Here is a 576,716-nt window from a genome sequence, read left to right on the forward strand (position 1 = left end):
AGAGGGCTCTCCGCTTTCTTGCTGGGGTTAAAAGACTCTTTGGCATCTTGTCTGCAGCCTCCAGCTTGTTCTGGTCCTTGCCCTCATCAATTCTAGTAGCACTGTATCAATTTTTTTAGCCATCCTGAGGGTACAAAATGTTCCTTGAAGGAGCCCTAAGGCTACTTGATGTGAGGAGAAGGGAACAGTATCCTTTACCAAGGAGAATTGCTGGCCATTTCTGTGCCCACTGCTTCTTCAATATAGATGTTGAAAACAGGAGAGTCAGAGGCCACAAAGCTGATGATGCTTACCCCAGCAAGAGTCCTGTACACTGATCCCAGAGCTGAAGAATCCAAGCCCCTTCTGCCAAAGACAGGGGTGCGACACCAGCTGAACCACAGCTCACCCCGTGTACCCCAGTCAGGATTTTACTATAGCCCGACAAGAGGTGATGCCCTTACTGCCATGCACTGAAGTAATTTGTGATTGTCTGAAGGCCACAAGGCCCAGAATGGCTCCTTTCTGTGACCCTTGCCTCATTTATGTTGCATTTATATTTTTGGTGCTCACTGCAAAAAAGAAATCTGGGAAATTATCAGACTCTTTTAAAAGATTAGATAGCTTGCTTTCCACTTAACACTCAGGAAATGTTGGTCATTCTCGAAATGTCCTGTTATAGTCACACAGGTCATAATCCATCTCCTTCTTGTTTTCATGTAGTTTAATTAATACACAACTTCTCTAAAAGTCAGCCTTTCTACCTTGCACATTCAGCTAAACATCCCCTTCCCAGCCTTCAAACTTACTACTGCATCTGGGCTTCACTTAGTCCAACACTTGAAGTGTTTCTGCTAAAACTATCTCTTCGCTTTTCTTTCCTGGGTTCACCTATGTATCAAAGTAAGAATCTTGTCTTTGTCATTAAGGCTTTCCCTCGCTTATTCTTACCCTATACTGCTGATTTGGGTGTTGATGTTGCTTTCCTTTTTGTTACCCAAATTAGTTCATTCCTTCTCCCCCAGTGTCCTTTCTGCAGGGAGGAGCTCTCTTTTTGATGGAATCTGAGTTTTCACATGTGCCTCAGTGTTCCTCTTTACTGGGACCCTGTGAGCTTATGATGTCTAAGCACGTAAGAAGTTGTGACTGTAGAAGTGAACACTAACAACGTGTAAGAAACAGATAACAAACTGCTGATCATTCTTCAGGAGATCCATATCCCAGTGTACTAGATCTTCTGTCTCATCGTTGGTTGGAGAGCTCATGCTCTGAAAGATACAAAGAGCAATCAATAAGCCTTGCTACTTTCTGACACTGTCAATCTCCCTTACCAACAAATACTTTACACAAGTCAAACCACTCACATAACCATCTCATTTGCCTTTCCACCTTGCAAAAATATGTTCAGAAGTCAAAATAACAAGTTACCAGATTACAAAATCCACTTGCATATTCAAAAATCCACTTGTGATGTGTCATAAGCATAAATACGCTCACAGATGCGCTCCCCACAAACAATTTATATAATGTTGCTGAGAGGTATTTGAAAATACAAATATTTAGCTTTTACATACCTTAATGTAAAGCTCACTCTCAGATTAACTAATATCAAGTAATCACAACTTTATGAATACCCTGATCACCTTTAGAAAGATTTATAGGATATTACTGAATAATAAGCAATTAACACATCTTCTATATGCCATCCAACTCATTCCCACCATAAGAAAGAAAAAAACCCTAAAGATGGTGTAAGTTAACATTGCATGGAGGATGCAGGTTTGCAGAAGGAACTAGTACATTAAGCAAAATTGCATGGCAAGAAACTTCTTATACCAGTAGTTCTTAAGACCAGCCTTAAACTTAAACTTACTAATTTCTAGTAACCCATCTACCAATGTCTGTCTGTAAAGACATGGTAAAGAATTTTGTAACAATGATAGAATTTCTACTAAAATTTTATTTTCCTATGAGGAAATTTAATGGTTGTCATGTTCCATAGTAAAAAAAAAATACTATTGCAATTGTAATTTGCAATTGTAACTGCTTCAGGTTGTTTTGTTTTCAGCCTTTGCAGTGTTTTGGTTTCTAAAAAGACATAGAATTTCTAGACTATATAATTTTGGATGCTAGCTGTGTTTCATCCCACATGCTTGTAATCTTAATACATTTGAGATAATTTCTCTGGAAACAAGGATTCACTCTTGGTTTTCAGGCTATAGTGTGCTATCTGTTCTTGAAAGAGAATTCCCCAGTGAAACTGGTGAGGTTAAAATGATTTAGGGCCTTTTTGTCAGAGAAACAATTCCATTTTCCATCAAGTTTAACATTCTAATAGTTATCTTCGGGGGCTTGATTCAATCTCACTGAAGTCCATCAGGCTCTTTCCACTGCTCACAGAGCCAATAGCATCAAATTTTCAGTTGGCTTTGGTCACTACTGCATGATATTCAATATACTTTCTTTATCATTATACTCACAGCTAGCTTTATATAGATCATCACTGTTGACACTGTGATTATTTACATTTTTATTTATTAACCTGCACAGCTATTGTTCCCTATAATTAACGCAGCATACTTGGGAGGTGTTCCAGACAAACCTATGTGAAGGCAGTCCAGTTCGCTTTCAAATAGGTATCTTGGCATTTTGCAAGGAGAGGTTTCTTTCTTTCTTGACTTTGCTATGAGGTCAATAATTTTCCGTAAGTTTATGTGGGGAAAAAGTTTGTTGAAACGATATCCAGGGCCTCTTTTTAACAATAATTTTCCTTTGCTATATCTTGCCAAGATTATTTAAGCCTCCCAGTGCATATTTATAGGAAGTTTGGACAAGGATGGAAGGAGGATTCATTTTTTTGAGCTCTCGTTCAGGAGTCGGAATATTTCATTGCTTTATTAAAAAGGAGCATTTTCACCCTGCTGTAGCTTTTGGATACCTGCAAGAAATGTGTTTTCACAGGCTACTCCAAGGTTTTTAGTACAAACATTTACATCCAACATGCAGTTACGGCACATGCCTTTGCGGTGATGGATACACTCCAGAGCCTTTGCCACCTGTCGGCCCCTCACCTGAGCCCTGCCCGGCTCTGGAAGGGCTTTGTGCTCCCTGTACCAGGGAGAAGATTGCAAACCACTGCTGTTTAGCAAACGTGGGGCTTTTCCAAGGCAGGCTTGGCTAATGTTGCCTTGAGACAGATCCAGTATAACGTTTACTGGAGGCTATGACATGGCTTTGACCTCACCTTTGCCTTCAAGTTTGTCCAGTTTCAAGTGCCATTGGATTTCACTGGTATTTTCTTTTTCTTTGTTGCTTGTTAACTGCTGCTCTTCTTGTATTACCTTAAGTATGGATCAAACAAAGGAAAATATATATTAAAAGCTAAGACTAGTCATTTTGTCTGTTGCCTAGGCAGAGAGATCTGAACACTCACCAAGAGAGGGCTATAAACTTATTTGTAAGATCTTAACATACGTTTAAAGCATTTCTGGTCACCATTACAGAAATCACAGCGCAGGATGTGCCCAGTGATCCTGGGAGTCCCATTTGGGACACCGAAAGGGTCTCACCCTCCCCAGTGCCGGTACACGTCTTCTGTACATTGACACACTCCATGGTGTTTTCCAGATAGATCCAGATAAATAATAAATGAAAGGCTCTTGGCTCGGCTCAAGCAAGACAGCAAGCTTGGTGGAGTGGTGGGAGAGGGGTGAGCGCTGGGAAGGAGAACAGCCCCCCTCTGACTCCTGGGAACTGAAAAGCAGTTTTATTGAGCAGAATACCTCCGCAGACAGGTAAGTCCTGCTCAAAAATCATTCAGGAAAAGCTGGGAAGAGAGGCCCTCATTGGCATGACACCTCACGTAGACTGTGTTCCTTTCGGGATTTCCCAGCAGAGGTCCGTCTCATCAGATAGTTGACTAATGGAGTACAGCCGTCATTCTTCATTTCCTGCGAAGAGACTCGCAAGAGGTAAAGCTTCAAACAGCCCTCTCCCTTTTCCAAACTGCATTCCCATCAGAAAACTTGGAGAAGTTATAATAGGAAAAAAATGGTTTTTTTTTCTTTAGTTGTGTGTTCTCAGACTGTTCTGAAGGGTCTATAAACCAGGGCATGCAGCTGTGCAATGGATAATCTGCATACTTACTCGTTCCCTGACTACAGGCCAGAGGCTTCTCTGTGACAACATATGAGTTCTGACTGGGCACCAGGTCTGAAAAATATATGTACGCATTGTCATTGCACATCTGGAATTTAGAATTGCTAATGGATATGCTGTGATAGAAAAGAAAAGTGTCTGGCCAATAAACTTGGTTTATATATTTATTTTAAAAAGCATTACCACATTTCTGGCTAGTAGCCTTTCATCCTCTAGACTTTACACCAGTGCATCTGGAATGCTAAGCAGCTCTTTCAGGGATGCAGCCATATCCCAAAAGGCACCTTTTTTATTTGAAAAACTTTAAAAACTAATTAAAAAGGAGGAAGGTGGTGTTTTTCCCTATGGAGGCTTACATACCTAGCATTTTATATCAGCTCCTACGATCTCAGAAACCATAGGTGAAAATTCTCTCTCAGACTCTCAGTTAACCTACTTTATCTTCCAGGATGCCACTATAAACATCATAGCTGTCTTTGAATAATGTATTTTGACCTTACTACGTGTGCAATTCTAAAGAGCAATTACTTGCAAGTAGCATGTTGCAGGACTAGCAGTGGAAATCTGAGCATTTGGAGTTTCTACATGTCACTTTGACCCCCCCCTCCTCATCATAGTCACCGAACCTGTGGGCAGAGCAGATGCAAAAGTCCCTGTGCTATGGCTCACCCTCTGTAGGGCTGGGGACGTCCCATATGTCAACTCGGTCTCTCTCAAGTGCTGGGAAATTGCAAGAAAAGAAAGAATCAGACACCAGCAAATAGAGAAAACTGCAAGACCACTGCCTGTCCAGGCACACTCATAGGTGGCCACCAGAAAATTACATACCATGGGGATGCATGAAATGTATTTCAGCCAAGTTAAAGGCATGTCTCATTTACTGGCCACCTTTACAGTTATGAAGCCCTGGCAGACAGGGCGAGTGTTTCACGTCTTGATGCAGAGGCAATGTGAAATGCTCCCCTGCACACAGGTAGTCTTTCATTTTATTTACATTTGCTTCTATAAATCTTATACATTTTCGCAATGTGCTCTGTGCACAGAGTATTTTTAAGGCAGGAACCAACTCCAAGCCAATGGCAGCAAGCAGTAACCCCGTATGTTTAGTGAGGATTTGTAGGATTACTGAAATCCTTGAGAACCAGAGACACGTTTTCATTTTCTTCACTCAAGATTAGGAATTAGGCTCGAACTGTGAAACTAGGGGTAAAAGATCAGCTTTTTATGATCAGACCACCCAGGTGGTTTAATGGCAGCTGTTTTGTTGTCCACATGGTGGCTTTGCAGGTACTTAGAGGATATGCAAAAAACAACCCATGACCCCCCATCCCACCCATTTTCCACCAAAGCTCCCATGATTGGCCTCATCAACAAAACCAGAACCAGCCCAGTCAGTGCTTTATAAAGCTTTATTGCAAGATGTGTTTACATAATGCTGTAGAGGTGAGCTTTTTAACTACTTATATCAAGAAATTTTGGACACAGGTCTGCGGTCAGTTTTCCATATTGACCCTGCATGGCACAGAAAAAAAAAAAAAAAAAGAGTGTGATTGCATCTTTCCAGACAGTAAAGTGGGGAGAGTGGGGGGAGAAGAGGCAGATGAGGGGTGTGTTAAAAAAAAATCCCCCTGGTTTACACTAAATGTGACAAAGCATCTGAAGGATCAATACAAACGGTAGGTGAGCTTCATGTGTAATAAAATCTTAAAGAGTAATTCAAGTTCTTTATGAAATAAAACTGAGAAACAAAAATGCAGTTTCATGGACAATTAAATTTAACATAAAACAAATTCACCTAAAATGAGAAAACAACAAACAAAAACAAAAACTCAACCAAAAGGACATGTAGATAATATCTCTGACCATGCATGGCTTGTTTTTTAAATTACAATTCACAGAATAACACTGCTGGAAAGCCTATTTTACACTATGCTACACAGAACATGAAAAAACATGAGTAGTGACATTTACACAATTTTACAGTATTTCTCCTTCGTCTAAGAAACACGTCCTTTTCTACTTTACATTTTTTTACAATTCCCAGCTCACAAAAAAAGGACACTATACGCGCAAAGACAGTCTTTAAAAAGGAGAAATGCACCCAATGCTACAAATAAACCTTTTCTTTCACAGAAGCCTCTGTATTAGATAGTGATTAAACAAAATATATCTCTATCTGCCACTCAACGTGAAATGGACTAATTAGAAATATTTTTTTTTTTGCGTAAACATAAAACTATACAACATCTCTGAAACTCCTTGCATTACTTGCTATGTAACTATTAAACTGCTTGCCAAAAACTTCTTGGGATCGCATCTGAAACGCCAATTGAGCCAGTTGCTGCCCCAGTCAAAAAAAAGGAAAGTAGGCCTCACATGTTGTTCAAGTGTTTGCAAATCATTTTCAACAGTTGCCTATAACCAAACATTTTCTCTTTCAAAAATGCTTCAGTTTATTTTCTTTCAGAGCCTGTAAGTACCTGGCAGTTTTCCCTGTGGAGAAACATCAACAGTCATAGTCCTCACAGCTTAGGCAAGCGTTTCTTGCATCCCGATGCTGGAAACGCAGAGCCATCATCCGAACGCGTCACAGGGTCAGGCGCTCTGCCTATGCACGCACGCACGCGCAGCCCGCCTCGAAGATGGCGAGAGGAACGGTACGTGTGTAGTGAGCGTACCGGAGAGAGAGAGAGAGAGAGGAATATGCTCGTGCTTCTGTCTGACACCACGTCCCTGTACATCCTTTAGATGAAGGCAGGCAGCATGTACACGTGCCTACGAGTTGTAGCGGGAGGATAAAGGATGTGAAACTGGTAGGCTGCCACCCTGTCCCCATTTCATCTCAGTGAAATCAAAGCATTGTAAAAACAATAACCACACAGCGTACACACACCTGAATCCAGACTACTACCATCGGCCAAATGGTTTCTAAAGCACTTTGGATAGACACTTGCTGTTGTTACGCTACCGGGGACGCTGGTGTAGAGCAGATGCCTGACAAAAGGAACCATTTACTGCACCTACAGTGGCATCGTGCCCCCTAGGTTTGCAGTAGATGTTGCAGTCCTCACTTGTGACTTTTCAATGGCTTTTAGCGTTTTCAGGGTACGTTTAGAGCATAGCACACCAGGGATTTAAGGTGCTGTCCTGCCACGTTATCTAGTACCTTGAGGGGGAATGGAGCACCTTGCAGGTGGCCCTTGCTGTCCAGTCACATCAAGACTCTGACTCCAAATTTCTGTTAAACTGGGACATGAACTCTTATCTAGATATTCACATGTGACTTTCTATTAAGCTAAAGCCAAAGTCTTGTCTATCTACAAATCTGATGCCTTATTTTGCTGACAGAGTCAATCACTACAGAGATTTACAATAAAAGGGGGTCAAAAGAGAAACAGAAATGTATTTTGAAAACTGCTTTTGATGCTGTTTCCAGTATTTATCGGGGCAAGAAAGACCCTCATTAAAACACCATTTTTTTGTTGATTTTGGATTATGGACAGGGATCTATCAAACAGAAGGGTAACACGTAGAAGCCAAGGGGCTATAAAACATCTGGAATCCATGAGCCTGGTGCCTGGCCTTACTGAGAGGTGAAGAGTGATGAATTTAATTTTTGTGAGGATCTTTCACTCTTGATTGTGGCACATAGCATTCCCTGGGGGTGTTTCTTCACCACAGCCACATAACTGCTACTGAAAGTTATCCCTCAGTTGGGAGCGAGGGAATACAAAGTATTTGTATGCAGTCTGCTTTTAAACACCAAGGGAGATGAAAGGAAATTAGGATAGCTTCCCTTTGGCGGCCATTTCATATGCTAAAGTTTACCTCAGCATCCAAATCAGGAAGGCATTATGGTGGTAGACAGACAAGTTATTGGCAGCAGATGGGTGCTGAAATGAAGACCAGCAGCAACTCTGAGAGCTTGGTGCAGATACAAAACTCTGGGCACTACATTTGCAGCTGACTGGTACTACGAGAGAGAAGAGAGGTAGTTATTATGGCTGCAAGTGTTTAAAAACAGCCTTCATGGATCTGTAAGTGAGAAATGGGAACATGTGTTACTACATCATGTTTTCAAGACCTTTATATTTGTCACAACAAACATCCATATCTCACACACATTTTAAAACAATGGTTACATCCTTATGGTGGGCTCTTTTGATGATGGAGGGGCAGGCAGCAACTCAAATCCTGAAGGTTACAACCTGATTAGACAGACAGACAAAGGCATGCAAATATAACCAATTCCTCCATTTCATCTGGAATCCACTAGTTAGATGAAGGGGAACAAATGTTATTCCCACAGTCAGGACACGCTAGCAGACTCCGGAGGAAATACTGCCACCTTACAGATTAGCACATTGGACCGCTGGCCATTTTTATTGTGAACCGAAATGGAAATCTTTTCTGTAGTTATTGCATTGTTACTGTGTTTGATGATCTTGTTGCAATAAACACTGAGGACAGTGGAATTAATCTTACTGTACACTACTGCATAACAAGACCAAGTTATCCTTCAGAAAAACTGGTATCGGTTTTACAGATAGAGAGCAGGAACTTAGGCAAAAATACAGAAAAACAACCATAATGGAAAAATGGACAAGGAATAATATGCTTCACATGTAAGACACTTGCATCCAGAGAATCTGAAAGAAACCGTCTTTTTTTCCTGAACTTATTCTAACCCCACTCCCCATACTCTTTGATAAGGAGTATATGAAGTTTTGCAAAATTTTTGCACAATTCCTGGAAAATACATATGCCCAACTATTAGTAATTCATCAGCTATGTTATGTTTCAGACACAGATGCTATACTATGTCTAAATGAAACACAAGTTTGTTTCCTTTTAGCAAGTGGTCACCAACAACCATCTACTTTGCACATTCAGCATCTTTTAATTAAAATGTCCAGTTTTAAAAACTTGTTTGATTTTCTCCCTCCAGTCAAATATAGGACCTCTGTCAACATAAATGTATTTTATTACATTTTGGCTTCTTTTATCATTTAACCAGTATAACAGTTCAACATAACCATTACATTCAGGGTGTCTTCCTCTTGTTTCAGACCTCCAAGACCTCCACAAACCCCCATTACCTTCATTTCTTTGTTCTAAGCATCCTTAAGAGAGATTTAAAAAGTCCATAATGGTAAGCAGCACATAAACATCCACTTTAAAATCCAGATGCTCATAGGTCTTGCTTATTTTACAGTGAGATTAATTATATGCCACTTCTTTCTGTTTCCTAATCAGCTTCCTCCTTTTCATAGCTTTCAAATACACAACACATTTTATTAATTACAAAACTACTGCCTTCTGCCCACTTGTACAATTGACTTTTTAACAAGCTGGGGGGAAAACCAGATCAAACTCAAAGCTATCCTTAAGAACCTTTGCTCATTAGTGACTTTTTACCCACGGACTTTGACATGTGAAGATCCAAGGCAACAGCAAATAAAGAATGAAATGTTATGATCAAGAGAGCGACAGCATAGATAGGATGTTCCACCACAGATCTCATCGCAGTGTTGTCAGCTACCTGGTTCTCTCATCACTTGGATGCTGTGCTCAGTGCGATGTGATAGAAGACCGAGGTTTCAAAGGTTTATTGTGTTTGGTTCAACTGTCCTGAACAATCTTCAGCGATTATCCTGTCCTTAATGAGAGCAGAGTAGAATAACTTGTTGACAGACCTGACCTAGCCTGGGTGCCAGAAGCAACATAGCTATGGCATTAGGAGTCCAGCATAGACTATTAATTAACCCTACTTTTTAAGTGTGTTTTGCAGCCAAAATCGAACCCAGTTAACTAGCTACCCTACTTAACTAGTTCCCCAGTTAACTAGCTTGAAGGAAGCCTCAGCTGTTACTGCTGTGCAGACACACCCTTAATCTTAGAGGCTAAGGCAATGGAAAGAGATATCTTGTGCATCCTTGAGGATCAACTGGTCATATACAGACTTTGGCTTAAAAAGTTCCCTTTTACGTTATTGTTATTTGCGGTTCTCTTCAAAATGCTTCAGCACTGGCTAGGGTGACTGTGTTCAATTCATCTTCACTGCTGTATATGTCCTTCACTTAAAGGCCAATGAGTTGACTAAAGGTTCTTCAAACACACATGCTGAGGGCAGTTATAAAAGTCAGTTATAAAACAGCGGCATAAGGGCAAACATATGGGAGTGTTCACTGCAGTACCCTCTCCACTTGCATCGAGGATAATCACAAGAAAAGAGTAAAGAACAGCAAAAACACAGCAGGTTTTAGCAGGGCCATTTCATATTCAGATCCATTAATTTGAAATAAAATCACCACCACATTATCTTGCAGCAGAGAAAAGCAGCATGAAGGGCACAGGCAAGTGAACAAAACTTCTTGATCTTAGCATCTGAATGCATTTATCGAGTATGTAAAATTGTTGGCATAGATCTCTTTGAAACTGTACAAATGCACAGTACAGCCATAGCTCAACAAGAGGGAGGTATTCCATGTCCTCTCCTCTATGTGCATGCTGCTATGTACAGTATGAGTGTGTATTAATACACATGAGTTCAGGATCCTACACTTTGCACTTGTATTGCAGGCCATCTCCTGCCCCATAGGGTGAATCCCATTGAATAACACTGAGTTCCTACAAAAAGACATTATTTTCCTCCTGTCCAGGTGGAACGGTAAGGCCCCAGAGTGAAAATCATGGTCCAGCTAGCTTCAGCAGGAGCATGATTTTACACCATGACTGTATGTGTACGTGTATAGATACACGCACACACGTCCACACATTCATTCTGTACATATACAAAGGTACACATACATTTTTACATTCTTTGGTGGCAAAATAATAAAAAAAACCCAAACAAACCACAGGGTTGCACAGACTGTGCATCTTTGCTTAATGAATCTGCCTCAGGAAAATTGGGGTTGCTGTAACAGGAGTTATTTTGCCTCTTTAAGGACTGTTCCTTGCATTGACAAAATGCCATACATTTACAATGACTAAAACAGGGCACAAGGAAAGCCAACGTAAACACAGCTCACATGACAGATAACTCAGAGAGAGCCCCCTCCTACCCACATCAACACACCATGAGAGACGAAGAAGCCATATGCTTTCACCTACAAGCACTCAAACGCTTTCTCGATTACTGTCCGGATGTCGTGCTGAGCTGCGGCACACCCTTCTTCTGCCCTGGCTGTGGGGTTTCACTTTTTGTTGCTTATTAAAATCAAACTAACAGAGGATGGGATGTTGGGAGCAGCAGAGGAGGCTGGCAGATCACTGCCACACCGAAGGGTTGTCAGCCTATGTGCTTCAGATGAACGGCTCTTCTTGTTGCCACCTCTGGGACGTCAAACCTGCATCTCAGAGGTGCTGATGAGGCCCAGTGCTTTGGCTTCTTCTGGTGTCAGTCCGCTCTTTAGTGTCCTTCTCACTGGATGGTCATAAATTCCAAAAGCAGGCAAAAAAACCAAACAAAGAAAATGCAAACAATTAGAAGGGATAATTACACAAGACTTTCAGCTGAAAAAAACCCTGTTAACATGCAAGCTGAGTCAAATCAAAAGTTGCTATGTACTCAGGGCCTCAAGTTCAGAAATACTGAGTAATGCCCTAGGCCAAATCCATGGGAGCATCAAGTACCCAGGAACTCCAGTCAGGCAAAAAGACATTTCTCATTGACATTTAGCATTTTAAGGAAAAATACCACAGCATTTTAAGTTTTTTTTTTCTTCTCTGAAATTGTATCGGTTGATTTTCAGTCCATAGAAAGTATCATCTGCCCTATTATTTTATAGTTTCACAAAAAGTTTTTAAAAGAGCTTTTGGATCTTTATAGGGCTCAACTGCATTTATCACTATTAAATCCTATGTGATCCTTTAAAGGTGTAAAAAAAAACCCCCAAAAAGTTAAAAGATTAAAAATGTGACTATTTTATAGTCAATTCAAATCATTAAAACTATTGTCTTCATACATGCTCCCCTTTCTTCTGTAATGTTCCCCCATCCTAGCCCCATTTGCGTCATCTTTGCCATTAGTAGTCTGCAGCATTTTAGTTGTATTTAAATGATAAATCTAGGCCAAAATCTTGTTTTTTAATTTTCTATGAAGTGTTCTGAACACTAGCCCCGACATAAAACTTTTAAAATTTGTGATTGCCTTTTTTATTTGGAAACAAGTGACTATGTGACTGCACACACTGAGCACTAGTATCCTAGTTTTTCTGGCGCTGTAATTTTCAGGTGGATGGGCTTTAGTTCAAGACGCAAATGGGGTGTTCAGAGTTTGATGTTCCTCAAGTACAAAATGCACATTCAGAAGTTTAAGCTGCATGCAAAGCATAAACAATGACTTTATGTTGAACAAAATATATTCAGAGCCCCAAAATAATGAAGTCTAGAGGAAACTCTTAGAGAAACCAATTGCAGAAAGAGGCTAAGGACTTCTTGCATCGCTATCATCTAGCACAATTAAGACCTCTAACTTCTTAAGATATTCAGTCCATGTAACTGAAACTGGGTGGTCACACTCAAGGGTCTAGCAGGAGTGAGAGGAGGGAATGGATCGGTACAGAAAACAAGAGGATAAGAGAAAGGGAAAATAACGGCGTAGCTGAACGTTTGATACCATGCAAATAGGACGAATGTGATCTATGTTTGATAGTCAAACCATCAGCTACTGAGGTTAATCAAATGAGCTGGGAGTGCCACATGTGTAATTGTTCCTCCATTATCAAACCCTTACTTGAAAATTTTTCTTCAAGGCTCTGTCCTTTCTCCTACAGTATTTGCATACTTATTAAACACCATTAGGAGTCTGCATGGCAGCCTTTTATATCCACTTTTTCCTACAATACTGATCAGCAACATCTTCCAAGTTTAACAATGCTTAATTTAAAGCAGTACAAGGTTAAATGCAACTGATAAAGCTAAGATTAAGAAAGACTAAAAAAGTCCTACCAGAAGAACAACACACTTCAAAAAATGCTCTGGTCCCCATGGTGCAGAATACCGAACACAGACTTTTGAGTGAGTCCTCATCACTGGCACTCTTTTATACTTCTCAAATTTGATATCCAAATGTCCACAGTGACAAAAGTTAATTTCTAGACATGAACTATGCATTACCTTAGGGTCTTAAGGTCTCAGTGAATCACGCAATGCTTATTTCTGTATCAAAATGAATGATAGCAGGAGTGAAAGAACAAGTACAAGAAAGCTGCAGCAGAAACATTTCTGTCTCATTAAAAGCAAAGATTTCCCTGTGCAGTTCACCTGCTTACCTGCCTGCGCTGCCTCTCCCCGAACATGTTTTTTTCTGTACCCTCTATAACATGCAGCCAAATGCAGACCGTAGCTAGCTTGGCCACCAAACAGTAGAGTCATGTTAATGCAGACTAATACAACTGATTTTCAGAAGAGCTTATCAGAGACCAGCCAAAAGTCTCTGTCACTAGACTCGAAGTGGGATTGGACATTGCTCCTTAAGAGAGTATTCCTCCTGTGTGGACATGAATTATCCACAGCAGCTATACTGTTGAACCAAGGAAACTGTCCATCATCAGAGAAAAAATATGCGTACAGGAGACCGAACTTTCACAGGGTGGCTGTCTAGACAACATTACATCTTCCCACTGAAGGCAAAAGTGAACTGGGAAACTGAATGCAGACCAAATTTCCACATTTTAGACACTTTTTCAGAAGTGTCAAACCAAATGTATTCATGACTGCTGTCACATATCCCCAACTCTCTCAGACCACAATCACTCACATTTGCAAACTGAGCACAATAACCATTGTAAAACAAAGCTATTTTTCTTGTCAGATGGTAAGACAGGAAAAGTGAGGGAACAAGCAATTGTTATTCCTGTTTGTAAACATTTAATAGGAACTGAGATGCTCTGCTAATGCTGGTCATGTACCAGAATAAGCAAAATTCTGGTCTTATTTATGACAATGTAAATCTGGAATAACCTTCTTTAGGTCAGTACAATTACTACTGCACAAATAACTCGGGCTGAGACTCTAAGAACTGAAAGGGAAACATGTGCCTCTGTAACTTACACCAAGCAGAATACAGTTGTTTAAATTCCTCCATCAGCCTGAGTTACGGGATTAGTAGTTTACTAGGAAAAGCCAAATGGATTTACAATAACATATAGGTCTCTTTGAAGAAAATTACAGTTTATATTCAGAAGGCATAATCAGGAGTTAAAATACCATGGTAGAAACCATCTTAATGGAAAAACAAGGAAGAAAACTAAGGAGTCTTCTTTATACAAGCAAGATTTCTCTCTGAATCTCCAGATACCTACTTATCAAACATACTAAAGTCTTAGTCTGAGGACCTCGTGTATAACCCTAAGATGACTCAAAAAAAGAAATACTGTATGCAGCATGTGACAAGGACAAGTGCCCTGTTCTGGGTTTTCTGTATGACTCACACAATGGAGGCCAACCCCGGGTTTGTACTTTTTGTGCCACTGCAAAACAAATAGGAATGACAATACTCAATGAATTGCTGGGACATATACAGCTGTAATTAAACAAAACGATCTCTTTGCATCCCTCAGCTGATTGTTCTAACTTATCTCAGCTCTCTTATAATACAGAGAAAGATAACTTGGATTTAAGATATTCCAGTGACCTAGGCTTTTAAGGCCAGCAGTTAGGAGAAAAGAGCTCCAAACAATGTAGGACTTTGGCAGTAAAAATGAAAGAAATGGTTAATAAAAAGCAAAGATGTGAAGAATCTTTTCAGTGACAGAATGGTTCCCATAAACACTGACGGCTGCTGACTTGTATAAACTAAGCATGTGGGGCCAAATACTTCAAAGTACTGTGACTACTGGCAAGATTAAAGCTGTCCACCATCAACAGGCAACCGGAAGGATAACAGCTGACAGAATCACAGTCCAGACTCAAATGAGTGAATTCTTGCCCCTGCAATGCCACAGGCCAGTCTGACACAGATGAATCCACTTGTAGTTTGAAGTATTTTGTACTTAGGGAGATGAAAGTGGGCTGATAAAGGGTCTCTGTATATGAAAATGATAACTAATATGTGCAAATTACTCATGGTACATTTCCTCATCTGAAGATAAGCGGATAGATGCGGTATCAGTAGTAACACAAGAACAAGTTCCTGCCCCACTATTCTCTGCACTGGCTTGTGGACTATGGAGGCTTGTGGTGATGAAGCCAGGAGAAAGCTGAATTATCTACAGGAGCAGGGACTACTCTGGGAGGTGGGTGAACCTTGTCTTGACAATCTGTTAAACAGATGTCCTCAGACATTTGTCTATTTCCTCGTAAAGCGCTTGGTAGGGTTTCTCAACCTTAGGAAAGGTCGTGAACATGTTCAGTCATCAAAATTGAATGCAGAGAGATCTTTCCCTTCCATGTTTTATAGGCATTGCAAAATTACATTTCTCAAACTAGATCTTCACTTTCCCGTCTTCACTGAACTCTGTCGTGTCTCTAACTGGACTAGACATAATATCTTGGCTTGTAAAACTCTTGGCCTGCTGCAGATCACATTAAACTGAGTTATGGAATGTATTTTGAAGGCAGTGACAATAAAAATAAGACTTTCAAATGACCTTTTAGGTTCTTTAAGCAATTTTTAAAACATTTTCTAAAGAAACATAACATAGAGAGAAAATAACTTTTACTCTTGTCACAAGCAAGGCCTGCTGAGATCCCATAACCAAGAAACTAAATGTTTTTTTTCTGGGGTCAGAGGGTATGATATTCTTTGTTAATTGGGAAATCTAGGATTTTATTTGATACCCTAGCAGAATGCAGTGTGCTTATGATGAACTCAATGAATTTGACTCTGCCTGTTGGGTCAAAATCTACACAGATACAGTACACTGGGAATGTTTTAAAAAAGAGTAATTCCCTAAGTGTAGCTTTGTCAGAGAATATAATTATCTAGGGTTTGGCTGTTTTCTTAAAAAGCAAATAGCAGTCCTAATTTCCCCTCCCCCTATCTTTTTTTTTTCTTAAGATGCAATGAACAGTAAAGATCAGTCTGGCTGGCGCCATTTATTCTTGCATTTGCAATGGCTTTTGACATGTGTGTCTACACTTGTATGGATGAATCACTTGAAATGCAGAATAGATATGACCATTCTCCTGCTCAAGAAGTCACAGAATTAGTGTCATTCCCATTACAAAGATGTGGCAGCCACAGAACTTTCTTTTGGTCCCAGCTGCAAAGGTAATGCAGCTGCTAGTTGCTGATTTGGAATGAAGAAAATTCCAGGTGGCTGTAAATTACACAGCGAGGACAGCAGGAAGGGCAGATTATAAGAGGCAATACAGGCCAGCTCCATCATCTCATTTCATTCCATGTATCTTCGTTTTATTTTCTGTTACCTATCCACACCCAGCTTGCACACTCAGTCTATTTTCTCGTATATTTACATTTAACATAATCTCTTGGACTTTACTCCAGTGAGTCCAGCAACGGCAATTTGCAACTCAAAAGTTCAATCCTGGCAGTCTTGCTCATATTCTCTTATTTTAATCCTTTCCCGCATTTGTGTTTTTATGTCACCGTCTATGTAAGTTATACTTATGTTTAATTATGCATATATCATTGCTTAATACGAGTAGGCCTAAAGACTTAATAAAAATATTAAAACATTATGTGTAGACATTTTCTTACAGGGATTTGTAGGTGAAATTTTGGATTTTATCACACACTTCTCTGAAGAAATACAGCCAACTGAAATGTTGTCTTTGTCTAGGTCAGCCACATAGAAAGCTCCAGGAAACAACATACTATTATGTATTATTATTGCCCTGCAGCTTTGCTTTGAGTCCTGTCGACACTTCATAGATGGCACAAGTCTCTCCTAACAAGAATTCTGTAGTTCACAACCATCTCCGGGTGTAATTTATGGTGGCCGTGACATAAAGAGGAACCTAGCAGTGGAAAAGGACAAAGTGGCATTTTGTAAGGAAAGCTTAAGTTGTGTTTCATCTCCAGATGGCTTACGTTATTAGGGAACAAAAAGTAACATTGCTTCAGAGAACCTAGGCTGCGTGAAGAATGAACAGGTTTTAAAGTAATATTTAACATGTAGTTGAAACTGTTAAAATTTCCAACTTTATGTGTTTCACAGATCATCATTTACATAGTCCCAACAGTAAAGCAGAAAAGAAGATTCAACTCCTTCCTTGAAAGCCTTTTATGACAAAAACCTCCTAATTTTCAGGACTTCTGTGAATTCCACTAAAAGTTAGTACTAAAAGCAATCCTGCTTCCATCTCTTTCATCATTTCTCCTACTTAACTTCACCAGTCAGAGGCGATTCCACTATTAATAGGTAAAGCATCAAGAGCATAGAGCTCACCAACAACTGAGTCTGCATGTAAGCACTACATACTATTTTTCAAGACCAGACTACACATTAACAATGCACAGGACAAAAAGAAAAGGCAGGAGATGGGATACAGAAAGCAAGCCATCTAACACAAGTGTTTCGGGCATGCAGCCTTTACATTCCATTTGAAATTTTAAAATGACCCACTAAGGGCGTAGCTCAGGCTTATGAATGCAGAGCTGCCCATTGGAGAGTGACTTGGCAGAGGAGTGTGACCATGTTTGACCACCTGGGCTCTGTGGACCGCAAATTAATTATCCCCATTAAGAATCTGCGCTGGGAAATAAAACAGTAAAAGGCATCATCTCTATGAGCCCATCAGATTAAAAATAACTATGACCAAAACAATCTTGTAATTATGCTAATCAGGTGGTGTTATTCCACCTAGAGAAAACCATATATATATATATAAAAATTTTTTGACATATTGCTGGGGCAAGATGAATTCAAAGTAGCTTTGTGTGAACCATTTTTATTCATTTTCTAAGAAAGACTTCCCTCCAAACACATTCGACACTCACATCCAAGCGTAGTCAAATTCCTGCCTTCACTGATCCTTGTGCTAAACTCCTTCATGGCAGCAGAGGGCTCTCTTTGGCAGCTGCGATATCGCGATGCTCTTCTGGAAAGCCACATATCAGATGGCTTTTGTTACTGCACTTTTGTAAGGCAACTTGAAAAGCAGCTCTGTGCTTCCCTGTCTTTTCTCGTTCTCACATGAAGCACTTTCCATAACAACTCTGCGATCTTGTCAGCCAGCAACTCACTGCTGCTGATTTCTTACTTGGATGTTGAAAATAATCTTTCAGGCAGGAAGGATGATGTAAATGAGGAGTAAATTACTGACCGGAGATAAACTTGAAAACCACTTTAATACGGAAAGAAACCAAGCAAAATACATATCCTATCGGCTTAGGGCTAACAGTGTGCAACTCAACCATACATACAGTTTTTAATACTTAAAACTTACGTATCCCACTTTTGGGAATGAATCCTGTGATAAGAATTCAAAAGCCTTGAAATATACCTTTAAAATATGCCAACTAAAATGAAAACAGAGGGTAACGTAGATCAATTCACTGATGCAGTGAATGGCAAACGTGAAAACAACTATTTGTATCTCTTGTAAGATGCAAACAAATGAAGTAAAATTAGTTTTTTCTACAGAACTACAGTTGAAAAAGTACCAAAAGTGTATACCATAACGAAAGTATTTATATAGAAAATGTCAATACCAATATTCTGTGACCTGGGAACATGAACAGCTTTACTTCCTACATATACTGACATCACTTGCTCTTTATCAGCTGCTCATCTCCTGCCAGTTTCTCCCACATTACCTTCAGCTTATTCTTTCCTGCAATAAAGTGCCATTTGGCCAGGAAGAGATGGCCAGAGAAATTACAGCAGTTGTAAATCCTCGTCTAGAAGCCCACGGGAAGCTGCAGAGCACTCTCTCTTTTTGGTTCTCCCAGTGCCGGAGGCACAGCACGAGGACGTGCCACTGGTCTGCCTATGCTGTAGGATCCTGCTGGGACACAGGCTTCGCCTGCTACCAGGATGCACTCTTTGCTAAGAGCAAAATCTGAGCAGTGGCTGCCTCTTCCTCCACAGAGCAGCACATCTGGGCGGGCATTTAATGCCATGAGGTGACAGCCACTCTAAAATCACTAGGGACAACCCATTATAGCAGCAGTTTTCTCCTTGTACCTACATTATGTCCTCTGTGCTTGGGTAATATAACATACATGTGCATGTGAATGTCTGTGTAGTGTTCAACATCTCTGTCTTCTCCCTGTGAACTGAAATAAACAGGGATAAAAACTACGTATTTTTTGTAAACATCTCATATTTAATTCTGACTTCCCAGACCAATGCAATGTCTTCTCACCTTTTTTTCAGTTGCTGTATTAAAACAATGCTGCTCGATTTTGAGCAAATACTAGATTCCACAGTAAATTGTGAAAGTAAATCCGAAGTATCTCTAAATACCGCTGCTGGAATCCAATGCAAAGTTGAGGAATGTACTTAATGGTGCAGGCTGGGTTAATTTTATATCTGACTTTCCTTATATAAAAAAGATAAAGCTGTTTCAAGCAGAAAGTCTGAGGACAGGAGCCCCAAAACAAATAATTTGTATCAGAATAAAACTCACTATAGAAATGACTCACAGATTCCTCTAAAACAGTGACTGGAAAATGAATTTAAGCCTCTTTTACAAGCAATTTTTTTTACTAGAATTTTAAACCAGGCTTTCAAAAAACCTTTTGTTTTGAAGGCTACATGATGTAGAACTGTACAGAATGATGGCAATTTCACTTTTACAGTGCTAGGACCAGGCAAACACTCTTGAACAAAACTTGAGATATGAAAGATACAATTTGAAACTCATGGAGACTGCCAACAAAATACAAAGGTACTATACATTTGAACAGTTAAAAAGCAGAATGTCTACCCTGTCTGTCAAGATCAGTTATTTTAAAAGAAAGCTATAAAAAAAAATGTAATACACATTGTAAAGCAGAAACTGAACACTCATAAATAAATACGTACCTACTTAGAAATGGTATTAATCTCAACAATCACAATTATATATATAATCAATTACAATTGACAAAACTGAAAATATGGAACCAGCTATTCAGCCTCATGCTTCACATAAATACACTGATTTACAACTATTAAAACTCATGATGAGACCTATAGGTTACTCAACTAATCCTGCCTCTCCTGTTTGTTCTCCTACAGCTGTTGATGCTGGCCTCTGGTACAGATGAGATACGGGACTACACAGGCCTCATCCTGATCAGGTACATCAATTTCTACAGCTCACTGTGGTCAACTGTATTTATTATTCATTCATTGACTATTATTAATAATTTTTATTTATTGTAGATCATGGAGTTTAGTTCTGTCATTGTTGCAAAGATCTTGCCATCCTAAGGATGAAAGAATGTATTACTTAAAAGGCATCCAAAAGACACTAGCTATCTTGGCATCTAATGGAGATAACCTTCCAGCTGCCAGAGTTTTAAGTGCTTTATTTCACGTTCTGTTTTCATTCAATAATTAGATTTTTATTAACTGGGTATTGACCTTCTGAAGGCTCAGTACTTTGTGTGAGGACAAACAGACTTTGATACTGAATACCACTGATGATACATTTACTTTTTCTAAATGCAAAGAATTGTTGCTAAATGTGCATCACTAACTAGATTACTCTGCCCCCTCTAACTCCTGATAGGATCCAGTTACTCAAATCCTAAATAATTAGTTGCAAATTCTAAGTGAAGTTGCTTGCCTTTAAAGCATTTTATATAGACGTTCTTCTTGCAAGGTTTTTATTTTTTTAAAAGCATAATTTCCATTAACTCCTGCTTTTAGTCAGGCTATAAATACCAGAAGAACAGTCTCCCTCCTGGTATTTTGGCACTTCTGTATCTTTTCATAGCCAGAAAAAGTAAGTGGAGAGACATGAAAATGAAAAATAATGAAAAAACAAAGAAAAGAAGAAGAAAAAGTTAACTGAAGCACTCTATGAATGCCAAACAAAAAATTACACACCTTTGGATTCAAATAGTCTCCCATCTAGTATTTTGTTTGCTTACAAACGTGTTTATTCCAAAGCAGCGCTGCATGTGTTACTAAAACCTGTCTAAAGCTTGTCTCCACACCTGGTCCTTTGGCAGAGCTCTTTCCCATATTTTGGCACCTGATGACAGTGTGCTAACTCCTATTTCACTTTTACTGAAGGTGGAATTTAGTATGAAATACCTGACCTGGGATGTTCTGTAGTTAAATTTAATCCACCAGCCTTAGCTTATTTGTCTAGGATTCAGGTAATCTCGACTCAATTCCTATCTCTTCCACAGTCCACTTGTATGAGTCTGACAGATTACTTGGGTGGTGCCTCAGATCCATTTCTGTATAATGACTGTAAGAATTTTTTGCTCCCCGCAAGTCATTATGCAAATAAATCAATAAATCCTTACGAGATGTTTCCATATCTCAAGGGTCAGTCACAGGGTATATTATTAGGCTAACATGTGATTCCAAAGCCTAATAAAAGAACAAGGCATTATCATCTCTCCTCTCTCTTTTTTAAACATCAGAAATAATTTTGATCAAGTCGTCTCATTCGAATATTGGATTAAATTCTGATTCAATTATTATCTGCTCCAAACCCATTTCTCTAACTTCAATCTAAAGCAGATTTTCAATTTTAATAAAATCTAAGAGAAATAAGAGTGCACACACAGAGAGACACTCTTGAGATAAAACAATGTGGGGGAAAACAAGCCTCTCACTCTGCAACATCCTCATGCAGTGTCTCCAGCAGAATCCAATATAACCACCACTGTGCTACTCACCATCAAATATTAGTCACACCTGGGCCCTACATTATGGTTTACCCTTCAGGGTCAGCTGAAGATCCAGATGCAAACAGTGTCATATAGTCAAGCCATCTTTAAAGAACTGTTTCCTTGGCGCAGTTATCTGAAATTATTTGTTGGCAAGACCGCGTCGGGATCCCCACTCTTTGACCACTGCCTTGACTTTAGGGAGCCAGGAGACACATTTTCAAGCATGAAGGTTGCTAATACTAACAATTCATAGAGGAGGAGGAAGATACTTGCAGGTTCATGTTTTAGCCTTAAGGTAATTGCTAGTCAGCTGGTCTGGTTTTGCTACCCTGTGGCTTAATCAGCACTTGAACAAGGTAACAAAACCTTAGGACTTTCTCTTGGTCCTTTTTGAGAGCCCTGCCACGGCTGTTCACAGAGGTCAGAAATCAACCCTGTTTGGCTCAACATTTTCAAGTATTGCTCTGCGTATGCCAGAATTAGTGCGAAAACCTTCCATATGCTTATTCATGACTATTAAACTGGAGTATGATTTTTCGTGATACTGACTCATGGGAATCGTATCATTCTCCTGAGACAGATCCATTCAGTTCAATGAGACCAACACAAAGACAGCACCTCTGTAAGAGTCTAATCCTGAGAGAATTGATTTTATGTTAGGGGATGGATGTTTTAAATAAACAGCCAGGACAAGAAGGAAAACAGCACTATCTTCGTATTTGTCTATTATGGAGTTTTGGGGGGTTCTTTTAATTAAATGTACTTAAGTAAAATTTTTATCTTATGGATGATACTGCTAGTCTTTATGTGTCTTCTGTTGCCTCAAAGCTGGCATGGCTGTAAGACCTATTTTTTTCTTCTCCTCCAATTTGAAGCAATTGGCACAGGCTGGTTCATCATAGTGTGAAACTCTCATTTAGTAACAGGATTTTCTAAGCAGCCCTATTCTTCTCTATATAATTTCTTCTCTTACCTCACTTCTTGGAATCTTCACAGCAAACTCTGCTTATCTACCTTCTATTAATTTTTTAAGTTCAGCTCTCTGTATTAAATAACCTTCTTTCTTGACTGTTTTTTGAAATCTCAGTGGCATCTCATACAGAGAGTTTGATTTTTATTTCCCCAAAGCCACTGGTGCAATGCTTGTAATACTGTTCTGTAAGCTGCTAAAATTAACTTCAGCAATCGTATTCATTGGAATTTGGACTATCAAATAGAGTGATTCTTAAAATTTCCTTATCGCAATTTTCCTTTGCACTCATTGTTTGTTATGGCATCATTTGTGAAGGTCATCCTAACCTTATGGGAGAACCAGACAATCCTAATTATATTATTTATTTCTTTGCTAAGTTGAACAGCTCCCTATAATGTTATAAAAACCTTTCTCACAGAAAGCTGCCCTCAGTCTTCAAGAAGAGAAACAGTATATTTTCAACGTAATTTGTACTTTATGCTTTTAAAATACGCTGAACTGACATCTCTACAGGCTGGGGTCTGTTGTTTACACACAGATTAAGGACATCAGAGAGAAAAATAATAGCAGAAGCTTCCCATGGCAACTTGCCTTGAAGCTGTCTTTGAACGACCACCTCAAGGGGTGACAGAGCATTGCAGTTTCTGTGGCTCATTCAATCCTGTGGCTTTCTGATGAGGCTTCTAATGAACAAATACAACTGTAATGTTGTTTTCTCATATATAACACCACTCCAGTATGTCTGGTAGGCAGGTCACCGAACATCCATCGTGAGGCAATGACTTCCAGTTGGTTACTGTACTTCTAAATGTCAAATTTTATCTTTAAAAACCTCCACTGTGTAAAGATCTAGCATAGAATGAAATTCTCTCTCTGCAGATCATCACAGGAACTCAGTTATTATGCACTTACCATGTACCTTAGCTTTCTGTAGTCCATTTCAGCTCCCACTGAACAAACTCCGTCCTACCAGGTCTCAGTCAACTTCAGTCATATCTGGATTTATCAGTGACCCTTCGTATCTTCAACCAACAGATACAGACGTTTCCATCTGTCTTTTGTTGGATGACTCACTGCCTTATGCCTCCTCTAAATTTATAGTTCTGCTGATTACTCTGAGAGTTCAAACTCTTCTACGTCACTAAGATCTAACTAAGCTCTCTGCATACCAGATACAGTCACGCTGCTCAACAATTACAAAAGGTAAAATGGTTCAAATGAACAGGTCAAAACGTCTCATTTTCCCATTACAACTATTTCTTGAATTTAACTTAACTTTTTCCATATTCCTGTTTCAGTTTTCTCCTAGTTATAAATGACTTGAGTATCACTTGCTTTTTACTTCACATTTTTCTGTCTTTTTTTATGGCAAAAAAATCTCTTGCCCATAAGAACCTTCTACCTGAACCACAGGAAATGTTTACAGTGCAATTGCATATAAATCTTTTGGGTTTCTGATTTTGCTAAAAACACATAGCTCAGGTTCACTAAAATCTTTACTGAATGCTAAGTAAGCCTGACAAGATTTCCAGTTCTGCGCTGAAAGCAATGAGACATATGCAACATGATGCACAGTGAAACTCATTCCTTCCAACTGAGTTTCGCTTTGATGTCCATGAATAGATTGAATACCAAGCTCACAGCAAAAGCCAAAGGATGTGTACGGGAGCCTGAAGATTGAAGGTGGTGAATCAAACCCATCAGATAATATGGTCTCTTTGCTCTGCAGATAATAAATATCATAGGGTCTGCTAATCTAAATCATTGAAGTATGCCTAAAAATCTACTTTCTAATTTGTTAATGGAGGACCTTGTGTTATATTTCTACCTGGAAGACCTTCTGCTCGTTTAACTCACATCATGCATTGACAAGGGCTGCTCTCTGTTCATTTCCTGGAGGTGCCATATTATCAGTCCAGCTGAGTGTATTTTAGAGCTGAACTACTTCATTTATTCATCATCCAGGTATATTGACTATCTATCAGAGTGAAACAGTTCAGTTAAGATATTCTCCTTTCACACTTTCTTTCAGCACACGTCAGCTGGAAGGGACACTAAACTACTGAACTTTCTGTTTGTTTTGAAACTGCCTTTGAATCCACTTAAGAGTCTCATCCAGATCTTGAAGAACAAACAAGCAAAAGAGCTGGATTCTATCATGATTAATTACAATGGAAATCAGTCCCAGCCTAAATATTTACTGCATGCTTAATCCCTGTTAATGTTTTTACTGAATATAAAAGCCAGCTCCATGGAAAAATATATAGTATTTTTATTATCATTATTCAGTTTTGTTTTGTTTTGTTTTTTTCCTGCAGCAAGTGCTTCCTTGGGAAAAAGGCACCTGGTAAAAAGCAGAAATAAGACTGTTTGGTGTGTGTGCATGGAGGTAGTGTTGCTAACAGAAGAAATATTTTAGCATGGGATAAACCATGGGAATAGGCAAACATATAGGAGGTTTATTTGATATGCACAAGCCAACTAGGGCAGTCAGCACGTGCAGAACACCAGAACCGTGTGGGGAAGTGGGTAGCAGCAGAAGGTGATGCCACAAAGAGGTACGGCACAGTGTATGACGGAAAGTAAGACAGACAATCCAGTGTCAGCTCATTTTCTTTGCTTAGAGTCTGGCTCATCTAACCAGAGTGTCCACTTTGCTTTTGCTCTCGCCACATGCAGAAGTTCCTTTCTTAGTATGTTGGGGAAAGTGAATATGCTTTCAGCACATGCTAGTTTATAGCAATCACTGCTTATACCAAATGTTTTTGATCACCCACTATGTTAGAACAATTCCACAAAAAAGAAAATCTGTGTGATTTTTCACTCACTGTTGTTGTCTCCTCTTTGTCCTAACTTCCCAGAAATGCTAAAGAGATGGATGGAAAGGTAGTCAAAAAGCCACATATGGTGAATGACATTAAACACTAAAATCTTATGTTCTTTGGGTACTTATCTTTCTCATAGTAATCACAGGAGTCTCTGCACATAAGGAAAAAAAAACCCAGAAAGATCATCACCTCTTAAACATTGTATTTACTAAAGCGTGAAATCAAATTGCTCAAACTCAGGTGCCGCAGCTCAGCCCTGTGGCCACACTACACTGTTGAAAGACCACCTTATATATGTGCTACCTTTTCTTCCCAGTGGAAGTTAAGGTCCTCTATAACCACTTTGCAGCCAAGCAGCAGTAGACATTTTGTTTTCGGGGCTGCAGAAGGATAGTACACAGCATAAGAGAGAAAGACTTTAAAAGGTGAAATATCTCAAACTACTTCTTGCTTTATTAATAAATTCAGCTACAGATACAACTATTAATCTTTATGCCAGTTCACAGTACCTTATAGGATTTTAAGCAGTCTCCGTTTGAGGTCCTGATCTGACTTCTCTAGTTATGAATAAGTACTGTCATCAGCTCTAAAGCACCATAAACCATTCTTCTTCTCTTACTGCTAAGGACATTTCAAATTCCCACTGAATACAACATCATGTAAACAGTAGTAAGAGGAATATATGCCAATCATAAGTATACAATCAAGCTAATATGAACTACCGATGCATGTCTGCCTACTGAAGGCCTGGTTCCTACACCGATATACCTAAATGTTTGCACATTTGCTTATTTTGAGAAATTTAATAGCCATATACTCACATGACTTCCTATTTGCTCGTGACCGCTTCCTCTCTCTAGGCACCGCTCGCTGGCTTGGCACTTGGGTGGCAGACTTTACAATGCGATCCATGATCTCATCTGCTGCATCATCCGTTGCATTAGGTGAATCGTCGTTGCCAGCGTTCCATGAACCAATACGGCCTGGAAAAGTCCAGCAAATGAATTGAGGGAAAAGAAGACTGAAAGTCTCTTGCGTCACTTTGGTTTTGCAATTGGGTTTTTTGGGGAATTACAGCAGGCAGCTCAGTCATTGCTACTTCAAATTGGCCAAAGGAGAAGACTCTGCCTAATGGAGAATATTTCTAAATAATACCCTAGACTCTCTGCTGTATCAGCAGAGAACCAAGAGCTCAAATGCAATTATAATTTTCTATTCCCTTCAGCCTCAGAGTCTTGTTCTTGACCATACGACTGGCAAATGTCTGCTAGAGACTGTCTATAAGCCAAGGATTGCTAGTGTTGTGAGACCATGCTTCCCTCCGCTCGTATTACACAGAGACTAGAAGACATGGCACATGTTAGAGATTGATGCAAATCAGCAAGACAGGTCCTTTGTACCAAAAGAGAGAAAGAATCAATTTCCAAGCATCTGTATCACAGCCTAGTGCAAAGAAGACATGAAAAGGGCAAAAAGTGTGGTTTGACATGTCTCGTTGTCCCTTTCACAATAAAGAATTCACCTTCTCATCACAAAGCCATATGTGTCCTGGCACAACTGTGTATGCTCTGTTATGAGCAGAAAAGCAAGTCGTTGGCAAGCTGAAAAGCTAAATAAGCAATTTTGGTTAAAACCACAAACAAACAAGTGAGCCATGTCTCCGAACCCAAGGCTCTGGCACTCCTTACTCCACAGAGCTGTGTCAGACACATCTTTGGGTTCCTCCACTACAGACTACTGTTCCGTGTGCTTTTTGTTTTTAAATAATTTGAAGGCTAGTGTGCAGTGTGAACACTGACAGCAAGCTTTGCAAAAGAGTGGATGTGGTAGAATTGCAAGCAGCTAAAAATTCACTGGTGAGGCCACTCTATATCACGTCCCCGATGTCAATAAACAACAGCTTTGATTAGCACTTTGCTCTGCTGCTTGTCTCCTGGCTCTCGTCAAGAGCAGTTGTATTACGATAGTGCTGCTGACAAGCTTCTCTCTGGCTCACCCATCCTCTGCCTCTGCTCTTCTTCAGGGGAACACAACTGACTCTCATTATCAGGACACACTGCTCATTAGCATTCAATGGATTACTTCAGCTATTCAACTTGTTGCAGTGCAGCTTGAATTATTTCATCTTTGTACTTTAGCTAGTTGACTTGCTTCTTAAATTGGGGCTGTGAAACCTCTAAATTAGACAGGATCATGGTTTCAAGCCTTAATAAACTACACACACACAGACTTAGTGGTGGATGCTCTGGATGTGCTATCAGTGGTATCAAAAAACAACGAAGAAAGTGTAAGATCCAGCCTATCCAGATGTGAGGAAAAAGAAATACCAGAATGGAAAACTGAAGACTTGAATTTTGGTGCATCACCCTTACTCCAAAACCATCTTCCAGGTATGACGTGTATGGGAGGGGATGAGGGGAAGACGGAAGAAAATAAACTGGTGAATCCAGTGTCTGTAAAATGATTTAGCATAAAGGAAGTGGTTTAGTGGCTGCTTAAATGAAGAAGTGTACCAGCGAATCATGTCTTGGACAGAAAACAAGGCTATCTCATTGCCAAGAATGGTTGTACCAGTGAGCTCTTCTGTCAGAGTATCAGGTGTTAGAATCAGCGGATTGGGTCAGGTTTTCATTTCCTCCCTGTCAGCTTTCAGCAATTACCCATGCTGACACTTGGAAACAGCAGAGCGCCATGGACCTCAGAGAAAGGGGTATCTGTCAGGGCAGCAAGGAGATGCGGGGCTGTCCACAGCAGCTTTTTATGCTCCTAGTCTCCACTTAATCCACTACCTTTGCAGTTTAGCAGAGAGGTGGTTAAAAGATTCATCATCTTTTTCCTACTCATTTTCCTCTCCCCAATCATTCCTAAAATGCTGCAAGGCCCATTTTGCTTTCACGGTGAGAACAAGAATAAAAACTGGGGTGTTAGTGGGCAGCCGCGTTCACGGTGAGGGGAGAGGTGAGAATTTCTGCAGGCTTGGACTCCTAATGCCCCCAGGCACTACCTTGGCTGTAATCCAAGCATTAAAAGTTCAGGCAAATTCTTCTACATCCCCGTGCCCCAAATCACCACTTCCATGGGAAGAAAACAGCATGGAAACACCACTGGGGTCTTCTCCTTCCCCTTCGACCCTTTCTGCCACGAGTGCTATGCAAGGGGACCACGACCCGCGTTTGGGCCACCATATGGCTACTGCACCACAAGAAACACAGCCAAAAGGAAACTGCTGGCACTCACCTCGGCTGGCCCGGCTTCGAGTGCGGACCCCGAGCGCAGTGGTGCTTTCCCCGCCAATGGAGGAGGACTTCAGCACGGCCTTCATGTTCTCGTGCTCTGCAGCGTCCTCGGCGTACTGCAGCCCCTGGGGCTGGCTCTGGCAGGGGGACGAGCTGCTGGAGAACTTGCCAGACTGAAGGAGGAAAACAGATTTGTTGTTGTAACAGAAAACAGCATGGAGAATAGGCCAGAGTCTCGACCGCGAATTGCAAGGAGAAGAGTGTCCTCCTGGGCTTGGTTTGGAGTGCAGCTATTCCCAAAAGATCCAGGCAATAGTTGCTCCTCTCCCAGAGCATGCACCCTGAGCAGAAATAAACTGGAAACAGGGCAACAGCAGGGAGCAGACACAATCAGAGGAAAACCAGATGCATTAGCTTGAGCTTTATAATTTTGACCTTCTGTCTGAGAGTATAAGGTACAAAGCAAAGACTTGCTTTGCAGCCTTTGATCCAGGCTGGGCCCAATCTGGGGTCAGGTATGACATCGAGGGGGACAGCATGAAACCTGACACAAACAAGAAATTTCTTTTTCTCTGTACAATCACCTTTCAGTAACAGGGCAAAACGGGGAGAGCAGTCTAGGAAGAAAGACCTTTCCCTCTTGCCTCTCTGTGTTGCTGCACAGAAAACTCTCAAACTGCTCTAAAACACAAATACCTACAAGTAACCTTAAAATATATTACCAGTAATGCTGAAAAAATCCCCGGTCCCAAAACACCCAGCCAAATTATTTCATGGCCAAAACACAAAAATTGCAGTCAGCAGTTAGAAGAACAAACAAAACCTTACAAGAGATTTAGGAATCTGCCCTCCGCTTCCCCAGCCCCCCTGTGATTTCCCTGTCACCACGACTATGTGAACAACAGCAGCTACATTCGCTGGGCATGCATAGTGCATGGATGCAGCAGCTCCACCGGTTACTGAAGACAGCCATCTAGAAATGGATGAAAACAGCAGAAACAGACACTTTCTAAGGAGAAGAGCTTGCATTGCTGGGCTGCTCTCCCTTCCCAGCCTCTGCCTACAAAGGGCTGTGATATTGGTATTCGCTCCACTGCTCTTATCTACAGAAAGGCTGAAGCACATTTAAAATACAGTCCTGGCTGCAGAAAATACCGGCTGTGTCAACAGCAAACAGGCATCAACAGATAGTAATACCCCTCAGTATTCTCAGTCATATCAGTCCACCATCAGAAACGGAAATGTTTTCTTTTTCCTTTTAATCTTTCTTACTCTGACCAATTCAGCACAGATGAAAGAAGGTGTGCTGCATTCTCTTCTTCCTTTGCATAATAAACAACATTAATTATTCACTTGATGGTATCGAGCCAGTCAGTTAAAGGGATGCAAACCTGCAGAGCCTTCCTGTCAGAGAATGGTAAATTGGAAGAAAAGACTTTTCTTTTCTGGCCCTTCCAAAGAAAAGGGCCCTACTTTCAGAGCTTTGATCGAGTCCCTGGGGCTGTCAAGACTGCAAATTGAAAATATTTAATCTGGAAATCAATGACAGGATGATTCTATTTTAACATAATGACTTTTTGGGGTAGGATAGCAAGTTAACTGAGTAGCAAAACAATAATGCCTACAAGGCACTGAGCTAAATATACCAGTGTGAGATTTATTTTTGATAGTGAGAAGTTTGTTTTCTTGTTAAAATATTAGCTTGCAACATTTTGATGTGGAAAGTATGCAAGTGCTAGAGTTTCACATGTGAAATTAAAAGACAGAAAAACATTAGAGAGAAACTTCTATGAAAGTGCATGCCATTTTTGCATTAAGAATACTCTCTTGTACACAATGGGTTGTAAAGCTAATCAATACCATCTTAGAAAAAAAACAAAGGATAAAGTCTTCACATAACTGTTAGTTACTATTCACACAGGTTAGTTAAATGTTGGCATAAACAGGCTAATTAATGTAATGTTCTTTCTGCGCCCCAAGCCATACAGCACAAATCATCACTGGGGGAGAAGCTCTAGAGCCAGAAGTTTTATTTAACTTCCTTAATTTTCAGATGTTGCCGTAGATTAATGCCCAAACCCCAGCCTCTCGAGCAAATGATTGCCATTATGAAACAGTGAGCATTAAGCCCCATTATGTTCAGCAAATTGAAGAAAGCTCTAATGCTGAACAAAAAATGCATTGCACAATAGATGTTCCTCAAACCAATAAATTGTTTTATTATGAATACAGCTAGCATATTATCGTTCTTAAATTATTTATTCACTTCTTTATTCATTTTCAACATCACCTTCAGGAGCACTTTATGATAAATACATGACCTACGCCATGGCTCACCTCTATGGTGACTGAAGTATCTTATTTGCAATTCACACAGCAAGGAGAACCATTACAATTTGCTTTGCATCCCTATATCCTGATGCTTTTGAACGCTTTATAAAATAATACCATTTGGACTTGCACAGCTTAATAACGAGTATGAAATTATTATGGTAATCCGTAGCCCAAGGTAACTGATGATCCCCATAACATTCAGATCACTGATATTTTGGGTAGTGGGGATACTTTGCAGTTTAGTAAACAGACATTAAGGAAAAAAAATTAGGAAACTTAAAATGATTAAGGCCTCAGACCAGGATATCCTTATTCACGAGAGCAGGTATGCATATGGTTAAAGCTGACTGTAAAAATGCATTCTTATGATTAAGCCAAAAAGCTATGAGAAAAATGTCATGGTTCATAGTTCCAGTTGAGAAGATGGAGTTGAGCAGTCCATACTATCTGAGTTAGAAATTAGATGTCACAGCACACAGAGGACATGGGAATGACATGCTCTTTCAGAGAACCATACCTCAGCATCCTCTTCTTCATCGGTCTGCCACCGGAAACAAAGGGCAGGGTGGAGAAGGACAAACAGCAAGATTTAGGAAAGACAGTATGGTCAAACCACGACAGAGTAAGAGGTAACCATGGTACTGTTTATGCAATTATAGGAGGACATAAAAATACAAAGCATATAAGGAATTCATTCCTTAGACAATCAGCTTGCTTATTTTTTTTTAGTTAATTGTACGTAGAACAGACTGTCACTGTCCATAGGGTCTATAAAAATTTCCTGATTTTTCTTAGAGAAATTATGAACTGAAACTACCCCTAACCCATCCTATTTCTCTCCCTTGAGTCATGCGGTTGCTTGCCCACTTTTTGCCCTGTGGAAACGGGGAGCACTAGGAAGGACTCCCTCTCCTTTTTCCAGCTCTGTTCAGCACAGGGAGGTCCTGGCTGCTCTTTCTCCCAGTGCAGAGGTCAGCTTCTTGGCAATTCCTTTTCTCTACACTTAAGTGCTTGTTTTAATTCCTTTTTTAAGCTGGGACTTTTCAACTTCCAGTTTAACAGAGCACTCAAATCAAATGCTGAGTAGTGTTTGAATAAAAGTTTAAAGTTCTTCAGTAGCTGCCTGATATGAGATCCTGGAAATTAGAGCGATGCAATTATCCTTTGCCATTCAGGGCTTTCACCCTCTGTGACGGCAGGCGTGTAAAACTATCTTGACAGTTACACTACATTAAATGCAACGGGCATATCAAAATATTGTGGCATGTGGAGTGTTCTTAAATTTGGGGATTTACAGGGAATTAGCAAACTATTTAGAGCTGTGTTCCCAAATGCCTGGGGAATTCTTCATCGGGTTATAAGATGCCCCACATGGAAGGTTCCCAAAGTAAAACACAGTTTCTCAAGTATCTGGGCTCCTTGTTTCCACAATTTTCAGTTTGATTGCTTATAAAGTGCAAACATAGCCCAGAAATTTGATGCATTTTTTTATTTGTGGGTTTTGTTTTATTTTTTAGGAGAAGCATTCCACCAATTCTATTCTCCTCCCTAGTGTTACTAATACATATTTTTGACCTTATCTCCATCTCAGCTATGATTTCTGTCTGGGATTGATACATTCTGTTCCAGAAACATTCATCATTAAAAATGAAAGCCTGATTTACTTTGGCCCTTAGCTTAGTTTCAGCACAATCTCCATAAGAAGATTGGCTGTGAGAGTGCTCAGCAGCACATTAACATTACTTTTTAAGGGTATGTTTTATTCAAAGAGTGAGATGATTATTTTTCTTTGGACACTGTGGCACTGACAGAAACACAGGCAGATGTTTTACAGAGGGACCTCGGCAAGTATGTTCCTTTTACATTAAAAAGATCCATTTGGTTTTTTCCATGCCCCAGGGGGCAAGGAGTCACACCGTAAAGCAATTCTTCTGAAGAAGGCCACTGCTCACTTTTTGGCATGAATAAGAAACAGAAAGGAGAAGAATGGGAAGCAAGAACATACTTGTATTTTAATCCATATGTACATCTATCTAATAAATAAAAGGCAGGAGGAGAGCAAATTAAGCTAAACAATATGCAAAAGGCACTCAGGGAAAGGTGAAATAGCAGAGTACACACATTACAAACAGTGTGCTCCAAACAGAAGTGCATTATATTATTACTTTATATCAAACTAGATTTTTACAGGGAAAGTCCCAGCTGCTGGCCTTCCTGCCCATTTAATCTAGCTAAAAGTGATTTGCTGTGGACTTACTTTAAGGGCAATGTACTTGTCTCCGTTTGTCTTTGCTCATCTCCAGTACCCGAGGCATTACCATTTCCCTTCCTCCTGCTCTGGGTGGAGAGGCCTCACACCTAGAACCGCTGTCCTTCTACACCCAAAGCTACTCCAGTGCACAGGAGGAGCAGTTCACCATCCCCATCATGTTTCCATGTCTGGAGAGCCATTTGCCCCCAGCAAATACTGACAACAGGCGTCAAAGTAGCAAAATAAATAAATCAAACTTTTGTTTCACTTGCTCTCACCCAGGTGTGTACATTCTGCCTTTTATTTCTTTCTTCATTTCATCATTATAAATATACTGAGAAATATTAATAAATTAAGAAATTTTTAAAGTGTAATATTACCAAAAAGCACTGAAAGAATATTGCTATACTGAATACCTCTTGCAAGCACAAAGTGTTAATTTTAAGAAAAAAAGGCTGCTTGATTCTTCTTTCATCCAATATTGGATGTTGCAGGACAATCTGAGATCTTCCTCCCTCCCTCCGCCCCTCCCTCCCTCCCATTTTTCCTTTAGGCTAGCATTTCTATGTGGTGGATTTGCTGTTTCAAAATATTATTTCTATTACATAGCAATTTTGGAATTGAAACTCTTAAGTATCGTAAAAAGCAGAGCTTCATAAATCTGAGAGACAGATGCTTATATTACCTACTATTATTAAGAATCATTAAAAAGCTCAGACTTGTATCTATAATTGCATTTCTTCCCTATTCTGCTTGCTTGTTATTTTTAGTGTGTCTGAAATGAGTGCTATCATTGGCTAAAGCCAGATATAAGGTTACAGAGACTAGGCAATTTTCCCTGTGAAACTGTGGCAACTCACTGTTCTTTTTTTTTTCCTGACCCTCCCTCCATCTTTCTCTCTCTTGCAGACAACATTCACCAAGATTTAAACTGACAGTGCCCAGTCCACCTCAGCTATTAAAGAACATATAAACATAAAGATCACTGTGGTAAAAGGCTGAAAGAAAGACTGGAAATATTCCCCATTGTGCTTCTCAGCCCTACTCCATGTGAGCAGTTGCTGAAGCTGATGCAAGTTCTCCACGCAAAGAGCCAGCAGTCTCTCTCCGTGCAAAGAGCCAGCACCCCTCTGCCTTCCAAGTCTGCAGGGGGGACCAAAGTTTAAGAGATACGTGCCTTCTCGTTAAGAACTGGGATGGTTCTGGCTTATTCCTTTCCCATTTTTGTTAAAATCCTTCTTCTTCTGCCTAAAATCAATGTACTGTACGGTGATAAAAATGAGATCCTGAGGAAACTTTCAAAAGGACAGGGAGGTAAATATCAAATAACCGCACTATCCTTCTAGGTCACCAAAAGCAGAAATTAAAATTCCACATGACTACTTCTTATTAGAATTACTTTCTACAAAGAGTTTCTTTCCAATGTCAAGATCTAAACTTTCTTCTATCAGTGTTTTGTAACTAGTTGAACATACTGTCAATGCATTACTGATATATCTTCCCTTTCCAATGCCTTCAAATATAAAACACTAAGAAAATCAAGACCAGATACAAACCACAGCCAACACAAGACTACAATAAAACTCCCCTTTTTCATCATTCTTCGCACATAAATATCTTCCATCCTGCTGACTTGGAAACTTGTTTTGAGGTAGATCTGACTCTGAAGTTGTCAAAGGAAGCTGTGACAAATAGTCTGATGCAACTTTACTTCTGTTTTACCATGTACTGCAATCAAATGAATGGTAAATGAGGCCATATTACTGGGCTACAGTTAAAGAGATTTAGTAAGTCCTGAAATAACCATATGGCCACATGAATAACTCCCCTAAAGAACGTCTCTATAAGGGGAATTTTAAAGAATGTGGGTTTTTTACTCCAGCAGGCTTTTTGTTTTTAAGCTAATAGGACCATTATATAATTGTAAATTAGTGATAGGCAAAAAATGCTCCCTTTCTGGGGACCTGAAAGATATTTTTAGCTGGAACATTAGCTGTCAGATGGCATTTAATTCTTGTCAAAACTCAACACTATCTTGAGCTGAACAAGACATCTTCTTCCAATAATACGTTTTTCTGGGAAAGGCCTAGCTGCCTCCTTTCTTACATTTTCAGAAAACAGCCATCATCCCTGGCTCTGCTCCTCACTGACTAGCTGTCAACCCTGAGCCTTTTTCTGGTTTGAAAGGGTCCCTTCTCTCCAATTCCTGAACCCAGCTGCCAGTGATCAGATTTCCTTTTCCCCTCGCATTTCCTGCAGGAACAGGACACAGGGAAGCTTTCTGTCCTGCTGGACAGATAATACAGGAACACTACATCATATAGTAGGAAAAAAGTAACTCCTTCACATCTCAGTATTGTTTAAAATAATAAAAAGTATTGAAGCTATCTGAGGAAATGAAAATTTTAATTTACCAATCTCTTTGGTTAATGCTATCTTTTAGCTCCTCTAGAATATGCCAGGAAAACCAAGAAGCAATTGAAGAAAGTGATCTCAGTTCCCCAATGGTAGTTTTGAAAATTTGTATGACTATATTATACCTTTTGCATAAAATCAGAGCCTCTTCCTTAACCTGAGGCTAGACCAAAAGGAAAATCTTTTGAGATAATAATACAGGTTTAACATTTTCTCTAGATGGGGCAGATTTCCAAATTTAAACAGGATATTGCCAGGAAAGATCTACAAATGATTGTGAGTCAATGACTTAAATACAATCTCAATTTGTATCAGTCTCAAAACATATATATATTTTGACCCATGTTGCCTGAGCCATAAAACTGTAATCAGCTTAGGGCTTTTCATGCCAAAGGCAGGGGTAGCTTCATATGCAATGAACCACTCGCATCTAATCGAGACTCCAGATTTGGATTTTGAGACAGCTGGAAACTTTTATTAAGTACTGGCACTTCTTAAAACTTTATTTGGATTGAGTCAAACTACATCAACTTAAAAAAAAAGATAAAAAAAAAAGAGAGGATTTTAAAGCTTACTGTGCTGAGAAAACTAATCTTATTTTAATTTATTCGATCAGTATGCAATCATACAGTCAAAAAGTTTGCAGGGTAACATCTACGGTGAACATAAATTTGTCCATTCTTTCAGAACCCCAAAGTAGTCTGTTCCCATAAAATTGGCTGTTCTGCACTTTAAAGTTAAGAAGAAAATTGCTGTGCATGTGCACGCATATATATATACATAAAAATAGATAAAATACAAAAATTAAAGACTGTATTAGAATCTTAAAAGATGGAGGAAAAAATCCATTTAAATTTGGTTGTAAGCACTTAAATGGCTACAATGGTTCATCATTTAAATCATGTCCTCAGTTAGGAGCCTAATTTCTAGTTTTTTTCCTTTTTTTTATTCTTGGCTGATCAGGTACACACAGCTCCTGGTGTCTTCTAGATATTTTGGGCACTGTCCGTGCAACACACAGAGATGCTCTTTTTGGATGCTTAATTTCAGTTTGTTCTCATTCTGTAAATTGGTATGAAGCAAAAATTATACACAATCAAGGACTTGCAAATTTTGTCTTCTAAGAGAACAGAGTTCATTACTTACAGTAGAAGAACCTCTTAAGAATAAAAATAAAGAATAACAACACTTCATATACGACATTCAATGAAAGAAAATTTTAAAAATCCATGCTGTGGGAGATACGTTTTGCCACTTACATCTGTTATCATTTTCCCTCTGGTCTTGTTTCTTTCCCTGTGGTTAGCTCGTTTCTGTTTTTGCTGCAAAACTCGTTCCCTGGTGGTGCGGTATTCCAGAGCAAATTCGCTAATAATTTTGCAGAACTTATTGATGTTGACTTCACGTATTGCATAGGGAGGATGGCCCATAAATAACAAAAATGAGTGAAACCTGGAAAACAATGAGTTCATAAATGCAAAGGGAAAAAATCTTTATTGATGGTTTCTGGGGGAAAAAAAACCACATTTCAGTGAATCCATTTATTACTTTATTAGCTCCCATCATTTCTTTTGTGCTACAGAATTTTCATGGATGCTTTGCATAACACTGGCATGTTTTATAATTAAAACAATGAAACTCTAGTCTATGATAACTTCATCCCAGTCCACTTTCCCAGGCTGATGCAGGAGATAAGATGTTTATGGAACTCCATCTACTTTATATAACTAATTCGGCATGTGAATGACCAATTTCATTTCAGTTATAGAAAAAATATTTATTAAGTTTCAATTCTATTTATTTGTATTAAGCAACTTCAAAGCGGCTGTTAGGATGTTGGGGAAAGTCTAGACAAGAAGAATGCAGATTTACAGGCTAGCAAACACAAGAAGGAAAGAATTTCTAGTTCACAAAACTGACCATAAAATTATATTATCTACCAAGTACTTTAGTTCGGGATACTCTCAATTCACAGTTTTACTGCTTCTGTGGCATTCAGAGCTTTCGCGCTATTTGCAACTTTTACTATTGCTTCTATATTGCATCATTTACAATAGCACACTGAATGTTTAAAAATGTATGGGAATTCCTTTTAACTGCATGTACATCCCTGATGATAAAAAGTCTTCCCAATCCTAGAAAGATGCAGGTACATGGATACATTTTTGGAGAACTACAGTAGCAGTTGCAGGACATAACAGGAAAAAGTTATCATTTTTCTTATTTGTACAATGCATATGATAAACACAACAGGAAACTGGTTAATTCACTTCCCTTCCACTGCAATTGGGATTTCTGCTTACTTATGCCATGATAACCAAGTCATTATGAAAACAAAAGAAGAGCTGAATCAACTTCTCAAGTGTATATCCACAAATTTGGGATAATTTGGAATCCAGATCCTAATTTTGACCACAGAAATTTGGAAATTATTCAGAAGTTGGAAAACCTCTCAAAATTTCATTAATAAGCAGGAACACAGATAAATTACTCACATGACTTAAGCTACATTTGTGAATCTGAAAAAAAAAGCTCAGGTGTATCGTAGAATTATCATGAATATGTACATTTCAAAGCACTGCAATTACTGTTAACTCCACTGGATGAAACTAAACCCAACAGCAAGTCCTAAGGAGAGGAATCTTAATTCTGTCTTTTGCTGTGTAGGCATAAAACCCACATAGTCGTAGATCTTGCAAATAGGAGTGGTGCTGCCTATAGAAGAACTCATTGTATAAGACTCGTTTCAACTTCTGCTTATGACAAATTTGTCATTAGAACTTCATTTTTTTGCTACAGCCTATTCTTGTTTATCAGACAGTAAGCCAACGCCCCTCAGAAGTATTCAGGGAAGGACAGAGAATATAGCAACTTAACCATAAAGCTGCTAGCTTTTGGGGACTAGGAGTTAAAAGACCCAGTTATTGTACCTTGGGAATAAATGATGGCCTGGATCATTGCTTCTTTTCATCAGAAATATAGAAACTTTCTGGAGTGGGGATCTTTCTTAAATGGCGTCTATAACAAAGTATGCACCACATACATCCTGGTAACATTACTCGCTGGAATGTGGATTAAACACTTACAAAAAACATATTTATGATGTCATAATTTACAGTTTTAGCAAGTCATTTATTATCAAGATATTGCTGTCGCCAGTCTAATTCTGTACCTGTTAATTATTCTTCTGTGAACAATCTTCAGGATTATGATTCTTTCTGCACAATCTTTAAGGAACTCGGACATTTTTTGCTTTAGAGTTGGCTTCATTTCATGCTTTGCTATAGCCTTAAGGTGATCCCATGATGCTTTGCACCGTCTTTCCATCTGACACAAGTTTTCCTGGAGTTGTTCAAAGTCAACCTGAAAAAAAAAAAAAGAAAAGAAAATGTAACACTTTAAGCAAAAACACTGTGGTAGTATCCTTGGATATCTGAACAATGCAATGTATGTATAATAAGGGGTCAACGTAGTGGCAGCACAACATTAATTCACATTATTAATTACTACTAAATAATTAAGAAATAGCTTTCTCTGTCGCAGTTTGTCTAGACATGAAATGCTAGTAAGGAAAACTGAAAACAAAGAAATATCCATATACATATATTTTTGGTTTTAGTCTTGGAGGCCTAACACCTAAAGAAGGGACAATAAAATATTGTGATGTGTTTTTTCCCTTGCTAATAACTTCATGCCTGCACCAAGCAACTGCATGACTCAGTTATTTCTGAGGTAATACAAAACTTTCTCTTTTTCTTAATCCTTTTCTCTACTACTCATAGCTTTTTATACCCTGTTTACTGCTCACTGTTGTACCCAGCCAACACTTCTCCAATTTAGGAAGCACTTGGATCTATTCCCTAGCCATGCACTGACTTGTTAATAGATGATCTACTTCTAATCACAAAGTTCACAGGCCAGAATTTTTTAAAGCTCTATTGAAAGTCAGTGTTATTTAGTGATCTCAGCACTAACTTTCATCCCTTGATATACAGTACGAATTTGCTGGCTTGTAACAAGATCATATAACGGCTTTGAAAGTCTCTCAACACAGTTAAAATAAATGACTGCATCCTACAGTAACATTCATCAGGACAGAAGCCAACACATTCCACAGAAGGTGAGAGAGCGCTTCTCCTTTATTCATCAACCAAAAAAGGTGTTCAGATCGCAATGGTCTACAGAAGACATTCAGGATGTGTTGCTAACAACTGGACAAATTGCATTAACGCCCCAGCCACAGCACACAACAGATGAAAAAAGTAAAACTACCCAATATGTTCTTGAATTCTGAAGAAAGGAAAAATTTATTTTGTAATACCACTTCACAGTTCAGATGAACTCAAGCTATAAAATACAGATTTAGCTCTCAGATTCTAAACACATCAGTGTTTGGGATGTTACAGTCTGGTACTCCAGTTAATTCCTTAATGCTAAATGAAAACCAGTGTCAGAGACAGGTTTTAGTTCACTCTTTTTAGCTGTGTGCAGCACCCACTGCTGAGACCTATACCGAGGATAGCCATAAGAAATGCATTATTACTAAAAAGCTCCTGGTATTGATTTGGTTTGTTTTTGCTGTGATTTATAAAGTGATGAATTTTTCCTCTTCACAAGGAAATAAAAACATCCTTTGATCCATTCTGCTATTCAGAAAAGCCCTGCAGGCGGAGCAGCTGTGGGGTTTTTGTTTTCCTTATATCCATATCAATGCATATGTTTTAAAAGTCCTTTCCAGGTCAGTATTTTCACTGTTGATCATAAACACATTGCTGCTCTCCATAGATGGTATATCTAAAACACACATGGGGAAAAATACTAGCATTCCTATTAAGAAAAAAAAAGCCAAGAGGAGGTATTTCTAGGTCTTACTAGTAAGAATTATCCAACCTGGCTGAGGAAGTCTCTCAGCCCCTGCAGCTGAGAAATTTAATTTTATGACATTTTATAGCAGCTTTCACTGAAAACAGAATGAGTTTTAATCTATCAAAAAGCTCTGAGGTTCAAGCCTGTAGGGGTTCAAGAGACATCTTCGGAGAACAGCATATCTGCAGGGATAAGATGTGGCAAATTCCCTGCCCCTTGAAATCTGCCAACAGCCAGCACATTCACAAGAGTGGGCAGTTCCAGCAAGGACTGGGGATGCCAGGTCGGGCTAAGGGATGCACAGGAATTTTTTGAGCACAAACAAAAATTCAGATCTCTGGGGAAGTCCTAAGGAGACTGCAACAAGAAGAATGCCACCTGAGCTGCCCTGGAATAAACCTCTGTGGAGCACAGGTGGCTCTGCTCGAGCAGAAGTTGTAAACTCCTGGAAGGAGTAAAGCAGGAATCCAATATAGGATAATGTGCCCGTGCATTCCCCACAGGCAAACTATCCTGTGCCCGCAAGAATGTGACAAACCTTCATGAAGTCTAAAATCTTCTGGCTGCCAGCTCTCCAGAGTTTGGTCACTTGTTTGTGGACAGAAAGGAATACACTTACAGAAAAATATCCACTTGTGAAACATTAAAAGTAAAAATTTTTCAGAGACAACCAGGTATCCCACCTGATATTTCATGAAGTGCTATTTCACCAGTGCAAATTTTACAGGTAGACACAGAATCCATTGCATTTCACTTTGCTCTAGGTCTTACATGCAAGGAGCTAAGTGAAGCTTCTTCACATGCGATACATTATACAACATCTCTTTCCTCTATCCAAGGTGTAGAAACTGCCTCCCAACAGAGCACCAGGTAACAAAGCTAAATCTTCAGATCTTTCTAAAAAACCCAAACAACCAAACAAAAAGACTAGCATTTATCAGCCTGCTGACAAGATTTTTCCTATCAAATCTTGCAGAAGTGAGATGATAAATGTTCAGGCTGGATCGGCTCAAAAGGAATATTCTGAAGTTAAAAATATTTGCACTGTCCTACCAAATGTATCAAAACATTTGATAGTTTGCAGCTTTAGAGTACTACCTGCGTGACATTTCAAACCACAGAAAACAAGCTTCCTCCCCACCCTTTTTCTTCTAACAGCAATAGCACTAATGTGATGCTCTCCAATGGGAAACAGTGTAATGTGACAAGCACGGTCACCTTTTTTTCTTCAGCGCTGGTGTTCAGACAAGAAATTAGCCATAAACCTCTTAGCGCAGTAAAGCCAAAGATCCACTGACCATTGATCTTCTAACTGGACTCTCCTGCAATTGCAGACACTTGTACACAGGATCCAGGTGATGGTTTTTTCTAGGCTAGTGGAATATAATATCCAGGTTGCATGCCAGCAATTAGTGTATCTTAAGCATACGTATCAACTCTCACACAGACTGGCTTTCCATGGCTATCTGAAATAGCAGTATGTATTTTTAACTGATAAAATACACCAAAATCCTGTTGAAGTAATATACTCTTATTCTGCAAACTCTTACATTTTCTAAGCCCTGTAACGTGTTGGAATATTAACCAAGAAAGACAGCTACTAATTCCCTTAATTATGAGCACCAGATTCCACTGAAAAGCAGGATCCTAAGGAATTTGACATCCTCAGATCCTCTTCTCTTCACTGTGAAGCCAAACGCATCATGGACATTAAGAAGCTTTTATAGTATTCTGAGCAGCAGCAGTCCAATGACTATGTGGCCAACAAGCCCCTCCATTTTATGCACATTTCTATCATAAACCATCAGGTAGTTGCACCAATGGAAAATGTAAGTAAAATACAAATCCATCTGAAAAGCAAAAATTTAGCCTCACTTTAACTGAGGTAGCCAACTATGAAAGATGAGCGCAGTGGTCCAAACCTAGATCTAATATTTGTGCACAAATGTTTAAAAGCAGTCACATTGTTCAGCAATATCCTTGTAATTTCCTGGTTTTTTAGTAATTTTTGCTGTTATTGTTGTTCTGTTTAGGATGTCTCCTAACAATGGAAATGTTATATACAAATATAACAGTAACAATGGTGATAAATGATCCCCCAACTACGTGTTCCTATGATAAGGAGAACAAGAACTTGTGTGGAGTAATAATGACAATTATTCAATCTAATATGCATAAAGGAAACATGAAAAGGCATATATAATACCATACTACCTCCCTGCCAGTCCACACAGCATTCCCAAGGGAGCACGAATTGAATCTTTTTTTTTTTTTATTGTGTTTATTTCCAACACTTTACTAAAAGAATTAATGCTGCATAATGGTAGAAAGACGTGATTCCCTTTTTTTTTTTCTGTTCTTTCTTGAAAGGAAAGATGCACCAATTCTTGCCTGCAGCTGCAAGGTCATGCTGGGACTAAGAAGGAATTCAGATGAGCTGTGGCTCTAGGAGACCTCAGCCTAGGAGGTGCTCAGACAAGAACTGCTCCACTGAATAAAAGGAAGCAGTAATCTGAAATGGTCATTACAGCTTTCTCCCTGGATAGCAGCGTACGGATGTTGTGTATGGCCCCAGGATTTGGAGGAAGGTGGAAACATATATTCTTCTTCTTCCTCCTCAGTACATATATGTGCAGAAGACATGCAGCTTGCTGGTCCTGCTTACTGTTACCTTCTGCTACAACTTTAAAAAGAAATCTCTTTTTTTTCCTCAGGCAAAAGAATGAGTGGTCTTAGGCTGTTATGCAAAATAAAAATGTCTTTTCTTTCAGACATTATGTAATGTTTATTTTCATTTGTAAACCAATTTAGAAAAAGCAACTTTCTAAATGCTCCTGGGATATATTTGATATGTTCCTCCTTTCTCCTGCCAGGTTCCTCTCCATTCACAACCACACTAGCTGAAAAATATTCAGAACTATTTGTTATTTATCTGTGAAATCTCTTGCTAGGCCCACTGTTCAGTCTTCTGAGAAGTGCCTTTGTAGACACTGTTGCAGCAGAGTGGAGTAGCCAGAGACAGTCTATCCCAAACAGGATTTAAAGACTAGCTTATGTGACACAAGCCCTGCAGGGTCAGCCTCATTCAGGAAACCATTGCCATAAGTCACTAATGGGCAACTTTAAAAATAAAAATAAAAATCTATTTTTCAATTGAATGCACCACCATATTTTGCACAAGTGACACCCAGACCAAGAATAAAACCTTCCAACCACATGCCAGCAACACCAGCGCTCATTGTAATTCCTTTATATCATTATTTATTGTTTGCTACCATAGTAACAGATGACTCTGCCATAAACAACAACACAAAAAAGAATTCTACCAAGTTTCTCACTTCATTGGGCTGAGAATTCAATATCGCATGGGCTGAGAATTCAATATCGCATGATACACCTACTGCCCAAATGACTTCTGTCCTTGCTGGTTTCCACCTGACTCAAAAACTACCACCACCATCAAATGGCTCAGCGTTTACTTCCCTGCCCATTCAGGTTCCATGAACACTGGTCCTTTAAAAGGCCTATTTTTTTCAAGTTCAACTCCATGCCATACATCCAATTTCACCTGCTGTGTATACAAGTTTAAAACTTTCTAATTCATTAAATACTAGACCATGCCCCAGTCATTCAGGCAGGACACGTATCAGGGAGCCTTTCTGGTCTTTGGGTTGGGATGTTATTTCTCTGTGTGGCCACAAATATCTCATGGCAACACAGGAACTGGACTTTTATTATTTGTTGGGAGAGAGAGGAAGGGCTGCTTTGAGGTGACATTGGGAATTAAATGCATTGGCTCAAACCTAAAGTGCCTTCTGCTATATATTCCCTAGGGCAGCATATACAATTCCAGGTATGCATTGCCATGCACAGCAAACAACTGTAGCTGCTGTGAGATAACACGTAATTTTTCTTCAGCATTCCCTCAGCTGGAATGTGCTTTACACACACGTTTCCTCTTCCAGTTAAATCTCCTCCAGTCTCTGGGCTAAGCTCCACCGCTACTGGGAGTACAAAACTGTCCTAAAATGAAAGATGCTGCACCTGATTACACTCCCGTTTCCTGCCTCCTGTATTTACATCAGTCCTTGAACAGGGTCAAAAATGTCACAACTGGATTGAAGTAAAAAAACCCCAAACAAATAAATGAAGGGAAACTGGTGAAGCTAAGGTTTCTGCTTAAAAAGCACTTCTTTTCAAAATCACTGTAAATTATCCAAAGTTTTGTTCTGAAGGCCAGTGAATAACTTGTTATGTAGCCTCAGTATCCTTGTGTAAGTTTTCTATTGCTTGATACTATATTTATTGTTTATTGCTACAGCTTGTTTCTTTTAGTGGTGAACATATCAAATCCAGATATTTTCTAAGGAAGACCTGCATTTTTATCTCTGCATTTTTATCCTACCCACAAGGTGCATTAAATAGAAGATTGATGCTTTCAGAATGACAAATGTTGCCTTAAATTCACAATAAAATGACAACTATTTTATCGCACGTCATAGAGAGATATACATAATCACAGACAAAATCTTTCTCTCTTCAAAGTTCAAGATAGTTTCAGCAGCAGACCACAGCCTAGTCTGAGCTGTTTATAATTTAGGGTCAGACCGTTCGTTCTCACATTATTACAGGGATGCGTTCTGGCAGGGAACACAAAATCTTCCTCTTTTCCTGAGCTGGTTCAGTGCCAAAGGAAATTCTGAGAATTGCTCCTTGCAAACACACTTATCATCTGAGTGCAGCGACCTTCTGTGGTGTACGTTCAAAACTCTGCCTCCTTCAGTATTTCCACACTGGCTTGCTTCACCGAATGTCACAAGAATTATCCCAAGACCAATGTTAGTCCGACTTGCACACTGTTGGTCACACATTTTAAGTGAAGTAGATGCCAGCTCTCAAAAGCAAGCAAAATATAAAGGAGGTTCTGTCCAGACATTTCTAATTCTAGGGTAAGAGGTGGCATCCTGCCAAAATAATTTTGGAAATGAGAACACCTGAAGCAATCCACTAATTAAAAATTAAAGGACAGAGGTGCTTACTGAGGTATGACCAGATGAGTCTACCCAATTATATCCACATCTCTACTGCATTTTAGTTCCTTAAACAATCTCCAACAAACACACTAATATGGGATCTTTTTGCAGATGCTGTATGACAGTTCCCACAATCTGGGATGAAGAGGCGCAATACCAGTAAGCGGTGATGTAGGTCCCTTCAGACGGTGTTAGGGTACCTGCAACACTACTTGCAGTCATTTCACCTGGAATGTTATTGAAACACCACAGTGCTGTCAGGCACATGTGCTAAACTTCATTTTCTCTCTTTCAGACGAAACCTCAAAGCCTCATTTGCCACTAAAGCTTCTTCCCCCTTGCCCCAGTCTGTCCTGCAACCAGCAGGACCTGCCTTATCCTGCTCTGTCCTCACCTTTCCTCCCGCTAGCCCGTGCCAGGAACGGGGGCAGCTGCAGCAGTCCTTGCAGCTGGCACCACAAGGAACGATACAACCGTAAGAAACCTTGCATCCCCCAACCTCGTTTTTCCATGGAAAATAATTTGACTTTTGGCATTTATTTTTGTTTGAAATAACATAGGGAAAGCATACTTGAATGATAATTGCACACAAATACTTCCTGTCAAGCGAGACAAGAGAAACCCCACTGAAGCAGTGCAGGAGGCAGCATGCTCTTCCCTACTTTTTTTTTCTCCTTTCTCTGCTTCCCAGCGTATCAAGCAGAAGCTACAGCATGCCAGAATGGCACTTCTGTTTCAGCCACCTCTTTTCTCCCCATGCCTCCCTGCCAAGTCCCTGAGAGGGCAGCTGCAGGCTTCCTTCTCCTCTGAGTATGTCTTAGTGTCGTCCTAAGTTCTTTCCTACCAGCAAGCCTTGCCCCCTCCCCTGTCTTGTTAACATTTCCTATTGCTTACTTTTAAAAGCTGCCTGCTTCTCCATTGCCTAGTATCCACAACTAATCCAAGTGTCTTGCTGCAGGGGTTAAAAACCAGCCAGAAGTTTGGCATCTTGTAAGTAAATTAAAATTAGGGGGAGAAAAGGACAATTACTAGTTTACTCTATGGAGCTGGCCTGCTTTCAGATGCATGGGGAAAAATATTTATGGGGTTGAGAGAGAAGATGAACATTTTTAATAAGAATACGTTTTTTTATTCACTAACAGAGAAGATACTAGTGCTGATGCAACCCCTCCTTGCGTACTGGTAAGGAAAGTTCTAGGAACAATACTGAGTTTAACTGCAGAAATCTGGGGGTCTGCTTCAGTATTAGGTACATCAGTTCTGGTACAACTCCAGTGAAAAAACAACTTAAAATATGCTAAAAAATAAAAATAAAAATAAAAAAAAAGCAAGTGCTTTTAATCATGGGATACTAAACAATCAGTGCCCTGCATGATCTTATATATTTTTATACAACTATGAATACGTTTATTTATCTAGAATTCTATTTTTTGGTAATTTTTTCACTTGTGTCTGCTTTTTTTGCCATTTATGACTTCAGTCCTTCAACAAAAAGCCACAAGTTTTGCAATAACTATACCATTTTGTTTCTGGCCTTTCTAACTCCTTTCTGGTGAGGCAGCCTGTTTTCTTTATGGTTTTTTTTTCATGAACTAAGGCTCAGGAAATTCTCACATGATGTGCATCTCAGGGGAAGGGGCATCTCTGTTTATCTACAGGATGGAAACTGTTTAGCCTTTGTGGTTTCTGAAAGATGTTTGTAGACAAAATGGAGCTCAAAATACAGCCTAATCCACAGTGAAATATTAGTCCTCCTTTCCTGTCAGCTTTCCTAAACCAAGATTTCGCCTCATCTGTGAACATTCCCTTGAAGAGGGCAGCTTGGATGGCTTCCACGTCCTAACTCTTTGATTTGTGGCAGCTAAGATCGAGTGGGAATAGAGCTTGTTACAGTAATCCATCAGTGGTATAACATGCAGGAACATCCCAAGGAGGGAGACCTTGGGCGTCGCGGGGAAGGTTAAGGCTATAATTTCTCTTAATGTGATTTCGTCTGGCCTTTTCAGAATTTAGTCCGCTTTGGGCAGGGCCTCTAGACCAGACTGAAAGACTGTGCTTAATTTTGTACACTCTTAGACCTAAAAACTTTTTATAAGTGACAGCATGAGGTTAAGCTTTCTTCCACTTTCTAAGACAGAAAAATAGAAGTAGAAGATTCACTTGAGAGTACACCATACATGGTGGTGTGGATTTTGGAAAACAAGGGCTCTTCTCTTTTACAGCAATTTTCATTTTAGTGATTAACTTGATCCCAATCTAAAAAAAAGTGAAATAACTTAACAAAGAGAAGAAGCAGGAAACAAGAAACCAATATACCTAAATGTTAAGAGGTGAAGAATCACTCAAAGAAAAAAAAAACATAAAAAAAATTAAAACCTTCCAAACATGAGAAAACAACCTCGGTGAAGGCAATAAAACAGAGCCTAAACATAGGCTGCACAAGAGGAAAATTAGGAGAACAGAGATGGAATCCAAAGAACACATATCTAAGGATATAAAACAAAAGCCACAAATTCCTTTATGGTATCCAAAAAGATGAAAATATGTAGGAGGTCCTGGATCACTAGGGATGAAAGAAACTGAGGAAGACAAAAGTTAGGGAAGGGAAGCAAGATGACTTCTTTTCATCTAACTTCACCACAGAGGATGTTGGGGAGAAACCTATTCTGGGACCTGCTTTTATTTTTCTGTATTTTATTTTTTTGTAGACGTGAACTAATAGCAAGGTTTGAATACTTGCTAGCAGAAACAAACGTGTTGGAGGATGATGATGTCTTAAAAAGCAGTAAACAAGCAGAAGACAAGAATTCTGACAGCAATTAAAATAAAGAAACTGAGCCACTGGCTAAAATGAGTATGCTTTCACTACACTTAATAACTTAAAGAATCAGAGGATAGCAAGATTTCACCTGTCTTTACAAAAGCAGCAAGGTTGATTCAGGAGACTGTAGAGCTCCAAGCTTTATTACTATACCTGGTAACCTGGCTGAAAGGATGAATAACAGGAAATTAAATACATCAAAATAATCACTAGATTCTGAATATGTTTATAAAATAGTGGACAGATAAGAGCAAGTAACGAAAATTAGACTTTCAAAATCTTTACAAGAGCCTCATGGGAGGCCACCTATGAAGTGTGAGGTTAAGAGAGCAAAAGAAAAGAAGGAATACATATTGATTCTCATTTGATGACAGGATTAACAGCAGGTGTCTCATGGTTTGTACTTTGTATTTCGAAATTATCTGGAAACAAGGAAGCACATTGAGAGGGTAAAATCTACAGATGGCAAGAAATTATTCAGATTAGTCCTGATTTAAGATTATTAGGGGTTTGAGAGATAAGCAGTAAATCTGCTTCAGCAGATCATGGTCATTACTGTAGATCGCAACGAAGTGCACAGTGCAGGCAGTATCTGACTCCTTTGTGCATCGGGCTGAGTTCTGAATTGCCCGATCAGCTCAGGAGACTGCCTGGATGTCCTTGTGAACTGCCCAAAGACAACTGGTGTCTAAAGGATAGCAACAGTCAAAAAACACAAAGAAAACCTCAGGACATCTAACAAAAGATAGCACAAGCAGAACAGATAAACATAGTAAGCATACAACATTTATAAGAAGAGACTGGAATACTGTGTTTGCTATTGTTTAACCCATTCTAAAAGCTAAGATGGAGAAGAAGTGTGGAAATGGTCTCAAAAAAAAGATGTAGAAGGATTATTTGAGACTTAGACAAGGATCTGAGCAGCCTGGTTTAATTTGGTCTTGCACTGAAAAGGGTGATGGACCAGATGACCTTCAGAGGTCCTTTCCAACCTAAGTTGTTCTATGAAATAGAGAGATAAAAAAAGTTTCAACTGTTCAATATATACAGACAGTAAATCCTGAAATTGGCAAATTCAACAGCAGACAAAATTATGAATTCATTGTCACAAGAACTGTGCTAGGAGCCAAAATAAGATTTGATTTTTGCAGCTTTTTAAAAATTGTATTATACAGGGTTTCCGCCCCCGCCAAATATCCAAACAAGGTGGCTTTTGGAAAAGAAATCATTCCTCCATTTGATGCGTATAATGAGTATTATGGCTCATGAGATAAAATTTTTCTATGAGAGATCTTCCTCCTCCTTTGAAGCTTCTTGTGCTCTCCTCTCAAGTAGCTGGTATTGGCCAGTGTCTGAATCAAGACACTGGACTAGATGGATACAAGTATTATCTGCTGTAATTATTTCCATTTTCACATGAAACATGACTACAAACCAAAATTTTCATGTTTGTTATCTCCTGATGATATTCTGTCATGTTTACTCCATTAAACAAGTAATGTACTGTTTTTAAGGATCATCCATGAAATCTCACACTCTGAGAGCTCCAAGAGTGTGGTTATAGTGTTTCTATCATGCCTGCTAGCAGCAGTAATAAATAATATGCATACCAAATTGAGCCATTGACCATTAGCCAAGGGATTACCACTTTTTAAAACAGAGGTGCTGCCACAAGTTTCCTTTATTTCTACTTATCTTCCCTAACTGCTAATCATCAAAATTCTAGTCAGGAAGAGGACAGAAAAGGAGTTAAACAAAATATTTCAAGGACACATTCATTCTGGAAACAATTTTATTACCAAAAAGTTCATTCCTTCCATTGCCCTTAAAATACAATCAGGCATCTGCCTTAAAAAAGAGATTCCCCCAAACCATAGAATAAATATATTTGAAGATACTGGTCAAATAAAGTTTTAACCTGAAAATAGTTCCTAATAGTTATATACATTAATAGTGTATATAACATTAAAATGGCTGTCATAACGTGGCTGCCTATTAGTGTATTGATGAGGAAACCACCTGACAGACAGAAATAAAGCTCAGAAGAGAGAGTACTGGCATCTTTGAAATTCAGTGGGAATGACACAACAAATCCACATTCATAAAAAGTGCTGTGACCAGGGAGGAACAAAATCAAAGAATAAAATAAGATCTTAAATATTTCACTTTAAAGAGGGTTTTTAAAAACATATATATATTTACACACTAGACATACCTTGGCTGACCTAGTGATGGCCCCGATCTCTGAATAAAGATCAGTGCTGTCCGGGAACTTTTCCACCACCATAGTGCAGACGTGGTGCAGGAGGGACTGCTTGTGCACCGTGTCCTTGACTTCTGGAACCTTCTCGAGGTAGCTCAACTCAAAAGCTTTGACCTGTAAGGGGGAAAAAGGGAAGAAATTAAAAATAAAAATGTTTACTCCTTCCCATGCAGATTAGTAGACAAAAATGATTACCAAGTAGGGGCAGAGGGGAAAGAAGAAGAATCCTACAAGAGAAGAAACTTAGTGCTTTTATTTATTTTTAACTTGCTGAAGAGTAGGTCTAAATCCAGTCCATCGGCAGTGAAATGACTCATGACACAGTTCTCACAATTTGAATGGGGAGCATCAACACTAAACTCAAGGGAGTTACACCAGAAGACTGCCTAGCTCCACGTTTCCTTCAGGTTATGCTGAAAGAGGCAAAGAGCACCTTGACACAAAGTAAAAAGAAAAAGTAGGTTCTGTTTTCTAAATTACTTTTCTGGTACAAAATAAATACTGGGTTGCAACTGTCATAATAGTTTTGATTTTTCTTTTTTGAAGGAAAAAGCTGGGACATCAGACTTACGTTGGTTCCATTCAGAAAGTTCCCAATGGCTAGCAGAGTTGAAAGGATAAATCCCAAAGTTTTATTGTGCTCCAGTTGGTCCATTCCTTCCTTCAGGTCTAGAAGTGGTTCTGCAACTTCCTGCCATGAGAACAGAAACAAGAAAGTGAAGGCTGCAGTTGGCTATAGCTGCTTTAAGGTTTTAATTCTATGGTTTAGATTAATTACTGCAAAAAGTTCCTGAACTGGCGTCTTGCGGAGTGCAAACTGGCCATGTGTGCTGGATTTCTTCCATGTTTCAGCTAATAAATCACATGCAAGAACAGCAAAAAAATATATAAAATACTTTCCTAATGTTGCTTCTTTATGTATGCAATTGCCTTACTTGTCCTGGGGATTATTCTGTGATTCCAAACAGCAGAGAGAGAATCAGAGAAGGGGCTGCTGCATTAGAGTTAGATGCATGAACATCCCCCTGCCCCAACTGATAAAAAAGCTTCTTATAACTATTTTTTCTAATCTTTGAAAAACAAACAAACAAAAAGTTAGAACCCTGGCTGACTTGAAATTTGTAGCCTGACTCTAAACCTTTCTTCAAATGATGGCCACCTCTGAGTTTTAGATATGGTTTTGTGCTTGTGTGACTTTAAAACTGAAAAAAACCCCAAACCCACTGTAAACATCAAGCTTTACAAGTGTTCTCATTTTAATCTTTTAACTTAATGCATCTTCCATCCACACATGGTATCTGAGTATAGGTATGTAAACTGATAAAGCTTGAAAACATAAATTCTGTTCCATTACCTCAGGAAGTGAACTACAGAGAGTTCAAAGGAAGAGAGTGAGGGTAATTGAGTTGATGGAGCTTATTTCTATGTCTGTGTGAGGCCCAGAGTTATTCATTTTGTATGCACAGTAACAGTTCACATTGTTTCTATCTCCAAATGCCATCCTAAGCATCCGTGAGCAGCATTCTTTTCCCAAATTATTCCACTCTTTATGAGCCAAGAAGCCAAAATTAAGCTGTTATTTTAGAACAAGAGGCAAAATAGCTGAGAACTTCACTTTCTTGGAGAAATACAATGGGTCATTCAACAATTGTAGCGATATTTTACCGTAAATAAGAGCACAAAGATGAAGGAAACGTACATTTCTAGTCACTACAGAACAACTAATCTCTTGAAAAGAAAAGAATATGGCAAATTTGAGACAAATTAAGAGATGGCATAGTGAGAAAAGTAATTTATACATCAGAGGAGAGGGGCTAAATAATCCAAGACTTTATCAAGTTAAACTAAAATCGATAAACTGCTGCACAGAATTCTTTGAATTGCTTTAAAGTCAGGGTTGATTTAATTTGTTTTGTTGCATTATGGGGATGAATCAAACTGCTCTGCATCTGCTGTAAACACAGGCTTTTGAACTATTTTACTTGTATCAATTTGCAACCTGTTAAAAAATCATTCCTAAAAGGTTAATTTAAAACATTCTGAAGGTGAGTAAAAAGGTAGCAGAAAAGGCTTCCAAAGCAGGCCATACTGTAGCCTTTCATTTAGCTATTTACATGCAAGTTATCCAAGCTTAGACTTTCTTGCATATAGTACACGTTTATAATTACTCTTTATTTTTTATTTTATTATAGCATTAAAAAACAATAAAAACCAGTGCGCTAGATACTGTATAATCAGATGAAATACCCATTCTTGCTTCCTATAAAATTCACCTTCGGCCTAAAGAGGGCAGATACATAATGCAGAGCTACCTCATGTCCTTAGATACCACGTATCCTTATTTAACATGTTTTTATTTTTCACCTAAAAATTATGCTTGAATGAAATTTGAGGATTGATCCAGAATTTCTGGCTGCAAGACATCTGATAATGCCTGATAAATGTTTGACGCACATGCATAAATGAACTCAACTATATGTGTGCAATGAAGCCAATGATCCTGGGACAGGGAGGACGTAGCACACATGCTCTGTACAGCTGATCTGGCATATGCATTGTTACCAACCTGCTATACTGGTAATAAGTTTAGTTTACTGCACCTATACAAGTTCACGCGCATGCTTTTCTGGGAGGGGTAAAAACTTGGTTGGGATGGGACTTTGAGATGACCAAAATGTAATTTGCTGTATTTGCATTTAATCAAGACCGGCCTGCATAAAGTATCATACCCTTTTGAAACAACAGAAAGTATCAGGATCATGCTGTAAAACTTAGAAAGCTCTGATGCACTTTTTAAAATTTTCAGACAGTTTAAGCATCACTCAAAAGTACAATCTTGTTGAACACTTATTTCTCTAGCACACTGTCTCCAGGGAGACTAGAGTGAGGAGTAATCTTTCTGCTCAGAAGAGAAACTGAAGCAAGCCCTTTTCTTTACCAGTTCTACTTTTCTCATTTCTACACCTGCTTATATTTATTTATGATCCTTTAAAGTTGTCAGCAATAAGGATATATTTGCTCACAGTGACCTTAAGAAAAAAAATATCTGATTTAGGACAACTAAAGATTCTATTCCTCTTTCTAAGACCTTTAAACTCCCTTTGAGATAATGAAATTTGACAGCATCTGCATCATAAATAGTTCAGTACAAAGAACTAGTAGTAACACAGTGTAATTTTTCAGATCAATCAAAAGTCTGAAAATGAAGATTTAAAGTTGAAACTCTACCTCTTTCGTCTATGCCTTTAAAGTACGATACCGACAGAAAGGTGAGAAAAATTATTGTTCCACTGATGATCTTCAGTAGGCACCCAGTACCTTAGAAACATGTTAACATTTCAAAACAGTATACAAATTATCAAACAGATCATTTGGAAAGGGTTTTCCTTTTTTATTTTCTGTAAAGAGCAAAGAATGAGTATTCATTTATCCAGTTCAGCCTCTCACAGTCTGAGGCTGCTCCCTACAAACGTACCCTGACTTGCTTTAGTTAATTAAATTCAATCCAAGAAAGATGACTTCCTTCATTATGCCTGGAAAGCTTTTCTACAAACATAAACAATATCTCATTTAACCCTTTTCCTGAACAATTTCATGCTGTTTTTCTTTCAGGTTGTCAGAGATGGAGCTAAGACCTACTTAGGCAAAACTCTGTTCTCGGCCGATTAGCAAAAGAGTCTCATGAATGAGAACCTCAGCCTTACATCAACAACTCAGGTATTTCACACTGTTGATATCATGGACCATCTAAAACTTCCAGCCTCATTCATTTCTTACATAAAATACATGTGTGACTCGATAAATAATATGAGTGCATTCCGAACTGTTACAAATTTTTCTAATTTTAGAAGAAATTTTTAAAAACTCAAGCAAATGCTGGACAAAAAAATGACAAAAACTGTGGAGATAAGTGATTTGGCACGTAAGTTTCATGAAGGGTTTGCCCATTTGCAGATGGATATGCAAAAACATAGTTTCAAGAACAGAAGAGTGTTAGCAGGTCATAGGACTCTTATTATCATAATCATTAATGCAAACTACTTCATTTTTTAATTGAATATGCTCATGGTATCTTATCTCAGTCTAAATAACACTTATGTTTATTGGTTACCTGGAACTTAAACTCTGACTTTAACCTTTTGTTACTGCAGAGACCCAACTGCTCGCCCTCTCTTGTACCTCTGGATGTCTGATCTTGTACTTTCCTCTTCACCCAACTAAGACCCAAGCTGTCTGTCATATCTGTGCTTGTCTGCTAGGCTTCTTATCACATGCTCTTCTTATTTTATCAGAGTTATCATATGTTATTTCCTGTACCATTTTATGGTTAAGTACTGTACTTAGGCCTATCTACCTTTCAACAGGGATAAAAATATTGGTCCTGTCTTCGCTCCAGCTATCACTTCTTTGAGTAACTTAGGAATTTGAGACATTTTACACTAGCATCCATTCTACATGGATTTTAGCTGGCAATTCATGAACTTTGTAGCATAAACATTATAGGATAAGCAACAGGAAAACTATCAGAATTTCTTTAGCTTTTAGCAGTGCTTCAAATGTTACTTTTTGATTGAGAGGAAGCTAGAAATTCTAGGTATACACATAGATTAACAGCTACAGCTAACTTAGCTTACATGAAAGGAACAATTTAGCCATGTGGTAACTTCAAAGTAGAATAAATAGCTGTACCAGCTATTAAAAAAAAAAAAACTGGCAAAAAAGTATTCAGGCCAGATACAAGTATTTTATGTTTTACAAGCCAGAAATGTAAATGTTTAAGACTAAAATGTCACAATTAAAAAATCCTGAATATTAGTGTGATTGCATTTCCTAAAATCTAAGAAAATTAAGCAGAGGTTGAGTAATCTTGACAGTATCATCTGCAAATCAATTCACTGTTGCATAACTTGTTAAATAACCATGGCTAGGTAAACATAAGGCATTTTCAGAAGCATGTTCCACTTCTTAGAATCCATATCACACAAAGTTATACCGATTTTTTAATATACACATATGCGCACAGATACACATACAAAATTAATATATACAGGAGAGAGCTGCTTGAAGAGCAATGCATGGGGTATGCACCAGAAGTGCAGCCAGAAGGTTCCTGCGCTGAGATTCCTGAAAGAGCTTGTGAAAGTCAGCAAGTAGCTGAAATCACCTACACAGTTTCATTCTGCTTCACCTATGCACTGAAATTATACGCTGTCATTTTGAAATTTTTGTCTGTGATTCATCATTCATGACAGACAACCCAATTATAGTGTTCTCTGAATAAATGCCATCCATGAAGAAGGTGGCAACAATTGTCTGTGACTGAACTGAACAGAACACCCCTGAAGGATGTCTTATCTTTTGTTTATAACTTTGAAAGAGAGTTATAAACAGAAAAAACTTTAATGGATGGTGTTTTCCTTAGTTCAAATGGATGCAAGATCAATTCTCTCATTTTATGATGTAAGGCTGAATACTGTAGTCTTCATTCAATTTTTATCCAAAGAAAAATTCTTACTGCTCTGAAGTAAGAATTTCCTGAATAACAACATCTGGAGAAGATGTGGTAAGGATTTAGCCCGCTTCTTTGTTTCAATATCATTACTGACTAATTAAAGGAAGGAAGACATAATCTCTAATTTTCTTTTATAGAAGGAACAGATTATGAAGGATCATTTTAGCTGTTTCCTGGTTGGCCACCGAAACAAAAGTGACCCATTTACCGTTTCCTCAAAATATACGCTCATATAATAACAAGGTCAGGGAAAGATTAAGCAAAGCCTCTGAAGAATCTCCACCCCTGCCTCCCTGCTTTCCCCTCACCTTTTCCACTATCTCGTAGTCCATCTTGAAAGCCCAGAGCTGAAGCCTGGCGGAGAGCTCACTGATGGAGGAGAGGGTGAGAAGGAACTGCTCGGCGCTGCCCAGGGGGACATCGGGGTTTGCCAGCTGTGCCTCCTGGATCTTTTGCTTCTCCTCCTCGGTCGGGATCATGGTCAGGATTTTCTGCGAAGGGAGACAAAAGGCAGGTGTTAGCGGCAGGGCTGAGAGGCAAGGGCTGGACGTTGGGTGACTTCACAGCAGCAACAGTAGAAGTCCTCAAGTCCTGGCTGGTAAATTAGGACAGCACTGTAATAACCAAGAACTAACCCACTGCACAAGAAAGCAAAACAAGGCCTGCTATCTCAAACATCTGCTGTTTGTTGAAAAACACATCTGTATTAAAATGCTTTTTTTTTAAAATTTGTACTCAGTAGACATGGTTAATCATGGAATGAAACACTGAAGGAGACACAGGGAGACTGGTTAGGACTGCTCTCCTCAGCTTTCATATGTTTAATCAAAACTGGCCACCTTTCTGCAAATTACATACGGAAGTGAGGGTAGAAGGAGTACAATTTTGTGGCCTGTGATTTACAGCAGGTCAGACTAGGTATTAAGGTCCCTTTTAGCCTCAATATCTATGAATCTTCCAGCGGCCTTGTAGGTATACAGAAATAACTTGAGGACTCCTGTCCCTTGCTGTTCTCATAATTTATTACTTTTTGTTCAGTCTGTTTTGTTTTTTATGGAACATGACAACTATTGCAGCTTATTAGCTCACTTCCAAAAATTTCACCCGAACTGAGCACAACTTCCCAAGGAATATGCATTGAATTTAAAGTTAAATTATTCATTGCATAACAACATGTGGCCTTTTTCTCTTTTGATCTGAAAAGTCTAAAATACTGATGAAAAAGGATCTCAATATTTTCAGTTTCTGCTGTCAGTATGGCTCAAAACATTTAAATTTTCCCTTTAATACTTGGATTTTACATGCTTGTTTACATGTGGCAGCTTTCCTTCTCAAAGTATTGCTCTCTAAGGTATTGCTTCGTAATTAGTTTTTAACATAATAAATGCATTTTAAAATCAAAAAGAAAAGCAAAACAACATAAAGGCATCAGATAAGTTGAGGTCTTTACCCTGCTGATCAATGCCTCATTAAAACAAAGCAGTAGATTTTCAACACAAGTTATGTTTATTCATCTGAGGAATGACATGTTTTTGCTGTAGCCTTCTATAATGATAGAGGCTGTTTTGGAGGGGAGGAGAGAATAATAAAAATACAGCCAAAGAGCTATCAGACCTGCCAGTCCAAACTACAGCCTTGTTCCAGCGCTGGACATAGCCAATTGATCAAAGTAGCACAACTGCCCCCTTCCAGTACCGATAATTCATCTGGCTCCCTGTACAGCGCTGGAGCTAAGAGTGGAGAGCAAGGGACTTTTCGTGGTCAATCAGGTTAAGAACAAGAGTCAAGCAAGCAAATAATGTTCATTTTGTTGAACTGGGACTTACTTAATTTCAGCCACAGCATTTGTATTGCTGTCCATCTTCTTATGCTGACTTCCATAAACATAAATAAAGAAGCATTTCTTTCTGTTAATGTTGGCTCTGCCTTTCAGTTAAAAAAAAAAAGAAAAAGCCTCCTTGCTTGGAGACTGCAAGCTTCTACCTTAATAAATTAATATTCTAAGGAAAAAAGAAGAGGAGGAAAATCCCTCAATATGCTCTGGTGCTTTTCCTTCCCCTGTCAATGACTGTTTGGAAAATATTCTGATGTACATCTGTTCCAATTGATAGCATTTGTGTATTGCTTTTGAGATGTGCTATCCATCCGTCCGTCTGTCCATCCATCCATCCACACATGCTGAAATCTGTAACTTAGGTCACACCTAACATCAAACTAGATTTATAAGTAGCTGCTTCAGGTCATTTCTCAGTGCTTAACCGATACTCATCTAAAAAAGTTCATAAAAAAGAGAGATTGAGTCTGAAACTCATAAGAAGAGGTGTTTTGCAGAGTGTCCTTTGAAGAAGTCAGGCCTCCTAGTGCCTATTCCTCTCTTCAACAACAAGAAGAAGCCAACACCCCCTCAGCTGAGCCAGGGCAGCTTGCAAATAGGATCATATGAACATCCATACATGGAGAGTTTAGCAGTAGCCGTGTGATGGATGTAAAAACGCTTCTGATGCATTTTTTGAAGGCTAACACTTCAGCAGTATTCTCAATTGCCTCCTAGCAATAACTAGGACTTTTGGCAGCTACCCAGGGATCCCACAAGTATTTTGTGGTGGTGCAGGGCCTTCACTCCAGAGATTTTGCACTGCTTTTGGGCATTTTAGAGTAATGAAACAGTAAGCTTTATTTCCAAAGGGACTCTCCTCCTCCTTGAGCTTTATGTAAACACCACAAGTCAGATGGAGCTGACAAAGAGCATTCGAGTCCAAGTACTGCAAGGCTGCTGTGCTGTGTACCATAGTATGTGAAACAGAGAATGCCAAGCAAAAGAGCCTGTACTTGTGGTGCCAGCTGCTGAGGATCACCCCTGCTGCTGAAAGCCCTGCCTCGATGGGACCAGAGCTGCTGGCAGGTCTCACGCCATCCAGGGTGCAGCTGCTCCCATAACAACGACCTACTCACTGGCACTTCTAATCTGCTTGGGCAAATAATTCTGATCCTGCTGGTCATCATCCTTGGTGTGCCCCTGAGCAAGTGGTAAAATGCTCCTGTTCTTGACTTCCACTCTATGACTAATTTGAGCCATTTGTTCAGCGCTGGAAACTGATGAGTACACCATCTGCCAGTTTATTATTTTTATTTTTATTATTTTTTTAAACATCACTGACAGTAAAAGTAGCATAAAAACACAGCAGGGCAGAAGGTTACTGGCACTTGATGTGACCATTAAATCACAAATAGCTTTGAATCTAATCATTAGTTCATAACACTCTCCCCAGTACGGCATTCTTCAGGTTGGTTAAAGAAGAATTGGTTATCAACAAATCCTATGCTCATATCCTCTAATATGTGTGATACACACATTTCACCTCCATGCATTCTCACACAACCGTTTGGGCCAGAGACTAACATTCTGAGGAAAACCAGTGCACAAATCTCACGGAGAAAAAGAAGTAATTTTTGGAGATCCTGTTCGCATGAGATAATGGATCCTAATTATTCCACTCCTGGACTGCTGGACTCAGTCACTTGCTTGAACTTTCAGCGAAGGGGTCAAACTGCTTATTTCCTGGACTCAGCCATCCTGACGTATGATCTCCAAAAATTTCTAAGAGGAAAGCCTTACAAGGCCCATAGGGCAAAATTTATAAACCACCTATGCCTGAAGGTTACAGGCTTCAGTGTGGGATGCAAGGAAGCACCTAACCAGAGACTGCGAATAGCCCAGAGCCTCTGTGGAAATTAGGTGCTTAAGTTGTAACTTTCAAGAGATAATAGGGCTTCTCAGTGATGATTAGGTTGCAGGGGTGCCTTGGCTTTCATATTTGGTTTCAGCTGATTTTACCTGGCGAACAGGAGCCTGAAAAAAATTAGTAAACTAAATATCTGGTTGTTGTTGGGTCCAAAGCTTTCTGTGGCTGGGGGCCCACAAATTCATAAGCTGCATAACCAAATACACATTAGTGGGTAGTTCATCGGATATTTGACAGGCCTCAGCAGACGATTCAGCTCCAAAAAGGCTCTCACACTTCAGCTTTCCAGGCAGCTATTACTAAGACACATCGGTGGTTTGCATTACCTGCAGAAACTCTAACAAAATGTAAAAGCATATGAAGGTCAGGACTGCACAGTAAGTGAGGCCGCCTGCACTAATTTTATTTCAACTCTTCCAAAAATGGTCCAATTCTGAGAAGGGACTACATCTAAAATGCCTGATAAGCATCCCTGTAAATCGGGAACTGAAAGCTGTTGCCTCGGTGTGACCGCTCCACTTCCTCAGCTCTCTACTGAAATACATGACCATGCCATTGCTGGTCACAGAAACCGTAGAAGATGTTTTGGTTTGCTGCAAGGAGTGAAAGTGTAGCTTTTTTTCCTTAAATAAAGTCTGAAACTCATTAGGGCAGTGATACGCTGATCGTGGGTGTACGGCCAGCAAGGCACCATTGAGCCCTTTCCCTCTTCTGTCTAGACTTGTGAAAAGAGGTGTTCTTTCAGGTCATGTGAGCTAGCATAATTTGAAACATCCCATCAAACTTTTACAAAGCATTAGCTAAACAAATTGGAAACTGCAAATGCCAACGTACCGCGGCAGCTATCAGAACAAAAACTTAAATACCTTGATCGTTTCTGAAAATTAAATTTTGGTTTTTGTTTACACATGTCACCATCTGCCTTTTTAACACCAGGCTCTCATTTCTTACCCCTTTTTACATCTCAGGGCTACCCAGCCACTCCAGACACCTGGGCTTCAAATTACTTAACATATGTGGGTATGGAGGGCCTAGCATATCTGGAGAGTTTTTTCATTTCAAATAGTTTTACTAAAAGCTATACCTACCAATGCAATCAATATTGTGTAGCATCACAAAGCTATACTGTAAAGCACAAAGCAACCCACCTTAATTTCCTCACAGCATTACCCCAATTTTACTCTGCTAAATTAATCAAACTCTTTGGTATAATTTGATTTCGATCCACATTCCCTTACTGAGTAGTACTTTACAGAGGGACCCACTCATTTCCTTTACTAAAGACAAGGACCAAGGACTGGTTTGGTGGACTCTAGTCTTCTTGCAGTTGCCCATGATACACTTCATAAAAATTAGGTGCCAGGATTTTAAGCCTCTCTTGTTTGGCTCACAGAAAGCCCTCATCCATGCTAAGCAGACAGTTCTTTATCCTGCAGCGAGCTCCAAGTTGTTTGAACACAATGAATGCCAAGCTTTCAAAGAAAGGAAAACACAACCGCTTTGGCAAACATAAGGTGGCAAAAATTTTCTTAGTTGGATTGACGCATGCTTGCAGACACACATTGTGCATTCCTTTGAAAATACGTTTCTAATAGTGCCTGCTCTGCATACTAAATGGACTACATCTGCCTTTCTAGCACCATGCCCCCATTTTCTGCCCTTTTTCATAGCTCAGGGGTACCTAACCACTTCAAACACAGGGCCTAAAAATACACAACATACTTAGGTATAGAGGGCTTTAAAATACCTGGAGAATTTTTTCTCCTTAGTTACATATTTGAAGTTAAAAAGCAAAGTATGGATTACTAACAAGAGTTAAATGTCACAAGCAAAGCAGCATTCAGCAGAATGTAGGACAGTAGCAGAGGGTTTACTGGGTCACTACGGACTTGACGATGAGTTGGGCTATCAAAAACTTGTAGCCTCCATCCCACTGCATCACTGCCTTGTTGCTAGCACTACTGTCAGCACTGCTTTAGTCTACTGTCCTTAATGGAATCGCTAAGGTCAGTTTTAAGATACCATTTAATCTGAACGTATCCACCAAGGTGCAGAACTACAGCCACACGCACACTAACATGACACTGATGATGCTCCTCAGTGAAGGACATAGCACAGAGTGGACAGCCAAGGCAAAGGATGGCTCAGGTGACTTTTTACCCTGTTGGTGCCCTGCTCCGTGTTGGGTCTGCTAAAGGCTGATGATCCTAAATTATAGCTTCTCTGAAATTTTAGCAGTGAATGTTATGTCCTCACTGCACACATTACATCTCTTCTCCTGCTCTCCTTACATCTCTCTCTTCTGCTTACCAGCTGTGACATCTCTTCTAGACAATTAACTATGCAGAAAGGTTTTTGAGTACCCACTGTGATGCAGTTTTTTAATTAGACCCAATTGCATAATTTTTTTCCATACCAGTCCTACCTCATTCAACCCATAGATTAGCTATAAAGTATATTATATAGCAAATCATTTGCTTTATTCTCTGTGTTTTTATATAAAGGAAGCTGATGCTTACACTATTACTGATTCATTCATCATCACTACCAATTATTTCCTAATATTTAGGAACCGTAGATATGAACCAGAAAACTTTTTAAAAATCTAGACTGAAAAGACAACCCCTCTTCCCTCTAAGCTAACTCTAAGGCTAAAGCCAATGAACAGATGGATACGGAGAAGAGAAACAGGAAGCAAAGCTTGTCTACACTGTAGATCAAAGGGGCAGTATAGAAAACTGAGGCAGGGCTCTGCTGAAAACAGTGGGACTCACAATGACGCATTTCTGTATCTCTCTGTGCACCTCTTGGCCAATTCTGCATAGCTTAATCCAGCCCTCTATCTCACTCTAAACGCCTGTCTGACTCTATAACAACGTGCTATAAGAAAAATCTGTAACTTGGGGATTGGGGAAGGGAATCTGAATTCAGTGCAGGGTTTTACCCGATAAGAAGGAAATAAATATGGAACACTGAGGAAAAAAAGCTCTTTTCTCCGTGAACATCATCCTTCCCAACCAACGAAGCCTTCATTCCTCAACCCTTTCTCTTGATTTTAAATATCTGAATGATCACATCAGGATTACTCACATCCTTAGCTTCAAGCTGTGGACACAGAACTCAGAAATCCCATTTTCTTTAGCACTGGGCAAGTATATCAACAGTGTATCATTTCCTGGTTTCTGAATTCTTCAATTTGAAAGCTACCTGCATATATATTTTAAATGAAATTATGGGTTTCTGGCAGCTAATGCAAAGGCCACCCAAAGGAGGGTGTGGTGGTACAAGGCACTCACAACTGTGGACACCACAGGTGGTTGGCAGATGGACAGCCCAGCTACAAATGTTGGCACTGGAAAGGGTGAGCTGTGCAGAGCAGCTGAACTTCTGTTAAGCGTGCCAGAGAAGGACACAATTCAAAGGAGATGATACATGGAAGATAATGAAGACGTGTCCTTCTTTATCAGCCGTTTTATGTTGGACTTTGTATGGAAACACTGCCTGCAGCACTGAGATCTAACCGGCCGTTTGCGAGTTGGGCTTGGCTGGAGGGGTACTTCTCTCCAACACTTTAAAGCTTAGTACTGCAAACTGCAGTGGTGGGTACATGGGCTGGGTCATGAGAAACTACTTTTTTAGCCTGATTTGTCACCTTCATAATATGAGTAAGGTATGTATATAGCAAATAAGTAATATAGCTTTGGGAAGAAACTATATTCTAGTAGGGATAAATCAGGCATTGCCTTCTAGCTAGAACGATCTTTTGCCTTAAGTATTTCTTTTGCACGTAACTGTTGGCAACTCCATTTCCATTCCAGCCAGCTTTTCTCATTTTCTTCTGTAGTCAGCACAGTGAAGGTGGAAAGGGGGAAATCATGAAACACAGCGCCAAACCACTGAAAGGTGACTGTGAATCAATACACAACCTCTGTAGCTCAGCCACTGGTTGAGATTTGTAGTTGTGCAGATTACTCTTACTAGATGATACAGGCTTATTAAAAAAAAAAAAAAAAAAAAAGATTTGAAATGAATACAACCACAATGAAAAAAACCAGGGGAGCAGCAGGCTTCTTTTACACTTCATAGAAGAAAAATGTTTTGATAAAAAAAATAATAAACAGAGCTCATCTTGGATCTCGGTAAGAATATCTGCAAAGTCAAACATGTAATGGTAAAAATTACATCATCTGTAATCTTTATACCAACTGCTTTTCTTCAAACAACACTAACACAGAAATGCTATTTTGAGCAGAACTAGTCACTGTATTTGTTTTCCATTAGATATACAATCTAGAATGACTCCAACAGCTAGCTGGGCATGAACTTTATTAAACCCTGTACCAATTGCATCAGCCCTAGTAACTCACTGCCTATTCTTGCTGCTTACAGTATTTCAGTAAAGCTTCAGAGCAACAGATAACAGTCCGAAAATCTTGACAGGAAGTAACACCATTGTTACTCAAACTTAGACACAAACAAAGCAGAGAATCCATGTTTACTGAGCATGCCCAACCTCAGGTGAATACTACATGCTTCTGAGCACACTGCATTGGTTTGAAGTGTTTCAACACTCAGTCATGATACAATACATCCCCTTTTCCCTCTTCCATGAAAAGTCTGGCCTGTACCATGTGCAACATCAAAAAAAAAAAAAGGAAACATTGAAAATGCAGACTTGAAGACATCGACTATTCTTGCTTACCTCTATTCCTTCCTTGTTTAAGGCATATTCGTCAAAGTTCAAAATAGCAGTCTTGATAGTGCGGGGAGGGGGCAACACAGTCAAGCCAATATTAATAGCGTTGCTTCGTTTTGAGTCCAATACAATGATCTCCTGTCGCTTCCCATCTGCAGCAGTTTTCTTGGTAAAGAAGAGAACAAGAGTATTATTCCTCCAGCCTGTTTTATAAAGAAAAAGTCACTCCTTTCACTAATGATTTCCCCTACTCAAGGGTGCTGACACTGAATGTAAATCTAATTTATTTATAGTCATCAAAAAAGCTGAATTCTTCTACCACATCCTTGCTGGTATCAGCACGAGCTGCCAGGATTTGACCAGGCAGCTGAATGCAGTCTCAGATGCTGTGCAAAGCTGAGCTAGCCTGAGACACAGGAGTCCCCACGAGGGCTGGGAACGCTGCAGTTCGGGGCAGGAGTCGGTCTGAAAAAAGCCTGAAGCTGTCTCTGCTGGGCGAGAGCTCTGCTGGCGGCAGGACCGGCCAGCACAGGGCTGGTGGGGCAGCAGCCAGGCGGCTGATGGGTTCCAGGGCTCAATTCCCCCTTGGATGTGTCAACCCAGAGTGGCCACCGACTCTCTCTCACCTGCGTGGCTGGCTGGGAAACAGACAGGGTGGTTCCCACCTGCCTGCCAGCACTCTCCTGTGTTATAAATTCACCTTGGGCACTGGCAAAGGAGCTGTACAGGCCCTTCTGGAGACACTGGCATGGTTTTCTGAGCTCTGGCTGCCAGAGGAAGGGTATTCTACCTTGCTGCTCATGATATGTCCGTCAAGCCCTTCACAGGTGCAGAACAATTTGAATCCTTTTGCTTTTTTTTAAGTTTTATTTGAGACTAGACATAATCTTTGGATCTTACCTCCAGTATAGGCTAAAGTATAAATAATAATGAAAGCACAAAGAACTAACAACATAATCTTTAAATTCCATTCTAGAGAAGACCCAAGAACTATCTTCCTCTCTCTCCCCATCCTCATAGTGGCAAAATGCAAACCAACTAGGCAAGGTGACTCACAAACCATTTATATGACATAATGCAGTGTTGAATGTGGTCTTTGCTTTTACACCCCAGCATGCCTCTCTTTCTCTCATTATCCCATGCTAGAAGGTGTCTCTTTGGCAACTACATATGTCATATACCAGGCAGCTGCAAGAGGAGAAGACTCTGCTCCTCATACACAGGGGTTTTTCCTCCCTCTCCACACACATGAACTTTGGAAACGCGTTTTCTCTGTTTCCGCTTCCTTTGCGCTATCAGAGATGGGCTGAGGGATGCTGTCAAGCACAGGAATGTAGGGAGAAGACCAGCATATTGATGCAAGCAAGAGCAGAGATGCTTCGCTATCTATAAACCTGTGCTTCAGCACATCGAAGGCTGCAGAAACGAGACTGTGATCTCCCTGTAGAGCCTGTTACCTGGACTGTGGTTAGTAGCTCTGGCAGCAGCAGCCTTAGCACAGATGCACCTCAAAGGGGCAAAGAGAGAGACTAAGCAATTCTTCTTTCCAGGCTGCAATATGGCAGCCCATACAACTGTTCAGAACAGGGAATTACTCGTGTTGTCTACAGCAGTAGTGTCTCTTGGATCTCTTGCGGATTTGGGGGAAGCCTAGGAGGAGACTCTTACTGCCTGACTCTCAATCTGTGCTCGGGATTGCTTTTTAGACCATGAAGCTTTGTTCTCCACTTCCTTTGGGTCTGCACCCCAGCCACCGAGTCAAAAAATACCCTACTGCCAGGTCTACACGCTGTTTCTGCGTTGGAAGCGCTGTCTAAGTTAGTAAATACGATTTTATCAAAGTACCTCCAGCTGTGGGTCGGCTCATAATGGGAATGCAGTTGTATCATTACAAAGATGCCTTTTTCTGGCATAGCTCAGTTCCTTGCCTGCACAGGAAGAGGTATGCCTACCGGTCCCAGCAGCCTGTCCAGCGCGTGTGCGGCACCACAGCCCTTCCATCACACCAACACGATTAACGTGGTATGATGCAACTTCTGTGTGCAGATGAGACTGAAGGCAAGTGCAGTTTACAGGAGTTTGGGACTACCACATGTGTATGATCTGTGAAAGTAATGAGGGTTGTTTTTTTTAAACTAAAAAGAAACAACACTTTTGCAGTAAACAGGATAAATTTTAGGAGAGCAAAGATAACGTTTGTTTTCAATTTCTATATGTCTGTTCTGTCAGAACTGCTCTCTTCTTAATGCCTTAAAAGCATCGCTGAAGCCTTCTTGAACTTTCCCTTCTTTGAGTAAGTCAGTCCTCTTTTTCTTGGGGAGCTACCTGAAGGATCTGAGATGCAGCTTCTCCTTTAAAGCAGTCATTTTTACCTCCAGGGCCATTAATCACATTTTCAGGACCACAGTTAGTGGCCAAAACCACATAAAAACAAGCGGGGTTCACCAGAGACTGCTTCCTCTTGAGTCTGTATTGCACTAAGCCTTTTTTAAACCACCACTTTTTACCTTGTCCTTTGCAGAACAGAATTACACAGCTCCAAAGAATTTATTCAGAAGGGAAAAGGCTGGGGGAAAGGAGTTAAATTTAGGCTTCCCACATGCGGTATGGGTAAGTAAGCCTCAGATCTGCAGCTCTGTTTTTAGGCTCCTAAGTTTGACAAGAGAGACATATTCATTTGGGGGACATATGACGCTAACCGCTGGGATGATTGCAATTGCAACAGTGTGCTTGCTCCTTAGCAATGAGTTATGAAAGACAGATGAGCTGTATAGGGGATGTAAGCATGTAGGTATTTTCCAGAGCTATAACTGCATACGGGGTATAAAAATTTGGGGTAAATAACTCTTTTCAAAAACAGGGGCAGAAGAGATTTAAAATCCATTCTGGGGACGATGGCTGAGTTACAAAGAAATCCTTTCCAAATAAATAAAAGGATGAAGAAAAGGGAAAGATTTTACTACTATGAACTTTATTACCCTACTGCTAGGAAAAGAATTGCTTTTTGTCTGCAATGAAATTGCACATGCGTAAGTGTCTGACTGTTAAAATAAGCTACAACTATTAATTTCTATTACAATATTAGGTGACTTCAGACTGTGCTTTATAAGTTCATTAACAGAGAATGATTTCAAATGCTTGAGGGAACAGTGCACTAGTGCACTTGATTTTATATTTTAATGTGTCAGTATGTAACGTAAGCCCTGAACTTCTGAATATTATATTATTAAAAGTACATACAAAATTAATTACACAATACAAATACATTAGGTGGTATAATTTGTGGGCAACAAACGTTCGTGCAATGTATTAATGATTACAGTGAATCTAGGTCTTTACGAGACCTAACTGGCCAGGTACTGTTGCCTCTATTGAAGGATGGGTAGTCCAGATAGGTTATTTAAAAACCGTTACCATCCCACAGAAGGTGATTTGTGGTCTGATGAGCACATAGTCTAAAACACACCTCTTTGCTTTAATTAATACAGGAAGAAGAAAAATTTAAATCACTTTTCCAGTGGTCATATAAATAAGTAATTATATATGAGCATCAAGTCAGAAATATCGCCTGCATTTAAACTTGCAGAACAATCTGCATCAGTAGTACACAAAAAAATGGGCAATCCCTTAATAGCGAGGTGGCAATTTTTTTACTTCTATCTCAATTAGCAAGGATTTAGCACTGGGGATTTAAAATGGAATCACTCAGCTGCCACTGACTTTGTCCAGGATACATATATATATAATCTTTTTCAGAAATTCTGGTCCACATTTATGACTTGTCTTGGCATTTATTCAGATGGCAACAAACGTTTTCAAAAGGAATATGTGTCTAGGCATGTATATACACGTGTACATGAAAACACATTCCTTAATTTTTCCCTCCTACTAGTTTTTATGTCTGTGGGCACATGATGGATCACTATATCCCACAGGGTATAGATGAATCAGCAAAATAATACTTTCAAATGACACACAGAACCAAGTGGATGGCAGAAGGGCTGAACAACAACATTTGATCCAGTAATGTCTGCGTGTTTTCATTTCTCTTCACAGAAAAATAAACACTTTGAAGTACTTCGCCAAAATACCTGCTTTGTTTGGCAGAGTGAGAAGGAAAGAAATTCTAGACTGGCTTGGAGGGGACACCTGATCACTCTCTTTCTATTTGCAAACATAATGTTGTGGTCCTCTATTCTAGAAAATAAACATTCTGCAACTAAAGGTGCTCCACTAACTATAATCAATGTGCAAGTTGCCCAGTGTGGCAAAAGTTTTCCTAAAATCAAGAATCTCCCCTCCCAGCCCCGCCCCCCCCAACTCCCATATTATATCCTACAATTTAAAATCCACTTTATTTTATTGCAGTCTATTGTGTTTAATGAAAAACTTCTCATGAGCCAGGAAGTAGCTGTTTATAGCTGTGTGTTGTGGAAATCACAGTGAAGGATTAGAAACTGGAGTAAAATTGGTTACAGCTGTATGAAAGAGCATATGCACAAGATAGAGCCAAGCCCCCCTACACATCCTGACTTCGCTTTTCCTCTCATCCTCCTGGACTGTTCCTTTTCCATGCACCTGCTTCCATCTATTGCTATGAAATCTGGAGATTTGACTTTTGATTTGTTGCTCTGCGCTCTTTTTTTCAGCTGAACCAACGGAGCTGTGAGTCAGACTTTACGATATTATAGAATAAACCTGTTTTGGATTGCAGCCATTGGACAGGAGAAACTAGACACAACGGGGAATGTACTCCCTGGAAATAAACCAAGCAGTCTGGAAAAAGCGAGAGCTATCCTAATTTGAGCACAATCTTCGTACCAAACCTCAAGTCTTTTATGGATTCAGTGGTCTGCTTAATTATTCCCACTTTCACTTGATCTAAGGACCATCTCCTACCCTGGAAGATATGCTGGTATTCACCAAAACCAGGCAGGAGTCTCAGAAGTCTGGGTAGACTTCCTCTATGGTACTCCTCGGTCACCATTGTCTTCTCTACAGAGACAATGAGACTTCTATGTCTGTGTTATGGGATGGGGTGGAAAGCGAGCCAAAAGTATAACCTCTCATGCAGAGAGCAGTTATTAGTCTCCAAGAGGAAAGCAGTCACCTAAATCATTCCTCAGACTTGCACTAATTTCAAAGAAACCTGCTCACTCATCCTCCAGCCAGAAGCCAAAAGCTGTGCCAAAGCATCAGGCAGGTTTGGGAAGCAAGTGTGAGGGAGGGAAAATGGCCAAAGGTAGTTTGGGAACATGCATGGTGAATGACTGGAAAAGTAAACAAGTCAAAATTCCAACAATTTAACATTTTATCAAAATTTGGGGTGAGAATAAAAGATTAAGAATCAGCCAGAGTGATCCATTACAATACTGGCATTTAGCACAAAGCTAAAGTTTGGAAATGGCAAATATGTCATCATTCCACATTCAATTCGAGGAATTAAATGTTTTATGGATCTAAGAAATCACTCTCATTCCTTCCATCTATGAACCATCTGTGGCAGATTTGTATTTACAGGGAGAGAGATGAGGAGTAACATGCCACGACGTCACCACCATTCCGAAAAGGAATTAGAGAGAGAAATTAATCTCAGCATCAGCCAAATGAACGATCAGCTGAATCTGGTTTTAGAGCTGCTATGCCATACATTTCAGATCCACATGCATCTGTGTCACAAAAAGTTCAGCTATGGACAGTGATGGCAGGATCTACACGAGCGATCTATTTATGTACCTGGTGTTTGCTAGGTACTTAATGAGGGGCTTGATTGTTCAAATTGCAATGTTTCCACTTGGCCAAGAAGATCAAAAATGACTACTAGAAAATTTTGAGTTAATAATCCAGACAAGTGACACAGAGAACTTTTACCATGAGACATCCAATCTCCTCAGATTAAGAGCAAACAATAATATATATGATACATAATATATGTAACAACTTTTGCCAGCCAGAGAAGTAAAATATTCAAGGTGCTGACTGGTTTTTATGTCACTATAAAACATACAGGCATACAGAGAAAGCATAAAAGCGATTTATTTATTTTAAGTAAGAGAGATGGACATCTTTTACTAGCATTTTAACTGGAAAAAACCATTGTTTCCCTGATACCAATTATTCTGTTTAGAAGAAAAAGTTTATGTAGCCATGAAAAACAAATGTTCAAGCTAATAACTTTTGTAATGCTACTTCAAATTCCTACTAAATACAACTATAAAAGACTGCCTTTTGTTGTTGAGTCTAATGTTAAACAGCCATGTCACCAGCCTTTGTGAATTTATTTTATAACAATAGTGAGGAAAAGGGAATCCTAGCTACAGAGGTTATTTCCTGTGACAGCTTCTATCCTAAAATTTGGATAGCCACATTGTACAAATTAAGGATTTAAAATAGGCCTTTTCGCAAGTATAAAACAAAAACCCAACACCCCTGCAGAGTTTAGCTGTAAACTTGGTCCAGCTGATAAATCGATCCTTCAGAAGAAAGCACATGTGAAGGCTCTTTGCAGCAGATCCAGTTTGATATTCTAACCTTTCCACATAATGATTAGGAAAATATTACCAAGTGAAGAACTGTCAAATACACAGATATGAATCATCACGCTGTGACCTTTATATGAATGTAACAGAAAACATTTTGGATTTCAATACCTAGTTTGGCACTCAGCTACGAACAAGCTAATGTAAAATTGGTTGGTATTCCCCACGTGAAGTGATACCCCAAACTGGTAGACCTGAGACAGCAGGGCAGCTTGGCACATACACCACCCTAGGCTCATCTCCTAGTTTCAGGCCATGGAACATCTTCTGTCATAGGCCAAACCAGAAACACATCCAGTATTTTCCACTGTTTTCATATAAACAACATAAATTACCTAGATCTAAGTCAGAATGAATACCAATACAATAGCAAAATAATAGCAAGCTGAATACAAGCTGTACCTTTGTGACAGGCAGTTCCTTGGATTTAGACTCAAAGAGATGCTCCAGTTTGGAAGTGTCCACCTTAATGGGTTCCAGTTTCGACCACAGGAATTCTCTGCAGCGTTTGTTGTTTTTACACTGCCACTCAAATGGCCGTACCTCGTTCCAAAACAGACGGATGGTTTTCTTCTTCTTTATAAATGCTGGCTGACCCCTAGAAACCTGGGGTGACCCTAAACCCTGAGGAGCGCTGAACAGCGGAGGAGGAGCCAATAAATTAGCAGAGGGTGGAGGTGGAGGCGGACATCCAAACAGCAGGGGAGGTGGTGGAGGAGGCAAACCCAGAAAAGAAGGTGGAGGTGGAGGAGGGGGAACAAGGGAGTCCCCAGGACCCATATCCATGTCCAACACATCTACATCATCCTCCTCCCCTAAGTCTGTAAAATCCATGTCTTTGATTTTAAGTTCTCTAGGATTAGCCATGAGCTGATCCCAGATGTAGTCAGATTCCTTCTTTGGCTGTGCTGGTGTTTTCTCGGGGACCTGTTCACTGATTTCATCTTCAGGCACAGCTGTCCCCTTGGCCAGCTCACCACTGTTGAATTTTTCCGCAAAGGCTTTCACGCTGCCCTGGTTGTCCAGATTTCCAATCTCCATTTTTTTGACACTTTCATCTTTGGCCTGCTTCGTGGCCTGAAGGATAGAGATCCTACTGGCTAGGCTAGTGAGTGACTCCTCCCTTTCCTCCGTCTCCTTCTTTTCCTCCTTCGCCTCCAGCTCCTTCTCCTCTTCATCCTTGGGCTTTTTGTTATGCGCATACAACATGTCCAGCATAAACCGCTTGTTGGTGAGGATGTTGCTGCACTGCTCATTCACACCAGCATCCTGAATGGTCTGCGACCATGGACCTGCAATCACACACGCACAGATGGGAAGAGTCAAGGGGAGGGAGCCAGAGCACAAAGAACACTCTTCAACCCACCAGAAAAAATTTGGGGGACACATGCACAATTAGTCTGAAACTGGGCAAGCAGTAGCTTTGAAAATTTTGAAATAAGTGACAGTGCTGATATATGGACCAATCTTGATGGGCTGGGAATAATTTTCAAAAAAGGAATGGGAGCAGAAAATAATCAGTGTAGCTCGGGAGGGACTATATAACTGTCAGGATTTCAAGGTTCAGGTTTCTCCTGAAATCTGTCAGGTTTCACTTTGTACTTACTACCCCAGCTCATTTTATACAGTGCATAAATGCTCAGAACCTTTAGTAATCTGGAACAGGGCTTAAATATCATGACAATGGCACAAAATAGGTTATTGTTGTACTTTTCACCTGGCCATAAACTGGAACCACCCCAGGAGAACTTCCTTATAAAAGAGATCTTCCCTGCCTGATGTCAAGGTCAACATGTAACTGCTTACTCCTCCTCCTTCCTCCCTGCTGGCTAGGGGAGGACACCTTTCACATCTGTCTGTTTCTCAGACCTCCTGACTGGGTACCTGGGTGTCCTGGTTTTGGCTGGGATGGAGTTAATTTTCTTCCTAGTAGCTAGTACAGTGCTGTATTTTGGATTTATTATGAGAATAATGTTGATAGCAGGCTGATATTTAAGTTGTTGCTAAGGCTCTGCGCTTCCTTCCCCTCCTAATGATCCCATCTTACATGATAGACAGACCCCAGCTCCAAAAGTGAACATGTCCAGTGATGGCTACCTGTCCTGGCTTTGGCTGGGATAAAGTTAATTTTCTTCCTAGTAACTGGTACAGTGTGTTTTGGATTTAGTGTGAGAATAATGTTGATAACATGCTGATGGTTTAGTTGTTGCTAAGTAGCGCTTATCCTAAGTCAAGGATTTTTTGGTTTCCCATGTTCTGCCAGCAAGCAGGTGCACAAGAAACTGGGAGGGAGCATGGCCAGGACAGCTGACACAAACTAGCCAAAGAGATATTCCATACCATAGAACGTCATGCTCAGTATATAAACTGGGGGGAGTTGGCCAGGAGTGGTCGATTGCTGCTCGGACATTGGTCAGCAGGTGGTGAGCAATTGTATTGTGCATCATTTGTCTTTCTTGGGTTTTATTTCTCTCTCTTTTTGTTATCTTTCTTTTCACTACAGTTATTATTATTATTATATTATATTATTTCAATTATTAAACTGTTCTTGTTTCAACCCGCGAGTTTTACTTTTTTTTCCCAATTCTCCACCAGTGGTGGGGGAGGAGTGAGTGAGTGGCTGCGTGGTGCTTAGTTGCCGGCTGGAGTTAAACCACGACACTGGGCCATCTTCACAACACGGACTATTTCAATCCCAGAGCAGGCTGCATACCCAAGGTACAGCTCTCAGGGTGACTCAGTGAGTATAAGCATAAGCAAGATTTTTAAAGTTATTTCTAGGAATATGAGCACCTTTATAAAGGATTTTTGAAAATGCTGCTCATCAACCACTGTTACCCTCCCTGTAATATATGACAGCATTGAAAGCCTAATGGTCTTCTTCCCACATCACAATCATTTAACATGTCACTGTAATGAAGCTTAATCTTTCTGACTACTGCTTTTCTCAACAATAATCTGCAAAATACCATGTTTGAGACAGCACCGTAAATAACAAACTATAGCAGTCAAATTCTAAAAATAAATGATGTAAGTGTCTCTTCGACTACATTTCCCTGAATATAATACTGCTAACCAATGTGGATAATGTGTCTAAAAATTATGGTGCTTCTTTTTGCAGTGGGCATCAGATGAAGTGATTAAACACGGACAAAGATAATTCTCCACACTTACTGTATTTCCTGTATGGGATTCCTTCTGTTCCCCATAGTCTTCACGCATTTTATTAATATATTTTTTATAAGCTCTATTTCTTAAACACATTTTATTTTGATTGCTAGCCTGCCTTCCTTTTGGCCTCTTGTGGTTAAAGATTTTCTTTTATACCTGTCAGTTGCCCTTTCTCTTAAACTTTCATTTTATCTTTGCTTCTCCCCTTATGGTCCCACCTTTTTCAATACTTCAGAGTTTTAAACATCTTTTATGGCTTCCTTCGTCAACAGAATTGCTTTCTTATCACGACATCTAGCCCTGTGCTCTGAGAAGGTGTCCCCTTGGTGAGATCCACATCCAGGGCCCCACAACTCCCCCTCGCCCCTTTAAAATAATAACATGTTAAAACATAGGATGAGTCTCACAGCACAAAGCATATGGACAGCAATGAGTCCCATCTCTACTCAGATCAACCTCTAAACCGCATTTTAAAATAAGTCCAGAGGTTTAACCCCAGACAAAAGAAAGACTTTTTTTCAGCAATGGATGCAACCTCCAAAACTGTTTCCTTCTACTTTCCTGCAGGAGGCTTGACTGCTTCCATTACCTGATTATTTTTCCTTGGACTTTATCCATGAGATCGCTTTCTCACCAAGATTCGTCACCTGAGGTAATCTCTTAGATTTGTCTCTGAGGTAGTTTCGCTAGACAACATGACTAGACAACTCCTTCCCCACACCATAGATTTTCCCCAGCTGAGCCCCCACAGAGGATTTCCCCCTGCTCCCAGGCTTTCCTTCAAAGATGTTCAAGATTGCTCCCAGGATCCCTCCTACAGATCCCACATGACCTACCCGCTCTCAGTTTCACCAGCTGGGATCCTCCGGGATTTAATCCCTTTGCAAAACCGCTCATCAAAATTACCCCAGACACAATCTCTAATTTGGGCTCCCCAAGTCTGCCTCCATCTGCCCTAGCTGATCAAAGATTATTGCTGTGAAGACTCTTGCTACCTTGGTGGCTTCTTCTGCCCTCCTCTCCAGAAGTAAAGCTTTGAAATACCATCAGAGAAACAAGACTTGTTGGAAGCCAAATTCAGCAGGATGGCTAATGAAGGAGGAGCCAAGACCAAAGGCTTTATTCCTTTGTCCTTAATGCATCTGGGCAGAACCAATGGGCCACCTCATAAATGGCAAACTGCTTGCTGGGAATGTGAGAACTGCTGGAGAAAGCACTCTTGTTTGCTTTCCGAATCTCCTCACCTACTAGAGAGCAAACAATTCACTACATGAGACCTCCTACATAGCACAACCTAATAAATCTTTGGTCTACTGGTAACGAAGGTCAATTTTAAGATGTTGATTTTTCAATAAGAGGCTACATTTCTTAGCTTTTAACAAAAAGTACATAAGCACTTAATTAGAGTGGTAACAGGTTGGTAACAGATAAGATGAGGGGGAAAAAAAACTGTAACCTGTTACAGTGTAACAGGTTACAGTGTAACAACATCCTTCATCTGTCGTACCTCCCCGCCCTTTCCTACATGTATATCCATCTACATTCTTTAAGAGTACAATAGCATTCTAAGTAACTCAATCTTGGTGCTGGTTGAAAAGAAGATAGCTCTTAAATTTAGAATAAAATTAAACTAACGCTTCCCAGGAAAAAAAAAGCGATAGGGTTTAAACATGAACAGTGCAATCTGACAGTTTATCTCTGTGAGATAATCCTTGTGATTCAGAGTTATCCCTCTTCTTTCAGGAAAGAGCAAGACTATTTCACACTGTGAAGCAATTCTCGCTTTCTTATCTAGAACTCACAAAACTTAGGACAACGCACTCCACTGTTCAGCCCTAAGAAAACTTGGGAACCAAATGCCCTAATTACATTACGTTCTTTTACCTCCCTATAAAAAGGGGAAAAGAGTAATTAAGCAACAAAGGTCAAAATCTGCCTTTTACTCCCTCCCTGCCTGGGCTGCACGACAAGCTCTGGTTGTCATTATCTCTCCAGGCAGAAAACCGGTTCTTAAGGTGTTTTCCAGGCTGGGCCTTTACAGGTGCCTGGTGGCATATCTGACCGGAACCACTGGTCACTACAGAACCAGTCTTTTCCAGACAAGGTCTATTTCACGTGCATCCTCCACATGAGCTGAAGATGGCCACAGCCCAGACCTATCTGCAGCAGCTCCTATGTACCTCTCTCTGCTTTCTGAAGCTTAACCAAGACAGGAGAACTGGAATGAAGGAACAAACATCCCAGCCCTCATTGCTCTTCCTCTTCCACTAAAAGGATGAGAAAAGGTATCTGGAATCTCATGACAAATCATGTCAGCACAGCCCCTCGTCTCATTGTTTTATGTGTAGAAAACCCAGATAAATTCTCTGGGAGCTAGAGATGCAAGTCGCTGCAACACAATGATTCAACAGTTAATATATTACTCTTAGGGGAAGAAAATGGTCTCGGATCAAAGGAAACCTCATTTCATCAAGGCCTTACTGTTCCTCAAACTTAGAAACCCCATCAAAGTCTGTGGATTTCCAAGCAGAGAGTAGACCAGACTTGGCCATGGTGAAGAAAGTCTTAGATAGGCGCCAAGGGTTTGTTAGCTAATTAACACAACAACAGAGCTGCTAATTTAACATTTTTTTTCCACAAGAAACCCTTCATTATTGAAAAAGCTTCACTTTACCAGTTTCATTGTCACTGGTTAACTTGTCCTCTCTCTCTTCCCTCTCTAAAGTGCTGCTTGCTGAGGATATGCTGGATGCAGAGCAGTTGTCTTTTTCATTCACTTCCTCATTCTGCCTCTCTTTTTCACTGAGTATTGCACTTTCTTCTGGCTCTCTCTTTGGTCCTTGCTCCACCTCACTCTCTGGTCCCACCTCTGTAGCCTCTATTTCCTTGGGTGTCTCCGTTCCCTGCTCGGCCTCAGCCTCAGCCTCCTGCTCTGGTTCTGGTTCTGGTTCTGTCTCTGTCTGTGGTTCGGGTTCACTGGCACTCACTGGCGGAGAGAACAATGGGAGAAAGAGATTCACTTAACAACGGAGTTGTCTCAGGCTCACCCCTCTAAATGAGAGCGACATGAAAGTTGTACAAGTGCCTTATGGAAAGAAAATAAAAAGCAAGTCCATGGCATGCTGAACTTTAGGAGCAACAGACTGATGAATGTTGTGCGGCGACAGCATTGCACGTGAGAGTGGCCTGGCAAACCCCCTCGCTTGCTGTCTGGAGCCAGCCCGCTGTTTTTATACATACTTCCACAGCTGGAGTGTTGGACTCGCATAAGCATTTGAACGAACCAGCAGAAAATGGGCATCCCACCTGAGCATGACATTGACAACTCAGTGCCTAGACAGAGCCAGGAAGGAAGACATCTTTTAAAATGCAAAAAAGAGGGAGATTGTGGCTTTTGGCTGGATTTTCTTTGGGTTCTGGAAGAATTCTTTTTTCACCTGATGAGGAACACTTCAACGAAAAAATACAAATATTAGTTTTATTAACACAGTTGAATGGCACAGTCTGGAAATGGCACTGTCACACATTTGGCTGACAAAAAAAAAGTATGTTTTTTCATGCACATTTACTTCAGAATAGCCACATCAAAGCTGAACAAAGTTTCCAACTGCTTGGCATATGGCACAAGTTTAGTTTCCAATTGGTTGGCATATGTCATACGATGAGCTTTTTTATCGGTTGGCACACAGCAAACACTGTTGATCGTACACTTGGTTTCTTCTTCCCTGCTTTATCACTGACAGTGAAATTAATTCATTCACCTTTAGGGTTTTTAGCTATAACAGCAGATTTTCACATGCAAATATTCTCTGCATGCTGCAAAGAAACTGAAGAGCATCCACACATATTCACATCAAGCAGCTCCCAATTTTCTGAAAACAGAAATGGCCATGCAAGAGTGATGAAAATGGGCATGCATGTTAGTTCTGCATACTTCCCAAATTCCCTCTGTACTAAAATCTTGTGTTGAGTGGCTGAACTACAATGGCCAAGTCATACTTGTTTTTTCCCTCTGTTAACTATTTTTCATTACAATATTGCAAAAGAGCCTTCTGGACTTGTCATGGTCTTTGGATCACATGATATACGATGAGACTTTCTTCAAGAACTACATGAACCTTTGAAAGAAAAAAAGTATCGCACTGGAGTGCAATCCAAACATTTCAGTCCTCTAGGGAGCAGGTAAACAGATTTATCCTGAGAACGTATAAGCCAAAATAATGACGGTCACAATGTTTTCCTAAGACTGTTCCATGTTGCATGCCTATCCTATTTTCTGAGACACCCACATAAAGAATAATGATTTCTAACAATGCCTGTGCCTATCTTTACAATAATACATATGTTTTTAAACTAGCTTTCAGTAATGCAGCTTCGGTACCACACTATTCCACTTCATTTCATATAATTTAAGCACACAAAACTGCAAACTATTTTTTTTGCCACTGATTTCATTGGAGCTAAGCTTCTACACTTTCACAATTGATTTTAAATGTGTAGTTAGTTAAATAACCAGACATGCATATATAAAACATTTATATAAAACAAATGTACATGTAATATGTTTAATATATAGTCCATGCTCACTCAAATCCCTCTAAGATGTTTTGAAACACTTCCAATTAGAAGCTTACCTTTCTCCCTCTTCTACAAAGAGAGAATCTAAAAGTCTCATGCTAGATATGCGAGCAGCTCTGCACATGTCTTGTCTCTCTAAAAGTACCTTACCTATGACTGTACCCTGGAGACTGCCTACGAGAGAATCAAAATTATAGAGAGCTGGCAAGAAGCTGGCAGACACTCTGAATCCCAGTGGTGTGTTTCTGACCACAGCTGTCAGTGTGTAGGTATAGGACAAGAGCATTTTAAAGTCAAGCCAAGATTTGAATGTAACTGAGATGGAAGCTTAGGAATCCTTCAGGAGTTCCTGGAACTAACATGGTACTGTAACATGAAAGACTCCGAGCTTGCCATGCTGCAATGGTCCATATATACAAATGTCATCAATTAATCCTTGAATAATCATAGTTTCATATAAATTTTAGATGTTTCTCTCTAAAAACAAAAGCTGTCATGTAATAACCAAAAAGGTCAACTCCAACAGCTCAGGTGGAGAAAGAAGCTGACTAAAACATGGCCAGGACTGATAATGCTTATGGCACCTTTGTCATCATGAAGCTACACTGAATTTTCAATAGGATAAAGTCAGGGGAGACATAAGAAATGCTTGAGAAAATGAGAATGTTCAAAAGAATTCTGGATACTCTTCCACACATACCAGAAACATGCAGTATCTTAGCAGAATCTAATATATAACAAAGAGTAAAGAGCAATATACTGACACAGGCTGCTCTTTTGAGTTCAAAGGGTATCAAAATCTAAGCATTTCTAGAACAAAACAAGGATATGTTGAAACTCATTTTGACAGTCTCTCTCTCTTGAGGGATAATATCAAACAATCCACCTATAACCCAAATAACTTATAAAGAGTGAGCTAAGTCCCATAGTGCTTCCCTTAAGAAGCAGTTAAAAAATCAAATCTGTCAGCAAACACTAGCAGAACAAAGCCAGCAAGCTAGACATGTGTCCATCACTTGCAGTTGCATCATGTAATCCATTGTGCTGATACTGGTGAGAACTTCTAAAGCTGTTAAAAAATACAATTCTCAGTGAATGCTTGGTGGTGGCCTATTTGAAATGAGCTGGAACTTTCAGTCCCGCATCTACTGGATCCATTTTCACGCCAGACAAAACACTACTCTAAGTGGCAACCTTGCAGGTGGCAACAGAGTTAAATAACAGACCAGGCTCTGTCCCCTATCTTCAGACTTCTGCTGGTGGAGAGCACAAAGACTCAGGGAAGCAAGCATGGTCGTATCACAAAGCATCAACAGCAAAGAAGGCATTCCTGAGACATTAAGAAGTCTGATGCCATTATAAGCAGCAGATTTTTATTTTTTTTTAAAAACCCAATTCTTACACATATACAGTTCTTAAAACCTAAACTGGGATTGCCAGATTCAGTAGCAGAGGTAATCTCTTTTCACTTGCATATGCTATTTTTCACACTTCTCTCAAGGCTTAGGTTTTTTCTCCCCCCCCCCCCATTAAAATGAGTGAGTTGAGGTCTTTAAATGAGCAGAAGTTTTACTTGCAATTGGATTAATCAGGAGGAGGAAAACTGAATGTGGCTTTAAGGACTAATTTTTGAGTCATATGCCCACTTCTTTTTCTGCCAGAACTTAATCTCTAAAAATGTATTATTGGAAAAAAATCTGAAGACTTCTTGGAAGAATGAAATCTCCCAAAGAAGCTGTGTAACCTCATCACTAAAAGAGATGGTAGCAGGGTCCCTCGATTAATGTGTAAAGATTTTGTTGTTTTGAGAAATGGTGTAATCTGCATCTTCTGACATTTTCAAGATTTGGTCACGTAAAGCCCTAGCAACCTGATCTGCTATGATCTGATCAGATGCTGGTGACAGCTGTCTTTTGAGTGAGAGGCTAGAGAGGACGGCAAGCTGCTCCTTTCTGAAAAACATGGCTACAAACTTTTAATGCTATACAGGGACATGGAGGGAAATGACTTTTCTTTCGATACTCAACTATAAACAAACTCTGAAGCAGACACAAGATGTTGTGTCCTTAGTACCTGCTGATAAGACCCCAACCCCCCAGTCCTATAAGCCCTCAGAGAGAACAAACATCCCTCCGGGCCCATATCTAATCCCTTGCCAGGGTAACAGATTAGGCAACCACATCTTCATCTATTTTCTCTGCTCTCTACTTGGAGCTGGGAGATACATATGCTAAGTGCCTCTTGAGGATGCATACAGTAAGTCTGAAGACGGCTATACCTACCCAAGCCATCTTGGTTCAACTGTTCGGGCATCACTTAAAGTCTTGGTTGTTATCTCCCTTCAGTTCCTCCAGCACGGGATTCCTCTTGCTGTGAATTCAGCAGAAAGTCTCTCTCTTTCTCCACCTCCCCCCCCCCCCCCCCCCCCATCTTTTCTTCCCATTCCTTGTGATGGTAAAAACTAGCACAGAATGATCACCAGTAGGGAACTGGCTCTTCCTTCATCAAGTCAGAAATGACCTTTCCCCCACCCCAGTTCCTCCTCTGACTTTCTGTACCATGATTCCTTTGGCTTTACAACTAGGGCTGCAATGGCCTCACTGTGCCCTCATGCTCTGGTGCTTCTCCATCTTCCAAGATGCTTTCACCAGTGATACTTCAGGCAGTATTTGAACCTTGCTCAGCTACCAATACGTTCAGAAGGTTTCCTACTGTACACAATGTGCGCTTGGATTGGCCTGCTTACTTCCTCAAGTGCTAAAAAAGCTGCTCCTCTCAGAGGATTCATCTCCAATTCCTTTGTGGATTGACTTCAGAGATGTCTTGGTTATTGTTGCTCTCCTTTACTGCACATGTGCACTTCATAAAATACTCTCCAATGAAATTAAAAAAGAGGAAGTAGCTGCTCTGAAAAAAAATATTAAGTTCCATTTTGCAGTTATGGGATTGCCTTCATTTCCTCTGAATGCCATACCCCAACTTTTACAAGAGTAAGTCTTACAAGACTTGATTACTTTAGTGGAACCAATTGTTATATATGAGAAAACACTTCAGCTCAGTAAGTCCAGATTTTTATATTAGGTAACGACACTGAGATGTTTCACAGTGTGGGACAATATTCCACAGACAAAATCCATTTCCTTCTTAAGCCCAGTAGATACTGGATGGCCAAAGGATACTTCAGCACAAACGGCATAAAATAAATCTGACTCCGAAAATCACTTATTGTTTTGCTAGTAGAGGAACACACTTCCTGTTTGACTTCAGGTTCTGAACTCTGCAGACGAATATCACGCATCCGTTAACACCGTTCTTGCAGAGTCTTTGGAGGGTCCTATGCACAGAATCCAGGAAGTGTTTTCCTTCTGCTGTTTCATCCTTGCTTGGGAAGACGGTGACCCCCATGTTCAAAGCAACTGCTTGGGGTACAAGTAATCTGGGTTCTGTCCATGGCTTTACTTCAGCTTTCCTACAACTGGCTTAAGCAAGTTAATGCCTCAGTTTCTCTATCTATTAAGTAGGATTCATAACATTTCCTAAGGACAGTAGAAGTTGAGATTTTAATTCATTATAGAGCATAAGGAACTCAGATAACAGTCTAGAGGCCATGGCACAAAATCTATAAATAAGCCTGCCAGCTGTTGGCTGACATCCAGTGATCTGGCCACCTCCAGATGAGAGAGCCTGCCCTGCCCACATGCTCATTACTTCATATGACCTTTCCAATGCTTTTGGTAGGCCTGAAACAGCAGTCCTTCTTCACGCACAGCTCCCACTGAAGTGCGCAGATTTCAGGCCCCTGTTCTGGTGCTGTCCTGGCCATCTACCTGCAGCTGCCCTTGGCTGGAGGCTTACCGCGCCCCATCCATATGTTCTCTCCTTGCAGTCCATTTGCCAGGCTTCCAGGTGCTGCCCTCCAATGCCTACTGATATTGCCAGGAGTTTTAGTAGAGATGCCCTGCCTACCCACGTGTTGATAGCTTTGTCATATTCTGGCTGCCTGAAGTTGCCCTGTACACCTGCTCTAAATGTATTCTCCAAATGGACTGTGCTGCTCCATTGCATGCCGCAATTTTTTTTTAGTGCTTCCAGGAGAAATATGTTAAAATAATCATCATAAAAGAGATACTTGCTCCCTACCCAGCTCTGAAATCCTAATGGTGGAAAAATCCAGCTTATTTGCTCTAAAAGCAATATTGCACTCAAAAAAAATGGGCATCTGGATGTTTTTGAATATCAGTGTTACAGGAAAATACCCATGTTTTTTAAGTTCAAATGATTCCACTGAGACTTTTAAGGTGCCAGACAGGAAAACTGGGAATATAATTGGGAAAATATATAAACCTAAATTAAATAAACTTCACCTACTTAGTCCAGTGAGGATAAACATATGCAACATTCAGTATTTGTAACTTTTTTCTTAAATTGCCTTGCTTTATAGCATGCTACCAGCCATAACACTCAATAAAACCAAGCAGTGCAAGTTACAAATGCATTAATCACCAATAGCACGTAGCAGGAAATCAAATAAAATAAAAATGAATGATGGCGATAATTCACCCTCAACATGCATTCTAGCTCCCAACGTTAATGCAACATCATGTGGCGCAAATATAAATCTGTATGGTGGGTGTTTTCTTGAGGACTGAAGGAGGGGTATATGATGCAAGTGGCAGAATGACGTGCACACACAAAAAATATTGCTCTGTACACCAATAAATTATATGACAGCAAACCAACCGTGCAAACACTAATTATACTTTCCTTTTTACTAATTGTCTGTGGTCTCTTTTAAGTCCTTTACTACTTGTGCTACAATTTTAAGAGTTTTTGTTGGTGTTAAAAATAACCAACACACCCTCCCTGCCTTCAATTCAAGACCTTTTCTGTTTGTCCCATTCAGCCTGTGCTCTGCTGGAAGGTTATTATAATCTTGGCATTCATCTGTTGCATTTCTTTCAGAGAATCCACATAAGCAAAATCTGTTGGCAGGAATATTGTTGGTTTAGTATTCAGTAACTTCTAATATACAAGGAACATGATGCTAAAATTAAGACCCTCTGTGTGCTGTATTTTCCAATTATTCCATTCTAACAGCAACAGACAATGATAATATAAACCATAGCAACAATTAGCAGTGTATTCTTTGCTTGAACAGACTAGAAGACATCCAAATCTATGCAAAAAAAGAGGAAATTTAGGAAGATAGCGTGAAACAGTATAGTAAGACCCTTTACTTTGGCACCTCAGAGGTTATATTCTTGCAGTCATGCATCCAAAATCACTGCTAGCCCGAGAGAAACTGTGATAAAACCACCGCTCTTTCCCCTGCCCTCCTTTTCACTTACCTTCTGAGGGCTGAGGGGTCCCACAAGGGGTGGAAGGGGTCTTCAGCTCTTCCTGGGACTCTATGGATGCTGGGCTGACGCACTTGGGTACAGGTGAGGATGGGGCTGAAGGAGATCTCAGGTTCAAGGACAGCTCACTTCTGCCTCGGCTTACGCTCCGACTCTTCAGCTCCTTCTCATACTCCTCCGCTGCCAACCTCTCCAAGTATTTGTATCTGAAAGTTAAATTCCAGAGGGTTTCCGTAAAGAAAAAGTCGTCTGTGGCTGATGCTTGTTTATGGATGAAACACCTGCAGAGAATGAGCTGACTTCCTGACACAAGGGGTAGAGCACTAAACTGCCTGCCTGCTCAATCTGCCAAAAAACGCACACCAAAGCAAAGACTATTGCCCTGAAAAATGTTAAACTGCTCATGACAAAACAAAAGCAAAAACCAGCAGAGTTAAAGAGTCTTTAGATATAGTATTGTGTCTGCATAGTCCTCCTTTCGGAAGCATTTGTCTGTCCTCCTTTTCACCCTTCTCCTTCACCTCCTCCTCCTCCTCCCAGCCCTCCCTCTCCCAAAACTAAAACGGGAGGGAAAAAAACCCAAACAAAAAAAAAAAAACAACCCTCCAAAGCCAGAGCCCCTTAATACTGATGCAAATAGCCAAAGTCTGAGACTTGCTGCAAGGAGAGGAAAATGGTTCAGTGCAGCAGACAAAAACAGATCTCCCTGAAAATAATACCAATAATAAATGTTTGGATTGACTATCTAAAGTCTCTGAACCTGCTTCTATTTGCTCTGAGAGCAATGCACTGGAATTCACTTTGTTCTCTCCAGAGTCTACAATGGAAAGTTTTCTTTTTTTTATTCTAAAAAATTTCTCTGCCGGACTCAGACATCCAATAGCTTGGACCTGACGTCACATGTAGTTTATTCATCAAAGTCACTTTAAAAGAACAAAGATACATCTGTTTTGCATTTTAGGCAGGCAGAACTCACTAACTGTTTATTAAGACCAGCTACCAATCATATTCTTCATAGTGTGCTTTATACATTTCGACCAAAATAACTTTGAAATATGTGCCTCTTCCAGATGTCTGCTAATTTTATCCACCATTATTTGCTAAGGAATAAATTCATGAATACAGCTGGATCGGGCTTTAGACTGTTTGTCTTACCCACAAGTGAACTGTTAAAACAGGTTAATCAAGACTACTGCTTATGTCCCCGAAACACTGTGGTCATTCTCCTATAACCCACCGTTGTAAACACTTCGTAACAGGGAACACCTCTCCTCCCCTCTTCTGCCTCACTGACAGCCTGAATTAGTGTATGAGGGTGCATTAAAAGCAGGCAGGGTAAAGAAGTCAGCCATATGTGGTAACAAACATGCTTAGTACATATGGTAGCCACACAGGCATGCACATTTGCAAACATCCATATAAAGCATAGAAATGTGTCTTTGAAGAGCAGTCCTTGTGTTTTCAGAGGCAATTTGCTTTATTGCAAACAGCAACAATGAAGAACAAACTCGCTTTCTTTTATTCCTCCAGAGGTATGCACAGGCTTTGAACAAATTCTGCAAGAAAAAGAACCCCTACAGACTCTGGATGAAAATGTAACAAGCCACATACTTGTATGGTTATAAAATAGGAACTGTTTACAGTTCTAACATGAAGCCAATTCTCAAGAATGATTTTTGCCTTTTCAATAGAGGAGAAAGCCTTTCGCTGGCATTAGCATAATGTTTTGTTACAGTTCATGAAGCCAGTCTTTCTTTTAATGTTGGTCACTTACGTATTGCGCCTTCCGCCTCCTCACAAGTAGAGCAGATGGGACTTCAGACTCATAAATAGCCACTCAAATTGATCACTTAGCTCAAACAGGTACAGCCCAGCTGGCTGCTGCCAAGGAGAGTTTTGCAGTTTGCCAACAGACTACAACAAAGATCTGGATGGGTCCTTCTATAACGAGGGGAGCTACAATGTTTTATTGTCCTCAGCTCTTTTTCAGCTGCTTTAACAATTTAGCTTCTGTAGCTGTGCGCTGCACAGCCAGCCAGCAAAGCAGAGGACCATCATCAAGATGTGCCTTCTCAAAATGTATCTGTTCATTATACTGAAAGGAAGAAGGGAACCGGAACAGCAACTCGCATGGCAGCACATCAGCATAACTAGTTATCAAATGGGAAGCCTAATAAGCAGATATAGCAATTTAACCGAGAAATAAAAATCATTCAAGAATCAGTTATTAACACTTCACACTTTACAAATGACATTTATTCAGGTTATTTTTTGTTTCTGCCCAATGTCTTAACAATAAATGAATGCCAGCATCAAACACACAAGGTCTCACGAAGACCAAAATCTGAAGGAGTTGAAAGGATAAGCTACCATCCCTCTGCTGCAATTAGTTCCTCCACTACAAGATTGACACATTGCCTCTGTATATACTGCCATATTCCTTTAAATCACAGAAACCTGCAGACATCATCATGCCTATGCTGACTTTTCTCTATAGACAAAGAGCCAAAAGTCTGCGGGCTATCCATTTGGTATACCTCATGAACATGACATTCCACTTATCATCTTCAAGTAGATGAAAACACTGTGAGTTCTCTAGGTCTCTGAGCAATGCCCTGAGGGCAACTTAAAATGTTTATGTACCAACAAAGTCACGGGGTGGAAAGCATTTGAGCTGTAAATCACACCAGAGAGGGCTTGGGAGCTCACCTTTCTTGGGTTTATTTTTTACCACTGGAAAACACCCAACCAAGCAAAGTAAAAAAGGCCTCAAATCATCGAACAGCAAGAACATGTGAAACGAATGGTGCCGAGTTACACTCAGACCCCTTGAAACTGCAGGAATCTTTCTCCCTCGTACCGAGGCCATCCCAGAGCCACTGGAAAAGTGGGTGCCTGTATTCTGGAGCTCCAGGGTGATGCAATAATACACAGAATGCTCCAAAGAGTTGACAGAATTTAGACAAACCAGTGCTTTTAACAGAGCCTTTCCTATGTGCTCAATATTATCTCCTCCTACTTTTCCAAACTGATATGGAGGAAACATACAATCCAGATTTTAACTAGGATTTTAGCACCTTGGCTATAGCATTTTCTTACAGTCCATGCATTCTCTTAAAACAAGTAAACATGCAACTTGCTATAGGAAATGAAACTTCATTTGTGCAAAGGTGTTTGTTAAAAAAAAATAGTTACAGAAGGCCAATGTAATGGACTACTGGCGCAAGACTTCACTTGCAGAAGTTTTCTCCAATATTTACGTGCTGTCAAAGCAAACGTGTCTTTCGTCTTTATGAGGAAGAACTGATAGTTTAACATTTCGGTTCAAAAGAGCCCTAAGGATAAAGACACATTCCTAATGACCAGTGAAATTGTCTCAGATTGCACAGCAGCAATGCCCTGCTGGTGAACACTTACCCAAAAATACTCCAGTTTACTTGGCATGTTCCCTTACAACTTGAAAGTGCTGGAGAGCTCACTTCTAATTTGTTTAAAATCTTGCTGACGAGCACGCTTGCTGTAAAAGGTTTTACTCAGCTAAGATCAGTGTACGATGCTTATGTGCTCAGATGCGTTTCATTTCAGAAAATGCTTTAAACTATTTGTAATTGTTTTGGCTGGAAGGACAAAGGAAAGCCCATCTACCTTTTTTTACTCTTAGAGGTGTCAAAATAATTTTTTAATATTAGCTACTTCAGCCTCAATAGATCAGACTTCAGTCTGCAGAAATGAACTGCCTCCTGTATGATGATTTTGTGTGTGTGGGGGGGGAAAGCCCAACCCAAAGCCAAAATGCAGCAACACAATGATTTCTGAGATGGCTGCTCTCATACTTTGATAATGTAATTCCAGTTCTTGACAATCCAAAAGTATCTCCAGAGAGTAACTTCTACAGGACCATAAAAGCAGAACTGAAGCAATCTGGATGATTTTTCATCTACTATTTGTTCAGTAACGTGCATATTTTCCAGGTAAAAACAAGAGCTCCCTCCAGGGTGTAATTACTAGTGGAGGTAGAGACGAAGCTACTGAAAGGCAAAGGTCTTTAGTCGAGTATTCCTTGATAATGTGCTTCCATAAGCACATAGCTCCCAGCCTAGCCCAGCATTTCTAAACTATTTAATTGAATTAAAAAAAGGAAAAAAAACCAAACCCTCTGTCCCTTTAAATACGCTATTTAAATAAAACTAAAACAATGCCCCAATGATAAACACTGCTAAGCTTTGTAATTTACTTGCTGATGTTTAGAGAGATAGGCAAAGAAAACTTGGCCCTGAAAGATAAGAATATGCTGGAAGTGGGTCAGAACCGTTTTCATCAGCCTGTGACTGCAGTTTTGCAATGCTTGTGACCCCAATTTCCTTTATCCTCAGTTGCCTTTTCTGACCCTCCAGAAAGCTTGGGACCCGCTGGGTGAGAAAGACAGGCTTATTCAATTTATAACTATACTAAATTTGGGCAAATTTCTGAGGCAAATAGAGTAAGCTTATTTCCCACACAAATAGATAAAAGATAGATCATCAGTCATTCTTATGCATTCCAGTCCCACTGCTCTTCATTTATTGTTGTGCTTACAGCCAGACTTCATTCTCCTTTTTCATGAAACAACCGCTTTCTTATAGAAGTCTTTTGGAATAAAAGTGTTCTGTGCATGCAGAGTTAAAAATGTAAATGCACAACAGCTCCACAGTAAAGAATACAGGAAATGCAAACAACCAAAGGGAAGGACGGATGCATTATATACACACCTCTCTTCTCTTGCTTGTCTTAGTTCTTCTCTTTTGTCTAAATAATCACGGCTAAAAAGAGAATGGCAGTAAATTGCAGAGGAAACCAGAAGAATAAGGTAAGTAACAGACGTATAAGTACAGTAGGAGAAACCAAGAGCAGTACAAACAAGCTGATCAGAGACAATGAAGGCTGTTGTTGACAAAAATTATTAGTTTGTTTTTGTAAAAAAGGCTGAAAAGTGTGTGTGTACACTTATCCATGCATACACCACAGGTATGTGTACACCAAATATGTAGTTCAGAAGGTCATTACAAGTAACTATAAAAAAAAAGAAAAAGTGAAGAACTTGAAGCACATTTTGAAACCTGGTACCTGAAATGAGATACAATGAACCAGAGTCATCCATAATGAGCAGGCACATTAGTGGCTATTAAACTATTCCTCATTTGCTCCACCTAGAATGCCCCAAAACAGTGACCGCGGCACCTGGCAGGCTAGACCAAGGCAGGGAGCATAATGTATCAGCCCTCGTTCTAATATACCTTTCCTCAGTGTGTTTTAGTTGCCACGGTTGGAAACGGGACAGTGGACTGGCATTATCGAGTAGGACATTTCTTCATTCTTACAAGGTGTATGCAGGATCGTCAGACAGGTAACAACTTTTCACTTCTTTATTTTTCACCCTGAGTTTTAGATACAAATCTCCCTCTATCTCAGCTGCCCCTCCCACAGCTCCTCAAGTAACGCATATATTTAGCTTTTGCCAAGTCAACTTTGCTGGATGCCTGGGCACTGCGATTTCAGGCAGGCCTGTCACATCCACAAATGTGGATGCAAATTTAACTTGGAGCACAGCAGAACCGAGTGAACATCCAGCCTGCCTCAATATCACAGCAAGATAGCTCCTTACAATATATTTTTAATATTTTGTTGAATCTGGTGGACAAAACTGACGAGACTTTCACCTTATCTGTTAGATTCTTCCACAGCGTAACCTGTGAGTACCAGAAACATTTTCAGAACTACTCCATTTTTGAATAAACCACTATTTTTTCTCTTTATATTGTGTCATCAAATGACTTACTTATCATCTCCTATACCAATAGCTATCAAACATCTGCTTGCAAGTGCTCGTCAAAAGTCCATTAACAAGGAACACACATTACTGTTTCAGGCTATCTCCACATCCTTTGAATCCCTGAACTGGTTATATTTTTATCATATTTTCAGAGTATTCTTTGGAATTACAATAGCTATGGGAGTAACTCCAAGGGGAAAAAAAAAAAAAAATCTAGGAATTTTTCAGTGGGCAAATTTTAACATTAGTCTTTCCCTTCTGACAATTTGCATCCTTCCCTACAGCTGAAGAATAACCTTTGTATTTTAGGACATATTGTTCTATATGTGCAATGGGTACAATAGTCCTTCTACTGAGAAAAATGTTCATTATGTAAAGCATTCCTTTTGCTAGCAATAGCTTATGAAGCTTTTTAACACCTATCCTAAAACCAAGCTCTTTCACAACTGGTGATGCTCTCCTTTAAATTATCCTCAATTTGTCAATAATGGTGCCAGAACCTAGTGCAATGTTCTCGAGGCAGAGTTGGAAAGAATGAGATAACAAATGAGTCATGATGGTAAATCCAGTACTGCTCACGAGTTTAAAGGCTGTGAATTGCAAGTGCTATTTTTAATCAAAAATACATCTTCAGAGACTGGGTTTCTAGCCAGACTGATGATACGATAATGTAATCCCAAGAACTCTTACGAAACTGTCCATGACTGCTGTGGCTTTGTCCTCCTCCTGCCAGACTGTTTAATCAACTGTGGGATGCTGTCTGTCTGTGAAGTTTGGTGGCTTTGGAGACCCTCTACTCAAACACAAGTTATAACTTTTGGGTGACCAGGGAACTCAAATCTAGAAGATGAAAACACTGGGCATTGAAAAATTGTCATCTTAAATATGCAACACAGTCATGATGTTTAGTTAACCAGTTTCTGACTCTGGAGTAATGGGATGAAGATGTGTATTTTAAAAAATTTGTTTTTCTGACTTTAAGGCAGCTCTTTTAGTGACAGAACAAGTACTGTAGCCAACCTCTAGTGAAATGTGAGGATCTGTTATTGAAACAGGTCAAGCTGCCAAATGTCCTGGTGGCTTTTTTGGTCTGGGAGTTTCCTTTCTGAAAGATCATGTTGGCTGTCCACGGCAGCCTGCTGCAGCCTGATGATACCACTTAGAGGGAGAGTTTTTGGAAGAGGCTTGAAGACTGAGACCTGATTGTTTCTGTTTCAGGAGAACTTGGGCAGCTGTTGGCTGCCAAAGATCCTATTATGGTGCTCTTCCACCTTCCCTCCGCCTCTCATTTTCTTCTAAACTAGCTATCTTCTGGAGCCAGGAGAATAGCTTCTTCAACCAACCAACAAAACAACCACTAGTAAGTTACTCCTCTTTCCAAATTCACTATGACACAGACCATTTCCACTTCTTACTAAAGAGATGATTACAGTGAAAACAATCCTGCATACTAATAAACAAGCTCACATGAAACCCAGTGCCATCTTTTCCATAAATATCAACTCTAAGGCTACAAAACATTTATCCTATCATTCTTTAGATTACTACATTATGTCTTCTAACTACTAAAAATATGTTTACTTTTCACTCCTGTTTATGAGGAAACAAACTGGCTTCTTAGTGTACACTCTTCAGACAGTAGGCAAACCACTTCAGGTATAGGCTCCTTATCTATCCTAAGCTCACTGCAGTCTTTGCTAGTGCCTGTGCTGGGATTTCTAGGTGTGGATTTAACAGGAGGAGAGGGCTTGTCTCTTACTATCCTCAGGCAGCACACCCTGGGATCCCACAGCACACAACATGTTCTCAGATGTGAAAGAGGAGAGTCCTATATTCAGCGGGGCCTTTGTCTGGCCATGGTTTGAGCAATAATTTTGATAATTACTTTCTGTCAGTTGCTGTTTCCAGGAGGAAGAGACACATGTTCAGAAAAGCAGGAAAAAGTAGTTTAAAAACACTACCATACATCCTGAGACAGCAAAACACTTTTACTTTGCAGAGCATAAAAGCAAAAAGATGTCTCAGTACTGTCCCTTCCTCCCTTCTTGATACCTTCCTCCCACTGTTTCATCTTCAAACCCTATGCCTCACTGAGATTATACTTTAAGGAGTATATTAGCTAATAAAACCTGGCCTCTGCAGATACCCAGACAGTATAATTGGCAAATACATAGCTGTCTTTAAAAAAATTCCCGGTTTATTAAGTGCCAAAATTCATCATGATATGTTTAATATATCACTTAAGATACTTAGACCAAGAAAGGTATCTAGAGAGACACATAAACTATTCATCAATTCAATTATTTTGCAGTCGAATGTCTCAATGATTTACAAATCCATCACACATTAAAGCAACAATCTGAGAGCAAATTTGGTTCCTACTTGAATTTGTTTCTTTCTTCACGTTCTATCCTTTGCAACCTTTCTTCTCTCTCCTGACGTCGTCTTTCTCTTTCTGCTGCCAAGGACTCCTGGTGCTGCCGAAAAGATGATGTAAGGAGACCACCCAAAGCTGGCCTGCAGAGAAGGAAGATCAGATTTCTCAGTGTCACTTTTATTGATTATACTGGCAAAAAAAGAGTAGCAAGCATTCTGCAAGTAACATAATCCCAACCAACAGAATGACATGGCAATATTTATGTATGGATGCTTCAAAGCACTGGCTAAGTGTCTTCTTGCTAAACTGATTTTAGATACTGTGATGAGCTTAAGAACAATAGATAGGGTAGGCTTCTTAAATTGCCAAATTTCTGAAGCACAAATAAAGTATCTGTAAGAATTCTTCAGTCTATTTCAACTGCAATATTGTCTAAATAATTTTTTTTCCCTGTATAATGCTGTTAACTGAAAAGCTGAATCCTGTAAAGGATTTTTGAAATTTTAAAGAAAAAAAAAAGCTGGAATATTTTTCCAGCACTTTCCAAACATGTTATGCAATGACTTTAAAAACAGATGTGTCACAAACACCTGAGAATCCTGCATACAGAAAAACAAAAGTAAAAGAAGATGTCAGAACTGCCCTTCAGAATTTGAATGCTCTCTTAAGTAGGGGTATATTTTTCCTTTATACATTAACAAATTCTGTTATCATGATTTCCTCGCTGCATGTGCTGCAAGAGCAAAATGAATCATATATAGGAACATATCAGTAAAATACACAGGGACAGCACAGCTAGTTATAATAATCATTAAGTGGCATCAAAATTGTTATAAAAAAATCAGAGGAAATGGGGCTGGAGGAGAACAGATTATCCATTTTCCTCTCCTTGCCCAGGGCAAGATTTAGTCTTCTCAAACCATTCTTGAAAACTGTTTGTCTGACCTGCCTTAAAAATCCTTAATGATGGACATACCACATTCATCTAGTGCTTAACTACCTCTGCCAGCAAGAAAGGCTTCTCTGCTGTCTAGCCTGAATTTCTTTTTTTGCCACTTAGACACATTCGTTCTTGTTCTGCCCACAATGAACAAAAAGAACAGTTTAGTACCACCTGCTTTATGGCTAAGCAAGAATTAGTCCGAAAGGGGACTTTCTCTGCAGTCCTCTGACCATAACTATGAACTGGATGCTCCGTGGTAGGTTACTGTAATGAAGAAGGCTCCATGTCCCCACCAGCAATGCATATCAAACTTCTAGCTGTTGTTCAAGAGGCTGTTAAGATGCATGAGATAAGGTGAGTACATGCCCAGCCAAAAAAGTGGGACTTTTTTTGTCAGAAATGGCAGCCCCTACAGTAAAGACTTCTCAAATATGTAAATGATTTTTTCTTTGAGATGAAACAGCTTCAAGTAGCAAATACACTTTAAAAAAGCTACATTTATATTCACTTATAGTTTGGTCTTGGCACAGATTTTTTATTTTTTTTACTGCAAGTACTACTTTGGCTAGGAGAGTGGCTCCTCTCACACATCTTTCCGCCAACATGGTGGTATTGGTACCACCAACCTCTCACATGGCAACAGAGTGACCTCAGAGTAAACATGTCTTTCTTTCTGTCTCTTAGACAGGAAAAATCTGTATTGTACAGGGTAGCTTTATACAGATGTAAATGCATCCACACTGATTGAATTAGACTGATAAAATCAAAAAGACATAACTCATGTAGAGCGGTTTCTGTGCATTGTTGTAACATGAGTTTTGCAATGACAGGATTACTGAGGGAAATAGATATTGCCTTTTCTGAAAAGAAACTAAAACCTGTCTAAAGGAAGGTTCCCAAACCAGCAATGCAAACCTGAGTAAATTTTCGTTATTTTTAAGAACTCAGACCCTTTCCCTTATTTATTTACGTGCCTATGGCTGCGCAATGTAGGCATTTAGTGTAATGGCACCAGTTCACCAGTGAAAATAGGTGCAGGAGAAGACAAAAACATTAATGCAAACCTAACCTCCCCAAGTGTCTGTGTCTGTGCAAGCAGGAACGCCACAAAACATAGACATTTCAGCCCCACCGGCAGCAGGGCAGTATGAATATAATTTCAATAATTTCAATAAATTGAATTTCAATATGTCATATCCCACCCGTATAAACATTACATAAGATGGTATAAAACTTGATATTCTGTAAGCCTCCCTGCTGGCACTCCTCCAGAGCTACAGTATCAATGCTGGATCACACTCAAAACCATAAAAATCTCTAATATGCCTCAGCACTAAGAAAAGGGGAAAAAAAATTCCTCAAATCCTGACAGTCAAGTACGTGTGGTGAATTTTCCCTTGAACATATTTTAAATTTATTTTAACTTTTGACCTTTTAGTGCATGCTGCAAGAGAAAGCTCTCAGCAGAAACAGTAGCACCACTGTACCAAGATGCAAAAGCTAGAGCTCCATCCCTGTGGCAGCATGAAAAACCATGGCAATAAGGTTGGATATATCATCAGAAATTGCTCTCGGAAGGGGAAAACTGGACAGTGCCTCCACATGAAGACATCTGGAAATAAACTGGAAGAGACGGCAAAAAGAGGGTCCCTATCAAATCTGTGCTCCTATCTGTTCTGTGTATTTAGCTTGCTATCCCATCCCATCCCATCCAGCTGCCCTGAAGTCTGCAAACTCCATTTGGAGTCAAAGGAAGTTATGACTTAATAAAACCTGAAGGAAAATTAAGGGGAAGGCTGGGGTGATGCTGAGAGACCAAAAGAGTGATTGTAGGTCTGCACAGCATCTAGCAGGTTCAAAACCTTCACCTCTGACTAAGCTCTTTGGGGCTCCACAGTAAATACATATTCTTATCCAAGGGATTACAGGGGAATCACATGGAGATGTGCAGCTTAGTCCTGCAGACAGGATTCTAACCTGACCCTGGTAGTAAAATGTCTCCACATGCCAAAACACCTTGTTTGGAGGTTTGATCTAGCACAGTTTGGCTAGCGTTGCTCACTCAGCTAAAATTTGCAGATGCATGAACAGCAGCCTCACAATCTAAATAAAAGACCCACAGCCTATAGCCAGAAAAAAAGCCAATGTCTCAGAAACTGAAAATGAATACCCATGTGCCATATTAGTTTGCCACCTCTTGGAAACCAATCAAATCAATAATAACAAGCCAAGACTTCGTATTTCCCGCTCGTTATTTTATGAGTCCATACTTGAGCTGAGTTACAAGCTACAGTACAGCGTGCACACACATACCTGATTCAATTCATTTGTCCCAAACACAGTCAGTTCTGGATTGCCATATTGCATACAACAGTTTATTGCATGAAATGGTCAAAACTAACAGTCAAAGCTGTGAGAAGGTTCTGTTGAAACAGGTCATAATTAAACAGACAGGAATATGGCCAGCTGACTCCTCGTGTGGCACTGACTTCTTAAAACACAAATGGTCAGGTTTTGGGTTTTCAGTCACATTTAGAAAAGGACAGGCAAAGAAACAGCGCTGATATTGCTGAGTTAGTGCTCGCTTAGTGGTTAGACCCTGCAGTGTCCAGCCCACTCAACCGGACACATCTCCCCTCGGTGAAGACCGCATCAAAATGAGTGGTGAGACCATTTGCCTTATGAAACCTCATAAATGCACAGCTTCACTGTTGCTATCAAACACTGTAATTCAGCTCGTATTTGGGTGCATCAATCCTCTTTTTCATGTGAACTGCAACAGTAAATAAGCATGTTTTAGTATCTAGTAAACTCTATCCTTAATTTTCTGGATGTGTATAAAGTAAACCTGGAGGAAACAGGTGTTATTTTCAGGGTGTACAAACCTGGAAAACAGCCAGAAGGAAAAGCAAGCGGTAAGAGGTATTCCTCAAATATTTTAAACAATTTGAAATTGTCTACGTTTCGTTTGTCTGCAAAATCTGGTTGTCTCTGTATTCCCCTGGCAATAACGCTTAAAGTAAATGTTCCCTTTTGCTGAACTCCTATTTGAATTGCAAATGGCAGCGGGACTGGACAAACCAGCCGCGGGAAGGCTTGGGCTGAGCCTTCAGGTAAATTTTGGTGCTTTGATGCTGTTTAAAGGGTGACAGTACCTTCAGGCCTCAGGAATATTTAAGTCTTACTGCTGTAGGCTGCATTTTAAAAATGGGTAAGCAAGGAAAAGGCTAAAAAAAGTTCTGGCATTGAATCAAAGGTGGAAAGAGACTTTGAATCTCTTCTTGAGCCTTCAATCTTGAATCTTGAATTGAGATTGAATACTCAGTGAAAGCATAATAGAGTGATCACTCACAAAAAGGGGTTATAGCTAATATATGCCAGCATTTTAATGCTGGTGTCATATGTTACCAGCTGGTAATATCAACCATTTGTTCAATTCCACAAATACGATCCAGAAGGATGCTTACTCTGACTACTATTTTTAGTCTTGTAGAGAACACAAGGCTATTAAGAATGGACTGTTAATATAAAAATATTAAGAAAAGCTTTCTTCCGCCTGCTGTTAAAACCAGCAAAAGCTAAACAAGCTATGTTATTACACTCATTCCAGAAAGAAAACACACAGCAAGAATACGTCTAAGTCTGGCGATTTGTGAATATAGCTCCACACCACAGCATTAGGACCTGGGGCCAAAGAGGTCATTAGTTACTTATCTTGTTGGAAGAAGACAGAAAAGAGCAAAGAATAAGAAAAAGAGAGAAGGAAAAAGAAGGCAACAAAAATATACACAGGGCAGAGGATACAAAGCCAAAACATTGATTGTAGGCCAAAACTCTTCTGAATAAAAATTCAGCTAACCTGACCTACTGCATTTAACACAGCAGTGAATTAGTAATCATTATTAAAAACACAAGGTCAGGGAGACACAAAATATCTCACACTTTTTTGCAAGTACTTGCAATTTTCTGACAATACTCCATCACAGACTATATATTGTGAGGAGGAATATGTGACCTGAATTCCTCTAATCTCGTTGAAAATTGAAGAAAATATTTCTGTCTTACTCTAAGCCACTTTGTTACAGCAAAATTGCAATTATCAACTTCAAATGTTCTTCATTCACGTTAACTCTGAAATACTTTTCTGTGGCTGCATTTTCCTCTGTTAGTTGAATTTTTAAAATTTGCTAAATGGAAATGGATATGTATAACAAGAATACAAAATACAAATGTATATTTTTAGGAGCTAAAAAAAATTAACAGATGACTCATGAGAGGAAATCCCTTTAGGTCATAAGGTTAATATTCAGGATTTTCTTTAATGTAACAAGGGTCAGAATCATTAATAACCTTAATAAGGAAGCACTAATTACCCATTTTTCCAAAGTCCTCCTGATCCAGCAGTCATGGGAATGCTACAGAGAGGGGACAACAGTCGGCAGCTCCTACTCAGGCCTTAAGTAACTCTAAAAGTCTCTTGGCTTTAACAAAATAAATCCGCTTTCCAGCTTAGAAAGAGACAAAAGAGGAGGCAAAGCTGCCAAGAGCCATATTGCTTTTCACAGTTAAAGAAACTCTCCGTGTGTTATGTCTCCCTACATGACACGGCAAATTCAAAAAGCATGTTGATATAAGATTTTGCAAACAGACTAAACATTACTTGAGGAATCTTTACAAAACTTCTCTCAAAAATAAACACAAAATTGAGAGATAAAGCTACTGACTAATGCTTCCTTTGAGAAAGAATCTTGAGAATGACCAAGAGAAGAACTGATTAACGTTAGACTTTTAACTGGCCTGAGGGGCTACACAAAGTAAAGCTACAGCGGGGGAGAGCTGTGCAGAGCCAGGGCAATGCACGAGGACTTTCTACATACACGCTCCTCTCGCAGCCTGACGTGTACAGGTTTACACTGTGTTTCTGCCTTTCTCCAACCTGCAGCTTCTCATCCTCATGTGAGTCACAAATTGCCTGGAAGTGGCTTGCAGGGCCCTCCCTCCCCATAGATCCAGGCTAAGGTACCTGTCCCCTGTGCATCAGCACTGTGCACTGCGTGTTCAGCGAGCAACACGTTGCAGTCTGAAACGGTAACCCAGCTTACGTTTTCTGTTTAAACATATGCCCTATGATGAAGCCTACAAAGCTGCAATCAAGAATATTGCTTACCCAGTGGTTTGACAAGCAGCTAAGCCAGTGTAAGCCACTGCTGCTTCCCAAATTGTAAATCATCAAGTAATTCCTAAGGTCGCTTTTGCTCTTAAAATCTCAGCAATAAAGTTGAGGCTTTTGCCCTGGGCCACTATTATCAACTACCAAGCTATCCCTTCCTCATTACGTTATTCAGAGTGAAAGATGTGCTTCGCATTTACCAGAAGAAAAAATAGCCCTGGTCTCTGATCTGAGAACCCAGAAGTACGTATTAAGACACACAGAAGATGGTAGAAGCAGAAAGAATAGAAAGCCAAGGAAAGAGGAGCTGTTCTTGGGAGAGCAGCAGCTTTGTAGGCTGTATAGTGCGTTTTGTTTCATAGGTTTCTTGTTTTTCCTTCGTGCTTAACAGCTGGAGTAAGGCAACTCCAGAGTGCAGATCAGTGATAGATGGCTACTGAAAAAAAAGAAAAGAAAAAAAGAGAACCTGCCAAGAAGCTTCATCCAGCAGCACCTCCCTGGTGTTGTCAATTACAGGACCTTTCAGTAGAAAGTCTAACTGAAAAGCTGTTTAGCGTTCTCAAGCAGGTTTTTTTGTTTCGTTTTGCTTTTAAGAGACACAAATTTGAAAAAAGCACCACATTGACAGAAAATCACTGTTTCAGGCACCTGGAGAGGAAATAAAACTCAAAAGAAGAGTATTTGCAGACTTTCGCTGCACTCCATGTTTACTCTTCAGGTATGGTGTTTAAAGTGTCTTTAAAATCAGTGGAGAAAAAATCACCTATAATCTAGTCATGCTAATCTCAGTGTCTGTGTGCACCTGTTGTAGAAAAAAAATGCTTGAAGGTACATTTCCTTTAAAAGATATATAAGAACATGGAGATGAACACTCAGCATTCAAGGCCCTGCATCATGGGAGCCCAAGGTAACGTACTGCTGTAGATCATAAAGCAAGTAAGACGGAAAACAGACTAAGGGATGTGAAACATATTTCATCTTTCTTAAGTCTATTTTCTAATGGTCTAGAAAAGTTGGAGAGTGCATCAAACAGGAATAATTTGCAAACACCATAGCAGGCGCTTACCAAGCTTGGAGGTTTGGAAGAACTTCATAGGGACCAGTCAGAGGTGGAGACTCAGTTCGCAGTGACTGGCCAAGAGGATCCAGAAGTGGAGGTTTGCAAGCTGAACTTTCTGGCATTTGATTTAACAGATAGAGGCAAGAGAATGGGGACCATGAACTCCTGCTCCCTCGGCACACAGTGCCCTGAGAAGAAGACTTTTCAAGCTAGGCTAACTGCACTACTGTTTGACTATCAAGCCCAGTGGAAACCGCCTCCTGGCAAATGCATCAGAAGAAACCTACCTTGGCAAACACACCAGCAGGATATTTTTCTGGCAACGGAATGAATTAAAGCTGGTGCTGAATTCAGGAGCTCTTGCCTTAGAAGCTAGACTCCTTCAGGGTCTGTGGCCATGATCAACAACACATACACTTCACCGTCAAAAACACACTATGAGGGGGTGTGAAGCTTTGCAAGTCATGAGTTTGCTGTCCAGCTACAGATTCCAGGCTGCAGCTTTCAATTTGAAAGATTTAGATTCAGAGTCTGAGAAAGCGGTCTTTGGCTAGACAGAAATATCCTATGAGTGAGCACAAGGCATGGAAATACAGAAGAGTCTTGCAACACCTTCTTCCCCCAGGCAAGGTGGCAACTCGGAGGTACAGAAAAATGCTTTTCTCCCTGGTGTGCTCCAGCCATGTCTTCCTCTTCCCCTTTGTTACCAAAATTTATGATGTTAAGAAATCGAGATCAGTAATTTTTTTTTCCTTTAGGAACTGAGGAGAGAGTTAATTGGTGATTTAAGTTGTGAAGAGTGGGAGCAGTATATTTATGGAGCAAAACAGTCTTTGGCAGTTGAAAACAGAAGGACTAGGTTATACTTCTTATGCATTAGGAGCAACTTTCACAAGCAGAGAGATATGAGAGAACCAATACACCCTTTCTTCTCTCCCAGTGAAGGGCTGAACAGAAAGTGCCCTGCAATTTGCCCGTCTTCAGCAGTATTCCCATGGCTGCAATACACACTTCAGAAACATGGCTCTCCACAGGGGATCCAGAGAAATGAGAGAGAACAACAGTATTGCAAGAAGTTGGCAAAAGGCTGCAGCTGAATTTAGAAACCGAGAAACAGTCAAGTAAGCCTTTTCTTCTGCTGTACAATCAGAAATATATACATTATGTGGATTTCAAAGAACAAAATCTAGTTACTTTTGCACTCAATTATACTGCTTTTTTGGATTCCCTACTGATCTTAGCCAAAGAGGGTTTTAAAAGTATGAATGTCAAAATGTCAACCACACTGCTTCTTTCCACCTAAGTTGTAGCTCTTGTTTACATAAGCAAAATGCAGCCAAGGGTTTGAAAGGCCTGTCAGGGTAACTGAATGGAGCATGAATCATTTCGCTGGGCACTGCTCTAAATGCTGCTTCTTCCTTCCTCCTCATTCTCGAAGGTCAGATAAACAGTACCAGGAACTGCATCTGAAGCTCTTCCCTGCATGATAAAAGACAGAAATCTTTCTATGGAGGCTTTGGATAACTGTAATCGTAAGCTGAAAGCAGAGAACTCACCTTGGAGCTAACCATAGATACGCATCTGCTTCTTATCAAGTGTCTTCCTCTCCCTCCCTCATCTTTTAACTTTTTTTTGTGTTTGAATCTGTGTAAATTTTTACCATCAGGAGGCAGGAAATAATGTTTACATAATCTAAGGCAAACACCATTGATAGAAGACAGTGAAAACTTCCACAATACTTTCCACTTACTAATTAGCGCCGAGCATTGCATCAGGCACTACACAGCCTACTCTCCAATGACCAATTCTATCCATCGATCCGTACGTGGGCATTTCTGCAACCCATGTCTTTCAGGACAATTACATAAAAGCAGTCTTCTGCCCTTCTTCAAAGCAGTCACTGCATTAAAGCCTGCTGAACTGCACATCTGCAATGGCAGCGCACTCAAAAAGAACAAGACTTGATGCAAAACAGCATCTGAACCTGTAAATTTAATTATCTTTCAAGAAATAATTGCATCTATTCTGCAGGCAACACGTAGCTGTGGCAAACACACATTTTTCACACTTCTCAGAGACTCATATACAAAAAGCATCAGGCTGTAACATCCCTCAAATAAAAAAATGCAGAAGTCCTGGTGAATTCAATTATCACGAATAGCAAGCTGCAAATTTAAACAAGAGTAGAGATATTTTTATTATGTGAGGTGGGAAGTGGTAAATGTAACCTGAAGGACAGACTGAGATGCAACTCCGAGCACTGTGTTCAGACACTTACAACATGTAAGAGAGATCTGATAGTTGAAGGCCGAGCACTTTCCAGTTTCACAGAGCAGGATGAGGTGTAATGGCTGGAAGATGCTGCTAGACAAACTGGCCTCAAAATATGAAATATTCTCCTAGCAGTGATGATACATACTGGAATGTTTTCCAGAAGTCATGCGCTGCCACTTGAAAACACGTGAAGGTACAGGGGTCTTTCATTTAGCTTCTGGGAGACCCATTACAGGTCACAACAGATGATTACAGAGCTCCCCTCTGGCCTGACTCTCCATGAATCTGTGAATTTTACAGCTTCATCCTACGGGGCCAAGGCATTTTGGCTCCAAACCAGCAACACACTTACGCACATGCTGCAATGAAAGCCTGCTTCCCTTACTGGAACAGGGCCAGCGTGACCAACCTCTTGCAGGACAGGCCCAATGATCTTTAGCCATCTCAGCGTTTGACCACTTTGGGGTTTCTTTGCTGCAGTAGCAATCAGAAGCTTACAACAGCAGGGGCTTGGAAATCTAAAACTTCAAAAGGAGAGGGACACTTTTAATTCTTGCTTATCTTGCATCTGTTTGGCTGAGGTAAAAGGGGGTGAAAATGCCAGTCTAGAGTTTTTTATTATGGTTTCACTCAGCAATAATTTAATTCAGATCAAGAAAGACAAATCAAGGCAAGTTACTCTAGGAAGATGAGCAAATGAAAAACGATGCCTTTCTCCAAAGATAAACTTAATGCAATTACTCACTTGAAAAAAAGGATTAAATCAATACCTCATGGCTAGACATACATGCGTGCTGGAAGAACCTAACTTGAACCATTCTGAGTAGTAGACTGGAAAGGATGCCAGGCATTAGGTAGGTTCAAACATATATACATACACACAGAGACATATATACATGTATTTCTATACACATATAGAAATATTAAAAAAAAATCATTAATAAAAATTAATTGGCATACAGACAAAGGATCCTGAAAAAGCCTTCAGTTAAAAAAAAAGGGTGGGAGATGGAATTTTTACAAATTAGAGGCCAATTTGGCAACAAACAAGCCAAAGCCCATCTGGCATAATTGGAAATTATTTAATTAAATTATTATATTAAATTATTTAATTAAATTAATTAAAAACTTCTACCTTTGCTCCTTAAACTCAGCATGACATCCTTTGAAGCTGTCATTTACTTTCAGGTTGTAACAATCAGTTAATTTCTGGTGGTCCAAATCTCTTGCCAAGAAGAATTTCTTTCATGTATCCATAACATTTTTCTATCTTTTTTCTTCCCCTAGTACCTTACATAATTCAAAAGAGTATTTTGATTGTTCAAAATACTGCTTTTGTGTTGCTGGTATGGGTTTCCCCCCCCCCTTTTTTTTGTAAGTGAGCTGACAACTGGTAGGTTATTATGAGTTTGCTTTACCTACAGCAAGAAACATTTTGCCCTTGATGAAATACAATGAGATATATAATGTATTTTCAAGGAAGGACAAAATTATGGCCCAGGAAATTCAGAGCTAAGCACATTTCTGAGATTTTATAGTTGATTTAAGATGATAGAAGTGAAAATAGATCTGTCTGAATTTATTTTAAAAAATGGAAAGAAATAAAATGTGCTTTTAATTCACCTTTTAATACTTAGAACAGCATACGTGTGAAATAACACTGTTTTATCCATTTAAGTGGAAGAAGCAGAAGTGGGATGGAAATACATCCAGCCTTTAACATCAAGTCAGAGAAAGGCTTGAGAATGAGTGGGAAATGAACACATCTGGATTTTTGTCCATTTTCTTTCCAACGTTAGAAAAGATCTGCCTAGAAGATATTTCCAGTGCCCATTCAGAACAGCTTATACTTATCTCCTTCGTCCTGTCTATAAAGGAACTGTTGTCAAAACACTGATTCATTTACAAACCTGTCAGATTTGGTCTCTTGAGGCGGTGAGAGAGTTGTCCCATAACGAGAAGTGGGTGTTGTAGGGGCACTCACACCAGAGTAAGGTCGCGGAGAAGAGTAAGAGCTGCTGCCATAGCTACTGTATCTGAAGAAATGGGAAGGAAAGTAGGAGAAAGGGAGAGACAGAAAGAATCCATCAGCAAGCAGGCATGCAACAATAAATCCTCTTGTTTAGGGGGTGGCGGTGATCCCATACCCCTGAACTTCTCAAACATCCACCTTCTGAAAATATTGCTCTAATCCCAGCTTCAAAATATGCAACCTATCATCTCATTTTAATATCAACCATGTCATAGACATACTTGATTCAAAGTGAGCTATTGGTATAGAAAATACCAATATTGGTATACCAATACCAGAGAGATTAGAATGGTCCTCCCAAGTGACAACTCAGAGCAGGAACACTTAAATTACTGCTCAGTTACTCAAAATTATTAGCTGTTTTGGGAGCCAATACCCAGCCATTAGAAAAGGCATCAAAACAGTCAAAGTCAGCAGTATTCATATCTAGTGAAATTAAGGAAAACAGCAGCATTCCCAAGACATGATCTGAACATGGACATCCATGATATGCGAGTGTTTGCGTTATAAATGGAAAGCATCCACATTCTTTTCAATTAAAGCAGGCAGTATTTTCTTTGCCCTCCCCCAACATAAGTCATAGTTTATGTGCCATTTCTTACAATGTCTGTACAAAATCATCACCATGGTTAAAAAGACATGTCTCTGGAAGCACGGCTTTAGAAATTTCTATCAGCTATTCCCTCCATTAAAAAACCCCAAAAACCTGCTTGACTTCAGTGTGAGCTTGCTGATCAAAGAGAGATTGTTTCCAGGACTCCTGGAATGGCCACCTCCCCAGAGTCCCTTGTATCAATGTTTTCATCCTGGCTCCCGTACTGAATAGAAAAGGCAGTTGTGTTGCTTTGCTATGCCTTTTAACCGTCATACTTAAATAGCATGTCAAGGAGAGATTCCTGATTTGGGAAAATGTTAACATTTCTGTTCACAGATGATACCATTTTCCCACATGGAAAGCGTATGATGCTCTGTAGGTGAGTACTCTGCAAGGCCAACTCATCCAAATGACAAAATTCATTTCAGGAAAAAGGGCAACATCATTTTCCTTATTATAATTAATAAGATATAATATACCCTCCTTCACCGTATCTTTTCTCTGCTGCTGCTGCTTCTCCCACACACATCAGCACTCAGTAATTTCACTCAGCAATTTTATTTGAAAAGGCTGGTTGGTTTCCTTCAGCTCCATTTAGCACACTCATCTAGCCATGCAAAATTTCATTCAAAGCTTCAAGCTTCATTCCTTAGGGTACAACAGCATTGCTGGCTGCCAAGGCCCGTGTTAAAATCAGAATAGATTTCAGTTAGGGCTTTTTATAACGGAAGGGATCATGCTTTAGAGAACATGCCCCCTTTGGCAACAATTCTAGGTTTATGTTTTAGAAAACACCCCACCAACCACCATCTATTTTTGAGTCACCATTCTGACTGCCCAGGAACAGGGGAGTAATTTTGGAAAAAAATGCTAACATGCACGTTTCTGAGCTACAAAAGGAATTTCGCAGGAAATAATTGCCTTCCTGGCATTCCTGTCCTAGAAGAAAACTAACTAGAAACTGGAGACAGTGGCCCCGTGGAGGGCTCTGTAGCTGAACAGTGCGGGGCTTCCCTGGTAGCACAGACCTGGCATGGGTCTTCTTTCCAGCAGGCTCAGCTCAGAAAATGTTCTGCCTGTGCCCGTACTGAGTGAGCGATGAGAAACTCCGTTGTCCCGAGAACAACTCAAAGCTCATTTGGTATGTTCCGGACACTAACAGAAACCTCCATTTCCATTTCAATCAACTGAAAGGAGACCTTCTTATCAACCATTACATTTGCTTTTCTTCTCCTCTGCCCCATGAAAAAGCTGACGCAGCGCCGAATCCTTTTTCAGACCAAGGAATTTCAATTAGTCCAAAGATAACTCTCATTAAAATGGACAGAACACACCTTCTATAGACTCAGACCTACAAGTATTAGCAAAATCAAATTCAGAGGGACTAGCCTGGACACGGCACCCCTATATATCAAATTTAGAGGGAGACAGAGATGCTGGAGGAGTAGCAAGGCAAAATTAGCACACCAGGGTAAGTCTGTATCCTGTACGTGTTTATCTTTCTAACCTTCCTCTGGTAGTGGCTATTACTTCCATTTTCCCTTCTTGTCTCATATACCAATGCAGATGCAATGGCCTTGTCCCAGGAACCTTCACTCTGAAGAAATCCCACACATTTACCTCTTTTATGAACACATTACTGCCCAAATCATGCAAGCTTTGCCCTCCTTTTTCTCGAAATAAACCCAGCACAATCCTCCCCCACACCATGTCCTTGATCCTATGTGGTAACTAGAAGCACAAGGATGGTCAGAGGAAAAAAAATCACTGCAGAAGTACTAAATATTGCAGGAACAGGAGGTATTTAGGAATCTACTCTCTAAAAAGTATAAACCTAACAACAGCAGCAATGAGAGAGCAATAAATGAGTGAGAGGCCTAAGGGAAAATTGCACCTATGTAGAAAACTGTAAATTTACAGGAATCCCAGAGTTCAAGCTGCAGGTAAGGAAAGATATGTGAACTAAGTCCGTTGTCAAGAGTTACTTGGATTTACAGGCTTTTCAGCGAAATGAAAAAGTGACAAAACCCACCCACCTATTGGAAGAGAAAGATCGAAAATTAAAAGGATCAAAGGAACCAAAATATTTGTTCACATGCAGAAATTCAGAAGGACTGCTGGACAAAGGAAGAAATAAATATGCTCACAATATACGTGTACATTTTCAGCACCTAATTCAAAGAACACTGATCATTGGGAGCTACAGCTAAAAATCATCAACCTCTTTTCAAGGTGATTCTCTAGCACTGTTTTTAGTACTACCTATTGTCAATCTGTTTTACTTAACAGATTGAGACAAAACAATTTCTTTTTGTTTTTAAATGGGTGGGATGGGGAAATTAAAAATAAAAAATTAAAAACTAAGAAATGCATGAGGAGCAACTGAACTGAGCAGATGTTGTGGAGGGAAAACTGTCTATTCTGAGTGCTATATTCTCTTTATAAGGTTTAATCTATTTCTCTTATCACAAGCACAAGTTGAAATTGCACATGACAGGGATATGCACTGTAATCTAACAAATTCAGGATTTGGCAGTTCAGTCCTTGAAGCCAAGATTTCAGCCCTGAATTCCAAGTGCTGATCTGATCTTTCTTGGTTTTATAGCAGAAGAGCTCCATTAATTTTCATGAAATCATGTCTGCAAATTACATTGTTGTAAATGAGAGCGAAATGGTGCTCCTTTCTGTGATCTCCCAAATCACAGGTTATTTATCTACTGCTGTATAGAGGAGGCCAGGATACTTATTAACTGTAGACCTTGAAGAGAAGCAAGATGAAATGAAGGCAACAAAGGCAAGGGGAGAATATCAATCAAATCAAAATACAGGCTTACAGGACTAAAACTAATACAGTATGTTCTGGAAATAATGCAACACAAAGAGTGCATTATTACCACCATAAAACTCTTGAAAGGTGTTATTCATTTATCTAAAAATTAATGTCAGCTGTATAAAATCTACCTGTTTTCCCTCATTGCTTCTGCTTCCTTTTCTTTCACAGATGCTGGAGACTCTTCAAAGTCGTATGAGAAGAGGTGAAAAGGAGTATGTGGTACATAAGGTAATTTCTCCACCGTTGGAGATGCCTTTGGAGTAATGGATGCTGATGAATTTTGGGAAGAGCTTAGCAATGCTGCTGCAGGTGAAGATGGTGATGAAAGGACAGAATTATGATGAGAGACAGATGAGTCAGGCACAGAAGAGGAGCTTCTAGAAGAGCTCTTTGCTCTAGAGCAGGAGAGAGGCCTCTCAGCTGGAGAAATGGCACTGGAGACGGCTGAAGAATCAGAACACTGTGAAAGGTTTTCATTCACAGCCTCCCGCGCACCTGAGACTCCACTGCAGGAGGAAAACATTGTAAGAAAGGGAAGGGGAGAAAAATGGGGAAGAGAGAGATCAATAGATAGTACCACTTGGAGGAAAAAAAATAAAGTCAAGGAGAGTCAAACAAACAAAAACTTCCCAAATTTAGACAATCATCATCTCTTTTTAAATAAAGTAAGAGAATTCACATCTTTGTATCCCAGTGGGATTCTTCTTGGGGTTGGAAATACTGAGGAATGGAAGCGACTCAGCTTAAAGGAAAGGAAGGGATTTAACCCACAGGCTTCAGAACTAATTTTCATGAACCTTTTCACAACCATTTTCTGAACAATTTTCAAGTATTTCAAGTTAGGTTGTAGGCTTTGTCAGAGCAGTGCAAAGCAGTTTGAACACGCTGGATAACATGGTCCACAGAGCATAGATGCTTCAAGATACAATCTGCATGACTGCCTCTTGAAGGCCAGATACCTGATTATCATCCTCCCTGGTGATCTGATATTTTTACTGAAAATGCTCATCCACCAAATATGAAAATAAAAAAACCTCAATCAGCACTGTTCTGTCAAAATTAAGGTTTAGAATGCTTTTAAAAGCAACGTCTTATGAGATCATTTGTCTAGGTATGAAGGCACTAATTTCTCTGAGTGTCAGCATCCCATGTTGGTGTAGATAGAGACTTGCAGAGTTGCATCAAGTACAACAGAAAACAGATCTGTTTTGCTCTAGTGAAGGCAGGTGTTGGTGACTGACAGAAGCAGCAAGGCAGGTGAAAAGCCATGGGATCTGCACTCCAGGATATCTGTTTTCACTAATATCTCCAGCATAAACACAGTGCATGGGCTTTGGGCTGGATCACTCGGCAGGTGGCCCATTTCATTCTTCTGAGACCACCTCTGCAATCCACCTACAGATAGGCAAGGCATGGCCCTTATCTGAGGAGTGTGGGTTTGGCACAGTGTATGCAACAAAAACATAATACATGTTATATATGTTAGGATATTATGAAGTTAATCATCAGGTATATACCAGGTAATTGTTCTCACAACAGAAGCACAGTGGACAATCTGGCAACCTTCATCTATTTCACCAGCTGTGCATGACAGGAGTCACTGAAGCCAGGCTAGTCCTTCCCATCCTGACAGCATCTAACACGAACAGCCAGGGTACAGATAATTTTTGTTATGCTACAGTGACAGTGAAAGGAGGTATTTAGAAAAGCCATGGGAATATCAGCCAGTTATCTCAAAGTGAGTATTATTTTAAAAGACCGATGACCTAAAAGCACATCACACCTTTTACATGGCTCTTCCTCATTTTTTTTAACAGTATTTTAGTATATTCATGTGATTTACTAATAACTTGTGTCTTAGCTTTGGCTTTTAAGAATTGGATTTGAGGAAATTATCACTTAATTTTGAAATTTCAGGCAGCCGTTGGCAAGATTTGCAGACTGGAAGATATTAATAACAACAGTACAGTATTTTCTTTGGAACTCACACTTTAAACAGTTTCCTTTCTTCCTTCCTTGCTGTACAGCGTCTGCATGAATGTGGTTTATTTTAAAAAAAAAAAATCCAATCTCATTTGCCGAGTTGCAAAGCCAAACAATTTAACCTAAATCAAATGGCTGTCTGGAAGAAAGAACATATTTTCTTTCTTCCAATTTATTAGGATAAAGTCGCCAGATGCCAAATCCATATATACCTCAGAAATAAGTGGAAAATTTTACATGAGAATATTGTTTTGATAGGCAGTTTGTTTATATCCATATATACACAAATGGGCAGGTATGTATAAAATGATATATATATCTATCAGCTTTGCCTTGAAGTAGTTCTTTCCTATTAAAACATGAACAAAATTGATAGAAATCATAGGCAGCATTCAAAAACTGTCAATCTTCTTCATAGCAACAGATATTGCTAATAAGGTTGTATCATGAAAATAGGGATGAAAACCTAAGAAACCAAGCAACATCCTCAGCAAAGTGCTGCAATGTTTCACCATTGCCTTAACTAAAAAGATAAACCTAAGCCATGCTTATTAGTTATGCTTTCTGCTAAATCTTTTAAGATTTGTGAGCACTACTCATTTTGTACAAAGGGAGTGAGTGCAGACAGTTCTTAGTGAATTGAGCCTATATAATTGAACATGTTTGCATTAACACACACACCCCGCCCAACAAAGCTTTTAAACACACAAAGATTTCCTTGGAGGGTGGCTTTAACAAGTGATCTAGGAATGTGAGTAAAAAGGTAGATGCTGCTGCACACTGTGCTGGTGAGTTCATGCCAGAGCCTGAGGAAAAGGTGGAGGGACAACGTTGAATCCCGGTACCTGGCTTTGACCTGCCTACTGGCCTCTTCCTCCCCCTCATCCTCAGTATTGGGCTCTGTGACTGGCTGTTCTTCTTCCTCCTCTTCATACTCTTCCTCCTCTCTGAGGTCAGACCAAGGAAAGAGGCATGCAGTGGGATGGAAAGAGAGAAGGTGGAAGAGAAAATGACGTGAGTTCCCAGAAAAAGAAATGCAATGAAGTTAGAAATGGAAGGAAAACACTGCAGGGGGGAGTTATGGCCCCCCTATATTAGACAAAAAGCCACCTAAAACTTTCTGCTAAGTATGTATTGGCGCAAGGGTAGCTACCAATACAAAAATTTTATCCTTTCCCCTATTTACGTTTTTTACTACTAATTTTTAAGACCCCAAAGATGCCATCGTTTTTTCTGGAGCTTGGCTTTCCATTTGCTGCTGCTGTACCTGCAGAGGCATTAACGGAAAACATTCATGACCACACCAATGTTCAACTCGTTAGCCATTAAACTGTGTCTGTTTGGCTTAAAGGACAGTACACACTGTGCTGGCATAGGACAGCTGGCACTGGACATCACACTTTCTAAATTAACACAACTAAAACATTCCTGTTAAGCAACCGATAACTCAACTGGAAAACAGAACAGGGTGAACCATTAAGTTAGAAATAACAGAGAGACCAAATCAGTTCAGGACTATTTGCAAACAGCAATATTTAAGTTATTGGATGCCAGTACATGAATTATTTCAGTAAAGAGTCATTAGTATGGTCAAAGCAGGCTTCAGTTCAGCAGTAATTCTGGCAGAGGAGGATTGTAAGTCACGCATAAAGCCTCCATAACCTACAAACCACATAAGTAAAAAAGAAAACTATATTAAATAAAACAAAAAAGGCTACATTGTCTGCCTCCTCTCCCTCCCATTTATACTTTTTCCTCCCCAAACCAACAGACTCATGGAAGATTTAGAAAATATTCCCTCTTTGGATTTCTTTTGCATTTGCAGTTGATCCAGTTCTCCACTTGATTTAACGATGTATACCATTAGGTTATGCTCCATGCAAAAAATAAAACGTACAAACAGTAATAAAGTTTGTAAGACACTCATATTCCTTGCATTTTCCTGAAAGCTGGTTTTCTTTTCTCTAATTCTGAAGGGATGCTCTGTGCATTTTTTTCCATTTAGAATTGGTTTCCATGTCACAAGAATAATGAATATTTACAATGTGAGATCATGAACTCATCGAGTGCGATGCAAAAGGTCAATCCAAAATTTGTTGCATTTGTATGGAGTTAGTTATAGAATAATCAGGAAAATGGCAGCACCTGGAACTTTTCCAATACTCTGGCAAACATCTACAAGGTAAACACTTTCAACCGTTCCTAAGGTATCATAGTGACATAACCATCTCAGTTGTCATCTCTCCATCTCCCTGTCCTCTCCACAAACATATACCTCCCCTACAGAGACCCCTCTTGACTTGCACACATATATATATTGATATACCAAAAAAAAGAAAAAAAGGAGTTGACCAGGGAACATTCATATCATCCCTTCTCCTTACTAGTGAGCAGCTCAAGACTAGCATTGCTATTATCTCCTGTGAAGGGCAAACGTCTGCATCTGCCAGTCCTACGGCAATCACATTTGGGAAATAGCTCATGAAGCTCTGTGGGATCACGGTTCTCTGATAAAAGCACAATGCATCCTATAATGCTGATAGCATGGCTATTGCTTACATGAACAAGAGCGGCCCCATTATTACTGTGTTTTAAGCTCCACCCAGGTTTCCAGATTGATGACGTCAAATTCCTCGCTCTCCTCAACTGTCTCAAAATGCCCAAAATTGTAAGTGAAATACTCATCTGATATGGTGGATCTCATAAATTTGAAAGGGTTCTTTGAGAATTTATTCACTCACACGAGTGCATGGTAGTAAGGACAGGAGTTTATACAATATGGGTTGAACTGGGAACCACTGAGTTATAATTGCACTGAACAGAAAGAGAAGCTGAAAAGAAAAAAGCATCCAGAACTGAGAGGGTTAGCTCATGTTTAAGGACCACTTCATAACACAGGATCATCAGGTCCCTGAACTAACACTTGCCAGGTGAGCAACACATCCTGGATATTTTCCTTGAGATCTCACCATCCTATTTTTACATCTTGTGTTTATAACCCTGAACCTACGGTCTAAAGTCTTGATATCAAGTCTTTTATATACCACCAGTGAAAGCTGTTCCCTTCCCCACCGTTCAGAGTTATTGTAATCACTATTTATCAGATTAGGAAATTTAATCAGTACCTAAAGGCCTGAACCTACTTTTACTGTGCAGTCTATTTCCCTAAAGCCAGCTGAAGTTTGGAACTAAACAGGGACTTACTATTCTAATTTTAGGCACTTGTTTTTGAAAATGCCGAGCTTCTGTGTAGAAAGTGTACAACTGTCAAGTGAACCATATATTAAATACTACAGGTGAGCAGTAATCAATTAAAATACAGTCCTCTAGGTTTCTTACTGCTGTGCAAAGTATTGTTCTAATCCATTATTGGGAAAAACTGATTCCCATACAATTAACCTAATTATAAACATGAAAACACCCTAAATTAAGCCTATATATAATAGCCTTCATAAAATAAGGATATATGACCAGACCCTCATAAAAAATTTACTGCACCTTACCCTGGAAGGACTAGTTGTTTCCAAAAAAATACTGAAAACCAAGCAGCTTTTAGAATTACAACAGAAATGTCCATATAAGCTCAGGTTAACAGCTGAAAAACAAACCAGGAAACAGAACTGTGATATCTCAATTTCCAGAGGCATCAATGACATTTTTCATAAGCACTAGCATTTACTAAAAAACATGATTAAAATAGAAATAGCTCTTCAGAATATATATAAAATAGCTATGCTTAAAGGACCTTAGCTTTTTACATACATGGTTCTTTCTGGTAAGCTGTGCAATACATCCATGTGCTGAAGGCTAAGTTCTAAAACAGGAAATTATTTTAATCTTTAAGTCAGTTACTGGACTGAAAACCATTATCACATAAAGACCAGTTTGGGACCTGTAAGGTTTTGGTTTCAGTCTATAGGTAGAGACACACTCCTGCCTACAACGAGAAACAGAACTTGGACCAGGAGGTGATATGACCTTCATGGAGCTGAAGGGAATGTTTAGCCCCTGTCCTCCTTCATGATGGGTCGTGAACTATTAATAATGTCACATGAAGGAAATAATTCTGTCTGCTGTGATGTTTATCTGGGATATTGTCTTAGGAAGCAAAAAGTCAAAAGTCCGCTTCTCAGATGTTATGACCTGCTGGACTCTAAAGGAGCAGATCAAGAGTAACAGCCCCTTAAATCATATATTATTTGAGAATATCATATTTCAAAAGAACTATGCATGTACAGCCAACCCTGTGTGGCACACTTGTTTTTACAGTTTATAATCAGACATTAACATATCCCTAATTGGTACTGTTTCCAAGCTGAATATTTTGTTGGAAGTTAGTCTCTTATTGATTTTTGCACATATATCTGAACTGTGGATAACAACAAAGAAAACTGAATTAACTGGGTGGTCTCTAACAAGTGAGCATATGCAAATCATACGTACACCCCATCCGCTCAGAGCTCATGGAGCACACCAAGCACGTGTTACACGCCTATTAGAGCCACTGGCTTGGTGGACTGGCACTTCCAAGGCTGCTGACAGCAGACAGCAGTGCCTGCTCCACAAGAGCCAGCTGCTGAGATTTGAGATGGACAAAATAATGAAAATGAGTTTATTTACTCCTGACCCAAAAGAGGACCTCTATAATCACCTGACTCAGCTTTTCTTATGACAGAGGCTGGAAGTTAACTGACGTCTTCGTTTCCCTCCAGCTGTCTAGGAATAGTGAAGTGGCTCTGTGGGCCCATCATCACACCTGAAATGGTGCATTAATTTTAGAGATTCCAGCGAGATCATTCTTCTGTCAGGCCAAGGACTCTTTCCTCAAATTTCCTTGACTTCCAGATCAAAAGCTTAGAAGAAGCTTTGATTGGAAAGCTCTCTTCCTCTGCTAATATTAACTCTAGGAGGACAGCAGGTACATGGCAATTGGTTGGAAAGGCCAGAGGAAGAAGCTGGCTCTGCGTGTGTTGGCTGCAGAGATGACTGGTGTTGTGCACAGAGGCAGGCACGCTCCCCAACCTGGGGGAGCCAAATTGGTCAAGGGAAACTTGCACAATGGAAATAAGTGTGTGCTTAGGAGAGATGCTCAACGCTTGGAAAGTCCTCTTTCAGCAACTAAACTCACAGTTTCAGACCCCTGGACTATCCCCAGAAAGTGGATGAGATTCAGATCAGAGGAGAGGGGTAAGCTCACAAGCAGGAATCAAGCATGCTCTTCTTTCAACTAGAGCAATAGTGGCAGTTGTTTCTCAGTATTGTTAAAGAACAGATATTCTGTCCATGAAAATAGGTAGTACCTGCTAGTTAAATCTTTCCTAAAAGGTAGAAAAGGAAAATTTCCACTTGAGTATTTTTTAAAACAGGAAAACACCAACTACAGACATTCTTGTAAAGCTAAGAACATCAGACAGTCGGATGCTCAAACAGAACAGCAGACAGATTTGTGAATTCATCTGGACCCTTCAGGGTTATGTGTTCATTTTTGTGTGCAATGGAGAAGGGATGATGTGGAAAAGCTCACTTTCCCTCCCACACACCCACGCAAATTTAGTGTCAATGCAATAGTAGAATTAAATTAAGAATAATGATTCATACGGAGGTTTTCAATTAAACTAGGTTGCAGAAGCCAGCATGTTTTTCAGTAGCACAGACGAACCTATCCTGTTCATCAAAAGGCAAATATTTATCATGCGGCAGGGAGGAAGGGCATCAGCCAGTGCTGAAGGATCAGATATATTCAGCTAACCTTAAGGCTATTGCTGGGTTACTTCAGTTCCATGATAACAGTACCAGATCAGAAGTATTTAAACAAAAGCTTTACAGCAGTGAAAACAAATTTCAAAACAATCACTGTATTTATTTTCATCTGTAAAATGGATTACTGCTAAAGGCTAACACCCTCACCAAACAAACAAACAAAACCCCAAAACCCCACAAATCTTTATGAAGTATATCATCAGTCATGGCAACTAACAAGCATCTACTAGGGCACAGGTTTTGCTCAGTTGTTTCAACTAAAGTTTGACATGAAAGTATTTATAGCCCCTTAAAATATGTGTGTGTTTAAAAAGACTATGAAAGTTCAGTTTATGGATAGAGAACCACTAGGGCATCAAAATGAAATCTAGGCAAACACTTTAGAACTAATGGATTAACCTTTCTCCTTTTTTAAATAAATAAAAAAGAAAAAGAAATAAAAAGAGTGCCAATCAAACTTGTCCTGCTGATATTAAATAGCTACTCTAAGTGGCAGAGACACAAACACTAACAAACACAGAGTGATGAAAGGAAATGATAATCAAGGGACTCATCTACAAGTTCAGCTGAAGGCAGGGGCAAAGCCCATAAGATGCTAGGCATCATACCTAACACACAGCTAACCTAGTCAAAGCTGGATGATTTTAAAACTAAGGCATCACTCTGAAGACAGCGACTATCACTCCACAAGAACTCAAAGCACCAAAAAATGCTCTCTGTCTTACTGGTCCCTAGAGCTGAACAATGTGTACAAGGTTATGCAGTCTCTGTCCTCTCCAGACTCTTCCCTTTGCAGCATTTTGATGAAGGCAGCTTGAAGAAACTCAGGCTTTCTTTGTTCTAGCTTGTAGCCCAGAAACACAAGTTTTTCACTCCCCACCTCAAAAAAACCTCCCAAAGTTACAGCTAATAGAAAAAATCAAAGGCTGTGCTGAAGGAACAAAAAAAAAAAAACAAAGCCAGAAAATAAGCATGAGCACAGAAACACATTCTGCTCTGCTTGGTATCAAAGGAAATTTTTAAAGTGTAAGATATGCTTTAAATCATCTTAATTCAGGAAGAATTTGACCAGTAATGTTTGAATAAGAACAATAGAAAAAAGGATGGTCTTGCCATAATTAGGCTCCAATGTTTTGGTCTGCACATAAAATGCACATAAAAGTTAATTCATGAGATAATAGCACATTCAAATATCTCCCTTTTAGTATATGATTCCAATTTGTGTAGGGCTCATTTAACCTTTACTGAAGTCTTACTAAATATTTCCTTCTTAATTTTGCATGTTATTAGACAAGGTCCTAAGTGTAATTCTGAGCCTTTTGCGACCATCCACAGAATTATATAGAAATCCCCAAGAAACGCAAACAATGGACTTCAGTGAAAAAAGGGGCCTTGGAGTTATGAAGCGACCCAGAGAAGAAAGGACTGGGGAACTGTAAAGCTATTGGCCATTATTCCCACACTCTCTGAAAATCACCCTATGTGCCATTAATTACTGATGAGGAGTTTTCTCTCTCCCTTTCTTTTTGTAATTAAGTCAAGTGCTTTTCAGTTTAGCTTCTTTAAATTACATTCATTTAAACTTTCACTACCTTTCAGGGGAGCAGCTCCTGACTAGGCCTACAGGCCACATTCAGTGAAGTAAGACCACCATTAGCTATTCCACAATATTATTTGAAATGAAATACTACAGTTGATCTCACAATTTTTTCTTTCATGGTTGTTTCGCCCCCACTTCAAACCTCTGACCTGTTTTACTCTTGCACAGCACTTTGAAAGCTGCTTCCCTGAACCCCTCACAGGTGAACAAATAGAAAATGAAAAATGTTCCATCAAGGAGAGATCTTTACAAGTCACAGTGGATGTAATTTTATTTTCTCTTGCAATCGCTTGCCATTGTTCTCAATTTATGAGTGAAATTCCACTTTCATAGGTTAGACAGCACAATTCATAGCGAAATTCCCAAGCCCTTATAAAACAAACAAATACTTTCATATACTTCTGCTGCTTCTTCCTTTCTTCCATCCTAGCTGCCAAAACAGATTCAACTAATCTTTTACGGGAAAGCTGAAAGTGGTAATAATTTAAATTAATCATTGATTACTCTGTATAAAGATATCGCAATATACTCTCCTCCTCCATTAAAAACAAAACTAAAGAAACCACCTATTAACCCCCCTGCCCATTTCCATTCCACTGCTACGTGTGATAGACCGCTGCAGTTGGTACAATTATGTGAAGATGAAAATACATGAAATGATAGAGATAACAACTTACTTGCAAAGCCTCAAAATTTGGCTGCCTGCACAGAAGGGAAACTAAGATGCATAATTACAAAGGTCAAAAGGAAAATTATCCTGGTATTTATGCCCTAAATAAAGAAAACTGTTCAGAAAAAAAGTTGAGGAAATTACAAATAATGTGAAGTACATGTATTCACTATGCCTTCATATTATGCTGTTCTTTATCCTTAGGTTACTGTTATTTTCTTATCCCTAAAATATGATCAGTAACAACTTTTCACACCTAAATAATACCTAGGTAATGCCTCCACACTTGTTTCATTGCTGCAGTTGGTTTACATAGGACACATCAAAGCAGAGCGAGACAGCAGAGTCTTGCTTAAGATACTGGCAAGGCTTTGCAAAGACTTCAAGAGTCCCAACTCTCTGATCATTGAACAGCATCGCTGTTTTTATATCTGTATGAGCAGAGAGGTAAAGAAACAGAGTCATGATGTAGAAGAGACTTTAGGGACAATAAATACTGAAACATATACAGAAAGAGAGAAGAAATGGTGTTTTCAGAGCTTGGAACTGCATACTGGTTGACACTTGAAGGTCACTGTTATTGCCCCTTACTTCAAAGGGAGGGATCTGGAAATGGCATCCTGCCAAACTGCTGTCTGTTTTTTCCTCCCATGGCATTGTATGTGTAAAAAAACTTTCCTGGCCTCAGAAGATCATGTTTACAAATACCGGGAACACATTGTGGAGGTGAACTCTCTAAGGCATGTATAGTCCAGTGCATAAGACACTACCATGGACTTCTGGAGAAACATATTCACATCCTGGTTTAGCATTACATTTCCTCAGGTAGTTCACCAAAGCTAAATCCACAGTGGAAAAAAAAGTGAAAAAAAATTAGGCTAAGTCATGCTGTGCTTTCATTTGCCATGCAGCTATAACCTCATTTAAGTTTCAGTGCTTTCTTCATTCCTCTTGAAATTCAAACAGGGAAAAATCTACCACTGCCTTTACACCAAAGTACAGCGCTGTCAACTGGACTCTGCATGTATACCAAGCATAAACCATTTCCTTTCAGCAAGACCCACAATCAGCAAACAGTAACCCTACTACAAAACCTGACATTTCTACAGAGATATTTTAATTCAGATAAAAAGCGCTGGTATCAACCTGAGACAGTAACAGGACCTGTATTTGAGATACTCATCAAGCTGCAACTTTCAAATTTTTTCTTTATTACTTATGCATTAGTGGGTCAATCTCTATCTACACATCAATGGAGTCTTTTGTTTATGGTATAGCTTGGAAAGAAAATTTTTCTTAACTCATCTCATGTCTCTTCCTCTACTGCATTCCTTACAGGAGCTTCCAAGATATTCTTACAAAGAGTAACATTACAAATTTCCCATTTTTATTCTCTCTCCTTTCAAATCTGCTTGACTTCATGCATCAAATAACTCTACCTGCACAAGAGAAATAAACGTGTCCTCCCTGCCCCAAATCTAAAATAGCAGTATGTTGCAATATTATATATATAATAGCAATATACATACAATAGCAATATTTTGTATGTTATTGTTGTGAAAGACTAATAAAGGTCTGATGCTATGAACAGATGCTACCTTACCAAGCCTTTTAATTTAATAGATAAATCTTATTTCCAAAACCACTGCTTTTACATCCCATTTCCATTTTCACCCGTACCAACCAAATTGTGAAAAGAGTTAATGTCCCCCATAACTGATCATATGCCATTCTATTTCAAAGCCCCCCCCAGATACTAGGTAGCTCAGCTCATATGTATATGTAGTAAAGAGATCCTTAGCATATCCACAGATATGTGACTGCGTGTTTATCCTGGAGATGTTTTCTTTGTCTAGATTCATGCCTCAGTTGTTTTAAATATCCAAAACCAGGAACCAGAGATAAACGTCTAGGAAAAAAATACATCTGTTTCCTTCTATTACAGCAATAAAAAATAAACTAATTTCTTTTCTCTTCTGGGCCTTTAATAATCCATATCACAGCCTGAGTCCTGCATTAAATGCTGATGATGTGTCTCCTCACTTTGCTGTTTCATACCTATCATACCACTCATTGTATTTGTCACAGACAGCAACCCTAAGAGATGTGGAACGCACCCATCCTAAATAAAATAAAATAAACCCCACCCACCACTGTACCCAGCACTTTGATTTATAGCCATAAGTATTTACATAATCAAAACATTTCACATAGTGTAGTTGAAACTCACCAGAACATGACACATCACGACAAAACCTAGAATTTTGCCATAGTAAATGCTAGAGAAAAATCAAAGATTAGTTATGGTTTAGGATGTCTGAAAACATGGAAAATCATAATGAAAAAAAAAGAAGTCTCAGCTGTATTTTGGACAAACCACCCCTGCAGGCCTGGCCCTCCATGAAGCAATTTGAATAATCAGTTAATGGGGCATAATAGCCAAACTAAGGTCTGTGCTGTTGGTTAGAAACTCGACAGGAATCCAAAGTTAAGCAGAAAAAATGCTTAGCATCAGAGGCTCAGCTGTGTTCATTGTTTTCTGGTAAAACCAAATAGCGTCACGATCTCTTCCTGCATTTTGGCAATCCTCAAGCATCAGAAACATGTATTTTCTAACAAACAGATGCTTATGACTTCTCAGCACAGCTCTCCTTTATTTAGACAACAATTTTCCAATTTTTTTCTAGGACTGTAAAGGGTGTGAAAGCCCTCGAGCCCAGTGTGCACCGTGCAACGGTGCTGTGTCCAGCTAGCCCAGAAATTTGCAGGAAACTTTGGAATTCCCTGTGCTACTCTTTGCTCAGAGGAAGAGTCATAACAGCCTTCCACGCAGGACCCTAACAAAAGCACAGTTCATAGGCACATAATTCCCTGTTTGGTCCTCTGCTGGTTTTTCCTTATCAATACAGTTCTCCTGAAGGCCAAGTTTCTTCAGACTGAAAAATCTGGAAGCCTCAGGTGAACCTGAACAGCTGGTCTTCCTCATACCTTTTTAGCCCCATGGTCTAAAAAAGATAGCTTGTTAAATCCAGCTTTGGTTACTGATTCAGGACGCAGGCTCTGCTCTGATGGGTGCTCAAGATGGCAGTCAGCTCTTCTGCTTGTTAGGTTTCAAACACGGCAATACTGCCAAGACAGTCCTAACCAAGGCCTGGTTATCTCTAGATGAACACGTATAGCGTTATATGATCAATCTTAGCAAGTCTTGTGCGATTTTTGATCATATAAAACAAATCAAAGCTATGAAAAAGAAGAAGAAGAAAGCAGAGAGTCTAGTAAAGTGAGGTAAATACCTAATCCTAGCTATTCACTACTTTATAAACCTCAGTCTTTGATTGTAACTAGTTCCACAAAGCTTTGACAGAGCCGTTCACTCAAATGCTGGTAAGAGGTGTCAGTGTAAATCTCACAGAAGCTCACTTGAGTACGTTTGCTAAGTCTCGCTGACACAGCTCTGATGGGACACCCAGGGAGAGAGACGGGGATGGTCGCTGTGCAGTACTGAACAAAGGGAAATGCACCACAAAATGTGAAAAACATTAATTTGAAAATCTGGGAGAAGTACTTGTTTCTGATTTGTATGCATAGGGCTCCTGCAGAGCACCTGTTCAGTGCTCAAGACAGCACTGAGAACTTCTGAACTACCTGCCTTCTACTCCCTCGAAGCCAGACATAACAAAGAATGAAAGACAGACAGACAGCAATTTGTTTTTTAATGCTTATGGAGCCAGAAATCACTGCATACAATAACAACATCAATATAGTGCAAGTTCCATGCCACTCCTTATATTTTTCCCCGACTCTATCCATTGTGTGGTTGGAAAAAGCTAGCTTTACTTTAAAAAGAAAAAAAAAAAAAAGTGGAAGAATTTGTTTAAAAGTCTACTGTTTAAGAAGCAGCATGCTAGACCACAGATTGAGAGCACTCAATTTGGACCAGGGCAGAAAGCCTTAGGAGGTGCCCTCAGCGAAGCATTTAAAACATCATGTTAACAGGACTGAAGTTCCCCCCACGCTTTTCGGTGCTCTAGGCCATCATGGTAAAAGAAAGAAGTTTTGAGCAAAGCAAACCTGCTGGTGGTCAGGACTGGCATTTTAAAGTACACTGCAGCAGCTACATACGCTTAAGCCAACCTTCACCCTTTCTTAGTTAGTAGTCATTATCAACTTATTTATTTATTTATTTATTTAGTAACAGGCACATTAGGCTGGGTTTCACTCTTCATGAAAACTATTTTAACACAAAGCAGATTTGGGTCTTTATTTGTTTTGAACCACAAGCGAAAAAGCAATACGTTTAGTTTGTAAGAAGGTTGCCAAGTGGATGAAAAAGGCCTGCAAGTTTTCCTTTTGGTTGCCCTTAGCATTTACGGTCAACTTTTCCCAGCTCAAAACCCAAAGTCTGCTCTTAATTAGCCTGGCGTAAATCAGAGCAACTCCATCGACTTCAGACAGTTTTTCTGGATATAAAGCATTGTGAGACAGAACAGAATTTGGCCAATATTGTCTTTTTTTGTTTTACCGGCACCATGGGTTTTTCTCTTTTTGGAAGACTTATCGGTTGACACAAAGCAGATGACTGTGGACAACCTGTTTGATGTGGTAAACAAAAGCAAAGTAACTGCCAAACCAGCTGAGGGAGTTAGAAAGAAAAGAAACATGAACACTGTGAGAAGGAGAACGTTGAGGAAGAACTTGAACCTTCTACTGATTTTGGTAGTGAAGTCCAAAAATAACCAAGAATATTGCCCAAAATAAAATTTAGTACAGTGTAAGAGTGTGACTTTAATTTCTAACCATGTCCATCAGAAGCAATTCCACTGAACTTGATGGTGCTAATCCACTGTAAAACCAGACATAGACATCTGCAACCACACACGAAGTTTAGATACCAGCAGGAGCAACACAATAAGATTATCATTAATATTGTTGCATGTTTCCTACTGGTAAAGAAAATGTAGTGAAGGAATAAAGAGACTGAAACCCATTTTGCAGACTATTTTTCAGAAAATACAGCACTGCAAGAACTTATTGCAAACTTTTTGCCTTCCTCGAGAGGGACTAGGATTATGAACCAAAAGAAGGTCATTAGCAGAAGACAGATCTTTCCTGGATGAACAGAAGTTACTTTCAGTTTAGAGAGGTAATAAGTAATTTTTATCCATTTGTACAGATTTCTCTCTACAACATTAACAATTAACCAGAAGGGACACAACAAGCACTTCTTTTGACAAAAACAGGTGATTTTAAGATTTCATTACAAATTGCAGCAAGGCCTAAACTTATGATGCTCTATTAAAACCCTTTAAACCAATAAATACGTTGCATCAGAGACGATGTGCTCAAATTTGAAAACTTGATTCCAGTAGGAACAATCCAGAGCGAAAAAACTCTTTCCACTTAGGGTTAATTCAAACTTTATAAATGTGTAAAAACTTTGTACGAGTCATTCAACTTCACTATTTTTCTGTTTAAATGTGAATGAATAGAAGCTATGAAGCTTTTATTTTTTTTTTTTTGTCCCAGTTTAGCTATCAGGTGTAGAGATACTGTTGCATTCATCTGGACTATTTCACTGAAAGCTGAGAGGCTCATTGGGATATGATAAAGCAGGAAGGCTGGTTTTCCTCTTCCTACTACAACTACAGATTCGGGCAGATGATGAGACTAAAAATGTGAAGGACAGAATCTGCTTTTCCGAAGCACTCGTTTACCAGAAACCCATTGGGATTTACAGAAGAGCCAACAGTTGACGAGCTTCTTGTTATGGCAAGTTTAAAAATTTTACTGGGCACAGGACTTGCATAATTTGGGTACCAAAACATATTCTGTGGTCTGTAATGTCCAACGGGAAAAGCCTGATTTGCTAGGTACAAGCAATACTCCCTGTCTTTACCTGCTAAGAGGGTTGGAGAATGGGGGGGGGGGGGAAGGATTTTTATTTAACTAATATGTGAACTAAACATCAGTGTTACATACATTCTTAATTGAATCCCTCTTTCCTTACAGAGGCAGGTGAGAAAGTTAGAAGTTCCAAATGGAGTTGAAGAGAATTTAATTATTTTCCTAGAGAAGATTCCAAGGACAACTGCAACCCGAAATGAAATTTGACTGCTTAAATGAAGACTTCTTTCCTGGATTTAAACTTAAGTTATGCTTTAAATTATGTCACTGTCAAAGATGGTGTGGAGCAGAACTGGATAATTTTTTTCAAAAAAGAAGGATAATAATTGAAATTATGCTATGTTGGTGAAAAAACATTTCAAAGAACTTACGAAACTAATCTGCCATCTTTCTAGTCCTCCGATACTAAAAATCAGCTCAAACACAAATTCATTAGGAGTTATTGAAGACTGCAAAATAAAGCTAGTAAGCAAACATTAATAGCGAGAAAACGTATTGGTAGAAGTTGTTGTCCTGTGTGACTTGTATTTGTTTAATTACAGTAAGAGAATCAACAATTTCTGTAGAGTTGAAGCATCTCCTCATTTCCAATTCAAATTCACCAGTTTAAAAAAAATCAGTGATATCTGCTCCACATCCATGGATACAGATTCCCAGTCACATTGGTAAGTCACGAAGCAGGGCCCAAGATCATGCACAAAGTATCCCATGCAGAGCAGCTGAAGCCACCAGCTGTACTCACACTGAAGATGCTTTAAACTCAGCGTCAAATGCACTGTCGTCCTTGTCATCAGCCCGTAAAACCATGGGGCTCTCAGCCACCAGCCCACTAAAGACCCGGCCAATAGAAGGTGACGGAAAACAAGCATGAATGTGTTGCCAAATGCAAGGGGGGAAAAAAAAAAAGCTATTATGCGGTATACAACACAGAACTGCTGTTTAAATTATCTGGACTCTTGTATTTTCATATTGCCTGAAGCCATTAAACTTTAGTCAACTCAGTTTGCTTTGCAAGAAGGGCTGCTTTACATGTAGCGCAGGATTTTAAGGCTCTAAGTTCACATCCAGTGCTAACCAACAGAAACCTCCAAAGAACTTCCTAAATGTTACAATCAACACAAGATAAGCTCTTCATGGAGCACGCTTTGGTTTTGCAAATTGCACCTTCAGCCACGGGATGACAGTGTCCAGCTTCAGCTATCTGCAGCGTATGTGTCTTCACCTGAGCTAGTCAGCCAGTTTCCCTTTATAGTCAACAGAGAGAAACAGCCAGTTTCAGAGCATGATTCATCTTGGTTGAAATTTCAGGCATGTAGAATACATTAGATAACTGAAGGCCTACCAGGGCTTGCTGCACTCCATTGACATCAAAGGGAGGCGAGCTGATCAGACATCTAACTTAGGCAAAATTAATTTCAGCCCTCTTGTGCAGTAGTCAGACATGCTGAGGATCTGCAGCCCCCTTTTTCCCTAAGCACGCATAGCCTAAGCCAACCATTATGGGACTGGCAATGACACTAGCTTCGACTGACTCCAGTGTTGCAGATTGCTGCTCAACTAGTCATTACTGTTTCTCTTTCACTAATTATAAAACATTAGATATATTCACTACTACAGTGTAGCCTCAAAGGAAAATATTTATGCTGGAATGCTGATTGCAAAGGGGAAAAAAAAAAAAAGAACTGTAACATATACAAGACAAATAGCTCTGCATTAATGTGATTATGCCCTTGTTACAATCTTCTGTTATGTGGGTATATTGAATATAAAATCTGTCAATGGATGAAATTAAGCTTGGTTAGTTCCCATATCAAATGCTCTACCTCATGTGGTTTGGGTCCATTTACTTAGGGTAGATGGTGCCAAAGAACTTAGCTATGTAGGTCAGTCACCTACAAATCCACTTCTTTTCGTTGTTGGTGGTTTTTCTGTTTTAACTTTAAATATGCCTTTTTTTTTTTTTTTAATTCAATGGAAAGAGGGAAATAAAGAAAAGAAAAGTCTGTCAGATTAATAAAGTGCAACGAACATAACGGAAAGTAATAGGGGAAAAGAAAGGAGTATTCCCCAGCTCGTGCACTTACCTCTCACTGAGATCTTCAACGCGCTGTCCGTGGCCTAGCATGAAGCTAGGGTTCGACTGACCGCACGGACTCGCAGGGGCCGATAAAGTGCTTTTGACGTTCTGTACTGAGTGCCTGCGGCTCCGTCGGCGCTCTAACCCCCTTCGCTCGCTACCACCAAGACTGGCCCTTCTCCGGTCCTTGCGCCCACTGGGAGGGGGGTCAGCACTCTCATCTCCATCCTCATGTCTCAGTGTCATCTGAGAAAGAAAGACAGACAGGCGAGGCTTCTGACACGGTTCCTTTAGGTACTACAGGTCTTCACACCTAGGCTTTAAAAATTAACTGATCTCAACATGATTAACTCCTATTAGCATCACCATTTCTATAGCTATCCCTGTAAGTTGCTGTCTATCCATTAGTGCAGCGTAGCAGCTCTAACAACGGAATTATATACTGATGCCTTGTATAGAACTCTACAAGACCTGTAACAACACATTTATATATCTCCTAGTTTGGGGTTTTTTTTATGTAGGACTTAATTTTCAGGGAAGGTGAGCAGTGTTGGACACCTAGCTCTGTTCATTTCCTTCCAAAATACTTAGGTGAAGTTTTGGCTCTAGTGAAATCAACAGAAAAAACTCTCATGCATTGACTGATTGAACATTGCCTCATGTTCAGACATGACACTTGTAATGATCGAGTGGAAGCTACCTTCTACTATTTTAGAAAGTATTTTAGAATACTGGCATCATTTCTTTCCAGCCAAGGAAGAGATCAGCAGATGTATATGTAACTGCATTACTCTTAAAAATCTCCATTTTGACAGATCTCCCTGCAAAGTAAACAAAGGAAAAAAACCTAAAAAACAAAACTATTTCTGTGAACTGGTACCACAATGGATTAAAAGAAAAAAATGCAGACCACACATCTCCTCTAAGCCTCCCAATTTTTAGGTTAGCATAATTACTTTCATGTATGCCTTTCAGTGGAAAATTCAGTATTTCCTGCCAGTTCAGAAGCACTGTCAATACAGAGGAACATATGTATAATATCAGAAAAGAATGATGTTAAGAATAGCATGGCCATGATAACACTTGACAGAAACTTCTGACACAGGTTGGGAGCTCATCAGTTGGAAATAGTAGAGGAGTAAAATATGGGTGCAACACCTAGTATCTTGAACTACAGCACGCCGTTGACATGCCAACGTGACGTACCTCTAACAGAAACAAAGCAAGTGCTACCTTAGGGTACGTGAGGAGAGATATCGCTGGCAGAAACAACAAAGTTACTGGTGGATCCCATCTGAAATGCAGCATAACATTTAAGTAATCTTTATATGAGAAAGATTCATTCAAATAGGCAGAGGTACAGAGGAGGGCGATGCGGGTGATCAGAAGAATTCATATCTTCTTGTTTCTATTAGTCTTGTTATTCTGATAATTCTTACCAGAAGTGACTTTAACAAAACAAAGGCAGGGGGAAGTGTGATATCTCTGCTTAGGGTATAAAATCTATTTCAGTGAGGAAGAAGAGATTTTTCAGATAAAGAACAGCATTAACAGAAAAAAGAAAGAACATGCATAGGCATGTCTAAATTTAGTCTGGTCATCAGGAGAAAGCTGGCACTCAACTAAGCCAACTGCTAATTTTGCAATCAAATCTTTCAGTAGGCACAGCATGCGCAAAACCCCCTGCTTTTAAGATTAATGTTCATCTTTTAAAAAGGATTTTACAAGCTGATGCCTCTGACAATAGAAAAAGAAAGAACATGGAGCCCTCTCATTCTCATGTTCCTATTTTGGCCTGACTCTTCCTGCAAACTGCTGTACATAAAACTTAACTCTGCTAAAGTTACTGAAGTGACATGGGTGTAGAGTTGAAGAAAATGGAGAAACAAATCTACCAAATCCTTTGCCGGACTTAGACTGAGATAAAGTAATTTCATTTATCACACCAGAACATGAATTCACATTTACAGTACATTAACTTCAGCCTAAGCCTCCCCGCTCCAACACTTCCCGAAGTCTGAAAAGAGGCTAATTATTAAGAAACTGGATATCCTACCCTTACATATAAATACTTCAGAAGTAGTTATTTTATACCTAGGTGGTGAATGTGGAGTCACTCATTACTCCATTGCTGCAAACTGTATAGGATCTGGTCCAGTGTAAACTCGTAAACAAGGACTTGCTGGGTATTCAGCTGCAGAACAAGTGGTATTTGTGAAGCTGAGCTCAGCCGAACCTTTTTCATGAGCTGAATACTTTTGCATATGGAAAGAACTTCTACTTACTTCAGGATGTGTAACTAGCAGTCTGAGAAAGTTTTAATTGCAGGCAGAACTGCTTCTAAGGAGGCTAGTAAATATGCCGGTTTGCCTTGGAGTATGCCCCAGCTTTAGTATGAAATGCATTTGCATTAAACACAGCTATGTACCGTAGCAGTCACATATACGAATGTGTATAATACTTCTAGCAACCAGATGTTTTTCTTTTAAAATAAAATAGATAACCAAATTTCACCTAGGTTACATTCGTCCCCTCCTCTCAGCTTTGAAGTTTGCACAAGCTGCAAGATGCATAAAACAGGGCATGTTATGTTACCTCATAAATGTTAAATTGCTCAACTAAGTCCAAGTCTGTTCCTTTCTTGTTCAAGTGTCTCTGTGAAATAGCTTCAATGCCTAGCTCTTCCAGACAGTCCACCACGTCGTAGAAAGAGTCTTGATCTGGCAACCCCGACAGCGTCTAAGAATCAAAGGAAAAACATTTAAATCTGTTTGTTTTGAAAAGAATTAAACAAAGGTTTTTAAAAGTGTGTGGCAAGTGGCGCTATGTATGATTTCAATAAAGTAAAACCCATGATGTGGGATTAGAGACACCGCTACAAAATAAAAAACAAGTGGCACAGCTTTTAACAAACAGCTCTGTGCACTGTGTAGAAAAATGAGTAATTGGCAAAACAAATCAATGTTGTTATTTCATATAAAAAAGTATGGAAAATGTGGGTCTTTAAAATACACAGTTGGATTCTTCCTGGCTTCATTCAAGTACAGATTTAAAGAAAAGAGAATGTTAAAGCATCAAACACAGGGATAAAATCAAAGAGAGAGAAAAAAAATGGTTTAGCTGAAAACAGTGAAGCTGATTTCCTACTGATTCCTGTAAGTTTGGCCTTAAGAAGAAAAAGTCCAATGCACAGCTGTGTGATGTCAGGACAGCAGGAAATATCCTGCACCATGTGCCTACTGTCCTCCACACCTGCAGCAGAGGTCATCCTCCCAGCGCGCAAATTGTTTTATATTACAGAGATAGTGACTCCTCTCCTCCCTTCCTCCCTTTCAACTTGAAAAGTCTTACTAAAGGTAGACTGACTCCTTAACTCCTACAAAATGTTAAAAGAGTTACTAATTCCTGATTATGGGGTAAGTTGTGACCAGTGACACTGGAGAGGAGGTTTTGCACACTAGAAAATAAGGAATGCCAATAATAATAGCTATTGAAAATGAACTGTTTGAGTTCAGAGCTTTTTATGGCACCTGCTCTATGTTCAAGAGAGAGCACTTTTCTTACCAGAGTCACTTCCCATTTTTTTGGTGAATTCAGAAAACTGAGAAAAGGAAGGTGGTCTTCTGCAGTATACCATGTATATCATAGTATGCCACTGCAGTCTATGTAGCAAGAGGGATTGAATCAAGCTGCTCACAGTTTTACTGCAGAGTGATGCGTGGGAAGAGGACATGGGTATTAGACAACTTTGCTCAGAGCACAGGTGAACTTCATCCACCAGAGTCCTGCAGACATTTACAAAGCAACAGAAAACACTACTATTCTGGTTTGCCATTGATTTTTACTCAGCTTGTGCTGATTTTTTACTGTTCCTTATGGATGACGCAGAAAAATGAGTGTAATCCTGTGCACGTTGAGCAGAAACTACTGAACATACTGTGCAACCTACTTGCAGAGCAACATACACCTCATCACAAGAATCAGTCTATGCAGAGCTGTTTCTGCAAAATATGTGAGAGTGCAGACTGGAAGCAACACAGTTATTCTGGATTAGCTCACCAGAGAGATGCTTACTCTGAAGTGGTTTCCTCCCTCCTATTTAATTAGCTAAGTAACTTATCTGTACTCCCAGTAGAGGAGAGAAAGAGCAAGAGATAGAGACAGCACATGCAAAAACCAGGCCCTCTGCAGAAAGAGTTTCATCTTCTCATGCCCGGGATGGGATGAACTGAGCTCTGAGAATACCAGTTTTCCGGAACCCAGCTTTTCCAAAGTGGCTCTGAGCAGCAGAGTGCAGAAGAGAGCAGCCATTCTGGGCTGCCTCCCTACACCAAGAAGCTTTACATTCAGAAAAATTGGTCTGAATTAAGTGACTAACAAGAGAGAGGAATAGACAGCTGACATATCCTGCCCTGTTAAAGCATCTCTTTCCTGTGAAATGAGGCACTGGAAAATGCGCATCACCAAGGTACTTTTTAATTTAATTTTATCTTTTTTTTTAAAACTAAACACAACATTTTCTTCTTCAGTCATTACAGGACTATTGTCTGATGGCTGGTGAGGTCCACCGCAACAGGAATGCTTAGCACAAACACCAATGAAGTGTTAGGGTTATACGGTCAGGGTTATATGTTCAGGCTCTAATTAAGAATTTGTCTCTGTCCAGGACAGTATTTAAGCTGCTGTTTAAAACCCACTGAAGACCATGAAACTAAATTTTCCTGAACAGTGCTGAAAATAGATAGCATGTACATTTTGTTCCTTCCTAAACTGACACCTAGCATGAGTAAAAATCTGAGGATTCAGCAAATGAAGCTATCACACTGTAAATTCAATGGAGCTTTAACACGGATATGGAAGTACTATAACAGAAAACGATGTTTGACTACCAGGCTTTCTCTTGCTTATGGAAGAAGTAGACCGCAACTACGCTGACCTGAGCGTCTTCATGCACAGTCAGATGTGATGCCTTATGTGCAAAAGGGTGGACAAAGAGTCCGATCTTCTGCACAGGTCTTCTGAGCATTTACTTCTTAAAATACCAGGAAATGGTCTTCATGTTGATATGCAGATCACCCACCTTCAAGTATAGCTTTTTAAAAATCTGAGGTAAGGCAGGGAAACAGCAGCATAAGGTAGTATTTACTGGCAACCCTGCTTTTGTCAGCAGCCTTTTATTGGTTAATATAATTTTAAATCATGCAGCAGTGGAAATCCAATTTTCACTGCATGCTACTGGTCAGAACTGGGCAATTGAACTTCCAAGTATAGAAATCAAATATTTTTCCTTTGCACAGTTTATCATTAAACTCACAGATCCATTTTCAGAGCCTAATGCGTATCAAATTCAATTTCTAACATTATAAAATGGGATGTAAAAGGGCACCACTGGTGTCACAAGAAGGTCAGTTCAGTCTAGCACAGGAGAAGGATTTTTGCAGTAACTAAGCATAAGGGACATGAAGTGCTTGCATAAATGACTGATAAATTCTGGCTTGCGATATTAGAAAACAAGAGTGGGCCTCCATTTTCTTGGTGGCCTTATAAAGGAAACAAAAGCTGCAAACAGCAGAGCAGAGGTCATAAATTGGCCAGGTCCTTTCAAGGTCCTTGCTTCTTCCTGAGTACCTGGTTAAGTTCAAAATGATACTCCAATATCAAAATACACATACAAGTCCCAAATAGTTCCTCCTGCTCTGAAGGCTGAACCTTACAAAATGAAAACTTGTCTATAGAATTAAAATCTAGCCACTTGGAGAAGCGTGTTTAAACCACACTCTCTGGTTTGCTTGCTGAATTTTGTTATGGTCTTGCTAGCTTAGACCAAAACTGGGATTTCAAATCTGAAACTCTTCAGAACTCAGGTGTACAAAGGAAGCATGAATATGAATGTCAAGACTCATTCCTATGCCTGTATCCCATTTTGGTTTGAGGAAACATCCCTGAATTAAGATTTTTTTCTTTGTTGTGTGATTTTCTAAGTTGCTTTCCCAAGCCCTTGCGGGAAAGCCTGTGAGTTCTTCCCTCTCAAGTGGCTGCTTTTGGAATGGTGAACTAAATTAAAACCAAAATCCCAGCCTGAGAGTTTTGAGCTTGATATCTCTTCTTAACAACATTTTTACCAAAGCCTAAACGATATGTTTTACCTACCACTAACTGTAACCGTCCCAATGGAAAGAAAGGCAAGAAAACTAATGAAGTTGTACTGGGGGTAAAAAACCAAAAGTGTTTTATGGGAGTGTAACAGCCAAATGTTTTCCTAGATGATAAAACCTATTAAACAACACACTCAACTGGTAATAGCACAATATTCTCATCACTACATATCCTCAGTTATGTTTCTGAACAAAACCTGACATAAATTAGTGCTAGGCTATGCCTGGCTTCAGACTGAAAGGCTCTCTTTATTTGCAGTTTTTAAAATGCGTAACCCTGGATGATACTAGCTAGTAAAACTAATAAGTATGGTGTCTTCTGTCATTTACAAAACAATCACAGTATAAAGCAGTGGTGCAGAGAGGATACAGACAACAGAAAATCCATTTGGTGTGCAGTGCTTTACATGCAAGTCCAAGTAATACAAAAGTACTGCTCTGGTTACTAAACATCCAACAGACTGGGCTTCTCTAGAGGGCCCATGCACTAGATAGAGAGACATTAGCTAAATCTTACATGCTACGGTGAAAAGTAAATAAACATGCTTAAGGGCATTAGCCAAGTTATCAATTGCTTTGGGATAGGAAGAAGCCTCTCTCATGTATTTGTTTTCCCAGGAACCACAACTTCTAAAACTTCTGGTCCTGTCAGACACAGGACATAAGACGATCTTGTTCCAGTGTGGCAGTTGCGATGTTCTTAAGGCAGGTCATCAAAAATTGATCTGCCAGCTGCTGTATTAACACCATACTGGCCTGAAACAGCACTTTTTCAACTACAGCTGATGGACCGCTGGTGGGTGGTATTCTAAGCTCCCACTAGAAACCACTGGCCTGGAAGCTGGTGCTTAAATTCTAGTCTTATACTGGACCTGCTAAAAACATTCAGTGCTTAATCCAATTATACTAAAACATATTAACTTTTATGTACCTTGTAATTATTTTATCTGTTTTTTTTTAAATGTATTGTATGATATGAGAGAACAAGCAATATTAAATACAGGTAAAAAGAAAATCAACAGTAATCTTATAACTACAAAGCTTCCAGTGTAATCTCAATAATGAAGAGGTTTAATAGCAGTTAAATAGAAAGTGAACTGAATGCAACACAGAATTTTCTTTCTGCCTTTGATAAGTAGGTTTGGTTTTTTTACACAAAGGAAACACAAAGGCTTTAATCGATCTGGACTTCAGTAATAAAAATTAAGAAAGTAGAGAGTAGAACAAGATCTAACAGATCATAGGAACTAACCAAAGGAAGATAACAAAGGTTATACTGGAACTATACATAACCGGAAGTATCTGCATTGGGATCAATCTCATTTAAGAGATTCATTAATGCCTAAATCCCCCCAAATTAAGAGAGGGTTAATGAAATGTTAGCATAAGTAAATTGGTTAAGCATCAACAAAAGAGAGGGAGAGGATAAAAGGACTGAAGTAATTCTTATATCTGGGCAGATGTGTTTTCTGCTCTTGAGCAGGAAAGAAAACAGTCTGTAAATGTATACATGGAGAAAGAAAAAGGAGTAGAAGTATGCTTCCTTAAGACAAATCTCTCGTGAGGACTCTGCCTGCACTGAAAACTTTGACATTTCCTCGCCTAGAGAAGCTGAAACCATCTGAGCCTTCTTTGTATTCTCTGCGGGGGAAAAAAATTACAACTGTGACATGCTGCTTGCTGTTTTCTCTATAATCATGAAAAAAATCCCATTAAAAACATCATAAAGCTGTCCATAAGCCAGATCATAATTATAAGTGTGGCATTGTGGGATTCCTCTCTTCCTTGATCTTCATAACTGCCTTGCTGCTTTGACTGCGAGATGCTTTTTCTTTTTGTGTGTTTTTAAAGAACTACCTCCTCCTAAAAATAGCTTTAAATGCAGTGAAAAACTCAGACTAAAGGAATCAACTATAGGATATTAAAAGAGTCAACGTAGAACAAAATTTTTTAAGAAGTCAAACACCAGGTAGATTACAACTGGGCAAATGATGAAGAGAATTATCTCAGAAAGAGGAATCGGTACACGAAACAACGAGGTGTAAAATGGAGATGTTAAAAACTAGTCGCCTTAGCTTTAATAGCAGCTACAGACAGAAGCGTATAAAGCTGGTGATGCCTTTCAGAAAGAGTACATCAGTGAGATAAGGTGGTCTTTTAAAGTCAAGAGGATCCTTAATACCATGTAAGCAGGAGCAAGAGCGGCTCTAAGTAAAAGTACAGTAACATCAGTGATGTCACCAGGAGAGGTCAATCCCTCTCAGGCACCTTTGCTGGACAATATCTGCCATTAAGAAATCATTTTATCAAAAAAACACCAAAGCAACCCACATCCCCAACCATGTAGCCATGATAAGCTGGCAGCTTGATTTATGACCTCCACTGACAAACTCAGGATCTTTAAATGAATATAATGAAGAATAATAATAATCTGTAATACTCTGGCCTATTAAGTATAATCATAAAACACACAGCTATTTTGATTTGCTAGTAGTATGTTGATCTTCTGTGCTCTTTAAAAAGTCCATTTTTAATTTTAGTCACCCTAAGATTTGTTTAGGACTAGACACTAATTTGTTAAGGAATTTACACTAATAAATTTCGAACTTTTACAGGCCTTTCACTTTCTCCCTCCTCACAGCACAAGTGAGTACTTTGGAAAACATTTGATTTTACTTCAAAACTACTACTTGTAATACAGGACACCAGAAAATATAAAGAAAGAACTAAAAATGTAGCCTCATTTTTTTTAAGCAGAAATACTCCTACTAGCACTCAGACCTGTTAAATTCATCATATTTGGTTTGCAGTAAAAAAAAAATTTAAACAATCTGAACTAGAAAATTGTGCACAATGCAAGCCTTTGTGAGCATGTGATCTTTTCACCAGCACTTGCTTTCTTTCTCCTCTTGGATAATGTGTTGAGTTAGTTTGTTGAGTTTTGTTTTGCACTGCATTGTCAGCGTTGGGAGAGGAGCCATGTCATAACACGTTTCCGCACAGCATCTAGCAAAATAGCAATTCTGCTTCGAGCTGCTGCCTCTGGGTGACTGCAACACAAGTAACACGAGTGTGCTGATTGATTACAGCTGGTCCTGCAACTTCTCCGGGACAGGTCTTCTTTGTCATATATTCTTAACAGGGAAGATCATTATACAATTGAAAAAACTAACATTATCTCCACCAGTTATGCTAACAAAGTAAACAAACCTTGTTAACCAAGGTCATTGCGTAAACCAGTAGTTCGGTATCAACCCCATCCTTCTCCTCCAGGATCTCCATGATGTTGGACCATGGCTTGGCTCCTAGAGGAAAAGCAGAAACCATTGGTGATGGTGATCAAAATGGAAAGCTATAGCATCAACTTTCTCCAAGAAGTAGCACGAGCTGGAATATTTGGCCAGGTGGAAGATCAAGCGGAAAGATCCATCTTCCTCTACAGTCTCCCCTCCTTCACAGAGAGTGAAATTAATGCAGACAGTGAAAGCTACAGTGCATCCTAATGCAGGGATCTAAAATATGCCAGGTGGACTTTCCCCAGAGGTACCAATTTCTCTCCCTTGATGATGAAGGAAGCTTTGTTAGCCCAGTTTGATTGACACTGAACTTCTAAAAATCAGGTGGAAGGAATTTTACTCCACCTGTCACAGGTTCACATACACTTAGGTAAATCTTCAACAAAAACCCATATGCTATGCTTTCAGTGCACTTGTTGCTCACATTCCTAGTGCTATTACTGAGTTACGCTGCATTAAGATAAGTCCTGTTAACAAAACGGTGTGGCAGAGAAACAGAGTTTTCTCAAATTAGAGGTTGTGTGTCTTGGATAAAAGAAATGATCAATGAAGGGAAAAGATTTTTGCTGTGGTTCTTACTCAAATTATTTTAATAAGAATCCCCTCTACAGAACTTTCAGATACGTTTCTCTCATTGTTCCACTAAGTAAGGTCAAAATTTGTGCTTCTAGTTATGACGTATTTGCTTGATTTGCATGTTGATTTGCATTTGCATTTGCATGGTTATCTGATGCCTACACCCAAATGGCTTAGTGAGTTATTGTGCCAAAACCATCAGACAGACAACGCCAGCCAGACTCAAGATAACCTCTTGTGTGGAAGGTACCTTGTAAAACCATCTTATTTCATTTGGCTAAAAGGCAGATGGTTGCATTTACTAAAGAAAAAACCCACCTAACTATTTTATCTAGGAAACTGAAGTAAATAACGACAGACTATAATTCAGTGCTTTGTTTGGAGTAAAGTTAAAGCTGAGGAGGACAAAGCAGAAAGCTAACCCTAACTTAGAGATACTCAATTCAACTACACAAGCATAACCGCAAGAGCCTCTCAATTTCAGAGGGAAACATGCAAAGTATTCCAACAGCCCACAACCCCGAAACACTATAGGGATGACAGATAGTTTGAGTATAATCAGGCCGTAAAATGCAAATGTTTCATCACAACCACCTGTTGCTGACTGATCAGTGACCCTGAGGTTAAAACTCTGCATAACTCTCAGTGGTAACGGCCCTTGTTTATTCATGCTGATATTATATGTATATCCTGCCACACAGACATCAAATCTCTGCTAACCAAGGATCTCCGTTTTCAAGGCGATGGCAGTGCACTGTGTGGAAAAACCTGTCTATTAATGAATGCACAGACAGCAATATTTCTCCTGTTTTCTCTTCCCCTCTTTTTGAGACAGTCTCTGATCTTTACTACTGAATAATAAATCAGAGCTTCCTTATTATGAGCAAAATCAAAGTGTGTGGAGGGATTCACTCTCAGCTCTCCAGACGTATTTATGTGCATTACTAATTAAATACTAATTCAAATACACGGCTGTAATGCAAATACACCAGACACCTCTTACCAGATTCTCTATATTACCAGACATTTTGCGCAGTACATGTTCAAAAGACATGTGGAACAAATTCACTCGGCTCACAAATGATATATGATCAGCAGGAATGATATCCTCACTACAAAAATGTCTTCCTGTGGTTTCCAGTGAAAAATAAAAATGGAAGAAAATAAGAAAGAGAAACAAAATGGGGAAACTATGCAAGTCTGACTTATAACAATGCCATTTGGAAAAAAGCAAGTTGACAACAACATAAAAAATTAATTATTTAATCCACTGCGTTATTCAGTGAGAGTCCTTCTAGGGAAACATGCCTTTAATTTGCAGGCAGGTTTTATTCTTATTGGAACAATCCTGTTTTGTTTTTTAAAGACAGCATCCTGGTGTTTGATTTTTTTTTTCCCCTGAATGTCTTGATACTTCTCCTTTATCATAAAAGAGTATTTTCAGGATCACTTTGCTGCTTTCCTGCAAGGATGATATATAATCTTCTTCTACCCATGCTGCTTCTCTATTTCAGAACACAATTTTTTAAAATTTTTAATCAGGCACACTTACTAGTAAGGCAGCACTGTAATAGCTCATCCATCTTTCAAAGGCTTTAATTAAGGTGCTGCTACTAAACTTCGGCAATTTCCAAAATCCAGCCTTAAATTTGAAATTCTTCAACTATTCCCTAACTAAAATCAAGAGGAGGCAGTACTATCAATGACTTTGATACTACTCCAATTTGTACCAGATTAAACCTTTCTTTTCAAACGCTATTTTCCTCATTATGATCTCAACCTGAACAGCCAAGGAGTGAAGATGGAAATAGCCATAAGGCTGTCTACCCACTGGGGACAAGGCAGTTCTGCTCTGGAAGTTGCACCATGAACTTATTGCATTACTATACTTGGGTTAATACTCCTTGCTAATACATAATGAGAGCCTATAGTTTCCAACCTATGATCTGGACAGCATGGGATATGGGCAGATCTAGAGCAGGTGTCTGCTCTCATCCACTCTCATGCCCTGAGCCTGGATTTCCAAATAAGTTGTTCCTGGAGAGTCACCACTTAAAGATGAGACCACAGGCTGGAGTCTACATGAAAAAAATAATTTTCAAGGCAATATTTTTGTAATGATAGGATGATAGTGAAAAAACTCCTTCTCCTTTCAAGCTGCATATAAAAACTTTGTGAAAGATACCTTGGAAAATCACACTAAAAAAACTGTTGACTTTTCTAAACTCATTGGCTGCTGTAGTACAACAACGATGCTCATACAAGAGATATGAAAAACATGATGTATATTTTTCCCTTTTCCTTTAAAAGGTTAATTGTATTGTGGAGAATATTAAAAGCTCTCCATTTATAGATGGAGAGGAACCTTTGAGGAGACTATTATGCTGAGCTAAAATCTATAGCTTCCATTTTTTGTGTAATGGTCAGAATATAAACAAATCCTGAAAAACCTAAACTCAAATCTAGGTTTGGCAATGCATATGTATTTCTAGTAAAAAACACAAATCCATTTAATATTTGTATATTACGGAGTTTATTTTTAAAAATATTAAGTGTAATCATTTATGCTTGCCAATTCTCAAAAAGGTTTACTTTTCTGCCTGTCTCCTCCACCCAATCACGATGTAGAAGAACGATGACGTAGAAGAATGATGATGTAGCATCCCAGCGATTCTTCTGGGAGCAGAGTGGGATCTTCCCATAAGGTTATGACTTCCATGCAGGACTTGTGGCAAAATTGATGGGTGTGATGAAACAGGCTCACTGAAGTAAAACAGCAGAGGTCGAGTTTTGTGTGTGTTCTCCTGCCTTCTAATGGGTAAAATGAGAACTGCTTGACTGCCTTTCACAGGCTTCTCACTGGTAACACCTCATTATCATGGCTACTCGGACAGGAAGGCTGGAGCCTCAACCCTGATACTACTTATAGCACTCTGAGTAGTCACATACGGTGCATAAATACATGGAGAACTATGGGGCTGCAACAATTAAGCCTACATTAAATTAATACAGTGTATTTATTGAATAAAGTTGCCTATTATTGTAAGTCTCAGTCTTTTCTCAGTTTCCCCTTTAAATGTTTTTACGTATTTAATTTAATGCTGTCATTCATGTCTGACACAACATCTTGACATCACAACTGCACAGGATGTGCACAGTATGTATAAATCAGAAAAACCTTGCATCAGGCCAGAACCATACATGAGGACTGCCACCAACTTACAGAGTGTCTGTCTCTAGTAGACATAGGACGGAAAGGTACTAATACTTTTGGACAGACCTCAACATCTTGTCCTCCTGGCTATTTAAATACGAGTGAACATACAACCTTCCATCATACCTACAGCATGGGCATTAATTTAGTGGATATCTAACTATGCGTGAAATGGCAGGAAAAGTGGAAAACTGATAATGCAGGCCATTTACAAATAATATAACAAGTCAGGTAGCAGAAACTTAATTCACTAACAGTATGTGACAGTGTCCAGGTCAGTCACAGGGCTTTAATCTCTGTCCTAAAAAATGCTCACGACAAAGCAGCCCCAGACAGCAGAGTGCAATGCCAGCTCCGCTTTCCAGAGCCCACACAGTCCCAGTATGCTTAAACTGAAAGAGATCAAATTCCTCTGGGGCTCTGAAACAAGAAAGGGCAGGGGAAAGGGGGAGCTAGACGGAATTATAAGTAGAAGCTACTTCCTATATGATGAGGGCCATGCAGTTATTCACTTACAGTCTGCTTGTATCTGAGAGTAAACCCGGCACTTCTGTGGATCTCTGTAATTCAGTTTGCGTATGGATGTACTCTCACATAGAAACCACAGATGGGATCACTTTGAAACCAGGCTGAGTTAATATGGGGTTCTTTATGTTAATCATGTGTGGTACACATGTTGAGGAATTATGTCATATCTCATCACCTTGTATGTACATGAAATATTGGACTTTCTTCAAAGCAGTGCTAAACTTCATTATATACCTGCAAGATTTATGACAACGTTTCAAGAAAAGGCACATCACTTTTTCTTCCTCTGTATTTCTGTTCCATTACATCAGTCATTAAAGGCAGGTACTCCTCAGTTATAAGCCCCTAATTTCAAAATATAAATTAAAACATTGCACAACCACAGCTAAAAATGAAGGGCTATTACATTGATGACCTAAAAAAGGAACTAAATATAAAACAAGAAAAAAAAATCTCTTTTGTAGCTAAGTGCAACTGCTTAATAATTAAAAAAAAAAGGAAGGAAAACCGGATATTGGAGCTAAGTTATTTGCAAGAGCTCATGAGACAATCTGCCAACCCACAGGTATGAGAATTCCCATAAACCCTCTCCTCATGCTCCTAACATGTATCCACCTAACTACGCGCATCACTTTTTTTCACATGTTTTATGTTGTTACTTAAGTTGTTTTATTACTTTGGGGCATGTAAATGTTTGCCTAAGGCTGTTCTACAGATACAGAAGGGAATACACAGCACATGGTAGTGTGTTTCAGGTCCTCCTTTCTTTCTCTTTTTTTTTAATGAGGTTTACTAACATGTGAACAGATGGCAATTTGAACATGTTGAGAATACCAGTGAGTTCAGAGAGTTGAGGAAATACTAAGAATAGCTGTAAAAATAAATCATAGCACTCACAATTACATTGAAAATTGTAATTACATTTGTGCTTATGGCATTGTAAGGTTTATTGGTTTTAATTCAAAACAGAAAGCCAACCTGAAGAGTCCACCATTTAAAGCGTTACACTGTTTTTGAATTGCCTCTGCCAGCTCCCCTGCCATAAGAGACAATTTGGGTTTTTTTTTGGTCTTTTCAACGCACTCATTCTGATAGCTGAAAGCAAAATCTGGCTACTTTGTCCTGTTTCTGGCACCACCTCTCTCCCCATCCCCCAACTTTTTTTGTTTCACTTTTACCATATCAAGTCGCTCAAACAAGTTCAGCATGGAGGCAGTTGCTCCACAGAGGGGATCTTGCTTTCAACCTCCATGTGTTTGAGACCACAACAATGGCTCTCCCAACCTCAAAAACTCTCCTTGAGGCAAAGGAATGTTTTGCATCAAGAGAGAATGCCCCGGGAGCTTAGCAATGGCTTTGTGGGAAGAACAAGAAAGAACCATTTTTGTTCTATTTATTTGTAAAAAATACAGTATACATATTCAAGTATTTTTCATGAGCCTGAAGGATAACAGATTTCATAGTATAATATCTGCTCAAGGGCTTTATTTTAATGTAACAACAGATGGTTTTGCTTTTACTATAAAGCCTGTACTATTACTGACCTCGTCTTTCTCTTCAAAGGGATTACACTGATTAGGTATCATTTTCTCTTCTAAATCAGACTGCTGCTTCTCAGAAGGAAGTGGGAAGATGGCCTGGCCCGAAGGAGCCTCCAAGGTCGGAAGATGCAATGGGGCTTACTTTGCACGTGGGTGCAGGGAAGTGGCAATGACTGCGGTGCCCAGGGAGGCAGTCGAATTCCTCAGCTTTTCACTCTTCACTTTCCCACTATAATTTATTCCTCAAAACAATCTTAAATTGCATGAATACCTAAAATATGCTTTTAATCAAGAAATGAAGGGTATGTCGCACAAAGCAGGCATCGCGACAGCAACTCTAGAATCACTGAAATCAGTGATGAAATGCCACCCTGATCTCAGTGGCGCTGGGATTTTGCACCCCCCAAGTAAGGCTACTCACCTCTCTTTTCATCAATGGTAGACACTGCCTGAATCAAAAGCGGTGCATTGGATTCGGTATACTCCACAAACACCAGCAGCAGCTTCAGTGCTGTCTTTACCACCAGGCGAAACTGGAAGAAAAGAGTACGACTCGTCATTCAGCAAACCACAGTATTTCCAGATGTGCTAAATGACACTGGGCGAGACATAAGCGCAGCGATCTAGATCTGGTAAGAACACACAAACGGAAGAGATTAAGCTGTGCCAGGCAGGACCGAAAAAATGAAAGGTAGCCAGCTGGCTGTAAATTTCATTCACTGGACAGTGCTCTCCTAGGGAAGTCTCAACAGTCAATGAATCCAAACGAAAGCTTAACCCTGCCACATGTAATAAAAGGCTGAACTTCCCACCTATACATGCACCTATGCATATGCCCAACATTGCTATCCAAAGCTTGATGTACACAGAACCTGCTAAGAACACATATATTCCTCTATTTCTTAACACAACATTTATTTCCCCCTTTCACTGCGAGCTTTTAATGCTGTCAAATTGCTGTATGATGGGATGATTTTCTCCTCATGCTTTCTTATTTTCTTATAACGTTACTATTTAATGCTTCAATTATTAAATAGATTGATCTTCACTATTTCACACAACTTGGGAGAAAGTGTGTTTAATCTCTGACTATCCCACCCTGTCACGAAATGTGTGATTTACTGGAACTGAGCATTCTGCCTGCAAGTTTTCAAACTCAGTTTTCTGTACATCCCCAGGCGTGTGAGTTCAGCAAAGACTCAACACTGGTAAAATGAACCTACTGGAAATCAATAGCCAAACTCTATCAGCTTCATCACAGATCTCCCATTTCCAGAGAAGATCATTTGACTGTTAGATAATTTTCAAAGCGCTGAGTAAGAATTTTTAGGGACTTGCTTGGCATGATCAAGTATGTGAAAAATCGACTCTTTACTTAAGGGAATATTTGGAGTTTTTAATAAAAGGAGAAGTGAAAGAGGAGGACTTTTTAATAGGCAGGGCTCTACATGCCCAGCTGAGAGGGCTTTTACTAGGCAAATTGATTCTAGGTCAAATCTGCTATATCCTCAATCTAAATTACAGATTTAAAGCCAAATAAAAGGTGATACACTGCTGGTCCCAGAAACACAATTTCCAACCTACTGTGATTTAGTCAAGCTTCAGAAAAACAGGTATTTGTAAGTTTACTGTATTTTTCTGCTACCTTGTTCTGCAACAAATCTATCCAACAATGTGTAAAATTTTTAACGACAGCTACAGTAACGTGGTCATTACTCTCTCCTTTGCCATTGACAGATTTTTAAATCTACTTTAGGATGCATTCATGTAGAGATAAGTCACGCTCCAGAAAATCCCTGTCTTTGTCTCATTACATTAAGTTGGTAGGCACTCTGAAACATAACCACCTGGTCATTAAAATGTCTCACCCAGGGGGAAAGGGAAAAAAAAAATCATTATACTGTATTGCTAAACTGTTTCAGGGATATATATATATACAGTTTCTGTCAGTATTAGCTCATTCCTGTTCCCTCATTTTTTTCAAGTTCTCTCAACACAACTCTCCTAAGAGGCAAAGAATCACTATTAATCATTTCATAGATGCACTCAAAGACAGCTACTGTGTCTATATTCTAAAAAGAGACTGCAAGTGCAACAGGCATAGACTCAAGTTACTGCGTTCACATTGCCACTCTCAGAGACTACTAGAGCTCACTTCAAGCTAATGAGCTACAATGCAGCTTGCAGCAATAAACTGAGTTCAGTGTGAACAGTGACCCAGGTACTTCCCTAGCTTCTCAGGTTTTACCCACTTGTGCTGAATTGAGCTTAATGCACTGCAATGATACTACTAGCAACGCAAAATCTTCTGTTGTTGAATCTAGACTCTTTCAGACTTGACGCATCATCGAATCAGTTACTTTCAGGGCTGACAGCCAGGACATCCCAGTGACAAACCTGACCAGGTCCTTTAAGACGCTTGGTTAGCCTAATTTGCAGTTGTACTGCTGCAGCGATACTTCATAGATACATGGGGTAGTCAAATTAAAGGAAATTGAAATCCGATGACACACCAACAAATCAATTCCCCATGATTGCACTGGACATCTGTGTATTTGCCTGTCAGGCCAATACCACACTGTTTCTGCTCTGCAATGACATTTCCCTTAGCAATCAAGTTCAATTGTTTAATAGACGTATTGAAAGAATTTCCAACAAGTCTCCACTTGTTTTATAAAGTTACTTCGTAAAATAGGAGTTACCAGATTACTGTAAACAAATCTAGCATTAACATGCTTCCCAGATAACCACTTGTGTACTACCTACTAATCTGATCAGGATCCTTTCCCTAGAAAGGAAATCTTGGATATTACTTTTGATGGTTCTTAAAACCTCAAGGCTTGGCCACATGGTGACAACGGGATGCATTTACACAGAAGTACATCATGGCAAAGTTCCCACATGTTTCCATTTGATGGCAATCAGTGGGGGACACACCGGGCTTATGTCTATTTTTGCTAATCTCTTTTTCTTCCAGAAAGAAGGACTGTTTGCAATACCTTTGCTCTAACTGTTGCCTGCTGGCCATGGCAGGTGCTGTAATAAGGAGCTAGTCCCTACGCACCTTGTATCTGCCACGCTGCAAATCCTGTGAAGCCTCAGGGCAGCCCACTGGAATTGCACCAGACCAAGGCTCAAGCCGGCTGATTATTCTGGTGCTGTCTGCAGGTGTCAACCTCCTGTGCTTAACAAGCTAACAGATGACAGCGTAAGGAATAAATACCACCCAGAAGCAGTCCCAGAGAAAAGGAGTGATTAGAAAAGCTATGTTTTGCTTGCCATTTAGCTAGTAGAAGGACACGGTAAGTTCAGTTCCTCAACCTGCAAATTTTCAGGGCTTATCCAACTCCTCAGAAAATAGTCAGTCAGCCCTGGAAAGTGGAGGTGTCTGTAGGTGAAGGTACGTACCACGGCAGCTTTCTGCTGGTAGTCAGCACAGCCACTAGCTTTAAGAAAAACTGCATTTAAAACACGCTGTTTCCTGCTCAATAGAAAATGGCATTTGAGATCCCTGTGGGCACTTTTAAGCCTGCATGCTGCTTTGGACACCTTGGGCAAGTACAAAACCAAAATGTTGCAATCCTAGGCTAAGCCGCACAATGTCTATGCTGGGGACTTACTAGCTACCTGTGACCCACACAACCTTTGCACCCATCCTACAATGGTTTTTTTTAATACTGCTTTAACAGTGCTTCTTGACAGAAGCACGCAATCATCGAGCAGCTGCACTGTCCCTTGGAAACTGAAGTCTTCAGCCAGCCAAAGCCCTTCCAAGACATTTGATAGCCTGTCACCCCCAGACACAAGGACAGTTCAGAGCCTGACATGCTCGCACTAAAATCAACTCTAATTATCCACCATGGTACCAAGAAGTCACTGAAAGGTCTGTTCCAGGGATACTTGCTGTCAAGACCCATGTGAAGCATGGTGTATTTTCTTATGTGGCCTCCAATATGATGTCCTACCTGTTAAATGATCCCTTCATGACCACCTGTGGGCCTGACCTGCCTGTAGCAGCTCATGCGTGCTGCTGATGACACGTTAAGTGTCAGGTATCGCAACAGGAAGGGTTTTATCCAAGACCAAGAATGACTGTTTCACAACTTTCAAAATATCAGAGCTATTCAGAAAGTTTCCATTTGTGATTAACTATGACGACTGTCAAAGTGGGAGGATCCTCATATCTTCGTGAGTGGATTACAAAATGTGTCTGCAGAGCACACCTTTTCAATTATTTAAATAGCAGACAGCTACATTGCAAATAAAATAACTGTAAATCTCAAAACTGGGAGATTGCTTGACAGGAAAAAAGAGCAGCAGTTCATCGACTTTCTTGCTTCCCTTTATGAAGCCACAGGAGTTTTTGCCAGTCACTGGTATCGTTTTATTTCACATGATGTAGCCAGATGGCACAGCAATGGGAGCAATAGAAACAAGTTTCATATTTCATTCACGAGTAGGTGAATCACTGTTCATTTGAACCACTGTTAAAAACTTCATGAAGGCTTTTAAGGCTGTTTCTGGGATTTACCGGGCTCTCATTTAGTATTGAAGACAGGCAAAACTGCTTTCTGAATCAGCTTCAACAGAGTCACAGTTCTGTTAAAATCCACGGGGCAACCACACTATTACTTCATACAGGACTAGATGTCAGAAGAGCAATAAAAGAGGTAGACGTATGGTGTGCTAGCTCAAAAAAAGTCCTAGTATCATCAGTTTGCAAACATTGGTTGTTGCAATTAATTCCAAATTTCCATCCTAAATATTACCGCTTAGTTAAAAAAGAAGGCTCATCGAGGCAATATACACACCCGCTGGCTCGGTAAAGTGATGTTTTAACAGTTCTGAGATTAAATCAGGATTCTTGAATGTCAAAACATTGAAGTATCAAAACTGTTATTAAGTTAGAAAAGAAAGTCATATTGTGTTTTTGTATCACGTGCGAGCCAATTTATAGAGAGGAAATGATGTTAGCATCTTCTGGCTAAAGGTAAGATGTAGCCAGCAATGTAAAAGGAAGAAGAAAAATTATAAACCTTTTCCCTCTGACTCGCTTTATGTTATACGGTGGAGTTTGGCAGTCCCTTTCCTTTTTATCTCTTTATATTTAGACTATTGGAAATGTGTTACAGACCCAGTCAGAGACCACACAACAGGCTGCAAAACTCATGTCTCATGGAAGGGCTTGTCCCGGTTGTTAATCACTTGCCAGGAAAGGCTTTAGTCTCTACAAGGAACGTTGTCAGAAAGTTCATTGACTTAAAGACCGAAGCAATATTTGCAAAGTTCAGATTTAAAAATTTAGGATTTTTTTTTTTTTTAAAAGGAAGAAAGCAAGACCAAAATTGAGTAAAAACCTAATATTTCACTCAGGGTGATGTAGTTGCTTTGGATTTATGCTATTCATATTTAAAGGAGAAATGGGCATTGGATATTTACCTAAAGATTTACTATGGCCAAATCCTCCGAGGCCTAATCCAAGCGCTGGACATGGCCTCGTAGGCCATGTACTCAACCTGTTGATACGACACAGCCAGGCAGAGCTGCAGCTAAAGAAACATGCAGTGCAACCAGTGTCCAGCCCGCCGGTGAGAGGTGCACAGGAAAGCTGAAACCCTTCTTTCTTGTGGGGTGCAAAGATGCCCCCGACTTCAGATCTAGTGCTGCAGGAACAGTCCACTGGTGTCCTGCCAGCACCTGCAATGCAGCTCAGTTTCATGTTTCACAAGGGGATAAAACCACCTTCTGTTCACAAGAGGAGGACAGATCTTCCTGGAATGGAAGATTTTATATATATATTTAAATAAAATACATAATATATATTGTGTGTATATATATAAATATTTATTATTATAATAAATATATAAAAGAAATATATATTATATAATATAATAATATTATATTATTTTCCTTTGTAGTAAGCAAGGAAAAGGAAACATAAATATTGAGCTTGAGAGAATCTTAGAATAATTTAAGTTGGAATGGACCTAATACCACTTTCCTTCTCATCTTAGGTGAACAAACCCAGTTCCCTCTTCCTCATATATCATGTGCTCTACCCCCCTAACCATCGTGGTGAACTCCTGATGGACTCGCTCCAATAGGTAAATATCTATCTCGTACTGAGGAGCCCAAAACAGGACCCCTGAACTCCCGATGCAGTCTTATCAGCACCAAATGGGGAGAGGCAATTCCTTCAACTTGGTGGCTACACTCCCACCAACCCAGCCCCAGATGCATTTGGCCTTCTTGCACACAAGGGCACACTACTAACTCTTGTTGAAATTCATATTATCTCATTCAGAATGAGCAGACAGAATTAAATGGTGTGATGCTAAAAGAAACATCTGTAATTTTCCCTGATTTTTAAGAAGAGTTACCAGGACTCAGTACCCTTAAAGGGTAATTTTCAAGGAAGAATCACAGGCAAATGAAGAAAAGAGGCAGAAAAAGAAGATGTGCAAAAAGTGCTAGTTAAAACCTGCTATGAGAAAACTTAGTCCTAACAACGTTCACCTTGAGCTTGCAGCATTACTGCCAAGGCCATCAAAATTAAGTACAGGACGTGTTTACTTTATCTATCAAAAAGTTAGATGTGCATAAGCAAAAAAGCATTGAGATTCTCCTAGGATTTCTTACAACATTACATGTTCCATATGTTTCTGTATCTGTCATTCCCAACCTGTCTCTCCTGTTCAGACAGGGGAGTCAGACCAAAGCACAGCTTTGGCTTACGTGTCTCTGGATGAATCTCATGGGATGGGCAAGGATAAAATTGAAAAGAAAAAGAAAAAAAAAAAAAGAAAAAGAAGAAAAAAGCAGCTCTATAGCAGAGCAGTGATGAAAAATATCTTCCAACATTTCCAAATTATTATTTGGGATTAAACCAGAGTTTGTATCCAGCTCTTTGGTTTCCTATCATATACGTTGTTGCTAATAGTTCGAAAAGCTCCTTCAGCACCTGGTAGAACTACAGATATATATACGCACACACACACTCTTCCACATATACAAAGAGACTAGCACATATATTAGAAGAATATAGGTACTAGAAAAAAACCTTGTTTTCTCTATCTACTTGTTTGCTACCAGCTTACTATTTTTACTGTTGCTTTACATGGTACTAGAAGCCTCAGGGTTGTGCTTCAACTTCAGCATTACTGGATATGGGCAATGAGAGCTGTCTGTTCTGTATGAAAGACGGTTTGTCTCTAACGACCGCACAACACAATCTTATCTTACTAATGCTCTGGCATAAGGTGTCTGTATTTTGTGGCAGTTCCCAGAACCGTGCCAGTTTCTTTGTTCGCTTTCTTTCCCGGGAACACAAAAACGCACCTGGAACACGTCTGCCCTGCTTCTCAGAGAAACATCTAATCTTGAAATCAGATTGAAATCAGAAAGCTAATATTGAAAACAGATGATGATGAGGAAGGACAACTGGATAACCTTATGTTGGCATCCCTTTGCATAGCATAGCTTCAGTAGAAATTAAGGTATTTACAGCCCATAAAACAGGATGTGTACAAAGCAGGAGGCTGATCTTATTTCTTAACCAGCTAGTCAGTGCCACGTATGTGCATGCATGACATACAAAAGCCCTTTCCCAAGGATGCATATCTGTAGCCAGTCTTTTAGAAACATAATTTACCTGACACATACAACATCCCAATATTTTCTGACAATTTTCTCGAATCTCTGGAACAATGTCATTTCAGTATTTCACAAGCTGTTCACTCGTATTTATGTAACAAGGATGTCTCCACTGCAGCCAGCATCTTACTGCACCTTTCCCACATCTACACAGCAGAAAGCCAGCCAAGAACTCCAGCACTGGGAGCACGAGCAGGAAGAGCCACCTCTGACACAATGACTAAAGACCAGCTATCTCACAGGTATGCAGGGCTGACTATACACGGGAAAGAACCATAACATCTACAGCAAGAGCAAATAGCTTTGTAAATGTGTCGTACAGAGTGTTTACGTAACCCAGACAAAAATATACCAGAATGGGGGTGTCAAACAAGCAAGGGGAAAGATATTAGGGGGTACAACATTTGGAAATCCCTATTACTAGGATGTGCAAATGCCTTACGGAACATAGAAACAAACCAAGTTCTTTCTATTCTCTGACTTTCTTCACCAAAACTGACATTTGAGGTCAATTACTTCATTCCAAAAAAGGGTGACGACTCTAGTAATCCCGTTCCTTTCTGTTCATAGCTGCTGAATGCAAGAATGATCAGAAGAATGAGATCCTTCTGCGTCACCTGACCTAAGTGTTTCTAGTCAGCTTAATTTTCCATCTAAACTTTAAGGCAGTCTCTTTTAAGGAGAATGATGAAAAATTTAGAAGTCTAAATAACCTACAGAACACCACAAAACTTCTTAAATGAGTTCATATGTGCTGGGGCCTTAAAAGCTGCTTTCTAGGCTGCAATGAAGACATGCCAATTCCTCCACTTTCTTATCAGAGAGGCAACAACTGCCCAAGTCACAGGGTGCACAGGGCATGTGGAGGTATCACAAAGCTGAGATCCATGCGAAGCAACAGCTAAAGACAGGATGCATAAAGTACATGAATAACCCCATTCTAAGTACTGAATATTGTGTACACTTGGGCATTTTATATCATTAGGGCTGTAACTGTTAAACAATCTATGTTTCTGTGGGCTGGTATACCAGTAGAACAAATAAGAATGTGTGTGATGCTACCTCTGTATTTTAAGCATTGGGATTTTTATTAGCTGGAGTATATTAAGATAATGCTAGACCCCATTTTAATATTCAGCCTTTTTTGCTCAAATCTTCAAAGAGGGATGCTCAAATAAGGCAAATTAACTGTTGTTAAGTGCTGTGCAAGCTCAGGACTGAAGGTGCGGACATTGCAGAAAGGAGAGTTAGATCGAGATGAAAAACCCTATATGCTTAGATGTGAGATGCTCAAAAATTATCAATTAAACAATAGTCTCTTAATTCTGAATGTTGCTTTAAGCTTTTCTCTCTGAAGAGTGTGTAATGTTAGGAATGGCAGAGAAATGCGTGCATTTACTATTCTTAAAATGAAGTTTCTTAGAACTTTGTAAATGTACTGGATAATGATTATAAGGTCTGCATACTGTTACATATGTGGTGTGTATCTGTCATTTATCTGCGGTGAGATTTCTGACATGAAGAGAAAGAAGACCATTAAAAAGAAATTCATCTGGCTTACCAACAAAACACAGGGATGAGCAAGTAGTGATTAGTGACTGGTCAACAGGAAAAAAAAAGGCTCATGCCTGGAAATGATTATTTACATCATCAGTCATGGTCCAGAAGCAGAACGGGGAAAAATGAAAAAAATCTGTACACAGAAGCAGGCAATTCATATAACAAATCAAAGCATATTATAGGCCAAAGCGGCTCTCAGATGAATATATGCAATTCTGATGGGAGCTTTAAAAGAATATGCTGGGGGCAGAAATCACCCCTGTATTAAGCCACTTGTAATGAACTAATGATGTAGCTGCATTTCTCATGCAGCAATCACCACGTCATACAGACATTGTTTAAAAAACTACGCGCTGCAGAGCCTGGAATGAGACAGGAGGTGCTACAGGGTTTTTTGGGGCGTTCCCCTCTCCCCCTTTTGGAATATCAATGATAATCTTCCTGTGAGGTGGGGAAGTGACTTTCTTATCCCATGAAATAGTCTAAAATGATGTTTTTCTTTGTTTTACAACACGATGAATGGAAGACCATTCACAACTTTGCAGGAGAAAACACAAAGTGAGAGCAGTCTTGTCTTGTTTTCCTCTCCTACAACCAGACCAATCCCCTCGGTTTCTCCCGTGAGAACTGTTCATTGTGTGAAAATTACATATAATTAGTCAGTCAGAAAGGGGGACAGGATAGGACCTGGAGATTATAGGACATTAAAGGATCAAACTTCTTTAGTCTCAGGTGACTCTTGAGATGGTGTCATCGCACCTTTTTCAAGGGCCCCAACCACAGACCTATTAGGTATTCCACTGTTTTGAGCACCTTTCTCTTTTGCTCTTTCAGAAATTGCTGAAACAGAAGAGATCGGTTTCAATTAAATTTTTAGCTTTTTCCATTGCAAAACACAAAACAAAAATATTTCACTGGAAATTTGCCATCAGCCTGTGTCCAGAACAGGAATTATGCTTCACTTGTAAAGATGTATGCTAAGATTTTCTTTTCTTTCTTCAAACTGTGCAGTTTCATCCTATTCAACCTGTTGATGCTTTTATTAACCCTTCCCAAACAGTGGTATCTTCTAGGACTCCAGCCAAATGAACACCATCAGTACATCTAGACCTGTCTTCTGTGTCTAGGTAAAGATTGTGATTATATTATCTTAGATAAGGTATAAAACACTTAGCTTGAAAGAAACTACAGTAACATGAGAAGCAATTTCTGCTAAAACTCATGCTAGCGTGTACTGTGCTAGCTTTTGACAAGGAACAGACCTTTTCTTCTCTTTTTTCTTCTACAAATACACACCTTGAATTGTTTATATATAGCAAGGGTTTTCTAGCATTTTCATGTTAGGGATCATAGAGTAAGATTGTCTAGTAAAGTCTGTTCCTTTCATTAGATAACATAACCTTGGCTGGGCACATACTAAACTAGCCTTATGCAAAAATAAAAAAATACTATGACGTGTATAATGTCAGTCTAATGCAACTTAGCATCTGGAAACATACTGTCTGACTAGGCGATTTTTCGGGAGTTACTGCAAATGCATGACCCTAAGGTCTATAGGTCACAGTCAAAGTAGTTTAAGAGTATGTCTCACTGTTCAAACAAAAGAGGTCTTTAGGAATTAGTCATATGTCTATTAAATAAAATGTGCATTTCTGGCGAGCAGAATGAAGAAAAATAACCTTGTCTCTCTTGAACACTACCCTGATGATCTGTTCAGCAACAGACGTAACAGTGTTATTTCATGTTTTGGTAATAGGAAAATAAATAGATAATAAGCAATAAGATATAAAACCACAGGGAATTAGAATTCCACATAATAGATGAATTTGCAAACTAAAATCGATGACAAGAACGGGGGGGGGGTGTGTGCCTACATAGGAGAAATATGATTAAGGCCATTTGGCACCTTTTTTTTTTTTCTTCTTATAATGATAGAAAAGTTGCATGCTGAGCCTTCCCACCAGCCCTCTACACTGACGTATGATGTTAGCCTTGAACTACGCTGTCCTCAACAGATGGTCATTGGGCTGAACCTCTGGCAACAGGAAAGGTTTGAGAGAATGGCAGTTTCAGCAACTTTTTTTCCTTGGGCAGGGCCAAGCTGATATTTCCTTAGCTGTGTTCCAAAAAACTGGGAGAGAAAAAGAGTTTTTATGAACTTAATTGCAGACAGGACTTTATCTTCACTCCCCTCTCCAAAATCTCCTTCATATCACACTATTTTAGCTTTCATTATGCAGCTGAGTGACATCTTGGTTTGTGAAGGCATCTAACGTAATACCATGTCACTGTACTCAAGACAAAAGGCAGTCAATTTTAAAGAGAGAAGGGATTAGATAACCTGTTACTAAGGTAAGTTACTGATGTGTTACTTATGCAAAGCATTTAAGGATCTGAAAGCCATCTACAATTAATCAAGTCATGCAACAGTTCTATGAAGCATGCTGCAATTCATCACATTTTACATATGGGAAAGCTGAAGTACTGTGAACTTAAAAGGCAAATAGAAGATATAACATTGCATCTTATTTCCTTTTTTTAAGCCTCCAAGTAAATATTTGACTAATGCATGTTTTCAGAAATATTCTAAATTCCAAATGCAGGCTTTAGATTTAAGATTAAATCACTACTGTATCATTTTCATGAGTGATGAGAAACTATGTAGAAGAAGTCCACTTGCTCCACATCAATTTTCCATACCAAACCACTTTCTTCTGAGACCTACCTCCTGTCATAGCCAGACCTCGGATTTATACAGGCTGGCCTGCAGGTGATGCAAAAAAGAATTTCCTCATGACACCGGCAGAGAGTGCTTCACAAGCTTCAGACCTGCAGTACGTTTGATATGGGAACTGTGTACAAAGCACCATCTCAAAACTTCAGCATCTTCATGAAGTTAGTTTTCCTCCTGGCCAATGCACAGAATAGCTCAGGTGGAGCGCAGAGGTGACCCTGCCCCTGCCTGCGAAAGTCATCACCAATAAAATGTGCAGCTCTGCTGAATTATGGTCAAAGCCAGAGGAAAACAGAGAAGTAAGGAAACTATCACAGAGTACCTTCTCTCAGAGCCTCCTTACAAAATTAAACCCACTCAAACACATGACAGTCATGAGGAGCACTCCATTTTCACCCTTGTTTCCTTAGACAGCTGTGCTGTCCCTTCCACTGTCCACTTGTAGACTAACTCTTCCCTGCAACCATGGGATCTGCCCACTGAATTCAGTCATGTTTGAGAGTAATTGAGCTATGTTCCTACTCAAATTGAAAACTGCATTACAGAAGACCCCAAGTCAGCATTCTCATAAGAGAAAAAGAAGTTTCCAGCCATTTTGAAAGGGAGCCAGCTAGAAAATTAGGCCTCATGTAGCCTTCCACCAGCCACACCGCAGGCTGCCAGCTGTACCAAAGACCGGCACAGGACACACGGCAGAACTGATGGTACCAAGAGCATGTGGGATGGGAAGGAAAAAGCAAGGAAGGAGGAGAACAAAGATAACAAATTGCTTCATTAGTTCTACTGCTCATGAAACAACTTGCTAGGGTTAGTGGCCTTGGCGATGTCCTGTTTAAATAATATCAAGGTTGAATTCGAGGGCCCTAGGGGAAAAAACTATTTGAGTCTGCAAGTACAGTGGAAAACTACTCTGTTATTATTCTGTGGTTTTATGCACGTGAAATTTGTTCTTTCAACAGTTCCATTAAAAAGTACTCATATTAAATACCAAAAGTATGGTTGGGTTTAAATAACTTCACCTGAAAACCCCTGTAAGTTTAATGATATGGTTGGCAGTCCTTTCCTGACACTGTACAATCTCATAGACAAAATTTCAACAGCAAAAACTCAAAATCAAAACAACCTATGTATAAAATGTGTGGAAATGGTTGAAGATAGTGTGTTAACAAAGAGTCCAAACTATAATATATTACCTATTGCAACATCTTTCTTAAGCAAATAATTGTTAACAGGTTATCCTTTTTAGGTACCCTAAAAAGCAACATACTAGTGGTTTGAACTACCGAAATAATAAAACTGTTGAAAGAACAAATATACATAAAACCATGGAACAAACCCACCACAAACTCCTCTTGAAAGAATAACTAATAAAGTAAAACTAGAGAAAGGAGAGATATATGTATATATTCCACTTATTACTGGAACGGTAAGACTACTAGTATTTTACTGTATGTGTAGACTGAAGATTTTTCTGTATTCTCAAACTTCTGAGTATTATCAGGCACAAAAAGGAACTCAGAAGCAGTGGTTTGACTGCAAAACCAGACCCATTTATTTACCTTTGGACGACTTGCCAAATAAAGTTAATGAATAAAGCTGCTTTCTGAGGAGCATCTAAACATAACGGAAGCAGTCACATTTCTCCAGCAATCATCTATTTGTCATAGCTTTCCCAAGTCTGGAAAAGGTGGCTATCCTCAAATCCAGTTCACATCATCAGTATAGTCCAGATGCTTTTTTCTAAGTCCACAGGACTCCATGATGAAAACAAAAATGTAACTGAGCCCAGACACATTCCCAGCTTCCCATGTGGTGGTCTTCTGAGCTGAGTGGCAGAATCTTCCACGCAGCTAGCATTTAGAAACCTGATTTATGGGGGCATAAGTCACTGCGTATCAGCTAAGGTACTGCTTAATTACATAGCCCTAGAAATTTCACATTATTCTAACTTCCTCCTTCATTGAAAGAGGACAGAGATGGAGATATTTTAAATTTTGGTTTTCATAAATGCTAGCAGGTATGCAACTTCTGCACACAGCTAGAGAATGGCAAGATTATATGATGTTATTATGGTAGGCAACAGTACTCTCATATCACAGTGATAACTATTTTTTGAGATACAAAGTTCAGTGTTCAAGGAGATAATGTAATTCCTCTATCTCAAGTTACGTCCTTCCTCTGACTTGTATCAACCGAACTCATCACATCTACCCTCAATTTTACAGCAAACCAAACAAACATACAAACTTAAAAGATGTATGCTTGGTTTTGAATCACAGAAAGGAGATGATCACTAGATCATCTAGTTCCAAACCCCCTGCCATGGGCAGGGACACCTTCCACTAGACCAGGTTGCTCAAAACCCCTTCCAACCTGGCTTTGAACACTTCCAGGGAGGGGGCATCCACAACCCCTCTGGGGCAATCTGTGTGGGCAATAGTGATTACCTAATTTCAGTATAACAGCAGTCCTACGTACGTTAAGATTCAGATGCCCATACAGATGCCCAAAATGTACTTTTCAGTTCACAGATCACCTGAAGACAAGACCTTTTATGCAATAAGATTCTAGTAGTTCTCTGCACACCAGGTGTGGTCTGGATTACAGTAAACATCTGTGATATTGTAGCTTAAGTGACTTAAGAGAATACTGAGCAGCTTGCTAACAAACCTCCTATGACTCACAGAATTTGTTTCAGTTCCTCAGCAGTACCACACTGACAGCAATTCTTAGTTTCAGTCTAGTTTGACAGCAGACCGAAAGGGTTAGAAACATGTTTTCTATACCGCAGACTCGGAACATGGCTATGACAAGTATTCAAGGCTTGGAAAATCATTTTCAAAATTGACAGGTCCAGCAGGGCTTCTGAACTCACACATCTGTGTGTGTAAAAGTCTCCCTGCAGCCCACTTTCCTGGAAATCTGGATGTGCAGCTCAAAGACCAGCCTGGACTAGGTTCCTTATCTCCTGAGATAACAGAGCACCAGAAGTACCACAGAGCATCCTCCAAGTGCACCTGAAATGTGACCATGCTTGCCACAAGTCTAAAAATACCAAACAGCAAGGTAAGAAGATAACTGGAATAAAATACATGTATGTATATTCCTAGGAGGTTGTAGTTACCAAGCTACAGGTAGGTTTGCAGCAGTGGTGACCAGGACAGGGGAGCAGCTAGCAGAGCAGCAGAGCTCAGATTTCTCTTCATTTGACCCGTCTCAGTGCCCTACTCTGAACCTGAGGACTAAACACATTTGAGCAAGCCACTGCACAGTCAAATGTCCCTTTACTGTGGCATTATTTAACGTGCATTTCAGTTTCGTTATTGTCAGAACAAAACATATTTGAGAATTATTCAGCATCTGGGACTTGTATAGTTTTTAGCCAAGTAATTGCCACGGTCATTCAAAGAGCTGAACCCACAGAAGCATGAGATCATAATCAGCAGTGACTTGACTTGCATCATAGATCAATTTTGGGCTGTTGTTTCAGTTCTTTGGGAGCAGTACAGATGGAAAGAGGGAGAAAGAGGAGAAGAAAAAAAAACCCAAGCCTTTCTTTTTCCTAAAGTAACCACAACAGATTACTTCCACTTTCTTCTGAAGTCAAGAGTAACTGCAGGCAAAATCAGTAAATACAGTGATACCCTAACGAGGGGCAGCAGTTCACAAAAGCAGTAAAATAAACTGCTGCAGAACATGATCCTTTGTATCCCAGAAAGCTCAACTGAAATGCACTGCGGTATCTGTGTAATGTCTGATGGGAATGGTTCCTATGGATTTAGCCAAAAGCAAATGTAGTTGAGATTTGACCCTTTCAACTCAGAGTAGAGTACAATTTTTGAAGAGGTGACTTTATTGAGAGTACTAAAATTACACTGAACTCTTACTTTTGGTGTTATTTTGCCTCCTTTTAGAAAATGTTTCATGGTAGGCTCTCACTTGACAAGGGACATTTACTTAAACATCTAAAGAGTTCCATAAAAGAGATGAGAAGTATCATGGAGCAACTGCGTGAAGGGCATGAAAGATATTACCACAATGATCATGAAAATACCAGAAAAAAAGTATTTTTTTTTAATTTTCCAAGGTACTGCATAGGCACATTTCCTTTCATAGAAGTAAAATGCCTCACAAAATCTGAAAGAATATTTTAAGGTGTCCACATATGGATGTAGTTGTATAGTTCTTGGCTCTGAATAATAATAATAATAATAGTAGTAATAATAATAATATTAGTAGTTTTCTCAATGCTACAGAGCAAATTAAGAATCTTGATAGCCAGTCGCCCACTTTAACCAGGAAAATAAGATCTCAGAACCTGGAAGGGACTGGATTTAAGTCTTGCTGCCAGAGATCTCTCTCTACTGCCTCTGAGTAGTAAAGCAGATCTGCCTACATGCATAATGCCAAACTAAAAATCTTTGCAAGCTGAAAGTCCTACTACTCCTTCCTATTACTGAGTCATGTTTTTTCTAACCCATATATCCACAGTACAATTCATAGGAGGACCAATGCTGCTCTAGTTCAGCATAACCAACTACAACCTGTGCTCTGAAATCGCCTCTTTAATTGCAGCGCTGAATATTTCCTTTGAGCTCCTAGACAGCCTCCCACAAGTGGGTATTGCCAGAGCCTCTCATATCCACCTGTTTAGGATGGCAGCGTGAAGGCTAAAAGGCAATTTAAGGTACGGAGATGAACAAGATTAATCAAGTAACAAAGTAAAGGCAATAGGCTGCTACAGTTTCACAAATAAATACTTCACATTTGCAGCCCAAAAGCAAGCTTGTGTTCCGGTCCCCCTAGAAAAGCAAACATGTAAAACAACTACTTTTAAAAACAGAGGCAGCCAGCAGCTGCAGCTTAACTATTTTCTAACACATCTTCCCCAGCCGTGGGGGTGGGACCAGGCTGTGCTCGACCGGCTCTTCGAAATCCGTGCTCTGGCAGTATTCCTCAGCAGGTTGCGGGGCGATTTCCCCCCGGCACCTTGGACTAACGCAGACAAGAACATAAATTGCAAGACAGTTAACACCATCACTCTGATTAAGCTAGGTGTGTTAAAAAATACATAGGACCAAAGAGCACAACTCCAGAGTGCAAAAAAACTCCCAAACCTGAAGATGTATTTCATCAGATATGCAGAGAGATTAATTAGCTGCATCAGGCTACAAATATCCGATACTAAAGGGTAACAGCTGCAGGAGGGAAGGACAGCACAACTCAGCTCGTATCAATGACCTGTGCTAGGTATTAGGTGGAACAGCTGTTTTAAAGAACGCAATCCTGCTCAACGTCGTATTCTCCCAGTAGCATATTGCTCCAGTCTTGTCTTCAGTCTGTTTATTCATATCCAAATGTGTCTGCTAGGTGGTGCTGTGGGATGGCTTTTCCAAGGCAGAAAAGGCAGCTTGCCTTTTTGTTCCCCTCACTGATATTTTTTTCCTTCTACATGAGAACAGCTGCAGTGTTTTCTGCATCTTGGTCATGCAAGATGTGTCCTGTCTGGTCTCCTTTCTTGTTCTTTACTTGCTGCAGGCATGCGGTGGCCACCACTGATGATGCTGCTTCTCCAGAGCAGTCAGAGAAAATGCGTGTATGTCAGCGTTCATCTCCGTGCATCCATACCCATGCAGGAAAGCAGGAACCTCAGATGGAAGCAGGAGGTATCAATATTTACTCTAAAAATTTCCAAATTTTCATTTTCTTTTGGTTCTAAAGATACAGGACCTTTAAGCAAACTATTTTTATTGACAGAGCAGGATTTAACATTAAATCAGACACACAAATTAATAGCATGGTTTCAAAAGAAAGGGTAAGTCTAAAACCTCCTGAAGCTCCGAATGAAATATCTCCCTTTTTTCCTCTCAAGCCGCAACTCACTTCCATGAGGAAAGGCAACCTACTGCAAAAACTTTAGAAGACAACCCTCTGAAAGGGAAGGTAATGGGAAGGATGCTTTTTTAGGCCTCATTTTTGTTCTAGAACTAAAGAATAACTGAAATGGCAGGATGCTATCAGGGCTTTAACATCCATAGTATCATGACTGGTGCACACTGGGATTGAACTATTCAGACCTGTTAAAACATGTTGTGCTAATGACCTGTAGGTAAAGGCAGTCTGGTGGTGTCCATCTGTTCCACATAACTTCGTGTTGGTTTAGCCAAAGATGATGAATAATCCTAACCCACCCTTCTGAGCAAAAGGGAAGAAAAACAAAACAACCCCCTAGATGAGTAATTGCAGTATTACTACATCAGGTGATGACATCAGGAAAATCTTGCGCTCAGTTTTGAGATCCTGTCCCGTGGCCTAGCGCCTTGGGACACCCTCTGAGCACTTGCTGTTCCTATACAAAACCCGCCCTAGTAAATGGCAAGGCTATCCTCTTTGACGTATACTGCAATTCCTACTTAGTGAACTGACATTTTCTGTCTGATGCTCTGCTCTGAATGTAGATCTTCCACTGTCAGAAACTGAACTTGGGCATTCACGTTGCATCCCCATATCAGAAGGGGATGACAAGGAAACAAGAAGGGACATCATGCAGGCCAGCAACGAAAGTGGAAGCATATCATGATTCTAAGCAAGTTTGGCACAAATCTCACTATCAGATCCACAGCTAGTACAGACGTCCATCTGAGCAAATCACCAGGCAGTGCAGATCTAGAAGCAAACCTATCTTTAAGGTGGTCTATCACATCTTTCCCCCTACAGCCACGCAGAATCCTTACTACAGGGGGCTCTACAGTTCCCCTGTGCATGGCAGACTGGCCCAACAGACACCAAATATGAGGAGAGCATGTATATGGGGAAGCTAGACTGCAATGAGGAAGACAAAAAGAAGAAGCGACCTGAGCATAGAGCACTGCAAACCACGGAGAGTGGTAGTGACACAGAAGAGAAAAAAATATGAAGTGGAATTCCGTTCTATTTAAAGGAAAACAGGGTGAAAAGAAACTCAACCCACATGGGATTAACAATTTTGAGGCAATTCCATACATTAATACCTGCAGGGGTCTCTTATCCCATTTTACTCTACAAGAAAGGCTGTCAAGCCTTGCATATGACTGGGGAAGCATTCAAACTGCGAGTTAGCAAAGTGTTGCATTTCCCTCCAAGATCATAACAATAAGATGCTTAGACAACCACACAGAGAAATTTAAAGTGCAGTGGAGAAGAAATGGCTTCTGAGAGGATGCTTTAATTTTATTACTAAACTAAAGAAGGAAGCAGCTACACACTGCTGGAAACGAAAAAGACAAAGCATACATTTGCTACAGTTCTGTGTCTTTTAATAAGAGGAGGAAATCAAAAAATAAAAGGGACCAATCTATAAAAATTCCATGCTGGCTGAGGTATTAACAGTATTTTCTATATTGAACACCACATTCTTGTTTTTCATTAATGTGGTCTTCAAAAAGGAAAATAGGAGAGAGAGAGAGGGGGGCAAACCAGGAAGCATCTGAACTCCTTGTTTGATTGCTGTGATCAAAGAGGATCAGAATATGGAAAGAGAGTATACAGCACGTCCAGATGAGACTCATTTCAGTGTATCATGGGAGCCAGCTAGAGAACCTGCTGGTACGCTGGAAATTATTCAGAAAAGACTTTATATGGTATAAACTACTAGTAGAGGACCGTGGAGACAAAAAAAGAAAGAAAACATATCAGAGAACCTTTCTTTTGATCTTGATCTTATGAAAAATAATTGAAGCCCACACATTTTACCACACATCTTCCTTCCTAAGGACTAATCCTGTAACTGAGGAGACCAACATAAAATCTATGAGGTAACCACGATGAGTCCTAGGGCAATAACCTGATGAGGGACCTGAGCTGGTTGCAACTCAGAGGTTCCTTGGGGTGCACCACATGCTGAATATAAAGCCATCATATATGTTTTGGTGGTGTCCATTTTTGATACAGTGTATTTTTTACTGTTATCCAAGTACCTTCAGCTAGTAGCTGTTGCTTTAAAGAACAACTATATCTAAATAAAGGAATGACAAGCATTTTTGAGTGATGCCAGAAGGACTGATATGGTAACAATTAGTATTAGGTTCAACTTTCACCTATGTATCTGTCTTCAACACATATAATCTGTCCTTCCACTCCCTCATGTTCTTCCCCCAGGGCTCTAAAATCCAAATACCAATTTTCCAGATGAGGGACCAGGGCACAAAGGGATTTTGAAACTGGTTCAAGAATGTGCCTGGAAGCTGGATTCAGCCTGGGTCTCCCAATGTATGGACTGCCTCCCTAGCTGGGCCATTCTTCCAGGCTAAGCTACAAGCAAAACACTGGTATATTAACTGCTGTGTTGGCTGAACTGTCTCGCATCTGGTTTACATGACACTGCGAAAAATGTTGGATACCACCTTCTTTCCTGCAGGCAGGATTCCACTACTGCACTATATATATGGCAACCAGGACAGAGACTAATTTAAGAAGAAAATTAAGATGAATTTAAGAAGAAAAATAAAGGCAATGCAGTATTGACTAATTCAGTTTCTGTCTCAAGGAGTTTCCAAAAAGATAGGACATTCAGAAAAAAATTTGAGAGAGAAGATTAAGCAGCACAGCTCTGCAGAAAAAGATGGATCCTATATGCCTCACATCAGCAGACACAGAGTACACAGCGGATTCAATTCATACTTTTAGAGGAGTATGAGATCCTTGCACAGCCAAAAATTTGAACAGACTTTGTGTGGAATTTCTGCTGTTGTTTCCTCACAACTGTACTTGAATTTCCGCAAAAACCTGTAAAAAGGATCCACACCAACAGTGCAGTTCTTCTCAAAAATCTTTAATAACAATTCAATAATCATCAAAATAGAGGTGAGAGGAAGAAGCAACTTGGTAACAAAGTCTGTCTCCAAAAGTTTACTATAAACAGTGAGAAAAATGAAGCGATTAACAAAAGCATCCTACTCATATCCTATAAATTAATTAAACTATGCTTGTCACAGAATGAATATCGTAGGGTATTGTGATAAACATGTAAGGTAAGCCTAAAGCTCTGTTGAGATAAGGGAAGACTACCTACATTCTTCAAATCTGAGGGAATAAGTAAAAATTAACCATAATGCCCTTTAACAGTCATAAAACCCCAGAACATTAATACACACTGAAGAATGCAAAGGGTTGACCACCTCCTTTCTTCCTACAGAATTGCAGAAGTCATCTCAGCACCGCCCCCCCCCCCCCCCCCGGCTTTCTACTGGCAGAACAACCAAAAGCTCTGTCTAAAACTAAGGACACTTAATTAAGCCTCAGGAGATCTGGATGCCAGGTTTGTTTCTTATACTGGTCTCACTATGCAGATGGAAGAGGAACACTGTAACAATTTGGCAATAAGTATGGGTGAGGTACCGGTACTTGGCACTTTCTGGAAACGTACCCATCCACTATGGTGCATTTTCTTATTTTTCGTACTGATCTATCTCATGTACCATCCATGGCACAGACATGGGCCCCACTCCCCATGATTCAAGGCCTCATTGCATAAAAGTACTGCTGATCGCACCTGGAGGGACTTGCCCAGTGGCTTGCTGAAATGGGGATACAAGGACAGAGTACGAAGGATATTTGCTACTGACATGAGCCTACAACTTTGATTTTTTATACCCATTTACTGATGAGTGTAAATATATAAACCAGAATCAGTCATCCAATAGACCGGTACAACAGCTAGTTTAACATACAGCTATATTTGATAATGCAGGCAGTCGTATCAGACTGAAAATTACTTCCAAAATCTTCTTCCAATGTCAGAAGCTGTCAAGTTTGGCAGTACAAAGTATCAGTCTTAGAGAACAGGGCTTAGGGGAGCAAGGAAGGATTGCCAAGCGGCTTCCCACCAGGATGCCCACACTTACTGCCACGCATAGGTGCCTGCATGAAGAGGCCCTTACCTGTGCAGTCTGCATCCTTGTTCTGCGACAGTGCTAAAAACATCACATAATTGGACATCAATATGACTGAGTGGACCAGACCAAAGGGAAATGATTATGATAAAAAAACCATGAGGAAATTCAGAGGAAGTACTTCATTGTGAAGCATTACCTGGACTTTCCATGTACACTTATTTTAACTATTAAATAGATTAAAAAACTACATCACTTGACCTTCGCTAAAGGTCTGAGCTAACAAATTTGAGTTTGGTGGCATTTCAGTAACTGACTATGTACCAGAAGAGCTTTCCCCACTCTTCATCAAAACTTTCTAATAGCCCACATATGCCCTCCGCCAAGCACCACAGCCACTGCCAGAAAAGATACATCCCTGCATCACCTAAGGGCAACAGAGACCAGAAAACAGGCAACCCTGCAAACCGAAGCATTATGCATTCAAGTTCATGAAACAGTGCTTCCAGAAAAGGTTCAGACATAACTGCTTATTTTAATTTTAAAACACTCCTTAAAATGCAGCTTACTTAACTCCTGACTTAGGACTAATGATATTTCTACCCTGCAAAATGATAACTTAGCTATCCCAAAAGGTTTGGCATAATGACCGCAATGTGTTTTATATTGGCCAAGTTGATTTCTGTGTTTAGATATGCATAAAAATCTCAGGTGTGTACTATAAGCTTGGATTATAACCAGCTGCTTTTTATCCTTGGAGCAACTCTTTCATATTTCTTCACTCTTTTCCATCTGACAACTTATGGTTGAAAATTTTCTATTTTTCTTGTTCAGGCAATTGTTTTTACAGTCAAAGACCTTTCACGCTGGCAGCTTCAAGCATGCTGGAAAAAGTAGGCTTCATTTTCTTTAGTCTCATCCCTCAATACAGACAAACTTTCCAACTGCACCTTCTCCTTTCACAGGAATGCTCAACATAATGCTTGTTAGAAAACACTAGCAGCTAATAGAAAATACTAACGGCTAGGGCCTGAGGCACAATAATTTGCTCACAGATGTGAATGGTAACAGATCTGTGACACGGAACTACTGTAGTGAGAGAGACCAAGGTAATTCCAAAAGCTAGCACTGACTTATAGGTTGTTTTTCAGTTTTCCCCCCTACCTAATTCTAGTATAACACTTGCTTTTTCCTTTCTTCATGCCTTTCCTTTACAACAAGAAATTTGTACATGTGCATAGATGCATGGTATTTTCTGCAAATACTTGGACATATTTCACTCATCACTAGCAGGACATTTTCTCATACAGATTTGAACAGATGAGACTGAGTGAAAAGTTGGGCCTGAACATTTGCCATGTTGTTGGCAGTTAATCATTACATTTTCTCATTCTCCACTTCAAACGAGTTGAAATCAGATCTCTGATATGATGTGGGGGAACTGTGTGTTTTCTAGTATCGCCTTAATCTACAAGAGTTCATTTTGAACACAGAAAAATGGGTATTTATCCCTTCAAAATACTCAGAAGTGAATGCAACAGACAGAGCTACAGGAATAGTTATTGCCGCAGGACAGAACTGCTGCAAACTCTCATGTCTGATGGAACGACTTTGAAACCCACCTACAAATACAGTTGGTAAAGAGGAGCAGCTCTCGTAGCAGTCTGTCTGCTGAGCTGGACAGACCAAAGCGAGTGCATAACGTAGTCTGCACCAGCTGGCGTATCCTATTCCAAGTTTATTGCAACATCCTGATCCTTATCTTCAAAGCACTAATTAAACACAATTCAAAATAAACTCTGTTCATGCAACAGTGCCATTACAGTTTCTGAGTGAAAGAGCAGGGAAGCTCTCCGCCGACCTGGGTGAGCGTTGGCTCAAGCCCTTGAGAGGCAGGAAGTAGGAAAGTTCCTATAAATCCAGGATTTTGTTTCTCCCTCACACAACCATTTTCATAACAATAGTTCAATGGCCAAATGCATAGCGGATTAAATTTAAGAGCCAGCTGCTAAGCTGACATGAATGTTCAGAGTTTCACTAACTCAAAGCAGTTGTACCTGTTCACCACAGCTCAAGGTCTCAAGCGCAGGGCAGCCCATGGGTGAGACCTCACTGATTTTAGGGCTTGAGGGGAGATCTCAGCTTTGCTCTGAACCCTTCCAGGAAGCAAAGGAGCCTGAAAGCCTGTAAGACTGACACCTAACTGACATTTCTACCTGGGCTAAACCTGAAAACAGAACAAAACTACAGGCTTATCAGAGTTGTGGCTGGAGGTAAGAAAGATGATGCAATCTATATAGCTTGTGCATTAGCTGTACGTGGCGTCTCAGTTGTCAGAGGCTGCAAGAGAGTTTGTTAACCATCAAGGCAGCAGATTGGGAAGAAGACAACACGTGAAATTAATCACAGTAGGTCCTCAAGGTGTGTAATTTTTCCTGGATGCTTAATTCTTTTAGCTGGCCAGCTTTTCTAGATGACCTTCCAAACACGTTAAGAATAAAGCGCAGGACAGTTCTACAGCACAACCTCCTGCTCACAAAGATCAGGCTTATTCCTATGTATATTCATTCTCATCTTCCAGGCAATGTTAACTCAGAATAGGTCATCCATACACACAATGATATTCAAAATATATTGCAGAAAAATTAAAGAGATGCAAATACATTGTATTTCCAAGACCCTCAACAAGAGACTATACCATCCAGTTTTGGTGTTGATTTAATTCAAATGCTTTGGGCTTTAGTACTACTAATGCTACTGTTTTAGTCCTATTCATATCTTTTAAGCCCCTTACATTTTTAACTTTCTCCATGACTACAAAGCAGTTTTCGATATATATTTGTAGACCCACTTTAACAGCCATTTGCATAAGATTTGGCAAGAAATTTCCTGAGGAAAAGCACAAATTCAAGTTACGTGGTATTCTCTGCTCTGCTTATGACTTCAGTTGAGCACATGCATTAATGACTTGTGAAACGGAGACTGATTTAATCAAGTTCTTAAACTGAGTATTTACCTCTACATACTTTAAATGATTCACTTGTAAAAACAATTTTAGTGCTTTTTGTGACTAAGAATATTATTTTTCTCAAAAATCTCACAAAATGACTTACCAACCATGTGCATGTTTAAACATGTCACTGGCACCATGCAGGAAAAGCAGCCCTACTGGACTTTCCTTTTGAAATCAACAAATTCAACCCACTACAACTACGTTCTGTTTGAATGTTGTGGTTTTTTTCCTTTTGCTTTGAAATAGTTTTTTTTTTCTTCTTTTGGATTGAATTACATTTTAAAACATTCAAAAAGCCATTACTTCAATACCAAGGGAAGCAAAAGATTCACACAAGGCACAGGGAACAACTTGCTAGTTAAAGTTCGTATTTAACCTTGCAATCTAGGACCCAGACAGAAGCAAAGCAGAAAAAAAAATTAAAACAAGATGTGAGATAGGAATCTTTAATCAACCTTGTTGTATCAGCCCAGGCCCAGCATTCCACCCTGTCTTCTGAGGTTACCCAGCACCACTTTGAAAATGGATTACTTTCCACTGAAAACAATGCCAAAAAGGGGCTTTAGCTCCCCTGGGGGAAATTAGAACAGCCTGGATCATCAAATGGGAAAAAATAATCATTATCAGTAGCAGTCAGAAATGGGGAGAAAGAAAAGGTGAAACCAGACTCAGGTTTTGGACCACTTAATGCCTTAGACGTGCCTTTGAAGATTGAGGTGGAGTGGCAAAAGCCTGTGATGTAACGGAACGTTTGCTTCTCTAGTGGACAATATAAACACCTGGATTTTTTCCAAGATGTTTGGTTCAGAAGTGTACTTTTTGTAAACACTCGGTAGCTAGTCCTGGAGAGGGTAAGGCACTGATACAGTATTGTACACTTTCTATTACCAGGTCAGAGGGAATACCAATGCATATGAAAGATAATATATATATTACCTCATACATGCTAACAGATGAAAAATACATTATAAGGACTTAATACGTCTTAGTGCATATATGTCTTCAACCTGGTGTTCCTTGTTTTGGGTAAGAGAACTTTTCCAACAGCCCTTGCCATCACAATCAAACTGAGACGCTACCTGCAGGTGATCCACCATAGAGCTCCACAGGGCTCCGGGGTGCCACCTGCCAGCGTGAACAAATGCCTCAGGTCCCTTTACAACCAGGCTAAATACAACTTGCAATACAATGCAAAAACGTAATTCCAGCTTCAGCAGCAGCAATGTATACCTGGCAGAAACACCGAGAAAGTGGTGAAATACCATTTCCCAGATGCTGTGAGGTTGAAACACATGTGTTACAGCACATGGTCAGTTAAGGCAGCATCCTTGACAGGTTAGTTTACCCACTTTAAAAAAAAAGTAAAAATTAAGAAGCAATTCTGAAAGCACTGTTAACTAATATTCATTGACTCATAGTTTTGTCTTTTAAAAAGCAAATTCTCTTGCATGAATGTTCCATGCTACCAATGAATGCTAAAAGAAAAATTGGTTGACACAGATATTTCCTATTTACGTAACTTCTAGCTTATATAAGATGGCCCTGCTGTAGCCCTCTTTTGCACTCCTACAGCAGTACACTGCTGACCTCAGTTATGTATTGAAGTTCCCTGGAAGCCAACAGTGTGTAACCATACACCTATAATTAAGTACATACTTGAATATTTTGTTAAACACAGAAAGACTGATGAATTGCTGCCTATATGACTAATGATGAAATAGTAGTCATGTACATTTAAATTGGGATTATGCTGTAAATGTTTTATGCTAGGGATGTATTAGCCATTGATGATTGGAAAGCAGTCTATAGCCAGCCTGTGAAAGGCCAGTGGCACACATTGGTGTGGTCACACATGGTTGGATGTGCCTTGCAAAGGACCAGCAGTGGCTCTAAGAGTCTGGGATGTGCTGATAATGCTCTTCTCTTTAAATAACATGGCAGAAGAAGGGTACTGCTAACTTCAAATTTCCAATCTAGCACCTATATAATACCAATTTGAAAGAGAAGGCTCTTTCTGTCCACTAACAAACAAGCCATCTATGATTAACTTTCTTCCCGCTTTTCAGATCCTCACCCTGACACCACTGGTGCCTCTCATCCAGCATAAGGGCAGCAGCACCAGTGCAGTCACACTGTTGGAATTTTAACCACCTCCCTAGTAACTTTATCCAGAGCAATTTTAGACAACAGAGCTAAAAGTATCAGCAACTTCTGATAATCCATCTATATAAGCATCCATTGATGTTCAGAGGGGTAAAACTGCAGCAGAACTAGCAATAGTAAGGAATATAATGGCAAAAATCTAGACAGGCTTTCAGTAAACTGCTTGTAGTCCTTCTTTCTCACTAATTTCAAATTTTATTTCCCACTCCATTCCCCTGTCCCTGTACAGAAGTATTGCTAGGTGCATAAAGTGATCTTGGAGCTGGGTACCAAAATTACAGCTGTTGCACTGCTGAGTCTGCCAGACCCTAAGGTCCTCTGCTGAATGTGTGTGCTGCAGGACAAGCACATGCAATAATACACTACTCCAAGTGAGCAAGGGTGACAGAGCCTGCAGCCCTACACAAATAGAGCAGAGCAAGTAACAGTGAAGGGTCAAAACCATTATAGAATTTGACAAAAAAAAAAAAATCAGTGGAAAAGATTCAACAACCTCCACTGCTGAGTATATTAAACCTGGTCAGAGCTTTTGAGAAGGCAAGAAAGCATGTGTCACAGCTGTGGCAGCTGAATGACTGTATTCCTCCTGCATCCTATTAGAGGGATTTGTCCCAAGACTTAATTGACAATTTCACTATTCCTTTTTTGTTTGGCGGTGTTAACATATTTTTCGCCACCTTTGCTGTGGAGAAGGCACCAGCATAGCAGGGCTGCAAATTAGACCGTAGCTGCATTGCAAATTCCAGGGGTTCATTTTGCACAGAAAGTCAAAACCACCTTTAAGTGCATAAAGCAGCTCTCCCACCACACTCTGACAGTAAGCCTGCCATACCTTCGGTTAACTTCTGGCACACAGACAGGGACTTAGATCTCTTCCAAGACAGTCAAAGAATAATGAAAAAGCAACTTTGATGCTACCTGAAACCAAACTATTCAAAGCACATTGCCTGCATTCCTCAGCTGCAGGCACCGAGCCAGGACATGGAGATAATCATTCAGGCTGGCGATGGGGGAGGGAGAAAGGAGCTTAAGGACCCGAGAGCTGAGAGCTCTGGTCAAGAAAATCTACACAGAATTTAATCTGCAAGGTAGCAATACAGTCGTGTTTCTCCGACATCCCACTCCCATTAGGTGCATTATAGAATTAAAATAATCATGGACATGGCAATATTTTTTTCCCTTTTTTGCTTGTCTCTTTTATCTGTTCCATAGAAAATGAGGATCTATACCAAGCAAACCATTTCTCTCTCGTCTTGCACTGCTTTTCCACTGTGGCTAACATTCCCTGTTTCAAGAGGGTAAACTGTCCAGCGTAATGCCCTGCAAGCCTGAGATTTGATAACCATAATTATCTTACTTTTGCGTATCTACCAATATAGGTACGTCAACCCAAGATAAATCAGTTCTTTCAATACTGCAGCATCTGTTCTTTGACTTGATAATCTGCTGCAGCGGTGAAGTTTGCACATTGTAAAAAAAATTCTGTAGTGGTTAAAAAAGGCCCCTGGGACACTGAGCTCTTTTTCTCCTTGTGTTATGAAAGCTATTGGGGAAAGGGGCAGAGCAGCTGCATCTCTATGTCACTACAGTATCCAACAGCAACTTTCTGTGACTCAGCCACTTGAGGAAAAGTTCCTGGAAATTTCTTAGTAGTTCTAACTATGGATTCAACTCCACCAACTACAGCAACTTTTGAGTTGTTAACAATAGCTAACGTACCCTGTTCCGGCTATTGCGTCATACAGATCTCTCCCAAGTAGGTCTACAAGGCAAAAGCAGTAGCAGTCCCTGCAGGCCTTAATAAACTTCCTAAAGTTGGAGAGCCAACAGACTGGAGAATGGTGTATTTGTGGTTTTACCTACCCTACGGCCCTTCAGGATGGCGCGCCAGCAGAATCTGTGTTCTGCTTCCTTCTCAACTTCCAGCAAAGATGGCCTTAAAAGTAGGTTGTGCACTACATAAATCACTATTCCACTGGAGAAGACCAACCCAAGCGGCATATATTCTGGCCTTCAGCTTTTGCCTCCTTGTATGTAGGGACCAACAAAGAATTCCCTGTAGGCAGGTACCAGACTTCGTCTTCTAGGGCTCTTCAGGCACAAGAAGACTTGACATTAGGAAGCATTTCTTTACAGAGAGGGTGGTCAAACACTGGAACAGGCTTCCTAGAGAGGTGGTCGATGCCCCATGCCTGTCAGTGTTTAAGAGGCATTTGGACAATGCCCTTAATAACATGCTTTAACTTCTAGTCAGCCCTGAAGTGGTCAGGCAGTTGGACTAGATGATTGTTGTAGGTCCCTTCCAACTGAAACAGTCTATTCTGTTCTAAGAAGGAAGTCACTCTGAATTGTCCTCCCCCAGTGCTCAGCAAAGTTGAGCAGTGTAGAATGTTGAAACTGCAGAAAAGGATTTGCATTCACAGAATGGAAAGGAGAAAAAAAACACCCCAAAAAGTGGTTCCAAAGAATGTCTTGGGAACTGCAACTGCAAGACTAAAAGATCTTCTCCATGGTCAACTGCAATGGCAGCACCGACAGTAACGAGGGCATCTTTGGTATTTTTGCTTTTAAGAGTAGAGTATGTGCCAACAACACAAAAGAGTATAAAAACAGTAGAAAACAAATAACAGCTCGGTGTGCCCTAGTTTCCATGCAGAGTGTTATGTACTCATTTAGAACCTAACATGCAGTCTGTTTATACCCTAAATGCATACGTAATACAAATAAAATGCATTTAAAGAACACCAAAAACATATAAAATGAGAATTTTGGAGTGTCTTACCTTTGACCCAATAAGTGTGTACAGCCATTGGATGGTTTCATTATGATTTATTACTCCATTCATGCCATCGACATAGAGCATTATCTGGCCCAAAGCTATTGTGAAGAAAAGAGATAAAATATAATCAGACCTGGTGACTACTTTTTATAATCCTAAGCATTGCTGGCAATTTTCTATAAGCAGGGTTTTCCAGAGACGTGGGGAGCTCAACTAACAAAAGACATATTGGGCAAGATTGTGCTGGATGAAATCCTGGGCAACTGCAGTAACTTTACTGACTTCATCTGGATGATATAAGTGTGAATTTCCTCCAGGGACAAGCACAGGCACTTGTTCCTTCCTAGAAGATGCCACATTTTATTGCCCCAAAATCTGCAAACAGTGTTCTACATGCTGCTTACTGTCACAACGCTTCCATCAGCTACAATGCTTTACATCTTGTGAGTCAAGACTTTTACCATTTGTTTCAGCACCATATAATGTTTGGAATTAGTATATTTGGATTAAGTTGACTGTTTCAGTGAATTCCAATAATATGAAATTAAAGCAGGGCAATTAACACCAATAAGGACAGCAAATATTCACCATTGCACAGTGCTCTCTTGCAAATGAGTTTTGCATTTTAGTGAGCAAATACAACATACAAAGCATGGTTAACAAAGAAGCATCTTTATTCATTTATTCTAAAACATTTACAATGACATTTGAAAATGCACTAGTAAAATATTTTGTAACAGTAATTCCATAGTTTGCAATCCTGATAATATGAGATTTTCTAGAGACAACAGCTATTAAATCTTTTCTGACTGATAAGGACAGACATTTTTCGTAAGGATTATGAAAAGTGGATTAGCAAAATTCATCTATCATCTTCAAAAGTTTCCACTGTTAGATCTTCTGCTTTATAGCAGGAGATCAAAGCACAGTGGGATGAAAAAGAAATCACTGATGTAACACCTTTCAGCACAGCCTGTTGGCATAACAACTCAATTATCTAACGCACAACCTGATGGGCCCCTAGTACACCGCTTTATGGGGGAAAAAAAGGAAAAAATCCACAAGGTGAGGAAAAACACAACGTTATTAATCTTCCAAACACATTCCGAATGTTTGCTAACTTTTGCACAGGTTGTGCACAGTGCAGCATCGTTTTCCTTGAGGGCAGGTTTTTGAAGACATGAATGTTAGGCAAGCACTTAAGTACCCCTATAGCTAAGCTGCTAACTCTCATTTTTACATTGTCTCCTCCTTTTTCCTTTGCTCTAGTTGGTCAACTTACAGTTAAAAAACCCCGAGGTACTAATTTTAGGTCCTTATGTTCCTTATCTAATCTGTTACACCAAGCTAGAAGCAAAGTCACCCTACACGGTCAATGAAGACGGAGAAAAAGCGAGCAAGAGGGCTATGGCAAGGAGATAACTCGTATCTTAGGCAGGCTGCGTTGCCGCTGGGGTATGCCCATCTCTCTCCGCTCCTCCTCTCCAGGAAGCAATCATTCAGCACCCTCCAAAGACGTGTGTCTCAGGTGAATAAAATCAGGTGGGAGGGACACAGGCTCAAGTGTTAAGGTAAAATAAAAGATGTAAGCCAGTCAGTAAAAAGAGGTAAGAATTACACTGCCTGAATAAATGGCTGCTTTGAAGCATTTCCTTGCAGGTAGAGGAAAGAGGAGAACACTCCTATCCCAGTGGTAATCAGAGAAAGTTCTTAATTCTTGTTTTTACTTCCTTTCAATGCTAAAAAGATTTGGCCCTTGATCAGGATGAGATCCAGTCATGATAAGGTCACCAACCTCCTTTTTTTTTTTTTTTTTTTTTTTTGCAAATTCTTTGGTTGGGGGGTGAAGGGATTTAATTTGAATTTGAAACAAATGTGAAACAAATTTTACTCTTGGCGCATGCTTTCCAAATTAATATAGAAATCAAAGACAGCAAGAAGTCTGCTTTTAAAGGGAAAACATGCACACAATACAAAATTACTCCACTGCTTATACTTAAGACCAGTTAGACTGGATGCGTAAGTGAGATCTGGGATGCATTAGTCTTTAGCCTCTTAGATGTGACTCTTCATAACAGCAATAGGTTAAGGCAAATTAGTAGACCTTAGAAAGAAGCCAAGAAAAAGTTTTAGGGATTCCTGACAATTTTCATCTGCGACCACTAATCTTGCCCCTCCCCAACCCCTTCCACCACCTTTTTTTCTTTTTTTTCATTATCAGCTATCCTAAGTATATGGTAGTATCTATATCTTTTCAGCAACAGAATGGGTCTTTTGGATATAGGTGAGAAATTACTAACACATGAAAAAAACACTACTGCCACCACTTGAACAAGTGGCCAATAAGTTTCACAGAACAAATTACAAAGGACACCATGAAACGACCAAGATGAAGATAGGTTTGCTATAGAGTCATGCTGTCCACATACAAGTCATGACTCCAGTAATTATCTGCCACACACCAAGTTATCAGCTGCTGACAGACCTTGCTGTGGAGCTTCATATTGCTATTTCCTGTCTTCAGGGGTCAGAAAAATGAAAGCAAGACATGATAGGCAGGGTTGAGGAGAAATCAGCTTTCATATGAGGAAGAGTAAGTTAGGAAGTATCTCTATGTACTTTGTACAAAGCTGATGCTTTTCTTAGGAAAAGAAGTCCACGAGAAGACCAAAAAGAAGGAGAACGTTGGTTTTCAAGTGTCCGTGCTGAGGAAGAAAAAGTAACACCTAGTAACCACACAACACAGCGGCAAAATGGAAGAGGCCACCAAAAACGCTAGTATAGGAGCAGGCTGGTGGACTGGAGGTTCTCAGGCTCTCCCAGGGCTCAGGTCTGGCTGAGTAGGGCACACCAGTTTTGCACTAAATGAAGACAGACTGGCCGCAGAGCACTCTGCACTGTTCTATATTCTTTGCAGCTTTTCTACCCAACTGATAGCCTACCTCCCGGCCCACGATCGTAGTCTGCTGAAATGGCTGCAGCTACAGTGCAAACTCCATGCGCCTACCACCCCGCATGTGTGTGTCGGCATGCACGCACACCCACCACCAACACGCAGGGCCTCGCCAAGAAAGGGCACGCTAATTTGCAAGGCAATCTGAGGTTGTTCGGAAGGCCAATCTAGTCCAAAATCATTTAAGTTCACATTTGTACGTGCCTTCAACCGAACTTCTTTTTTTTCACTGAAAAACAAGGAGGCTATTTAATCCATTTAATCCCATCTCTCAGCTAACTGGAATTCTTTTTGGAAGTATATCAACAACCTACTTGCATTAGGAAGGCTTGCTATTGTGCAACAGGGGGCTGGGAGAGGGGGGTTTAAATACGGAGCAGACTTAATCTGGAATTTCTTTGTTCCCACTACCCTTGTGAAACCCTTAATCTTATGTGAAAGTAGTGTGTGACTTTACCCATAGCTATTTTCAAGTGGAAAATTGCTGGATTTCTTAGGAAAGGCTTAGGCTAGAAAAGGACAGACCAGCCAGAAACTTCATAGATTTCTGTTAAATAAGAGGTTTAAGAAAGCCTCTAAAAACTTGCCAATATTGGCACTGATACTCTCCTGGGATCTCTCCTATACAAAGTTAACAGGACCAAAGGGGAAAAACTCTAGCACAAAACATCATTACGATGAACATTACTTTAAGTAAAAGTCTATTTTTCCCACCCAGAGTGTCAAAACTTTCAAAGCTGTTTCTTGCCCACACACCTGCTTCTCTAATCTGCTCTATCTGCTTCATATTTTACCACAAGACTAACCTAGAGAAAACAACAGCACTGAATGAGCAGAAACCCTATTTTCTTACAGTTCCCTGCGAGTCAAACCCCCATTCATCACATCAAGAATTATGGCAGGGATGCACCTTGTGATTGCATTTGTTTCCATCAGAATAAGCAAATGTACAGGGTGAAGCAGGCCAAAGCCAGACCCTGTCGCCACAGGTTTCAGCTCCCAAGGAAGCTTCTGGCCCAAGTTCATCAGGCACTTCATAACCAGCAGCCGTGGTGCATGCGACACGCTGTATACAACAATGGGCAAGCGTGAATGACAGAACTGTGATGAAACTAATGGGGAAGAACCAGCTGCTAAAAGTCATCTTTCTCATTGCTAGTTAAAATCTTATCATCGTTAATGAGAAATTAAGGATCTGTGTGATTGCCTTAATTCTATTTGAAAACACATTACTAGCTTATGTACGCTATCCTGGGCACCGAAAAGGCATACTCCATCAAAGTAAATGTCCTGATCAAGAACAAAATTTCAGCATCTGTCTAGTGAGGGATCCCAGGAGGGAGATAATACTGTCATCTAGTATTCTATTACAAAGCACTAGGTGATAATTCTGAAGAAAACAAAACTACCTCAAACTTCTTCCTCCGTGTTTCCTCACTAGAGAGAGGCAAGAGCTCAGCTACCAAGTGGGACTGCTCTGAACACAAAACCTCCAGCTCAGCTCACCTCCGACACGCTGGATGTCGGGAGCTTCTACTTTTGCTTGTAGCACATTCCCACCAACACTGCTTGCACACGCACCCTCAGGGAAGAGCTTATCATCTTCACTACATCCAGGGACATTGGATAGTGTTTTCCCTGATGAGAAATCATTATTAAATACAACTTTTGTACCATCCAACTACTTGAAAATCAACAAAATCGCAGCAGAGCTCCTTGCTTCTAAGAGGTGACATCAGATAAAACAGATGACCTGGCCTCTCCACTGCTTCTGAAAATGATCTTACAGAGCAGCACTGTGCCAAACCTTATGACTCACACTCATTCCACAGGGCTAGAACCAGCTAAAATTTTTAGGTTTGGGGTTTTGTTTGTTTTGTTTTTTCCTCTGTTACTATTCATATAGGTTGGTTTTAGCTTCAGTGCAAAATCTGCTGTTTATATACCTATTCCCATTTCTTCACTCCTGTTGAAGATATCTGTAATGTCATCTAGGAAGATAAAAACAATCTTATTCCTGGCCACAAATGCATGAATATTTTGTTTCTTTTCAAAGTTTCTTTAAATCGCCACTCTTTGCTTAATCTTGTCTTTTTACCCTCTGTTCATTTGTTCTTTCCTTTATCACATGCATCATGGTTGAAACATGCTAAGAAATTAATTTTCAGAACTCCCATATTAACCATGTACAGAACTTGTATTAACTGTATTAACCAAGAACTGAACTTTCTCACAAAAAAATCACATCACAGAACTAATATTATAAACTAAAACTGCAAAGACAATTCTGTACAGATGTAAATGTATCACGTTGCCAGTGTAAATCAGAAGTTCTTATGCTAGCTGACACTATTTAAAGTCTAGCTTTTAGTCTTATGCAATACTTTAATAGCTCATAAGTATTTGGAAACTTCTGCATGCTAGTTTCAGACCTAAAGTATTATTCAAAGTTCAGATCTTTTGCAGAGACAAAGGGTTTCTAGATCAAACTTCATCTTTGTTTTTTTCCATCTACTTTAGTGGCAAAATATACAAAGATACAATAAAACTCATCTGTTTTCTAATGCTGAAAATGAGTGACAAAAAGGACAACCAGAATTTTCCCCTGGATTACAGGCTCAGGGGAAGCTGCCGTCCAGCGGTTTCCCCTGGGCAAAGCCAAACAAACCAGGAAGGCTGGACACGCCACTCTCCTGTGCAATCAATACAGCTTTCTGCAGCACGCTCGGGCCCTGCAATGCACATTGCTGCCTGTGGTTATAACCAAGCGGGTACAACAGCAGCGTGCTGTAACTTGCCCTTAAAAGCACATCTTATTTAAAAATCAAGGTCAAGCTCACCAAGAAACAAAAATCCTTTCTTTACTTGGCAGCTAAAAACGTGCCTTTGCCATTATTTTCATTCTAAAGAGACAGCATGTGTATTTTGACACTATTTTAATCAGTCCGTTAAAACTCCATGCTTAATACTGGGTTCTTAAATGGCACAGCCTAGCAATAGTTTCCACTGTCCACAAAAGCCCACAGGAAATATTGGAGGAGATTTATAACTCTAACATTCCTGGCACAATGGAGAGACCTTTAGATCTGTGTTATTATTACTATTCCGTTCTACCTAATTGTCCGTCTTTAACAATAACCTTAGTTCTGGTGAACCCCAGGGGCCACTAGCAAAGAAACGCTCTTTCCTTGCTGATTACTACATGAAAACAAAGGGGAACAGGCTGCCAGCTCTGGACTCGGAACAGAGCTTCAATTGACCAAGAGTCTGGCAAAACGTGTCAAAGTTTTGAAGCCTCAACGACATTTACAGTCATTTGTGCTGCAGGTACTCAGAATTCATCCACAAAGAACACAGACAAACATTTTTGGTCCTCAGAAACTGATTGTTGATAACACCTCGGCAATAAAGCAGGCGTAGGGACCACAGAGCATTTACAAGCCTCATTATTCACTTTGAAAGCAGGTTGTGACTGTGGTTTGGGGGCGGAGGGGGGAGTAGTGGGTCCCCTCCCCTTCTCTTTTTCAGGGAGAGGTACCTGCATGGTCAGTGCCTCCATATCTCCCTATTCTGAGGCTCCTTGACTAAAAGGGCTCTAGTTACCATTTCAACCTCACACACACATCTCCTCTCCCTAAAGCCTACTTCCCAATGGTTCTCAGTGTCCCCAAGCTTCAAGTGAAGAGAAACGCAGCCCTTCCCCAAGGGATGGCCAGCCAACACATGGCAAGTCCAGGACCGCAGAAACCTCTTTCAGAGGAATTTTCTCCCCTTCATGTTTCCTCTGCCACCCTTTTCCTCTGGTGTTTCTCCCTTTAAAAAACAGCACGCAGCAAGGTCAAAGGGCATAAGGCAGCTTTAATCAGCTCAAGCGTTTCAGCAAAAGCTTGTCCTTTATACATACCACGCAACGCCTGTGGCAGTGCAGAAGCCCCACCAAAGCCAAAGGAGCATATGAGAATTGCTCCTCTTCCAATGTTTTTTTTGTGATATTTCTTACAATTTACTTGAGTGCAAAGAAAGAATAAAGTCTCACTTAATTCTGTCAGCAGTTAACCTGCTGAATGCTTTTTTATATGAACTGAAATCTGGCTTACGTATATGCATTATAAAAGCTTTGCATGATTAGTCATAATTGTTTTAATCATTATTTTATGTTGCAGCCCTCACATTTTCAATGCACTATATTCCAGCATGATTTACAAGATTAATGACACTTACCAATGTACAATAAGCTGAGTAAAGCTTAATAGCAAAAGGTAAAAACATTTCCTCATTAAAAAGAAATATGTAATTAAAATACCTTATTCATAAATGAGCAAGTCTACTCCAGCATTAGACCACTATTTTGCAAGCTGACTAAAAGCATGAAAGTATGAAAAGAAAAAAAGGAAAGAAAGAATTAAGGAAGAAAGGAAGACAGGAGAAGGGAAAAAGACAAAAGACAAAAGAAAAAGAAAATAGAAAGTTAACAAGATGATTTTAAAAGATGACCATTCATCCTTGGTGCTTCATGAAGCAAAACTCCTGTGGAAAAAGAGAATGTGTGGTAGCCCTGAATTAAGATGACACGTTACAATGTATGTATATATAAAGCTGAATTAAGGCAGCTGCTTCTTAACTGAATCAATATAGGCTGTAACACTGAATAATGTTCTTCGAACATGTGTATGAAGTTACACATTTTTCTGAAGAATTTAGATTTCTAGAGTTTTAAAGGATTTTCTGAGGAGAGTTCCACATTGGCCCACAGAACTTCATTTCTCAAGGAGCTGGACGCGATGGTGAGATTGCCAGAGAGATTTTCTTGTGAGGTAAGGTATTCTGCAAAAGCATCATACCAGTGCAGAACACTACCCATGGAAATACTAAAGAATTAACTCCGGTGGGCTTACACCCAACTCCCAGCTATGACTCCTTGCACTGAGTACTGATCCTGCAGCAAAAGAGAAGCAGTTTGATTTTAGGGCAGAAATTAAGATCTGTTTTTAAGGATTAGGTCTCTCTTCTCATCTCCAATAAAATAGTTCACACATCGATTTCAGAGAAGACTCATCTTTAAATGTATCTTAAACTTTTCATAATGGATTTATCATGCTTAGGCATCTAAGTGCTTTACAACAGCAGTAAAATTGAATCAGAGGATCACAGGTTGGATGAGGTTGGACGGCACCTCTGGAGACTGCCTAGTCCAACCCCCTGCTCAAACCAGGGAAATCCAGAGCAGGTTGTTTAGGACTCTGTCCAGTTGGGTGTTGAATATATCTCCAGGGGTGGAAACTGCACCACCTCTCTGGGCAACCTGTGCCAGCGCTCAGTCACCCTCACAGGTTTTTTGGTTTGGTTTTTAAGTTTAAATCAAATTTTCTGTATTTCAACTAGTGCCCATGTCTTGCTTCTTGTCCTTTCATTATGCACCTCTGGAGTCTGGCTCTGTCTTCTTTACTCCCTCCCATAATATTTAAATTGAATTAAACTGAATTTAAATTGAAGATTAATCCATAGTCAAGAAACAATAACTACACTGAGCTAGAAGCCAGAAAAGAAAGTTTACCTTAAATTTAGGATTAAACTAGGGAAACTTAGCAAGACTCCCAAGTTAAGAAGCAATACCTTAGCCCTTCTATTTGGGAGCCAATTGAGTAATTTAGTCTGGCAATGTGCTAGATGTGATGGATTTCAAGGCATTTCCCTCTCCATTAATCATCATGAACATAAGCCTTCTGTCTGTGTAAACAATACTAATCCTGACTTTGAAGATACAAAGAGGGAAACAAACCAACCTTTGCAGAATGGAGAAGATAATTTCTCTGCAGCTCCCTTTCTTGAACTCCTCAGACACCTATTTACCCTGCACAAAGAAAGGTCCCGCAGGTGCTAGCTGTCTTTTATCAATCATTATCAATTACATACAGCACATCAGTTTGGAATTCCAGCATCTCCTTTACATGCCAAAAAGCTAAGCCTTGAGGATGAACTCAGCATTCGGACTGGGAAACACCATAGAATCAGATATGAGTTTGGAAGAAAATGCAATCGAGATTCAGTCTTAGCAAAATCAGCTTATTTTGACTGTCAGACTCTGTGTGCCTTTGCACCTGGGGCAGAGAAAACTCTGAGGGAATACCTGAAACAATTTTTTTTTCTACTATATGCCAATAGGATCTTTGCTGACTGCAGTCAGGCACTTTTGCAGTGATTATGAAAAAAAGCGCACTGTCTTGGGGTTCCTGCCTTATGTGGAAAGTAAAGAGAATCAAGGGGTAACACAGCCGGGCTGTTTAACAAATGGACTAACACTAGAGCAGAAAAAGGACATATGGTAGGGTAAAAGTGTTCACATACTGAGCATTTTTAGTCATCAACAGTATTTCTTGTTAGTACAACAGTAAACCTTCCAGGATGAAACCTGTCAGTTTTGAAGTGAACAAATGATGGATTCTCACTGACTGCTTTTTTTTCCCTAGTTTTCTTGAAAAAAAAAAAAAAAAAAAAAGCCACATTTCCTAATATTTACATTTTTCCTAAGCAGAAAGGAAGATTCTCAGGAAGCAGAAAGAGGAAACACAAGAATGCCCAGCATTATTGTATAAGAGGAATAAAAGAAAAAAAGATAAATTCCTGTGCTGGTTGAAACTTCAAACATTGGTTTATCCAACAGACTTCAGCACAGTCTTTGTACAGTCTTTGTAAAGCGCAAACATTGATGCATGATGTTCTGTTGTCATGGAGCAACATGTTGCTATCATAAGCACTAATATTTCCCAAGATTGCAGCTTCTTGTTTTTTAAGCTCAACTTCATTCTCCAAAGTGCTATGCTGGGCAGGTAAACACGGGCCCAGTTTAGCATCCTGAAATAAGAGCATTGCAATTGGTAAGGAAGCCAAATACACTTAAACTAGAACTTTGGCAGGGAGGCTTATACAGAGTAAAAATGATTTCAGGGGGCATGTAAAGTTACTTCTGCTACTCAAAAGCCAAAAGCCAGTCTCCAAAATTCATATATTGTCGCATAAGCTCAATAAGCATGGACTTCTAAAAACGATACACACTATATTCCTGAGGAACAGAAAAGCAACAAAAGAAAGATGAATGACAGTCACTGAAAACAGTAATCCTACCACTAGAGTTTCACATCACTTCACATGGAGGGTTTTGCAGGAAACAAAGCGTGCTGCCAAAAGTGACACTTAGGTAGTCATCCAATTTTCAGTACAATTCAAACACTGTTTATTCTAGCTGGTAGTGTAAGGTGTGCTTGGGGACTACCATGGAAGAGCTACACTGAGAACAAAAAGTACAAGTGAATTTCTCCAGCTATATTCTTTCTATATTACACTGGTTTTTAATTCTCACATAGTTTCTTCATGTGGCAATGCATTCCAAACAGTGTTCCCTCTTCTCCCAAAATAAGGGACTGCGTGTGAAAGTTTCACAACAGAAGAAGAAACATTATTTTAAGAAACACTACAAAACATCTTAAGTAGGTATCATTTCCGATATTTCTCAGTACTTGTTGCTAAAGTGACATGAGCTACAGGATTTTAGACAAGTCCAAAAGTTCCTGTGAAGGGATGTGTCTGCTTTCTTCATCTCAATAGAGAGAAATGCAACAAGTCAACAGACAGCACGGAAATACTAAGATCATTCTGGGGACACCTGAGTAGTGTTTGAAATGTTAGTGGCAAAAAGATAAAGAAACTTTACTTTTTAAAATTATTCTTTTCAATATAAACTTAAGATTTCTTTGATGCTTCTGTCATCTTGAAGCCAACTGATTTAAAGGTCACTGTAGAGGAGCACAGGAATTCACATTTTTCCTAACTATAGTCCAAACCATCCAAAATTGTTGATGAATAGTAAATTAAAAGCTTCCTCCCTGGCTCACAAAGGACTGACTCAAGAGCAGAAATCAGTAGGATAAATAAGAATTCACTATGCTTTAAATTCAGCAACTATATTAAAATAGTTCTTAAGCAAAATGGGAGAAGGAAGCGCGTCTGTTTAAAGCAAAGACAAGATGGGAAGTAAGGCTTTCTCACAGTGTCCCAGCCTCCTCACCATAGTGTGCTGGCTACAAAACATTCAAATCAAGCAGCCTGAAAATAAAAACTGATTGAATCAAGATCTCTGTGTCGTCGTCTATTAAGGGATGTATCCCAATATCCAATGATTTTATGAAAAAAATGCATCTGTCACTTTTTATTCACTGAGTTGTCTTAAAAAACAACAGTAAGTATATCCTTCTAATTTTCTACATCGTAATTACACCATGACAGATGCCGAAACTGAATTCCTGATATACTTTTCAGATATTTATTACTCTTCAGCATGCTGAGCCTGTCTCTAATGTTTCGGATAGACTCCACCCTGCAGTAATGTGCATGCCATTAAAGAATTCACTTTCATCTCCTGAATTTATGCTTGTTAGGGCAAATTAAGGAAAGACTCTATTCTTTAAGTACTGGCTAAACAAAGCCAAAGTCAGCACTAGAAAGCAAACCGATACAACACTTCATTAAATGTGCTTTTTATTCATTTTGTTTCAAGTATGTCTGCTGCTATGTGAAATTTAGGGTTATACAGTCTCCTTTCAAATCTCACAGTAAAGAATGTGCTCAAGTCACAAGTTCATATCTCCCATTTGAAGTGGGCTTCCCATGAGAAAAAGGTGCAGGGAAGAGACATCATTACAAATCCCTTTAAAGTACAGAGCTCGCACTTTTCCAAAATATTGATTGAAAATCCTGGTTTGTGTCTCTGCTCATTCATCGCAGATAATGAGCAAAGATTCCTTCCAAATTAACTGTAATTCTCTTCTAATCCCTCTATTCTTTTTTTTTTTTTCCCTTCAGCACGGTAACAGTGAGAACTCCTTTGAATACTGAATCCCATCTTATTACAGGAATTCTTAAAGAGAAACATAGTGAAATCATCTCCATCAGTGTCATGCTCAGACTCTTCTCCTCTCTCACTGAATTTAGATAGGTGAATAGCTAAGCAGAACACACACCAACCCCATTTATTAAATCCTAATTTCTGATCAACAGAAAGGCAGTTTACAGAATCTCTGCTTTTCACTTTATTTCCTTACCATATAAAAAAGTGAATAAAATAGATTCCAACAAAAGAAAAATATTTGGGGGCATAAGCTTCATTTGATCTAAAAATGTGAGGTCTGTCATTGGTGACTAGTTGTCACCTGTGTGGTGGCAGGGAGAGACAATTATGTACTGGCTGAATGTGAAGATGACGGCGGTGGATTTATTCAAGTTTGACGGTCTACATTTCTTATTTACCAGTAACTATGTAAATGAGAAACGCTGTTGAACAATCACACTTTATTTCCAAAAACAATTTGGGGTGATTTTATTCCATTTTGTTGATATTATTACAATTCAGTGACCATGGCATTATTGGTAACCCTCAGTAAGAATGTGAGCATGTTTCTATGGCTGTATTATTGGTCAGCACCCCATTAGCGGGAGTTACATAGGACCGGGATCCCTGGATAATACTAACACTGAAGAAGATGGTGCAGAGGCAATGTGGAGACAGGGAAGTTTAATGGCTCCTTGTGTTAGACAGTTCGGAGCAAGGTTGCCGGGGTCTGTTCTGTGAGCAATAACCTCGGGCTCTGCATGGAAGCAGCTAAATTACTTCCAGACCCAAACCAGTGCTGTAAGTATCACGGACACTTCTGCGCAACACTCCTTCAGTAAGTGATGTGGACTGAACCCAAACCATCTGTGCATAACCGGCGTAGAAGACTATGCATCTATGGCATAGTCAGTCCACGATCAAGACAAATCCACCATGGGTAATTAACAGTTTCTGGGTACTTAGAAGTTAAAAGAACATTAGGCGTACAAAATTCAAGCACTTGAAATTTTAAAAATGACAGAATTAAGATTCCTGTAGAACATTCAGCCTACTTTGTGCACAAACTTAACTATGTCAAAATCAATTTCAAGAAACATTCTTTCTGAGCTTTGGAGTACTACCTCATTCACAGCAAGTGCTGGAAAATACTGTCTAAAAAGCACTTTCTCAGTGTGTGGTCCTAGGAATTTTTTAGTGCAAACCTCCTGTGAAGACAGAATATTTCATTTCCTGCAGAGTTTTCTATGATGTTCATCAATATACTGAGTGCTTCACAGGTCTGAATACATTTTCTGCATAGCACACCCATGAGGTAAAGAAACGATTCTGTTCTATTCTGCAGAGAAGTTGGAGCTTCCACTAGCTCTGGACATCACATCTGAGACACCTGATAATCTGATTTTTGAGAATACCCTTCGATATAATAGTACTTCAAGTATGCGCAGAAGAGCTGCAACAGAGTTTAGGTTCAGCTCTGTGCAGTATGGTCTCAGATTGGCCTCCCAGAAAACAATGAACACACGTGAACAGGTAACATAATGATACTTTCTTACAAGTTGAATTGAAACTACTTGTGTAGCAACTACATTGCATACTAATACTATGGCAGAGGTTCAGTTAAAATCTCTCTCCCCCCATGTCAGGAACCTTAAAATGAGTAACACCACCATCCTTTTTTCCCCCTGAACTTTGAGGACTAGCAGCCTTATTTCCAGTGTCTGGAAAACCTGGGTTTACAAACATTATGTTCCTTTATCTTTTTTTTTTCCTGAGCTGGTATCCTTGTTTCATTTTAGAAAAAAGGGGGTGTGTGTGTGTGTAAAAATATCCCACATCACGCCCAAGTGGAATGAAACTGCTAGATTCATCGCTCTGTTTTTTGCCATTTAATTTAACAGAATAAATACTTCTCCTATTAACTGTTTACACACCCTAAAGCAAAACAACAAACAAATCTACAAACCATCTCTGGTTTATAATAGAAGTCACATTGTCAGAAATTGGTTCACCAGACATGATTTAAAAAGTTCAGGCTGTCATTGCAGCAATACTTCGAGTTTGAAGAAGCAAGAGTTATTTCAGATGGACAGTAATTCAGGTTGATACACCTAGAGGTACTTTGCAGATCAAAGAGTTTTGATATCTTCGAGCTACTTCCTATGTTCCACAAAACAGCACCCACCATCCATCATGCACAGCTTGGTCACCCTCCAATCTATTCTCCATTTTTGGGACAACTCCCCTCTTTATCCCTGTTTCCTCAATAGCAGCACTGATAAATATCACCAAACTCCAAAACTTTCTCATCACCCTACCGAACTCTTAGAGAGTGATGAGCATCCTGCTGCTCTTCACACCAAACTCTGGCAAGTGAAGGTTATGAGATGGGGAGAGACAACAGACCTCTGATCTGCTCCAGGCCACTGTTCCTCCAGGCTGCTGCTCCTATAGCCTCCCACTTGTCCTGGAAGAGCATCTTTAGCTCCAAGCATCTATTCAACAAACATCTCGCCTTGTTTTGAGGCTGGTATCCTTATGTCTGGGAGAACGCTGCAAGCAGCTAGTGCTAACACTTTGATCATCGTTGCCATCCAGAACAACTTCCGCTTGTAAAATGAAAGATTATCAAACAAAATGGGGTAAATTATTTATTTGTGTCCACATAAAACTGAAGTATGAAGTGGGTATATACTGTCTTCAGCTGAAAGAGTTCTTGCTCTTCAGAAAATGATCACTACTATCTCTAGGGCTGTTAATTTTGTTTCATAGTTGTAACTGGGAATTAGTTTTCACTAATCTCATCCCGTCTGATTGCTCAAGGCAGAAGGGTAGTCTTTCACTTTTCATACAGTACAAATAATGCAAAAGTTAAAAATTAAATAAAATACCTGAGTTGCTTTATTGGCAAAGAAAATAAAGTGGAACTAAAATATACTTATTTTGATTCACTGCTCGATCCAAAGAAATTTATGTTAGCACAAAGTGCAAAAGCAACAGAAAAGCTTGAAAGCCCGTAATTCACGTTTTGCGGTCAAACAGCAGAAAAAATAAATGTAAACAGTAGTTATCAGTTAAATAAGGACAGCTGCTTGCTACTAAGAAAATCTCAGAGCTTTACAAAATCAACACTGCAGTACTATAGCTGATTTAAACCCGTAAAAAATTATTTTACAACCATTGCATAATAAATGTTACTAAACTGTTTTATATCTTCCTGAGAAAGTGTTGAGACTCCAAAATACCGCTGTGTGAACCTCCGAGAGCTCCATTTTTGCATATCAACTTGTGAGAGAGCTTCTAACTTCGTTACATAAATAAGTTGCCTATAATGCATCCAATCCAAGTGACCTTACAAAAAGAAATAAAAGATGAAGTGGTGAGAGAAAGAATCAACATTGCTGGTACAAGCACTAAAAAAAAGAAAGTCTATTCTTTCCCGCCTTCCTTAATCTCACTTCAAGTTTAACATACAGAAAGGCTCAGAGCCAGAATGCTTATCCAAACTACATAAATCTCTAGACAAACTCTCCAGACTATATGGCCCTGTCCCCATAAAACCTTCCAATTCTTCCTAATGCTGCTTTTCAGCAGGAAAGGCTAGTAGAGAGCTATCTTTTCCCACCAAATCTTCAATCAATTTTTTCCTACCACATCTTCCCTTGGAAGAATGAATCTCCTTCCTTGCAATGTGTTTATTAAACGCAACGGGAATGGAAACCAGCCCCCAAACCTGCAATGAACCCTACAGCAACAAGGTACCCCACACCACTGCTGTGGCCGCCTCTGAGAAAGACCCAATTCATTCCCTTATTCCCATCCTGAATTCCTGAGCGGGGTCAGAGGGAGGGAACACCATTTACCACCATGCAACCTATTTCAGGCAGCTGGTCCAGCTTATAATGTAAACATGGTAACACCTTGGGAAGGTCACTCAGAGGAATGGTAGTATTAGCAAAGCAATTAATTTTGGGTCAAACACATGCGTATTGCCCTTTTGCTTTACTTTCCTCCCTTCCTTCCCCCACCTTGTAGAAGGAAACACAAGGAGGAGCTTATACTCATTCTCTGAACAGAAATTTTCAGAAGGTGAGAGACGGGATTTTCTTTAACATCAAGAATGTCTTCTTTTTTGGGGATGATTTCCAGCATGATATTTTATTTATCTGTTGCCAAAAGAAACACTTTATAGTTTCCTCATTAGTCAAAGGGCTTTAAGAACATGCTTGAAGGAAATGATCCAACTAACAAAACAAGCAAAACCTTTCCATGCACTTCACATGCTCCATGAAAAGCAGCTGCTTCACGGAAACAGCACCTGTAGAGCTAACTGTTCAACCTGAGGTGTGTTTACTATCTCCTTAAAAATCCTTATTCATAAATGCACGTGGAAAAGTTGTAGGTCCTCTACGTCTTTCTATCTTCTGACCACTAAAAAGTGAAATTCAAGGAAAAGGGAAAAAAAAATGACACGTTTAAACTCATGAGATTCAACAGTCACCTTTCACTTCTTTGAGAGTTTAATTACATGACATTTCATAAAGCTGGAGAGTAAAATGTAAAACAGAGACATAGTGAGGTACTGGAGTCCCAGGTGGATTTCCAAGGTCACACCGAGCTTGCCTGCCCTCAGAGCCCTTGACAACTAGAAAGCTGAAATCAGATATTGCTGCATTTACCTCCTCTGTCTTCTTTCATCACCTTTTTTCTTAAATCTAGACTGCCAACTTTAACAAGTGTCTGTATACAGCATACACCATACACATTCCTCATCTAATTTACATGAAGAATACAGGGTTTATAGAATGAAGAATTCAAAGGCTAGCTATATTTTATTCTCTGTGTGACAGGCTGTCATGGTGCTTTCCTCTTGCACCTTTTCTACCGCGTGTTTCCTTGCACAACCAGTCACAAACGCTCTGGATCTAGCAAGGCCAGTCAAGTCCTATGCAAAGAATTGTGCCTTCCAAATAGGATAATATTTTCCTTTTAGTTTTCCAAACCCACCTACATTAGCACCTACAATTATGATTAAGCAAATAAATTTGAGAGAGCTAGAAGATTAGGAAATCTCCAAACGCAAATTAAATGCATTATTGCAGTGTAAATTACTTCTTCCAGGTCATGTCTACAGTCTAGCAATATTTTTTTTCTCCCTGCATCTTGCAGTAACACATATTTGGTTTTGGGTATGTTTGTGCACATATTTTTGCTTATAAATATACATCATGTATACAGATGCATATCTGCAGATAAACATATCTAACTATATGTATCTGCATTTACATATCCCTCTCTCAAAATTCAAGTCTTACAGTATCATAAAAAAATTATAGCCACTTCATGATAAATGCTTTCATGTGTCTATAATTAGTTTAAAAAAGGATTGCTATTTGTACAAGATCTTTCAAATCATGTTTTCAAAGCCCAGTTTCAGAATTCTATTTTTACAACAAAATGCATGCTACAAACAACAGATGACATCGCCTTGTTTAGGGTCCAAGATAATGAGGTATGTGGAAAGAAAAGTTTGTTTCACACCAATTTCATCACCGATTCCTACTAGGATATCATTCCAGTGGCTGCAGAGGGAGATTCCATAAAGCTCAAGAAAATTTGATTTCTAAACCTACCCTTTCCCCACAAATCTAGAAATATTTTCCTCTTTTTTTCTTCCTACTTCAACAAAGTTTATTGAAGTTAAATTTTAAATCACTGTTTATGACAACTTAATAGTATTTAGTGAAAGAACAACGGTTCTGCTGCTTTCATATTCAGATTTTCAATGCAAGGCATCTTTATAGCCTGAATTTTGAAGAGCAAAAAGTCAATCCAATCAAAGTCACAGCTAATGTTGTCACTCTTTCTGTCACTGAAAGTAAACAGAAGATGAACTGCCACAAGAAGTTTCTGAAGCCAAATGATGGAATATGAAACATGTGATCAACACCTGTGATTTCTTGCTTTAAATAGGCCTAAATGATGCATTTTGCCACACAACTCTTTCTGTAAGCAGGAAGAACACAGTTTGCAATGATCTCATAAGCAGCAGAAGGTATGATATGCATAACTGAAGAGCAGGAAAACCAAAGAACAAAAGAGATACTGGAAATCCAAATATTTCTACTGGTAATAGGTACATGCATACAGAGTGAGGAGAGACTCTATAGAAGATGATATCAATTTAGGAGCATGTTTGATTCTACTGGCTAAAGTAAACATCTGATTAATGGATTAATCATTACAGAAACAACAGTGAGCAGAAAACTGAAGTAAAGCACATCATCTCCCTGTTCCTTTTTCTGACTCACTTTTTCTCAGTGACTTACAGAACAGCTATAAAAAGCCATAAAGGCAATGTCAAAAGTGTAAACAATGTAAGTCTACTGCTTCCTAATAAGTTGAAGTACCTTCTCATTAAGTTTTATTTTCAGGAGAGAGAATTATAGTACCAGAGCTATATAGACAACCTAATTTACCTAAATTATGGCGGTCTCTGTTAGTAGAGCAGAAAACAGATTTCCTGCTGAAGAGGGACAGGCCTTCCCTTTGGACAACTCCCAGCAGTTATTAGCTTATGGCCACTTCTCCCCCCTGACCTTCACACATATCAAGGAAGCAGGTTCTTCCATTGAAAGTCACAGCCAGGGTCCTAAATTACCTCTTCCCTTCCATGAGACAGAAGCTTCATTGATTAAAGACACAAATTAACTAGAAAACCAGAAGAGGCAATCATTACAAGCAACCTCACCACAGTACAGGCAAATAAATTTCACTGACAGCACTGACAAAAAAGGGCACTGTCACACCTTCATAGGCCTGGTAAGGATGCCCCATGTTTTGAGGTTGAGACTACAATGAAAAATCCCAATCTACATTAATTTCAGAAAACAGGTTTGCAAAGACCAGTCCCTCTTCTACTTGTTGGTTTTACTAATGAAAGGGACAATCTAGTTAATTAAGGCTGATTTTCACTTAAGTACTCCAGATGCCACTTGAATCTGTTGTTAATCTCCCAACATGAGATATCAAGTGATGGTTGCTTGTTGCAGTCTACGTGACTTATTAGCTCTCAGTGCTGGGAAGCAGGATTTCATGTTACATGACCTGTCTCACTGGAAGTAGGAGGCCTGGCAGAATAGAGAGTAACATGAATACAGCACTAATAAACACAATTTTCATTTCAAGGTAATTTAGTCCCGGGCTTTTGTTTTTAAGTGCAATACAAAAGAAAAGTCTGAAGTAGAGAGTCAGCTGCCATTTTTATAAGTCACCTTCTGCTTAAGGGAAAAAAAGATTGCTAGAGTAAGAGCTTTATTTTGAGACCTAAAATACAGTAATTCTGACACAGAGAACACCAATCATACACATAACCTTGGTGAAATATTCCACAACTCTCCAGCCACTACAGCACTAGCTGCACCATGCTCCAAAACCACACTGCAATAAGGCAGCAATCAATGGACCCTCCCCTGTATTAGGAATTCCCACGAGACAACAAAACTTCTGTTTCTGAGGAGGCAAACTGAGCACAGGTGGAACCTGTCCGAAGGGACAGCATGGGGTAAGCGTGGTAATCAGGATGGCAGGAAGGGAATTTTGCCTTCTTTCCCAGACAACATCTGTAATGCATTAGAGAGCTTCACTCTCCTTGTATTTTGCATCTCAAACACCTCAGTAAAACTGGATTCAAAGAAAGGGTGTCAATTTTCCGTTATCTTCAGCAATGAGATTCCATTCAAATACCATTGCTCCTGAATAAATTACATAGAAAAGAGTTAAATGGCAAATAAAATGGAACCTCACTGTAATCTATGTCTCATAAAACACACTAATAACTTTTGGACTGTTACATTTTAGTCTGATACAGGAAAGCAATCCTGTAACAACCTTAATCCTGCTTCATATATGAGTACGTAGAAAAAGGTATATGAATTCCTGTGGATATCCACCCCACCCTCTCTCTGACACACTCTAATACAAATATTATGCCTATTATGCATTGTGCCATTATTTTGAAAGCATTTACAGGTTCTTTGGCATGCTTTAGAGGAATTCCACACTTTGTTCCCAGCACTTGTCTCTTTAGGTATCAGCTGGCTTTAGGTACCTAAGTGATTATCTGGCTAGTCTCCTAAAGTAAATGGATAAAAACTGGGCTTTGCTCTGCAGGCCTTTCTTGAGAAGTCTGTCTCTATCAATCACTCAGTGGCCCTAGGGAAATTAGCCTCTTCATTTAGCTAGGTTAGGTGTGTAATGTTGAATAGCATGAATAATTCATCTCTACTCCTTTTTTCCAAAGAAGAGAAGAAAAACATTGACTTAGACATTCTCCTATCTTCCCTTTCTCTACCCAGTCTCTAATAAAACCAGTGGCATCTTCTGAGAAATAACTCAAGAAACATTGTGATAGCACATACACCCATAGTATGAGCACTTTCTGAAGGCAGCAGACTAGTAAAGGAGTCAAATAGCCACAGCTTGTTGCTTCCCTGTGCTGCAAAAGCCAGGCTGGTTCAGACTATTGCAACAAAATGAAGAGGCAAGGCTGAAAGGGTGGTAGTTATTACTGGAGATGTGTTCAAGCAGTAGCAACCACCTGCTGCTCCCCCCCCTCTCTTTTGGAGCAGTAGCAAATAGAGCTCTCCAGGTCACTTCCCAGCTCTCTCCAACTCAGCCCTTCCCATTCGTGCCACTGCTGCCTCCTCCTCATCTGGCAGCAGAAAGGGCCCTGGTGCTTCTGCCCTCACGCAGCATAATCCGATTCCAATCACAACGGGGAGAAGCCTGAAGTCTTCTCCATGCATGTTCCAGAAAACACTGTGAATATATAATTTTGCCCACAAACTTAAAAAAAAGGTATTTAAAAACAGTAAATATAATAGCACAAGATTTTACAGGTGGTCAAATTGAAACAGCTGGAGTCAAAACTGCCTTGCGTAAGATCAACCCACAGGTCAGTAACAGCGAGAAGAAAACAAAGTTGTTTCAGTCTCGTCACTGGAGCAAGAATTTCACTCACACATTGAAAAAACCAACACCATCACTGGAAGATGATGGCCCTCTCCTGCTCAAGGGAGCTGCTTACCCTTGTGCTGCTGCAGTTGTTTATACATGCCCATGAATAACTGGATCAAGAACTAAAAGAAGTCCAACTGACCCACCAAAAATAGGTAACCAGTGAATTTAACCCAGACCAGCTCCATGTTCCAGATGAATGGAGCGGATGGTGTGGGATACAGGAACAAACAGCAATAGTGCAGGAGGACAGGGAGGGACTGGCATTTTGTTCTGCTTTTTTGGAACAGGAAAGTAATGCTTTCCCTAACTTCTTCCAGCTAGAGTAGAGGCAGCAGAAGATACCTTTTCACCGACAGACATACATAATAGCCTACACTGTTGCAAAGTGATGCCAAAGGAAAGCTTAATGCCTGTTACAGTAGGAATATTGCTTTGTAAAAGCAAAGCTGTCTTTGCAATTTTGATTTGCTGGATCTTATCTGCTGGCAGTAATGTTGGTGTAAAGAAGATGTGAATCATCAAGGAGAAGAAATTAAAAATTGAAATATTCTTTTCTTTGACTGAAAGCTCTCTGAATTTCATTTGACTGGAAAAATAAGACAAAAAAGAAATAATTTCCAAAAATGTAGCACGCAATGTTCTTCATCAGCAGTACGAAGAATGTAGATTTAAAATTCTTTCGAGTTATTAGAGCATATAAAAAAGCCCTCAAACGCAATGTGGTTCTTGTTGGGAACACAACAGTTGGGGGAAGAGTAGAAATGCCAAAAACAAAAATCACTGTATTTAGAGAAACCACAGTCCTATGTATTTTGAGAAACCACAGTCCTATGTATTTTATATGAAGTATATAGTAAGACATCTACTGGCATTTCATGATGTACAGTAATGTGTTTGCGGTTCTCACAGGATAATCCAGCAATCAGATGTTTTAATCTTAAGACTTTTTTTTTAAACTTATAAATAAACGTGAAAGAACATTATTGAAAAATGAGCTCTTCAGCTAAAGCAGCACTGCATTACCCTGATTATTTTTAATGAACTTTTCCAAAGATTTCAGAGCATTTACATAAAAAAGCTCTTGTGTTTCAAGGGAATGATCATGGTGCCTTTGAGATGAAAAATGGCCAGTAAATGTCAATACAACCATGTTCAAAAAATAAAGATTACTTTTTCAATATTAACATAATTTTCAGGATTACTGTGGTTTTGTTTGCTTGAACATTACAAGTGATGGGCAAATAACTATGAAAGAGACTCCTACGTTTTTTATTATTTAAGAGTTCTGGACCCAATTTGTGTGTTTCACACACATGTCAAGAGTTAACTCCTATTCGTGTCAGTGGGATAAACAAAAGCACAATCAAGCTCATCAGGTCTTAACCTAGCCTGAAATAACATTTCGCAAATTTCTGCTGGTAAGAACCATTCTGGTTCACAACATTTAAAGACAGAACTGTGCCCCCTCGGTCATGACGCACACACCTCGTGCCTGCATGCAGCAGCAGCTGTTTCAACAGACATTCACATTCAGAAGGAACAGTATTTCTAGCACCATCATCTGACAAGGAGCAGTTCCTGTAACTCCACAGCAATCTGTTTATGTTTTAACTACAACCTCAGGTCCGGAGTGATGTCATTAGCTGAGAATCTCCTCCAAGCCTCTTGGTCTTTTGACTGCAGAGTAAAACTTAAAAATATTAAGCTGTATTCAGAATACACTCTGGGAAGGACAATGTTTGTGGGGAATTGACTTCACGCCTCCTCCAGGGTGGGAAGCTGACGACATACCCTCTCCAGTAGCCTATAGATTTCCAGTTAACATGACCTGGAGGGATATGTGGAAGGCTACATGTTGGAAGCAACAGCTCTGTACAGGAACTACGAGCGCTGCCCTTGGAGCCTGAGAGGGTTGGACATCGTGTCCCCAGGAGGTGCAACTCCCTTGCATGTCTGTACTGAATTCAAAGTGGTGTCTCTGGGAGGAGGAGATCCCTTGTAATCTTGTATGTTGGTGGGATCCTCCCCCTCACAGTGAACCCTTACAACACAAATATAATGTTCCATTATCCCCGGGTTGGTGTACTCAAATTCCTGACAGATGGGGTGGCTATGTCTGCCATAACTGTTCTCATTATGAATACACTTGGTCCCTTAAGCATGCTTTACTTGATCCACACAATATAATTGATGCACGGGAAATAGATCCCCCACCCTATGAAAATACCCCCTTAATGACCTGTTCACGGACCATCGGTTGTGAATCGTTAACATGGGACCCTATAGAAACATGGTATATCTCAGAATTGTGAACCTTTATTCAGGATATGTGTATTTGTTGGGGCTTCCCAGTACCAGGGTTTAAACCTGGAAACCCCAAGTGTAAAGGACCCATTACCAGTTGAAAAACTGCGCTAAAATGCGGAGTCACGCTTACCCACGAAACCAAGTGGAATCTTGCGTGAAAAGGAGGAATCGGAACAACCAAATCCTATGACCCAGTAACGTGTTCCACTGCTAGATATCCATCCCCTTAAGGTACCTTCTGGGCGTGTTCGGATGGGAAAATGTATTCACATCTACATGTACACGAAATGGCAGGTTTACACTGTACCATCGGTATTCCATCAATGTGCCCCTCCAGAACATCTGACTTTAACCCCAAATATAACTGGAGGAAACGGGATGCTCAAACACCTCAAGCCGCACCTGAACGGGTAAGGGGAATCCAAGCACCCAATTATTACACGCGGGGAATGCAAGTGGCCCTTGCGTTCGAGGCCCATTTTGCTCCAGGTGTGCTTCTACAAAGACACCAGTTTGTACTAGAAAATCTAACCTGGCAGGTACATCTTTTAAGCAATTGGACTGAACATGCTTTTGGAGAACTAAATTTGCAGGTTCAACAAGTGTCGAAGATGGCCTTGCAGAACCGTCTAGCGCTGGACATGTTGTTAGTCAAAGAACAAGGCGTGTGTGGAATGCTGAACTATATGGCTGGAGAATGCTGCATTACCATACACAACGCCACGACCACGATCGAGGAAGCGCATCAGAAGATGTGGGAAATCACAGCCAAAACAGGAGACCTGTTCCAGTCAATATTACTGAGTGAATGGAAGGGGGATTGGAATCCTTCCTCGTCGATTTCAACTCTGCTTAAAAAGCTTGGACTTGCAGGATGGTGGGATTGTATAGTGGAAGCTTTAGTGATGTTCTTGTTGATATTAATCAGCCTAGCTCTCGGCTTTGCTATAATAAGGTGCCTGATTAACCGCTTTTTCTCCTCTCTCCTTCTCTACGATATGTTCAGATCACCACTACTGAAGAGGACCTCGGAGTGTTTGAGCCACGGGGTGGTGTGGGGGACAGGCCCAAAGTGACTAAACTGTAAGCCTGGGAAATGCCCAAGAAAGGGTTAAGTCATGGGGAGGGGCCTAGTGTCACTTCCCTTGACTTGACTGATGGATGTCTCAACCACTCCTGGAACTGGGGGGAGAGAAGATTCCAGAAGTGGGAGGAGGAAGCCCAGGAGGAGGCCTGGTGACTGACTGGTATCTCAGCCACTCCTGAAACTGGGGTGAGCGAAGGTTCCAGAAATCCAGGGACTGGGGCCGATAAGTATGGGCACGTCCAAGCCCCACGTGGAGACTCTCCACACTGACCACCCCCTGTTGGCTGGTTCCACGCTGGATCCAGGACTGGTGATCTCTTTATCTTTTTCTCTCCTTCCCTTCCCTTCCCTCTCCCTCCCTCTCTCTCCCTCTCTTCTCCTGAAGTTGTTAACATAAGGCTTACCTTGATTTTGTGCAAAGCCGCGTGGCTTAGGTATACGTATTTTTCGTGCATGGGTCAATGTTTACAGAATACTCATTTTATGGAAGTTTCTCAAGCTTTCTACTAAAGTTGATGTGTTTGTACGGACCTTGAGTGCTGTCTCACCTTAGTCCAAACCGAGGGGATTTACGAACCTGAGTCACTCCTGCGCCCCCCCCCCCCCCCCCCCCCAACAGGTGGGACATGACACCATCTGTGGGTAACCACAGCCAAACAGCAGTCTGAATACCAAGTTGTAACCAAGTAACATATTCTGATGCACATCTGGAAGAAGCACGTCAATGCTTCAGCTACAAGTTAGCTCATATGAAGTTCTAATACCACTTGGGGACAATGCTGCTTAAAATCACAGCATCACCGTGGTCAAATGAAGTATCATATAAAGAGTGCAGGCCATGACTTCTTAAAATTCATTCGACACAAAAAGGCATTCAGAAGGGTTTTCTCAGCACAAAGTGGGAAACACTCTGAGAGAGGACTCCATGAATACCTGCAGCGCTTTTTCAAAGTTTCAGGCAGGAGTGGTTTTCTTTATCTATCAGACACCATTTTAAGGGCCTTGAATAGCTCTGGACCAAACACAATTGCACAGGAGGACTGAATGCAGAATGCCTGTGAGAAAAAGCTTAGGAGGGTTTATGTATTTTACATGCAATTAATAATTACTGATTTGGCACCAACCGTGCAGGCTTACAAGATCTTTTCCAACAATACTGTTGAGCTCCAAGCCCTGTGCAGACTGTTGCTGAGCCGCCCCTGTCCATGGTACTCGGCCAACCACCCCTGGGCTGACATGGGCCACCACGTGCAATGACTTTGGCTCTAGGTGGTATATCCAACCCAACAGCTGTTACGTCAGGTTTGGAAGGACATGCACTATAGTTCTGTTGGCCAAAAGCTGGCTTTGCTGGTGTGGATTAGTGAATAGGATTCGGGCTTTCTTTCCTGATTTTGGAAAGCTCAATTCTTTCTACTCAGGTCTTTGTTCAGCTGAGGCAAGGAGGCTAAAACCCCTTGAAATGACAATTCTGCCATCCATGAATGCCAGTCATGGAAAGCAACTAAGTCCAGCCTTTGAAAATACAGGACTCTCAGGTATCATTCAGTTCCAGTGGAATCAAGTACTGAACATCAGTCTTTTTCTGACCGAGTCCTGTGGGGCAGGCAGACTCCCATCCTGACCAGCCTGGCAGTCCCAAGTACAGTTACATGTACACATAGGAGATCCAGTTCTCTAAGTTTACAGGTGGTCCAAATGTCCTTCCCAACTTGTTCTTTTAGAATCAGCATGGCTAAAAGGTATGTATTACACATAGGTGGTTGTTTCTATAGTACGTGTCCAATGAGTATAAAACATTACAAAGCTGGATCCTAATCTTATGTTCTTTCATGCATTCCATTTCCTACTTGTCTATAGAGATCTAAGGAAAGGTGACATTCACAGTACATAACTTCGGACACCAAATACAGGAGCTCAGTCTTCCTGAGATGCCCCTAAAATCAAAGAGAAAGTCTTTTACTAGATGATTCAGGGAACCGTTACACCCACTAAACACATAATGGTGCCATGGCTTTTTATCATAAGCATTAACTATGCCTGTCAACTACAGCAATAAGCATGTCACATCACCAGGATTCCCAAAACCTGAAAATATGAAGTCTAGATGTTTATGCTCTCTGCCTCTTGAGTTCAGGAGCAGGTTGACAAGGGGTTTTCTGTCTCCTTCCTCATCTCATCCCCCTCCACACACACACCAAATGCAATGAAAGTCACTGAGGGACGGATACTGTTCACAAAGCTAACTATAAAACAGCTTATTCAACCTCTTCAGAGAGAGACAGACTAGACTCATTGTTTGAGGGAAATGACCATGGATATTCAGATTGAGACTCTCTTATCACCAATGACTTTCTTGTCATAACTGAGAAAGCATACAGGTCTGAAGTAGTTTCTGCTGAGTTCTCTCTACTGTTCTTGAGGAACTACTTCAGATTAAAATGAACTAAATTACATCAAATACTTAAGCCCCTTCTATGTTAAGCTGTAAGTGCAGACACACACTCATGACCTTATATGGAAAATGGAGAAACAAAAGATAACAGCAGATATGAAGCAAACTGCTAATCAGGGAGCACATTCAGTTCAATCATAAAGGCATGTTGTGTTCGCTCTTGCTCAAGGAGTCTAGCTAACTACCTGAGACAAGGTAACTGGAATTAGGTGAGACAAATCCTGCCCTGTAATCCAGCCAAAAGGGATTATTTCAAATGGTACTTACTACATAGTTAACTGTCCTTATATACTCCAAAGGATTGATATAAAGGCAAGATTCCAACAGACATTTCTGATAAACATTTACTTCTCAATCAGGTCTTGCTCTGCTAATTCATGATGAAGTAGTTATACAAGAACTCAACATTAGAACACTTCCTTAAATTCAATAGATTTTTAGGTCAGTTCTTTGCATGTAAAAACCAAACAATCACACTCTGAGTGTAACTAGTTTAGTAGTCACCCCAGCAAATCACATTACTACAGCTAAAGACCAGAATAAAGCAACACAAGTCATTTTACACTTCTAACCAATAAAGCACTAGTTTCCTATGTATTTTCAGTATTTAAAGTGAGCCATCAGCCTCATGAAACTAAAATTGAAGGCTCATTACATATGGGACAGGTATTGTTACTTGTTACTAAAATTGCCTGATAGTTCCCGTGAAAACACTCCTGGGTTTAGTTGTCCATAATTTCCTCAAGTTTTGAGTTTGGACTGAAACTTTCTCTCTGTGGTGTTTGAAACACAACACTTTCTTTTTTCATGGAAAAATTCTAACACTTATCATATTTGGGGTGGGTTTGTGGAAGGCAGGAGGAGGAAGGACGAAGAGAACATCTCACTGCAATTAAAAATACTGTTGACAATATTTTTGGAAATTGGAATATTTTTGGATTTTGAGCTCTTTGGAAAACTCAGGAAAATTATAATCTCATGTCAGTGAAAAAGCTCATACAGACCATATTAAAATGTGTCCAAACTTTGTGTAGTTATAAGGTTTGGAAATAACTGCTGTTTGACACTTACAGTAGTCTCTACTGAACAGATGCAATCAGCTGAAACCTCTGAATACTCCATCCTTGGAGCTCAAAAGATCCCCATAATGCTCCCAGCTGCTGCCTGCCAAGGAAGGACACGGCACTCAAAGTAAGAGCAGGCAGCTTGTGAGGGTTTTTTCGTTTTGTTTTAAAGGAACTGCCTTGTTACTCAGATGGTGGGGAGGAGAATTCTGATCTGAACACCGTAGGAAACAAAATTTAAACCCAGAGAGGTTCAAAGAAATGAAAGAGTTAAGGGAGGAACTCTGACAGAAAGCCTGATGAGCGTCTGAGAGTTATGAAAAGAGATGAAGTGACTGGGATAAATGAGGGAAATAATGGGAAAGACTAAAAGCTATTTGGCTGCACAGAACATAGGGATTAGGACTGATGTGAGTGATGTTGAGGAAAGAAATGGACAAGAGATAAGAGACCAAAGCTGTGGCTACATACTTGATAGTGGTACTGCAACGCTCTCCCTTATTTGTTTGTCTCAGGTCAAACTCAGGGTTTTGCTGGCACAGTAGTTTGTGTCCCACCACTGAGCACTGGAGTGGGTAATTCAACAGTACTAAAAAAAAAACCCCTCCAAAACAGCAGCAAAATATCCACCTTTTCTCCCCACCCAAAATACCCACCTTTTCATACCCATTTTTCAGATGAACACGTTCCCCTGTCAAGTTCATTACACCATCACACAAACACAGCTGTGATGCTAGAACCCAGGACAGACAGGGCAGAGGTGGGAAGAGCTGATGGGAAGAAAAGGTGTTTAAGCCAGCTTAAACTGGTGAAGAAATTAATGTAAATGAATTTATGAATATTGATTAATGGATCGATGACATAAATGAATTGATAAACCGATGTAGGTTAAAGGAAGTTGATGTGGGAAGGAGAAACTGTGTAGACAGATCAGAGAAAGAAAACTAGGACAGGCTGGGCAAGAGTCTAAATGGGAAAAGAAGCCCTAAGGGTAAAGATTAAAAAGGCATAAACAGAAAGTACCATATCAAGTTTGAAAAAACAGCTCAAGGACAAGCCCAAAACCAGCACTTAGGCTTACTGAATCTTTCTGAATTCAGAATATGTCTGTTTTCAAGTGCCTCATTTCCTTATCCACAACACAAAGATAATGCTGCCCTTTCAGCTCTTGGATAACATTTAGTGACAAACCACAGAAAAATCCATGAGGAAAAAGAACATTTTATAACAGAGTTTGCATAGCACGAAATAAATCCCAAAGCCTTGGGAAGCACTGATGATAAGACGAGCTATTTAAAAGGTGTTTGTTAAGTGCAAAGGTGCGATGGTGCTCACTGGCTGAAGCAGAGCAGCTATGGAAAAAGCCGTACCACTGTGCGACCAAAGACTGGCTCAGCTTCCACGCAAAGGGGGCATGCGTGTCTGCAAAGTAAGATCATACAAGTATCTCTTAATTTTCAAGAGTTTTATTTATCAACCTTAACAGTACTCTCAGTGCATTTGTCCATAATCGTCTCAGAGAACGTAAGAAACCTTTATCAAAAGCACATATAAAAGAATATTCTTAGCAACCAATAGATCTGGTTAATAAATACTACAGTCAATGTTTTCGTCATCGATATTAACCTAAATACTAAAAGCAAGCTTATGGTGACCCACTACTGAATTTTGGAAAGTTGGGAATCATGTCTCAAAGCTGCTGCCTTAACTTTTGCCCACCGTAGCGCCTGGGCGAGAAACCATGTCTGCTCCCCGAGACCGGTCTCTGCACACAGGGGCAGGCTACCGAGATTTGGAGCACCCAGGGTGAAAGCCTGCAGATAGGGACCCTTGTTACTCCAGATACTTGAAGCTCGTCAGGAGTAAGTGCTGTGCAACCCCGCTGTACCCAAAGCCAATTTGGGGCACAACTTTAAAAATGACTGAGCTCTTTTTGAAGGAAGGATTTGGAGTACAAAATTAGGAAGTCAGGGCATGGGAGGGGCAGGGACAGAGACAGGAGAAACAGGGATGAAGGAAGTTGAGATCCTTGTCTAGGCAGGTGATAATGTATAGTAGCAGGGAGGTTAAGTAGGAGGAAACAGGATATTGCCCAGTATCGGCAGAAGTCTTTAAGACTCCACCTGTCATTTAAATAAACCCACTTAAAACACACTATAGATACACTAAATCCTGAGTAGCACTTTAGTGACTCAAATCAATGCACTGTAACAGCAGAGCCATCTGACAGCACTCCTCCCAGCAAACAACAGTATTTTTAAAGTTTCTCCATTTCAGGGAACTGTGAAATGTCAAAAGAAAAAATAGTACACTCCAAAAGAAAGTCTGTCCATCCAAGTCCTTCATTAAAGGCAACCCTTAGGATCTGCCCCTAAACAGTAATCTTTCCTGTGGGATGTTAACACTCCTTGGCTTCCTGGCAGCACTGAGATCTTTCTTGATGGAGACCCTCTCAGTAGCTCACATACCATTTTCCTTCCTTTAATGTGTCCTTTCAGGCCTGATACAAGGTGGAGCCACTCAGGTGCAAACCTCTCTATATTCTCTTTCATCCAGAGATTTTTAGATTACTGAGCAAGTTCAGCATCAATACATTGCTCCACTCCTGTAACTTACTCATTACTTTTTGGAAACACCAATCTGTGGGACTGAAACATTCCAGCCTTGGTCTTAAGTCCACAGCCCTGTGGACCCCATACACCCTGAATGCCCCCTCCCTTTTTTCTTTAATCACTTTCGTCATCTCCAGGAGTGTGTGAAGGAAAACCAAAGTACTTATAAGGTTGGAAGAGGGAAGAATATTTGTTTTCTTGCTGTCAACAGATTAAAAAAGGCAAAGGAAAAAATGACTTATTTTGCATGGCACCTACATCACTAAACTCTCTTCACTAAAATCTCTGGGAAGAAACTTCAAACAAAGTGATAAATTATTGAAAAACCCATCCTAAACAACAGAGGTACTGTATTTTTAGCAGCTAGTGCAAGCCGGCGCTCCTGTCTCTCTAGGGGACAGGAGGTGGGCACAGTCTCCTCTCCTGGCTTGACAGCACAGGCTTTAGCTTCAGGAATTTAAACGGAAAAAACTGGAAATGCCTCACACACTGAAAACAGGGAAAACTCCTTCTTGCACGCAAATATGGTGAGAAAGAAATCGTGTTACAATTAATAAATTCATAGTTTATCAGTCCCCACTTTCTGTGAAACTGGGAGGAACGGGATAAACCTGTGCTTCCCCCCACTAGCAGGCAGGGACGCCCAACCACAACTCTTCTCCCTCTGGCTTGCAGAGGGAAGACACAATAACCTGTCTGCCTTTCCACGGCACCTCGGCTTTGCTGCCTCTCCAGGTCTGCTCAACCCCTGCCCGCACATGCAATGACAACCTTCACGTACACGTGGGAGTGGGAGGACACCAGCCCACGTTCTCCTTTCTTCACTCCAGTGCCACCATCAATGGCTCCAGTCCGCCCTATGGGAGGTGGCAGACAGGAGAGAGGAGGAGGGCAGTAAATAGCACTGACGGCAAACTGGTCCTTATACTTCCTTACAAAGCAGCAAAAAGAGTTTCCATCTTTTCTCATTCAACCTGTGTAAACACGCAGCTATTAGCTACTTCTGCCTTCCCAAGGGGCACATGCTACTCCTTCTGTGCTCCTCAGGGCTATGCAGAGTAACAGGCAAGCAGAAACCCTCCACAGCAACAAACAAACATTAATATTCCCATACGCTCACTAGGATTATCCCTCGCTAACATCAGCCTATGAATATTGTACAGTTTTTCTTAGACACATATGTATGAACACAGCATTTATGATAGGTTAATAATTAATACTGTGCTAATACATGCAAGTCCTATGGCTTAGCTTTTAAATTCTTGAATCGTCTATGGTTTTTTAATATTTTGATGCAGTAGCAATCAGAGGCTTAAAGCAGGTCACTGCCTCGTGGTAATGAAAATAAGTGTTTTAAGAGTTTACAGTCCACTGCTCGCATTTTCTGATTGCACCTAGGAGAACATGATAGAAATGCCTATGTATGCACACTTGCAAAAAATCCAGACAGACGTGGCTAAGACGTAACTTAAAATAAATCAAACATATCTGGATATGGAAATTAACTCTGAAGACATTTGAAGAATCTCATTTTTTGTCACATCCTTATGTCACACAATAATCAACTTCATGGAATAACAGTCAGCACTTTCTAATTATCCTACACATTTGACCCTACCTCCCCCCACCCTCCTTTAAAGTCCTTAATTTTCCCTGCTTCTGTATCAGGATAAAGCACTCTGTGTGGCAGCCTAGCAATCACCATCACAAATAGCTATGGAAGTATCTAATCTTGAAATAGGAATAATCAAACACTATTTCCCAATCATATTTTACCGTGTTTTATGTGCATATATTCAATACAAGTAATTCATAGTGAAATCACCAGCAGCCGCATACTTTGTGCAAGTGTTCATGTCTCTGCCGGCTTATGAATGTCTTTATTTCATGCACATTTTCTCCTTCTCTAATGAATCAGGTTTTGGATACTTTCAGGCTAACAGATTACTACAAAAAGACAGAAATACTCTGTAATATGCTCCTACCAGTTGGAATCGGTACATTGTTTTCAAGGCTCGTTCATGAAGTTTGGGTAGTTAAATCATGTAACATCCACAGTGGCTTTAAAGGCCCCTGGGACTACTTCCCAAGTACTTATTCTTTGCTTAGTAGTTAAGGATGTGCATTTTTCATGGTTCAGCTCCTCATTTTACACGAGGTCTGCATAGCCTGAGGTGTCACATTTCATGGGAATTTCACAAAGCACAAAAAAAAAATTACACAAAACCTGAAGATTCATTTTCATGGAGACAGAAAGCAACCCAAAGCCTCCCAGCCTCTGTCAGCTTTAAAAACAAGGGAAATCCATAATTTTATGGTGGTGTTATTGCTGAATTCCATGTAGAGCATGAGAACCCTATATCCTCCTCACAAGCAGTCCCAACATGAAAAGCCATTTCATATAACGCACAGAGCAAGGAACAGCTCCGTTTATTTGTAGATGTGTAAATTACTATGGGGTGGTTAAACTTTTGAACTCAAATTTGCTTCAGTGCCAATTCCCATCCCAGACTGGGAGGACTTGTACTGTACGCTGTGTGTTAGGACCATCTGGCTCTGCTTCCAGATGGATCACGGATCAGAATCACATCCAGGGAGAAGGGAGGGAGGAGGAGGAAGAGGAAGGAGGAAGGAGAGGGCAGTGCTTGCTCCACAAACTAAGGGAACGCTTAAGGTTGTGTTCGGTAGGAAACTCAGTGTAATGCATGCATAGATCGTGTCTAATAAATATCATTTTAAAATATACAGATGAGAAATGGAGAAAGGAAACACTAAAAGCATAGAGAGGAAAGCGAAGAAGATGTTTTCCCTCTTTTTAAACTGCATGGTTTCCAAGGTCAAGCTCTCCCAGCTCCCCTTGTACAAGTAAACAAATGCATTTAGTCCTAAAGAGATTTTTGGAGAAGTGAAAGAGGATTCAGCTACCGAGCCAAGGAGGTTTAGTGTTTATGTTATTAATCATGGAGATAGTACAATGTGCCCTTTTTTCTGGTACAATGAAGAGCATTGTAATCTCATTATTTTTCATCTAAAGAGGTCATGAATCAGGATGCCAAATCCATTCGTATTTTTTCATTCCATGGCTTTTCAAGACACAAAAAGAGGCACATCTTGAGGTTCCTGCACACATGTAGCAGGAAGAGGTACTGAGCCATCAGCTATAGGTCTGATTTTTCTGGGACTGTTACTTTTGATACGAACTACAACAAATGGCACCTACAAAGCTCACTGATGGAAAGCTGGCAGCGTAGCCCATTTCATAAAGGGAGATTGCATGGCTGCATCACAGCAACACTGTACCTAAGCTCAGCAATGCTGCTCATTAACAGGTCTTCTTAGCACAGGTACACTAATTTGCTACTAATTTGCTAACACAGCTGTGGTTTGTTTGGTTTGGTGGGTTTTGTTTTGGGTTGTTTTGGTAGTGGTGGTGCGTAACCTAGGTTGTATCTCCTTGTGGAGCTGCCCCATCCTATGTGGGCATAACAGCTTCCAGGTGGAGTTGCCATCTGTTGGTATGGTTTCATGGGACTGCAGTTTGATGTCCAGCATAAAATGAATGATATGAATGTTCAGATCCCCACAGGACAAGTGTCCAACTCTGATATGCTTTCTGAAGGACTCAGCAGAAAGATCAAAGAACTGAATTTACAGGGAGACTGAGCCAGCAAGCCCCTCTCAGAAGCAACACTCCTAAGTAATCAAGCTTTAGGCACTTGATTTCTCTTTAAAGCACAGGCTGTTACTACAGCTACTTCGAGATCAACTGAGAAGTTTAGATAATTTTAAAGGACTGCACATAAGAAGTCAACTTGAATATGTAGAGATATGTGCAAGAACTTCACAGTCACATACGAATAATTGTACACTGAAGGTTAAGAGAAGAAAGTCAGGAAAGTTTTCACACGTGGCTTCAGGAAAAGAAAGAAATGCAAAGGTAAGCCTAATCGTGCGCTGGCTGTTCCTATTTACTTGGGACTGGGATACTTTTCTACAGCTGGAAAACTTTAAACAATTCTCCAGTTCACACTGAAACAGGAATAACGAAAAGGTATGCATGATACACACTCTTAGCTCCATTTTCACTACTAAACTTACATTACTACCATCTGTTTTACTGCTGTGGTACCAACCCAGAAAGCCACGTCTATTTAGGATAGAAATAGCTTCTCACAGACCTTATGTCTAGTATTTTGATAGTTACACAAACCCTGCTGATGATACATTGCTTCACATATATTTACTGCAGAAGAACATGTAAACGCTTTGTAATACCTAATCTTTAACGCAAAAGGCCAAAGCCACATAATCTATCCGGCTGAGGGAGGAAAATTCAAGAGGACTGGAAGCATTCGCGTCCTTGTAATAATGAGGGGTCTTTTTGATAAAAACAGCCAGCCAATTCCTGGAAATGGATCATCTCCCTGTTACAGAGAGCACACTTATAAACCCCAAACATTCCCAGTAGCAGTTGGCTCGATGCAGAAATGCCACGGGCTCACTGATAACTTCATGTCTGGCTTTCAGAACAAAAGGGTTATCAGCAGCAGCTTCCACTGCCTGCTTGCAAAACCTCACCCTCACCTTCAACTTCCTCTAGCCCCCTGACATCTTCAGGCACACAGTGTCCCGGTGACAGACAGTAACCAGATGGTCTTTTACCATCCAGCACTGAGTCGCTTCAGGAATTTAATCTGATTTCCCAGAATATGCAGCACAGCCCTTCGTTCTAAAGTTGGCGTGCAGGTGCGATCGCATGCCTCTGGCTTTTATAAATAGGCCTAACCGTCAGTGGCTTTGGTACATGTCTGTGATTGAGCCGATTGCCTGTTGCTTTAGAAAACCTGGCCCCCTGCCTGGGCATTCATCAGCTATTCTGACCAACTCCAGTGGCTCCTGTGCACATTCGACCGCCCTGTCAAACAGCTCGGCGCCTCCTAATTCCAACAGCAAAATCACTTTCTGCTTTACAACCAGCAGCTCTCACAACAATTCCTTTCCACTTTTTGTTGTTAGCTACACTATACTGATTAATTAAAAGCACGTGCACAATACAGATTTAGAATTACCTTGCTGCAGTAGGAAGCAGAGGTTACTAAAAGGGTAACTACCCAGATACGGCTACATCCTTTTCCTCTATCTATCCCTCTGCAAAGGTTAGCTCCCATTTACCAACTAGAAAGGTGAGGAATCAGAAGGCTCCCCCATCCTCATGTCCCAGTGTGGGATCAGAAAGTTTCAGGCTCCTCAATTGCCACTCCTGTACTTTGGAAAGTCGCTGCTCCTCTTGGAAACTTCTCCGTCACTGGCAGTTCACAATTGTGCGAATTGGAGATACCAGGCTTGAAGGGAATTGTTTTAATGGATCCCTACATAATTTAAACACGTAGCAAAGATCAGAATGTGCCTTAGAGTTATTTTTCACACATGATTTCAGTGTTTTAAGATACTTGGTTCTTTCTTATTTACATTTTAGGACTCACATAGGACTTTTCTGGTAAAAGTCCCCCATAAAATTACTTAATAGTCCTGAAAGACCTTGCAAAACAAAGAGAGAAAATAAAATAAGAGCACTGTTATATACTCATTCTGTCTGCACAAAGATAAAAGCATGCTTGTACAAATGCAATTCCAAAACAAACCACATTTAATATTTATAAGGAAAAAAATGTAGGGCATAATAATAAAGCTGCTGTTCTATCAGACTGAAGATGCTGTTGACTTTGTGTATGAACCTATGAACCTTTAATCATCTTAAATGATATGTCATCATCCTCAGAGTACGTCAGATCCCTCACCCAGGACTACTGATTTCATCTTGTGTGCTTGCACCACTATCTGTAGAGACCAACAGGACTTTATCACTTTATCAGAAATGTAGTGGGCCTGTGATAGAAAAACCCACAACTGGTTCTACTGCAACCTAGTCTTCTGCCCAGGTTATTGAATTAAGTATAGATTATTGAAGTTTTGGCTATACTGTCCCTGGAGGTATTTAAAAGACGTGTAGACTTGGCGCTTAGGGACATGGTTTAGTGGTGGACTTGGTAGTGTTAGGTTAACGGTTGGACTCGATGATCTTAAGGGTCTTTTCCAACCTAAATGGTTCTATGATTCTACATATCTTTAATTTTAGATTATAATAATGGTTTTGGGTTTTGGGGGACAGGGGTTAACTTAAAGCACAAATACTGCCTCAAATCATAACTCTTAGACTCCTTCCAAGCACTTGTTTTCCTTTATTTCTTCTTCTTAAAAAAACCCCACTAAAAATCCAAAACCGCCAAACAAAATTAAAACCATCTCTCATCCAGACTTTCAACCCAAATTCTTATTCCCCATATAAGCACACAGCTCTCACTAAATCACAGAGCTGCATCCAAAAGCTGATTTGATTTAAACATGGTCTAGTATGAGCACAGACTGATGTCCCATTTTTTCCTCAGCCTTAGTTCTTTGAAATTCTGTGCTGTAGCAAGGTCAAGGCCTCTTCCTGCTTGGACTGGACACTGGGCTTGTGCTTTCAGACCACAAGAACGAACTCTAGCTTTCATCTAATTATGGACACCTATAAATACCAATTTGAATCCACAAACAGGCAATTAGGGATCCAAGTATACAAATACACTCTGCAAAAGAGGCTGGATGATCTTTTGACAACCTCCTCATTGGATGTGAGGGACAGACAGGACAGGATCCCACCAGGCAGAGCTTCTCACATCATGGTGTCAGCAGATTCGTCCCTGAACCCTCATATCTCACTTATTCAGTATATTTTAAAACAATTAAGCCTTGGTCTACACAAGCTGCTTTTCTTTCTCACCTTCCCAACAGCACTGGCTAAATTAACAGAAAACATGAAGACTACCATAATTCTACCAATTATTTAATTAGTCTGTGCTCAGCCATGGCATTTCATGTGTTGCCTTCTCATTCTGTGCAAGGAACAGAAGATCTCGAAATTATATGCAAAGCATCTTCAAAATTACAATAAGATTTATATTAATCCTCATCAGTTGTGGACATTCTCATCTATCTTTCACCCATTTCCATTTATTTTTGAATATTTAGGCAACATCCACCATACTGCAATCTTGTAACTGGGACAGAAACTTTTAACTTCAGTGCTATGAGTCAAGTTCATCATCCTTATGGATCATTGTCACCAAAGGGAAAAAAAAGGAAAGGGGCGGGGGCGGGAAAAGGAAAACAAGCCTGTTTCTGTGGGGGGGGGGGGGGGGAATCCCTCAAAACACAGAGTTTCTTTCAATGTCCATAATAACTAAAAGGAATATTGATGAATAAATTTAGGCTGAAGAACTAATAAGTAAGGAGGAACAAAAGCTGTTTTCTAAACTAGTCTTTCAACAGAGTAACTCTGGAGAGAAGCCCTGGCTGCTATTGGTTTAAGGCCTATAGGCCATACACTGACAAAAGGAAACACTTTGGGAAAGGTACTGTCAAATAACCCTAGTTCAGGGGACCCGAGCAGAAATCAACAGTCGCTCCTTAGTACTCGACAATAAACTATCTGGATTTCTCAGTATTGTATGTAAAAGCCACACTTATCTTCACTTACCCATTAAAGTAACTAAAATTTTCATGACTCATCTTTAGTAATTCTTTTCGCAGCTTGGTCTGGCTTGAACCAAGTCAAAACTACTAAGCAGAAATTCACAACCAGGAAACATTAGAGTGAAACAATGCAGATCTTTGGAAAAAGGAAAGCAACGTCCTCAAGAAATAACTTGTACCTGGGAACTCATTGAACCACCTACAACCCTTACGTGCGCATATATTTCCAGCCTATTTTCCCTCCTATGTCCAAAGCTATTTCTTGAAGAGTGCAGGCAAACAAGTTCACAGGAAACACTCGGAAATCGCTCAGTCAAGACGATGGGCAGCCCCGCGTGGGCGAGTCCTGAAGGCAGAGGAGGCAATGCCGTGCCTAAGGCTGGGTTAGGATCACAAGAAGAAAACAGTGAATTACACCAAAGGTGCTGGAGAAATGCAGCCAGAACATGGAACTAAGAAGAAATCTCATCCCTTTATGATTCAAGTTAAATGCAGTGAAAATAAGGAAGATATATTCCACTCCAAAAGGATCTGCAGAACAAGGACACCACAGCAGTAAGGCACAAAAATTCTAGACAAAGAGGACTTTTTTTTTTTTTTTTTTAAAATCTCCGTAACTTAACACTGAGTTTAAAGCTTATTGGACCACCTCAGTGCTAACTATGATGTATCTTCAGTATAATTTATTCACCTCTTCACCAGTACTCCGGGTTTAGTAAAATGCAGCACTGCAATAATACACACGACTGTCACAAAAACATCCAACCGATCGCTATGGTCTTCCAAAAATAATATACCAGAAACACACTTACATGACGTATTTAATGTTTCTTTTCAGCACCCTCCTCAATGTATTTGGATAAGATTGTCTGGCTACACTGTACTTCCAAACCTATCTTTATCTCATTGCACATGCAGACCTATTCAGAAAGTACATGCTGGCTCCTGGAACTGCAAACCAGCTGACATAATCTTGGAGTTATAACAAGCTTTGAACTTCCTGAAAAACAATCAAGACCAATTTAGTTTCTTAAATTAAATCCACATCACACAGAAAAATCATATTATTGTAAGAGATACTAGGATACACTACCCAGAGAGAAACTTTAGCTTCATGCACCAGCAAAATAGGGGAAAAAAAGACCTGATTTCAGAAGGTACCAATCCCTAAAAGCATCTTCTTAAAATAAGGTTTTTAGCTTTATGGCATACTTCTACATGGTTAGTTTTTGTTGTTGGTGGTTTGTTTGTTTGTTTTATATTTATTTTGAACAAGCTGTGATCACTTGTTAATAACAATGCAACAAGATGAGTTTGCAGTTTCCTTAGTATGATGCCGTGGACATTGGCACTAAGGCTTTGTTTTATCGTTCATTGAATTCAGTGGAAAATTTTGAACTTCAGACCATGGAGACCAAGCTCTTGAGAGCTAGAGAAGCCACAACAAGAAAGAGACTGCTGTGATCTCCCTGAATTCTGGATGCATTAGGGTATATCCTAGTAACATAGACAACATTTCATTCCTGTTAAAAAAAAAAAAAAAGGCAAAAAAAAAAGGCAAAAAAAAAAAGCAATCAATGTGGAAGGGAGTTTTAATTCTTCTCAATCCATACCTGGATGATGTCAAACAAGATCTCAGTAAGATGAAGGTACATGCAATACTGTGGTGAGATCACTCAGATGTGACTGATTTCTCTGGTTTTAGCAGATCCTTCTGCCACCTGTGAGGCTCAGTGCCCTGGACCTTATCTGACATTGGAGCAGAAGAGCTGCACAGCTATCCAGCATTCGGATTATGAGGCCACTTACACTTTACACCGCTCAGGTGTAAACACCTATCAGGCTTCCTTGTTTTGAATTTTCAATATTTGGCTGCAAAACCCAGCTGAAGGGCAAAGACATCATCCAGCCACAATAGGTCAATGCCGAGCTGATAAAGGAGTAAGCCCCTAGACTGAAGGCCAGACTGTCCTATACAGCACCTTTATTTTGCTTCCAGTCTTAATTTTCTGAGAGCATCTATGGCCAGTTTTCTCCCAGAAACTTCTCTCTTCAGCTGTAAAGAAAGTCTTTTCTCTTTCACGTGTTTCTGTGTCCTTGTCTAGTTTCATTGCAGTTAATAGTCTTTTACTTTTGAGTACATACAAGCTACTATTCAAGTACATTTATATCACTGCAAAACTGACATAGAACATAATTTCTGTGGTACTGGTGTGGTTTCTTTTATACCCCCAAAAGCTGGTATTTGTGCAGTCTAACCTTCAAGTTCTTCGCATGAAGCCACACTTACTATTTGCATCTTTGCTTTCTATAACTTAGCATTTCTGGTTCTTACAAAATCCTTCTCCTTATTTTTGTATTTGTTTTACTCCTCAATTTGCAGTTTGAGTTTTGGAAGCTAAATACACCAAAGTGACATTTTTAAAGACAGCTATATACGTCAGTCTAAGAAAATTCAAATGAGCAATCCACCACAACTATGCATTCATTAGCACTCTCTATTTACTATGAGATCATACAGCAGCAAAGATCCCTTGGTGTAACTGTTCTCCCCTTGCTCATAACCCCTCGAAATACTGAAGGAACTCTCCGAATTTGCAGCCTGGGTTTCCTGGCTAGATGAAAATCGCACGCATTCATTTGGACCACAATACAGTAAATCAGCTTTCTAATCCAGTAACACACCTTTTCCACATCACTCTTCAAACCCTCCCTTTGCCAGTTAACTTTTAAGTGCAAAGAACAGAATGTAAGCCTGTGATTACCTGTTTAACTCCAAAATATCACATAGCTAAAAATTGTTTCCAGCCAACTGACCTTAAGATATGACTGTCTCACTGTTTATTCCATAGCTACAAATCACACTCCAAGAAGTTATTTTGCTCTGTGCCCTTTGACATTTACAATCATCCGGTGAAAACTTTAGAAAGCCTTTTCTTTCTTAGATTTACAGATTTGCAGTATAATCTACAAGAAAAGCTGGACAATGGAGAGACTATTAATATTTGAATTTTCTAATTCATCCTGCTCAGCAGTGACTATTAATTCCCCCTTAATTTTCCTGCATAACATGCAAGAATCGGGACGAAACTGAGAAACATGTTCCAAGACACTTAACATGTCAAGTTGCAGCAGAGCTGCGAGAGCTTCAGAGCAATAAAAACAACTTTTGGATGCATTTCCTTTACCTCTCAGGATGTAGTTCTGATAATTCTGGTCGGCCTCTGCTCCCACTTTGATTAAGCAAGTCAGACCTTCAGCAACCACAAACTCATGAACCAAGTCCTTGTCATCCTGTCACAGGAGAAAGGAAAAGCTGCATTAGAATTTTGAAAGACAAAGAAACAAGATATATCATCATGTAAAACCAAATGCATGCCTGCAACACTGACTTTATGTTTCAGATGATGTAAGCACGTTGATACGAAAGTTGTTATACAGAAAACCAGAAGCAGAATTCTGAATTTTAACATCAGAATTAAATACATCAATGCACAGCAAGAAAAACCAAGCTTTTACTTTTAAGTCAACTACAGAAGATTAAAATCAGTAAAATATGACTTCTGATTTTTTCATTAAAGGCTTGCAGACATTCTCCCCATACTATAACCTCATCATATCACATAAACAGACATCCTTAAAGCCTTAAAGTGTCAGGATCAACAAGAGAAGGCCATCTCTATGCCTTAGCATAATTCCAGTTTCAGTATTTTAAGTGCATACAGCAAAACTTTAAAACTGGTGTTTATTGCAACGTAATATTATATTCATTATCTTAACATAATATAATTCATTATATTTAGAATGGGAAAGTATAATGTTGAATATAAGAACACTAGTAGATAATATTCCCACACTGTGATGGAAAACACAGCAAATATAAGAGAAAATACTCCTCGGTATTTCATGGGAGTTTATACTTGTTAAAGTGACTCACTTTTTTTTAACCATCAGTCCTTTCCTCAGTGCAGCAGAACAACCCCATATCACAGGTATATGTGAGACCAGGGAGAAGAGGGCTTTGCTGGGCGCTACATACATAATACTATGGCAAGGGACTAAGGGACTATAGAGCACCGTATCTAAAGCTTGCCGCCTTCTCTTACAGAAGGCTCATGTAGACAAACAGGAGGCTACTAAAATCTTGATCAAACAGCACTTAATGAATTAGCCATACCAATTAGGCACAAAACCAGTCTAAACTATTAATGGAAGATAACTACTCTGTGGACAATCATAGTTGCCAAGTCCCTTCTTCTAAGTATTTTTAACATATGTTTTCATACACAACAGTGTATTAGATACAAATTTCAGCTTTCCAATAACGCAGCCGTGAGAAGCCAAGATCCAGACAGTAGATAGTTTTGTTGAGAGTGATTTCTGAATTCACTGCAAACACTTAGAAAACTGCCAAGGGAAATAAAATAATCAAGCCCCTTATAGTGTGACAATTCATGTACTGCACATTTCTTTCAGCCTGACAGTTTTTTTCTTATGAATGTCCTTCCTTCACAAGAGCTAAGTTACATAATTCTTACAGGCTGAGCAAATGGGATATTTAAAATTGTAAAGTGATCTAGCAATTTGTGAGAAATTTAGAAATTATGAGAAAAAAATCTGTTTAATGTTGCAGAAGATCAGATTTGTTAAAACAATTTAAATATATATTGTACAGTCATGTATAGATACACAAATTTATCACATGATAAAGGTGATTTATCCTTTAAAAAGTATATAAAGAGGAAGCATACAATCATTCCCCGCATCTTTGCAAAAGTATATCGTAAAACCCCAAAATACATAAAGATAAAATCCACTGCTGTGCACACTTGAGCTAAACATTTTATTTCTTAGTTTCAAGGTTTTATTTTTTGAGAGTGTTATTTTTTTCTGTAGATAGATAAAAGCCTTGATAATGTTTTCTGAAGAGCTAGGAAGTTTACAAAGTCCCATGTCAGACCAGGGCACGACAGACGCAAGCACACAATTTTATGAAGACAACAAATTTCCTCTATCCATTTGCCATACTCAAAAGACTGTGGGATTACTAGTAGAGTAGAGGAAGAGTATGCTGACAATCTACCTGTTAATACAGATGGCATTAATTACATCCTGATTTCCTCTGTTGTACATAATGGTGTTTTAAAGGTGCATGCACAGATCCCCCTCCACTGCAGCCCACCAGGGAATTCCCTTTGCCATTCCAGAAGAGAACTGAAGAATTAAGATGGCTGTTTACATTGAGCAGCTAACGACATCTTTACAGCAGGGGACCTTTGGCTGGCACTGAGGCTGCTGTATGGTTAGCCCAGCCGCCAACCTAATGAGCATGTCCCAATGCATGGGACGGGGATCCTCGGAAGGGGCATGGTCAGCCAGGGCACGTGGACCTCTGCCTGTCCCATCCCAACCAGTGGCCTCTGGCAAAGCCCTTCCCAGCTGCCACCAGTTAGAGGACTGAACTCTTCATTCTGAAGCAATTTATCTCAAGTTAATTTGTGCAGCAAGTGATGCCAAAATTCACATGGTGAACTTCCAGAACAACATTTTACAACAACTGGAGTCCTGGAAAAATAAGAAAAGGACCCAAGATAAAATGCTTTCTGATGATCAAAGCCGTATCTCAGGTTCACTCCCCCCAAACTTGGGGTACTTGATTTAAAACCAAGCAACTACAAATAAATACATAAATAAATATGCCTGCATGCAATACACAGATCCAAATCACACAGGATAGCAAGCTTGCCTTGTACAATGGAGAGCCACCACCAGCAGCGCAGGGAGGCAGAACCATACCCATGGACCCCAGAGGAGTCTCCTCCCTGGCCGCCAGGCAACTGCTCCCTCCCATACATCCCTTTGTATATGGTGTTTTTAACTCCAAGAAACTTGAGTAATCTCTTGTTCTTCAAGAATTTTGAATCTTGTTTCTCCTAAAACTCAAGAGAGAGGAACATATCCCTGGAACTTGGCAGCTAAGCTTAAAGTAAAGTATATTCAGGGTTCAGGTAAACTAAGGCTACACGCCACGGTAATTCACAAGGACTTTGTATGCCTAGAAAGTAAGTCACTCTGTATGCCAAGGTCAATGGTTAAAAATTCCCTGCTACTAAAGAGAGAAGGTGCCAAATTTCCCCTACCCAGAGTGGGCAGTGATGGGAGCAAGGGCAAGGGACAGAAAGGACAGGAGTACACAGAATTTAGAAAAACTAACAGAAATTGACAGTGTAGTGCAGAACCAAGACAGCTGTGGGGAAAACATCTTCCAAAATAGTTTTTCTACAGATGTGATGACAAATAGATGCATCTTTTATTGGACAACACCGTTGTCTAATTTAAGGGAAATAAGATAGATAACAATATAAACTATTGAGTGAAATAACCACAATTATTTTTTCAGATGGTAATGGTGTCCTAGCTCAGAGCACACTTCCTTGTTCTTTAAATACTTTTTGTTGACACTTGAGTAGACATTTTGATTTTGCATCAAGTGTGTTTGCATCATCCTTGAGTTGAGGAAAAAGAAAAATCTATTCTGGATTGACTCACAGTCAAGTAAGCAAGACTGGAAAAACAGGAAAAAGGAGGAATAACTGTGGTCTGCAGATTCTGACGTTTGTTAATAGACCTAACATGCCTGTTTGGGAAAAATAAAAGACATTCAGCTGATACAAAAAAAATTGTCCCCATGCTAGAGAAGTTAACAGTAGTTCAGCTTCAGAGACCTTCAGGTCGAACTCAAAAACAAAATAAAATTTTTAACAGCACATAGCCATTAAGGGTTGTTGACATTCAGTGAAAGATAAAAACTGAAATACCCATTATAACTTTAAGGTGTTCCCCCTAATCTTAAATAGTGAATGCATATTAGAGTATCACCTGGGGAAAAATTAGCATTTAATTCTCAAAATACTTCATGCTAAAGATCTGGTTTATGTTGGTGACTTTTTTTTTTTTTTCTTTTTTTTTAAACAAGGACTTTCCCAAAGCAAATTGTGAGATCTGCCTTCTGGAACTTTTTCAAAGCAGCCGAAGGAGTAAACCACTACAGCACAGAGTCATCCTTGACTGAAAGGAGATATATTGCAGGGGAACAGCAGAGGAAATGAAGGGGATGAGGCTGCTTTTGGAAAGCACTAAATAAACAAATCAAACCTGAATTAAAAAAAGGCTTTTAAGGTACTTCTCCTTTCCCAAATAAAAGGGAAAAAGGAGGTGTAATGAAGCGGAGTACAAACACATCATGCTCTAGACATAAATCTGAACTCAGTACATTATCTATCCCATCATGTATATACGATGAGAGGAAAGAAGCAAACATCTGGAATGTGCAGCGAAAGATGAAAGGCATCCAAGCCCATACGTTCTACATTGAATGGAGAATGTTTACATCAATTTTGGTCTAGGATAATCTTTTCAGACCCATTAACTCACTGACTTGCCAAGTTAGGTGACCTCAAGAGTAAAGGCTACTCTCTAGCAGTGGTAAGAGGTTCAGGTTTCCAGGAAGAGAGCATTCATTGTATGGAATATATGGTGTGTGTGTGACAATGATATGTACAAGTAGCTGCCGCATATGTGTGATAACAGTTAAAAGGAGGCAGGGAGAGGTTGTCATTTGCTATGGAAATGGACTCCTCTGCTAATATCGCAAAGATTTATGACCCCTTAATCAGCAGGCATTAAGGCACTGATGAGAAAAGCAGCAAAACCCAGGCAAAGCTCTCTAAGCTTCCTGCTAAGCTCCTGCAACCATAAAGATTGTGCAGTGACACAAAGGCTGGCCACTTAGTCTTTATGAAAAGATACTGTTGGCCTCGTCAGATAACTATATTTTATGCGTTCATTCACAGACTTGGAACAGATCATGTCTCTTCCTTTCTTTAGGCATCTCAGAGGACAAAAAACCAAGATAATGTATGTCACTTTGTAATAGAGCTCTATTTTTGTCCAATATATAATGAAAAAGACATTAAATATATTCAAACTGGTAAGTTTAAAGCTTGCTTATGTGGTTGACAAAGTGCACAAATCATACTTTCACCTCCATAACTCAGCCTAGCTGTTAAAAAGACCCCACAAACCCTGTGATCAAGCAGTCTATACAATACACCCATGTGCCACTAGCAGAATACGAAGTGTAGGCGGGATTCCCTTCTTTCCTACCCATTCTCCTGTCTCTGTGCCATTTGATATATTCTCTAATGCAGTTTTGCGGGGTCTTATCTGAAGGTGGAGACTGAAGACTTTCTTCCAAGGAATTGCACTTTGCAAGAATGCATCTTATCTGACGTGCAGCTTCCATGTGCAAAGATAAATTGTTTGCTTACTGTTAAAGATAAATCTTTCTGAAGCCTGCTATTTCTGTGGGCCATATGTTTGAAAACTTTTACCCAAAGCACGATTATTTTTATGCCACAAGAAAGTTGCTTCGCTTCCTAATAAGAATCAAGGTTTTGGAACACAGTTTCCCAAGCGGAATTTTTTTTTTTTTTTTTTTTTTTAGCTAACAAGTACCGCTGAAAACTCCATTCCACGTATTTGGGGAAACTGGATTAGTAACTGAATATTCACATTTGGATATGCACATACATATTTCCCTCTTACACGGCTAACAGCTGTGCAGAGTACTGTCCTTCCAAGGAATCATAACAAGATGCTTGACTATGAGATTTCCACCAAGGAGAACCTCATTTTTATGTTTTTTTCCTTTCCTTTCATAAGCTATCCCATTGTTTCTGGTTGCTTGAGCATTCCCATATTTAATCCTATGCTGTACAATTCTCTCCTGTTTCTGTTACAAAGTTAAACATTGCACATTTTATAATGTTAATTTCTTTAAATAAGGAACCATGGGGTTCCCCAGCCTGTGCTCTCCACATGACACATTACTGAGTGAGCCAGCAATCACATCCTGCACCGACTAAACTTTCCAAAATGCAAAAGTTGCAATAATCCAGCCTAGAAGTGAGAGCAGCACAGGCAGCCGGGGTACCAGCCATAGCCACAAGAATCTTCTTGCCAAGCTTTGCCTACGGCCTTACAGGAGGGGATTGCACTCACACTGAGCTCCAGCGGTTGACACACTTCACCCTCTGTCTGAGGAAAAGCTTCTCTCTCCGCTCTATCACTCTACAACATCCCTATTAAGAGAGATTTAAACTCTGATTCTCAGGCCAGCTCTGATTTTGTCTGTAGACCAAAAATGGTAACTTCACAAAGATATACCGCATTTTAACGTTGTGATAATTCACCTAGGCAAAAGACAAGATGAATATTGCCAATTCACTGTGCAACGTACCATAAGAGGAGAAATGTAAACCCTACTGGATTCAAAGAGGAGCATCCTCCTCTGCTGCCTGAAATCTTGTGGGACAAGATGTTGGCGGCATATCAATACAGAGTCCTACAGGCAGAAAGGGCACAGCTCATTCAGACAGTGCCTGGCTCCTGAAGGAAAAACCACTGCTTTTTAAGAGGGGGAGCTAGGGAAATTTTCAGTCATTGCTATGTTCATCTATGAAATAGTATGCTGGGAAAGTGTGCTGTCCCCACTCCACATTAATATATCAGAGCAAGGTCTCCTTGGAAACCCCTCTTCCTCAAATTCCCCTGCCAGGAGTACAAGCTGCACAGCAAGGAGGCAGAACTGAAACAGAAACCCCAGATGATTATGCTCAATGTGAAAAAAATAAAATAACAAGGAAAAATACATGGATCACTGAAATGTCAGCGTACTTGAAGAAAGTCCCCCCAAAATATAAATGATGTCCATCCTCTTTAGGAGGGTCTTGTCACTCTTCACATTTTTCCATCCTTTTTTTTTTTTTTTTGAAAGTCCTGCAAAGTCAAGATAGGATCACAAAGTTCAGCTGGTTTTAGAAGGATTAAGGTTTAGGGATTAAGCTTCATTCATTTGGGGATGTAAATTAGCGGCAGAGGCACAGCAGCTGACTGGTGAGGAAAGGGAGGAAGGAGGAGGCAGGTCAAAGAGCAAAGCATGCGCGACTGCAGGCTTTCACTGGCATAAATCTCAAATGACAATACATCTGGCGCTCCACCACAAGAAAGTAAAATGCACGACTCTTGCCCAATATACTTGAAAAGCCTCCTCTGTTACTAAGCGAATAAAGGCAGAATGATAAAATCCGGGTTTCTGTTAGCAATAGCATCAATGACGGGTAGGTTCTTATTCCACCCTTCCTACTCCTAATAGTGCAAGGAGAATAGAAATCTTCTGATCTTCTTTCCTAAGCATTCCTCTAGCTCTGGCAAACTCTCATGTATAAAAAAAAAAAACAAAAAACCAAACAACCCCATAGCTTGCTCCTAACCTGACTGCCCTGGGCAGCAGTAGCAATGTGGCAGCGCAGGGCTATGACCAGAATGCACTTCCATTACCTGAGAGCCTTTGTGTCCACAGCTTTCCCATACAATTTCAAATGCTTATACAATGCTCTGCCCTCAGGAGCAATGGAAAATTAACAGCCAGTTCCACTCAGCCCTCCTTTCAGCTGCCTACCTCTGCGACACCAGAGTCTACATTAGAAATATACCACAATAAAGTCTCCACAAGAATATTTTTAACTATTGCTACCTGCCTTCAGTATGCATCACATCTGCCAAAGTTACCAGCAAAATAATTACTCCCATTGACAAGACTACAATGATGTAGTAATAAAAGAGTTATGCCGTGCTCTATTAGAAACAGAAATCCCAGACCATTTCTGGAGTCCAGCTTTTTCACTGGATAAGCAACAGGTTGCATTTTATAGATCAAGATTGGCTTGCAATGTTTGCAGTTAGAAAAGCTCATTTTGGCTTGAAAACTGAGTAAACATAGTCAGGAAGTGATTGAAGGAGCGTGGACCGCCAAGATAGAATTTATAGTTACTTTCCCACACTTTAAACCATAGTTCTGTTCTTCGGACTCCAAAATGATTGATATAATTAAAATACTTGATTGCCAATCCAGAAGTGCCTGATATTATCTAATTCAATTGTCACTGTTTATTTCAGCCCATTTTAAAAGCCAAGTCATCTATTGCAAACAGATCTGGAAATAAATCATTCCAAAAACATACACACATGCACATATACATACATAAACTTAAGTTCTACGAGTCCCTCAAGATTGTATTGCCATTTCAACCTAAATTATTTCGGCAGCTACAAAACAATTCTATGTATGGAACAGATGAGCCAGTGGTTAAGCAGGCAAGTCTTGTATTAAACCGTGAAACCTCAGCTCTACTTTGAATCGGGACACTACTTTTAGAAGATGAACCAAACACAACTCTCGGGTAGCAGGACGAGAGTCTTCTGCTGTCACAAAGAGTCCATCTCTCTAAGACAAGTATTTTCACTCCCTGATACTTGGCAACTCAGAAACTACCCCAAGATAAGGATGCTAGGCAAGTTCCGTTGTTGTCTTCCTTCCCTCACGCTCCCACCAGCACATCTAGAAGAACTCCTTTAGAACAAGGGTGCCCTGGACTGGGATGTCCCAAAACTGCACTCAGCTGCTAGAGGTAACTGAGGCAGTGGCAGAACCATTTTAGCGGTGAAGGATTTGACGGGGACCAAGCAGCCAGTTTGCCCCTCAATGGAAGCTCCTTCCCCTTGCTATCTCTGTTGACTGCAAATGCACTTCAGCCGCTTTACTGCCCTCACCGGCTGTGCCACAGCTTCCACTCCTCTGCCCTCCAAGCTTCTCCCTACACTCCTCCGTGCTGACTCCACACTCATTATTCGCTTCTCTCTCCCAGCCTTTACACCTTCCCAACTCATTACATGTACATCTGTGTAGAAGCATGGCCATAACATGATATAAAGACATCAGTATTTTTACATTGTTCCCTTTTTTCCTATTCTCGCATCTATTTACATGGAGCAACATTTTACAACAGCATACATGGAAATGACCATCCCCCTTTACTTTCAGTGGGGTAATATGTTTAAGCAACCTGCAATGCAAAGTTTGGCTTCTAGTGATGATTATAATGAAAATTCACCCTCAAGTATCAATTCCATTGCATATCCTTGCCATGAGTCAGTTGCCTAAGTAGCAATCACCAAATGCCAGCAATTTTTTTGCCAGCCTTTTAAGCACATCTGTGCCAGCTAATGTTAACACTATGCCATTAAAGTATTAAAAAATAAGTTTTCTTTCTTTCCAAGATGAAAACATTTCAAATACAGACCAGACTATTGCTTATTATGGATTTCCACCTTGGCACCAATAAAGAGATATAGAAATTCACCCAAAAGTGTTTGATTTACAGCCATTAATCTCCTGTAGTCTCCCTTCTGAAATACTCTCAGTCCAGAAAACAAATATTGTGTTGTTTCTTAAGAACACATTCTGTATTGCGCTAAAAATACCAGCAAAACAAATACAGCATTTGCCGGTGTTTCCCGTTAGCAAAGCAGAGAAGCTGCAACACTTATTATTTCACACCTTCTCTACATAGGGACACATTTTAAATTGTATGCCTTTCTGTAGTTTCTTTTGGATAGTTGAAAGAACACATGGGGGCAAAAGAAATATTTTAATAGTTAACATTACTTTACAAATTAAAATGCGTGAAAACATATCCAATATTTAATACCTTGAAACAAATATGCAATTCTCTTACAGACAGAATTTCTTCAAGCTTGAGGATATTGGGAAGTACTCTAATGCAAAAGAGGTTCAGAGATCTTTGGATTTTTTTCATCTGTCCGTATTTTAAAAAATATATAAAACTTGAAACAAGACATTTGTATGAATAACTTTTCAGTAATGCAAAGACTTCTCAAAGTTTTCCTCAAATTTCTCAAATGACAGGTATGCAGATACCTAAGATATCCAGCATTAGCCATGTAGCTATCCCAGTAGCTGTCCTGCAGCATATGAAAAAAAATCTTGAGGAAATAAGTAACAGATAAGAATCAAATCCTGCTTTTATTAGAGTTGTTGAGATTCCTCAGAATCAAATCAGTGTTTATTAGACATAGTTAAGGTATGTTTAGAGCATCAAGTTCCAGCCAAAAAAAGAGAAGAAAAAGTGTGGTAGCAGGTAGACAACAAATATTGCATACATTTATGAAAAGATTTAGAACTTTAAAACTTTCTTAGCAATATCTTTTTTTTTTCCTTTTTTTTAAAAGTAATCTTGTCTAGTGAAATTAAAGTAACTTCTTAGAACAACTGCTCTTTCCTATTGGGCATCCATGAAAAAAGGATAAATTTAAAACCTGAAAACTTTCAGCTCACATTTGTATTATTTTATCAAGGTCCAATATGTCATTTGTTACCACCCATTTCCCATTCATTTATTATTTTTTTTTCCTTACTGAGATGTGTCTCATTTGTATATGAATGAAGAATTGGTCCTTTAAGATTTTGGGTTTCCCTTCATAAAGAGTTTTCTTCCTTTTGGATACATACAACAAATTCTTAGAAGACCAAGGAGAAAAATCAGCCTACAGTCTTTCATGTCTAAACTTTTCTGATAGATAATCAGTCCGTAAAAGACACATATTGGAACTTACACGTAGGGAAGGAAATAGAAGTTTGCACTGCTAAGACGAAAACAAAGATATCTTCAGTGGATGTAACTGAGATCCCCAAAAAATCACTCATATCTTAAGTTGATTAAAGACCAATTAAAATTTAGAGAGGGAAGGGTGCTTAGCCTGCACAGCTAAGTTGATCCCATGCCACACTTATGTTCTTACTTTAAGTCTGCTTTCTTCAGTTACCAAGATCAAATTATTGTGATCCTGCCTGATCTTCACCATCATCTTCTCCAAGAAAGTTCTGTTTCCCCTTTACTCTGAACATGGTGTTTTGCTTTTTCAGTGACTTTGGTCATTAACTTCACTACTTTCACGTAACCTGCCTGGTTCCTGTATCAGATGAGGGAGCTGCAGGTAGAAAGTCATCTTACTGCAACACTATAATGCTTGCTTCTAGTGCTCTCATTGCACTTAATCTTGCGGCTGCATGATGCCACGTTTACCTGAGAAGGATCTCAGAGTTACCATCAAGTTCTACGACTGAAAATGGTGGGCTACCTGTTTGGGTTGTACAGACCAATAAACTGATGCATTCCGTCTTTCAGGAGATGGAACTGAACTGTACTACAATTCTTAAAACACATTGACAGTAAGAACATGGAAAAGAAACTCTACTACTATTTCAGCAAGTTGAACCATTTGGAAGTAACTTTCAGCTTTCAATATTTTATTATTTCAGTTAATGAAGGTGCAAGTTAATTACAGGATCTTTTTCCCCAGGTAACTTTTTTTCCCTGTGAGTGTAAGCAGCAAGCAAGCAAAAATAAGTCACACCTCAGTATCAGATTAATCTATACAATTATTAGCCAGAAAAGCTTTGGTTGCCTCCCCTATGAAGACAAAGCATTTAGCGGGAAATGAACAAAACAAAGTCCTGCTGTCACTGTCTCTGTTTGTTTACCACAGCCCATCTACCTGTATACACTCAACCACCAGGTAAAAATAACACTGAAACTAAAGACATTTTATGCCATTAGACTTGATGGGGACAGAATTTCATCCTTTGCACCTTGAGTAGACAGCAGGCACATCAATACACTGTGTTTTTTTCCTCCCATTTAACAGCAGAATTAAAAATTACTAGAAAAGTTACCTAGACCAGACCCTACCAGGGATAGTCTTCATGGCAGCTAAGCAACAGACCAAACAATGTTCATGCATTGTATTATATACCTGAGGAAGCTAAAGTAGATAGGCTCCATACGAAACAAGGTTTCCTGTTTCAATTCAAAGATTCGCACAAATAAGAGCATGAATAATGGTGGCTTCCCAAGTTTTTAGGCTATCCTTGTGGTGGAAGTAGTTCACATTTAATAGTCTCATCAAGAACTGTTTAGATCTCAGCCCGTAACATTGTCTAGGCGTGAAGACGACACTCTATTTGCCAATGAAATTGAGAAACTGATTTTGACATTTAATGTGTCAGATCTATTTTATTTATAATCTCTAAACAGTAATGAGACATATCCTTTGTAAAATAGGATTAAACAGATATGTAAACTGCTACGCGGAACTATGGTGAATTCGATTTGGGAAGGAAATGAAGGTTTCTCTCTTTTTCATGACTTAATCAAGAACCGTTCCAAGAGGGCTCTTAAAGGGGAGAGGTGGCAGCCTGCCTCACAAGTGATGACAACAGCCCCTAAATCAAGCGTCACACAGCTTCAAACCCTAAGGAGTCATCAGTCATGCTTGCAAGAGGGGAAGGAGCAGCCTCCTTCCTTGAGATCAATGAGGCAAACACAGAATACTCCTTCTGCTCTTCTAAGGATGATTGATGACTCCTTAGCAGCTGAAGTGTGTGACATTTGATTTCACTCACTGATAAGATTTTGTCTATCCAAACACCTTCTAGTTAATGTTTCCAGGGCCCCTACATAGCTGTTCTTTGTGACGTTTTACACAAAGCTCAATTGTTCAATGATTAATGAATTTCACAAATAGAAGAAAATTCTGTAAGAGAATTTTGTAGCTGTGTTGCTTGATATTCTGATCACAACACAAAACGGGAATCTAGGCTCCTCAAGAAAAATAGTGGGAGATCTCCTGCATTTATCAAATGACATGTAGTGGGGAAAACAGTCCTAAAAGAAAACTGGCTTTTTTCCTTAACACTTTAAAATATACCCTTTAGGTCTGCTTTCCAGAAAACCTAATGCATTGATTGATAAAAACTATTTTCCAAAACTTTAAGAAGCAGATTTACACATGATTATAGATTTCAACAGATTTGAAACATGCTTTATAGCTTTCTTATTTTTCTTACAACACCATATTCTTATCCAGTTATTTCATATTTTGAAATGATGCAATCAGCATGATTTGAAACTATGCTTTGTAACTACAAGGCACACTTTTGTTTATCGGTTCTAAAACATGCCTGCTTTATATTACATCTAGTTGTATCAGAGGTCTTGTTAAATAAACTACTTTAATATCATGTAAATTGAGCAGCACTATTTACATATATACATTTTTCTGCTTTTAAGATTGATATTGAATTAAATGTTTTAAGCAGCTGTATTTTTATCTCTCTTACAATACCACAATGAGGAAATGCAAGAATGTTTTTCGACCCTGATTTTATAAGTGCCATGTTCAGCTGGATTCTGCCCCAGACGCCTTTGGGAGTTTTAGCACCTTGCACAAAATTCATGAATCTCTGATAAATGCAAGAACCAGGCAACTCAGAAGTCTGTCAGAAAATGCATTCAAAGGGAGCTAAACTGTACTCCAACAGGTTGTCAATTATATCTGTATATCTTTTTTCAGTTCTTTTAAGGTCAAGTGCTTCATATACTTCTAGTCTGAACACTACTCTCCTTACTCCATAAATGTGTTCATCAAAAAGCATACTGGTAAATCAGAAGAATACTGCAGTACAGTCCAGCAAAAGATTATGAGTGTGGCTATCTTAACCCTTCAGAATGAATGACAGGAACAGAATGGCATTACTGTCAAAGAAAAATGCTCCACATAACCTTTATCATTTTGCCAAAACCAGCCCACCAGAAGAAACCGAAAAGAAATTCCAAGTTTGGACTTGCCAAATGAATCTTTCATTTAAAATTTGAAACAAAGGCATTGCTTTTGCCAAACATTGTTAAGCTTCGCTGAAGCCTCGCAGGAAAAATGAAGAGCTCCGACTATTTGGAATTCATATTTGATGTAAAACTTGGGCTTGTTCCCACTTAATGCAAATAAGAGACTGCACGTTACCTTGAAGCTCTTTAAATTAAAAATGATACTGACACAGAACTGTGCCAAATTAACTCAGCTATGCTCAAAAGATTATAAAAACATGGTGTTACAACGGTCTTGGCACTTAAAGACATGATGAAGTCTCCATAACACTCTGAAAATTTGTTAAAATGAAAATAAAGACTGGTTTTGAAGTCAACATTTTATTTTTGAAATATTATACTCTTAAGGAGTTTAAAATACTAAATATAATGAGATACAAAATCAAACAGATATTTACATTGAAAAAGACACTTTTTAAAAAACTTTTAACATGATAGTTTTCTAATGCTGACATACTCTGATGTCATAGAGTAAAAAATAAATTAGGTATGACCTTTTGGACCATGGTGTTTGGTCTATAATATAACCTTATAATATTAACTTGTATTTTTCTTCACTAAATAATTGAAATAGCTTTTCTTGCTAAAACAGGTATAAAATTCATTTTACATTCTCTCTCATGGTTCATTATGAGATAAACTAAAATCATACTCAACAGATGCCCTTAGCAATGCCAGCAACTGTTGTTAAAGACAGTGAAGCTGACAGGTAAACAGGAGCTTACATCATACAGGGTCTCATTTTCCAGTTTGAAGTGTACTACCTCAAATACTTGAGCATATGATATGAATACTCTCCAGCTTGAGGAAGACTTCTCCTCAATTATTCACTAATGAGAACCTGTATTTTTAGAGTATACGAAGATTTTTTGAAGGGTATGTTTGTTCGACAAACAGCCACAGTTCTATTAGAAGTAGCTATGTAAAGCGGTAACAGATAATTCCCAAATTCCTTTCCGTATCACATAGATTAGGAAGCAGGGAAGTCGAATTCTTCAAGGAAAATTATGTTCTGAAAGTGTCAGACAGGCTTCACTTACAAACTAAATTCATACACAGATAGGGGTTTGTGTGCATCGCTTTTCCCTTCCCTCTCATTACTCTTCAACCCAGTCAACTCCAATTAAATTTATTAGGATAAATATTTAAACAATGTTTCCATGAAAACAGCTGATCAGCTGGAAGACAGAGATCTTACTGGTGTGTTCACTGAAAGCACTGAGCACTATGTGCTCATAAATACCTATTAGTCTTTAAATAACCTACATGGAGGAGAACATTTATGAATACCCAAACTGGGAAAAGTCATGATGGGAGGTATGGGAGGTGCAGGATGGGTGGGAAGAGAGGCTTAGCACTCACTGCTAAATATGCGTGAGTGGCCAGATTAACCTGTGGAATACATAAATTCAAAGAAATACACATACTCCCCAGAAACAGTTGAGGTGATCAAAAAGAGAAGAAACCAGAGAAGACTCTTGGAAATCTGCTTAATTTCCTCTAGGCACACAGTCCACCCACTTGGCAAGCTCACAGGTAAACCTAACTTGCATCATTGTGACTCTCAAACAGCCTTTCCCTAGGAATGCCTTGAAGAGACAATGGTTTTCCCAATCTGTGGCCATGAGATGACCAGACTGTTTTGGAGCTGTAACTCCCTCTTTGTCCAAAAAATTCAAAATTCAAGGACTTTTTTCTGACCCAGAAGACATCTTCAACTACCAAAATTTTCCATTAAATGGTCCACCCTTCACCATCTACTCCTATGGTTCAGAAAATCTTCATTCTGACATTTTCTAAATTCTGAATGCTTAACTTTGAAACCTGCAAAAAGCATTGTATGTTTTGGAAATTTGCAATTCTGCAGTCTTGCAGAATTGTTAAACGTTGTTATTCTTCTTAGAATAAATGTCTATTTAAAACAAAGCAAAAAATGCTAAACTAACAGCTTGAAACCTTTGCACCTACCTATTGTGGCTGAAAAACATTATAGGTTGTCATCCCCCATTTGGATCCATTAATAAAGGAGGAGAGGTGCTTTTCTTATTGATTTCACTTATATTTACTGATAGAAACTGAATGTGTCATCCTGAATTCCATTTTAGGATCACATTGGCAGTATGCTCTAGTTCTCACCAACGTTTTCTTTTCCACTTCTCCTGACCTGTTCTCTCCAACAAGTTTCCTTCCAGTCCTGCAACTTTCCCGAGTCCTTCTCCTTATCCAGTAAAACCAATCTGAAATCCAAGCTTTTCATTCAATTCACTTTATTATCCACACCACCTGTCTATCACATTGGCTACTTCCCCGCAGGACCCAAAATCCTGCTGATTTCAGGTCTCCTCCATAACAAACACTCACATCCAAATCCATGCCTTTCCTTAAACTTAAACTGATCAGTCACTACCATACCTTCCTCAGTTCTATGAAGTATCTTTTTGGCTAATCAGTAAATCATTTCCTCTAACCTCAATCTAAATTCTAATACCTTCAGAGCTCTCCCACTACATCTTCATTCCTCATCAGATCTGTCCCATGTGTCTCACATCCTTTTTCAGTTTTTGATGTGGCTTAAACCTAGTCTATTTGTCAATTATTAGGCCAATGTTGGGCCATCACCCCAACCCATGGTTTCCTAGCTCCTCTTTTCACACACCCCTCCCAGTCTTCCCAATACAGAACTATGCCACTGTCTAATGAGCAGTCTAAGTTTCCATCTAAGAGTCCCAATTTTCTTCTCTCCTTTCCTGGCAGTTCCAGCCACTAACTCTGCCATTACTCCATATCTGGTCCTGCCTTCTGACAGACTGAAGGAACAGTGGAAGGCTTGCAGACCATAAAGAGAAAAGACCCTAAGAAGCAATTGGCTAATTGCACATTACAAATGATGTCTTAAAATTCTCTTTTGCCAGAAACTGTAAGTTATCCCCTACGTTAAAAAAAGAAATTCAATTCACGTTCAAATCACAGAATGGACAGCCATTATTTGCTCACCTGAAATATTTGTTTCAAGGAGAAAAGTGCCCGTCTCAGCTCCCGTCCATTGGAATTGTAAAGTTTTTCTGGAAGAAAAAAAAAAAGACAACAGAAAGAAGTTCAGCATAAACAAAACTGACAACATGGCAAAAAAGTAGTGCAGATTTCAAAAGAGTTGGAGTGGAAGAGTCATAGCACCCATTTCCCATTAGGTAGACTGCTGTTAAAGAAAGCAGCTTTGTTTTTTATGTATACAGGACTCGTTCATTTAAAAAGCGCAAGTAAAACCAGGGTTTATTTGTCCATAACTTCAGATGGCATCTCCCAGGTAAATTCACAATAGCTTCAACAAGATCAGAGAGAAACAATGCTCTAAGGAGTTTTTGAAAATGCCTAGAAACACTGTTCTTTCTGCATTAAGGTAAATTTAGGGTTTGTTGAAAGTACCAGATTAGTCTCAAAAGACTCAACTGAGAGTACTCTTTGCTTTTGTTATCAAAGCTAGAGCCACTGAATCCCATCCTTGACTGCCTTCCCTCTAGACATTCTTTTCTCATGTTCTCATCTTTCTATTGTTAAATCCTTTCTGCAATGGCAATGAACGTTAATACCAGAAATAGTCGGACAGTCTGTTCTAAGCATAATTCAAAACAGTGTTTTATTCTCATGAAAACTGATCTTGATCTTTTTCTAAATGAAGCAGAAGTCTTCTTTTCATCATCCAATACTGAAATATGTTCCTTCATTTATTCCCCTACTAATGCATACTCATAGAAATAATTCAAAGAAGACCAAAGCAACTCCTCTGCTATCTTTCTGAACCCTGCCACAATTTGTGCCTTTGGAAGAAGTCTTGGACTGTACATCTCAAGTTTATTATTCCATATTTGGAAGTGATTTGTGACTATGCATGGATGGAGCAGAAGGTATGCTCTTCAAGTCTTCCTGGTCTACTACATTTGGCATATCTGATAGAGATATGCAACAGTTCTACAGTCCTAAACTGAAATTTATCACACTAATGCAATCTGAGGACAATTACAAAGGAAAATCAAATCTTCACGGTCACCTCCCATGACACACTTTGCCTCACTCACAGATCATCATGAAAGGACCTTCCCTGCAATGGACAGCTGCCAGCAGGTCACAAGATCAAAGCTGGAATGCCCGTGGAGTTGGAATATTCTTATGAGAAAATGAAATATCAAACCCCAAAGTTTTATTTCTCACTTTCACTTGTCTACTTCTCTTTTAATTACTACTTTACACTACAAAATCAACTTAAACTTTATTTCCCTCTCTCAGGAAGTTACAAAAAAGGCCTAGCATTTGAGGATTCAATGCATTTAGAACTCAGTAATTATTTTTTACTTCAATCAAAGAAGGCAGGTTTTAATTTTATGAAAACATTTCCTATTCCCAACAGTCATCTTCAACCAAAGGAAAAATGTGAAGTAAAACTTCAGCAAAAATTACACTTTTTTTTTTGTAAACTTTGAAAGTAGTTTTGTTCATCCCTAGTTGCCTCTGATTTCAAAGGCAGAACATGTAGAATTGGCAAATCTATTGTTGTTATAAATTGTCTCCTTCCTTGCACTGTTTATAGATTCCTGACAAAACATTGGAGGAACGGATTTCACTTGAAGCCATAAACTTAGAGGCATACTTTAATTACTCTCACTTAAAAACGCACTGGCATGTGAAACTAAATTTCTTGGCAGGATAAAGAGTACTTTTGTCAGGAAAGCTTAAAGAATAATAAAGGTCTTTTAAGACCCAGTCTGTCAACTTTACATGCCATACGACACAAAATACTCCTCTTTAAAAGATACCTCCATCTGGCATTTGTTATTACTAATTTCCCTCTATTCATAATTCACCAGCATCATTACAAGCAGAATCTCTCCAAACAAGGCAGTACATTATCATCTTAATTAAGAGAGGCACCACTTCTTAAAGTGCTGGCAACTTTGTACATAAATATCAATGTCCTAACAAATGCCATCTGTTGGTCTTGGTCTTAAACAGGAACAATCATCATCCCGGCCCAGGGCAAAGTCCCAACGAACCATTGTTATGATACCATACCGCTGGTTGCTTTCATTGGTGCATGCAGATTTTTGGTACATCTCAGAGGAACAATGCCAAACATTTTTCTTCTTGGTCTTTTCACAGAGCATAACATCATCCTTGGCAATCAGCACAAACAATGCTCTCCCTGCTCGTGTGTAGCAAAGAGGACAGAAGTTATTAACTGCAGCTCAAAAAGGCGTCTATCATTAGAGCTGAAGAATCAATAACTACTGGAAGTATCAAGCTGGCAACAAGACAGCAGCACGTATCGCAAACGCTTGAGCTGGTCTGACACCCTTTTTGAGGGGCAACAGTCCAGGCAAGTGATCTCATTTCTGACATCTACTACCAGGGTGCAGCAATCTACACAGAGACAATGTACATTAGCAGATCCCTCCTCACGTGGAGCTAACCTTGTTGAATCAGCTCAGAAATACAAGTTCCTAATCTCTTCACCTGATGTTCTTACACATGGCAATATACTGACTGTCTACGTAAGTCTCAGCAGCCACTTCTTATAGTGCTGGCAGCCATCAGAAACATTCACGGAGCATAACCCAAGGAGGAAAGTGAGACAGTCGCTCCTCAGAGTCATGCTACATCAGAAGATGTTTTGGTTTAGAAAACCGCAGTCCAGGGTGAACCTCACCCAGGGCAGGAAAGCCTGCATAAGCCAAGGTACTGCATGGGTCACCTTATAAAAGCTTGTACTTTTATTGTATTTCTGTGTGCTGTTTTTCAGAAAACAATAAATGCATACACCAGATTACAGCTCAGGGACACTCGGTAGGATGCTCTCAAGGTCTGACAGGATTCCCATTTGTCAAGAGTAACTTTAACACCACAGAGACCTTGGGGCTCATCCCAAAAGCCCCAGACTGAAACCAAGGCTACAAAAATGCATCAGCAGAAACTGAAAGGCAATAATCACTCATACGCTCTTTTTCTATGGTAGAAAATCAAATAAAAAAAAACAGAGAGGAAAGGCACATTTGCTTATGATGTTTTCACACTGAAGACGATTCAGAACCAGATAGCAAATGCTTTTTAACACTCACTGTTTTACATGAGCAATTTAAAGCGTTGCCCTCTTTTAAACAGATTGAGAAATAGCCTTCCATGCTAAAGCACAGAGGTGACTGTAATTCCCACGGTGCATACCTGGCAGAGTTGTCTTTAACTGAAACAAATGATGCTTATGGTTTTGAAACAGGAGTCCGACCTGCTACTATCACCAGAACCAAAAGATTCTGCGGTGCTCCAAGGACCACCCAAAAGACCTACCTGCTCACTGCCCTGTTATAACGTGCTGTAGACAAGCTTGAATATGTACACCAGGACTGCTTTATGCCAGAAATTGAACCTCCGAACTTCAAGCAGGAACACTCGCTGCTACACCTCTCCCTGAAACTTCATGAGTCTCTGGCCCTTTGGTAAAACACATCTGCCGTCCTTCCCCAGGTCAGGTACGGGTTGGAGACATACTACACTCATACACTTAAAGATTAGAGAAGATAAAACAGATCAGGGAGTTTGAGATACCTGACTGTATTTACCTATTAATGACTGCATTTCTGACAGTTATGTCCTGATAAGCTATGCTATCGCAGTTCTTTTTTACTACTTTTCTTCAAGAAATAGAGAGCTGCATCTGCAGCTGTGAAATAGGTTTAATTGCAGATACCTAGATGGTAGAAAATTCTCCTGGTGGTTCCCTCTGATATTAACTAACACTAGAGGGCACTGCTTATTTCTTTATTTTATGAAAGAAAAGGCACTCTGTCCCTCCACGGGCTTCCCACTGATTGAGCAATACTGTTTGGGATACTGAGTTGGTACTTCATTAACCTTGAAACCCTGTTTTTTATCTGTAGACTACAGGACAACCAGAGAAATTAAAAAGCATCAGCACTGCCAACCTCAAACGTTCAAAATCAGAGTCAACTCTTATGAAACTATCTAACAGAAAACCAGGTACTGCTATGGGCTTGAGTTTTATTTACCTTTCCGTAACAAGCAAGAGTCACGTTTGTTAAATTATCCTTCACATCATAATGGGTGTATCAAGGTATATCCTTGAAAGACAAAGAGATTCCCTTAGCTCACCACTCCTTTCTACAGGCAGAGCATCAAAGATAACCGGGCTTGTGATACAGACACACAAGCGTAAGAGGCAGCAACCTACAAGTGCCTATTTTCTTGCAATGGCAGCACTTTGGTCAAGAGAAGGCTTCACGCTCTAAAAGAAAACCATTATTTATTACTCTGGGTTTTCGTTTGCTTTTACTTTTGTAAAAATAACTCTCCTAGAGAGGAAAGGGAAACAACTCATGCTAGCTGAAAAGGGATTTCTCTAGGTGAATTTGGTACAAACGTGGCAGTGGAGGGGAGGCAGTTTGGTTTGCAATCGGCATCTTTTCAGAAACCAAGAGAAGCCTTTAAAGATCTTTATTTTATCAGACCACTGGTAGCTTTCAAAGGGGATCCTAGATTTTCAAAGACGACCATCAGAGGCTCGAACTTCATTGGGTATTCAACTCTTTCAACTACATGGGAAAAGCGACTTTTTAAAGAAAATAATAACTGGTCTTCATATTCTTAATGGAAGTATTGATGTTTCTTCTGCTTTCTATGGGAAAATGAGTGTTTTCAATCCACAATAATAAAAGAAAAAACAGAACTGGCCGAATATTGCTTGGTTCAGTCCCATGTGTTACATCTGACCTCTGACCGACAGGGTACCATCCTCCTCCCTTCCTCTTCCATCACACCCATTGAATTAGTCCCTGGGATATAGTAATTTATGTAGCATCAGCCTTTTGAGCTATTGGCAAAGGCTTGTGAACATCTGGCTGAGCACAAATGGGAGTTGCTCTGCTTCACTTGCTGCTGCCTGAATGACCTCCACGTCTCCCATCCATGCCTCTTTTCTTTAAACTATAATTTCAAGACGAAGCTCCTTTCCTTACAAAAACATAAAAGGGAGATTAACTCCACATTTGATTACATTAGCAGGGTACCTGGTGCAGATCTAATTAAACGACATTTGAAACATTTCCTGCCATTCACTTCCAAAGTCCTTGCATGGGACAGAAGCAGCAATATCCTCTGGCTTCCACTAGCCACTTGCAAACTGGCTAGTACTTAGAAACTAAAAACTTAGTTCTTGTCCCTGCAACAATGAATAAAACATTATTTTAAGTGCTCACCAGGAAGAAGTATTAGTGATAGAAGTAATAGTAGTAGTCTTTTAGAATTTAAATGAACTGCCTAGGTTTCCACCAGCACTGATGGGTGGAAAAAAACTAAAGAACAAAGAAAAATGTTTATAACAATAAAAAAAAAATCTTTCTGTGAATGCCAAATACCACACTTCCAAATTTATTACTACACTAATCCAATTATAAATGGGTACTATTCTATAAACAGGGTAAAAATTTGAGCAGCACAGCAAGAAGTCAGGCATACGGGTCCAATCCTGTGACCAGTCTTCAGGAAGCAGCCTGGTAGACTTCACTGGGTTACTTGAGTGGGCCCATGGGTACATATAGTGCTGCAGATCTATAAAACAACTGTATATAAAACTAATTAGTGCAGTGTGCCAGTCTTTCACTGTATGTCAAACAAATTAAAGCAGTCCTCTAAGAAAAGACCTGGTCCTGTGCCAAGAATAGGCTCTCTTTTTGCTTTTGTCCACAAAAGCTAGTCATAAATGTGTTGGCCAGACAAGGCACTCTACTTTTCCTCCCAGCCCCCCTAGAAAATACATGGAGAAGGGATTCATTCACAGGCACATTGACCTCTATTGCATTAACACAACTGCTTGTTTTGCATATTATAAATCTTCAGTTTTTCTCCAAATCGGATCTTATTTTCTCTCTATAAATAGTTTGTTATGCATTAATTAGCGCAACACGTCACATGTGAACTCAAGCTATATATTCTTCCACTGATCCAGGGATAAATGATTAGCACTTAGCGAGGAAAAGGAGTTTTCCCACAATAAAGGACCCAAGCCCAAGCAAGTGGCTGTGTACAAATTTCAGGAAGCCTGGCTGTGCAACACCGAGCCCACGTCACCATCAGCACCGACTGCTTTGGAGGAATGTGCAGGCTGCCTCCAAGGAATGCCGCCCCGGCCCCCCGTCAGAGCAAAACCTCCCTCCCCTCCTTTTCATTCAGACACACAGCAGCTGCTTAGCTAATTATCTGGGACAGTGGGTCCCCTCAGCGAGCAGAGTCCTTTGCCCCCGCTGGGAGAGGGGGATCCTTTGTGGGGAGAGGATCCTATTACGCCTGCATGTGAGAAGAGCTCCCCTTCAAGCCTGCATCCTTATTTCCTTTCTCTGTAAAGGACCTGCAGGTGGGGAGTGGGAGGAGGGAAAGCCACAAAATAGCCTTGGACATCCTTTCCTATCCCATACCCTAAAGCTACGCTGGCAGAGACTTAAAGCAGAGGCTTAAAGCAGAGGGTGCAAAGAGCCACCTGCAAACCCCAGGGAGCCTGTGGGTTTGGACAGGCAAGCAGGGAGAACTCCACGGTGGGATCACCACTGGGAATGAAAAATACCCGGTATGGCCAGCACTCCAGAGCAGTTCTGTACACTCGTGCTTAAGGGGTTTCCTGTCTCTTCAAGAGCAGAAGTCTGCTTTCCTGCTGCTGCAAGAAGCAACCGGCAGAAACAGTCCCCTGGATTTCCACAGGGAGAGCACACAGGGCAGAAACTCCACTTTCGGAAGAAGGATTGGAGCTAACCTTTTTTGAACGTTTCTCTGAAGCGCCAAACGTCCTAACTTCTATCACAAGGGAATTAACATAAAACTGTCAGCACAAGAACGATTATACATTTAAATTCAGCAACAAACGTATCCACTCCTCCAGGTGCAAGCATCCTCCCCATGAAGCGTACCCTGATTCTTGCTCCTGTATTTCCAAGAAATATGAAATGAGATTCAATCATTTGCGGGAAAAGGAGAAATAATAAGAAAACTCCAGAGGACCAAGGAGTAAAACAATGACCCTGAGGATGAGGAACCACAGACATGCAACAACAGAGAAACAACGCAAAGAGAAGTACAGAAGAACAGAGGGGAGTCAGTAAGAGGGAGAACAGACAGCAGGAGAGGTGAAGGTCTGGAGTGCCACTAATACGAAAACAATAACGCTTAAAGAAAGCAGTAATGCTTAAACGATCACCTACAGAGAACTAAACTTAAGAATTAGGAAGCACGAAAAGTTTGAGTGAGAAACTGAATCATTTGTGTAAAACAGAGAGAGAAATCATCCTTTCAGGGTAGGCTCTCTTCTTTCTGAACGCATCATTCCTGAACGTCCTGGAGACTCCCCCACCCTTGGTTCCAGGTTTTAGTCAACGCTTGAGATTCATTACCAACATACAGATAAATTATAGCAACATCTAAGTAATTCAGTGAGATTTAAAAGAAGGAGGTTTTTACACATATAGCTGGTAGAAGGGACTTTCCAGTCTTCATCATACTCCACTCTGGGAGCCTAACAGGTCTAAACTGATCTCTCCTCTCGACCATTTCTACCAAACTTCTGTTTATTCTGCTTGGCTTCAAGCAAACCATATGTCACAGATAAACCATTAGCCAGATTTTCCCCTTCACAAAGCTCTAAATTACTATTCCTTTGCTCCTGTAGACCCATCTACATGCATGCGGAACTAGGAAGAACATTCGTCACACTATCTGTACACACTATGGCAAACAAATGCCAATGATTTACGCTACAGGGAGATGCTAGAACACAGCAAGCATTTATATAGTTAAGTGCAAAAGGAAACCTTAGTTTTCATCTGCTGGATCCTGAGCGTTACAGCTATGGAAGCTGGTACTCTCTGTATGTCGCACTGCATTATGCTAAGATCTTAAAAACTGATGGTGTCAAAACTTCCTTTCACTATTTCCATTTATAACTTACTTATGTATTAAGGCCCTGCTTACTCATATGCAAGTGAAAGGACATGTAAGCTGATGTGGGCTGAGAGCAGGGTGAAGCTGGCTGACAGAAAGGACTAGTACTTTTTCCCTTAGTTTTATACCTCTGTGCTCACTACTGTTTTCCCAACTCTGTACTGCAGAAACCTGTCTCAGTTGTCTTCTACTGCTGCTGTGGAAAAAAGGACATAAGCAATCAAAAAAGTCCAACAGCAGGAGAGCACAACAGCAGGTTTTACTTAAATTATGAAGTAAAAATTAGAATGGGACATTAAAACCCAGAGTCAACAACGCATCACTTAACTGCACAGAAAGCAGCAGCAACAACCCCAAGACACTTGAATGGTTCAAGCATTTCGAAGATTAAAAAAACCCAGGCTTTATATATTAGTTGTCTCTGGAGAGATAAAGAAAATGCAGGGGCTGTTCATTGCAAAAAAATCTTTTTTAGAACTGGCTTTCGTGGTCAGGCTGGAGCTGGAGAAATTTTGCCAGGCCAATGCACAAAAAGCATTTGCTGCCCTCTATGAGCTGAAAGCTACGAACAAACTGGAACAGCAAGGCATCTTTGAATCCACTTACCACTTGAATATCACCGCAGCTTTTCTTTCCATTTCCAAATTACTTCTCTCACATGTATCCTTTTTGATTTTGCAAGCTAGAATACAGAATTCCCCTTTACAGTTACATTTCCCATCCAGTCTGATACCTACTGATAACTATGGACACATGGGGAAAGCCAGCTGTTGGAAACAATGGCAGTGAAGCAAGTATACTGTGTAGGTCCACGGACACAGTACAGATCTAGAACAAATTGCTCAAGCAGCTCGGTCTTCCTTCCTTCCTTGAAATAAAAAGCAACACTAGAAAGGCATATTCGAAAGCTACAGCCTTGCCAACATATTAACAAAATAAAGATCCTCTGCCTCTTCAGCCTGTTCATTCCAGCTATGGAACAGGCACTGTAGTGTACTTCCCTGCAATGATTTATTTATACAGGTCCTCTCTACTTCAATGCAAAAGGCACTAATATGCTCTTTAGTTCTGAAGTGCAGGAAACAGTACTTTGGGTTGATAACTTCAAAGGAGGGCACTTCTGCATGTCCAAAAAATGCTGTGACTGCTCTTCTGTAAAAGTCAAAGGGTTACAGAAGGGAAAAGGCTGTGTAACAAGGTCAAATATTACAGCACCGTATTACAGCAAGTGATGATGGAAAAGACTTAAGAGGTCGTCTTGTTCATCCCCCTACTAATGCAAAATTGTTCCCTAGAGAGTAATACAGTAGGAAAGTAGTTGTTATACTAAAATATAGGTTACATAATTCAAGAGAATGGGGCCAGGGAAAATTGCTAGAAAAGAAAATAATACAGAAGAACTTACTGCTTTCTTTAGAGATTACTGCAACCAATCTGAGGCTAAAAAATAATCATAAAAAAATGTATGTTGAAGCCAATCTTTAACGTTTGTTTCAGTTTACAACTAGGTCTCCGAATTGCTGACCTGTATGCTTGGGCTTGAACAAGCACATCAGTGCCTCTTGGATTACAAGTACTTAAGAGCAACATGCTAGTCATGATTTGAGTTTTCTGGTTTTATTCCATTCTAAACACAGTGCCAACATGCTGCCCTGCATGCTCAATCAGTATTAGTAAACAAAGAGCAACAAGCAAATTATAGCAACCTATCACCAAAAAAAGAGATCAAATATTTAGGCACACACCCGCTATCCCTAGAATTATGGATGCCTTATCTGTGCTGACAGCTTGGCAAGAGGCAAAACATCCGAATGCAAAGACATCACAGGTTTGTGCCAAGAATGTGAATGAGCTCCTGAGCTTCAAGTTCAGACCAAGTTTTACTGTTGCATAAGACATGCCAAAATATGTCAGAGGCTATCTCTAAGACTAGGTTGTTCCAGTGATCCCAGTCCATCCTCAGGAAATGCATCAGGATTTACCAGCCTTCGGACTTCAGAGGATGCAGCCTCCTAATTAACTGCATGCGTTCGAGCCCATCAGGGGTCATTTGAAAATTTAGACAGCAAGTACGGACCACTCATCTGATAGCAAGGCAACAGGCAAAAGAGCAGCAGCAGCTGACGGTGAAAATCTGATAAAGCTGCTTCTCCTCAGACTGCTGCTAGCGATTGCAATGGTGTGTGCATCTTTAAATACCTGAGCCTGCATTCCCTACATGCATGTGAGACTTTCCTGTCTCACAGCCACACTGCTGGGGGCAACGGGTTCCAACTCAATGTTGGGGGTTTTTTGACCATTTGGAGTGGCCAAGACCAAGCATCCACCACAAAATCCTCACATACAAAAACCAGTAGATGCGCCTGTGACTGAGACACACAATATATATTAAGATTAATATTTATTTGTACTTCAGCATCATCCAGAAGCATCAGCCACACAGTTATGAAGATCCCTTCTGAAAAGCTTCTAGAGGGGGCACTCGACTCCAGTGGAACTTCATCTATAGGATTTTTTCCCCAAATTAATTAAAAAACAGAATAAGCAAAGAATTCCAATGGAATGCCACAGCATCTCCAGGATATTTATTTCAATATTTCACTACATTTACTGATGATAACATTGATTTCTAAAATAATTTTTTAAAATTTAAATTTAATTTTCAGACCTCCCCAGTCTGAAAACTCTTGTAACGTCTCCATATAACAGCCTCTACCTTATGTTAAACAACTTTACTTGTAGCTCATCTTTCCTAAACCTCTGATAGTCCTTCTTGTTCTTGTGTACATCCTCTAATGAATTCACATCTTTAAATGCCCAAATCCAGACACAGCAATTCAACTGCCCCAACCCAGACATAGAAATTCAACTGAGGCTTTACTGATTTTGAGTAAAGAGGAGAAACAGCATTTCAACAGACAAAGACTTGGTTTTGCTTTAGTACTACAGCGTCACGCAGCAAAGAACAATCCCTTAAGTAATAGTCTCATAGTTCCTAGCAGACGTGGTCTCAGTCAAAAACATTAGGCTAGTTAACCAGCTTTGTTCAAATAGCTTGATCTGTCTTTTTTCATGTGTCTTGATGCGTTTTAGGGTTCTTGAAGGATGCTCCTTTAGGATACTTGAAGGATATAGTTAAATTAACAGAAATTAAGTTAACAGAGGGTAATTTGCAACAGAGAGGGAATGAAGAAATATCAGATGTGCAGAAGGACAGAGTGCAGCACAAATACTTTTAGCAGATGTCAAAGTAATTTAGGGTCAGCAAGTTTCCCATCATTCTGAAATAGCTGGGACACATGAAAAATGCACCATTTTGGCAACTGAAAGGAAAAGAAAACCCCAGGAATAAACTGGAACAGAACCACTAAGATCTCGAGCTAAATCCATGCCAATGCATGAATCTCATTTCATGTGGATGCCAGGTCAAGCACGTGGCCAGTCCTCATGCAGCAGCCTGGGGAGGCTCAGAGGTCCCCGCTATCTGCTGGACAACTCACCTCCCAGCATTTCTACTGCTGCTACACTACGTGCCTCATCATCTCCTGGGTCACCCTGGCACATGTTGGGTGCAGGTGGCTGGCACATCGCTGCTGCATCTGCCATACCGTGCCTTACAGCAAGAGGGACGTGAACAGGCATCCCAAGAACGCGGCACAGGCACCATGATAAGCATAACACACTAGGAAGGGAGGTAACACCACGGGGGAGCCAAGAGTCTCAAGCCTCACATGCCGCACCCAATAGCCCTGCAAGAGAGCACTGCAGTTACTATCCTCTACTCCTGTGCAATTTATTTGTCCTTCAGTTGCTATTTTTTATTACTACTCAGGTTGTTGTGAATATAAAGGCTTCTCCGGCAGTGGGGACACACCTTCATACTCTCTTAAGGACCTGTACATCAGACTGCAAAGATTTAACAGTGGAAGTACTTAGGTACTTCACGTCCTTATAAAAATGAGGTAAAAGCAGGGTACTGCTCCACTTTCCAAGTACCATGATGAGGATGAAGGGAGGTGCGCAAAGCCACACATATTAAAATCAGGAAATTACTGATAAAAGACCATGTTCATCAAGTGGGAACTTCACTTTTGGAAATTCTTCCCCATTTTCACAGGTGAAAAATATCCCAGATTTTCCAGGAACAAGACGTGTGATATGGTAGGCTCCACAACAGTATGGTTGGATGTAAGAGTGAGAGAGAATACAAAGCAAATACGCGAGCCATCATTTCACCCCCATTAACAAATACAACAAATAAAAACCTCTGTGCTAAATGCTTCTCTCAGTTGCATTTAGAAATCAGTGAGCTTGCTTAAGTGCATTAGCCACACAGGTCCTACATAGCAGCATAAGAGAAGTTTATATACAAAACCACCCACTGCTCTGGCAACAGATTTTCCCTTTTGAAACAAGGGTGCCCAATGCCTCCCCAAGCAATGGTGCGCTGCCCACTGGGGCACCAGCTTTTCATCTCTCTCGCCATCTGCAGAGATGGAGGCGAGACAGACCCTGGAGCACACCTAGCCTCACTTAGACTGATTTCCCACTTAAGTCTTACCCCCAACTCCTCCACATCAACAGTTTTTCTAACAAATAATTCAAATTGAAAAGTCACTCAAGCTGTTGGGTTCCTTTCCACATGGCTCACTCCTGTGCTGGTTCAGGGCAGTTTCCAGGCAAGTTTGCAATGGGCACGAAATACCATGTTTGCAGCTTAACAGCTGAACAACCCAAACAATTCCTTCTAGTACCAGCAAACCTCCACATCTGTATTTGTTAAGAACAGTAATAACAATAAAAAGCTATTTCTGAAGCACCTAAGAAGAGTTTTCCTTTTACCCTCCCCAGAGGAAAGGCTATCCTCACAGCGCTCTCCACGTACCACCTACCATCCATTTATATTTTCAAACATTCCTCAAGTGCAATTTCTGTTTACCATACCGTGTGGCACTTGGCCTGAACTTGTTTAACACATGTTCGCGTTATTTATCCAAACTCATTCATCACAGTTGTAAAACATCTGACAGACGATGGAGGTTTTCCAGTATGTATCAGGCCTCTCGCTTAATTCAACCGCTGATTATTTCCACCTCTAAGTAATTTGACCAAAGCCACACAAAAGCGTTCAGCTATACTAAATCTTTCTCTGTTCGTTATTAATTCAGTCACTGGCTGTAAAAAGCTCTAGCTCTACTTACCCAATTAATCAGGAGAATATCAACTATATACACACACACACTATATATACACACACACAGATAGTATATACACACATTAAGTTATATATAATATTATATATGTTTATATATACATATCTGTTGTATATATTAGTTATATATATTCTACACATATAAATGCAATAGTTTCTTTTTAGGAGGATCCAAGTGATAAGAAAAGCTTAATTGCCACATGGATTGGAAATTGTCATTTGTAATATAAATACAGCCAGCTGCTATGCAAAGTGTTTCTCTATGCAAAATGTAAGGTCCTTCCACATTGGTGCCTCCCTTTCCCTCATGTTTATGGAGAACTAGAAGAGCATAGTCACCCTCGAGGCCACAGCTCTGGTCCTTCTGCTCTGCTAACCTAATCTAGGGTTATACCAGTTTCACAAAAAAATCTTACACAGGTTATAAGCAAGTGAAAGCTACAATTAACTCTTCAGAAATGACAGATTTTGTGTTCCTGCTCTTTCCGCTTTACTATCCTTCTCAGCTACAACTACCACCGTTTCCATTGTCCAAAGTGTGTGGTAGCTCAAAGACTCCAAATGTGATGATTAGCGCTGGCTCTAAAGTCCATCAAGAAAAAGATAGGCAAGCACTGATACTGATGCAAAAGCTATTCATACACCAGCGTGTTGCTCAATCTTTCCTGATGTGCTGCATCAAGTGATTCAACTGATCCAGCATTACTCACCCACGATGACAGTCTCTCTCCTCTACCCCTTCTATCTGCTGATACTGATAAATAATTTTTCTTGGGAGGTAACCCCATGAAAACAGTAATTCACTGTGAAGCAAAAGCCAGTCTCCCAGCACAGAGCATTTGTAGTCCCTCTGCTAAAACATGAATAATTTCCAATTTCCCACTGTAGGCTAAAAGCTTACAGCTATGGGCAGCAATGTGTTACCATTTACTGTAGCAGGAACAGGTCTTGTTGCAAGAGGTTATATCGAAAAAGTTAACCACTCACTCTGTCAGCTGGATGAATACTCAGATTTCCTTATTCGCATCCCTATGCAACCAGCCAACATCCCTCAAGCACACGAAGATGTGGAAGTTCTCACCCTGGCTGATCCCTACTGGTCAGGCCCTCCAAATTCTATGAAACTAAATGGTTCCCTGCTAAATCTTAAGGTCATGAAACTACAGGTCCTATTTCAGCCTCAATATTACACAACCTTAGCTACTTACCGTAATCACATACGAATGCAACCATTCCTGAACAACAAAGCTGACTTTGCAAAACACACAAGGAGTAGTTGGCACCATGAACACCAGACAGTCGCTCAGGGTTCACCCTTCACAAGCACTCATGGATTTGTGTAGCCCTCATGACTTCACTGAGGAAATACCGTGACAGATTCAATATGACTTTTATGTAAATGGATTTATGACAATGGTGTGCACGAAGGTACTGTTTCTTTTCCTCAGCTAGCAAGGAATTTTCCTGTTTCCTATCAGCTCAGCTAAACCAAACATACAGATATATATTGTATATAAATTAAAACAGTCAACCAGTTGTGGAGTCTTTATCCTTAGAAGTATTCAATACCTGACTAGACAGTCTTGGCAACCTGCTCTGGTTGACTGTGCTTGGAGCAGGGGAGTCAGACAAGACAATCTCCAGTGGTGCCGTCCAACCTCAATGATTGTGTGAATAGTCTTCAAACAGTTCTGCATAGTTTCTCGTCCAGTTGACAGAGCTGATGCATGCACATACTAAAGCACACATGCAACACACGTTCAGCTACTTAATGCGAAATTTTTAAATTCCCAGCCATAGGAAAACATAGTAACATAAAATCAATAAATTCACAAATTCACTTAGTATAAGCATCGTGCGCTAAGTCAATGTAGTCTGGAATCAGATCCTGCAACTGGAAAATAAAAACTGTTCTGCTTTCTGTGATTACTGAGCACAAGTACTGTATTGCCTTTTTACTTCTTGTCTCTTGCAGAAGGAAGATCTTTCATTGTTCCTTTGTTTTTGCATACTTTGCATTGCTCATTAATCATACTGACACAAGTCTATAACCACGAAACTAGAAGCAAGTGAACAGCTAGGATCTGCAAGAACATTAAAAGGACCAGATCCTCCCTTCAGGGTTCCTAATAGGCTTTCCAGATTCATAAAAATGTAGTTCAAGAAGTGTCGTATGTGCTACGAGAATTCAAGATCCATTCACTGTTCCTGACAAACCTGCAACTGTTTGCTGCATGGTTTGGCTGTCTCATATGTTACTTTTTTTCCCCTTGAAGAAATATGTAAAACAACATTATGAACTACATCATCACATTTTCACTTGACAGTGTAGGTTGGTTAGTGCAGACCTCAGAGTAAATAAATAATTCCCTACCCTTTCCCACTTCAGGAATCCTATACAAACATTATTTGTTGTCAGACTGAATCTGAAAAGAATGCTGGATCACTTCTCTTTTTTCAAAAGAAAAGATTTAGTTTTGTACAGTTGTAAGTTTATGCTGTGTTGACGTTACTTGGTGGCCGAGAAACACACAGAGCAAATTATACACGATTTAAGGGACTCTCACAAGGACCTAAGTGTCCTGGGAGAGCGAGGCCCAGGGAGATGCCAGGGTAGTAAACCAAGAATGAAAAATCTCCACTTCTCTTAAGTCAACTGGATCTTTGCCACTGCCTTTGAGAGTTTTTACGTTCTGAGGGCTAGTATGGATCTGACCCCTTTGCCTCCACCCCCCACCCTGTCATTATTTCTAAAGTCTATACAGAGCCACTGGAAAATAAGGATGATGACAGGGGATAAGTACGGAAGGCAGCTCCAGCAAGAAAACAATAGGGTTTGTACATCTGATTATATTCTATTACATTCAGAAAACAGGAAAATGTGGTTTCTTAGAAGAAACACAGGACATATTATCACTACTATCTACAGAAGGAAAACCATGAAGAAATAACCAGTTGCTCAGGGTTGCCTTAGTGGCGCTCCTGGTCTGCAACCAGTACTAATCCTCCATACAGAAAGCAGACAGTGAAGTTGAAGGGACAAAATACCATAAGAAAAAAAATAATCCTTTTTATTTGGACTGAAGAACTATTTCTTACTGTATACTTCTTTTTTATTGCTCTTGGCTAGGCTTTTTATGCGAATCAGTGCCCTACAGCCTACTGCCATATGCTGTATATGAGACAACCTCTCAAGTGTGTACAGAAAACCTCACCTGTTACAGGATTTGGCAACTTACTTGTTAAGTGGCATTTTAATTCATGAGCATATTAAAACCATGATGCATAATCTGCTTGGGCAGCCTGCTAGTTTTAAGATGTTAGTCTAGACCTATAAAGCCCTAAGTGTCTTGGGACCTATTTATCCAGGAATCGAGCTTTTTTGGAGGTTTTTTGATAAAACAAAAGTTATAATCAGAAAACGTTGGTCACTAAGTTGGAAACACTGCATTCAAAGTCTCTTGCAGCCAACAAACTTTCTTGGGATCCAAGACAGGATCCCAAAGAGGTTTGCCTAGATTCATTATAGCTGAGGACCCAGGAAGGATACGGTCTTCAGCCCTAAGATGGTGCTGTGGGAAGCTGTGGGGTTGCGCCATGGTGAGGCAAATCCTAAAAGGCTGAGAGATCTTGGAGCCCAAGCTGCCCTGCAGGCATCCCAGAGAGCCCAACCCAGAGCCAAAGTGCCAAAAAAATGAGAAACGTGCATTTCAGCCACAAATTTAAGAAAGGAAAAAATAATTTGGACTCAAAGTACCTTTATTTCAATATCATTTTTCTGCAGAGGTATTAGGATGGTATTTCCTGAGCAATTTCCGAGCTGTGCCACAGAATATTGGGTGTGTTTGTGAAAGCTCTGTCACTCCTTGCTCCCTGCAACTTCAGGGATTTGCACGTCTGGAACAATCTTATTTTTTTCCGGTGTTTTATTAGCAGCCCCTTTCTGAGAAATGTCAGGTGGCACCATGCCCAGAATTGCTTGCCAGCTAATCTCAGAGGATTGGGCATTATGCCATTTGAATTAAAAGAGCTCAGCTCTAACTCGCTGATAACATTTAGGAATCAAACCAATAAAATGGGGAAACAAAGTCAATACGAATAATCTCTGAATGCACACAGATGATGGCTTTTACTGAAAATGTATACAGTTATGGAGAAAGAAAAAAAATTAGTAGCGGTCTTTTCTCCAAAACTTAAACAGGGTTCAAGTGAGAATAATCTGCTATGAATTCATTAGTTTCTGAGAATGGCAGAAAGAATAAAAGGAATTTGCACATTTAACTACAAAGGTAACGTCAGAGGGTTCGCTGCAACAGGGAGCTCAAACTTCAGGCAAGCTCTGCTATGCAACTCACCCCACGAAGTGCAAAGGAGAAAGAAGGAGAAAAGAATTTGCATCTGAAGGGAACAATGGAGTTTTCCCCTCAATCCCTTCCATTCTGGCATTTTGACATGTCCTTCCTAATATAAAGGAGACATTTAATTTATGAAGACCAATAAAATCATAAATAGCCAGTTAAAAAGTCTGCATAATCCTCTCTAACATTGTCCACATCAACAATAAAACATGGGATACTTCAGCATGTACACGTAGACGAGTGGGCAAGAACACAGACTAACAATTCTATAAATTATAACTGGTTTTCTATCACAAGTTTTTAGGTTTTATAGGCTACAAATTCCCACGTACAACACAGCCCACAGGAGGGGTATGAGAAGGAAAACACGAGGCTAATAAGGATGTGACTATTAGGAAATAGAACAATTCAAAACCATTTCCTATAACACAATTAAAGAAAAATATGGGAGGCAACTTTGGCTTATCCTGACTGCTATCTTTATAAAGCCTATCTGTGTTATTTACATCTTCTCCTCTATTCTTTCAGAGACCATGAGTCAGTAGAGGACAGTTATTTTTCCTTCCACTTCCTTGTGCCTTAGAAGGTTGGCTAGCCTCCCTCTTGGAGTATTTCATAATTTAATTAACAGAAACAACAGCTAATCAAATTAAATAAATCATACAGAGAAAACTGTCCTTTTCGTGTGACATAACAACAACCAGGCATTTTTTAGAGGAGAAATAAACACCAAGAGGGAAGTCAGCAGGTCTCTCTCCATCTTACAAGCAAGGCACGCTCCACAGGGTAAAGCAGTTTTAACTTGGTCAGAACAAATCCCCACAGTTCAGACAGATGGAGGCCCATAAAAGTCACTTGCTTTTTCAGCCCCATTTGCAAAGCATGGACATTAGCCATAGACAGGCGTATTAGCACCCTTCAAACAGAGGCGGACATTTCAGAGCGCACGTAAATCTTGTGTGAGGCGCTTGCCCTCTCCCCCCCTTCGCCCCTCTGCCTGGCAAGGCCCCTCATGTGTCCCGCTGCCTGTGGGGGGCTGCGGGGATCTTCTCACCTTGCACTCCCAAGGCAGGAGGGGACAGCCAAGCGTCTACTGGAGCTGTGCGAGTAAAAAAGGAGCTCACATGCAGGCAGCTCTGCCCCTACCCAGCACGCTGCCTTCAACGTCAGCCCCGAGCTACCCTCGCCGCTCAATGTCCTGGGTCACAGCTTGCAGCAGAGAAGAGGGCAATGCTCCCCCAGCCTCCCCACGGCTCTGCGGGACTGCCAGGGGGTTGGTCCTGCCCCAAAGTATCAGCACTGCTGTGCAAACATGCTGCCCTTGCTGGGGAGAGGCCTGCTGGTGCCAAAGGGACAACCGTTCCCGTGTGGTTTGGGCGGCTGTTCCCCACCTGGTTTTCCATGTGGTGCCCTCACTAATGATTCCCCGATTTGCTCTCAACTGACAGGAACCCTCTTCCAGCACTGCCCATTGCTGTCTGGCCGTGACACCCGTGTTTTCCAGACTAACTTGTTTTCCCACGTGGCGCTGTTTCAAGCCACCCAGCAACCACCCACCAGCCGAGGCCCAGGTTTCCCTGGGACATTTGGCCGGGAACAATCCAGAGCGAAAGACCTGGCTGCTGGGATGTGTGGCTCTGGGAGCGTCCTCTTGCATGCAGGCCCTGCAAACCCCACTCTGCAAGCCTTGCTGCAAGGCACCAACACTTTGATGGAGTGGAGACATAACACAGGGCTTGTTGCAAAAACCCGTCACTGGCTCCTGCGATCCACTTTTTCTCCTGCAGACATAGCACGACAGCCCGTGCTGATGGAGCACAGGAAGGAGAGGAGCCCAGAAGCGAACCCTGCAGCACTCCTTCATCCTTTCTGCTGGCATGGCTTGCGGCAACGACCACATTAAAAACAAGTAAAAAAGCAGAACACTACTGAAACACTGAATTTCATATGTATTATCTTAATTCCAAACCACACATTTCTTCCAGTGAGAATCCTATCAGACTTGCTATTGACTGAGACAGGAATTCAGAGGGAAAGGGACTAGCTTCTGAGGTGCTATCCAAAAAACTATTTACTACCTAATTTATTAGCTACTAATCATTCATACTTTCAGTTTCTGTGGTGCTTCTTCAACCCTTAGCAAAGCTTGTTCATGACAAGACAGGCAACAAAGCAAAACCAGAACTAAACCCCACTCCAATCAGAGCAGAGCAGATCGAACCTAGAAATTAATGAAGGACAAGAAGTGTAATTACAGATGACGCTCGTACAAGGTCGCTTCCCATAGCCCAGCAGTATGTTTTGATATTGATCTTTTAGCTGCTATAGGGCTGGATTAGTTACAGTGCTTAGACTACCAAAGATAGTCAAGATTTTTAAATACTTCCATACGTCCCGTTTCTTTCAAGGGCGTAACACACCTTACAGAAGTCCTCAGGACATCAAATGCTACGGATCAGCAGGAACTACCCAGATTTGTGCTCTGTGTTACATCAAGTCCATCGTCAATAGTAAACCATCATATAAGATGAATTTACAAGAAATTTTTGGGGAATGCTTAACATACACACACATACAAACACATGCAAATAATCACAGTATATTGTGCCATTCGCATCTTTCTGGTGTCTTCATTTTAGTCACACTTTTCATCAAAATGCACTGTTGTTCTCCTCTACCAATAATACAGCTGGTAATTTATCAAATACCTGAATACCAAGAGACATTTCACTGAAAAATTACATGCACTGAACGTAAAGCAATACCCACTGCAACTGCTTTTACTTTGGCATGCTGGCCTTCTTCCCAGCATGAACAGATGTGACAACAGACAGATTACAGTTTACAGATTATAAGTAAAATACCCTGGATAAACAAGTTGGCTAGTTATACACAATCAGAAAATCAGCTCACTTCAAAATCTCTGAAGCTAGAAAATAGTAATGGAGAAAAAAAAAATAAAAATCAAAGTTCCTGTGAGAAGTGACCCAGGACCTGAACTTCAGATTCAATTACTCCCTGAGCCCTGGATGCATAGATGAGCCTGAACATGGTAAACGTGTTCTTTCTACAGACTATCAAAACAAATGAGACTTTATTATGCAATTAAAATCAAGCACCATTTTTCTGTCATTACATCAGAATTTGCCTAAAGAAATCAACATTCTTGAAGCTGGAGCACTCTAGCCATGCTACATGTGCTGTCAGAGGCAGGTTAAATCAGTCGGGAATCCTAGCTGCCTAGTATCTGGCTTCAATTTTCCCTGGCAGTTACTTCCTTACTGCTAAACCACAGTAAATGAGTACACTGCAAGGAGTATTTCCTTTTCCTTTTGAGATGCTGTCCTATGAAAATCCTCAGTAAAAGAAATCTTTTGCAGGTAGATGGAAATTGTTTCCCAGGCTACAGCCTGCAGAGCATCACTGCGCTACCTACCCACCAAAAACTTTTGCCACCAAATAAAACATGTTTGTATGTCCCCTGGTCACGTTTTGTCTTCTCTCAGACTGCTTTCTGAAGGGCAAAGCAAAAGATTGCAAATAGATTGTGTAAGTGCTTTGGCATGGGAATGACTTCACGCGGCAGCATTTCCATACCACTCCGGTGGAGTAGCACAGCGCTGGTCCGGCAGCACAAACTGACATCACGCCAGTTCGCACCAGCTGGAGGCAAGTCGCCCTTCCTCCTCCTACACACCAAGCCTGCAGAATCCACAGACAAAGTTCTGCCCAAATCTGAAGAGATTAAGTGAGGGCAAAAATGAACTTTTTTTTTTTTCCACCTACAAAACAAGCCAAAAAACACCAAAAAGCTAATGCGAATTTAGTAAAGCTACAGAGATGGTATGCACACACACCGTTTGCACTTTCCTCTCTTTATCTAAACTTATTAGTTGAAAGTAGCCTTCATTAGAAGTCCTTGGTTGAAATCCTTGAATCTTCTACTCATTTAGGTCTCTTAGATGAAAGCCCAGAACATAAAGACTTTTGTTTTCATGCCATCCCCAGCAAGCAGAACTGAAGCAAAGACTTGACGGCTATTTTATGTTTGAAATATTGGCTTCAAAGCAATGGGGACAGCACAGTGTGGGTGGGCCTGACACTACAGCTGTCTTAAAACGAAGAGTCTATATATCAAAAAAAGTTGACAAGAGACAACATTTACCCGGGAAGAATTACATCCAACAGAAATGAAGATGAGGGAGAGGACATGTACGCATGTGTGTTCAGGGAAAGCAGGGGAAGAAGAGTAATGATGCAGTTAAAAAAAAAAAGATACCTGAGAATTTTGTATCCAATTCCAGCTGTAACCATTTACAGGGAAAGTATTTTTTAAGAGCTTTCTGACTGCATTACAGTATCTAAGCAATACCATATAAAATGGGAATAGGTACTTGAGGAGTAATGGAGCAAAACACTCAAAAAGGGAGTCACTTAAATTACATGTCTGTATTCAAGTAAGACATCCCATGCATCTACAAACTAACTTGGAATAACAAGGACTACCATTAATAAATAAAAAAAACATCGATGAGGTGGCTAAAGTTTAGATCATGCTTTCCATCCATATACTCCATTGCAATGGATTCAGGGTGATTTTGCTGCTTAGGCAATGAGAAGCAGCAAACATACTAAGATATCACACCCACACAATTCTTATCAGCGTGTATTATCAAAATAACAGAAAGCCTAATTTCATAAACAGAAGTGAAACAGATGAAGATTATGGGGGCAAATCATTGCCACAATTCTCAGTGCCTGTGCCTGAGTTTGCAAATGGAGTTTGAGACAAGTGAATATTTTGATTGCAGCATTAGTTTAAAACATTTGACAGGTTTTCAGGTACTGGGAGCTGTAACTTCCCAGAGCCTAGCTTCCCTCCTCTTATTGTTCCATCTGCCAAAGCCAGCAAGTACGTTCATACACAGCAGCAATATCTTCCTACGCCTGCCCCAGCAAAAAGGCTATCCAGGAAGTAAATCAACATGGTCACATTTCTGTCCCTCCCTCCTGGGATCGCACGGGACAACACAACACAGCTGGACAGAGCCACTTCACCTCTGAAGGATCCACTTTGCAAATGAAAGATGATGAAAATTTCACCTGCTGTTTTGGAAAGGCCACCAAGGCACCACAGTCCACACACTGTGCTTGAAAATGGCATTTCATCAGCATCTCAGAGGTGACCTGGTTCACCTTTTGAACATGGGCATCACAGATTTGAGATGAGAAGTGAAGACTATAAAGGCATACACCCAAGTGATGCTGAAGTCAATACCCCGACACGGAAAAGACAGTACTCTGGGTTGTGCTGCAATGTGCCAGACAACACAAGGAGCCTCTCCCTTGGAGCTGGGAGCTTGATGAGCCCACACCACACGTACCCACCACTCTCAACCGCCTAACTGAGCCATGATTTTTGGGTCAGAGGATCCATGCAGCCAGCAACAAGTAGTATCATTAGCATGGACAGGAGTATTAGTTTAAAGCAAATCAGGATATCTTTGTATTGTAAATCTCTCCTCTCTCACACACGCGTGCACAAAAACTTGCTGTTCGCCACCTCTTCCATCAGAGTGATTTGTGTGTAGAAGCTGGGACCCTTCAACTGAGAATAACCATTTGGTGGGGGCGGAGGGAGCTACTTGATACCTACAGAGAGAGGACATACGTGGCTCCGTTTGCTCCCAACAGGGCATTTCACTTCAGGGGCCCCCACGTAGATGAAAGCTCGAAGTCTCTTTTGCAAACCTCCCTTTGTTTTGTTTTTCCCCTTTGCCAACTATGACGACTCTACAGTTACTGATAACAAAAGCAGATGTTTACAGCCACATGGGAGGCTTCTCTGTATACAGTGGCTACTGCATTACATTGCATTAGTCACTCCATGACATCTACCATATGTATCACATTGATTAGTAGGCATTTTAAATCCCACTGACAGTGGTGGGATTAGATGTGCACAAATATTAAAATGTAGACTCCTTCCCCATCTGGTGATCGTAAAAACGGTTCTCTAAAACATTGGTTTCCTTCAGGATCCTCGTTCCCCCAACTGAAAAGTGTGCGGCTAGTTGCGTATCTTGTCAAGAAACAAAATTAAGGTTTTCCTAGCACTTAATGTGATTGCAGGATCTATGATAAAACCTTCATACCGTCTGTGATATGTTTTAGAAAGCAGAATTTGTCTTCTATTTCGTATAGCTGGAGACAGTGCAAACAGCTCATTCAACACAACTGACACCCTAGGTAGTTTTCTCTATTTTATAAAATGCAGAAAAAGGCTTCTGGAAGAAGAAACAAACCTCTTTAAAATGACTCACTGATATATTCAGATCATTGTTACCTGGACCTGGCTGGGGAAAGTCAGTCTATGAATTGCTTCCCGCCATCTACTTAATTTTGTTTTTTTTTTTTCCTCCAGTTCAGCATGGATCAGCTTGTTGGTCTGATTCACCGACTGCCTTCCATCTGACACCAAAGCCCTCCATTCTGACCATCAGCTTTGCTTTCATTTGTGCTGAACCCAGTGCTGAGGCGCCCCGATCTTCTATCAGCTCCATAATCATTATTACAACTAAGGTCTGTTAGTGCTAGTATAATTGCTAGGCCACTTGGAAAATTTATGGGTACAATTTACAGACTAAGCATCTCCCTGAAACCGCAAGTACGGCTTTAAATTAGTAACTCACACAAACAACAGGGCATTAAATGGAACAGAATTACTCATCAGCTGGGACCAAGACATCCACAAGAAATTTGTATTAGATATCCACGCACAGCAAAATCTGAATATCCTATGCTGATGGAGGCACAGATTTCAACTATCAGATGAGGATGCATGTAACACGTGAAACTTTTCTGGTGAAGTAATTTACAAAGACGATTTGGTATGTGATGCTGTCTGGGATTTGGCATTGTTACAATAAAATCTGGAGGAGATGGCTTTGAAGAAAATATATTTTATAAGCATCACCTATTACTGCAATGTAGATACCAGCAACTCAGGTGCAGAGGAAGGTGTAGCAGGGATCAAACCAGCTCTGCGGTCCTGCCCTCCAATCACACACCCATTTCCTACGCTAGGGAAAAATGTGAAATTTTTTCTTATTATACAAATATAACTTTGGGGGATGCTGGGATTCAGCTGTTGTAACTAGCGAAACCTATTTTTAGTGTTCATTTACTGTCACAATAGGAACAAGCTGTTTTCTTTACAAGGCTGATTTCACGCTCAGCATAGCCTACCGCAATACATTCACCAAGGAACGATACAAGTAGACAAAATTATCAGATAAAATCCCTGACCTTTCCTACAAATAACTGAGGTGTTACAAAATCAGATAAAAAAGCATGTTTTTTTCATCAAACAGTAGGTAACAAACTAGACAGCCTGGTCTGTTTGCTGCACTGCAGCATGCACAGCCTGCTGAGTCTCCTTCCCATCTGCCTCAGGATCTAAGCTCTAACACGAGAGACAAACAGAACAGTTGCTGCTCAGCCACCACCATAGCTTAGGACTTTCGGGACCCACATGGTGGCAGGGCTCCGGGAGGCTCTACAGCACACTGGGGAGCTGGTGAGACCAAACCCCTTGTGTTGAGCCTCGAAATCCCCCTGGCAATGGTAGCAGCAGGTATGCCAGTTCTGCGTAGGGGTAACATGCAGGGGAGTCTATCCACCTTCTTTCCCTGCCCTCCTCAGCCCAAACAGGCAAAAAAAAAAAAAGCCAACTTTGCAAATAAATATGTATAGTGACAGCTTTTTCTTAGCAGACTTCCCCAGAAGATCTGAGCTTTTCTCAAGGATATTTGCGAATGCTCTTAGGGTTAACTCAAGCTTTTTGGTAGGCTGAACTCACTGTCACTGACTGCCCTTAAACTGATAAGCAGCCTCAAAGGTTTATCTCCTCCAGTACCCCCTTCTCTTAACTTCATGCAAGGCAACTGTTGGGACTACAAAGTCAATGTTGTGTTGCAACTGATAATCCTACTTTTTTGCCTATGCCAAACATAGCAGCAAGTATCATGTTACCCGTATTAAATTTAACCACAACTCTCCAGACAGCACTCTGTACAGGAAAGATGGGAGAGTAGAGGATTTACAGTCAGGAACATTTTCTCTATTCTGGTGTAACTTGTGCTTCACATGACAAAACAACGCTCCACAAAAGACAGCAACTGCAGCTGAGACAACTCCCAAGCATGCCAATACACTGGGTAAGTTTTGATTTCACACTGAAGTGCTTGTTAAGCCTCATTGGGACCTTTCCATGGAGTATTTGTGCTGGTTTTGGCTGGGATAGAGTTAATTTTCTTCATAGGAGCTAGTATGGGGCTATGTTTTAGATTTGTGCTGGAAACAGTGTTGATAATACAGGGATGTTTTTGTCACTGCTGAGCAGTGCTTACACAGAGTAAAGGGCTTTCCTGCTTCTCACACCACCCCACCAGCGAGGAGGCTGGGGGTGCACAACAATTTGGGAGAGGACACAGCCGGGACAGCTGACCCCAACTGACCAAAGGGGTATTCCAGACCATGTGACGTCATGCTCAGCATATAAAGCTGGGAAGGAAGGGGGGGACGTTCTGAGTTACGGTGTTTTGTCTTCCCAAGTAAGCGTTACGCATGATGGAGCCCTGCTTTCCTGGAGATGGCTGAACACCTGCCTGCCGATGGGAAGTGATGGATGAATTCCTTCTTGTGCTTTGCTTGCATGCGCGGCTTTTGCTTTACTTATTAAACTGTCTTTATCTCAACCCATGAGTTTTCTCGCTTTTACCCTTCCGATTCTCTCCCTCATCCCACTGGGGAGGAGTGAGCGAGGGGCTGTGTGGTGCTTAGTTGCCGGCTGGGGTTAAACCACGACAGTATCGCAACGAGTAGCTTCTGCCAGCTGCAAGCTAATCCTGTCAAGGTAAGCACTTGCTTAAGCTTCCAGGTGAGAGAAGTAGGAGATACATCTGGCTGCATGCACATGTTTCTCCTTACAGATCAACTACTGCCTCCCCAGCCTTTACGTTTATATCATAAGTATCTTCACAATTCTTCCTCCCAGACCAGAAATAATAACAAAGAAAGCGATGTTGGGGCTGAAGAACTGGTTTGCACTTGCACAACCTCAACACAATCCTACTCCTGCAAGCAGGCTATGCCTTGACCTAACAAATTCCTCAGCGCTTGTTAATTGTGAATGAAGCCCCGAAGTCAGAAATACCATTTGTGTGCAAAGATTAAGTATCAGTCCAGCAAAATCTTTGCTGAGCTTTTTTTTGCTTGGTTTCTCATATTTAAAATGGGCAGAATAGTATTTTCATACTTAACAGAAATTCAGATATGCCTTTGGAGCAGGCTACTTTGTTTTATGATAGATTTATAAGCACACGTCAAACATAAATAGATTTCTTAATGGATGCAGGACAGCACCAAACATTTGTTACATTCAGAACAGATCAGTTTTAATTTAAAGGGACCAGAGGCAAACCTGACGCATCCTACACAATTATGTAAAATGTCAGTCTCCAGCCTGAGAGGTATGTGATTTGCTGCTACGCACCACTTACACCTGGGGTTTCAAACAGCCAGTTAGTGGAGCCGAATGACTTCACTAATTTTGTTCCACTTGGAACTTGACTTAGCTGCACGGCCAGCAATTTTCTTGCTATTCAGACACAGATCAGAGCCCTGAATGGCATCTTGCTTTATTACTCAGCAGATTTTAGACTTGAAAATAATTTTAGAGTAGCAAGGGGGGTGCAGGGGGAGTGGTCAAGATGCTTTAGCTCCGATGGTCTGTGATCTAGGATTTCAATCTACTTCTGAAACAGCATGATTCCCACACAAGTCCAGCATGAGAAGTTGAGCTCTGTTGTTCAGTGGCACCGCTCCTTCCCTGGCAGCAGACACTTGGAAACTGCAGAAGGTGCAAAACCCAACTGACTCCGAGTTCTCCTAAACGTTAGAAAAACAGGAATCTGAAGCTTGCAGCTGCATTTTATCACATTTATCCATATAAATAGACCAAATCCAAAGCGGATCCAGACCTGAACTTTTCACCTTGTGTCCCTCTGTGATGAAAATGTATCTCATTTTGTTACTCAGACCAGAAATTCTTTAAAAGACATGTATTATATTTCTAGCTAAGGAATGACGCTCTCACCAAAACCCTACTGTGCTATGGTGCCTAAAATAGTTAGCTCACTAATACTGTCCAGGTTTGGAGGTTACATTTTGAACAACATGTTTTGACTGAGTAAGGTTTTTTTAATAATCTTTTCAGCTTTCCCCCATCATTTATCTTCTTGGCGCATAAGCCACTCTGAGGCTGGACTGGTTACAAATACCAGTGAAGAGAACACTACTCTCCTGTGGGCACTACCAGAACACCATTAAGAAAGGAAGAGATGCTCAGGAGGATATCACAAGCCTTGTCTGGTCTTCAGCATATCATATACCTTGGAATGTCTCTTATTAACTCTTGGATAAATGTCTCCCATAACGCATAATAAAGTTACTGATGACTGATCAACTACCCCAGTTTATCAAGCCCTGTCTTTCATCAAAAACAGATATTTTCACAGCCTTGCAGTGATTCTTTCCCCAAACTTAATCCCAAGACATCCCCCTTTCAAAACCATAGCTTGCAAAATTTGGGACACCATTCAAAAAAAAAATTATATATGTACAAAACACATGGAAATCGCATGCACTGAACACAAACATTATTAGTATTTAGGTTTTGGAGGGGTTTTAGACCTCAGAAGTTAGGATTTTGGGTTTAAGTAGCATATTTTGCTGGAGTCATCTCTCCACTAGTTGTCCTAGTGGGGAATGAGGGAGACACTGATTTTCTTGTTAAAGAACAAATATGGATAATGTTACTGCTTTCCGAGTTTTATCTCAGGGAATCAAGCTCAGACAACTTTGTACTGCAATCGCCATTGCATTCAGCGTCAAGTTAACAAGAAAAGACAGCAATGTCGGATGCCTGAGCTACTGCGCCCCACTTGACTGAAGCCAGCCCATACGGACCCTGTCTAGGGATCTCCAAGCTGGTAACACAATCTGGTTAGTTTGCTTATGATAACAAAACCAAGGCGATTTTATCTGTTTTTCTCAATAAATATTTATAGGCAGATGTCAGCTTTTCAAAGGTATTCAGACGCCTAAATGAGCTCAAAGCATCTCCAGGCAACTTCAAAATACTGAGGGACCTACCTCCTTGACAGATGAAGGAGGTAGGTAGCTCAATACCAAGGTACTGAGAACAAAAAGCAGCACCACAGCTTGCTATAGTCACTACTGGCTACTTTGCTGCATTTAAACAGAGGATGGGCCATGCTACTCAATCACTCTAAATGGGACAACTTTCTTTAATATCAGTGGAAGTTGTGAGTGGATGGCAGGATTCGCAACCTCTTTTTTCCCACTATGTCTGTTTGAAAATCCATCTGATTCAAAGCTTAATTTTCATTGTTTAGTTCTATGGAAACAGATGACCAAGTTTCCCAAAAAGCATCAGTCTTGACTCTTAGGAGACGGTTGAAACAGACTGCTTTTTAAATGAAATAACAGCTTTCTAGACCAGTTCTGGAGAGCATCTACTGTGCCACTCATTCACTTGCTCTCTGACAAATTTTTTCCTCAACTTGAGTTCATTACCAGCTTCTTTTTCTTGTTTTGGTAGTGATGGGAGTCAATCCCACCAAAAGCCAGTTTTTCTTCATTAATAACGTTACAAGTTTTGATAGTAGTAAACTCCTGTTTGTGTAATACACATTTATAAATAATCAGTGTTCTGCTCAATAGCCATACAAAAATACAGCAAGCCTAACACATGAAAAAGAATAAGCAAATCCTCAAATGAGCTGCAGTGTGTCTACAGGGTGCATTCACTAGAAAGGAGAAATTGTAAAGGAATTAATTTTTCCATCAATGAACCAGAAGAATTCAGAATTCCAGAGTTCTTCAATTACTTGAGATATCTGCCCCCTGCCGCTCATACCAAAACTTCACTGCTGCAGTTGTGTCCCCCAAACAGCTTCTTACACAGTCCCCAAATTTACAATATCTACACAAGGGGTGCGGAACTCAGCTGTGCAAAACACTATTCTCGGTATATCAAAAGAGGATTCCTGATCCCTGATCCAACACTGTTGCAAACTAAATTAAGAGCGACACTGGTTACACTGCTGTGCAGCATGCTCACAGGTCCTAGATCGGAGAACTACTCTCATGTTAGCCCATGAATATGCAACATGAAGAACATGGGATTAAAACGTCTCTGACATAAGTCTGGGTTTGTATAAGTCACAAGACGACTTTAAACTGGCTAACTGCACTGAGAACCAAGAAAACAGAGTTCAGTCCTTTACAGAGGTTTTCTCTCTTGCACTCAGTTCTGTGCTGCTGCAGATGCAAATGCAGCGGGTCCTGCTGAGGAGCGAAGGAAAACAAGGGAGCAGCAGATCTCCGTTTATGCCATTGCAGAGAGAAGTGGACTGTCTCTCGTGACAACGGACCAACTGTGTCAACCAAGAGCTTCTCTAATCATCATCATTGCATCATCCATCTCTGGAACAAATCTTGAACTACCTTAATTATGAATTGACATGGTTTCAGTTTGTCATACCTGCTATGAGCAATCAAGGTGCAAACATGCTTCTACACTCAACTCAGAAAAAAAAGGTATAAAGTTATAGAATCAAAAATAATTTAGGTTGGAAAGGAAGTCGAGGACACCTGGTCCAATGCCCCCACTCAAAGCAGGGCTCTGAAAAGCTACATGTGAGCTAGCTGCTACATTGTATGCAATAAAACCAGAAAACGCAAAGACACCCAATTCCAGCATTCCCTTTAATGGGACCACAGTGGGCTACATCTAATTGTGAAGTCTTCATTCCTCTTATCTCTTTCTTCCACTGAATGGCTCTCAAATGCAAGGGACATATCATTCAAGGGCTGGTTTTACTAGCCAAAGACATCCATTACACCCAAGAATCTGCAGCTGTTAAAATTGCTTGGGCTCCTACACTGAAATAGCTCTGTCTGGCTACTCAGAAATACGCTGCTTAGAAGCAAAGGGTGAGACACTACAGGGAGTGGTTAAAAGGGAGCCCAAATTTACACAGGGGAGCAAAAAATTACATACACTAGGAATCATCTCACTTGAGCTGAAAATGAGAGCTGACCAAAAAGCGATCAGAAATAATTTTTTGAAAATGAGAATAAATGTAGGAAAAGTGATCAAATTATGGGTGGAAAAAAGAAAGGAGGAGAAAAAGAGCAAGAAATCATTAATGATTGAACTTTTCTTGTTTCCAGACTTTGAAAGCATTTTAATAAATACTAAAAGACAGGAGTACTTTAGAGATAAACGGTTCCTATTTCATCTCCTTGTCTTTCTCACTGCATGAGTTTCAGTTTTAAAATGGCAGTGCTTCTCAGTGCTATAAAAGGTAGGGACTTCAGGGACTTGCTCATGTTGCCATGTCAAGTGAGTAGCTCCAACAGCTTGCAAAGTTTATTCAATTCACATTTGAAGTGCTCCACGCAGGCCTTCTGTAGGCATGCGATGTCTGAGCAAATGGCAGAATGAGTGATGTAAACCTACTTTCACTGAAAAGCAACGGACAGCTTCACATTTGCTGCAAAAGGTTGCATACGGCCATGCATATCTGTTTTCCTTTACTGGTCTGCCTATCTGATTTGCTTTAAACACTTTTTTGCTTTAAAGTTTTCTCTCTGTCCTATAAGAATATTTGAGTTCTGCCTGAACCCTGGTAGTTACTTCATTACTGTATTGCCAATTAGTCTGTTAACTGTACATCTCTGGATCTCAAAATAGCTTTACGAAAATAAAGTAATCTATACTACTTGCTTATTACACTAACCAGACCTTGTGATTTCCCTCTACAGATGCTTTCCTAAGGTATCCCTCAGATAAACCATATAATTACACTAACTCTATGGTTCCCTCTACCACAGCCCAGACTTATTTCCTGATGTCTCTCTCACCATTCAAGTGTCTGCTCTAATGAGAGCAGCAGACCTTCAGCCAAGGGCTGCTTTGCCACAGGGAATATATCGAAGGCACGAAGGGCTGGGGAGTGGCTTCCAAGCAGGGGGTGACATGGGCTGTAACCGAAACAAAAAGCCCGCGTCCACCTGTTCTGCTTATGGACCCTGTGGTCTTCAGTCAGCGGGATGGGATATTTCACGCACAAAACCAAAATGCCAATTGTGTAATTCCTTACAGAAAATAAGCCTCTGGTCATGCAGATTTAGCCCCATCAAACAGCTGCCAGTGCAGCAAAAATAACCCAACACTCCTGCAGAGCATAAAACAGTGAACGTTATCACATCACATTGGATCCTAAGCACCACCAGATGAAGTGAAACCAGAAATGCTGCAGTAACCCCTCTGGTGAAAGGGTACATTCAGCCATAATTAAGCACTGAAACAGAATGCTGCTATTTAGCTATTGTTTAAAATGTCATGTATTTAAAATGCCCACTTTTGAAAGGTGTCCTCAGGGCATGATAAGAGGAGATCAAGTGTCTCGCAGTGAGGTTGCAGTTTGGACAGACAAAAGAAGAAACACGTGACTATCTGCACTTGGATATTTATACATAACTATCAGTCCTATCATGCAGCCGATACCTCCCCTTTTCAGTAAGTAAGGATGTCATTTAATTGAGAATAACCTATGAAGAAAATTTCTGTTTTACCTGAGAAACTATCTGGGTAGGCATATCTGGATCCATCTTAACAGTAAAAAAAATACTCAGAAGTCATGCTGAAGTAAAACATTTGAGTTTAGAACCTTGTAAATACCATGACCTGTTACATTTATGACATCTTTTCAATTTAAGCAGTCAAGATTTAATGTCATAAAATAAACAGTTCACATTAGAACTTATCCATAACCAAGCTCTTACAAAGACAATCTGATATATACCTGTTACTTACCGATTTCAGATCAAACCACTATTCAAATGCCATTGATGAAAATTTGTCTGTGAAATTTCATGTTTCATGAGAATCTAAAATCCTTCAAAGAACATTTCTTTTATTTGGACATATATATCTAAATATTCCAGTAAATGGGTAATCAAGATTAACCTGCAATGGCTTACCGTGACAACAACTTGATTCCACTTCTTAAAGTCTTAAAGTTATAATTATTGCCCTATTATTGCCATAAAGACAACACAAGTTGGGATTACAACTTTCCCAACACTGAAATAGCTTGTGTACACTTACGAGTTGAAGCTGTTGCTTCATTTTCTAATCCTGCAGAAAATCATATACCTGCAGAAAATCATATAAGTACAGATGCCTATGGATTTTCCCATAGTTGAATGCTCCATCCGGTAAACTTGAACTATTACAACTTTTTATTTGCTTTTTGTTTTTTTTGTTCCTCCCCACCCCCCCGAGTCCTTTCATACTTCTACAGCAATGACATATTAACACACAGTTAATACAGAGAATCCAGAAGCTATTTTGGAAAATGTTTTCAAATACCCTGGCACTTAAAGCAATAATGCAGATTGAAAGGTGAAGCTCCCCCAAACCAAAAATAAGTTTTCACAAACGTTTAAACTTCCTCTCTGCCACAACACTTCCCTTGAAAACAAGAGAGACCCTGGTGTAGCATGGGCATCCTGCAGTCGGGGAGCTAAACTGCGCCTCCTTAGCGAGCTATGAATGTCACCCAGAAATTTCAGGTGATTCAGCTCTTGACAACGATGGCGAGACACACATTGCATCTGCCCTTGCATTTCTGCTGATATCCGAGTAACTGTGCGTGTATGTGAGCAACACTGCATGCAGTTTCCACACCTGAAGTTCTGCTAATGCTGATCAGCATTCAGTGCACAACCCTAATGACATATTTTTAGGACTGCCGAGAGCCTTACCGCAACCCTGTTCTGCTCTGCTAGCCATAACATGGTACCACGAATAGCTTGGCAGTTGGCAGTGCTTTCTATATCTCATAAAAAGTTACTTCTGATTACAAAACAGGCTTTTCTATACAGACTATTCTGTCCAAACAGGCAAAAGATATTAGGGGTGTAATGCTATCTTTCTGGGCAAATATCCTAGACATAATTTAACTTACTTTTTTTTTTTTTTTAATAATTTGATCTAGAATTGCAGCCTGAAGACTCAATATAAAATTGCACCAAATGTTTTGGTGTTACTTCTTTGATCTTGGCTTATTCTATATTCTTTAGACAAATTCCACAGCAGGGCTAAGCATACCATTTTTTCTCATCACCTTCTAGGCTCCAAGAGTAATTTGCAGCACCAGATCCAATTTTTAGTTATAGTCTTCTCTACAATCACTGTGTATCTGTAATAGCCTTAGGCTTGAAATACAGTCTGAAACCCCTCTCAGATGCAAGAGACTGACAGGAAAATACTGGGAAACTACCCAGGCACAAAACGTTACTGGAAGGTAATCAATCTTCTCCTTATTCCTGACCCGCTTCTTTCAGCCCTCAGTTACACACAACCTTTTGTCTTCCTCATGGCCCGCAGCAGAACAAAGCCCATGCACAGTTCAGCAGCCTTCCCCAGAACAGGGCCTGGGGAAAGCCGCTCCTACAATTGGCTCGCTGTTCGGAGAAACCTGTCTTGTAGCCATCATTAAAACATACCATCTGAAAAAGGCCAAAAAGCATCAGCCTGAAAAATTCACTGAAATATGTTTACCAGTAAAGTGGCAAGGTATCCCAAGATGTATATGTTGATCCTATTCCTGTGTTCTCCAGGTATGGAAATAAAAACCAGACATCTCTTTTATTTAGTAAAACATGAGAATACACTGAGAAAAGTTTTACCTCAGGGCTATAAATTATGAAAAGAGATTTTGCACAGCCTGGGAAAACACTTCAAACTGGCAATGCTTTCTCCAGCGCTATGAAAACGTGAAATGAGAAGACAGCCAAGGGGGGCTCTGAGGGTGGGGGTATTTACAAAAACACAAGTATTTGCAACTCCACTTTCCCACATGTAGTGGGTTGACCCTGGCTGGATGCCAGGTGCCCACCAAAGCTGCTCTATCACTCTCCTCCTCAGTTGGACAAGGAAGAGAAAACGTAACAAAAGGCTCGTGGGTCAAGATAAGGACAGGGAGATCACTCACCAATTACCGTCACGGGCAAAACAGACTCGACTTGGGGAAAAAATTAATTTATTACCAGTCAAATCAGAGTAGGATAATGAGAAATAAAAACTAAATCTTAAAACACCTTCCCCCTATCCCCCCTTCTTCCCAGGCTTAACTTTACTCCTTAATTCTCTACCTCCTCCCCCACAGCAGTGCAGGGGGACAAGGAATGGGGGTTGCGGTCAGTTCATCACATCTGTTTCTGCCGCTCCTTCCTCCTCAGGGGGAGGACTCCTCACACTCTTCCCCTGCTCCAGCTTGGGGTCCCTCCCACGGGAGACAGTCCTCCACCCACTTCTCCAACCTGAGTCCTTCCCATGGGCTACAGTTCTTCATGAACTGCTCCAGCATGGGTCCCTTCCACGGGGTGCAGTCCTTCAGGAACAGACTGCTCCAGCGTGGGTCCCCCACAGGGTCACAAGTCCTGCTAGCAAACCTGCTGCAGCCTGGGCTCCTCTCTCCACGGGTCCACAGGTCCTGCCAGGAGCCTGCTCCAGCATGGGCCTCCCACAGGGTCACAGCCTCCCTCGGGCATCCACCTGCTCCGGCGTGGGGTCTTCCATGGGCTGCAGGTGGATATCTGCTCCACCGTGGACCTCCATGGGCTGCAGGGGCACAGCCTGCCTCACCATGGTCTTCACCACAGGCTGCAGGGGAATCTCTGCTCGGCGCCTGGAGCACCTCCTGCCCCTCCTTCTTCCCTGACCTTGGTGTCTGCAGAGTTGTTCCTCTCACATCTTCTCACTCCTCTCTCTGGCTGCAACTGCTACTCCATGTAACTTCTTTTCCCTTTCTTAAATATGCTATCACAGAGGCGCTACCACCATCGCTGATGGCCTTGGCCAGCGGCAGGTCCGACTTGGAGCTGGCTGGCATTGACTTTATCGGACATAGGGGAAGCTTCTAGCAGCTTCTCACAGAAGCCACCCCTGTAGCCCCCCCCCCCCCCCAGCTACCAAAACCTTGCCATGCAAACCCAATACACCACGTCTTTTCCAGCTCCAAGATTAACAATATATTGTGTTAAACTTACTAGAAAAGAACAAGGAGTTGTGTTCTCCAGAAGGCCATGGGGTAAAGAGCTATCCATGCCAACTCCAGCACAGACCGGGAGGGACCGAGGGGAACGGGCTATTTCACAGACCAACAACCTACCAACAAAATGACTACCACAACTGACGAGAAGTAACCACCTGGTTAGTGCTCTCAGAATACAGGTCAAGGAAGGTGAAGTACCCATGGAGCATGAGATGCCTACACCATGGGCCAGCAGTCACCTCTTGAGCTGAAAGCCAGCCACCGAATCATGTTGCCAGCATGACCTGGGGAACGCTGGTTCCCTCTGATCCACAGTATTCAATATTCTGGGGACAAGCACTTCGTTCCCCAGAGCCAACAAGTTCAGGAATATTACAAGCTACTCAAATTTTCAAACAGATCTTCACTGATAAACTACTTTTTCCTATGCACCTCCACTGACTAAATTTTGTCAACAAATGAATAAGAAGTTCAAACAGGTATGAGCATCTTAAACATGTACTTATCAAACTCCTACTTGTTTCTACTACCTATTAAAAGCAAAACTGACAGTTGACTTGCAATTTCCAGGATTTACCAAAGCCCAATGGTATAATAAAACCTGGCTGTAGGCTTCAGGACAACCTTCAAAAGCAGTGAAGTGACTTAACAGCCAGGGTCAAATTTTGAAAAAGTGATCTAGGATACGGATCGTAATTGCTTAAATGGCAGTATCAAAGACATAATTTTTCTTTTCCAAGCTAGTGACAGAGCATGCTGATAGGAATCTCGCAGAAGCTGAGTCAGTTCCTGGGGCTGACACAACTCTCCAGGTGCTACGCACCCTGGCTCCCAGGGCAGCGCTGGATCTGCTGAGCCACACAACATCTACCCACACGCCACTGCCCATGGCCAGCTTGTCGATCCCAACTTTGGGCATGTCTCCAATGGGAAATGGAGACTCCTGCGTTCGTGCAACTCTACTGCTTTCAGACAGGAATATCATCACGAATTCATTGATGCTTTGATTGACGTGTCAGAGGCGAGAGAAAGGCACATACATTCCACATCTCCTTTGCTCGAAACAGGCACCCCTGGGTCTGGACCCAGTCCCCATCATAAGCTTCCACACTCCCTCCTGCTGGACGTGGGACCTCCAGTACAATCATGCTGTGCTCCAGAGACATTATTAAGCCTGGTAATTTGAGCGTACACTTTCCAAACTCATGCTCTTGTGCATTCCTGGTTTAGAAAGTGCTTCTTCAGTGACACTAGACAGTTGAAACAAACAATAACAAGTTTTTCAAGGAGTTTCTGAAACATGTTTGCATTACATATGACAAGAGATTATACAGCACAGGTGAAGATAAAACAATAAACAAAGTTTTTTACCCCAGATTAGTCAGAAAGGGGACATCATGGTCCCCACAGCCCTCTCCCAGAAGCTATAAAGTTCCACATGGAGACTCATGGTGGAGATAAGACAGTTGCACTGCAATCAGGGGAAAAAAAGAATAAGATACCACACAGAAAACAAACGCAGTTAAAACAGATTTCCATTATATGAAAAGTGGAAATGACACACATAAAGTCTCCCAATATATAATAGACAACATTCAAATTTTGGGGGTTGTTAATAATTACAATGAAAATAATCATAAATAGTTTCAGTTATGTTTTGCACTTATGATCCAGTTTAGTAAAACTATGTCAACATATGACCTCAAAGACTACAGAGTAAAAATACAAATATTCTTGAATAACAAGATTTACAGACATTCTCTTTTTCTTGTTTATCTCTAGAGAATTAAGTCAAGGTAGTTTTTAAACAAACATTGAAGAAAGCAAGGAATGTGCCTGAAACTCCTGCACTTCAAAATTCAAGAAAAGCCATCCTTCCAAGATCAAGAAATGAATAAAAATCCTTACAAAATTATTGGTGTATCTCAAGTCATCTTTTCCACCATCACTTTACACACAAACACACACACACAGACACACACACTGGGTTGCCTGAGCAGCAGTCCCTCAGCTAAGAGGCAGGACTTCTCAGACCTTAGCTTGATGTAGAGAAATGGGCTGCTCATTCCCACAGCAAACACCAACTTGAGTACATCACACATGTAGTTAAGTCCTGTTAGCAAATTATTTTCTGACAACACCAACACTTGAACAGAGCTCTCGCTTTGAAAAATCAGACAGGACTGCAATACAAGTAAATGCAAGAACCTGAAGATTTTGAGGTTGAGAGTAAGAAAAGAGCTAAACTGCATGAAAACAGTATTTTGCCAAAGAAACATCAACGACAACAAAAACCCAAAAAGTATGGGACATATCTGTATTTTCTGCCTCTGGCTCTCACAAAACTGGTTTTCAAGACTCCTTAGAAAGTCTCAGCCCACTGACTGACAGCTAATATTAAAAAAACCAATTAATCATTTTACTTCCATGTCAAGTGAGTTGAGCACAGATGTTCTGCAAAAAGACCGTAAAAGGAAGAAAAGAGGTGAAGAACATGTCTCTGTATTTTCTAATTACATTTCAGCTATTGTTAAACTAATTTTCTGGCACTTGAATCTTTGAGGAAAAACAATACTTACAGAAAAGCATGAAGAACTGAGCTTATTCAAGGAATGCTACTCAGTTTACAAATCAGATTTTTCTTTGTACTGCTGGAAGACACACTGACTTGCGAACGGGAACAGAAAGGGCGACGTCTGTTGATCCCAACTCAGCAAATTCATCTCAGCTCTTTAAGTTACAGATTGGGAAATTCTCACTTACAAAGAAAATTAAGCCTAGATAGTCTTATTTTGATACGTTGTCCACCTTTGTATTTTTTTTCATAGTATCCAATAAAATCTTCTAATAAAATAAAATCAGGAGTTTATTTCCTCACCTCCTTTTCTCCATTGATGCTTCATGTTAACAGAAAGATTATAATTTAATAATACTTCTCTTTAATGATGGACAAAATATGGTAAAAATCTCTTTTCCCTTTTGCGCAGTGTTGCCATATTTGCTTTGAGACAAATCATTCTCATAGACCGTATCAGTGAAACAAAAACATAACGTCAATGTTTCTTTTATATTTCAACAGCTGATTAAATGCCTAGGGTGAAAGTTATGTGAAATTTTAATCGAGACTAAGCTGACTTACAGCAGTAGAGGCTCATGATGGTAATTTGGCAGGCACTTGAGAACTGCCTAGGCCAAGCTTGGCTATTGTACCCTTTACCTGCTGGAATCTATTTCAGCCACCAAAAGCAGTCGCAGGGCATGAAGCTCCTTGTACGCCACACTTCTTATTACATACCTGTGGCTTGGTTGCTCAGATTAAGACAGAGGATAACCATGTCGATGTCAGCATTTTTCAGATACACCTCTATCCTGAAAATCAGGTGGATACTTGTCATATTTAAGGGTGGCTTCAGCACTGATACTACACAGGAAAATAAAAAAACCTTGTATGGCCCTGGACTGTAAAGATCAGAACCAGTATTTTGAGCTGTAACAGGAAGAGGCTGATGACCTGCATAGTGTTTGGAGCAATGATGGAAACCGATTCAAGAGAATCATGGAATATGTGAAGAATAATTAGCCTCCATTAGCCAGGCTCTTTTCAGTGGTGTCAGTGACAGGACAAGAGGCAAAGGGCACAAACAGAAACACAGGAGGCTCCATCTGAACATCAGGAACCTGTGAGGGTGACCAAGCACGGGCACAGATTACCCAGGGAGGTTGTGGAGTCTCCATCCATGGAGATGCTCAAAAGCCATCTGGACACCGGCTGTAGGTGGCCCTGCTTAAGCAGTGCGGTGGGACCAGAAGACCGCCAGAGGTCCCTTCCAACCTCATCCATTCTGAGATTCTATGACTTGCATTTCCCTGTGTAAATGCTACGTATATCCTTCTGGACACACTGATGATTAGATTCCTGCAAAGATTAAGACAATGGTAGGTGAAGACTAAGCACCAGAAATGCAGTTACTGAGTATCATCCGATCTAAGACCCAGGCTGCAAATACATGGAAAAAAATAGAAGCAAGCACTCATACTTGGGCATGAGGCTTCATTTCTCAAGCTTGGACCAGGGCCCAGGCCAAAGAGCAAGAGTTAATATAATTCCCTTACAATGTAAAAATTAATATAATAGACCACTGTAGTTCTCATGTCAAAGAGGATATAAAGCAGACTTTGTGAACCAGAAAAAAGACTTAGAAGTGTATAAAAATTACCACTGTGATCTAGACTAAGGGAACTCCAGCTAAGAACTGGCTGACGTGAGACTGACGGACAAAACAGTGAGTGGGGGGTGAGATACGGGCAGAGCAATGAGAAACTCTGAAAGTTTGAGTTTACAAGGCTTACTAAAGCACCTCACAAAACTTGTATAAATGTGCACTTACTGCAAAAACCTTGCGCACAAACTATCCTCTTGTGTTGTAGAAGTCGGCTGCTTGTTTGGCAATTCTATTTCAACCACCAAGAAATACAGGACAGGAAATATTGAGCCAAAGTCCGGCTTGTTGAAGCAATTACACACACCCGCAGGGCTCTGCAGCTGAACAGCCATGGTCCATTAATGAAGAGTTGAAGGATTCGTCCCCTAAGGTGACTAAAAGCCCAACATAAAAACAATGTCCCAACAAGCCATGACAGCAGTTACCTTAGGAACTCTAACGATAATGCCCTCTCAATTACCAACCCTATTATGCACGCCGTATCAGGTAAGCTTTCACAAAGGGCTGTATGCAGCAATGTGGCTGTAGCTGCAGAGCAGCAAGGCTCCCACCCACGACACCGATGACAACAGAAGATGGAGCAAGTGAACGTGCTGCCCTCTCCTCTAATGCCCAAGGGGGTTCCAAGAGCAACCCAGGACCAAAAGTTTCCTTGCAAACCCTCTTGGTAGGAGTTGAATGATTTTTTTTGCCATATCTATGCAATTCAGTGAAGACAAACAACTGGCAAGTCACTACCAAAGCAAGAATTCATGTATAGCCTTACTGTAAGGCATCTTGAGGGGAGGCGGAACGGAAGGGAAAAGGAAAGCAAAAACCTTAAAGAAACAAAGACTTCAATCACCCAAGGGTTATTCTTTCCAAAAAAAGATTCAAGACCATATTTGTAATGGCAATAAACACTTCAGTTATATGCTTACTGTATTTCAGATTAGCAGATATGTTAACAGTCTGTCATATAATAGCGTCAGGGGCCAAATAGTTTGCTCAATTCAAGTATCTACTCCGAGACCCACAGGAGAATAAGTAAAACAATTTGAGCCAAGTATTTGTGTAAAATACTTATTTTTCCACCACCCTAAAGAAAATAAGCAGAAAAATCTCAAGTTGCAACTTAAACATGAACATCTATTACTGTTTCCTTGCAGTCTATAAATCTAATGTTACTGCCCATACATCAGACTCAGCCATGCCTTCTGCAACTTCTAGTGTCCTCTCTTCTACAAGTCTTAGTTTGTATTAGCTTTTCTTCTTCATGTGCATTTGAGGTGTAAAACTGGCCTTTCCTTCCGCAATTATGTCTTTGAAAGACCTTGCAATCACTTTGACTTTCTCCTTTTCCTAATGTAATATATTAACATAAATCAAATAAGAGGAGCGGTGTGGCAGCTGTCCTGTGACTGACTCTGATATCAGCAAATTCATCACAAAGCCAAAACCAGAGAAGTTCACAGTGAGAGCAATTTCAGAGGCAAAAAGGGCTGCCATCGCTTCCAAAAGCTCTTCAATTTTGCCAATGTCAAAGTACCAAGAGATTAAAAATTGGTTTTGATGTTAAAATTGTCCTTGATTTTAATTTGTTTTCTGCCATGTTAGCCTTCTAAAGCCATTTTTAGTTAAAATAGATAGGTCTCTCCAGTTGCTGGACTGCCACTCAGAAAATTGTTTGAAAAGTCCTTTCTGAGGAACATAGATAATGGGTTTTTTAAAATAGTTAAATTATCTGTCTAGTATATCAATGTTCTGTACTCGTCTTTATGAATTTATACATCTTATGCCCACGTAAGTGTTAATCTCTAAATTTGAAACATTTGTGAAAATAACACCACAGTCTAGCAATAAAAAAAAACAGACTACTTAGCATCATTCTTAGATAAATAAATTAATAATGAAAAAAGCCTATAAATTATGAAAACTGCATCAATATGACCACTTACTGCATCCTTAGCTGTATCCTAACTCTACAATTAGCCAATAATAATTTTTTTTTTTTCCCCTTATTTCCAGGCAATGTTCGTCTGCGGTCAACAAAGAGTACAGAAGGAAGGATTAGAAAGCTATCCCACAGAAAGCAGCATGAGTGCTTATTAACCTCAAAAGACTGACTCAGAGGAAACTAAATTCCAAAACTTGACACATCCTACTTCTCGTATCCCAACCAGCTCTGTGGTTTCCACCACGATTTCTCCATTCTCCAGCAAAAACATCAAACTATTTGGAACCAGATGCAGTTCAGACAGTAATGGAGATCCCAAAACACAGCTTTTCTGAGCCATGGACAGACATCATCGTCCAAGACTGGGCTTACGCAGAGAGGCATGGTTAAATACAGATGTTATTCTATTGAAGATGCAATGGCTTTGAAGTTTTCCAACGCATCTTAAGAAAATTGCTACACAGTAAGAATGCTGTCATATGCAACGGTGACACAGCTGCTCACAAAACATCCATAACCCCCCTTCAAGCTTGTATACCTGCACTAAGTCAGCAGGACGCAAGGAGGGCATCCATTTTTCTGAATGTAGGACTGTATCTTCCAAGAAGTTGAATAATAAGAGTGGATTTGATTTTTTTTCTAGGACACTACAATCCAAACTCCTGAGCTGGTTATATGTTTTTAAGGCTTCCTGCTTACTACATCTAAAGTATTAAAACCAGTATATTTTCTCTCAAAAACACAGGATAAGTCACATCAACAGAAGACTTATCAGAAACCAATTAGTGAATCATCTTTTAACAAACACCAGCATGAGGAAAGTTGTCAGACTGGAAGTCAGTATAAAAATCCTTTAAATGCAAGTACTTCAAAACTGTTGAACAACAAAACTCACAGAAGGTATCTGTATGTTGAAATATATTGTTTAATAGTCTACCATCTGTTCAGCAGCTGCTTACGAAAAATGTCTCAAAACCTTCTGACAATTAAAATAATTTCATATTTCCATGGAATAACTGGAGAATATATCCCAAAATAAACAGATTCAGCTTCCATTATCTCTATAGTAGGTGTAGGAAATACTCAAGAGTGAAGTTACAGACGGTTTTTCATGGCCGTGCACACACATACAAAGTTCACCATGTTTCCAGAATGCGCCTTCATCTTTTGCTTGAAAAATATGTGCTACGCAGTAAAAGCTAACAAAGGATGGCCACATTTTGGAGGTCAAATCATGAAGCGATCAAAGAATTTCATGAGATGGTTCATCATGTTAGAAGATTTCCAGCTACATCAGAAATGGAAGATCATCCTTATCCATTTGAGAGCTGATTTAAAAGCAAATCCATCCAAGTATTCTTAGGATTGGAAGTTCAGCATTCAGAAAGTTTCTGGTATGGTCAGAAATTTTATGTTCATACTAGCAATGACTGCCTTCTTTACAGTAAACATGTACCACAACCTCCCATGGCATCTAAGCCATGCTGTTAACCACAGACATATGTTGCATATTATTATTTGCGGTAACAATCTGTTTGCATTCATAGTCTCTTATTCTGGTTTATCAGTGGACCTCTGTCACACAATGCATATTACCATAAGTGGTTTTGTTTTATTTATTTTTTTAGTCTTGTCTTTGTTAACTTGTTCGCTCCAATTTTCTAAAGTTTGCAATTAAAAAAACCATCCCTCAAACATTCAAATTTATAAAATAATTAAATCAATATGTAGAAACAAAACTATGCTATTGTGAAATTTCAAATACTCATCATCTAAGACGCCTGGTCTCACTTTTATGCTCTCAGGTCCCTGGATATTCCAGAAAATAGTTTGGAAGAGGTCTTGCATTTCTACCTGCACTCGCTAATACTAGCACTTTTTTTTTTTTAAATCAGCATGATAATTTTAAATAATATTTTTAAAAAATTACGAAAGGAAGAGAGAACTAATTCTGCACCAATTTAAAAAAAAAGCATGAATCCAGTCCATACCTTTTCATCCTTCTAATGAATCAGCAATTCACCGAGGCAAACAGTGCTCACTGTCCTCTTTTCTGCTTTCCCAATGAGGTCTGGCAGAATCAGTCTGCCGTTTTGCCATGGTCAGCCAGACTTGATTTTTCTGACAGCAAAATCCATGTTGACTGAATTAAGGATTTCTGAATGAAAGCTACTGTGCTGGTTTTGGCTGGGATAGAGTTAATTTTCTTCACAGTACCTAGTATGGGGCTGTGTTCTGGATTTGTGCTGGAAACAGTGTTGATAACACAGGGATGTTTTTGTTATTGCTGAGCAGTGCTTACAGAGAGTCAAGGCCTTTTCTGCTTCTCACCACCCCACCAGCGAGGAGGCTGGGGGTGCACAAGAAGTTGGGAGGGGACACAGGTGGGACAGCTGACCCCAGCTGACCAAAGGGATATTCCATACCATAGGACGTCATGCTCAGCATATAAAGCTGGGGGAAGAAGAAGGAAGGAGGGGACGCATTTGGAGTGATGGTGTTTGTCTTCCCAAGTAACCGTTACGTGTGATGAAGCCCTGCTTTCCTGGAGATGGCTGAACCCCTGCCTGCCGATGGGAAGTGGTGAATGAATTCCTTGTTTTGCTTTGCTTGCGTGTGTGGCTTTTGCTTTAGCTATTAAACTGTCTTTATCTCATCCACGAGTTTTCTCACTTTTACTCTTCCGATTCTCTCCCCCATCCCACTGGGGGGAGTGAGCGAGTGGCTGTGTGGTGCTTAGTTGCTGGCTGGGGTTAAACCATGACAGCTAGCCAGATGATTAAAGCTGCTCCCCTTAAAACAATGAGAAATACTTAATTACCCTAAATCAGTACCCATGCACCAGTCATGGAGTCCATCAATGTTTCACCCAAAGAGATGAGATGCAGCACCATCTAGTTAAATGCAAGCAAGTAGCTATCAGGGGGGTGGGATAGGGCAGGGAGCAGATTTGAAAAAGGCAGATGAGGGTGTAGGTGCAACAGGCGTCTGCCCTTGATTCTGGTACCACGTTCTCGCTGGACGCTTTGACCTAGACAGAGGGCAAAGAAAGTCAGAAAGAAGTAATTCAGCCTAATGGCGACAGTCTAGTCTGCTGCTGCTTTGAGCATAAACGACAGACACTTTTACCATCGCGTATGCTAAAAATAAGTGATTCTTTTTGCGATACACTCTTATTTTTGAGTTTAGTCACTTTTTACACATTCCCAATATCCTTTTCCATTTCACAGAGATTGCTTCCCTCAGCTTTTCTAATGGCATTGCTTTTGGAAGCAGCACAAGGTAACCTGGATGCTGTCCTGTTTGGCCTACTGTGCTCTTGCAGTAATTTTGAGAAAAACCACTGCATCAGCACAATTCCAGAAATCTGGTTGCTTTGCAAATCATGGGTAGCAAACAATTTTGCAAGTTGGTAAAGCATTAGAAGGACATGCACCAGTCGAGTTCAGCAGCTACAAATCACACAGAAAATCCTGAGGACAGTGAGGGCTGCATTTCCAAGGGCACGGATTTTACCACCACAACCAGAGAGCAGGCAGACTCAGTGCTGCTTTCTAAATGAGGGCCAATGGGATTTTTCCATCCCGTCACTCAATGTTATAGAGCTTAGCAAACGTTTTTAATTGATCTATCTGATTGTTTCCATCCTTCAAATAACCTCTGTTGACCTATCGCTCTAGGCTATATACTGCAAACTTTGTGCCTCTGCAGAGCTCCACACTGCTGGTTTCTTCTGCAAATTAAACAAAAGCCTTCCACCTGGATTTTAAACAATATAGCAGCAACACACGTGAAGTATTTCAGTCAACAACCTTTCACAACACACACTTTTTTTTTCTCTCAGAAAGTGTTCTTTAAATCTGAAATACTACACCTCTTCTTTAAATCCTGGAAAGCATTCAGCTTCCCTTTGCCATCACAGTTCATTTATCTTGCAAGAAGTTTCCAAGTGCTTGCTACAGAGAAGAAATTTTTAAAAAGGCATAGAGAGAGAGAGAAAATGTCACGGTGGCTGATGTTAGTGTCTGGACCTGACTCTGCACACAGACTGTACCATGGAGAAGCTTGCACTCAGATCCTTACTGGAGTCATCATTTCAGTGCAGAGCACTTTGGCCACTGCTTTCACACCTAGAGTCATGCAAGTGTAAACAAAGGCACCACAAAATTATACGCCCATTTTGCTCAGGATTTAACAAGTCTTCCTCCAAAGAATGGTTTTATTTCTCCCCGACCCCCACCCCAACATACAGAAACTTTCAAGAAAGCACCTAGATACAAAAGATCCTCTAAGCTGAAGTTATATAGAATACAATGAGCACATCTGGACCCCTGCAGTTATTTTTTTAATCTTCCTCTCATATTCACCTTAGTCTCATTTTTTAGAAATCCTTGTGTTGAGTACCTCCTCCTGATCCTCTGATCCTCTTTCCCCCAGGAAAAAAAAAAAGTAAAAAAAAAAAAAAGCATTGGGATGCCCGGCTTAGTCATGGCTGGGAGGCATTTAGGTACCTAAAGGAGAAAAGTGTAAATACTGCTCTCTCCTCTGAGGCAGAATGGGCACACAACCTAGGGCTTTCTGTGGCCTTGCAAGTAAAACGTAAACCCAAAGTACTATCTGTTTGTGGCCGCTAAAAATATTAATTTTTTTTTGCAAACGCAGAGAAGCCTCCACCTTCCATGAAGCTGACAAAATTCCACTTCAGCTTTTATCTCAGTCTTCAGAAACCTTCCAAACCCTGGCAACAAAAGAATACAAAACCTTGTAATGAATGTGCCTAAGCTAAGAAAATCCATGCAACTCTAAGCCTTGTGTAATACTAATATGTCTTAAATGTAATAGATTACCACTGAAAATTAAAAGGACTAGAGGACAACAAATTTAATTAACCAATTTTGGATGGCTGCTCAAAATGCATCCATTTGGGTGTGAGACCCATCAAGGCAGCTGTGGGATTCAGTTCTGAGAGGGCCAACTGTTAACACCAGGAGGTAATGGAAAAGAAAAACTATCGTCTGGAAGTTCACCAAACACTGCGCACCTACAGCTTGGGTGCATCCCTCAGAATCTGAAATGCTACAGACCAAAAGGGTTTTGAGGACCTCTTAAAAATCAGCCGTTTTCAATAAGACATCAGATATGCATGTATTATTTTTGTTCAATCTTTACCAAATTTGCTCCCTAATTGAATTCAACTTTAAAAATGGAATTTAAATTTGAAAATCATTATCATTTACTTCTATGTCCATAAGAGAGAGAGTGTCTGCAACATGTCATTTGTTACAGAGAAATGTGTGTTAGATGGGTATGTATTACACTGCAATATTTCTATAATAACTAGTGTTTATTCTATTACGAGAGAGAGGAAAAAATAGGGAAGTGAACATACCAACAAATTATTTCTCTTCTCCAGAACATTCTCGTACCACAGTGCCAGCCTACCAGCTCTGCCAGACCAAATTACTCAACTGTTTCCAGTGAGCCCACATCATTTTTTACTCATTTTCTGTTCTGTTGAGTGAGTTGTTCTTCTCTAAACTGCTTCTGGCCAAATACAGATATTTACACAGGTCTTGTTCTGCAGCATGATAATAAAAGAAAGCCTTTACACATGAAAGCTGTTTGGCCACTGATTATCTATAGCAAGATTTTTTTAAAGTTTTTTTCTTCACTTAACAGCAATTTCATTTTGCACCAGCAAGCCAGCCTCACCACCCTGTGAATCATAATTCACTCATCACCAAGCACAGGCAATCTAATCCTTATCTCGTTAGTCAGTACCGGTTCCTCAGCTTCATTTATTACTTGTTCTGTCTGAAATACTTAGATGCTGGTTAGAATGAGGAATTAGAATGGGGAATTTTCACAGATGCACATAAACATTTAATAAGGCCAAGTGACGTGAAGACCATGGACTGCATCCAGTTAATTAGGGCCAATGTGTTGGCTTCTGCAAACTCTCAGCACGAGTATTTGCTGGATGAAGGGGGCCTTTAACACCTATAAAACACATGTTTTCAGAAAGCTGAGGGATACTTCAAACTCCTACGGCCAAAATCTTTTTTGCAGCCTGATATGTGAAGGGAGCTGAGTGACTTTTGTCCATCCTAGTTCTAGATAGTCTTTCTTATAAGCATCACCTTTGCTCCTGAGACAAAACCAAAGCCAAATAAAAACAGCAACATGTGCTACGGGGAGGCAGGGTCAGGGGAAGCTGGCACGTCCAGTGACTTGGCTTCTGACCCCACATCAGCATCCATCTGATGGATCACCTCACTGTAGGGCCGACTGGAGATGAACCCGAGCCACCGAGCCTGGCTTTGTACACACTCCTATCCTATTTCCCTCCCAGTGATGGGCACCATACAGATCCTAGCATGGATCCTCAATGAGCTTACAACATGAATGTGTATAACTGACACAGGATGAAGTAAGAGCAACACTACCAGTGCCTATTTCTAAAATCAGCAAAGAAACTGAGGTGCAATTGAAAGCACTGGACCGCCTGCTTGGCCCAGTTTTCCTCGTGCTTTGCATGGTGGTGTCCCCCAGGCTGTATTCCATGCTTGTGCTTGGAGGTGGCCACAGGCAGGAAGGTCCTTCCCTCACCGCACGGGGAGGAGTGGAGGCAACTGAGATGGGAACGCCCTGGTGCCCATCAGGATTACTTCTGTCTTTCTAACCTTTGTTTTTAGATCAAAGGGGGCTTTTTTTGTTTTCGTGTTTATTTTTTTCAGTACAGGGACACACTTGACCAATTTGGCTGGGCTCTGGAGCATACTACAAAAAGACCTTGGAAGATGACGGATACATATTGACAATGTGTATAAGGGATTCAGAAGGCGTACAATTTAGGAGATTTATTTTTGTCAGGTTTTGGTGGGGGCAAAAGCCACCCTGAATGAAGCGACTTCAAAATTACTGCGGCAACAACCCTCAGGAGGAATTACTATTTCTAGAGGGGAGGGGAGGGAAATAAAAGAAAAAAAATCATGCAATATAATATGGGAACAAAAATATTTTGTTTAGGAGGGATGAGCTGCACTTAGAATTTGCAAAAACAAACTTTTTTTCTGAATTTGGACCTGAGGTGGGGTGGAAGTGTCTTCTTTCCAATTCAGGTAAGCTAAAGTTCTGCAAGATTTTATTTCATAATGACAGAAAATTAATGTCCTGAGATTTTACCTCTCAGGAGATAAATCTAATGATAACAGTAACTTGAAAAAAACGTTATAAAAACATGTCACGAGATTTAGTTGCTTTAGTTGCATCTTAAATGTGATCTCCAATTAGAGTATGTATCTAAATCACCAAAATAAGACCTAAACAACCCAGGTAGGCTTATTTAAGAATGATAATTTCATCAAATATCATACCTGAACACAAAAACTGGTCATTCCAGTGTGCCATATTGCAAAATCAGCTGATTACTTCAACATGTTTTCTCCTGTTTTTAATTGTTACAGGGGTTACTATGCCATTGGCTATATATTAGCATTAGGCTTTGGCAACCAAAGGAGTTATACTATGCTATAGCATACTATAGTATATTAATATATTAAACAGTATACTATGCTATAGTGTAGTTTTGAAACTCCTGCCCTCTTAGAAGACATCTCTTACCATCATCCTCAAAGTTTTGGTTTAAGTCAGAACAGTCAAAACAATTACTAAAATATATAAAAAGAATTTATGAGAAAAAAGTTCTTAGTTCTACAGTAAGAAAATGACTGTAAAAAACCCACAAAAACCAAAGAAACAAAGAGTGTTTAAGGCTCAGCACCCTGTTCGGCCTCACACAACTCTCACTGAAGCAGGCAGGGATTGTGTATCGGCAGCTGAACATGAGACTGGGTCCAGGAAAAGCCACTGTGCAAGTGTGGAGGAAAAATAAAAAGAGCACAGAAAGAAGATTAATAGCTTCTCAAAAAAAAAAAAATACAAAGTAAACTACAGAAGAGAATGTCAGTTCCAGAAAAGATAAGAAGCCATTCCTTTTCGGTTACAACCAAAGCATAGTCTAAGATTTCAATCTAGCATATAGTTGCAAAAGAGCCATATAAGGCAAGAGAGCAGAATACCAACAAAACTCTCTGCTAAATAAATTTCTAAATGTTTCATGAACGAAGGGCTATTTAAGAAAAACGGAGTACTCCAAATTTTAAGAGGCTTTTACATAAAGATGCTATGTATAAATAAGATTAGATTAGATTTTGGAAACTGGATTTAACCTTGCAGTTCTAAGAATGGAGTTTCCACACACTGACATGGTGCCCTGGCAGGGAACACACACGGGCTGCATCCCCCTGGGCTTCTCCAGCTTTGGCTTCTACGGATAATTAAGTACTCATTTGTTAATTCAGCTGTTATTGCCTAAATTGCTTCTCTTTTCTCAAGAAGTATAAATTCTGACTTGCTAAAAATAATAATTGTTACCCAGGAAGGAAAGCAGCATATATTAAAACACTTCTCAGGGAAAGACATTGTCCCTGTGCAATCTGAAATGAGACGCAGTGAGGGAAGCATTTCATGAATGTTAATCCAGGTCCACTGAGTCTCAGTCCAATACCCATAGGTTTGCATACATCAGTTCCACTAAATTACACTTCCATGCCCATCTATCTTAGGTAACAACAATGATTTTCTCTTCACCATTATGCTGCTCTGGTGAAAGTTATATTAATTTATGCAGATTTATTTTATATTCAAATTCCTTCAGTCATTTGTCTAATAAAATATCAATAAAAATATTCTGCAGAGCATGCATGCAAAATAAAATAAGTGCAACTTGGCATAACTTCCACACAAAGCTTGACAAACCATGCTAGGAACACTAAAATCAGAGACAGCAATAGGAGACTTTCATTTTCACTCCCCTTTAAAAAGGTGACCCTTTAACTCAACTTTCATACACTCTTGAAAAGACAATGTGCGAATGTGCTCAATACATATGATTTCAGGGACCTTATTTAATTTTGTAATACCTGCTGCAGCTTGAATCTCGGGTATGTATTTATCCCAAAGCAGTAAGGGAGAGAACACTAATGCCTCATACAATGTAAGGAATGCTGCTGTCTGCCTCGTTTACGTATGAACTGGGGGGACACCAGCTCCTACCTAGAAAGCAAAGACTGCAGAGCCCACACCTTGGCACATATATAAATGTTTGACCCTGAGACATGCTGAAACCTCAGCAAGTACTGGTGCGGTCAACGATGGCTGCGTTTTCAAGTGCTCAGAATCCAGTGGGCAGCAGTCGCTGACCCACAGCCAGCTCGGCTCCTTTGAGAAAGGGTCCATTTAGTCCAGGCTTTGAGCAGTACTGGAAGAATGAGCTCCAAGAGCCAGCGCTGCGAGGAGCCTCTTGTCAGCCATGACAACTGAACTGTCATCCTGAAAAACTCTAATCGGCAGGCATTTTATCATCTCTTTTAGTGGTTGACTTCTACTTTCAAAATACTCTCCATACCTACCCAGACAGAGTATTTAATTAAAAAAAGTGCACTACTGTACTCAATTACTGTCTATAAATTCCTCAGAAATACAGCAAACAAGCCTGCCAGAGGATTCCTTGCCAGGTCTGTAAGAGCTCATCAAACTCCAGATCCCAAATTTGCTTCAGATGTCGCTTGCTGACATTTTACTTCTGAAAACCCACGTTCATTTAGGTCTTTAAACACCAATGGAAATTCGCTACGTTAGACCATGGCAGGCCACAGTCCTCTCTTTCAGCATGTGTACTTCCCTGTCATGTACACCAAGGGTCATTGGTTAAAAACTATCAAAATAAACATATTCTTGTTTCTTATTGAAATGTTTCTTTACCTTTCAGGTAGTAGGAACCTTCAAAAGATTATGCTATAAATAAAAGCTATTTTTCCACAACTTTTCCGTACTTGATCCAGCTCATTTTATATCTAAGATAGGATTTTGCATATATGCTTTCATAACTACCATTTCTTCTGTCATTTCTGCATTTTTTCCAAGGTCAGCAAAAACATTTGTAATTCTGTTGGAAGCAAGAACATACTAAGCTAAACAGCAGCAATGGGATTGGGGACGACTTGCAACCTGAATATTCTAAATTAAAATTTGGCTGGATTTCTTACCATCATCCCTTCAAAGTCACAATGCACCTCTTGAAACTCACTCAATTCTGTTCACTCGAGAGGGGTTCGGCAAATGTCCACAACACTGAATGTGGAACCACACAGACCAAACCACAGGAAAACCAAAAGCAGGCAAAACTCCAGAGGTTTCACACAGTCCAGACAAATGTGTCCTGTCATTTTTGCAGCCCTGCAAGCACTGCTGCCACCACTGACAAGGCCCAGGCAAGCAAAACAAACTTCAACCCAAAGAGAGGTCTGGTGGCACCCAGCTGCCCAGATCCCTAGGGAGGGCTCAACCTTCCCTGGAAGCTCAGAAGCCAGGCAGAGGAGGACAGGAACTTTGTCAACCACTAAATGTCCACAGAAGGAAGATGCAAATGTTTGCTTTTCATCAGGGATTCACTCAAACATTAAAAAAATCAAAAGACACAGAGCTCAGATGACTCTAGAAATGAGGGTTAACCTTGTCTTTGTGTTCATTCTCATGAATTTCAGATTGGCACTGTCCTTTCAACACATCTGTGTTAAGGAAAGATTTATCAGGCTGGCAGGTGAAGGATTCAGGTCTTGCGTATGAGACCACTCTGCAGAGATGCCTTCGGAGGAAACACAAGAGATCCCTCGCACACAGAAGATTGCAGGAGCTTACCCTACACCTTACCCTACGTAGTGAACTTCATGCGCATGAGTAATCCCCTTTTGTGTTTAAAATTAAGCACCTGCATAAACCCATTTCAGATTCAGACCTAAAATATTTGCTGTACAAAAAGGGAGAATAATTTAAATGATCTGAAGTTTGCAGAAGGATAAGATAGCACCACAGAAAGATAATAGGCTTTTTTTAAAATCATATCTTTCTTCTCACTTAGATACAGACTGGTAGACCAATCTATTTCATATTATTTCCAGTAACATCTGCTGTACTATTTAGACATCCTAGAAGCATGCTTTATTTTAAAGAACACATTTTCTGAACTCCAAAGCTTGGAAGAGTCAACTACCCACTATCCTCTGCAACACGATAGAAATGCTGAAAGAAATGACTGAGCAGTAAACAGCTTCAGTTTATCAAAATCCTTCAGCACGATTGAAAATTTTCTTCAGCACTGTATCAAGAATATCGCATATGCTATGAAGTTGGAGCTCAAACAATGAAAACCTAGGACACAGGTGTATGAATAAAACCATAGTTTTAAAACACTAAGCTGGAAGGTCACCGTTTCCAGGCATGGGACTGGGGCTCTCCTGCAGAGAAGACAGCCTGCCATGTGCCAGCTGGTGTTGTGCAGGACAGCAAGCAGCAATTTTCTTCCATCAGGGCCCTCAAAGGTTGAGGAGCAGGTTCATCACAAGGAAATTCAGACTCTGTCCCTGGGAAAGCCACCAACCCATCAAGCGACCTCCAACTAATCATCTCCCAATCACGATGCCTTATCCCTTCAACACTCACAAAACAAGTTGCATTTTTTACTTGCATGGTGCTATAGTGTCTAGGTGAAAGCATGTCTTACTTCTACCAATATATGTACACCAATGAATATCATGATCAAGCCCAAACAATTTCTTTTGGAGGAAAAAAGAAATGAAAAAAAGGGATCTGTTGATTCAATAATTGGAACAGATTATGTCATTTTGTTCCAGAAAGGCCTGATGGACTTCACTTTTTCAGCTTCATATCCTTTTCACCACCTTACCCATTTTATTTGAATGATATGTTGTAATAACACATAAAAAAAATCAAATTAAAAAAAATTGCAAAGCTAGTATCCACTTGACACAGTCTGGTGAAAACCAGTTTGAAATCAAATTTATAATTGAAATAAGATTTTTACTGTTAATTCTTGATTACAGAGCAGACTTTCATCTCATAATTCCCTGTGTCACTGTGCTGTTTTATTGTTTGTTTGTTTGTTAGAGAAGTTACATTCTCAAGCATCTTCTGTCAATACTTGGAGAACTATTCCATTGCTCGCCATCCTGGAAGACGTGTGGCTGATAAGAGTCAGAGATGGAGTATATTTCCTTGAAGGGGAAACACATGGACTTCTCAGGGGAAGCTTCACATAGCACCAAGACTGTAATCCAAAGTATCCTTTGACAGAAGCAAGTGTAACATAACAAAATATATTTTGAGAAATAATATTTAGGTATCAGTCTGTTATATTTTAAAATGTTCTTCTATGGGAGAAAACAACCTCCGACTTTTAACTTGCAATGCAGTGGGTATTTCAGCTCCTCAAAGTATCATATTATCTTACTCTTAGACAATTCACCCCCGCAGCCCGTCATGTTAAATATGGGAGTAATTTACAGACCAGACTTTGGGTCTGGCTCTACAAAAGCAACCCCTTAGCAGATGGATGTCAGTCTCATCGACTTGGCCACTGAGTGACAACCTTCTCCCCAAAACAGGAGGAGAAGGGAAAGGTAGAGAGCTAGAGAGAAAAAGGTGAAAAATTTATTTCCTCCAGTATTCATAAACGCTTGTCTTCATTTCATAACATATACCTACATAAAATGTTTTTTTTCCCCCTGGTTGTATGCAACATTCAGCAGGGAAAAAATTATGCTGTTACATATTTTGCATGCTTTGAATCTCTAGGAGGATTTGAATAGAAATGCTAGACACCAGTACTGTTCTCCTTCCAGTTTACATCTCTTTTCTTCACATACAGAAAAATCCTTCAGATGATCAACAACGCTTGCTCATCATAGGCATCTGACCCATCTCCCAGGGAGAAGTGTGCCAGACACAAGCTCTGCTAACGCTTCGAGGGCATGTTCACTCAGGTACGTACGTGCAGCTGGAGAGCCTAGCCAGGGCTCAGTGCTGTGCACACATCCGTGGGCACGGACATATACTCTGGACGTCTATTAACATCCATAGAGTACTCCTTAATGGATACAGATCCCTGAAGTGGGACTTAGATGTTATCACCCACAGGCAAAACAGAAATCCTTGAAGATGGTCTCTCCCTTGAGACCCCACAGCTTTAGCAGACGAGCTCCCTGAGCACCTCTCGCTTTGCCAGGACTACCACCATTGGCTGCCAGTAGTTCCTCTGCCCTACCATTAGCTCGCTAGGCCCTTCTCCTCCTCCTGTCAGCCCTCCTAACAGCCACTGACAGAGACAAGGGACACACAAAACTCAGCAGCTCCCAAATGCAAAAAATGCAGGTAGCTGGAGATTCCTCCCCTTGTTTCAATGGTCAGAAGAGCCACCTAGGGCATCGGAGGCCATGCCCAGCACTGCCAGTCACCTCCAGCCAGCTCTCAGCCCTCCATTTCTGCTAATACATCCTCTTCTGCTGAGGGGCAGCTAATGGATTTAGATAAACCTGGATTTTCTGGGTTAATTTTCAATCGATTTAGTTCCCTGGTCCAGCTCACCAGATGGCTGGACAAACACTGCTTGCTGGGAGGAGGAGGAGGACAGAAACAGACACTGCACTTCTGTCAGATTGAAGCAATTCTGGATCCAACCCTGTGTTACCAGGATTCAGCTGTGCCCGCAGTCCAAGCTCAGCCAGGCATGCCGAATTTTGACTTCTCTCAGTGAACCAAGGCCATGCCCAGCTTTGACATGTTAGAAATTTGACTCAGGTTACCAAATATAGTTATAGGCAAACATTCAAAACAAAAAAGGAGATATTTTCATAGTATGTGATAGTTAAAAAAAAGAAAAAAAATTGTTCAGCTGTTAACACAGCAATTAAGAAACAGATGGGAAGAGAGGGTGGGGAAGACAAGGGCTGCCCGCAGCGGGAACACGATGGGTTGTCTTGGGAGTTCCTCTGAGGAAACCACACTGAAACGATAAACCTCCAACATGGCAAGCAGGATCGCTAGTCAGATCTCTGCTAATGTACAGAGCCAAAGGCCCAAATTAATTCCTTGTGTAACCCCAGTGACTTCAAAGGAGTTAGCCCAGAGACAAATTTGGCTTAAGGAATTTCGAAATGGACCCTGACCAATTCCCCCCAAGTAGGATTCAGATCCGTGGCTTCTTGTGTTACAAAACTGCCTTGGCTCTGTAATGTTATTAGGTCCTTTATCAGCATTTTTATTCATACAGAATGACTAATGAACTCCAAACCAGTAGCACCACCTGATTAATATCAACCACTCTTCAAAGCATTTGTCTTCACACCAGGGGTTGTTGTTTTTTCAAGCTGGTGGGTCTCAGCACTGATGACTTCATTGTATGGTCCGTCTGGTCAAATTTGCTGCTGAAATCCAGCCTTTCGCAGCTGAAGGGTAATATTTTATGTTAGTCATGAGCAGGGTTTGAATGCTAAACTTGACCTCTCCACCTTTTCCAGTGTGTGTATTTCTGCTTCCTCTGCAGCCTCTGGATGCCCATGTGCGGTTTTCTTCTTCTGGCTGCCAGAGAGACAAGATTAACGTTGCCTTGTCACATATCGATAGCCAGCAGCGAAATATAAACGGCCAAAAAGCTGTAATGAGTTCTACTTATTATCTTTATATAAAATGGGATTTATGGTGACTGATCACATTTCCAGCAGCCAAGAGATGTGTAAGAAGTGATTATACAGTCTAGTCTGACTGCTCCTCTCTGCTTCAGCTGTAATTACACTTTTGGGTGGCTTGGGCTAAGCACACCATTTTTACACGTCTCTCACCTAAATGTTCAAAAAGCATCGTTTCTGCCAAAAACCACCTCTGCAGCCAAAAGTATGACTTTAATGCTCATAAATGCATTGAAGAGTGCTGCACTGTTTAAGCAGTCTCAGTAACTTAAGTGGGGAGAAAGGTACTACTCAGTATGGGTAAGGACATCACTGTTGGGCCCACAAGCATCTACACAGCCCTTATAATATGACCTATATGTTTTTTTCCAAGGTCTGAACAAAACCTCATTAATTCCAAAACCTCTGTCTTTCCCTTCTGAAGCTTTGCTGTGACAGTGTGGGTGGCTGAAAGAATTGTTTGAATCTGCTTTTTCTTCCACGTCACTTCTTTCATTGCAATTTTTCTACGTCTCTTACAGGATATTCTGTTTTATATCAAACACAGACAGACTTTCAGACTGCGTTGCTAAAGCCTGACCCAGCCACGTTTTAGGAGAAGAAAATATATATAAAAAAATGGTATGAAGGTAATACCCCTGTTAACAACATCAGTTCCTGCCTTAATTTCAAGTTTTATCATGCGCCTTTTACCACTCTCCTCATATAAACTCATTCAAATTCATAGCCAAAATCAGTGACTATCAGCAAAACAAATCATTTAACAGGGAGCAAAAGGCATACAAAATACTCAGTTTCCAAGCTCCAAGTGTATGCAAGTAGGTAGTTTGTGTGGCAAAGGATCGATTTTCTATCTTGTAAATAAATTCATTACCTCTGGCTCATTGCTTTCATTAAGGAAGTACATCTGGCTGCATTAAACAAAGCATGATGAATATTTTATACACGATTCTGCTCATCATTTCAAATGAAATGAAAATCAGTTCACAATGGAAGGCAAAACTGAAACTGAGGAAGACAGAAATTGCCATATTAAATCAGAGTGGAGGCACTATCGCTTGACAGCTGCGCAGCCCAGCTGCAAGACCTCCATCACAGACAGATGTGGGATAATCAGCCAGCATCCTGAGGCACATCTTGATCTCTAACAGATAAGAGATTGGATTAAGACAGATAATGGTTTACTGGATCTTCATGAACAGTAACCAGACACAGATTTACAGGGTAAAGAGGAGGATTCACGGAGAGGGGAGAGCTTTAATCTCATTCCTTGGGTATTTCCATGTGTCCAAAAGCTTAGTAAAAGCAAGAAGATAAGACAGACATTTCCTTCCCCCTCCCCTCCAATTCAGATTTGGAAGGAGCATACGAAGAGAGAGAGTCCTATGAATATGAGGATGTTCGGAAACACTACAGACTGAGAAGGGGGTATACATACTCCTATCTTACTCAGGGACATCTCTGTAAGACCTATAGAGCTTTCCTCTTCTCTCCACATGCTCTGAAATACTGAAGGAAAATGAAGGGTATCTTTAGCAGTGAGCTGAAAAAACATTCTTCTCTTCCTGTCTCACTAAATCCATTATCTGAAACCATTGCCTAAATTACAGGCCTGCATAAATAAAAATTAACTGTAATTCTCACATACCTAACTAGGAAAACACACATGTGCCTCATTTCATGACTTAAGCTAATCATTTATCAGTTGCTGTAGTGCTGTTATCTACTATCTAAATGACATGGAGAATTACCACTATCAGTGTCCTAGTGCTGATATATTATCCCTATCAGGAGTAATTATTTGGTTTCACATGTAGAGTTTCAGTCAGTATCTGGGGTCTATGCCAATAGGCACTCAACATCAAATAAAAGGGCAGTCATGATATAAGCAGACCTTTATCATTCTTGTGATAACTACCAGTAAACCTCTAAGCGATTTGTGGCTTTTCTTTAGGACTTTTAGCAAAAGATTCTTTAGAAAATAAAGAGAAAAAAAAAAGTCTTTCCAATGCTTATAAATTCCTGAAGAAAGCTGAGGCTTCTCTTTTCAACTAGGTATCTAATCGTTCATGGTCTTAGTAAACAAAATTTATAGTGATTCATTTCAAAACACTGAAGTGTCTTAGAATTTTTCCTAGTGTCCAAAATAAACAAATATACTAGCAAAGTTAATGATAATACTATAAAATAAATATGAATTTCTTATGTGATATCCAAACTGGAATGACTCTGAACTCTTCAATTCAATTAGCTTGACTTTCTGAGATTTCTAAATTACAGCTATCAATAAAATCTGTTTTCATGCAAATTCAGTCTACTACCAAAGTAGTAGTAGACTTCTACTTTAAGAAGTCATAGGGGACAAAGTCAAATTTGGTTTAACTAAATCTAATTTGACAGCTGTAATCTGCCTTCAAATGTCACAGGAAATTCACTGAACAGGGGACTAAATCACACAAGTTTTTTTTGCTTGGTTGTGGGGTTTTTTGGTTGGTTGTTGGTTTGGGGTTTTTTTTGCACACAAACGATATTTTACCACTCCTCACAAATAAAGGTAACTGTAAGACCTCTCTCAGGTCAGCTAAGGGAATAGGACTGTTATTGGATAAAGAAATCTGAATAAAACAGGTATATGATGCATCTGTGGAAAAGCTGCATCTCCAGTGACTCAGAGCATTACCAGTCTGAATTTTAACTTTTTAGCCAAATTTATTTTGGGGAGTCATAAGGTGGGGATGAGCCAAACTCTGTACCCAGTTCCTCCAGTCTGGGACCAAGCATCAGAGCAAAAATTCATTCTCACATACAGAGATATTTTACTCAGGCTAGTAAACAAGCAGAGGAAACAACTGAAGAAACCAAGCGAATTCTGGTACCCAAGCCATCGAAACTAAGGCTACTGCAAAATGAAGCTTCTTTTTCTCTACTTGAAAGGATTTGCAGGACACCCTTAGCCATAGTGAATACAAAAATAAAGTGAAACATCCCAATGTTGGCCCTGTTACCAGACTTCAGGAAGACAATCCAGCCGAAGGACAAAACGCAAGTCTCAAGAGCATGCTACTTGTCTTTTATGTATTTGGTCCTCCAGGAGACAAGCACCACGTAATTCTTTCTCCAAGTCTGAAATGCTATCTATAAGTTACATAAAGCAATCCAATGAGAGAAAAATAAATCCCTTGATAAGCATGTAATGATTATCATCCTAAATATTTTTCATACATTTAGAAAAGACGTTACTATATGATCTTAATCCTTATCAATCCCCTTCTCGATGTTTATATTATAATAAGACAATGGAAGTACTTATGGTTCCTTGAATTAGTAATTAAGAGCTGCATTCATACCAAGATCTTCACCTTAGCACCACCTAAGCCACTGTCCCAGTTCTTCATCTATATTCTGCAGTGCTATGAGTTAACGTTTCAGCTTGTAGCATTTACACTTTGGTACCCTCTGCTAGAAGTCTTCTGTCAGCTCCTCAAGAGGGTCAGATGCTCAGATATAGCTCCCTTTATGAACTCATTCACTGCGAGTAAGTGAGATTTAAATAAATATTTGACAGGCAAGTTTCATTAGTTACTTCTGCTGAATCCTCACCAGGATCATGAGAGCACTGTATCCAGAAAATTGAAAGTTAAGAATTTAGTGACACAGAAATGGGGGGCCCGGAGGAGAGAGATTGGCTGGGGGAAGACAGAAAAATTAATATCCCATATGATTTACATATACATTTTACTTCCAGCAAAATGGTCCTCCACTCTGGAAAGGTTTATTAATACCAACTTTCCAGAGTGCATTAGATTTTTACATTGCAAAATACACAACAGTGCTCTAAAATAGGTAAATATTAATTTATAAAGTTCCTAGTCATTAGTAAAAGATGATAAATTCAACATTATACCAAGCTCTGAGAACTCCATAAGGTTAAGATTTAGAGGGAGAGACTTTTAATAGTGTTAAGGAAATACTTTTACTGAGGAATCTCTTCTCCGCAAGTTCAATCTTTCAAGTAACATCAAAGACCACAAAGGTAGGGGTGTATGCTTATGTTATAAATAATGATGGTATCACCAAGTGATACGTTCTTCCGTGATACCTAACCAGCAGTTCCAGAAATCCGATGAAAACAGACTGGATGCTACCGGAACATAATTTATATACAGGCTTTACCTGAGTGCAATTGTTTCATGATCTATTAACGCATGAGCTTCTGTGCATATGTATATGCAATTATGTAGGGTGTGCTCTACATATGTATACATGTGCACATGCTCATGCACTTTGTTAGGAATAAATCATATACATTTTACAGTAAAACAAAATTAAGTGGGGAGAGGTTTGTTGTTTTGTGGGTTTTTTTGTTTTGATTTTTGGTTTTTTTTGGTTTTTTTTAAGGGAGTTGGTTGGTTGCTTCTGATTTTTAAAAGAGATGGCAGCATATTGCCCATAGTCATGACTGGAATATCCAGGAATGAAACACCTCATACAGAATAAACCACATAAAACACTATTCCAGTTAATGCTTTCCTAATACAAAAAGTAGTCTCCAAAACCCCTGAATAATATATGCTGAACAAAACCATGCAAACAAAATGAGATTCCCCAATGTGACATAAACTCTCCCTTCATCTCAGTTGAAGTATTTTAATGCAACTGTTGTTTCTGTTGGAATTTCCCAGCTATTCATTATTTTACTGCTTTTTTTTCTTAATTGTAAGCAAGATCAAAGATTGTTTAAGCAGCAGAATACTGATGCCCTGGTACTAACACCCACGTAAATCTGGGAAGAGGAAGGATGAAGATCATCTTATCAGCTTACAACAAAAGGGGAAATAAATCTTGAATTTCTAGGAACTGTATCACCTGGTCAAACATGGAATGAAAAATGAAAATGTATCATAATACTTCAAATACTATGTTTAAGGAAGTCCTTATTTGCAGGTCTTGTAATACATGCCATTGTGGTACCATTTTCAGTATTCTCTCTCTGAGACATTCTTTCCATTCAGTAAAATTACTGATGGCCCAAAGAGATAAGTGATGCTACTCATCTTTTTCACTCCAACCTGTACCTCTATATAGATTCAGAGCACATTTTGATGGCTTCTCACTAAGGAAAACAATACATACAATTTCTGATATTTCTGCAAAAGAAATCTCTGTTGTGTAGTCATTGACCTATGTCTAAGCTCCACCTTATTCTCTAGCCATTTATTCACAAAATCTTTTTTTCCATAGACTGGAGCTAATGCATCACATGTTTTGATTTTTTTTATGCCTAGGGCAGTAATCACGATTCAGATTTTTATAAAGATCGAGCATGTGACTACACTTGCTCGCAACACTTAAATATCAATACATAGATAATTATCCAGGCTGTAAATAATTATATTTTTTGTCCTTTGGGGGATTTCCACAGGCATTAAAATTCAATGTCTCTCTTCCAATGTGGAGATGGTTTTTGGGGATGGCGGTGGTACAACAGATGACAGCTGTTTCAGTTTTAGTACTGCTTCTTAGCAGTGGCTACTATTACTGGTGATAAAACAACATACTGAAATATACCAAAACACAGATATTTACTTTGTAGTATGTAATTAGCACCTGTTATTCCTATTTCTCTTTGAAGTCTCCCCTACTATGACTTCTGTCTATGGTTCCTCTCCATGCTTCCCTTTGTTTCCCTGCCACTGTACTTGATCTACTTGCTTCTTTCTGCACTGACTGTATCCCATAGCACGTGCTGGAAGAAGAGGACACTTCTCAGTCTCCTTTCCGATTTAACTGCCACAGCTAGAGGTGTTAGCACCTCCACTACTGAGGGAAGAAGCTGAATTTGCTGTACCTATGACTCAAGGTACCATCAAATGCAGATCCCAAATCAATCACCCTGACAGCTGCTTCTATAATTGATTTCATAATTCAAAAGCCAGACCAAAACATTAAACAAATTTCCTAACTCCTTGATCATCAGCCTTGCCTCCATGGGTGAGCCCTCCTGGTTGGCAAGACTCAGATTTTTTCACCTGAATTTCCTATTTGTGTGGTACTCGAGGCTTAATCTATGCAGTGAAATGTATTACATACAGAAATAATATCCATGATTTTTAAGTGCATAGGGAAAGTGAGAAGAAAGGTCAAACATGGGAAGACTCGATAACAACAAAAATGAAACTACATGAATCCCCAGGCTGTAAGTCTAAAATCCCTCTCACAAAATTTAAAACAGAAAACTTGACCAAAACTCAGTGAACCAACACCACCAGGCTGCCCATAAGTGACAGATGGAATAAGCCACTGAATTTTCTGATTAACTATTGTACTATGTATAGAAAAGCATGGTGTTTGCTTGAACTTCTGCAAGGTAGACAACATTACAGGTCAGAAAGTAACCTTCATATGGCAAACATAGCTGGTATGTGTACTTCAGAAAGACCTGTGCAAATATTGTCTACTGTAACTTAAAAACAGTTGTGTGCTCCACTTTAGAAGGACTCAAATGGACATGAGAATTCAGAGATTTTTTTTCATTGCTGACCAATTCCTAAATTTGGTTTTGTGTTGTAATATAATTATTTACAGAGTAGCAGCAAAATTAAATACATCTGTTAACCAAATGAAAGTCAAATAAAATAGTAAAAGCTCTCATATAGTATCAGATCATTTACTCCGACTACTCCTAAAAAGCTTATTCATCTGTTACTAGACACTTACTTATGTCATCATACATTAAAAATCAATGACAAGTAAGAACAGTTTGGCTCCACTCAAGAACCAAGTGGGATGGCAGCTGAGTTCACTCAGAAAGAGCTTAAGTGGAAAGCAGTAATGATTAACAAAATGAATGAAACCTACACCAGTTTCTGTAAGCATACTGATGATTTAAAACACATATATTGATATAAAGCACAAAAAAAAGTGAACATAATGAACAAAAAGAGTTCATTTCACATTCATTATTTGGCAACACTGACATTATTCCTTTATTAAGGAACAAGAGATTACATCCCAGCTCCACTGCAATTCCAGCAGTAAGGATTTGCCTTTATTTCTAGCAGACCTTACGAATACTCTTCAATAAACTTTGCTTTCTTTTGCTGCTCGTATTTCAGAGCCCTCATGACATAAAATGCATTCAAGCAGCAGAGTTGTTGGTTTGCGGTCAGAATGCTAGCGCCCATTTTGATAGCTTGTCCGCTGTTTTGGCAATTTTATCTCCTTTTTTATTTCTTAATGATATAATACTACAACCATGAAAATTTAAAGTATTATCATTTTCAGACGCTTTTCTCTACATAACTAAACTTCTTAGGAGGGGCTTAAACAGACTAACAGCAAGTTATTTTAAAAAGGGATTAGTTTTGCATGTATCTGGATAAAGTCATTTTCCAAAAGCAACTCGTTACCTTGATAGAGAATCTTTGCAAGGAATAAAGTGATTATGGTCTAAAGATAAAATCAGTGGAAAGTAATAACAAAAAGTTGGCCAGAAAAACTACCCAACACAGGTGCGCTGCCATAATCAGCACGTGTTATTGTAGCACTGGTATGTGGTTGGTTGCAGTCGGATGAAAACTGAGGAATGCGGATTAAGGCAATTGCAGATCAGAATTCCACTTTGCATTAAGTAAACTTTTGTTAACACCACTGGACAAATATCTCAGTCACCTTGCCCCTCACATGGTCAAGAAAAAAATTTCCTCCAGCTCCTGTGTTCGAGACTGCAGCTGTAAAGGACCCTTGGCTCGAGAAAAATCAACGATCAAGATCGATCTTGTGATTTCAGCGACATTAGTGACTCCTAGGTGATTCCGGTTCGCCCCATAGCACTCTCCTACCCTGCAAGCTCAACAGCCATGGGAATTAATACGTTTTGGCTGCTGGAATATCACTAACAAAAATTTGGCCTAGATTTGACACTCAGTAATGTTTTGACAACCGAAATTTCTTTTCACTTATATTAACCAAGACAAAAATTAACTGGCGATGCCTGGGATGAAGGGCATCCTCCCTAGATCCTATGGCTGCAGCTGGTGAGTTGGAGGTCCACAGCTTTCTGCCCAGCCGCCCAGCTGGACACCTGTATTTGGCTTTACTTTTGCTCTTTTAAGGTACGCAGTAACGTTTAGGAGATTTGCAGTGTTAGTTTTTCAGGACTAGACCAGAAAAGGTTAATGAAATGGCTGAATCATGTCACCTATATATGCATAAATGGAAAGAGCAGCTATGAGCCAGGTTTCTGTACACGTCTTTATCTGCACATTTGACACTCGACTAGAAGCTTGGATTCAGTCCTGCGCTGATTTTAAAAAAAAAAAAAATTAAATTAAAAAAAAAAATCTAAGACCCTTCTAAAGTTTCCCCAGACTCACAGACCTCCAATATTTCCTTCAGTCTCCTGTCACTCTCCTGGCCCCTTCCAAAATGCCTGAAGGCCTTCTGGCACATGGTCAACAACCTCAGACTCTGCAGGCCTCCTGGACTGCTCACCTGGTCTTCCTGTGCACTTCTCAAAGACTGAGCCTTAATTTAAAAGTTCTTTTTTCCTTCCATTTTCTATTTTCAGCCAGCTACTTCTCCCCCTGTGCCTCAAAGGAACTAGATTTTTTTACCTTTCTGGCTCAGAAGTGGAGTTACATGAAATTTCTGAGGGGAACTGGCAGTTACTTCTACCTTCATCAGACCCTCATAATTCACTAATTTTACACAGCTTTGCTGGTTCAATTTGTTTTGATTTCTTAACTGCATTTTCCTTTATATGCAGTTGGATTGCAAAAACAGTCGGCTTTTGCAAGCCAAGTGGCAACATCAGTCCCAACACTGGTTCACTTGCTCTTGCCTCAGGAGACTTGGTGGAAATGTTAAGCATCCCACACCAATAAACAGAAAATGTGCCCAATGCACGGACACATTTTCAATACTAAACAGATACTTTCTGGCATCACTATGAGCCTTTGATATGGTTGCCTGCCTTGTTTTGTAAGATCACATTAAAACCTAATAGGCAGCTAGTCCAAGAGAAAACATGCATCGTTGAACTGTATTTCTCCCACTTAAGCAATTCAAGTATATTAATTTCAGAAGACAATATCTGGACACAAATGAAACTGAACTAATAAATAGGACTGAAGGCAAGCTCAGAGATAAATTTTAGTTTCATTGCAGTCAAAATTCAATGAGATGTTGAATGGCAGGAATGAAGAAGAGATTGTCTTGGCTGCATCTCAGTCATGAAAAAAAAAAAGACAACTCTGAAATGTGGTTAGAAATAAACAGTAGGGATTGGTTCAAGCCCTGGAAGTTGAATCAAATTTTCTCATATTTCAAAGTGGAACAAGAAAGAGCAGATTCACTTTGAGTTGGTCCTAAATTTCAGCGACAGAAAAAACATTATGCTTGTCCAAAAGTCTCTGACAAAATGATAACATAAATCTGAGTGTGACAAAGAACACTCTTCTCTTTTCCATCTTTGTCTTCATAAGCATTATATGCAGAGCAACGCCAACAGCTGGAGCCGTGAGTGATTAACTTCAGCAGAAGAATAATGCTGCCCCAACCCTACATTGTACAGTTTACAGCTTTCTGCCTGTCAAGACTCAAGAGAGTGTAAAACTTATCATAGATTAATAAAGCTGCTATTAAATCTGGCATCGCTGTGGCTCAGCCGCACAACACCAAGCTGTCAGAAAAATGTTCCCACATTTACAGCCCCTGCTTTCTCTCTGAACGCGTGCTAACTCTGAGACCAGCCATGGGCTGCAGCCTCTTACTCTCATTTTGGATACAAATATATGACAGTGAAGGTATTCGACATCTTCAACGCTTGCCATTACCCAATGCTGTCAAACTCTGCTGCTCAGAAATCTTAAGATTTTTTAAAAAATCAAAGCATCTTAAAATTAGTAAATTAGATATTATTTTACTTCCCATTTCATGTCAAGTCTTAGGAGACATTTGGAAACATTTTCACATGAGCCTCCAAGACCCTGACAGTTAAAAATTTCCTTCTAATAAAAATTTACCCCAAATTTTCACCCAATCACCTCGTTCCTGAGACTGGTTTTATTAAGATCAATGAGCTTTATTAAAGGACTTGTTAATATTACCAACAACAAGTATCAATCAACTATTCTTGGATCTTCTAGGAAGAAGGGAATTGAGACATCGGCCAGACCCAGGGCACGCCTGGTCTCACACACCCTCCCCTCAGGCTGGAGTCAGCAGCAGCTCCAGGAGGGTGAGGTGCAAGGTCTGTGACACTTGTGCAACACCTGGGGTTCTACCCTACCACCTTCTCCTCTTGGTTTGAATGAACGACACGTTGCTTCAGGGTCTCAAGTATGGAGTTTAATAACTTCATTGATAATTAAAAATACCTCCCCTAGTGAAAGGGCAACAAGTCTGTAGGAAATTGCAACCTAGTGTGAAAGAACTTACTTAATGTGAAGTAATGAACCTTCCTGAGACTTTACAACTAGTTGAGCAGCATTAGCGCTGAGTTTTGCATTGCTCCTCAATATTGTAGCACCATTTTTGTTTCCTAGAAACAAGCTTCCCCCACAGAGCACAGCCTGAGGGGAGAAAATAATGGAAGAAAAAGAATGCAAAAGAGAAGAAGAGCAAAAAGTGCCAAATGTGTGTTGGCTGCTTCTGACAAATGTATTATTTTCCGTGCATTATGCTAAGTACAGTTCAGCACATTTCCGAGCTGCTGAGATATGGAGGAATTGTCTGTAGCAGAAAGTACTTTCTATCCGCGTTACACAGTCTATATTATATAAAGCTACTTGTATTCAAAGGAATGAATGGCAATGCCTACTCGGCATGGAGGTGGTACATGTACAACCACAGCTCCCTGTTTTCCCCAGAATGAAAAACTTCTATCACCCGTCTCCTGAGTGCTGCAGCTGAACAGGGGCAACCCCAGCCACACACTAAAGCCCCTGGGCCGGTGGCACGGACTGTACCCTGACTCGTGTCCCATCAGTAACACTTCAACCCAGGAACACTTCAATCCATTCCTAATAACAAGTCAGATATTCATGATGTGTGGTTGCAGAGTTTAAATCAATACACTCTGTGAAGGTACTTGTCCTGTTTACTGCAATTTCCAGAAGAGTTAGAAATTAGAAAAAGATGAGATACATTCAGATTTCACTGACACCCTTGAAAGTCTGGCATGATTAAAGTCAGTGCAAATTCTGGTTAATTACTCTAGTAGAAATTGCAGCAAATCTTGCTTTAGGTGTCTTGACTACTTAGCCAAACACACAAGAAATTTCTGAACGCAAAACTCGGTCTTAAACAATAGCACCCAAATATTCATCTTCGGCAACTGGTGGATGGTCAAGAGGAAGAGGGCCACCCACTACACTGAACAGAAGAAGTGAAAACCAGGTACCACTCAGCCAAAAGAAAAGCTTCCCACATTACAAAACAAAACACGGTACGGGAAGAACATACATGCAGAAGACGCAGAAAACAAAGAAAACCAACCCTCAAACCCAGGACTGAAACCACAACATATTGATGCACAGCAGCTGCAAAATTACTGTATGTAAGGAAAATCTTCCCAAGTATATTAACAGCCTGATTGACAGCTGCCACTGGACTTCTGGCTCTACCAGCTACTCAGAAATGGTAGTTCAGCTCTCCTTCAAACATCTTTCCATATAAACAAGAAAACAACACATATGCTCAAATGAAACTGGAGTATAACAAGAAGGCTGTCAGCAGCCACAGAAGTTGAAGGAGAGGGATGATGTTTACAAGTAAAGGGGGAAGAATATGGAAATTAACACTGAGTTGCATGACATGGAGCTCATAAATACAATAATAAGCCCATAAATATCACAAAAACTGCTCGCAAGTAAATATTCAGGAAAGCACAAAGAAGTAAGCTCTATCAAAAACTGAAAGAAAATAGAACAATACACTATGAATGCCAGTGGTTATATATTTTTACGAAAAAAGTATTCCAAATTTACATGATTTAAGTGGAAAAGCAATTTTCTACAACCTTCTGTATACTGCATTCTCTTTGCTTCTTTTGTTCCCAGCCTTTCTTACAAACATACATGCCATGCTGGGCAACTAACACCAACGCTGAGCACTGATCTATCTGCTTTGGCTAAGACATCAACGTATTCCACTAAAACTTAACCTGACGCAAATGCAGTCATTTCTCTATAATCTATACTACTTTGACGCATTTTAGCTCTACCAAAAGATAAATAAAAAAGGTCAAAGAAATACCTGCTTTATATTGATTTAAATGACAAGTCAAGTCTGCTTGGAAGTCAACTTTTCATACAATTTCATAGTTTTATATATGTATTTTAAAAAAAACCAAAACCCCAAACCAAAACAAAAAAACCCCAAAACAACCACCAAAACCCTGAGGATTTTCATTAAATGGCATTCTGACACACATACTTGACTCATTCCAGGCAGAGAAAAAGCTTTTGCAAGGAAATATCAAGTAAAATATTTATTAGCCTTCTCCAATTTGCAAATTTCCCAAGCTCTCACATTTTGTAATGTCAGGAAATTGCTACTATAAACAGCCTAAATCAGCCAAAAAATAAACGTAATTGAGGCCAACTAAAGGAGGGCCAGGCTTCTGCTCCCTCATTCCCCACCCCTCGGGAGGTTCCTGCCACGAGGACAACCTGTCATAGGGACAGACTGACCACAGGCGCTACCTTGGCACAAGTGGGGCTGGGGGCTACAGCGAGCTCACCTCCCCCTGCCCAGCACCCACGAAGAGCTGCGAGGAGGCGGCGCAGGCAGCAGCCACGGGTTGGGACAAGGTGGGCGCCCACAGCCCAGGGAGCCAGAGCCCCCAGCCAGGCAGGGCTGGAGGCCAGGGGCTTGTGAGCCCCAGCAGCCTGTCGCTCACCTGGAAGGCCACAGAGTTTCCCAAGTACTTACTCTGCAGTTTTTTGTCTGCCCATACATGGGCTTTGATTCTTAAATATCAGATGCAACATTACTTTGATTATCTTAGAGACAAGAATAAAAAAGATCCCGCTTTTTTTAAAAAATTATTCTTATCTTCTGGCTAACTTCATCTGTAGCTCCAGGTAGAGGCAAGAACTCCTCCAACCATTTCACAGTGGCTTCTTCAAAACTTCAAAGCACGTACGCTCAGTGGCTTTATTTACTCAACAGTTCAAAGCTTCATTTCATATCAACATTGCCCCAGACAATTCCTTTCATTATTTTAAGAGAAGCTAAAGATGGAAACTTTTCATGTAGCCTCCACTTAGATTACTGTGGCAAGGAATGGCATTTCCACCACTCCGCTAACACAGGCGCTTTGTTAAAATGTGGCCAGACAAAGGGAACACAACAGAGTGCTCATTGACTCCTCGTCAGAGCTATTTGGGCTGGCAGCAACGTTTGACTGATTGGGCAGAGGCTTATCCAAAGACAAGACGCTTGTAACGCGCCAAGGGCCTCTCACACAAAAGACGCTACTTTACAATGCCGATCAGCACTCCCATTTTTTCTTCCTCAAGGATCCTAAGTCAGGCCAACATTTACGCTTACCAGAGAAGACCAAAGACTATTCTTTTCTTTTGGAGGCAATTACCCTAAAATATGTTCTCCAAAAGAAATCTGCTGTAAGACAACTGGAAGACTCCCAGGGAGCTGGCTGTGCTACCACCCACAAGGGACAGCAAAAGCTGATACCAAAGATCAGAGCAGAGGCTGGGACTCAAAACATCATCTATGCCATAATACATATTTTTTCAAGCACTCAGTCATCAGTCATGGAAACTGAAAAGATCCTTGAATCCGAAATTTTACAAAGCTTTCCCTCGAACAAAAATCTTGGGGGTGGGGAGGAGTCGTCAAACCTCTTTCCGGGCCTCACCTTGCAAATACAGTAATACTTATCTCTGCTCCATGGAACAAAACAGTCATCTATCATACATAATATTCATTGGGATAGCTTAGTCCAAATATCTAGCTATTTTGTTTTTTAGAAATTACGTTGGATACCTTATCCTTCCTTGAGAAGGAGACTAGGGAATCCTGAACTACCTGTATTTTGCAAGTTGGCACCACATCCCAGATAGTGCTCTCTTGTTTCAAAAGGAGCTTAAGACTCCCCACACACTAAGTAAAAAGTAGTTCTGGATGCTACAGCACCTTAAAAATTATTCTGTTGCTACAATTTTATAAGCAATTCAAAAAGTCTGCCATTGTGTGCAAGCCTGAATCCAATCTCCATTAATACCTTTTATTTTCAGCCTTAACCTTGCAATTTAATTGCCACAGGTTATACAGAACTTGAATGTTGGCCTCTTATTGGGGAAGGTTACTTACACAAGCACATTATTTCAATGGAGTATGATTGAAAGAAAAATAAAATCAGGTAAAACAGTCTGAGTGAAACGATATTACGACCTCTTAGTTATAAATAGGTCAGAGATGCTGGTTTATACAAATATAAGCAGCAACTTGATTAAAGTCTCATTTGCTACTGCCTCGAGCTTTGCCTAGAATAACCACATCAATACATCTTAAGAAATTCATTTTTCATCTTCATATGCCTTTACAAACACTAGCAGATCCTTCTAACAAACACAACGGAAAGCCAACATCAACATGCATAAATGCACGGCAACTCAGCAACATCAACACAATGCATTGCTTTAGGATTTACTAATGCTTTTTCTTTTCCTATTCCTGATTTCCTCTCCCTCGCTTTCTCTCTTTCCCACCCTCTCCTGGCTGTGCAGTTTGCTATGGCTGGCATCCCCCGGGCAGCGAGGGAAGCGCCTGGGAGGCAGGTAGATAGCCAGGCCACACGCAACGTCTGCAGCCGACTGGCACGCAGAGCCTCGGCTTCCCCCCACAGACAGCCCCATTACCACGTGGCCACCCTTACAGCTGTTGTACTGGTTCTCGTTTCACCTCGTCCTCTTCCATATCACCTCAGTATCTGCGGCGCTCTCCCACCACTCTTCTCTTACAGTCTGATTTAAAGCTTCCTCAAGTCCCTAAAACCAGTATCCACTGATGTCAGTGACTTAGAGGCTCAGCTATGCTTTCCAGGAGGAACGTATTTGCCTTCTTATTTGCAAGTTTTATAAATCACTCTAAAAGCACCGTGTAATGATTTACATTGCACCTTTCACAGCTCTTTACGACTAAATCTACATTTCTCTGTCCCAATCTCTGTCCTCATTCTGTAAAGGCTGCCATGAAAAAGCTCTGTAACAGAAACAGACCACCGTCATCTACAATGCTCTATGTTATATCAGAAAGCAGACAACATAGCTGCAAAACCTTCATCCGCAATGGAACTAGCTGCAGAGAGCTATACAGAAAGTAGAAAGTAAGAGCAAAGGACACTTAAGCAGATTCACAAAGGAAGATGCAAGAGAAAGTCAACCAATGTGCAAGAGCAATACAAAAGCAGGTAGCTGGACAAAGTATGCAGCTGCATGCAAGACAGGATCATCTTTGAGAAATTTCTCCAGAAAACTGGAACTCTGCAAAATTCATCTACAGTTTAATAGAACACACAATGAAATATAAAATTAAAAAAGAGATTTTATTCCCATGGAGAAAAAACAATAAAGATTTTGGCCACAACGCCCCCAAAAGAACAAACAGTTTTATTAAATCAGAAGCGTCTGCCAAGTTATAAGATTTCTAAAAGGAGGGGAATTAAAAAAAAAAAGTTTTAAAATAAGAAAAGGCGGCAATTTGTTTTGAAACATGAATCCAGCTGGCTTAGCATCTGATTGAAAGAAAATTATAGTTCACAGTAAACATCATGGGTAAAAATAAAGAGTAATCAGAGCCCCTCTAAAAAGGAAAAAAAAGTCAAACCAAACAGGCTATCCATAAAACCAATAATTCTGAGCCACTTCCATGCCAACTGTAATTGCCACATTGCAAAATACATTTCTCCTAAAGATACTCAACTACTTTATGAAGTTTGCGAAATAACTATTGGAAAGCAGAAAGAGCAGAACGGGATTGTCAAGAAAATAAGTTAAAAGTATCATTGTAAAAAGAAGTATTATCTTGTGGAATTCAAAATATATACCACATCAATGTTAAATGTTACAGCAAAAAATGATACAAGACTGTACGCTTTCAATGCTGAAAACATGTAAAAATGCCCAAAGTCAAATTTCAAGCTTACATCAAAAACTAATGACAATATCCCATCCTGAACATGCTCCATCTGCTTTTTAGCATAGACAGGTCTTCAGAAAGCACCATGAGCAGTCACCTGGGGGTGGAGAACCAAACCCATACGGTACCAATTAACTCTACAGTTCCTTCTCCTGCTAGTTTCAATCAGGCATCCTAAATTACATCAGAATCACATAAATGAATATAAACATGAAGAAGTTTTCTTTCTCTTTAGAAATTAGTATATGGTGCAGAACCAGGCTGAAAGGACAAACACTGCATTGTGTATTTTAGCTGTGTAGCATGAGAATCATACAGCACCGAGTTTAATTTTTTGAATCAAATTAAGACAGAATATAAATTAAACAGACAGGAGTCAGCAGCCAGCACTTCTTGGGATGTATACAGTCTACATCTTAATTTCATATGACCAATGGCTGATTTTCTGTATGCTATCATCAGATACCATAAAGATATGCATTAACACGTGGCCTACAAAAGGGTGTTAAAAAGGCTTCACTGGCCTTAGCAAAGGAGCCAGTTCCCTGCTCCTGGCCTACAGCACGTGGCAGTAACCCATGCAAGTATCAACAATTATCTGTCAGCAAAGCTGGAGAAAGAATTTCATGCTCCAAGTAACACACATACTCCACACAAGTTTCTAGAATACAAATTATGCAAAAAACCAAAGCAAAGCACATAAATAGATATATCTCATTACGTTCAAGTTAGATTTGATATGCTTTATATTATATAAATATTTGCTGGACATTTAATCCTCTTTCCCCTGCCCCTAATCCGTTCCCTTCTCCTCTGCCCTGACCTTCCCATAGTATCAAGTTTACAAACCAACTTTAGTGCACTCTGAAGAGTCCATTCCCCTTTTGGGAAAGGATACGTTAAATATGTCAGGTTCACACAGAAAGATGCCCTTCTCATAATACCTTTTTAAAGATCTGTTCTACTGCCAAGATTTTGTTCCTTCTCTACAAACTGCTCACAGCTTCTTCTAGAAAGGAGAGGGACGAGATGGGGTAAAATGAAAAGGGGCAGAAGGGAAGAACAGCACTGGTGTAAAACTCCCCAATCAGATCTTCCATTCAACTCTTGTATAAAAAGCCTGATATCAGTCACTTGTTCTGCAACCATCACCATTCTCAGACCTCCAGTGGCATATCACTTCTTTTTCACAAAACCTGCAGCAAACAGTTAAGAATTCAGTGTTATAACGACTTAATCATGCTTATGCAGATTAGATACAAAACACAGATTAGATAACACATATGCAGAAGACTGAGTCTCAAGATTAAGATCTAGATTTACCATCTCTTATGTCTGAGGTGCTCAAACTCTGGGTTTGGAAAAGCCTATGGAAGGGAAACAGCTTCAGATCTCAGAACTGGGCTCAGGTTCTCATGGTGGTGAATGTCTCCAGCGCTTCAGCTGGGACCCGTTCTCTGCTGCAAATGAAACAGCTGGAAATAATCAGTGTCTCTTCATATACAAGCCTTCATACCCCCAGAGGAGAAGAAAAAAAAAAAAAAAAAACCCATGCAGGAAATCCAGCTTTTGTGTTTGTTTGCAAGGCAGATAAAATGAGCTGTCATCCTTTCTCACAGCAGGAAAGAGTAAGGACAGCTCAGATGAAAGCACTGACAGGCCTGGTGGCGGGCACCGGGCGATGTGACTCTGAAAGCACCGTGTGTTTGCAGAAGACCACCAGCCACCGAAATAAAACATTGTTTAACATCAGCTACATTTACAATAATTAAATACAACTAGTTTACCCAGCACTGCTCAGCTCCAGAGAATTAGTTTATTCCTTTATTTTATACAGTATTACAAAAGAATAACTATGAAAACAAGAAAATAAAAAGCTGGGTGTTTTACTGACATGCTCTCTCATTCTTTATATTATCTCATGTTTTAGTGACCAGGAATCAGTTACAGCCTGAACTGCCCTTTTGAGCCACCATCAAAAAGTATCCAGGTCACCCTACTTGTGCGCAGAGTGGTCTCGTGCTGCAGTGCCAACACAGTATAAAACATAACCAAAAATGGATTCAAACCAAGTAAAAACATCCCAGAGCATTAGCTCACAACTCAACATTTCCTGAGCTAGCCAGACTTTACATGGACTTTTTAGTCAATCATCTGAAGAAGTTTAATTTCTGTTTCTAGAAAGCTTTGAGAATATTCATCACTAATGAACATTCATCACTGATGGTTTGGGCCCAGGTGGCACACAGAAGTCTGCAAGAAGAAATGGTCTTTTACCTCATGACATGAGATGAGAAAGGAATGACTCAGGTTCCAGAAAGTATCAAAAAGTATTTCATAACTATAGGGGGAAAAATCATAAGTCAGCATCTATGTCTGCATACAAAGACTAAAAAACAAAAATAAGTACAAAAATCAGTAAACTTGCATGTTAAAAAAAGTTGCATTAAAACTCAAACTAAAATTTCCCAGATGATTAAAAACTACTAACAGTTTTCAATCTATATGAGCAGTACATTGTGGATTATTTTAGTTCCTTTTGAGGTTTTTGCTCAGTTTAGGCAGATCAAAACTCAAAGTTACTCGTTTAAAAAAGCAAACAAAAAAAAAAAAAAAAAAGGAAAATGAACTTACACTCCCACCCAAAGCTGAGATCTCCAGTAGGAACCTGTGATTCCATGAGCTGGGGTTTTAGAAACTTCAGTTCCTCAACATTTCTGATTGAATGACAAGAAAAAGGAGGAGGGAAGTTTTTAAAGTTTAAAAAAAAAAATAAAACAAAACAAAAAAGGATAAAGGAAAATTGCAACCAAAATTGTCAAGAAATGAGAGGAACTGAACTTTCAAAATGCAAGAGTGCTTGATTGACCTGGGTCGCAAATTACTGTCCCTAAATACTCTTTCCTCTTCAAACTAAACAATGCCTTCACAAACAAAAGATGACTAGTAATTTCAACTGGCTTAAAAGTGAAGTTAAACCACAATGAACTTTTTTTTTTTTTTTTTAATTTAAAGCAAAGAGAAAGAAAACCAACAGAAATATAAGACGAAATATATGACTTCTGGGCTCCTTTGCAATCCAGACTTGATTCACTTCTCCTGTAAGAAGCAAGGACCTTTTACAAAGAAATATAGATAGTGACAATAAGAGAAAAAGTTCCACACACAAAAACTCTTCCCGTTACCTTTAATGTACTAAAAACTAAAAGGCTGCAATGTTGAGATGCCCATTACAACGTCTGCCGCCTCCTCTGCCACACAAATGAATCACCAGAGATAAAGGATGACCCTTCTCCTTCCTGTCCTTCAAAGCTGAGGCGCAGCAATGTTCTCCAAAACTCCAGGCACGACAGGTACTGATGCTGTTAACCCACATCGCCTTCTGCTTCACTGTAAACATGGGCCCAATTACTGAGGCGCTACCAAGAAGCGCAGTATTACACAATTATAAGCTCTGCATCTTGTCTGTACCACTTAAAGGTAAAACTTGTCAGATCTTTGATATATGGCAACAATCTGGTGTGCTATTTTGACAGCCAACATGCAAGACTATAAGCCACTTTTGATCCAAAATGTGTATTACCCAACTGTATAAAAACTTACAAGACCACAACTAATAAAGTGTAACTAATAAAGTGTAAGTACCCACTACTGCAAATGCTTTATGTTACTACAAATCATAGATTTAAGACACTGAGCCTTACAATAGCTTCTCTAATGAGACACAACCACACCTTTGCTTGACAGCATCTACAGAAGATGACTATGCAAGGACAGTACTTTCTGAAGAAAGGCAGAAAGCAGTCACTCCGAGGTTTATTCTGTGGAGCCCTCTAAAAAAAGCCAGCATTTATAATCTTGAGCTTCATCTACATGTAAGTATTTAGAATACAAACACATCTTTGGTGGATGCTTCACCGTAACTGCTGGTGTATAGACTCTGCAGGCAGTCTCTGTTGAGTACGTCCAAGCTTAGCAGCGTGGCAGGGTCAAACACTCTCCTCCTCAACCCCTGGACAGCAGCAGTTCAAAAGCAAACAGAGATAAAAAACGGCTTCAAAACTCGTTTGAGAGTCCTGCCCTTTCCTCCCCAGGCTAGGGAGCGTGGGGCAAGGGCAGCTTCTGTCACTTCTCAGCCAGATGTCCCACAGGGCTGGGGCTGCTGCCAGCTGGGGCACACGACACCCGCCGCCCTGACACCGCTCCGCTCCTCCCGACTCCCCCGCCACCCAACATGGAGCGGTACCAGGCACAACAGGCAGGACAACTGCTCTGTTTCAATCCCACCCATCTCATCATCTTTCGATCCCATACGAAGGAATTTGCAGCAGAGCGCGCTCCAGATCCAAGGGCAAATGTGGTTTTCAGAGCGAAGATCAAACACACAGACTGCTACTTGTTTTCTGCGCTGGCTCTCGGCATCTTGTCCTGACAGTGTGAACACTGATTAAATCAGTAAGTGGAAAGGATGTGGTAAAGCTATGAAAGCCAACAATTCGACCTTTAAGTTAGATGGTGGGAACTTAAAACTTTCACCTACTTTTTTATATCTTCTCAGTAAGATGATCTAATATTTGCTTACAAAATTTCTAGTGTGTATTTGTTTTGTTCCTGTAGGAAGCTCGCACCCGCAACTTCTGAGATCAGGATTCTGGCTCATTTCATAAGAAACCTACCTCCCTATCCTCTTTACCCCCTCCCAGAATTTTCTGCCTTCTGATCCTAATAAAAGTAATAAATCATCATTAATTTAATCAGCAGCTTGCTTTTGAGAGGATGATAAAACATTCTGCATGCTACACATAAAAGAACTGCAACCTATTCTCACCCCTCAAGCCAGCCAAGGAGAGGACTCACTGCATGCACCCAGTTGCAGCAAATGAGAAGTTCATACACTTCAGGTGGTTACGGCAGGGTATGATTTGAAACCTACCTCTAGTTATGTATTTTTTGATCTCCATCTGTTTCCCTCATTTTTCAATAAAGGAATCAAAAGTTTGATGCGTAAGGGTTGACATTACTTTCAGAAGTAGCAGACTGCACAAGTTTGCCTTGCTTTCTCCTTCCCTAGAGTTTACGCACAACTTCCGAACTACATTAGGGACAGAACGGAGTGAATTAATCTACCAAGACTATTTCCAATGCTTATTCAGTTTTAATGTTTTCTTTTGAGGTTTCTCTAGCTGGCTGACCTGAGACCTGTTTCCCTCTGGAGCTTGTGTTGTGGTGCCAGCCCTTTTATTACAGCAGGTTCACATCTAGCGGTGATAGCGGAGGAGGAGGAACTGCAAGCTCCCTGCTGCCGCATTTGGTTAGCAACCTCCTCCTCCTCCTCCCATTCTTCAGCAGATGTTTCTGCTGTCTTACCACAACAGGATCTTTTTATACCCTCTCGATTCCTAAAGCAAACAGCAGCCAAAATCTGAGAACCCATCTCCAGAGAGCCACAACAAAAGCACTGACCCAACCAACCACCACAATACAACTGGAATAAAATCCTTGGCCCTTGGGAGAAGAGGAGGTTGTACACAACATCACAAGGCTGGTGACTAATCTTTGGCAGCTCATGTGAGAAAGTCTTGAAGAAGCTGTAGTGACAGAGAACAGCATGAAAACAAATGGATGATTCAGATGTGAATAATATTCTTCAGAAGTGATACTACCAGAAGCTCACATAAAACATTATCCAATCTTTTTAGCATTCGGAAAAGCCAATGGCATTTACAGCCGTCTACCAGATGTTGTGTATTTTCAGTTACACGTGTGTCTGTATGCGTGTGCATGAAGTCAGTGGGTTCAAAACAGGTGGGATTTCTAGCATCTCCATTTTTAAACAAATTCCTTGACACCACTAAATGTACATCCCACAGGGTAGGACAAATCAAGTTTCAGACAGTTCACTCCATGTGAGGCTCTTGCAGCTGACACCGAGTCCACGCTAGCAATTTTCTCACAGCAATTGAACCAGATTGCGGGCAGAAGCAGTTACTCTTGGGTTCCTCCAGTCTCTGTGGCTGGCAGGGGAGTAAGGAGGTTCATTCAGATTTAAGTATAGTCATGTACGCCAACTAGTTAAGCTAGATTCCCTTTAAATTGCTGATGTAGGCATACAAGGCTCTGTATCAAGGTACTCTGAGGGATACTTAAGTTAGTTTCTCCCTATTCCCTGCCCTCCCTCTGCAAAATCATCTTAATTAAGCCTTACTTCAAGTAGTAAGTAAAATTTAGTCCTTTTTGTACGTGTAGAAATGGACATCACATTGCTTTGTCTTTTTAATTTGTTGGATGCAAGTGATCTGTGGCACTGCTGTGGCAAACGTAGCAAATCCTACATAACATTGAAAGGCATCTGCACCATCCAGTTCAGATAATAAGCAAAGCTACAGCTGTGACTGAGCTAAGATCCTTGCTTGCACTATACTGCTACTATTGCCTGCTTTGAAGAAGCCACATGTGAAATGCTATGAGGTGATGTGAACATTAACCAGACCTTCCATCTGGTTTCAAATGCTCCTACGGGCAGAGTGCATGTGCACGTGTGCTCGTACGCAGATGTTCAAAGAAACTGCACAACTTTGGTCAGGGGCCTGCTTTGTAGCATATTCTGCTGCCGTGATCTCAGCTTAACACGTGAATGGCAACGATGCTCTACACAGGAGTGTCAGCTGAAACACTGCCCTTTCACTCCCTCCAATCCAAAAGCCCACTTGCTCTTAGCCGAACACCTATGCTTGCTGCTGCTTATCCACACATGCTTGCTTAGGCATCCTCCGTTTCCTTATTCTTCCTTAAGTACCTGCTTCACTTTGATGCCCAGGCTTTCATCTATTGCAACAGCGAGGAATCATCTGTTTGGGGAAGAAAAGCACAGTTCAAAATACTCTTAGGAGAGAGCATTTGGATACCAACAGCCTCTACGGTAGAGGACACCTGCAGATCAAAAGCACTAGTTTCCTCCTGCTCTTTAGCCTGTAGATGGTTTAAGGGAAAACTAATGAATTATTTTTGCCTTGTTCTAGCGACATTCTGGAAATCCTCTGTAAACGAAGCTATCTTTCACGAAATCTCGGTGAGCCTGAAGTTGAAATAACAGTGGTGATGCCATTGACCAGGCAGTGGTACCGGATGCTTTTCACAGCTTCTGTTGAACTGTTCCATGAACACTGCACTGGAAACTCTTCCTCACGTTTTAGCCATCTTCCAAAGTCTGGCATCTGATTTCATCAATTAAAAATATTTGAAGAGTTTCTCAAATGAGCTGTTCTTTACATGATGATTAAACCCAGAATCAACAATTTCTGAAGCATCAAACTTTTAAAATAATACTGAAAACATGTATGCTTAGTTGCAATATAAAATCATGAGTGATTACGAAGGTGAAGGTTTATTCGAACAGGTTCAAGAAAAATGAGCTTGCGTCACTTGTGTTGCATAGAGCTGCTAGTGAAGATTTTGATGGGATTTTCTGAAAAAATGCATGTTAAGTATTATTTTGAGAAATTCTGCAGAGGAGAATTTTGAGAGCAAGTACAAATATTTACACTATAAATGCACTTTAATCTAGTGGCTCTTACTTTGGGGAACAGATCAGAGTACCACCTAATCCATGGGATTTATTAGAGGTCAACAACACAGTTTGGGATTTGAAATACTGCTCTTTGCAATGAATTTCTCACAAACAAGCACTACCTGCAGGAATTATGTGGACCTTGCTTGCAGTAAGTAATTGAAGATTAGTGCAATTAAGAAAATTACAGATTAGTTGCAGTGTGAACTGGTTTTTATCGCATATATTCTTTCCAGAAGATTTATTAGTGTACTAATGGAACAAGAGCAGAAAAGATGTCCACCACCAATAAAAGATAAAAAATAATTAGAAAACTCAAAAATGACTTAAGGACTCATTAGCAGAGATAAATGAAAAGTGAACTATTAGATGATGATGATGAAGACAGTAATTTGCGTTCAAGCTATAAGCTATCAAGCAGGAATTCTTCAAGCGTCTTTGGAAAATTTGGTTACTCAAGAAATGAAAGCTCAAACTTTATTCAGAGGATTAGAATAAGAATGGAAACCTTTTGTCCAAAATTCAAATTCTTAAGTCCAGCATATCCCGTAAGATTTTATTTTTGAATTGGTGGCGTTTCTAGATTACCAAATTGTTTTGTGTTTGGTTTTTGGTTTTGGGGTTTTTTTGTTTTGTTTGGTTTTGGGTTTTTTTTTGTTTTGGTTTCGGGGTTTTTTCCTCCAAATCAGCTAAAGGCTCTTTTGGTACAGTTCTCACCATGGGTACAGTTACATTAGTGTCACAGAGACTGAGGCTTGTCTGGTTCATTCCTTTTCAGTAAGGAATAACTCCTGGTACAGAATGACATTATTTCAATAAAAATGTAGCTACGTTTGGCAAAGTTTTACCACACTTAGGCAGTTATGTGGGTGTGCTGTGGGGATCTTTAAATTCCTGACAGATAAGAGAAGACTGGTGTTAGAGAAGGACTCAAGTACTTGTCTTTATGTATGTACCCTACGTATGTACTAGGCAAGGCAGGTAACCCCCAGAAGGTAGTTGCGAGCATTTACCTTGGATGTCTGAAGTTAGACTGGCATCCATTGTACTCAAAAGATTTTGTTTCAGTATTTTATCTAACATTTTAAAACTTGTTTCAACTGGCCTAGACCTGACAGAGCTGGAAAACGAAGTGAGATTTTAGGCATCTCAGTTTTAGGGACAAACCTCACTGGAATCAGGCTCTCAAAAGCAAAAGGCTTAAACTTTCTGAAAATGAAATGTTTATGATTTCTTGAGAAATTTTTGATGTGCCAAATTATTAGTGATTTTGCTGTTATTTTTCCTTTAAATGCAGTATATTGTTCAAAGCAGGGTTTGTAGAGAACAATAGCACAGCAATGGACTCAATTAGGAGATGCAAGGAAACACAGAGGAAATTCAAATGCTTCTTCAGGCCTAAAATAGAAGTAACGAACTTCCAAGATAAACAGCTTGAGAATAACTGCTTCAAGTTTAATTTGATAAACAATATTACAAAATGACTTTATAATGCTCAGCAGCTTGATGGCATTGGAGATATCTGGAAAGAAGGAAAATCTGAGCCTCTCATGAGAAACCTTCCTGCTGTTTAACACTGGAAATGATGAAGGAAAAACAAGGCAAGAGCCCCTAATATTATACTTTACATTCCATCTTAGATCCCCTACCTCGCTTTAGCAGTGATTAGCGAACTGTGATCAGCAGGATACATGGTAATGATTTTACAGAGATACTGAACTGCATTAAATGCAGCATATTTTAATAAAACTCTCTGCATTTGTTGTAAACTGAATTTTTGAGACTAAAGTCTTGTCTATCTGTTACTGCATACTCATGAAGTCAATCTTCCCTTTCTCCATATTAAGTTACTGCAGCATGCAGCCCATGTTTCATCTCTGGCATACTAGTATTAAAGCTACTTAACCACTCAGTGTTTTAAATATATACCAAAAGTTCCTCTAAATATATGTGTTTTGTTTCCTATAGTTATATCCCTACTTTTTTTGATCACTGTCCCACAGCATATTTTTCTCAATACATCAAAACTCAGCTAACCACAGGTCGGTTTTGTAGATAACGTTAAACTTTAAAGTATCAGCAATTAAAGAATCTGTATTTCTTCCAGACCTGAATCGGACAAAAACTTGACACATGCACAGCTCCTCAGCAAATTAAAAGAAAACATTACAAGGTAAACAACTCGGCCGTGGTACAACTCAAACTAGCTGCCCAGTGATAACTCATAACAAAGAGACTTGGGAAAGCCCCTTGTCCATTCCAGATCGATACTGGCACCGCTGACAGCACCAACATAGAGAGTGAACATTCACACCGGTGTTTCTCAAAATACCACTGGTTCCTGGGGTTTGTGTCTATCTGAAACCATCTCAAGTACATTATATTTGAGAGGTATGAACCATCAGCTTTTCGGCAACCTCAGCCAGAAACAGACCTCAGATGCAAGGCGGAGGAGCACACAGTTTCATTATATACGGACAAGCTCATCATTAGTTACGAAAATAACTACAGCCCAGCCTAAAGAGGCTGGCATAAAGCTGCAGTAGGATTTGGGTACTGTCTAGGTGTGCAAGAGCATGGGCACTCTCACTGTGTCTCCAATGCTCCTAAATCTGCCACCTAAGCACATCCTGACTGGTTCTTTGAGGGCACACTCACTGCTGACACATCTGTTATCACGTAGTTTTAGACCATATTTCTTCAAAGCAGAGACCAGTTCAAAAAAGCTGCCAAATGAAATCTTCTCTTTTTTTAAATTAAGCCATTATTAACGGTTGCATTTATTAAAATACTACTTTAAAAAAAAAGAAATTGCAACAGCAGCCTTCCATCTCTGTCTATGTATTTATTACTGAGTAGCCAAAACTCATCACAGCACATTTTCCCAAATAAGAACCAAAGAACATCATCACCTGGATCATGCAAAAAGATCCATGATATTTTAGAGAAAGTACAAAGAAGGGATTTGAATGATGAAATTTCTCAAGTTGTGATGAGGTCAGGCATCTTTCTTTGTTGCTTGGATCTCAGAAGACAGAACAAGTGAAAGTACAAAGAACATACAGAAGTAGAAAATGCACTGTCACAAAGAATTAAGGCACACCCAGTGCCCTATTCTGTATGATGACTGATCCAAGTAACACGTGAAAAGCACCCAGAGAAAATTAAAACTGACAATAGCAAGCCTCCATTTTTTGAGCCATTCAGCTACTTAAGACATTAACCAATTTCTTTAGGACTTCTCCGCTGTTCATTATTTTAGCTTATTCTTTTCTATGCCTAGCTACTATTCACTGAGCAGCAAACAAATACAATAGCACACAGGAAGCAGCAAACAAAAGTCCTTTTAACACTCGCTTACACCATTTGCAGCACATGCCAGGGCTGCCCAGAGCTTACTAGTTTACACCCAAAACCAACTTTCTTAAAAATATAGCAGAACAGTGTCTCATTTTGAAAGCCAAGAAAGCGGATATCTTAAACATGGAGGGGATGGGAGAAAACCGTCAAAACCAAAGTACTGCCATAACTGGCTTCCTTTATTTTTTCTTTATTTAAATGTTCTGAACATTCAGTTGAATTTTCACAAATAGTTTCACAAGAGGCATTTAACAAACATTTGCTCTATATTCTGTTGAATGGTGTTCCTCTGCTAATAGCGACATTTCTTGCTATTTAATCATTCTTGCAGATGAAGAGCTATCACAGATTGCCTGTTTGTTTTCTAGGCTGAGCTCGGGCAAAACTCAGAATCCAGCCACACAAAATACTCCCTTTTCTTTGTACGCAAAAGAAATGAACTGATAGGTATATTTAGCAAAGTCACAGAGCTGTCTAGATGTCCATTCTGCAACTACTTTCAGAAATTTGGTTTAATTAGTAAAAAAAAAAATCCCTTCTGGAAATATTACTAAATCTTAATAGTGGCAAAAAGATTAGGATTTATTTTGCAGTTTCTCTCAAAGTGGCAGCATGGTCCACCAATACCGCACACACTTGCAATGAAAACTCTCAAAGACTTCATAAAAACTTTTTATGAAAGGACAAATTTCAGTGAGTATGATTTGAGAGAATTTATTGCTTTGAAACTAACCCATCGCAAAATCTCTCTCGCTGCCTATACCCAAAAGCGACAATACCGAAGGCAATTAATACAGCAAGCACCCGATTTAGGTTGCCATCCTGTGCCAAATGCTTTACCCCTGCCAGGTTCCAGCTATGCAAGCTGTCCTGCCCCTCGCCAGAGAAAATGTCAGTCAGGGACACACGCTGTCCCGGTTTTGCTGGGTGAAGTTATAAAGAGAAAAAAGGCATTTGTGTACTAGTTTTTTAAGAATTGTTTTAAATTCGTTTTGAAAGAGAAGGAGAAACAGAAGAAAACAAATCCTTTTAATTTTTGTATTTCTGTTACAGATCAACATGCATTTTCTTTTTGTTGTTGTTTTAAATTAACACCATCAATACAATAATGAAACAAATATCAGTGGCCTAGGATTTGGTTTAGATTTTTTTCCCCCTCTTTGTTCTGCAGGCAGTAGCTAAGCACCAGCAGTGCAAGTCTCATCCTTCCTTTGAGGGGAGCTAAACTCCTTAGCAAAATCATGGGTTTTTTTGACAAAGGAGAAAATGAAGGAAATTAAAATGGTGATGGAGCCCAGTACCCATCAAAGCAAGGAAGAGCAAGGAAGAATTCAGCCTCTAACACAGGACATATGTTAAAAGCAAGATCCAGGCAGGAAGACTAGTCACTCAGTAAACAGTGCCACCACCTTCCCATTTGTGGTGCAAGATGCTATTCCAGCCGAGTAGCTCTGAACATATTCCACAACGTGCCATCAACAGAATAAGAAACTGAAAAAGGGTTTGGGTTTTTTTTTTTTTCTAATTTTGTAGCTTAGTTTTGTCATTTTAAGGAACTCAAAAAAAATAAAAGCCACCAATGAAGTGGACAAGGCTATAAAACTACGATATTCAAAAAATGTTTCACAAAAGATCAGATAAAACATTAACGCATTGTATTACTGTTTTGTTTTAGCAGAAATGCTGTCTCACATTTAACCCATAATGTCTTGGTGCTTGAGTGAAGGAGAAATGAGGCAGAAGTAATACATGTCTTGGGGTGGGGGGGAGGGGGTGGGGAGGAACCCAAAACCTCTCTCACCAGGCAAAAAAAATAAACCCCAGTATATTGCAGCAACAGTAAACCACAAAACATCTTACCAAAGCAAATTCTGGCTCAGTAAGACTACCTTCATTCAAACAAGCATCAGGGGAGGGGAGGAAACAGTTAGGAGAAAAGAAATGTTTGCCTGATCCTAAGAACACGAATGGCTTTGTGGCAAGGCATATAACCCACCTTCAGGTTAAAGAAATACATCTCTCTTCACAGCAGGCACTCAGCCAATAAATCCCGCAAAACTCTTGTTATTTTTCAAGGTTATCTAAGTAGGCAAAATGTATTTCACCTGCTGTCTTTGTGCCAGATTTCCTCCCCTTCAATCCCATCCCACACCTCTCCCCCCTTCCCATTCCTGGTTTTATATAGATCAAAAAGTTATGTTGCAAACCAGCGCATTTATGTTAGAGTAAGAGACATAGAGAGCACTACCGCAAAGTCTTTAACTGAATTATAGTCATGTGTTTCAAATAACAAGGAACAAGAGCAAAATACATGGTTAGGCCCCAAGCCTCTTTCCGTAAACACGAGCGGAGCAGGAAGGATGGCATATGTCTTTCCAAGACCCTACACGAACGGCTGGGATGCAAGGTACAGACAAGCAGTTCAGCTGGGGCGCGTAGACCTGGCACCCTCCCAGGCTGGCACCACTGGAAATCTCCTGGTAGACCTGCTTTGTTGCTCCAATACCAACATAAGGGCCAGGCTAAGGGCTCTTTCACCAACCTCGGACAGACTCACAGAAAACCAACAATAGTATTTGTCTTCCCACCGAAAGGAACACATATGGAAAATAAAGGGATTTGTAGCAGATGGCAAGGACGTTTCTCCAGACCACTGGAAAGCCACCTGCAATGGGAGCACCCTGAATCCACAGAAAGTCAAACCAAAGTTCGCTGACATGCAACAGTTCAGCCTTTTTCAAGAAATACAAAAAGGATCCTGGAAAAGAAATTCCATAGAGAACGAATCTTGCAAAATTCACTTGCTTCCCTACGAAGGGTGGCTTCAAATGCATATATGAGAAAGGTGAGCTTGTCCAAAGGCAAAGTCTTCAAAGCATTATGGCTTGCTCAGTAAATTATTCTCTTCACTTCAAGTGAAGATTCTCAAAACACTTTTCGTGGCAACAAGTCAGCCTGCATGGAAAGCCCCGATCTGAGCTGTGCCAACCCACCTGAACGCTTCCACACCAGCATGTGAGTAATGGGAAGGGTGAATGTCCAGCATGTGTACAGCAGCTCCTTCCTTCTCCTTGTAATGTAAGTATACACAGTTAGATAAATAATAGGAAGAAGCATGAAATATTACCCAAATTCATAAGTACACTGTAACAGATGCTAAACAGTGTCAAGAGCTCATTCTCTCTCTCTGTCATACATACACACTATGCTAAAAATCTACAGATGAGTTAGCGCTTGTGTTTTGTCCTTTGGTCTATAGAAAGATGTTAGAGCACTGAAGTTTAGCAGAGTTGCAGTTTGAAAATGTAATTTCAGGAGCAGTTCGTCCATCGTATATTGTAAATCCCAACTATGTGTCAGGTTTTTCAGTGGACAAGTTTTTTCTGATCAGTTCCCCTTAAGCAGTGGCAGATACAACATAAGCAGGACTTCTCGATACACCTTTCTTTCTAGTGAGAGAGAGGTGGAAACATTCATCAGCCTCCTCGACATGCAGCCACGCAGAGGGGAAAGGATATCCCAGCAATGTTACTGAATTCCCTTCCCAAACTCCCTCTCTTCTCTCTGCCTTCACGGTATTTCTCATCAGCTCTATGGCAGGCTACGTGGCAGGTTCATCATGTTGCCCCATTTTATTCCTCTCCTCCTTGCCAGGGAGGAAGTGCAATAGCGACAGAGTTATGATGTGTCAAATCTTGGCACGTAATGTTTCATTTCCAAGAACTGCTTGAAATTGTAAAAGACCCCTATTGTTCCTATTGTTTTATCTTACTTAGGATTTGCATCTTTCTTTCTGCATGACAAGCAGACACTGCAGTTTTTAAAAGTCCCGTTGGATGAGCACACTTAAAACTGTTCCCGTTCCCACACCGCATTACTGCAGGCAGAAAGATGTCATGACCAACTAACAAAGTGAGTATTCTCAGTTTCTGGCACCACAGAAATACATAGAGCAAAGACTTCCAAGTTTTTTTTAACTAAGTCACAGCATGTGAACAAACTGACTTGAGTTTTTATTATTAAAACATATACCCCTTCCCTCTTTTCAAAAATGCATTTACTAAATGTGACAAGCCAAGTGGGAAAACACACACTTAAGGCCAAACGGAGGTTCGCTACAATCACTGCAGGATCATTACTGACTAGTATTTGCCCCTAACCACCCAGGAAGCCTTGCCTAACATAAGGGACCTCCTGATAAACAGAGGGTAGTAAAACGAGGGTATGATAAGAATAAAGAAGATAAAACTGAACAACTGAGAACATAAGATATTTTTTCCCAGGAATTTGAAGTCTCAGTAATTTCCACATAATTTCTAGCAGCTAAAAACACTTTCAAAAGAAAATACAAATTGGTCAAGGTTATTTCTCCTTCAACTAAAGCAGGAGAACTAAAAGACATCTGAAGCAACAACTCCTAATTATCTTCCCACAAGTCTCCTTGCAAACCAAAGAATTAACTATTCCTGGTATTCACCCTTAAAAAAAAAAAAAAATAGAATGAACTCTGAAAACAAACAAGCAAACAAAAGACTCTACCAAAATACTTCGCACAAGTGAGCCTAAGCCCACATTTCAGAAGTCCTTTAAGCAGCGCTTTGCTATCTGTAAACAGACCAAGAAAAGAAATGGCCACTTAAATGTTCCATGTGCTATCTTACTAAAAGGTTACACAGCCCATTCAATGGCTTGACAACCACTTCCCAAACTTTTTGTTTATCCTGTAGATGGTATAATTACACACACCCCTGCCCCACAAACACACCCTGCCAGACTGCAGGATATTTTAAACTGCCTTTTGGAGAAGAGGTTTTAAGCATTACAAGAGCCACCTTACCTTAATTGCAATTAACATAATTGGGAAGAGAGGCGGTGTACATCTAACACTGTCTCAGAGAGACAAAAATCTTTATCCAGATTGTCACATTCTCTTCCTGGAGATTCAAGTTAGTTAGCACAACTTCTGCTTCTTCATGCAAATATTTAAAAATACATTTTGAAAATCTTTGTAAAGGCATTTAAAGAATAATGCAATCATCAGGCACAGTCAATATGGGTTCAGAAAGGGAAAGTCCTGTTTTACTAATTTGATATCCTTCTATGATAAGGTCACCTGCCTAGTGGATGAAGGGAAGGTGTGGATGTAGTTTTTATGGATTTTAGTAAGGCTTTTGATACTGTCCCTCACAGCATCCTTCTGGACAAGTTGTCCAACTGTGGGATGAGCAGGCTCATAGTGCGCTGGGTGAAGAACTGGCTGAAGGGCAGAGTTCAATGGGTAGTAGTGCATGGGGCTACATCTGGCTGGTGACCAGTCACCAGCAGTGTTCCTCAGGGTTCAATTCTAGGGCCAGTCCTGTTCAATATATTTATCAACGATCTGGACGCAGGAGTTGAATGCACCATTAGCAAGTTTGCTGATGATACCGAACTGGGAGGTGCTGTTGACTCTCTTGAGGGACAAGAGGCCTTGCAGAGGGATCTAGATAGATTGGAGCATTGGGCAATGATTAATGGGATGAAATTTAACAAGTTCAAATGCCGGATTCTGCACCTAGGATGGGCACAAGTATAAATCGGGAGAGGAGTGGCTGGAGAGCAGCCCTGCAGAAAGGCATCTGGGGGTGCTGGTTGGCAGCAGGCTCAATATGAGTCAGCAGCGTGCCCTGGCAGCCAAGAGGGCAAACCGCATCCTGGGGTGCATCAAGCACGGCATAACCAGCCGGCCAAAAGAGGTGATTATCCCGCTGTATTCAGTGTTGGTGCGGCCTCACCTTGAGTACTGTGTGCAGTTCTGGGTCCCACAATTCAAGAAGGGTGTGAAGCTCCTTGAATGCGTCCAGAGGAGGGCAGCAAAGCTGGTGAAAGGGCTGGAAGGAGTGTCCTGTGAGGAGCGGCTAAGGACTTTGGGCTTGTCTAATTTGGAGAAAAGGAGGCTCAGGGGCAACCTCACTGCTCTCTACAGCTTCCTGAGGAGGGGAAGCAGAGAGGGAGGTGCTGATCTCTTCTCCCTGGTATCCAGTGATAGGACGCGTGGGAACGGTTCAAAGCTGCGCCAGGGGAGGTTTAGACTGGACATTAGGAAGCATTTCTTTACCGAGAGGGTGGTCAAACACTGGCACAGGCTTCCTAGAGAGGTGGTTGATGCCCCAAGCCTGTCAGTGTTTAAGAGGCATTTGGACAATGCCCTTAACAACATGCTTTAACTTCTAGTCAGCTCTGAATTGGTCAGGCAGTTGGACTAGATGATCGTTGGAGATCCCCTCCAACTGAAATATTCTATGCTATTTTAATATTCTTAATGTTCTTAACATTTTATGACCACCAAAAGAGGAGGAATCCCAACACAAACCAATACAAAAGTGTTAGTAACATTTTATCATAGCATCCTAACAACATAAGAAGCCCAAACTACAGAAAACTAAATCAAACAGGTGAGTTGTGCTCATCAAATAACTACCCATCACGCAGAGAGAGGCTTCTCATTCACCATTTGGTTACAGCCCCAGCTCTCAAGGTGACCCAGTGGAGTCAGGCACAGGTATCAACGGGAAACGTACAACAGATGGTCTCTGAAACAACACTGGGATCCTCAAACTAAAAAATGGGTTAGAGCTTTGAACCAACACCATGGCAAGGAATGATGAGCTATGTTCACCGCTCAGTGCAAAATCTCAGTCACAATTCTCACTTGGGAAGTAGCACTTGCCAGAGGATGCCATCACAGTGCAGCTACCTGACTGCTTCTCGCAAGTGAAGACAGACTTCTGCTACCCGTGAACGTCTCTTCATAGAAACTGATGGAGCATTGCAGGAACGTACCCCTGGTATCACAGCTAACACCTCTGGAGTACGCTACAAGGACATCCGACTGATTAGGCTGGCTGGACTATGAAGGTCTGTAAACAACACAAATAGAAGTTATCTGGCAAAATGCTTACTACCTACTTAAAATTTACCTTTAAAAATGTTAAAGGCGTGGATGCAGAGAAGGTTACCCTAGATGTATACGCTTCAAAGCTAAGAAAAATACAGACGAGCCACATATTTATTAGAATGTAATAAACATATAACCACTGGCCCCTGTAAGGGTCTGACATCATCCAACACTAAGAAAAAATGGAGAGATGGATTTTTTCAGTTTGTTCAAAAAGGCTTCCCCTGTGTCAGACTGAGATTTTAAATATTGAGTTTCACCCTGGCGAGCACTGCATGTTGTGGGAGGTACAACAGTCTCTGAAGCGGGACTTTACAGTGGAAGCGCCTTACCAGTGCGGTACCCCTGAAGACGAATAATCTCCGGGAAATGCTGCTCGGAATCACTTCAGTTGTCATTTTGCAAGAACATGCATACCTGGTGCTGACCCAAAAGCCAAACCTGCACTTCATAATGGGCTCCAATCTGTGCAAAGCGGGACTAAATGAAATGAGATATCCACAAGCTACTTACAGACAAATCTGAAACTCAGGCCCGTGGCTGTTACGGCAGACAAGAAGGGCAAAGACAGTTTCTTTACTGTTAACACAAGCACTGCTGCACGGATTACTGAAGGAAGCCAACAGCAACCCCATCCTTATGCACCTGGGCATGACTGATACACCTACCACCAATGCTTATTGCTCATTAGTACACCAAAACTTCCCAAGTCTGTTTTTTTGTTGTTGTTGTTGAATTTTAAGCAAATATGGGGTAAAAATGAGAAGAGGAAGATAAAAAGACCTATGTGAAAATTCTATGAAGGCTATACATACAGGAGCAGAGGATGGAGTGATACCCATGGTACATGAAAAATGACTCTGCAACATGCAGTCTGTATTCCACCAGCTAACTGATATGTGAAAAGCGATGCTTTTTTCATGAAGCATCTGTATGACTCCAGAACCTCTTTGCGTAAAACCACTTGCAATACTAAAAGCTCTGAAGACACAGGCTTGATCCTGTAGTTATGAAAGGGAGAACATAACACAAACCAGAATAAACAAACAGGCTTAAAATTATCTTATTTCATTATCTCCCCCTTCCCTATAAACACAAACTACATCCTACACTTCATCATTGACCTTGTGTCTTCACTGTAACCTTCTCTCACAAGCTCATGCTGAAATACAGTCAGATAAACAGCATCTGCATTTCTCTAAGAAGGATTTGTTACATGGAAACTTTGTTTAGTGATATATCCAAGATCTTAAAGAGAGACCAATCTGCTCAAAAGCGTGACCATTCCCACAGGAATGAGAAGAAATCCTTCCTATTGAAATAAGAGCAGGAAAATAAAATGGAATTCATTCTTGTTTCTGGCAATAAAGGCATTTTCAAATCCCACTTGGTGTTGTATTTCTAACAATAGTTTCTTCTTTCAACACTACACTGAAGTGCATTTTTAATCTTTCCAAGACTCTGGCTTCTTCATTGCCTTTAACACATTTATACATGTATTTAACTTGAGTACATCTATCCATACAAACATCCCTCCCCTCCCTTTTTTTGTACATTCTACTTAAGTTTGTCAAATAAAGAAATGGAAGTAAATATCAGAATAAGCTGGGAATTCAAAGAGCCCTTAAACTGTGAAATAAAACCTGCTGCTACTTGATCAAATAATGCTCGTGACCTAACATTTCAATCCCCACCCTTATCTGACTGATGCTAATTTTACACCGGCATCCAAAAAGGTCACGATTTCAGTTAGAAATCACCTAAGGAGATTTTCTTTTTTCTGGGAACTAAAGACACTTAACTCCTTTCTGACTAGTACAAACACCTTGAAATTGTCCTACCTTTAGCATCACTGTGACTTCAGCTCCACAGTCAACTTAAATGACCATTATTGGCCAGCACTCAAAGAGCATTCAGCACAAATACCGTTTTTCACCCTTCCTGGTCTTTAGGCCAAATGGGAGGGAGGATCTTTGCAAAGTGAGGCTCAACAAAGAATTAGGAATTAAAAGCAGCAAGTAATATTCCAGGGCTGACACATACAAACTGTTGCAATTTTATTTATTTTTTTAATTACAGAATAACATTATGATAGAAATAGAGTAAAATGGAATGTATGACTTAATTTTCTTTCATTTTGCCCTCTGAATCTACTATAGCTTCACAATACTTATCAATGAAATGACTACTCAGAAAACAGATAGGACGTTTTTATCTACAGCTGACTTCAACTGCTTACAACATTAGCTTACAGAACAATTTCCAGCCCATGTGTTTTTGTCATGTCAACAGTTTCCAAAGATAATAAATGCTCTTCAGTATCATGCCTGGCATAACTAAGCCTGTGAGCAGGCTGCTAAAATTATATGGAGAATGTACAAGCAAGCTCTTCAAGCAGTTCTCTAATGACTTCAACCCAAGAGCAGCACTCCAGCGAAACAGAGGGATTTGGGCAGGAATGCAGACTATACAATAGCCAGCCGTAAATAGAAACCAAACTTCGTCACAGCAAGCATCTGAAGCACGTCTCCGTGTTATGCTGCACAATGCAGGCTATACCTCACCCAGCTCTAGCCAGTGCTTGCAAGCATAGGCACAGCTATGCTACACTCCACTGTATTTACACCCTACTGCAAGAGCTCTGCAGTACAGGCACTTTAACATTTTCTACATTATACTGCCAATTTTCCAGCTTTGGTCCACAGGCCATTTCAAAGGGGTGTGCAAACAACATTTTAGAAAAGCAAGGCTACTGTCAAGCTTAAATTCACTGTGCAGATTATTGCTCTGGGCTCTGTAGCGTCTTCAGAGAGCGAATATCACACGCAGTTATGGCATGGCTGATTCCCCATCAGCAGTGAGGTAACATGTTTTGCAGGCGATCCTGCTAAGTTTAACTTATACATATATACACTAATTATGAAAGAAAATAAACCTATCAATTTAGCATAAAATAACATATAGGCATAAAACGAGTATGTTGGGAACCCAGGTTTACTACTAACAAAAATTTGGAATCAAAGATAAACTTTTACATACAAATAACTGTAGCCTTAGGCAAGATTAAAATGTAGCTAAAACAGCACAACATTGTAACCCACTGAATCACAGTATTTCACTCTTGAGAGAATAGTCTTTCTTGAAGATCCAGTTTCTGCAATCCAGAAATTGCATATGAATTTTGGCTTTCGTTTTTACAAGACAAATTTTAGCTTAAAAACAAAAAAGAATTTTAAAAATCACCTCAATCACTGAACCCCTGCGACTCAAGATGTTTTATCTACTTCTGATAAGGCATGAATATCAATTGCCCAGCTCCTGTGGAAAATGCCCAAGCAGGCTTATGTATATTTTATACACAACTTACTCTGAAGCCTTAAACTGGGCATCCAAGGAGCACTCTGGTCCCATGAGAGGTCTCGTCTCAGGGCTGCATTTGAGCCACTGCTGACAAAGGGTTCAGAAATGGCTTTCTTCTCTGACAGCATGGTCTCCTTGACAATTTCTTAAGAGGACCCAGAAACACAACTTCTTGCATTTCAAAGCTTTCTCAGGTTTAGCCTTTCTGAAAGCTGATTTTGGAGGGTCTGATCCAATGCTCAGGGAAGCAAGTGGAAAGACTCCAACTAACTTCGGTAGCCTTTGGATTGGGTTCTGCAGTTGCAAGAGCTATTCCTCATTAGGTGTTATATTAAATACAATACATGCCATAAGAAAGCATGTATAATCTTACTGATCAAAATGACACAATCTAAAAAGACCTTAAAACAAAACTGCTACTCAGTTGCCTCCTTCCCCTGACATTTAAAGCATATAAAAACATATTCTTTTTTCCTTTACTCTTTTCCTTCTCTTCCTTGGCAAGCATCTCCTCTCCTCTCACTTCTTCTTCTTCTTCAGAAAAACAAGCCCAACAAAAACCCCCCAAACCAAAGTATTAATTTAAAAGATCTTGAGACTTATGATGAAGCCAGTACTGTACTTACCAAAACTCAAATTAATTGAAGGCAGGGTGAGGTCTTAAAACCTAGAGAGGGCAATATTTGAAACCACTGACAAAGTTAAATTTCTTCCACCTTTTCCAGAGAATTACCTACTCTGCTCTTAAGCATCAAATGGTCAAAAGCAACCTGTCAGAAATATATTATTACAAGACAGCAGCAGTGCCAAAACCTCATTTAAGTTGCTACAGCCTACAGAAATATTCCTCTTAGGGGCTTTTCCACCTGCAGACTAAGAAAAACACTCTCTTTAAAAATGTGTGGGCTAAACTGGCCTTTTGTCCTGGTTTCAGCTGGGATAGAGTTAATTTTCTTCCTAGTAGCTGGTATAGTGCTGTGTTTTGGATTTAGTAGGAAAAGAATGTTGATAACACACTGATGTTTTCAGTTGTTGCTAAGTAGCGTTTATACTAAGTCAAGGATTTTTCAGCTTCTCATGCCCAGCCAGCAAGAAGGCTGGAGGGGCACAAGAAGCTGGGAGGGGACACATCCAGGACAGCTGACCCAAACTGGCCAAAGAGCTATTCCATACCATATGCCATCATGTCCAGTATATAAACTGGGTGGAGTTGGCCAGGAGGGGCAGATCACTGCTCAGGACTGGCTGAGCATTGGTCAGTGGGTGGTGAGCAATTGCATTGTATATCACTTACCTTTCTTGGGTTACATTTCACTCTCTTTTTGTTATCTTCCTTTTCATTACTATTATTATTATATTTTAATTTTTTATTTCAATTATTAAACTGTCCTTATCTCAATCCATGAGTTTCACTTGTTTTCAATTCCCCTCCCCATCCCTCGAGGCGGGGGTGGTGAGAGGAGGGAGTGAGCGGCTGAGTGGTGCTTAGTTGCTGGCTGGGGTTAAACCACCACACCTTTGCCTCCATCCAAAGAAATCAAGAGGAGCAACATTTAGACCTTATCCCACCGCACACAGCTGTAAATATGACACCACTGACACTTTTCCTTCACATGAAAATTTTATACAAAAAAATAATTAAACAGACCACCACCAGGAACTGTAGTCCCAAGAAACACCTTCTTACTGCAGCTTTTGTCAGAAAGAGCTACGAGTACTTGTTCCTCTTTACTCATGAGTCTTCAGTGCTAACTCAAAAGCACCAAACAAGGAAATCCTACCAGATGATATATGCTTGACCCCCAGCATAGGCAATACGGTATTCCTTAACTAACAAACATATGGGCTTTTAAGATGGTTGACTAGAAAAATTAAGTCTCTAAAAACAGACACCGAAGCAGCCAGAAAATAGTTAAATAATTTGCGCTCTACACATAGCAACTCAGAGGACCCAAGCTCAAGAATTACAAAGTGTCTCAAATTCTTTTTTAGATAAAGGCATCTCCCAAAGTTTTACTTGTTCCGATTCAATGGAGATTCATCAGCACGTCAAATGGCCAAATGCAAAGTTTATAGGATGTGACTCCAGTGATAAGCTGTCTAAAACTAGTCTTAGGAAATAACAACTTGTTTTTCTCCTTATAGGATGGCACTTCATGAAAAGCTTGGAATACGTAGCATTAATCTCACCCCAGAAATATAATAAAAAAGGTGGAAAGCAATGCTCTTCAAGCTTTCATGACCAAAACTAAACTACTGAAAGAATATTTTTCACAAAGAACATCTCTAAAACACCTGAATCGCTCTTAGCCTTGAATCCAGAAACATTTTAATGGTATCTTAAGATACTCATCATTGAGCAGGTTTTGACAGCTAAAAAAACCCCAAAACTTTGAGAGCTAACTGAAACTTTAGAAAAATTGTTTCTAATATGCAAGGTAGAATGCCTTACTTAAGGAAGTCTAGACTACAAATGCACTGCAGAAAGCTGAGACTTGAGAAGCGTGGACTATATTTCGCACAGGAACAGCTCCCGCTGCAAACTACAGCCAAGTCACATTTCTTCAGCCTAACCAATAACTCCAGATGAGTACAGGCGCGATACTGGAACTGTTTTCTGGTGGACTAAGCAGCTGTCCAGACACATAAACTTACCTATATCACAGTTCTGCTATGAAATTTGATTAATACAGTACATTATACAAAGATACTAGGATTTTTAAATGTTTCAATGTCTGAAATGCAACAATTTTCCTAATTTTTTTAAGACTTATGAAATGATGTAACCGCCCATTGTTTTACTGTCTCAGTTTCAAAGTAATTGAAGTATTAATGGGCTAGTCTCTACAACATCTACAGGTAGGACTACAAAAGAGCAACAGTCCATTTGCAAACAGAAATTGTTTTTAAAATCACCATTAATAAAGCATATGAACTTCAAGGAAACATTTATACTGCCCTACTTTCAACCAATTTTAGATTCATTTGTTTTCAGTGACGGTGTAACTTCAGTGTGGAGAAAACCAGCCTGCATGCTGATCTCAGTGCAATATTTCTCAGGTTGCTACCTTTTTGTCCCCACTACAGTCAGGTGGCCGCTGATGGGGCTCGGGCTTTAACAAATCCAGCAGCACAAAGCCCCAGCTGCTCTTGCTGCTTTCCCACAAACCCCTGTGCCAGGGGTGGCAAAGGCCTTTCACCGGGTGCTCCGGGACTCCCAGCTGCCTTTTGACATGCAAATGACATCAAAGATCTTTCAATCCCACCTCAAAGAGGGAAGATGCAGGCAAGCAGCTCCCAGAGGAGCTCTGCTCCCAGAGCAGCATCCCTGCATCTCTTCAGGATGCTGGCACTGCTGCGCATGAAGAAATCATCCTGGAGGTTATGTGAAAGACTTAAAGAAAACGAGTGAGGGGAATTTGAGAATGGGACTCCAGGCTACAACAATTCTTCTCCTCAAGGATAACAACAGAATATCTTAAAAACTTCACTTTTGTCTGCTTCCCAAATGCTTGAATACAGAAATACTTCAAATATATATACACACGCATGTGCCATAATTCCAGCATTTCCATTTTGTTTGGAGACCCAATGCAAATGGTAAAAGTCACATCTGAATTACAGGCTCCAATTCCTTCTCGTATCCATCAAGCTTCATGTGCTAGTATTTTCCAACCAGTTTCAGGGGAATTCAAGTACTGTAGAGCCACGCAACTTCACAGACCCGTAAGTCGTCCCGTAGGCAGCTTACAAGGTTTTTAGAGTTTCCACTCTTATCTTCAACTTGAACAAGCTGCATTTCCCTTCTATTATAAACGCACCTAAAAATGAAACTGCGTGTTTTTTCCCCTCCAGTTTAGCATGACAATCTACAGCCAACTTTTTCAAATTGGAGGCTGAAAATTTAACCATTACCTGAAATAAAAGTTGACTAATTTTCAGAGACCCTCAAAACACACAGATGTGTTCCCAAAATTTTAACCAGAAGAGCGTGTGCTGATCCTGGTTTGTAAATTAAAGCTCTTCTGTTTAGGTTGCTAAATAATGATGTCAATATGGTAAATAATGATGTTCTGAAGCCTAACTTCAGAAATATGGGAATACATAGGAGAGAATCTAGGTTAAGTAAACTCTGCAAGTTGGAAAAACCTGTGGAAAAATACCTGAGTGTGAAAGAATGGTGGTAGCAGAAATAGAGTGCATGAACAGATCCTACCCATCATAGTGTCTATTGGAAAAAGAGCTTTCAACTATTCTCATTCTCCACACTTTAAAGCAAAAGAAAATCTAGAAAAAAAAAAAGCATGTTATTTGTAAAACACTAGGAGAATTAATTTATTATTTTCATATCCTGTTCATTGTTTTTCAGTCACTGGACTGAACAAGACATGCTACTCTGTAACATTAATGCCAAAATCAGATGGCAAAACAAAATGTGACCGATTTCTTGGGACCAAACACTAAATACAGATTTCAAAGAGCACCTTTCTTGCTTGCTCCTGAGATACATAGATGAGGTATAAAAGTAAATGATATATGTGTAAACCTGTACACTTAAAAATCCTTGTTTATCTTCCAGCTACACAGGTAACCTGCACAACGCTGCAAACGTAACACTGCAAGTCGCCTTAACCCTTCCATCACACCCTGATTTTTCTTTTAATTAAGCTTCATTTTGGTTATTTTTCACATTACAATTTCTTTCTGGATGGCAGAAGCTGGAAGTCAGTAGTGATGTCTCCATTTGCCCAGGGGTTAAAACTTGGAACTAACTCCACAATGGGTTAAAGGAAGCAAGTGTGAAATCAGACGGACGGCTGGAGGTTGCACTCTCCCTCCACAGAAGCATCAAACTGTCAAGCTCTTCATCAGAACCTGAGCTCCTACACGGATGAGACGTACACAAAGCAATCTAAATGTCAACTTATTCACACACTATATGAGCCAGAAGGAAATAAAGTAAATTAGCACTTTCCCTAGTAGCCAGGAGTCCAGGACTACTGGCAATTATTTACTAGCTCAAAAAAAAAAAACTTAGCCTGACATGTCATCTCCTTACAAGTACCTACCTTTATCTGCTTGTGACATGCTGCTTAAGGTAGAACATAAAATGTTATGGTGGCAAATTAAGGAGATAGAAACAGATAATAACAAACAGGCCCATACATGAACTCTGCACAAAGTGTCAAGAAATTACGCTGAAAGTCAAATGTACATCAGTGATTTTGATGCATCAGATGAATCTTTCCAAAGACCTTAAAAAGCACAGCTTAAAAGGAAAGCCTTCATAGTAACTTCTGAATTAATATGCAAAATCTTTCCCATTATTCACATGCACGCAAGCATGAATATTTGATGTTTTGCAGATGAATTTGAAGGTCTAACATTTAAAGACAAAAGGGAAAACTTAAAATTAAACCACAGCAGTGAACTAGTCACGGTAGTCTATTGTAGACATTGATACTGTGAAGAGTGAGAAGCACTGATAAGTAAAGATGAAAACATCTAGTGCCTCCTTGTTCAACATACACTCACTTATTTTCAAGTGACTTTCAAATTGTTCTTAGCATAATCAGACGACTCTTCTTTTTCCCTTCTGACATGAGCAACTAGCCTACAGACAAGCAAAACCCCTCTAGTAGAAACATCAACTCTGAAGATGATTATCATCTTCTCATTGACTTGACTGGCATGAGGATTTCACTTTAAGGAGTCTCCTGAACTGCCAGGCGTATGGAGTCACCATCTATAAAATGTCTGTAGCATGACTTTCCTCCAAAAGGCACAGTGCTGAGATTGCAAATGCCTACAGTTCAGAGGCTAAAACCTAACAGAACTAAACTGTTAATTTTGCATTCAAAAAGTGCACAGCAGACTACACATCTTTCTCACCAAAAATGACAGCATTTTGGATGTACACATCAAATACTATGTTGCCGAGCAACTCCATGTTCACAAGAACAGGCAAGCACACTTGATTGTCTCTATGCAGACCAAGCGTGTCACCTTTCCAGGGCAACACTCTTCATCTCCACTCCAGCAAGTAAGCAAGCTACTCCATTTTTGCCTTTGAAAGGCAGTACCTACACATTCGCTAACAAAATAAACTCTGTTGATCAAGTTCACTTAGAAGAAATTTTTCCCTTTTGTTTTCCCCCCTAAATTCAAATCTTTTGTCAGCCCATCCCTTCAATCTGACAGCTCACATCAATTGGTTTGTTTTCACCAAAAATACTACAAAAATGCTGAAACTGCCCCACAAACTACAAGAAGCCTCTAAATTTTCTTCTGGCTTCTGTGCTGATGAGTGCGCACACCTTGGTATGAGTCATGACACAATGGCACAGCTGGAAGATGCTCCGTCCAGGAGGGCTCCTTTCTGTATAGGTCCTTCAGACGAAACAAGAGGGGTGCAGGAGTCTGGGAGCAAGGAGAAACAACAGCACAGGACTTCACTAGCAATGGATCAGGTAGGTGCACAGAAGGGACAGTTGACACATCCCCTATGGACTCAATTCTAAACTGGATTTAACCAGCACAGCTTCACTGTCTTCAAAGGACCTGTCCTGATGGATGCTTACTGAAGACCTGGCCTCAACAAATCCAGGTCTTTCCACAGATAAAAATGGAAAATGTTCGTTATAATTTTCCTAACAAGTAGGATGTCTCCACAAAGAACTTCCCATTTTCTTATCTGTATTCAAAAGTAGAAGTTACAAAAAAGCATTTATCCAAGAATTTGCAGGTCCCCTTGTTTCTCCTATATAGCTCTGTCATGAGATGTGTAACTCTTAATATGTACATATATTTACAGCTTTCCAGCACAATGCAACTGGATATACAATAGCATAAACAACTTTTCTAATTTGCTACAAAATAATGAGATTCATAATTGCCAAATGCTCACTCAGTAGCAATTTAAGTATGCTAAATAAATCCTAAACATAGTTTTACTATGCACGGAATTTTAGCATCATGTATTTTAAATGTTAATGAGTAAGGACTGCTTTTTCTAAAACTTGAAGACAGCATAGAAGCCACAGTCTTCGGGAGCCTCACGTGACCACTGAGCAGACCACAGCAGCAACTCAAAGTGAGCACATAACTATGCCAGATCACGCACACAGTAAGCAAGCAAGCATCTAGCCCCTGGGAATCACATGCATATCTTGTATTAGCTGACCCATGGCAGACTGAAACAGGTGTCTTCAACACTAGAAGCAAGAGGGAAATTTATTTAAAAAAAAAAAAAACCAACCACATAGGCACCAGAAATACAAAGCTTTCTGGTGTTAGCTGTGACAGTGTCTGCAAATGGTAAAGAGAGCACTTGAGCTGCTACACAAATCAGCTTACTATGTGAACATATTACGATGGCTGACTTGTTTAGCTCTGTTCTTTAATCATTAATTATTTATTAATGGTAAACATGAAAACTGGTAGTTTAAAATAGTTTAGTTCATTAACAAAAAATAGGAGGCCTCACTAAGATACGGTGAAATTATGTGTTAGATTAGCAGCGTTATCATAACTACAATATGAAATTCTGAAACGAGTGGAACAAAACTATTGAATTAAGAAATTAACAGAGTTCCTACTCCCACAGCTGAGTGACAATAAGTTTTATTCAGATGGGTGATGCAGCCTTATATTTAGTTAGTGAAAAAAACAGGTTTTGCTTAAAACATCTGATGGATTTGAAAAAATAAAAAAAGGTGGTTGAAGCACTGCAAGTATCCTGTGTAGGGGGGAAAAGAAAAAAAACAAATGGTACCACGAGTGAAACTTCTTTCCATTTCCAGTCTTGGAATCATGAGGTCAGTTATGGAATCAGTATATGAATTAACGAATTCAAGATTAAAGTGTTTAGAGAAATAGCACTGAATTATCAAGAAAAATAAAAGTAATTAAGTGTCAAATAATATCAAAGGGATAAAAAGTTTCCATGTTTCTGAAGATGATGAAAATAAAGTTTTCATAAAATACAAGTTATTTAAATGCAGTAAAATAATGTAGTAAAAATAATGAGAGGATATAGAAAAATACCAGGAAGAAATTAAGGACTAAGTGTATTAAGACATGGATCACTATCACAAGAAAAGAGGTAGATTCTGTGCCACTTTATATTTACAGGACTGGAAACTTAACAGAAAGGGAAGTGTTAAAACTAGCCTACGCTAGAAGAACAAGGGACCAGATTATTTAAGAGGTTTCTTCTTTCCAGTTGTTTATGACAGTCTACACTGCATGACTAGGCACCAACAGGAAAAATGAAATAAGTGAGAATGCTATACTTAAATTAATAGTTCATATCTCTGATTAATGCTGCACACATTCACAGTTACACAGTACCACACAAGAAGGGGGTTTTTTGTTTGTTTGGTTTTGCTAAAACTCTTAATTTATTACACAATGTATGGTTAAAACCTCCATGCTAAAGTGATTTGGAAGGACAGAAAATAATCCCCCATAATTTCAGAGAAAAATTGCTATCTTCATCTCAGAGTGGTAGTGGTAAGAATAAAGGTATGTAGAGGGCTAAGGAGAATATGAACACATTAGAGACATACACAAAACCAGATATGAAGTGACTGATAAAATCTCACCATAGACTTGATAAAGCTTCTGATCTCCTTGAAAAAAATATATTAGCCAAAGAAAAAAGTCTGGTATTTGTACTGTACAACACGCATGAAAAGGGCTAACAGGTGGCTTCCCTGGAGTCTCCCTTACCAGCTAATCTTACCTCCTTACAAACCACACTCCATGTCTGCATTTCTAAAGACTTATTTCAACGTCAAGAAAAGATCTGTAGTGACCTGGTGAATGATATGGTATCTTCCCAATGTAATTTTCGCAATTCAGTTGGCAGTTACAGAGAGTAAGGCATTACTGTAGGCAGAATGCAGAAAGGATTCATGTCTTAAATTCAGAAGTTAGTCATAAACTTAATTTTTATTTTTCACTCGCCCTGAATTTTGGCATGGTCATGGACTATGTACATAGTTTCCTCGGCCATGACTTTGCAAAGACCATTATGGAACTTGTATCCTTTATTCACCTCAGATGCACCAAATGTAGGTTGGCTAAGGACTTTGCCTTTTTTTGCATCACATTTCAGCCTCCAGCTTTCCACAAGCTTCAAGATTGCTGGACTTGTACATCGTATTAGCACTGTCAAAGCAATGCATAAAAACAACACTTTAGACCTACAAGTAAAGTTATTAAAGATGAAAAATTCAAAGACCTTAACATTCTGCCTAGATATCACAGTTCATATGAGCGTATATCCCTGGAGGGGAACAAATCTATGCAAGTCTGAATTCACTCTAGATTTAGTCACCAAAAAACCAACCAAACAAAACCCCACCACCACCCTCCTCCCCCCCAAAAAATTTAAAATTGAAGTGTGCAATAACAAAGCAGGTACAGAATTTAGGGGTGTAGTCCTTTTAATCACAACTTCTACCTCATTTTAATACAATTTACAGTTGCACATTTATACACAGTGCAAACTGCACAGCCTAAAAATTAAGACACTGAAAGAGATGCAATAGTGCTATTATTCAGAATAAAAGACACGGTAGTTGTGAAATATCTGGTATATGTTTTTCCCCTACGACAGACTCCCACTCCACATCATACACATTTATTTGAAATTACAGGAGTGCTTAATGTAATAAAGCTCCAAACCTCTGTTTGTATTGTTGCACACCATGCGAAGTGGAATTCTGGGGAGTTGAATACCAATCCTTTATGCTCTCAAGTTTCTGAAGAAAAAAGCCACAGCATATTAAAGAGTTGAGTGCTATAGAAAGGGTAGTACGGTAAGTGTTTTAATGCATATATTGGAAATATTTTTTTCAATAAATACAAATTACTAACAAGGAAAAAAATTGGAAAATATGAAGACTGTATTCTTCATTATTAAGAAGTATGCTAAACACCATTCAGGTTTAGGCATTGGTGAATGCTACAAAGCAATACTTCTCTCTTGGGAGGTGCAAAATTATTGCAGTCTGCTGGCATGGTAACTCCTCCGAGACCCTGGACCAGAGAACAGCAATTGCAGCATAAGAGTGCACCGAGTAGAACTACTGAAATCAGTTTATATGCTTAAAGTTATTTATATGCACCAGTGCCCTGTCAGATTAGACTCATAACATGGATCACTTGCAATATCTCTGATTAATTATATAGCAAAATGATGACAACTAGTTCACTTGGAACATCGACATTTTGGGGCATGTTCACTATAATTAACCAACATTAACTTCTATCTTCTGGCATAAAACTGAAAACAAGTATCTCACATCTTCTTCCAACTTTTTAATCCTTTAATAATGAAGTGGATGTGAAAATGGAAACATATAAATTTAGTGTGCTATTTTGAGATATTTGCACTGCAACTTCCATATTAATACAGAAAAATATATGGAAGATAAATATACATAGTTAGAGACCTGCTCTGTTGGATACATGTAGATTTAACAAAAACATGAGAAAAACACAACCACACAAACATGGTAGTTAACGCTGCTTTCAAGCATCTTCTATAGCACAGCCAAAATTAACCAGAGGACAAACTAATCAAATTCATTGAAGACAAGTTATGAAGAATAAATTGCTATGGTATTATGAAAGTAAATTAGTTCAAAATACTCTTCTCAATTGCTACTTGAAATTAAAAGTATCAGACTTCTTACTGGTATCACAAACCAGCATTTACAACTCAGTAGCCAAGCAGAATACAACTGATCTCAGGTTTATTCAATTCCCTAATGCCTGCTGGCTGATGTTAACATGCTTGTAGAGGGTGGGTGCTGATATACACCCAGGTTGCTTTTACAGAGCACGTTAAGCATGTGGGAAACCCCAGTTCTGAAATAACACTCCAGTTCGTGTACTTGCATTTCCAGTCATGTTGCCTAACCAGCAAACACAACCCACTGCCACAAATCACTAGAAATAACAGCCTGGCACTGAAAGGTACAGGATCTCTGTTTGGCCTGGAGCCTGACAACAGCTGTAGCCAGAAATGTAAATGAGCAGCGCTTCTCTATTGCACTCAACCAGTGGTACCACCTTTAAGACAGCAATAGAAAATTTTCTGGCCGATGGCAAATCATTACCCTACCCTCAGAAGGAAAGACATCAATGGCAGTACTTTGTTGAACTGCATTTATTTTTAATTTGTTGCATAAGCGATGCTGCTAGACACGACAGGCTAGATGGAAGACTATAGCAGAGCATTTCCATCAGTTGAATTTCTGGAACCTCTCTTGACAGCTAAATTAGCCTTTGATAGCAGCTGCAGTTGTTTTGGGGAAAAAAAAAAAATCCCCCACTCATTCCCACTAACCATTCATTGGTTTGGTTTACAGTGCAGTTTTGGTGCATGCTAACATTCTCCTTTTGGAGATAAATTACACTAGAAGCCCTGCTCCAGCCACACACCAAATATATTCCAACTCCTAAGTACAAAGTCCAAATCAAAGACTGGTCTTTTATACAGCTGTAAGTGACACACATGCTAGGGTGAGACAGCCCAGGGGACCAACTAAATACAATTTGAAGACTCCAAGCTGCATATGGTATAGAATTAGAAGCCTCAACACCAATCATATCAGTGTCCAGATTTGATTGTATTGCACCAAATTACTCATTAATTTGCACATAATGAATCTGGATTCTCGAGATCCATATGTGATCAAGTAGGAGTCAGGACTAAAAAATTCCTGCCTTCTAAATAGGATATCTTAAGGTATGTCATATGCATACTATAAACAAAACCTCCTGCCCAGATACTCTCCAAAATTTATTGATAGATCTCAAAATACAATAGGCCAAGCTTTGCTTAAGTTTGCCCCAAAGTTTACAGGATCATGACCTTACATTTAAATAAACCTAATAAACTACTCATACAATCTGAATCAACCAAGGAATCTACTCTGATACCAGTTACGTGACAAGTCAAAACTAATTCTACTGCAGTATACAGAAAAAATAAACTGATATCCAAACTTTGCTATCATTTTATGAATATGACAGTTTCTGATATCATAAAATCAGCAATTGATGAAACAATCATTACAACAATGATCAGGGATAGCATATTGTGCACATTATCAAAATGCTTGTATTTAAACACTAACTCATTAATCTCTAAACAACAAAAGATTACAGAGTTGCACTACAGAAAACCTTTAAATGCTTTTTCTCCAAAACCTCACTAGCACTGAGAAGAAAGGTGGAATGGACACATTTCCCCACACTGCAGAACGCTATGCCTGTTCTCATTTTCAGCAGCGCAGCCAGAGGAGACCCCATCCAAGCGAGATCAGAGTTTCTGCAACACAGAGGACACATCTCAGCAAGGCCAATTTTGTCCTATATACTACTGAGAGAGGTAAAACCAATACCACCTCTCTGACAAAACTCTAGCGTTCAGTAACGGCTTAAAATTCAGGCTCCCTGCTCACTCAGGACAGCACTAATGATCCTGCAGCGCTGACCACAGGAAGAAAGAATGAGGGTCATGCTCCAAGGCTTCCCTCTCCCCACATTATTGTGCAAAAAACCATGCATCTGTCACAATTTCACAGAAGTGGCAACTTCCATGGAATTTGTCCACATCCATAAGTGAGGTGTTGCAAAATCTTTCAAGAACAGCAGCTATCAGTGTGTATAACTTCACCTTATTTCAAGTACTAAAGAGATTTTAAAGCTACCAGGCTCTGTTTCCAATTAGACGCAACCCGTTCCTTGCAGTAAGCAAGACACTTATCTGCTTTCATTACGTTTTCTTTTGTATTCTAGAAATGAAATACTTGGCAGTGTGTGCTTCAGTCCTTCACTAGGCCACTTTCAGTTGCCAGTTGAGGAATAAATGAAGGACATTCATTAAAATCCCTACACAGGAGGGGGCATCTTCAAGTATACAACGGCACAGGATGAATATGGGTAACCTGAACTTGAGTACAGGAGTCGCTGCTTATATTGTATCAGATACAGAATTCAATCAAAGTAAAATCTGGGAGTAAAGCCTAGTAAAATCTTCACTAGATGGACAGTGTTGCATAAAATTTATGCAAAGAATTCTGCGAGAGGGAACAAATTCTCAGCACTTTTCAAACCAAAGGAGTTTTCCACCAGCTGCAACAGATCTGAAGTTTAAAATCTGATCTGCTGCTACCTTTGTATTCCCAGCAATAACTGATGGCTAGCCTTGTAAGTCACGGCATTGGGATGACCAATTAAAAAAAAAAAAAATTTGTACAAATTCTACTCTGAATCATTATCTTAGTTATCTCTGTACCTTCCTCTAGGAATGCTACTGTCCTTGTCTACTTCCAGCTATCCATTGTATTCAGTGGGGAAAAATCAAACAAAAAATACTCAACCCAGAATATTTGTCCCCCACTTAAAAGTAACAATTCCTCTATCAGCTGAATCAATCCCTGCACATTTTTAGCAAATTCTACAGTTCCTACAGTTTCCCAGTCCCATTTTGGAAACCCTTGGGGAAAAATCATAACTGTGGATCCCAAGTATAAAAACATATGCCCAGATCCCCCCGATTTCTTAAACCTAAAGAAGAAAAAAAATCCTTGAACCCGTTTTCTGAGTAAAACTGCATAGGAAACACGAGAAGCACTTGGCCAAGTCTCCTGTTACACAACTCCTCTACAGCTGGACTCGCACTACCAAAAAGTTCCTGGGGACCGCCACGGTAGTACATGAGGACTGCCACCCACACCTGAAACATGTGCCATGACAGACTGCAACTGTCCTCTCATCCCACCCCATACACAGCGCTCTCAGAACAGAAACTATCCACATTTAAAAGTGAAAATGTTAAATGTGAAAATCTTGCAAATTAATGATAGCTTCTGGCTGAGGGTTTTTTGGGGAAGCCTAGATGCTACCACCACACTTGCTTTCTTATACAAACCACCATCTATTTTCCTAGGGAGATACTGATTTTATTTTGTTTATTTTAAAAGAATACACAAAGGTACACAAAGCTTCTGAAAACCCTAACTCCACCACTAGCATCTGTCTTTGCCCCAGGCCGGGCTGTGCCAGCCTAGCAGAACACAGTCCTGAAGCAGCAAAAAAAATGCAGGAAAAAAAATTTATTTCAGACCAAATGAAAGGAAGCTCTTTACCATGAGTAACTTTCATTTCATGAGGCATTTGGAGCTTCCCAATCCATGCCAGCAGCAAACCAAACATTTATTAACTAGCAGTGCTCAGATGAGACAAGCAAGAAAAGTCACGCTAGAATTTCTTTGATGTGTACTTTTCTCCAGTGTAGGAGAATAGAAACCTGAACCTAACTTTCAAGCAATGCTGAAAAGATCTCTGTTAACCTCTGTTCAGCAAAAATAGAGCTGGGACAGCTACCACCCTGCCCTTTTTCTTAACATATTTCTAGAAAAAGCATTACATACCTGGCTCGCAGGTTACTAGTAATGCTTCACACTACTCTTTTTCCTCTTCATTTTTCTATTCAAGAAGACTGCTTTGCCCCCTCAACCCCTGGCTTGGGCATGAGGTTATAGCTGCAGTGTGACAAGGGAGCTATTTCTTAAACCAAGTGATACGGCACATCTAAAGACAATAACAACTTGGGATTTAGATGTTCCCCTTCTTTTGAGAGGACTGGAATCTCAAGAGAGGAGTCACAAACTGCATTTCACATACAATTAAGTTAAATATATATAAACACACACACCAGGAGGCTACACTTTCTACTTACTTGCCAAAGTAAAGACGAAAAAGAAAATACATATTATGGAATAAGTAATGTAGCTAAGTGTAATGCTTACACTACACAGGAAATAAATAGTCTCAAAATTTCAATAGGGAAATTAACAACTGAAGGACACAGCCTGAAATATTGTTTTAAAAAAGAAAACAACATACAAAACTCCTGTTGTTGAGGGCTGCCCATGTATTCCTCCTGTGGTCAGTCAGAAGGTGCTTGTAGGCAAGCTCTTGCCAGCCCACCAGGAGCAGGTCCTTCCCCTGTCATTACCCCGCTGTGCATCAGAAGAGAAGAATCATCCCTGCTTCATACCTGGGAAAAGCCCTCCCAACCTTCACCACCACGGGCAGATTTCAGCCTGCATGTCCTGTGTACACGGAGCGCCAGAGCCACAGGATGGGCTGAGATTTAGGGGCAGCCTGTCCTCACAATTTCCAATAGCCTATGCACAGTCTCAGCAGCTACACACTCTGTTTTCGACCATCATTGGCAACACCTGAAGGTCATCTTTGCCCTGAAGGAAGACCTGACATTCAACCCTGAAGTTTGGGCAGGGCTCTGCTCCCAAAAATGGGGTGCTGGGACACCAAAGGGCTGTCCTGACTTCAGCTCGGGAAGGTGAGGAAAGATGATGTTGCTGGTTTTTAAAATCTTGTTGTACCTTTTACCCGATTGCTTTAGATGCAATTACTAAGTACAACCTCTCTTATCACTTCCATATCCTTCTGAGCTTTGAGAGCAGTTGTACCTGGCAGGTTTCAGTGACTGTTAATACCAAGGAAGAAAACAACTCCCTTTTGTATGCAGACCACCTGTACAACCTGTTAACCCTTATGGCAGCTCTTCTACATATGAGCTTGTGAGCAATCACAAAGAACAAACCTATTATAAAAGAAGATGTAAGACAACATCAGTGCTGCATCCAACTGTAATTGCACTTTCCTCCATCTTAAGCTGTTTCTACTTACACAAGAGGAGAGATTTGATGTCCTTTGACAGGCAGATCAGCCCACTAGTACCCAGCTAAATGCTTCAGCAAGGAAACAAATCTGATTACCTACATTCGCTGTCCAAACCCTAGGAAAGCAAAAGGGGTTCAAAGGAGAAAATTTCATATTAATTTGACTATTTCTTTCTGCTCACTCTAATCCAGGATATATTTCACTAGTCTTCTGAAAAGCTAGTAAGGGAGGAAGCAATTTAGCTGTAACAGGACTCTCTTGAACTTCAGTAACATAATTAGCAGGTAATTAGGATGCCTGATGTGTGGCATTGACAAAAAAATAATTCCACAGTGCTTTAGAAAAATTTACTTGTTGAATTTTTACAGAACTGTTGCATTGCTGTGGCACTCCAAATTCAGAAGCTCATTGATTCTGAAGGAGCAACAAGCTCGCTGGTCTATTTAAAAAAGAACAAACTATTTCAGAAAACGGAGACAAATCTTCACCTGGCATAAGGGTCTAATGACCTATCACAAAGTTTGTCAAAATTATGACACAAATAAATCAACAGATTTTACAAAAAATAACGTACAAGATAATCAGAGTTGAGACATACTGATGTAAATTTTAACACAGTTTATAGTAGTTACTGACTCCTTGCTTCTAGCTATCAGGTTCACCTACAGCAAAAAATGCTTTTGAAATTTACATGCATTAAGCTTTTCATTTAAAAAAAACAGTGAAAACAAACAGCAATGCTACTGCCTTACTATTTCTTCTAGAACCACCTCCCAAGGAGCTGAAGTTGGCTTTGGTTGCTCAGCTCAAGAGAAACAGCTCAAGTGCTCCCAACTTCTAGAGAATGACAAAGAAAAAGGAGGCAAGGACCAATCCTCCTTCAAATACTGAGATTTAATTGATGTCCTCCCTTGTTGACTTCTTTCGTTGTTGCCCCCTTCTGCAAACAGAAGTACAATACTTCCGATGAGGCTGAACAACCTAGCACTGCTGAACATGGATACGCAACTGTGTATGCTATGTGCGTACACAGACCCACGTGAACAGGTGATCATTTTTTAAATGTCACAACCCTTCCTGTAGGGTGGATAAACAAAAAATGCTACTTCAATGACTTTGTATTTTCTATCTGATTCCCAAAACACGATCCACAACACCACTGTATCCTACAGCCAAAGGAACTGAAATTATAATACTGTAATTGAAGTGTGTGTAGCATAACAGCTTCACTATGCAGTTGCCTCAGCGTAATGTCAAGTAAGTAGCCTTTATAAATAGAGCTTGGGGATCCCCTGTCCTGTGGAGTTTGTTTTTTATTTGTTTTTAAGTTGTTAAGACAGAAATAACGTGGGCAGGGAAAGAAAGCTACTTCGATGCAACAGCAGAAACTTGTGTGCCAACCAGACTGACTGTACACATCCCCGTGCTGTCAAGGTGGTCCAAGAAAACACTTAATAACGTGATGCAACACACTCTGCCTCTGAGGTATGTACTTGTCTAATGAGGAGTAATTGGTAGCTCAGCACACAGCAGCTCACATACTACATGCCACACACTCACAAATACCATTCAGCAACCTCTGACAGGTTGCCAGTCTGGTCACAGTAACGTTTCGAAGCTCCAGCCCAGCTCTTTAAAACCTGGAGGACATTTGCTCCTCCAGAGAGTTTTCCACAGAAACACAGCCTATGGCAGAAGCGAGGAGCCAGCCTGAAGGGGGCTGCAGAATGCAGGAATGGCAGGACAGCCATAACAATTTGGCCTTAATGGTGAAAATTAAGCTTTGGAGAAGTAAATGGGCCTCATAATGCCTGTAACCATCTGATCGCAATGCAACGTTTTGCATTTCTCCCAGCCTCTTAAGACTTCTACAGAAACCAGTTCTTTAAAAGGCTCCATAAGGTATGTAAGTTGAAGTAGTAGTAAAAAGAGAATGGATGTACACGCTGCTGTGTACATCTCCTAAAAAGGCGGGAAAATCTGACCAGATACTTGTTTCTGAAGAATCAAATACCTAAACAATTAGTGAGCTACAAATACCTGAATACCTAAACTCATCATATGGAAGGAAAAAAGAAAAAAAAAAAAAAAAAAAAAAGAGTAATACAATTAGGTCAAATTTAGATTGCAAAATCCTTAGCAATATCATCTATTTACATTTAACTTTACAATCACACAAACAACTTCACCCATTTTATTTCAAGTAACAATAAAGCCTATCACCTTCCCAATGTTTTAGCCATCTCTAGAGAAGGGCATGAAGAAACAAGCAGATAATATTTTAAATATACTGTATCTCCACTCCTAGCTGATTTGCTACACAGCAAAGAAATTTTTTTTTTTTTAAATTTTGATTAAACTGTAGAATATTTTGACTGCCATTTTTGTGTATCAATACAGAGAAGAAACAGACTTGTACACCTCTTTAGGTTGTGATTATAACAGTGGGGAAGTGATGGGGAACAGAGGAGGAAAAGTAGTAAACAAGGTTAACCTGAATAGACTTCTGAGATAGCACACAATGTATACAATGGCCATGTAGAGCTGCAAATAGGAACGCTACAGTCCACAATCCAATGTTTGGCAACTGAGATATTTACATTTTAATGTGGCACTTTTCCTGCAATAAATTGCCTGCTGGAGGTACTGGCAGTCACGCATGGTATATGTCCACAAGAAGTCCTTGGCAATAACCTCCTTTTGGAAAGATATTCAAACAGCTGAATACGGTCTTGAAAGTAGACTCAGAAAAATAGCTCAAATGTGTATGCTATTGCTAAAGCTTTTCTTGCATAGCCTTTCTACCAAAAGATGCAAATTATCCCACTGAGTAACTACTGTCCTAAAAATAAAGGGAGGGGAAGAGTTCAATGGTGCACTGCACCAACCAACTTCATTTCAGTAACAGAAATGTAAGAAAGTTAAAATTACATTTGTTTAATTGTTAGTTAATGAGAATCTTCTCCCTAGACCTACATGCTGATTGAAGAAGCAGGTGTTTTATCAGTCATCCTTAGCAACCTCTGAGTGACATTTCTGGCCCAGAAGAACATCAGTAGGTTAGCTACAAGTCAGTCTGGCAACTTTGCCTCTTGTTAATGTCACCTAACACTTGTTATTGTAAGACCCTACTCTTCGTTGGTCTTTTTTTTTAGCCAAATTTTAGCCATCTGGTCTCCTGTCTCTCCCCTCTTCTCTTCCCTCCTAGGAGGCAAAGAGGGAGTTGGGGAAAGATAAGAAGGGAAAAAATGGTTCATTCTGCAGAACAGAGAAACATTGCTTTGCCCCTTTTCTCCCCTACCAGTAGCTAGAAAATATAACTACCAATACAGAAAAACTTGCCGTTTCTAAAGCAAATTCCCTCTAGTACCTGAAATTAAATCCGAGTTTATCAATGTCAACATACTTTTGATGTCAGCAAATAACTGAGAAAACAACTGGCAAAATATGAGTTCCTGCAGAAGACCTCAACCTTCCCCTGCCATCCATTAGCGCAGCACCGGCAGTGCCAAGAAGTCCACAACACAGATTCACCTACAACTCCCCAGAAGTGCCGCACCCAGCCTTGGGTGCCACAACGCAGAATTTGTCAGAGTCCCTTTCACAAAGTTTTGCAAGCTGAACACGAAACTGCTCTAACAGTTCTATGTCACATTTAATTAAGGAATATATAACGCCACATCTGGCAATTGCACTGCCCACCATTGCTCCTAGGTTGTCATTACATCTTTCAATGCTTCATTACTGCCCACCGATGGCCTGCAGGATGGTGAGAACTGTGCCGTGACCCATGGTACGTGCTTTGCAGGTCCTTCTCACCCAGCATCTAATGCACACAGGGGCCTGAAATAGTGGGAGCTAAACTCCAGAAGCAGGTATCCCCATTCAGCCTTTCTTTCTTCTATAGTGTGCATGGCCAAGAATAGAGATACACATACAAAAGCTTTGAAATATACAATAATAAAAGCTTTGAAGTCTACCATAATTCCAGTGTTTCCTAACTTTTGAGGATTTAACTCTTAACCTTAACTGTTTCAAATATTTTCTGGTGTGTAATTAGGCATTTAAATTACATATACTTTCCTTATTTAGCTCCCCTTCCCCTAACCTCTGTCTATGCTTCTGTAGTGAAAAAATGAGTGCTTTGAAGCAGGGATTATCCTTTTCAAGTATCTGGAAAGTACCTTGCGTGTAAGTGTATAAAAGAAATCATAATAGAAATATTGCTTTGTTTCCACTTTTATACTCCTTCCTTTTGGTGTTACAGCCAAAGACCTCCAGGAAGGTAACTGTTGATTCTAGCCCTAGTCATGTATGTAGTGTTATGCAATACGTTTGTCTCCTGCCCTAATTACCTTACTCTATTTCAATCTCTTTCCCAAGCAGTTGCTCGTCTGTTTCAGCAGTATTTTACCTCTGCTCAACTGACCTGTCCTCTAGGAGTGAGCCTGTATTGAATTAACTCAGTTTCATTTCAACCCATGTATCCATTTACAGCAGCACTCAGGGCTTCTCAACTAGCCGTGTCACATCTCCCCCCAGTGACACCATCATTTTTTTCTTAATGCAATGAGGAAATCCAAGTGTTCATTTTGGATATGATGGTGACCAAGACCACTCTAATGTATATATACACCCACTTACACATTCCTCATCCTCAGAAGCAGACATTCCCTTAGGGATTAGTGGGGGGGGAAGAGAAGGGTTGGTTGGGGTTTTTTTTTGCCTTGAGTTAGCTTAGTAGCCTCGAGAGTATTTCTATATCCTCATATTTCATTGTCAGTGCCAACTACCCTACTGTAATACCAGTGAAAGTCTTCACCAAATTTAACTGCCTTCACAGCTGCTCCTTTGGAAACCTGCAGGGTATGCAACACGGCAGCAGCCAGCAGCAATCCCTATCACAGTTTGCTCAAGATAAATTGCCCAGATTCAGAAACTCAAGACTCAGCTACCAAGTTGTAGTCTCTTCCTTCCCACCACTCTAGAAGTTTGTCTACGTGTTTAAGTTGTCAATATTCAATGAACACATTCCACATACAGTGCTCTGCTGTTTAAAATCAATACAATGAGAATATAGTCAGCATAAAACAAGCTCTGCAGAATCCCTTAAGGAGAACTGCTGCTGAACAGAAATGTCCAATCTGAAATTTGAGCATGAGACCTTAATTACTCTTCGACTGTTGATCTCTACGCCAAGTGTGCTTATATTGATTTCATTTCACTCTGAGATTCCACCTTGGAAGCGCCTTGCAGCTTTGAACCCAGGATCTATAGAGAAGTCACAAAGCTCAGCATAAGTATTTTGCATCTATACGTGACAGAAATGATATACAGGCTGTACCAGCTTCTCAACTGACTTACAGGAGAATTAGTTTGCACAGGTTGAAGGTCTGATTCAGCACACACAGCTGTTCCCAAACTTGGGATGCCAAGTGAGGTCAGCAGTAATTAAATCTTAGGCTGCATGGCCAGCAGAAATTCAATTTTATCCAGAATCTACAGGGTGAACTTAGCAATTTGTAAATGCAACTGAAAGCAAAAAAGCGGCTATTGCTATGTTCATGTATATTAGGTAGCAACTTTATAGAGGAGATTATGTAATGCAGGATAGCAGAGGACTACTCTCAGAGGATACCCTTTCCAGTCTTAAATCCCTGCATAGAGACTATCAGAAAAGAAATACTTGTCTAAAGTGATTTTTACTAGATGTGATGCAGTAAACTAACTTTAATACAGAACAGTGCAAAATATCTGTGATTTCCCAGAGCACATTCTTTATAGCACAGTTTTGAAAACATGCACAAGTTTTTAAATTAACATCCATAAACACCCTTGTGCATAAAAACTAAAGCTGTAGAGGATTCTTTTTTTTCTTGTGGAAAACAAAGCTTATACCTCCTGAGTAGCTTTATATTTCTGATATATGTAACAGATTTGCAGAGACTTTTTGTGAGTTTCCATGGTAAACTGATCTCCTCTGCATACAGGGTGTATCAGCTGCCCTCCCAGCTCACCAGTAATTGCCCTCGACACCCTCATACTTTTCTGTGCCATTGTGGGACAGATTTACATGTGAAAACAGACTGTGCAGCTTTAGGATTTTCAACCAATTTCAAATGGAAATTCACAATTACTGAGTAACTAAGTAATAAAACTGAAGTCATCAGCACATTGCCTGCTGGTGAACAAGTACCAATGACTGAAGTATGTAGCTCTAGGAAACTGCAAAGCATAAAGGAAGAAAAGCTAATCTTAAAAATACGAATATTTGACAAATCAAGGGACTGATTTTCAGACAAGCCAAACACCCAGAGCTTCAACAGAAATTAATGCGACTGTTTCTGGCTGGAAACTTACGAAAAATCTGTTCAGAGAGAGTAAATAACGGGAGGACAAAGAGATCAGGAGATTTTAAATGTGTTAGATAAAGCAGAACAAGGAAAACATTCTCTCAACAGAACATTTTTACTGGTTTGGATGACATACTCCCAGTTTGCACAGGTGATGCAGATGCTTTTTCTTAATCCTCATAAGTTTAACATCTACCTGAAAAACACTATAATTTTTTTAAAACAGAAAGCTCATCATTTGTGGTTAAAATTGAGGAGTGTATAAAATGTCTTTTAGCACTAGTACATCTTTTCTTTAAAAATAGTTCTTTTTAGAAAAAGGAGAGGAGATTTTCTGTTTTTCTACTGCTCATTTCAGGACTCCTTATGAACAGTTCACTCATTTTGCAGCTTAAGCCAGCAAGATCCGGGATAACCAAGCATTGCACTGAGGGCAACACTGCCCAGAGTTGGGACACAGGCCTGCAAGCAAGATTTTTATGCAAAGCAGAACTTCCTCAGAGAATGGTAGAGAAGACGTGCCTTCTGTTGTCAGCTCTTCCATTACATATAGACTCTTCACATGGACCAAGTATTATCACCTTCAGGGTTTGATCAAAAAGCTTTGGCATCTCCACATGTCTCTGACCTCTTGCTTAATCCCAACAGTGAGATCAACAAAACCTCAGGTAAGTGGGGTCCTGCCTAATCACAAACACCTTTAAAGTCCACACAAAAACTCCCCAGGTGGTGTGATCAAGCTCTTGACATATCAAGTCATCACTTCTAATGCCTCATCATCGGAAGCATTCCCAGTCATGTTGGATGGGGCTCTGAGCAATCTGATCTAGTGAGAGGTGTCCCTGCCCATACCAGGGGGTTGGACTAGATGATCTTTAAAGGTCCCTTCCAACCCAAACCATTCTATGGCTCTATGATTCTAAGTCCCCATAACCCAAAAATTAGTTATTTATGTCATCTATGCTATCTGAGGGGAACAAATCGGTCATGTATTTCAGAAGGCGACAAGCAAAGCTAATTCTAGCCAAAACCAAAGCCAGAGGAGAGAGGTGCAGGGATAGACCAAGCCTCTCCATACACACCAGTGGCGAGCATGACGTACCGCCATTAGAACGGTCCCGTTCCTGCTCCACACACTGCCCATAAACCATGGATGAGCTATGGGTGCAACCACGAGACAAGCTTTCTCTACCAGCAGAAATGCTGTTGCCGCCTGGTTCTCAGGCTGCAGCTTCTCACCTCCACAACCTTGCCAGTGACAAGGCTGCAGGAAGTGGGTGGCTGCTCTGCACATCAAATGACTCAAGCCATCTGTGCTTGAAGTCCATCTCCCTCCTGTGCCAGGACACAGACTGTGGTTAATCCCAGGACCCTGGTGATTCAGCAGAAAGCTCAGCCCAGCAGAGGCTCCCATGTGACTGAGGGGATGGCAAAACATGGCAGAGGGGCAGGAGGCAGCACTTGGCACGTTCCCCTTGGAAACCATACCCTGAATTTTGCTAAATCTTCAACACACACAGGGTCCTCCGGCTCCCCCAAAACACCAAACTGACCACGAGATGGAAAGCTATTGCTGTATTTCGTTTTGCTCTTCATGTGCACAAGGCATGACCCTAGTGGTGGGACACCGCTCTGACCCTTCTTAAAACCCTAATTATTAAAAGTCATCAACAGGCTCACAGAATTGCTGGACCTTTCCAAACACAAAAACCTCCTCAGCAAATGTCTGCAGAAAATTCTTGCATTCAGGCCATATGAATTTACCACCATGAAGAACAAGACAAAATCATCCCCGCAAGTGCTTGCATCTGCAGCAGTTCAACAAGAGGAGAGGAAAGCGCAGTAACAGAGGAGTGGTGTTATTTCTGATATGGTAATGAGCTCATAGAGCAAAGACCTGTTTTCTGTCAAATTATAGCCATTCTTACTAAATAACATTAATTAAAATTTACTGGTCATGTTCAAGTAATTTTACTGAGAGGGAGAAAAATGATCTCAAATTTCAGCCAAATATACCGAACCTTTTTCTCGAGTCTGTTATGGATCCATGAAAAACCCGTAATGATGAACAAGCAGAAAGAGGTATTAGTTACATTTTTATTAGAATGAAAACCAGATGTGTCATGATTAATCACATTCAAGTTAAGACAAGCCCACCCTGGCACAATGAACATAAGGGTTAGTTCTGGCTCCTTCAATACACCTGAACATGCATCATGTTACACCTTTGTTTTCACACCAGAATAGATGCATTAGGGCAAACTCAGACCTTCATTAACCCCTCAAAGTCCAGAGCTAAAATTATGTCCAATCTATACTTACAAAATTTTAATTCAGAGTCTAGCTAAGTGAACTTATGCATGGGCCTGTGCTGATCACCACAATCATAAAGAATGTGAACAAAAATGGTACATGGAAAGGGAGCAAAGTTTGTTCATTTTCAGCTACTCAAAGCAGGTAAGAGGAGTTTCAACTGTGAAGAACTGCCAAAGGAGCATCCAATACTGACTGACTGGATGATAAAAATGGCAGATGAAATTCAGTGCAGAGAAGTATTACACATTTGGTTTGGTGGTTTGGTTTTTTTTTGTTTTTGTTTTTTGTTTGTTTTTTTTGTTTGTTTGGTTGGTTTTTTTTTTAAATCGCCCAAACCTTCCATGTAATTATGGCCTTGAATTGAATTTTATCTCTCAGAAGGTCCTCAGGTAATAGCAGTTCTGTAGCAACTCTCCTTTTTAACTGCTCTAGAGCAAAATGATCCTGGGAATTATTTTAAAAGGAATACAAAACAAAGCAGAAAGCATCATTACATGTTTAAAGAAATTGTGTACCCACATTTTCAATAGTGGGTACGTTTGAGACCCCCCAGTCTCAAACACTATACATGGCAGACCTGGAAAAGAGAGAGAGAACCATGACAAGGTTGATTAATGGCAAATAACTGCTGAAGTATTTTAAGGCAGCATCACACAGTGAAGACAGTCCAGCTTCCACTGGAGGGATGGCCACCTAGGTCATTCCTAAATCCTTTACATGGATTTCCCATCCTTTACAGAGATTTCCACCCTGTAAAGAGATGACCTGGGGAGAGGGTAGGAGGGGAACTGAGACAGACGGCTACTGAGCTTTCAGCAGATGGCTGAAGGTGAACCGGGATATTCCTTTCCCAATACAGCCACAGGGTATCAAATTAAAGTTTCAAGTTCAAAATAACCAAAAAGAGCCACTCCCTCACCCAGATGCAGTTGAACTGTTGGAACTCATACCTGTGATATTTTCTGTACACTAAAATTTTGAAGTGTGTCTGAAGAGCAGCTGGGCAGATTCCCAGAAGGAGAATCCACAGAGGGTGACCAGCTGTGAAGACACCACCTCAAAGTCCCTGACGCACAAAACTGCCAGAAACTAGAAAACACTCTGGTGAAATACTTGCACTCTTTATATTCTTCACTTCAGCAACTGTTATCAGCTATTGAAGAAAGAAGCGGGGCGATCAGGGAACTGGCCTAGATGGACCTTTGATCTGATCCAGCAAGGCCATTTTGTTATATAGCCCATTTGTGATTCACTTCATCCTTGCCCACTCTTTGTAAGAGGGAAGATGAAAATCTTTCAGAAGTTACCCATTGGGAATAACCTAAATAATTTCTGTAAAATAATCCTCTACAACATAAATAGTTTCTTTAAATAGTTATGAAGTTTACAACCTTCATAGTTTCTTTTGATCATGCAAGGTAACATAAATTAGCTCTGCACTTACTTGCACTATACCTGTTGGCCATATGTGCTTGCAAGTCTGTATTTCATTAAAGCACAATAGCAAGACAATGTATATACACCTTCCCTACAAACAGCTGCTTCCCGAGGATGCTCACAGTTATTTCCCACTAAATTATTACCTATTTATTTTTCCAAATCTGCAAACCCATGCTGCAAGAGTTGGGTAGATTATTATTCTTTCTACTTGGTTACTAGGGATTATGAAGTAGTTTCATTTACTTTCCTTTTAGAAAACAGAATAAGTTTTCATGCTTTTATCTTGCTTGCTACTGTCCTGGTTTCGGCTGGGATAGAGTTAATTTTCTTCCTAGCAGCTGGTATAGTGCTGTGTTTTGGATTTAGGATGAGAATAACGTTGATAACACACTGATGTTTTTAGTTGTTGCTCAGTAGTGTTCATACTAAGTCAAGGATTTTTCAGCTTCTCATGGCCAGCCAGAACGAAGGCTGGAGGGGCACAAGAAGCTGGGAGGGGACACAGCCAGGACAGCTGACCCAAACTGGCCAAAGGAATATTCCATACCATATGACATCATGCCCAGTATATAAACTGGGGGGAGTTGGCTGGGAGGAGCAGATTGCTGCTCGGGAACTAACTGGGCATTGGTCAGCGAGTAGTGAGCAATTGCATTGTGCATCACTTATTTTGTATATTCTAATTCTTTTCGTATGACTATTGTAATTTTATTATTATTATCATTATTTTTCCTTCCTTTCTGTCCTATTAAACTGTCTTTATCTCAATGCAGGAGTTTGGGGGTGGGTGGGGGGGTCGATTCTTTCCCCCATCCCACTGGTTGGGGGGAGTGAGCGAGTGGCTGCGTGGTGCTCAGTTGCCAGCTAGGGTTAAACTACAACAGCTACCAAGGAATGCTCGCACTGATCCTGCCCATAAGACTCCCTGCCTTCTACCTCCATGCTAGTCACCAGGCAAGAGACGCTAACATTCTTCCCACCGCGCATGTGATTCAGCTGCCAAAAGGAAAAGTATGATAGGTTTCAGGAGATAATCAGAGAGAAAATATACTTAAAGAAAAGCTGCAATCAAAAAAAAAAAAAAAAAAAAAAAAAGAAATCCAGGCTGGAAGGTTCTAGAGCTGGAAGCAGAGAATCGAGCGTCTAAATAACCAGCATTTGTTTTGCAGCTGCCCAGAGGTGTTCATTCATTCTCTGCGAACATAAGCAGCACACCATGGCCTCCCTACCTGTGCAGTTCAGAGCAGCCAAAGTACCAGGTGGCTACCTAATTCAAGAGAGCATGGGACAATAAACATAAGATTGAGAAAACTGGGCTATTCACTAACAGGTCCTCAATGGAAGTCTTCCGAAACAAAACGGAAAAGAAATACCCATCCTCAGGAGAACCCGTTTTTCCAAGAAATTTAATTGCCTTGTATTTGACCAAGACTATGAAGGAAGTGAGCCTGAGAAACATAATCCTAATTACCTCAGAAAGGAAGAGCTGACCCAGTCACTTGTGGCACATTTGAGGAATCCACAGAAGAACATGAACATCGCCTTGTTCCCCAGCGTGCATTTTGTTCAGTCTGATTAAAACCCCTGAAAGCCAAAAGCAAGCTGCCCGCTTTATCAGCCAAGAGGCAGTGGCTCGGGAGGCTCGGGTTCAGGGGGAAGAAGCCAGGCGCTCAGTTGCACACACGCTTCTCTCTGCCCCACATAGACCATAGGATTACTGAAAAAGCACCAGACCGAGAGAAAGAGATGGACATGGCTGCCCAGGCCACTGCTGGACAGACAAAGGCAGCGGCGAATGCTGAAGGAGGTGATGTACACCAGTTTAAATCAGCCCAGAAACTTCCTTGTAACATTAAAATACCCAACAACCGAATCAGATATGGTGCTCCAAAATGACAAACACACATCCATGAGCAAATACTCCATCTGCAACAGCTACTTTTATTCAGAAATTAGAGGCTGACAAAAGTAAATATACGAGTTTCCCTGCATAATTTTGATGTTACTTAACCCCATGGAATTCATGAAAAGAAAGGGTGGGCAGATAGGAATTCAGGCTCTTCGTCCAAACCGTACTACTGTTTTTCTTCCTAGAGAAAACAAGCTACCCCTGATAAGAAGTACTAAGGCTGTAATACACTTCATGTACTATCAACGAGGTAAGAAAAAGAGAAAAATTAAAAGCAGTGTTGTCGTGCATGCGCAAGCATGCAAAGAACAGTGGTACAAAACCCCGAGAGATACGATGAGGTCACTGGGGCATAGTTGGGTCGCTGTAATGCTGACTGTGATATCACACAATGAAGGCAGAATTGATAGGTGAAAGTCACAGTTTCACTATCTACCAAAAAGCCAGCGTGAAAGAGGTGAATACTAACATGCGCCACAGCCACCTCCGATAAGGTATCGCATTTAAATGCCCAGGACGTGCAGCTGCCCTGAAAACAGATCCCTTTTTTTCTCAGCAGGGAGAGGGCAGGTACGGCTACAGCCCGTGAAGTGACTCTCTCTCCTCCTTTTCCTTGTTATTCATCGGAAACACAGAAAAGATCTTTCCAGCTGGGAGTTTAATGCCAAAGTACAGCTGACTTGACCCTCAAAGGGAGGGATGGGAGAGAGCCTGTGCGCGTGGTGCCTGGGCTGCCTGACCGCCTGCCACCAGCCCATCCGTCAACAGGCAGCACAGGCAGCAGCCGCCTCTGAAAACTGCCAGCTATATGGCATCGGGCTTAGAAGATGATCAGGCAATAGAAAAAAGTAACAGCAGCAATGGAAGAGACACAAAGAGAAAAGAAATCCTCCTCTTCAGCATTCGCAGCTTGGCACGGAACACGGCAGGCTCTGCAATGTGGGAAGCAGCTTGCTTGCTCTGAGGGAGGTCTTGTCAGAAACACCATGCTGGGAACCAGAGTAAAACTGTAACTTTCCCCTTCTCCTAGGAAGGGATGCGCCAGCACATCTGATCTCCAGGAAACAGGCTGGTACAAATTATCAAAAAGCACCTTCTCATTCAACTGTAAGATCAGTGCTCCACAAGGGTAGAACGGACCCACTCTCACCCCAAACCATCTTACAGGAGGTGAGGATTTGACCAGAAAGAGTCTAGTGCTCCAACATGCAGAATTTCTGCCTCAGTCCTAGCAAAGCGCTTGGGTTCAGCCACAGAACAGGGACCACCTCCATTTGCTTCTGCCCATACGATGGGCCTTAGAGCCAATGGAGGTAACTCATAGCCTGAATCCCTGAATCTTACTTGCTCTTACCAAATTTCATTCCAACATAACTTCACAGGAGTTATTCCAATAAGTAAATTTACATATACGAATCACACATTAAATCTTGATAGAAACTAGGAAAAAAGAAATCAGTGCAACTATTTTCAGAGCTTGGCAAAGAACCAGATTTCACTAAAAGCTGCTGTCATCCAAGAATGACTATCAGGACTCTGAAGACAGAAACCAGAAAGGCACAATGGAGAGTATGTGTACCTCTCAGCCAGGCAGTTCCTCTCCCTAATCTGTTCCCTTTATGGTCAATGGAACAAGAGCAATTCAGGGCAGGAACATAACTGAGATGCTCTGAAGTACCCTCTAGACAGACTCTGCTCACCGATGACAGAGGGAGCCTAGTGGCTAACACAGCCGTCAAGCTGCATGCCTGGTGTGACCGGGAGGCTGACAAGATGACAGCTCCTGGCAGCGATACAGCAGTAAAGCTTCGCCTAGAAACAAAGGTATTTTCCTACACGCACCATGGTTAAGAGCAACTCAAGCAATATGGAAAAGAAGAACTACACCCAGTGCCTTGAAGCTCCCTGTTAGCTGAATTATGCTTGTAAGGCTCGTACTCCTTTCCTGCAACAAAGAAAAGAGGAAAGCAGAGAAGAGGGAGGAACTAAGTCCATACTGTTTTCCTGTTGCTGGGTTTGGTTTTTTGTTTTTTGGGGGGGTTTGGGGTGTTTTGGTGGGGTGTTGTTTGGTTGTTTTTTGTTTGGGTTTTGTTTTGGGTTTTTTGTTTGGGGTTGTGTTTTGTTTTTTTTTTTTTAAGAGTAAGAATAGGGGTTCTCAGTCTTCATAAAACAGATGCAATTACAAAAATCCTTGTTCTGTGTAGCATGTGCTTTTCTGTTTGGCCATTTGTTTTGTTTTTCCCTACAGAGAAATTTAGGCACTGTTTGGGCATTTCCGTGTTTGGATTGCTCACACTTCCTGCCTCCCTGACAAGCATCCCCAGGGGCCAGCTGGAAACGGTACCTGGCACCCCAAGGTAACTGGCAGCTAGTCAAAAAGGTACTGCCAGCTCATGGACGGTCCTCTAGGTCCTGTTAGTTGACACCAAATTATATGTATTTTACTGGCTTTAAAACTAAAAGATTCAACTTCATAGCTGTCAGGTTAGGAAAACTCCCTCTAAAGTCCTAGTAAAGATATTTAAATGACTGAATGTTGACTAAGGAGCCCGAAACATGCAATGTACAGAACAGAAAGCCACACACAACACCTGAAGTACAGATACACAATATAAAACAGCAAGACCATGGTGACAGTAATGCGCAGACCACTAACCTCGGAGTGAAAATCCAGGAGACCCAGTCACTGCTACCATAGTGCCCCCACAGTGTGTTGTCCAGGGTAACCATGGGTGCTTCTGCACTCATCACTTGTACTAACCTTTGGACAAAAGCACAGCGTGTGCTCACATCCAGGGCTTTAGGGAGCTGTTCAGAGCATCCTTGTGGCTCCCCTTTCCCAGGGTACACCACCCCTGAGAATATTACAGTAGTACCTGGCTATTCCGGCAAAGATATAGGAAGGATTTCATTTCCTCACCCAACTCTCTTTGGATCTCAAATATTTTTAATATACTAAGAATTTTAATATGTCAGGATTAATTATAAATTAATCAATATATTTTAATATACTATTGTTGACATGAACAACATATGACAGAAGTCCTTTGTGAGAGTTTTAACAAAGGTTTTCAGGTTAGTTACATATGATGCTGGACCTTTCATGCAAACATATCCACGTTTTCTACAGCAAGTTTTTCCTCAGTGCAACACCAAACATTTCAGCATGACAGCAAAAGAAAAAAAGTAGGGAAGCCTCCTGATGTGTTTCCAATGCAGTTACAGGGACCACTCATGCATGCTCCTCTAAGCAGCAAGACGCAGAAAAGCAATGACAGCTAGCCACCGTCTTGCTGGCATCGTCACCATCCTCCCCTGCCTGGAACAGCTCGTCTGGCCCCCACACCCTGCAGAATAAGCTCTACTGCTAAAAGGGCTGAGGAAAACCCCAGCCCTCAGGCACGGGTGAGATCAATCCCAGGCCTCCTCCCGTGCCCAACCTGCCGAGAAGCTTTCCACGCTCTCAGCTGTCCTTGTTTCACACGAAGTCAAGCAGTAAGCAAATCTCTCCAGTGGCATTTGATGCTGAACAGGTTCTTAAACGGCCAGCGAACCTAAATTTAGGATTATGGAAGAAGTAAGGAACACATCCAACATTTATATTTTCCTCCTCAGCACAGCAACAAGTTAACCTCATATGCCAGTTTTAGATGTTCTGAAGTTATAACTGGCCCTTAGAGCTGAAGTGTAATCCTTGTCAACAGCCACAGGGAGAAATAAACCCACAGAAACAGGTTTTAATTTATTTTTTTAAAGCACACAGTTTACCAACACACTCCATGTTTTAATAGTAAGACCAGAGCTAAATATTTAACGTCTGAAAGGTTAAAAGAAACCTGATATATAACTTCATACATACCAGACTCATCTCAAACTGCTAAATATTAATTGACATGGCTTATGACATCCTACCACTTACAATAGCATGCTGCTCAGCCACAGTAACTTCTGCTGGGGTTTTAAATTAAGAGGTTATAACTTTATCTCTTTGGAGCCTAAATTTTTATGTGCCTTGTTGAGTCTTAAGCAGGAAAAAAGAGACTTAAAGGAGCTGTTATTATTAAAATACAGATGCTGTACATAAAAAAAAACAACCAAAAAACCCCAAAACCCCAAGAAAAATCCAGAAAAGGGCAGCTCAGGATTACATCTGAAGTAACACCTGAAGACATGAAAAGCTGTGAAATAAAAGAAGCCTTCCATACTACATAATATTTAATAATGCTTATGATATCACCAATTAAATATTCCAAAAATCCCACCTCTCTCTCCCTTTTCCAGACAGAGGGACCATGATGTCCTCAATTTCATCAAGCTCATACAAGTACAAAACCATAACAACAACGAGTGGTTGGATTCCTCCACCACTGATGGCCACATCTGACCATGGCATGGTCTGAGCCCAAGACAAGCATTTTATCTAAATGCTTCCAAAGGTACTGTCACAATATTTTGCATTATAGTACACATTTTCTTCTTGACACTGGGTGGATTTGGTGGATACTTCACTTAAAAAGTCTTACAGAAGACAACATATGTTACATCAGGGAACTGTGCCACCTATTTAAATAAAGCTCCTCAGTCTTTAGAGTATTTCTTTCAAGAAATAAATAAATAGAGAGGCACCCTATTTACAAATTAAATCATCTTAATTTCTACAGAAATAAAAGCAGCTGGACGTGAAAAAGATGAAAAGGACATAAATGAGGGGAATAGGATAGCTGAAGGCAAGGAAAGAACATTACACATTATTTGAATGCCACAATGAAAACTCGACAACAGAGAGCAACTATTTCTTGACTGTTGAATTATGAGATAGTGCATTTAACATTAGATATCATAGTGAAAAAAGTTAATAATCCAGATGAAAAAAATCAGTTCAACAGTGTTATGAAACCACATGTATTTTATATCCCCTTCCACTGTAAGATCTTGAGATGGTAACAAAACTTAACCCTCCTTTCAGTACGTATAAGGACTGAAACAACATAGCCCTGGTCTAAAAAGATGACACCCATATACTTGGCCTTGCAGTGAGCTCACAAAAAGTTAGCAAGTGGCATCTGTCTGAAGCATCATTGACCGTGAGTTTGCACATTTTGCTTGCCATTTTTAAAGGTAAGCAGACCGATAATGTTCAAACATGCATCTCCTGACCTTGTGTTTTAATGACATGCATACATTCTCTTTTTTAAGCTAATAGGAAATAAATCATCATAAGGCATACCCAAGTATACATTCATCTGTGGTATGTGATAGTTAAGTAACAGATCAAAACTGTCCAGAGAGCAGAAGTCAGACATGCAATGAATGAAAAAACCCCACCATACAGGAGAGAATACAGTGAGGAAATGTTTCTCTATTTATTCCACAGCAACTCCTTCAGTAATTGACTGGAGGGGAAAAAAAAAATCAGCCCAGACATTCTCTAGACATGTAGAGATTTTTGTTTAGTATTTGTTAGTATTAAACAAGGTATACAAATTTTGCCTTATGCTAAAACTCTACCCTTTTGCAGGGCTTCCACTCAAAAGCATCACATGTACTGGATTCATTCTGAAAAGAGAAGCCTCCTTTCCATAGTAGCACAATTCCTTGCTTTATGAAGTAACACCACTTCTGCTCTTTGATTACACTAGAAGTACGTTATAGAAAAATAAACATCACTAATCCAGTTTTCTATACCCAAAAATTCTGGGAAGCGAGAGCCACAACTTGCATTGCAGCCAGTTCCAGGATCTTAATGCAGCTCCTTAAATTTCAGCAAATCCAGAGCTAAAATCTACAGCTGAGCAAGATGAGAAATGCAACATTTCTAAACACAAAAACTAGTAGACAAAAGCTAGTAGACAAAAACTATATATTTAATGTTAATGCAGTCTTTAGTATACATGCTTAGAGACTGTTGGGAAATCAAAGCAAATTTTATCCATGCATCTTAGAACACCTCAGGGAGGTAGGAACTATATTTACCCTAATTCCACTTAAGCAAAATCAGCATCTCCCCACCTTCCTTACAAACAAGGCTAAATCAGTGGCAGGGTTCAGAATGACATCCCAAAGAAATACCAACATTTCCTATTCCAAATCCACAGCTTTTAAGTAGCAGCTCCTAATTTCTTTTCCATAGTTTAGGTGCTTAATTTTTCTTTTACTCTAAGAGGTTTTGCAGGGTAAAGCTTAAAACAGGCCTGAGTTGTGCATGGTGTCAAGAGAACTAATCTGAACCCAATTAATTTGTTTGGTTTATATCTTCTGTATAGAACAGGTTTAGATAGAGGCAGGAAACAAGTCATTCTGTTCTTTTCTGAGTGTAACGCTAATTTATTTGAAAATATTTAATATGAACTTGACTTTTTCCCCCCCTAGTTAAGGGCTTGAACATGCTGTGCTTCAGTCTACAGCAAAATGAGTTCAACATATGAGTAAGAACTGCTTTGTCTGTCAATACAAAGATCTATAAAGTAAGTGGAAATTGCAAATAGCTAAAAAAGGAAACTACATGAAAACTAACAACAGCTATTGATGTAAGAGGTTGCATGAAATCTGTTATTTTCCTTTTAAGGAAACTACACAAACTCCTACACTTAATGAAATTTAGGATACCCCCTTGAAAATTTGGGGACTGTTATGATGAAGTAAAAGCAAGTTTGTCACATTCATAGCTAGCTATACAGCAGTAATGATTTCTATAGATTTCTACCTTAGCAGGATGACTACAGCCACCCCTCAGCAAGCCACGCAAGTCCCAGCCAAGTGACCTGAGAGTCACAAGCTGTGATTTGGGAGAGACTGACACCCGGACAATCCCCAAGGTGAGAGAAAGGCCGCATCAAGTATAAGCAATGCTGAAGGGAAGGTTTGCACCTCAACATGGACCTGCAAAATCCCAGTTACGCAGCATCATCAGTAGCAGAACAAGCTAATGAGGTTGCCTTGCCTTGATCATGGAGTTTTGCAGCTCTGAAACTGATGTGGTTCTTCTCCAAATCCCCCCTGCCCGCTGCACAGGCAGAGAGACTTCTTGAAGCGTTTAACCACAAAGAGTTCCCACAGGTCACGGAGGACCAGCCTCGGCAACATCTCCTCTAGAACGGCAACATCAACATCTAGAGACAGTTCCTAGACTGCGCTCATTTATTTATTAAGTATTTCTCAAAAATCTAACTGAAGAACATGGAAGTCGTTCAAAAATGTCTACATCATCTATTGAAATAATCAATTATCTGCTTTTCTTAAGACAAACACACAAACAACACCCACAAAACAAACAAAAAAAAAACCCCAACCCAACCAAATCCACAAAGACCTCATCATAGTAGATACTACTGTTGTTACCAGTTATTTCCAGAGGGGTCCATTATGAGCAGTTACAAACAGTTTAAAATGTTACAAAATTCTTCTCACTCATGTCAGAGGTTAAATTTACAGTGTCTGTCTCTCTTTAGATTACAAAAAGGTGGTAAATCTAGCCCTAACAATAGCAACATGACTCTTTTAGACATGAAATTTTAGAAACTGCAATTGCAGTATACTCCAGTAATTTCAAGTTAATTCGCTAATTAACTTAGTCCTCCTTTTTTGTGACATTTTATTCATCAGCAGATGTACAGTACTTTCAAAGCACTGGGCGGATGGTAATATGCAAAGAATAAAAGCATTATTGCATTTTGTTAGAATTTTTTAATCTTCAAAAAGACACATTTAAACTGCATGAAAAAATCCACTTGAAAAAAATCCACATATCAGTAATATGGTACTTCATATTTCATTTAAAAAAAAAATATATGAAACAAGTCTAAACGGGCTTGTGTTGGGGAGTGGGAAGCAAAGTATCATACTACTTATTTTCCTTCCTGGCTTTATGAGGAGGTGGTTTCCTTTAAGGTCCTATTGAAGACGATTGAGGATTTTTGTTTGTTTAGAAATAAGCTTTGTTTTAAATCTCGCTACATTTTAAGAGTCAAAAGTAGATTCCTTCTCCCTTGCAAATTTTTGCACATTGTAAGAAAAGGGAATTATTATGGAAGTCTAAGTTGTCAGGGGGAAAAAAAAAAGTCAGAAAGAGGATATCCCAATTCAAAGACATTTCACTCGATTTCTGCAGTACTTCCCAGTGCAAGTTGAGTCAGATAAGCTTTCACATTTTAACACAAAGCTTCCCAAGACAAGAAAAGCATCCCACTAGCCCGCTCCACAGCAGTCCTTTCAAACCTGGAACAAGCCCCTTTAAAGCAGGAATCCACCACTTTAAAGCAACAACCCACTGCTAATGGAGGCTTTATCTGCTCTACAGCTTCTTGGTTCTTCTTGCTGCAAAGCCTATTTTAACGATTATAATTTAAATGAAATATGCAGAGACAAATCTTGGAAATTTCCCTGCTTTGTCTCAAACACCTTCTGAAATCCCACAGGACCAGCCCAGAGGTTTCTCAGTGAGATCACGGAAGGCAAATCACAGGGTATGGGGAAGTACCGCTGTTCATCCCCACAAAGGAGGCTGACTAAAAGCATGCACAAGGAGTACAAAAAAAGTCTAACATTTCAGTTTAAAGAGGTGTACATTTTTAGAGCAAAACCACAAGTTATTTACACAGATAGATTTTCACAAAGCAATCTGATCTGGGAACCAGGGGATTTTACTTAGAGCATCTGTGTTCCACATTCTCAGGAAAGAAAATTTAAATAATCCTGAAAAGCTGAAAAAGGTATTTTTGTCATACCCTTTACAGCTATTTCATGTTTCACTCAAATGGAAAGAGAGCTGAACCAGATATCTCCAATCACATCTGGAAGCAGGCCCCAGTACTGTGTGCACTGTCTTAACTAGAACTGAAATTATTCTATTAAAAAAAGCCTAACCCTTAAAAAAAAAAATCCCCCCAAGCTCCAGCATTCTTTTTCACATTTTTTCAATTTGTGTGATGTCAGTTTACATCTAATAAACATGTTGTTTATTATCTTCATTTAAGCCAGGACTTTTACCATGTTACAGCAAGAGTCATAGGAAGCATATCATGATTACAAATCCATAATGCATGCAGGATCCCTGTGCAGCACCATTAAATCCATTAATCACTGTCTTTTCTGTCCCAATTATGCTAAGAAGATATTTGATAAAGCAATTTCAACTCACCTCTCTCTCCCTCCTGTTACCATCAGTGCAAAGAAGGCAAAACCACAGCGCTTCCGACAAATTCTCAAGGCACCTCTTTTGTTCCGTTTAAATTAAATCCGAATTGGTTGCACATTTTGCTGAACTGCTAATGCTCTCCATATGTTCCCTCTCTCAAACTGAAAATGCTTTCTATTAGGAATGCCTAACACTGAACAGAAAACTGTAAAATGCCGTTCAAACAACCCAAAGTACCTCTCTTCCTTGAGACTTTCATTGGAACATATTAATCACTGCTTGCCCAAATGAAGAGCTCATAGTGCCACAATTAAGCTTCCTTTAGGAAAGATTTTTAATTAGACTCTTAGTGTAAGGGAGTTTCTAAATACCAAAAGAAAGCTGTTTATTTTAAATTCAATAAGATATTACCTTTTAAAAAAAAAAAAAGAAATCAGAAAGATTTAAAGTATGAACTAGAGGAGCTTTACAGTGTCCATGGCTACGAGAACTCTACTCCAGCACTCAGCACACTGCAAATACACATATGCCAGACAGATGCAATACGATAATGATATTTGTAGGGAGAAGCATCTCAAGTGAGACAGTACCAATAACATGGGTTGTAGGCACAAGCTTAACTCCGCCCTCAGAGAATGAAATACAACACGGTTTCACACATCCCCTTAACCAGAATCGCACTGGCTTTTCTACACTTGGATACTATACTCATAAGAGAAACAACATTTTTTTTCCCCACTTCTGTCCGCATATCTTAACTTCTCTGCAACAAAGTGCCAGATACAGTTATAGACTCGAGACATGACTTTGTCTTCATGAAAGCATTGTGGTTCCACTGTGGAGGAACTTGCATCTCAAGCACCTGGAGGGACAGGTCCTACCAGAAGGTTCAACAGATGCATAAATAGTTGTAGAACCTAATCATATCTGCTGTAATACATGCAACAAGTCCACATAATGGATAACAGAAGGGAAAACTGTACATGGAAAAAAGGGCTAGCTGCATACTTCAGCCATTACAGGACAAATAGAAACAGCTGGCTTCTTCTAGCCTCCCAGTTACAACTAGCTTACAGCTTCCCTCAGGTATCCCAGAACAAAAGGAGCTCAAGATGATATTTATGGCTACATTTCGTAAAAGATATCAAGAGTGAGAGGCTGTCAAAAAGACAATCCAAAGAGCTGTGTGGAAAGGCTGGGTTATTGGTGCTAACACTGCTGGTTAAAGCAGATGCCCTAGTAACAGGGGCTAAAAACAGCCGCCGTGCAGCATGGCAGCTATTGTGTCAACGTACTTGGGAATAATCCACTGCTGAGCACCCATGGAAGGATGGGGAAGGGTGAGCACACTGTAGATCACTTAAAGCACTGTGCTCTGGTAAATCTGCAACTGCCCATGCGCAAAAGCTAATAGAACGGGATTATAAAATGGTTGTAACATCTAATAATGAAGCTATATTATACATTTAGCAAGACTCTTGCAATAGTATACTTGCACACTGTTTAGGGACCTCGCTGGATCAAGCTATGAAACATGACACACACAAATATCTTTGCAAATTATTTTTAATCTATAGACAGATAAAAGAAAGACTTTGCATAAATACAGGAAGGAGCTATAACCATACAAAAACATAATTTTGTAATGCAAAAACATTTTAAATAACCAATTGAGGGTTGGGGGGCTTGGGGGTGTGTTTTTGTTTTTTTTTAAATAATAAACTGACACAAAGGAGAAGTAAAATTTGAAATACACCTTCCAAGCTACAGTACTCTGAGCAATCCCAGGCCAATACATGTATTCAGAATTACATCAATTTTTGTTATTTGCTTTTTGTTATATTATCTTCCTGTATTACCTTGTATTAACACCTGAAGCTTATGTCAAACTTCTTTTGGCAGAATCATTCCAAGTCATTGTTACAGGTCCCTGTCCAAACCTCATTCTCAGTATTGAGGGCAACACTCTTCATTCCCCATCACAGGCATAAGCATTTTAAAAGAGCACATGGGACTCTCTTGGGCTAGATACTGTGTCCAGATACGTAAGAGTAAATGGTGCCTTTTCTCTGAGAGACCACCTCAGATTTTGAGAGAAAACTACCAAGAAGCAACGAACAGACAAATGAAGCAGCAGCCGCAAACAGAGCTGTCAAAGCAAGGACATAATAAATAAACCAAGTCACTCTCCAGGAAGAGCGGAGCTTTTAAATATCTTTAAAACTTCACTGTCAAAGAATTGCTCTGACTAAAACCTTCCATTTAGTTTCAGGGGCTAAAGTTTTTGGCACCGTTGGTGTTCGCCCTGTAAAGCTACATCCTCATTTACTTTGGACTTTATCAAGGCTTCAGCTTGAGCCCTGTAATTGTTAAATGCATACAAATTAAAATTACGTTAAGACACAACTAAATACAAACAAGGAAAGTCATACAGCTGCCAAAAATACCAGAAAGACTTTTCCCACAGGGTATTAACTCATAATAAATCTAATTTGAATAAAAGGTCAAATTTGACAGATTGTGGAAAAAAACAATTGACATTGTGATTTAAGGATTGATCTTCCTCCACTAAGGTCTTTTAACATCAACAAGTACAAAAGTACATCCATAATTTTCAATTAGTTATGTTCTATGAACAAAACTGGTTTCAGCAACAGTCTTTTGATATAAAAAAAATTGTAAATATTGCAGTTCGTATTAACGCCACTTAAATTTTATTTTTTAAATCACCTTTTAATTTGTCCTGACAATTTAATCAGGATCAAGCCAAAATGGGAAGAGAAGTAGAGTGACATTTAAAAGAAAATTTGTTCCTCCATGCTGAAAGGCCTTAGTGTGAACATAAGGCAAGAACGCAAATTGAGAGGAAAAAAAAAAAAGGAAGCATTAATATGTTAAATTGAGTGAGATGCTTAAGAGTGACTGGTACGCAATAGGACAGAAAATACCACTCACTAACAACTTCCGCACTCAAGTTAAGCTTTATTCCTTCCCTGCCCTGCTTAAAACCAAAAAAACCCACCCCACTTGACATGGGACTTGCTAAAGCTTCCCAAGTCTCATAAAATATTGGCCTGTAGTCAATACATCCTCTGACACTAAAGCCCAATGAATTCCCCAGAGATTTGAAGTCACTAACGATGGAAAACTTTTTATCTGGACATCTGAACATAAACACTTGTGTATTTCCCACAATTTAAAAGTACAACGTTAGGGAGAAGAAAAAAAAATATTGGTCCAACTTCCAAATGGAAGAGTTTATGACAGGAAAGCTATTTCTTTACACCTCTCAGCTCTTCAGAGGAAAGTAAAATCTTGAATGCAAGGATGACAGGAGGTTCTGTGTCAAGGGCACTACAGAAAAAACCACATCATCTCAGAAAGCAGTCCTAGCTACCTACTGGGGACTTTGCAGAGTCAGTAACATTGCTAACCACAATGCTTTCCAAGGATATTGTGAAGACGGAAAGAAAACAGCCAAAGCAAGACGGTTTTATTCCCCATAACACCATCTCAGATTGCTCGAGCTCCTGGCTTCTACTTCAAATATGTAACTCATCTTTTAACCTCTAAACCTAATGCTTATATTTCAAAAAAGACGTTACCAGGCAGCTGATGTGAAAGTACGCGCAAGACGAAGAAAAGTATCCGCTGTGCCAGTGAAACAACCCTCCTATTCTGTGACAGGTTTAACTGCCAGGCACAAATCACCAAACAAGGCCAGTACTAAGAACTGCAGTGTCCCCGACTCTTTGAAACTTTCCCATACCAAAAAATAAAACACATTTGATATGTAGAAATGAAAAAGAAAAGAGAGAACAAACTACATTACATCAAGCTATGGGTTGAAACAAAACTTACCCTAAAAATCTAAACTTCAGCAGGGGGGCTGGAAACTAGAACCAGATCTTGCGTTTGGCTTTTCTGCCTATAACAAACCAAGCCAAAAGTCTATATCCAAACACATTTCTGCTCTAGGAGTTTGAAATCTGGACTCAAGTTTTGCAGCCTAACTTCCTCTGTACTCACCGCTGAATGCATCACTGCTGCCAGAGAGTAACAGCACCTGACAAAGGAATGCACTTTCATACAGAAACAATTAAAATACATGCACAGTAATACGCCTGATTGCCCACAGCGAGCTTGAATGCAAACAGATAACAACAAAGCAACCACACATAGAAGCTCAGAACCTGGTGTGCTCCAATTCCTCGATGGCTGCACTTTGGACAAAAATTTTTACACGAAAATCGTTTTTATAAAACCTCAATCCAGGAAACATATGAAATCTTGTCTTGCTGCACTGGTCTGTTTTGCCAAATATATTCCCAGACCTAACAAGAACAAGCTTCTCCAAGCTGTTCTTAATTTCATTCACATTTATAAAATCAGCCTAGACTTTGCAGCATCTCTGTTTCTCCTCTAATACTTAACGCATAGGCTTGCTCTACTGTACTTCCTCAAGTCAATGGTAGTAGAGGAGAATCTGTTCCTGCATGATGCAGCCTAGAGATCTCTCTCAACGGGAGGTATTCGAGGAATTCTGTAGGTTGCTTATGCTCAGCTGAAATTCCCAGAAAGGCCGTTTCATAACACGTCCTGGGGGCAGGGGAAAGAAGTTTAGTTGTATTTAAAGCCTGAATCCTCTGACAGCAGTAGCACTGTGGAAATAATTCAAAACTTTGACTTTCTCCTCCTCCTTTTAAGGAAAATATCTATATTTCAATGCTTCAGCTATGATCTCTTGAAGCAAGACCAACAACAAGCTAAACATATTAGGGTGCTGAATCTACTACGGAGAAGTTGAAAACAAGACAGGCAACTGTGGCACATACATATAGGATTAATTTTTATTTTTTTTAAACCAGCCACCCATAACATCTATCACAAAATCACCAGAACAGGAGCATTAGCTTTGCCACTAACACTCAGTGAAACACTCTGCTCTGCAGAACGCTGGAGAACATATTAACGCTATCACAGCACATCAGCCTCCATTTATGCAACCTTAAAGCTCTTATGACACGCACATTATGACTTTCATTAGACTTTTCCTCGTGACAGCATTGTTTTAACAAGGGTTTTTAAGACACTGACACTGTGATAATGACAAATATGTGGCCAAGATCTGCAAGATGTGAAGTAATAAACATTACATGCTATTAAAATGCAGTAGTTAGCTGTCAGACAACAATTCTTCAGATCCCCTTCCCAATTCAGAACACAGCCTTCTTCAGGCACACACAAAGGCTGTGGCAAGACAGACAATCCAAGATTCTCCAGAGCACCCCCAACCATCACACTTCACTGTCAAATGCTATACTTCTCTGGGCTGTTTAACGTACTTTAAGGGTAATGTAACTAATACATCCTAACTTTAGCATGCAACAAACAGAACAAAGAAATCAATTTATTGGCCATTATCCTCAACTTGGAACACAGCAAGTCTGATTCATACTCCCCAGATTTGCTTCTCAGAGATCGATTCTGTTTATTTGTTCTCTTTCAGGCATGTGGAACTTCACTTACCAATGCAGGCATGGACTCTCACCGACAGCTGGGTCCTCAGAATTATACTGTGCTTCTTGCCCCTCCTAAAAAAAGAGGAGAAGAAAAATACATAAAGGTGTAGGGAGGAGGTAGAGGAGTTGGGAATGAAGGAGTGAAGTTGAGCCTAGGAAAAAAGGGTGAGGGGTAAGAGAAGGTATTATAAGTTATGTCTTTGTTACTCATCATCCAACTATTTTAATTGACAATAAATTAATTTTCCCACAAGTCAAGCCTGTTTTGCCTACAAAAGTAATTGGTAAGTGACCTCCCCATCTTTATCTCAATCAACCAGTTTTTTAACTTATTTTTCCTCCTTTCTGTTGAGGACAGGGAGCAAGAGAGCAGCTGGGTGGGCATCTGGCAGCTGGCCAAGGTCAACCCACCACAATGACTCTCTAGAAATCCATATTAGAGGAGTACCAAGTGATGACTGCACATTTTAATTTTCACAAAAATATTTTAAGCTAGGTATAGTTAAGCATTAAAAGAAAATGCAAGGTCAAACAAGAGGTTGCTTACACTTTCACAAGTCTGCTCACGTACCCTAATAGGTCTTTAAAGCACAAAGATAGATGTGTTTTTCATGCAAAGAGGCAAAACTGAGTCCTCCTTCGCTCTGGCTCTCAGTTCCATCCAGGTCTTAAACGGAATGACTCTATCTTAATCACATGCTACATTCCTCTTGTTTTTCAGACAAATTAGTATTAGCTGCATTTCTTCAGTCTGGACAAGAGCACTGTTCTTGATTTCTAGGTGCTACACCTGCAAACTGGCATCAGGACATGGCCAGCACCTTGCCTCTGCACCCAAACCTGCTTAGCTGATGGAAAGTGGGAGGGTAAGAAAAGCCAGATATCTTTTCCATTTGTACAGCAGCATATTCTCCCTCTTTTCTCTGAAACTAAAGATGCAATTCCTGGACAGGCGGCTCTAGGTGGCCCTGCTTGAGCAGGGAGGGCAGACCAGAGGACATCCAGAGGTCCCTTTCAACCACAGTCATTCTGTGAATTTATCGTGGGAAAACGTGCAAGAAGCAAAATTGTTTTTAGAACACAGATGCAGCTTAGTTTGTGTCATGCGAACCCTAGACCCACTTTCTATATAAAGGTTAGAGGCAAATTCAAAACCAGCACGGCCTTCCTCAGTTATACACTTTATGACTCTGCTGAGAGATTTCAGGGCCAAACCCTTCGCACAGACACCCAGCAGACTTTTCCACTGGCTGTAACTTAGTTAGAACAAACCCACTATTTTCCAGATAACAACAAAGGTTCTTCCCCACCTTATTGTTTTCCTGCCCACAGTTGTTTTGAAGAACAAAAATATTTTTCATTACTTTCAACAAAAAAAGAACACGTTACATCATCTGCCTGAAAAATTTGCCAGGGAAGGCAGGTCAGTGAAGTAGTGACAGATATTTTCAGAAAAATATTGTTCCCGGAAGAACATAGGAAAAAAAGCACATTAAGAAAATGAAAAAAGTGGTTAATGGGGAACTATGTACCTGCTAATAGAGGACTTAGTTCCAGTTTCAGAATGGCAACCTTTCTCTATAGATTAAAAAAAAATAATTAAAAATAATTTAAAAAAAAATCCAACTTTAAATGAAATTGCTCTTTAATGTGTCTGCTTGAACATCATTAGGACAAAGTGGGGAAAGTGTGAACCTTCTCTTCATACTTTTGAAGTGCCAAGAAGTAACATGCTATTCCCCCTCGAAGAGATGCCTGAGGTCTGGATTTTAAAGTTTCCTGGAGCAGTTCCAGGTTTAGGACTGACTCTCTGCCCACCTGAACTCCTCCTGCCGTTCTGGTTGGACACAGCCTTTGCCTGCACTCACATCCTGCGGATTTTTAACAGCTGCCGCTTCCCACAGGGATGCCAGAACTCCTCTGGAATATTTAATTTGCAAAGGTAGTGAGGAATCTTTGACAGGGTACCAAATTTAAAATACCAATACTAGCATTGCTCATTGATATATCACCTCACTTGCACAAGAGTCATTATATTCTTACTAGTGTACACTGTAATTCTTTGAAAGACAATAAAATAAAAGATTTCTAAACCTCTCCCCCTCCATTAGTACTTGAGACAAAAAGAAGAAATCTCTCCTATGGAAACAAAAGAGGAACAGCTCAGGGATTAGGGTCTCCATCTGGGACAAAAAAGGACCTATTTTTAATTTCCCTCTTGCCACAGCTTCCCTGCACAGTTGTGATCAAGTAAGGCCAGGCCACAGAGATGTCAATGTGCCATGTCAAAAAACAAACCTCAGCTACTCTGAGGGTGAGATTAGTTTCTCTTACACCTTATATCCCCCATCTGCAAAACAGGGACTGCGGCAGCTGCCCATCTCCTGCTTCTGTTAGGAGTCTGGTCTTGTTGAGCCCTTACACATTGCTGTTACTTAAGCACCGTAGTCTTTACAGGTCTACACAAGTGATTTTAAAGGGTATATAGATTAAAAAATAGTAGATGTAAAAATAGAGGACAGAAATAAACAGTTGTTTATTATTATTTTTTCAGAAGACAATCTACAGTAAAATATTTTAACTAGCTGTAAATGTTATCTTTCTCTCTGCATCAAACACTTCACCAGAAGATCACGTCTTCAAAAATGAGATGAAATGTAGCAAAGGCTTCTAATTAAATAGGTCTCCAAAAGCAAATTTGCTCCCCGCTCCCCCCCCCCCAATTGTTGACTTACAGCGAGGGGTTTCAAGTAGAAGAAAGCAAAATGTTTTTGCTACTGAAAGGAAAGCACAGCTGCTCTGCCTGCCGTGGCCTCACAGGTGGCCTGTTGCTCTGCAGGCTGCCCACGGGCGGTGGGAGCAAGCAGCCGACTTACTCGCGACCAGCCACCATTTCAGCACAGGAGGAGCACTGAGGCACTTCTACTCAGACCTTCACTGAGCAAGGAACACCAGCAGATTCACCCTTGGTTTTGCAAGCCCTGCCAACCTGCATCACCCATGGGTATGCCTTCCACTCTATGTTCTTCATATTATTTTTCTTCTCTGACCATTTTATGACCATATTTTTTGCTCTTCTGAGACTACAGCATGTGGGGGGAAGAAGAGAGGGGCTTAAAACTTTCAGATAAGCATCAGCTAGACATCCTCTATAGCACTGGAACAGCAGGAAAAGCAACATAATAATGGTATAGAGGAGTCAGTGCACATCTGACTATTAAAGCAAGTGCAAGATCCTTGGGCTCCATAGCCAGGCTGACTAGGAAAGAATAAAACCATACTGTAGTCTGAGCTGTGCAAAGCTGCCTGCGAAGACCTCTGTCAACGGCCATAGAACAGGAAGCAGGAGGAAAAGGAATATCCATTTTCAGATCTTGCTGTAAGGCTGGCAAATAAACAAACACACAGAAAAACAACAACAACAAAATCTTGTATGTCATTGCGTAGTACCTGCATATGAAATATATCCTGTGGAAGCACTTGGAACCTCTTTAGTTTGACATCCATGTGCTTATTCCAAGAAAGGATAAGAAAAATTAAAATGAGGACCAGAGTACTATTGGAGAGGAGGTCCCAGGGAGATAGGGCTGCTATCAAAAAGTGAAGACTAGAAAAAAGATCAAGAAGCCCAGAGCACTTTGAATTACAGGCACCTCAGAAAGATGCCCAGCCAAGAATCCAGTAAGCCACTAACTAGGCTGCCATTGCTCAGGTCAAGAAGCCTATTTCATGGGCCCTTTGGGTTATTTTTTTCAGCTCTTTTCCCCACCTGGTTTGCTTGGTTCTTTGTTTTTTCTTTTGGGAGGGCCAGGGGCATGAGCACCCAGGACTCTTGAGCAATTTTGCCAAGCCAATCTTACACTGCCAACCTTGCCATTTACTATACCCCCTGCCCTCCCCAACACCTGATTCAGTACAGAAAACTGCTTCTCTTGACCTCCCTTCCTTGATGGACTTGTTTGCCAAGCCTCACCCAGAGCAGTCTCATCTACAAGGGCACACAAGAGGCAAAAAAGACTATGAGATGTTGTGACCCTTCATATATGCTCCTCATTCCTCATATCACTGAGACCTCTGGAAATGGGAAATAACGTTACTAAATTCTTTGGGTTAGGTGTTCTCTTCCATGAAACTGTCTGCAACTGCCGAGCTGCAGTTGTACCCTTCCAGTTACTAGACAAGGAAAAAACAAATTAATGCAGCATGCAATCAACAGAACAGCTAACTGTTCCGTCTGATCTCAAGGATTTCAAGCTGCTGGAAATCTAAAGCACCCATCCTCAAAGGCAACGTCACACATTAAGGTCCCAAGACAGCTGTGCAGTTAAATTTCTCCTTCTATACACAGCCTCAAGCAGAACTACTCATAGGCTATTCATAAACTTCAAGGCATCATTTTTTGAGCAAGGAAAAATGCCCCCTTTTCAAATCCATGTAAGTGTGTAGCACCTTCATTTCCTGGTCCATAATTCATTTTACTGTTGATGGCTAGAAGTTTAGTAAAGAAAAGAGGAGGAGGGGGGAACCAGTTTACCCAATAGATACATTTCAAAAAAATAAAGAAAAAAACCCACAACCAGTACTCGGAAAAAAACCCAACATTAAATTTCGACAAATTTCTTCACAGAGCCAACTGAAACCTCATTGTCCAGAAACACTAACAAAGTCATTCAAAACTAAAGCGAGAAACTCAGTGAGGAAGTAGTTACTGGCAAAAGAAGAAATAGCGCAAGTCAGGAGAAGAACAAGTCAGTGATGCAGGAGGGAAGTTCTAGGAATTCGGCTGAGCCAGGAACAAAACAGCATGAGAAACAGGGACAAGTCCTCCTGGGCTTTAATTCCTTTACACTGAGCAAAAGGCTCTACCTGTAGTTTGGGGTGAATTTGCCATTCCAGGCACTACATTTACTGGAAAATTCCTACTAAGGGTCAAGGAAATTAGATGCAACACAGGTCAGAACTTTAAAACTTGCTCTCACTGCAGTTGAGTAGCTTTTCTTTTATGATCCTTTCATGATTATACCAAAAGTCCATCCACTGATTTGAAGCTAACATGAAGATTATTTTTAATATTATTCCTGTTGCTGTCTACAGTTCTTTATGTTAGTGTGTAGGCTCTCCTAATCAAAATCAAAAGCTCACTGAGGCTTTTGAGATAGACAAAGCAAACTTGATCCTTTTTCCAGAAAGCATCACTAACCAACAATAAATAGCAAAGGCAGGAGATAGAGAATCAAGAGACTATGTTTGCTGTAACAAATATATGTAATATGCATATATTACATATATAAACTAGTATCAGGTTTTTGCAAATAACGTAACAGTAAAGGTAGCATTATATACGAGATTTCAATGCCTGTTTATCTAAAACACTCATTTACCTTCCACCAAGACAGTGGCATGGTAGCCTGCTACTTTAGTGACCACTGAATTCCCTCAGTGTGAAGTTGTATTTCCCAGTATCTGCCATGAGATTTTATATAGCTTACATGTTTCTCATTGAAAACAATTTTCTTAGAGATGTTCTTGACATACCTTTATTCATTTAATAAGAGTAGTAATACTTCCACTGAGCAAGCATGAAGGATAGGAGTTTGAGATCTTCTAGTCAGAAGTAAAACTGTTTGCATTCCTTCCCCCCGCCCTCGCATAGGTAAGAAGTATGAAGAAAGAGTGGCCAGTGTTTTGGGTTTTTCCTCTCCAAGACTTAGCTTAGAAGACCATTTAAGCCAGTAATATAAAGCTCATCTCTTTCAGTTTCACAGATTATTGACTAGGAGCAGGCAGACTAATTTCCAATTCCTGGTATCACAGAGAGAGCATTAAGGGTGGAATTAGCCCTAGCATGCATACAGGAAAGCAAAAAAACCATACGGAATATGTAAAAAGCTGATGTCCCTGTAGAGAGATGGGGAAGGAAAAAGCCCAGTGCTCTCCAACCTGCAAATCCATACACAGATGGATCCGGAAAAGCTGGATACTATATCCAATACTTGACTTTCTAGGTACTGGTGTGGGATATATAGTAGAGGAACTTATTCCAAATCTTCAGCACATGTAAAGGTATGCTTTAAAGCCTCCCTGAGATGTGGCCGTTATGCCGAAATTCAACTATATGAACCATTGCCATCCTTGCCCCACACTACCCATAATTCCCATTTGCAATCTATCACATAACCCATCTTATTTCCAAACTCAGGACTCAGCTTTAATTTGTCAATGACTTAAATCCCAGAGATATCAAAAGGTACTTTAAACTACAAAAAAATATACAATAGTATATCACTTCTGGTTTAATTTCAGTTTGAAAATATCCGTAAAGAATCAGAATTATATAGGATATTTTATTATTGCAATGACTGGAAGCTAAAAACAATATTGATGACATTATGGTAGATACTTCCAGTTAATAATAAGCTTTTGCCACACTTTCTATCTATTTTTGACAGCAATGGAAGTGTTAGATTCCATCCCACCTCTGGAAGTCCCCTCTTTCTATTTCTGTGAAGCAGTTTTGTGGTAACAGTTTTGAAGACAAGCTGCAAGACAGCGTAAGGCATCCTGACTAGTTTCCATGTACATGTTATAGGGTTGTCCTATTACTCTTACATAATTCACTAAAAATTTCCAATTTAAATATACAAATGAGACATTTGTGTCACTTTTTAACAGCAGCTGGGTCTTGCGAAATGAAGAAACAGAATTGGACACCAGCTTGCCATGAAACGCAAAAGGTCTCACTCAGCTTCAGCACACATTGCACTACTGACAGTCACTTTTGGTTACATTGTCAATTGGATTCAATTCCTTTGGATGGCTTTGACTTTTCTCTGGAGTGACTATTCATACAGCAGAAGTTAGAAGTACTACACAAAATGCTAGAAGTGCTGTTTCCACAGATGCTCCCAAAACCCCTTCCCCACACTGCATAGTGCTCACTTTACCTAACTCCCACTAGCTGGATGAAGGACCATTTTAACCCCTCTGGGATCCAAAACTGAGCTCCTCTAACATCAAAAGTCCAATGTTCAGCTTATCAACCTATTTCAGCCTTCTAATTGCCTCTCTTTTACTTCAACATAAATTTCAGGGTCATAATCAACCAGACTTTTGAACTCCGGTGCTCCTGACATACACAAATCCTCCAAGATGACAAAATCAGAAAATGGAAAAATTGAGTAGAGACTGCTTTATTATTTCAGAACAGTAATTGTAAAGGGATAACCCAGATCAGTTTTGCTCAAGTTAGCAAAGAAAAAGGAAGCCTACATAATCAGCCATATTATTCCTCCCATCCTGAAAAATTAATCAACTAAAAATAAATTGCTAATGTCTTAAAGTAACATATAATGGGCATTATTATCATGGTATTCTTTAGTGTTTCAGCAGTCTGTAGGGTACAACGTATGCTGACTTCGCCAGCTCTCTGCTGAAATCTACAGGTCTGTGGTGATCTGCTGGAAGAACTGGACAGCAAGTAGTGCTCAGTCATCAGAATGAGAGTGAATGAACACAAAGACCTAAGAAATAAGCACCATTATAAGGCTTGTTGAGATTCAGACCCATTACAATTTAATACATTTATTCCCACTTTTCTAAAAATCCAATGCATGATGTTTCTCAATATAAACAATACCTTTTTTTGATAGTTCTCCAAGCTTCAACAGTGGTGCTATTTCCCTCTCTACCTCACCTCCCTAACAAAGAGCCCTGAAAATTTAGAGCAAGCTCTCTTCTACAAGTTCTGTTCTACAGTATCATCCCAACTATATACCTCATAACAGAGAAAATTCTCACACGCACAATTTTTATTATTTTCTCCCATTGGTCACATTGCCAACTTCTCCAGTCTACCAAAATCAATAGGATTCAAACCCCAGAAATTACAAAGATGAAAACTTACTACAGAGGCATTTAATGGGGTCTAGACATACTAGATTTCCCACACAGAAGCTAATTACAGTAAGACCAGTAACATGTAAAACACCAAAAATTATGCAATTCCCTGCTGAATGCTTTTGACTTATTCATGCTGCATGAATAACATTTTTGCAAAAGGAAGATCACCTCTGAAAACTGTTACATCCATGATTCCACACACACCAATTTAGTGGCAAGCACTTTAAAATCATAAATTCCAAAAAAAGGGGTAACTTTAAATCCATCCATGATTTCGTAGCTTCATGAACGACTGGCCAAATAGCATTAAAAAGCACGCCTGTGGGTGAGTTTGTCCTGATACCTGGGGAGGGGAGAGGGGGTGCCGTGGGATAGACAGGGCATTTGTGTTAAAAAAAAAAAAAGGTTCAAAAATATACTGTGGAAAGTTATTTCAAACAAACAGGCTTCATTTATTAAAAACAAAACCTAGGCATGTAACAAAACCTGTAATCTACCCTTAACTAAGGCTTGTAGTTTTCTTGGTATGACTTTTTAAAAAACAATACATGTTCTAGTGAGCGCAACTGGCTAGCATTTATAAACAAATGCCAAGAAGTATTTAATAGAGTTAATTTAAAAGCTGCAATTTAGCAGCAGTAGAGTAGGTAAATTTCACATATTGTGCTGACATCACGTTCTGTTTACATCCATGTTGATATCAGAATCATTATTGCTACTACATTAACTTCTAGTCTTTGGAGTTACCAAAATACAGAATGTTTTCTATATTCAACTTCTAATAAGTTAACGTAAATAAACACATGCCAACAGCTCACTGAGTGCCTGTCTTCTAGAATATAAATGCTTTATTTTCTCATTGTTTATGTACTATATTACAAATAGTTTCACTCAATTATACATTTCCAAGACTTAATTTATATGACATTTCAAAAATAGTACCTAGATTGGCTGTCTTAAATAGTTATTTGTTCCAAAGTAAAGCCTATGCTTGAGCCTAGCAATTCCTTGACCAGAAGAGAAATACTGAGAATGTTACGTTAGGGAGAAAAAACAAAGAAAGAAAGAAAACAGGAAACAAACAACTAGACCCCTCCCCCCCCGTTTTCCTCTTAATTTTTCAAGGAAATTTTGAAAGGAATTTTTAAGGTTGTCTATTTTATTAGGACACAGACATCCCTCCTCCTCAGATCTATACTAAAGTGTTGCTGGTATCAAAAATGGGATTTTTATGTAAATATCCAATTATGATTCATTGTCATTATTAGCAAGGAAGACCACAGTCACTTCCCTGTCAAAGTTCATCTTTGTAAGATAAGAGAAAGTATCAATTAACATACATTTTCTATTTCAATGTTTTCTTTCTTTCCTGATGAACCTTTCTTTCAGGATAGGCAGCCATTCAAACTTCCTAATATTTTGCTAAAGGCCTAGATATTTCAATTAAATAAATTCAGTTTCTTCTAAGACAAATCTCATGCTTCTGAAAACACATTATTTTATCATCTAAAACCAAGTAGAAATGTACTTTTCAAGCTTTCTTAATGATTACTTAATAAAAGATCACTAGATCGAAGGCATTAATTCTACAAAAGGTCGTGCTACACCCTTCTGGGCTCCTCCTGTTTACACAATATTTGACAACCATGGAAAAAGCCTCTGTTTTATAGCACAGCAGCAGATAAACTGCAAGGGTTTTAATAACAGTCTGTAGTAACATAGTTGGCTGTGAAGCAAACTTACTGTTCTTCATTATATTTGCTCAAAAAAACCCCTTGTAGCATAGACAGCTGAATCAACAGGTCAATCACAAGCAGAAGCAAAGCCTGGTGCTGTTAGAAGCTACGATTTTAATTCACAAACAACTTGGAGCTTTTCAATTAATGTAGATAAGAGAGAGTGTCTAAGCTCTACTCTTTGCTAGGGTCTGTACATTCTTCCATTTTTTAAATATTTAAAGAATATAGGAAAACTTAACCCCATGATGGCAAACTTTGATCTGAATCTTCCGTGAAGTGCTACACACATTCATACAGCTACACAGCAAATAAGTGAAATCCCCCAACTCTATGATCTATAATTTGGATTATACCACTAAACCAACTACACTGGTGTCTGGACTTTCATTAAGAGTGACGCATCTCGTTGGGGTAATTTTGTTTTAAAATAAATAAATGATAATAAACAATCATACCCTACCCTCACAGCAGTTTTAAAGTAGCATATTCCCACAACCCTCATTTCACTCTGTTCCAAGCAAGGATTTCATCCTTTAAGATTAGTGTTATCAGTCAGTTCTAGATAGGGATAATTCTCGAGGATAACTCAGAGAGAAAAATCATTTGCTGTGCTAGAAAGGACAATTACACAAAGCCTCTGAAAACTGGAGTAGTTTGTTTGTGCGTGTATGTGTTTTGGTTTTTAAACTAAGAGGTATCATTTCTTCCTTCAGATCCCAGCTGAGCTTCCAGCAAGACAGCCTAGACACGGTGGAAAACAAATTCTAAAAGTTTCAATTTAAAGAGGCAACAGCAGTAAAGGGATTCTAAGTCTGGACGGAGGTTCAGAGCATGGACTTTATCTTTCCCATTGCCCCGCTACACTGGGCTAACAGCACAGCTTACGTCCTTCTCATCCTGCTTCAGAGGAGCACTGTAAGGAACAATCGGCGCACAGTTGCAGCCTGCATATAACTTGTGAAACTCTACATAAAAACCTACATGTTAGATAAAGGTTTACCCTCCTCAGTTTCACCAAATCAGGCAAAATAAAGGTGAAATCAGATACTGGCAAACAGTATAGGCACCTTGCATTTTATTAGTGCAATTATTATTAGAAAGGAAGGTTTCCCACCCCCAGCCTTCAAACCCCCCCATAATCAGTCTTTCACACTGTTACTAGGTTCAATATCAGTAACTCACAGCAAGGCCAACTCTGAACCAGGTGGTTTCAGATCAGCCAGGCATCCATTTACCTTGTCCCAAGTCTGTGTTGAAATAATCAGATTGTATTTTCATCGTCCTTCATGACCACTAGCTAAGCAAATGCAACGGGTTACTGAATCAAGCTAAACTAACACCATGGGCTGTTACCTGTTTATCCCAAAGAGAGCATAGGCTGGATGAAAACTAACCTCAACTTAGTAACATTGAAAGTGTTTTCAGACTTGGCCAGCATTTAAAGCCAGCCTAACCTGACAACTTATCCTATAACAATTCTGCATCTACTTCTGCCTAATGTAACAGCCTAACCATTATTAAAACCTATCTAACACAGATGCTGCTCTTCATGGAAGGCTTTCAAAGCACACATGCGTAACACATGCTTCACATTTTGTTACAGCCTCTCATAGCACTCAGGTTTCTTGGTGGACCATCAACCTTCTCCAATAATCACATTCAGGTTTTTCCAAGAGAAGTAGCTTAATGAGAACAGTATCCAACAACAACTCCTAAGCTCAAGAAGGAGCCACTGACTCCCACGAGAGAAGCCTGGACAATAGCATGCCACCAGAAGCAAATGCGTGGCAACAGACAAGCTCTAAAGTGCATTATTTTTGCAACTAGCTTTCACATTTTCATTTCAGCACCTAGGCATTTCCATCTTCACTTGCACACACCTTTCAGGGAGTGGAAAATGCTTCTACAATGGGGTATTACCTCACAGTCAGTTGCTTCATAGTTTAAGGTACTCCACATCAGCAGTGGAAAACAAACTATTCCTTGTTGAATGCATAAGAGATGAAATTTTTGCCAGAGTTCAAGCACTTGAGTCTATCAGGTTTTCCCTGAAAAAGATCTGCAAGCCAGCACACACACAATAAGGAAAGTGTTTCTTAACCTGCTATTAATCAGACAGCATAAATCCTAGGCTTTGATTTCAATGCTGTTAAGATACGGTTTGACTGCAGTTTCAATATGATATGCTTCTCCATTCTACTGCAGATTTAAGAGATGCAAAAAAAATTCTGACACTTAAAAAAATGTTGTATAAAAGCCGAGACTTTTGAGACCGCGCAAGAGCACGCACATGCATGGAGAAAGGAATTAAGAATCTCTCTGAAAGTCACCTGAAAATCTTATCCAAACAAATAACCTTTTTGAAGTTCTTCACAGATCATCATCCAACGATCTGTCATGTTCAAGCTCACGTTATTCTCATTGAATAATGGAAACAACAGAGCTCAGGAAATAAATAATTAAAAAAACCCCATCTTTTACATGCTAAGATTCACCTCCAATACATTTCAAATGGATGACAGCGCTAGTAACCCTTTCTGGTACGTGACAGGCAGCAGGAGGCAAACACACACACTCATCTTCAAATGAAGTCAGTGGACTTTCCTTTCTTACCTCAGTTTTTCCATCTAAAAAGCTTAGCATGAAGTCAAAATGTGTCTGCATCCTGTTCTTGCAATACACTTGCAAGTCATCTAATTATTTAACATAGTTGTTTTATTCAGAGCATTCCTGGACCATAACACATTTACTAAAGAAACAATCATTTGACAGGAGTGGATAAAAATAAGTAAACAGACAGAGACTATTCAGATGCCTGTTCACTTTCCATTAAAAAAAATTAAAATAATTAAAACTTGAGTAATCCAGGTAGAAATAATCCCAACAGCATATTCCCTAAACAAAAAATAGGCAGCCAAAATCTTGCAGATTATTAGCGTAAGCAACAGCATGCAAAGGAACAAAGTATGCTGAGATTTGTACACGTTTTTCCCCTGTGGATTATTCCATTATTATTGTTCTGTGTTCGCCAACATGAATTTAACAATTAACTGCCTCATTCCCTACTAACAACCTATATACCACGCAAAAAGTTACATGCGAATGCCAATGAGAGGAAGAGCACCCTGGCTGACACACCCTTGCCCCTGTAACTGTGCAAATAAGGACTACACACAGACTGTCACTACGAGGTACTGCGTTTTTACATCCACCTACTCGTCCCAAGCACAATATTGACTAGGCAGAGTTTTCATCTTTCTTTTTCTTCCTCTTTTTAAATAGAAACCAAATAGGATGGAAGGAGACAGGGGAAGAAAATGAGAAACTCAAAAGGGTCAACATTCAAGGGATTCACCAAGTACGCATTATAAACCACATTAATAGTGCCTAATTATTTATTACTAATGCATTCTGAGCATATGTTGGTAAAGGTCTGGGTGGAGTCTTCTGTGTACCTCACCACAAGGCAATGATTTTTGCCAAAAGACAATGAATCACTTTCACACACTGTGAAATGCAGCAAGTTCAAATGGGGGAACATTTGTTCCATTTGTCCTTTTTAGTAGTTTCTGTGCAAGCAGACGTCAGAAGCTGGAAAATGAGAATCTCCTCCCCACCCTCTTCCCCTACTTTCTGAATCAATAATAATGCTGGTTATTTCTCAGTTGTTAATGGCTCAATTTCCACCCATTAAAACAATAACCTTCTAACAGCCCCTAAAATATTTGAGGGCTGACTGCTGCCTTTGCAGTCAGCAAGGGACCATTTTTCAAGAGCTGTCCTTATTCATAAACAAAGCTGTGTCCCTTCCCATCCCAAAAGCTCAACCCATATATAATTGTTTTCAGCAGGAAGTTTATCCTGTTGTTTTGTGAAACACTGATACCATGATCAGTTAACTCTCCATCTTATATTTTTGCATTAAGAAAACACAAACTTTATGACTTGGCAAATGGTGAAGAGATTTGCATTACAAGTGCTATTTTAACAATAATATTGCTTCTGGGTAAAACAGAAAAACAGAAGGCTCATTTCCTCATTTCTTGTCAACGTCACATCACGTTCTTCTGCAGAGATGACACATCACTTGACCAATGCTTTCCAATTCTCAGGTTATATATGTCCCGCTGCTGTCAGTAGCTCTCAAACTCTGGCTGCACATTCCTCCCAGGAATCTTTACACTGGGTAATATCTGGTCATGTCGTTTTGCTATCACCTGCACTTTGAAGTTCATGTTACATTACGATTTTCATTTTGCACTTGGAGAAACGGATGCCTTGAAATATCAGAATTTTTGGAAAAAAAAAATTATCAGAAGAACTGAGAACCTACAGGACAAGGCAAGGAGGAAACTAAAATAAATGAATCTCCCCCAGTTGGGTCACTTGATGCTTCCACCTCTTCAGGCAAAGGGTCCCTCTGGTGCTCCCAACCACACCGTGGGACCCACAGTTTTGGTTCCAGGAGAACAAAGTGCCAGACCAACTTCTAATGAAGTTCCATAGTTGCAGAGCAGAAGGAAACGGCACCTGCACAATCATTTTCATTCTCGAAGGCCCCTGCTACCTGACCTAACTCCAACTTGTAAGACCTTAAGGAAAAAACCCTATCTTCTATGATTTTCCAATTTAATTGGTGATACTAAAAAGATAACAACCTGAAGAAGAGATTACCCAAAGCGACACAGAACACATTTCAAAGCGATGTCCTACTGGTTTAATTGGCCAATTACGCTCTTTCTCAGGGTGTGATCAGTTTAACCAGACTCAGCAAGAACTATTTTAAAACTGTCCTACTTTGCAGTAGAACATGCATGTGTGTAAGTACATAAAAATAAATTCTACTTTGCATTGATCAACACACTTCTTTGGGTCTCCTTCTGCTTTTTGCAAGTTTTCCATTAGCATCATATTTGGCAAGGGCTCCTTCATAACTTGACATTCAAGTTCTACACTGCCCTCAGGACACTTATTTCTCCATATGAATTCCATTTAGGAAATGGGCTTTGCATTTATTGCTGGGCCATCAATGCTTTTGCTAGCGAGCACAATTACTGAGCAGTAAATGTGAAATAAATTACTGTTTTGCTGTACTGCTGTGGTCCTAATCCTGGCAGAAGTCACTAGTTTTCATGGCTTCATTACCGGAGATCGTGGGCTAGTCACAGATTTGCAGTGGTTTAAGCTGCTAGTTCACCACTGGAGGTTAAACTGAAGACACTTATTTTTATCAGAAGCGGATTATTACCTTAGTTTAGTCGGTGGTAAAAACAAAAACACACCACACACCAAGCGCATAGACAGATTAATTCCCATGGGATAAACAGAGTGTGAGCTTGCTTATACAAACCTACTTTGCCACAGGGTAGGAGCACGCACACGAATAGTTGCTGCGGAATAGGAAGTGTAGCAAGTTCACAGCTTTTACTAATTACCCAGCACAAACTCAGTCGGCTGCCCACACGCTCCAGGCAATTACGCAGCGATGCTACACCAGTTTGCAAGCTGCACCGACAGATGGTGGGTGTGCACGGTGCTGTTGTTCGAGGTTTGCATCCTCAAATTGATGGGTTTACTCACAACGGGAGTAGACTTCAGAGCAGTCCTACAGCGCTTTCTGGCAGCCCTACCTGAAGCCCCGCAGATGATCTGTTTATGGAGAGAGGAAGGGATTTCCTCCTCGCAAATTGAAGAGAAACACATTTCCAAGCCTCGAGAGCTGCTCGCTTAGTTTATAACCTCATCATCGATGAGGAGGGCAGAGTACAAACACAGCTATTAAGAAGCTTCAATGTTAATAAAATTAAATGTTTTTAAATAAAACATCTGGCATCAGCTGTTTCTATAAGCTGTTTTTATTTAAGTTCCCACCCTAAAATATTGGGTTCCTCAGCTATTTTCACACATAAACCTGAATGCCAAATTAGACTATCTTTAAAAACGGTTGTCCTAGGAAAAATCATAGGAATTATTCACACGCTTTTTGGTTTGGCACTGTATTTGGTATGTAACGGGCTGGGAGAGAGCTAAGCACAACAGTATTTTTGCAATACATTTTGCAATGGAAATCATTTTTGAAGAAAAGCACTCTTACTGCAATCATTTGCCAGCAGTAATCACTAAAATTCAAAAATAGCGAATCTTCAAATGTTTCCACAGATACCTTGGTACAGATGCAGATTTTTCCCTCGACAACAGAGAGCTGTAAGTAAACCCTGGGGCAAAGTGGTGGAGAAGGAGACACAGCTGTTTCGGTATTGACAGCCACAAGCTATAAAATCATGAGTCAAGTTCTCAAAAAAATCCCAACAGAAAAACACCCTCACCAAAAAAACACCCACAAAAAACCCCCACAGGACAAAACCAGACCACAGAATATTTTAGTGCTCGGGATTTGAGGTGCTGTCCCACACCCCAAAAGCCTGTGTGAGCTTTTGACACTACTCCCAGATGTATGGGGTAAGATGACTGGGTCCCTTCACATTTCACAAGCATCAACTCCAAGAGCTGCCCACAACCTGCCCCGGTCAGGTCTACCAATCCCAGGCTCCTGCTCCCCCAAAACCAAAACCACACAGAAGGGAAAGAGCTCATGAAGCAACAACCTGCCTCCTCGTCCAAGCCGGGGAAGGCACCGCTATGGATGTTGGCTCCTTCTCAGCTGGAAGGAACATGGCACAGCTTGGAAGACTGGGGACACTGGGAGAAGAGCAAAACCAACTCTGCTTCCCTTTGAAGGACACGTCAGCACGTTAATGAAAGTAAGACTATGCACTATCTCAACTTTTTTTTGTAGGCTACTTGCCTGAAGGTTCTCCATCTAGACTGGAATGAAGTCGTAAGATGCACTGATTACACCCCCATTTGACATCCCCAACCTTCAACTACAGACCACAAATACTTGTGATTGCTGTAATTTCTGCGCTTACTGCCACCCTCCAGCTCCCTCCTGGCCAGCCCACTGAAGCAGGTGACCACAGGTTCTTTCCGTAAGTTCACACAGATCTTGCATTTTGTGTCTTTTGGTGAAAGCAAAGTGGCTTGCAGTCTCTGACCTAGATATATGCAGAAGAGATTTACTTCCACACCACCAAGCCAGCTTTAAAGCTGAGAGTATATGAGAAAACAAGCGTTGGTCTACAGTAAAATTAATTCAAGTTTGCTATTATTTATTCAGATGCTCATTTTCTAAATACATTTTACATTCACACAACAGTATTAATTCTTTAACTACAGAAGTAGTAGCATTTTACTACTAGTAGGAAAGCTTAATTTGACAACCATCTTCTTCACAAGTGAAGATCCACTGACAAGAAATCCTTATCTCATAACTGGTCAATAATTTGTGTGGTGGAACATTCAAGTGTTAATTGCTTACACCCTACTTCCAGGGCACATCCTTCAAAGTCACATGTCTCATTTGTCAGGCTTTATGAAATACATGCACATTTGCTTAAATTATTCTTGATTACATGCTCTGGAAGTATGAACGCTCAGCGATGCCTTGCCTATTGTTCTGTGGCAGGGAAAGTCTATGGGACCCATTATTTTATTTCATTTTGCTGTCAAGGAATATCGCAAGATTACTACGAAAATTAATTTCTACAGTTCCACCTAAAGATTAATTTCAACATTCTATCTAATGGTTTTTTTTCTTTTATAAATAAAGACATTTTATTAGGATTAAAAATTAAGAAGTTAAAAAGCTGCATAAAGTTTGGAAAACATGGGTAGTAATAGCTATTGCCCTCAGCCTTTGGGAGGGAGGGAATTAAAAGAGCACCAACTTAGCACCAACTTAGCCATCCAGAAAAACAATGTATTTCATTAGAAATGTGAAAACTTAATCTTTATGGCCATTTATTTTGCAACAATAAAGTTTTAGCTAATCATTCACTTCAAAATGTGGTTCAACATCTTAATCTGATACATCATAGACTGGAATACTGCTACCCTGTAGCAAGTCTTACACCTTCCAAAATTTACCGTAACCTCTCAGCTATATGACAGCCTGAATACATCTAGACTCTAACCAAAGAGCATGAGAGACAGCACGAGTGTCCCACTTACGGAAATCCTTGAACACATGAGGCTATTCAAGGCCTAAGAGAACTGAGATCAAAAGCAGCATCATTTGAGTCACTCTGTTGCCCAGCCCCACACAGCATCGTGTTCCTCTACAGTTCTGAGCCCTTCTGGTCCTAGCACCTGGATAAGTACAGATGATGATATGTGATATATAAAGAGCACCTTAAGCAAAACACGAGAAAGGCTTCCACACCCCACCTGCTCTAAGTGTACACCGGCTTCCTAAACTAATTCAGTCTTCTTGATAGAAAGAAGCTTGTCTTGATTGGGGTTTTTTGTTTGTTTGTTTTTTTGGTTTGGTGGTTTTGGGGTTTTGTTTTGTTGGGTGTTTTTTTTTTATCTTGCTTTGTTGCATGTTTTTCTTGTGACTGTCCATTACATTTTTCAGATTCAGCATTTGGACAGAGTAATAACTAAATATCACAGAAATCAAAATATTGACTAATATTTTGACTAATGTGTTTTTTGAAACATGAGTAAATCATTGCAATAAGCAGTCACAGTCTCTACTGTTTGCAGCAACATCATGACAATCTCCCACAGGCACCTCCCTTATTTTTCTTGCTGTTGGAACTAAGAATGATTATGGAAACGACATCAAGATAAAACATGGAAAGAAAGCTATCATAAGTTGAGAGCATCTTCCAACAGTGAACTAATACAAATACACTCTATTCAAACTAATACGAAATCAGCATGGGACCTGCTAGTCTGCAGTACTGCTTCAAGAAATGAGCCACATCATTTTTATTAGACAAAAACCAGGTTAACCTTCAAATGCATCCCCAACTTTCTCATGTAAAAAAGTGATGAAAAGTTTTCATTCTCACAATTGTGCTAATCACAAAGTCTAAGTGGGAAAAAAAATACAGTACCTAAGCAGAAAAAGAATAGTAAAGATCCCTGCCAGACTCCATTGCCTTCGACAGATTCTGAATCGAGCCCAGAATGAACAGCAGTATCAAGAGGGAAAAGGTCTGGCATTCAACTTAAGCGGGACTCACCCAGCCAAAATGGCTTGGGAGAGGGTGTCTAGAAGGAATGCAAAAACATGAGTGCTGAAGTGATTTGTCAGAAGTACTTTAAAACAATCTTTCTGCTGAACAGAAGTCTTGAAAACGTATTCCCCGAGGAAATCTCCATTGCTCGCAGTGTGCTGTCTGAAGAAACTTTTGTGTTCTGCAATTTAGGACTGCTTTACCTTGTGGGCTACCATTAGGGCCTGTTAAGACATGCCCATAAAAAGAACTTGGGCAATTATATGGTAATTTAAATACATAAATTTCTTGCCAATTCTTACTCGCTCTATAAAATCGCAAGTAAACAAAGGAAAAGAGCATTACCCATCATGGGCACCTTAACAAATCAGCCAGCTCACCTAAACTACCTCCACATTACCTCCTTACACAATTAAGCATCCACAAAGTAACTTGTGTTGGGAGCAAGGGAAAAACAAACAAACAAACAAAAAAAAACCCAACAAGCAAACAAACCATGAATACATGCCAGACTTGAAAAGAAAGGCAGTTGTCCTACTTGCTCTTACTGACCTGTTTTCTGGTCGTGACACCTTCTGCAGGGCCAGCCTCATTGCTTGGCCAGCTGTTCATCCTGACTGTCCCCCCCAAAAAAACCCATATAAAAATGATCCAATTCTCCTAAATCCCACAGCTATTCCCAAAGGTGCAAATGGCAGCAGCAAGAGTTGTGAACACAGGAAAACAGTCCCATCCCTGTCCATGTTTTGCTCAGAGTTAGCCCTACAGGCTAAGAGGGCATGTGTGTTGGGTTTTCTCCTTCCCTAAACAGAAGTTTAGATTCTGCTGGAGTGGATAGCAACTACCAAAAGCCTCTTTTCTTTATATTCAGTAACGGAAGAGGATTCATTTGAAATTGTGTATGAGTGCATGTGTTTCTTATACCTGCTATTTACAGATACACATCATAAACCTCCAGCCTAGCTGCCACCATCCTCCTCTTTCCTCTTGAATAGAAATCCTTCTCGTTTTTCACTATGCTCATTCAATCCTTTCAAGAGAAAATAGATACCTGCAGCCTCTCACACCAATAAAAATTTGTAAGATTGTGTTTCCTGCATGTCTTATTTATAAGTCTCCTTTCAGCAGTGTGTTTAAAAAAAAAAAAAATCTTCATAGTTTTGCCCAGGCAAACAGGAACATTTGGCAAAAAGATGCTGAAAACACCCAGATTGCAGGACATTCTAGTCACTCTTAATAGGAGTTTCCACAGTTGAGGATCTAAAATTTTCAAAAGGCTACTAAAATATCCAGCTGCCAAATCCTTCATTCAGAGTTCAGCAAGCTTCAGTGACCCTGATGAGCACAGCAGCCTTGGCATGGCAGAAAGGCAGGTCCTGAGGTAGCCTAATCTCAGAAAACTAAAAGCTTTGAAGATTAAGAGCAGGACCTTGAAATGACTCCGAGACAAAAAAAGAGACACTTAAGTGGTTTCTGTGGCCAGTCTCTCCCAGACAGTGGGCTGCTGCTAAGCCTCCAACATCTGCAGCCAGCAGCTCCAGCTTGGGAGCACTCCAGCTCAGTGCCTTGGTCTCTGCAGGGGCAAAAGATCAGAGCTGCAAGGCCCAAAAATGGAGTTTAGTTTGCTAGAAACTTGGGATGGAGGGAGACATTACTGACTGCATTTGCTACCCTATGTCTAGAATATTCCTTTTTTTCTGGCTAGCATCACACAAGTTGCATTTACCCCTAAGTGATGATGTTACTAAGTCATACGGGGAAGCTATTGCACAAATTTCTAAAGTTCTGGCTGTTCTTGTTTATCTTCTTCCTATTCTCTCACAAAACGTGGACAAAAATAGGATGCAGAAATCCAGCTGAATCCTCACCAGTACTGAAGACACCAAGTTCATTGCATTTCACTGGTAAACTCCTGCTTTACACCCTAGGATGGCCCTTACCTTTTTCACAGCACCATAATCACTGATTTGCTTTCAGCTCGCAGTTCCTAAAAATGTCAGATCCTTTCCTGCCAAGTTGCTGACAAGTCAGGTGTTCCCCTTTCTTCATTTTCTGCCTGGCCAGTACCTGCTTTTCCTCTAGCCAATTACTCCTAAATGCAAGGTTTTATACTTCACTGACCTGCATCCCACTACAGCAGAGCAAAACGCTAGGATTTCAGGGCTCCAACCTGCAAGTTATTGGGTATGTGCATGTAGGGGAGATGGAACCAAACACCCTCAACCTCACAACAATCAAGTTAAAGCACAACCCCTGCACTGCAGGTTAAGCACAAGCTAGGATTACCGAAGGGAAGTACACCGCTTGTACCTACAAGCGCCTCAGAAGAGGTGCTGAGAGGAGCATCCCCCCAGGCAATCGTCCCCCCTTCCCTCTGCAGCAGGGCACATGTGCCTTTTTGTGCTCATCTGTGGTTCACTCGCTGATTTACTCCCCAACACCCCTCTCATTCTTCCTTCCCTTCATTCTCACTTCAGCCTTTTGCAACTACCACCGCCTGCATAATTTATCATAAAGGTAAGAAAGCAGGGTCTGAAGGAGGACTGTAGTGGGAAGACATCAAAGAAAGATGGGTCACAACAGCTACAATTGCAGCATCTAATACAGCCGGTCCTGGTGTTGCACCTACTGCAGGCAGCTGAAACATCAAAACTCAGCACTTCCTATTGACCCACAATTACCAGAGGGACAACTTCAGAGAGCAGGGCAAAGACCAGTGAAGGCGAAGGCTACATACATGCCAACAACAGACACAATAGTTTTTCTCTTTCATTTCACAAAACTAATTTCAAAAGATAAATACAACAATAATTTGTAGCCCAAGCTTTTATGATGCACCTTAGTACACCCAGTTTCATACCTCCCTATTCATCTTTGCAGAGGAATGAAGGACCTCCCAGCAGACTTCACGTTACCTGGCAGGACAAGCCATTGGAAGAAGCAATTACTCAACTGACAACAGATTGCACAATTAAGAGGAGGCCTGCGCACACATGCAAAGTACATGAAAACATAACCTGATTTTTGAGCTCAAAACAACACAGTAGACATGCAATTCCAAGCAGTAGAGTTAGTTCCACATGTTTTGGGTTTTTTTCCTAGGATAGCCACCACCACAGAGAAGATTAGAATCATGTTTCAGGAACAATTCATATCATTGATTTTATGTGCCCAAAGGAAGCAGAAATTAAAACAAGATGGAAGGTAGCTTGCCAATTCAAGTGCAAAGTCTGGCATGAAAAACACCAGCTGGTCTCTGGCTGGCGGAATTGCTCAGCGATGCCATTGTGGGGTATCAAAAGCAATGAAGTTGAAATTACTAGAATTATTACAGACACATCAATGGAAGGGAAAGAAAATGGGACTTGACAAACTCATGCATACTACTACAAAAAACTATCAAAAGAGAAGGTTTTTCCTTCCTCTTACTTGCTTTCAGCTAATTATAAAGTTAGCTGGAAATAAGAACTTGCTGTCCTTTGCAGCAATTTTTATCACCTCTGCATAAAACTGAAGACTAGATCAACTTCTATACTCAACTCTCCTATTGCATAGGAAGGGAGGCTCAGTTCAGCTGTATTGGCTACGCTGTCTATTGAAGAACTCTCTTCTAACTAATTTAATTTCTAACAGAACAGTTTCTTTATCTTCTAATAGTTATAAAAACACGGCCAACTGGCATGCATGAAGAAGACGTACACAAATGCACACACGTGAATATCTATAACATATTATTTAAAATCCTTCTCCATGTAAAATAATCTTCAGAGGCACAGTTTAAATTTGTAAGAAGTATTCATCAAACAAAGGCAAGACAGCTATCACAAAAAGTAGAGAAACCAGTATAAGCAAAAAGAGCTGCATCTCTTGGTGTTAACAAGCCCTGACCAATTCAGAATGCAGTTAATTTCCTTCTGGCATAGCTACATTACTCACATGCATGAAGTCCATGCCAAAACGCTCCCATAAAATTAATTACAACTATCCAGTCCAATATAGCAACTAGCAAGGCAAAAATAGCTCTAGACTGTCTGTTCATTTTCTATCTTAAACAAGACAATCACTTAAAAGGCCCTGAAAAAAAAGTTCTTCCAAAAAGTAAATTTTATACATGCATTCACACAGACACACATTGATGCTAACTTTTGTTTTCACTTTCAGTTCTCATCAGAGATGGTTTACGGAAAGCTGTCATAGCAATCCATGTGTGCCAGCAATAATAACATAAAAAAAAAAGCCAAGAGATGAGAATATTCAAAAAACAACAACAAAACACACACACATCAGGCTGGCTAAATTAATTCCAGGAGTAAAAAAAAGAAATCAATACAAGTCTTTTCTCCAAGAATATAAAAGAAGGACTTAAATCTCGAGGCACAAAGAAATTGAGTTGATAACTTTAGGAGCACCACTCCAAAATAATCTTCTACACTGACTGTTATCGTGTAAGAAAGATCTCAGAGTTCTCAGAGCCAACCACCCTCATTTATCAAGTTCCAAAGAACTACAAAAATTTATTAGACTAGTCAAGACATTCATCTTGATAGATTTCTTACACTATGCCATCTTCTTTTAGAGAAACTGTAAGAGTGAATGTAGACAGAGAAGTCATAAAATTCTTAATCACAGAAAGGGGGAGACATACGTGCATACAGAGGAAAGAATTTTCTCCTTTCTCTTCCTGTACTGACCTGAACGTCCCAAGTTAACCACACACACTGCTGAAACCTCAATGCTTCTCGAAAAATATGCTTATTTATCTAAATTTAGTAAACATTTACTTACCCAGCATCCTCCTGGAAGCCTTCCAATTCATCTCTTTGTTCTGCTAAGGTGGATTCTAGATCCAGATAGGTACCGTTGTGAGACAATTGCAGGGTGCAGTCATCAAGCTGTGGAACAAAATTCAGATCATTAGATTACAGTAGTCATTCTCTCTAACATACCTCTAACGTCACCTTCCCATTTTCCAGGTCCCCAGACAAGATCTCCGTAAAACAAACCATATGTTGGGAGTGGATAAGAAAATGGGTGCTGTTTGGCAATTTATACAAATCCCAACCATATTCACTAGACCATGCTTCGTCACAATGGTATCAACACAACTAACACACAGAAAGAATTTTTTTTATTTGAACATATAGAAGGAGATTAGAGGGTTTTATCACAGTGCCTTTAGAATCCTATAAGGAAAGAGAAATTAATTTAAATGTATATCTAGAATATGAATGACTCTTCTCTGTTCTTACAGTACATTTAAGTAGAGTTTCTGGGCCTCTGGATGGAGGCGGAAGGAAAAAGCAGCTGTTTCATAAGCTACTGAACATCCCCTATGAGGAAGGATACAGCCAAAGGACAGTGCAAGGTGTGGCAGCCAAGAGTTGGGATCCTGCAGCAAGGGGGAGCGCAGTCAACCAAGACCCAGATTTTCTGGTGTTCTCATTTTAGGGCCAGGCACCAACTGGCCTCAGAGGTTGCAGGGAAGACCTTCCTAGGCACCAGCGGGGAGGACTGGACACCCGTACCAACTTCCTACAAAGGTACTGAGGTAACCAAGGACCAGACCTGAAAGCAGGAACCTGCCTACAAAGATGCTAAAGAGGGAGAGAGCAATTAATAAACCCTCTTTATTTCCATCCTGTGTTCCCTCATCTTCGTTTTCCATTAATTGTTCCAGCTGTTGTTTAAAAAAAATGCCAGATTTGATCAAAGTTAGAAAAGGAATTTTCTGGGTTTTTTTACGGGGAGCTCGTCACAGGAGAAGGTCTAGGAAGATCCACCGCAAAACTCTGGCTAACTCATTGCACAGGAATACAAAATAATTACTGGATCGAGAGGGGTAACTGAAGAAGCCCGAAGGAAGAGCTAGAAAGTAACATGAGCTCCTCTCTCACCATGAGATAACCCAGTGTCAAATCACAAGGAATGAGGAAAAAAAGACTTCCCAGGGCAGGGAAACAAGAAAACATTTACCAAAGGGCAGGTGAAAGTACAGGGTTGTCCTGCCTCATCACTAGGGAGGTAAGTGACCATCTGCTCGGAGAACCCAGCCCAGAAGCAGAGAAACTGCCATCACTGAGCCCAGGTGGACAAGCTGCTGTGGACCTTCCTGTGTCAACACCGCACTGGGGGTCCTTTTTAACTAGTTCCAAGTTCACAAATATTGTAAACCCCAGATGCGTTGTGCTACAGATAGAAAATCCAGTCTGACAGCCAAGCAGTCTCAGACTGACCTGCCGAACAGAAGATGTTTCATTCCTCTAGATTTGGCAAAACAAACTGACAGGTCCTTTGCATGCCTCCACCTACCAAAAGGCAACCGTGACAATGGTGGTGTAAACGTACATCCCTGCCACAAAGGCCACTTTGGGAAGAGGAGAATATTTAACACCATACTTAACGCCAATCTTCTGCCATTGGTGGCAGCCAATGACTCTCTGAAGGGGTAAGCAAAGGTCTGAAACAGCCAATGACTCAAGGAAAGGAAATTACAACCCTTTATCACATCCATGGATTTTTCTTTCTGCTCTTTTTAATACTGGGAAAGAAAATCAATGAGAATCCATCTTTGATGAATTACCTCTTTTAACTTCCCATCAAAGTTATGGTTCCCAGTAGCTGTTCAGGAAAGTATGATAAGCAGCCACACTTCTTATCTGGCAGTCAATACCAAAACTTAGTCACCCAGTTTCCTATCGCTGATTTATATACGCAAGAAAAGAATACAAATAGTCTTTGATTATTCTGGATTAGCTGCATTGGAAATACTGCAGAAGAGCTCGTTTATAATTAGCAAGCAGTAGAGCGCAACTTTTGGGTTAATCCACACCACTATGCTTTACACTGTTTGCAATCTGAAAGAAAAGTTCATCCTCTGGAGAAAGGAAAAGGGTAGAGGGAGGAGGTCAAGTTGTATTTCAAACCTGTTCCATTTTTTTCTCTTTCCTTTTTTTCCCCTGGGGAAAGAATAAGTCATCAAATAAGGTGACACAAGTTTTTACTCTGACTCCTGGGGATTACAGAAAGCAAAGAACCTCCAAGTGCAGCCCTCTGATATTAAGAATAACACCACTATTACTACTTTGTATCTTTCCAGTTACAAAGGATATTACTGACCTATGCTAATTCAAAATACACTCTTTAGAGAAGAAAGACTAAATACTTCTCTGGGAAACTTTTTCCCAGTAGCCCAGGGTATCTAATGAAATGCTAATTTATTCAAAGTAATGCCAAAAGGCAAACTACTAATTAGATAAATGTTCTGCTGTCACTATGGAGAGTAGGAGATTTGCCCACAATTTGCAATTATACTGCATAATTAGGGAAAAGGAACTGTGCTTTACTAATATCTTATGACTTTAGTGTATAAAAAGCACGATGAGAACAGAAAGTACTTCACATACAAAATAAAGAAGAATAGTACATTCTACCTACGTTCATCTCATCTCCATAGTTTCAGCTGAACATAGTATTCATTCAGGCTTTAAAGCACTGTACATTGTACACTATATCCATTAATAGCAGTTAGGGTAACGGGAGAAATGGCAATATCTTCTATTTCCATTACTTAACACTGAGTCCTGCCAAAAAGATTTTTTCTTCTCTTGCATGTGTACACACAGAGATGGAAGGGAGAAAAACAACATTTTTAAAAGGAGCGTAAGTATTACAGCAATGAACTCTAAAATCCTCCTTATATAGGATCACTTTGCCTCCAAGCTTCACTTGCACGCATATTTTACAGGCAGAATACAAAAAGAGAAGCCATCTTACAAATTATTTTTAATTAGTAAATTGCCTGCCTTTTTCAACACAAAGGATGGCTGATGTTCACTCATTAGTGCTTATTAATAACAATTCAGGATGTTGATCTCTCCCCTCTGCTCAATGTTAATCCCATGTTTCCCTGCTACGCATCACTTCTGCTGTCTGTGGAGACCCTCACAAATGGCCCCATCTAGTTCATTCACACCATGCTCTTCCCATTGATCATAATTCACATTAAAATCCTTATTAACAACCATCTTCTCTTAGGACAATCAAAAGGCAGAATCCATAAAGACAGTCTTTCAAAGAACATTTAACTGAGCTGTTTTCCATAATCATGAACGAGACTGCTATTCAACTTTTTAGAAATTAATTCCATTTATTTCACTTTGTTCTTCACAATTCTGTTTAACTCTTCAGTATTCCTTACTGGTCCTAAAATTCAGATCTGCATTTTGTTGTTATTAAACTGCATAACTCATTTATACTATTGCCACAGGGTCAGATTCTCCAAGATCTTTTCATAAGCTTACAAACCCATTTGTTCTAAAATTTCTCTTGCCAGTCCATTCAAATCATTTATCATTTTTTGTATCACACTTTCCTGTATTGCCCAGAAGAGCCAAAAGGTTGATACAAGTCATTTAAATGCAACTCATCCTGTAGGCTTTACAGCAATTTTCCATACTTTCCTATAGTCATATTAAAATAATACTACAGGTAACATGGAATCATGAACAGAAAGATACACAGTCAGATGGGACAAATATAATGCTACGTCTCTGAGTCAAATACAGGGTTACTCCATTTTCAGTCTTCTGCAAGATTTCAAGTTTTTTGATTTTAGCTTAAGCATCAAATGATATCATAATCCTCTGTAAAGCTATAAAAAAACCTATGTATGCATTTTGATTACATTCTCATCTTCTTAAATTAACAGTTTCTTGAGAAAATATCCAGAGCATATTTTTTAATCCCTATGGATATTCCCGAATTCTCTTGTCTCTATACAGAGTGGGTCTACCTAGGAATAGTCTCTTTCACAGGAGTGAGGAACAAAAGCTAAGGTACATGCAACAGTCATCAAAACAAGTCTTTTAGCCAGAATCACCAGCTGTGGATAGCCAGAGCTATCGGCAACCATCCTCCCACTGGGTTTACATGAAAGAAGCAAGGAGAGTAAGACTGTCTTTATGCAAGTCTTCCTCCCTAAAGATTTAACTGATGTGCTAATTACCATCTTCAGTTTCATAGTGAGACCTCATTGAAATATTAAGATCTGTACTCTGTCATGACAAGATAGGTATCAAGAAGTAGTAGGTGCTTAGGTGCTGATTCACTGATCTATAGCTGTCTAGTTTGGACAAGAGGAGAACCTGGAAAAGGCATCTTAAGCAGCACTGACCTCACTAGCTCTTCATTGATTTTCCATAACTGACCAGAAACAAAGAAACAGTGAGAGAACCAGATGTTTCTGTAAGACAACCTGAAATGCAAGTAGAGCTACTAAATTAAACCAGTTTTTCTGTCATAAATGTTCCAAAACAGGAACCAAGAGATGTTTGAACTTTCTCAGATCATAGCTGGTATCCACACAGTGGTAACTGACCCACACCATGCAACTACTATAGTACCTATGCTGCAATCATAACAGGCACGAACAGAAAACCAAAAAAGCATCATGCACACACACAGGCCTAAACACCACCATCCCAACAGTTTCATACATGTGTATATATATATATATATGAGTATATATATGCATAATATAGTATGCATATATTTTAGATATTTTTCCTTGTACTTTTCAAAAAAGTAACAATTGCCTGAATTTGAGAGTCAGATTCCTGAACCAAAGTTGAGCCCTCAGAAGGGAAGGAACAGCTTTGTCTGAGAAGCCAGAGCCAAACAAGTGCAGATAAATGCCAGAACTTCAGGACAGCATCATCCACTGTGTGTAACCACGACATACTTTTCTCTCCTGCAGATTCCTGCTTCATTCACTTCCCAAACATCTTCAGGAAATGAGACAGGTCACACACACACCATTGTGCAGGTGTTCTCAGAGCAGAACCACACTGTGTTTTCAATAAGGCAAGGCATGAAGAATTAAGAAGTATGTGATCATATCACTAATGACTGAATCATAACGTATGTGTCCAAATGGGAAAAAAATAAAATAAAAATCAAGGTTACATTCACAATTTTTATTTTGTGTACGATAAATGTTTGTCTTAAGTGTTGTAATCATCTCTACATCAGTACTTAAGAATAGTTTTTTTAAAAGTGAAACAGAATGATAGTTTCAGCACAAGAAATTTTATTGATGTCCTTGTGAGTCATCACCACAGTTAGAAGCTCTTTAAATAACCCCGAAATAGAGTTTTCCCACAGAAAAATGGAAAAGTAAGAAAACGCAAGGGAAATGTAAGAAAAATGAACAGGAAGTACATAAAAAGACCATAAGATTACAAGTAATATTTATACTGTTATAAGTTTATACTTACACTGTTATAAGTTTCACTCTGAGAAGTTGAGCACAATTCATTATGCAAAAGTAAGCATCCATCTGATTAAACCCTTAAAATATCAGAACACTTAAAAGCAGAGCTTCCTACTCCCGCATCCTTTGCCATTTAACCCATTACAGAGTGAAACCATACCACACAAGAGGAGAAGGGTGTCCTGGCTTTGATTATAACCAGAAACAGGCACAGCAAGGTCAGAGCTGCAGAGCTCGGGCTTTCCCCTGCCTCAGAGGTCGTCCTCACCTCACCAGCACCCTGAGAGACCTCAGCAGCAACATGCCCATCTGCCCCATGAACACACACAGGTTGGGGAAAGTTAAGCAACCAACTCATGCAAGTGTTCTTTATAGGCTGCCAGGAATCAAGAACATAGGGCAGAAGCTCAGTTTGTCATCTTCTTTCACAGGTAACCAAATCCAGCTAGTAGTGGCTAGTCCCTCAACCTGTGGGGCCAAAATAATTTGTACTACAAGACTATCAAGCTTAAAAGGACTCAAAATAGTTTGATAGTAGTACACCAGTGATGACTTTTTTCTCGTTTCAAGCACTGACCCACAGAAAGAGGTAACACTCATTTCTTTTCATAAAGAAGCCTTTGTTACTGTGCAACAAGAAAGCTCGTCATTTCTTTGAATTTCAGAGTTGAAGCACATCACCAAGAGAAGCAAGGAACAGCAGGGGAAAAGAGAACAGCAGCAAGAAAAGGTGACGATCAGCCAGTTACCTGATACCAAATAAATGACCACTGCCACTTTCAGAAACTAGTTGAATGAATGGAAAGGCGGGGGGGGGCGGAATCTGAGTTCAGTCATTGTTTTCATCTACTGCCTTTAGCTTCTTACAGTCCAAGAGAAACACCTAAAACCAGAGGGCGGGGGCGCGAGGGGAGAAGAACGAAACATCTGCTTCCAAACACACACAACCCACACGTGCGCCTGCAGACCAAGTACTGCCACCTGCTCCTCCTCACACACGCTTATGAGCGCCCCACATACACACCAGTCTTCTCACTCAAGAAGCCCAGTGGGTAAATAATTCAACGCAAAGACAACACACACCTTACCATGCCAACAGAAACTCCTGCAAGTCTGTCTTCTCTTCCTCCAGAAGGCTTTGCTAGATTAGCACGCATCCAAAGTGGACTTTCCTTTGGCTTGGTTTAACTTCTCTGTCCCAAGGCAGCAGTAGGTTGGCAGAGGTTAAGGGAGGGAAAATGCCAGAGGCACCCTCCTGCCTTTTCAAAAAGCACAGCAGAGCCACAAGCCGTTAGAAAAGCTTATCCTCTTTCCTGTTTGTTCAAAGACCACAGAGCTATATTTCTATCATGGAGAAATGCTCTTTTCTCACCCCCAGCCCCCTGCCCTGAGAATATGTTCAGAAGAATGTATTTTGGGCAAGTCTCTCCTAAATGCCAAGAAGGTGTTACCAAGTCAGCAGCCAGCGTGTGCAAAGATAGAGCCAAACATCCTCATGATTTTATCTTCCATTTAAATAAAGGTAGGCACTATTCAAAAATTCAGTTCAGATAGTGATCAAGGATCACATTCATAGGATGAAGGGCCCTGCATTATGAGATAGGAGGATACGTTTGTTTACCAGTGTTACTACCAATCATCGGAACCACTTGACTTTGCAGCCACTAGCTGGAAGTACAACTGACTCTCACCAGATTTCCAGTAATTCTAGCTGGAGCTACTGGACAGATTATTTTGCTCATTTGGTTGTTTCCAAAACTGCAGGGAAAGGGAATGAGAGAGAGAAGGAGAGAGTAGAGTAATCCAGTATCAAGCTGTAGAAATAAAAATCCCTCTTCAATTCTAGTTTCTGGCACAGACTCAGAAAATCCTTATCTTACTCAAACTTCTTAGCTCATCTTTCATTTAAACATTATTGGGTCGTAATCGTTCTCATTAGTGTTGGCGTGCTCCTTTTTCACTTACAGGATGCTTTGCAGAGTAGGGTTGATAAAAAGCAAAGTTCCTTTATGCTCAGTTTTTCCTTTCTAAATCCAAAGCCTTGTTTCGCTTTACACATCACAAGCCTGACACATTTGCATGCTCCAGCTACACAGTTTTTAAACACGCTCCCTTCTGGTTAAGCTGTTTCTAGTGCAACTGCGATCCTGTTACCAAGGCCAACTAATGACAGTTTTCCTTCCTCATTGCCATCTCCTCCCCTTCTTTACCAAAACCAATTCTAGTCAGGAAAAAGAAGGGGGGGGGGGGATGGGACACAACACCCAAAGAGCTCTGCCTGCTTACCAGTCCAAACATGCTCCGTATTTCTAAGCAAACTGCACAAACTGATATTTGCAAATAAATATTTAATACTTTTCCATCCAAGGTCAAGTTTCAAACTGAGAATGACCATGCTATATTCAGAAGACCTCATATTTTAATGCTTTTGAAATTTTTTGAGTTACAAATCAGCAGATGCAAGTTTTCTGCACCGGCACATGGCTGGCCCTTTAAAATGTAACAGGATTGCTGTCACTGTCAGTTCTCACAGAGTAATGAAAAATGGAGATGGTCTGATTGCATCCCACAGACCACAGCCAACCCACCAGAATAATTATCTGGCTTCAGAGCCACCACCAACTGCCCTCTCGCCAAGGGCCTCAGTCTCTCCCTTCTCATGTGAGTAGGTGCTACATGGTCTGTGCCATGGTTATGCATGTTCCAGTCGTCATCATTTTGGGCAACATGATGGAGAAAGACTGAAGTATCTAGGCCAGGAGTGATGCCACATGATCCATCTCAGGTAAAAAGCTTGACATTAACGAGATGAAAGGAAAGCAGGTAATCTGTATGTAAGCCAAATGTTAGTGCCCAAAAGTAACAGTGTATTCTAAAAATACACTCTAAAAGGCTCTCGTCTTCAAGTATCACAGCAACCCAACATCCAATCACTGTGTCTTGATCTAAAAGTCCCTATGCTCCAAGTAGCTCCATTGCAATTGCTTAAAACAAAACTCTATTCCTCCTCCGCATGTTTTTTTTTCTTTTTAAATATAGTTTTGTAACTCAAAGTATTTTCTTGAAAATTCTTTTAAAATTGCAATAAACCCAATACTTTTATGAGGTCAGGGTTTTAAAAGTAAGGTCAGGCACATACTTTATATAGAAGGCCGTTTATGGAGAAGGCAGCTGTGCCACCTTCAGTCATCCACGCTCACAAAAGTCAGCAAGGTTTCTGAACTCTAGCAAACTCGCTCTTCCATACTCTTGTTTAGAGGCTGAAGGGAAAAAAAAAAAAAGATTTGCTAGATCTGTGACTTTACATTATAAGAAATAATTTACCATGTACAACAGTATTCCCCAATTTTGCAGCTCTTCAGGAGTGATTAGCATAGCTTGTGGGAGTAGTTATTAATGCTAATGCACCTCTGGTTTATTTTTAGCACAGTAATTGTCATTGTCAAACTACTTCACAAACTTTGTACGCTTCACGGAGCTTACGTGCAGTTGCATTGACGGAGCCATGCCTACACACAAAGCATAGTCCGAAGTTTGCGCAGTTGGGCACAGGGCCATCGGAGCACAATTACTTTAAAAGGAACTGCTACTCTGATATGAAAACCCTGGTATTTTGAACATAGCCTGCACTCGTAGTCTGAAACAGCAGCTTTTATCTCTGGCCTGGCAGACGCCACAAAATACTCCTGGGGTCAGGTAATACAGTGCATGAAGTGAAACATTAATGCCACATTAGATCCTCAAGAGCCACTGGAACAATACACTGCCAATAAAAATATTCTGCTGAAATAACAAAGACACTGAAAACAAACACAGAAAGCTGTTAATATTATGGGTTTGACTTAAGAATAACAGAAGGAAGTTTAGAGTTCAAAACTCTGAACCTGCTATTTCGGGGGGCTCTGAAATACAGGCAACACACCACAGCAAAAACGTAACGTGTAGATGCCTACCTGTTGCTGTTCTTAGACAATTATGTCACTGACTCACAGACCTTTTGCTTTGTGATTCCCTTTAACACAGTGCTCTGCAGGGAGCAATTTAGAGTTTACTAGACTATCTGTGTCCAAATATGACACCATTGCTTCCAACAGCAGCCACACAGGCATTGTTAGAAAGCACATGAGTGCTCAAAATGTCAACAACCATGGAACAAGAAAGCTAAATAAATTCATCTAGAGATGGGAGTTACTGCAATGTTTAATGTAAACTTTAAAAAGCTAACTGAAAACATTAAAAATGATTGAATTTCTGCATAAAAACTATGCAGAATTTCATGCTGCATGGGGAACTAACACACATTCTTTCTCCTCCACCTTATTCAATTATTTTAAATTAGTTAAATTTGAGATGATATGCAAACTAAACAGCCAACAGTAGAACTTAGCAAAGTCAAACTGTTTAGACCAAAAACGCTCCAGTTCTTTAACCCAAAAAAACCTACTGCATTTTCTAGGTTTCTCACAGTAAACACAACGAACCTACAGGATGAGAATAACCTAACCTCTGCATCCTGTCATTAACTTCTTGGCACCTAGATTATTCCATTCCCTTTCCCCATCTGTGTTCAGCTTTTCCTAACTAAAACAACAAAGAGCTAGCTCTTCTCACCTTCATGGTTAGGTACATCTTCAGCTGAACAGAAAGGAGAGTGGCCATAAGAACAGGATCCTCTATTTGGAAGTATATACAGCTTTTTGGCTGATACATAGAGGATGCCTACAGCTGACATGCTCTCATTACCATTTGGCTGGAATTACTGTGAAGGTATCCAAGGAAATGGAAATAATCTCTAAGGAGGAGATAGGTCAAGAAAAGGGAGAGGAGAAGGGAAAGGATTAGCTTCAATAGAGTTTATAATCTGAGGAATCTTTTGTTCAGAGGGTGTGTACGTGTGCGTAGAAAAAACACTGAGTTAAAATCTCAGAAATCATTCTTTTGAAGGTAAGTAGTAGTCCAGGAAAGCAAAAAGCATACTTAATTTGTAGCAAACAATTCCATCTGGCTTCTTTTGTACTTCTGTTAAGCTGAAAACTGCGAAGTACTTCACTGAAAAATATTTTTTCAAGTGATGTAGCAGAATGAAGCTATGACTTGCAGCCTTTTATTCTTAATGCAGAATTAAGACAACAAGCTTTCTATTAGTACCTTCCCTCCACCTTGCTTGAACAGTTAAAAGACACAGGTCATTCTAAGGATTTCACCATCTCCATCTGCATTTGGGACACCACAGGTTGCTCGCTACCCTATCCCAAAACTAAAATACTGACTCCTGCACACTGCCCACACTGTTTACAGAGGCACAGCAAGCACACAGGAAGCAATAAATGCAATCTATCTTCAGCAGTGGTGGTTTCATTGACACAGTGGCTAAACACCTACTAGACAATATACCACAAAAAGTAAGATACCCATCCCTAACCTAACGTGCAGATTGCATTTCCACCCATATGACTCACATCTGCACCCTTTTAAAAATAATGCAGCTGGAATGTCAGTCCTGAGATAAGCTGTACTTAAAATTAGTATTTGAGAGGAAGACATTATTTGCATCTATGATCCCTCCTCTACAAAAAATCAAAACTAATGAAACCAGAGAAAGTAGAGACAAGATACTAGGTCATTTGGAAACCCAGAGCAGGGAGGTTTTGGGGAAAACAAGACAGCTTCAGAGGGAGAGGACTGAGTAGTAGTTCTGAAATGACTGCAGTTCTGGCAAAATTCACAAACTTTTGAGGGCCAAAGCACGGGAAATTTGGAGTTGATAAGAGTCAACGATAGAGTCAGTAAAAGAAACAGGAAGCCCAGGGTAAACTGTCTTTTGTTATAATCAAAACTTGACTCGGAGGCTTCTGGTTAGTTATCTGAAAGCTAAAAAAAAAAAAGGGGGGGGGGGAGAAAACCCCACACACAAACAAAACACTAGCACAAACCCATGGGTTAAGATACAGGAGAACACACTAAACACATTCACCTAAGGGTTTGTGTGAAATACAAAAGAAAATAAAGCATGGCAGCATTACCAAAGAGAACATCGTACACTTGTCAACAGAATTATTTTTCAGACACAGCCTGAATCTTGGAGGTTTAAACGAAAGACTTTGTCTACTAACAATATTCTAATGACTACAGTCATCAACTGTTCCTAATACTTAGACTGCCTCTTAAAGGCTTTGTGGTTTCAAAACCAAACATCAATTGGGAAGTCATTAAAAGAGCATGATTAAGAAGTTTAAGAGAATGAAACTCAATACATGAACACTGAAAAAATGGTGAAAATACATGTACCCTGCGGACTCTCTTCTTCACTACTACTTCCAGGTTTTATAAAAGCATGAGGGATCTAAAGTCAGATTTTCTACCCTTGAGCAGAATTTATTTGGCACTTATGCTTCATCATTTTATTTTTTTTTTTAATCATTCATTTCTTCCTTGTTTGATTAGCTGCCAAGCAGTTTCAGCCCTCAGCTTTAAAACAGTTGTCGGGACTAGAATAGGCAAACAAAAAAGAACCTCTGCATTCATTAGGATCACATCTGAACAATACTGAAACAGAAAACCACACTCTCCAACTCAGTTACAAGTAAAATATGTTTCTAAAGAAAGAATGAATGCAGCATTACCAGCCATATCTCAACAGGATTCATTCCTTGCTTACACTCCGATTACACTGTTTCAAAGGGCATGGAGAGAAAATAATTAGAAACAAATGGCTTTAGTAATAAACTCCTGATCTATTTTCGTTGGCAGCAGACATGCTCTAAATGGTATCAGCAAGGACTAGGTGATGCCGTAAGAGAACAGAAAGACTGAGATAGTCTGGGAAAAAGCAAGAGAGGATCGTGATACTCAGGAACCAAAAAAAAGAGTCAGTTATGCTCTTAGCCTTTTTCAGAACAAAGGAATAAATAAATGAAAGAAACAGAAAACTGTATGAAAGAAATACAAAACCGAGTCTTAAATACAGTACATAATGGGCCAATAAAGCTCATAATTAGAGTTCAAAGCTTAGAGATCAAATGCAATTACATACTTCTAGGAATAGGAAGTCTAATTCTTGTAATTAAGAGCATATAAAACATGTACATTTCAAGACATCAGCCATCCAATATCTATTATTTAAATTGGTCCATTAGGGTGGTACTCAGGTATCCCTTCTAAACCATCTGGTATTAGCTACTGTAGATCACTGCCATAGTTATCACTTTCTTCTATGCACAAAAGAACCACAACGTACCTGTACATTGCTATAAGCATAAGAGCTCGTATAAACCAATCCACTCAGGGCCTTTGTTTTCAGTGCTTGCTCCCAACATTTTTAAAAAACATTTGAATGACCAAAACAAAACATAAATAGCAGTTTTGATAGGTAACATGGGTCAAACCCACTAAGACTGAACATGGTTTTCTGCAGTACTTGATTAATTAAACTTACAGATGTCTAGCTTGTCGATTCCAAACGGATTTGCCTGCAGAAAAGATGCTGGGAATGTTCACAGACACGTACAAGACCAAAAGTACATGGCACCTTTATGTATCTAAATGCCATCGTCAGCCAAGTCAGCACTTGTCAACTTCAGAGCCAATAGCCTCGTGTAGGTACTCTATTCCTCTGTACAGCAGTTGCAACAACTTTCTTGTAGTTACTTTTAACATAGATCACTTTGAGAATTTACCTCACGACAAATGGTTGGGTTTCCTTGCAATGCAGCTGGGCACCAAGCTGTAAAAACAGCCCAGGAGCAGCTGGTTGGAAGTGTCTGATGCTGACTTGCCACCAAAGCCAATGTATGATGGAAGAACAAACCCTTAGATACCTGAGAATTAGTGAGGAAGGGGAAGACACTGTGGACATCTTTTGAAGACTAAGCTGTCAAAATTATTTTAGAGATGCCTAAGTGGATTGGGGGGGGATCTGGCCCTTAGGAGTATGCTCTAAGGAGCTGGCCTAGACTGTACATAGCTCTCTATTCCCAAATTAATTGGTGTAACATTTTGTACCATAGATAAGCCTTGATAACCATTTGGTGGAATTCAAGGGCTCCTCACAGCTGCCTGTAGCAAAATAATTTGGAGTACTCTATCATGTACACGTATGCCCTGAAGCTGTATGTACTAGTTGGTTAGGTATTTCCCAGAAGGTGCAGGGACTCCATACCTTTGCACCTCACAAAACTAGGGACTTCCCAACTCTGTGATGGAAGACAGTTCTTTGGCAAAAATAACCCAAAACACGATAAACACACTGATTTATGTTTTTGAGTTGAATGAGAATGTGGATGTGGTTTTTGAAGGGAATGTGGCTGCATGTAGAGGAGACACCTTTAATACTAGAAGTTTAAAAGAATTTGAAGGTTTTCACATGGAGAAACGTGCCCAATACTTGCAGTTTGGAACAAAGCTAGAAGTAAATTTAAAGCAGTAGGAAGAGTCACACTTCCCACAGCAGAATCAACCCCTAAGGTGGGTAACCCACAGTCAAACAGCAAGCTTTTGACACATTCAGAAAGAGCAAATGTTCCCAAGCCTGAGATCAAGACATTCGTCACAAGCTCATCCCTCCTCTCCAAACATGGCCTTTTGGTACTTGCTGCATTCTCAAAAGTCTGGAAACAAAAGTATATGCTTTCTTCTGACACAAAAATTAATTATATACTACCTTATGCTAGAAAAAGCATTGTGTTAACTAATAACAATTAATAAAATAGGTTTCCCTTGCACAAAGCAGCTTTAATCTCATTAAAAAGTATCTGGCTCAAATAAAATGTAAAACCCTCCTCTCTGATAAAAACAGCATGCATTTTGAGCAACTAGTAGGAAGGGGAGAGACAGGGGTGTCTCTCACTTTCCATATTCCCTCTATAATCATGATACTCTCTCTTCACGGACTTAAACCCAGTAGCACAGCCCTAAAACACAGAAACAAGTAAACACCACATTCAAGAAAAAAAGTATTTCTCATTACTCTCTCTCTCTCCAGTATTGATTTTACTATGAATTACAGCAAGAACTAATTCATTTTCAGTATAAGCTTAACTGCTATTACACACAAAAACATAACTGAGCTTTACCTCAGAGCTGTAGCTATTCATCCTTCCAGTTTCATTCACTACGGGGAAACATCTCACATAGCTCACACACTCCAGCAAGAGCGAGCTACAATCAAAAACTCTGAAATACGAAGCACAAAGCTCTGTTTTATTCATGGTACTTTTGTTTGCCAATTAATTTGAACGCATTTCTTACAGTCTGAAGAGTAGCTTGGCTTAGTTAAGCTGCTGTCTTACACTACACAGTAAAAGGATGGACGCAAAACCCTTATGTAAAAAAAAAAATATACATAAAACCAATTGCAATTTACAAAGCATCAAGGTCTTTGGTGCCATTCTAACCTCACAACGTATACACCGGTGTAACTTTATCAGCTCTGCAGGGATGATGTCATCTTCTCCAACAGCATGTCAGTGAAATAAGAAACAGGTCCCTTCAACGTGCAAGAAGGCCCAAACCTTTTGTTTGGTTTTCAGTGCTCAAACCCTCCCCTGTTGATAAACTAGCCCTGCTCTATTTAAAAGGGGGGAAAAAAAAAAAAAAGGACTGAGTGTTGGGGGCGCATTCAAAAGGCAGTCCATGAAAGAGGAAAGAGTTTTGAAATTCTCTGCAGGCACTTGGCTGTTGTAGTTGGTTGGTGCGTGGCTATGGCAACCCCGGGCGCCCCGGGGCATCCCTGTGGCCATGGACACCCACGCTTCCCCTGACTGGGGTCCCTCTGGCTGAGCTTTCACTTCCTGGAGCAAAAAATAAATTAAAAAAAAAAAAAGAAAAAAAAGAAAGGCAAGAGGCAACATTGAAGCCCATCCTGGCAGTGGTCCAAAGGAAAAAACCCAAACAAAACACAAGCCAACAACAAAGATCCACAGATTGGAAAACTGCTGACAACCCAAGTAGTAGGAAGTTTCTGATGATCCAAAAGCCATTGTGAAGTCCAATTAGAAAGAAAACAACAGCTATGGTTGTTCAGCTTGGCCAGGCAAGGAATAGCTGACTCAATCATCCTAAACCAGGAGAGGAATGCACCTTGTTGTCATGCATGAAGAAGGTTCAAAGTAAAAAATTAAAAATACACTTCCCCTCCACAAAAACCAAAAATATCAGAAAACATTTTCTCTAAGCGTTACTTCAGTGCAAAGAGCAACTATGCATATGAGAAGACATTCCTACTCTTTCTTCCTTTTTTGGAAATGATACTTTAGTTTTTACAGCAGCGGTATTTCAGGTTGGGGTTTTGGTGTCCTTTTTTTCTGAAGCATTTCATTGCTCTTCACTGGTAGAGCAAACATCCTGCTAGCTTTTACATTTAAATACATGCTTCAAACAGTTTTCAGGTTATTTGGGTTTAGACAGAGAAATAAGCCCCAGATGTGTCACTGAGAAGGTTTTCCACCAGGAAATTCATGGTCCTTCCAGATGCCTCAGATATCTAATGGTCCAAACTTATTCTTCCTACATGACAGCCACGAATATTTTCTTTCCAACAAGTTGCTTATGGGATTATGATAAATGTATCCATGGGTTATGGGTGCAGACTGCGCCAGATGGATTTAGGATCACTTAACAGAGTGAGCAGCAATTAAGTCTTCCTAGTCCTTGCATCTTAGAAGTATTTTGCATATTCTCTGTCCTTGCTTGGCATACTAAGGCAAGCAAAATTTGACAGAATGAATATAATTGAAAAAATACACAATCTCTATTTGCAATTACATGAAGTATGTCAAAATGAAGGCTTGTTTCCATTTCTATAAGCCTTGTAAATTACTATTTTGAGTAGACAGTCTTGCTGCAGCTTTAATGATGTGAAGACCTATAAAATATCTTTTAAGTAATAAGATGCATAACCCCTGACGGCCATGATTTTTCAGTAGCCAGTATGTCGTGTCTCTCTCTGCTTTTCCTCATCAACAGGTAACTTTCCAATGTCTTGTAGGCAGTAACTGCTGCCTATTTCTCCCCACCAGCACAGGGACTAACTAGCTTTGCTAACATTGTGTCTGTACTGCAGTTATCAGCCATCTTCTCTCTTAAATTGTTTAGCATGTTAACATGATCCAGTTAAACTATCAGCAAGTGTTCCCGACATTCAGGCCTGAGAGCTCCTACTTCTATTTCAGACCTGAGGAAAGGCTCACATACCCATCTAAGAAAAGAACACTACTTCTCTTTGCAGCTTTGTCTTTTGCTTATTTTAGACTTTTTTTTCCTCAGCACCACAAGAATTCTAAGCAAGCAACACTGGAAAGAAAAATTAATATCACATGCTTTTTCTTAAATAGGAAATATGTCAGCTGCCATCTTGGGCAGCACTACACAAGACGGGGTTCGCACGTTTATTTAACATACTCTTGTCTGATTATTCCAGCAGCAACGTCTCCCACTCCTCATAGATATATATACAGGCACAATTCTCAAAGAAGAGACTGGGACTCCACATGGCCACCTGTAGGAACAGACAGATTCTGCGCACACAGATTTCTCAGATTGCCAAAAAAATATATTGGGAAATACCAAGCAGGAAAAGATGAAGGTCCCGATTTGTAGGAAGCAAACAAAAAAGTAAGTGTTCTCCCTCACTGGAAGGAGAGTTGGATCTCATCATAATCATGGCTATACACTGACTTCCCATTCTCACCATAAGCCCAGCTCTTCCACAAATCTGCACACACAGTTGTCTTCAATACCGCCTGTGTCCCAGGGCAAAGTAGAAAGCTCTGGCAATCTAGCTTACAGGGATTTGCTTGGAGTATGTAATTTTGTTTAGCTCTGAAGGCAATTTGTTCTTGTCTCAATTAGCTGTTTTCCCTGAACATATTCAGAGAAGGTAATCTTTAACAGAACGATTTTTTTTTTTTAAATAGACTAATTGTAAGAAGTTGTATCTTGAGCTGCACTAGCAAAAAATTTAAACATCTTGATTTTATGTTTATTGGGGCACGAAACACTTCTAGTACAAGAACGAAATCTATGATATTTCTCTTGTCCTCTCTTCCAGTTAGATGTAATGTTTGCAATATGAGATTGCACTATGTTTATAATAAGAAATTGCACTGATAAGTAACCGCAAGCCCTATGTGCCAATAGAAAAAATACACACATTTCATTTGTCCCGACTGCCCTTCCAGAACCATATGAAAATATTGATTACTAGTGAATAAATATAGTCCTTCTTTAGAAACAACTTATTAAATAATCAGGGTAGGGGATTGTAAACAGCCTACAGTATAGATCTGCAGTCAATTTCTACTATACTTTACAATTGTTATGTAAGTGGTAACCTTGTCCTTACATTGGAGGGGAACCATGACACAAAGTTCAGCATTGCATACAAAAGCCAGCAAGTACGTGACAGAAATCCTGCGAGCGAAGCTTTGCTATTTAAGCTTATGAAGGATCTCTCAACCCCAGCATTAGGCTCCCCCCTTTAGCTTTGGCAATGCTCGTTTTCCTGTCTGTAGTAGACCAGGGGAACAAAAATCCTCCTACAGTGTTTGCAATCTTGGCCACCACAGGCACTGGATCCTAAGTTTCAGGACCTTGCCTGGTCTCTGCCTGCCTCCATCCTCCTACCCCCTTTGCTACACTCAACCTAGAAAGATGGCCTGTGACCACAGGCCCCCAAAATGCCAGAAAAGTGGAGGTTAGTGGGTCCTGGCACAGACAGTCCCTGTCCCAAAAGCAACTTTCACATCCCCAGTCTCGCCACAGGCTGGCTAGGCAGAGGCCGGATCAGCAACCACCTCAACCTCTGTTAGGCGACAATCAAACTGTGTGCAAGAAACAGTGCCAGGCTATAAAGGCACAACTGGCCACTCTCCTCCAGGGTGCTGGCGGCAAAGGAAAGGAGATAGCCCACACGGCAAGGGTGTAAGGCCACATCAAGCTAAATAACACCTACATTTTTGTTTGGGTGGTTTTTAGTTCATTTGAATTTTAGCAGACTCACTTCATTAGCTTGAGTTTTGGTTTAAGCACCTGATGTGGTCCCCAGCAACCTCCTGTCAATTCTTACAGGAGAGGCGGTCAGAGGCCAGCCTGTAGCACAACCAGTGAGACCTAGGGCTCCTCTGGAGAACTAAAGCATCAGTGGACTAAAGATTTCAGCCATTGGCCTTATACAGTAACTTCTTTATCCCAACAGTACTGAGATGGTCTAGATTTTAAAGATATTTGTGCACCTTAACGGCCCTGTGAGGTGTGGGGGGAGCAGGGTTCCCTGCTAAGCAAAGGCAACCGTCCAAGCAAGGGTGACAGAAACAGCTCTTAGTCACTTGGTTTGCTGAGACACCGAACCAGAAAACTGAATCCATAAAACAACAACAAAGGTTACATAGCTTTAGGGCACAGATGGTCACGTTGCAGAAAGACATATAAGAGCACCTCAGCATATAAATGAAAACATAACACGTCAGGTGCTGACCCAGGCGTCCCTGCTTCCCTCCAGCTACAGCCTTGGTTGGAATTCAGCATCAGGTGACAGAAGTCACACTTGAGAACAGTGGTACATTTAGCACAAAATATTCAAGAGATTCTTTTCCCCAGTCATAGACCTTTTTGGTACAATATGATCATCTTCCAAAGAGTGGAATCAAGTCATTCAGTAATTTCTGTTCCTGAACGCTCAGCCCTGATTGCTAAACAATGGTGTCATGATAACAAGCTGACCCTCCTTTGGCTGGAAAAGACATAGTGGTTGCTGAAACCTCAACAGGATGCTCAGAGAAAGGAATCTATATTCATTACTGTCTGTGGTTAAACTTGTGCTGAGAGTACTTCTGGTTTACAAGCCACTCTGCTGAGTTACCCTTAAACACGTCAAGCTTCACATAGCTCTATAACCTTCGGTAATATTTCGTTTGCTTGCAAACCTAAAGCAATATTAAAAAAATGCAACAAATTCCATGCAAAGCCTATAGCAGTTGCTGGCTGACTGTTATACAAGCCTAAATGATGGCTCATGACAAAACAGCCATTCCAGTACCAAGCAGGGTGTATTTTTCCAGGAAGAAGAAAAAGCAGAACTATCCTGTTCAACAGACAAGTACAAACTAGAAGCTGTTTAGTCTTATATCGTGAAGACTGAATAATGTGACAGCATGATCAAAGCACACTAATGAAGGGGTAAGAGACAATAGAAGTACATAATCACAAGAAAAAGCAGGATAAAGGATGCATATCAGCTGTGCTCAAAAGGCACTAAGTGTTCATTCAGTAATCTAATAGTATCTACAATATGTTTGAAAGAAGTATCTTGCTTTCGGATAATAAAACAATTCCTGTAATTTACACAAGGATAGTGTTACCACAGAAACTTACGGCTTAGCCATTGCTTCACTATAAAGAGCTCTTGGAAAAATAACGTTCAAGAGTCTAGCTCAGCTGCATGTTAAGGCCATACTCATGGCCCACTAGTCCACTGCATCCACTTCAGATGACTCAAACTTCCAAGAAAAATGCCTCCTCTGACCCATATCTAAAAAACCTCAGTGGTGATAGCTAAGCAACTAGCAAAATGGCTTCCAAGTACCAATCATCCATCATTATGCTATGGATACACACAGGAAAATACCAAAATTACTTATTGTAAGGTCTGGTCTGGAGTCAAAGTATTAGCCAGCACTGTGTCATCAAGAGCATGGGGAAAATATCGTCACCTCTGACAACCGTCCCATTACAATCTGGTAAGAAAGACTAAAATTAACTAAAATATATTTGCATTAAGAGCACCTTACACATCAAGAGTCTCTCACTACATATGCCAACATGGTGCATTCCTTCAACAAGTATTTTTGCAAGTAAATCTCTTGCCATCATTCATTTTCTATGGTTTCTCCCAAAAACTGAGGGTAGCTCAAATATCAAATGTTAAGATTAATGTGATATTTTTATTTAGGTTCCCATTTATATGTTCCTCCTTTACTTTCTTCCAATTTAAATGACTTAAATTGCTGCAGCAAAAATTTATACTGTTTTTTAAACTGAGTTCCTCATTAATACGATTCCAAATATCACTACTGTTCTAATAGGAAACACAACAGTTAAAAGGCTCCTAAGCCCATTTAAAAAAGCACATCCCAAAGGCAAATCTCATTAACACCTTCCCTGTGTGAACTATATAATTCAACATGCCAAAACTAGGGTGATCACAGTCTGTGTCATATTGTCAAACATCACCACTGTCCTGTACATTGGATTTCTATTTTTAATACAAATGTGGAATGGTCCACTCGCATTTAACAGCAACAGCCCTCGCCTGAGAGGTGAGAAATGGAGATATAGGTCTCTTCAGGCAAAGGAGGAGACTGAACATTGGCAAGAGCTCCGTTTCCAAATCAACTGCTTAAGCAGGTATTGACATCACAATCTTGACAAATTCTGTAAAACCTTTCCTCCCAAAAACTTTTTCAACAAATATTCAACTAATTACTTTCAAATATGTGAAGTTTACACTTGAGAAAAAACAGTCCATCTAGATACAGTTTTATTTCACTAACTGGGCATTTTTACTACATTGAACTAGTATATTAAAACCGTAACTTAAACATGTTTCATCTAAGATACATTAAAAAGACACCGTTTTCCTCACAGCAAATTTAGACACTTGCTGGTACGACACTGATGAGACTGAGACATAAGTATTTCTCCTCCAGACCAATAAAATAGCTGGATACCAATTCATTTGTGAAATGAGTTGTGAAAGTTTTCTCATGGGCTGGCTCAGGTATAACACTTATTTCAGGGCAGCTGGAAAGACTTAAGATTTTTTGTTCCGAGCAATAGACAGACTTCTTTAACCTTATTTTCACTTACAGAAGCTTGAAGAATTTAAAGACAGTAAAATAATTCCCCTGCCCCCAAATCATAAAATAATAGAGTAAGTACAAACCTATTTTCTCCTGGACAAGAACAAAACAAGGTGCCAATAAAAGCTTGCTCATCAGCTTCATATTTTGTTTTGCTTTGTACAGCTTTAGGAGACTATGCTAAGGGCACAATATAACACCCAAAGGAGAACTGCATAAACAAAACGTTAACTCTAAAATCTGCCAGCAGCAACACTGGTATTTAAACTTCACGCCAATTTTGCCATTAGGAGACATTCCGCTGAAGAGCTTCTCCTGGAATCCCAGGCACCACTCTCCTCCGCCCGCCCGCCCACCCACCCGCTCCTGCACCCAAACAGCCAACAGCCCACGCTCCAAAACCTCTCGTGTTTCTGCGAAGAAGGAATGGCTATTGTCCAAGAGTTAATGCAGGAAAGAGAATATTTATTTTGCATTCCCCATTCTGCCACAAACGTACGTGTGAGTCCAAGGGCAAGGTAGGCTTTGTCTGTATTACAAGGGTTTTATTTGTTTTTGCCTTTTGCACTAGTGTGGTAGCTCTACCAGTTCTACCCATCTGCATATAAGGGCTTCAAAGCTTTACCCCTCCTCAGCTACAAACAGAAGCTCTTCACTCAGTGACCTCAAAAAATTACAAGTCAGATTTATGCTACCGAGTGCTAGCATCTCTGCAACTAACAGTACATGTTTCCCAACTGTAACTAAGGAATATGGGCATGAGTACACAAGGCTTTCAATATTAGGTTGTAATACACAGCTTAAATGTAATTTCATTACTAGCTTATCTTTTTGTCAGCACTGCAGGTTACAGCAACACCCTTTTCATAGACGGCCCTCCAGAAATTGCTTCTGAGAATCAAGAAATTACAATATTTCCATGTTTTAATTAAGCAGTTTTCTTGAAAAACTACAGCCTCTCTCCAGGCTAGTTTTCTTCCGCTGTTACCTATCGTGGAAGAAAGGAGCAGGCCCTGGTTACTTGAGACAGTTGTCCCATGCACAAAATCACCATGGTTTCATCCATCAAGAGTAACGAAGTAGTTATTATCAATGACCAAAATCTGTTTCCTTGAGGAGGCTGACTCACAGTGACCTGCAAACCACCGTCACTTGTAAACTGAACTTGTGCCTCCTGCTACAGTGCGGGCTGCAATACTGAAAAACAGCAAGGGGAAGGGTAGGAAAAACGAGAGATGGCACAAACATTGCTTTGCTACACAGGCCTTTGAAATTGCCCGAACACCTCGATGTGTTTGTATAAACATTCTGTGACTGGGGATTTGCACTCCCCTCCCTTCTCCATAACAAAAACAAACTAAACACAGTAATTAGCTTCAGTAGCATCTGATTAAGTAAACAGCTTTTTCCATTTCCATTAGTAGCTCATAAAGACAGACACTAATATGAGCACCACTCGGGTCATTGCCCAGTGGTAACAGCTTTACTATCAAGTCAAAATAGGTTCCACTGCAACAGCAAATGAGAGTCAAATTCCCTGGTAGGACAGGCACAGGGTTACACAAGTATGCTGTTACAGGCTACGGTAAGAACACTCATGCCAAATCACTCATATACTTCTCCCAAGCAGCTAATTACAATTTCTCACAGCAAATCCTATCAATATTTAACAGAGATACCTGAAAATAAACAAGGGTTTCAGTTTGCTAGAACAGATTCTCCTGCAAAATGTCTTGACATAACACCTATTCACAAAGTTACAACTGACAAAGTACAGTCTAGAAGAGATACTAAATTTGCCTAACAACTTGCTCGTGATTGTATTCCTGTTTCTGTGCCAGGACAACTTTATAGACCTTCCCTCTTTTTTCTTCTTGTGTACAATCACCCCAACTCCATCGGCCTTTGGTTCTCTTAGGAACCTGCCTTCAGAAATAACTCAAACCATAGAAATTATTAGTAGCCACATGGAAATACAGCATGAGATCAGTCACTTTTATTTTAAGTTGTCAAACAGCCAGCCTGTTAAAAAGTAACATGCAGGCATGACTTCAACTTCAATATTAATCTCCCCTGACTCACCTCCAGAACACACTTCAGTCTTGACTTGACTGACTTAGAAGAAATGGACAAATAACCAACATGAGAAAACAGAGGTAGGTATAACATTGCTTTGATTGCATCTACATATATACACAATCGTCCAAGAAAGTAATCTTTTTACAGTAATTATTTGTAGTTTATTTTCCTTTCCCTGATTTTAACATCTAAATGCAGAGACTGAGCACTTGGCAGCCTGCATTCCCATGCCAGTTCCTTCAGAAGAATTCACTGAGGAAAAAGGGTTTTTTTTTCATTTGAATATTTCTTCAAACTATATTCTACGATTTGTTGGTTAATTATCTCAGAGATTTAGATTATTGTTTTTATTTCAAGAAATCTAATTTGGTGGATGAAGAACATGAGAGCATAATTTTAATCAATCTCCCTTGAAACTTTTAAAAATAACACTAGCTGATGACTACTCGTGAGATAGCAAGCTATTCTCCCCTCGTCAGCTGCATATATCTTTCTGAAATATTTGCTGGAATATCAGTGACAAACCATAACAACATAAAGGAAGTAAATATAGCTCAACTTACGCTTCACTGAAAAATATTTCTAATCTCCTTTTTGTCACTCAAATCACACCTAGCTGTAATGATTTCCAAATGCTATGGGCTGTTACCGGTGGCTTTCCCACAGAAGCAACATCAATCTAAAGAATGGTTTTAAGGCAAGAGCATTCTTTCAGCAGCCTACCGGAATTATCAAAGAATTTAATGCAGTAGGTCACTTATTTGAGGTGTAACCATACTAGCCAACTTCATCAAGTTAAGAAAATACCTTGTTCAAGATAAAATCCTAGAAGTTGTTGGACAGCATTCTGCCTATTGCCTTTGTCAACTTTTAATTATGTCATGTTACCAACAAACTGCCAAAGCAGGGTGCAACAGATAGCATACAGCACGTCTGAGTAAAGCGTATTTTTAGCCTGCAATTCAATCAGCACTTACAACAGCTAGGATTAAAGCCCAAGACAGCCATGTTACTGTATATAGGCCAATGCAATTACATGTTGAAACATGTTGAGAGAACGTGATGGTAAACTGGAGTCAACATTGGGAGGAGCAGCACTAGACAGACAGTTGTTCTGTGCTAGCGGATGTCTTTATTGGCAGAGCATACACTCGCATCTTGCCCATCTTGACTAACAGTCCACAAAGGAAAATACTAAAACAAATGACAGTTTTACTTTAATTCCTTTCAATATGATTAAGCACTCACGAAAGACAGACAACGTTTTGGCAACCTTGAAAATCAATATCCTTTTAGCTTCACTGGCAGCTGTTCAGATGACTTAGCTTTGTCAATGCTAAAGCAGCTCACTTCAATCCTGCCCTGAAAATACTGCCAATGAGGAGACAACTCAGTCCTCACCCTGCACGCTCCTGAACTTCTCTGCTGAGGTAGCAGTTACAGGACCTGTTTTGAAACAGCATTTGCAAGGATGCTTTTAAATACTTGTCTTCCATAACATTGGGGAAAAAAAAAAAAAAAAGGTAAAATTTCTTTTCTTCAAGCCAAGTAGTTTTTATACATTCAAGTGTTAACTCTTAATTAAAAATGTTAAGCTCTCGCTGTCTTTTTAATCTTCAGGAGTCACATTTTCAGGCTTTTCCTCTGCAACTATACAGACTTTTCTTTTAAAAATGAAAAAACTAATCTTGCTGTTTAACAGACAGCTTCAGACTTCGGACCTATAGGACATAATGTTTTGAGACTATCAAAACAAAAAAACAGTGACACCACAATGTCCTCTAGGATATAGCTAAATGATCTATCAAACAGTAATGACTTTCATACACTAAAACTGGAGCTGAATACTTATCAACGATGTGAGGAAGAGTAAGCCTGCATTTCATTACCAGTTTTCCAGCACCATTAACCTTTTTTGACACAGTTTCTGAAAACTAGCCTAAACAGTATTCTCTTCATCTTTGTACAGATGAACATTAGGAGATGTTTCCTTCAGACCCGTTGATGTGAGAGAGCGAAAGACAACAAGGAACACATACACATTCTGAAGACTTTCAAGCTCAACACATATATAAATTAAGGCACATCTAATTAGCAAAGAAAGAATATCTGCATCTTGAGATAATTCTCTCCATTATCACAAGCTTCCACATTTCAAACTTATTACAGGTGGTTCTTTCTCTGAAGGGCACTTTTTTGAGTGCTGATCACTTCTCTTCAGCAAGTGAAATAAACGCACCAGAAAAACTGAACTCTGAGAATCTGAATAGTAAGTTCAGAAACTCAAAGATATGGGCATACCCTAGGCTTAGCATGAATTCACATTCATAACTGTGGTGGCTTTTTTCGTCCACATTTCAAAACCAAGCAAAAAAAGTATGTTGAGAAGACAGGAAACCTAAAAGATTAATTAAGTAGCATCTGAACTGAGAAACACAGCCTGAGTCTCACAAACTATACTCCTTTACCTTCTAAATGATTAGGATTTTCCTCCACCACTTCCCCCACAACATTCAGTTTCATCCGAAAAATGGCTCATTTTCCTTCCTAAGCCAAAATTCAATCTAGAAGAAGCTTAACTACAGTAATACATAAGGCAGAATAACACCCAGTAAAACCACCATACAGTAGCTGAAACAATACTGCAGACAAGTTAACTTTTTAATTAGGCTAAAAAAAGCAACAATTGAACTCAACATCTAAACAAGAACACATTACTATCTACAAGGCAAGTATAACAAATCTAAATGTGTTACTTCCAATAATTTAAGCTCACTTCTGCTCAAAAATGTGGAAAGAGGACATAAACAAGCAAACATAACAAGGAGTATTACAATATAAAATGAAGGCTGCATAAGACAGGAAGGGAATGCTTGGGTCACAGGCAAACAAAACAGTGCATACTAAATCCAGAAGAGTTGCACTTCTTTCTGCCTTGTACAGCCACAAGACAAAATGTCTCGTGTTATAATCAAACCAGAACAAAAAATTCACAGTAAAATGAGAGTCCTTCAACTGTGACCAGCAATGATCATTGCAATACATTAATCATTTAGCATACTAACACAGGTTAAATCTGTCATGTCTGCCTGAAATAAAATAGCATGTTTTACTTATACCCTGCTTTTCCACTTGCAAATAAAGCCTGCCTACCTTACTTGTGGTCACTGGAGAGTTACAGGCCTTCTGCATCTGTAAGAGAAGCTTGACTCAACTGGTAGCATGATACAGAGTACTTGAAAGAAAAAATGATGAAAACAAGGAAAAAAAACATGTAGAGATTGAAAAGCACAAATACTGTAAAGTGCCCTAGCAGTACCTTTTCTTCCTCAGGCATGCAGTTTTTCAAAAAACTGGCATTTTCAAATCACATTAGAGTTTCCTATAAATATGCCTAAAGGAGTTCGATGAAATGTGCCTCATGAGGGAAACTTTTGAAATTCAGAAGGCATTAGCCTTAGGACCAACACGCTTTTATAACCAGACACAGGTAAGTCTGCAGCTCACCTCCTTTTCTTGGTACTCACCACTATCAGGCTTCTCAGCCCTTGCACCCTTTTGAAAGTGACCAAGTTTAAAAAAAACAACAAAACACTACACACCAAAACACAAAGAAAATCCCACAAATTCACTTACTTTTGATAGGCAACGGTCAGCTACAGAGGTCCTCACTGCCTGTAAGACAAGGCAGCACAGATGAACCTCAAAGTTTCAGGAATCTCCCCTTTCTTCCAAGGGTCGTGGGCAACAGCACCATTTTCTTTCTCCCCCTTGTTGCTTATTCCCTCTTTTCCAGCTGCTCATCGCCTTTAATTGCTCAAGCCCTGCAGGATTACTACACCTCTCAGGTGCAAAGAATAAAGCTCAACAGGAATCCTTAATTCTCTGCCTGGCAAGCCTGGGAGGGTCTCCCCCTCCAGAGACACCAAGACCTCCCATAAAGAGGGCAGAGGACTTCAGATTTTTGCAAGCCAACTCCTCACAATGCTAGAGATGAAGGGGGGGAAAAAAAAAAAAACCCAAACCCTTTGTGTGTGGAGCCAAAGGTCATGCCCCAGGGACAGCTGCTGGAGTATGGTAATAAACAGAGGGTAGATATGTAGCTCTTTCGATTTCTCCACTTCCCATAAAATGCCAAGAGTACTATAAGTCTATTTATGTCTAACCCACAGCTAGAATGGGGTCATCACTGGTGCTTTGGAGAAAATTCAGAACTTCTGCTCCACCCTGACAAAAACCAGGCACAAGTCCCCATTTGGCATTTCACTAGCACAGATGAGATTCCTGTTGGTGTCCTGACTGCACGCCCTGCTATTATGCTCTTTCCTTGCAAACCTTGCTGTAGAATCACCTTGTAGTAACGAAGTAAGAAAACAGACAGGATGTGCTTTTTCAGCTAGCCTTACCTTGCATATGACCCTTGGATGAGCAAACTAGCTGGCACAGCTATGAGAGCTACAGCTGCCTCCTTTGCCAGCCCCCAAATCATACCAGATGGTTCACAACAAACATACTGAGCAGCCCCACCAGAGAGGGGCCAGGAATTTCATCTTCTCTGTGCTGATAACAGAGCCATCAGAAAAAGCTAGACACAAAATCCCCAGGCAGCTCACCAGCAGCTGAAGCAGCTACTTTACCTCTGAAGCTGTTTCCTGTGGCTGCAATAGTGTATTTACAATTCTAAAGAAAATACTTACTTTCTCAATTTCACCTACAAAGGTTGAAGGACTCATTAGTAAATCTGAGGCAACTAGCTTCAAAGAACAGTGCTGAAATGTCTCATATTTTTATTTTTGTATCAATATCAATGTTATTTACAATTATCTTTTTAACTGGCATAGTCTGTAGTTTCTCAAAACAGAAGATAGCACAGAAACCAAGATGAAGGCATAACTTGCTTTCCTAAATAGAGAAATACAAGCTATCTGTAAGTGCATTTTATTCCAATATAATCATGCATGCTATGTACAACAGCAAAATTGTATTGCTTTATCTGTATCAATAGAGTTAAAGCAATACAACTGGTTCACCTACACAAAGCACAAGATATAGCTTACTGTTTTTGTGGCTGATGACCATAAAGCTTCAAACCATACACACCCCTCCACTACTGCATGTAATCACGTGTACCTGACTTGACTTTGTATTGTAACCTGTTTATTTATGCAGCTTTTTCTCATCTTCCTGATATCAAGAGTTTAACTGTTAGTAAACACAAGGCAACACTGTCCAAGTCTCATTTGTCCAAGTATATATACTTTGCCTTAAAAACCACTCTAGAACTACGACTAAAAGGAGATGAAGCTGCTTTTCCAGCCACCCCACTCTTTGCTATTCAGCCTACTTAGCACTACCATGTAAAATGATGACCGATATGACCAAAAGATTAATAAGTTGCCCTTGTTTAGCAATAGTGACTAGGCATCCAGGATCAAAATTAGCAATTTTCCAGGACTTTGTAATTCAAATAAATATCTGACTCACTAAATGGATAGAGGGTCAGTTTAGAAGTATGACTACTAAAGTCAAGTAGTCATACTGAAAGTAAAGGAAAAGGTCTAAGCCTTGTTCTTTTTTTCTTTTTTTTCTTTTTTTTTAAAGCATTCTTAAAATGCTGGGAATGACAGAATTACTTCTTTTTAAGTGTTTGGAATTGGAAACTGCAATGCATTTTTTTAATATATATGTGTTAAGCTGATGACATGTGGAAAGGGAACTTTCAAGTCTCACTCACCTTTACTTCAATAGTTTCATATGCCAGATGGCTGCAGAAGTTTCTAGGTAGCTGGGCCTACTAGAGAGCTCACTGCTACTTTTGTCCCAACTTGTTCCTCTGCTAAAAATACGTAACAACATTCCTTGCTGTCTTATTAATAACTGTAATACAATATAAAGTTAATATTAATATAATGCAATCCAGGTGGTGTGGAAAGTGATGACAGAGGTGTAGTAGCTGGCACTCTTTCCTCTGAGCCGGTAATGAAGTAATATCTTAGCACACGGGTAGAGCCTACTGAAGCACTGTTTACCAAAGAAGGTGTATAGCCCCAGCCCAGACCACTTGGGGTCACCAAAAAATATATGACACTTTTTGAAACAGTAGAGGTACCAACCTGTCCTGGCTGAATTCCAGTCAGAGAAGTGGACTGTAAAACCAAGTAGCGTTGTCATAGGTGATAACGTGATGGGTGGGCAACTTACAGCCCAACTGCCTTGCATACAGTTGCACAAAAGGGTTGTAATACTCACCCTCACAACCCACTGACTGAGATCAGACAGAAAGAAAAGGGACTGTCATTTAGACCCTAATTACTGGCAAGGTAGGATGGCTGTGCAAGCACCGGAAAAAGAAAACTCTTCCTGAAAGTTTTTAGAACTTCTGTTCTTATTTGGGACAACACAGGAAGAAGAGGAGACTGCAACATGCCAGGTCCCACATCTTTCTCTGACCATTCCTCCACCAACATAGATACGGACTGAAGTGATCTTAGTCTCTTGCTAACTGAAGCCGTTAGCAATCTTCATACACCAATTTTGGAAGAATTTGGAAGAAAGGAGGTATCTACAACTGGTTTTGAAAGAAAACAACAAAATTTGTAACTGCAAGTACAAGACTTGAGGTATGAAAACAGCAAGGTCTAACTTCTTCCTATTTGTCTCCTTTGTTTGATTACAAACCTCCAGTAAACACATGATGATGCAAGTTTCCAGAGGCTGCATCTGACCAATCTGTGATTTCAAAATTTAGCGGTACCCTGAGAACTACTAGCACGCTTGCTCCTACCATTCTTGGCACTGAGCTCTACAAAGACTCTTGAGCTATGAGCAGCCAAACTGAGAGACTTGCAAGAGAGAAGTGTCAAATTAAGGAATTAGATCTCTGAGATAGGTCTGCTCCGCTGCTTTTACAATACGGCTTTTAAGCCTGGATCAAACAACTGAACTGAACTATAACTTGTCAGAAGAACCTTGCAAGAACTTCAAAGACCTCTTACATTAAACTGCCGGAGATAAAGCCCAGCATTTGACAGTTACTTTGTATCTGCTGTACGGGTATCTCTGCTCCTTTGAAGGCCCACACCGCAGAAGACAACAAGCTGCTGGAGACTGGGCAGCTTTTCACAGTTGTGCTTTTGGGCGGTTGTTTATACTCCCCCAGAAGACTGTGTTTCACACAGGACTCTGATGCAGCTTGTGCTTTCAAGTCAGAAGACAGAGCTGGATCCTACCCCCTCTGCCCTCATAAATACTTCCCTAAAAAATTCAAGCACACACGACCACTACAGGGTCAATCTCTTGAAGCACAGGATTTTGTCAGCTCCAGAAATACTTGGCTAGATCCAGAACACTTTGGAAACCTGTTGGAAATAACCATTGTGTTAAATCCCCTCTTGTCATGAAGGATGAGAAAGGGCTGATGTCCACGTGCCTCAGGGACAATATGAAAGACCTAGGCATCTTGACAGCGCTCAACTAAAATATTCCCCAGTCCTCAGCAGCAACACTTGCAGAAGATATCAGCCAGTTTCCCCTGCCTGTGGGTTCATTTTCCCTGGGACAATGATGATATTCCAGTTTCCATCTTCTATTCTTCAGCTCCCATGAAGAGCATAATGACTAACCCAAAAATGCTCTCTGCAGAGAACGGCTGCTCTATTTACCGCTACCTCCAGCAGGATCAGGATCCAAACCATCCTCTCTTCTTCTGCTTCTGCCTAGCCTCTGTGCACCAAGGCATTTCTTAATGCCACTGTGCTTCAAGGAAACCCAGGGAAAAGGAGCCAGTTGGTAGGTTTTCTGCTCTCAGAAAACCTGAGGTTGATGCCAGGATATAGCCTGGCACTGAGTTCAATGCCAGAGCTGAGCTCCATGCCAGGACACAACCTGGTGGAACAGCCCCTGCTATCAGTTTACATCACACCATGCCCCAGAGTCAGCCCTGGCTTTAATCTAGGGCCAAATCACAGCAGCTGAAGATGGAAATCTGGATGGTTTCTTTATGAATGAAATTCCTGAATCCCTCTAGTGCTCATTGGATTTATTTGCTTATACCACTGTTTTTTGAATGACACTGTTCCTAATTACAAATTCTTGGAAGAGATTTAAACACAGAAGTTGCCTCCAGTTTTCTCAGAGGGAACAGGAGGTCAAAACAACTATCCTTATAGCACTATATTTCCCCTTTCTACCATGACCACCAGTACACCATATGCATTGTGAGATTTTTTTGGTTTTCCATTATTACATAAGTATTTCAATCACATTTTCTTGATAAGTTAGTGTGATTTCCTATATTATTGTAAACATGTATTTCCTATAGAGCTGCCCCAACACTGAACAGTACTGTGGGATGTGAAAACAGAATATGGCAACATACTCAGCATGCTGTAATTATATGAATAAGTTATAATGAAGAAGATCTCTAAAAAAAGCACACCACTTGACATCGGCCATGTATATATAACCACTCTCCTGAACGACCCTGTGTCAGCAAGTCAGAAGTATCAAGTAACTCAAAGCAATTCAAAACCAACAAACCCAAAGTACCAAATTAGATTCAAAGCGCATTATTGGCACTGGGCCTGAGCCACAAATTTAGATCCAGTTCTGAATTTTCCCAAGGTTCATAGAAATGGGCAAAAGGTACATCTGAATTCAGAGTCCAGACTAGATCCAGTTCTCATTCATACAACAGACAGTAAGAGAGACCTAAAATCCTCAGAAACAAAGCAGTGAAAGCCAAATCCAAAATGGCACCTTGGGCAACCGAATCAATGTAAGCAACCCAAAAAAGCTCTGCAACATGGCTTAGTTACTCAGCAAGAATTTGTAGATGTGGCTAAAAATACCATAACAGAATTTGTGGTACTTCATTGCATCGGCAACTAACATGGTGTGTCATCATCTTGCACTGGGGCACCTGAAACCACAGGGGATACCCAAGGCAAGGACCTGTGATGGCAGTGCCCTGCCCCGTGGGGTTCAGTTCGGCACATGTGCACCGGGCACGCCTGCCACACACACAAGGCAGAACGGAGCGCAACTCAGGGTACAGCAAGCTGCTTCATCCAGAGATACGGCCGTAGGGAAAAGTGTGTGCACAGAGAGAAGGGGGAAAAAGGGTGAGGGAGGAGGTTACAATTAGCCACCTAATTCCAAGTGAAAGAAGGATTGCAGACACCTTTATTCTCAGTTTTCCCTATCAACTGGTTTAGGTGCTCCACGTCATCCAGATACTTGATGTATTCAGAGCAATAAAGCCCATCCTAACCAGTGTTCATGGAACTCAGTCACCTAACTTCACTGTGCTCCTCCATGAGGATCTAAAAACATTGCCACTCAGAAGACACTTCATAGATCTAGAACTCAAGCATCCAGACTCAGGTATACTTGTAAGTTTAAAGAGACGAAGTAGTATAACCAACATATGAAATCAAGAGTTGTACTTCCAAAGAACTGGACTAAAGAAATGCTGCCCTTTGGAGTCAAACTATAACATTTGTTGGTTACAAAAAGGCTACTAACAACATACTATGACAGGTCAGAATGTCAAAGCATTTTTCATTTGAGTTTTTAATGGTTTTCTTAATAATTGTCTACAATATTTAACTTAAAATGACTTGCAATATACAAGTTATTTTGTTAACTACAAAAATACCACCGTCACTACAAATTTCAATTCAGCAATGGTGAAATCTGACACCCACTGAAGTGAGCTGGATTCCCGCTACTGACTTCACTCTCTCAAGTACATCCCACAGCACTACATTGTCTACGAGACGTACAAACCAGTCAGTGATCTGAAGGCAGCAAGTTGGCACCTCTGTTCAGAGAAGTGGTGAATATTCATCCAAGTCAAAAGATGATAACTTAAAAACTGAAAGAAAACTAGCATTGATCATTCGAACTTGCTGGCAAAAAGGCCAACAGTTTATAAGATTTCAGGAATGATTTAGACATCAGTGTTACTATGTATTTGAGCTATAAACTCCTAAGTTTGTTTCAAGAAATTTTGCTCTAGTCACCATCAAGGTAGTAAATGGACCATCAATCCATTAGCTCACTAATTTTCAAAGTAATTAATCAATCAAGCCTCAAATGTGTCAACGTGAACCGACACCTGAATTTCGACCTATGCTCTGCTTTGACAGCTGCATTCCTCCGAGATCACAGAGTTTGTCTGGATCTCTGGGAAAAATGGAGCAAAATCCTTCTCGGTCAACTAATGTGGTGATCTTCTAGAGACCAGGTGAATACAGTCTTGAGGAAAAGCTGGAGAAAGAATATCCCCACCTCTGAAAAAGAAAACGGAAAGCCTGTCCTTAAAAAGCAACAAAAATCAGTTGGTTCTACAAAATCACACACACAAAGATGTAATGCTAAACACAGAAAGGTTGCACTAACTGCAAGTGCACACAAAGAACTAAGCTTTCAGTCTAAATAGTAAAGGTAAACAAGTCTAATCAACCCTTTTTTTTTTTTTTCTTCTTTGTAGAAGCTATAGAAGGCCAAGAGACATAATTAAGGCACTCTAGAAACATGCCCTGGTTCTGCAAACACAAAGGTAACTGTAACCATGTAAGCAGATTTCAATGAGCCTGCCCACATCATTACAACAGGAGAAACAAAATGTTTGCAGCAGTCAGAACCTCAGATTAACAAGTCACTGGGTCAGGACTTGCCTTTAGCAGAGTAGCTATCTTTCAATAGCCGAGTTTACAGCACCTCTAGAGACTTCAGCCATCTTTCATCCAAAGTCTGCAAGTTCAGTTTCCAAACATTACTTAAACTTGAGAAACACGCTGCACACTGAAACACAGGGCAGGAGTTAAACATATAGAAGTGGCCATGGATTTTGGGTGGCTCCTAAGACACTAAACTGGGGGGGGGGGGGGGGGGGGTGGTTAGTACAGGGTTATAAAAAAAATGCCAGGACAGTATTCAAAGCAAAGTAAAAGCAAAACACAACACTGCAGAATCCCCTTGAAAATTAGGTTGAATTAACCGTAAATCCAGATTTTAAACTATCTTTTTATTTACTTCATTAAGTGTCGGAATCCATCCTGCTCTTCTTTTAATTAGCTCTGACTCCCAAAAAAGCCTCCCTTGAAAACAATGGGACCAGTCTCTGAATTGGGGACGACTGAGCACATGAAAACAGAATTGACCCAGCGCACCAAGAGCTTCCAAAGGTTTTGTGCGTTAGGCAGAGCTCTGCTCGCTGGATGCTGTATCCTTGGCAACTATTATGCGAGAAACTGTTCTACAAATGCAAAACTTCTGTCTGCTCCAAGAGCTTTTCTCTGAAATACTTTTATGGGGTTTTGGATATCCTTAAATCTAAGGGCACACACAGCCCTTTGTCATCTTCCCGCAAGATCCCAAGAGCAAGATATAATACAACAAGTGATGTTAAGAGAGTATTTTCCTCCCACTTCATCAGAGAGCGAATAAAAGTTTTACAACTTTTACTTTGCTTTCTTCTGGGAAGAAAAAAGAAGTGGGCATTTTTCCTTTTTTCTTTGGTGCATTCTGCAGAACTAATGTGCAGATACAAGATAATAATGAAAGGACGTTATTATTATGTCAATCAATGGCATTGCTTTGAAAACTGAAAATTCAAGGATCATGCCCGGGTGCCTGACTTCAAGGGCAGAACTACAGATGCCAGCCTACGTATTAAAAGAAGTATGCAAGAAGAGATAGGTAAGATTTGACAAGGGCCGTGGCGGTAACATGCTGCAGCTCTTCACAAGAGGGACTAGTAGTACCAATTGTTTCAAGGGCAGCAGACGCACTGCTATTTTTACCAAAGCCCTGGCTGTAACTGCCTAGCTCATTAAACCTTACCCCAGCAAAGCTCAGATCCTGCCTGCGCGACCATGCTCCTCGCAGCTCTGCTGTCCTTAAACAACACCTTATTCCTCAATATCCCCAGATATTCAGAAGTCACTAGCAAGGGACAGGCATGTCATGTTCGATATCCAACTAGGACTTTGGTTTGGTGGTTTTTTTTTCCCTCCTGAGGAAAACGTACAGCAGCTACAGCTAAAGGAGAGGCGGTAGCTGCCCTTGAAGGCGTTTGGGAAGACACGACAGCCGCGGGGGAGCCCCGCCGGCGCCCCCCCGGGCCTCTCCCCAGGACTTAAGGAAATATTTATACTGCCGGAGCGAGGGATAGCGCCGGCGGGGCACGGGAGCCGGCGGGGCACGGGAGCCGGCGGCCCCCGGCGCTGCGGGGCAGCCCCTCCGCCGGGCGCCGTCCCCGCGCAGCCCCGCCGGGCGCGGAGCCCGGGCTGCCGCCCCGCAGGGGCCGGGGGGCCGCCCGCCGCCTTTCGGCCCGTCTTCCCCGCTGTCGGGCTCCCGCGGGGAGGCCGCTGCCCTTCGCCCGGTGCCCCCCACGCCCCCACCCTCCCCCGGTACCTTCTGCGGGGCGCGGAGGAGGCGGTGCACCCCGGCCAGCTGGGTGGCGAGCGGGATGTCCTCCCGGAAGGTGTACAGCGGCGGCCGGGTGGGCTCGGGGAAGTTGGTGCTGTTGAAGGGGTCGGTGTCATCCAGCAGCTGCACCCGGCACACCAGCGTGGCCATGGCGCATCCATCCACGGCCGCGGCCGGGCGCGGGCGGCGGAGCGGGCACCCCCAAGTCACCGACACCGAGGCGCTGCGTGCGTGCCCGCCGCCGGCTGGGAGCGGCACTCCCCTCCCGGCCGCAGCCCCCCCGGCGCAGGCTGGCCGGCCGGCAGCCTCCCGGCTCCCCGAGCGAGCGCCGGCCGCCTCACAGCCGCCGCGTCTCGGGGAGGCGGCCCATGGCCCCTTCCCCGCCGGGATCCACGAGTGCGGGCGCGCTTCAGGCCGAGAAAGGAGGCGGCGCCGGCGCCGCGGGGCGCGGGCAGAGCGGCGGCGGCAGAAGCGGCGGCGGCGGCGGCGGCGGCAGCAGCAGCAGCAGCAGCAGCAGCAACTCCCCCATTCCCGGCCGCTGCGCGCCGAGCGGGCAGCGGGACTGCCGCGGCCGGCACAGGCAGCCCAGCAGCGCCGGGCAGAGGGCGGCCAGCGCCCCCCCGCGGCCACCGGCGGCGCCGCCCCCAAAGGCGCCCAGGCGGCCCCCTCCTCCCCCCGGCCCGAGGAGACCTCCCCGCGCCGGGCGGGAAGGAGAGTCCGCCCGGGATCCCCCGCCTCCGCCGGGCCGGGCGGAGGGGGAAGAGAAAGCGAGCGGGGCCGCTAGCCTCTCCCGCTGCGGCAGAGGAGAGGGAGGGGCCCTCCCTCTGCAGCCCTCCCTTCTCAGGGCCGAGAGACCTTCGCCTCAGGGCGGAATAACGGTTGCCGCCCGCCGGGGCGGGCACCGCGCCCCGCCAGGGCCCTTCTGGAAGGAGCGGGTGAAGAAGGGAAGTGGGAGTCGTCCCTGCCGTGAGGGAAGGGGCCGCGGGGCCGATGGCGCAGGTGGGGGTCAGCCCCTCACAGTGCGGCCAGGGTGGCGAGGGCACAGGGCACTGTCCTGTCAGCAGTACGCTTGTACTAAGCTCGGTCTTGCTGTCACGAACATCCCAAGTGTCCTAAATCTTTAGTGTAATATTTATCCAGTTGAGAAAGGAAGCTTTAAATAATTCCCGCTTCAAAAAAAAAAAAAATTAGAAACTGACCTGAAACCTGGGTATTCGACCAAGATTGTTGGGTGAGTTCTACATACCCAGGATTTGCTTGGCTTCCCGGAGCTTACAGCCCGGGCGGTCTCCCCATCCCAGACAGGAGACACGCCTGGAGCCGCCTGGCTTTGCACCTCAGCTTTTGTCTTGCTTTAGGCCTGGTTTCACCCTCTCGAGGGGAAGACAGGGACAAAGCACCGGGTGCCTGGGGCAGGTACAGAGCATGGCATCACGCTCTTTGCGTCAACTCTGCGCTGTGTTACAGAGTCTGCAACCTTGTCTGTGGAGATCGAGGATGCACACACCCTGGTCTCTTCACTCTTAGGGGCACAGGGTGCAGGAGAAGGAACATGAAATAAGTTACGGGTGAAATACAGAGAACGAAGGGTCTCGCTGTCCTGGGGGAATGGCTGCATTTCCGCAGGCTAAGCATCTACCCAAGGGGATGCACCGTACTTTACGGCCATGGTTCATGACTGCCTATCCTTTCGTCCTTCGTGGAGAGGGCTGTGGGACAAGAGCTGTACCACTGTGAGAAACGGGGGATTTATCACAGAAATTATATGTCTTAAGCAAGAAAGCATGACCTCTAGATCATAGTGTTCGCATGAAGCAACTGTTTCCTCTCAAAATGATTACTGGTTTGGGAGTATTTGTCAGCGCTGGGACAAAAGGGGATTTCGGTCCACACACGGTCTGTCCTTCTCTTTCTGTTATTCTCAGGACTAACTTGTCATGATTTGGTTTTGCCTGCAGTTATGCATATTTTCAGAAAAGAGCATCTAGCATAAAAGTTGCTAAAATTAAGAAGGATTTTAAAACTCAGAAGCTATCTTGCCATTTCAGATATTTCACAGCTGATGTTTTATCCACTTCTTTTTTTCTTCTCCCTCAGCTTGGACAAGAAAAAGGGCCTATGGGCTGTCTCACCCCATTTCTCATCTCTCTCTCTCCGTTGTGATTCTCATCCACCATCAAGTTACACACGGTGAAGTCCTGATTTTGAGTTTTGTATGTAAGCAATTGAAAATTGATATTTTACAAGGAAATGTATTTTTGTATTTGCTTTAGTACCGACAATTTAGTTTCTAGACAAAATAGTATTGCTGCATATCTGTCTGCTTATTTATGTTGTTTATTTTTGTCACCATGTAAAGTCAAGATTAAACAGGATATTTTGCGTTTGTTAGTCATAATTTACTTGATTACCATCTATATTAAGCTTCCAATTTGTACATTTGCTGCTAGTCAATGATCTATATGAGGTGGCGTAAGATTGCTATTCAGTGGATTAATCCTGATTTTTGCTAATTAATACATGGCACTTGCCTCATTGCAGAGGCATTAATACTTGGAGGGCAGTTTTAAATAAATCAAGGAAGCCAAGATTTTGTATCGTGTCTCTGTGACAACATCAGCTATCTTTCCTCCAATACTAGAAAACAAAAATAAAGGATGAGTGCAATCCTTGTAGAGATCAGATAACTCTAAGATTCAACACCAAAACGTCTAGCCACAGACTCTAAACCCCATAAGGAAGAATTAGACATTGTACATTGTGATCTTCAACTGGATTTCCAAATATGAGGTGGCCAATGGAGATACTTTTTGTGACCAGGCTGCTGGAAAGAAAATAGAGCGATGCAAATGTGAAAGGATCCTGAGTCAGCCAGAGCTTTGAGTTGCATCTACCTGTACTTTTTTCCTATTGTAAACATCCTCAAACCACTACGGACCTTTAAATTTCAGAAGCTGGATTTTATTTGAATTTTAATTAAAACAATACAGGTGGAAAGAGAAAACACAGATCTGGTGGATAAAACAGAGTAACATTACAAGGTCAGTGTGCATGTGTGTGTGTGTAAAGGGAGAGAGAGGGAGATGTCTAAATTCCATTTTTGAATGGTTTCCCACCTTTCTACATATTCTTCAGAGACCTTCTGAAGCTGCAGTCTTTTTCCATCAGCCTGAGCCAGGGCTCTGTATAGTTTGCTCCCTCCTCTTCCAAGCAGTCACCAGTTTCTGCTCCTGCTGCAGAGCCATACCTTGTCCTTTGAGAAGTCCTTCCCCCTTCCCCCACCCCTAGTCTGCTTTGCAGCCTGCAGCAGAGCACTCTCTCCTCTCCTCCTCCTCCTCCTCCTCCTCCTCCTCCTCCTTTCCTCCTCCTCTCCTTCTCCCTCTCCTCTCCTCTCCTCTCCTCTCCTTCCACAAGGTTGTATTTATCCAGTGCAGCAGCTAAAACAAGGCAAGCAGGCAACTTTCCTTCTTTCTGTCCCACTACAGCCTTTTAAATGAACATAGATGGCTTTTAAAAGACCTTAACACAGAGTGAAATGCAAATGAACAGCCAGATAGTGCCTGTCAGAGGTACGCGGCATGAGGCACCACGGGCTTTGCATCTGGAAAGACAATCAGAGACACGACAAGAACAGCATATGTGATTGTCTCACCCCATTCCTCATCACAGAAGATAAGGCCTTCTCAGAGAGAGAGAGACAGAGCGTTTTCCTCGGTCACGCTGAACGAAATCAGCGTTCAGGAGCTCTGGGGAACCCTCAGCAGAGTCCAGGCTGCGGTCCTTTTGCCTTCAGAGGTATCACAGACTACTGAGTCCCCTTCCCGGGGCAGGCAACCAAGACAGGCTGTGTAACTTGCTGACCTTGGGGTTCCTGAGTCCATCTCAAGCCTTTTCCAAAAAACAAAGCCTGAGCATGATCAAGTAAAGTTCACAGTTTTAAGCTCCCAAGTTCTTTTTACAAAAACATAAGGGGGAAATCCTTCACGCGCACACATTTTTCAGGAATGAAACATAACTTAGGAGTTTTCATTTAGGGCTGATTTATTCTTCTTAACTCATCCCATTATTGGCATTTCTTAAAAATACATTGTTGAAGGAGTTAAAATGGTGTGTCAAGCTAGAATTTGAATTTCATTATTGTTGAAACCTGAATGTTAAAATAACATCGTTTTTTGTCTTTAATTTCCTCTTTTTTTATTAAAAATAAAAAATATATGTTTGATGGGAAGTTATTGAAAGCATGTTCTTTAACCCAAGGACCACCCAGACACAACGTAAATATGTATTTAAGCAGTTTTAAAAAATGATACTAGGTATCTGAGCAATTGGAATACCTCCACGGGAATATTAGTTTTTCCAGTATATCATCATGTCAATACAGATGTAGATACATGATCATGAGATTACAGTGTAAGCATGTGAAGTGACCAGTCCTTTAACTTCTTTATCCCTCTCTTTTGGACAAATTGAATTGCTTTCCAAATTTCATTTTTTCAACTTCAAGCCAATTTTAGTTATGGGAGAACAAAAGCAATTTTAACTTCCATGATTTATTCGCTTAACATTTATAAAGCTGAAAAATATCAGTCTATTTGGTAATGGTAATCAAAATGGGCTTGCAAACCACTGGAATTAAAGTATGGTAATGAAAGTGCTGACAGATCCTTTACTGTAGGGATGGGAACAGTATTTCTGCCTTATCCGCACTATAATCTGTAAATAACACTTCGTTCTCTTAGTGAAGTGTGGAGAGTGATTTATTGTCATTGTTAGCGTGGACGGGCAAATAACATAACACACTTCTCAAAATAATGGTGTGTAAATGAAATCCAGTCTGTCACGAGACCAAGAATAATACTGTGGATTTCGGCCTCCTTCATCCAAGGACCTCAAAGCGCTTTGCTACCATTAAATGTTGCCTGCTTATTCCCACCCCGCAGACAGGGAAACTGAGGAGCTGGCAGATCAAGGATACAATTCTAATATGATTTTTTTTTTTACAGAAGTGGTTTTCTACTGATTGCAATGGGAACTGAATTGGGTGTCATATGACTAGATCACAGAAAACGTCCACAGAAATGCCCACCTTAACAGAACTTTTTCTTTGGGAGCTAAGGACTTGTAATGGCTCCGAAGATTGTCAGTGGTCTGAATCAAGCTTTAATTGCAGCATCAGACATTCAAATTCAGTTGATTCTTCCTGAAAACTGTTCTCCTGTGGTGGCTGGCTAATACTGTATTTGAAGTAATACTGTACGCTACTAACACTGGCTAATACTGTAGTTTGGTGGTGAAGGTGAGTTCGAGGTACAAAATTCCAAAATCACTCAATGTCCAAAGATCCTGCACAGATCTGTAAAAACCAAGCCCTGGATCCATGGATCATACTGCCCCAGGAAATAATGTGTTAGAGGTTCTGACGGTGATCCTACAGACCTTCTTCTGTGCAAGGTCTTCCCCGAAGGTAGCCAGGTCTTAAAGGTGTAACCACTGCTGAAAGGGCAGAAAAGTGAGGTTTCTATGATGTGCACGCTGCACAGTGCCATTTAATACAGTCTTTGGTTACACAAGCACACTTGCAGTCTCTTACAGGACTCGTACCTCCTTCGGCGTACAGGCAAGGGGGCTTAATTCATGCGCACAGATATTTTATTTCACCTTCACCGTTTAATGCTCAAGGCCTCCTCCTGCCTTATCCATTGCACGCTACTTAAACCCTGTTCTGATGACAGAACTAATTTCCTCAAGAGATTTCCTCCAGTGCTCAGTACTATAACAGATGAATGCTTCACAACTATTTATTAAATTATTTTCACAGCGCTCCTCTGCAGGGAGGAAGTCATTTTACCCTCATTTTATGGATGGAGTGTTACCAGACAAAATGGAGATGAAGTCAAAAGTAACCACAGCTGTTGGCTGTCCAAGTCCGAGCTGCCTAGAACCAGATTTTGAAACCTCTAAGAACACTACGTGTTAAAAGCGCAGCTGACAGTGACCTCAGCTTAGGCTGGATGGATGTTCTGCAGCTAACACCAGGCTGCACAGAGGAGGAGGAAACACGTGCAGTGAGACTCTGAAAAAGTCACTGGGAGTGACTTCAATGTTGCACTGGAATTTTACCGTGGCAGCGTCTACAGGGCTTAATCGTGAGATCCCCTTGCCTGAGTCCTCAAGCCACTGGATTCATTCACTTTAAGTGCCTCAACAAGTGAGCTTGCAGAAACCAACCTTCTCTGCTACTCAGTCCTGATTCTTTCTCAGAAAGAAGACATGTAACATATGAAGTTGTAAAGTAAATTTTATTCTGAAAATAATTTATTCTGCATCTGTGTAAGCACGTATATGTGTGTGCAGAGCCATTTTCTCTGATTCTAAAGGGAATGCCTCCTGCTGCTTACTCTTGATAACCCTACACATCAAACCTCCAACCAAGAACCATTCATGCTTTATCAAATTCCAGTTAACTGTAATTGCTCAAGTTCTCAAGCCCATGGATGTCGGTGAGGCCACAAACATGTCTAAGGTGTCTAAGGACACAGGTGTGAGACAGTGGGAACAAACAAGCATCACTTAAGAGCTATTTCTGCTTGCGGGATCTTTTACCATTTGTAATGTTACAGGGCCGTAACCATACGTGATTTTTGAAACGATGACTGATTCTCCAGAGCTGGCCATTAAAATCAGACAAAAACTCAAGCTTCAAATCAAAGTCCTCCTTTCATCACTGTGGTGTGTCTTTTATAGATTTTCTGTCCATTTTTCATTGTCCTCCTTTAAAAAATAAGAAGCTGGATGGATTCCTCCAGGGGACGTGAATGTGGCTCCTTTCCTGGAAGTGGCTGATTAGGATGAGGGGGAGGAGGTTGCACAGCTTGAAGAGTATGGCAAGGCGGAGAGCAAGGGTCACAGGAGAGACCTCAGAGCCTGCAGATCATGCTCAGATGGAGAGGTTGCTGAGTTAGGCCACAGAAGTGCTGGAAAGAAAAGCTGCTAGGGAGCAGAGGGGAGGCTGCAGAGTTTGCTGCAACTCAGAAAGTTACTGAATTGACTGCAAATAAAACTGGAAGCAAGGTCTGATTCCACGTTGCAGGAACATCGCAGGAGGAGTTGGCTACAAGCATTTTCTATTTCTGTTCTGGATTCCTCACTTCGAGTTTACTGAAAATATACTACTAGCCTGTATTCTAACACAGTCTGGCTTTTGAGTTGAAAAGCCATTTTATCCATTTTGAGAAGTTCATTTTAGGGAAGGGTGTAGACAGAGCTCGTCTCTCTTCATTTTCCTCCTCGTTCTGTGATGCACACTGTACCCTAACGGGTAACAGCACAGTGGTTACAGGGGTTTGCTGAACTTTGTCTTCAGAGAGGACGTGAGGCAAAGGCTATTTCCAGAAGCAAGATGAGACTATGACGGACCAGTTGTCTGTTTCGGTATGGCAAATTCTGTAAGGACCCCCCAAAATTTCAGTCATTCCCTGCCCAATAGTCAACTGAAAGCATTGTTCAAACTGATTTTTTTTGGCTCGGCAATGGAAGTTGATAATTTCATTTCAGTGGGATAAAGAATAAAGCACAATCCTTCTTCTCCATTATAAAAGAGCGTATGAACTGAAAAAAAAACCAAACCAGAAGCAGCAGTGAGAATGGTTGGTAAAATGCTGCTTATTCTTTGACATTTGAATTTTGATATAAATTGACATTGATTTTATCAAAGATAATGATATTGTGCTAGTACGAGATCTTACCATAAAACTCAGCTAATCAGTCTTTCTTGGAAAATGGGAAGACACTGCCATGGATTACATCTACTGGTGTATGCAGTTTAGTGATGTGAGGACTAACAAGGCTTACATTACTTAGCAAGCAAATTATATTTTCAGATGGAATTCATGTCACTGCTCTTTCTTTAATTTTCTTCTAAGCCGAAAAGCTCGTGTTTCACACATATTTGTACAGAAAGCTTCTATCATTAAAGGACTAACAAGAAGAAGGAAATGGGGATAAAGTAACCTGCTTACAGACAGGCTGCAGCCATGATGACCTTTTTTGCTTTTTCAGTTTAACAGAAACAAATGTCAGACTGGACACAAGCAGTACAGACATTTAACAGACAACAGCCAGGAATGTGATGGCCATTTGCTGCCACATGACCATAACGGAGAACTTCTGAAAAACTATCAAGACCCAGTTCATTTTTTAAAGTATTTTCCAATATAAGTAAGAATAGCCTTTCCTTGAGGGAAACAGCACACTTTAGTTTGAAATCTGAGCGTCTGGAATTTGCTTTAATTTGTATCTTGCCATCAACATTAACCCACTGATTAAGTAATTGTTATCACATCACTTTATATCTCATAATGTAGTGCTGAGTTTTGCCTTGGTGACTTGTATAAATTAAACTTTGGAGGAGAAAAAATAGTTTGTCATTTTGTATTTTGGGTATCCACTTTGCATTGTGGATGCTCATTTGATGCGAATTGATCTAGAAACTACAAAGGTTAAAATAAACATGTTTCAAAGGGAAAAGTATTTCTGGGAAAAGACCACAAATGCTTGAAGGTGTGCTTGACAGTTTATCTATTCTTTTGTCAACAAAATGAGCTTCTACAGCTTTTAAATCTTGCCTTCACAGTCAGGCTTTTACACCTTAGGTTAGTTAGCTGCTAATTAAGATACTACTTAAAATGTATTTTCCCCTGTCAGTGTGTACACATCCAACAAGTGTATTCCAAGCTTGGACCAAGAATAAATATTTGTGGTTTGAAGAAAACACAGGAGAGTGTTCGTATCAACTTTTATAAACATGTGAAGTGACTGCAGATAATCAAGCATTATTTATTTTGACGTAAAGAGTCCTATGCTGATATAAACATCCTCAATGCAAAATTACTTGTTACTAATTCTGTAAACAGAAGCTCATAAACAAATTTCTGGGGACAGTTAAATCAGGAAAATGTTAGTCTTAGTCAGTAATCAATATCACCTACCCCGAGGTGAAGAGCAAGAGACTTCACCATAAGAAATTGCAAGATAATTTGTACATACCATTTTCATGATAAACACTATTTAGCAGATGATTTTGTATATTCCACAACAGCTTTAGTTTTAAATATTCTTCTTTAATACATTTTTCTAAGTTCGGATGTTCTTATCAGTGTAAACACTCCCTCCTTTCTTGAATGCCGGCATATACGTGACCTCACCACAGTCTCACAGCAATGAATTCCACAGGCTAAATATATATTTTTTTAAAGCCTTCCCCTTCATCACTTTGGAATTCCCCTATTTTCAATTTTCTTGAAAGCTTACATTTTAAGACAACTACACAGATATTAATATGTTTCCTTTTTACAGCATTCATTGTTTTAAATAGTTCTATCATCTTCATTTTTATTCACTTCCTTTGTAAAATAAACACATCTAATATTTTCTTCCTCTCTTCAAATGGAAGTTTTACATTCCTCTGCTATTTTTCAGTCCATCTCTGAACATGCTGTATTTTTGTTTTATATTTTGGGGAGTGGAACAATGAAAATTGGACAGAGAATTTTAAGAGTAAAAAGAAACTATCTCCATAAAGCCATTGTAATATTTTCTGTATTAGTTTTCATCCCATTCTTTATGCATCCAAATATTTTTATTTATTAAGTTTTTGCCTTTCCAGCCCCTGGTGTACACAGAGCAGGAGTTTCACCTAACTATTCACAGTAAAATCAAGATATTTTCCTGGAATGGGCACAGTTACTATAGAACCTAATAAGACATTGTACCAGATGCATACCACTTCTTCCAATGTATAGCAGATACACATTGCGTATTTTAAGTTTTCTGGATAATTTGTCGGAAAGGCTGGTCTTACCTCATCTCTCTTGTGTACATCAATGTGCATGTAAATTTGATCATAAATATTTGTATGCATAGGCAAACAGAGAACTCATGCATATCCCATGCTTATGGGAGCAAGTAAATGTCTCTCTCGGGCTGCAGGTGGCCATTTTGAACATTGGCTTTTTGAAGACTTGCAAAATAATTCCGTACTAGGATTCTTAGTTAAAATCTCGTGCTTGAGGGCTGAATGGGACAAGAATCCTGTGGCCTTTGGGCCAGAGAGCTGTTTTCTGTTTTGCTAATTTAAAATATCTTCTACCTGAGTTGTAGCCTGAGGTTGTGGCTTGCAACTCAGAAAATGTCTATTTTTCTTTCCTTGAAGAAACATGAAGGCATCCCTATATACTCTGGATGGACAGAAACCTGTTCTGCTGGTTAAAGCTTGCAGGCCTGATCCTTGGACCTGTGCCACTTGACACAAGTTAGCTAAGGAGTTTGCCTTTTGATTTTACTTTTCGACTCAGTCCTTTGGACTTCTGCTAAGCGGTAAAGAAAAAAACCAACAAGCCTGCAGAGAGGTTGCTTGTCTGTCTCCTTGAACTGTGTTAGGTAAAGAGGGAAAACAGTCACACTTCTCCAACGGTTCCCTAGAGGCATTGGCAGTGCCAGATGGTCACAACCAACAGGCTCTTCTCCAGCAGGCTCTTCACTCTGCAGCCCTCACCGAGGGCAGAAGGTGGTACACCTTCCTTCTCAGCTTGGGCAGGGACTCGATGTTAGAAAGCTTTTGATATGCTCTGGGCCCAAAACTTGGAACTATTCTATTCGTGTGAGAAGTCTTTTATCCTGGTGAACTACACAGGCTCTGAGCTAAACACGGAGGCAATGTTTGTAGGATCAGTGATGCCAAAATTCATCTCCTAACAAGGAAGAGTGATAGCAAAATCTAACTCATCTGAGCACTTTATATGCACAGGAGAAGATCTCAGTTTTGAAACTAACATCTGATTTTTATCATACAGTCACAGCATTTTTAATCAAAAGAAAGGAACCCCTGAAGGAGCTGTTTGTTTAGTTTGTGCTGTTCCTAAAACTCCTCTGGGTACCAGCATATCCAGCTTACCACTTGAACTGCTAAGTCAGAAGGGACAAAAGCCTATACTTTAATGTTACACTGTTTCCTCCTTTCCAGCTTCTGAACACACCCCCAAAACAAATCCACAATGTGTGGTTCCGCTGGGCTAGTCCTCTCCCTGTGAGTGCAATCTGCCAGCATCTGAGGCAAGGGGCAGACACGGGCACATCTAATTTAGGAAGAGAGGAGGCATTTTCTTCTCTTCTCATGAAACATTAATTTTACGAAATATTTTATTATTAATATTGAAAATGTCCTCTAGTTGGAAACTCGTTTGCATCAGCATGCTGCCCTCTGCTTGTTATTCCTTCATTGCAGAAAGGTACTTCTCAATGTTATCTGTATGAAAAGCTTTTAGGTGTGATTTCTTTAGGTTTGATTTTTTTTCCCCCTTAACTGCTGAACAGTGCAAATAACCTGTAGATCTCTGCTGAGATAAGGAGTAGCAAAGAGAATTTTTGCTCAAGGCCACTGTGTTTAAACAGACTTGGGCAGCTCCTACTAAACCATGTAATCAAGATTCAGAAAATGACCTTGCCCTACCTCTCCTTTTGAGCCCCCAAGTAAGTGCGTGTTAGACTGTGGGTATTGAAAGTTAATGAGGCTGCAGCTAGAACAAGTCACATGTAAGATCATGGATGAAGCACAGATGGCTGAGGAGGATCACAGACAGTTTTCCTGTTAGAGAGAAAGATACGGAGCTGGCAGTGAAATTCAGCCAGGACCTAGATAAAGAGGGGGAGAGTCCTGATTCCCACAAATTAGGCTGATGGGCTCAGTCATGAAACTGCATGAAACTGCTCATTTTCAGCACTGCGTTAGCCATAAAGACTACCCCAAGGTCTGCACTCCCAGTGCCATATGCTGCTGCGGTCGGGCCATCCCTGGACTTACCCAGATGATGAAATATGACACTTGCACAATGTACAGATTTAATACGAATTAGTATGTTGCGCTGGGGGAAAGTACTGGGTCGGCCAGATGATTGGTCATGGACTATCTGGCATGCAGCAGCTGGAACTGCAGAATCAGTGACAGTCCTTTTTAGCTCTTTGAACTAGGCTGAATCTGGGTATTACTTAATACTGATTTTCTTTGATTAAAAAATTCCTTGAGCTATCGCAGACATCTTCCCTGTCTTTCTGTCCTCATCTTAACTTGAACTGGCTGTGTACCAAAAATGAAAGCAATATTCAAAATCCATGAAGGACTAGTATTGCAAAAGTCTGTGAGCAAAAAAAAATTATAAACTCCTAATAATACACAGTTTATTTCCTTCTCGATGGTGAGACTGGCTTTCATACCTGCAACATGAACCACTGTTCTGTTCTGCGGCATTTGGGTTAATAGATAGTCCATCTTTGGGGTTTTAGTAGTCAAAACCAGTTTGGAATACTCTCCCTGATGTGGTCGTATTTCTTCCAAAAAAGAAAAAAACCCCTTGAATATGATTTTGTAGTGTTAAAAAGATAACAGATTTGCTTTCCTTTCTTAGGGCACAATCTCAGCTCTGTGTTCGGAGGAGATCTGCAGTCAGATTCCATGACAGCACAGTTCAGCCCCGAAAGAAAAAAACAGGAGCTTGTGAAAACCTGCTAAGAGTTACCTTGTTAGAAAACTCAAGCAAAGCAAAGAACAAGAGCTTAAATATTCATGTAAAAGTGATGCAATATCAATAGTAATATCAGTGTACGGATATAATTTTTTTCTTTGAAAAATGCAATTACAATTTATGACCGATAAATTCTTATGCTTGCCCTATCTGCTGTTTCTAAAAGTAAAGCAAGGTTAAATGCAGCTGATAACTCTGAAGACAAAGAGCCAATCTCTCAACTGAATTTAAAAGTATGACAAAGCAGAGGCATCGTATTAAAACAATTAGAATATCCACTGCGCTTAATCATAAAGAATTTCCTTATATCTGAGCTCATGATCAGGGAGTATCATTGTAGCACCTGTGCAATCACACAGCAAGCAATATATCCTAATGGGCTTTATAGCTAATGAAGAATGACACAAAATGCAAATCTCTTATTAATCTGGATTAAGCAGAGAAAACAAACTTGTTTTAAATCTAGTCTTATAAACAGAAGGTCTAATCCTGAGCCTGCTTATATAGGGGTGTTAAACTAAATACAGTAGAAATGCTGTGTTTGTTCAGTGGTGGAGAACAAAGCGGGAGGCAGCCCATTCCCGGGGAGGCAGCCCTACACACTGCCGGCGAGGGGGTTGCTCTTTGCAGCGAAATATGGGTCACGGGATCACACACACAATTAATAAGCCAAAATCAACACAGGCGGGGAACATTAGGCTCATTTGTTTAATTATTCACTACAGGCAAAGTCTGTTGTTCATATGATTTCAGAATCTGGGCAGCACTGTTTTGCGCTGGATCGGTCCCCATTCAGATCTGCCTCTAGACCAAACAAGGGAGTTTCTGATCCAAGCAATGGCCACATCTAAGAACTTTGGATAAAGCAGTATTTAGCTTTTGTCTAGGAGTTACTAACTGTCTGCAAGGTATAATGGCTTAAATTGACACATGCCAAAAGATCACTAAACTTTCAACAGCTGTATCATGTATCAAAAAGCATTTTTATGTATAACATTCATGAGGAAAACAATAACAGACTAAAATCAGATTCATTCAAACACTCAGGAATTCGGGGAGAATCTTAATTATTGTTTTTTGAAGAACGTTTATGTCATTAAAATATGCCATTTTGGCTACATGGAAACATTTCGTGCAGACGTGTCAGTGTTAACAGCAGTTTAAATGGAATATTTTATCACATCTTATATGAAGCTTTTGGAAAGATCAAGATGATTTTTTTGATCATCAGAATTTGTGTGGCTGGAGAGAATTTTGTTCTGTAACATTCTTCCAAAGACTTGCATTCAGCCCACTATGAGCAGAAATAGATGCCCAAACTTCAAAACCTGTCAGGAAACCAAGCAGTGATCCATAAGCCATCCCTACAGGGCAGTAATTATTTTGCACAAAGGGAAACTAAGGTATCGTTTATCTTTTGACCATGAAACACTGACTGATAAGAAATCAACACTGAATTTTACTACGTGTTTATTTTCTAAAGGAAAGGTGAAATCAGCTAGTGTCCCTCGGGTATTAACAGTGGGATCTGGCCACCCAGCTGACTCAATGCTTGTATGAGGAAGAGAGAACTTATGGAGGATGTCAGGCATTCAGCTTTTCTACAACAACGAAGAAAATAACCATTACCTAGATAAAACTGTTTCTAACTCAAAGTATACAGTAGGCAGAATTAAAAGGAAAGACTCCGTACTACGTTCCTGTGAACATATTCAGGCACTTAGTGCATGTCTGGATGTTCAGGAGTCCTGACCTCTCTCAGCTGGTCCATGGATTTCAGTATTTAAGTAGCTGAGCAGAAGCTCGCAGGCTCAGCACTTTTGTACATCAGGCCACCTGTTGAAGTGCCTAAATATAGTCCTCCGAGCTTAACCTCACGCTTGACAACCTTGGCTATTACAAACTGCTATTGCACCTCCAGCAGTTATTCAAAAAGCAGTTCAAGGATCCGTGGGTCAGGAAATTAGCAGCAAGACAACCCCAGCTCTCTCTGTGCAGAGAGAAAGGCAAAGCTGAACGCATTAGCAAAATAATATAATGAGATTTGGTAAATAGCTGAAGCGTGAGGAACCACTGTGTTATCAGTTAGCGCTAAAGCTGATGCCCAGCTGAAGCTTGCCACTAAAGAGCTAATGCAAACTGAGCTGTACCTCCTTCTTTTAGTGGCTGTATCATGTTTAGGCTACCAAAGGATAAAAATCTAACTGCGGTACATAGCTCAAATGTGGAAACTTGTAGAGGTTCTCCAATACTGGGCACATCTCTTTGTCTCTCCTTGTAAACATTTATTTGTTTGGGGAATCTGCCAAAGTGATTGGAGAACTGATTTTAGTGATTAAAATAAACTGGGTAGTCTCTAAACTCTAAAGATGTAATTATTATGCACAGGGATGCTTGCATGTGACCATTTGTTTTTTAAACAAGATCATTGCAAGCAGCAAAAGTAGATAGATGCAGCTGTAATGTTATTGAGGAGACTCACACCAGTGTAGTTATTCCACTTCTGCTGAAATAACCACTTCTATCTTGAAAAAAACCCTTTTATATTGCTAGATCTGTAGAAACATTACATTTGTGTACATTTCTGTGTATATTATATAAACAGCACTGCTACCATTTATGTGAACACAGCCCTTGGATTAACAATTTCCAGCAGCATCTTGTCAATAGGATTAGCTCACCTCATATTCAAAGTAAGAGAGAAAACAAAGATCTGGGTTCTCAGCACACTTGGTAAGCATAAACAAAAATACCACTGAAGTACAATCACTTCTCAATCAAAAAACTAACGCTGTTTTTCTGTCCGGAATGCCAGAGAACCCGTTGAGGAACACGTGACAGAACGCCACGGAAGAACGCAGTATTACAAAAGGAAAAGCCAGTGCAGTTGCGGTAATCAATGTGCTGCTCTGCTGGGGGAACTTGGTCAGAGACCACGAGTTCTGGAGAACACTTTCAGCCGGTCTTGATTAAACAAACACTGACGGCACAAGTACTGAGAGCTATTTCCAGTGAGATCTTTGAACCTTGTTTATGGCTAGCTGGCCCCCAACAGCAACCACCTGACAGTCGGTGATGTCCCCCCAGCGACTGCCGAGCACTCCGGACGCTTCGTGTCATGCAGCTGGGGAAGCACAGCCTCCAGCCAGGACGCCAAACGCTAACACAGGCATCAAGCGCTAGCTCCCACATGATGCGTTCGCATACAGCTGTGTGCCCCACATACATCTCCACCACGTTACTTCTTCAGACCGGTTGCAGACCAGTTGTACGATAGCTTTGTTTTTATACCCTGGAGATCATTATAGCTGGAGAAAGTTACTCCTCAGAGATACTTTGCACTTACACACAGATGCTGGACTGTTATACAAATAACTTCTTTGCTACTGACTCTCGAAATGCTAATGTGTTTCAATGAACCTTACACTTAAATAAAAAAGATGAGGATCACGCAGAATCAGGCTGCAGGACTTTTTGTGTTGCCTGATGGATTGCAATACGCCTAGAATAGAAGTTTTGGTCCTATTTTACCTCCAGTTAATTGATTACCAATTAACTTGAGTTAACCGAATTCAATGCTATGTGCTGGTCTAGACATGCCACAAATGTTTGTTCCAGGACATTCTGAAGAAAAACCACAAGTATTTGAGTCCTGGAAGAAAAAATGTGTGGAATATCCAGACTAGCATTTGCAATTGTGCTATTAGGTCAAGTTAGCATTGCAATTAATTACCGCGGGGTAAAGGTACTAAAAATGCTGGCACGGACATTACCTAATAAATTTGGTGTTCCAGATTGCCACTGCCAGAAAACTAATTCTTTCATGTCACTCAGAGCTGGTCGGTAGATATGTGAGAATTCACTGATCTCAGGATATAAGGTTATAATAAATGTGTAAATGCTTTGGGTAAAATAAACTTAGCTACACAAATATTAGCAACTTTCTTGTTTGTGATTTCTACGTTACTTAAAATACTAACAATGTATTTACATTACATCTTTCTTTAGGTATGTTAATTAACTGAAACTTAACAGTCATAAACCACCAGGAATGTAATGAAGAAAACTAGTATTTGCTTTACTACCTTTTTCCATACTTTAAAATACTGATGTAAGCTCAGTTTTTACATTCTTATGCTTTTCCCATCTTTTAAGTCTCCCCCCTTTGTCTTCTTAAATCTTTGTTCTTCATGGGTGGGAGCAAGCAGCTCCACATCTCAACCTGTTCCAATTAAAGTAATATGAAAAACAACATTGTAATATTTTCTTTGACTGACATCTTCCAGAAATAAGTGTTATGATCAAATGATAAGCCAGTTCCTGCCCCATGCACAGCACATTTATGTTCTTAGTCACAGCCTCCCACAGCTCTGCTGCCAGCCAAGTGGGATATCTCATGGTATTTGCAGTTTGCACCTAACATTTGATCCCCTGCCTTTCCACAGGCAAACCTCTCAGCTTCCTTGTGTTACGTGAAAAAGCAGTGGCAGACGTCTGGCCTTTGGCTCTGCCACTGACATGTAAATCATGGAGTCGCATAATTAGCATTATGCTACGATCTGGGGAACAGGCCTTTCAGAGAGTCTCCTTTGAGTACAGGCCATGAAGAATCCCAATGGCAGCCACAGCTAAGGAGCACGATACCTCCGCTCTGCCATCCCACACAGTGCTTGTAGGGTGGGAGCCAATCATGCGAACCTCATGCTCAGAGTACATGAACTGATGGGTTTGGCAGAGGAGGCTACCGGAGAACTTGCCTCGCATCCAGGCTGACCTACAATGGACTAACTCACCCATGGAGATCCCACCTGTGGTACCAGCTTCCAAAACTCACTTCTGTCTCTCTCCTATACATAGGACAAACTGTCTCAGAAAACCCCTGTACTCACAACCCCACATGTAAGTTAGATGTGTAAAGAAAGGGATGACAGCATATACAAAGACAATGGGATTCATCAGGTAGTGGTAAGAGCAAGACTACTCCATGAGGAAGAACAAGCTGGGAGCTGAGGATGACCACAACACAGGCAAGGGTCTCACCAATGAGGCACAGCCCTTCAGCAGGGGGAACAAGAGGACAGGATAGCCACAGGCTTCATCAGCATCCCACTGAGCACTAGAAGGTGAAACAAAAAGTCAGGTCCAAGACCAACTCAGGAAAACCAGCAACAATTTGGAATAACCAGGAAGCAGTACTAGCAGCAGGTATACCCACAGCTCAAAGAAAGACAGAGAGCCCCCGGAGCTTAAATAGAGCCCCTGGACCCATGGGCAGGGGGCAGGTGAGCATGGGCAGGGCCATCAAAGCCTATTAGTACCCTCAGGGCCCTGACCACAGGCTCCCCTCCGATCTGGGTGTGCTCCCTCCTTATAAAAGTGTGGGGTTGGAAGAAAGCTTGCTGTCAGATGCTTTGGGGAAGGAATGTCTCCTTGGGCTTATAGGCACTGGTCAACTTTGTAGTCCTACCAGCTGCTGAGGTAACAGAGCTTCTCCCGAAATAATTTTGAGTAAGAAATTTCTTGTATTTAATGCTCTGACTGCTTTTGCCCAAGGTTTTGGGGTGTGTGAGCTGGGCTGGTGATAGAAAAGGTCTGGGTAATAAGGCTTCAGCAGGGTAATATGGGAAAAACTAGATGAATTTGCAGGGACTGGGGGTGCTCAAGGCAGTTGGTTACTGGGTTGATGTGGTCAACAGTGGGAAAAGGCCCCAAATAACAATGTTCTGGTTTGGCACATGGTTGAATAGTCAGGCTGTGCTTTCTAGAAAGCTAAACCTGCCTGCCTGTGGTAGCAACTGGCTGATAGTGTGTGCCTACTTGCCTCTCACAGATACTTCTGACTTTATGTATGAGGAGAGCATGAACCTGGTGGAATTGGCTGGATTATTTTAGTGGTGGAAACTGAAATTAGCAAAGGATGGAGCCTGTGGCATGGGTCCATGGATGTTACTGCTGTATGCAAAACTCTGCCTGTTGGGGGAGGTAACCCAGCCATCTTGGAGAAAGTTGGTGTGATGCTAGAGGTTTTGTTACAGGATTTCATTCACCCTCTTCGTGAATGAAACAGAAATGAGGTAGAAACCAGTCTGTGTGCCTGCTGGTTTTGCAGAATCACAGAACAGTTGAGGCTGGAAGGTACCTCTGGGGGTCATTTTGTCAAACCCCCTTGCTCAAGCAGGGCTGCCTAGAGCTGGTTGCCTAGGCCTGTGTCCAGATGACTTTTGAATATCTCCAAGGAAAAACATGGTTTGGGGTTGGTGCTATGAGGACAGGTGGGTTTACACTTGGAGGAGACCCATGAGCTCCTTCCAAAATCTGGCTTTGGCTTGGGCCTTTCCAATCCTTAATGATGGGGCAATTAGTGCCTATTAGGACAATTGGGGCACTGGCAAGATTCTGGCCTTCCCCAGAGTAAAATGATGATTATGAAAGAAAGATAAATGATGCTGATGGCTCTTCTTTTTGCTGAAAGTCAACTAAAAAGTGCTATCTGATGCTATTCTTTAGAGCTGTCATGCTTAAACTATATCTGTAATCTGAGTGAGTCCTCCCCCACCGCCACCTTTAAGGCCATTGCTATGTTTCTGTAAATTCAGGGAGATCTGCTCCCTTGCATTTTCTTACTGCTGGTTTCTCACTAGGATGTGAAATTTAAGCATGTTAGTGACTTTGTCTTAATGTTATGCTTTCCATGTGGTTCATATTATAAGGCTGGAATAAAGGTGATGTTCTCAAATTCACTCACAGGATACAGAAGCATGGATATGCTTGGCTGTTACATCTTTGACAGCCATACTACTATATAGGCTAACTTGCTGCTTTGTTCCTAGAACTTTATTTGAGATTGGTCTGCAAAAACCCAAATGCTTCATTTAAAATAGAGAGGGTGAGTTTCTCATTGTCATGCCTCTTACTGTGTCTATATCACATTACCTATTTGATAACTTTTTCATCATATCAAATTAGTAGCTGCAAAAGCCTTCGCATCCTTTCCCTTGAACATATTTTCTGCTATGTATTGTTAATGATTTAGCTGCTTTTCGTTGAAATGTGCCTCTTTCAGAAAGAGAAAAGGGACTTCATACCTTTGGGTGTAGCTTATAAACTTCTTCATTCCCATCCAAGGTTCTTATTCAGTGTCTGAGTTTGTGTCATCTGATAGCTGTGCTTCCTGGAGGTGTTGTAGCCACATATATACACTTACTGCTTGTTTTCTATGTGACTTTTTTTAGACCCTGCTGTATTCTGAATAACAGGTTATCAGAATGCAGCCTCTCACTCTTATCTGGATCTTGATTTCCTCAGATTTCATTTTACCTGTAGAACGGTAAATTAGAGCCTCAGATGGACTCAGCTCATTATGAATCAGCTATTTTTTTTTGGAGAATAGCAAAACAGCAAAGTTATAGAAACATCATTTTTCCCAATCATGTTGTTATTGATAAGCTTTTCATGCTTAGTTTCATAATAAAGCCTCGATATCAGTGGGGAATGGGGTCCCACTGCCGTAAGGCTTTTTCCAAATATGTATTAGAGTGCCTCCACTGAAATGATTACAATATAATAGCTAAAGTAGACACAAAATGGCAAATAAAATATAAGGAAGCAGATGCTCTTTCTGGAGCTCAGCAAACATGGGAAGTCAGTGTGCAGAGAGGGTACTGGGAAGCTGTTACATCCTTAGGTAACTGCTGTACCATGCAGTAGTCTGCCTACCCACCAGACCTGCCAAGTAGCCTCCTTATTTAAACTGCTAATGCCTCTGCCCTCCAAGCATATGGAGAAATATTTTAAAAATCTGGATATTTATATGAAGATTTAGGTGCTCCCAAAGCTTCAACTCCAAGTACGGAAGCTGCAGCTTTCTTAACCTAGTGAAAACAGGTATACAACACCAAGGGCAGTATTTCATACATGTTACTTCAGATCAGTGAAGTGCGCAGAGTAGCACTGCATGTGAGAAGGTTGTAATAAATTCTTCTTTTTTAGATAAGCATCATTATTTGCTAATTAATGAATTAAATACAGGGTTTATGTGCCTACTGTGCTGGGAAGAGAGGGAACCAGCGAGGCCTTACTGTGCTGAAGGTGACTGATTTCTTTACTAGGTGTAGGGTGCCACCTGCAGCACCACGTTTGCAGCTGAAAATGAGGTACAGTAAAACCATAGCCATAACTGAAGTGAATGTAATTTTATTATTTAAATAGTGTAACAGACAAATCCACAGGACTGAAATTGGCAAACCTTTAAAAAAAAATCAAGGTGCCTCTTATTTGCCTTTAAAATGTCACTGAGAAATTAATGAATAATTGAAATGAGTAAATGAATTGATAAAGCCAGTACATCATTTAGTAAGACAATATTTTGTGAATTTTTAGGTGGGATATATCCAGAAACATATGTGAAAAGGCATCATGAATGTCAAATATATATTGCAATTAAATTTATTTTAAGGAATCCTTAAGAGTCCTTTAAGGCTCCTTAAGACTTGGAAACTTGCACTTTGATTACTATTAATTAAAAAAGTGTATTTGCAAATATATAGTGAGTATTCATCACTGAAATGGATGGAAACTCCTTAATTCCTAAGTATGCTGAGCTTTTCAATACATTTCATAGTTGTTCATCTCTTTATGTGGACGAACTACCATCCCATATTTCCACACACTTGAAATCTGAGGAAATTGCAGCCTATTAAAGATCCAGACTTTAAAGCTCACTTTAAAATATTTACAAATTAATTTGGGAAACATCTCAAACATATTTTACACTTTAACAGAGTAGTGCATGTAGTCATTAAAATCATCTGCAGATGGAAGCTGATCTTTCAAGAACTCGAACAACAAGAAATCTGCAATGGAAAAGAAAAAGGCAGATGGTGGTAGCAGCTCTGGCATCTTTAGAGTGGTGCCTTGTAACCATTGCATCTCTGGCTTTGGAAGCAAAGCTGGGATGTGCCTTAGAAAAGCAAGAGCGAGTGCTAATGTAGTATATGTACATTGGGCTGCAGCTGTGGCTCCCAGATGCTGACAGTGTATTGCTAAGGATTTAAACAAGGTGTTACAAGGAAACCATCACGCTAACCCTGAAAAACCCTGGTGGCCTTGGGAATTGCTTGAAGCAATTTTGTTTTACTTACTACCAACCTGAGTTGGAGATAATGTTGTTTAAAGGCCAGAGGTTATTTTATTATCAGGGTTCAAGGACAAAGAAAGTGGCCTGTATTTTAGGACTGAATGGAATCATAATTTCATTTTTTAAGCAAAACAACTTCTTTGCTGCTGTACTTAAAGGAAAAAACATCTGAAAGCAGAGTATAATACAAAAGCACATAAAGTACTCCATTTCAGAGACAAATTGCAGCTTTGAGGTTCAAGAATGTTTGTAAAAATATTTGTTGTAATCCACTAGCCTGAGTGGCACTTTGTACAAGTTTCTACTTTTTCTGAAATACCCTTTGCAGGATTTTTAAAGAAAATAACACTAAAAAAGACAATATTCCTGCTGGCTTCTGGGCTAAAAAAAAAAAATCGAAGCTGAGAAAAACATGGTCATTAAAATCATCTTGGGAGCTAGGTGTTGTGAATAAGTCAAGAGGACACTGGGGACATGGGTGTTCTTTTGGTTAGGAATTTATTTTTCCAAATTGAGCAAAAAGTTGAAAACTATAATGGAAAATTAAAATGGAAGTATAACTAACTTCTGACACATGGACTGTTTCTAAAAGTGCCCTCTTTCTTAACTTTTAGACGCAGCCAATTTACTCAAAATAAGCCAGGCACAGGTAACATGGTTATCAAGACTGGAAACACATTTTATAAGTTGAATTAGTTAAAGGAAAGGATGAAGACTCTTAGGTTCTCATTGAAGGATCTGGAGGGGTGATGTCATATTTCTCAAAGAAAACAGTAGGAAAATTTTCTGTCACTTCTGAAAAAAGCTTTGAAATCATAAGAATGGGCCTTCAGCTAATACAAAGTAGTGTAGCAGCTCACATTTCTGACCCCTTATCAATGGTTTTAAATTTTAAAAATTCCCATTATGCAGTAAAGGTAGATTTGCAGTGGAAGATTGCAACACTTACTGTTTTTTCCCTTCCTGTACTTTCAATTTTAGCATAATGCTTTTTTGTATATATACATTCTTGCATTACGTTGGATAATATTCAAGGAACCTGAAACTGCAAAGTTTGGAAGTCTAAGATAAAAATATTTGAATCTAAATAGCTCATAGTAGTGTTATAGCTCAATCTCTTACACTGCTGGTGGGAAGGGGCGGGGGGGGACGGGGGACACAAATGCAAGTTGGCAGAGTCTCTGTCACTGGAAATATTGATAGGAAAATGCTTGGAGACTGGAAGGAAGCCCTTTTTTGATGGTTGATTTCCAGAGGCAGAGCAGCCTCTTCTGAGGTCTGTCTGCAAGAGAAGCAGCAGCTGCTGCCAGTACCTCTGGTAGCTCCTGCCCAGCCCAGGGTCTGGCTGCTGTGGTTCACCTCAGCCAGGGCAAGGGACAGGTAAGCCGGGAGGAGCTGCTGCCTCTGTGTCTCTTTGCTGTGATGGTGGCCCCTGTGCTGGGGTGCTGGTGCCACTGTAGGTGAGCCTGCATCATGAAGTCAGTAGGAACTGGGTACAGCTGGTGGCCTCCAAGGTGTCCTGTCTGAACTGGGTTTTGTGAAATGCCTCCTTAAGCTCTTAAGCTTTTGAGGGATATTTATGAAAGGGACTGTATGACATAATGTGCCCTGAAACACAAGAAATCCTGTTTACCCCATGAGACCTTACAGAAAAAAAACTAAATTTGTGATAAGGACATTTCAGTCATGTCTGACTATGGTATGATTTGTACACTTGACTTTAATTCCAGTTTACTCCATGGAAAGGCAGTGAGCCTGAGGTAGGCTAGCAACCCAGCAGGGTTTTCTGTTTCTTCTTCAAAAGATGCGTGGTTTAAGGACTCACCAGGCAGGCTTTGGTAGCTTAAGCCACTTACGTCCATGCACCACAGATGAGGAATAATTGGCCTTTATGCCACTTGGCCTTCCCAAGCCCACAACTCATCAGCAGTGGTGTCCCCATCTCTTCCCTTTTAAGTTACCTGAGGCACAAGGTATTCCCAAGCACGTATAAGATGGAGCCAGGCGTTGCTGCTGCAGGGAAGTTTGTTGACTGGGTCTCTAGGAAAAAAAGCATCCCTCTGAGAACAGCTGACTTTGGGCTAAGTCCTAAAATAAGAAAATGTAATATTAGAATCTCCACAAGAGGGCATTTATAAATATTCAAATAGCATTAGTTTCCAGGGCCTGCGTTTGGAGGTGGCAGTGACAATATGATTCATCAGATGCAATTTATTTTCACTCAGTTTTTCATAGGGCTACCTGAGTTCTGAGATAAAAACTCCTTAGTCTGAGATAAAGGCAACAGCAGGCAGTGAATATCAATCCTCTGCGTTATCTGTAGCACAGAATGTGTGCATGTACTATTGCCAGCTCCCCATCGTCCTGGGGGGATGGAAAGAAGATTACAAAATGGATCCTGGGGGTCAGTGCTCCACAAAAACTAGCCACTGCCCAGTAAATGACATGAGACTGTGCTTAATATTAGTTAGCCTGTTAGAAGTTAATGGCTCTACTTGGGTACGTAAGTATATACTTAGATGGCTTGTTGGACTTTCACACTCAATAGGAGGGCAGCAGGGTGATTTGATCGTGTGGTAGGAAAAGCTAGACAAACAAAGGTAAATGGAAGGGATACTTGGGAAAAGTAGGTTGTGAGGTGTGGGAGGGAATTGTAGCAAATCCTGAGCAGCCAATATAAGAAGGGACAATTAAATCACTGAAGAGAGGTTAAGAGAAAAATACAATGAAAATAGGTCTCCTCTTGGTATTCTAGTTATTGTCAGCTATAGAGAAGTGACCATGCCCTCAACTGCACTTGCTCCAAGTGGTGTTCAGTGACAGGCATGGGCCCTGGCCTGGAGGACAAGGTCATCCTGGGTCCAGTCAGCTTCCTGATGTCTTCACAGCTCTGTGCCCCTCCATCCCACAGGCTCCTGTTTATTTGCCAGGGCTGTGCATTTGACTGCTACCCCTGGTAGCTTAGCCATGTTGAAAGGCAAGAATTTGGGAATTATAGGGAGAAGAAATAAACAGAAGTGATTATTATAAAGAAAAAAAACTCTACGCAAGGGGCTTGTGTTTATAGAGACTGTAAAATTCAACAACATGGTGCATTCTACTCATATCAAATGCTTTTTTCCAGGTGATAAAGGTTGCTTAAAACCACCAAGATTCAGCCTGAGATCTGCCACAGAAGTTTTCTAAATTGCAGTATCTTTTCCCATTAAACAAAGTCATCCAGAAAAAGCCAAGACATGGAGCCAGATGATTTTCCCCTACCAATGAACATATACAGCACAGGGCTGATCTGTGTACATATCTTGTTAATCTGGTGGTTTCTTTAGAGTACAGTTAAAGCTACTAACAGGCTCACAAAACCTGAAGAAAATATTCCCCAGATCCCATATCACAATATTACATCCAGTTGTGCAGAAACAGCTCCCTACTGGACTTTGCTATTGGGTCTTTGTTAAAATACTTCCATTTTTATTGCCCCCTCTACCACCTGATTTGTTTGTTCACTTGTTATTTTGTTAACTTGGAGGATTTAACAGCTTCTTGTGAATATATAGGATTGACTTGACTTGCATTAATTATTTTTTCAAATGAGTTTTCATGCTTGAATGATCCCCTCTTGCCAAGAACTTCCTTTGGCACTGAACTTTTTGTTACTTAAAACACATTAGAAAAACAGCTTGCAAGAAATGATCGCACTCTTCAAAACTGCTGTTGTAGTAATGCTTCTAGCAAGTTTGCTGTGGAGTGAAATTGTTAGTATACTTCTGAAAGAATTAAAGTGTATAAACCAAACAGGCTGTCTTTTTTTAATGGGAGGGGAAGGATAACACTTAAGACAATTGTGTCCTCCTAAGGGCCTCTAGGGAGTGCATCCTGTAGCCACAGCTCATGTTCAGATTGTCACGGTGGTGTGCATGGGAAAACAGGGCCTGAAGGCAGGAGGGGGGATACCTTCAAGGAAAAGATGGGGCCAAATCCAGCCAGAGGAGTAATCATCACCTTGGTTATAAGCAACCAAGAATGGGTCAGGCAAAAAATAATTTTAAAAATAATCTTAATTCTAGAAGTGTAATAGAAGGCAGAAGCACCTAGGCCTTCCCCTCTAGATGAACCTTGAGCATCTGGTGAGCTCTGACCACAGCAGGTTGGAGAAGGACACGAGGGACCCACTAGGCTACCCCAAGGAAGAGATTATGGCCCTGCTCATTGCTGCTCTCCTCCCCTGGGGTACTTGGAAGTTGTGATGAACTATAGAACCACTTAAAAGGTAAATGTGTTCCACTTTCTTTTGCTATACTTGCACAATTTCTAGTGCTAAACCTAGCACCTTGATCTCCAGAGAACCTCTAAAGTGTCCACAACTTTAAAAAGAAAATCAAGGAGTAAGTTTTCCCCTTTTTCCCTTCAGAATATGCATATCCTTTCAGTTCAGCTTCTTTGATATCAAAGGCTGAAATTATTCATTCTTGTATTAGAGATTTTTCCACATGTAAAATGTTGCAAAGGTAAAAATGACTCTGCAAGACTTCTAATGCTAGAGCAAGAAATATTTTACCTTTGAAAAAGAAAATTCTAGCTTGGTGATGTCATTTGCTACTTGGTTCTTCTAGCTGTGGCAGCAATCATGTTAAACTGACTTTTAATATGGAAATGCTTGCATTTGTATCTAAACTTATTTTGTGACTTTTTTAACCATCTCTAAGCACCATTCTTTGTACAATAACCAAAAGTAACTGAAGAAAGAAAGAAACAGTTCCAGAAGTATCTTAAGCACCTGATCCTCCATTGTTTTTTGCCTATTCAGTGCTTACACATAGCAATATTAATATATTCACTTTAACTTGGAACTACTCATGTATAAATTCAAGTTAATGCACAAATATTTGCATAGCAGAAATATGCCTTTGGCAGTTATGTCACTCATTCCCTTGTGGCTGTACTAGTAGCCTTTAGTGACACCTGCATTATTTCCCATTATATATCAGAGTAAGATGCTCGAAGGTCCTACCTTTTGTTTTCATCATGATACAGATATATGAACACATGCACATGTACTTGACTTCAACACCATGACTAGTCTTCACCATTGAATTTTTTTCCCAGGATGGTGAAAGATAGTTACCAAAGTGCAAAGGCTTTCATATATTCTGAGCATGATCTGCTGTGCTTGGAAGCATAGTGGCAGGTGGTGCTGGCAGGCTTGCTCTGCAGTAGCCCAGCATTGCCAAAGAAATAGCCATTTTAAGGGTCATCAGACAACCTGGAGATTGTGCCTTCAGGTGAAAGTCTGAGAAATTATTCTTGATCTCGTATCACCTACCTGCTAGGTGATTTTGGAAGTTTCTTACTTTGGGCTTTTTCAGCAGAAGGCTTCAGTAGGGGCAGACCTAAAGGTCTGTCTTGGGAGCCAGGTGTTGGCTGCATGAGCCTTCTTGTCAACTTTGCTAATGAAGTCAGTCTATGGGAGTAGCAATGATGCACAGTTTTACTGGGAGGGCCTATCGTGGACCCATGCGGTGCCCTTAGGTATTTTCTGGGCCTATCCTAGTACTTATGATCTGAGCATAAAATGTGTGTGTGAACATGTACAAGGAAATCAGCAAAAACATTGGGGTTTGATTGTAAGAGGAAACTGTTATTTGTTCACTGTACAAACTAGAAATTGGAAAGGACAAGAGTAACTAAATCAAAACAAAGATGAGTCTAAGTTGCAGAACATGGACTGGGAGATGAGCTTGCACTCAGTCAAATCTGTTTTATCCATTGTAGCCGTAAAGGCCAGTAATAAAATTCTGAATTGTCTCTGGGGGATATATCTTCAGCAGAAGACAAGAGCTGGGGTTAATTCAAACAGTTTTGGATTGAGGGAGACGGGGAAGGTTTTGGTTTTGACCAGATATTTGATGGGCTGTAAAATGAGGCTTAATTTAAAAAAATGAGCAAACCATAGCAGTGACAATAGGTGGCAGTGTCGCCTCAGAAAAATCCATTTCTTATTTTTTTGCTTTTGCCTGGGATTTCCTCTTTTAAGGGGATGAGAGGGAATAATAACCCTCTTTCACTGTGGAGAGCATCAGGAGTCAGAAGTCAAGACTATACTAGCTTTCATCTGAGGTTAATTTTCTTCCCAGCTTTTTTTTTGCCATCATCTCGAGGATTTGTGTGAAGATTTCGTACTTAGAATTGACCTTGAATCCTACAGTTACCAAAAGGTAGTTTTTTAATACTTGGTCTGTATGCTGGGATTTGAAAGCCTAAGGGGCCCAATCAGCTAGAAAGCAATTCAATTAAGGGATGAGTTAAAGTGGTTTAGGATGCTCTGCCAGTCAGGTCTTCTGGAGATTCCTTAAAGTTTCATATTTCCTGGCTTTGCAAACAGCAATCTTTTCTCCCCTGCTGCAGTATGAGATGCTTGCAAGCAGCAGCAGTGGGAAATGTCGCTAGGCAGATGAACAAAACTGCTCACAAAGTTGATAAAACCTGAGAAACAACCTGCCTTCCAGGCTCACAGAGGTAAAGCTTTCCCTGTCTGTTTAGTTATAAGGCTAAAGTGATGGTCTGCAGCTCTGAACGGGGTTCAAGGCGTCTCGACTCCTTATGCTATTGCAGATGTTTTCTCGTGTGACCTCTGGCAACTTGCCTAATCTCCCTCTCTGCTGCTTAGTCTGTATAATGGAGATAACAGTTTAATTTACCTGTCTTCAGGGTAAAGCTTGTATCTCGCTCTGCTGTCCTCTGCTAGAGGAGTTCTGGTATTGAATCAGACTTGTTAGTTGTGTAATATGAATAAATCAGCAGTATTTACTTAAGAGTTTCCAGGTTTGAGAGGAGCAACAGAAGCAGAGTAAAAGTAGCACATGGGTGAAGTCACTTAATAGGAAGTGCTTCAGTGGACCAGAACCAGAGATGGCCTGACCCTAAACTGGAAACCAGCAGTTAGATCACTGACCTAGAATATGGAAAGATCTAGATTAAATTTTCTCTTCTGTCAGAAAGCATTAGAAGCTTCCAACTAACAGCAAAGAGCACTAATTTGTAGGAAATGGGATATTTATGGGAAAACAGGGCTTGGAATCTACTAATAGTCATTTTATTCACAAGAAAGTGAAAATTATAATCTACTTCCATGCTTAGGACACTCAGATGAATAAAGAATTGCAGCACAGGTCTTAACTGCTCAGGCTGATGTAAGGAGCGCTGCTCATGAAGCTCCCCTTTGTTATCTCTTCCGAGGCAAAGAACTTGGCCTTGGTTGCGTTCCCCTGCTAGTCCATTGCACAGGGATACATTGAGTAAGTCCCTTTTTTCCCAAAAGAATTTGGGCACTCAAATTCTGCATAGATTTCCCCCGCCCCATATTACCACTGGAACAAGTGGTCCCTTTTTCCTAGGTACCTCCTGGCTTGGGGCTAGGGTCAAGGTACAGTCTCCAACATTGCCTTTCAGGTATATCAGAGCCTCTGCTTTCAGTGGGCTACCTGTTCTGTACTGCATTCTTGGTACCGGATCCGCAGACGCTATCGAAAGCCTGGGTATCGATGCTGCTATGATGGCTGATGCTCGGCTGCCAGCAAACACCAAACATGTTTGGATTCTGAATCCTATGGTGAATTTAGGTGAAAGAGGTCTTGCTTCACTGACTGACCTGAAAGCCGTAAAATGCCGCTCTGCTCCTGTTGTGAAGAACTGCTGATCTGCATGGCTAAAAATTAGATTTCTCGTATGTTCCCCTCCCAGAGTCTTAAAGCTGCTCAGTGTGCAAAGGGATTTAAGTCTCACTGTTGACATGATTGTTTTGAAATACCACCCTGTGGAAATTTATTTGCTATGCAGTTAGCTGAATTCTGGGAAATAATTGAGTTTTTCTCTGGCTGCAAGTGTGTATGCTTGTTGCTTGTGTGCTTACAACTGATCTTGGAATTACTTCGCATGGGGAATTGGCGTACCTTGGTGGAGCAAGCTGACGCTCCTGTGTCACCCACGTCTTCCACCCTCTGGATCCTGCATCATCAGCTGTGCTCTGCTCTGTAGGAAAGAAGTGTGTATGACTGTAAATGCCTTTATAATTCTTGCAAAAGTAGCTCATCGGTAGGTCACTGAGGCATGCAAAGGAGACAATTCCTGTGTGCCAGGTCCCTGGCAGATAACCTAGGACAACAAACCCATAATAAACCTGGAGAATGGAGTTATCTAGCAACTTTGAGCAGCAGTGACATGTGGGATGCTGTTAGAAGAAAAGAGTCACTTCTTAGCTTATGAAGTTTAGGCAGCTAATTGTGTGATATTTTAGATACAGTATGATCGTTATCCAGACTAACAAATTTTTCTCCATGCCTGATGCTTATGGAAACTGTATCTCCTACAGACAGGCCTCCTGAGTGTTTCCTTCCTTTATATCTGCCCTCCCTGAAGTCTGTAAAGATTCATTGGGTGATGATTGTTGTCAAGAGTCCCTGAAATATGAAAATGCTTAAATCTCACACCACTGAATTCAATAGTAATTAAGTACCTAAACATATGCTGGGTATCTGGGTTCTCAGAATAGTATTTTTTAATTAAAAATCCCAGGTAGAAATATTCAGGTTTGAATTAATATGAAATTAATATGAAATTTCTGGTTATGGTATGAATTATTATAATATATAACACAATATATTAATATGTATATTATAATTCATATCTTTACTATAATTACATATGAATTACGAATATGGTGTGGTATGAATTAATATGAAATCTATTGTTAAATTTGCACCAAGCTCCACTAAGTCAGGTAGCTGTAAAAGAGATGTCTTTGCCTTATTCCAAGCACAAGAAAGGTAGCAGAAGATTAACCATGAAAACACATATTCTCTGGATCTTATTTCCTCATCTGCTGCTGTTGAGTTTGTGCTGCCACATTTTCCACTGTGGAGTGCCTACTTGCAGAGGATGAGCTATTTTCCTGAACTGTTCTTGTAAAGCACTACCCAAAGTAAATGGAGATGGGGAAGGCTCCCCCACATGGCTCCTTCTACATAAATGCCATCAGCTGTTGAGATGAGTTAGACACTCGAGCTGGCTGCAGGAACTTGGATGTCTACTACATATTCCTGCTGCATAGCACTTATGAACAATTCTGTGGTTTTATTGGACTAGAAAAACAGGAGTAAGACAGCACAAAGACGAACTTGCTAAAAACCCCCACCTCACAACCTTTAAAAATATGACTGCAAATAGTCAAAATTATCTGATTGTCTGGCACTAAACAAATTATTCCTTCAGTGTTCAGTTCAGTCCTTTATGTCTCCATTCTTTTGCATTATTTTTTAAGAACATATTATTCTGCTTTTTCTCTTCATATGAAGTCTGAAATTGTGTTTACCGTATCTGTCAGAGCTGGCCTGGAGCACTTCTAGCCCTGTCTAAAATCTTTAATAAAGTTACATTCTCCTTTATATATATATATACTTTCCTCAGTGAGACAAACACAATTATAGGTTTTCTTTTCTCTTCCTTTTCTTTTTAAGCTGGGGAGGCGGGGGGGAAATGAGAACCAAACTTTTAATGGCAGGTTACATTGTGATATGTATTAAAGCAATATCATTCATGTATTAACACCTGTTCTGTTACTAAAAACACATCTTTCAAGAGCTAAATAAAAGTATTTATAATACTTTCTTGGCCTAATACTTAGAAATGTTGGTAAATGATAGAAATATTCCCTCATGTAGTTCATACTGCCAGCTGATAAAGCTTGGAAATCTAAATCTTTACCTACTCTTAAGAGAACTAGTATTGTACTTAAAGCAGTGAGCCTTTAACTGTAATCTTCCCTCATTTATCCCTCACTGTGGCCACAGTTACACCATGATAACTTATTGTATTTGGAAAAGTGAAATAAATAAGGCCAGTATACTCCTGTCTATGCGCAATTACTCTATTGATGCAATTGTCAGCAAAAAAAAGATGGTAAACCTTTAACTGATCTATCTGTGAGCAAAACTTAAGTGGCAGATTTGGTAAAATACATGTATAGGTGCCTGTATTTCAAGAAATTAATGAGGAAAAAGAGAGATATTATTAAAAGCTAAGTGAATTTTTCCAAACTTGACATGTAATATTTTATCTTAGGTCTAAGCAAAAACACATCTAAATATATGGTCCGAACTAGTCTGTCTCAAGCCCAAATACTGATTCCTTCAGATCTCCCCATGTCCCCTTGTTCCTGATCGAATCTACAAACACTTTTCCTGTCAAACTACTTTCTGCCTAGCATTTGCTTAGCAATTGTTCTTTCTGTATCAAATTTATTTGCCAATCTGAGGTCTTGATTGGCTAAATTCTATAGAAATCTGCCTAAAAGGCCTTGCTGTAAGAATTAAGGAGGGGAGCCTGAGTGCTGGAGTAGCCATTTCTATTCATTAATATTTAATTACCTTTTTAGAGTATGTTATAGCTGTATGAAGTAAATAGCTAAAGCTGTAATTTCAAGCCTGAAATACATCCAAATATAGTTCCAGGAGAAACTGCTATCAAACCTGAAGTGCATGTACAAGCCAGGTTATGTTGTCTTTCTTCTGCAAATACAAACTTTTTCCTTTCCATGCTGTTTCCAGTCCCTATTTCTCTCGTTTGCTTATGAAATGACATGGGGTGTAATTTCAATCCAGTAAGCTTTTCATATAAAATAATCTTCAGCATTTTGTAGAAGCAGAGGTGGTGACACTGGAACTGAACTAGCCTGCCTCTAAAATTTAAATAAAAGAGAAATACTGGCTTCTAGTAATCGCCAGCTCAGGCCAAAACTACCAGGAAGTTGTTTCAATTGTTGAACAAAGTATTTGTATGTACGGATGGGGAAGATTTTTTTGTTGTTGCTTTGGACAGCCTTAACAGGCTAACTATTTTCCTGCACCTCAGCCCCCGTTCTTCTGAATGCTTTTGAAGAAGTATGAGACTGTTGCTTTTAAGTTTCTCTTCCCCCTTCCCCCCCTATTCACTGAGAAGAAAAATGGATTTCCTAATGGGCTAAAGTGAGAAGAAAAGAGGGAAATCTGATTCAGGAACCAATCTTGCTGTCTGTCAAGCTTAGTAAAATCACTTTAAGTGGCCTCGTATATGAACGCATGCAGATACCAAATTACTGTTTTGCTCAAAACGTGCTTTTTTGGGCCACCAGGCTTTGAATGCTGTAGGGAAGACTTTATCCTTGAATTGAGTCTCTAAGCTACATGCAGAAGTTGTGTAGTAAGTGTAATGGAGTTGTTAATTATATTGTAGCATACATACAGTTACCTAAGTTCCACATGTGACCAAGAGGTGAGGTACTGAAAATGAGCATTTTATTTTGCAGGATTATTTTAATTTCCTCATTGTAAATACAGCTCTTGAGCCATCAAGAAAGGCGCTCACAGTAGGGTTCTTCCATGTTTTCAAAGGTTGCTCTCTCCAGCTGTTTCCTAAACAGCTATTCTTCAAGGCCTTTCTTGAGCACCTGTGCAAGCAAAAGGGAAAGCTGATTTGAGATTTAGTTTCCTGTTCAGTGGGGAATGGGAATGGCAGGATGGGAGGAGGAAGGAGGGATTAGTCCTTGTCACTATGGCACTAATGAATGTATGCTTCTCCATGAAAGAAACTTGTTCTGCTTTGAAGTCAGTGGAAGGACTAATGACATGGAGGAGTTGACTAGTGATGTGTCCTGCCATGCAAATGTGTGTATTTTCAGCTTTAAACTGAAAGTAATTAGTGTCTTCTGTCACTTCCAAGGAGGCATTTTTCTGCCACCTGCTGTGGATTTTGTTCCCAGTGTGTCCCAAGTATGCATAGCACTTCATGCTAACATAAAGCCCTTTGGTCTGAGCATGGTCCCTGCAGGCCTAAATTCTAGTATGTGCGACTCTTCCTACAGAAGAGAGTTTGGATGAGGCTAACAATGTGCTGAGAGGGGCATATTTCCAAAGGAGCACATTTTCAGAGTCCTGGGTGTTTATCTTCTTTTCTGTGGAGATAGCTGATACCAGTCAGATGGTTTAAAGTCTGCCAGGACCACTAGAGAAGGAAAAACCCCTCTCTTCCGTACCAGTTTTGAGGAAAACCATCTGAAGTAAAAGGCAAAAAGAGACACTACAATGCAAAACGTACTAGCTGTGCTTTTGGCACACTGCGATGCTTTAGCCAAATAGATGGATACCTGCTGATTGTCACTTGTTTAGTGAGCATTCTCTCTGTTCCCTCCACTCCTTCCTTCCCCGTTGGACTGACTGTGTAATTACTCCTTCATTCTTATTTTTGTTTTTTGATAGAGGTACCAGGAACACTTCACTCTGAACCTTTTTTTAAACAATTCTACATATCTATACTTGTCTCCCCTTTTGTTTAGGGATGAGGTTTTCTGAAAGTGGTCTCCTAGAGACTGATTTTACCCATGCACAGATATATTACTTCTGGTTTTCTTAAAGTGTGAGCTTCTGAACTTACTTTCTCTGAAAGCCTTACTTCCTTTTCTCTTTAGTACAAATTCCAAATAATTCTTTATTGAATTTAAACTCTCAGCTGGGCCTAAGTTCAAGCAGGCTTATGAGACTGCCTTTCTCATATAAAAGGCTTTAGCAAGATTTAAGGGGTTTAAACTTCCCCCACAATGGGGAAAAAAGAATGAATTCAGAAAGTCTAATTGCCTTAGCTAAAACTGAGCAGCCAAAGAGTACTTTGGGGGTAGGCAATCAAAGAAAGATGACCCTTTGTCTTAAAGAACCGTAGGCCTTATGCTGATGGGAACTATAAAAAGGTGGCTGCAGTTTCATATAGTTTTTGTTGCTTTTTTTGCTTACTAACTGATTTCAGCCATCTTTTCCTTTGCTTGCCTTTTCTGTAGTGGGCAAATGCTTCAACTGTTCTTGATGATTATTTTTTTTAAATGCTACTTTCTCATGCATTTTAACATATGTTTTAAATAAGCACATTTGTAGTATTTCAACTGAGAAGCTGTTTAATGCCAATTTGTGTGCAAAAAATTTTGCCCCCCCAGCCTCTGAAACATTCCTCCTTCTAACATGTAAATGTTTCCACTTGATATTTTACTGGAAGTAGTTTGCCAGTCTCTGGATATTACCCTATGTTTGTCCAGGACTCTTTCTAGCAAGATCTGTGTCAGAGGAATCACTGATTCCTGGAAGCTTCCAGCAGCCTCAAAGGAACAAGGAGCAGATTTTTCATGTCTAAGGTCAGAAAAGCAAGAAGCCTGACTTCAGTCTCTGATTGCCACTGACTTGACCATAGTGCGGTGCTGGAGAAAGGTAGGGTACTTACAGGAGAGGCATCTTGCAGGTACTTGTCAGCTCATCATTCCTGCCTGCAGTGCTCAGCCCCGGTGGAATACAGAAACTGAGCTATTGTTCCCAGCACAACAGAGAAACATGTGAATTGCCCTTGTACACGGCAACTGGGGTGTTGCACTTGAGGACGACAGTCAGGTTTGTACCCAGCAGCTGGTCTCCATCTGGGTAGCGTGTTGGAGGTGCCTGTTTGGATGGTGGGTACGTTGCAGGCATTTCATCTGCATCTGGCAAGGAATACAAGTGACTGACTAAAGCTCTTCATACAAGCCAGACATGGACTGGCTGGGCATGCGGATGGGAGTCGGGTGTCTGCAGCCACAACGCACTGTATGCAGTTATTAGGGTCTTCAGCTCCTGTGAGAATAATGACTTCAGTCACTAGCTGCCACCTGACAGATTGTTGCTGTAGCTTCTCCTCATTGTATCTGGCTTGTTGGTGACAATGGAAACTACTTTCCTTCTGCAGAAAGGGCAGTGAGTGCTGACAGCATGCAGTCTGTACTATGCCATGTTTTGCTTCAGGTTCTGTACCACTCTCCCACTGAAATTTTACTCCAGGCTCTCAATTATGGCTGGGAAAGTTACCAACTGTACTGGCACTCTTGTGTTACATGCTTCAAGATCTCCGGCTGGGCATCTTGTAGGAGCTCCTCCAGGCCTGGAGCCAGGTACGGTTGCTCAGCAGTGAGGGTATGCCACGCTGCTCCAGGAGCCTGTGCTAGCTGGGAGTAGCACCATGCTGCTGGCCGGCATGCACACAGCCCAGGGAAGGAGACTGTAGCTTTGCTGCCTCTGGGGCTCTTTGATTAGTAGAAGTGATGCAGAGACAATGCTACCAGTTCTCCCTATTAAAACTATTTTGAAGCTATTGCAGTAACTTCTGCAGAAAGTTCCTAATTAGTCTTAGGGGTGTAAATGAATGTCCTGTTTCCGAGGAGGGTTGCTAAACCAAGACCGTAAATCTACATTCTCCTTGTCTCTCTGACCATTGAGTTAATAACTCCTTTCCCCTCAGAGCAGCATCTATGGTTACAAGTTTCAAATGGCTCCCTTGGAGGTGACTGTTTGCCACCTGTTCTGCAAACAAGACAGCAGAGAGACTGTGGTTTTGCATTACAGAACTAGAGATAAAAATTCAAGCAGCTGCCAGACATGTAGCAAAACATCTTGGCATGTGTGGGTATTCCTGCTCCACCACACTTAACCTATTTTCCCACCACTCAGCTCCTAGTTGAACTGGCAAAACTTAAGTATATTTCCTACTGTTGGCACCCCTGTGCTCACAATGGCTTTTGAGGCAGAATCCCCCCATTCTCTGTAGTTCTGGCTGTTTCCAAAGGTATCAGACTGAAGTAATTTGCTTTGCCATGAAATCTTAGCACTGGTTACAGACATATGTGATGCCCGGAGCATACCATAGCTAGATTATATGCAGGAATGTAAATGCCTGCTGCTGTCACGGTTCCTCAGATGTAGTATTCAGCAGTCCAATTAAAGCATATATTCACGCAGCTTGCAACTTCAAGATTATAAACCATGTCCACAGGTAGAGAGAGAAACTAAAGCTTTAGTGCACAGTCCCACCCACTCCTGTAAATGTTAAACATCTGAAAATGTTTGTGTAGCTGTAACAAAATTGTAAATCTGCAGAACTTTCCATTTTTCACCCTGCCAGCCAGTAAGTAGTTTGTGAATTTGAGACTGAGTTCAGATCCTGCTTATGCCCGGTGTGAAGACAGGGGCAATAAAAGAGGAGATTCCACAGTTGTGTTGAGAATGGTTGATACTACTAGCAGCAGTGACTAATGTGAACATTTCAAAAAGCAAACCTTCTTATTAACACTTGTTATACAGTGTATACCTGCCTAGCATCACTAAAATAATCTTCAACAGAGCTGTCCATCCAAAGGCTTATTCTTTTGCACCCTCCAAAGGATTTTTTTTTTTCCACAAAAAGGTTTAATGGTTGGATGGAGAAGGTACCTTCATGCAGCATGCATCTTCCTGGTTGCTGGGTGTGACGATAGTCTTGTATTTCTACCAGTCCTGAAGTTCATAAGGGCACTGCTGTAGCTTGTATGTGCTGTAAAGTGCCAAATGGGAGCTAGAATGCAAACTCTGAGGGCTACTCTCTAAGTCATCATAATCAGATGCTGAAAAGTCTGAATATGTCATTTCCTAACCTGCTCTTATTAAAATCAGTATGGCAAAACCCATGAGAATAAAATTTTTCGTTTGAGCTTGATGAGAGTCCCAATTTAGCAAATCCATGACATTTTTTTTTGCTTCAATAGCGTTTTAGGCATGCAATTTATACGATTTGTTCAATACATTTCAATTGTTCCCTCAACTAGCTCTAGTACATGGAAACCAGTGAAGCTAAGATTATGCAAACAAAGCAAGCAATGTATTTGAGTTGAAAGTTATAGAAAAACATGGAAACAAGCTGAAGGAGCTGTAGAGCACCTGCCTGAAATAAGAGGTCTTTGCTTCTTGATGTGGATTACCCTTGTCCTTCCCTATTTAACCTCTTGTGTATTAACACCAGTTGGCAGTCTCCTGGTTTTAGGAGATGATATAAGGGCCCAGACTGAATTTCTCCCCCTCCTACCCCCCAAGTCAGATGTCTTTATTCTGTGTGAACCCACTTGTAGGTCAATGTTCAATATTTCTTGGATCAGGGAGAAGCTATGGGTGGAACAGGAGTAAATTCAAGTCTGTGGCAAACCATCAGATCTGGTTCCTAAATAGTAACTGATCTCTAACAAATCCCCCACTTGTGCTACTTATTTACATTGTAAAGTGGCTGGCTATCACTGGTGACTACCCCTTAAATTCAGCATAAGAACTGGAGTAACAATAGCCTCTGCTAGTGATGCTGGCAAAAGGCGAGACTTGCAGGGTGACAGACTCTTCATGTGACTTTCAGTCAAAGTCCCATTTTCTTCCCACATTGATTCTTTCCATTTTTTTCTCTTCCCAGTCCCTTTTATTGCATTTGAGAATGACAGGAAGAAATACTAGTCTTGAAGCCACCTTCTCCAGTACCTGTGTGACTCAAGAGCAATGCAGAGTGGGTAAAAGGAACTGAGTCCCAATTCTCTGTCACCTTTATGCCCTCTCTAGAATCACTTTGCAGAGGTATCATCAATCTAGATGCAGCAACAAGGAACCAGCACAAGATATTTACTGTGCTGCTAATGGGCCTGTGCTGTAACCCCATGGAACTGCTGCTGCACGGTCTGTAGGTGCTGGGTTTCTGACACAGCAGCATTGCAGACTTGCTGGCTGGGGTACCTACTTGATTGCCTGCCTTCCCTCTGGGGGGGAAGCTTATAGCCTGCTGCCTCTTTGTAACATGACACTTTAGAAATGCCAGAGACTGGAAATTGGACCAAATGTGCCATTCATAGAGTTACAAATGGGAATCATTTAAAGCTCAAAACATCTCCTGCTTTTCCTCCCCTCTCTCTTTTCTAAAGGTCAAGCTATTTGTGTAGAAACATTAAGCCAGCTGTAGAGAGGTTGCAAGACCATTCCAGCTACACTGTGATGTGATTTTTATCTCCCACCCTAACAGGCAATGTCAGTCATAATTAGTGTTATACATAAATTCCTCACTGGGATGCAGGCTTCACATGATTAGGAACTAAACTATGTAGAGGGCTGCTCTTGTGACTCTGTAGTTTCAATTAACAGATTCAGGGATGAAAAACCACAGTGAGAGATGATGGCTGAGGTCAGAGAGGTTATCTTTTTTTTATAGCAGTTGTCATCTTAAAGGAGAAAACAGAAGTGAAAGGGAGTTTCATTAACCTGACTAGGGAAACGGCTGCCACAGATAGTGTGTCAGCAGCAAAAGCATGGCCAGGCCAAAATCCTTTCCGTGACCTTGATCACTGCTATAATCGTCTTAATCCCCGATGGGTATGGTAACGATGTGCAGCACAAGCCTGCTATAGCCTAGTTCTGTTTCGCTGGTGAAGTGTGTAAGCAGATTATTACTGGGCTGATCAGTGCCCTTGCCAATCAGGAAACTCTTGTTATTTTTGAGCAGCGGGCAAGAAAGCTAGAAGATGAAATAAATACTGCACAGTGCTGGGCAGAGACAGAAATCCACTATTGTAGTCCAGGAAAGTGACCCTGGATTTCTTCCTTTTCTTTCAAGGAGCCTTTAAGCTCTGGGATCCCATCCTGAGACACTTTCAAGGCATACAGTATTCAAAGGGGGAAAAAAAACAAAGTAAAATACATTTATAGGGCTGGCATTAGCATTGGCAAAGTAGGTCTGCCTGGGGTAGGAGACTGTCAGCGGTGGCAAGGCACCTATGGACATGCTCCATACTTGGTCTGTGCCTGAGCTCTGGGAAGCTGAGTGAGGTGACTGCCACGGAGAGATGTTGTTATGGGACAGGCTCACTTTTGGAAACAGCGGTTGCCGTCTTGCTCCTCAGGCCCTCAGTGGTATTGGGGCTCTCCTCTGTTCCTCTGGCCCTGTCATGCCCATTTAGTGCCTGCTCCTGGCTTCTTGCCACACTGCAGCCCCTCAGTCTGCAGGGGAAGACTGAAATGGTGAAGGTGTGGGGCAACAACGAACTTGCCTCCATTTCTGAGCAGAGTTGAGCCAACCCTAGGCTCGTATAGATCTTTCTTCACAAACATGTTTATCTTTATCCTGCAAAACATTAACCCTATTACAATTTTTATCAAAAGGAAAATGGAGGACTGACTGGAATTGCCTTTCTGAAAATGCACTGGATATTACACTTTATTGCAAACATAACCTGCTGGCCCAGTGCTTGTTGCTAGCCAGGCACCACTGAAAACACCAGGGTTTATGCAGGGAAAGGAGCCTGTTTCAGAGAACAAGCAGCTCGAGAAGTTAGATTTAGATCCTCTCCTTGGATTGGAGACATGAACAAAATGTAATCAATTGCAAACATGAACATAAGTGTAACTTCACTCAGATGAGAAATCCTAATAAAAGTGAAAAGTGGATGGACTTCTTGGTAAAATCACATTCTGCAAATATTTATAAAAGCATCTGCGGGAGGAGAAGGAGAGAAGGGTTTTAGCCAGGCTCTTGAACAAGAGGTCCACAGACAAAAGGGAATGGGTATAGATACCCTAATATCTTTAATATGACAGTTCTGAATGCTGGGGACACAGACAGTGGTCATGTCTACATGCTCTCCCTGAATAGCGGTTCACAGGATCTCAGGACCATTTGAGTTGGAAGGACCTCTGGAGGTCTCTAATTTAACCTCTTGCTCCCCTGCAGGGTCAGCTCTGAGATCAGACCAGGTTGATCAGGGCTTATCAAATTGGGTCTTGAAAACCTCCAAAGACAGAGCCTGCACAACCTCAGTGGGCAACCTGTTCCACCTCTTGTCCATCTTTGTGGTGAGAAAGTAATTCCTTATCCAGCCAGGCCTTCTCCTGGTACAATTGATGCCCTTTGCCTCTGGCTGGTTTCAGCTGGGATAGAGTTAATTTTCTTCCTAGTAGCTGGTGTAGTGCTGTGTTTTGGATTTAGTAGGAAAATAATGTTGATACACACTGATGGTTTTAGTTGTTGCTAAGTAGTGTTCATACTAAGTCAAGGATTTTTCAGCTTCTCATGGCCAGCCAGCAAGAAGGCTGGAGGGGCACAAGAAGCTGGGAGGGGACACCGCCAGGACAGCTGACCCAAACTGGCCAAAGAGCTATTCCATACCATATGATATCATGCCCAGTATATAAACTGGGGGGAGTTGGCCAAGAGGGGCAGATCGCTGCTCAGGAACTAACTGGGCATCAGTTGGCAAGTGGTGAGCAATTGCATCATGCATCACTTGTTTTGTATATTCTAATTCTTTTAGTATTATTATTGTAATTTTATTATTATCATTATTTTCCTTCCTTTCTGTCCTGTTAAACTGTCTTTATCTCAACCCACAAATTTTGTTTTGGGGTTTTTTTGGTTTTTTGTTTTTTTTTTTTCAATTCTCTCCCCCATCCCACTGGGTGGAAGGAGTGAGTGAGCGGCTGCGTGGTGCTTAGTTGCCAGCTGGGGTTAAACCATGACAGCCCCTCATCCTCCTACCATATACCACTGAAGAGCCTGGCTCCATCTTCTCGATGCCTTCCTTGTAGGTGAGGTCCCCCTCAAAGTAGTCTCTTCTCCAAGCTGAACAGGCTTCGCTCCCTCAGCCTTTCCTTACTGGTCGAGTCCTCATGCTCCAGCCCCCACCATCCTGGTGGCCTCTGCTGAACTTACTGCAGCTTATCTATATCATTGTGGGACTGCAAATTGGACACAGTGTCTGGATGCCGTCTAATAAGTGCTGAGTAGGAGGAGATAAATGTTTTCCTCAGTCTAGGGACTGTGCTCCTGTTAATACAGCCCTGGATACTTTGTTAGCCATCTTTGCTGCCAGGGCACAGTGCTGGTTCGTGTTCAGCTTGGCACCTCCAAGGTCTTCCCAGAAGAGCTGCTCCCCAGCCAGTCTATCCCCAGCCTGCGGTGTTGCAAGGGGCTCTTGCTTCCCAGGGGGAGGACTCTGCATCTGTCCTTGTTGAATTTCATCAAGTTAGTGTTGGCTCATTCCTCCAGCCTGTCCAGGTCCCTCTGAATGGCAGCCATGCCCTTGGGACTATCAGCAGTTTGATGGGAGACAGCATTTAGTGACTGGTCTGATGCATAGGACATTATTTATGTTCTTTTATTCTTACTTATTTGGGTTAATTTACTAAATTTTTGTGCTGCTGCCTTTGTCACAGTTTCTTTTCAATGGAATAAATACCAGCAAGTTTCCTTGGTGCTATTCACATTATGAGGATGCTGCCCTGTTGTGGAAAATGAATGCAGAGCTGCAATAAGTATTCCTACTTGGGCCCATTGTGTGGCGTGTTGAACTCCTCAAGCCTACTACCTGGATTGCTTTTCCCTTCTCTCTGCTAGAGAGAAATCTTCCAGGGAATAGAAAACTTGCAAGGAAAGATCAGTTAACATGCATCTTGGGCATAAAGGTGCTGACTTGACCCTAGAGTCAAAATCTATCAAGAACAGCCTGATCTTAAGGAGGAACAAATGTATTCTACTTCTCATGGCTGTTTGCATAGCATGGAGCTTCTCTATGGGTCAGGATCTTCTGCCTACCATTTCTGCTTCCCTCTTTTTCCTTCAGCAGACCAGGAGTGTGCTAGCTGGAGGGAAGGGATGTTCATATCTTCCAGGAGTTGCTTGATTTAGGTACATGAGTTACAAGGCTATGGCAAAGAAGTCATGCAGATGGATGTTGCCTGTGTGCTGTTTGGGAGGGTCTTAGATGAGCAGGGAAGAGTAGATAGTAGTTTCTTGTTCAATAGACTCCTCACTACACATGCAATAAGACTTTGGATGTCTCCGCCTTCAGAAATCACTTGTAGGTTGAATGTTAAAATGGAGGGGGAGAAGAGTAAACAATCGCATCTTCCCCTCAACCTTTTACTCACTGATACACACTGATCTACAATCAGTGTCACCTAGTGCTGGCACAGAGTGATCTTCATGTATGCAGATAGCTCAGAACTTGGGCTGTTCACAGCTTTCAGTATTAGAGCTCATCTGCACCTACAAATGTTCACCTTGATGATTGCTCTCTGTCACATGCTTGGAGTGGTCTGCAGTTCACGGTCTGCATCACCTGGCTCCTCTGGTTGATCTTCAGGGCTATCTCCAAGCAGGATGCCTATGAAATAAGGTTATAAAATGAAAGGTCTCTCTGCTTTCAACATGGATGTGCAACGGTTATGCCCAAAACACAGATGAGTTTTGATTTCACTTTTGATTTTTAATGGCAACTAATTATTGAATAAGAAAAATAATTCTAAAAAATTGTAATTGCTTGCAATTTAAGGGAGGAACTGAACTCTTCTCTTCCAGCTTGCCTCTGAACACCCTTACTCCTCATTTGGTTCTCGTTAACAGCTGTTCTTGAAAGCCTGTCAGCTCCCAAAGCAGACCCCTAGCACTTGCTCCCCTTCATTCAGTGGGAATTAACCAGGTCTCCCTGGGGATAGTGAGAGCTAGATGGATTTTTTTTTTCATAAATCTGGGCTTTTTGTGTGGCAATGCAGGGAGAGTGTTAAAACCAAATGACTTAACTGCAGCCTTCCTGACTGTTAGGAAGGATCAACCGTAATACAGGAGAACAGAACTGAAGCTACAGGTAGAGAGCTGCTTTCATTTGAAAGTAGCATCATTAAAAAAAAAAAAATTAAACATCTGAAATACATTTTTAGAAAGCTAGAAACAAATGTGACTTTTCTAGTACATTTGCAAGGAATTCTATCAAACAAACGCTTTCAAGCAGACAACATAATAGCCTATTAGAGGAATACAATGTCACTTGTAGGTGGCTAGAAGTACAAAGTAGGAAGATGATAGCATCACTAAACGCTTTTTGTAAATTGCAAGGATGAGCGTTCACAGAAATGTTTTTCTGGCTGAGTAGAGATACAAGTGCAGATAGATAGGGGCAGGAGGCGGCAAGAAGGCTGTTTTCCCATCAATCCCTTAATCTTTATTCTGACTCAAGCATCCGAAATTTGTGGGTTCCTTACTGAGGCTTTAACATCATTCAGCTATGAATAGATACCAAGTGAACATAGAGACAAGTGTCCGTGTTTGTTTGTTTCTCTCTCCCTTTAAAGCAGTGTCCAGAATGCTATAATCTTGCTATCATTATGAGGGAGAAAAAAAAACCAGATTCTGTTTTCTGGTGTGTAGGGAAGAGTTTTGTAGTTGTTATATTCTGATGGCACTATAGAAAATGAGTCATATCTATAAGCTGTGCTGCAAAATGCAGTGTAGCTTGGGGATGTCTCTACTAATTTTGAAGGACTCAACTTGAAAAATCAGGAGTTATCTAGCTGTCATTGTACAGTGCTATGCACTGACTCATATTGCTGTGTTATTTAGGCAAACTACTTGTCAAGAGTTAACTTAAGTGCATCACCTTAGCAACCAGAATATTAACATACTACAGCAGCAAAGTATAGCCAGCTTATACTTTGATTTCAGGCATAGGGGTGTGATATATGTGCTATAGTGCTGTGCAGGATTGGGATAAAAAGTAATGGTAAAGCTAAAGAAGAACCAAATGTAATATTCATTGTGTATCTAATGTCTAGGCAGTTGTGGTGACTGGAGTGATTTCAAAGTAAAAAAAGTAAAAATAATACACGAGCCAGAATAAATGGGCAGATCACTCCATGTTCTTTTTCCACTTCTTTGCCTCACCTTCTATAATTTTACATTTTATTTCTTCTTGAGCAAAACCTATCATAAGCTTTTTAGTACCCCTTATTTTTTCCCTGTCTTCCATGCATCTCATCCAATACGCAAAACATTGCATAAATGGAAAATACTTTTAAAGCAGCAAACACGTAGCAAGTGGCAGATACCTGGCAGAGCATAATCTAAGAGAATAAACAGAGCACTTAATCTGACAGACAAATTCCAGTTTAATTTTTAGGTGGCTCAGTATTTTTCCACATACGGATCCAAAGTAGTGAGAAAACCACTATCAAATGCAATGCTGCCATCCAGGACAGCCCTGATTCACCTTGTTTTACTGCTTGCTGCAGCTGTAGGTGTACTTTTCATTACTTCCTGAATTCCAGTGTGCCCAAAAGGTATTTTAAATGAGACACTGTCTGAACTTAGAACGTACAACTATATTCCAGCGCTGGGCAGACTGTTACTTCCAATGCAGGTGACCTGTTAATTACCATCTCCAGCTTTGGCCCAGAGATGTGAATGTGACTTGTGTAGGATGCAGAAAGCTACTTTTACGTCAAACTGTTTTCTCTAATTTCGAATTCAGACGCAAATCAAAATGAGTGTGAACAAACTCTAGAGCACCCAAATGGCTGCTCCAAAACCATATGGAATAGCTCCATAGAACTCCTCTGCTGATCAGTTGTGAGACAGCTTTATGTTTCAGTTCTGTTTTGCCCCAATCTTCAGAGCTATGTTGTAAAAAAACTCACTCTGGCATTATATCATCACAAAAAACCTCTTCATTTGGCACTTATGAAACTGCTCTTTGTTTATACAGACATTATACTTCTGGAGGCTGGGATCACACCTGGAATTTCATTTAAAGAAAAAGCAAAATGTGATTTTTTTTTTTTTTTTTTTACAGTATTGCTTGTTCACGCCAGTCTTAGATGCAAAAGGCAAGTCTTGAATTCTGTTTTTTGAAGTCTGTCTTGGTGTATGCAATAGGCACCTAAACCAAAAACCTGCTAAAAAAGTATATTGTATATGATGTTTATGACATATATTTAATGCTCTTTTGACAGTCTTTTTAATACTGTGTTCTGGTGATACCCACAGAACTCCAGGCAGTTTGACAAACCTGTATAAGATCATCAACGAGGTGCAGATTTTCACACGCAGAAGCAGATGGCAAACCAACTAGCAGTTCAGGGAGACAGGCATCAGGAAATTACAGCAGTGGCAGAAATTAAACACTTACTGCCAGTGGCCCAATTTCTTAAGTGATGCAAAGTTCTGTACACGATGGTCACTGTATTATGGAAAAAAGGAGGAAAAGGACTAGATACTGTGTGGTACAGTTGTGCTTTTAAAATAACCTGGTCACTATGCACTAAATATCTTACAACAAGGTCTCTCAGAGTGGTTAAAATGCAAAAAAAACCCCTACTCAAATCTAGATTTTCTTTTTCTTTGCAACTTTTTGTGCCCTGCCATATTCTTTAACTTTTTCACAAATATGACTTGCCACTTTGCTGCTGTGGAAAGCACTGAATGTGAGACCCAGAGGGGCTGCCTGGGAGGCAGACATTAGAATGAGGAAGTCCTCGTGGTGTGTTAGAGAAGAAGTTTGATGGAGAAAGAAATTACTGCCCCTACCAGCATAAAATGTCTGGAGATGAATGCAGCTGGGTCATAAGCTAAGCGTGAAGAAAAATTTCATACAGGTTTTCCAGCTCACCTGATAGTACATCTTAAATAAGGCATCTGTTACAACAAACATTTCATTCTGAAAGTAACATAGGCAGATCCTAAAGGAAGCAGTTGACTTTGTTGTTTTACTTTCTGTGGAGCTCTTTTCAGGAAGAGGAGGAGGGAGAACAGCACTTTGAAGGGAAGGAAATTCCTCTCATGCCCCTACTTTAAGTAGCCAGGCCCCCAGCCCTAGCCATCTTCTATTATTTTCTCTGTCTTAAAAACTTGTTCTTTGCCTCATTCCTACATCTTCAGAAAGAAAAGAAGGTCCCAGTGCTGTCTCAATTCCTGCAAGTGCACATTGCGTACATGTACTTTTCCATGTAGGGCAAAGTAGTATTTGGCACCTGTTGATGTGTAGCATCTATGTTTGTGAAGCAGTGGCTCTGCTGACTTGTGTGACTCCTGTAAAGTCAGGTACACTCTGGCAGTTTTTCTAGAAGAAAACTCTCCTGTTTTCATTCAAGTAAAAATAAAGGCTAGGGAGAAAAGATTTTTTTTGGGGGGGGGGGGGGCGGGACAGGGGGGTATGTGTGGAGAGAAGTGAATTGAATTTACTTGCTTGTCAGGGTAGGAGGAAGGAAAAGAAACTTGAAGGACTGGTGCTTTCAGGTTTGAAGCTGGCCTTCTGATTTTTAATTCTGGAACCAGCAGCAGCCTTCAACTAGCTTGGATGCTTTCTCTAATGACAGTCAGACCACTAATCTGATGGAAATTCTCTGCCTTATGCTAATCTTGTGAAAATCTGGCTAAGACTAATTGAACCTTCTATTTTGGGTTCAGCTGAAGGCGAATTCCCAGACATCTTGCACTTTGCATAAAGTTGAACAATGCTGCATTGTTGCATAAACAGGATAGTTCCTTCAAGCATGATGACGTTAATTTTTTTTTTTTTTTTAGAACTTAATTTCATCAATGTAAACAGCTTAATTTTTTCTATTTTCTCACCCAGTGCTCATTCCAGAACAGAAGGCTACCAGAAGAACTGTATCACCATTTCTGGAAAACACAGTCATCTTAATTCTGAGGTTCTAAACAGCTGTTCTGCCCATGGCCTGGAAACAGAGAACCGAGTACAGACCAGCATTGCCATAGTTTTATTGATTTCAGTTTTACAGAAGCATTAAAAATGAATGCTTTGTCATGGATCCTTAGACCATCTACTTAACAAGAGGGATAGATTTGCTGAAATTGCTGCCAGTTTCTTTTCCATTTAATGAGTTCCATAACTTGATATATGTTCCTACTATGACACCTCTTCCTCATATGAATGTCTGGCTTGCAGTGAACCCTGAAGATTTGGGTTCTGTATATTAACCCACATTCTAAAAACAATAGCTCTTGCTGGAATATCTCACAAGCCAATCACATGCCTAATCAGTGATAAAGAACTACTTATATTCCACTTAGGCCCTTTGACAAAGACATATGATAGCTGTCAGAAACTCCTTAGGAGAGTAGCATCAGTTTAGTAAACAATGCTGTTGGTTATTTGAAAGGGTTTAATTATTAGGAACCCTGGGTATTTCCCTCCCATTCCCATACCCATCTTCTACTTTTCCGTGTGATTAGTTTGCTTTGCAAAGAAATTGCACGAAGAGGCATTAAAGGCTAAGTCCACTTTAAATTAGCATATTCTGTTAAATATTATCCTGGCATCTCTTGGTTGTGGAGTAAAAGAAATGATGGGTCTATATCAAGTTAACTCTGCTGCCAATAACTGTCTATAAATACTGAAAGATTCTCAGGGGAAAGTGAGATGGAAACGTGCAGAAAAAACCCTTCATTTTATGGATGACTTCCGTGTCTCCTTTCCCTAGCAAGAAGTAAGGAACATAGTTTCTGTAGAATTAGGTGCTGCTTAATCAAAGTCAAAACCTAGTGTCGTGGTTTAACCCCAGCCGGCAACTAAGCACCATGCAGCCGCTCGCTCACTTCCCCCCACCCTGGGGTGGGGGAGAGAATCAGAAAAAAAAACCTCGTGAGTTGAGATAAAGACAGTTTAATGGGACAGAAAGGAATGAAAAACAATGATAATGATAATCATAATATGACAATAGTAATACTAAAAGAATTAAACTATACAAAGCAAGTGGTGCACAATGCAATTGCTCACCACTCGTTGACCGATGCCCAGTTAGTTCCCGAGCTGTGATCCGCCCCTCTCAGCCAACTCCCCCCAGTTTAGATACTGGGCATGATGTCATATGGTATGGAATAGCTCTTTGGCCAGTTTGGGTCAGCTGTCCTGGCGGTGTCCCCTCCCAGCTTCTTGTGCCCCTCCAGCCTTCTTGCTGGCTGGCCATGAGAAGCTGAAAAATCCTTGACTTAGCATAAACACTCCTTAGCAACAACTAAAAACATCAGTGTGTTATCAACTTTATTTTCCTACTAAATCCAAAACACAGCACTATACCAGCTATTAGGAAGAAAATTAACTCTGTCCTAGCTGAAACCAGGACACCTAGGAAGTGCCTATAGTTGAAAAAAAACAGTAGACTAGGTAAGTTGTACAGAAAATTGATTACGAGTTAATCAGAATTAACAGGACAGTTTGACTGTGTCCTCCTATTTGTTCAGGAATAGCCTTACTCTGGAACTATGAGTGTATATGATAAAACTTTTTTTAAAAAGCGTACCCCACTGAAATTCCTAGCTCTAAGCTGAATCATCGATACTGATTACCGCTGGCATGGATTTATGAATTCATTACCTGCATTTAATCATACACAAAGAAACCTTGATCTGTGTGATTCACAGCTTCAGCTTTTCATCATAAATTAAGACTGACACCAAGAGTGCAAAGCTAAAATTCTTGAAATAATAATCTTTTGAGTCTTTGCCAATGACAATGGTTTCCACTCAGATTATCAGCTTTGCCAAACATGCTGATGTGTTAGGTTAATACTTAGTAGAAAGAGAATGCTTCTTTGTATGTTATTTTATTAGAAAATGAGTTGCTTTGAAACGTGATTTTGGTCGATATCTGTTCTTTTTACAATATTTCCCCCAATTTTATTAAAAAATTTAAAGATGCTCTATCTAATCAGATGGCTATTTCTAGCTGTGCTTTTGGAAATAGTTCTGTTTTCACATCTAGTTCTTCTTTTATCTCTGAATGCATTCAGTTGCTGTCTAAAGTTCTCATGCATGCTACATGGAAGGTGTGTATTTTCTTATAAGTCTGTATCTGAAAGATATGAGTCCAAATAGGATACATTTGGGGCCTAATAACCTTCAGAATTTCCCTAGTAAAAAGTAAATGATTTACATGAACCTTTATATTTACCATTGCTCTGATCCTCTCTTTTCCTCTCTACAGCCTAAGGGAGATGTCTGTAGTTCCTCACTGCATGGAAGAACAGAGGTACTTAATCTTTTCTACAGTCCAGCTGTGGTGGCAGTAGATATCTGCCTAGGCTGTGGGGACCTCTGCACAGAATAGCAGAGAACCAAACTGAGCTAGACCAAAGATCTGTTTGGTCTAGCATCCTTTCTCTGACAGTGCTAAAATGTCAGAGAACAAGAGCAGAACGAGCTCAGATGTACTCTCAACCTTCAAATATTTTACAAGCATCAACACTGAATACAGCGGGATAATCACCTCTTTTGACTGGCTGGTTATGCTGTGCTTGATGCACCCCAGGATGCGGTTTGCCCTCTTGGCTGCTAGGGCACGCTGCTGACTCATATTGAGCCTGCTGTCGACCAGCACCCTCAGATGCCTTTCTGCAGGGCTGCTCTCCAGCCACTCCTCTCCCAATTTATACTTGTGCCCAGCATTACTCCGTTCTAGGTGCAGGATATGGCATTTGGACTTATTAAATTTCATCCCATTAATCATAGCCCAATGCTCCAATCTATCTAGATCCCTCTGCAAGCCGGTCAAGAGGTGATTATCCCACTGTATTCAGTGTTGGTGTGGCCCCATCTTGAATACTGTGTGCAGTTCTGGGTCCCACAATTCAAGAAGGATGTGAAGGTCCTTGAATGCGTCCAGAGGAGGGCAGCAAAGCTGGTGAAAGGGCTGGAAGGAGTGTCCTGTGGGGGCCGGCTAAGGACTTTGGGCTTGTCTAATTTGGAGAAAAGGAGGCTCAGGGGCAACCTCACTGCTCTCTACAGCTTCCTGAGGAGTGGAAGTGGAGAGGGAGGTGCTGATCTCTTCTCCCTGGTATCCAGTGATAGGACGCGTGGGAACGGTTCAAAGCTGCGCCAGGGGAGGTTTAGACTTGGACATTAGGAAGCATTTCTTTACCGAGAGGGTGGTCAAACACTGGTACAGGCTTCCTGGAGAGGTGGCTGATGCCCCAAGCCTGTCAGTGTTTTAAGAGGCATTTGGACAATGCCCTTAATAAAATGCTTTAACTTCTGGTCAGCCCTGAATTGGTCAGGCAGTTGGACTAGATGATCGTTGGACATCCCTTCCGACTGAAATAGTCTATTCTATTCTAATCTAATGCTTTAGTTTAGGGGTTCTCTGCATTTATAATGTCTCATTGGATTTACCTATGAACTCACCCAGTCATTTTTTTACATTTCGTATAAAATTTTAACATCCACCACATACCATGGTAAATTCTATAGCTTAACTACATGTTGTGTGAAGAATCAGGCCCTTCTGCTTATTCTGAACTAGGCAGCTGGTAGCCTTTCTGAAGGCCTGCAGCCTTTACATGGGGAGGAGCCGGGAGCAATTGACTCCTGTCTATCTATTCCTATCACTGTACATAGATTTTACAGACCTCTGTCATGTCCTTCCACAGTTGTCTCTTTTCCCAGCTGAAAAGTCCTAATTTGTTCTGTTTTCTCTTTTGAAAGCCATTGCATGTTTTAAATCATTATCATTGTCCTTCTCTGAACCCTCTCTGGAGGGAAAATGAAGGCCGTGTTGCATATGGTGTTCAGTCATGATCATGCACAATTTGAGAATGATAGTATCCGTTTTGCTATTTAATCCTTTCCTAATAACACCTAGCATTCAGTTTGTTTTTCTGACCACTACTGAGCATTGAGTTGATAATAACCCCAAGAGCACATTCTGATGGCTGGAAACCCATTGTTCTATATGTGAATATAGGACTGTTTTCCCCATGTTGCTCTAACTGTAATAAAGCTACTTTATTTCTCAGCAACTTCATAAGAAAGCTCAGACATGCTTGCTTTTGTTTCAAGGGCTGAAAGTCAACTGTAGGAGAAAATCAGAGAGGAATCCTTAAGGGCACAAGAACTGAGTGTAAGCTGGTTTTATATTCTGTAATCTCCAAGGGGTGTCATATTAGAAAGTCTGTTTTTTCTTTTTGGTTTTTTTTCCCCTCTCAAAACTCTGAACTTTTGTTATGCATCCATGACACTAAATGGTGCCTATGGGCAGCTGTCAATCTTTTGCTGCACATTCATGCATTAAATTTTATGTACTGTTAGAGGTGAAATGGTGTCATTAAGAGTAAGCAATCTTCCTTTCTAGTGTATTGGATACAAAACACTGAAAAACAAGGAAGGAAAATGAATATTTGAAAAAGACATAGGATTTAGGCTGTGTTAGCAAAACCTCTGCTGAGCATTCAACTTTGTCCACCTCCATCTCTGCTCTTTTATAATGGCTAGGCCTTCAGAAGTGAACTCCATTTTGCATTGAGCCTTGCTTTGTAGTACAGCTCTTGTGTAAATAACAGATTTTGTGCCTGTAATGCCAACAATTCTGGAAAAGAAGCTATCATTTTGAGGAAGACAGACACACAAAGTTGCCAGGTGTGTTACTGGGACTATTCCTACACTCCTAAAAGTTGGTCTGCTTTATCAAAGCACCATCCATGTTAGATGTGTACTTTTAGTGTGGGGGAAGAAGGGGAAAAGATAAGGGAAGACAAAATGTTTTATTGGCTTCTGGAAGCACACAGATTTTTATAAAAATCTCATAAATAGCTTTGTTCCCAGCATACGGACTTACAGAAAGATTTTTTTTTTCTATTCCTGCTTACAGACATCTGTTCACATTTCCTGGTGGGAATTCTGGGATTTAAACAGCCATCTGCTTCCTACTGTAGCAGCTCAACAACAAAGGGAATTTTCTCAACTAACAAATAAGAGTCTTTGACTAATATAAAGGCACAGTTAGGAACATATGCTACTTTTTCCTTTTAACCTTAGTCAATATATTTTTTCAGTCCATTTAGATTACACCAATTTACCAAAACAAACTGAATAAAGTGTTCAGCATCTCATGCAGGGAGTTGAAACTCTAAATAAAGCTTCAGGTGTGCTACCATTGTGTACTTCTGCATGAGCATGTTGCTGAATTCTGCAACCTAGTAAAGGCAAAGAAATACAGTGGGGTTGTACTACAGGCTTATTTGTTTGAACAAGACAGGAGGAAAAAAGTACATGGCTTTTACAGTAGAAAGCAAACCAGGCCCAACCTGCCTAGGAAGCAGAAAACATCTGGAAGCTGTATAGCTGTCTGTAGGTACTATTCCACTTAAGCCTAACTGGTCAGCATGAAGTATGAGGCTAACAGGACTTGACAGTTTCTGACGTGCACTTGTCTCCACAACAGTCAGAGTAGACATCCGTTATGATAGGTTTATGGGCACTGTGTTGTGTATTAACTTCCTATAACTGGTACGTGCTAAATATAATGTTAAAAGGGTCAGTCTTCCCCCCTTCCCCCTCCCCACTGAGGGCATTCAGAGTATTATTGACAGTGCTTTGTATTATGGGAATAATCATATTACACTTCCAAGATATAATCTTTCCCTGAGCACTAAAGAAGATCTTCAAGGATTAATTCTGGGACTGATCTCCATTTAAAGTATGTACCATATGCATTATATATATTTAGTGAACTGAAATGAAGTTGGAAGTTACTGTCAATACAGAGGAGATTAAAACAGAGAAGAGCTAAAATGACCTAGAAGAACTTAAAGTGATAAAAAGGGGATATAATACAAGGTCATGAACAAGAATTTCTGCCACACAGTAGGCATTTATTAAATAGAAGCTATGTATATACTCATTAAATGATTCTGATTCTTGGATGCAATTTTAAGTTGTACCCAGATATGTATTTCCACTGGTCACATACAGGACATCTGTGAGCCTTGTAATGTAGCATATATTGGTTTTGTTACTGCACTCGGGAAAGATATATTCTGAACAAACTAGAGAAGAGATAGAAGGCTAGTCAGAAGAGTGGAGCCTCTGACTTACAGGCGAGACTTAAAATTGAGTTAGCACTGGCTGAAAGGAGGTTAAGAAGAGATGGGTATGCTGTCCATAAATTCATCGGGAAACAAGCAGCAGGCAGAGTAAACTGCAAAGTAGTCTGGAAGGTGATGTTGGCACAAGAGCAATAGGTATAAGCTAGCTATGAAAATAATTTACAAAGGATATTAGATTCTGGAATAGCTTTTTGGTGGGAGTGGTATGAACAAAGAACAACCACCTTCAGAGGCACTTCAATCACTTTATGAATGGGATTAAATAATGTATTTTATGACAATGACCCATAGTGGTTTCCCGTAAGAATTTGGGGGAGGTGTCACTCCTGTTCTACTCTGCTCTGGAGAAAGACTGGGAAATTCTTTGTGATGGACTTGCCTTCAGGCCATGAAGATGCATAAGTTGTCTGTTGTTAAATTCTCTATCATAGTTTTCAACCTTTCCTCATCTTTTCTTTTTTTTTTCTTTTTTTTAATCTTTTTGCAGGCTCCATTTGCTGCTTATTGCTCCATCTGCAGTTACATCTCTTCTCTCCAACAAATATTACAACGTTTGTTTAGCATGTATCTCCTCTCCTCCCTGTACCTGTTCTTCTTATCCAACTTAGCAAAACTATTAATGTGACTGGTATGAGTTTGCCCATCGCGAGATGCGTCCAGCTCTGGATGTGCAGCTGAATTGTTTGAAGATATCCTCTGCAAACGTCTTTTGCCTATGTTCCCTAAAGGACATCCTGAATCTTCTGGGCACGGGAGTCCATCTTGTGAGAGATCTAGGGTGTCTCTATATCTCTTCCACTTCTGAACTGCACACTTTTAAAGCTACCTTATTAGCCACCTGGGGGCTAGTTTAACATCTAGCTAGATGACAATTATCCAGATAAATTCTTGGCTTTAAAAGGGCTTATAAGTGCCAGCAAAAAAAGGAAAAGAAAAAAAACAACCCAAAAAACCTTGTGAATATGCTGTTTATAATTTTGCTATGGATTCAGTATAATCTGCAGATCATCTATGTCCAGAATTCTTACAAGGCTGTTGATATTCTTAAGCCACGTGTCCTGTAATCATGAGAGACCAAGTCTCCTGGTGCTTCTTATTGCATGTCCATAAGGGATTCTTCTCTGGGTAATTCTGGCTAGGGAGTTTGGGGGACTAAGGTTCCTACCATATTAAGTCTTATACTCACGTTGTTGTGAGTAAGTTTCTGATACAGATCCATACTTCATCTTACCTGTACTCGGTGTTGGTCCAAAAAAAGGAAATTAAGCCCACCTTAGTACACCAAATTTTAAAAAGTGTAAATTTGTGTAATTATTGAGGATAAAACCTCCACAGTCCACCCATTTGCTGGACTTGAGCTTGGCAAACATAATCCAATTCAGAATCTCAAAACACAGTGAATGCTATCTAAATAAAGTATTTTTTCATGACAAATTCCAGTAAGTCTGTTGCTACGGACTACTAGTGGGGCACAAAGAGTAAAGCGTCATGGCCAGCCTTATGTGAAAGGTCAGTGGAAGAAAAGCAATATCAAATATCAAAAATCAAATTCTCTATAGGCAAGTCATACCATAACCTCTATGCTCCTTTTACATCTGTATGCCCAGGTGGGATTTGGTTGAGATTTGTATTATCAGTCCAAAGCGTCCCATTGCTAGAGACTTCTACATATGGTCTTCTTTCCAGATCTGCTTCAGTTATGAGTGACACTAGTTCTACCACGATTAGAGGACCACCCTAGAGAAGGGATATGCCTATTCTACTCGGAAATGAGCATATAACCTAGAGTTTTGAAAGTAGCTATTGACTTCTGAGGAGTTAGCTGGGATTTTTTAAAAGCGCTGACCCCTTCAAAGTTCTGCTGTTTTCTTACCCACAAGACCACCCAGAAATCATTATTCATTTTTAAATCTTGGCCACTGTTATTCATAAATTATCTTCCTCTCTGTCCACACAAAACCTTAATAAGGTACTGAATTATGGCAACTGGCACAGCCTGTCAGTCAGAAGACTGTTCACTCTGGAGTCACGTAAAATCAGTGGATGTTGGCCAGAGGGTCTTGAGAATACACAGAGCCCCCTCCCACTGGTATTAGAGCTAGAAGATTAGGTACATCTCTTGTCTAAGCTCTTTGGTTTTGGGCCTGGGGAGAGGAAATAGGAAAAGTGACCTTTTTACTGCACATACAACAAACAAAAATATTTAGGAGGGAAATGGTATGCATCTGTTTCAATAAGCAAAACAAGACAATTAAAAAGGAAAAAAAAGGCCCCAAAGAATTAAAAGTACCACTAGATGAGACAAGTCCAAGATGCTGCTGGGATCCATGTACATGCACAGACTCTGACACTGAATTCTGAGTGGTTACTAGAGATTAACTGTCATTTCAAAACCACTAAAGTTGTCCATGCAAATCCACATTTAATATCCTACTGAGATGCATTTAAAACCCATTAGCAAGATAATATTCATACGCCTCATAGAAAGGACATGGAAAGAGTAGATTTTTAAAGAGATGAATCCTCACTGATTTTGCTGGGAGCTTGCCTAAGGAAGGACAGCGAAAACATTTCACCATCTCTGTCAGTACTGGCAAACGGGGCCAAAGGGCCAATCTTTTTTGGCAACCAAGACTTGGCAAAGAAGCAAGCCCTTGAATTCCTTCCTCTCAGGGGGGCCTAGAAAGCTGCTGCCCCTACCCAGTTAAGCAGCTTTTTCAGTGGAAACCCATTTACTTTAGCTTTCCAATGCTGGAACAGTCTATTCAAGGTCTCTCTCAGGGACAGGTCAGAACATGAGGTCACATCTTCACCTAGTTGTGCCTGAATGCTTCCTAATATGTTTTGCTGAAATGTTTAGGGCCTGATCCCTTGCTGGTGATCAAAATCTTTTCATTACTCTAAGCAAGGGAGGTTTGACTGTCTCTTACTGGTTTGTTTTCGATGCACCAACTCAACAGAAGAGGGAGGGTCTCTTACACTTTAACCAATTTATTTGCTATCACAGTAAGGCTTACTTGTCTCCCTTAAACCCAAATACAACTTGCCCTCTGCTTTATGTGTGTGTTTTTCAGTACATCACTTGTTAGCCTCTGTTCCTAACTACAGCAGTCAATTTCTATGGGTAACACATTTTTGTAACTGATTTCCCTATCGTCTTGTTATGTTCCTTCAGGGCTCTTAAGTATGGTGCTATCTCCATGTTATGGTCTCATTTACTTTACATAACCAGCATCCTTGCCCCACCACTGTTTTCACACTTCTCTGACAGGGACTTATTTTATCCATTTGGATATCTTTCTTCCAATTACTCTTGCCAATATGAGTTTCTGATGTCAGAAACAAAAAAACCTTCCTTCCCTCAACCAGACTAAAACCAACTTCAGGAGCAATCTGGACTTTAATTTTATGAAAGTGCAAAGAGAAAATTTAGTGTTATAACTGTTAGACTGCAAAATGTACTTAGGCTGCTACAGAAACATAAAATGTACCCTTGACACTAGAGCTGCAAGAAAAATTGTTTGTGTGGCTGTTTTTCTGTTTGACTATTCAACTCAAAACCAACAATGGAACCCCACAAAACAAAATTTAAATTTCATTCTGTTTAGAAATGTACCATTCCAATCCAGAGAGTTGAAAGAAAAACAAAAGAGAAACAGAGCTAACATGACGCAAATGGTATGGCATAAGAGGTGGAGATTGTATTGGGTCTGGCTGAGATGTAGTTAATTTTCCCCACAGCAGCCCTCATAGCACTGTGCTTTGTATTGGTAGCTAGAAGGGTGCTGATAACACATCAGTGTTTTGGCTACTGCTGAGCAGTGCTCGCACAGCATCAAGGCTGTCTCTCCAACATTCCCCCCTCACCAGTAGGCTGGGGGTGGGCAAGATCTTGGGAGGGGACATAGCCAGGACAGCTGACCCAAACTGACCAAAGGGATATTCCATACCATATGACATTTGCTCAGCAACAAAAGCTAAGAGGAAGGAGGAGGGGCAGGGGGCATTTGTTACTACAACATTTGTTTTCCGGAGCAACGGCTACGCTTAATGAATCCCTACTTCCTAGGAAGTGGCTGGCCATTGCCTGCTGATGGGAAGTAGAGAATAAATCTTTTTTTTTTCCTTTGTTTCTTCGTGCAGCCTTTGCTTTTGCTTTTATTAAACGGCCTTTATCTTGAGCCACAAGGTTTTTTTCCATCTTATTTTCTCCCCCCCTGTCCTGCTGAGGAGGGGAGTGATAGAGCGGCTTGGTGGGCAACTGGCATCCAGCCAGGGTCAACCCACCACAGCAGGGCAGTGTTTACAAGGGGCACAGCCCCCAAGTTACGCAGACCAATGCTTTCTTAAAGCCATCACCTTGATCCCAGCAGCATCAGTTTCCCAGCATTGCCACTGCAACAGCATCTCCTTGGGATGGCAGCCATATATCCCGCATTTTTGTAATCCTTTGAGCAAAGGACCAATGCGTAGTTGCACTCTGCGGAGCAGTTTCCCATAGGTATGCTCAATCACTGTAAGCAGGGCAGCCTCAAAAGGCTCAATTTTCAAGCCTGTCACTGCCCTCTGTTTCCCCACCAGAGATGTTGGGGTGCTTCTTGGAGCGAGTCCTTACCTCCCTCTCTTGCAAACCTCTGGCTGCCCTGGCAGCAGCCCAAGGAAGCTCAGCGCCCATCCGCAGCTGCTCCTGACTGGCTCCCCCGGCTCAACTTCAGTACAACACCCCCCTCTCTCCCTCCTGGCCTCCACCCACTGTTTCTCGCTGTGCCCCCTCCAGCTTCTTTGGTGAGGGGACGGGCAGCGGTGTCCTTCTGCCATGTCCTGCTTCTTACTCGTTTTGGGTTTTTTTTTCTCTCCCCTACTGCTGCTTTACTGCTCCTCCAGCCTGGCGTGGGTCCTCTCTGGGTCACAGTCCCCTCAGGGCTGCCCTCGCCCTGCCGCGGGTGGGCCGCGGCCCCTCAGGGCTGCCCCTGCCTCGGCGCGTGGCACCCCCTCTCCGCGCGCCCCAGCCGGCTCCTCTGATTGGCGGAGGTTCTGAAGCGGAGCGGTGGGTTTTGTCATCAGTCACGGAGCTGGCTGCAACCGGCTGCAACCGGCTGCGGCGGGTGCGAGGCAGCGCCCGGCCTCCCCCTGCCGCCACGTACGCCCATCAGGACCAGGGAGAGCTGAACTCAAATCCCTGGAGAGTGTTCTGTAGTGGGGCTCTGGATATGTTCTACTGTTCTACCTGCAGTAAACACTGGCATGCTCATCGCTCGAGGGAAAGTGAGCCAAACAGGCTGTCCTTAGTCGCTAGAGTCGGAGGAGTCTCTTCCTCCACGGTCCAGAGAATGTTCACGTGATCGGAGAGAAACTGAGGGGATCGACAAGGGAAACTGTGGGAGCCCTTGGTCAGCAGTGGTGCAGAGTGAGGTACGGAAGACCCTCACAGAAACAGAAAGGCAACGTACAATATAGGGAACTATGCATGCGGCGATTTCATTTCAAAGGTCCAGTGGAGTGAAAAGGGAACAGTTAGCCAGCAGTAAAAGCAGTGGGGGAACATCAGATTAATTTTTTTTCTCAAATTAAAAAAAAATTATCTTTAGGAACAATCGATACTTGTGTTGTCCTCTTGCAGTTTTGTAAAATTATTTTTGTTACAGATTTTAGACGGCAAGATGCTTTTTCTCACTAGACCTATGTATTGTTGGTAGCTCCTAAGTGATTCCTAAGCTGAGTGCTCCTTTCAGACTACAATACAGACTGCAGAGTAGTTCTGTGCAATTTTGTTCCCTGTCTTGACTCTTTGAGAGGCAATGACAAACTGTTTTCTTGACTTGGCTGGCAACAGAATTGGATCCTTACTTACCAAGAGTGATGTAGTCTTTTAGGTAGCACTCTTATTGATCCTATTAGCTTTCTTAGCAATTCATGAATATTTATGCCAATGTACAAGCTACACAGTTCACTCGGTTCCCTTAGAGAGAAAGTTGTATTAAATTGGACATAGTTCAGTGATTTGCAGGCATCAAATATGGCATGTTTTTAACCTCATGTATTTATGCTGAATAAGTCTCCAAGTAAATATACAAGGGGTATGCTTTAGCATCTCCCCCTTTCTGTTTTCAGTTGAGTAGGTTGCCTAGAAGTGGACTTGCTGTGATCTGAACCTTAGTCAAATTCTGATTTGGTTAATGAAAAAATCTGTGCTGTCCCGTAGGGAGTTTCCAAGGATTGGAAATGGAATGAATTTTAGGCCTGCAGCAGGTTTTTGCTACTGTTGGAATAGATTACTTCTTTAATCCTGGTGTCTTTTTTTGAGAAGGATTTCAGTTGTTTGAAGTCTCGTGGCAATAACCAAATTGGGGGCTAGATCCTTAAACACATGAGGAAGTGCCACATGTAGCTGACTGAAGGCAAGGATTGTGAATGAGACTCAAAACCATTCCTGTACACTCCTCATCCTTGTGCATTTTAGAGTTTAAATCATCAGCACTAAACTGAAGGGTTCCCCATATATGCAGCGCTTGGATTAATATGCCCTTCTCACTATCAATAGCTTGCTTGATTTGCATGCAACTTTAGAAAATAATGTAACTTCTCATACATGTAAGCTGCAGACTGAAGCTTGTAAAGTGTGTCAAACAGACTTCAAGCTATGTTACAGATGTCATTTTCGGTACCAAAGATACCACTCCACATACATACTGCAAAAATAGCAACAGCAGTTCCTGGCATCTGCACTGTAGAGGCCTCTCTGCTGTTAGATATGCCCTTATATCTACCTAAACACCTCTCCCATCAGTCATTTTTGCTGGGGTGTGCTCTCACAGACAGGTTCCTGCCACAGATGGTGCTGAGGCATTGCCTTATGAGTTGTACTTTGGAGGTTTTTGTTTGGTGTATGTATCTTCTGCTTAACTACTGGGGCTGTGCTGAAGTGATTAAAACTACCCAATTAAAAAGAAAGGATAGCTGGGAATGCAACCCACAGAAACTAGCCTGCTACTGCTGTGGTTTCACAGCTGACTGCGTAAGTGGCTATCTGACACAACAAATGTTGCTTTAAGCTCTGTTCTCTGCTGAGCCATGGCAGTGATTCCATGGAGGCTTGCTTGTGGGTCTTTATTGTTAAAGACTTCTGATTAGAAAAATTAAAACAGTGATGTTCTGACTACTCAGAATCTACCTTTGCAAAAATGTGTAACTATACAGAAGGTTTAGGAGAGGCCAGGCTAACAGAAGGGAATTCAGCACACAGGCTGGAGGAAGCATTAGCCAGGGAAGATGAAGGAGCGAGAGGTGATGGTAGGTGTTGATGTTCTGAAAGAAGAGTAAAGAAGCAGGCACTGCAGATCAGTTCAAAAGGGAACAGAAAAACATGAAAATTCAGTTTATTTTACTTGTTCAATTTATTTTACTTACTTTTACCTCGGTGTTATTAGAAATAAATTTTAATCTCACCATTTCCAAGCTCACAGTGTATCATTAGTCTTGATGAGAATCCAGGTCTAGGCATTGAAATGTTTTCTACTTGTCCTATCACAGATGTTATGGGATGACTTTCCTATGGACTGTTGCAGAGAGTGTAGTGGTGCCAGTTAAAATAATCTCCTCGTACATCACAACAGATGAAAAACCCAGACGACTTCCTGACCCTAATAGATAGTAGTTTACATGCACTATTGTCTGAGATACTGCAGCACTGTTTTGATATTAAGATGAGAAATAATGGGGCTATCAGCTTGAGAAAAGACTTCTTGTCAGCCTAGTGCAGAAAAGCACATGACAGACAGGACACCAAAAGCTGTCATTTTACAGGGGAAACAATCCAATGTTGTTCTTATTTATTCTGTAGTGAAGTAGATAATAATAATCAGTTTGCCCCTTTTAAAGTCATTATTGCCTTTGCACTTATTCTTAATTATGTACTTGGAACCTGTGAATCTACCTGATGAACACTGAAACTGTCACTTTCATTAGTGGCAGCTGGAACTTATGCCACTTTCACACTAAGCCTACTTCAATATTAATTCAAAAAGGATTTTGCGCTTTTAGCAGGGGAGATACGGAGAAATTTGTCAGAAGGCAGAATTTTAGTAGCTTAGTGTGTCTGGGTTGTCAGATGGTAGCTTGCTCCTAACCTGTCAGTACAGTGAGTACCTGAAAGTGTAATGTAGTAGTTTCTCCCATCAGACACACATATATTCACAAAAGGACATATGGGCAAAATGGTGTGAGGAAAAGCAGTAGAAAGCTATTTCAAAGTCATATCATAGACAGTCCATCAGTTGCTAGAGTTATTTAAGGAAGTGATGACATAAATGCTGCATTTGGCCTCTGATCTTTTAATGCAAGCTCCTTTAGACAGACTTTAACCTTCTTCCTTAACTTTTCAGTGTGTGTATTTATGTGTGTTTTGCTCTTCTTCTACAGTGACTTAGAGAGTTTTTTCCTCCCAGGAATGGCAGTCACTACTTCATTCCAAAAAGCCTAAAGGAAGATCCATTGCCATGAGTTTTTGGACCCAGATACATGATGGAAGAAAAATCAGATTGTAGGAGGGGAGAGAGAGCTCAGAACTAATTAGCTTTCTTGAAAAAGTATCTTCCAGGGATTCTTAAATTAGATGTACAAAATGATCCATTTTATGAAAAATGAGGCTTCTGTGAATACTTATGGCTAGCCGGGCTCTCTGAGCAGTATTGGTCACACTCTTTGATCTTAGAGATGGAGCAGCTGGGAAGCCTTGCCAGCTGGAACGCAGGGCGGGTGAAGTCCTCCTTTTCCCTATACTGGGAAATGGACTGAGGCAGCAAGAGAGAAGCACTTTGGTTAGACAGAGAGAGCCTTGGCACTGCACTTGATAGCTTTTTTCTTTTAATTTTCCTGGCAAAACTAAATACATCACAGCAAAATAATATTTTCTGACAGTTTTTGGGCTAAGTTCACAACTATAGCTCCAGTCTTATGGAGGTATAACTTAACTGATGATTTCCAGCAGTGTGATAGTGGAAAAGTCAAAGCAGTTAAGTGATGTGCTAATAGCACACAATTATATAACTTAATTTTTCAAAAAAGTTGTAGCTTTTTCAGGTAGATGGAGATTCTGGAGTGAGAGTTGCCTGACAGCCTTGTCCGTTTGTTGTAGACAGTATGATGTATAGCTGAATAATGTGGTCCACCTACTCTGGTTTGTTTATTATAGGTTTCTTTCCCCAGATATTGCTGTTTTTAATGTAGCCTCAAGAACCACTGTTTCTTCTCAGTGTTGTGCTCCTTAGCTTACCTACTTTGAGTAACCTGCTTATATCCCTGATCTTATAATCTAGGTGTTCTTTGATGTAGATGTTTGAATTTAAGTTTCCTTAAAGGTAGAAGGTATGGAGAGCAATGAGAAGGAGGAGAGCCCTGAGGAATTACATCATGGAGAACGATACAGACTGGCAGAATCTCAGGGTGCCTTGGTGTACTGCAGACCTTGGTCGTGTGACCTCATGTAGAGCAGGAAGGATGTGATGTGTTTCTTAACAGTGTTTCAAGTCTGTCCTGTGTGATTCTGATTTTTTTGGAAGACACTGGAATGTCAGCTAATGTTCTCTATTTTGGAAGCAGGGTTGTGAATATAGGTGTCTGACATTGTTTCTTTCAGGTTTTCTATTCTCTCCAATCTTCTACCATTTTCAGACTGTTTTGGTTATGCAATCTGGATAGGTTTTCTCTCGCTGACTGAAGCAATCCAGAGATTTCAGTCTGAGGAAAACGCTTTAAAGCGGCCAGCAGTTCTGTGGGGCTTTGAGGGGAATTGAGGCCCTTTTGCTTCTATTGGAAGGATTTAGCATCTCCTGTCAATTGGACTAGAAGCCCTGGGATATCCTAGCAAGGGTTGTCCTTGACGATAGCACGCTGGTTGATATCCTTGTTCCTTCAGCTCTTCCTTAGGGCTCTCTCTTTGTGAGATAACAGCCTGTTGGAAAACAATTAGCCAAAGTTGCTCATCCTAATAACATGCTATGTGTGGACAGGACCATAATCTAGTGGAGATTTTAGTTTTGCTCTTGGGGAGCATCTTGGGGAGATGTAAACCATTCTTTCCTAAGGAAGCTTATGCTTTCACCTGACTATCACCAGGGATAATTAAGCTAATGATGGATTGCACTTTAATGGCTGCCATATATCTGTCATGAAGCGCTCCCCTCAGACACCTTAAGATATCTGGTATCTTTTGTAATCCCTTCATTTTTGTCTCCTTTTGAAACAATTTATTACACCCTTCACAGTACAACTATCTCATTATGGAGTCTAGTCATTATTGCGTAATTTGAGCTATTAATAGGGTAACACAATTAATGTGTAGTTTTTCACTCACTATTTTGTTAATATAAACCCTGGAGAATGTGGATTTCTTTTAAGGCCAGCAGGTCGTTTGTTCTCTGCACCCCCAGCCTAAGTTTTATAATGTTATAATGCTTTTAACTGCTTCAGACTTCACAGATGATGGTAGCAACAAGGCTTGGTAGGTAGCTGGTAAAAAAGCACCCTTCTCCTCGTGACCCCCTTTCCTCTCTTCCTTCACTGAAGCCTTTACTATATACAGTTTGTGTGCATCTTTGTATCTGTCTTCTGTGTCTAGGGAAGTAGTTTTTGAATAAATACAAGCTGATGTAGCGATGTTTTTAGAGAGCAATTATTAGCTAATGGATGGAGCACTAGACTGAAATTCAAGAAATCGACACTGCATTAGACTATGCAAAGTGGTTTACAGTGAAGCTTTACAAAGAAAGTGGTAAAACTGATTATGCATTCCTTATTTATTGTGTTTGATTTTAGACAAAGTGTGCTCAGTTTTAAAGTAGAGAGAAAGGAAATGTGTGAATCAGTTATCCCAAGAACTCCCTTTGGGACCCGGAGGTCAAACTGGTGCATTAATTTACATATCATTGCCAACACCAGAAATTTCCACTGGCAAAGTTATATAGCTATCCCATGTCTTCCACTTATACAGCCCTGATTACAAATGAAAGCCTCATCTATGTGGTATATGTGGCTTTATCCATGATGTTTATTTATTCTGTGTACTATGCTTTCATGTTTTGAAGAATGAGCTGCCTATAGCCCTGGGCAAAGAAAGGCAGAGATCAAAGAGTATCGGCGGCACACTCTGTTCCTCAACTGGGACTTCCGATGCCTTCAGTAGCTGCTGTGGGTACTTATCAGGTTTAAATTACTGCTGAAAGGCTAACTTGAATGCAGTTGGGGTGTCATTAAAATGTACTAATGGATTATGGTTTTCGTTGTGTGGCACCAAGGTGGATGACTACAGCTCCTATGACCTGTGTTGCATCCTGTGCCAGTCCAGAGGAGACAGAAGAACCTTTTATTTTAGTATAATTTATTTGAGCTAGAGCTTAGGGTAAGGCCTTAAAAATATCTAAGTGGTCTCTATCTGTAAAAGACATCTTGTGAACAGCAGCTGTTGACTGTTCACACATGGGAAGGCCTAGCAGGGTGGAATAACCTGTTTTGAAATTGTGCCCCGTTATACCTGTGACTATGACTGTGAATCTGCACAGATGCACTTAATTGTCTTCAGTGGGACTGGGGTTTATGGAGAGTAATTTGGCTCAGCAGGTGAAATTGAGGCAATGCAGTGATGTGTCAGAATTTATATATTCAAACAAACAAACCATACTTTCTTCACCTGTAGGCGTGTTGGCTTTGCAGCGCATACAGGAGTAGAAAGCTCTTCAATGAGTCAGTTCAGCAAAGATGATTCTGAAGGTTCTTGGAAAGTAGGTATGCACAGTGAGCAGATGCCACCTTTAATAGTATGATTGTCTTGCATGGAGACTGAAGGATAGGTTTGCTGAAGGAGAAGGTATAGCTAAATGTTCAGACTGCTTCAGCATTCGTACCTACACTGTGTTTGCAGCGGCAGGCATGGGAATGTGCAGCCTGCTGGTGCTTTAAGAGGGCGGTGGGTCCCATCCATTTAACACTAGGCTTAACTTGTTAAAATTAAAGGTTCTTTTGGGTGGAGATCTAAGGTGAGTTTAGAATGAAGGCTGGCTGGAAGGACTGTCTGGGGGCTTACTTTGGAGAAGGCAGGAGGCTGATGTTTTTAACCTATTTTCATGAGGAAGACATTAATAAATGAAGGTTAAAATGATAGTTTGCAGTAGAAAGCAAATAATCTCTTGCTGTTACAGAGTCTCCAAACTACTATATCTGGAAACATAAGCATAATCGACTACTCGGTGTTTTTTACGTTTGTTAATAAAGGAATTTCACTCAAGAATGTCCTTTTTTTGACCTCTCTTTTGAAAGTCCTATCAGCTGGCTTGATGCAGAATCCATTTTACTGTAGCTCTCTGTGTTGCTATTTCTTGAAAGCTGTCATTGTAGCAGGAAAGACCATTCTCTGCTAGAGATGGTAGAACGGTGGATGGCTGTGGGGATGACAGGATGTGGTCTGCTAACAGTGATTTCTGTACTACAAGCAGAGTGGTATTTTGAGGGAAAAAATAGAATAGGGACAGACAGTTCTTTGCCTTTCTTTTTTAAGAATATTATTTCACAAATATTCTGTTCACTCAAAACCACTCTGAAAACATCGTAAGTGAACTAATGATGCCTTTATTTTTTTCCTCAGTTAAGTAATAAACCCTAGACTGAGAAACTATGTGGGAGCAGGGTCATGGGGCTTAGCTGGTAGATCTGGCACCAGAAATAGTAATCACTTTGTGACTGGGCCCACTAGATGAAAGAAGCAGTGGTAGGAGAAGCCCTCCTCTGTCAAAGTCCCGGTATGTCTGGAGTGGAAGGTATTCCTCCTGCTCTGCAGAGCAGGCTGACTAGTTGGAAATTGAAAAGAAGGAACATACTGGCTTGGGATGCATAGCCCTTCAAGACATTGATGGTGGGACTGACTTGATAACCTAATAGTTGGGGCATTCACTTGGAAGAACAAAAATGAGTGCCTGATGTTTGAGAGCTTGAGAGATCCCCTTGTTTAAATGGCATAGATCAGAGTCTGTAGAGCTGATTGACTCTTTCTGGCCTGATAATGAATCATACTGACTATTTTCTGTATTAAAGGAGAATAGATGTTGCTTACTAATTCTACAGAATGTGCAAAGGAAAACAGATTTGCTATGGTTAAGCTTCAGACTTGCTTTTTTTGAGTCAGACGTCTGTAAACTAACATCACATTTGTTTTAGACTATTGCTGGTAATTTCTGTGTATTTTCAATGAATTGGTACATAGCTGTCTCCTCCCAGTCTATACTGAAGCTCACTTGTTTTCTTTTGCACTGAAACAGCAGAGGAGTGCTCAGGCAAGCACAGAGAGCAATTCGCAGAGTATGTTGCCAAAGTATCTGTACAGTTTACAGCTCCTGCTGCATAAAGGAAGAGCTCAGCCCTCCCTGGCAAGCTGACATACCCTTGGTATTCTGTTTCAAGAAGGTCTCCAGATATTGTAGAAGAGAACAAAACCTCTGGAAAGGCTGGGAGGAATGGTCTGAAAATTAAGGCTCAGATTCTAACTTAAATGGAAATTTGTCTTGCAGTGTGAATATGCCTGATGTTAGTTCATTTAGAGTCCTACTGCATGTATATACTCCTGAACTGTTGAGTTCAGTGTAGATGAATGATAAATGAATGTAAGCATGTTGAATTTAGAGGTTAAACAGCATTATGTGCATTACTGAGCGCAGACAAAATGCCTCTAAGTTTATATTCTGCAAAACTGTGATAGAGTTATTTTACATGAACCCTCAGCACTTGTCAATGTTTAACTTAGATGGTGCTCTTGCATACTCCCTCGAATTTTGTTGTACTGGGCCTGAGTTAAAGGAGTCTGAAGTGTGGGTTTTTTTCATCTCTGATATTGTACACGTGTGATATGTTTAAATTAACGAGTCTGCATATGACTAACAATTTAACTATGAGAATATAGGCTTACTTTGCATGTCTGAATAAATGTATTGGTGGATAGCTTTTGTGAAACTCAGTAGGACTGTTGTTACTGTGCTCTGTGCCTAAGCTGATTTGTCATTGCACTTTCAAGAATCTGGCTAAATGCCTGAGATTAAAGGATAATAGCATGTAGCCTAAATTTAGTGAGGGGAGATCTCTTCATGTCTGTAGCTTTTTTTCCCCCTGACATCTGGTTGCTATTCCTAGAACTTTGGCTGTTTGCTGCTTCTTAAAGCAAGCAAGACTGAAGCAGGAAGCTTTTCTTTTGCAAGTGCACCCTTAATTGGTTCTTTGTCGTGAATCACTCATGGCCATTTGTTTAATGGCTACTTTGTAAAAGTGATTATTAGATATACCTAGAAAACAGAAACACTCTGGAAAAACCTCATTGAACAGACCTTTATGTGCAAAGAGGTGTTATTGAAGTTAGACTGTACAGCTGTTGGCCACCATAAAGGGAAACTGCTTAAAGTAGCTCATACACAGAAGGTTGCTGGGGTGAGGGAGTGCTTTGTAATTGGGCCTGTGGCAGCCGCGCATGAGTACCTCTCTCAAAGCACTGTTTGGCTGTGGAGAGTGATTGGTAGAGTGACTTTTCAAGGAAGGTAGATTACAAAGATAGAGGGAAGTAAACATCAGGATAGGGATTGTCTTCCAAGTTGGGAGCTACTTTTATCCTGTTCCTGTAACTACGCAAATGCTCCTAGAGTCTTTTGGCTGCAGCAGTAATGTCACTGTTCCCTCAATCCAGACTCAATAAGTGGATGGGATTTGCAAATTGATTGCTAATTGCTTTTTAAAAAGTTGCCCTTTTTCCCTAAGTTCTACCTCATGCTTTTAAGAGGAGCAGAGAAAACTGGGAGTTTTGATTCTTTCTGTGCTGCATACATCTTTATTTATGCTAACTAGTTGAACCTGACACAATCAAATGTATGTTGTGACTAGCATTTTATATCAACTACTGTTGAAAGAATGATGGTATACAAGTTGTGTAGATGACACTAAATACATTAGACTTTTACTCTTTTCTGATATTGAAGAACTATGGAGCTGTATATAATTGTTTTGCTAGTAGTATGACTGGTATACATTTGTACCTGAAATAGTCCTCTTGCACAAGAGAAAGTTTATGTATCTAAGAGATACATAGGACTTCTCTATCAAATTGACACTTTGTGTGTGTGTGTGTGTGTGCGCGCGCGCAAGTTGGAAGTAAGAAAAATTACCAGTGATGACATATATACAAATCTCAAACCATCACCAGTTTTATTCTACTGTTATGCACAGTTAAGATGGAGTTGAACACATGATATTTTAAAACATTTAAAGAAAATTGTCCCACTAATTTGTATACTGAAGCAGCATACTTTGCTTGGAGATTGTCTATATAGAACAAAGTTAAGAGCTCAGCAGTACAAGGGACAGGGAATCTGTAATGTTGCTGAAAAAAACTTCTAAAAAGGCCTCAAGAGATACTAATGAACAAAATACTGAATACCAGAGGCTACTAAAAAGTGATCTTGATGACACAGCCTCTGTGGAGCATGAATGCCACTATCAAAAGCTTCTGTCTGGACTTTTTTTTTTCCTTTTTTTTTTCTGTTCTGTTAATGTTTTTCAAGGGCATGATTGTTAAATTTCCAAAGTCATTGCCTGTAATGAGAGGGCTTTGGAACCCATCCAAATGTTATATTTTATTTAGTAAGTGAGCAAGCAAGATTCTCACTTCTCAGACTTGATGGCTGTATGAATAACTGAAGAATGTTTCTGGTGTTAGTATGTATTTTGCTTGATGATGTTTTAAAGATATAGGCAATTGTAACTCTGAGACCTTACTCTCATTACACTATGGAACAGATGACCTGTGTGGTGTAGCAGTTTAGGTACTGAAGGCAAACATAATACTTTTGGGGACTAAAAATAGGTGAAATTTGGTTGGGATGGTGGTCTTGTCTTTTGGACTCAAATTAAACATGGATTTTCAGAGATGAGTTGGACAATCATACCTATTTAATAACTCAGACTTCTTCCCTTCCCAAATAGTGATGGCAAGGAATTAAAAAAAAAAAAAAAATTGATTTTTTTTTTTATTAGAGAGAGAGAGTGCTCTGTATGGAATATTTTCAAGCTTTTCCTTGCAATTGGAAACTTTATACTGAAAGAGTTGCTTACCTAACAGCTGGGCTCCAAAACCTGGAGCTTTCAAAAAACAGACATGTACCACCAAATGTAGGAAGTGTCATGATAAAAGTAATGTAACATCCAACATTAAATAATCCCTTTCTCTGCAGCTGTTATGCACTCAACCTTCTTCCTTTGAAGTTTATGGAGTGACTTTGAATGGTTTGGATGGAGGCATGAGAGGAACACAGCATCCTGAGCAGGAGTGATACTTATTCACAAAAACCCTGATTCAAAGGAACCGACTCACAGACGGACTGTAGGCCAAAGCACCTTTATTTTCGCTAGCGGGGAGAGCATAGGGTCCATCCTACAAAATTGCATCTCCGCCGAGGTAAAATTTCAGTCAGCTTATATAGCAGTTTTATCAAACATTCCATACATTCTGTGGTTAATCCCCAATAAGCAAGCAGTCTGGTTACAAAATTTTAGTGCTCTATTTTGTCTATTGTAACTAATTTTATGGTTCCCTAGATAACAAGGTTTATATCCAGTTATCTAATCAGCAACAACTAGTAAAAACACGCCCAAGTCTACGCTCACTGGCTAGTGATAAACATTTCATTCATTACTGGTCAGTCGTATTTAAATTAACTCCACTTGTGATGTAGATTAGCATGAATGCTCCTTACGGGTGGGGGGGGGGCAAGTTTCTTCGGTCTTGAATTGAGTCGGCGGTCGCGCTTCCCCCCCGCCGCCTCCACCCTCCCCCCAGTTACGAAGGACTTCTCTGGGTTTGGCCCACCCTGCAATTCAGTCAGCAGAGCCAGGGGGTACAACACCGATACCGAGGAACATCTTGCCCTTTTAGCACGTATTGTTTCAGTATGCAGACTTGCCAATCTTTGGTATGTAGGCCTGCTTGTCCTTGGTACGCAGTTTGTCACAGCTTTTGCCTTTCTTTGTCTGTTCTCACCAGTTTCTGATATTCTTCAAGGATGCAGGTGTAGAAATGGCGAAACTTCTGCATACTCGGTTAATCTGTATCTAAATTTTGCAACTCTGGTATGGTATCATTATCCCTCCTTTTCTTTTGAGGGTAAGAATTCACAGTATTTGCTAACTCATACTTATGCTTAAGAGCGGCCTAGTTATGTCAAGCAAACCCTCAAGCCACACCAAACTCCATTCCTTAATTCAGCCCTAATCCTTGCCCTGCCAATTCTGTATATTTTTGTTCTTTCAACTGAAATCAGACCAGTATTTGTTTTCTTTAATCACTGCTTTTCTATGTATCTAGTAAGATTTCTTGTACATCCATTTGTTATTATGCAGACTTTAAGTATTACATGTTTGATTAGGCCTCTAGTTACTGTCTTCAGTTGTTTGAGATGAGGTTGTCTTCTGGCCTTGTGTTTTTTGTGTTGTCTGCAGCTTACAAAGCTGTGGCTAAAATACTTCTGCATTCTTCCAAGATGTCTCATAGTCAGAGTAGTCACACATATCAGAGACAAGATACTAATTAATTTAGCAAGTGGCTGTTATTTTGAGATGGCAGTGAAATCATGTGTCTCTTAGGTGTAAATCAAGAAAAAATCCTTCTTGCTGTCTCCTCCAAGCCGTCCAGTTCTCCCCTGCTTTCACTAAATGTTTAGAGCTAATATATACTATTAGAGAGACACATTGACAAACTTGTCAACTGTAGAGTGGAAAGGAAGAGTGTCTAATGTGATGGACTTTACAAAGTAGAAATGTACAAGTTTCCCTTAGTTATGACTCATTACATGTAGTCTAAAGAATACAAGACATCAAAACCTTTTAGAGTGTTTATAGGAAGGTCATAGTGTGTATCCAGCAAGAAGGTCATGTTTGTTACAAGTTTAGCTAAGAGCTCGAAACAGTCAAAGACCCCAATATTGTAAAGAGCTTACTATAAGTGAATGCTGAGTTCATACAAAACTGTTCTGGCATCTACTACTAATGAGTAATTTTGGCAATGCTCTGCATGGGCCCAGAGGTTTTATTGTTTGTACATTTTTCTAAGACTAGGAATCAAGAAGTGTGTATTTCTGACATAGAAATTAGAAAGGTTTTAAGTTCAGTTTAAGGTAATGATAGCAATTATAACAAACCAGTTCTGGGTCTGACTTTTCTTTCTTTCCTATCCCATAAAAGCATTCACAGATTGACAACATTTCTTCTTCAGATTCTTTTTTATTTAAAATGGTGTTGGCTTAATTGTGACAGTAACCAGCAAGATAGCTGTTCCCTTTACTGTTTAATGACACTTTAGAGTGAGGCCACCCTGAATGAAGATGCCCATGCCAGATTTACAGAAGCTTGCAGAACAAAAAGAGCTGATGGACTGATTCCTAAATAAGAGAGTTCAGCTGGAGAAGGAAATTAGGCAGAATATGACAATGGATGGGATATAATGAATGAGCTGGAAGAAAGGAGTTAGGGGAAGAACCACCCACTGTAGGAGAAGGTCAGGTTCGAGACCATCTAAGGAACCGGAAGGTGCGCAAGTCCATGGGACCTGATGAGACGCATCCGTGGGTCCTGAGGGAACTGGTGGATGAAGTGGCTAAGCCACTATCCATCATATTTGAGAAGTGGTGGCAGTCTGGGGAAATTCCCACTGACTGGAAAAGGAGAAATATAACCCCCACTTTTAAAAAGGGAGAAAAGGAAGACCTGGGCAACTACAGGCCAATCAGTCTCACCTCTGTGCCTGGCAAGATCATGGAGCAGAATCCTCCTGGAAACTATGCTAAGGCACATGGAAAATAAGGAGGTGATTGGTGACAGCCAGCATGGCTTCACTAAGGGCAAATCATGCCTGGCAAATTTGGTGGCCTTCTACAATGGGGTTACAGCGTTGGTGGATAAGGGAAGAGCAACGGACGTCATCTATCTGGACTTGTACAAAGCATTTGACACTGTCCTGCAGGACATCCTTGCCTCTAAATTGGAGAGACATGGATTGGACAGATGGACCACTCAGTGGATAAGGAATTGCTGGATGGTCGCACTCAAAGGGTTGCGGTCAACGGTTCGATGTCCAAGTGGAGAGCGGTGATGACTGGTGTTCCTCAGCAGTCGGTATTGGGATCGGTGCTATTTAACATCTTTGTCAGTGACATGGACAGTGGGATTGAGTGCACCCTCAGCAAGTTTGCCGATGACACCAAGCTGTGTGGTGTGGTTGACACGCTGGAGGGAAGGGATGCCATCCAGAGGGACCTTGAAAGGCTTGAGAGGTGGGCCCATGTGAACCTCATGAAGTTCAACAAGGGCAAGTGCAAGGTCCTGCAGATGTGTTGGGGCAACCTCAAGCACAAATACAGGCTGGGCAATGAGTGGATTGAGAGCAGCCCTGTGGAGAAGCACTTGGGGGTGTTGGTTGATGAGAAGCTCAACATGACCCAGCAATGTGTACTTGCAGCCCAGAAGGCCAACCGTATCCTGGGCTGCATCAAAAGAAGCATGACCAGCAGGTTGAGGGAGGTGATTCTCCCCCTCTACTCTGCTCTCGTGAGACCCCACCTGGAGTACTGTGTTCAGCTCTGGGGCCCCCAACATAAGAAGGACATGGACCTGTTGGAGCGAGTCCAGAGGAGGGCCACGGAGATGATCAGGGGCTGGAGCACCTCCCCTATGAGGACAGGCTGAGACAGTTGAGGTTGTTCAGCGTGGAGAAGAGAAGGCTCTGGGGAGACCTTATAGCAGCCTTCCACTACCTAAAGGGGGCCTACAAGAAAGCTGGAGAGGGACTTTTTACAAGGGCATGTAGTGATGGGACAAGGGGTAATGGCTTTAAACTGAAAGAGGGTAGATTTAGGTTAGATGTAAGGAAGAAGTTCTTGACAGTGAGGGTGGTGAGGCACTGGAACAGGTTGCCCAGAGAGGTTGTGGATGCCCTGGCCCTGGAAGTGTTCAAGGCCAGGTTGGCTGGGGCTTTGAGCAACCTGGTCTAGTGGAAGGTGTCCCTGCATATGGCAGGGTGGTTGGAACTAGATGATCTTTAAGGTCCCTTCCAATCCAAACCATTCTGTGATCCTATGATTATATGATTTAGTGCTACAGAAAGGTTTGAGGTTGTTTAGTGATCTAGATATATTAAAGGGAACAAACGCTTCAAGAAATTGAGGGAGGATTCTGGGAAAGACTTGAGTAAATTCAATATCTGCTTTTAATGCAATACAGATTCCTTCAACATGGGTGTGGTTACCCCTTGGGTTTTTTTTCCTTCTGTTTTTTGCTTTGTGAAGTGCCTGTAAGGTACCGGTCTATTCCTAAGGAGTTGCAAACCTTTCAGTCCTCCTCAGGAGATTTTTTTTCTGTAGGTTTTGGCATTTCTGTACCTGTATGAATGAGGAATGGAAGGAGGTAGTGGATTATGAGGGTCTGTACCCTGGGCTGGAGATGTCCCTGTTCTGCACACCTTGGCTGTCTCCTGGGTCTAACCCATTGGTCTAGCCATAAACAGTCTGTGTTGCAGTTACATTTGGGGGAGCTCTGCAAGGGACAGTCCTTCCAGCAGGAACAGACTGGCTTGAGGAGTACCAGAGAAATCAGCAAAGAGGGAGCAAAGGGCTATAAGGAACAGGGAGAATTTGAAGCCCCATTGATATCTGCCAGTCTTTCCCAGGTGTGTTTTACTCTGGGATAATCACATGCAGTTTATCTTCAGAGAAACTAGATCCAGCTCGGGTGTGGTTTATTTATTTCTTTTTTTTAGATTATGGAAACTCTTGCCATACTACATGTTAGTTCGTAAAATGTTTTGCCAAAGGCATTTTTCACAGCTGACTTTGCACTCTGAAGCTGATGTATGACTGGAGTATCAGTCCATGTAGAATTTTTGACCCCTTTAGTGTCCTTGATGACTTTGTGGAATCAAGTTTTTGTTAAGGTACTAGCTTCAAAATGTGGTGGCACACCACCCTTCACCCCCCTTTACCTATTTCTAGCTTGCAGATAAATCACATCTTTCCATATTGAGGCAGCTCAAGGGTTACAATGCAGTTATTATCACTGTGTTTACTCCCTCAACTCTGCAGCTTGCATTTGATAAAATTGATGTGATCAGTTTTTTGTTATATCAGAGGCTTCCACAGGATTCGTAGAATTCAAATATATGGTAGAGAGTTATGTTAGGCTGCTGATAGCCAGCCCTTGTGGCAATGTGGCAATTTCCTTTAACTGAACTTGGTGTTAATTGGTTCAGAAGAGTCTGCTGAATATTGCGTGTCACCTTTGTGTTGTCCTAGCTTGGTTAGAGGAGCTCCTGGTATAATTTAGATTGAGGTTCTTAAGACAACTTGTAACTTTGGAACCATTTCAGGAAACAGCTATGTGGAGCTGCCCAGATTTTTTGGGGGTTGCAAAGTGCTGCTTTCCCCAGGATTAACCCTCCCCAACCTTTGAGGTGAGAAGGGTGGAAAGTAGCCTGGTGTGTGTCTTCAGCAGTGCCCAGCCCAGAAGTCTACATTGGTTGTTTACGGTCCTGTCAGCAGCATAGATGGTAACCTAGTGCAAGTAATTTTACCTCCTTGGACCTTAATTCTCCATGTTTTAAATAGGAGTGACTAATGCGGACTCCTTTGTAAGGTGTTTCCAGGCCTGCTGATGGCAGGTGGTGTGGAAGAGCTACATGCAGCTAATATCCCATCAAGCATGAAGTAGGTATATTGGATAATATGTTGTCATTCCTCTATTAATAAATACAATATGGCATCTTGTTTGGAGAGAGACGGAGCAGTGGTCTCCAAAGTGAGGTGTGCGCACCTCAGGGTGTGTGCAAGATCATCCATTGAGGTGTGGGAGAAAATATTGGAACTTCTATTTATGTTTAGTTTTTTAGATAAAAAATAAGAACAAAATTAAGCTTTACTAATATTTAATATACGGCTTGACACTGGTGCCCTCACTTGGTCCATATGTCAGATGGCCACATGTAAGGTATGGTACACAAGGTATCCTGAGGGAAGAGTGGATGCTCCAAAACATGGAGAGGTTGACAGTGGCGCCATCACTCGTTCATTCACTTTAAGCATATTGTGATGTATTACAGTTTATTTGTGTCCAGTTAAGTGGATTTAAACATTATATTATCTAGTTCTAACTAAACTAACCCTCACAGAATAGACAAGTGTCTTAAAAAGATTCCTGCAAAGAAACTGTGGATTGAATGTAATACTATAATATGAGCACAAGTGAACAACAAGAAAATGGCAGAGCTGACGCTTCTCCTACTCCTAGTAGAAGCTCTTTGTCAGCCACATTATGTGGTAAAAACAATGATGTCCTAATCAGATCTGAGAAGAACTTGGCCAAAAAATAATTGAAATTATCAGTGTTGAAATAAACTGAACTTTGAACCAGACCTTTGAATTGCTGCATCACCAAATGTTAAACCAAGATTGTCAAAAATAAAGGAGCATATTTGATCACATAACTCTCCATAAAAAAATATATTTAAAAAATTAGTAATATTTTGGGGGGAGAGCAAAAAGGTTTTTTTGTACTGTTAATAAGTAAAATAAAAATTAAAAATATTGTTTATTTCATCTTTCACCCTTTTTAACTTATAGTTTTTGTGTGTGTTTTAAAATGTACATAATGTATTAATTAGTACAGTAGTACATGTATGTAATTTTTAAAGAAATAAATATACATATATTGGGGGTGCATGCTCAAATTTTTTTACCGATAGGCGTACATGATCAAAAAATTTGGAGACCACTGATCTAGAGAATAGACACTTAAACAGTAAATAACAGATTAGGTCATTTGCCTTCATTCATTTGGTGTCCTTCAACACTCTAGACTGTTGGTGTTGTGGGAGAATTGAAATTTTCCTGTCATTGACCAGTTTGTTTCACATGGGATGTTTCAGAGTTGAATCTGTCATGCACAGAACGCAGTGTCCTGCGAGGCTGCTGTTACTCTGAGGCACATGTTGTGCAGCGTCTGAGTAATGAATTCAGCTAAAGAGCCTACGTATTAACTGCTGGTATTTTGTTGAGTTCATTAATGTCCTTTTTTAGGTTTTAGCTTTTCAGAGTTAATGGCTTTGACTGGAGTGATTAGCACTAACCTTGCTGCCTGTGGCAAGGTTAAAATGACATAAAATGTTTTGGAACACAAACTTCGTCATGGTCCTCATTATGTGAAATACCACTGTGTAAGTCGGCCAAGGACACCTTGATTAGTCTGTAATGTCCTTCTATTAACAGTTTCTTTTTTCCCCCCACTGATAGATATTTATTAATACAAGGTATATAATGAAGATTTATTCCTTCTAGAAAGCTATATATGTGCTCATGTATTTCTGATTATATAGCAATTTTTGAACCAATGGTAAAAGACTAATGACCTGAGGAAAGACATGTGGAGATTCAAACCTTTGCCAACTCTGAATGTATAACATGGTGCTTTTTATGTTGATTCTACATGAATGAATGTATAATCATGTATTTAACTGTGAATATCAAACATTACTCTGTGATAATGAGTTAGCACATTATATTTTGAAAGCGTTGCACAGAGAAATGCAATCAATGACGTTTCATGTTCATTTCAGCTAACATCCCTGTTTTTATAGTCGTTTCTGTCTTTTTTCTCTGTAAAAGTCTAATGCTATTTTTGTGTTTGTGTGAAGTAAATCTAAAACCACATTTATTAAGGGCACAACTTTGCATGCACCCAGACTAATTCTAAAATTTGAACTATAGATGTGCAAGTTAAGGTCTGAAATACTAGATTTCCTTAATGCAATTACAATTTCTGGGCAATGAAATGCCTTTACCATGAATAATAATGACGAGAGTAGAAAATACTGTATTTAGTGATTTTTTTTTTTCTTCTTTTTTTTCTTAAATGCTTTTTCTAATAACTTCCATCATCCTTGGTATGCTTTATTCAGAGGAAGTGGGAACGTGGGCATAGCTCATATCCATAGATAACCGATACTTCAAAAGGAGCTTGCTCTAATTAGCATGAACCAAAATTGGGGTAATAGACTGAGACAGAATTATGCAAAAACTATTCTGTACATCAAGTTTTCCGTCTTTTTTCCTCTGTGGGTGAAAGACACTATGTAACTTCTGGAGTTACTGTTCCTTATTTGGAGTTTCATCTTTGGGTGGTCTTCCTGTGTATTTTTCCTCTGGTTCACTGTAAAGGCAGCACCTTTCCACTTGGTTAGTTATAAACCTGGAATACCCTTCCCTATATCACCTTTATCTGTACCTGTGGACCAGTTTTCTATGCTTAGGCAATTACTTTGCACTGCAAAACAACTGTAAGGATCATGCAGACCAAGCCTCTCCTCCTGTAGATCCACGACCTCCTGCACTGATTAAAAATGTTGTGCTGGTGCTGAGCACAAAACAGAACTTCTAGGATGGGCTGTATCCATTTCTTACGTGCAGGTGACCTGTCTAATGCTAATCTCCAATGATGGGAGGGTGGGGGGTGGTGGTGTGTGTGTGTGTGTCTAGAAAATGTTGCATTGCTAGACTTGCTCAGCTTGTCCTAAAAAGATTTCAGGTCTTTTTCTGAAAGTAGGAGGAGACCAGAGGAAAAATTGTTACTGTAGTTTACTCGTATATTGTGGAGGTAACTGGTGTGCCACTGCTGGTTCTGTTTTCTAGAAAATGCACTGCCAAAATCTTCATAAAGATCTACTGGGGAGAGGAAGGAGAGGGGGAACGAGTCTTAGAGGATGTAGTTCAACAGAAACCTGGAAGGTTATTTACTTACCACTCAAACAGTGATTATGTCAAACTACCAGGAAGTTTTTCTACCTTCTTGTTACAAAAGCCACTGTTTCCAGGTTTTTAAAAGTAGTTATGTATTTTTCAAAGCTGTAGTGTAGTTTAATTTTTTTCTGTTGTTGTATGGAAGAAATTGTATCCATTCTTTATTTCAAGACTCATTCTTACCTCATAATGGCTTTGTTTTATTAAGAAAGTTTGGTTCTACTCTCCTGTGGGGTAACTTTCCAACAACTTTTTTACACTTGCATGTTTTCTTCTGTTTTGCTTCGGTTTCTGAAACCCCATCTACTTCAAATTTAATTGCAATTCTGAGAGGGGTTTTTCCTAGTTTTGTTGTGTTAAATATTTATATCTAATAAAGGGAAAGAGTGGAAGAAACAGACAAAGCTGGGATCAGTTATTGTTACCAAATAGTACCCTGGAGATGCAATGAATAAGTCAGACGTTTAATATGAAAGAGTGATCAATTTCATTTCTGCATCCTTAGAATCTGTGTATAATCATGTAATTTATTAATAGTTAACATAAAATGACAGTGGTGACAATGTATTTGTTATAAACAGATTTTAATTTACAAGTAAATGTTAAAATATTGAATGTTGAGGAAGGAAATTAAACTCCTTTTTCCATCTGCTTCTGTGAATTCCCACAGCTATGTTGGGAGTGCAGAAGCATGAACAGAAATTATGAGTAAAATGTGTTTATTATTTAAGTAACATGTAGTGCTCAGCTTTTAAGGGAGAGGAGAGTATCAGGTTCTGCTTTTCAATTTAAAATTCAGTTTTTAAAAGCATGGAGGTTTAACTTTGGGTTTAAAAGCAAAACAAATCTAGGGCCCATCCTGTATTTCATCCTAATCTTGGGAGCCCTAATTTTTATTCAGAATAAAGCGCCACTGAACTATAATACTGAGTCCTTCACTCTTGCTGTTTCTCTCAGCCTTATTTTCTCCCATTCCTTCTCCTGTTCTGTAGTAACTGGGTGTGTCTTTTTTAAGTTGAGCTGAAGCAGCACAATAAGCGCAAATTATCTTTCTTAGGCTCTAGCCTGCTGGTGTGATTCTTGGACTGAAATAATATGAAAATTGGAATGAGAGCAGAAGTGGTACCTTGTGAAGAAAATTAAGGCTGGTTTTCTATGCCTTTTGGTTTAGCGAAACAGAGCTTCCCCAGTAATGGCAAAACAACATAAAAATTGGACAGGAAACCATCTTGACACAGATTTTTGGGGATCTGGTTTTAGTAAGTCCCACCTTCCATTGTCTTTCTGTCTTGCCTGGTCAAAGAGGAGGAGGTTCTGCCTCAAGGATTAATGTTCCAAAGTTTGCACTGATTTCAATTCCCTGAAACTCTCTTCAGCAGTCAAGATTCCAGGCTGCTTCTTGAGAAGCTTTTTGATTAGGCTTTCTCTGAAGAGCTAGTTAAATATTACATATAATAAAAAATGCCTAAATTGAATAAAAAGTCTGATTTTGTGGGTAGCTGTGGACAACTTCATGTATCAAGCTTTTCAACTGACCCTGATTAGCTGCGAAGGAAAAATTCTTCTGCCAACGAGATGCCAAATTTCTGCCTACAGTACCTTCCTCCTGCTCCAATGACACAGTTTGAGCATTGTTGTAACTGAGTGGCTGTAAGCAATATCTTTGCCATAGTTCTTTACTTTATCCTTGGTGTATGGAAAAGCACCATATGAACTATAGCTCAATGAGAAAAAAAAATCACTGTATGTTTTTGCATTTTTATGTTTTTTAATGTTTTAACATATGTAAGTGTAGAGCATGAATAGTCTAGACCAACTTCTATGAAAATGGTCTTGCAGAGTGGTGAGAGTGTATTTCTGGACTGTCATGGTTCATAAATGTTTTGTGGCTGATGAATTCCACAATACATCACCACCTCATACTTTGTATCTGCTGCCGTGGATGGAGAAACTTCCTGAGCACTCTGAGGTACAAATAATTTATTGGGGCAAATAATTTATTGGCTCTTCTCACTTCTGAGTTTTGTAGGTATGCTGGTTTTGGCTGGGGTAGAGTTAATTTTCTTCATAGGAGCTAGTATGGGGCTATGTTCTGGATTTGTGCTGGAAACAGTGTTGATAGTACAGGGATGTTGTAGTTATTGCTGAGCAGTGCTTACACAGAGTCAAGGCCTTTTCTGCTTCTCACACCACCCCACCAGCGAGTAGGCTGGGGGTGCACAAGAATTTGGGAGGGGACACAGCCAGGAAAGCTGACCTCAACTGACCAAAGGGATATTCCATACTACATGACGTCATTGCTCAGCATATAAAGCTGGGGGAAGAGGACGGAAGGGGGGGACGTTCAGAGTGATGGCGTTTGTTTTCCCAAGTAAGCGTTACGTGTGATGGAGCCCTGCTTTCCTGGAGATGGCTGAACACCTGCCTGCCGATGGGAAGTGGTGAATGTATTCCTTGTTTTGCTTTGCTTGCGTGCGTGGCTTTTGCTTTAGCTATTAAAGTGTCTTTATCTCAACTCAAGAGTTTTCTTACTTTTACTCTTCCAATTCTCTCCCCCATCCCACTGGGGGGGAGTGAGCGAGTGGCTGTGTGGTGCTTAGTTGCCAGCTGGGGTTAAACCACGACAGCAGGCAAAGGACAAAAATACTTCTTGCTGTATAACAACAAACACAGACTTTCCTAAGTCTGTGTTATTCAAGCATCTGGGAAATACTGTTTGCTCTATCACAGAGAAAAAAAGAAATGAAACACTATTTAGTTTCAATGCAGTTGAGGAAACTTGAAAGACAGGTTTTCATGTATAAATGTCATTATAAGAAGCATCTCTTCTATAGCACAAATTAGCTCCTAATAGCAAGTCAGACTACATGCTGTGACTTGGAAGTATCCTTGTCCTTCATGTCTTCCAAAGGATCTTATACTAAATTGAATCATGTGGTACTGTAGCTTTACTAACATCACAATTCTGACCAGTACAATTGTACACATTTCTTCTTGTCTAAACCACAACAGATTCATTTGAAATCTCTACCTGTTTATATTTAAGAATGCTGCCAAGAACAATGGAGTGCAAGCAGCAAGAGTGACTACATTTAAAAGCTGAATAATGGCTTGTTCGCAGAGCACTTGTTCTGAGTTTTACATCTTTTGAAAACCTTCTATTTTAAGCTTTGTTTTTACTCAGCTTGAAAGACATTAAAAGTAGAACTGTACCAGAGAATATGGGGAAACGGGGAGGATTGAAAGTGTGGGACTGGGAGAGTCTAATCTGTTTAGAAAAACTCACAAAAGAAGCTTTTGTCATTAAAAGCAGATACTATCTAAAGTGCCTTAGTCAGAGAATGAGTACTAAACCCTTGTCTTTTTTAATGAAAAATAAGCCTTCTAAGGGATTTGGATGCTTTTGAAAATAGTTATGCTCCTAAATTGCTTGACACTTGATGTAAATCAATTTAATTAGACACAGATTATGCGTAGTTCCAGATCTTCATCATGAAAGAAGTAGGAACATAGAGAGCAGCATCTCTGCTACATAAAATCTTGTGGAAGAGATGCCAAAGCTAGGCCAGAACAACTACATGTGTGCATAAAATAACTATACTTATATACATGCATAAAGGCAGCACCTTCTATAGAGACTTTTTACAACCTATGGACTTGGGCAATGAGCGGAAGTGCTGTCTTCCTAAATATGCAGACTTGTATAACTTTCTGGCAGAATTCCTTAGTACCTTGTAACTGTCTTTTGAAGCTTTTTCCTTTCCTTTCTCTTCCCTCTCTCTATCACTTAGCATGCATTTTGCAGTCATAATGCCATGAAAGTGTTTTTACTGTCTGTCACCAAACTTAAAAAAAAGCACTTTTTATGATGTATAATAGACAGAGGATAACATTTTTCTCTTGCCTAACTAGCTTATATAGGAAGCTCCTTTTTGTATTTTGAATGGAAAAGAGGCAAGGCTAATGTATTACAAAAAGATTACAGCTAATACTCCATTAAGTTATTTTTTTAAGACTAAAATGATGATGGTCATACCACTTTTTTTTACCCTGGAAAAAAGTCTGCTCTTTGTTCTCTGATTACTTTGTCCAGATGTTTCATGTTGGCTTCTGTGTGATTACATCTTGAAAGGTTACTGCAGAAGTAAAATGACTGTCTTCTTGCAGAAACCCTAGGGAAACCTATGGGCAAGAAATAAAAGTTAAAAGCATATACTGATGCTCTGCCATTAAGAAGAAAAATGTAGAGTGCTAGTGAAAATGTTAAGAAAATGAAAGAGGCTTTTCTGTTCCACCAATAGTGAAGCTATCGTGTCTGTGCATATATTTTTAAAAATAAAATTAATTTTGAGAAAAATAGCCTCAGTAAATGCAGAACATCAGTCTCTAGGTAGAGGGTTGGAAAGACCAGGAGTCTCAAACCTTCGTATAAACTTGGGAGGAAGAAGAAATGCATTATTTTTTTTTTGCCAAGGGCAGTGACTCTAGCCCTCTATAAGATTTAATCTTAAGTGCATCTCTGAAAGTACTTTTTCATTACGATTTACTATGTCTCCATATAAAATCTACTTACTTCCCTTGCCTCCCTTTCCAGTGGCTTGCTATGGTTGCTGCATTGTTAGTGTGATGCCAGAAGGGAGGAAAATCTGGTCAAATGCCTTCTTACAGTTAGATGTCATGTTTTTAAAAGCAGAGGAAAGAGTCTATGTGGAAACTTCCAAAGGAAAAGTTATGGCAGCATTGCCTATGTACTTAGAGAATTGAAGGCTCTCACTTTTTAAACTGTAGTTTGTTTGGGTTTTTTATTGGCAAATCCACAAATATTGTCCAAAACCTGTTTGGTTTTGTTTTTTATTCCCCCCCCCCGGGATTCTATGCATATGACTGCTTATAGGATTCTATGCATATGACTGCTTAGTGTGCTTCTTCCATAGCAGTATCACTTCAGGGCAGTTTATTTTAGCAAATGAAACCAAGCCCTTACAAAATACTGGACAGCTCACCATACACTTATCATACACTTAAATGGATGTTGAAACTCTGATCCAGATGGAATCTATTACAAGGGTCCTATTCAGTCCAATGAGACCAAGACTTTTGCCTATATTACCTAAGTCCAGAGGGCCCGTGGAGCAAAATTTGCAAGACGTGGCCAATGAGAGGTCTGCAGTCTGAGGAGGGGATGTCAGTGTAATGAGACAGCCAACAGATGCAGGAGTTTGCGAAGCTGGGGGCAAAGTAGGGGGGACTCAGTTGAAATAGTGCCACAGTAACAGTCTTGGATGTGGTGGTAACACACCACAGAGCAGTTTCCCCAGTAGATGTTGGAGCAGCTGTCCCTGCTAGGGTAGAGGCTTTGATGTGGCCTGAGCTTCAGATGGTGGATGCAGCTCTCCTAGTCCCAGGCTGCAAAGAGTGCCTGGGGCTTGCCTCTGATACCAGGAGAGATAGCCATGTCCTGCAGGAGGTGTGCTGTCTTAGAGAAGCTGTGCCACCAAGGGGAAGAGTTACAGGAGGAAGTGAGCAGGCTGCGCAGCATCAGAGAAGATGAAAGGGAGATAGACGGGATCATCTCTGAGAATTAACAGCTTGAAGAGCCTCAGCCCCCATCTGCAATAGAGAAGCAGGCAGTGTCTACTCCCAGTATCAAGGCAAGCAAAAACCCTGGAGAAGGGGAAGGAGGGAAGCTGGTGACTTCTGGCACCAAGAGGAAGTCTCCTGCCCCACCTAACAATTTACAACTGCAAAATAGTTCACTACCCTCAAAATTCGAGAGGAGCCAGAAGTGCCTGCAAGCAAAGGACCTGGTCCACCTAACCCTAAACTATGCAAGACTACCAGGAAGAAACGGTGGCTGCAGTGGCCATGAGATGGTGGAGCTCAGGATCCTGAGGACAGGGAGGAGGGTGAAAAGCAAGCTCCCAACTTTGGACTTCAGGAGAGCAGGCTTTGGCCTCTTCAAAGATCCACTTGGAGGAGTCCCGTGAGATAAGGGCCTGGAGGGAAGGGAGAGCCAAGAAAGCAGGTTAATATTCAAGGATCACCTCCTCCAAGATCAAGAGTTCCATCCCAGTGAATATGAAGTCAGGCAAAAATGCCAGGAGGCCTGCGTTGGGTGAACAAGGAGCTCCTAGCCAAACTCAAACACAAAAAGGAAGCATACAGAGGGTGGAAGGAAGGAACGCGTAGCCCGGGAGGAATACAGACACCCTATCCAAACATCTAGGGATGAAGTTAGGAAAGCTAAAGCCCAAATGGAATTGGATCTGGCCAGGGATGTGAAAGACAAGAAGGGCTTCTGTAAGTACATAGGCAACAAAAGGAAGACTAGGGAAAAAGTGGGCCAATTGCTCAACGATGGGGGACCTGGTTACGTAGGACATGGAAAAGACTGAGGTACTGAATTCCTTTTTTGCCTCAGTCTATACTAGCAAGAATAGCCTTCAGGGCTCATAGAGACCAGGAGAAAAGTCTGGAGAAAGACAGACATACCCTTGGTGCAAGAGGATCAGGTCAGGGAGTACTTTAGCAAACTGGACATACGTAAGTCCATGAGCCCTGATGGGATGCACTCACGATTGCTGAGGGAGCTGACAGGTGTCATTGCAAGGCCACTCTTGATAATCTTTGGTTGATCATGGTAACTGGAAGAAGTGCCTGAAGACTGGAGGAAAGCAGATGTCACCCCTGTTTTCAAGAAGGAGGACCCTGGGAACTACAGGCTGGTCAGCCTCACTTTGAACCCTGGGAAGGTGATGGAGTAGCTATTCCTGGAAACTATTTCCAGGCACATTAAGGACAAGAAAATCATCAGGAGTAGTCAGCATGGCTTCAGCAAGGGAAAGTCATGCTTGACCAACTTGATAATCTTCTACAATGAAACGAGTGGCCTGGTAGATGAGGTGAGAGTAGTGGATATTGTCTACCTGGACTTCAATAGGATCTTTGACACTGTCTCCCATAAGATCCTCATAGACGAGCTGTTGATGTATGGGCTGGATAAGCAGATAGGGAGGTGGGTTGAAAACTGGCTGAATGGCCAGGCTCAGAGGGTGTCCATCCTTGGAGATATTCAGAAGCCATCTGGACATGGTCCTGGGCAACTGGCTTTAGGTGGCCCTGCTTGAGCAGGGCATTGGACCAGATTACCTCCAGAGGTCCCTTTCAACCTCAACCATTCTGTGATTCTGTAATGCTTGTGCATACCAAAAATGGAAGTTGTACTCTGAGGCTTACTGAAAGGTCAAAAAAGATAAATGTGGATGAAGCAAAGCGTTTGAAAAAGACACAGAACAATCATGTTAATTCATAATCAGAGAGAAATCAGAGTTCATGGCAGGGTTCCAGAAATAAGACTATTTATTATGATCGCCAAGACTTGCTCTTTTCTATGTCCAACTGGGAGTCCTCCCTACTATTTGTTGCCTAGTGCAGAAGCTAAGCAGGAAAACCGTCATTGTTAACTTGCTTTCCTCAGTTCTTAACTTTGACCTTCTGGTGTTTAAAAGTAGTAGACATAATGGTTTACATGAGATAATAACAAAAATATGGACTGAGCATAGTTTTATGCATGAAATTAGAAATCCACAAGCTCTGTAGACTAGTGGCGAATCTTGCGTGAGTGCATTTAACACCCCCCAACCCACAAACCCAAAATCCCAAATCCCACACCCTAACAATTACCTCTGCTCTTTTCCATAAACTATCTAGCATACAGCAAATTGGGTTGGAAGCCAATGGCAATACATGCTCTTCTTTCAGTAGTGTCACTCTTAACCACAGGAAGAACACCGGAGTTTTATACTTGGAAATCATATGTCATTTGAATTCATTTTTGCAATATTCTGAATAGCTGAATCCCTTAAATGTTGTATTACATAAAATAATTGCTGACACTCAAACACTTAAACTTCAGGATTATGTTGCAAGCAAAGGAATGCTTTGGCTGCACACAAATGGGTAAGACTTCAATACACCCAGGAGAGCCATATAATCTGTAATTACAAAGAGATTTTTGAGATAAAGACTTCCAATGTCAAACTCTCGATTTATCAGATGTATTATATGTAGCAGGACAGAGTAATTATTTTATGCTTTTGGCTGAAATTATTTATATGAGACATTTTCAGATGGTACAATCTCAAGTGTTCCAGTCTGTGGACAAGTGTTCTGTGGAGCATGGCCAGCTGTTCTGCAGGGCTGCTCCTTTCCGTGAGGAAAGCATCTGTCAAACTACAAATGCATCACTTTCTGCTACTAAAAGCTATGTTTTGGACATGTGTGTGCATGCATGTGCACTTCTCTGTCCCTCACCCCTTTTTATGACTTGCAGGTTATTGGAATTCTAAACACAACAAGAGTGTCAGAGTAGGCTTGGTGGGAATGAGTTTTAAAGAATGTTTAGGCAGTAAACTGAATGAGGATAAGGACATCTTAGAAGTAGTTAAATTCTCCGTGTGGTGAGCACTTGCATCTGGTTACAGGTAACTGAACGGATGCACAGAAATGTGCTTTGGAATGGACTGACTGACTTTGTCTCTATTTTTGAATGGATATGCAAACCAACCAGTGGTCTTAACCTGGTTTAAGATAACAGCGAGGTGAAGGTAGAATAGGTTAAAAGTAGACTATAAATCTAGTTGTCCTTGTAGATTTTAACTATAGATACACATTGAAAACATAATTTCCTTAATCTGTTAACATAATTATAATAATAAACATAATTTCCAATCCTGTTGCAATCCAACTTAGTGTAGAAAAATGTTTCCTCTGTTTTTATAAATTGCCTCAAAAGCATCTAATCCAAGGATAGTTTTGGACCTCATTGCAATGACACAAATGATGAACCACAGGGCAGTATTTTCAGGCTTAGCAGAAACATGAGAGAGCTAGAGACAGTAGGTATTGCCAGCAGCTGTGCTTGACTGGATGGCTAGGAATGATGGGCAGATTTATTACAGGTAAGTTCATAAAGGTGTCCATAGTTCCAACAGCAGTGCGAATATATTGGTTGTAGGTGCTGTATTTCAGATGCATAAAGTCAAAGAAGAAAGGCTGTGCTCCCAGAAGGGATTAGAGAACCATAATGCCATATGCACAGAGTGACTGTCGTTTGCAGACAAGCTAGGGATATGTCTTACTAATGGACTTACTCAGATATGAGCGAAACAGTACTGCAGACAACAGGTGAACCACAGCTGACCATGTTATCAATTTCCATGATCATTAGAGCTGAAGCAAAAACAGGAACTGACAGGTGTATGTTTGGAGAAGTGATGTGCAAGTTTAATTCCATTAATTTGAGATGAAGTGGGCAGAAACTTTTGGGATGCTGTCTTTGGGAAAAACCTTTCTCAGGTATTTGTTTATTGGATTAATTGAGAAAGTAAACTGTACTCTTAAGGCAGCAGAGAACACTGCTTTTTAAACTCTTTATGGATTGCAGTGCGACCTTTTTTTTTTTTTTTTAAATGTCACATTTTACTGGCTAGTATCTTTACTAACCAAGAGCTGATGCTGATGTCTAGAAGCCTAATTCTTAGCCATTACAAAGATACTAGTTATTTGAACTGGACAACTGCAAGGAAATAAGATTTTTTTCCATTGCAAGAACGCTGGAAAATCTACACCACAGCAGCATATGTACTGGGTCAAACCAAATCATTGTGTACTCATATCCTATCTCTGATAAATGGCTAGGTTATAAATAAGCTAAGAGTGGGTAGCTACAAAGAGTAAAAGAGCAGGGCAAGTGCCTACAATACATATTGCTAATTCTTGCCCAGTTTTGACTGGTCTTTTCTCAGGGAATTCCAGAGCCACCTGTGGTTTCTCCATACTTAGGTAACCCTTAGTGGATTTCCTTGCATGAATGTGTCCATCCTCTTCTTGAACTTGTGTACATTTTTAATATGCACTATATCCTTGGCAAGGAGTTCTACAGCTTGTCTCCAATTTAAGAAGTAGCTGACCGGGGCTGTGAAGATGGATGCCTACCATCTTCAGAGGTGTCCACTTTACTGAAAGCCTGAAAAAGACACTAGTTCAGTGGAAGAACATTCACTTTGCCTTCTGCATGGTGTTGACATATACTTTATGTCCAGTACTATACCTACGTAACACACTTAAGCATCTTAAGCATCTTCCTTGATAGCACTTGGTTAATGTGGAAGAGGAAGCAAGATAGTAGAGACGACGCAATACACAGGGTATATCAATTAATCCTGCTGAAATTTGGAGCATGTCAGCCTGTGCAAATCAATGTGATGGCTCTGATCATCAGGAATCACTGTTTCTGGTAGTTCAGGTATGGGTACTGCTCCCTGCTTTGTAGGAATACCCTATTTTGTTGTCCACTCTTTGCCTTAATGGAGGTGATTCATGTCACTGGCTGAAGGCAGATCTGCACAGATTACTGTGCAGAAGGAATGGCGGGTCTGAATGGGTACCTTAAAAGGACTTGTGGCATCACCTAACCTGCATTTCTTCTTGTACTTAGAGTTCAGCAGGCATGTGAAGGACAAACAAGAATCCCTATTTTATATTTGTGTAGAAGTAAATCCAAGTAACTCACTCTTAGGTTTTTGTCACCCTCACCCCTTATTTTTAAATGAGGAAAAATATGGCTGCTGTCAAGTAAATAATTATGAGGATTCTTCTGCTTTGGATTTCTTTGCTTGCTGCAGAGACGGCAGCATATTGTGCTGTTGAAATCATAGCTGAGGCTATTCTTGGTTATGGGTAGTGCAGGCGGTAGTAAGTGTTTGAGGGACAGAGCCCAAATCTAAACTAATTAGGAAAGCATGCTTTTTCTATTGTCCTGTTACAGTGGGAATGCTCACCTTGATTTTTAGTAGTCTCTCTAGTTTGATGAAACAGATGGTATTTTATTGTGGCTATAAAATCAGAATTTAAACTTGAAATGTCCTGGGATGATTTTTTGATTTTGTTTGTAAGTAATGGGTCATGATTATATCCGAAAATACACAAAGATGTAAACGTGTCTGAAGCTTTTCTTTGTGACAAAAGCAGACTGTTATTTCAAATGGGGATGAACTGCTAAGTACTACATCTATAATAATAAAAAAGCCTCTGTGTCATTCAACAAGAGCACTTGCATGAGGGTCTTATTTTAGGAAAAATGACTTTAAAACATGCTGAAATATGCAATGGAACTGTATACCTGGGATTGCTGTAGGAATTGGCATTCAGCTCTGCAACTCATTTTTCTGTAAACTGGAAGAAACTTTATGATGGTCTCTCCCTTCCAGTGAATCTGTTGTGAATGCATGTGTGTGGTTTTAATTCATTAGATTCTGATTTTTCATGAGGCTTCTTCATTTTCATGAAGAGTCAAGGAAGTGCAATCATGTTAATGTGAATGTCTGCAGTTGAGCCTAACAGTGTAATGCAGGATGATGTAACGTGAACCCTCAGAAACCTCAAAGCTGGTTTTGTGCCCATACTAATGTAGCAAATAATAAAAAATTAATATAATCTCCATTGGTATTTCAGCATGTATCCTCTTTGGGTATCTCAAAGTACAGTACAAGACCTGTGATACATTTGTGGCAGGAAGTTGTCACTGTTACATTCCTGAATGGGTATTTGCTGGTTTGCTTAGTTAACCCCACAGTTGAATTTATTCTTCTGATTTAGTAAATACTTGAAAGCCTGTTCAGAAGGCCTCTTCTTTCTGAAGAGAGGGCTAACAGCTCAACATTTCTTAACTGAAGTGACATTAAGCCTTTGGTTTAGTTCTTTTGTAGTATGGAGCATAACGGAGTTGGACTTGCATTACTCAAATCCATTCTGAAATGTGTGGTTTAGGACCTTGCTTCTAATAGTTTGTTTTACATGGAAACTCCTGTATGTTTCCTCAAGGTATTCTAGGAATGATAACAGAAAGAGTGTGTGTGTGTGCGCATGCACGCGCCTGCTTGGGGCAGATGTTGCCTTAGTCATCCGCTGCTGGGCGGTGACCCGAGTCCTCAGATGCACAAGGGAAGTTGGCTTCTCAGTTTGAACAGTTTTCGATCTTAAATAAGGCTTGTTCAGTAGTTCGTGAAGTTCTTTGACTCATGCTTAGTGACATTGGTTTCTGGAAGAACAGTTGAAGCTCAAAGTAGGTAATTGCAGAAATACGTTTATGTACAATCCAGCAACACTAAAGTCGACGCGGGGAAGGGTTAGAAGGGAATTTTGTCAGTATTTACAGCTTATGGATACCTAACTGTCATTGAACTGTAGTTAACTCCTTGAGCTGCTTTCCCACCAGGAGCTTCCAAAGTGAGGATCAGTTAGAACCTTTCAGTCTGTGAGTTAATTAACAAACGGTTATTTAGTTTATTTTTATTTGTGAAGCTCTCCTTTCTTCCTTGTGAAAAACTTGGTGATTGGACTGGGTAGGCTGTCCATACCTCTAAAATTGTCAGCATTTCAGCAGGAGTGCAGGCTGAAATTCCTTCTGGGAAGGAATTTTGAGGCTTCCTGCTATGACAGCATTCATGTCCAAGATGCATAGGAATTACGATCTATACGCTGCAAGGTTTACCTGCTCTCGGGTTTCCTTTGCCAGCCACCTCTGCTAGAATAAGGCTGTGTCTATCTTTGCAAGTAGTGCAGCAGATAACATCATGGACCAAGGAGAGCTTTGCTCTTCCCTCTAACAGGAATTAAAAAAGGTGGTTTCCTCCAAAATTTGTTATTCAAATAATTTGAGACCAACTGACCAATGAATCTATTGTAGGATAAACAATACATGTTGCCTATAACAGTATGACATGTTGCCTATAACAGTATGACTGGATGCTTCCTGAGCTTTGGAAGTCACTTCAGTTTTACATTTCTTCTTTTCTAGGTGTCCTTTGGTAGCATTTCTGATTGTTTAGCTGCTTTCCTGTTTTGCAGATCTGTTCCCTTCTGTATTATAGACGTTCTTTTTTGACTATTAATATATATTTGCTCTGTATTTGTATTTGGGAAGAAATGATCAAAGCATATTCCTTTAAGGACACAAGTGAACTTTTGTCATTTTTCTTTCTTGGGATGGGTGTGTGAGGAGGAAAAAATCTCTTCCGATCCTGCTGTATTCCTTTACACAAACCATCTTCTCTCTTGCTAATAGTTTTTAGTTGTTGTCTCAACAAACGTTTTAGTGAGAAATCACTTGAAATAAAATCTGAACCATATTTTTTTGAACTGAATAATCCACATGTATTCCTAGGTTATGCCTTTATGTCCACTACTTAGATGACTACATTCAGACATGTGCCTTCTCTATGCACAGCTGATAAAAACCTTTCCATTACAGAGGGTCTTTCAGACATGAGGCTGCTTCAGAGCAGAATAGCACAGTGCTTCAGCTGTATGTATTTCTTGCATGGTTACCTGTTGGGTTTTTTTTTGAAACTTTCCTTTCTGTCTCACTCTAAAATGATTTGTGGAAAGCTTTGTCTGACCTTTTTCCAGGACAGAAAATTTGTGTTTTCTCAGTGTCCCTAGGTTACAATGCTTGGTATTTTGGGTACAGTAAAAAGTGAAACAAGGTGTTGTCTTCGAATTGCTTTTCCTTAGTTTGAATTGGCTTCTATGAGGCTTTTAGATTTCTCTTTACTTCCAGAGATTTGTTCTTACTGCTGCAAAGGATCATTAAGAACCAGGTGAGCAGATGACTGATGGGTTTGTGATCTGCAGTCATCTGAAGAGCTCCGCTTCCTAGCACTGTGTTGTGATGCTAGAGATGGATTCTTTTCTTTTCTTTTTTCTTTCTTTTTCCCTTTCCTTTCTGTCAAAGCACAGGTTTTTCTTAAAATAAAAAGGAATAATACAGCTGTAAGCTCACACGGTGCCTATTCCAGAGAACAGGAAAATATTAACTCTTTTAATTTTAGGTCTGGTCATCATACATACTTAATGCAAATTTCTAAGACAGAAAGTGCTATCAACATTAAAACACCATCATCTGATACTACTCAGTGAACTGATCAGCTAGATTGCTCTGGGTTATAAAAAGTGAACAGCATTGCTTCATGTTGGGATAAGAAGTATAAACTGCACTGTGGGTCTCAGAATTCATTGTTATGGACACACTGGACAGTTGAAGCTGCTCATGTGAGCACTCAGAGTTTGTTGTATTCTTAAACTGCGAAAAGCATTTATTGCATTTTGAGTGTTGACCTAGAAAATCAATGCTGTTTTTTGTCAAGTCTGTTGCTACTGTTTTTCTAATATGAGAGCCTCTTTGTTTTCAAGATGATTCACAGGACTGCAGAAGCACAAGCCCCTACGGTTCCAGGAGGCACTGCAATCCTCAAAGAGGTATTCCTTGCTTTGCTCTGGGGGCAGTAGCTGGTAAAATAAATGGCTATTGTGCTTTCAGTTACAGCCTTTCTAAATGCTGTAGTCGTGAACGATTAACATGCAAGGTCAGTGGAAATTTATTGGAAATATTTCAGAATTCAGCAGATCTGGAGAACCAGGGCTCTGAACAACATAAACTACTCTAGCTGCTCAACGGAGTTCCTCTGGTGACCAAAGGCATTATCGACCTAATTAAGGGTGGTGCTGGGAGGGAGATGGGTTTCAGGGAGCTCTCCATTCCCATGGGTTTCTCTGGGGTAGGAGGTTGCTCTGTCTCATCAGGGGCTTTCTAGATCGTGGAGAAAACTGTCTTATCAGGCCATAATTTTACCAGAAAGGAGACACAAGGAAGTAACTGAACAGTAACCTGATGTTCAAGGAGTGAAGCTGATATGTCTGACTACCTGTTTGGACGTGATAGTATAACAGGGATAAGGGCAAGATGTTCACCAGCAATGCGCCTCTTTGCCAGAAGAACATCCCTAAACAAATCATCTTTTCCAACTCAAGAACTTTTCTTAATTCCAAAGCAGATGTAGGGGGCTTAACTAGAACACTTACACTTATTTTAGATACACTGAAGTAGTAGCATAGGTTGAAAGTGCGTAGTATGACACTTTTTAATACTTGCTGAACTACAACTTGAGGAATGCAGGATGATTGTGAAGGCCTACAGAGAAGTAATAAAGGTGGCAGGATGTCTGAGGAGGATGTGAGGGAGAACAAGATAAAGATACTTAAGCTGGAGAAAACTTAAAATTCAAATCAGGTAAAAACACAGTAAAATAAATGACTGTACCTTTATAGTTATGTAACACTGCATGTGAAATATCACAAGGAAGAAGATGATCCTGCTAATCTAGAGACAACAAATAAATTTATTTAGAACAGGTAAAAATTAAAGTGTTCCAAGTAGTATCAGTAGTCCTTGTGGAAACATCGTGACATTACATGAATGACATTACATTCTTTAATACTTGAAAGTGAACTACATTCCCACAGCAGAAATAAGTTTTGATTCTCTAGGACAGGATTTTAGAAGTTCTGTCAAACTTTATTTTTATCCTAATTCAAAACTGAAGTTAAGAAATATTTCCTAACCTCAAGATTTTGACAGTTAAACATCCTTGTGATCTGCTTACACAGAAAATACTTAATGTTTTGTATTTGTATGCCTGTGATTATACTGCCTGCAGCATTTTATTATCATCTGCTATTCTTGCTGTAAAGAGGAGAAGGTTAAGATCATTCTAAAAGTATTTGCACGGGGAAGAAAACCTCACTAACAGAAGGATATTTCAGTAAGCTCTTGGAAGTATAACAAGAGCCAGTGTCTCAAAACTGAAACAAAAAAAAAAAATCAGGCAAAAAGCAAATAAACAACAAAACAGTAAACTCTTGGAGAAAATAGGGAGAGGTATGAAAGTTTCGTGACATCCTGGTTTGCTATTACTTCCTAAACAAACAAACAAGAACAAGGTACTGATTAGAATAAAAAATAATTCAGGGGAATCTTTTCACCTAGTTGTGCAGGATATGTGTGTACCCCCCTAGCTGGATAGGAGGAAATCTGTGCTGGTGATGGTATTTGAGATTTGGAAAACTGATTATATTCCTAGTCCTAACATGTGCAAAGCAGGGTGAGGGTGAGGAGAAGGAAAACCAGAGTAAATCTTTGTCATGGCTGACAGTGATCCTACTTTTTAACCTTTAGCTCACAGATGAAAGATGGTAACTCAGGGTAGCCGAAGCCACCCATTTGGCTACTGTTTTATATTGCTGTATTTCTTCAGTGATGTTTGCTATCATCGCTAGGTTAAGAGTGATCATCTCTGCCCATAGGATGTTAGTAAATCTTGTGGCTGGAATGAAGTCTTAGCTGTTTCCCCCTCCCTCTCCCCTGCCCCCCTTCCTGTGAGAAGCGCCATAAACACTGTTCTTCTGCAGTTCTGTTGAGCTGCTCTCCAGAGAAAGATGAAGATTCAAACAAAACACTTTTGTGGGTTTTTTTTTTGTTATGTTTGAGCCATAATAAATAAATACTGGTTATATGCAACATGACTAAAATAATGCAACTGTATTGTCGTCATTGGAGTCGAAACAACACAAATTTAAATGCAATAGCTATGTTTAGATTGCAGAAATGCTTTGTGCTTGAAATATTAAGAACTTCAATAAGACTTGGGGGGGGTGTTGTTTTTTATTTCTACCTTTACTCCTCCATTTTTATTTAATACATCAGTTGGTAGGACATGCTAACCCTAAATCAAGTTCAAGGTTTGAACACAATAGTAAACAATCTTGTTTCTATGGGAAACAATGAGTGTTTGAGTCTTTTAGTTATGCAAAACTACCGTTAATGTTTATCCATGTACAAAGGAATATTTATCTGGAAAAATACCATCCTATCTACAGCACTAACTAATGCGTAGTTCAAGGCTATCGTCTGAGATCTTCAAGGATCTAAGAAAATAATGACTTTTTGGTCTCTGAAGTTCTGCAACTGATGTATGGCCCTGCTGTTTGAGAGTGAGGTGATCACAGGTTGCATGTTCTGACTTGAATTGTGGATTTTCTCCCTTCTCTTCTCAGATCTCTTCTCAGATCAAATCCTGCCATGAATTTTTGGTGATGTCATTAGTTCTGGTATTACTTTTTAAAACCTTCATGAATGGTAAACTTTCACTTAAGTTTGGATTATGCAAATGTATATTTGTAGTGATTCATGTGGTTATAGCATATATAATAAACTAAGCTTAGTGTTTGTCTTTACAAACCTAATATTAATGTTTAATTCACAAGTTTGATTCCTTGACTTCTTGCACATTTGGTTTTGGCATAATAAGATTTTGCATTTAGGCATCAGCGTAGAAGAGTTTACAACAGCCCAACATTTGCCAGTCACCTCTTTTCATTCAGTCTCTGCCCTCTCTTATTGTAGCTAGTAGATAAGAGTACTTAATTCCTGCACCATGATAGTTTTCCTTATTCCACCTCTCATCAGATGCTCTTGGGATTTATTTGGTATATTAATAACACTTCCCACTTATTTATGCTAACTCTTGTTCCTCAAAATGTGAAGTGTGCAGTAACAATTCACCCAGTATAGGTGGTCTCTAACAGGAAATATAGGTGGACCACCCATACTGGGGAAAAAAAAAAAAATCATTAGCTGATTCCTACCAAAAGGCTATTCCCTATTAAATCTTTTTCCCTCTGAAAGCTCGATTCACTACTTTAGGATGCCAGGAGGCAGGGATTGTGGGTCTCTTTCTTTTCGTCTTTTGTTGTGTACCCGCCTCTGCTCTGGTCCTTCCCCCCTCCTTTGGACTCAGGTATCTCCCTATAAAAATGAGCTTCAGTGTAGCAGCTTTGTAGCCCGCTGTGGAACCTGCCCTGAACAGGAGCAGCAGTGCCCTTCTTGACAGAGGGACTACACTAACCTCAGAAACATGCAGTCAGGAAACTTCATACCCCATTGATATGCCATCTTAATTCCAAAGCTGTCTTAACGTTAGAGCTTTTTTGGAATTGAGAGATACATCTGCCATGTGTTGAACAGTTTAAAAAAAAAAAAAAATTGTGTGGCAGGGGAGAAAAAAGGAGGAGATATGGATAGTTTATACAGAGCACTGTTACATGAATATATGTTGGCTGGGACAAGATATTTTGAAATGTGGATAACGTTTATCAGATTCTCAGAAAAGGTTCATTTTCTGAGAATGCTGTGTCTTTCTGGATAACTTGGTTTTTTTAGGTTGTTAACACTAGACATAGGGTTTTGGCACCTTTTACTCACTCATTCAAATGCATTTCACATTTGGAGTACCTAGTGGCAAGGGTTACTATTTTTGGCACTTCTTTTACTGTACTGTCTTCCTCTGCTTGCTCTGCACTAAGATGATATCGACTCATTTCTATGCTTTCCTGGACCATTCCATTTACATTAAAGTTGAAACTGAACTTGAGGTTTTTAGTTGCTACCTCTGGTTTTAGGGAGTCTAATGGTTACTAGTTTTTCGTTTTCTCTAAGCAAGTTAACAGCAGCTCTATGCTTTGAATTTAGTTTTCTTTAAGAAGAATAGATTAATTCAACGAACTTGTATCTTGGCAAAGAATATAAGGAGTAAAACAACTGAACTGGTTTATGAGCTTTACTATGCGTAATGAGTTTGACTTGATATCTTAGTTAACTGAGATAAAGCCAACCCTGTCCCTTTTGAAGACCAAGGTGTTAGGCTCACCTTCCCCCCCTCTTTTCTTTTAGATCTCTCTGACCATGTTCCTTCATTTTTTTTTCCCCACTTGTCACCTCGTAACAGCCAGCAAATAGGGCTTGTCTTAAACAGGAGGATGCTGGGTATTGTTTGGCTGAAGATGTTTCCTTTTTTTAGTTTCCTTCTTGCTACTTGACTCTCTTGAAGGTAGCAGTAATGTCTACTTTTTTCTATTAGGAATTTGAGATATGCTGGAAGGAATTTTTGCTTCTTCAGTTCACTGTGCAAGTTTTTTCTTTAATTGACTATTAGCCTGTGTTCCAATGAGCCTTTTCTTCTCACCTCTTCATGCAGTAGGGCATTCAGTCTTTGCAGACTGCTTTGAAGATTTCTTTTGTGCTTGTGGGGGTTTTTTATTAAATTAAATGAACAATTCTTCCTCATTGATTCTTCACACTGACACAGACTGCTCTGTGCTCTACTGCATCTGCAACATTCAATGGGGGAAGGTGCTGGGAGGTGGTGTAATGCTCTTTTTTTTTTAATCCTTGTTTTCTTCTTCTTCTTTTCCTTTACAGGGGCAATCCCAGTGTCTGAGATCCTTAAACATAAAAACCCAGAACCAACCCTCCCACCGCGTTGTACACAGTCACCTCTGTTCCTGTAGAAATTGCAGCTGCTGTAACCCAAAGGGTATCTATAAGCCTTCCCACAAGCAACTATTACCATATTGTTAAAAGTCTTAGTCTTCCACTTGCCCATCATCCCTTCTTACCCACGAAGTCTTTGAAGTTCAGATGTCTTTGTTTAATCTAACAGTTATGGTGCCCTAGGAAACTATGCCAACCTCTAAAATGAATTTCAAAATCAAAGGCTCTTTCTACATCAGCTTTTTCAATCATAGTATTGCAATGTCAGTAAGTCCTACCTGGCATCATCACTATGGTGATCTTGTGAAGAGACTGGCATGACAACACAAGCCTGTAGACTAGAGGGACCAAGACTGTGGCTGGAAAGCAGTAATCATTTGGATAGGGCACTTCATTTAATACCTCTGTGCCAGGATCTGTCCTACCTGTGCTGTGCCAGTATTTCATAAAATGGCAGAGCATTTAGGATTTTATAGGTCAAAAATCAACACTATAAAGTCAATCTGGTACCTAATATGAAACAATTCTAGACTTTGTGGCATTGTAGGGAGATTCAGCATAAAGCTATTATAAACCTTTGAAAGAGATGTAAATTTCCACTACATCTTCAGATCTATATTATAGGGTTCTCCTTGTCTTGACAGTTGCTCTATAGGGACATATAAATAATGCCACAGAAGAAATTCTCTTTCTGTTAAATGCATAATGGAAGAGTACAGTCTTAGTAACAGTGGTTTGCTGACTGAGACAGATGAGGACTGAAGCAGATCCTTCAGTTCAATAGCCACAAACGGAATTATCTCTCAGTGAATGCTGTGGAAGTGATAAAACCTGTAGTATCTCAGGAAAACGTTTCCTTTTTTATCAAAATCTCTTTAGCTTTGAAGGAGACTTGGGGAGTCTCCCTCAATTAACTGCACTTCGTTTGTGCAGTTAGTGTGTACTTAGATATCTGCTCACAAATGTATACCTAGTGAGGAATATTTAGTGGGGTTGTGCCAGGTAAAAATTCAGACCAAGCCAAAATTAGTGACTAGGGAGATGCTTTCATGGGCAGGTCTCTGTTTCAGACATGCTTTTCTCAAGAGCATTAGGCTATGTGTGTTGCCCTCACCTCTGAAAGAACAACTCTGCTGAACCGAGTGGTATCTTTGCCACTGCTCTGAAGGTTTTGACAGGAAGATCTATGTTTTGACTAAGCTTGACTGATCTTTCACTCTTGTATAAAAATTTACTTTCCTTATTTATCTTTTTGATAGTTGTCTCAGAGTATTTAAGCAATGTGGTGCTACTGGTTTTGTCTGGGATAGAGTTAATTTTCTTCATAGTAGCTTTGTATGGTACTATGTTTTGGATGTTGGTTATTGCTGAGCAGCGCTTACACAGCGTCAAGGCCTTCTGTTTCTCACACTGCCCTGCCAGTGAGTAGGCTGGGGATGCGCAAGAAGTTGGGAGGGGATGCAGCTGGGGCAGCTGATCCCAACTGACCAAAGAGATATCCCATACCATATAACGTTGTGCCCAGCAATAAAAGCTGGGGAAGAAGGAGGAGGGGGGAACATTAGGAGAAGGGGATGACATTGGGAGTGATCGCGTTTGTCTTCCCAAGTAATCGTTACGTGTGATGAAGCCCTGTTTTCCTGGAGATGGCTGAACACCTGCTTTGCCAATGGGAAGTAGTGAATGAATTCCATGATTCGCTTTACTTGCGTGCACAGCTTTTGCTTTACCTATAAAACTGTCTTTATCTCAACCCACGAGTTCTTGCACTTTTATCCTTCTGATTCTCTCCCCCATCCAACCGGGGGGGAGTGAGCGAGCGGCTGTGTGGTGCTTAGTTGCCGGCTGGGGTTAAACCACGACAGTGGCAAATTCTTAAAATGGGTCTCACTGACTTGCACTGGCAGTGCTTCAAATACTGTTTTCCATGGACGTCTGTCTAGCAATGCAGACCAGGACCCCAACATGAGCCAATGCATTCTTGAGGATTTCACCTTCCTCTCGTGTGTAAGTTTCTTTCTAGTGAGCAGGTGATAGGGTCTAGCACAAGTATTATTTTTAATTCAGCCTTTATTCTAATAAAGTGGATGCAGTATCCCTACTCAAGCAATGCATGAAAATGGAGCAAGACTTTTGGATGTGGACTTAACAGTGTCTATGCTAGAGCATACATGCAATAATGTGCCTGTGTTTTAGTGCCCTGCATATCACTTTCATAGGCAGAACAGTTTGCTGTATATTGTCTGCTGATGTTTTTATGGGGAGTTATATTGGATGACTGTGGGAACTATGTTATGACATTGTATTACCTTCTGAAAGTGGTACTATTACTTATGTCAGGGTAGCTTACTTTGTAGTCTGGACACATTCCTTAGTGGCTAGAGAGCTAATGATTTAAAGATACTTGTGTGTATGCCATCAGGAAAGTAGTGGTGGTCTTTTTGTCATCTGGTCTTGTCTCAGGCCTTCATTGAAAGGCCTGAGACACTAAATCATGTTTATGCCAAAGGAACTGAGTACCTAACCTTACTTTCTTGAGGTCTTATGTGAAAATGATTCATTTTTAATGATTTGAAAAAGGAGGCATGTGAATCTGCAGTTAAAAGGTACTGGCCCAGTCTACCTGAATATTAGTTGACTTTGTAACTAGCCAGCCATAAATAGCAGGCTAAACATAAAGTGTTCCAGCTAATGCTGTTGCTAGTTCTGGAAGATGATCTGTAGTCAGCCTGGAATTTATCATTAAAAATCACTTAATCTTTGATTTGCTAATCTTTGTGTCTTCAGAATAAGTGCACTAAAAGCATACAACGGACATTGTATTAAGGCCGACTGATGATTGTTTTTCTTGCATCTGGCCCCATCTGTACTAACCCTTGCTTTCGGACTTTAGGAGGCTGAGAGTATTTCACCTGTGTGTGAAAAAAATCCCACAAAAACCCCGTGCTATAATCAGACTTTTAAATAAGTGTGCAAACACCTGCTGGTTGGGTTCATTCCAAGGCGCAGAAGTAGCTTTTGATGTGTTTGGTAGTACCTGGGGAGGGGAGGAAGGTGACACATCTCACCCACTGTGAGTATGAACAAATAAGGTGTATGAATATGGCATACACATACGTGCATGTTCTTCAAATTCATTGCTGCCACCCGGAAAACTGTAAATCTGGTCGTGACATTTGCTTGAGAGAGAGATTTCAGGTCTGTAGGAAGATTGTGGTGACGTTTCTTACAAATCTTTTGGCAAGAGACAGAACTGAGGTCTGGTTAGGAACAACACAAGCACTGCGCTCCATCTCCCACAGAGCACTGTGCTCTGTGTAGGTATGGCTGAATGAGATGATGACATTGCTCCTCTCCATACCATTCGAAGCCGCTTGGCAGCATCTTGGGAGTGTACTTGGCTGTAGAGATGGGGAGAACCCAGGGGCACTATTTTGATACTAGTTTGCCTAATCCTTACCTACTCTGACTGTCTTCTTTCACCTATGCAGTAAGTTTTCCTCTACACACTTCGAAGGCTGTAATCCTACTTCTATAACTTTCTAACTTGTGTAATAAAACTTTTGAAGGCTTAGCCTGGAAATGTCACTTTTCTGCTTGAGAAACCTTGTTTTTGGAATATCCAACTCTGGTGTGTAGTAGAAGGATTTATGCTTGGTGACAGAGGTAATTACTGAGGCATGGCAAAGCACCTTTACTTAAAAATTCAGCATTTTTTCCAGGTAAAGAAAAGAAATAGTACAAGTAAATGAAGTGAGGAATGTTTATGAATTAGATATGATATAAAGAAATGAATTTCTGACTCAGCAGCCTGAATTGCTGCAAATGTTTCTATATTAGAACTGAAAGTCGTGGATGCCCTTGTCAATATTAAATCCTAGCTATAAACACTACTTCTTGTATATACGTTTGGAATATGGTGGATTCTTCAAAGGAATTGAACTAATCTGTAAGCAAGCATACTCCTTTAAAGATTGCATGTGGTAGCGTAGGCTATTCTTCTTAAAGGAAAGAAGCAAATGACAGGTGGCTTCTCGTAGAATTTTAAGAGTGAACTAGTTATTTGTTGTTCATGTGCTTTCTGCTTCATGAATACTTATGTTGTCTTTGCCACATGTCTGTGACATATTAATCCTATTAGTCTTACTGGTTAACTCAAAAGGCAAAAGCACTCGCGATCTTGGCCAGCCCTCCTAGAGGGGAAAGCACTGGGAAGGTTATGAACCATGTTTGACGCAGTCTATCGTCCAATTCTAACTGTGTTTTGGGATAGAGCATTATCACTTCTTTACTGGTTATATAAACTCTGGACACAATGCCATTACGACAGCAATGTCATTTAGTACTTTTCAGGAGTTCTTAATACTGTAACTGGAATCAATAACAGCAGTTATTCTTCTGTATTCTTGGAAGAGATTTGGACAAATTGGTTCACAATAAATGTACTAATGGTGAAGTTTAGCTGGTCCTCTAATCTATTTGCCTCTTAAAATTGTAAGTGCGGGAAGAAGTAAATTTTCACTGGGAGATTTAAAATAAGCACAACTATTTTTCTTATCTGAAGGAAAAAATCCTTTTACTGCTTTGTTCTATTTTGTGTCTAAATGTAAGAAAATGGGTACTTGATCAGCTCTGCTTTTTTTTTTTTTTTTAAATAAAATGATAGGCAATAAAAATGTAATACCACTTAAATGGACATTATTTTTTTTTCCCCAACTTGTTTCAATGCACTCTCAATTTCTAAGTTCTTCTTCTCCTCACTCCCCCAATTCAGTGTTACGGCTCAAATCATTGGTGCTGTTGGATGGAATCAATAACTCATTATTCTTCTGTTTTTAGTGCACCTACATCTTGCTGAGAGATCAATTTTTCAAATATGAAATCCAAGTGGAAATGATGATTGGTGTGTTAAATGTGTCAGGTTGGTGGGGAAGATTTTGATAAGAAAAAATCACTTCCGAATGTGAGGAGATGCTTGGGCAGAGCTGTTCCTGAATGATGCAAGTAGAATGTATGTGCTATCATCTGTCATATCATGGTCAAGCACAAGAAATCCACTGGTGTCCTATTCTTTTTGTTTTGAAATGGATCATGTTATATGTTAATTGTTGGGGAGAAAAAAACCCTTAACTTTCTCTTCAGGAGTTAAGAAAACTGTATCTCAACTTTCCTTACTTATTGCTACAATATATTGGTGCTGTCTTCCATTTATGCTTATTTGTTGGCAAGATGATATGTGAACACTTAACAAACCAAACTTACAAAAATCTTTATTGAAAGAATAGCTTGATTCAGGAAGGAGAGGCGGAATTATAAGCCATTCTAAAAGAATTTATTTTTAACTGCTGTCTCTGTAACTAAGGCTTTGTAGTAGCTGGAGCTGTGGTTTTCAGCTTCTCTTAATCTGTGGACCCTTACGTGCTTTTTCTTTTTTCATGAGGATGATCAAGTTGATGAGCCTGAAAGCAGTGTTTTGGCCATGTGTATATTTCTCCTTAAATTCACCCTGAGTGACTGAAAACTGGGAAACAGTTAAGGAGGAAGGAGTGTTGTAAAAGCTATCAGCACAGTGCTCTTGTGATTTATAGTCCTCTGTAAGTACATGCCCAATGGTCTTATGAAAATAGACGTGTCATGTATAGCAGAGCAGTTTTTAAGATAAAGCAAATGAACATTAAAAAAAATCAGAATATTATTGAGGCCTTAAAAAGAATTAAATCTAAGTGTGTTCCAAATTTGAGGTAAGAAGAGGCAATAGTGGTTTATCTGTTGTTCTAGTAGTGATCTTACTGCCCTTTTGGGAAGGAGCAAGACTTAGCAAAAAGGGTTTGCAGGTAAAGAGGACAGAGAATGCAAATAACTTGTAGATAATATTTGTGAATTTTGCCTCTTCTCAGACTCAGTTGTATTCATAAGTATAAATGCTGGAGATGTTTCAGTCAATTGGCAAAATTATTTAAACCAAAAACTTCCCTTTTTTTTTCTGTTTCCCCATTGTTTTAATGCGCCATTATTTCTTGACTTTTGTAGGAGGAAAATGCAGGATATAAGTAAGGTGGCTCTAGGAAGAGCTTGGACATGTTTCTTGCCTTCTGAATGCAGTATGAAACAGCTGAATAGCACTTCAGTATCTTAATACTCTGCTCTACCATCTCCAAAGAACAAATCCTGTCTTGCTTTCTTGCTAGGAAGAAGAATTTGTGTCTTAGGACTTTAATTAGTAGAAGATTTACCTTAAGGTTGTAAAAAACTCGAGGGTTAATTAGAAGTATTGACTTGAGTCACTGGTCCTTTGAGCTGTACTTCACTCCTCACTAAATATGCAACATTTGAATTTAAAGTTGGGGGTTTTGTTTGTCTTTTACTGCCTAGGTTGTACCCACGTAAGTCAGTTAAATAATATCTTTCATGCGTACTTTCAAGTTGTCATTAGGGTGTGCTTTTTATCTCCTGTATAGTTTAGCTGAGAAGGTACTTTACAGAACTGGCTTTTGTTATATTTTACAACTGGTTACAGAACTTACCACTTGTTTCTGTGTCTTGTGAAGACGAACTGGGATGAATTCATTAATTTCACACAGTGAATAATCCTGTATCATGATTCATATAGTCTTTCTAACAACTCAATCTTGATTTCAGTATATGCAGTTCTTGGTAGATATCTCCAACATAACCTTTGTGAGTCACTATCAGTCTCTGGTTTGGTTGGTGGTGGTTTTTTTCTGATTCTCTGTGCTACTTCTGTTGTTATGTTGTCATTTTGTCTCTTGCAGAAAAGAGAAACACTACACTATCCTACTAATGAGAGTGAATAAGCATTCATTCTAAAAATTCATAAGACTTTTGGGATTTGCAAGTGTTGTTTATACACAACTTGCTACTACAATGCTCCTAAATAACAACAAACAAACAGCTCTGTGAATCACACAATAAAAATGCCAGGTAATATTTTGTGGCTTGGAACTCTGTTCCAAGGTCCATAGCTTTGTTGGACGGCTCACTTTGACTCTTTTAAATAGTTGTAACTTAGCTGTCTTCTGCAAGGACAAGATATTGAAACACCTTAAGGGAAAGTGGCTGTTTACTTTCAAAATGTGTTTCTGGCAATGCATCCAGGCAATGTTTTTTCCATTCACCAGTGCTTCTCTATTCCTTTGTATCCATGGATTTTATTTTTTTTTAGAACAGCAGCTGCTTGTATTGTACCAGTGCTGCCAAAAGTCTCAGTTAAACACTCCTGTGTAACACAGAAATTTCCAGAAAGCTTATTCAGAAGTGCTGTAGCATATTTTAACCTACAACTTGAACATCGTTGTATCTTCCCACTAGTTCATCACTGAGTAACTGTGAAGTTTGTAATCTGTGAGTGTGTTGGACCTTGCAGGCTTGCAGACAGCTTCTTCTTTCCCCCTTCCCAATTCTCTTCACTTACCTTACGTGTTTCAACCCATGCACGTGATTCTAAATCCTGTTTTAACATCATACAGTTGGCCATCTTGAGCATTCTTCCCAAAACATCAAAAATCACTCCGATTGGTAACTCAGCTCCTAGATAGGGAGAGTAGAGCAGTTCCTCCTAACTACTTTTGTTTGTATTTGAGAGCTGGGGGACATAGGGAGTGAGTTAATGCTAGGGAGGGTAATACATGTACAATACTTGGATGTGCATTATGGTGGAGAGAAAGAAGGAATTTCTTACTTTCTGTGGGGAAAGCTTGTTGGAGGTTTGTCTGCAGGAAACGCTGTTCTCTGTCACCCTGCAATATTGGTATCAGCATAGGTTTGGGAAAAAAGCTCTCCTCAAGGTAATAATCGACTGCAAGTACCGCACTACTCTGACCACCTCTGCCTCAGGCGCAGCCACCAAGATTGTATCCCCTGTAGGTGGCAGCAAGTGAACTGTTACCATCATGAGAATTTGGTAAAAGAAAGATTTCTCCTTTTTGTCTGCATTACACAATTATTCCAAACATATATAAGCATTACCTTCAGCCCCATAGCAGACCAGGGCCCAGATTACGGTGGAGTGGGGAAGCAAGGAGACAATTCATGTCAGAGCAATCATAGAGGGTTTAATTTGCTGTTCCAGCCCAACTGAGGCCCTGTGGCTGCCCCTGTGCTCTGCACAAGACATGCACTAGGACTGCAGTGCAGCAAGCTGCGTTTTGCATTGCTGCTACCCCAGCAAGTGCAACAGTAAGCTCAGTCCAGAAAGACTCTCTCACACTAGGCTGATTCATGATTGTCTAGGAAAGGTGCAGCCTCTCCTGCAGCAAGCAATTCTGGGAGAATTTTTCATTCTACAGTCTGAGAACAGGACTTGTTCTCTTTTGTGTATGTCCTGCATTGAAAGCATTTTAAATTTAGCTGTTGAAGTAGAGTGTTTTTTAAGGGTGCATTTTAAGTAACAAACTTCAGAGTAAGTGCAATGGGTGCCTAGCAAACAGGCACTGCAGGCTTCTCTGAAGGTTTTCCTTCAAATTTTAGGAAGTTTGCAGTAATGTGTACGTTTCCTAAAATTCAGAGACAACACTGCACGCACTTTGCTTTTATTTGGGTGTGGCAGTTTGTTTGGTTTTGTTTTTTTTTTTTGGTTTTTTTCCCTTGATAACTAAAAATGTTTTGATGGTGGTAAATGATTCTGAACTAGACTGGACTGCTACGTGGGTAATATTAATTTATGTATTTTTGAACTTATTAGCCCTGTGATCATAAGATCAATGACAGCTCTCTAACTACTTGTATAAAATTTAATTTGTTTAACAAGTACTCTTGCCATTGCCACAGCTGCATCTGCAACCCCTTTACAGAGTATTTAAGGCAGCCTTGTAAATAGCTGTAACTGACTGTATTTGACCACTTTTTTTTCCTGAGACATTATTCTGCAGAATGTTGAAGTAGTTCTTCCATGTGGCTCTCCTGAGGGCCAGTTCTGTGTCATTCTGGTTTAGGCAGCTACTGTTTGGGCAATGGTTTTCTGTATTACAGGTATTCTGTGTGTAGACCAACAGAACATACAAGCGTTGGCATTAAGGAGTACCTTTCTACAGAATTTACCTCTAAAATGTTTAAACAAATCTAATGGCACTTTTCCATCTTAAAAAGAATGCAATAATTTTTCTCTACTTGGCAATGGGACAAGTCGACATTTAAAAGAGGTTTTGTTTTTTTTTTTTCCTTTTGTGGTAGAACACAATTATCTGTTTAAATGTGGTGTCTGTTTTAATCAGTTTATTTTGGAAGCTAGGCAGAGGCATGGTGAGAGAAGAGCAGCAAACATAGTAGTAGTTCTTTAATATGCAAATACACTGAAGCCCACTGTCTCTTAATGACAAGAACAACACTGTGGTTGATGTGAGTGGCAGAGCAAAAGGTTTCTGAAAAAGATAACTGCTCCATCAGTAGTTGATCAAATCTTGTTAGATACTTATATATGGTAGTTTACTGAAGACTCGAAAGCGTAAGAACTCAGCTTACACTTTGCTGTGTTGACTCCAGACACAGCAAAATTGCAAAGTATGTTGACGTTTCCCTTCCTTATCATTCTGTGCTAATTCTCTAATCCCTGTGAAAGACTGACTGTCCAATTTAGGCTCCTTGAGATACTTTTGAGGACAAGTGTTTTAGTTTTCAAAAGATGTGATTGCCCCAAATCTTAAGTATTTAAGAAACCAACACCTCTGGAAATGAAAGGTCTTCTCTCCCATGTTGGATAACAGAAACTGAGTATCAGGGAGTTTTATGAATGTGCTGCGTTTGTTTTTAGAGAACAGAATGTTTGTTTCCAGCAACGTGCAGTTATGGGCTCAGTACTAGTAAACTTTTCTTATTATATATAAGGAAGGTTATTTGGCTTGATGACAAACAGATTTCATCAGACCCTTGCCTTTTGCTTTTGTCAGTACGATCTGTGCTGTCCAAGGGGAAGGCATTGTGGACGCACTTGCCAAAACACGACAGCAGATGCTTCTGCAAATTAGGTTTTTCCAAAGTAATGTGACAGGATGAATCTGCTCACAAAAGTATTACAGTAAAAAAGCAGAACTTTAATCAAGTATGTGTACCAATATTACATGTGCCATAAAAGATGATAGCTTTGGCTTTATATTGCTGTAATTCACTCACTGGTGAGCAGTACCTTTTTGTGAAAGTGACATCATAAGAGTAGGCAATAACTGATTGGAAAGGCCATTTGATAAACCAAGAACTTCAGGCATCTGTTCATGATTGACATTCTCCTTTCCTCTCTCAAATAGGAAACCATTTTCTTTCTGTCATTCTCAAATCTCCATATATATTGCTAAGGGTAGCCAAATACCTTGGCTTTGAGACCCAGAGGTATTCCTCCCCTCTTTGTCTGCTAGCTGTTTCCAGATCCTGTGAGGCTGAGCATGTGCTTCCAATTGGTGCACCCACACAATACAGACACAACTGGTTGTACAGAGATTAAAACAGACAGGAGAAAAACACTTTTAGGGACATCCACAGAAACACAAACAGCATCCACATAAAACATGAACAAAAGTACTGGCCTGACCTGATCGTCCTCTCTAGCTAACTGGGTTTAACGTATGCTCGTGGAAAACACAAATATTCCCACTCAACTCATAAGCATGGTATCACTAATGGGATTACCTGGGTACTGCTGGTCTTGGAAGATCCGCCTCCCAAAAGATCCCCTACTCTCCCCTCCAATTACCAACTGAATTTTGGCCGCTCCTCACATAACTCCCCCTTAACCATCTGTGAAATCTGGCTATCCCTTATGGTGCTTTCAGTAACGTGTGTTAGCTGCTTGATGTTATCCATTTATGTCTAGGAATTTCTTATGTCACCTCCAGTAGTTGCCCACGTACTGTTCAGTTAGCTAACACTTGGGACAGGGACTAATCATCTGCCTGCAACCTTAACGAGTTTTTTTTCCCCTTCTTTTTTGTGCTCACTTTTAAGTATGATACTAAAGGTTTTGCCTTAATTCCAGGCAGTTGTTGAGGAACATCTCCCATGTGAGGCTACCTGATCTGCGTTATTATGTATCAAGTAAATACCATGTGCATTACTCTCAAATTTTTGTTATATTAAATTATTTCATGTCCACATATGAGGTTTTCAGGCTGTCTGTCACTCTTAAATGAAGCATTTAACCGGATGTGAAAGAACGTCATGATTACAAAGGTAATGAGGACCAACTGCGAATCATTGGATGGATCATTGTAACCAGGTGTAATACCTGTTTTTTTGACAAACTGTTGGTCTTAATGCTTCCGAACTCTTCCCATTCCCTACTCCCTTTCCGTTTGTCAGCTTAGCTGTAACAACAGTATCGAAACAGATTCTCTGAATTACATTTCTTAATATAGTGTCCAATGCTGATATTTTAGCTTTAGCTTATGGGATCTGGATTTCAGAGCTATAATTATTTGATATGGTTGAGAAATCCAGGTGACTACTATGTAGTCCTTCAAACTGTTCTGTTTCCTATATCACAGTTAGACTGGGCAGAACACAATTTAAGAAAATGAATATCAGAGCAAATCACGGAATTTTTTATACTTTTTTGGTTGTGAAGGGAAGGCTTAGGAGGGAGAATGGAGAGAGAACAATTGGAGTAAATAGTCAAAAATCAGTATTTTGTTTAAAAATAGTACATAATTATGTATTTATTCTAAAAATATGAAAAATCTACATGACATTTGGTAAGTAAGCACATTTCTTTCAACAGATGTGAGAATGCTCTTCATCTAAATTGTATAGCATTGTATGATATTGCTTGGCATTCTACATCTTCCTGTAATTATTATTGAGATTTGTACTTCCTTGCTTTGTTTAGAGAAATTTTGTAGTTTATTTGTAAAACTTATCATATTCTCATAATCTTTTTAATGACCTTATTTATCTTCATGTAAGCTTTATGTACCAGATGCCAGAAACTGTTTCTGAACATCCAGTTTTGCCCTTTTTTTTTTTTTTTTTTTAAATTCTGGATCTTGACTATAGAAAATTCCCACTGATATATTACTGGGTATATGTAGATTGCATAAAAAAGCAAGATGTAGAAATGCTGAGCTTAATGGAGAATACACCAGTTCCTCAGATTTTGAAAAGAGCATTCATTTTTCAGTACGGCTATGCATTTCCATATAAACCTATTCAGGAGCAGGTGCTTTCTCTCTCTCTCTCTTTCTCTCTCACCTACTTCCTTAAATTCAAGTATCTGAAACTACCAGAAAGACAAAAGAAGATAGTACTGTTTAAAAACAGCTTTGCAGCAGCAAAATGGGATGAGGTAAAATCTTCCCTGAATTTGGTTTAATCTAGAGTTGCTTAAGTAGCTTAAGCTGGCTTTGGCTGATGTTGGCGGCAGAAAAAGTACACAGCTATCGCCTTTGAATTTAGGCTAGACTTGACACAGTTTCTAGCAAAAAGAGCTGCTTCATAGGGCATTTCCCTTCAAATTATTCATTTACAGAAAATCAACAATCAATTTTTTTTTCACTCTTAATGAGGTAACAAAAATTAAATGTGCACACTTTCTCATTGACTAATCTTATGTTTCTAACACTTTAGTTTTCAATCCTTCAATTACTTCAGTTCAAATATGTCAGTTCTCTTAAGGCTTTATTTCCACTTTGTGATCTTTTTGGAATATTGTCAACTTGGGAATGCTGGGTACACGATGTAACAATGATAAATCTTTAAATATTAAATAAATATAAATATTAAAACTTAGCACTCACTTCACATAGCTTTGACTGTCTACTTCTTCTAAGCAGTAAAATACAATCTGATAATGCAGATGCAAAAAATAATGGATTTTGTGTTTTGTTTTGGTTTTTTAATAAGTACAGGTTAGTTACTGCATTGGTTAAACAGGTTACCTAGCAGCTCTAAACTAATTTTTTTTTTTTTTTAAAGAGACACCATACCTATTTGCTAATGCTACATGAGATTAGGGAAGACCCAGAAAAAGAGAACATATGTTTTAGAGAAATATGTCACTTTTTAGAACATGAACAAGGCTTGATTTTTATAGGCTTGAGAAAATTTCTGCTATGAGAGAGGTAAATAATTCATTTAAATGGTTCTAAGAATATTTAAATGCAAGGAACCAATATGCAACCTCCACTCTCCATCAAGTCAATGCAAACTGACCGCTAAAAAGTGCTAGGTCCCTATGGGGCATGGATGAAATACTGCAATATGAACCTGCTACTTCATTTAGTAGGAACACTTCAATCTTTCTCATCCCAGAGGGGACACTATTTCTCAGTGGTCACAAATGTATAATACATGGGAATATTCATATTCATTATTCAGGAAAAGAATGTTCATTGCATTATGGAGAAATCTGAGTTACATCACCGTGTGGTTCAAGATAGACATATTCTTGATGAGTTTTTTCAGGACATATTTTTGAGAGAGCAACCCATTAAAAGTTCTTCTGCAGTGAAGGTAAGTGTATTTGTGGAGGCACAGACATTAATAAATAAACAAAGATTTCCATTTGCACTTTTAAATATGTGTGGTGGGTTGACCCTGGCTGGATGCCAGGTGCCCACCAATGCTGCTCTATCACTCCCCCTCCTCAGCTGGACATGGGAGAGGAAATAAAACGAAAGGCTCGTGGGTCAAGATAAGGACAGGGAGATCACCCAGCAATTACCATCACAGGCAAAACAGACTCGACTTGGGGAAATTAGTTTAATTTAGTACCAATCAAAGCAGAGTAGGATAATGAGAAATAAAAACTAAATCTTAAAACACCTTCCCCCCACCTCTCCCTTCTTCCTGGGCTTAACTTTACTCCCTATTTTCTCTGCCTCCTCCCTGCCAGCAGCACAGGGGGACGGGGAATGGGGGTTGTGGTCAGTTCATCACACGTTGTCTCTGCCGCTCCTTCCTCCTCAGGGGGAGGACTCCTCACACTCTTCCCCTGCTCCAGCATGGGGTCCGTCCCATGGGAGACAGTCCTCCACCAACTTCTCCAACCTGAGTCCTTCCCACGGGCTACAGTTCTTCACCAACTGCTCCAGCATGGGTCCTTTCCACAGGGTGCAGTCCTTCAGGAACAGACTGCTCCAGCGTGGGTCCCCCACAGGGTCACAAGTCCGGCCAGCAAACCTGCTCCAGCGTGGGCTTCCCACGGGGCCACGGCCTCCTTTGGGCATCCATCTGCTCCGGTGTGGGGTCCTCCATGGGCTGCAGGTAGATATCTGCTCCACTGTGGACCTCCATGGGCTGCAGGGGGACAGCCTGCCTCACCATGGTCTTCACCACAGGCTGCAGGGGCATCTCTGCTCCAGTGCCTGGAGCACCTCCTCCCCCTCCTTCTTCCCTGACCCTGGTGTCTGCAGAGTTGTTACTCTCACAGATTCTCACTCCTCTCTGAGGTTCCAATTGCTGCTGTGCAGTAACTTATTCCCTTTCTGAAATATGCTATCACAGAGGTGCTACCGCTGTTACTGATGGGCTTGGCCTTGGCCAGTGGCGAGTCTGTCCTGGACCTGGCTGGCGTTGGCTCTATTGGACATAGGGGAAGTTTCTAGCAGCTTCTCACAGAATCCACCCCTGTAGCCCCCCCCGCTACCAAAACCTTGCCACGCAAACCCAGTACAGTAGGGTAAGTGTAATTCTGGGAAGTCTTATAAGCAAAAGAACTATAAGAAGTATCTTCAGGTGAGAGATATTTTCTTCAGGGTTTCTTTCATAGGATACCTGTCAGATTTCCTCCTTCCTCGAGGAGGAAGAGGTAGAAGATAAATTTATTCTGTACCCGCATCTGGATGTCAAAACCTCTTGTTGTCCTTTAACTCTCCAAAAAATAGTTTCTGATAGGTTTGGTACAGTGCACTTCGGAACGGTTTAGTGGACCAGTTTCTTTTCCAATTGATGCATCAGACTGGGGTTCCTTGGGCTCTTTTGCACCTTATGGCTCTAGGTTTGCACTTTCCACCATTTGTTTCTCCTATTGTTCCACTGTTCTTAAGTTCCTGTGATTATTATATAGATTCTTGTCAAAACTGGTCTTTTCTTACTGCAGACAACCTGTTTATAGAGAAGGTGCAGTTTCAGGCTTTCCTCCTGCTCCCTTGATTATGTGATCTCACTGCTCATACAGGACCAGAAGCACCCTTGCCACTTTCTGCCTGGAAAGAATGACTTTTCATGTGCTCTCTCCTCACAGAAACCTGATGCAGTGTTGGTTATTGGTGTCTTCTGCTTCCATACATTCTGCTTGCTTTCTGCAGTAATTTCTTGGACCAACAGAAGATCCATGATATGGTGTATTGAAGATGTCATGTAAGAGAGGAATTTGTCATAACAGACACTTTTTGCATGGGTAGGATCAAACAAATAGATATTCTTGCAAAGATATTCAGAGATGACTTATAGGTTGGGGGCCAGCTGGCTCAAAAGCAGCTCTGCAGAGAAGGACCTTGGGGTCACAGTGGACAAGAAGCTGACCATAACCCAGTAATGCACCCTTGCAGCAATGAAAGCCAACAGCATCCTGGGCTGCATTAGAAAGAGCAGTGACAGCAGGTCAAGGGGGGTGATCCTTCCCCTCTCTTTAGCATGAGAAGGCTCGGGGGGATCTTAACATGTATAAATACCTGACGGGAGGGAATGAAGAAGACCAAGCCAGGCTCTTTTCAGTGGTGCCAGTGACAGGACAAGAGGCAACGGGCACAAATTCACACATACGAAGTTCCATCTGAACACAAGAAAACACTGTTATACTGTGAGGGGGGTCAAGCAGAGGAACAGGTTGCACAGAGACGTGGTGGAGTCTCCATCCTTGGAGATACTCAAAACTCGGCATAGTCCTGGGCAACCTACCCTAGCTGACTCTGCTTGAGCAGGGGGCTGGGACTATATTATCTGGAGAGGTCGCTTTCTAACCTCAATGATTCTGTGATTTTCAGATCGTGATCATAGACATCACAATTATTTTCATTTATTTTTTTACCTAGTACATCTTAAATTACAGTTCAATTAACACATGCATTAAAGGCAATTTTTTCTTTTTTTTTGTACTTGCTGAGAAAGATTTTATTATTAAGCAGTAGAAGTCATCTGGAAACTGCAGACAAATTCGCAAGAGAAATGCATTTTTTTTTTTTTTTTTACCGGCTACATGCAGTGTTCTGAAAATGTAAATGATTACTGTGTTTCTACAATCTTTTCTTTCTAGGGCTTTAGTCAGGATATTTTCATCTACTAGAGTAAGCTAGCTAGAAAAATTAAGGTGCATTTGGTCTCTGAATTTGTTACCTTATTTACATGTCAAAATGTAGACTAGGTACCTACATGCAAAATACCTGCAGTAGCGTGAACATTTTTCTGTTTTTAATGTTGTCTTGCATGGAAAAAAAAGAAAAAAATTCAGATGACGATACCTCATATTCATTAAGCAAAATGGTGTGGAGTGCAAAACACTTCTACAAAGACGGGGAATAACTCTTATTTCTCCTCTATTCTGAAGTGAAAGGGTTATTTTCTTGGTACAGATAGGATGGGCTAGAAGAGTGCATTTGAGCCAAAAGCTAGAAAGTTTGCTTAATAGTAGCTTTATTATTTATGTATTTAGCATTTCAATAGAGCCTGGAGGCTCCCACATATTCATTGTGTAGACTTGTGTCAAAGAGATGATTCCTTTCTGGCAGCTCATAATTATTACTGTAAAGGTGTTAACCTCAGTGCTCTACTTATTCCTGTTCTTCACACTGTTTATGCCACTTTTTCTTTTTCTTGCCAGTATGAAGGCAATAAAAAATTAAAATGCATCTACAGTACATATCAACTCTGCTGTACTTCTGCTGTACTCCTGAAATGCTAAGTAAAACTGAGAGGGGAAAGAGAGCAAAGGCTGTTTATGGCAGGTTCACTGGTGAGATGTAAACACCTCTCTGATGCATGTTTGTAGAGCAACTGTCAAATAAGTTGCCTGGGAAGGTCATATAGTAGAGACTGGATTAGATTTCAATTCTAGCCTTTTCTGCTAGACATCCAGAGCCCTTCTTTACTTGGTGATGTGAACCTAACTCTTTTTAATGTTTTTGGAATATTGCAAATTAGCAAGACGAGTCCAAGGCTGGATTTGTAATCCCTTTCCTGTGTCGTCATTTTGTGGCCTGACATTTTTCTTAACAATGATTCTGAAACAGGGAGAGCTAGTTTGTTCTTGGCACAGCACTGATGTGCTCCAGGTTACTGTATGAGTGCAGCTAGGAAGGCTGCAGTAGACTTTGCTGTCTTACTTCCCATGTTTATTATAAGCAGATAAGAAGCATATCGAACTACCGTAGAGCCAAAAAGGAGCTTTTCTTTTAGTGACTATGTATAGAAGGTTTCATATTTCTGGACTGAAAACAAATTGAAGAATTGTGAAATCACTGATAAGATATGAACAATGTTTAAAGTATGTTCACTAATGATAATAACAGGGCCAAAGAACATGCTTTGTGAAAAGACAGATAATACCAGTGTAGTAACTATATGCACTATGCTACTATATGAGCAAAACGATTTTAACAATTAGCTGTATGTCAAAAAGCTTATTATTTTATCTTGGACAAACAGAATATGAGTCTATTGAGATCAAAACATAGATTGGGTGAAGGAGAGAAGGGAACAGGACTGTTGTTAATGCATCTGCAAAAAGAATGATGGTGCATAGCAGGGGTGACTGGATGTAATGTCATCTACAGAAAATGAAACCAATTCAACCCTTGGCTGCTGAGTGTACACAAGGAGGTTTGCTGCAAACATTCCTATCTAGCCACCTCTGAAGCAACGGGCGTATTTTATGAGGTGTTAAATAATACATAAGTTTGTTGAGAAGTAAGATGAACACCAAAACCAATGAATGAATTCATATCCTTGATTTAGGATGGACTGACCTACTCTCATAAATGTAAAAATGTTGAAAAACAATCAAGAACGTAAACTTTCCAAAGTTTCTGGACTTGTGAAATAAATGGCTGTGAATGCTATATAGTCTTTAGGTAGGATTTAATGAGGAAAAATCTGACATACTTTCAAATAGTGATTATGTATAATATTAAAAGATAATGAAATATTTTCCAAGGAGTTTCTAGGAATTGCTTGATTTTTCCAAGAATGAAAAGCCATTTTTATTAAAAGCTTTGTAATATTCTTATGGGAACAACTGTTTGCGGTCAAGGGCGTGGATCATGCGTGAAACTTTCTTCCGTTCAGTAGCCAATACAAAGTTTAGATAACACTTAAATCATTAGAGTTGGTGATCATTTAGAATAGTGGGCTGATTTTCTTTTCCTTTGTTCCCAGGGTAGAGATGAAATAGTGCCAGTAAGATACCAGCACCAGCCCCTTGAAGGCAAGATGTCATCAGTAACCCATTTGGTTCTTTACGATGTATTGGTCCCCTGCTATGTGTGGCATTCAAAATCAACAGATACGGCCTCTTTGGAATATGTACGTGAGGAGCTGACGAAGTACTACAGCCACTGGATCTGCCACTTAGGAAGAGATGGACATTTTACATTTCCTTTTGGAGTACAGTCTCTTACATTTTCATATCCTTATTTCTAGCAGTCCTCAACTCTGTGCAGCTGACTGTTGTGTGGGGCAGCAAGAAAATACCTTTCACTGTGGATTACTCAAAAAGCCAGGTGCTAGTTTGCAAGGTGGCAGATGTTTTTAATGCTGAATTGAGAGCAGATGTTTTTAGAGGAGAAACATAAATCATAGAAATACTGTATTGTTTTAAAAGGACAAGAAGAAACTGGAATACTTCCTAAGAAATCTATTGGTCAAGAAGAACCTATTGGTCAAGCATCCACCTTATTTTCTAAGATTTAGCTTAATTACAATGGACATACTGCAATTAAAGCTTTTCCAGTTGTGTTTTAGTATTAGATCACTATTTTCTAGGTATGTGAGTCAAACAGCATTACTTTGACCCAATTACCAATTAATTAGGCAATAAAAGTAGCTAAAGAGAGGAGAATGTCTGAGGGGACAGGAGTCTTTTCTAAAAGATAAGTACACAGTGAGAAGCACATGAAGAATGCAATACCTCATTACTGGTATTGCAGTTAATACTGATGCTTTAATTGGTTGTATTAATAGCTAAAATGTATGGCACTTATTCCAGGGTCTAATTTAACTTGCAGTTATAACGAATAGGAGAGTTCTCGAAAGTCATTTTTAGCTGAAGGCTTCGATGTAGACACCTTTATATCATGTAAGTTGATCAACAGGACAATCACTGAGTCAGGTTTAGCATTAAGTCCCTTCTCTCCAGCTACATGAAACGAATTATTATACTACAGTGTTTGACTGTTCTCTCTAAATGGAAATAAGTTTCTTGGTATTTGCATGATTTAAGCAAAATGATGAAAATAAATTGTGCATAGAGCTCATGCCTTTTCAGAGGTAAAATAAAACCCGAAGAAAACAAACAAAATACAGAAGTGGAGAGAAAAGCAAAGCCTCAGGGAAATAATAATTCACTAGCAGATAATCTGCCCAAAGTTTTCACAAAAGTTTCCAAGGTAAAATGCATTTACCATCAGGTTATTAGCAGGGTAATTTTTTTTCTTATTGTACTGCATATATACAATACGCTAAAATCCATTAGCGTTACTAGTTGTGTGCATTGTTTTTTGATTGAAGTATGTAATGGCCGCCTTGCTCTTGATGGGTAAATAATGAACCTGAAAGTATTTTGGCATGATTATTGTCTATATGTTTAATCTTTTAGAAGAGTGTTTGCATAGTTGTAAAAAGCTTTATTGATGTTTGCATTTTTGCTTTGTTTTTTTGCAAAATGTCCAGGCCATCCAGATGCATGTGGGTGTGTGTGCGTGGGTGTGTATGCATACAAAAATACCTGTTCATATGGTAAGCATAATATCCATCATTAGATCTTCAGAATTTTGGGCTTTTATTCGAACAGTGCAAGCCATTTCAGAAATCCTAAAAATGCTCATAAAAACTCACTGGTTTCCTGAAATAAGGTATACCTTTGTTCTGAACAGCAACTAGTTCCAAATCTGTCCTCAGAAAAAGCTTTAGGATCTGTGAAGCTGTGGCATCGGCTCCACTGACTAAAATGCTCCTGCTTTCTACTCTGATGTGATGCTGTCTTTTCGTATGACTTCCTGGCTTAAAGAAAACTAGATCTTGTCCTTTAAAACTATTGTGATGATGGAAGTACAGAATTTCTATAAGTACTTGCAATTTAACATCTTTAGCCTGATTTACCTTACCGTTTGAAGTTCTCATCTGTTTGTGGCAGGTGCACCCGCCCCGGTAAAGGCCAAAACGTCTCGACCTCTGGAAGGAAAGGGTTAAACTAGAAGCCGCGGTTTGAGGGTCGAGCCGGCCAGCCGCGTGGTGACTGGAGCCACCTACACAGGGTGCCCCAAGTCACGTACCCTAGCTACCCGAGCCCGCCAAAAGCACCTCAACCAGTGAAACCCCTCGGTTAAGAGAAGTTTCCAGACCGCTGACCATATATGACCACGAGCCCCAATCCGACCTAGGGTATAAATGGAGCCCCGCCGGAGGGCAAATCGAGCCAGTGCTCCTGGGAGCAGCGGGTCTGCAGTCGGGGACTCTCCCCGTGGGTCGGGACGCCGCCCACGGAAACTCCTGCAGGTTGAGAGCCTCGCCTTATCGGTGAGTGAGTGCGTGTTCTGAGTCATCATTCTAAGCTTAGATTTGGTTATAGTTCGTGTAGTGACAGTTCCCAGCTGACATCCTGAACCTGTAAATGAGTTGCGTTTGTCGCAGTGTTTACTACCTAATATTCCTGTTTAATCTGGCCTTTATACCTCAATACAACATAACATTCCTGTTCAATTTGACCATTACATTCTGATATCATTAAAGAAAATTGACTTTTGAAATCTATTGCTATCTGTCTAGTGTTTCTGTGACACTGTTGTTGAAGTGGTGTATGATCAGGAAAAGCTGAGCTGAATTCCTGTTCTGTAATTTAGTCCTGCCTAAAATGAACTAGTGATACTAGTACTTGGCTTTGCATTTTATTCTGATCCTGCAACATTGGAGGAAATGGAAGAGAAAGATAATTTTGATAAACAGACTTTGATTTGGAGACATAACCATCATTAGACACAAAGCTCACTGTTCTTTGTGTAATGTAGCTGGGAAGAGATAAGTAGTGAGTAGGCGTTTTTCCACAAAGTCGTACTAGTACTTGCATTGCCTGTGTATCTTAATATTTGCAACTAACGTTCCTTTTTTTTTTTAAACTTGGATTTTTTAATCAGAAGAATTGAATGAATTGTGAGCACATTACTTCTGTTGTTACTCACCCCCTGTGCTGCATGTTTGATCTTTCTGCATGATTGTGATAAAATTGAGATATAATTTTTTCAAATTAAGGGTTTGTTTTTTGTATTTTTTTTTTTAACTTATCAAGAAAAAAGCTCTGACATAATAGATAAGTTTGAAGTCAGTGGGCCAGTAGGGTTTTAAATTAATACAGTGTAAAACTTCCAAGCTGGAGCCTGAAATGCAGAAGTTCAGTTTGCTTTCTGTTTCTCTGCTAGCATTTGTGTGGCTTGAATTAATGTTGCTGCTGAATTTACTCTGCAGTTCTTACTCCATGTAGTAGTGATAAGTAAGTGTTACGTGCTATCTGGGCAGCATAGATAGTTTAGTGTCTTACTTTAAGCCATAATAGAGTAGCATGTCTTTAATCCCTACCAAGGGGGCCAGCAATATGCAAATGGACCCAAGGAGATTATATGCATTTATTAAACTAGGTTTTATGAATTTCGAGACTGTGTAGAGTAGCTTCAGAAACTTGTCAGTTAGCCATTAGAAATTAGTGTTAGTTGTTGAGATGATTTATTGATTGAGAATATAGTGAAGTGTTAAATTCATTGGATTCAAACCCCTTTGTCTTTGTCCTGCAATTTGCAAGGGGAGCAAAATTAATCCAAGTAAAATGATGAGACACCAGTAGTATTATAAAGCAGTCCAACAGGCATGGAGAATGTTGTTTGTGCCATGTGACGTAAAATAAGTTATATTGTTTGCCCCTGGGAGATCAGACAATAAGATCAAGAGAGTATCAGTCTCTCCTCTGTAATAAATTTATTTGCAGGCCTCAGTCTCTGAATTGGCAAAATCTGTTATTGCCAAAGCATTTTGTTTGCCTCGCTGGAATGCTCAATATTAATTTCCTTGTCCCATTTCAGTGTCTGAAAAGCATTTCAGCCAGCAGTACTTCTACAAAACAGCTGAGTGTCTATTTTATTGATGACCCAGGATTTGCACAATATTTAAGCTGTGAGCTGGTGGAGGGGTAGAAAATCTGCTGGGGTTTTTTTGTTGCTGGCAGAGAGCTTATCCAGACATTCGTAATTGTGTTAACCACTTGTCATTACCACATTTCAATAGTATGGAATTTATTGTAATAATGAAGACGGGTCAGATTTGGCATGATAGTTTTCAAGGCAAGGTGTTTGTCTCTTGTTTTGAAAAGGGATAAACTATTTGTTAGATAGGCAGATGACATTGTATGTAGTGGGGGGAAGGCGAGACCCACGACTTTGATCTGCATGTGGAGAGAGTGCTAGACTAAAGATAACTGAATCTCAAAGTTTAAAATTGCAACAAGATTCAAAATAGTCACTACAAGCAAACCTCAATGTTAGATCTGGATTTTTCTAGTTGTCTTTAGAAAACCTGTGAAGAGAAATAGGATGGAGTGTCGTGGGTTGGTGTGAAACTGTCTCTCAGGCTTGATGTAGCTTTGTAGAAGTGCACCAAAGTACACATGCAAAGAGCAGTGATTTCCATAACTGTCTGTAACAGGATGTAGAATCCTGAAAGAGTGTAGGGCGCTCAATGGTTAGCATCAAGTTATGCAAGAATGAAGGACAAAGATATTTGGGGGTCACGGAGTATTTTAGCAGTGACTGAACAGGCACACGACCTTGAGTTAGCAAGATAACGCAGTAGGAGCCAGGCAGCCATTTCAGTATTCCATAGACACATAGGTGTCTTCCATACCATTATCCCTCGGTAGCAATGTAAGTAAGGCTAACACATTAAAAAGTCTGACATGGGAATAATATAATTAACATTAGGAGAAATAAATTATTTATTTAGGTTATATTGTTGTGTTTATTTTAATTTGCTGTAACATGAAAACAAAACAACCTAAATAAAACTGAAAGAAAGAATGGCGTTAACATACCTGAGTCCAGGATTTAAATCACTTTTCAAGGAACAGGGAAGATTTAGGATTTACAACAGTTACTAAAAGGGAATGTAGAGAGAGGCAAGCAGAGAGATAAGGTACTAAGCCAGAGGGAAATGCTGCAGAAAGATGTCTGAACTTCAGTTCTTCTCTAAGAGGAGAACTCAGTGCAGGTGGGCACTGAAGTTGCCTATGCTGAGGCATTTACAGCCCCAAACTAGTTTTTGTGAATATCTTAGTCATGCCTTTGGGGATAGGCAGCTAGTTTATCCCTGCTTTGTGAAGCCTATTTGAAGGATACAGAGATATGATGGTCCTGGCTCTATTCCTCTCTCTAGAGCATGGAGCACTAGTTCAAGATGCAGGAGTCTAAGCTTTGCTTGGTTTTTCCCTGCACCCACATACAAAATGAATTGGCAGCCTGTGCTCTCCAGCCCTTTGCCTTCAGTCTGAATAAAATGCTTGAAAACATAGCTATAAACTAGTTTGGGGAAGAATCTGTCTCTCCTGTTAAAGCTGTTCTGTTTTTCAGCCATGAAATCAAGGTTTACAGACCAGAGGTAACGTGAGAGAGGGAACCTTACTTGTAGCCTGCTCATGAGGGCATCCAAGCACTACAACGAAACTAGGGGTACTAGCATGGCTTCTGGGATTTTTTGTGGTGAATGTATGGACTTCCAGAAATACGGCACCCTTCTTACCTTCTTCCTCCCTCTGTCACCCTCTCACCCTGGGCCTCAACATCATAAAACACCCCACGTTTTGCCAGCCATTGGAAGGAGAAAGAAAACACAACAATTTTTTGAAGTTGCTGATAAATACCAGTATATTTTTTTGATGCATTCCACCAGTTTGCATGGTATCCGTAACTCAAGATTTTCATATTCCTCTCCTGTGTTTAATAAGGGAGGTATATTGTAGCCTTAGACACTGATGTGGGAAACTGCTTAAATAGGGGTTTATATCTGCCTTTTGCTGAGGCAGTACCACGTACATGCCTAACTATAAGTTTAAACATAAAATTAAGAATGTTCTTGTGTGCTGTCCTCGCCAAGGGGATGCTTTCCTGAACAGATGTATGTTTCTACTGATGACAAGTCATGCTGTTCTGATGTAGGAATCTTCTTACTAATTGCAAATTAAAATGTGTTTTCCTTTTTTTTTTTAACTTGGTTACCTCCTTGTTTACTATGATTCTAAATAACAATTCTAAAAATTGAAGCTACAACTATTCAGAAAGGTATGGAAGGCCTACGTCTGTGTGGTGCTGTAGTGCATAGTTTGGGCTTAAAGCAAAGTACCAGGTTAAACTTCCAGTTTAGAACCAATTCTACTGATGAGTGACACTGTCAAGCATCATTTCACCCCTGCGTATGGGAACAGCTCTTCTGCCGAGTTCAGAGCTGTTTCTCTATTCTTCAGTTTTCATTCATAATTTTTAAATGAACCTGTGACTACTCTAACAATGTTGAACTGAAAGTTTCCCACAAACTCTGAAATGTATAGTACTAGTTTATTCACTTTTCCCTCTCTTCTCTTCCATGCTTCTTTCCCTTCCTCCTCCTCTTCCTCCCTTCTCACTCCCAGCCAGCCTTTAAGTTGCAGGTTGTTCACAAAGTTAAAGTTGAATTTTGTGGTTTGGGCTTCTCTTATTAGCACAACAGAGTTTAATATCTGCCTGTTTCTTCAAGGGTTCACATCTTGTACACTGTGGCAATTTGGAGGCATAGGACTTTTTCCAGCTGTTGAGGGTAAAGATAACATCTTGCTTGTGTCTTACTGTGACTGCTACAGAAGACTACATTCAGCATTTCTTATTGCGGTATCATTCAATGCTCATCCCTTTGTTCGTTCAAAGCCTAGGATGTGTGTGCTTTTTTCTAAGTGAAGCAGACTTGTTTGTTTTTGAATTGCAAGTATTTCTAATGGGGACATTGGATGCCATCAATCTCTGTCCTTGTCATTTTGTCCTGTACATGTGTTGCATGTTTCCTCTGTGCATTGCCCATATCTAACACTAATCAACTGATTTTGAGAGAGATGTAAGAGTGAAACAAAAAGTATGTGCAATAAATGTTTAAAGGTTAAGATTGATTGGGGCAAACTATTTTAAAAGAGCTGAATCATAAAATTCAATTTGTTTAAAACAATGAGCTTTCCTGAAGACGTGATTCTAAAAACAAAGCAGTAGATCAACAGGGTTCCTAAAATTCAAGTAGCACACCGAAACATCTAAATCACAATTATTTCTACTGTGTGCGCTGAACAGATTGGTGGTGATCATTGCTGCTGGGTAAATGCCTTCCTCCAGACACTGATGAGCATTTTGCTCCTGACACCAAAAGAAGTTGGGATTTTGCTGTTTTGTGGGTATAGGAAGTAAACAGCAAGAAGTTTATGACTTGTCTGTCCAGTGAGCAGGGGATAAGACTCTGGACTATTCTCCATCCTGGTGTCTGTCATAACAATATCCTTCCTTAAAGTTTACAAACTGCTTTCCTCCCCCTGCTGCATCTTAGCAAAAAAGAGATGTTACACTCAGAGAGCACTGCACAAAGGACTATTTTGTATTGTCCTGATGGTAAGGTCACTGTGAAGGGACGTGTTACATGGAGAGGAAAGGAGGACTGTTTCTGGGCAGTTTTGCTGGGTTTCTGCAAAACTAAGGATGCAAGGGAGCCTAGAGAAATTCAGAAATAACCATTATACCAGCTTCCTTTGGCTGTTTTGCTGCTGTCCACTCAGATGGTACAGCAGCAGTATCCCAGAAACCTCTCTGGACAATATTTTCCAGAGGCATGAAACAGCTGTAGGTGGCCCTGTTCACTGACACTGAAGTCTGCAAATGGAAACAAGTTGTTTATGCTTTTTGTTTCTTTAAAAAAAGGTGAAAAAGAGGAAGTGGGGGGAGAAGAAAATGGAAAAAAAGTCATTGTGTATGGCTCCCTGTTCTATGAACACTCATGTGATGCTAAGCAATGTCCCCTACTAGAATTTGAACAGGGGCTGGAAGTGGTATTAACGATCTGTACAGGATAGTTGAATGTTTAGCACTTGATGCTGAATATCAGTTTTGTTTGAGTTATACCAAGAATGTTTTTCAGTTTTTCCTTCACAAGATAAGTCCTACATCTTCCATTATCCTGGCACTAAATAATTTTGCTACACATTGGGTTGTCATTTTACAGTTGCCCCCATGGAATTTATTTACTTTTTAAGATGGCACCTTTCCTGGGAATGTAATTGAGTCATTTGTTCGGAATGAGTGAAATTTAGTTTCAGCCATGTCTCATAAGTAAAATATATGTGTTCAGGGAGATAGACCTCTAATTTAAAGCTTGCTGCACAAAAAGTCATATTCAATCTCTATGCTCCTGTTGAATTCTACTAGTATAGTACAGCAGTACAGTGTAAGCTGTAAGACATTGTCTAGTTCTCTATACACATCTGTATAGGTAGATGACATTAAATGAGCTCCATTTACCAAAGGGAAGAAGTAACAAAATAATATGTAGAAACTCACACTTAACTCCCAGTTGAACAAATTCACAGCAATATAGTACTAAGGAGAATGATATTTTAGAATTAGGTGGCAGACTGGTCTGTTAAAATATATTGTACTAAAAACAGTAAACGCAAAATATCCATTAAGGTAATTGAATATTAATATGTCTCAGTGCTGCTGAAGGTGAAGGACAAAAATGAATGTAGAAGCATATAAAGAATGAGACAAAAAGACAAGCTAGGAATGCCATAGCATGTGTTGCTTTATTTATTGCAAATACTGGCCAACAGAGATACAGAATATCACACAAAGACAGTTATCTATGACATCTTTTAAACTGTCTATGGAACCGTCTCAACAAATACCTGTTCAACAGTTGGCAAATGAAACTTTTTTGTCAGGTATGAGCATGGGTGATTCTGTTAAGATTACCACTGGAAAATAAATACATTTTATTCCTCCCTCAGGTGCTTTCATTTGCAGCATCTATTCACAGAAGAGGAGCTACAGATGGAGAACTTCTGAGGTCATTTAGGCCAGTCAGGTGCTATTTAGGGTTTGTTGCTTATACAGCCAGGGAGTAGAAACCCATTGGTGTTCTAGATGTCCCAGTAGTGGGCTGTTTCTTGATGGATACGTAACCTGAAAATGTCCTTCTTAATAATGCCTGCTTCCAAAGACTTAGCATCTGAGGTACATTGCTGGGTTTGCAACAGCCCTGGGAACAGAACCTGACAGTACGTAACTTTTATTTCCTTTGGTTTACTTGAGTCAATACAGTTGGGAGTTACAGAGGGGCCACAGCTAACTAAAGCCAGTTCTTTTCTACTATCCTAATTCTGTAGTGTCACACCCCACAACTGGTTGATTGCTGCCTGTGGATATGGTGTAACTTCACTCTTTCATCTGAAACTAAGGTCATAGCACATTTTCAGCTATCGTAAACTAGGTTAAGAACAGTCACAGTTTTGCAGTGAATTAGGAAGCACTGCAGAATACATTGTTGGTGATTAAAGGTTGCTGTGCTGGCAGCAGATTAGTATCACTTTGAATTTCTCCTGTGGCAGCAAGGGTGTTACGGTGACAATATGAGCAGAGACCCTCCTGTGAGTGTGGTTTGGCTTTGTGGTGGCATATTTCAGTGGCTGGAGAAGACTTAGTTTTCCTACCTTTCTTATTGGTAGGCAGGTGGAGAGATACCTTTCTGTAATGGAGTCACTGCAAATCTACAGCAACAGTTAGACCTGGCTTTGGAAAAAAAACCCTATCCATCCTGAGGTAACTTATGATGTTTGGTCCCATTTTAAACTGTTTAATGCTTGCATTTCCCTTTGGGGAAAATGGGAAAACTTTTCATTATGTTTTCACTTAAAAAATTGTACTTCCTTTGTGTGTGTATGTTTGTATATGAGTTTTAATAGAAGTACTTGGCAGGAATTACAGGGAAATTGAGATTAGTGGTTTCAGAATGAAATATATCTTGCTGTATTGGGTGTAGTTGGTAAGGTTTTGGTAGTGGTGGTGGTGGGGTCTGCAGGGGTGGCCTCTGTGGGAAGATATCAGGGGCTGTTCTATGCTGGACACAGCTGGTTCCAGCCGTGTCTGCAGTGGACCCACTGCAGGACACTGGTGAGCCCATCAGCCATGGGTAGGCGCCTCTGGGAAAACTTAGGTGAGAAAGGTCAAGAGCAAGTGGAAGATTTGAGGGTGGAGCTGAAATACAACTTGTATGCTGAGAATTATCTTAGCATGGATGTACTCGGAGTTTGGGAGGGTAGAGGACAAGGGTGAATGCCTGTTTGCCAAGAGATTTTTAATTAAATCTATTTTATCAATTATCAAGAATGTATCAGCTTTGCTCCTCTTCGATGTTGTATTTCTTTGGTGAAGACTAAACACAACCTTCTACAGAATGTGAATAAAGCTAATTAGAGTAGGTTGTTCTGTTGGTTTTTTTTTTTTTAATGGTTACCCTCCTACCAAAGAGAACTAACTATTTGAGTTATCACTCACCATGCAAAAATCAGAGCATTAGATGAGGGGGCTGGTAAATGGATTCTGAAGTTTCTGCATTTTCTGTGATACTGCATTATTTTAAATTAAAATAAATCTCCAAGCCCAGCAACCACTAACAAGGCAATTTTTAACAAGCTGTGGAACCAGCATGTAGACTGATTTTTGTTATCGCGGTTTTTGCCTTCATCTTATTTAAATCGTGCTCTTAACATTAGACATATGATTAGGCCTCTTCACTAATACATATGTTGCCTCCCCTTGGTAGTGAACTGAAGAACTGAGCCCAATGACCTTCAGCTTGCAAGGAGGTTCTTCACTGTGTATAAAGAGAAGGGTGTAAGGAGTTGCTTAAGGACTGAGCATGAAGAGTTTAAGGCCTTCTGGGACAATGCTTGAATGAGAAATATGATTGTCTTCCTTATCCCCCTTGGAAGCTTGTTTACTTTTTCAGTATCTTCTGGCATTGTGTCTTGCCCCCACAGAAAGTCCCTTTGAATTTCATGGACACCTGAATGGAGTCCCAGCTGGTAGACCCTCAGGCAGGACTGATGCCTGATAGTATAATTTTTAACTTCATTCTGTTTTTCTTGCATTTCCCCAGTTTGGTGAGGGAAAAAGGCTAGAAATCATTGTTGATGTCTCTAAAGTTCTCTGAGACTGGGGCACAAATTGTGTTATGCCGAGTACAAAATATCGTGATTAAATATCTCATAGGTAAAAGCTGTTATGATATAGCTTTAATTTACAAAGAGAAAGTGATAAGTAATGGGACATAGAAGGGACAAGTCAAAGTGAATAAGGAGGTGAATATGAGGATGGGAATTCGAGTTGAATAGTTTATTGGTGATGTATAACTAGAGTATAATTACTTGAATTTATAGTCCTATTTTACTTGTTTAAGTGTATACTAATCTTTTTGGCTTTCAGAACGAGGCAATGTAGCAATGTTGATACATATAAGCATCTGAATCACACCAAATAATGCTGAGAGCTTGATTGGGAGCAATAACTGAATAGCAGACCTGTGGGAGTAAGCTTCATGCTGTTAAAATGTGAATTTATACAATATGTTGCTGCTGGGCTTACCTGGCATTCAGACAACTTTGCAGATGTCAATTTACCTGTGTAATCATATGATAATTTAGTACAATTAGCAGGTGAAATACTTCAGCATCTCCATATAGTTAGCTTGTAATTATAAAGCAAATGTATACTTACCAAGATGTTTCCTTGCCCTGTGGTCACGTAGTGACTTTGTCTGCTGTGTCGTTAGGTGTATGTGGAAGGTGTTGAAGTAGAGGTGCCACAGAAGTGTTAGCTCAAAATACTGATAAAGGCAAAATAATATATTGTGGAAGGAGGAAAAGAAAAAAAGCAGGAATGATCCATATGCCTTCCCGTGCTGTAATAAATGAACAGTGTCAGCTGATAGACCTGAACATCAATGTGGGCCTTTTGCAAAGGACTTCTGCTAGTTGCTCACATGTAGTCAAAAAAAGCAAATGGAGTCCCGACTTGTCTGAGGAAGGAGATAGAATACAGCAAAGGCAATAAGCACAGTGGATAAGCCAAAAAAGAAAATATTAATTTCTAAAAGTATAAATGCAGTTTCATCTGGAATACTGTTTGTACTGGTAGCTATCTCCCCTGATGCTACTGACTGAGTTTTGGAGAAAGTGATGCAAATCATTTAAGACGTAATTATCCTTGTTAAAGGATGTGAATGAGAATAGGCTCACCTATTCTAGAAGGGAGATCAATGAAAGGATTTATTAAGGATTATACAGGGCAATGAAAAGGTAAATGCCATGCTGGAATAACCTATTCTGGGCTGTTGATTAGAGGAGCTACTTGTCCAGCTGTAGCTAGAAGAGCACAGTGTGTGAAGGTCAAGAGAAATTGGGAGAGTCTCAGACTTTTCAGAGGAAGTCTGGTAAGAAACCACCTGCAGATTCAAATATGGTTTAATTTCCACCCCCTAAAAGTAGAAAGAGGACCTATGTTATCAACTGAAAAGGATAAAAGGAACACTGCATAGGCATGAGAATAAAGTTAATCACTCTTAAAGCTCCTTTGGACCCCCCGAGAACAGAAAGTGAGAGACTGAATCCAATAATAAACAAGATGCTTTGTTGATGCTTTTTTAGAGAAACATCAAAGGAGGAGGATGTTTAAAATGTTAGAAGGAAATACTGCTCATGCTGTAAGGATTTAGGTAACTTTGCACAATCAGATGCCTTGCCATGGGCTGTTACTAAAGCATGAAGTTAGCAAGATTCAAATGAGGTCTTGAAAAATGTTTGTACAGGTAGGAGGCCAAAAACAAAAAAAAAGGAGGAGGAACTTGAATATGAAAAGACAGGAGGCAAAACAAAGCAATATTTGGAAGCATGGTTCAAGGCCACTTTAAGATTTAGTACAGCTTGGGTTTGTCAACAGTCTTTCAGCTAAATGGCTGTATTCTGAACAGTGCAACCTGATTAAGTCTACCCTGGTAGAGCCAGCTCTCCCAAGGAATGATGCTTGCTCCTCTGGTCAAGTGCTAGAAAAGTGCTGGAGGACTGTGTATAGGGAGCAGAATGCCAAACCTGTAATGGTGTCTTTCTTGCCTGAGGAGAGCGGCCTGCCCTATGGGGGTTGATGACAACTCACTGATCTCCAGGAGGCTGGTATGATACCTTTATTTTCCCACCTTGGAAGTGTCAGAAGGCATCAACAGCCTGAAACAGAAAGTCTCTGATCAGTTATTTCTGGAAAGAGATTTTTGGGGATGTTTGGGAAGAGGTAGGTTTGTAGTTTTCCCGTATGTACCTAGTGCAGGATTTCTTATGTTGACAACAGGCTATTCAGCAGAAAGCTCTGGAAGAAGTTGGATCATGGACTTGATGTTCTGTGCACAGTTCTGGTGTTTCTTAGCTGCTTGGTGTTCTGCATGGGAGAGGTGCAGGGATCTTTCTGGATCTCAAAAAGAAAGGCAAACCAACAAATAGTATAAAAATAAAATTGCTTTAATAATAAGACAGAAGTAGGAAGAGACACGTAGATAGTGAATGAATCTTACATCTTTTCAGATGCTGGGAACCCTGCTTTTGTGCGGCATCAGATGGACCACTGGCAGACAGTCACGGCACACGGCTCAGATCACATCCGTGGAGAGGTTCACTCTTGCCCCAGAGCTGTGGCTCCTTATATCTAGTGTAAAAAAACAGAACTATACATCTTGTTTTGACAGGTAGGAATGCTCTCTCTTTCTCAATGCCCAACAGAGCATACTTAGCTACATGTATCTAGGAACTGTATCCAGGATCAGTACATATCCAGAACCTTCCAGCATGTTCCCTTACATTTTTAAATACCTTGGGGTTATACAGCAGTCATTCATGCTAACATACAAGTATCTCAGGTCCTAGGCACAAGGCCCAATATGGCTAACAAAGCTTGCTCAAAGTAGCTAACTTGTCAAATATATCTTCCGCAAGTCTCCCAATACATTGCTTATGTCTACATAATGTTTCTGGTTTGAAGTTAGCCACCTGATAGGAGTTTTCACTGCTTTTAGCCATATAGGACTATAGGTTTTGTGCTGCTTAGTAAAGTATGGGGATAAATGGGTTATGGAAGGTGAACATGACTGATGTTGATTACTTCCACCAACGGTTTTGTATTCAAATAGGCTATACAACTGGGGTGTACTGCTCAAACATGGTCCTATCGAAATACAAATGAAAGAAAACTGTAAACTGTTTTTCTTCCCATCTGTATTGTCACTGGCAGTTGCTTTAAGGGCATGTCTGCTGTTTCTTCTAACATCTAAACCAAATCATCTCTCATTATTGCAGTGGGCTGACTGGAAGTAATTTCCAACCACCAGCTCTCAGACAGGACTGGCAGGGAAATAATTTTCTCTTTCTAGGGGAAAGTGGCTGTGCTGGCGTTTCAGTGTAACATACTCAGTAACTGCATGTGCAGAAGCATAGTGAGGCATAAAGCTCTGTTGGGATGAGAGATGTCTTAAATTATTGACAAGTCCATGAACAAAGGCCCTGTCAAATGGTGTTTTGGCATCAAGTCTGATGCCCACTATCCGTCGTTCCTTGTTTATGGTTCTTCTCTGTATGAAACAGTAACTTGGTGATTGCCAATTTGATGCATCTGGTCTTCACTCAGGATAAATTTGTTTTCCCCAGATGTGCTAGTCTAGGAGAACGTTTTACCTGTATAGAATAGCTGCTTTGCATGGAAGGGTCTCAGATGATTTCAGTATTTTTATTAGAAATGAAGAGGGGTAAGATAAGAAGGAAACACTAGCTTTGACCATTGGAAGAACAGTGATGCTGCTTCCAGTGAATCCAGCAGAGAGCATCTGGTAGACCCAGCTGGACTGCTATGTTGTGCTCAGATGGAGTAGTTTATACTTTGGCACGATCTGCAGTGTTTATTCAGTATGGCATGTAATGATTCGCTACAGTTCCATTACTTATATTGGTATGCTGCAGAGTTTTCATACCATACAGACATTACACACTCCTTTAGTGTCATGTTGGTGATTCAGGATCAACATGTAAACTGATCAGAAATTTGCAAAGGGGGCAGAAAAGGGGAGTGAACAATATTCCCAAAAAAATCCGCAATTTTTGATGAAAGCTTCTGCACAGTTGAAAAGGCAACTTGGTTTTTGTTTGTTTCCATGATAATCTTGGATTCTGTAATGAAGCACAGCAGGTAGGAAGATTCTGTACAGATTTCAAAAGAAAATGTTCATCTGTACAATAAAGCATATTTTTAAGCAATGGTGCTTTGTATAATGTGATTACCTTCATAAATAAAACTGCCTATTTTGGAAGTCATTCAACTTTGAAAGAGGTTGAACGAGATATACTTGTCGATTAAAAGTACATTTGCAGAAGACCATACACAGCAAGAAGGCATGCATGTGTAATTCCCCACAAGGTCTAAATAATAATAATATTTAAAGAAACTTGTAAGATGAAATGAAACAATAGAGAAATCTGTGCATCAGTGTCCCAATTTGGCTCCAGAATTGTTATGATCTATTTGTTGAGTCTTCAGGATATTTGAATGATGTTTCATAGTTGCAGTAGGAAAGCTCTTTGATTATGATTTCAGATATTTGCTGACATGGGGGCTGAATATCATCTGTAATTCTAGTTCAGCTGGGCCTAAGTCTTCCAACTTGTTTTCAGAACACTGAATCTGTTGCTGCACTAAATTGGAAAGAGTTTGTATTTTAGCACATGAGAGAAAGAACTGTGATTCCAGGATATGTAAGGGTTTTTTTTCTGCACATCAGTTAAATATCTTAATACTTACGTGTTATCTGTCAGCAAAGTATGCACACAGTAATTTAGGAAGCAATTTGTAATTAATTAGGAGGACCTGTAGTGTATAATAAACATGAAAAAGAAGGAAAGATTGGTGTCCTGGCTTCAGCTGGGATAGAGTTAATTCTCTTCTTAGTAGCTGGTACAGTGCTGTGTTTTGGATTTAGTGTGAGAATAATGTTAACACACTGATGTTTTAGTTGTTGCTAAGTAGCGCTTATCGTAAGTTAAGGATTTTTTCAGTTTCCCATGCTCTGCCAGCAAGCAGGTGTGCAAGAAGCTGGGAGGGAGCAGAGCCAGGGCAGCTGACCTGAACTAGCCAAAGGGATATTCCATACCGTAGAACATCATGCGTGGTGCTTAGCTGCTGGCTGGGGTTAAACCACAACAATCAGAAAGAAGGAATTACTTCAATGTGCAACATTCTGCTTCTAGTTCTACAGTTCATATCCATCACTTGATAAAAATAAAAAAGTAAAAAAGACCAGCTTCTTCAGAGGTTTTACTCTGTAACTGACAGAAGTTTTGTCTCCAAATTGTTGATATAGTTGATGTACAATTTAGAAATTAAAGATGACTACAGCTCTAAGTCCTACTTACATAATGGTCTCTTTCCACTGCTGCTGTGTTCTCCGTTGCAACTGTGCCCCCCTACCCCAGCTGTCTGCTTTTCCTGCTCCCATACTGAATGCCTACTGCACTCCCAGTTGGCTGTTGATTGCCTATGCCTTTTTTTGTTTTGTCCTTACTGTAATCTCATTACTGATTTTTTTAATTTTTGGGTGTAATTTTCTTCGCTGGTCATTGAGTTGTGTCAGTATAACAACTTTCACTGATCCTCTTACCACTTCAGTCTGATTTCCTTTTGTTGTTAGTTCCCTAATGTACAGTTTTGCATTTTTGCTTTAAGTTGTCCCAGTTGGTGTGGTCTTTCCTCACTTTAGGCTATTTTTCTGTTCAATATGTTGGTCACTTGTCTGACTTGATGTTTGGAGCACTCCTCTGACTCTAATTTTGCTCTTCGTGCACAGATTACAGCAGCTTTCATCATCTCTTATGGTTCTTGTCTTCCATCTCCATTGTTCATTCCTTTTGTGATATTTACTCAGTAACAATGCTCAAGTGTTAAAATTGTTTAATGTTGAAAGTCCACAGGTGTATCCCTAGGATACCACAGCTCAATGATGTATCTTTGAATACCTCATTAATTAATTGGCTTAAGTAAGTTAAAGCAGCCCTGTAGAGGTAAGATGAGTTAGCTGAGAAGACACTTCCTGTTTCACTCTCACATTTTTCACTCAAAGGTATGTTTCCTTTGGGAATGGTGAAGAGTGCCTAAATTTTTCTCCTTTCTTTGCCTGTTGAGTAGCGGTGTATAGAATTGAAAAAGCCAGCACTGATTCTGGGTGTCATGGCTTTCAGCATGGTGAAGAGGAGTCTTTGCTCTGCTGTCATCACCTGCAACTGCAATTTGAAATTACACCTTTTAAAAATTCATCTGTCCAGCCTCAATCTGGGGCTAGTTGAAGCCTCCTTCTGTTTGTTTGTTACTGTTTTGTTGGGTGTTTGACCACATGCTTCCTTTTGTGTTCTCTGCATCAATTCACTTTTCTGTCCTTTTAAAAGTCTGTAAGTTTAGAAACTCCCTATTCTAAGGCATAAGTTGTTAACAGATGAAAGAGCATAACATCAAGAACTAGATGACCCTTCTGAATTTAACATCTGTGAATTATGTATAAAATGCGTTCAGGAAGAGAGAAACTAGCAAGATGCCTTACTTTTTACCTGGATATTTTTCATGTACATGTGGACTTCCTTTCTGAAATGGTGCAAAAGAGTGGAGCAAACATTGGGAGGGTGAAGAGGTTCTGCATACAGATTTCTAGCACCTTAAAACAGTGCTAAGGCCTAGCCAGTCTTGGCCAAGGGCCCAAATTTGTTTTTCTGCTCTACCAGTAGCATAATAAAAGGGTAAAATAATAAAATGTCATGCCATTTTCATTAAATGCCATAAAACAAGGCAGCATCTAGCTGCCACATGTCCTTTCTCACTAATTGCATTTCAGTAGCAAACCCATGAGAAGGGTTAATACCTTCGCTAGTAGTGATCTCACTCATGACAAATACTGAGTCTCAGAACTCTGAAGCTGCAACAACTACTCAAGTCCACGCAGTAGTCAGCTGCATGAGTGAACAGTGTCTGGCACCTGGAAGATTATCCTGCCACGAGCACAGCATCAGAGAGTTCAAAAAATGGGTAACAGGAGATGTTAGATCTGTTTTTAGGTGCACAACTGTGAAACATGCACCAACTATGTCCAATAGTATAAAACCCCAGTTTGGTTTTATTGTTTCTTTCCAACAGAGCTAGTGTTATATATCAAATTATTTCTTAGCTCTTTGTTTAATCATCTTTATTAACAAAATGACTGAAGTAGGTTTTCTGCATGGGTAATAAGAATATAAATTAAATGAATACAAATAGATTTAATTTGAGGAATTACAAAGCAAGTATTTGATCAAATGGCAAAACTGTAATGTTGAGGTTTGCAGCATGTGAGCTGAGCAGAAGCATTAACATGTTCCAGTCTCCATTGAAAAGATCTAGGCTCAATGTCTAGGGTAAAATTACACCATTTAATTGTAACTCTTGGGACTTACTGGGTTCTAAAAGCTCAAAAGACAACTGCAGTGTAGAGGAAACATTAAGTCTCACTTGTGCTCCTGCTTTTTGGAAACATCTGAGGCTGTTGCTGGGCTGCAGTGGGATTCCATGGAGAGATACCCAAGATATGTCTGTCCCATCAAGTGTTCTAGTACGCAAAGCTATGCCACCCAGCTACAGCTCCGTAGCCATGTTAGTGTAGCACCAAACCCAAGGTAATAACCCTGGGGGTGTAATTAGCTCAAGTGCAGTATGGTAGAGGTAGAGCTATGCTGCTGCTGGCTCTGGAGTTACTGTGATTTTTCTCTCCCTTTGCTCTGTCTTCACTGCAATCAATAAACTTGCCCTCTTTCTTTTTTGCTTAAAGGGAAACTTCGGTTAGTTGGCCTGTCACGTTTCTCAAGGAGAGCTTTGTATTTGTACCTGTAGGTGGAGCTCCAAACTCATCTTCTACTAAGACAGATGAACTAGTGTTAAAGAACAAGCAAACTGAAAAGGAAAACCTTAGAAGACCACTTCTAAATACAATATCCAAATTGTAAAATTTTACGGAAGAAGATGCTTAAAATTTTATAACGGAATGCTTTCAGTTTTCGAAATAATGAGAACTGATAGCAGTTTTATGGTTAAAAAATCATGTTGTTTGTTTCCTTTAGTTGCTCAGTCATCTCAGTGGAAGCAATTTCTTCCTGTTCAGGCACCTTATTTAGCCTTATAAAATTTTAAATCTTACTCAGGCAAAGGTGATAAAAGATCTTTTTCCTTCTTTTTAATGGCTGCTCTATTATGAATGTTTAGTGTATTAAACATGAAGCTATGATTTGCTTCCTGGTAAAAGGATGTGTCTGGGATCTGGTTTTGCCTATGAAACTGATCTGATTTTCTGCTGTGAAATATTATGGATGTAGCAGCCGTCAAAGCCTGGATCAGCCCTTTGCATTATAGTCCATCATTCAGCAGGAAGTAATTTCAGAATTACCACTGTCCCAGCGAGCGGTGTGAACTACCTCAGGTTTAATGGAGGGATTTGAGTTCTGTCATGAAAAGAACTAATGCAACCATGCTATAGAATGGCTATTGTTAGTCATTCTTGTGATTAGCTTAATTATTTCTTTCTGTGGGGACTGGGGGAGCTGGAATGTTGTTATGCTGAGAACTGAATTTGGGTCATAACATGGGAGTTTTCAGGTGTGCACACCTATGTGTGTTGGCAGGTGTTCACTGAATGCTTCCATGGCCTTTTTTGTGTTATTGTTTAATCAGAGGAAATAAAAAGAAATCTCTTTTCCTAATGGGTGTTACTGGAAGAACTGTGATTTTTGCCTTGTGTGTTTTCCAGTGACATAATTTTTTCCATTCAAATATAAAGACACAAATGCTGCAGTTGAAAGAAATCCCCTCTCCATACTGACTTTATCCATTCTTCTCCAGAAGAGGAATGGTGAAAAGTAGCTATTGGTGTGCTTGGAAGAATGGAGGTGGGTAAATCACTGGTATTCATGAAGACAGACCAACAGAATACTCCAGGTATAGACTCGACAGTATAGGTACTGTGCAGGAAGATGCATTATTAGCTCCTTTAATGTACTGTCAGTCCATTTACATGTTATACTATAAAACAAAACAATTTCTTCTGGGATGAACGGATTTTTAAGAACAAGCAAAGGATGTATTTTGAAGCAATCAGGTTTCATTTTGCAGTGCCTTTTATATAGTATGTTGATATTGTCCATTGACAGAAGTATGCTGTCAAAAAAGTGCATTCTTCTCAGGATCTGTTTTGTTTAATTCCTTACAGAAATGTCCTTGCAGTATATGGTACTACATTTATCTGGGTTGAAGGACTACTTGTGTGTTTTGAATAAAGATTTGTTGGAAGAAAAGGAAGCTGTCCACTGGGCTTAGCTATGTGGCAACGCAGGGCTAGCTTGAAAATAATGAGCTAAAAATAGAAACAGTGTAGTCAAAGTGGTAACTGAGAGAGAGAGGATAAAGGCCAGAATAGCTGCAAATGAAGGGAGAAGTGGAAAAAGACTTAAAGCTCCGTGAGATCTAGGAAGGAAACTTTGTCGTATTTTGCAGTGCCAAATTAGATTAGCAGATAAAGTAGGTTTTGTTCTGTGATACGTATGTAATATGACCATTAGGCATTAGGACAATAAAAAATAAGAATGCTAAGAGAGCCATTAGTACTGATAATCTTGGTAGATTTTTTTTTTCCCCTGTTTAAAGTACTAAGCATTCGGATGATAACTGTTAACTGCTGCGTATGAGCCATTTTTATTTATTGAGACAATGAGATTGTTCAATGTCAGTGAAACAGTTTTCATCAATTAGGAAAGAATAAAACAGCTGGAATAAAAAAAACCCCAAACTATTCTTGTTCTGTTGTGTGTCTTGCCTCTATGTATGATCTAAGGTTTAAAGTTTAATCAAAATGCTCTGTGATAAGGTTCAACCCCTACCTTGGGGATTAGGGCTCTTTAATAAACTTTCCAAAGTCCCTGCATCTGTCCTGAAGTCAAGCAAACAGCTTCAGATTGTTTGCAGAAATTGTAGAGTTGCCTGGAGATTGCAGAGATGACTAACAAAATATATGAGGGAAGGTTAAGAGCTTGAAATGTTGAGAGACTGGAAAGACAATTGAGGACTTGACTTTTCAAGCAGAGGAAAGGTGGGCAAGATGATGTCAGATGGTACAAAAAAAAACCCACTACCCTCTCTAGCATCAGTTTTATTTACAGTGGTTGTTCCAGTCTTTTGAACATCTGAAACAGAGCTTATAACCCTGCTAGAAAGACGACAAAGAGCTCTTGCTGTTTAAAAGTCTTCAAGGGCACTAAGATTTCCTGAATGTCAATATGACATAAATCGACAGTGTAGTGAACAAAACTTAGACTCTTAGAATGTAAAAAAAAAAAAAAAACAACTTATGAAATTAATGGCTAGCCTGATCTTGAGTAAAGGAGGGAAAACTTGAGATAGTAAGAGTAGGAGGGAATGACTTTTCCCAACTAATGAGTGACAGCTTGATCACATAGCTGAAATGCAGTGTGATATTTGTTTTCACAGGTATGCAGACTTGTTACTGACATGGTTTTGACATTAAAGAATAAAAATGGCACCCTGGTGCCACTAATGTTTTCTTCGGTTTTGTGGTTTTTTTGATACTTGATACATATGAAATGCACATTTCTGTGCATTTCATGTTGAATTAACGTAGGCAAAAACTTTCCATGATGTGTGTCTGCCCGAGGCTGTAATTTTGGGGAAAGTTTTGGCCAAAACAATTCTGGTACTAGCATGGAGACTAGGAGTAACGCTTGCCATCTCAGCTCTGTTTTATTTTCTTTTCCCTTTCTTTCTTATCCTGTGTTTGTCTTTAAGGAATTCTCTTGTACCATGCTCCACTTCAGAAGCAAGTAAAAAACAAGACTCCTTGTACTTCTAGGCAGAAGATACAATATCTACCCTTTTGCCATCTGTGGACCACAAGTTAACTGATTCTGTCTTCACTTTCTTCTGGTCTAAAGTTCAGGCTGCGAAGCCTCATGATTGTTGTAAAAAACACGCTGCCCTCTAGATACAAGATTCACCTAGTCTGTCTACTCCACCAAATTCTTAATTTTGGTCTGTAACTTACATTAAAGATTAGGGATATTAGGGATTTGTGACTTGTGTTAATATCCTAGAGACTGATTAGGTCTGTCTGAATCCGTTCATATTCATTTGTAGCTTTTCAGAAGGGCTCGGACAGGCAAATAGGTCATGCCAGTGTGTTTCATGCTGCTAATGCCTGGAAGCAAATGAATGCTCTGGGTGCAAAGCCATGTCAAATCTGTCTTATGGGACTGATGCTAGGCTGTTAAAATGCCACTTTTACTCTTCCCCCGCAGAATGGATGTTTCTGAGGCACTTTGGGGAATGGATGTATTGATATATGGATAAGTGGTGGGAAAAGAACAGGAGCTCCAGAACTGCCATAAAATCAAAAGGGGAAAAAAACCCCGAAGGTGGGGAGATCCTGGAAATTAAACGTACAAATCAGATGGGGGGGGGGAAATATGGAGATTTATTAAAAGCTTATTGGAAATTTTCTTGCTCTCAAATAAATGTTCCCTTAGTTTCAGGGTATGTGAGACTGTTGATAGGAGTTTTTATTGTGAATTTTTTTCCCCAAAAGTAGTTATAAACCCCAAGGTTACACAGTATAGCCAGATTGTCTCTTTCAATTAATTTTTTTTGACAAAATTCAACTAAGTGACATGCTGGTGATATTCCGCAGACTTACTGTAAGAGGAAGCTTAAAGTGTGTGATTTTGACTGTATAGTATTGATCATGTTGTAGAAACAGAAATTGAAGGGTTTTTTCCCCTCTCAATCTCTAATTATTGAGTACTGTAGTTGGTTAGTACTGCTTTTTGAGAAGGTGAGATTCTGTTATTGGCTTGGCATGTTTTGAGTTGAACACTTAACTGTGGTTATTGTTCATGTCCATTTGCATTGTGGTATAGTTCCATGTATACATTCTTAATGTGGTTGGCCCATAGCAATGCCATGTTGAATAAAAGTCACAGTGATAACAACAAAACAATTAAGGATCTATTCCAAAGTCCATAGAAGTCACCCAAAAGACTACCGTTCAGCACAGCTGTCACTGCGTTATGCACCACCCAAATAAATACTTGTTAAAATAATTTATCTTTAGAAGGCCTTATTCAATGATATGAAGTTACAATTATGAACAAAATCCTAGAAAACTTAGTATATATGCAGTTCGTTTAGGTAAGTTTAGGAAAATTCTTTAAAATTCTATAGCAAGGAGATAGGTTATTCACTATTTATCTCTACAGTCTGTAAAACAGTCACTACTGGAATCCTGTCACAGGGTGTAAACCCTATGAAATTCTGTGAAACTTCCATTTGTTGTACGCTTAATACAAGATGACAGTAATTTTTGCTGATGTCTTCCTGTTAAAACTTGTAGCCATAGACCATTGTTTTCTAATGACAAAAGTAATTAGCACTAAGACATGTTAATGGCTGTGTTATCAGGTAATGATGTCTTCATTAATGCATGGCTCTAATCTCTGAAATAACTTTGTCAGTAGCTGCCTGTGGAAGGAATGCTTAGGGAGGAGGGAATGCTTTGATGTACCAACTGTCCAAATTTATTAACTGCATAAAACTCAATCCTGTCTACTTGATGGTGAGGTTACCTCACAGGTCTTTAAAGGCCAGGTTTGAATTCCTATGAATTTACAGTAGAAACTCTCAGTCATACCTCTTTCAGTTTTGTATGTGCATACATTTGTTGAATTCAAATGCCATATAGCTGATCAGTGAGGGTTTATTCAAATATCTAAGGATTAGGGAGATTAATGTGCTAGAAGAAGTCTTTGTTTGGATTCTGAATTGAAATTTGTCAGCACCTTGTCTCTGCAGTGGACTGAATCAGACTGTTACATGCTGGGCCCTAGAGACAAGGAGAAAGAATGAGATCTGGTTATGGATTCCAAATGGCTTGGAACAACTTTTTTTTTTTTTCTTCTTTTTTTTTTTTTTTAAATGTAATTTTCCAGGATTATCATGGAGACTGGGATGAGAACTTTGAGGGATTCAAAGAAATGACTAATGTTGTCAATGTACCAGTGGCTTTTAGCAAGTTGATACTGTTTATGACCTTTACAAATACATAGGTGTGTGAGGATGCAGGTGTGTGTTTCTCCTACAGAGAGCAAACATTTTGCTGAAGATACTGTGGCTAGGAAAGCAACAGTATCCTGTAAATCATAATACAAATAAGCCTGTAAATTGTATGCTATTAATTCCATAGTTGACAGAGGGAAACAAAACAGGGAAATCCTCGTGTAACTAGTTTTGCTATTCTTTGTTTAGATCAATTTTTTGTTTTAGGGCCCTTAAATACTTTTGCTCATTTTTCTATTTAACTTCCAGCTCTTGGCCATTCTCCTGCAAACTCTACTTGTACTTTAAACAGTAAAATAAGAGGGAAATTTTGTTTGCAATTGCCTACATAGTAGGTGTTTACTAAGCTGGAGCTACATGACAGAATTTGTATAACTTTTCTCTAGCTGTAGGAACTTGTTTTCTAAATAAAATAGTCACAGCTTGCTATTTATAAATAACCACATCTCTGTTTCTGATGCTTAAACTGAATAGATTTCCTTTGAAAATACCTTTTTGATTGCAGTGTGAAAAATATGTATTGGCTCCTAATAAATTTATACTTTTTGAGCATTTCATTGGAGGTATGATATTCTAAAGGAATGGCTTAAGGTGAAAGCAACATTTTTTTTTGTTTTGGGGTTGTTTTTTTTTGTCAGTCTGCAGCCTCCCTGTCTTAAGTAAGGAAACGGTTAGATATTGAAGTATTCTGTCCTTTTACCTTCTGTGCCTAAATGCTTTCCCCCCAAGCTCTGAAGAAAAAACTCAATCTGAAAGCCTAGAATCCAAGGCCAAAAAGTAGAAGCAGCTTGCCAGGTAACAGATGTAGGTGTGAAGCTTTGTTGTGTATTTTTTCCAGTAGTAACGTGTCTTGGCTAGTTTCCTGGTAGTTTTATGGAAAACCAGTGATCTGTCATTGTTTTTGTTCATGGAATTGAATGCTACCACTTCTGTGAATTCTGGACTGTTGTTTTTCTCTCATATTGTCAAGTGAAGCGTACATAACTTTTTAAAAACTACTCTGTTATCTCTAATGTAAATCTAGTGCTGCATTTAAAAGATTGGGGTGTTCTAAGACTATCCACCTGTGGGTATCTATAAAAATATTTATGGATTTATAAAAAATTATCACTAACTCTTGAGAATGTAGTAGTTCCCTGTTCAGAAGTGTTGATTTATGAACGGTTCTGAAAATGTAAAACAGTGTTTTAGTACTGATGATTATTGGGTTTGCCATCTGGCTGTAGTAGGACGCTCAGTTTTCTGAAAAGTGGGGCAAGCTTTTATTGTTTCTCTTTCATAGCAACATCACCATTTCAATACTTCTCTAATGAAATAAAATATGTGCCCTTATGTCTCAGCTATCCTGTATCTGATGATGATAAAGAAATGAAATCCCATGTTTTCTTTCCTGTACCTTGTATAGGTGGTATTTCCAGAGGTAGCCTTGGGGCCATTTCAGTTCTTCATACTTCGGAGTGTCACTTGCACTTGACCAAGTAAACACACAGGAAATGGAGATTTTTGATAGCTTAAATAATTCACTGGGAAGGTAATGAAGGCTGATGGCTACAGCAATGTTATACTGGATTGGGAGATTTTTTCCCTGATTTGTTAACTTCTCTTCCTCTAAAAATTAATAATGATACCTAGGCCACTGTGGAGGTAGCATGACCCACTGAGGCATTCCATTATAAGACAAAATACGAAGTCAGTCACACTGGAACTTAGAAATTCCAGTTTTACAACTTTCTTCATGGCTAGTAAGTAGTATCAGGATAAGAATAACTAAAAGTGTATTGTGATAAAAGTGATTAAGACAGGTTATAAGTCATATCTGTTCATGTGCTGTGGCAGGAGTGAGAATAGCCGTAAAGATGAGAGAGTAACAAGAAGCCCCACCTGGAAAAGGAATTACGCCAGGTTTGTGCTTTAGTAATTGTCATGAGGCACCTCTCGCATTTTGTGGACTTCCTTAAAAAATACAGTTCTATTGGGCAAAAGTTTTATATGAAAAGAGCGTGTTTCTGCTTTGTTCAGTCTCATAAAGTTGAAGTTGTGTAGTCCATTGAAATAACTGAAGCAGGGGGTTGGGGTTTATTATCGTGAAACTCACTGAAGAAGATGTTTGCACATAGTCTGCTGAGAATTCTTTCATCAGTTTCATGATGTTCTAACCTTATAAGAGATTTCTTTATGGCTTGTTGACTAATTCACAGTTGAGAGAGACTCCTTAAAATACAGTTTCCAGGATCATTAGATCATTTATGGACCGTACTTTTGTTCATTGGAATCAGTGGGAAAAATCATGCTGTTCTATGCAACATTATCAATCCGTTGGAAAAGGTTTTTGTAACGTAAAATGACTGTGGTTTAAAACAACAGAGACAATCTGCACTATGTATTCAGCACACGAATTGTTCTCCCTGTCCTGGAAAATGATAATTATTAATGAAAATAGAAGAGTGAGTGAGAAAAAAAGATTTTTGGTAAAACTGGGAGAGCATCACAATAACTTAAAAGTGTAATTACATTGAATGATATACCATCAGTTCCTGAGCTCCATATAGATTTTTTTATACCTTTGTTTTGCATGTATCGTGTTTGACTGGCAAACAAAGAACAGTTCTGTCATTTTTGTCCTTTGAAAGCTTTTTGCCTTTAGAGAGAAACAAAGCATTCCGTACAACACTGTCGCGTGTTGTGCTATGTGTTTTTTTTGAAGTTCTTCCATATGGCAAAGATTGACTAAGTGTTTCATGAAAGGCTCTCTTTCCTTTAGAAGGCTTGTCACTTATATTTTTCTTAATCGTTCACAGGCTTTTGGGCTGCGCCTTGCTGCACTGTTGCACGTGGACTTAAACTTTTGCAGTTCTCTGAAGACAGCTAAATTTATTTTGCCAAAGTATTATTAGCCAAAAGTATTATTAGGCAAATGCTCAATGGTATGTACATCTTTTTTACTCTTTGTGGCTATGGAAGCATATGTTGGCACAATTCCTTGTGAAATTTGCTGCTGTTTTCTTCTGGTGAATGACCTGTCTTCATATGATGTTTTTGACTAATCTTGTTTGATGTTAGTTAGAAGAGAAACCAGAAAGAGTGAAGTCCTGCTTCTATTTCAGCCAATATTTTCCTGGTATTTAGAGAATTTAAACCCAGAGATTAGTTTCATAAAGTCTAGGATCTAATTATTTTGTGTTTTGCCCTTGCACTTCTGTAGTTGGTGATTAGAGCAAATGTGATGGTGTTTGTGATCTGTGATTAGATGACCTAATGTTTCTGAATGGAAGGAATGCCAGAGAAGAGCCATTAAAATCGTAACTCTGAAGAGAGTAGAGGGTGATGGGTTTTTTTTCCAAGTCAACTCTAAATTTTAAAGTAAACTCTAAATCTTTTCTTAGTTTTTGAAGAAGCAGATGTGTATCTAGCAATGCCTACAGGGAGATCCAGGCCAAATGGATCCAGGCTGTTTAGCAGGCTTCACACTTCTCTGTGGTTAGTTCACACAAAATAACAACAGGATGCATGAGTATCTTCGCACACTTGATGGTTGAGGTAATGGCAATGTTTTTGTCATCTTAAATTTCTTTTGTTCTAGGACCCTGGTGGAGGTTTGTATATCACTTCCCTCATAAGCATCTTTCTGAATAGCTTTGCCTTTTGCAAGAGCTAAATCTGCGGGTCTTCATTGAGCTACTATTGCTCATTTCTAAAAGCACAAATCTGGCTGAGCAAGAACTGATAGTATACTGTTTTGTGTATACAGGGTATTGAGGAAGTACTACCAACAATAAAAGCTTGTCAACAAGCTTTGTAGAAATAAAAATGTTTGTACAGACGTTGTGGACAAGGGAGTAGAAAGGGATAGGAGTGTACTGAGCCTGAATTGCTACATGGAAATTGCTAACTGATAGCAGGAGACTAATCCATCAGCCTCATAGAGATGAGGCAGCTCCATGTCCCCAAGTCCAACCAGTACCAGGGCTGAGAATGTATTGCACACACACAAACATATGTATGCACTATGTACATGCATGTAATGCTCTTCCCATATATCTCATAATGTCTCCCGTACCCCTAGGCAAGTGACCCCCTCAGTCCAAGAGCAGCCTCCCCTTGGTTCATCTTGGGTTTCACACCTGGATGCTGGGGCTGGTGGCTCCCCTCGGACAGCTTTGGGGCAGGGTGGGCACCCTGGACAGGGTGTCCATTTAATTTGGATTCCTGACTGCGCTTGTTCCTCTGTGCGTATCTGGGCTTGTGGCTTGATGGCTCCTGTGATGGGCCTGGGAGGAGCTGGGGCAGGGTATTATCCGGGCTCCCTCACCTGCCGTTGTCTCTCTGTGCTCTTCTGTGCTTGTACAGATGAGCTTTTTATCCCATAATGTAACACTAAGATGTTCAGGAAATACTTTTTTGCCACTGATCACCAATACTAGTCTAGAACATTCCTGACATAAGACTATGAATGACAAATAAGCTATGGAGTCCACTGTTAAATTGTTTTCTGCCATGTTTTGTAGTGCAAGCAAAAATACTATGCTGTTCTGTTGTCAGGATGGTGTTGATATGAGCCCGTCTGTTGTTAAGCTAAAAGTTGGAGATTGGTGTGGGCAGCTCCCACATTGTAATTGTTGATGGCAGTTTGTTAGCTAACAGAATAAATAAAGCTGACCTTCAGCTCGTCTACTGGAAAGCCTGCTTTTCCATATTGGGCATAGTTCACAGGCTTCTGGTAACAGTGGAAATAATCCCATTGACCTATAGGAAGCTGGAGCACGCCTATTATATGTACAAGGATCCTTGAAACCTGATTTTACAAACTGAGCTCTTGCTGGTGCTTGACTGATGGTTTAACTATGTGTTATAAACTTGCCTCTTTTTTTGGCCTGTGATAGGCTGGAGTGTGCTAACTTTAAACTCTTAATTCTATAGAGACCTTGGCATCATTGTCAATCAAGGCAGTGTAGCTGGTGGGCCTGTGAGTGAGGGCTGCCCAGTTTCTTTGGCCAGCTTGTGTTTATTATCTAATGCTGAGCTACTCCATTCACCTTTTGATGTCCGTGTTTCTTTTCTCTTTCTTGGCCTGACTGCTTTCTTCAACTTGAAAGGCTCTTGGGAGCTGAGGCTGTTATGAGTTTGTGTAGCAAGATCTCTTCCCAAAAGCTGCTAGTATCTACTTAGACTGTAAATGATTAGTTTAATGTAAACAATAAAAATAATATAAATGAGACAACAATTACCTTGTTACAAAGGCCTTTGTCTTTGAATGTGGCTTATGTACACGATTACTGCATTTTTGTGGTCTTAGCCTGTTTGTTGCCTGTATTGTTACATGTGCCCTTTTTTTTTTTTTTTTCCCTCTCTGCAAGGAGAGAGAGACAGGGAAGAGAGGTTCTGTCAATGCACCTGTCCCTCTGTAATGTGATAACCAGGCTGCACCTTTTAGACAAACTCACAATAGTAGCATCGTTTCAATTTTTCTCCCCTTTAAGCCAGGCAGTGCTAGTAACAATTGTCCTGTAGGAAAGAGCTATAAATGTCAGGTGTGCTTAGTGGTTTAAAGATGACCTGAAATTCTCCATGTAAATATTTCTTGTTGACTGAAATAGAAAAGAAGAGGGATGATAATCCAAGTGGTTGTGAATGTTCTGTGTATGCATAGACACACAATCTGTCCTTTGGTCAACCCAGTGCACTCTCCTCTACTTCTAATTTAAGGCACATGACTGAAGAGAGAGAGATGCTAACAGAAAAACAAAACTTTTCCTTAAAAACCTGCTTGCAGGTGCCATGACACTGCGCAGATTATGTGCTTCTCCCTGAGTGCCCAATGTACTTGCCACTGCTACCACTGGAGTGGCTGTACCTATTGCTGGACCAGGGTACATATCACTGCTTAGTCCTTATGGCTGAGCCAGCGTCTCTGCCAGGAGATGTCAGGGACTTGTATTCGATTCCTGTGGTTAAGATGGATAAGTGTCTGAGTGAACCTCCAAGGCAAGTTGATAATGTACAGAAAAAGCAAGTTAGTAGCATTAATCAGACTTAACGGGCATGAAATCAAGAGGAGAAACATGACAGTCTTGATGAGAAGCTGTTCTAGCAGCAGATAAATACTTGCAGCTAATCCTCTAATGGACAACATGACAGGAAGACTACATGATGGCTTTCTCTGTATACAGCATCTGTGCTTACCAAGTTCCACATCTCATGCTTCACAGTTGTACCACATGTAACACTCTAGTGTCTTTGTTAGTCTACCATGTAGAGAGTCACTGGAGATTTATCTTTATTTGCAGCCTGATACTTAAATATTTTTAGAAGTCTTTTCAAGCCTTTTCCTGGTTTCCAAATGCTCAGATCTGTTGATTTCAGTATGTATGTGCAACTATATAGTTGTATTTGCTGGTTCTGCTGACATTTTAGAAAATAGTATCTGGGGTTTTTTTCTTACTGCTTTATACTAAAGGACATTATTAATGCTTCATTAATCAACTGTTCAAAGTGTGATTGCTCCTGAACAACTCTCAAAATCTGGCTTTTTACTACTTACTTTCATTAGTGCTTAATTAACAGAGAAGACGAAAACTAAAATCTTCGGCCCACTCAAGGATGAGATACTGCTTTTCAGAAGAGGGGTTCAGAACATGGTCTGTGTTTTGCAAGTGAATTGCAAAAATGCTGTAAATTTATACAAACATTTTCTGTATAGACTAGAAATACCACTGCTTTGTGCCAAGAGGAAGAGCACTAAAATTGGGCCATCACTTTAATTTGTAATATGTAACTTTGCTGGATGCAGAAACAATAGTAAATGCCTGAGAAAACTGTTTGTAGATTTGGAAGCAAGGGTCGCCCAGTTAAAGTCGTCTTCTCTCTGTGCCCAGTCTTCTCAGATAATACATTACTGCTCTGACTCTCTACTTGGTGTGGCATGGTCTACCTAATGCAATGCTGTAAAAAGGATGAAAATGCTTGTGCAAAAGAAGCTTGGGAGCAATGCAGTTTCCTGAGCATCTTGCTTTGTTGGTGCTATTTGTTGGCAAGTAGCTCGAGAGAGCCAGGCTTTGTGTGACAGATGTACTAGCCTTAAATAACTGACATGATATTACAGTTGTCCTTATTTGTTTTCTTTTTAATCAACATCTCAGAGTTTGACACCTCATCTGATTTCCTATAATAGAATTAAAGCAATTTAGGGAAAAAACAAGGACTTAAGATAAATGTCCTATGGGGGAATCAGCTGTCACGCTCTTAATGATTTAAAAGGATCAGAATTTGATTTCCTACTTCAGGATGGTTGATTATTTTAGTACCTGATCCAAATTTAGTAACACTGAAATTGTAAGTTGTTGTTGTGCTTATTCAACTAAGTGACTGGGCTTCATGGGCGTAGTAGCTTCAAAAAAAAAATGTGGTCTTAATGTTCCATGGAAACAATAAATGTTATGAATTGAGGTGAAATGGGACTCAGAACAATAGTGACAGAGCTGCCTATGATGGATCTAGGGTATAGACTTAGAACTATATTCATCCATATTTAAAATTTGAAAAGGAGGATCTTTATAAAGGATGCGTGAACAAGGTGGACATGCGAACTGCTGGAAACAGGTACTATTTTAGATTTGAGAAGGAAATAGGAGCACAGCTCAGTAAATCACTTTGAATTTGAGATCCTTGAATTACCCCAAGAATGAAGTAATATTTGAGATCAGCATCTGGCTTCTAGCTTGCTTAATGTATTATAAGCTTAGTACCCTTTGAAAGAAGAGATCTATCTACAATGTATAGTTTAAAACTACAAGAACACAACTAAGATATTTGAGACACTGATGCTGGCGTTTGTGCATAAGTTGTAAGATGTCAACCTATTGTGGAGATAATGAGTTGGTTATAAGTTTCCTGATTGTTCTTCAGCAAAAAAGAACTTTGAGTTACCTCTGATGCAACATACCTGTATGTTATTCTCTGAATCCTTTTGTTCATACAGCATCACCATAACGACTGAAGTCCCTGTAGATCACCAAATATAGTGAAATTGAGATAAAATTTATATCAAACCAATTACAAACTAGTTAGTTACACAGTTTATTTTCCCATAAATGGAGTTTTGGTTACTCTGGTTGATTACATCATTGATATACCACAGTCTTTTTAACATGGATAATGTCTTTAGGTATTAGGGAACAGAATATTTATTTCACTATTTTCATAGTTGCTGGACATTATGTAACTGTTCAGTTTAATAAAGAAAATTATAAGTACTGTATCTAAAAGTGTTACCAGACATTAGAATATGCATGTGTGTTTAAGAATATGCATGTGTGTTTAGGACTGACTTTTGTGTTCTTGCTCCAGACATCCAGATTAAAATAAGCACTCAGGTTTCAAATACTTGAACACTTTGCCTGTGAGTGCAAATTAGAGAGCGTTCTTAAATGTGGCTTGTTAGTGTATTTTATAAGAATGCATTTTGTATTTTTCTACTCCTCTGTAGGTGTATACACAAATATTGTGTATTGTGTACACTTCCCATAGTGTTCTGAGGATTACCTTAGCATGTGCTCTTACCATGATGCTAATAGTCAAAGTTTTTCTGGTCCTGTTCTAGTTCCCATTACTTAATATTCTGTTGCTTTAGATACACGTTTAGGAGAGAATGTCTGTGAAAAACTCTAAGGTATCAGACTATAATAAAATTTACAGTAAGCATACAATAGCCTGACTGCAAGTAACTCCAGCAGTTTTTAGAAGGAGATTGAAGATAGTGCTTTAACTTACCTAAAACCATCAGAACTGGTTAGGGCCTCAGATCACTGAATCTGTAGGTGTTTAACTTTCTTGAAATCTGTGATGATTAGGCATGAAAACACCTTTAAAGATTTAGCCTGAAATTTGGAAGAGCTGATTCTCCAAAGGTAACCAAGCACATGCATTAGTTGTATGCATGAGCATGTGCTCTCCTCCCTCCCCCTCCTCGGCCACCTGTAGTTCTGTTAGGCAGGCATTTTTGTTGTAAGTAACAAGAAATCCCCAGGCGAGGGTAATTTTTGAGAAAGGTGAAGACAGATTGGAGAAACGGGCTGACAGGAACCTCATGAAGTTCAACAAGGGGAAGTGCCAAGTCCTGCACCTAGGGAAGAACAACCCCATGCATCAGCACATGCTGGGAGCTGCCCAGCTGGAAAACAGCTTTGCGGAAAAGGACCTGGGGGCCCTGGTGGACACGAAGTGGAACATGAGCCAGCAATGTGCCCTTGCTGCAAAGAAGGCTGATGATATTCTGGGCTGCATTAGGCAAAGCATTGCCAGCAGGTCAAGGAAGGTGATCCTTACCCTTTGTTGAGCACTGATGAGGCCATACCTGGAGTGTTGGGCTCCCTAGTACAAAAGAGAAATGGACATACTGCAGAGAGTCCAGAGAAGGGCCATGAAGATGATTAAGGGACTAGAGCATCTCACATATGAGGAAAGGCTGAGAGAGCTGGGACAGTTCAGCCTGGAGACGAGAAGCCTCAGGGGAATCTTGTCAATGTATATAAATACCTGAAGGTGCAAGGAGGACAGAGCCAGGCTCTTTTCAGCAGTGCTCAGTGACAGTACCAGAAGCAACAGGCACAAATTGAAACACAGGAGGTTCCATCAGAACATCAGGCAACACTTTTTTGCTGTGAGGATGACCGAGCACTGGCACAGGTTGCTTGGGGGTGTTGTGGAATCTCCATCCTTGGAGATATTCCAAAGCCATCTGGATGTGGTCTTGGGCAACCAGCTCTAGGCGGCCCTGCTTGAGCAGGGGTTTGGAGCAGATGACCTCCAGAGGTCCCTTCTAGCCTCAACACTTCTGTGATTTTATGAAAATTCATGTAGAATCCATTAGCTGTTTATTCTTTAGAGACTTGCTGCCTCTTTACAAATTCCCTGTCAGTAACCCATATGAATGGTGCTATGGATCAGATGCTCTTTTTGACCTTCATGTGTGATTTTTCTTTTCGGAAATTTTTACGATTTAGAGCTGCATAGCTGTTGGAAATGATTGACATGCGTAAAGCAAGCATATGTCATTGTAGCAGAAGAAACAAATGTTTTTGAAGTCACTGGAGGTCAGATGATGTAGCACACTTAGGCTAGCCCTTTCTCACTTTAAATGACTTGAACATATTTTTCTGTACTTAATTGATACTGGGAGGTTTTATGGGAAATTTAATCAGTCAGGCTTTGCCAGTTTCCAAAAACAACCCTGTGGAACAATATTTATGTGATATTAAACCACTAGGAGTTACCAGAAAGGCTAATTAAAGCAGAATTATTTGCTAGTTTAAAGCTATATTACATTTTTATATTTCATTCATGTCTGAGTAGTTAAATATGTGTATAGAGGAACATCAAAACAACAACCTATGTATATGTGTATATATTCTATATATTTAACTTGTGCAGTGTATCATGAACCAGAATTAATTTGATATGTGAATTTTTTGTAAATAAAGGATGATGTTTGTGCACCAAACAGGATCACAGATAATTAAACAGGTACTGCTTGGCTTGTTTATCCCCAGTGCTAGAAATAGTATCCATATCCAATCCATATCAGCTGATGAACGATGGAATATGGTTCATTATGTATGTTTGTTTCAACCAAACACTTTAAAATACAAAATTAATTTTTATGTAGCTCAGTAGTATTAATGCTTTTATTACAGAATAGGAGTACATACTTTGCAAAAGATGACAAGGGGCTAATGTAATTTATGGCATTTGAAGTATGATTTCCAATCCTCAGGATTTTTTGGGTTATTTTACAGGAAGGGATGTTTTTATTGACCTAGAGGTGGAGCAATAGGAAGACCGATCTCTGCACTGTGGACAAGTAGAGAAATGGTGATGGATGGTCTGGCAAGATGCATTTGGCTTTCTGGGGTAAATATACCTATAACTGCCAAATAATTCCTTTCCTCATGCTGTAGAGGTGTCATTCAGTAAACCATATATTCCCGTCAAGCATTCTCATTTTGCAGCAGACTAAAAGCTTGGTGTTTGATGAAGAAAAGTGAGCTTATTCTTAAACATGTTTCCCATCATTAATAACAGAGTTGTAAAAATAATATAAGTAAAAAGCTGCCTGTAATATATTTTTATTTGTGTGTTATTGTTTTTTTTTTTAAAAAAACCAAATAAAACTCTATGTTGCTACAAGAGATTCCTCAGGTGAGGGTTGGTTTTGTATGCCTATAAATCCAAAAAGCTCCTGAACTCTTCACTGTCCAGAGGAATGCAGTTTTTGATGGAAAACCTGATATGTTTTACATTAGGAATGCAAAGATGGTGAAGTCAGAAATAAGTCATGGCAACTTACGACAATTATGGGATTTGTCTCTCTTTTTTTTCAGAACACATGCTGATATCCTGTTTTGATCCCTTTTCTTGGAAACATTATAAGTAAGGTAAGCACTGCATGTAGTAGTCATCCTTTTATTGAAGTGAAGTCTGTACGAATAATGTATGCTAACTTGAAAACAGTATTGATACTGATATAATCACCCTAATGCTCTGTATGTTTTTGATGTTTTAAGGAATGACACAGCAGATGTTTCTCAAATACTGACATTTGAAGTGAGGAGATGTCAAACTGCAGAAAACATGGAAAATATTTTATTAATCACAGAGCCTCAGACAGGTAGTCTTGAACTGGTTTCTTTATCTAGCTTGAGTCTTTTCAGTGACAGTGTTGCATGTCATGACTTCAGGTGAGAAGTCCTTTAATGAAATTGGTTAAATTCAACCCGTGTTTAAGGAGGAGAAACTCCAAAGATTAGAGCTGGTGTTACGCCCCACTTATTCCAGGGCTTGATGTCTATTTGCTGACTTTGTCACAGCGGTAGTTCGAGTCATTTACAGTAGACAGCTGTGCAGATCAGGATCAGATGTCTGCTAAAATAAACGTTTGCATTTTTACCCTAAATCTGTGCCAGGGTGTTACAGAAAAATGTACACCAACAAATACTGACTTATGAATTATTAATGTCTGTTAAGCTGATATTTCCATGAAGCCTTACAGGTTTGATCTCTGGAAAAAATACAGATCAAATACAGTGGTGGATTGACCCTGGCCAGCAGCTAAGCCCCCACCCAGTCACTTGCTCACTCCCCATGGCAGGATGGGCAAAAGCAAAAAAAACTTGTGGGTCGAGATAAAGACAGTTTAATAAGTGAAGGGAAAAAAACAACAAACCAAGTGATGCAAAGGCAGTCACTCACCACCTCCTGCCAGCAGACAGGTGCATCAGCCCAGCCAGTCTCTGAGCAACAGCTAACTTGGAAAAACTGGCCCCCGCCAGTTTTATAGCTGAGCATGACGTTATATGGTATGGAGCATCTCTTTGGTCAATTTGAGTCAGCTGTCCTGGCTGTGTCCCCTCACAACCTCTTGACCAACGCTAGCCTACTCCCTTGGGGTGGCAGAGTGGGAAACTGAGGCGGCCTTGGTGCTGTGCAAGCACTGTTAAGCAGTAGCTAAAACACTGGTGTGTTACCAACATTTTTTGATCACAAACGTAAAATACAGCTCCATATGGGCTGCTGTTGAAGAAAGTTAACTCCATCCCAGCCAGACCAAATACAGAAAACAACATCATTTGTTGTAGAAATGAGAAAAACAAGTCACTTGGGAAACTCCTGAAATGTCATGAATTTGTCTAGTAGAAACGAGCTTGAGAACCAAAAATTGCCACAAAACTGTCTTTCCTAAAAACAGCAGGACACATATGAATATATTCTGGACTCCCCCAAAGAAGACAGAAGTAGCAACTTCAGTTTTGGGAGATACTCACATAACTCTAAATAAGGACCTCGCTCTTAGGGTATGTACTCAAGGAGTGACCAGGCTGTTTGTGAATAGACATTTGAGGCTTGGAGGGTTGAGTTCCATGTATTTGACAGTTGCTGTGGATCATACATGT

General features: G+C 40.2%; 1 protein-coding gene across 3 annotated transcripts; it reads right to left on the reverse strand.

Moving 5' to 3' along the window:
* Nucleotides 1-10,481: 10,481 nt before the first annotated feature.
* FHOD3 (formin homology 2 domain containing 3) lies at nucleotides 10,482-424,152 on the reverse strand. 3 transcript variants are annotated; one of them, XM_050891468.1, is made up of 29 exons: nucleotides 423,963-424,152; nucleotides 388,122-388,228; nucleotides 364,620-364,684; nucleotides 228,272-228,339; nucleotides 211,820-211,925; nucleotides 170,680-170,774; nucleotides 141,327-141,438; nucleotides 134,961-135,055; nucleotides 128,191-128,334; nucleotides 125,610-125,841; nucleotides 110,441-110,529; nucleotides 107,730-108,061; nucleotides 106,805-106,882; nucleotides 104,052-104,177; nucleotides 92,700-92,834; nucleotides 89,257-89,307; nucleotides 84,500-84,714; nucleotides 77,248-77,559; nucleotides 71,805-72,694; nucleotides 64,870-65,028; nucleotides 56,733-56,915; nucleotides 51,484-51,603; nucleotides 50,865-51,026; nucleotides 39,102-39,292; nucleotides 37,189-37,381; nucleotides 31,781-31,804; nucleotides 28,931-29,102; nucleotides 26,515-26,676; nucleotides 10,482-11,566 (listed from the first exon to the last, which is right to left on the reverse strand). In XM_050891468.1, exons 1-29 carry the CDS (start codon nucleotides 424,125-424,127, stop codon nucleotides 11,484-11,486), a joined length of 4,866 nt encoding a protein of 1,621 aa, XP_050747425.1. In that variant the 5' UTR covers nucleotides 424,128-424,152; the 3' UTR covers nucleotides 10,482-11,483. The 3 variants fall into 3 exon arrangements, with proteins under 3 accessions (XP_050747425.1, XP_050747426.1, XP_050747427.1); XM_050891469.1 differs by lacking the exons at nucleotides 31,781-31,804; nucleotides 106,805-106,882; nucleotides 107,730-108,061; nucleotides 110,441-110,529 and having other exon boundaries at nucleotides 125,603-125,841; XM_050891470.1 differs by lacking the exons at nucleotides 31,781-31,804; nucleotides 89,257-89,307; nucleotides 106,805-106,882; nucleotides 107,730-108,061; nucleotides 110,441-110,529 and having other exon boundaries at nucleotides 125,603-125,841.
* Between the last annotated feature and the right edge of the window lie 152,564 nt (nucleotides 424,153-576,716).

Source organism: Gymnogyps californianus, chromosome 2 (genome assembly GCF_018139145.2).
Source record: "Gymnogyps californianus isolate 813 chromosome 2, ASM1813914v2, whole genome shotgun sequence".
Taxonomy (NCBI): Eukaryota; Metazoa; Chordata; class Aves; order Accipitriformes; family Cathartidae; genus Gymnogyps; species Gymnogyps californianus.

What these genes read in the sequence shown, in the direction of transcription:
- FHOD3 (XM_050891468.1), bottom strand. Translation starts at nt 424,127, where the DNA reads ATGGCCACGCTGGTGTGCCGGGTGCAGCTGCTGGATGACACCGACCCC. An exon ending in ACAGCGCGTTGAAGATCTCA is followed by an intron (nt 110,530 to 125,609) that starts GTGAGAGGTAAG and finishes CTGACCTCAGAG; the next exon opens with AGGAGGAAGAGTATGAAGAG. An exon ending in GAAGCAATGAGGGAAAACAG is followed by an intron (nt 106,883 to 107,729) that starts GTAGATTTTATA and finishes TTTGTCCAGCAG; the next exon opens with TCCTTCTGAATTTCTGCATG.